General features: G+C 45.3%; 2 protein-coding genes across 2 annotated transcripts; one reads left to right on the forward strand and one right to left on the reverse strand.

Moving 5' to 3' along the window:
• The first annotated feature begins 15604 nt into the window (after window positions 1-15604).
• On the forward strand, window positions 15605-441417 carry LOC134360080 (hemicentin-1-like). Its single transcript, XM_063074161.1, has 103 exons — window positions 15605-15867; window positions 50836-50906; window positions 67107-67265; window positions 71504-71626; window positions 100071-100242; window positions 100715-100821; window positions 101744-101864; window positions 104250-104510; window positions 107232-107376; window positions 118949-119070; window positions 120820-121092; window positions 123349-123493; window positions 133067-133194; window positions 133469-133582; window positions 135469-135627; window positions 136686-136880; window positions 137783-137878; window positions 142230-142357; window positions 145925-146069; window positions 147019-147131; window positions 150322-150481; window positions 151671-151836; window positions 180568-180695; window positions 181624-181896; window positions 186900-186989; window positions 191393-191584; window positions 193030-193160; window positions 195127-195274; window positions 195695-195821; window positions 196263-196417; window positions 201130-201408; window positions 205911-206192; window positions 208871-208976; window positions 211223-211392; window positions 213195-213349; window positions 216707-216803; window positions 218588-218686; window positions 219219-219395; window positions 221126-221277; window positions 222165-222288; window positions 224980-225155; window positions 229595-229691; window positions 235792-235914; window positions 239827-239988; window positions 241979-242260; window positions 258023-258190; window positions 260633-260746; window positions 262547-262633; window positions 269443-269634; window positions 274615-274788; window positions 276375-276488; window positions 277760-277905; window positions 282097-282247; window positions 283711-283926; window positions 287092-287205; window positions 298644-298831; window positions 300236-300332; window positions 301766-301927; window positions 303791-303904; window positions 305018-305220; window positions 307112-307193; window positions 310087-310218; window positions 314760-314909; window positions 316626-316785; window positions 323350-323474; window positions 325565-325748; window positions 327409-327506; window positions 329872-330147; window positions 334601-334791; window positions 336807-336888; window positions 338582-338718; window positions 339999-340140; window positions 342825-342969; window positions 346951-347078; window positions 347818-347974; window positions 349072-349193; window positions 351971-352135; window positions 352430-352537; window positions 356378-356515; window positions 358324-358452; window positions 362077-362346; window positions 363867-364057; window positions 367404-367617; window positions 370864-370992; window positions 373913-374103; window positions 376093-376174; window positions 379919-380188; window positions 382644-382814; window positions 386822-386992; window positions 388830-389000; window positions 392260-392409; window positions 393253-393390; window positions 395292-395413; window positions 397845-398082; window positions 399032-399091; window positions 403193-403327; window positions 405035-405154; window positions 405984-406109; window positions 412625-412753; window positions 414348-414671; window positions 418006-418125; window positions 421200-421326; window positions 436973-441417. Exons 1-103 carry the CDS (start codon window positions 15636-15638, stop codon window positions 437328-437330), a joined length of 16158 nt encoding a protein of 5385 aa, XP_062930231.1. The 5' UTR covers window positions 15605-15635; the 3' UTR covers window positions 437331-441417.
• Window positions 441418-441877: 460 nt separating this feature from the next.
• On the reverse strand, window positions 441878-452521 carry prdm12b (PR domain containing 12b). Its single transcript, XM_063073116.1, has 5 exons — window positions 452305-452521; window positions 450728-450918; window positions 448791-448946; window positions 446764-446878; window positions 441878-442365 (listed from the first exon to the last, which is right to left on the reverse strand). Exons 1-5 carry the CDS (start codon window positions 452519-452521, stop codon window positions 441980-441982), a joined length of 1065 nt encoding a protein of 354 aa, XP_062929186.1. The 3' UTR covers window positions 441878-441979.
• Between the last annotated feature and the right edge of the window lie 17791 nt (window positions 452522-470312).

The raw sequence follows: 470312 nt of genomic DNA on the forward strand, positions 1-470312 counted from the left end.
AATAGTGAACTTGTCTGAATCTTAACTCAATGGATACTTTATTGAGTCCTGCTGAAGGGACTTGACCCGAAATGTCGACTGTACTCTTTTCCATAGATGCTGCCTGGCCTTCCGAGTTCCTCCAGCATTTTGTGTGTGTTGCTTGGATTTCCAGCATCCGCAGATTTTCTCTTGTTTGGTATTGGATATTTTATTAAGTACACTCGCTCAATGATGCAAATATCTAAATCAGCCAATTGTGGCAGCAACTCACTGCATAGAAGCATGCAGACTTGTTTAGTTCTTCAGCCTAAACATGATGTAAATACACCATGCTATTATCTTATTTGTGGTAACATTGTTTTATGTGCTGTGTGTGTGAATTATATGTACCTTTGGAGGAACATTGTTTCGTTTGGCGGTATACACGTGTACAGTTGAATGACGATAAACTGAACCTGAATTTCAACTTGAACAGAATGGGGAAGAAATGTGATCTAAGTGACTTTGACTATGAAGTGTTTGTTGGTGCCAGAAGGGGTAGTTTGAGTATCTCAGAAACAGCTAATCTTCTGGGATTTTCATGCACAACAGTCTCTAGAGTTTACAGAGAATAGTGCGAAATACATTAAAAAAAATCCAATGAGCGGCGGTTCTGTGGGTGAAAAAGCCTTGTTAATGAGAGAGGTCAGAAGAGAATGGCCAGACTGGTTCAAGATGACAGTAACTCAAATAACTATGAGTTAAAATAGTGTTGTGCAGAAGGGCATCTCTGAATGCACAACACATGAATCTTGCAGTGGAATAGGCTACAGTAACAGAAGATCATGAACGTACACTCAGTGTCCACTTTATTAGGTACAAGAGGTATCTAATAAAGTAGCCACTAGTGTATAATGAAGGATGTAATAACCAATTTTTTAGGCAAGGGGCAGGGGAAATAGGATGGGGAAGAATCAGTGTAAATTAATGAAGGGTAAACATTTTTGACTAATCTCCAGGGGTTATTTGAGAATATGAAAAGTGGAGAAAGGAGGTCTAGTGGATATGGTGTATTTGGATTTCCAAAAGGTTTCAGTAGGTCCTGCATAGCAGGTGGATTAACAAGGTTAGGATGGTGTGAGAATCGGTTGTTAAACAGAAAGCAATGTGTGGAAACAAGTAGATCTTTGTATTGGAAAGTGCGACTACTAGGAAACTGTGTGGATCAGTTCTGGGGGCTCCAGCTCTGCATGGTCAGTGTTAGTGATTTGGTTAAGAGGTATCAATACCAGGTTTCCAATTTGCCTACAATTCTAAACCAGCCAGACATCTGGAGGTTTCAAAGTGATGTGGACATGCTGAGTGAGTGGGGCAAAAGCAGGGAATATAATGAGAAAAAATGTGAGGACATCTCTGGTGCACATAACAGAAAAGCAGAACATTTGTTCAGTGGTGAGGAATAGTGTTGCTTTTCAAACAGAGATGGTGTGATTGCACACGGCACTGATGGCCAGCACGCAGGTGCAGCAAGAAAATGGTAGGCTAGCCTTTATTGCAGGATTAAGCCCTCATACTGTACCATGCACAAGTCTTAGCCATATCTATATATAGCGAGGGTGCCCAAGACTTTGCTCAGTACTATAGTGAGTTTATGTATTGCACTGCTGCTGCTGCAACAAAACAAATTTCATGACATGTGCGTGATGATAAACCTGATTCTGATATGGGTCTGTATTGTGGACTGAGAGTGGGAAGGGGACAGGGAGAGGGGAATCATGGTTGGGACGAGGGGAAGAGAGAGAAGGAGCAAGAAGTCCAGAGAGACATTCTGTAATGATCAATAAAGCAATTGTTTGGATCAAATGACCTCGCCTGGTGTCTCAGGACTGGGTGTGTCCTCACCCATAGCAACCCCCACCCCTGTTACTCCTACTCTGCCTCCTCTCCCACAGCACTCCACCCTTGCCATTTCCAACGTCCTTTGCTCCTGCCAGATTTGCAAACTCACTCTCTGCTCCACATTGACAAATACAGCACTGTACAAGAGTCTTAGGCACCCTTGCTCTATATGTAGGTACCTTAGACTTCTGCAGAGTACTACAGGTACCATAGAGGGGGATTACAGTGAAGGTTTACTAGACTGGTTCCAGGGACAGCAGGTTTGCAATATGAGGAGGGATGGAGTAGACTGGGTGTTCTTTAGAGTTTACAAGAATGAAAGGAAATGTAATAGAAATGTACAGAATATTTAAAGATTCAGATTCATCTTTATTTATCACATATACATGGAAACACACAGTGAAATGTGTCACTTGCGTTAACAACCAACACACAACCTAAGAATGTGCTGGGGGCAGTCCACATGTGTCGCCACACTTTCCAGCACCAACACAGCATGCCCAGAGTGCTCGGCAGAACAACACAGGACACTCTAAGCAACAAAACTATGACAGCAAAACCAGCCCCTTTCCTCCCTCCCACACACATACACAGATGGTCCATCGACTCCAGGACAGTCCCCTGAGATAAAGGGAGACTATTTCCCCTGACACAGGAGATTAAGGTTGGGTCACATTGAGAATAAAGGAGTAGGACCCCTTAGGACTGAGATGAGTAGAATTTTTTTTACTTGGAGCTTGTGAACCTTTGGAATATTCCACACCAGCAGACAATAGCAGCTCAGCCACTCTCATTCAAAACAGAGCAATGATCTGCTGGAAGAACTCAGCAGGTTGAGCAGCATCTGCATCAGGACCCAAAACACTGACAGTTCCTTCCCGCTCTCCCCATCCCCAAAAATACTGCTCAAACTGTTGAGCTCCTTCAACATATTGCTTGTTGCTCCAGATTCCAGCATCTGTAGTTTCTTGTGTCTCCATTCAAAACTGACTTTCTGTTAGACATAAAGGGAAAGAAGGGATGATAGTACTGGAAAATAGCACTGAGATAAAAAGTCAGCCAGTACCTTGATGCACGGTGTAGCATACTCAAAAGGCCAACCCAACTCCTGCTGGAGTTCTTGGTGTTATTCATGGGTTTAGTTGAGTTGCACTGCAAAACCTGCAATGAACACCAGGTGGCAGAGTATCACTGCCTGTATTTCTGGTGCCTCTTCTTGTTTTGCACTCTAATTAATTTTGTTGTTATTTTTATGATCTTTTGGTCCTCCTACATTTAGAGGCAGCCGTGAGCAAGTTTGCATTACAAGTTCTTCACTGCCCCCCCAGCTCAGACCCACGATGGTGTCCTGATGAACACTCGGGAGCCATTTCATTAGGTACAGGAGTGGAACCCGGTGTGGTTTTCTGCTGCTGTAGACCATCCACTTCAAGGTTTGACATGTTGTGCATTCAGAGACGCTCTTCTGCACATCACTGTTGTAACTTGTGGTTGGTTAATTGAGTTACTGTCACCTTCCTGTCAGCTTGAACCAGTCTGGCTATTCTCCTCTTAAGTTCTCTTAAGGTATTTTCACCTACATAATGGTTACTCAGTGGATTTATTTTTTTTGTTTTTCATAGTATTCCCTAAACTCTTTAGACTGTTGTGCGTGAAAATCTCAGGAAATCAGCGGTTTGTGAGATACTCAAACCAGCTGGATAAGTACTGGAGTCAACTGACTGCAGATGCTGGAATCTGCAGCAACACATAATCCACTGGAAGAACACAGTGGTTCAACCAGCACCTGTGGGAGGAAAGGAACTGAGATGTTTCGGGTTGAAATTTTGCCGAGCTGTCAACAATTCCTTTGCCCTCACAACATATTGTTGAGATGGATATATGGTCTTTCTTCTGAGTCAGGAAATTATTGGTTCGAATCTCACTTTACAGACCCAAGCACAAAAATCTTGACTGACACTCGCTGTGGAATTGAGAGAGAGATGCAGTATTGTAGATGCTGTCTTACAGCTATCAGATTTTAACTATTCATGGCACTATTATGAAGCGGGGCAGTGAACGATATTTGTCCTTAAAGCCCCGGACAATATTTATCCCTAAACTAACCACAAATTCTGATTATCCCAGCCTAGCAGTTGGTGGATCATGTTTGTGTATATTTCTGACATTAGCAGCGTGCTGGAGTAGCACAGTGTAGCATTTTACAGTGCCAGTGATCGGGGTTCAATTCCTGCTACTGTCTGTAAGGAGTTTGTATGTTCTCCCGTGAATGTGTAGATTTCCTACAGGTGCCACAGTTTCCTCCCAATTTCCAAAGATGTATGGGTTCAGGTTAGTAAGTTGTGGGCTGCCTCGCAGCACATCCTCGGACTGTGTTGGTCATTGATGCAAACAATGTATTTCACTGCATGTTTCGATGTTTCAGTGTCGATGTCAAATAAAGCTAATCTAGTCTACAAAATGGACCCTGGTTCTTTGACTGTACTTTGCGAAATATGCATGGATACTACCTTGGGAATCCTCTGTACTCATCTGCAAAAACCTGGCTTAGAGTCTTGACTGAAAGTATCACTTCTGTCAATGTAACAATCCCTTTGTACAGAACTGGAATTTAAAGATTTGTGTCTCATTCTAATGAATGACACTTGTACCAACACCTTTGGACCCAAAAGATAAGCCCACGACCCAGTGCGCCAGGGCTGATACATTGGCAATATAGCACCAACTCCGGTAAAAGCAGATGAAAACACTGAACCTTAATCACCACGTTACTGTGTGACAAATTATTCAGTAGTTATAGAGAACAGCCGCATGGCAATGGGCCCTTCAGCCCATCTAGTCTTTGCCAAACTATTAATCTGCCTAGTTCCATACGTAAATATCCCTCTCATCCATGTACGTCCAAATTTCTCTTAAATGCCAAAATCGAACCCCCATGCACCGTTATCACCGGCAGCACATTCCACACTCTCACCACCCTCTGAGTGAAGAAGTTCCCCTTGAGGATCCCCCTTGAAAATAGTAGATGCTGGAAACACTCGATAGTTAAGGTAGCCGCTGTGAAATTTAGTTGTTTTTTCCTTGAATCATTCTATAGTGTGGGGGATTGGGAGCAGCTCTGTTACACATCGGAGACAGGTATGTTAGCTGTAGAACTTGCATCATCCAATTCTCGGTGCAGAGAGCTGGCTCCAACTCTGTTGTACGGTGAAAGGAAGAAACGAGGTGATTTGCCACCAAGGCTGTGGTCTTGACCTGATCTAGATCAGGGCTGCTCCCAGTGACTGACAAAAGAAAGCAGAAGAGAGAGAATGGTAAAATAAAACAGCAGAATGTTTCCATAAAGAAACCAAAATGAGATCAAAATTGGAAATCAAACAGATTACACAGAACTCTGCTGTAGATGGCCTCAGGGCTGGCTGCAAAAGGAGAAGGATTGGACATGACACTCTGTAAAAACGAGAGCTATGGAAATGCCAACAAAAGCTCCGATCCTTGATTGACACTGAGTGAGACAAGTAGTGTCCAATGGGTTCACCCCAGCACAATCTGCTATGTCAATGAGACACAAATCTGATTTGTTGAGAAGTCTATGTGTCCAGATTCTCATCTTTTAATCTTAACTGCACCAGTGCAGTTTAGGGGCTGAACATAACCAAAAATACAGAAGTTTTAATCCCCTCACACCTGCAATTTCTGGCAGAGATGTGTGTGTTTGTTGTCTCTTCCTTTATGAAAGAGGTTAATAAAAGTTCCTGACCAATCCCACAGATGCCCACAGCTGTCTACCCTTCCCCCAGCAGACTGCTTCGCAGGTTTGAATTTGAAAGGTACAATCATACAAAAATGGAACACAGGGAAGGACAAGAGGTAGGTGTAGCCATAGCAAGATTACACCTGTTGCTTGCTAGTATCCACCTGGAGCAAACAGGTTTCCTGCTTCCTTTGTCGATTAAAAACATGCCCATTAATGTTAATTTCTTTGTAAAACTGGAGTTTACTTACAAAGTGTCCAAGGTTTGAGGGCACACAAGAAAAACTGGACCTTGTATTGTTGAGACATGCACTGGGAATGATCAAGAACTCCAAACAATTGCTCTTGAAAATGTCTGACCAATGAGCAAAAGTTCAAAGTGAGTTTATTATCAAAGTGCTTATAGGTCACCATATGCAACCCTGAGATTCATTTTCTTGCAGGATTAGTCAATAAATCCACAATGGAATAATAACCATAATCGAATCAGTGGAAGACCGCACCAACTGGACGTTCAACCAGTATGCAAAAGACAGCAAACTTCAAATACAAAAATAAATAATTATTATTATATCCTTCATCAAACTAAAGTAATTAATTCAAATAGTAGTCATGAGGAAATCTGCAGATGCTGGAATTTCAAGCAACACACATAAAATTTGCTGGTGAACGCAGCAGGCCAGGCAGCATCTCTAGGAAGAGGTACAGTCGACATTTCGGGCCGAGATGTCGGCTGTACCTCTTCCTAGAGAATTCAAATAGTAGAACTATTTTTGAAAGATATAAACATGAACTTTGGACTGGATAAATACAGAACATTAAACATAAAGGTGCAATGGAGCTAATAGAATACAAAACAGAGCAGCAGGATACAATACAATCAAAGGATGAATGTGAAACTTAAGTCTCTGAGATATCAGCAAGGAAAGAAACTAGATCATAGTGCGATAAAGGAAAATCTTTTGATGGAAATTACTTTAAGTCTTTGGAAGGATTTTCTGGAAGAAAAACCACGATAAAAATATTACAGAGGCAGTAAACACTTTCACTATACCTATATTAATGTATTCTTTTGGCATAATATCTTTGTCCAAAATTGATCTGGAAAATTTACATATAAAAATAAGAACTGAACTGACAAATTTCAGAAAACATTATGTACATTTGAATGTGCTTAGGTTAACACTACCTACGACAGAAGGGGGAAGAAGAATAACAGACATTAAAAATCTTCACAACAGTAGTTAAAACTTCTAAGGATTTACATTCATCAACAAAAATGGGAATCAGGACTCCAGACAAGCGTATGCAATTCCATACACACCACTAAACTTAAATGAGACCACAACCCAGAAAGGTGAAGACATTATGACTATTGAAGAAAAAGTTAACCTATAAAAGAGCATAGCCCTCTATGGAAGACATTCCCATGATCTGAGCAGACTAGATGTTGACAAGGAAGCGTCGAACGCCTGGCTCAAAGTTGGAGACCTTCCAGAAACAGACAGGTTCCTTGTGGCAATACAGGTCCAGGTGGTTAACACAAAAAAAATGATCAAAAGTATGTAATAAAAGACCAACAAATTCAAGATGATAAATGTAGAAAATGCTGCAAAAAAAAACCCCAGAAACAATCCAACGCATTACTGGATCCGGTAGCAGTTTAACATAATCTGATTACTTACACAGGCGCGATCAAGTGGTAAATATCATTCATCAGAATTTTGCTTTAAAATACAAACTCATAAATGAAAACACAACTTACTATAAATACAAGCCTGATCCAGTTTTAGAGTCAGAATACCACAAATTATATTATCACTAAATAGCTATTACAGATAGGACAATCTATAATAACATTCCTGATATAATAATACAGGATAAACATACAAGAATAACTTATTTAATAGATATAGCCATTCCAAACACACACAACTTACATAAATGAATAAGTGAGAAACACCAGAAATATGCTGAATTAAAAGAGGAAATTGAAAGACATTGGAACATGAACAAGATATACCTTGTCCTGATAGTAATATCTATAACTAGTGTCATCTAAAAGGCACTACACAATAGCATTAAACGATTAGGGCTACACAGTAATATCTATGTAAATCTTCAGAAAGCCACAATACTAAGCACCACCAGAATAGTCCAAATGTTCCTGGCAATTGACAAATTAGTGTGCTTGGCTATGCCTGTACCTCAGGTTTTACCAGCTTGAGCTGAGAAAAAAATGATAACAAAATTAAATAAGCAATAAATATTAAGAACATGAGATGAAGAGTCCTTGAAAGTGAGTCCATAGGTTGTGGGAACATATCAGTGATGGGCCAAGTGAAGTTATCCCCTTTGGTTCAAGTGCCTGATAGTTCCTGAACCTAGTGGTGTGAGTCCTGAGGTTTGTGTACCTTCTTCTTGAGGGCAGCAGTGAGAAGAGGGCCTGACCTGGGTAGTGGGGGTCCCTGATAATAGATGCTGTTTTCCTGCGACAATGCTCCATGTAGATATGCTCAATGGTGGGGAGGGCTTTACCCGTGATGGACTGTGCCGTATCCACTACTTTTTGTAAGATTTTCCACTCAAGGGAAACACTCAGATTTCTAATTAGTTCCATTCTTGAGATTAAACATCAATAGATTAGATTGCATTGAGTATTTACATGACCCTGTCAGCCTTTAAGTAGCGAAAGAGTTAATGTTTTAATTGTTATGTTCAGTAACAGTGCATAGTGTAACTAGGCTAACAAGAATTCCTAAAGACTGTATGTGTCCAAGTTATACACTGTAGACACTTAATTAGGTGCACCTGTATACCTGCTGTTAATTAAAATAGCCAATTAACCAATCATGTGGCAGCAACTTAATGCATAAAAGCATGCAGACATGGTCAAGAGGTTCAGTAACTGTTCATGCTAAATATCAGAATGGGGAAGAAATGTGATCTAAGTGACTTGGACTGTGGGATGGTTGTTCGGGGTGGTTTAAGTTTTCAGAAATTGCTGATCTCTTGGGATCTTCATGCACAACAGAGAATGGTAAGAAAAAAAATCCAGTGAGTGGCAGTTCTGTGGGCAAAAATGCCTTGTTAATGAGATAGGTCAGAGGAGAATGGTCAGACTGCTTCAAGCTGACAGAAAGATGATAAGTAGCCACGTGTTACAACAGTGGTGTGCGGAAGAGCATCTCTGAACACACATCACATCAAACCTTGAAATGGATGGGCTCCAGCAGCAGAAGACCACAAACATATACTCAGTGACCACCTTGTTAGGTCCAAGAGGTACTGTATGCCTCTCATCCCATGAAATTAGCAAAGCAAAAGAGAAATTTACTTGTGGGATTCTGCCAATGTGATTGTTATTATAGAGCTTGTGATAATTATACATGCAAGGATAGAGATTTAATTATTCTACCATTTTTGTGCCCTCTAACAATTGATAAGTAATTAGCAGGTTCCATATGACATTAAAATGAAGACATGTCTCTCCCAGGATGCATTCAGGAGAGAATTGTTACAGTAACTGAAACTGCTCCACATTTCTAGGAAATAAATAGAATCCATTCTGTCTCAGACCATAAGAATCTGACACCACACAATGCTTCTAATTTAAAATACAAAAACTGCATTCTGACAATTAACCCAGATCTCAGCAAGCTGAAGATGCACCCTTGTGCTCAGACTGAAATCTGAGGAATATCTACATTGGTGAATTAAGGCGTAACACAAGAATCCTTCGGCAATGGGTTGTTTTTCACAGTCCTCTCAGCTGGAAAAGTGCCGCAGGGGCTGAATGAACCATGTGGTAAATGGCTTGAATGTTCTATGGAAATAGCGTCAAGGAGTATTGAGGAATCTTTTACAATGTAACGACAAATACACTCAGTGGCTACTTTATTAGGTACCGTCTGCTGCTGCAGCCCATCAGCTTCAAGGTTTGATGTGTTGTGCATTCAGAGATGCTCTTCTGAACACCACTGTTATAACGTATGGACATTTGAGTTACTGTTGCCTTCCTGTCAGCTTGAACCAGTCTGGCCATTCTCCTCTGAACTCTCTCATTTTAAGGTGTTTTGCCCACAGAACTGCTTCTCACTGGATGTTTTTTTTTGTTTGTTTGTTGCATCATTCTCTGTTAACTCTAGAGACTGGTGTGCATGATAATTCCAGGAGTTCAGCAGTTTGTGAGATGCTCAAACCACCCCGTCTGGCACCAATAATCGTTCTATGGTCAAAGTCTCTTTATTTATTTAGATTACAAGGACACGCAGTCCTCTTTTATTGCCATTTAGTAATACAGGCATTAAGAAATGATACAATATTCCTCCGGTGTGATATCACAGAAACACAGGACAGACCAAGACTGGAAAACTAACAAAAACCACATAATTATAACATATAGTTACAACAGTGCAAGCAATACTGTAACTTGATGAAGAACAGGCCATGGGCATGGTAAAAAAGTTCAAAGTCTCTCGAAAGTTCCACATCTCACGCAGACGGGAGAAGGAAGAAAACTCTCCCTGCCATGCCTGACCACAGTCTGAGTCGTCTGAAAACTTCGAGCCTCCGACCAGTCCTCTGACACCGAGCACCGAGCACCATCTCTGCCGAGCGCTTCGACCCCAGCCCCGGTCGCCAGCAGCAGGCAAAGCCGAGGATTTGGGGCCTTCCCTCTGGAGATTCTTGATCGCACAGTAGCAGCAGCAGCGAACCGGGCATTTCAGAAGTTTCTCCAGATGTTCCTCCAGATGTGCTTCTCATGGCTGTCTCCATCAAATCAGAATTGTGCACGGTACCCTATTTAACAAATACAATATCATTTCACCGGAGAGGCTGCGCGTGCTGCGTTGCGCCGCCATCTTCTCCTCCCGCCTCACCTGCTATTATTTAGATCACACTTAGATTACATTTCTTCTCCTTTCTGATGTTTGGTTCTGAACAACAACCTCTTGACCATATCTGCATGTTTTTATGCATTGAGTTGCTGCCATATGTTTGGCTGATTAGATATCTGCATTAATGAGCAAGTGTACAGGTGTACCTAATAAAGTGACTACTGAGTGTATATTGGTGGATCACAGTGTGTGAGTACAGTAAGAAACAGAATTTGAACCATATGGAAGAGATTCATGTAAGTAGCTGTTACAGATGACATAGACTGTACACGATCAATATAAAATATAGAACATAAAACACCACAGCTGTACAGGCCCCTGAACGCACACTGTTGTGACAATCTTCTAACATACTCTAAGATTAATCTAATCCTTCCCTCCTACATAACCCACCAGTTTTCTATCAACCATGTGCCTATCTAGGAATTTCTTACATGTTCCTAATGTATCTGCCTTTACCACCACCCCTTCGCCCCCAGTAGGGTGTTCCATTCACCCATCACTATATGTAAAGAACTTACCTCTGATATTCCCCCTAAACTTTTCTCCAATCACCTTAAAAATATGCCCCCTTGTATTTGCCATTTCTGCCCTGGAAAACAGTCTTTGTAGTGTAGAAATGATCATCTTTTGGACCATAAGACAGAATTTGGCCGTTCAGCCTGTCGAGTTCACTCCGCCATTCCATCATGGCTATTCCCGGATCGGACTCAACCCCATACACCTGGGGTGAGCCCTAAGAATTTCACACCTCTTTGAGGTTTTGTTCGCCAGAATATAATATTATTTATTCATTAAATTTGTAAACATATAGTACAATGCATTCATTTGCTTCTATTCTCAGGTTAAGCCTATCTTTCCATTTATAACAGCACAGTAACAATTTTCCTTTATGTAGATTCCTCAAGTAAGCAGGTGTGAGGTTTGTTTTATCATTGCTCTTCAATGTGCAATGGCATGGGGCCCTTTGTTGGTGGAGCCTTTAGAGCTGATGGAGTAAACTCCAATGCCTTGACTATGGAGTAAACTCCAATGCCTTGACCATGGAGTGTACCAGCCTGCAACATTCATGGGTGGGCAGCTCCTCCATACGAAAACCAACATGTCCCTGAGTTAGCCAGCTGACCCTCTAACAGATTCACAGCAAAAATGCTCCCTGATGTACCAAACTGAGTTAGGTAAAATAACGATTATTATTTATCTTATGAATTGAACTAAGCTAAAACACCCCAAGGAGCTTCAGAGAATTAACGAGGATGTTTCCAGGATTATGGAGGGGATAGATAAGATAGAGGCAGGGAAGCTGTTCCCATTGGTAGGTGAGACTAGAACTAGGGGACATAGCGTCAAGATTCAGGGGAGTATATCTAGGACGGAGATGAGGAGGAACTGCTTTTCCCAGAGACTGGTGAATCTGTGGAATTCTCTGCCCAATGAAGCAGTGGAGGCTACCTCAGTAAATATATTTAACACAAGACTGGATAGATTTTTGCATAGTAGGGGAATGAAGGGTTGTGGGGAAAAGGCTGGTAGGTGGAGAGGAGTCCATAGCCAGATCAGCCATGATCTTATTGAATGGTGGAGCAGGCTCGATGGATCAGATGGCCGACTCCTGCTCTTATATCATGTTCTTATGTCTTGAGGATTTGAGATGTAGGGAAGGGTTGAATAAATTAGGATGTTATTCCCCAGATTGTAGAAGAATGAGGGAAGATTTGATAGAAGTATACAAAATTATGAAGGATATAGATAGGGTAAATATAAGCAGGCTTTTCCACTGAGGTTGGGTGAGATGAGAACTAGAAGGCATGGGTTAAGAGTGAAAGATGAAATGTTTAAAAAAAAACATAGAAACATAGAAAACCTACAGCACGATACAGGCCCTTCAGCTCACAAAGCTGTGCTGAACATGTACTTACCTTAGAAATTACCTAGGGTTACCCATAGCCCTCTATTTTTCTAAACTCCATGTACCTATTCAGGAGCCACTTAAAAGACCCCATCATATCCACCTCCACCACCATTGCCGGCAGCCCATTCCACACACTCACCACTCTCTGCATAAAAAACTTACCCCTGACATCTCTTCTGTACCTTAAAACTGTGCCCTCTTGTGTTAACTATTTCAGCCCTGGGAAAAAGCCTCTGACTATCCACACGATCAATGCCTCTCATCATCTTATACACTTCTATCAGATCATCTCTCATCCTCATTGCTCCAAGGAGAAAAGGCCAAGTTCACTCAACCTGTTTTCATAAGGCATGCTCCCCAATCCTGGCAACATCCTTGTAAATCTCCTCTGCATCCTTTCTGTGGTTTCCACATCCTTCCTGTAGTGAGGTAACCAGAACTGAGCACAGTACTCCAACTGGGGTCTGACCAGGGTCCTATATAGCTGTAACATTATCTCTCAGCTCTTGAACTCAATCCCATGGTTGATGAAGGCCAATGCACCATATGCCTTCTTAACCACACAGTCAACCTGAGCAGAAGCTTTGAGTGTCCTATGGACACAGACCCCAAGATTCCTCTGATTCTCCACACTGCCAAGAGTCATACCATTAATACTATATTCTGCCATCATATTTGACCTACGAAAATGAACCACCTCACACTTATCTGGGTTAAACTCCATCTGCCACTTCTCAGCCCAGTTTTGCATCCTATCAATGTCCTGCTGTAACCTCTGACAGCCTTCCACACTATTGACAACACTCCCAACCTTTGTGTCATCAGCAAATTTACTAACCCATCCCTCCACTTCCTCACCCAGGTCATTTATAAAATTCATGAAGAGTAGGGGTCCCAGAACAGATCCCTGAGGCACACCACTGGTCACCGACCTCCATGCAGAATATGACCCATCTACAACCACTCTTTGCCTTCTGTGGGGCAAGCCAGTTCTGGATCCAAAAAGCAAGGTCCCCTTGGATCTCATGCCTCTTTACTTTCTCAATAAGTGTTGCATGGGGTACCTTATCAAATGCCTTCCATATACACTACATCTACTGCTCTACCTTCATCAATATGTTTAGTCACATCCTCAGAAAAAAAGGAAAGTCTGACTTCTTCACTCAGAGGACAGTGAGTGTGGAATGATGGTGGAAGTGATGGATATGGGTTCAATTTCAACATTTAAGAGAAATTTGGATAGGTACATGGGTGGGCAGTGTATGGAGGCTATGGTCTGGGTGCAGATGGGTGGGCCTAGGCAGATTAATAGTTTGACAGGGACTATATGAGTCAATGGGCCTATTTCTGTGCTCTGGTGTTCCATGACTGAGTGTTACCATACAAAAGCAAGAGCAGTGCACATATTGAAATATTGGGTGTATGACAAAAAACTTGGTCAAAAAGCATCATTAGAAGCATTATAAAGTAGGAAGGAGAGGCGGGGGTGGGGTGGGGTGAGCTTTTAGGGTGAAAGCAGAAGGGCCAGGATAGCCGAGGGCATAAGGTAGACCGGTGGAACAAGTGCATTCAAGGATGAGCTGGAGGTCCCAGTTGGAGAAGTAGACATATCTTCAAGCTTATAGAGTGGTGTGGGGGGAGGGGAGGCTTGCCATTTCTAAGACAGGGAAGGTCAGGACCACGGAGAACTGCAAGCAATGATGAGAGTTTTAAAAAAGAAGCCTTTAAATAATTTCCGGGCAGTGGTGTAATGGCATCAGCGTCAGACTTCGAGGCGAGTGGTCACGGGTTCGAATCCGACCAGCCCATTTTCATCTGTGCTGGGTTGGGCGTCGAACGGGCAACTCGTAAAAAAAAGTCAAATGCGCCACAAGGCGCGAAAAGGAACAACAACGTTAAATAATTGAGAGCTAGAGTAGAACACGCACAACATAGTGGTGACTGCATGGGGTCTGATGCAAATTAGAATGTGATCACCACCTATGTCCGGATGCAGCCGAGTTTTCTGAGAGCCCAGCGGTAACAAGAGCAGACATAAACATTTGAGCAGCAGGTGAGCTGAGACGGGTGGAGCTGGATGAGGTTGAAGGGTGTAAATAAGGCTTTGTGATGGCATAGATATGAGATTTAGTGCTTAGCTGAGGCAAACATGACACCAAAGCTGGACACGGTTTGATTCACCCTCCAACTGTTGGTAGAGTCGGAGTTCTTGGCTACGCAATGGATCAAGACATTGGCTTTAGTTTTTCCAATATTTAGTTGGAGCAAATTCTTCGCGTGCAATTCCGAGTGTCAGAGCTTCTGACAATTTGGAGGAGCGGAGGTGCCGGGGAGTTGAAAGTGCGTGTCCTCAGCATACAGCTGGAAGCCCGTGTCTTCTTTCAGCCAAAGTAGAGAAGGATCCCCTCAACGAAGTTTAAACTTTACCATATGAACCCGTAATCCATAATGTTACAAGCCCAAGGAATGGGCACCCCGAACACAAATGGATGAACACACATGGATGAACACACAAACTGCTGGAGGAACTCAGCAGGCCAGGCATGTCAGTGAGTGGATGTCAGTGCAGGCTTTCTCCTGAATGAATTTTTCTTTGTTCTGTGTTTGTGTTTGAACTGCGCCTACTGACACGAGTCCGTCCACTTTATTTCAAATGCTTGAGGAACGGAGCGGGGAAAGACGCAGTTCGGTAGTCGAACCGTGGAACATGGTCTTGTAAGGGATTTTTAAAGGCATAGGTTCCAAGAATAACTGCAGGAATAAAATGATGTGGAGCAAGTTGAGGTTTAGATCTACCCTAGAGGGGCAGAATGGCTTAATGCTTATCCCTGCTTCAGCATTGTCTCGTTCTCTGATAACGTGAACCATAAGAGAACGGTCTCTCCAGTTCTACTATTCCCGATTGCACCAACGCCCCAATAATCTGCCATCCCCTCGTTTCCACCCCCTCCCCGGCGGCTTCCTAGCATTCCCGCGGTTTTCCTTCATTCCCATTCCCACCCCTTTGGCTTCCGTGTGCCTTTTGTCTCTGGTTTCAAACCAGTTTAAGTCCCCTCCTTGGCCTCTCATTCATCTATTCCTTCCACTCACCCGGCGGGCACTAGGACCCGGGGAAGAGAACGGCGGAGTTGGGAAGTTTTTGGGAAGTCTTGGATCGCACTGACAGGGCTCCGGAGAGGCTGCGATGAGCCGGGAATAGTGTCCGCTCATGGCTCTCGGTCTCTGGCTGTTGACCGTGTGCTCGCTCCCGCGGCTGGCGGCCGAGCCCAGTTCCCGCTGGCAGGCAACCTCCACCCTCGCCTTCGTCTTCGATGTGACCGGCTCTATGTACGATGACCTGCTGCAGGTCATGGAGGGGGCGGCGAAAATCCTGGAGAGCACCTTGGGCAGACCCGGCACCCCCGTGTCCAACTTCGCGCTGGTGCCTTTCCACGACCCAGGTGAGGGAGGCTCATAATGGAGGGGGGCTACTGGAGGCAAGGAGGTAGACTGGGGGAGGGAGGGCGATGGAGGGCCATAGAGAGGGGGGAGAAAGGGGAAAGAGTGGAGGGAAGGAGGGAGAAATGGGGGAGAGAGGGAGGGTGATAGAAGGAAAAGGAGAGGAGAGGGTGAGAGGGGAAGAGAGGGAGAGGAAGGGAGGTTGAGGGAGGGAAAGAGAGGAAAGAGTGGGTAGGTGGAGTGCAGGGAAGGAGGGAGAAATAGGGAGGGAGAGAACATGATTGAGGGAAAAGTTGTGGAGAGAGTTGGAGGGAGGATAATGGAAAGGAAAGGGGGAGAAGAGGCGAGTGAGGGGATGCTGAAGGAGGGAAGGAGTGGAGAGTGATCGAGTTTAGAGGGGAAGGGAAGGTCTTTGATGGAGAGAGAGTTGGCGGGAAATGAGGGTGTGTCAGTGAGGGAAGGTTGATGATAAAGGGGGAGATGATGGTGGAGGAGAGAGGCTGAGGGTGTGGGAGAGAGGAGGTTGGACGGACACGAGAGTGAGGACGACTGAGGGAATGAGTGACTGAGAAGAGGATGAAAGGGCGCATGAGGCACGGCTGTACGGGGAGAAGAGATTTCCACTGGATTGCCATGCCTCGGGGAGATGTGGCACACTCGGTCCCTGCCCCATCAGCTCCCACATTTCCTCCTGAAAGTTTGAATGAACAGGGCGCGATCGGGCTGGTCTGATCGCAGACAGATTTAAAACTAGATTGCTTTCCCACCTTTTTGAATGAAGCAGTAAAAAGTTAACGCTTTCGGGAAAATGTTTGCAATGGAAAGCAATCGGCAAGATCACAATATTTCCTTAGACGGTAGAAGAATTGATTAAATCTTCTTCCAGGCACTTTTATGCCTCGCTTAGGTTGTATTTCTCAGGATATGGTTCAGCCGATTATTTGCTGCTCGCGTGATGGTTCTTTCAGTTAAAGCCCCTGACAGGGCTGACAGAGATTTTGACTAAGGTGAAGCTGGGGGAGGGTGTAATCAAACATGCTCGTTTCAGCAGTCGGGGTCTTTTGAGAGCGAGAAGGAGCCACGTCTGGTCTTTTTCTTTAGTAGTTCCCGCTCCCCGTGCTCACGGATATTGTCTCCTCAGTTATTCTCAGTCTATCTGTCGGACCAGCTCAACAGCCTCTGACCGTCTGTTTGCAGCTGCATTTCCAACACTCCCCCCACCCACAAAATTTCTTCAGCCTGTTCTGGTCTTCCCACCCTTCCTGCCCTCTCGCACAAAGTTCCTGATTTTTGAATCAGGTTTTCTAGCTCTTCCGCAATGCCCAGAGTACTCTGACCAGTACTGCCAGAGGCATTCTGTGAGACTGTGTGCGGAGTAACCAGCTCCGCTTCATCGCTACAAATTTCCGGCAGCCTCTGACTGGTCCACCATGTGCCTCCAACAACTGCAAATGGATGTCACCAAAATTGCATTGGCTCCGTTCCTCTCTCTATATCTTGTGAGAGTTGGAAGTCCTTTGGAACATTGTTAGCTCTGATGTTCTTGAAACCCATTCCAATTATTTCTCATCTCAGCACTGCTTTTGGTAATATTATCCAAAAAACGTGTGCACTATCCACGACCTCATTTGACCCCTTCAACGTCCACAAACTGGCCGACTATGTGTGACACCTAGCCTAGTGTGACCAAAAACTCGCTCCAACTAAACAGGGAAGATGGGAGATGCGTTTTCCCGTGGCTCTCACAAACTCAGATGAGCGAGGGGGAACGGAATGCTTGTGTCCCCGCTGCCGTATTTGAACGGAGTTGAACCTGGAGCTTTCTTTTCAGGGCAACTTGAAGAGCACATAAAGGTATCTTTGCAACATCTTCTGACTCTGATGCTGTTCACTTACTGCTGAAACCCTGGTCCCCCATATATAGCACAGAAATAGTCTTGTCCAGTCCATGCCAAACTATTAATCTGTCTAGTCCCATCGTTCTGCACCCGGACCAAAGCCTTCAATATCCCTCCAATTCATGTGCCTATCCAAATTTCTCTTACATATTGAAATCAAACCAGCATTCATCACTTTCACTGGCAGCTCATTCCACACTCTCACTACCCTCTGAGTTGAGAAGTTCCCCTTAAACATTTCGCCTTTCACCCTTCTGGTTCTAGCCTCACCCTACCATTAACCCTATATGTACCCTTCATAACTTTCTATACCTCTGTCACATCTCCCCTCATTATCCTCCACCCTTGGAATAAAGTCAAAACCTATTCAACGTTCCCCTATAACTCAGGTCCTAAGTCCTGACAACACCCTTGTAAACTTTTCTCTGCACACTTTCAATCTTTCCTGTAGGTAGGTGACTAGAACTGCACATATACTCCAAATTAGGCATCACATTCTCGATATATTTTGTACACTGATCTCCCTAATTCTACTCTTCGAAAATAGGATTGTTTGAAACTCTGCTACCTGTGTGATACAATTGTACAGTTCCATTCACCAGATGCCCTGCTTGTTGGTTGACTTTTGATTTTAAAGCTTTCTCATTGTGTCAAATTCTACTTTCTGTCCAGCCTTAATGATTAGCTTAATAACCCATTGTAGCTTCTGCACATCTTCAATATCTGCCAGATCCACCTTTGGCTGTACCTTCAGCTGCCCCGTCCACAAATTAACCTTCACCCCCATAACCCTGCCAAATCCATTCCCCTCCCTATCTCTCTTTCCTCATTAAGACATCCTTTAAAATATTCCTCTTTGGCCATGCATTTGATCAAAGGCATCACTTCAATGAACATAGAACAGTCCCTTCACTCCACAATCTTATGCTGAACTAATTAAATTAGTAATCAAATGACCAACTAAACTAATCCTTTCTGCTTATACAACATCCATATCCTTCCATCTCCCTCTCATTCATGAACACATCGAGATGCCTCTGAAAAGTCCCCAGTATCTATCTCTGCCATCAATGCTGTAAAATGCCTTTGACATTTTTCTCCCTGTTATATAGAAATATGAGATACTGAAACCCTATCTCAGATGTTCAGCTGTCTATTTGCCCTTGAACTAATGGCTGCAGCACATACTGCCCGAGGCATCTTTGCCCATCTTCCCTTCCCAATGTACTTTACAGATTTCATCAGTTCAAGGGGACGATGTTAATTTTTGGTGCTGGAAGTTGCACAACTCTCTCCTCCATTGGTCGCTAAGATTCCTAAGTAGTGGAATTGGATGGGTCGGACTAATTGGACATTTGCCAACAATGGCACAAAACATAATGGGTCACATTACTAGATTTACTGAATGATGTGATATGATTTATTACAGCTGGAGGCAAAAATATAATCATAGTGCATTCAAATCATCTCTAGATACCATCATGGTGATGTTAGATAGGTTTGTACAATTTGGTTTAAAGCAAAATTATCCTTGATCTGTGTGTGCCAGCTTTCATGTTCATTAATATTTTTCCAGACAGATATTTGAGGGGGGAACATGTAAAATTAACAACAGAGGATGGCTCTGTGGTTAGCACTCTTCCCTTTAAGTCAGGAGGTTGTGAGTTCAAGACCCACCATGGAAATTTACAGTCATACAGCTATTAAGCCCGGAAAACAGGCTCTACAGCCCAACTCAATTTGCTCGGCAGAATAATAGCCCAGCCCGAACTAGATGGGCCGAAGAGCTTGTTTCTGTGCTGTAGTGCTCTATGACTTGAGGGAATATACACTGCAAGAGTTGGATGTTGCTTTTCTAATCTAATAATTGTTTTGGAGCTTGTCCATGTCCAAGAGGAGATGACATTAAGATCTCATGTGGTGCTGATAGTTTGCTTTAGAGCACCTTAGTTCCATAAACTGTCCACTTGATTCTTGAGCTTGTTGTGTAAGGATGCACTGTGTAACATGCGCAGTGCAGCAGAGGGTAGGTGTAGCAATGTGTATGTGTTAACTGCAACTGAACCAATGTAGCATAATTAACAAGAGGTTGGCTGAACACTAAATTTGGTTTCCAATGAAGGTGCTTAATTACTGCCCGTTATGCTGCTGGCATCTAGGGTAGCAATGAAGGTCCTCTAACTCTGGCAGTGTTCAGGGCTGCTGTCAGTCATGCAAGTCTCAGGTGGAGGCTCAGGAATACTGATGCCTCCGATGTAGTGTTGCTGTTCTTCATTGCTGTTTCCATAACAACTTTGTTTTACTGGTCAGGATTGTTAGCCCTGAGCTGAACCCCTGAACCTGGAGCACTCTCAGTCTGGCCTCTACCCTTTGACCTGTTTGGCATGGGTGACCCCACCAAGAGCCAAAGTGTAAAGCCCTGACTCCAGCCAACATAGCCCTCTGGGACTTTGAGGCACGCAAGCCTCCAAACCCTATGACAAGGTTGTGGTCCTCTTTGAGGTATGAATGTAATTAAAGAGGTATTTATGTTGCAACCACAATGTGGGCACGTGGCCAAGTGGTTAAGGCATTGGACTAGCGACCTGAAGGTCATGAGTTCGAGCCCCAGCCGAGGGAACGTGTTGTGCCCTTGAGCAAGGCACTTAATCACATATTGCTCTGCGACGACACTGGTGCCAAGCTGTATGGGTCTTAACGCCCTTCCCTTGGACAACAATGGTGTCGTGGAGAGGGGAGACTTGCAGCATGGGCAACTGCTGGTCTTCCATACAACCTTGCCCAGGCCTGCACCCTGGAGAGTGAAGACTTTCCAGGCGCAGATCCATGGTCTCACAAGACTAACAGATGCCTTTATGTTGCAAACAGGTCCCTGATCACAGAACAGGAGTGATTCAGTAGTCATTCAGCACAGAGCAACTGCCAAAGGATGGTGAGGGGTGGAATATTTGCCTCCCAACCCCATGCCAGAAATGGGCCCGGTTAGCTCAGCTGGTTAGAGAGTGCTACTGATAATGCTAAGGTCATGGGTTTGATCCCTGTACAGGGTGGAATGGCAGTGTAGCGGTTAGTCAACTCTTTACAGTGCCAGTGACCAGGGTTCAGTTCCTGTCACTGTCTGTAAGGAGTTTGTATGTTCTCCCTGTGACCGTGTGTGTTTCCTCCGGGTGCCCCACATTCCAAAGACATATGGGTTAGTAGGTTAATTGGTCACAGGGGTGGTGTGGGCTTATTGGGTGAAAGGGCCTCTTACTTTGCTGTATCTCTGAAAAAAACAGCCTTCACAGTTCAAAATTTTCTTTTGTAAGCAGGTTGCTTTAAAAAAAAACTTGCTGCTTTATCAGAACTCGATTTTAATCTGATAGGGCTATTTTCAAAAGTTGCTAATTTTTGGAGATTTCGATACGCTCTCATTCCCTAAGAGTCAGACTGGTCCAATGACTCTGCTCCATGCTGAGATCTCACTCCCACCATTCAGAAGTCTATGTGCACCAGAAGGTCTAGTGGAGACCACATCACTACCAGTGGAAGTTTCTTCCTAATGTACAGTCTATGAGATTCCAATCTCCCATCATTGAAGGTCAGGGCTGGTTGAGCAACGCCTTGATTTAAAGTCCTTGTTGTGAGCACGATGATGGAAGCCCCAGTGATGCACCCATCTTTCAGCCGCAAGTTATTCCTGTTGGAGACTATCAGTTCAGCAACGTGTTTGTGTGGTGTTTCTGAGAGCTTAGCACAGGAAAGGCTGATATTTTCTCTCCAAAATGTCCTTATTCATATCCATACTTTAACCTCTAACTTTATTTAAATATAAATCTTTATTCTAATTATTGAATGGTGTTTTTTGTTGCACGTCTTGCCCTGATCAAATCCTTAAAACATGTGAATGTACACTCACTGACCGCTTTATTAGCTACACCTGCACACCTGCTTCATTAATGCATATATCTGATCAGCCAATCATGTGGCAGCAACTCAATGCATAAAAGCATGCAGACATGGTCAAGGGGTTCAGTTGTTGCCCAGACCAAACATCAGAGTGTGGAAGAAATTTGCTTTAAGTGACTTTGACAGTGGAATGATGGTTGGTGCCAGATGGGGTGGTTTCAGTATCTCAGAAACTGCTGATCTCCTGGGATTTTCATGCACAATGATCTCAAGAGTTTATAGAGAGTGGTGTGGAAGGCAAGAAACATCCAGTGAGTAGAGGTTCTGTGGGTGAAAATGCTTTGTTAATGAGAGAGGTCAGAGGAGATTGGTCACACTGTTTCAAGCTGACAGGAAGGTGAGTGTAACTGAAATAACCACATGCTATGACAGTGATGTGCAGTATGTGCATCTCTGAATGAATAACATATCAAACCTTGTCGTGGATGGGCTGCAGCCCCAGGAGACCACTCTAGATTCCACTCTTGTACCTAATAATGTGGCCACTGAATGTATATGGCGAATGCCTCTGATCCTTGATTCTTGAAGAGGGAACTCTGGAAAAGAAAACATAACTCAATTTCTTTTTTCCAAAAAAAAAGTCTAGGGAATTGTGAAAACTGCAAAGAACAGAACAGAAATAAGACTGAGGGATGACAGAGTGCATGTGTAGGTTGTGTTGCAAAGGGATCAGATTACAGAGAAGCCAGATTATTTTAAATTCAATTAGATCAAATTCATTTAAAATGAAATGTGTAGCAGATGTTTTGTTTTTAGTTCAGCATGAACAAACTTCATTCACTGGAGGTGGGGACAGATGATGAGAGAGTTGTAGACAGACTACATTTCAGGGGGTTCCTGGGCAGGACCACCTCTCATGGGATGCTTTGAACTAAATGAGGCTATTAGGCAGTTGAAGCCTGACAGTAGGGAATTTTTCAGAATCGTCCGCGATTAGAAAGACAGGTGCTGGCAGATTTCTCAGTGTTTTTTTGTCCTTTCTCGCCCTGCTTCATTTTTTAAAAGCTGTTCCTAACTTGAGAGCAGACACTGTGAGCCGCTGATTATTGGATTCGCAAGTCCACAATGACTTCAGTGTTTGCAATTAAGTACACACTAAAAGTGAAGGGATCTTAAGTCACTACTAAATGAACTGACTTGCGAGGGATCTGGAAGCAATAGAAAAGCTCGAGGAGGCAGATCTCCTGGGAGTTATCAGTGGTGGGACAAATCCAGCAGCTGTGGCTCGCTGGCAACATTTTCACCTCTTCTTCGTCATAAAGCTATAGATTCAAGCCCAGGGAAAATAGCTGAACACTCCAGCGCAGTATTGAGGAAGTGCTAAAGGACTGGTGGTGCTGTTATTTCAGTACTGATGTTGAGTAAGAAACAATACACTCCTTTAGAGAGAGAATGAGTCACATTGGCCATGTGGATACCAAATGCTCTCCATTTCAACAGCTTGTTAATCAGGTATGCCAACCTTAGAACATAAGACATGGGAGCAGAATTTGGCCATTTGTCCCATCGGGTCTTTCCCACCATTCTATCATGGCCGATTTATTATCCTTCTCAACCTGCCTTCTTCCAGTAGCCTTTGATGCCCTTACTAATCAAGAAACTGTCAACCTCCCAATAACTTGGCCTCCACCACCACCATGGCAATGAATTCCACAGATTCATCACCCTCTGGCTAAAGAAATCGAATGAGTGGCGATGGAACGTGCAACAGTACAGGACAGTAAGCACAGTACAGGATCTTCAACCCAAGATGTTGTGCCAACCATTTTTCACCCTCCACTTTAAATATACCCAATGACTTGGCAATGAATCCCACAGAATCACCACCTTCAGCCATTGCCATTTCCACGCCAGGCTGTGATGCAACCAGTCAGCAGATCCTTCGCCGTACCTCTACAGAAGTTTGTCAAAGTTTTCGATGACATGCCGAACCCTCACAAACTTCTTGGAAAGTAGAGGTGTTGCCACGGCAGTTACGTGCTGGACCCAGGGCAGATTCTCTGAAATGATAGCACTGAGGAAATTAAAGTTGCCGACCCGCTCCACCTCTGATGCCCTGGTGAACTGGACCGAAGGACTTGTTTCTGTGCTGGACGCGTCCGTGGCTCTAAGCTGCAGGATCACAGGCCAAGGGAGAAGAGCTGGGGAATTGCGGGAACTCATGCTATTCACTGGAGTCCAGTGGTGGAGCTTCAAAGGCAAAACTCAGATAAATGTCTGCTGGGTCACTCAGGACCTGCACATTAGTTATTAATTTAATTTAGAGATACAGCACCAAAACAGACCTTCTGAGCCCGCACCACCCAACTACACCCACGTGATCAACTAACCGTCTCTGGCATGTGGGGGGACACCGAGGCACCCAGAGGAAACCCAGGAGGTCATGGGGCGAAAGTACAAGCTCCTTACAGACAGAGAAAGGAACTGAAACTGGAGCACTCAGAGGAAACCCATGCAGACACAGGGCAGGAGTGCAAACGCTTTACCGGCACAGGTGGGAATTGAACCTGGGTCACTGGTGCTGTAAGAGCATGCCACGCTACCATGCCGCTCCAGAAGTCCACGCTCCGGTTGTTACTTCAGAGCGGGGCTGGGGAAAGCGCAGATAGTTCCATGAGCCAGTTGAAGGTTCCTCGAAGGTTGCAAACTCTGGAAATTCAACATCTAATCAAACTAGAAGGGCAGGTCAGTGACACTGGTGTAGTGCTGCTACCTCACAGCACCAGTGACCAGGTTCCTGATCGGTACTGTCTGTGTGGAGTTTGTATGCTCTCCTCAGACTCTCCGGATTCCTCCCTCATTCCAAATCCGTGCGCGTTGGCAGGTTAACAGTCTATTTCCCTCCACGGATGCTGCCTGACCCACAGGGTACCTCCAGCAGCTTGTACTTCTGTGGCCCAGGTTCCAGCGCCTGCAGTCTCCTGCGTCTCCAGCAGGGAATTAATCTGGGGAATAGCGTGAATGGGTGCTCGCTAGTTGGTGTGGACCCAGGAGGGGAAAGCACCTGTTCCCTTGCTGGATGAGACTCTAACAAAAAGCACAAATTACTAGAGTAAATAAATGAAAAATATATAGGCTGATACCAACTAAGTTACAGGGTTTGCTTCTTTCATGATGAGGCCACATTCAGGTTGGAGGAGCAACACCTTATATTCCATCTAGGTAGCCTCCAACCTAGGCCTCCTGTCCCATGATCCTCTCGTATCCCTTTTGCCAATCAACTGTCCAGCTCTTGGCTCCATCCCTCCCCTTCCTGTCTCCTCCTATCATTTCGGATCTCCCCCTCCCCTTCCCACTTTCAAATCTCTTACTAGCTTTTCTTTCAGTTAGTCCTGACGAAGGGTTTCGGCCTGAAATGCCGACTGTACCTCTTCCTAGAGATGCTGCCTGGCCTGTTGCGTTCACCAGCAACTTTGATGTGTGTTGCTTGAAATTCCAGCATCTGCAGATTTCCTTGTGTTTGAGCCTCCAACCTGATAGCATGAACATCAATTTCTTGAACTTCCAGTAATGCTCCCCCTTCACCATTCCCCATTCCTGTTTCCTTCTCTCCTCACCTTATCTCCTTACCTCTGATACCATCACCTCCCTCTGGTGCTCCTCCCCCTTCCCTTTCTTAGTGATCTTCTGTCCTCTCCTATCAGTTTCCCCTTGCCAGTTCTTTAGCCCTTTCGCCAATCAACTCTCCAGCTCTTTACATCACCCCCTCCCTTCCTCCCGGTTTCACCCATCACCTGCCACCTTGTACTTCCTCCCCTCCCCCCACCTTCTTACTCTGACTCTCCTCTTCCTTACCAGCCCCGATGAGGGGCCTCGGCCTGAAACGTCGACTGTTTACTCGTTTCCATAGATGCTGCCTGGCCCGCTGAGTTTCCCCAGCTTTGTGTGTGTTGCTTCCAGGGAAGTTGTCAGCTGGGGAAGGGGGGCACTGGTCACAACCCCAGACATTCCCCTCATGTTCTATCAGTGCTTGGGGGAGAGCTTATTGCCTCCTCTGGTGTGGCCCCTCCAACAACATGGTGTTCCGCAGAAGCCGGCGTGGAGTAGGATTTAACTCACAGGCTTCAACTTGATCTGAGGCGGCTCTCAGGCGAGTGAGACAACAGACTGCGTAGCTCCAATTTTACCTCTCCCCAGGTCTCATATTACTTTACAAAGGGGCTGGACTTCTATTCCTTGCGCGTTTTCATCTCTCTGGAGAGAAATTATTTATCCTTGGTTGAACTCAGCAATATTGCCCAAAGGCTATCAAGTGAAATCTCATGAATATGGATCTGACATAACCAATGTTATTCAATTCTGACTGATTGCATTCCTCAGCTGATAATTATTTCAGCAGGACTGGAATCCATTTGTTCTTTGAGGTATTCGATACATATCTCATTCCTTTATTTCACTTTTTTTTTATCAGCAGGTATCGGTCCATTTCCTTATTTGAAATAACATGTTGTGAGGTCCCCTTGCTCTATTCCTATGAGGGAAGTATTTCAGAATTAGGTTTAATATCACTGGCATATGTTCTGAAATTTGTTATTTTGCAGCAGCAGTACAGTGCAATACACAATAAAATAGCTATTAATTACAGTAAGTATTCTGGTTAATTGGGCCGTTGATTAATAAGGGCAGAAGCTTATCTGGTACAACTCCTAAAGAATAAAAACTAATCAAAATAATAGGTGGGATTCCCTTTGTTTATTTAGGACACTGTGCTGTGTAATTGGTACAGGAAACTGTTGCCGAACAGTTTCTAACTACCATCAGTCACATGCGCTTGTGTGGCCGTTAGACACTACACCGAACAGTTTTTAAATAGCATCAGTTGCGTGTGTTTGTGTTCAAAAACCAGTGATTTTTGTCACTGACAGTTGGCAAGAAATAAGCAGTAAGACAATTTAGAACTGTTTCGCTCACCGTGATTTCAAGCGTTCAGGGTTGGAGATACCAGAAATGGCCAGGAGTGACAATGAAATGTTTTCACTACTTCAACAGGTTAGGAAATTGAAGGTAACAACAATCATCTTGAATATTCCAATGAAAAAGAAGATTTGGAGGATGCAATCATTGAAAGCATTGTATGAAAGCAGTCCATTATCTGCACTAGGTGTCAGGGCTGATTTTGGTCATTTACAGTCAATCAAAAGAACACGGCAGCATATACTGAATGAATTCCCCAATCAATAACTATGAGGAACTAATACACAGTTTTATACTACTGCAGAAGTACTGGTAGTGTTCTACTTTGTTCTGTATTTCATTTAAATACATAAATTGTTACTCAGTTAAATGGTCATTTGTCCTTTTTATACTTTTATAACTATTTCCATGAAACTTCAGCTAGCTGAGGCAGCTGCTTATTTGGACCAAAATAAACTGGTCCTGATGTGTCGCAATTAACTGTATGGAGCAATTTAAACCAACTAAGTAGTGTAAAAGGAGGGTGACAAAATAGTCAGGGAGAACCAATGTACCAGGGTTCATTGTCTTTTCAGAAATGTGATGGCGGAGGGGAAGAAGCTGTTCCTAAAATTTATGTTTCTACTGTATCAGAACGATTATGATGCTCAACGATGCAAGCCACTAGTGAGAAATTTAGTCAAAAGTTCTGTGATTCAAAGTTGTAGACCTCTCCTCCAAGAGGACCACAAGCTTGTCGTTGGGTTTGGAGGCTTGCAGGCCTCAACGACCCAGAGAGCTATGCTGGCTGGAGTCAGGGCTTTGTGCTTTGGCTCTTGGTGGAGTCATCCATGTCAAACGAGTCAAAGGGTAGAGGCCAGACTGAGAGTGGTCCACCAATTCTCCAGATTCAGGGGTTCATCTCAGGGCTAACAATCCTGACTGGTCAAAACCATTGTCACGGAAACAGCAATGGAGACAGACAGAGATGGAGGACCTTCATTGCTGCCCTAAGTGCCAGCGGCGTAATGGGCAGTAAGTAAGCTGTTGACCTCTAGTATTACTGGTTGATTTAAGCTGCTCTTTCATTTACTTTACATAACTGGTATATAGCATTGCATTTCTGAAGTATTCCTTGAGTTTTGCACACTAATTGTCCTTTAAAAGAATCACTTACATAGTTCATGAAATTTGTTATTTTGTGGCAGCAGTAGAGTACAAGACATAAAAATACTCTGCATTACAGTAAGATAATCTAAATACGTTACTTAGAAGTATAGTAACTGAGTAAATGTCTTTTGATTAAAGTGATAATGAATAACCAAGTTGCAGTCAACTCTGGCCCACAAAGAGAACAATTTAAACAGCAAAGTATCATTCCATTTGATGCTAAAAAGAGATTTTTAAAAAGTTGCATCTTCCCAATGGTGTTAAGTATACACTGAGCAAGAACGCCAATGGAGCAGTGGAATTAAACATTTTTTTGGAGTCATATTAATAATGCTACATGCTGGGCAACTTACAGTGGGGAAGCTGATTCACTGCGTGATCAATCGGCCGCATATACACTTGCCATATTCTCACAATCGATCCGATGCCATTCACCTGGTATTTTCAGGCTTTTGTTATTTGTGCATTCTAATCACCATCACACTCCGGGCTGCAGAGTACATTGGAACATTCTGATAGGAAGGTGAAGGGTTCTTTGTCGTTTTATTTCCTCTTTCAATCTAACCATCAAAATCTTTACACAAACAGGAGAAAACCTGCAGATACTAGAAATCTGAGCAACCCACACAAAATGCTGGAGGAACTCAGCAGGCCAGGCAGCATCTAGGAAAAAAAGTACAGTCGCCGTTTCGGGCCGAGACCCTTGGGTCATGGGTATTGCTCATTCAGACCATCTGCCCCTTCTTAATGGATCTTACTTTGTCTTTAACTCACCGTCCTTCCCAAACTCCTATAGATAGATGGTGGAGAGTATATTGACTGGTTGCATCACAGCCTGGTATGGAAACAGTAATGTCCTTGAATGGAAAATCCTGTAAAAAGTAGTGGATACAGCCCAGTCCATCACGGGTAAAGCCCTCCCACCATTGAGCTCATCTACATGGAGCACTGTTGCAGGAAACCAGCACCCCCACCACTCAGGACACGCTCTCTTCTCGCTGCTGCCATCAGGAAGAAGGAACAGGAGCCTCAGGACTCACACCATCAGGTTCAGCTGTGTACATACATCTACTGATACTTCTGGACACATCTTCAGTGATGTTCCTGGAATCATCGGGTGTTTCGGGTCTTTCAACATCATACAACCTCCTCCAGGTGACCCAGCCGGGGCTGATCAGACCCCGGCTTGTGTCCAGATGGCTAGCTACTTATGACTCCATGGCTCCCCTCTTTTGAGCCACAGCCATCTTGAGGCCCTCTCTGCCGCATCGGTGGTACTGCGGATGGCTCTCCTCTTCCTCTCTCCCTCGATGCCCAAATTGCTGAAGGCTCTAACTAAGGAACGGGCTGCAAATCCCTACAACCAACCTCCACTGGGAGCAGCTTCCTATCAGCCCCTCCCTCCGCCATTGCCTCCAGAATTTGGTTAACATCTTCATCGAACTGCTTCCACAGTGAGGAACAGTTATTACCCCTCAACCATCAGACTCTTGAACCAGTGAACAACTTCACTCAACTTCAATTGTCCCATCACTGACCTGTTTGCGCAACCTATGGACTCATTTTCAAGGACTCTTCATCTCATGTTCTCTGTATTTATTGCTTATTTATTTATTTATTATTATTATTTCTGCTTTCTTTTATATTTGGAGGGTTCATTGTCTTTTGCACACTGATTGATTCTCCATCCTGTTGGGTGTGGTTTTCATTGATTTACTGAGTATGTCTGCAAGAAAACAAATCTCAGGGTTGTATATGGTGACATAAATGTACTTTGATAACAAATTCCTTTTTGAACTTTGAGATCATCATATCTTTCAGACCTTAAATTTCACAATAATTTTCAAAGTTCAAAGTAAATTTATTATCAAGGTATGCACATGTCACTGTATACTACCCTGAGATTCATTTCTTGCAGGCATTCGCAGTAGAACAAAGAAATACAATAGAATAAATGGAAAAACTGTATCTTAAACTTCCGGTTTCAGATGGTGCTACTGAAGGCGGAGGACTGGTGGTTTGAAAGGCAAGAAGTTCGACTGAAAACATCATTAATAACACGTTTTCTGAAGTAAATTGTGGTAAACTATCACCACAGACAATGAGGAGGTGATCGAAGGCGAAGCTGATTGGAGGGATGGGCCGTGCTGGTGCGTTACAAAGTCAAAGTGTAACATGCTCGAGACGGGGTTGGAGTGAGCAATTCAGAGAGGAGAGTCGAGGCAGGGTGTCAGGGCCAGAGGCGAGGATCTGGCTGATCTCACTTGCTGTCTCGCGATGTTCACTCCTCTCTCTGTGGCGCTGAGGCCGCGAGACTACCCTGGCTGCTGTGCTTTGTGTTTGCGAGCTTCGTGGTGACTTGCCCCAATAATATGATGAACTGAGACTGAGGCTTTGGGCCTACCTTGAGCTGCTCCAGCATTTGGATCTAAGGACCCAGTTTGGTTCAGAATGCTGCTGCTCACTTCTACTGTTGGCATGATTGGTGTTATTTTCTCTTTCTCTGTGCATTGGGTATTGACCTTTATTTGGTTCTTTCAGGTTTCTTACTTTGTGGCTGCCTGTAAGCAGACAAATCTACTACTACGTCGACTCAGGCCTAGGGGGCCAGCATCGGGCACGATGACAGACGCTCCACTTCTCCCTCTCCCTCATCAGTGTGTTCAGTTCATCTACATTAGCCGCGCCACTGTTTTCTAGGAGTGTGTTGACCATAGTCTTGGAAGGGCGCCCAGGGTTCATCCTCCCGTGCTTGGGCTCCCATATGACGACTAGGCTGGCAGGTAGCTCGGGGTGGTGTAGACAGTGCCCCACTAGTTGCAGTCTTCTCGCCTCGATTTTAGTGGAGAGCATCGGTCGGTTGTTATAGAGCTCGATGTTCGTCATGTGCTGTTGCCAACCCACGTCAAGAGCCATCCGGAGCATTCATGTATAGCAACCATCTAGAGATTTTCGCATCGTCTTGGTGAGTGTCCACGCCTCACATCTGTACGTGAGAATGGACTCTATGACTGCTATGAAAATCCTCTTTTTAAGCCCTCTGGTCAGGCTCGACTTCCAGATTTCCAGACAAATCTGAAGGCTGTATAATTTACACATACTTTGATAATAAATGTACTTTGAATCTTTGAACAAAGACTGACAAACAACCAAAGTGCAAAAGAAGACAAACTGCAAATACTAAAAAGAAACAGATAATAATAATAATAATAATAATAAAAAATAATACTGAGAACATGGGCCCTTGAAAGTGAGCCCATAGGTCGTGGAATCAGTGCAGTGCTGAGGTGAGTGAAGTTATTTATCCATGCTGGTTTAGGGGACTGATGGTGATGGGGTATTAACTGTTCCTGAACTTGGTGGTGCCCCCTGGTTCTCATCACATCACTATTAATTGATACAACAACTACAGAGAAAATACCCAGAGAAATGGGGTCCCATTAGTAGTTTCCAGAGCTCCATTAAACTCACCAGGGCCTTGTTTCTCATGCTGTCTTCAAACTCACCCAGTTCACTGGGAAATTGATCAGGCTGCTGTGTAAAATTTAACAGAAGCAGATGAAAAGTGTGTTGGTGCTGAGTTTTGTAGAATTACATTAATTGCCACCTAAGCCTTTCTCATTGTCTACCCTCTGTAGTTAGAAGGTCAGTAATAAAAATTATGAGTCGGGAAGTCAGATGCACAAATATGTATCAGCAATTGTGTAAAGTTTGCAGAAAATGTCTATGAGTGGGATTTATTGCAGGAAGGGTGTCGGAGATCCAGTAGTGTAATAAAACACATTCGGATATTAAACTTGCTGAGATACTGGTCGTGATAATGTCCGCTGATAATTTTAAATTGTTCTTTTGGCATTGTGTCTCCTACTTTAATGTGGTGTTCGCTGCGGCGCGAGTTGATTGTGGGTTCAAGTTCATGCTTGAGCGATAAAATCTGGGCTGTCAAGCTATGATAAAACAACCTGATGGAGGAACTCAAGTTCAATGGTCGTTCAACCATACATGAATACAGCCAAATGAAACTTCTTTACCCCAGGGCCAAGGTGCTAAACACAATACCAACAGTCATACACAGCACAAGCCACATACTGTATACTGTAGCACATAAAGGATTGCAAGCACATCTAAGATACAGTTACACATAAAAACTGTACTGCAAGATCCTGAGTCAATGAATACTGCAGCAGTCTGCATTCAAACACAATACAGCTCATCTTCTGCTGAGAAAACGCTGGGGGCAGCACCGATTCCAGATTTGATGCCACACCACACTGCTCTGACTCTCACACCTCTCTCCTGGGCAGCTGTAAGCAGGCAACACTGCAGCTTGAGGCCTGGTCCTTGCTGCAACTGAAGAGCCACCGCTCGCCCGCTGTGCACCAATAAACCAGTGAATCAGACTTACAGCATTGCACATTAACAATGTCCAACAGGTTCTTGCGATCACAAGAAGAGTGGCTAAGGCAATTATATGCTGTTAGACCTGCTCCTCGCCTTTTTGCACTGACTCCTTAGTCACCTCTGTGATGCACGCAGCAGCGTGATCCAAACTAAGTTTCTTCAATTTCTCCACCGACTGATGGGGTAAGACCAGCAGTAGTTGAAGCTCTTAAAGTCCAGCAGGGTCTTGTGATCGTAACAAATACATTAAAATAAGTCAATAACTCCTTTGATTGGCCCCATAGAAGCTTCTGCGATCGAACGCGCCACCATCTTACTGGACCACAGCGCATCAGGCGCCATCAGTAGAAGCAAAGGGTCGGCCAACATTTCAGGTCAGGGTTTCGCGTAAGGATCAGAATCTGGTTTATAATGAAAGGGCTAGGATGAAATATCGCTGCTGTCCTACCTTCTTTATAGCTGCATCAATAGGTTGGGACTGGGTTAGATCGTCAGAGATCTTGACATCGGGGAGCTTAAAACTGCTCACTCTCTCCACGTCTGATCCCCCTGTGAGGATTGGTTCGTGTTCCCTCGAGTTACACTTCCTGAAGTCCATAATCAGCTCTTTGGTCTTACTGACATTGAGTGCAGAGTTGTTGCTGCGACATCACTCCAATAACTGGCATATCTCACTCCTGTACACCCTCTCATCTCCATCTGAGGTTCTACCAACAACGGTTGTATCATTAGCAAATTTATAGATGGTATTGGATCAGGACTGGTCTGAAAGCTAAACACCCTTTTCCCATTCTAGATGCTGCCCGACCCGCTGGTTCCCTTCGGCAGCATATCTTTTAGTATAGTTTGTCAAAACAAACTTTATTCCATGAATAAACCGTGCAATGCCTTTACATTCTTACATTCAGAGTAAGAATCAGAATCGATTTATTATCACTGAGCTGAGTCGTGAAATTCAAACTCAAGAGATTCTGCAGATGCTGGAAATCCAGAGCAATGCATACAAAATGCTGGAGGAACGCAGCAGGTCAGGTAGCATCTATGGAAATGAATAAACAGTCAACGCTCCGGGCTGAGCCTCTTTGTAAAATGTATTGTTTTGCGGCACCGGTACAGTGCAATACATAAAATATACTATAAATCACAATAAAAACATATAGTACAAGATATTAAATAAATCGTGCAAAATGAGAACAAAAATAGTCAGGTAATATTCATGGCTTCCTAGTCCATTCAGAAATCTGATGGTGGAGGGGAAGAAACTATTCCTTTCCTAAAATGTTGAGTGTGTGTCTTCAGGCTTCTCTGCCTCTTCTCTGATGGTAGTAATAAGAAGAAGGCATGCATGTCCTGAGCGGTGGTGGTTCCTAATGATGGGTGCCACCTTTTTGAAGAAGTCCTTGATAGAGGGGAGGCTATCGTCCATGATGGAGCTGGCTGAGGTTACAAGCCTCTGCCATCATTCTTATGTTCATAGACAATGCATCAAGTATAGAAAAAGGAGAAGATGGGGTCGTGACGCAGGGCGCAGTGGCCACTCCGGTGATGAATATCTGTTATCTGTTAAGTAGGGTGCCGTGAACACTTCTGATTTGATGGAGACGGACGTGAGAGCACGGAGGAACATCTGGTGAAACTTCTGAAATGCCTGTTTCCCTGCCGCTGCTACTGCGTGATCCGAAATCTCCGGAGGGGAAGGCCCTGAGTCCTCGGCTTACTTGTTGCTCAGCGGCTGGGGCAGGGTCAAAGCGCTTGGCAGAGATGGTGCTCGGTGTCGGAGGCGCGAAGTTTTTGTACAGACTCAGAGTCGGCTATGGTCGGGTGCTTCCAGGATGCTGCATCGGCAAGTTTGCTGCGCTGGAGGTTCATGGCAGGGAGAGTTTTTCTTCCTTCTACTGTCTGCGTGAGATGTTGGGGCTATCAGAACTTTGAGACTTTTTTTTACTGTGCCCATGGTCTGCTCTTCATCAAATTACGGTATTGCTTTGCACTGTTGTAACTATATGTTATAATTATGTGGTTTTTGTCAGTTTTAGTCTTGGTCTGTCTTGTGTTTCCGTGATATCACACTGGAGGAACATTGTATGATTTCTTAATGCATGCATTTCTAAATGACAATAAACGAGGACTGAGTGTCCTCATAAACTAATCTCAAAAAAAGTAGTAATCTATTATATTTCTTAAATCAATAGCATTGTTGCCACTGATGTGGTCCTTTGAGTGGTACCCTACTACAGTAATTGAGAGGATTCCTCACCCAGCCTGGCCCCTCCCTGTCTAGTAATGGTAATGGTAATGGTCTAGTAATGGTCCTCCCCCACTCTGCTGCACCAAGCTTCAGTACACCCCTCAGCATGTATTCCTGCAGCTTGGAAAGTGCCGACTGACCGGCAGCATTTCTCTACGGACATCTCAATGTGCCGGCAGACCATCGAGTTTCGGGTCGACCAAAGGCCGTCTTTCTCCGAGTTGACGATCTGCCAGCAGGACTCGATGTCTGTCTCCATGTACGTCCCTGGGAACAGCCCGTAGATCAGAGAGTCCTCTGTCATGCAGCTGCTTGAGATGAATCGCGGCACAAGGCCTTTCATTCTTTCCTCTAGTAGTTTGTTCTTTGCTCCAGATTCCAGCAACTGAGATCTCTTGAGTTTCCCCAGTACTGACAGAGGAATGCACTCCCAGTGGAACTGTCTTTCAGATGAGTTGTGAAACCAAACTCACGAACTAGATTCCAGGACATTGTAGTGACAAAGACCAGAAACATTACTTCGGTGTCCTGATCAGGAAATGTCGATTATCCAATATTACTAGGAACAAATCTTATTTGATCATTATTACTCCTGGGAGTTTGACATTTGCATATAGGGCTTTATTGGAGTTCAAAAATTAACGTTTCATTAGCTGTAAACAGCTTTTGGATTCTCAGAGGCGTGAAGGATGTTATAGAAATAGAAATGTTCCTTCTCTTAATCCAAGTAGATGGACTAACACAGTCAAACATTGAAGGCCAGTGATGAGGATGGGTGATCAAGGATACTGTATCTGTGGATGTCAGGCTGTCCCAGGCCAATGGGTTCTGGGATTGGATGTCAACGTGAGCAGAAGGCATGAGGAAGTATGAGGGCTGGCGAGTTAGTGCGCCCAGAGTCTGAGCCTGCAGTTCAGGCTCCCGTCATCGGCTAGTCTAGGGATCAATACCGAAGATCGGACCCTGAAGGTCGATGAGAAGTCTGGGCATCAAAGTCTGTTGGCAGAAGCCTAGAGGCTGGAGACTCTGGAGACTGGAGACTGGAGGTTGGAGGCTGGAATTGAGACTGGAGGCTAGACATTGAGACTGGAGATGGACATCGAGAAAGGAAGCTGGATATTGAGACTGAGGCTGGAGATGGCCATTAAGAACTGAGGCTGGAATTGAGACTGGAGGCTAGACATTGAGACTGGAGATGGACATTGAGAATGGAAGCTGGACATTGAAACTGGAGATGGACATTGAGACTGGAGGCTAGACATTGAGACTGGAGATGGACATTGAGACTGAGACTGGAATTGAGACTGGAGGCTAGACATTGAGACTGGAGATGGACATTGATAATGGAAGCTGGACGTTGAGACTGGAGGCTGGACATTGAGAATGGAGATGGACATTGATAATGGAAGCTGGACATTGAGACTGGAGGCTGGACATTGAGATTGGAAGCTGGACATTGAGACTGGAGGCTGGATATTGAAAATGGAGTCTGGACATTGAGACTGGAGGCTGGAATTGAGATTGGAGTTGGAGGACTGTCCGTGTATGTGGATAAGTGGGAGGGAAAGGGCTTGTTTTGTTTCTTGTTGTGTTCAGTTTTGCTGTGTTCTGTGCTGTTCCGCTGTGGGCATGCTAAGTTGGCACTGGAATATGGGGACACTTGCAGGCTGCCCTCAGCACATCCCTATGTGAGTTGGCTGTTAACACAAACAATACTTTTCACTATATGTTTTGATGTATGTCTGATAAATCAATCTGTATCTGAGTCTAAACCATTGGGTGGTAGAAGCTCTCAATTACGTATTTTGTACAGGTATTGCTATCAATCCTTTCCAGCCTTACTGTGTTAAACATAAAATGAAGAACCTTCTGCATAATTTGTTACTTCCAGGATTCTCCTGGGTGGATTGCTGTGGGTCGGCAGAACTGGCCGTGAGTTTTGAAACCGGTTTAATGGTGAGGAAAAGAAATTAGCTGAAGCCTCCAAGATCCACTTTGTTCCTATCCCTCTTGTTGATATGTGCTTCTTCATGGTTATTGAATGGGAATGAGGTTCTTGGCTAGAGCTAAGTCATTTGTTCATGTGCATTGCTTTGGAATGCATTCGAGCAGTAGAAGAGAGACAGTCTTGTATTTCTCCAGCGCTTTTAATGACCTGTTTGTAAAGTGCAGTGTTTTAGTAATGCTCAATAATTGATAAATACTGGCCAGGACACAAAAACTATCTCAAGCACAACCAAAATGGCAAAGGAGATCAGCAGGTCAGGCAACATCTGTAGAGGGACATGGACAGTCGATATTTGGGGCCGCGACTTTTCATCTGGGTGGAAACATCGGGAGGAGATAGCCAGGATACCTAACTACACTGAGGTAGTATGATTGTTAAAAAAACAGAGTGCAGAATATTGTGTTACAGTTACAGAGAAAGTGCAGTGTAGGCAGACAAATAGAGTACGGGGGCCTTGATGAGGTAGACTGAAAGAGCAGAAATTTATCTTTCAGTGTATAAGAGGTCCGTTTCGGAGTCTGATAACAGCAGGATAGAAAATGTCTTTGAGCTGGTGGTACGTGTTTTCAAGGTTTTGTATCTTCTGCCCAATCAGAGGGGGGAGAAGCGACGGTGACCGGAGTGGGAGTTTGTGAAGCACAGTTTGGTTTTAATAAGGGACTTATTTGACTGTATCAGGAATTTAAATTGGACCTTTCGCTGGTGTCCTGTCGCTCAGTGTGGGTTCCAAAGAGAGGAATGCCTTCTCCCTCTTTGTGCACAATCTCCAACTTTGTCCAAATAACCGAGTCGCTGCCTATTTCTTTCATTATTGAAATGGAAATCGTCCCTTCCCCCACCCCCCCATTCCTTCCTCCCCAAAGGCAGCAGCAGTCGAGGTCTGCAGTGAAATAGCTAGGATTACAGCTCAATGCCCTTTGGCTGCTGAGATCCATAAATACCAGGGGCTGAGGGTGTTGAATACCCTGGTTTACCGTGGTTGCATCCTCATTATTTCCAGCATTTGTATCACAGTCTCTGCATTCCCGTCCACCCCCCCCCCCATAACAATCATGCTGCTTTCTGTGTAGTCTGGTGAATGTATTGGACATACTGACCTGCTGACCTGCCGTTTCAGTTGGAAATAGGGATTGAAACATTTCTGCAATGTTAAACACGTACAGATCACCGTCTGGTATGAGGAGGCTAATGCACAGGATCGAAATAAGCTGCAGAAAGTCATGAACTCAGTCAGCTCCAACACGGGGCACTGGCCTCCGTAGCATCCTGGACATCTTCAAGGAGCGGTGCCTCAAAAAGGCGGCGTCCATCATTAAGGACCCCCATCACCCAGGACATCCCCTTTTCTCATTGCTACCATCAGGGAGGAGGTACAGAAGCCTGAAGGCACACACTCAACAATTCAGGAACAGCTTCTTCCCCTCTGCAATCAGCTTTCTGAATGGACTTTGAGCCCATGAATACTACCTCACTACTTTTACTTATTTAGTTTAACTATTTAATACACACTTACTTACTCTCTTTCACAGTTTTCCTATTATTATGTATTGCATTGTACTGCTGCCGCAAAGACGACAAACTTCATGACATAACCCGGTGATATTAAACCTGATTTTGATTCTGATCTGGATTCCGATGAATCCTGCCCTCCTTGGTTATCTCGTGTCTCTCTGGCCCCTCTCTGACTGTTCCTGTTGCGCATCTCCTCCTTCCCTCTTCTGCTATGACCCTTCTTGTGTGGTGCACTGACTTACATCTCTGGGGTGTCAGAGCTCTGAGGTCAATTCCAGTCTCTGTACGTTCTCCCCCTGGAGTGCTTGGGTTTCCCCCTGGTACTCTGGTTTCCTCCCACGGTCCAAACACGTACCGGGTGGATTAATATGTCATTGTAGAATTGTCCTGTGATTAGGTTAGAGTTAAATTAGGGTTGTCGGGGAATGCTGGGGTGGTGCAGCTCGAAGAGCCTGCTCCACACTGTATTTCTAAATAAATAAAATTTTAAAATTCCAGAGGTAACCAGGTTAGTACGTTGTGGGCATGGTGTGTCAGTGCTAGGAGCATGGTGCCCCCAGCACGTCCTCGAGTTTTGCTGGTCACTTTATGCTTCAATGTACACGCCACAAGTAAAGCTAAACTTTAAATCTTTATTGCCCCGCAATTCGTGGACAAACTGCGGTGTACTGGGAAGAGTGTGCTGCTGCCTGCTGTGGACGCACTTGTTCATAATACCTAGAGCTGCTGTGGAGGCTCAGTACACTGTGGTACTGAATTATACAGCGCAGAACGACCCGGTGCTCAGCCTTAGCTAGGCCAGCTTCGGCATTGGTCTCAGTAAGTGAGGAAGCTCAGCCAACCATTCCTGCTCTTAAACCAGTGATTGCAAGTGGAAATTCCACGTGTCTAGAACAAAAACTGGAAAATTCTGGAAAATAAAGGTGATTTTTGTTGGAGATATCCAGTTCCCCACCACCTTCTTTGCAAATTAAAATGACCTTTCTTCCCCCCTCTTTTCCCTTTCTCGATGAAGGGTCCAGAGATATTAACTCTGTTTCTTTACGCAGGTGCAGTATAGCCTGCTGAGTGTTTCCACCATTTTCTGTATTTATTTCAGAATTCCAGCATCTGCAGCATTTGTGGCCATTGTGTTCTATGACAGGACAATGAACAAACCATGATTATCCCATGGTCAAATACTGATGCTCATATTCACCTGTCAGGAAAACGTTTTGAAGAATTTCTCTGTGGAACCATATTTGCAATCCAGTACCTTAGAATGGCAGGGTAGAAGAGGAAGGCTTAAAGGGAAATTCATTTATTACATATTGGTAATAATGATTGTTATAGTAGTAGAACCAGGTACTCTCCCTAAGCAGATTGTCCAATACTTTCATCACACTATCAAGAAATTAAGATGAAATCAGATAACCACAGATGCATGAGTTAAGAAAACCATGCTTACCGAGTTTCCACACCGATAATGATAAACTGCTCTTCAATGGTCTTGAAGTTTAACCAGACACTGAGCTAATGCAGCCAGGAGAGATGCAACACCTGTTTTCTCTCCTCTTCTCTTACCACCATTCAGGACCCCAAACAACCAAAGCAGCTTTTCACTTCAACTTCATCCAATCTAGTGAACCACATCCTGCTCTTATAATGTGTTCCCCTTTACGTCGGAGGAATCAAACGCAGATTAGGTGCCACATACAAAATGCTGGAAGAACTCAGCAGGTCAGGCATCTTCTAGAGAAGGGAACAAACAGCCAGTGTTTCAGGCTGAGACCTCCATGCTGTGCAGATCACTTGCAATCAATCCATAAAGGTGATTGATCGTAGGCTCTCTGATGTGGGGTCTTGGCCCAAAACAGATGCTGCTTAGAAGGCTATCTTATCTCCATGCATTTTGCGACCTTATGGAATGAACATTGAATTCTACAATTTCAGATGAACTGCTCTCTCACCATGCTCCATTGTCACACCCAGGTGCCTTTCTCACCCCTCTTCTTTAAACCTTTTTGCTAAAGGCCCATACACAGGCTCCTTATCATCTGATCTGCTTTAACCTATCTCCCGCCTTATATGAGTGCCCCTCTCTCTCTGCTTTTGGACTGCAGAGCCTCCACTCTGCAACACACTCAAAATGCTGGAGGAACTCAGCAGGTCAGGCAGCATCTGTGGAAGGAAATGAACAACTGAGGCCTGAAACATCAACTGTTCATTTCCCTCCACAGATGTTGCCTGACCTGCTGAGTTCCCCCAGCGTTTTGTGTGTGTTGCTCGAGAATTCCAGCATCTGCAGAATCTCTTGTGTACCCTCCACTCTACCCCCAGATCTGAGGAAGGATTTTTGACCCGAAATGTTGATTGGTTTCTCTTCCCACAGATGCTGCCTGTCTGGCTGAGTTCTTCCAACATTTGCTTAATTATGGACTGCAGTTATGTGCGCATCGTAGTTCCCGTGACTGACTGCTGCTTCTGATCCTTCCACCCCTGCAATATACTGTAGGGCAGTGCTTCGCCATCTGCAGATGACCTGACGTTTGCAAAGTTGGTCAGCAGTGGCGAAGTATCAGATTTCAAGAAGACATAAGCAACTTAGTGGAATGGGCAAACCTAGAAAGAAACTCAGTTCAGGAAAGTGCAACAAGTCTTGGTGAGAAGAGTGTAAGCACTGTAGGCTCGACAATCACAACTTCTGCATTATCTATTTATTGTTTAAAACTTACAGTCATTTTACTGCTGCCACAGAACAACTTATTTCACGCTATAAGTCAGAGATAATAAACCTGATTCCAATTCTGAGCTTGCATTTCTAATTTGGATGAATGTACTGACTTGTTTTTGTTTTTTTAAATTTTTCTCCTATCTTTCATCTCCAGATTGTTTTAGAACATAAAATGAATCCTGACCTCTTAACTTAATCAAGGTCAGTCTAACCTTTCAGTCCCACATTGCCCTTTTATTTATTTTATCCACGTGCCTATCAAAGAATATCTGAAATGTCCCTAATATATCAGCCTCTACCACCACCCCATGCGCTTACCACTCTCTGTCTGAAAAACCTCCCTCTGAAATTCCCCCTATACCGTCCTCTAATCACCTTAAAATTATGCCCTCTTGTACTAGCCGTTGGCACCCTTGGGAAAAAGTCTCTGGCTGTCCACTCTATCTGTGCCTCTTCTCATTTTATACACGTCTATCGAGTCGCACACATAAAAATTGCTGGTGGAATGCAGCAGGCCAGGCAGCATCTCTAGGAAGAGGTACAGTCGACGTTTCGGGCCGAGACCCTTTGTCAGGACTAACTGAAAGAAGAGGTAGTAAGAGAGTTGAAAGTGGGAGGGAAAGTAAAATAATCTGTTACTATCTCTTCTTTCAGTTAGTCCTGACGAAGGGTCTCGGCCCGAAACGTTGACTGTACCTCTTCCTATAGATGCTGCCTGGCCTGCTGCGTTCACCAGCAACTTTGATGTGTGTTGCTTGAAATTCTAGCATCTGCAGATTTCCTCATGTCTATCGAGTCACCTCTCATTCTCCTTCGCTCCAAAGAGAGAAGGCCTAGCTTGTTCAATCTTTTCTCATAAGACATGCTCCCTAGTTCAGGTAAATCACTGCATCCTCTCCAAAACTTCCACGACCTTCCTATGATGAGGTGGCCAGAAGTGCACACAACACTCCAAGTGTGGTCTAAACAGAGTTTTGTAGAGCTGCAACATTAGTTCACAGCTCTTCAACTCAATCCCCCGTATAGTGAAGACCAAGATACCGCATGCTTTCTTACTTCTTCTGCTTTGCACGGTAACTGTTCATATTTTTTGGCTCTTTGTGGCTAGGATGAGGCGTAGCTCCAGAGTGTGTATACAGTATACAACCTGAAATTTGTCCTCCTCACAGACACCCATGAAACTAAGAAACCTCATAGAACAATAGAAACGTGGAAACCCCCAAACCTCCTTTCCTTCACGCAGGCAGCAGCAAAATCATAACCCCACCCCCACCCCAGCAAAAGCACCCGACCCCTCCCTTCCTACCATCTGAGCAACAGGAGAGGCACCAAGAGTCCATTGGTTCAGGGTCCACCAAACTACAGTTCACAAGCCAGCACTGTCCGGGGGGTTGTTCAGCAGGGAGAGACGGTGAATCTCTACCTGACCTACAAGCTGAGGAACCAAGGCCAACATTTCATCCATGAACCTCTGGGGATGTTGGAGCTGGTGTCAGCAATCTTCCAAAGCGGTTTGTTGTGCAGTGGGGCCTACTGTTCTGTGATCAGAACACTGGCAGCTAGCCGGTGACCATAGTGAGGATGTAGGCATGTGGCAGGAAGGTATGCAAGGAGCAAGTATCGCTGACGTTGTTTTGTCCTCTGCGGGGAATGTATGAGCACAGTGTTGTAGGGAAAAGGCCCCAGCCAAAAGAAAAGTCGTGACATAAGCAGGGAAATCACTGTCAGCGGTCTTGGCTGATGGATTTATGACCTAGAGTTCACAGCGGTATTGTGCACTGCACTTTTCTGCTCTCCACCCCAAGGCTTTCAGGTCACCTCTCGCAAGGCAGAATACCTTTGATGTATTACCTGTCTCTCCTTTTGAAAGGATATTTTTCCCCCCGTTCTTTATTTGATTACGAGCAGCTGGTGCCCATTTGCAGGTCTTTGCTTCGAGAGATTGAGAGGGTGTTAGTGTGGAAACCATTGGTGTTGTCGATTCTCCTGTCGGTGTTCCCCCTGGCAAGAACGACAAATGCAGACTTTAATAACTAATCTGAATTCCCTCTCTGGCTTGTCCTTGTTCTAAAAACAAAGATGTTCATGAAATCTATAATCAAACTGAAAATCCAGTTCCTGATTATTGGGAAATCCTGATTTTTCAGCATGAGCCTCATCAGGTGATGTTTCCTGGGCTCAACTTGATATCTGGTATTTTGTGCACCGGGGTTTCCACACTTTCTTTAAACACACTGGAGCTCGGTTTCCAGAACTCCTTTTCTACACAATGAGGCCCATTTCCCATGCCGGGTCCTTATGCAGGATATCCCACCCCCCCAACATCCCACCCCTCCTCCCTGGAGTTCCCCCAGCAGATTGTTTACCTTTTGTTTAATTTCCCTTTCTTTCCTCTGGCATTTCTTTCCCTGTGCTCTCTGGAATCTCACTGGATCCAGTGACCCCTTTAAATTTAACTAGGTTCACCGGAAAATTTAGAATCAAAATCAGGTTTATTATCATTAATTATAGGTCCTGAAAATTGTTGTTATGTGGCAGCAGTACAGCACAAGACATAAAAATGACTATAAATTATAAAGTTAAACAGGCAGTGCAACCGCTGGCTGGGCCACGTACACCGCATGTCCGAAGGGAGGATCCCGAAAGACCTGCTGTATGGGGGACTGGCCTCCGGCAACAGAGCACAAGGGCGGCCCCATCTTCGTTTCAAAGACGTTTGCAAGAGAGACATGAAGTCACTGAAAATGAACGTCGAGAGGTGGGAGGACATCGCAAGCGATCTCTCTCACTGGAGGCTGGAACTACGCAGAGGTCTAAAAAGAGGAGAAGAGAAGCTGAGGCTTGCTGCTGAAGAAAAGCACACTCGTCGGAAAAACTGCACCAAGACAATACTGGAGGACAGCGCCTTCAAGCGCAGTCGCTGCAGCCGAGACTGTCACTCCCGCGTGGGCCTCTACAGCCACAACAGACGCTGCTCTAACACAGACTGAAGCTAGACTTTCCAGGCGCAGATCCATGGTCTCGCGAGACTAACGGATGCCACCACCACCAACAAACAGTGCAAACGAGGAATAGTGAGGTAGTGTTGTTGGGTTTATGGACCACTCAGAAATCTAATGTGGAGAGGAAGAAGCTGTTCCTAAACCAGTGATGTTGATTGTTTTTAATACCCTAGTTTACAACCTCTACAACCCTCTGAAGCCTCTCATGATTCTGTGCATTGGCGCCTCTCATACCAGACGGTGATGCACCCAATCAGAAAGCTCCCCACACACAAAACGTTGGGGGAAATCAGCAGGTTTGGCAGCATCCGTGGAGAGGAATAAGCAGTTGATGTTTTTGGCCGAGACCCTTCATCACGACTCAGGGATGAACGTTTTGGCCCTAATTCCTGACCTGAAGCTGCCTGACCTGCTGAGCTCCTCGAGCATTTTCTGTGTGTTGCAGATGCTGGAAATCCAAGTACAGTTGACATTTCGGACCAAAACCCTTCACCAGTCCTGCTGAAGGGTCTTAGCCCAAAACATCGTCTGTTTACTCTTTTCCATAGATGCTGCCTGGCCTGCTGAGTTCCTCCAGCATTTTGTGTGTGTTGATGGATAAAGTTTTATGGCTTCAGTTTGAGACAAGTGTTGGAGCAGTCCAGTGTGTCAGAAACTCTTAGTGAGGTGTATGCAACATGGTCTAACAGATCTGTGGAGTAAGGAAGGAGAGTAACAGGTTGTTTTAACTGTTTAATGTGGTTGGTACAGCAGGGAATAACATATGATGATTATTGGCGAACAAGATAAGCAACTTGAAACAATTTGTTGTGCAAGAAAAGTGTAAAAATATCATGAGTTGTTTTTTCATATTGCAATTGCAGCATATCGTTACAATAATGTAGCTCAGCATGGACTATCCATACCTCAGAGCAGGCAATGAGTTCAGCGAACCCGGGGTTCATATGGTACTCCTACCCAAGGGAAAGAGGGTGGGGAGGATGAATGGGGCTGCTGTGGGGGCAAGTGTAATGGACAGAGGAGTGTGAGGGTGGTATCGAGAAGGGAAGGTGTGAGTTATGGATGTGGGGGTATGGGTTATTGACAGGAGTCTGGGTTATGGATGGCGAGGATGGGTTCTGGATGGTAGTGGTAGATCATGTACACAGGGAGTAGGTACTGGTCAGAGTGTGTGAATCACGGATGGGGAACTGGGTTATGGACAAGGGGAGTTGTGTGGACATGAGGAGGGTTGTGAGGGGATATACATGTGAATAGACCATAAGAAAGCAGAGCTGAATTAGGCCATTCTGCCCATCGAGTCAAATCCACCATTCAGTCATGGCCAATTAATTTTCTCTCTCAGCCCTATTCTCCTGCCTTCTACTGTGTAGTATTTGACGCCGAAACTAATCAAGGATCTATCAACCTTCGCTTTAAACTTGGTCTCCATGGCTGTCTGTGGCAATGTGTTCCACGTTTCACCTCCCCGGCTGAAGAAATTCCTCCTCATCTTTGTTCTATAGGGTCACACTTCTATCCTGAGGTCCTAGATTCTCCCACTACTGGACACATTTCTAAACTCCAGTGAGCACCTTCTGAGAGTCATTGAAAGGGGGAGAAGGGAGAGGTGTGTGGGCAGGTGGATTGAAGCAATGAGGAGATCTGAATGGGAATGAAGGAGAAAGGCAGGAGGAGGTGATCAAACTGTGAACAGCTGAAACCCAAGAGACAACCATTTCTGCTGGCACGATGAGGTCTCACCTGGGACCTGGTCTTGCTGGAGACCGAGAGGGGAAGGAAGTTCAAAGTATTGTCCGCAGTCTGAAGACTGCAGACTGTCGACCTGGTTCACTGGCGCCGTCTTGCAATATTCATCGTTTGACTTTATTTGAAATAAAGCAGCATTTTTATGTTTGCTTAAACAAGGCTCCCTCAAGAGTCTTGGTGAGTCTCTTCAGCGAGACAAGTAAGTCAAGGTACAGGAAGGTCCCAGGCCTGAATACCTGGATGGCCTGGCTGTGCTTTTCCAACTGGTGGATCAAGCCCTGGGTTTGTGCAGTAATGAGGGGTAGGGGCAATGGTATATTTTTGCTCCTCTGTGTTTTCTGGTATAATCTGTGGACTGATGCTCAAAGCATCTCGTTAGGTACCTGTGTTTGATCACTTACGCCAGGAGGTGAGTAGTTTGTCTCTTCTTCCGGCTGCAGGATAGCAAGCTGGGTCTGCGGAAAAGCAGGAATAATGGGATGGAGGATTGGAGGCAACCTCCATCCTTTGGGATGAAAATCACAGAACGATGCAAAATCTTTAGCAAAGGCAGTGAGGGGAGGAATGTGACGTTTTATAAGGGAGGACAAATCACTTAACATTGAAATTCATGAAGCTGTCTGTAAACCTCAGTCAGGGTATTACCATGACTAATGGGCCCAACATCTCTAAAGAACTGGCTGGAATATGATCTCAGCACAGGGAATAGAAAATATAAAATGTCCATTTATTTTTATTGATGGATTTGTTGGGTGTTTGTGACATCTGATTGATTGGTAAACACTATCTTTAGAGACAGTGAGCGCATGTAGCAGCAATTTGCACACACTCAGCACCAGGGATCTGAGGAGATCTGAATCAGGCCCAGTGCAGGGATGACTTACTCTGAAGGAAAGGCCGCCCTCAATTCAGTCCTGTGAAGCTCCATGTAACTTTTTTTTTGTTGCTGCTATGTCTAGTTCAGATGTTTTTGGCCCTAACTACATGAGCCAGTTTACTTTGTCCAATTGTTTTGCGTTGACCAGTGTTGATTTCGTCTTAAATGGAAGAGATCCTGCAGATGCTGGAAACCTTGAGCAACAGACACAAAATGCTGGAGGAGCTCAGCAGGTTGGACAGCATCCATGGGGGAATAAACAGTCAACGTTTCGGGATGAGCCCTGATGAAGCGTGTCAGCCCAAAACATCGACTCTTTATTCCCCTCCACAGATGCTACCTGACCTGCTGAATTGCTCGTCGTCTGTCCATTTCTCTCCACAAATGGTACCTGACCCAGAATCTCTCCACAGATGCTACCTGACATCCTGGAGGGGAGGAGAAGATGGTGGCGCAACGCAGTGCGTGCGGCCGCTCCGAAATGATATCGTATTTGTAAGTAGGATGCCATGCACAAACAACAGGAATTCTGCAGATGCTGGAAGTTCAAGCAACACACATCAAAGTTGCTGGTGAACGCAGCAGGCCAGGCAGCATCTGACGAAGGGTCTCGGCCTGAAACATCGACTGTACCTCTTCCTAGAGATACTGCCTGGCCTGCTGCGTTCACCAGCAACTTTGATGTGTGTTGCCGTGCACAATCCTGATTTGATGGAGGCAGACGTGAGAAGCATGGAGGAACACCTGGAGAAACCTCTGAAATGCCTGTTTCGCTGCCGCTGCTACTGTGTGACTCGAGAATCTCCGGAGGGGAAGGCCCCAAATCCTCGGCTTTGCCTATTGCCTGTTGCCGGGGCTGGGGTCGAAGCGCTTGGCAGAGATGGTGCTCAGTGCTCGGTGTTGGAGGGCTGGTTGGAGGCTCGAAGTTTTTGGACGGACTCAAGAGTCGGCTGTGGTCGGGTGCTTCCAGGGTGCTGCATCGGCAAGTTTGTGGCGCTGGAAGCTCATGGCAGGGAGAGTTTCTTCCTTCTACCGTCTTCATGAGATGTTGGGACTTTCGAGAGACTTTGAGACTTTTTTTACCGTGTCCATGGTCTGTTTTTATCAAATTACGGTATTGCTTTGCACTGTTGTAACTATATGTTATAATTATGTGGTCTTTGTCAGTTTTTCAGTCTTGTTTGTCTTGTGTTTCTGTGATATCATTCTGGAGAAACATTGTATCACTTCTTAATGCATGTATTACTAAATGACAATAAAAGAGGACTGTGTGTCCTCATAATCTAACTCCTCCCCCACACTCCAGGTTACAGTATCTGCACTTCCTTGTGTCTTTCCTTCGTCTTTCCTTTTCCCATTGTTTCTCTGAGGAGAGCTTCCTGCTGCTGAGTGTATACAAATGGTGAGAACTGAACTGTTTTTCCTGCTGTAGCTCATCCTTCACCCAAACCATCTTTTTCACTGTTTACTCACATAACAGATCTTCTTTTGATGAGATGTCCCACTAGGTTGTCCACCATATTCTCTTTTTGCAATATATAGCTATGTGGTTCCTTATTCGAATAAAACAAGGACGTACCGTTGTATGATTGTTCAGAACAAAATTGGAAATATGTGCTGCAGGACATATAGTTTTTAATGGGTGTTGATTTATCCTTCCCTGAATCATCTCGCTCGCACTCTAACCTCTCAGTCTGTATTGTTACAACGTCTCATCTTCTATCTGGACTCCCAGCATCAGCAGGCTTCCATCTCAAATGCTCCAACTTCTGACAAGTCGCTCTTTCTTTCTGTTTGTATCAGGACGAGCTGCTTTTGTTTGTCGTTCTGCGTATCCTTTTCCTGATTTTGTTCCGTTCCGTCAGACTATGCAACCCCATACAGACTATCTGACGTTGGTACTGCAAAATACAAAGAAACGTAGCTGAGTCCTGATGAACGGTCTCGACCCAAAACATTGTCTGTCCGTTTCCCTCAACAGACACTACCTGACCAGAGTTCCTCCAGCAGTTTGTTTTTTTTACTGTAGGTTTAGGTGTCTGCACTGCCTTGTGCCTTCATTAATCTCTTCTTAACTGCCTCATTATTTCACCCTCTCAGAGGTTTTCATCCATTGGCTTCCCCTAAACCTCTCTGCAGCCTTAACTTAATCTCCTTTTCAGTTCTGATGAAGGTTCTCAGAGCTGAAACATTAACTCTTTCCACTGATGTTGTTAGATCCGCTGATATTTTTGCCACCAGCATGGAATTTTTGATAGTGGAGTTAATAATACTTGCTCACTAAACATTTTACCCTTAGAGGCAGTGAATCTGCGGAGCAGAATATGCAGCAAACAAAATTTGCTTACTCCGTTTGCACTGTGATTGCATGGGGGGCGGGTAGTGCATGGTAGTGTAGCGGTTAGTGCAATCGCCATTCAGCACCAGAAATCCCCAGTCGGGGTACAATTCCCGCCATTGTCTGTAAGGAGTTTGTACATTTGCCCCGTTCCCGTCTTCCTCTGGGTGCTCTGGTTTCATAGTCCAAGGGGTACTGTTAGAGTTAGTGAGTTGTGGGCATCCTATGTTGGCACTAGGAACAAGACAACACTTGTGGGCTGCCCTCAGCACCATCCTCGGACTGTGCTGCTCGTTGACGCAAAGTGACGCATACTATTTTGTATTTTGCTGCACATGTGACAAATAAAGTTAATCTTATTTTTCCCAGAGCTGAGAGATAGAAAATGGTCCATATGTGCAGGTGGGGAAGGAAAGGGGCTCGTTTTCCTATCGTTATTTTGTCTCTTGCTGTGTTGTACTGTCAAGCATTATGGGCAGGCTATGTCGGCGCCAGAATGTGGGACGCCCCCCTTCGGTTTGTTGGTTGTTAACGCAAATGAAGCATTTCACTGTGTGCTTCATGTACATGTGATCGATAAATCTGGATCAGAATCTGAGACTTCATGGAAGAAATGTTGTCTTTTTCAAACAGAAGTGTTTCAATCAATCTGATTCACAGATACTGCAACAGGAATTGTGAGCAGGGGTTCTGTCTGCTGCAGTTGGTTTTGAATCGCCGCCAAGACTCTCAGTGTACCCCTGACTGATGAGTGCGTTAATTGTCTGGTTGGATCTTACATGAATTTATTTAGTGGGTTAAGGCACTCTGCACAAAACTACCTCTAGTTTGGCACTCTGCAGAATCTGGATGATTAACAGTTTGTAGGGAATAGTTCTCTTACTTCTGAGTTTAATGAAGTGGTGTGGGGAAAACGAAATGGAAGCAGCAAAGGACTTTCGCCTCAGTGGCAACTGGCAAGCAATCACCAGACCTTCCGTGGCCACCCTTAGTATCAAAACTCCAAAGTGGGAGAAGGCATTCCATCCCAAATGTCAAATTCCACATTCGTTTATCCTATCGGGTGACACGGTCACTCGGTCACTTCGCGGTTAGTGCCCGCTGTGGGAGTGGGGCTGGATTCCCGCTGCTCTCCGTAAGTTCGTCTGTTCTCAACGTAACCCCATGGGTTTCCTCTGGGTGCTCTGGTTTCCACCCGTGTTCCAAAAAGACGACAGAGTTAAGGGCATGCTACATTGGCACTGAAGCGCGGCGACACTTGCGGGCCCGGTTCTCAATAACCTGGTGTAAAGGATGCACTTCACTGTATATTCTGATGTTTTGGTGTACACAGTACTGTGCAAAAGTCTTAGGCACATATATATACTTGAGGCTAGGGTGCCTAAGACTTTTGAACAGCACTGTATTTGTCAATGTGGAATGGAAAGCAAATTCCTAAATCTGGCAGGAGCATAGGATGTTGGGAATGGTGAGGGTGGAATGCCAAAGGAGGAGTGTGGTTCAACTGGCAGAGAAGGAGTGCCGGGGTGGGGGGGTGGGGGGAGAGGGGGTGGTGTGGGTGCAGACACACCCAGCCCTGAGACTCCAAGCAGGGTCATTTGATTCCAAACAATTGATATATTGATCATTACAGAATGTCTCCCTGGTGTTTCCTGCTCCCTCCCCTGTCCCACCCCCTTTTTCCAACCATGATTCCCCTCTCCCTGCCCTCTTCCCTCACTCAGTCCGCAATAGAGAATCAGAATCAGGTTTATCATCACTCACATATGTCGTGGAATTTGTTTTTTGCGGAAGCAGTACAGTGCAATACATAAAATTACTACAGTACCGTGCAAAAGTCTTTGGCGCCCGAGGTATATACGCAATATGTGCGTAAGAATTTTGCACAGTTCTGTTGGTGACAAATAAAGGTTATCTCTTTTATCTCGTTATCATAACAGATGTCTAATTCACATTCATAGTTTGACATACTTTCCTTAGACTTTGAAGTTAAATTGAAGATGTGTTTTAGTTTAACGGACTATGTTTATGAGAAAAGCAATATCTGATGTCAGAAACGGGCCGTTGTAGCTGCCAGCATTTGATTCGTCTGGTTTCTAAAATGTTTCAGATCGCTGCTGCGTGTCTTCTCACAGAACATAGCAATCATCAACATTTTGGTAACGGGCTCTTTTACGGCAGGCTGTGATGAATTATTCTTTGCCCTCTTGCAGAGATTGGTCCGGTTACTGTCACCTCAGATCCAAAGAAATTCCAGAGGGAGCTCCGAGATCTCTACGTGCAGGTTAGTGCTGAGCCTACTTTGACCTTTGCCACTTGGAACCCAACCTTACTTGAGCTCAGAGGTTCTCAAGGCCTGAGTTCTGAGACTGTGCGTCAACTTGGATCGGTTATGTGGAGCAACATGGCACCTGAGTTGTTTGGACGGCACTGTGAAAAACAGTGGGGTCGTTTCCAATGAAATATAAAACTTTATTTAAAGGCAGCATGAAAATACCTTTAAATGAGGTAATTTTGAAACCAATGTAATAAAGTAAAGAAAAATATAATTAATTAAATTTCTTGCCGTTGACATTGGATGCGTTGAATTCTATGGTATTACCCACTTATCACCAAGTGAAAAATTATTCAATATAAAATTCCAGAAAAATAAGTATTTCCTCTAAATGCCGCATCCATGTCCACTATAGATCAAAATAACTGAAAAAAATAATTAGACTTAGATTTATTTATCACATGTACATCCGTACGTGCATCTGCTTCCGGTAAGATGGCGGCCCGTTTGGACACAGCAGCCTCTCGAGGCGCTTTTTTTCTTTGTTAAATGTTACTCGTTGATCGGAGGAGCTGACCAGGGTGTCCAGCGGGTGGCCGGAGGAGCTGAACTGGGTTTCGGAGGAGTGGGTCTGGGTGCAGACCATGTTGCAGACTGCTACTCGAAGGCATCAGAGATGGGGCGTGAAGGCGGTGTGCAGTGTAACCGTGGGTGATTGTCTTGGACGATTGCAAGACCCCGTTGGACATTGATAATGTAAGACGCTGCAGGCCTGGTTCTCTTGTTGGGTGGCATGACAGGTGGCGTGGGAGATGCATGGCCTTGCTTGTACCAAGGACATGGTCTCCAGCCCTGGGATGCCGCAGGCCTGTTTCCCTTGATTGGTGGTGCAACAGGCAATGTGGGAGCTGCGTGGCCTGAGTTGTAGCGAGGATTAGGCCTCAAGCCGGGGGCTTGCCTGTTTCTGCAGTCCGAGAGAGACGCTGGTGGTGGTGTAGCGTGGCGTCCATGTTCAGTTGGGAGCTGTCCTCTCCCATCAGTGCTCGATTGGTGGAATGACAGACTGGATTGCAGTAGCTGTGCACTCCCAGGAATCTGTACAATCAATCTGTGGGACATGCTGCTCAGGGTTTTGGACTGTTTTGAATGTGCTGTGTATGGTTTGCACCGTGGTCCCAGAGGAATGATGTTTCGTTTGGCTGTATCCATGTATGCTTGAATGATAATTAAACTTGAATTAGATTTTTTTTTTAACTGTGTCATTTGCATTAACAGTCAACACATACAAGGATGTGCTGGGGCCAGCCCGAACATGTGCAGAAAAAGTGAAAGAAAATTTCTGAGATTGGGCCCAGACACCTCCTCCTCTAAAGATATTTATTCCCTCATCAATTGGATTTTCCCTCAGGCCTCTGGAATGAATGTACTCTTCCCAGTAAGACAATCGGAATGTTAGTATTCCTAAAGCATCTGAGGTCTTGTTTCTTGCTCCAGAGAACTTTATAAATGGAAGAAGTCCTTGACAGTTCAGCTTTTTGGGAATGGTGTCAGTGTGTTTGCAGCTGTTTCCATTTCTCTCGTTGGCAATTCCGCTTATCAAAGCCAGGGATGTTACTGCTGTCGGATATTGGACACTGTTGTCATCAATCAATCCCAGGTCAGGGGAAGCCCAGTTAGGAATGAGAGCCCCCGTACATGATCAAATGTCTGAATTCCAGCTGCACCACAGAGGTCACAACTGTTGTATCATGACGATCATCGTCAGTCATGGTTACTGATTAAGGACAACTTGCTTGTCTGGCTCCATGCCCTTTAGGAACATTGACACTGCTCCCCCCCATTTACACAAACCACCCCCCTGAATGTAATATGAGACCCCTGATATCATTCTTCTTCAGAGTCATGGAGTTTAGACTGATGTAGCATGGAAACAGGCCTTCCGGTCCTACACATCCATACTGGCCATGTGCCCAGCAGGCTGGTCCCATTGTGGAAGTTATGGCAAGGCAAGAGTTAACATAATGTCCAGACAAAGACAGATTGCAGATAGAGTGCTGACAGCCCAGGCAGGAAAGGTTTTTGAAGGAAACAGCTTCCCTTTACGGAGCAGATACCCTGAGCCATTTTGGCTTACTGGAGATGAGATAAGAATGCAACGGAAGGACGTGATATGAAAAAGCATGGCTCCCCTTTGCATAGCATGGGGGCTGGAGCCACCTCACTTCTGGAGACAAGATAAGTGATCCAAGGAACAAACTCCATCTAAGGGATAATTAATTAATTCAAAGTATCATCGGTTGCCAGCTTCAGAATCAGGTTTAATGTCACCAGCATATGTCGTGAAACTTGTTAACTTTATGGCAGCAGTACGATGCCATATATAATAAATATATAAATAAATGAATTTCAGTAAGTATCGGTATATTAAATAGTTCAATTATAAGTGCAAGAACAGAAATAATGAAAAAAGTGAGGTTCTGTTCGTGGGTTCAATGTCCATTTGGGAATTGGATGGCAGAGGGGAAGAAACTGTTCCTGAATCGTTGAGTGTGTGCCTTCAGGCTTCTGCACCTCCTTCCTGACGGAACAGTGAGAAGAAGGCAGGTAGTTTCGACTGACTTTTAACACCTGTGTAACCCTGGGGTTCTGTCGGCTGTCTCAGTCCAGGGAAGACAATCTCTGGCCCCATTGAACGTGTGAGATTGAGGTGCAAAACCTCCCATTTGTGTGGAGGCTGTGAGATGTGTCACCCCGTTACAAACCAGTACCACGAAATAACAGATAGTACACCATATGTGATTAAACGATTTAGCCTCATAAGTTTTAATGTGACTAAAGGGTTAGTAAAGTAAACTAAAAAGAAAAAAGGCCCATTGTAATGAAACAGTCCAATGTGCACACGTTGGAGCTCACGGTTTCCCTTCCGTTGGTTCTTCATCGATTTCCCCAGGCTTCGTTGACTCCCAGCCCCACTCCAAGTCCACTCCATCTGGCTGTCTACAACCTCTCCTTTTGGGCGTCTTCTCTTTCCATCTTCCGCCGAACAAAAGACCCAGATCACCTCGGTCTCAGGCACACAACAAGAAAAAACAGTCCCCTCATTGGACGGTGCACATTCCAAAGCCCCCGTTATCTCTAGCCATAACCCAAACACTGCTGCTACAGAAAAACTATTACATTAGCAGCAAAACCTTTCCCAGGGTGTTACGCCTGCATTATGAATGGCAATTGATCTTGCAAGTAAAGAGTAGTAAGGAATTCAGTCGTACACAGTTTACCAAATGATCAATGTCCATAACTGCTGTTCAGAGCATATAAGTGGCCTTTCTCTGCTCAGACTTCAGAACAGCATGGTGACAGGGGACCTGCTACTCTCCTTATGTACCAGTGATATAAAAGCAGGAATGAGGGATGAGCGAGTTTTCAGAGCCCAGTTATTCGGTGACATATATTGCCCGTGGCCCTCTTAACCTCTCCCATTCATGTACCGTTCTAGGTGGCTTTTAAACGTTGCTAATGTGCCTGCCTCCACCACTGTTTCTGGCATCTCATTTCGAACTGCACTCCACTCTTTATGTGAAGAAGTTTCCCCTGATGCCCCCTTTAAACCTCTCGCCTCTGATCTCAAGTCCTGGAGAACCAGAGACTAGCCTTCACTGGCACCTTTGATGGTTGGGGGTGGGAGAGGAGGTGGGGTGAGGGAGGTCACCCAGCAATTGGTACCTCTTATCCTTTCTTTCAAGTTGCTATGTTGTCCCATTCTTGGCAATTTCCATTCTTGAATTCCAACCATTCCTTTCCCAGAGGTACCAGTGCCTGCTTACCGCAGGATTTGAACCTAATTCTGTGGTTGGGACCTGAGTTTTCTCTTCTGGCTGACTGGATTTCATCTACATTTCTGTTTATTACCTTTTGACCTGAAGAACAATACCTCGTAATCCCTTGCAAGAGAAAGTTCAGAGTGCGGCAGAGGGCTTGTTGAAAACTGTACTAAAAATAATCACCAGTGCTGACCTCCAATGGACAGAGTTCAAATAGTTTATGCAGGCAGCAATTGCCCATTGGCCATGTGGCTTATATTGAGGCCCTTGATGATGTTATCCAGCACTGTTAGCAAATTACCCAGTGTGTGAAATCTGCTACTGTCCTTTGGGAAGTATCTTAACTCTAAAGCTAATCTTAAATTATTATTAGCTGCCATTTTGTGCTGACTATTGGGATTTAGCCTAAGCAGCCTCCCTATGATAATTAACTGCAGGATGCTGAGTCTTTGCTGGCGTTCAGGAAATGTCAGAGGTCCTGCTTGGTATTCCAATGGGAATGCTGCCCTTTCGTCCCTCCGATCCCCAACACAATTCCTGTACTCTGCTCAGGTTACCTTCTGTGCACTGAGATATTTAAAGAGGCTGAGTCATCTCTGCTGTTTCTGAGAGAATGAAGGAATGGGGAGATGTGTGCCTAAGGTGGAATTGCCGCAGACCAGTGCAGATTTTAAACACTAGCCCACCCTAGTCAGACCAAATGGCCCTATCTTTATAGATTCTTGGATTCAGAGTTATTCAGCTCAGATGCAGACCCTTCAGCCCATCTCATCCATACTGACCAGCATTCCTATTTGAACTAATCCCATTATCCTGCATTTGGCCCCTATCCAACTTAATCCTTCCTCTCCGTGCACCTGTCCAAATGTGTTTTTTTTTAAATTCTCTAACTGTACCTACCTCTACTGCCCTCCTCTGGCAGCTTGTCCGATATACCCACCACCCCCTGTGTGAAAACGTGCCCTTCAGATCCATTTTACACCTGTCTCCTTTCAACCTGAACCCATGCCACATGCACAAAATGCTGGAGGAACTCAGCAGGCCAGGCAGCATCCACGGAAATGAATAAACAGTCAAAGATTCAGGGTCTGAACGGTCTTCTGGCCCAAAAAGGAAGGGGGAAGATGCCAAAATAAAAAGCTGGGGGGAGAGGAAGGAGGACTAGCTGAAGGCGATAGGTAAAGCCAGGTGCGTTGGAAAGCGTAAGGGCTGGAGAGGAAGGAATCTAGTAGGAGAGGAGAGTGGATTATGGGAGAGAGGGAAGATGGAGGGGCATCAGGGGGAGCTGATAGGCAGGAGAGAAGAAGAAATAAGAGGCCAGAGAGGGGAATAGAAAAAGGTGGAAGGAGAAATCGATATTCATGCCATCAAGGATCTCGTGCTTTCCCAGCTTCTGTGATGAATAAACTCTTCCTGGGCCTCCAGCCGGGTACAGCCAGGTCATGCCATCAGTTTGGAGGTTAATGAGGTGTTGCTCCTCCACCCTGAGAGTGGCCTCATCGTGGCAAAAGAGGAGGCCCTGGACCGAACGGGGATGGGAATTAAAATGGTGGGCCGCCAGAAAGTTCCACTTCTGGTGGATGGAGTGGAGCTGTTCGGCAAAATGGTTCCCCAAGTTAACGTTTGGGTCTCACCGGTGTAAAGGAGGCTGCATCAGGAGCGCCCAGTGCAATAGGCGACCCCAACAGATTCGCAGGATGAAGTGTTGCCTCACCTGGATGGACTGTTTGCAGCCCTGAATGAAGGTAAGGGAGGGGATGAATGGGCAGGTGTAGCATTTGTCATTTGCAGGGACGTGCCAGATGGGAGATCAGTGGGGAACAAAGGAATAATGGAGGGAGTGATCCCCGTGGAAGGCGGAGAGTCGTTGGGGAGGGGGAGATAAAGATGTTAGATTATGAGGACGCGCAGTCCTCTTTTATTGTCATTTAGTAATGCATGCATTGTTTGGTGGTAGGATCCTGCTGAAGATGGCAGAAGTTGCGGGGAATGATATGTTGGATGTGGAGGCTCAAGGGGTGGTAGGTGAGGACACAAGGAACTCCACCCCTGTTAAGACTACGGGAAGATGGGGTGAACACAGATGTCCAGGAAATGGAGGAGATGCGGGTGAGGACAGCATCAACGGTGGAGGAAGGGAAATCCTATTCATTGAAAAAGGAGGACATCTCTGATGTCTTGAGAAGGAAGGCCTCATCGTGGTGGAGACAAGGGAACCGAGAAAAGGGAATAGCATTGTTGCAGGAGACAGGGTGGGAGAAGGTCTAGTCTAAATAGCTGTGGGAATCTGTAGGTTTCAAAAAAAATGTTGGTATGCAGTTTGTCTCTAGAGAGGGAGACAGAGAGATCGAGAAAGGGGAGAGATATGTCAGAAACGCAGACTAAATGAAATCAAGTAAACCCGTGCCCTCTAGTTTTAGACCTCCCTACCATGAGACAGTGACTTTGACCATCTACCTTACCTATGGCCCACATCATTTTATAATCTTTTGCACATCCACCCTTCAACCTCCTTTGCTCCAGGGAAACCAGTCTCAGACTATCCCGTCTCTACTTGTAACACAAGGCCTCCAGTCCAGGCAACGTTCTATCGCTCCATTACATTGTGCGCACAACATTGAATGTGCAGTCTGACCAACTTCCTGTACAACTGTAACATGACGTCCCAACTCTTGTTACTCCTGGTTTAACTTCCCAAAATGCACATAGAACACAGACGGGTCCAGCACAGAACGGGCCCTTTGGCACACGATGTTATGCCAACCTTTTAACCCACTCCAAGGTCAATCTAACCCTTCCCTTCTGCACAGCCTGCTTCCATATATACTCCTTCCGAATGAACAAGATGTGAATTTTATTTTTTATAACTAATTTTAATCTACCTGGAGATCAAAAGCAATGAAAAAAGTTCATGGTTTTATACCCTGCTTGGTGATTTTTTAAAAATTCTCAGAGGCTGATAATTGGGGGCATTTAAGATACTCTTAGATAGGCATATGGATGTACGGAAAATGGAGGGTTATGGTAGTGTTTTCTGGGCATTTGTCATCATCATAACGCCTTACAATGCGCGAAATGAAAGACTGTGTGGCGCACCACTCCTCACACAGACAGTGGGTGGCCGTTGACTCACAAAGAGCTCACCCGCCCTTTGACAGGTTTTGTTTTTAGTCCTGCTGGGTGCCTACACACCCTCCTCCCTGGTTAACCGAAGTGCACCGGGGGTGAGCCGGTTGAGTTGCTGACAACCGACCCGAGACAGGTAGTACTGGGCTACGTGGTACCAGTAGCAAGGCAAGGCCCTGACCTGACATCGAGGCGAGAAGACTGCAACTAGCGGGGCACTGTCTACGCCACCCCGAGCTACCTGCCAGCCTAGTCATCATATGGGAGCCCAAGCACGGGAGGATGAACCCTGGGCGCCCTCCCAAGACTATGGTCAACACGCTCCTAGAAGACAGCGGCGCGTCTAATGTAGATGAACTGAACACACTGATGAGGGAGAGGGGGAAATGGAGAGTCCGTCATCGTGCCCGACGCCGGCCCCCTAGGCCTGAGTCGACGTAGTAGTAGTAGTTTCTGGGCACTTACCACTCTGTGTAAAACAAAACTACCTCTGATATCTTCCCTAAATTTTCTTCCACTTACCTAAAAAGATGTCCTCTGGTATTAGCCATTTTCACCCTGGAAAAGGACACTGGCTGTCCATTCTATTGATGCCTCTTATAATCTTATAGACCTCTATCGAGTCACCTCTCATCCTCCTTCACTCCAAAAAGAAACATGCTAGTTTGCTGCTGTAGCCCATCCTCTTCAAGGTTCAACGTGTTGTGTGTTCAGAGATACTCTTCTGCACACCACTGATGTAATGAGTGGTTATTTGAATTACTGTCAGTTTGAACCAGTCTGGCCATTCTCCTCTGAATTCTTTCCTTAACAAAGCATTATTGCTCACAGAACTGCTGATCGCTAGGTGTTTTTTTCAGGTTTTTCACACCATTATCTGTAGAGACTGTTGTGCATGAAATCCGAGGAGGTCCCAGTTTCTGAAATACTCAAACCAACCCTTCTGGCACCAACAATCATTCCACAGTCAAAGTCATTTAGATCACATTTCTTCCCCATTCTGATGTTTGATCTGAGCAACAACTGAACCTCTTGGCCATGACTGCATGCTTTAATGCATTGAGTTGCTACGACATGATTGACTGTCTGGATATTTGCATTAACGACCAGGTGTACACGTGTATCGAATATAGAGGCATGTCTCCTGGAGTATTTCCACTATATTCTGTTCCTCTTGTGGATTCTCAGTGTCCAAGATTGTTTTGTCTCCGCTTCATAAAACTTAAAGCTAACAATTATAAACACAAGGAAGTCTGCCGATGCTGAATCCAAAGCAACACACACAATACACTGGAGGAACTCAGCAGCTCAGCTGTGGAAATAAATAGTTGACGTTTCGGGCCAAGATGCTTCTTCGGGTCCTGAAGAAAGATCTTGCAAGATAAAGATTAGCTTTATTTGTCACATGTACGTTGAATCATTGAAACATACAGCAAAATGCGTCACCTGCGTCAATGACCAACACAGTCCCAATATGTGCTGGAGGCAGCTCACTAGGATAGCTACACTTCCAATGCCAACGTAACATGCCGATGACTTACTAACTCTAACCTGTACATCGTTGGAAGGTGGGAGGAGCCGTGACCCACACGGTCACGGGGAGAACGCACAAGCTCCTTACAGCCAGTGGTGGGGAATGGAACCCTGATTGCTGATCTCCGGTGCTGTAAAGCATTTGATAACCATTACGCGACTGTGCTGCCCCACTGTGCTACCCCAATGTGCTACCTTGGGCCTCACTATGCTACCGTGCCGGCCATTTTAACAGCTACAATGGGGCCTGCAGTAAATCAGCCAGTAGTGGCAGTGGTTCTCACGGTACTGTGCTTCAGAAGGTCGTCCGGTCCGAGTCCCGATCCGTGTTCAGTGTTCAGCTGTTCTCAGTGATCTTGGTGGTGGGGAATTAACAGGGGACATAAGGGGAGGTACAGTATTTAGTGGGATCCCTCTCCTCCTGCGCAGATGGATGTTGGATAGGGATGGAAAAGGGCTCAGTTTGGATGCTTTGCGCACCCCTCACAGTATCGGCCCACTCAAGTGCTGACCAGCAAGTGACAAGAAAAATAACGTCAAACCACTAAACAATGAAGGTTACATGAAATACTATTCCACATCAGAAGGATGAGTTGTACATTTGTTTTAGAAGTCAGGGAAGTAACATTACAGGTTGGCTCATGCTGGCTTCTTCCTGTATGGGGAACAATTAAAGTAATTTTGTTATTATATATCGACTTCTAACCCCCTTGGCTGTAATAAATTCTCAACATATGGTTGAATCATTGCTGAAAGTGCTGAATTCTGTTTTTATTCTAATAAGGCCAGGGAACGGGCAGATTTTGTTGGTTGTCTAGTCGGCAGCCAGGAGCTTTGTAGCTGGCAAAGGTTCAAAGGGAAGGAAGGGGGCCAGAAGTTTCTCCTAACGAGATGGATAGATGAATAAAGAGTCTGTGATCTGGAGTGGGGAAAGTCCTCCTGTTAATAAGCCAGAACTAGGAGCCCAAATCGTCCCTAACCAGTGACTGGGCAGCGGCCGCTGCCTGTTGGAATTGTCCTTGCCAGCTTAACTTCCATGTGAACTCAGGTTAGTGGGATGTTGAAACAGTTCGGTGTCTCAATAAACATCCTGGTCCCATGAGTCTTGCCAGAACTATTAGTGAGCCTGCTTCAGTGATGTCAGTATCAAAGAGGGAAGAGTTACGAATGGATTAGGAAAAGAAAAATATTTACATTTACATTTCGGACTTTTCTCTTTGGAGTGAAGGAGGGCGACTTGATAGAGGAGTACAGGATAATAAGAGGCACAAACCAAGTGGACTTCTTTAGCCAGGGTGGAAATGGCTAATATGAGGGGGCATAATTTTAATATCAATGGAGGAAAGTATAGGGGGAGATGTCAGAGGTAAGTTTTTTACACAGACAGAACAGGGGACCACTACAGAGGCAGATATTTTTGGGACATTTAAGAAGCTCTTAGATAGGCACATGGATGGTAGGAAAATGGAGGGATATGTGGGAGGGAAGGGTTAGATTAATCTTAGACTAGGTTAAAGGGTCAGCATGACATTGTGGACCGAAGGGACTGTACTATGCTATAATGTTCTATGTTTTGCGTTTAAAGCAAGTATTCCACTTTAGTGAAGGAGAGGGACCCTCGTAATTACTTTTCAGCCTTGAGGAGCTTTGGTCAGTAAATATTAAATATCGTGTCGTTAAAAAGGTACTTGGACTAAACCAGACATTAATTTTATGATGAGCTTAATCAGGTTCCTAAGGTTGTCATAGCCGGGGGTGGTAGTGGGGATAAGTTCCCACTACCTATAAACTGCTCCAAATGGCGTGCGTCTCTAACAGCCTCTGACAACCAAGTCCAACTCTTGGCCTTCACGTGAGGCTTAGCTACTAGGCCCGGCGGAACTGTTTCTACTGACAAGAGAGGGGGCAAAGGCGGACCACTGGCGCCTCAAAACCAGCTGCTTCGGGCAGGTGGGGCTCGTCAGCCTTGGACGGCAGCCCGCCTAGGAGAAAGAAAAATCTGATTTTAAACCTCCACTGTCTTGCGGCCATACCCACCCAGGGGAAAGGCTTTGGGAGAAAATCCTGAGGAAGAAATCCAGAGCTGGGGTCCCTAAGGCAGTTTGATGTCATTTACAACTTCACTCCGGCAACCTCTGCGACGACACTGGCTCGAGCTGTATTGGCGCTTGCCCTTCCCTTGATCTATATCAGTGACGTGGAGAGGGGGAACCCGCTGCTTGGATAACAGACGGTTCTTCAAATCTTCCCACCCAGGCTTGCATCCTGGAGAGGCGCAAACCCATGATCCCCTGGGATCGATGGCAGCCTACTAATAATGGCTATTGTTATGCTTTACAATAGTGTACACCACCTGCTGTCTCAATTTTTCAATCTTCCACACATTTCAGTTGGCGATACCAGTGAGGACACTGAGTTGTCCATGAACCGAAGGTGCACATCTCCCAGGCCACGCCTGGAGATATCGAAACACGGCGAGTCCAAGAATCAGAACCCACTGCTGTGAAGAACCATAGTTTGAGCTGCGGCTGTAGATCACAGATGCCGACAGGACCCTAGCCACCTTGAGAGGTAAACAGAGGCATGAGAAAAGCAGAAGAAGAAGCTGTTTTCATGGATGAACTGGAAACAATTGCCTGGGTCTGCAAAAACCTCTAGGGCCATCACAATAAAGACTTCATTCTTAAAATGACTCCCGTCACCTCAACATATCCACCGTGACTGTGATCAATTCCTTAGTCAGGAATGCAGAGGTATTTCACCTGAGTCCGTGGAGTGGGAGGTGGGGGAGGTGGTGGAGATGAGAATTAGCGAGTCAGCTCTGTTGATCTCACTTTTCTTGACTTTTCACCTCAGATTAGTATCAAAGATTCAGATTCCGATTTATGCATCACAACTGAATCGAAAAATGCCTCGTTTACATCAACAACCAACACAACTTATGGATGTGCTGGGGGCAGCCTGCAAGTGTTACCACACCTTCCGACACCAATGAAAAAGTCTCCTGAATAAATAAACCAATGAGAAGTAGAACCTCAAGAAAGCCCAAAGGCCGTAATGGTCCACAAAATACTCTTTGACATATGATTACAGTTGCAATGTGGGGGATTGAAGAAAGAGAGACAGGTGGGTGAAATCCTAAACTAAATGATGTTCATCAACATCTGGGTAAATCAGTTTGTGAGTCCTGAGAAAGAGGCAACCACAATTTGTACAACTCAGCAACATTTCCGATGGCTCCCCCTCGGGAATCGAACCAGATTACCGATAAGGAAAGCAATGTTCTTTCTTCCTGAGGTAAGTGGTTAATACATGATTCCTGTTATTTTTTTAGGGATAATAAGGAGGAAGAAAATGATTAAAACGCTACAATATAATTTAAAATCACTCTGGGAAATTGTATTAATGTAACACTCGTTTCCCTAATTATATCTTTGAGGTCCCTGAGACTTTGACTAAAGAGGTAATTGTAAGGAAAATATTCTTTTCATTATTGTAGAGTTTTCCTCAATTTTGAAGCCTCCATGTATGATTTATAGGAGCTGGGAGTTTTGAAATTCAAAGACTACTTCCCTATCCTAGATCCCATCGTCAGTAAGTGGTAAAGGTTATAAACCTTAAGTGAAATCAAATGTCTGATCCAAACCATAATTTCCGTCAGTCTCCAACACCCATGCCACTCACGTTTCTCTCCTTTCCTGAAACGACTTTGTCAGTTTGGGGTTTAGTCGTTTTGGCTGCTTTCATCCTTCCTCCACAAGTGGCAGTAACTTTATTTAACTGAGAAGGTCACGGAAATTCAAAACGGAGACCAGTCGCTGCCATTGCTGTTGAACCTTCCCACATCCACAGGCAGTTCCTCGATCAGTGTTAGGAATCTGAGGCTTTCATTCTTCACATCACCATCTGTTGTGTATCTAATCCTGAAGTTGTATCTGAGTAATCTTGTATATATATTGTTTGATTAAGTGTCCTTGCATTTTAAAGTAACTAATTACAGGTTGTATGTGAAAATATGCCCCCACCACCCAGGACATGACTCCTCATTGTTACCGTAGGGAAGGAGGTACAGAAGCCTGAGGGCAAAACACTCTAGTTCACGAATAGTTTCTTCCCCTCTGCCATCCAATTTCTAAACCCCACTGAAAGTAATCTTCTGTCTCTTTGCCACATTAGGAATACTTTGTGCATTTCTGATTGTCTGGGTATCGGAAGGATACCGTTAAATATAGAAAGGGTGCAGAAAAGATTCATGAGGATGTTACAGGGACTGAAGGGCTTGAGGTTTAAGGAGAACTGGATAGACTGTTTTTTTTCCCCCCTAGAGCATAAGAGGTTGAGGAGTGACCTTGCACATCCTCGGGTGTGTTGGTTGACACAGTTGGCTGTGGAGGCCAAGTCATTGGGTATATTTAAAGCGGAGGTTGATATGTTTTTAAATAATAAGAGCATCAAATGTTACAGGGAGAAGACAGGAGAGTCGGGTTGAGAGATATAATTACACCAGCCAAGATGAAATGGTGGAGCAGACTCGGTGGCCAAACAGCCTAATCCTACTCCTATATCTCATAATCTAAATCATGGTGGACATAGATACGATGGATGTTGACAGTCCCTTTCCCATGGTAGGGCAGTCTAAAACTAGTGGGCATTGGTTTAAAGCTAAAAGGCACCTGAGGGGCGAGGGAATGTGGAATGAAGTTAGAGGAAGTGGTAGAGGTTGGTACAATTACAAAATTTAGAAGGCACTTAGACAAGTACATGGATGGGGAAGGGTTTAAAGTGATACGGGCCAAATGTGGGAGACTGGGACTAGCAAAGAGCCCAGACTGTATCTGTGCCATGCTGTGTGACGCTATGAACTCTTAGTCTGCTGTGTTTATCTTGCCTTCCTTTCAGCCAGGGGTTCACAACCATTTTTATGCCATGGACACCTACCATTAACTGAGGGGTCGGTGGGCCCCGGGTTGGGAACCCATGCTTTGAACTCTCCTTTGCAGTTTGTATTGCCGATCAGTAAAGAGCATAGTGTGATTATTCTCACTGTAAAGACGTTCCTCCTGGATTCCTCATTGCGGGCACTGTTTGAGTTTTGAAATCTACAACCAGTAGAAGTGTATTTAATTCCAATTTCTAGTCAGTACACTGCAGTGCCTTTTTACTCGTTAACTAAAGAGAGCCCAATATTGTGGGTGTAGAAAATTGCAGATTAGTTTTCTTTAGACTGCAGAAACTCTCCCTTTCTTAAATCAGAGAGAGCTTTGTAAAGGTTCACATGAAGTCGTTGCCATCGCAACTTTACTTCAGTGAAATATGTCCAGATGAAATCTGACAAATATAGCACTAGGTGATGAAGGTCGTTAATGACGACATGTACAGGACTGAAAGTCAGGATCGCACCTGGGTTGCTAGAACTGTGAGTCTGCAACACTGTGTACTGTGACCCTGCGCCACCCTAACGGTGTTAGGACTGATGAGCAAGACTTGAAACGGGGATTGGAGAAGCGAGAAGTAGAAAGTTGAGGAGTTTTTGGGGAAAGGCTGTGGAAGTGGCTAAGGACTGAACAGAGGATATCAGGGGAGTGAGATGTTGGGGTGCAGGGGGCTGGGAGAGTTTTTGTTGAAGGGACTCACAGAACTGAGTGGTTTTGAAAATGAAGGTACTGCTTCTGGAGTTTATGCAGAAGGTGTTTCGTGCCTTTGAGTCGTCAACTGGGTGCATCAAAAGAGTATTAGAAATAATCCCAACATACGACATGGGCGAGAGGGGGCCTGATTAGAGAGGGAAAGATTTAAAGATTTGAGTGAGTGTGAAGATTAAATCAAAAGAAAGATTAGCCTTTGATGGTGGGGAGGCAAAAATCTTGCAGTAATCCCAGAGTCTGAAGGAGTGGATCTGCTGTAAGTAATATTCATGTTAGAGGAACTTTACTCAAACATCAGGAGTCTATTGCAATCACTATTTCCACCCCAAACAAAAAAAAAAACACATTAAACAGAATGTTAAATAAAAGTAAAGCATATTTGATTAATTTAAGCCCTTCTGCTCATCCTAGTGAAATTGCGGCACGATCTGAGCTGAAATGCAATGTTTTGAAGACTGCTGGTGGGTTTGCAGTAGGTGAAGTGTCCTCTGTGCTTACCTGGATGGAATCTCAAGGAGCAGAGTAAATCTTTTGCATGAGTTCATCAGCATCAGGAAGCACCGAGGGATGACCCACTCCAGCGCAAGAAAAGCCCTTTTATTTCTTCGGGCTGAGCTGTTAATGCGTATTCCACTCCCGTGCACCGATTCACAGGGTGCCAGGTTCACGCTCTGGCTTTGGCTGTTTTTGGGCTACTGCTATTAGCAGCAGCTCCCCCCTTAAGACTGAGAGGGATAAAGAAATTCAGCCACGATCGACTGGCAGAGCAAACTCGAAGGCCCACATGGCCTAATGCTGCTCCTTTGCCTTATGGGTCCATAGTAAATGCAAATAGTACTTGGTGGAAGGTATATCAAGTTTCGTCTGTTCCTAGATGCCCCAGATCTCATTAGGTTGCTGATGCGCTAGGGATGGAAGTCCATGAGGGTTTGGAAATCAAGGCCCACTGGTCAACCTGAGATCAGTGTCCTGGGATGAACTGCACAGTTGGAAGCCTGATGTCTGGAAGTCTGACAATCTGGGGATAAGGAGCAGAGGCTCAAAGGTGTCCTGTCTTGGGGTTGTAGGCCTGTCTTGGTAGACATCCCACCTCTCCCGGAAGTTCTGGGAGTCTCCCGCATATTAATAGTGGCTCCCTGATGCCCGCAAATTATATACAATATCCCAGAAATAATTTTTTTTGAGAGCGTGAGAGAGCGCGAGAGCGAGAGAGAGAGTGATAGAGCGAGCGCGAGAGTGACCACGAGAGAGAGAGAGCACGTGCCATGGCAGAGTGTTCCAAAAAAAAATATAAAACGTACGTCACCCCAGACGACACTAAAGTGTACCCCTGCCTAATAAGGGTAAAAAATAATGACAGTGTTGCTTGCTCCACTGTTCACAACAGTGACTTTTCTATTGCCCATGATGGGTTAAGACTGTAAAAGACACGTTGAGGTGAGCTTAACAGGTGTAATTTGTTCATTAGCATAGCTAACGTTATTTAAACTAGCTGGCTGGCTGCTAAGGAGCTACCCTATTGCAGACATCCCACCTCTCCCGGAAGTTCCGGGAGTCTCCCGCAAATTGATGGTGCTACCTCCCTGAAATGAGTTTTTGTAGGGTAGAATGTCTGTCTTGGGGTTGTAGGTCTGTCGTGGGGTTGTAGGTCTGTCGTGGGGTTGTAGGCCTGTTGTGGGGTTGTAGGCCTGTCCTGGGGTTTGTAGGCCTGTCCTGGGGTTCGTAGGCCCGTCCTAGGGTTCGTAGGCCCGTCCTGGGGTCGTAGGCCTGTCCTGGGGTTGTATGCCTGTCCTGGGGTTGTATGCCTGTCTGAATGGGTGGATGGGAGGGATGAGAAAGTGGTTTTGTTTTGCTGTTGTTGTTGTTATTGCTGCTGCTTGTGTTGTTCTGTGGAACAACGTGGGCATGTTATGTTGGCGGCAGAATGCGCGGGCTGCCCCCAGCGCACCCTTAGGTTGTATCGATTGTTGACGCAAATGACACATTTCACTGTGTGTTTCGATGTGATAAATAAATCTAAATCTGAAACAACTGAATGAATGTAGCTAATGACTGGTTCTATCACTATTTTGTCTCGCTTGCAGGGTGGAGGTGACTGCCCCGAAATGAGTCTCAGTGCTATCAAACGAGCCCTTGAGGTATCACTCCCTGGTTCTTTTATCTACGTCTTCACTGATGCCAGAGCAAAGGATTACCAGCTTACCAAGGACGTACTGCAACTCATCCAGTTGAAGCAGTCCCAGGTAAGCAGGCTGGAATCAGGACCTCAAATGGGGCATTGAATTGACCCTGAATTTTCTGTACCCTCCTTGTTGTGCAGGGGGAAGTAGCATCTTCCTTCTTCCTTTCCAGTCCTGAGAAAGGGTTTCAGCCTGAAACATCGACCTTTCATTCATTTCCACAGATGCTGCCTGACCTGCTGAGTTCCTCCAGCATTTTGTGTGTGTTGCTTTGGATTTCAAGTGTCTAAAGAATTTCTCATGTTTGTGAAGCAACTCTCTTGCTTATAGTGATGATTGGCGTGGTAGTTGATATATAGTGTATTAAAAACTCATACAACAGTATAATAACTAGAAGCATACCGTTAAGTCAGGTGGTTCCCACAATTGATAAACAGAAGCACATTAGAGATACATACTTGGAACAACTCTTAAAAAAGCAAAAAAAAAACTAATCAAGAAAATTGCTGGGATTTCCTTCATTTATTTGGGACCCAGCGTCCCTTATTTGGGGCAGGAGACAGTTGGTGAACAGTTTCTAACTAGTGTCAGTCGCATGCACTTGTTTGGCTATTAGACTCTACACTGTGCTTAGAGCGGACAGTTTTCAATTCTGTCATTTGCTTGTGTTTTTTGTTCAAAAAGCAGAGATTTTTGTCACTGATAGTTGGCAAAAAATAAGGATTTAGACAATTCAGAATGGTTTTGTTCACTGAAGTTTCAAGCTTTCAGGATTGGAGGTGTCAAAAAGGCTGGGAATGAAAATGAAATGATTTCACTCCATCAGCAAGTTAGAAACTATGAAGGGTTTGAAGGTATTGACAATCATCTTGAAAGTTACAATGAAAATGATACATTATCTGCACTAGGTGTGTGTGCTGATTTTGTTCATTTACAGTCAATCAAAAGAACATGGCAGCATACCTGGATGAATACTTATGTTGATAACTATTCGGAACTAATACGAAGTTTTATAGTACTGCAGAAGTATTCGCAGTATTCAAATTTGTTCTGCATTTCATTTAAATACATAATTCGTTACTCAGTTTGTCATTTTTATACCTTTTAAAACTCTTTCCATGAAACTTCGCCTAATTGGGGCAGCCAGTTACTTGGGCTAAAATGTAGTCCCGGTGTGTCCCAATTAACTGGAATCCACTGTATTTACTAAATTACTTAGGGTATGCAGTATTTAAAGCAGGTTAATAGGTTCTTGATCAGTACGGGAATCCAAGTTTATAGGGAGAAGGCAGGAAAATGGAGTTGAGAGGGAAAATAAATTATCTTTATGGAATTGTGGAGCCTAATTAGGCTTAATTAGGCCCGAGTGGCCTAATTCTGCTCCTATGTCTTATGGCCGTAATTGTTGGACACTGTGAAAGGAACAATACTAGCTTCTAAATTGAATCACGCAGTGACATGTTTCTCAAATCAAGAACTAGATACAATGCCTCCAATACAGATTCCTTTGGAAGATCAGAGGAACTCAGAACACCTATGAATAGGTCAAATTTGTAAACAGTATATTAATCACTTTTAAAAAATGGCATAGTAATATTTTGTATGTACAATCAGTGACCACTTTACTAGTACCTCCTGTATCTAATAAAGTGACCATTGAGTGTCTGTGGCCTTCTGCTGCTGTAGCCCATTCTCTTCAAAGTTTGACGTACTGTGTGTTCAGAGATGCTCTTCTGCACACCACTGTTGTAACGCGTCATTATTTGGGTTACCGTCGCCTTCCTGTCAGTGTGATCCAGTCTGGTCATTCTCCTCTGACTTCTCTCATCGATAAGAATTTTTCACCCCATGAACTGCCACTCACTGTATGTATTGGGCGTTTCGCACTATTCTCTGTAAGTTCTAGAAACTGTTGTGCGTGAGACCTACAGTTTCTGAGCTACTCAAACCACCCCATCTGGCACCAACAATCATTCCACGGTCAAAGTCACTTACATCACATTTCTTCCCCATTCTGATGTTTGGTCTGAACAACAACTGAACCTCTTGACCACGTCTGCATGCTTTTACGCATTGAGTTGCTGCCACGTGATTGGCTGATTAGATATTTGTATTAATGAGCAAGTGTACAGGTGTGGCTAACAAGGTGGCATTAAGTGCATGTACCATGTTTATGGGCATTACTGTGGTTAGAATGAAATAAGCAAGGCATCTGTATTAGCAGCTCTTCATGCCTCTTAGTGTTTCATTAGATTTCTGGCACAGTGCAGTTAAAAAATGTGCACAACATTACAAATGTTATTCAATCCACCTCTGGTTTGGGGCCAGTGAGTGTCAAGTCATTAGGAAATGTTTCCTCTTTGTAGAGAGCACTTTGGAACTGTAGCCTGTTGTAGGTGAGATTTCAGAATATGTGAGAAATTCTGATGGTTTGTTTAAAAAAAGAGTGGTCACCTCATTAGAAATATATCTCAAAGTTCCCCAAGCTGTTATTCATCATTAGTTGATAAGTGTTTTCTTTCAAAATTAACACGATGGTGCTGGACTTTGGAAACGTACTGCAGAATGGATTTGATAGATCAAGTAGCAGCCTACTTTCTACGAAATCTCCATAAACACCTACCCTGCAGCTTGTGTTTGTCACTGAATTTGAACAGCTTGTAGTAGAACAGGAAATTTCCAATGCTGCCTGTTTGACAGGGAAGTAACACTCTGGCTGGAGGTGCATGTTTTACCACACACATTTAATTAAATGCACCGATCGCCTGCATGTGCAGATTCCACATCGAAACTGCTCATTTGAAAGGTGTTAGGGATTATTGTGGGAAATGCCTTAGTGTTCAGTTTGTAAGACAAACTTCGCCGTTTATTTCTGCTGCTCCATACTAACACTTGGGGCTGTTTGTCGCCTCCATCCCCACTCCTCTCCCAAATATCACACACACGAACTGCTGGAGGAACTCAACAGGCCAGGCAGCATCTATGGAAAAGAGTACAGTCGAGCCAAATACCTATTTTCCTTTGTCAGGTGTGGGAAGGCAGCAAAGGTGTGTGGGGTGGGTGGGGGTATTGTAATTTTAAAGTGATTCAATAACCAATATACTGAAGTCTGAATGTAGACCAGAAGATCTTAAGACCGAAGACCAAGGATCAAACTTATTTACCATGTATGCTTACGTGTATTAAGAAATTGCTGTGGTGTGCTGGTGTTACACACAACAAAAAACAACTATATTTAACAATTACACAGGTTAAAGAATCATGCAAAATTAAAGTTAAAAGTACAGATATGAAATAAACACATAAATATCAGCATGTAATTATGATGCAAACAGCATGATAGAGGTGTGGGGAGTGGGACTAACTAGAATGTTTGATTGGATTAAGTGCCTGGGGGAAGAAACTTAAGATGGCATTTTAATATAGAGGGCTGCCTTAATGACACCAGTCCTGCTGTAAGGATGAACTGAACCAGACAGTAGTGACTGATGTGAAGATACTTTCTATGACGGCAGTGTAAAATTGCACCAGTATGTTCTGCGGAGGATGGAACTTTGCCAGCCGCCACATGAAGTGTATCTTCTGCCGAGCCTTTCTGTTAATGGAAGAGATATGCTTCTCCCAGATAAGGTCCCAGGAACCTGAATGGTGAAATAGTGCTAACTGTAGAATTGTTAGTGATTAGTGGAACATTGGATGTAAAACGTAGGAGCAGAATTAGGCCATTCAGCCCATCGAGTCTGCTGTGCCATTTTCACGGCTGACTTATTTTCCCTCTCAACCTTCTTCTCCTGCCTTCTCCTCGTAACCTTTGATGCCCTTATTAATCAAGAACTATCCACATCCATTTTAAATACACCTGATGTCTTGGCCTCCACAGCTGTCTGTAGAAATGAATTCCACAGATTTACCACCCTCTGGCTGAAGAAATTCCTCCTCATCTCTGTTCTAAAGGGCTGCCCTTCAATTATGAGGCTGTGCCTTTGGGTGCTCGACCCTCCCACAACAGGATACATCCTTTCCAACTGTAATTTTTTTCTGGGCCATTCAATATTCGGTAGGTTTTAAAGAGGCCCCCATCCTTCTCAACTCAGAGCCATCATATGTTAACCCTTTCACTCCTACGATCCTGGGATCACTCTCATAAACCTCCTCTGGACCCTTCCCAGTTTACTATTTTTAACAGAAGCTTGATAAACCCTTGCTTGTCTGGTGTTGGTAAGTGCGGATGGGATGTGGGAGTGGTGTGTCTGAAGCAATTGGAGAGTGGATTGAAGTGACCACTACTCTTCCCTGTACAGGTGGTGTTTGTGTTGACTGGAGACTGTGGGGACCGAGGGCACCCGGGGTACCGGGCATTTGAAGAGGTAGCCTCGACCAGCTCAGGTCAGATATTCCACCTGGATAAACAGCAAGTCAATGAGGTGAGTGGATGCAATCTTCAGAAGGAGCATTTCTTTCCCCAGAAGTGCGGCTGCAGGGAACAGGTTAAGTACCTCAAAAACCTGGAATGTGTATTGTTGCTCCTAGGCAGTGTGTGGGCTGGGATTGGTCACTGGGTAGTGATGAGAAGTGGGAATTTCCCTTCGTTAGATGTGTGACCAGTTGTAGCACCATTACCACTGCTGCCGACAGGCTGGAGGACCGTGAATTGCGGACCTTAAGGTCTGTGTGACCAGGCTTAAATCTGACCCGCCAGGGTTCCTTGCTGAATGCCATCATTATCAGCAAGCAGTCTGTCTTCTCTCCTTCTCTCACAACTGCGCTGAGTGGCAATGGTAGACTGTGAGGGGGAGAAAAAGCCATGACCATTGTACAATACTGTGAAAAGGTCTTAGGCACATATATAATATATAGCTTGGATGCCTGAAACATTTGCACGGTACTGCATTTGTCAACGTGGAGTAGAGGGCAAGTTTGTAAATCTGGCAGGAGCAAAGGATGTTGGGAATGGTGAGGGTGGAGCACCGTGGGAGGGGTGTGGGAGGGTTGGCAGAGATGGAGTGCCAGGGGCGGGGTGTGGCATGGATGCAGACACACCCAGCCCTGAGACACCAGGCAGGGTCATTTGATTCCAAACACTTGGTTCATTGATCATTACAGAACGTCTCTCTGGTGCCTCCTGCTCCCTCCCCTCGTCCCAACCATGATTCCCCTCTCCCTGTCCCCTTCCCACTCTCAGTCCACAATAGAGACCCATATCAGAATCAGGTTTATCATCACTTACATATGTCATGAAATTTGTTTTCTTTTGCAGCAGGAGTACAGTGAAATGCATAAGATTACTACAGTTCTCTGCAAAAGTTGTAGGCCAGCTGAGCTATATATTTGTACCTAAGACTTTTGCACAGTATTGTATCGTATTTCAGTCCCAAGAGTGGCTACTTTGAAGGTGTTGATATTGCGTTTGTCTCACTTTTTCCCTCTGGGACTCGTTCAGTAGTTTGAACGTGGGGGAAGGTGGAACAACCAGCCCTGATTCCGTTCTGTCAATCTTTACCTTTCGTGTGCGTGTCACCACCTGCAGTTTGAAGTGATACCCTGGTTGCTACTCGCACTTCTCGAGTGCCCCCTGTGCCCACAGTGTCTCGGTGACTTACAATCGTGGTTCATCCCCAGCAGCTGCTTGACAGAGGACCTTCTGATCTACGGGCAGCCCCCAGGGTCACACACCGAGGGAGATATTGAGTGCTGCTGGACAATGCTCTTCACCCATCTGCCCGAAACTTGTTGGTCTTCCAGCACAGCAAGATATCTGTAAGGGAACGCAGCTGACAGGCATATTGCAGGCTGTGGGAATACATGCTGAGGGAATGAAGCTCGGCTAGGAGCTGCCAATGTAAAGGCTCTCTGGGAAAGGACCACACACAGTCTAGGGTCCTTCTGTTACCACACAGGGTGGGTCTGAATCGGGTGAGCAAGCCCCTCAAATGTTGAAATGCCTTCTTCCCCTCGGGAGGCCACATAGGCGGCAGTGGTGCTTTGCTTTGGAAACAGTAAGTTAACACGATTGAATGTATTGACTGTGAATCTGAAAGTTTTGCACTGGTTCTTTTTCTGTTTAGTTTTTATTATGCATTAAGTTTACTTTTGAAATAAAGTAAATCATGGCTGTAAGTCAGAAGGCTTTGGTTTCAAGTCCTTCTCCAAAGATATGAGTGTAGATGGTGCAATGGATCGCAAGGTAGTGTGTGGTGGTGGTTGTCTGTAGTGTCTGATGAAGACAGGAAAGCTGTATAGGGGAGTTTTTAACATTGGCAAAGCTGTTCCACTCTCTCGACCTCAGAAGACCAGGTCCAGTGGTATGAACAAGTGGCCCAACTGGCTGCAGTGGATGACCATGAGGTCTCTGGTGCCTCGCCATGCCCTTCACTTTCCACAGAGCGTTGCCCAGCCGCCTTCCTGGCTGTTGGCTCTTAGTGTAGACCACATCCGCCCAGACGGCCGGAGCTGACTTCACATGCTGGGACAGCAGTGTCCCTGTCTCAGCGGGGTACGAGGCTGTCGGCTACCTTCACCTGTCGCAGTGGTGTACCGGGGTGTGGCCGCTGTTGTATGTGGACAGGTACTTACAGTCGCAGATGGGGGCTGAGTGTCTGGTGGGGACCAAAGGTGAGCAAGCTTTGAGTGGATAGGACAAGCCCCTTCATCAGAGGTGTGACCCCTCCCTGGACACTCCATACACCCCATATGGTAACGTACAGTATGTTTACTTTGATAATAAATTTACTTTGAACTTTGAACAATGTAGTACTTATCTCTGTAGTTAAAGCCGATGTCAGTACCTTCAGACTGCTCTGCAAGACTCCGACAGCATTTTGAAGACAAGTCAGTGAGCTGTCCCTAACGTGGCAACTATTCTGCTGGAGGATTTCAGCTGATCGGGCAGCATCTGTGGGGGAAAGGAAATGGAGACTGGTGCAGAATTTCAACCCCAAACGTTGGCAATTCGTTACTCCAGATTCCAGCATCTTCAGTCTCTTCTCTCTCTCTCTGAGTTACGCCTAGTATCCTGATCAATAGTTAATCCTCAAGCTAAAAGGTTAAGCCAGCTGGTGATGTAGCGGTATCCGTACCGGACTTCCAGGCCAGTGGACCTGGGTTTGATTCTGCCCAGCACCTTGCATGCTTTCCATCCGTGCTGGGTTAAGGGTCGAGCTGGCAACTCGACCTCATAAAAAACAGACAAATGCTAAAGGACTGGAAAGTTTGCCGCCCCGATGCACCACAAGGTGGGAGAGGAACAACTACAACAACAGACCAAAAGGTTGAGTGAGCTAGGGATTTTCTCTTTGGAGTGTAGGAGGGTGACTTGATAAAGGTGTATAAGGATATAGGAGCCATAGATAGAGTGGACAGCCCCAGTCTTTCTCCCAGGGTGGCAGTGATGAACTTTTAAGGTGAGTGGAGGGAAGTTTAGGGAAGATGAAAGAGGTAGGATTTTTACAGAGAGTGATATGTCCATGTCTTGTCTTGTCCATACTGCACCAACTGCCGCCGCTGGGCTATAAATATGCAGCACTTTTATATGGTTAAGTATGGTTAAGTGCCTTGCTCAAGGGCACAACACGCTGCCTTGACCTTCAGATCACAAGTTCAACGCCTTAACCACTTGGCCACGCGCCAACACGGAATGCACTGCTGGAGGTGGTGGTAGAGCCAGATACACTGGGGACATTTAAGATACTCCTCGATAAACAACGGTTGAAAGAAAAATGGAGACAACTCCAGGATTGGAGATATCTATTCTGCCCTTCCTCAAGAGTTTTCTTCACTTTCTAAAGCTAGACAGATAGACAACTCCAGCCTTGGCATTGCTGTAGGTGAAGATATTTTTATTATTCACCAATGCAGTACAGTACGCAAGGAGCTGGTGTAAAAAGACAGTGCTTCTCGACGTTCTAACGAAGGGCAGATTAAAATATTGATCGAAATTCCTTCGACTTCTAACAAGTGCTTCTGACTACCAAATGAAACGTACAAAGGTATAAAATGGCCGACCTGATGACGGGAGCTAGTTGCTCAATACCGCGATAACGAGCAATCAGCAGCAGCTGTGAGCCCACAAGGAAGCAGCGAGAACTCGAAATTAGGAATAAAATAACAATCCAGATCAGGAAAGACATAACAATGGGCTACGTTTGATCATGGAGTACGTCAAGAGATTGCCACAGTATCACGGGCCGAAGAGACCATCCTGCGCTGTCCTGTTCTATGCTCTAAAATAAATTATCTAGGTCAGGGGGTCCCAGCCTTTTTTATGCCAAGGAACAATACCATTAAGCAAGGGGACAGTAGACCCCAAGCTGGGAACCCCTGATCTAGGTGGTTATCATTTTGTCGTTTGTAGGCGAAGGCTGCGCTGTAATTTGCTGTTGTCTTCCCAATGTTGCAGCTGTGCCTTCACAAAAGCAACCTCCACTACCCAGGACGCATGGAAAGGATGGGAATACCCCTTTTCCTTTCCACTGCCCTCCTCTGTCTCCAGAATCTGAGGCTAGAAGTCGTGCAGTCTCTCAGACACAACCTGGCTAATTCTCAGGGAGGTGGTTTGGATGGAGCACGATCAGGTTATGTCCTCACCAGCTAATCTTCTGGCACATTTAATGAACTGATTCGTGGAGGAATGATGATAGCTGGATTTAATCTTGCAATCAATGCAGATGCGTAAGCCTTTATTGGACACGAGCTACAGCCTTTTTCACTGAGACCAGACTAAGGTCACCGTTGCATTGGACTGTAGAGTCGTAGAGTTATACAGCATGAGAACAGGCCCTTCAGCCCAACTTGTCCATTCTGACCAAGTTGTCTACTTGACCTAGTCATACTTGACTGCACTTGGCCCACATTCCCCTAAACCTTTCTCATCTATCTACCTGCCTAAATGTCTTTCAAATGCTGTAAATGTACCTGCCTCTGTTACTTCCTCTGACCTGTGTAATGTGAACTGTTTGTTTCTGTCTCAGGTGATTGCAAGGGAAGGTGGTGGGTGGCGGGGGTGGCACCGAATGGCTATGAGGCAACATTGGCGGCAAGGACCAAGAAGGCCGGCGGTGTGCTGGGAATGGGTGTGATTAACGCCCGTGCAGAAAGTGTCTGACCTTGGCCATGGCTGCCCTGCCCCGGCCGACTGTGTCAGCCGGCACCAACCACCGGTCCGGATTCAGAGTCGGCTCGAACACGACGGGTAACGCAGGAATTTGTTGGTTGAAGACATGAGCACAGATGTGTGGAATGAAACGTCAGGACAGTGCTGCAGATTTGTCAGAGGTGCTGTCTGCTCCATCAGGTGGATGTGGACCATTCTGAACAGCAACTTGTGCATCTTCCCACCGCCCTAGCCAATGTTTATCCCTCAATCACTATCACTAAAGTAGATTACCTGGTCGTTATGGCATGGCTGTGCATGGACTGACTTTACCACTTCCCTGTATTCAACAGTAGCTAAAAATAACTGTTAGTTTGTAAAAAATTGTGAAAGATTCTGTACAAAAAGAAGCCTCTCTTTCTTCAGTATGATCCACCACAAGGATAGGTCGTGAAAGGCTCTGCTTAACCAACGCATATATCTGTTGGCGCATGGCTAAGTGGTTAAGGTGTTCATCTAGTGATCTGAAGGTCGCTAGTTCGAGCCTTGACTGAGGCAACGTGTTGTGTCCTTGAGCAAGGCACTTAACTACACATTGCTCTGCAACGACACTGGTGCCAAGCTGTATGGGTCCTAATGCCCTTCCCTTGGTCAACATTGGTGTCGTGGAGAGGGGAGACTTGCAGCATGGGCAGCTGTTGGTCTTCCATATAACCTTGCCCAGGCCTGCGCCCTGGAAACCTTCCAAGGTGCAAATCCATGGTCTCATGAGACTAACGGATGCCTATATATATATATATATATATATATATATATATATATATATAAATCCCTCTCTTCTGCATTAGTTGTCAAGTATCTCTGAAGGTTTTCTGGATGACCTGGAGACAGAGATGGAGCTTGGGACTGGCCAATGCTGAGTTACACGTAGTCGGTTTGTCAAATAGTAGCTTGTCTATGGAAAGAGGCAGGAAAGCGGGAATTGTACCAATGGTACAACAGGAGGGAAAACAAGAGTAGTACCTATGGTAGGGGGCAGGAAAATGAGAGTTGTACCAAGGAGGTTAGTCCTCTCACATTGTGGGCTGGAGTGGGGGTTCATTTCTCCCGTTCCGAGATCAGTCATAGGGGAGCACTTGGATCTTGACGCTTTCACGATCCAAAGGTTCTTTGGAAGTTAAGAATGAGGTATAAAACTTGTTGCTTATACAGGAGCAGAGAACAAACAAAGAAAAGACAAAGGAAACAAAGTAGTCGCGGTCTTCTCATTCTCAAACTAGAGAGAAGAAAAAATCCAATTAACCTATAAAATAGCCCGATTCAAGTGGCATGACACCTGCTATAGGAAACTTAAGAAGCTTCTAGAAAAATCCAGAAGCAACAGTACCATAATTATGGGAAAATTCACTGAACAATTGCATGGGTGATTATGTAAAAATACAAACAAGCATTGGAAAGTTAAACTACAAGAAAAATAACAATTCTGCACCCTAATCTATGACACCAGACAAGATAGGACTGAGAAAGAAAACAATCTTAAAATAATTAATAGATGGGGAAACTTAGTAGAAACTACCTCTACTGAAGTTCATCTGGGAATAAGGAAAGGAATGTATGTATTGGAAAAGTTTATGCTATTCTCTGTTTAACAAGTAACCTTGACCACCGTCTGAGAAAGGGCCAGGTTTTCACTTTATGGTTTCACAGCAATAGATCCAACATCTGGGGAAGATTATACTTTAACGAGAGCTTTTTCTTCCCCCCTTCTTCGTCACTTCTTCACATCAGCAGACTTTCCTGGGATTTAAAATTCATTATGGCAATCTCAGCTGGGTTCCATTGCCATGTGGAAGCTATTTTGCGTTCCTAACTAATCAATCTCCATTCAGTGGCTTATTTGGAGCAATCCATGTTAATATTTGAGGGAATAAATTAACAAACATTATTGATTGTTCCATTGGGAATCACTGAAGAGAGTGTTGAAAAAATACCTGGTCTGTTGAAAATAGGGTTGCCAACTGTCCCGAATTAGCCGGGACATCCCATATATTGGGCTAAAATGGTTTGTCCCTTACGGGACTGCCCTTGTCCCGTATTTCTCTCCTTAAGGAAGAGCGTTCCTATGAAACTGTTCGTAAGCCGAAATGGCGTAAAGTGAAGAAGCAATTACCATTAATTTATATGGGAAAAATTTTTGAGTGTTCCCAGACCCAAAAAATAACCTACCAAATCATACCAAATAACACATAAAACTTAAAATAACACTAACATATAGTAAAAGCAGGAATGATATGATAAATACACAGCCTATATAAAGTAGAAATAATGTATGTACAGTGTAGTTTCACTTAACAGAATCGGGAAGATTAAGCCGAAACCGATTTGTAGAAAAAAATCGGCACGTACACGCATGCGCACATCATGTATGCGCACGCAGGTGCCCGCGCAAGGCTTCATGGTCATGGTAGCCTTTCTCGGGGTAATCACAAGTGTCCCGTATTTGACTACTACTTTTGACCCTTATTTGGGAGTGAGAAAGTTGGCAACCCTAGTTGAAAAGTCTAGTTGGCGTTGGCCTTCCTACTTATTCCAGTTGTCGTTTGCTTTGAGAATGTAGGCCTGTAGTACCAATAAAGGCTTATCATGAATTCCCCTGATGTTGGGTCCTCCCAGAATGCAGTAACCTTGGCAACATATTGAATGGGCTTCTTCTTGGGTCCTGACTTCAATAAAGCAGTGTCCTGAACCTTGACCACTTCTCCAAGGTTTGGAGCAGCATGGTAGCTTAACGATATTACAGTACCAGCGACCCACAGCCATCAGTGAGAAGTTTCTGCAGCTTTGTGGTTTCCTCCAGGTACTCTGGTTTCCTCCCACGTTCCACAGATATACAGGGTTAGCGGGTAAATTGGTCACATCAGCATCCTTGGGCCGGAGGGGCCTGTATCGCTAAATAAAAAATAAAATAATTTTACAGACGGCAGGAAAAGGAAGAGGGCTACATTATATCTAGCAATCTTGTAAGATCCTCTCTCCCAGCAACCCATCCTGAAACAATATCTGGATTCAAAGGAGCGTAATTTTACCTCATAGAACTTGACCTTACTCTTCCTTCTGCCCTCTCCCCCGTTTTGTCCAACTCTCATTACTTGCCTCATGCCTTTTCGTCTGCTTCGCTGGGGACATTCCTTTCTGGCTGCTAACATCGGTCTTCACCTGAAGCAGGCCAAAGGGCGCCTGCAATGAAATCATCAATTTTCCCGACTCTTCTCTTGTGAGGCATACTCGATGTGGAAGATCTGGCGTCCATTTATGTCCATATTTAAACTCCTGTTCATAAGACCCTCGGATTTGATCACGTACAATGCGTGGTCTGCGGAAGCCAGCAAGTTACAGATCGAAGACCTTGAGAGGTGTAAACTGATCTCTGATCACTCATAAAATCCATTATTTCCAAAGTTGTTGTTTCTAATATATCACAATGGAAGGGGACTATTTATCACATAGTAGTCCACCTGTGAAGCATTAGTGCTTTCTAATTTAAGCCCAGACTAGCACTGCTTGTTATGGCAACAATACAAACATATCCTTGTCTGTCTGGTCTCAGGAGACCATGAGCTACACTTTCTAATTATTTTGTCTGTTCTGTTTTCTTTTTTGCCTAATGGATGTCCAGCATCCAAAACCCAATTTGGGCTTGAAATGAATATTCGATTTTCTTCCGGGAACTCTGGAAGATACACAGTGGCCACTTTATTAGGAGTCTCCTGTTCCTAATAGGGTAGCCACTGACTGTACGCTTGTGCTCCTCTGCTGTTGTAGCCCATCCACTTCAAGGTTCGATGTGTTTTGTGTTCAGACACCACTGTTGTAACGTGTGGTTATTTGATTTACTGTCACCTTCCCATCAGCTTAAACTAGTCTGGCCATTCTCCTCTGACCTCTCTCATTAGCAAGGTGTTTTTGCGCACAGAACTGCTGTTCTCAGGATTTTTTTTTTTGTTTTTTGGACCAATCTCTGTAAAATCTAGAGACTGTTGTGCATGAAAATCGCAGGACATCAGCAGTTTCTGAGATACTCAAACCACCCTGTCTGGCACCAACAATCATTCCACAGTCAAAATCACAGAACACATTTCCACATTCTGACGTTTGGTCTGAAAGCTGTGAAGTCGGGATTTGTAGCACTCCCTCCAGCTCTTGCCCTCCCCTTTACTTTTATCCACATTCAGGCCAGATGTAGGATACACCAAAACCCAACATTGCCCCAAAATGTCATAATCATGAAACACATTCTACCAGAATTTGCTACAGGAAATTTCTTGTAAACGCTCATTATGTAACATGTGGAACATATGAATTCTTTGTCCTCAAAGGTGTCAACTAATGCAAAGTAATACATCATTAGTTATCTCATTCTAATTGTTTCTTTGTGCTTACACATCTTTCAGCAGCCCAGTGCAGTCTTTAACAGTGCTCCCTTGTTGTTGCTCCTTTCCGCACCTTGGTGGCAACTTTGCCGTTTCCTTAGTATTTTTGTCTGTTTTTTATGAGGCCGAGTTGCTAGCTCGACGCTCAACCCAGCACGGATGGAAAGCCTGCAAGGAGCCGGCTGGATTTGAACCAGGGACCATTTGCCTCAAAGTCCGGTGTGGATGCCTCCACACCGCTGGCCAGCAACAGTACTATCTGATACAAGATTAGGAGCTTGTCCCTTTCTTCCACAATTGTCCATAATCCTATTTTCCATTTTCCTTTCAGCTGATCAAACTGCAGCCTTTGTTTCTTTAACTGCTCATAATGGTTAAATTTTGATGAGTTTTTTAAATTTGTAGAGAGCATTTTAATACACCTACTTTGCCTATGTGCACCCAAGTTTCTGTCCTGCTGTATTTCTTTCAGCTATGAATACTCCAAGCAAGCTGATGGAGGATCTCAGCTGGTCAGGCTGATGGGTAGTTGATGTTTTGGGTCAGTCCAGAAAACAAGGTCTCAACCTGAAATGTCTGTCGACTGTCCATTTTCCTCCACTGATGCTGCCTGACTTACAGAGTTCCTCTGGTAGCTTGTTTTATTTGCTCCAGATCCCAACATTTCAGAATCAGAATCAGGTTTAATATCACTGCGGTATGTTGTGAAGTATGTTGTCTCTTGTGCCTCCAACTTTATGTTCATGTTTGTTTTAAAAAGAAGTTACTGTTTATGCCCCACATCACTCTTGCAGCTACCCAGTGGAGTTACCCAATTCACACTTACCAAATTGTTTGTTATTTTAATGAAAAAAATCCTTTCTGAAGTCTAGTATGAATTGTGCATTTTCAGACCCCATGGTTCCACCACTTAATTGGAACCATATATTGTTGCGGCCACATTTTCAGATACTTGCGCACATAGTGAACCAGTGTGAGGTTAGGCTCACTTGTAAATACCAGATCTAACATCGTATGGTTAACCTCAGTTACTTTATTCACCTGTTGAGTCAAGAAATTGTCTTACATATTTCCAGAAAACATTCCAACTCTATTATCTACAACAACAGAGTACAACCCAAACCAAAAATCAAAAGAAGATGGAAACCTGAAGTAAAACAGTAAATGCTGGAAACACTTGGTAGATCAGGCAGCATCTGTGGGAGGTGAATGGAATTGAGGTTTTGGGTCTGACTCCCTTCATTAGTGTGTAAACTCGTTGCTTTGTGATATTTGCTTGACGTGTGCTGAACTAAGGGTCTGTGGACAGATTCTCTTTGTGGATTTCAGTTCAGAAAACTATTTGCTGAGCGTTTATAGTTTGCGTGATTTGCTTTTTTTTCTCTGCGCTTTGGGTGTTTGACAGTGTTTTTTTTTAAAGGATTCTTTTGGCTTTCTTTGTTTTGTTGTTGCCTGTTAGGAGATGTATAAGCTTGTATAATGTATACATACTTTGATAATAAATGTACATTGAACTTTGAACTTTTAAACAATCCTGCTACTAACTTCCAGGAAAGTTATACTTCAGCTGGGGCATTTCGTTTAAAGGTGTTCACGATGTCTCATGCAGAACCAGGACCAGAATGTTCCGTGAACGTGGCGATGTTTGTGTGATGTTCATCGTGGTTTCCAGGATGGTGCACATTTTGGCTTTGTGTTACCCTCTGGTATACATGAAGCCATCCCGGAGAGTAGGAAGATTGCCCTCCCTAGGCTTTAGTGTGGCATTTGCTTTCAGGAAGGTGATTTTTCTTGGTACAAAGCCTCCAGCCAGCAGATAGTGGATTTAGTTATATCAGTGGGTTGGCTTGCATCTAAATCCAGATATCAGGTATGCAAAACCAGATGGTCTATGACTACATTATCACTTATACACTATTCATGATGTAGACCACATTATTGCACCTCAAACACTATTATCCAACATTTATTGTAGATTCACTGTGCTGTTAGATGCTAATCCAAAGCATCTTACACTTCTCTGAATATTAACGTGAAACATTTTTGCATTAATATCTAGTGGTTATTTTGCTCAATTCATTGGGTTAGAACTATCGTTACCTCCTGCAATTCATTCATAACCAAAATTAAAATGTGTCTACTTAGTTAAAGATTAAAAGATAAACTTTGTTTGTTGCATGTACATTGAAACATTGAAGCATCATTTCTGTCAACGACCAACACAGTTCAAGGAGGTGCCAAGGATCAGCCCGCAAGGTCGCCCTGCGTCTGACGCCAGCATAGCTTGTCCACAATTTACTAATCCTAATTCTAATGGAATGTGGGAGGAAACCGGAACATCCAGAGAAGTCACAGGAAGAACGTAAGAACTCCTTACGGGCAGTGGCGGGAATGGAACCCTGATCTGTGATTGCTGGTGCTGTAAAGGGTTGTGTTGATGCTATGCTACAATGCTGTTGAAATAGAGAAGTGATTTTTTCCCCCAAAACCCTCATGTTTGGAGCTGAGTATCAGTGCTGAGACTTGAGCTAAGGCATGTCTGTGTCAAATCTGCATATTATTAGAGCTGATTCCTCAACAGTAACAGGAATTTACAGAATGCTTTGTACAGTTCACGCGTCGCTGTCCAGGCGGTGAAAGCAGCTGGGATCTAACTACCAAGGGTAAAAGCTGAAGTCAGCCTGCTTTACTTCCTCAGCACCGTGACTGCTTTCTCCCTTCCATGCTGTTCTGAAGGCACTGACTCCAACATGAAGTGTGTAAAAAAAAATTAACAATAGATCATGATGTTCCTCAAACGAACTCTGCCTTTTGGTTAGTTCTTCAAGCCTAGTACTGACTGTTTCAAGTGGCCCAGCTTCATCCCTGAGACTAACCTGTGGTGTTGCTGGGGTGAATCTGCCCTGAGGCCGTCGCACACCAGCTGGACCTGTTATCACGGCTGCAAGTCAGGCTACGTCCACACTAGACTGGATAATTTTGAAAATGCCGGTTTCGCGTAAAAACGATAGGCATCCACACCAGGCGTTTTTGAAAATACCTCCGTCCACATTAAAACGGGTATTTGGGCGAGTCTCCTCCTACTGGGCATGAGCAGGACACACAGAAAACAAGCGAAGAGGAAACGGTATACTTGGTGCACGTTTGCCCAGTTACAGACTAGAAGAACTTAAAAGGAAATTGCCAAACGAAAGTCTTGGTGTGCGTTTGTCCAGAAACACTTCCTGCAGCCATAGTCTCTTCACCGATGAAAGGGACGACAGCTACAACTAATAAGGCTTATTACTGGGCAAAAGTGAAATTTGCTGCTACCTCATTTGTTTGCCTTTACTTTTGCCATGTCTTTGTGTATTGTTTTGCTGTATTCAACATGTGCAATAAAACGAGTTACTGGGCAAAAGTGACAATTGCATTTATTGAATGTTTGCACAAGCTATACGTTAATAAAGCACCTTGTTAAATGTATAAAACAGGTCTGCATCAGTGTTATCCTGTATTTCCATACAATGTTACATTAGGCTGTGACACATCTATTGTCAGATATTGTTGTTGTGGTGTTGGAGGTTGCGATCAAGAAAACAATGAAATGGCACGCTGCCGCCACCATTTGTTCCGGCACGTCATGACGGCGTTTTTAAAATTAGCTGGTTACCCCGTACACACTACAAAGGCCAACCGGCGTTTTCAGTTTTAAACACTCTGGAGAGTGTTTTAGAAAAGCTCAGTTTTCGGGGGAGGAAAACGCCGTTTCAGTGTGGACGGAGGGTCAAAACGAAGGGAAAAAGCTTCAGTTACAGATTTATCCAGCCTAATGTGGGCGTAGCCTTAATTTCTCAGTGCTGTTGAGAGAATGGGTTCTGCCCTTCTTACTTCCTGCTCACCCTCTTCTGGCAATGCAGTCGTTAGTTCATGTCCCTTGCTGAGGTTGCAAGAGATAGGCTCAGGCTTGGGGGTGAGATGGGGATAGTGCATAGCAAATCATGCATAGCATGTCCCCTGAGATCGGTTTTCTTGCAGGCATTCGCAATAGAACAAAGAAATGCAATGGAATTGATGAAAAGTACACACAAAAAAAGACTGACAAACAACCGATGTGCAAAGGAAGAGAAACTGCACAAATATGAAGATAATAAATAAATGAATAATGCTGGAAACAGACTTGTAGAGTCACTGAGAGTGAGTCTGCAGGTTGTTTTCAGTGACCAGTTCAGAGTTGAGGTGGGTGAAGTTATCTACGGTGGTTGGTAGGACCCTGATGGTTGTAAGGTAGTAACTGTTCCTGAAACCGGTGATGTGGGACCCGAGGCTCCTGCACTTCAGCGGCAAGAAGAAAGCATGGCCACGATGGTTGGGGTCTTGATGCTGCTTTCTTGTGACAGCACTCAATTTAATGTTCTTGTTGATGGGGACGGCTTTTCCTGTGATGGGCTGGGTTGTGCCCACCACTCTTTGTGGGTTTTTCTGTTCAAGACTATTGCTGTTTCTATGCCAGAGCATGATGGAACCAGTCAGGATATCCTACACTGTTCATTGATGGAAATTTGACAAAGTTTTAAAAGACATGCCAAATAAGTGGAAACTTCAGAGAAAGTTGAGGTGCTGTGGTGCCTTCTTTGCAATGGTCGATGCTCTGAGATGATAATGCCAAGTTAGGAAGTGAAAAGCATTGAACGTCCAACCTACTGCCCTCTATTGTGCCTATTGTCTTGTTTATTACTTAGATTAGATGAGATTATGAGGACACTCAGTCCTCGTTTATTGTCATTTAGAAATGCATGCATTAAAAAATGATACAATGTTCCTCCAGTATGATATCACAGAAACACAGGACAGACCAAGACTAAAACTGACAAAAACCACATAATTATAACATATAGTTACAACAGTGCAAAGCAATACCATAATTTGATAACAGCAGACCATGGGCACGGTAAAAAAAAAAGTCTCAAAGTCCCGATAGCCGCAACATCTCACGCAGACGGTAGAAAGGAGAAACTCTCCCTGCCATGAGCCTCCAGCGCCGCAAACTTGTCGATGCAGCATCCTGGAAGCACCCGACCACAGTCTGACTCTGAGCCCGTCTGAAAACTTCGAGCCTCTGACCAGCCCTCCGATACCAAGCACTGAGCATCATCTCTGCCGAGCGCTTTGACCTCGCCCTGGCCGCCGAGCAACAAGCAAAGCTGAGGACTCGGGGCCTTCCCCTCTGGAGATTTCAGATCACACAGTAGCAGCGGCAGGGAAACAGGGATTTCAGAAGTTTCACCAGATGTTCCTCTGTGCTCTCATGTCTGCCTCCATCAAATCAGAATTGTGCACGGCCTCCTACTTGACAGATAACAGATATTCATCACCGGAGAGGCCGCGCGTGCACTGCGTCGCGTCACCATCTTCTCCTCCTTATTTATTGTAATGCCTGCACTATTTGTGCACTTTATGCAGTCCTGGGCAGGTCCGTAGTCTAGTGTAGTTTTTGTGTCGTTTTACGTAGTTCAGTGTAGTTTTTGTATTGTTTCATGTAGCACCATGGTCCTGAATAACGTCGTCTCGTTTTTACTGTGTACTGTACCAGCAGTTATGGTCGAAATGACAATAAAAAGTGACTTGACTTGACTTGACTTGACTTGAATAATTGGTGGAAGTAGTTTCGGCAACAGCCACGCAACAGGGAATATTTGAAGTTCCCAAGGCTTTAGGATAATTCTTGACATTAATTTTCTCGTTTGATCTTGTTTGATGAGTGGATTGTTTTAAAGAGCAGGCACGCACACATGGAAGGAATGGCTCCGTGTCCTGACAGTCCTTGTGATATTGTGGAGATAATTCTCTCCAGGTGTGTGTGGGTAGCACCTTGTTACACTAGCCGGTGAACTTAATCACTTCACACGGGCTGAGACCGGAGGCAAGTTCTGATCTCTCCCTGCGTGCTGTCTGCTCTACTGAAGAGCAAGACTTATGTGAAGATTCTTTTGGGGCAGGAGGAATGGCTGTCCTGTGTTCCCCATTAATATCTGCCAGGGTGATCCCCGTGGGAGGTTGTTTACCGGGGGCACTGGCCGCAGCATCTCCAGCTGCCAGGTCTGAGCTCAGGCAGCCACGGCACAAAATGAATAAATTCACAGATTCCAGCTGAGCCGGAGAATGCAGCTTGTGCAGAACGACAGGAGTACAGAAGACCAGGAATAGCGGGGCAGGAGGACAGGGAGGAAATGGGCTCTTGTGACCCGACTGTTCCCCTCTCCCCCACCCCTTTCCACTTATCCATCAGCCCTAAGATTCCCACAACACTACAAAATCTGGCACATCATATCTCCATCCAACCCCCCTTTCTTAGCCTAGGTACATTATCTTCCAGCAAGGTTGCTTGTAAGTCATTTTTTCTTGCAAAGCATTGGAGGTTTTCAGTCATTACACAGTGCTCCAACAGGAAAGAATAACTGGCTATCAGTTAACTATCTATCTTTGATTGATTTATTCATTCACTCATTTATTTATTTATTTGTTTATTTATTGAGATGTAGAGAGGAATAGGCCCTTCGGCCCTTCAAGCTATGCTACCCAGTAACCCCCGATTTGACCCTAACCTAACCACGGGACAATTTACAATGACCAATTAACCTACCAACTGGTACGCCTTTGGACTGTGGGAGGAGACCGGAACACCCAAAGAAAACCCACGCTGTCTCAGGGAAAACGTCCAAACTCCTGACAGGCAGCAGCGGGAATTAATAATCGGCTGTCCGGAAGACAGAGCTTTGGGGCGAAAGGTGAAATATTTAAGGGGACTCTGAGGGGAAACCTCTTCACTTAGACTATGAAATGAGCTGCCAGTGGAAGTGGTGGATGTTGATTTAATTGCCATGTTTAAGAGAGTTTGGATAGAAACGTGGACGAGAGAGATTTGGAAGGCTACAGTCCAGGTGGAGGTGGATGGTAATAGGCAGAATCACTGACCAGCAAGGACTAAATGGGCCGAAGGGCCAGTTTATATGCTACAGTGTTCAATGACTCTATTTTAGATTTTTGATTGTGCAATGAGTAACAGTTAATAGATGATTTAGTAGTCAAAGGACATTAGGGGAATGTGATAATTAAAAAGGTAGAGATTTATAGTAAAACAAAATAATTTACTTTAATCTGAAGCTGGAGCAGTAAATCTGAATAAAAAAAATTACAAAGGAGTGCCAACGATCCTTCTCGCCGTGACCATGTGGGTTTCCTCCAGGTGCTCCGGTTTCCTCCCACATACTAAAGACGTATGGGTTGATTGGTCACATGGGTGTAATTGAGTGGTGCAGGCTCATCATTGTGCTGTATCTCTAAATAATAAAACAAATATAACAATATGGGTGGCTATTGGTTCCTGTGAGCTAATCTCATAAGTCTACTTCCATAAGATACTGGAGCAGAATTAGCCATTTGGCCCATCGAGTCTGCTCTGCCATTTCATCATGGCTGATCTATTTTTCCTCTCAGCCCCAATCTTCTGCCTTCTCTCCATATCTCTTCATGCCCTGCTTAATCGAGAATCAACCGCTGCCTTAAATATGCTTAAAGACTTGGCCTCCACAGATACCTGTGGCAAAGAATTCCACAGATTCACCACGCTCTGGCTAAAGAAATTCCTCCTCATCTCCATTTTAAAAGGACATCCCTCTATTCTGAGGCTGTGTCCTCTGGTCTTAAACTCTCTCACCATAGGAAACATCCTCCCAGCATCATACCTGCCAATCTACAAATCCGCTGCAAATTTATCTACCTCATCTACCTTAGGCTTTTCTACTGACGTTGGGTGGGACGACAACTAGAGGCCATGGTGAAGGGTGAAAGGTGAAAAGTTTAAGGGGAACATGAGGGGAAACTTTTTCACTCAGAGGGTGGTGAGAGTATGGAATGAGCTGCCAGCATAAGTGGTGCATGCGAGCTTGACTTCAACGATTATGACTAAGAGAAGGTTGGATAGGTACGTGGATGGTAGGGGTGGAGGGCTAGAGTCTGGGTGCAAGTCAATGTGTCTAGGCAGTTTACATTGTTGAGTGCCGACCAGATGGACCAAAGGGCCTGTTTCTGTGCTGTCCATCTCTCTGACTATTCTGTATACTGCACACACCCAAATCTAACACCTGTATTCACCCTTTTTGATTTTGTCTGCCTTTTACGTTGCACCTCATCTTGTTGACTGCAATTTTGCCCTATCAATGACCTCAGACTGAGAAGCAGACTCCGTGCCAGCGATCGACTGCTGTTGGGTCATTCCTCCCGACAGTATTCGAAGTGAAGTACCTGTTGTTGAGGGGATGGCCGCGGGGGTACTCTGCACTGACTCCTTAACCCCTTAACCTTCCTGACTGGACTGTCACCCAGTCTCCTGTGTCCTGAACCTTGGATGTAACTACCTCTCTCTATGTCCTATCAACCATTCAGCTTCCCAAATGATCTGGAGTTCATCCAGTTCCAGCTCCAGCTCCTTAACACAGATTGTTAGAAGCCGAAGCTGGATGCACTTCTCGCAGTTGTAGTTGTCTAGGACGCTCGAGGTCTCCTTGCCTTCCAAGAGGAGCATTCGACTATCCTGCCTGGCATCTCTGCTATCTCACCAGATCTTCAGACCCACTAGGTCTTCATAGATCCTCCTCTCCTACACTGTCATCCAAGAAGAAGAGATTTTTGTGAGGGCATGCAGAGCCAGCTTTGTTGCAAATGATGACTCCTACCAGACCATAAGGTAGAATACTATCTGGAAGAAGCAACATAATAAAATTTGAACATCAGCACCATGTACAATGATCTCCAGAAATAATTTTATCAGGCATATGAAAAAAACCCTTTTGAGATAATTTGGTGAAAAGCAGTTTAGGAGAAGCCTAACATCAATCCACATTGATTTGTATGGTAGAAAACTTCGAGCTCTATTTGATGGTAATGTTATGCATTGATTTGCAGCATCAAATAGGGTTATGCCATGGCTGCCTTCTCTCACTGTGATTAATTTAATTTGTACCTGGAACAAATTATATTAACTGCCTGGAACAGTGTCAGCTGAAGGACGAGGAATTAGCAACCTTTGTTTTACAGATGACATTGATCTAATCATTGGAACTGTGACAGGTCTTCAAGAAATAGCAAAACTGCTGGCACAACAGGACCACACCAGATGTCATTTCATTGGTTCTTCATTCAGCTCCAGGACATCTGGACTGCAAAGCTGCCTACACCAGGATGCTCCTCATTGACGACAGCTCTTCATTCAATACCATCATACCCTCAAAATTAATCAATAAGCTTCAAGACTTAGGCCTCAATGCTTCTTTGTACGGTTGGATCCTCTATTTTCTCACTTGCAGACCCCAGTCAGTAGGGGTGCACCACAATGCTCTACTCAGTTTACACTTCTGACTGTGAGGTCAAGCACAGCTGCGATGCCATACTCCGGTTTGCTGACAACACCACCGTCGTAGGCCAAATCAAATCTGGCTGAGTGGTGCCATAACAACAACCTCTCTCTCAATGTCAGCAAGACCAAGAAGCCGAGTATTGACTTCAGGCAGAGGAAATAGGAGGTGCTTGAGCAAGTCCTCATTGGAGAATCAGAGGTGCAGAGGTTCAGCAACTCTAAATTCCTCTGTGCTATCATTTGAGAGGAATTGTCCGGGCCCAGCACGTATGTACCATTACGAAGAAAGCACAGCAGTGCCTCTGCCTCCTTAGAAGTTTGCAAAGATTCAGCCTGGCATCTAAAACTTTGACAAACTTCTAATGATATGTGGTGGAGAGTGTATTGATGGTTGCTTCATGGCCTGATATAGAAATACCAATGTCCTTGCATGGAAAATCCCATCAAAAGTCGTGGATATGGCCCAGTCCATCACAAGCAAAGCCCTCCCCACCACTGAGCACATCTACACGGAGCTCTGTCACAGGAAAGTAGTCATCATCATCAGGGACCCCACCACCACCACCCAGGACATGTTCTTTTCTCATTGCTGCCATCAGGAGGAAGGTACAGGAGCCTCAGGATTCACACCACCAGGTGGGATAACTTCACTCACCCCATCACTGAACTATTTCCACAGCCTATGTTCTCGATATTTATTTATTATTATTATTTCTTTTTTCTTTTGCATTTGCTCAACTTGTTGTCTTTTGCACATTTGTTGTTTGGCCGTCCCGTTGGGTGGGGTCTTTCATTGACCCTATTGTGTTTCTTTGACTTACTGTGTATGCCCGCAAGAAAACACATCTCAGTGTTGCATATGGTGACATATTCATATGTGCTTCGATAATAACTTGACTTTGAACTTTGCATTTTGAACTAGATGCTGGAGGAACTCAGCAGGTTAGGCAGCATCAATGGAAAGGAATAAAGAGTCAATATTTATTCCTTTAATGGCCCAATTGTGCTCGAATGTCTTATGGTGTAATGTAGTGTAATGGATCCATCATCTAGGGTGTTAGAGTAGATTCCCTTAAAGGAAGACACCTGTGCATCACTTAGTTTAACGTTGAGAGGCTGATGCACAGAGAGCCACTACATGGTCTTGGACAGATCGGTGTCAGGTTCCAGTCGCACGGAGTGTAAGGTGACTGGAGATTCTTCACTGCTGTTGTGATGCATCATCATCTTCAGCCAGCTCCACTTTGAGGTCCTGGTTGGATCACTCTTCGTCCGGAACCTTCCCCTGGACCTTACTGCCATGGGTGACTCTACCAGGAGCTAAGCAACAGTGGCTAAATTCCGCTAGGCACGGCTCTCAGAATCTCAGGAACCCTCAAGACTTTCCACAGTGACAAGGTGGCAATCCTTGGAGGTGTAACACCACCATCTGGAGTGCCAGTCTGGTTTTTTGTGCTCAAGGGTCTGGAATGGAACTATAACACTCAAATTCCTCTCTGCCTCAGGGTCGAAAGTGATGGCAACCGTAGCAACAAGGAAAGCTAAACATGCCATTTCAAAGGGTACACATTGAGCACATAGAGGGAATTTCCTCTTGAGAACCTAGCAAAAGCCAGGGCAGTAGATGTAGAGTGCTTCATTGATTCTGTTATAGTTATTACTCAATAGGTTTGCTGAGTATGCCCACAAGGAAATGAATGTCAGGGTTGTATAAGGTGACATGTATGTACTTTGATAATAAAACTTACTTTGGACTTTGAACAAACCAGTAGAGAATGCAGTGTAGGTTAATTCCCAGTGTCAATGGAAACATGAAACCTGATATCATATAGAGCGTTTGAAGCAAATAGCAGAGATGTACAGTGTATTCACCCTCCCAAAACTTTGTTCACATAAATGAGTATTACAATCAGCAATTTTGATCAATTTAATTGAGAATTTTTATTTGTGAGTCACATGCTCCTCTTTTTTACAACTGAGCCCAAAACACAGGGAAAATTGTAAAGCATGGAAAACTAAAAAATTAAAGACTGAAATGTCAGCACTTCAAAAGTATTCACCCCCCTTTGCTCGGTACTTCGTTGAGCCACCTCTCACAGCGATTACAGCCAGTAGTCTTTTTGGATAAGTTTCTATTTGCTTTGCATAACATGATGGAGCAAGGTTTGTCCATTCTTACTTGCAAAATTGCTCAAGCAGTGCCAGGTTAGTTGGGGAGCGGTGATGGACAGCAATCTTGAGGTCTTGCCAGAGCTACTCAATCGGGTTAAGGTCAGGTCTCCAATGGGGCCTCTCAAAGATATCATTCTTCATTTGAAGCCACTCCATGGTTCCTCTGGCAGTGTGCTTTGGGTCGATGTCCTGCTGAAAGATGAACTTCCTACCCAGTTTAAGCTTTCTGGCAGAGGCTAGTGGGTTTTAACCCAGGATCTTTCTGTATTTAGCAGCATTCTTCTTCCCAATAATCCTGATCAGGTTTCCAGTCCCTGCTGCTGAAAAGAATCCCCATCGTATGATGCTACCTTCACCACACTTTACAGTAGGAATGGTGTTACCTGGCTGATGTGCACCACACGTGTTGCTTAGAAAAGTAGATTCTTGCCCGTAGAGACTTTGCAAAGTGTCACTTAGAAGATACTATAAAGGTTAGATTATGAGGACACGCAGTCCCCTTTTATTGTCATTTAGTAATGCATGCATTAAGAAACGATACAATGCTTTTCCAGAATGATACCACAGAAACACATGACAAACCGACTTAAAAACTAACAAAAACCACATAATTATAACATACAGTTACAACAGTGCAAACAATACCGTAATTTGATGAAGAAGACCATGGCATGGTAATAGTCTCAAAGTCTCTCGAAAGTCCCATCATCTCACCCAGACGGTAAACCTCCAGCGCCGCCAACTTGCTGATGTAGCATCCCGGAAGCATCCCACCACAGTTCGACTCTGAGTCTTTCCGAAAACTCCGAGCCTCCGACCGCCTCTCCGACACCGAGCACCGAGCACAATCTCTGCTGAGCATTCCGACCCTGGCCCCGGCAACAGGCAATAGGCAAAGCCGAGGTTTTGGGACCTTCGTCTCCGGAGATTCTCGATCGCACAGTAGCAGCGGCAGCAAATCAGGCATTTCAGAATTTACTCCAGGTGTTCCTCCACGCTCCTCATGGCTGTCTCCAAATAATCCAGATTGTGCACGGCCCCCCTAGTTACATATAATCGATAACATTCGGAACGGCCGCGCGCGCTGCATCGCGCCGCCATCTTCAGATGTAGAAGGCCTTATGGTTGGATGAGACTAAGGTGAAACTTTTTGGCCTCAACACTAATGTGCAGCGTAAATATAATACTGTGCATCAGCCAGAAAGTGCCAAGAGCAAGTAAGTGTCTTTGGTGAACCTGTTGTCCAGAAGAAGATGTTAATTTTAGGAGTAGTCTACATGAGGCTGGCTGCTCTCTCTCCCCTAATAACAGACCATTTGGTTCATAGCATTCTGTGCCCCCAGCTATTGCCTAACAACAGGACTATCAGAACTTGCGGCTCTAACGTCATTCTTTGAGAATGAGACCGTGTCCAAACACCATGCAGGGCCCGATGAGAGCCAGGCCAATCACGAAGGTTTCAATTATTGTGTGGAGGCTGTGCAGTTATTATTTTAGCTGGCATTGGTTCCTGCAGATGATCTCACTGCATCAGCAAAGTACTGTGATGTTCACTTTCCTACTCAAATTAAAAAAAACATTTGGAATGCAAAGTTGAAGTGAGGACTGCGATTATGTTTTACGTATTCTATATATTTTTTATAGAATTCTTGCTCCATTGTAGGTGAAGCAGAAATCGGTTCCGTTGTGTATTTAATATTTTAGTAATATTTGAGTAATCTTGTTAATATATTGCTTGATTAAGCATTCTTGTTTGTTTCTATAATTCATGACGGGTTATATGTATAAATACGTGAATTGCACATGTCACCACGCCAGCACACGATACGTGTGCGCCCCGCTTAAAGTAAACTCAAAGTTACACCTGTATTTTCGGACTCCCATGTGCTTCTTTGAATTAGCTTAATGTTTTGAAGTTACAAAACATAACATTGGCCACGCGGAATTTTTAAAACAAACCGGAGATGGCTACTGACATATTGAAGTTGAGCGAGATGTTCAAACTAAATAAAATGCAGCGAGGGATGTTGAAACAGAGTAGCATGTGTTCTTCCGAAGGGAAAACATGAAAACTAATAAGAAAAGGGAAGAATTCTTGGGTTCATAAACTGCGAGTACTAGGTGTTAATAATCATAAAAAATCAGAAATGGCTGGCTACATTGGGAAGATTGGCAAGTTTGATTACACAATTAGCTCATATATACTGAGCTATTGAAACAGTATTTTGAAGCAAATGAAATAGCCAATGAGAAGCCAGTGCCAATTTTACTGAGTTCATTGGGTTTAAAGGCATGCAGTTTGCTTCCAAGTTTGACTGCTCCAACCAGACCTGCAGAAATGAGCTTTCTGATATTGTCAAAGTGATGCAGGAACATTTAGAGCAAAAGCCATTACTGATTGCAGAATACTTTATGTTTCATAAGCAGAATCAAAAAGGAGAGGAGTCCATTTCAGCGCATGTGTCTGAATTGAAGAGACTGAGCATTGTCAGTTCAGTAATTGGCATAATGATACACTGAAAGATGGTTTAGTTTGTGGAATCTTAGCAGAAAGCATTCAAAAATGGCTCCTAACTAAAGCTCAGCTTATATTTAAAAAAAACAGTTTCAATGGAAACTGTAGTCAGCGACACAACTGAGTTGGAGTCAGGAATGAAAGAGCATGAACAAAACTGTAACAGCTAAACGGAAACCGACCTGGCCAAACAAATTCTATTCTCGTTGTGGCAGGGGCTCACATACACCAAACAAATGCAGATTTAAAGGCAAAACTTACAGAAAATGCAACAAAGTAGGACACCTACAAAGAGTGTGTTGGGTAGGCAAAAATAAAGGGACTGCACAGGGAAGAGAAAATGCTAAAAAGTCAAGTTGATGGTGATGAGAGTGACATAGGACTGCGCAGCCTTGAAATTTACAGTGTGAAAATTAACTGTAGACCAGCAATATGACTTACACCAAAAGTGAACAGAAATTTATTAAAATGGAATTAGACACTGGTCTGGCTGTTTCAGTCATTCCACAAAATGAGATTGAACAGCATATCAAAGATAACAAACTGAAGCCTGCAGATATTCAACTAAGAACTTATACTGGAGAAAAATTAACTTCTGTGGTAATGACGTCAATAACTGTGCTAAATTGAGCTTGTATGTGGTTTTAAAAAAAAAACAAAGACCGGCATTGTGGAGACATGATTGGCTGAGACGATGATAGCTTGAATGGAGACCAATTACAAGCCTCATCCCCCCCTGTAATGAAGCCAATTGAAAGTGAATTGAAGCCTATTGAAAGTGAATTAAGGAAGGTCCTGGATGATGCCACAGCTGTCTCCATGCTAAACACCCTAAACCATTCCTCAACTAAGGGCAAACAAGCATTGGTGCCAACCTGTTTGCTTCTGGTAGGAAAGCATATTGGACCAAAGAAAAACCATGCTGCTCGGAGGCAGTGGGAGAATGACAAAAGCAGTGGTCTGACCACAACAGTTTTTGCAGGCAATGCATTTGAGAAAGCTTCTGATATGTTAACCAGGCAAACTGTGGATTGGTTTTAAGGTGGAAGAAAGTCTAAGGAGCTTCAGGAAAGTTGCAAGTATTGGGCTTTTGTGAGTAAAAAAGAATCAGAATTTACTCTACATGTGTTAAGGTTTTTGCACGAACTTCAAGTGGGAGACTAAAAACTTCTTGTGAAAGTCGAAGCAAAAACCAATATCTAGCTGGATGAATGGAAGACCAAAAAGAAAGAAGTTAACATGTTGAGATCTGAAAACAGAGGATTCGTCAGATGATGTTGTGGATGAGGAAACCAAGAAGAGAGATCAGAGCGTAAAGGGAGCAATATGAAGGATTAATAAGAGAATACTCCAGTGAATGAAATGGACCTTCCCAAGATCAAGATGCACACACTAGAAGAAGAAAAAGGAGGAAAGAGTTGGATAGAAAGAATGTGAACAAGAAAGAGAATGATGTGAAAGAGACAGAATGTGAGAAAGAAAAAGAAAGGGATTGAAGTAGATCCAGAGAGAGGATAAGAGAAGGAAGTTGCCCAGAGCTGTCAGAACCACTTTCTGCGATCTCAGATTCAATTCCTACAACCACCACAGAGGAAGCCACAGAACCTAAGCTTGTTTCACAGTCACTAGTCTCACCTGGCAAACAGTGTGATTTCCCCCTTGTCAGGAAGACAATTACCCCCTAAGAATATGAAATCCTCCACAGAGTTTAAATCTTTAGGCCTGAATGAGACAATTTAAAATGTACTATGCTGTAGGTGTCTGTATACAGTAGTTCTATTATATAATATACTGTCTATATAGTTGAGATGCAGTCTGTATTGAGCTGGAGTTTATAGATAAGCAAGAAGGAGTGTTGTGTATTTAATATTTTAGTAATATTTGAGTAATCTTGTATATATCTTGTTTGATTAAGCGTTCTTGTTCATTTAAATAAATGTAATTATTTAAATATATACATAACGAAATATGTGTAAATACGTTAATTGCATACATCATTGTGCTACCACGTGGTAAAGTGCATTCCTCAATTAAAGTAAACTCAAAAGTTACACCCGCATTTGCGGACTCCCGTAACTTCATTTGAATTAGTTTAATGTTTTGAAGATACAAATAAAACAGGTTCAAGAGAAGGTAAATGACTTGCATTCATGAAAAGATTAAAGTCAGGAGATTAGGGTTATTTATCACATGTACAGGTACATCAAAACATCAAAAAATGTGTTGAAATATGTTGTTTGCATCAACAATTTACTGTTACGCCGGTGATGCTTAGGACAGCAATGAAGGTCCTCCATCTCTGGTGGTGTTCAGAGCTTCTTTCCTTGAGTCAGTAGCTACCTCTCGGTTTTCACAAATGCCAGTCATGCAAGTGCTGGGTGGAGACTCAGGAATACCATCGCTCTCAGATGTAGAAGGATTCTTCATTGCTGTTCCCGTAAAAATTTTGTTTGACCAGTCAGGGTTGTTAGTCCTGAACCGAACCCAAGAGCCTGGAGGACCAGTGGACCACTCTTGGTCTGGCCTCTACTCTTTGACCTGTTTGGCTTGGGTGACCCTACCAAGAGCCAAAGCATAAATCCCCTGACTTCAGCCAACATCTCTCTCCGGGTTATTGAGGCATGCAAGCCTCCAAACCCAACAACAAGGTTGTGGTGCTCTTGGAGGGTCAATGACTAACACAGTCCGAATACGTGCTGGAGGCAGCCTGCAAGTGTCGCCATGTTTCCAGCACCAACGTAACATGCCCACAACTTACTATCGCCAAAATGCATGTCTGGGAATATGGGAAGAAACTGGAGCACCCGGAGGAAGCCCATGTAGTCACAGGAGAACATTCAAACTCCTTACAGAGAGCGGCAGGAACTAACCCTGGGTTGCTGGTGCTGTCATAGAGTTACACTGACTGTAATAGTGCTGTAATAGTGTTACACTGACTGTTATGCTACTGTACTGCCCAATGTTCAAAAAACTATTTCTGCCTTTCTGAGGAAAGGTGAAATTGTGGGATGTGTTTCACACTGAAGGGGTTGCTTTGTTAAAACTATATTTGTACACCAAACTTCCTTGTGTTCTTTCATCCTACCCATGATGCAGCAGTACAAGAGGTTGGGTCAGGGTTATTAGAGAAGGACAGTACCCCTACCAGTTCCACTCTCAATTTGCTGGAATGGGATGAAGGTTATACCTCCTAGTTTCATTGAGGCCCCCTTTCCTATCTGTGGCCCTTGTAACTACTTTGGCATGGAACTCCCATAATGTTCTAACTGCTAACACAAGTGCAGAGCTGTCTTCCCACTCTTTATTTAGTAAGTCACAGGGAGGAATGGTCCAAATTCAAGGACTCCCACCATCCAGACCTTACTCTCTTCTCACTGCCACCATCGGGAGAGAGGTACAGGAGCTTTAGGTCCCACACCGCCAGGGTCAGTAATTACCCTTCGACCATCAGGCTCCTGAACCAGCACAGATAACTTCATTCAACATTGAACTGATTCCACATAGAATGCACTTTCAATGACTCTATAACTCATTTTCCTCTTTTCTTTTACCTCTCTTTCTCTCTCTCTCCATCCATTTACTTATTTTATATTTGTGCACTTTTTCTTTTGCGGAATGTTTGTTTGTCAGTCTTTGTGTGTAGTTTTCCATTGATTCAGTTTTATTTCTTTAATCTTCTGTGAATGCCTGCAAGAAAATGAATCTCAGTGTAGTATATAGTGGCAAATATGTACTTTGATAATAAATTTACTTTGAACTTTGAGTTTCCATATTCACACTCATCCAGTCAGAGCGGGCACATTCAAGGCCTGTGTTAACAAGTGAAGTTCACTGACAGCACACACACTGAGCAGTTTATCAGAAATCACTCTGCTCACCCTTCCTTCCAAGCTAAATTGCATGAGGTGACATTTTCCCCCTGTGCAGATCTCTTAAGGCAAGATGAAATACTGATGAAAGTACGAATTCAATGTCCTGGAATTTGTGAACAAAATGAGAGCAAAAATCATTAACTCTTTGCTCTCATTTCACCAACCCAGACAATGTATATGTGTGTGGATTTGAATGTTGGAATCTAGTTCTTCTCAATGCTTGTGAACGTAGCAGGCCAGGCAGCATCTCTAGGAAGAGGTGCAGTCGATGTTTCGGGCTGATACCCTTCGTCAGGACTAACTGAAGGAAGAGTTAGTAAGAGATTTGAAAGTGGGAGGGGGAGGGGGAGATCCAAATGACTGGAGAAGACAGGAGGGGGAGGGATGGAGCCAAGAGCTGGACAGTTGATTGGCAAAAGGGATATGAGTGGATCATGGGACAGGAGGCCCAGGGAGAAGGAAAAGGGGGAGGGGGGAAAAACCCAGAGGATGGGCAAGGGGTATAGTCAGAGGGACAGAGGGAGAAAAAGGAGAAAGAGGAAGAATGTGTGTATATAAATAAATAACAGATGGGGTACAAGGGGGAGGTGGGGCATTAACGGAAGTTAGAGAAGTCAATGTTCATGCCATCAGGTTGGAGGCTACCCAGACGGAATATAAGGTGTTGTTCCCCCAACCTGAGTGTGGCTTCATCTTTACAGTAGAGGAGGCCATGGATAGACATATCAGAATGGGAATGGGATGTGGAATTAAAATGTGTGGTCACTGGGAAATCCTGCTATGTCCGCCAGAGAAAGCTGTTGTGATATTTATTAACTTTGTAGCAGCAGTACCACACAATACATAATCATAGAGAAAAACTGATTTATATTATGAATATGTATGTGTGTGTGTGTGTGTGTGTATACTTACATAAGTAGTGCAAAAAAGGGAAATAAAAAAGTAATGAGATAGTGTTCATGGGTTCAATGCCATTCAGAAATTGAATGGCAGAGGGGAAGAAGCTGTTCCTGAATCACAGAGTGTGTGCTTTCTTTATTTGGAAACTAACAAAATGGCCACTGAGTGTAAATGTAAAAAGTGTGCTTTCTGGTGTATCAAGTGGAAGTGCATTTTAATGATTTACTAAGCCTTAATTTTTCCAGCCTCAAAAAAATAATATTATCTGTATAGATTTTCATTCATTCAGATAAGCAGATTGAAATGTAATGTACTGTACTTTAACGTGGTGGTCTTCCCCACTCAGTACTGGCTGTATTGTGGGGTAACAAATAAAATAAAATCTCTTAAACTTCATTTCAGAGTAGCCTGATGTGTTAAGTAAAAACGAAGAGGAGGGTTGGGCTGTATGAGGGAAAACATTAGGGCAAAGAAAGCTGACTTTTATTCTATTCCAGGTGCTGAAATGGGTCGAAGAAACCATCCAGGTCTCTAAGGTCCACCTTCTGTCCACAAACCATAAGGACAGGGAGGAGCATGTCTGGCTGGTGCCCTTTGACCCAAGCCTGAAAGAAGTCACCATTTCCCTCAGTGGACCTGCACCAGCCATAGAAATCCGGGACCCTTCAGGTAAGCTGTTGAGGAAAGATCACTCTCGATTGGGTTGGGGTGGACCTCCTGTTTGTAGGCCTCTTTGTGTATTATTTATGCGGTGGAAGTGAGGGGGAAATAGGAAGCAAGCAACTTTTAGGATCTTTGATTTGAACCAGTGTCAGAATGATTGGATGAAAGTATCAGGGAATCACAGAAAAAGGCCGATTCAGTCCCGTACCCCTGCTCTTTCCTCTAACCTTCTAAAGAATTTTCTACTCTGTTATGTGTAAGGATGCTTCAGAAGGCTGGTCATTTTTAACCGTAGATCCATATGGGTTTGAATCTACTGGATAAAATTAACTTATGGGTCAAACTGAAGCGTCATACTCACTCAGAACTTGTAAGCTTTGAATCAGAAGTTTGGGAGCCTTTTTCTCAGATGAGCAAAGGTTCCATTGCCAGCATCACGTTTGGCTGGACAGTCATTAGTCAGCCGGATTTCTTTCAGGTCGGATCCTACGGAGAGGATTGGGTTTGAATGAACTGCTGAGTATTCCAAACTCGGCTAGAGTCGTCAACGTTCGGAGCCCACGGCCTGGAATGTGGACGATCAAGGTAAGGCTTGCATTTGTGTTGTGTTGATCATGTCACGGTCGTTACAAACCCAAACCTTGCCTCCCTTTTTAACGTTGGCAAATTTTCTAGTGTACCAGCTGATTTTCACTAAACTTGCACATTGGATAGAAATGACCGTAGACCATGCCGACCATGTAACCTACTCTAGAAACTGCCTAGAATTTCCCTACCACATAGCCCTCTATTTTTCTGAGCTCCATGTACCTATCTAAGAGTCTCTTACAAGTCCCTATTGTATCTGCCTCCACCACTATCGCGGACAGTGCATTCCAGTGTGAAAAACTTAACCCTGACTTCCCCTCTGTACCTACTTCCAAGCACCTTGAAACTATGCCCCTTCGTGTTAGCTACTTCAGTCCTAGGAAAAAGCCTCTGGCGATCCACACGATCAATGTCCCTTATCATCTTATACACCTCTATCAGGTCACCTCTCATCCTCTGTTGCTCCAAGGAGAAAAGGCCAAGTTCACTCAACCTATTCTCACAAGACATGCTCTCCAATCCAGGCAACATCTTTGTGAATCTCCTGTGCACTCTCTCTATAGGGTCCTTATCCTTCCTGTAGTGAGGTGACCAGAACTGTTACTACATGGGGTAGTAACACGATGATACGTGTCACTACCCCATTCATTTATTTTTCCTCAAGATTTGCTTATCTTCCCTATTCATTCATTCCAACAGTGCCTAACATCTTCAAACACATTCTGCCACTCTAGCTATTTTGAGATGTGCGTATACCATTTTCAATGTTACTTGTTCCCTTTTAAATACATTGTGCCCTTTGTGACTCAGCCTTTTGCTTTGATTGCTCTGTACAAGTGAAGTCAGGGTGGATTTTTCACTGCAGTCACATTGTTGTTGTGTCACTAATGGACGATGACCGAGGGCCGTCTTTGTTAAGCTCCGCAGCACCGGGCGCCACTCTGTACGGATCACAGGAGTCAGCAACATCGATTTCCGGGCTGGATTTTCAACAAGACCCACCTTGGACTTCAGCAGAACAACTGAGCGCCCGATTCAAGGTAGTTCGCCTGGGCTCAAGCTTATTATTGGTTATCTGGCCAGTTTGTGGGTCTTCCGGAGGGGTGAAATGCACTGAAAGCCTCTGAGGTCAAGGTAACGTGCCTAGTTAGAGTTTGGCATAAACAGTGAAGGTAGAGGATAATGAGTTGGTTGGATTGTTCTGGAGCAATCAGCATCAGACTCTGTCGTAAGTTTTAATAAGCATCTCAAAGTTCAATTTATTATCGAAGTGTGTATATATCACCATATACTACCCTGAGATTCATTTTCTTCTGGGCATTCACAGTAGAAAACAATAGAATCAATGAAAAGCTGCACTCCGACAAAGTCTGGCAAACGACGAATGTGCAAAAGAAGACGAACTGTGCAAATGCAAAAATAAAGCAAATAATAATACGTAGAAAGTAATAAATTACACTGAGAAGTTGAGACGTAGGGTCTTTGAAATTGGCTGTCTAGGTTGTAGAATCAGTTGAGGTGAGCGATGTTCTCTACTTCGGTTCAGGAGCCTGACGATTGAAGGGCAGTAAATGTTCCTGAACCTGCTGGTGTGGCAGTGAGAAGAGACCATGGTCTGGGTGCTGGGGGTCCTTGATGAAGGACGCTGCTTTCTCATGGCAGCGCTCCTTGTAGATGTGCTCAATGGTGGGGAGGGCTTCTCCCGTGACGGACTGGACTGTATCCACTACTTTTTGCAGGCTTTTCTGTCCTTGGGCATTACTGCTTCCATTCCAGTCAGTCAGGATACTCAAATTTGTCCAAACTCAATAGCTTGTGGACCCATTATATGACTCAGCTCCATCAGACTTAGAGTGCATGTAGACAACATGTGTTCCTCTGTTTCCAAAGTTATTATATTGGAAACCTAAACTGCACAGCACACTCAATATAAACAAAAGAGAAAGGTCTGTTTGAAGGAGTTCATTCACTTACATTTTTGGGTCTGATTTCATATTGCATTAAACAGGCTGGGGAATTGTTACAAAAAAAAATTTGCAGGAATCGTGTTAAGAGATGTTGGGGTGACGAAAATCACTGAAAGGATAAAATTCTTCCAGCCTCTCATATGTTTGTGATTTGTTGCTGTTCCTTTACTACGTAGAGGGGTCAGAAGGGTAAGGAAAGATTAGTACCTTGGACTTGTTTTTCTTGGAATGGGAAAGGCTGCAGGGGGAACCTGCATAAGGTTTACAGAAACACAAGGGGCACCGACTGGGCGAATACCTTTCCCAATAGCAGATGTGTCTGAAACCAGAGGTATTAGGTTTAGGATAAATAGTGGGAGATTTACAGGGGAGCTGAGGGAGGGTTTTTTTCACCTGGAAGCTGGTTGGAACAGCCAGCCTGAAGGGGTGGTGGGGGAGTTACAGTCTCTAACACCATTTGTGAAGTATTGTGGGCAGTTCTGGGCCTCTTGTCTAAGACAGGAGGTGCTAGCATTGGAGAGGGTTCAAAGGAGGTTCATGAAAATGATTCTGGGATTGAATGGCTTGTCATATGAAGAGTATTTGATGGCTCTGGGCCTGTAATAATATAATAGGCATCCGTTAGTCTCATGAGACCATGGATTTGCGCCTTGGAAGGTTTCCAGGGCGCAGGCCTGGGCAAGGTTGTCTGGAAGACCGGCAGTTGCCCATGCTGCAAGTTTCCCCTCTCCACGCCACCGATGGTGTCCAAGGGAAGGGCACTAGGGCTGATACAGCTTGGCACCGGTGTCGTCACAGAGCAATGTGTGGTTAAGTGCCTTGCTCAAGGACACAACACGCTGCCTCAGCTGAGGCTCAAACTAGCAACCTTCAGATCACTAGACCGACGCCTTAACCACTTAGCCACACTCCAACTGGAATTCAGAAGAAAGAGAGGTGGCCTCATTGCAACCTATTGAATACTGTAGGGTCTCAATGGAGTGGATGTGGAGAGGATGCTTCCTGTGGTAGGAGAGTCTAGAGCCAGAGGACACAGCCTCAGAATAGAGGGGCTTCCTTTTAGAATGGAGATGAGGAGGAATTTCTTTAGCCTTAGTGTGGTGAATCTGTGGAATTCATTGCCAAGTCATTGGGTATAGTTAAGGCAGAGGTGGAGGCCAAGTCATTGGGTATAGTTAAGGCAGAGGTTAATAGATTCTTGATTAGTCAGGACATGAAGGGAGAAGGCAGGAGATTGAGGCTGAGATGGAAAAGTTGATCTACCATGATGAAATGGTGGAGTAGATTCAATGGGCCAAATGGCCTAATTGTGCTCCTATATCTTATGGTCTTTTTGAGACCGTAAACGTTCTAGTGTTATCACAGTAATACAATTACATGATTTGTCATTGATTATGCTGTGTGAAGTATTTCCTGACCCCTATTTCTTACCAATCTGCTTGTCCTCTCACTCTCCAGGCATTGCCACCCACATTCTGTTGAATTGCTCTGGTCTGCAGCCTCCAGGAGAGCTAGATCAGCTGGAGTTCCTCAGTGCCTCGGGGCAGTTGCTGAAGAGTTTGCCTGTCAGGGCCCACTCCAGCCGCACCACCAACGTGTGGAAAGTTCCGGAAATCGTGCCGCCCAGCGAGAGCTTCTTCCTGAAGGTGATGGGATATGATAGGGAAGGCTACCGTTTTCAACGCCTGTCCAGTGTATCCTATACAAGCCTGGTACCCGGTGAGAAAACACTTTTGTGCTTTAGGGAGGTTGCATGGTTGTGTGTGGCTGTCAGTAAAGGAAAATTGGCATTATTTTGTTTTCCACATCTTTGAGATTAGATTAGATTATGAGGACACGCAGTCCTCTTTTATTGTCATTTAGTAATGCATGCATTAAGAAATGATATAATTTTCCTCCAGTACGATATCACAGAAACACAAGACAAACCAAGACTAAAAAACTGACAAAACCCACATAATTATAACATATAGTTACAACAGTGCAAAGTAATACCGTAATTTGATAAAGAACAGACTATAGGCACAGTAAAAAAAAGTCTCAGAAGTCTCTTGAAAGTCCCATCATCTCACGCAGATGATAGAAGGAAGAAAAACTCTCCCTGCCATGAGCTTCCAGCGCTGCGAACTTGCCGGTGCAGCACCCTGGAAGCACCTGACCACAGACGACTCTTGACTCCGTCCGAAAACTTCGAGCCTCCGACCAGCCCTCTGACACCAAGCACCAAGCACCATCTCTGCCGAGCGCTTCGGCCCCGGCAACAGGCAATAGGCAAAGCCGAGGATCTGGGGCCTTCCCCTCCCTCCGGAGATTCTCGATCGCAGAGTAGCAGTGGCAGCGAAGCGGGCATTTCAGAAGTTTCTCCAGATGTTCCTCCGTGCTTCTCACGTCTGTCTCCATCAAATCAGGATTGTGCACAGCACCTACTTAACAAATACCGATTTCATTTCGGAGTGGCTGCGCGCGCTGCGTCGCGTCGCCAGCTTCTCCTCCCCTCCCCTCTTCGGGACATCCCAAAGGACTTTTATGTAGGAAATTCAGTGGCCAATATGCATCAAGTAGCAATGGATGGTCCTATGCCTGGCTGTGAAATGAAGAGGTTTGAGCATGGGGCTAGCAACACCATCCCATAAAAACCCAGAGCTTCAGAAACTCCAAAGGCCTTATCCATGGGAGGGGAAGGATCTTTGCCTAGAAGACGTATGAAGTTGTGTGGTGAAAGCCACAAGTCCGTGAAGACACAGGGCCGATAGTCCTTCTATCATCCAGACCACTACCATTGGAACATGGAATGTAAAGACCATGTATGAAAGTGGAAAGACAGCACAAGCAGCAAACAAAATGAAAAGCAATAATCTGAGCCTGCTCAACATCAACGGGACAAGATGGGCACGGCCTGGGCAAAGGCTGCTGACGACAGGGGAACTACTGCTTTACTGAGGGCCTGAGGAAGATAATGCACTGCACACACAAGGAATGGCATTCCTGCTACCAAAAGTAGCACAGAAGGCATTGATAGGATGGTCCCCACATCATCTCAGCATCCTTTAGAACAAAGAAGAATAAGATCAAGATGAACGTCATGCAGTGTTATGCTCTAACTAACAACAGCTACAAAGAACCAATGACACCTTCTACAGCAGACTCCTGAACATCTTAGAAGTGTATCCTAAGAGAGGTGACAACATTGTCATGGGAAGACTTCAATGCAAAAATTGGATTGGCTATGTAGGTGTGATGGGAACTCATTGATGAGCGAGAATGGAGAGCTTCTTCTTACATGTCAACATTGAATAACGTGATCATCAGAGGCAGCATCTTCCCCCACCAAAGAATTTGCAAGAACACCTGGGTGTCACCTGATCACATACTAGAGAACCAAGTAGACCACATCCGTATATCCAAGAAATCCAGGAGATCACTTCAAATTGTCAAAGTGAGGAGAGGAGCAGACGTCATATCTGGCCATCACCTCTTGGTTGTGACACTCAAACTCAAACCAAAGAAGAATTGGATGGAATCCTCATCAATCAGGCAGCGATTCAATGTCAACTTTTTGAAAGGCACGCAGACCTAAGAAAGATTCAAAATAGTCCTCAGTGATGTGTTCCAAGTGCTACAAGAACTGCACAAGGAGGAGGATCTTCACAAAGAATGGCAGAAAGTTAAGGAGACACTAGTCTAGACATGTCAGGCTGTAGCAGGTACCTATGTCTCTTAGGAATGTGGATCACTGAGCTTTCTCTGACATACATTAAGATCATGGTTATTGATGGACCTGAAGTTCACGATCCAACCTCATCCTTCTAACCCCAGATTCTCTATTTATTTAAAAAATCTGTTAGCCTCAGTATTGTGTATATTCAAGGCATCCAAATCTCTCTGGGAATTCCAGTATCTTCAGCTGCCTGTAAAGAAACTCCCCTACACCTCAGGTCCTAAGTGGGCCCTTTCTCAACGTGAGGCGGTGAGACCAGGAGAAGACGTCACTCAGCACCTGCTCTGCCAAACCCACTCTGATAGTGGGTATCTCAAAACAATTTAATAAGATTTCCTTTCTGTCTTCTATATTCAGTGCATCATGACAAATAAGTTAAGATTCAAGATTTGAATTTATTTATCACATGTACCTTGAAATATGCAGTGAAATGTGTTTATGTTAAAAGCCAACACACTCAAGGGTGTGCTGGGGGCAAGTGCCCACACACATTCCGCCACCAAATTTAATTCAATGACGTGGAATTGAATCAAATTGTTTGCTGTGAAATACACCACTGTAGTTCAGGCATATCTTTCCATAGTGGCATTGTTCCTGCCCAAGTGATTTCTTGGATAAAAAAGATGCCACTGACCCACGGACGGGCTCTTTAGTTTGGCTGTGATATGTTCTGATCGTCCAATGAAGCTATACCTGACTCATTTTTGTGTGCTTTGATTTAGAGCCTCCAAAAGTGAGCATGCCTGGTCAAGTGCGCTCTTTCTACCAGCAATCAGCATCGATCCCTTGCTCTGTGGAGAGTCCAATTCCTTTCACCATGCGGCTCATCCGAAGAGGAACCAAAGTACAGCCTGACCGGCTGTTTGAGTGAGTAGGTGGGGAGGGACCGTGAGCCATGTAGGACCCATCGTGCAGTGAATGGGTTGGACTTCCTGCACGTGGGGGGCTCCCTCTTTCAGCATGGGCTTCTGAGTACACATGCCTTCATCTCAGCAGGCTCAGTTATCTCTCCCACGCTGTAAGCTGCCCAGCACATACACTTACTGACATGACTCAGTCAAAACACTTAATCAGACTAGTCTCTTGTTTTTGCTCTGTGTACACATCCAGAGGGGGACACACTAAAGCAAGGCAGGGAGTGCCAGTGTTGAACTAGGTAAATTTGGAAATTGGTTTATTGTTGTTGCGTGTACTGAGGTACGGCGGAAATCTTTGTTTTACAAGCCATTCATACAGATCATTTCATCACATCAGTACATCAGTGTAGCACAAGGGCAAAGTAAAGCAGAATGCAGAATGTCATGTTACAGTAACAGAGACAGTACAGTGCAGGCAGACATAAGATGCAAGGCTCCAACAAGGTAGATTGTGAGGTTAACAGAGGGTTGAAGCGGAAAAAGAGAAATAAAAATTATTGCAGATTGTCCTGGTAGCTATCCATTTCAATTTATCTTCCCATTCCCATTCTAACATGTCTGTCCATGGCCTCCTCCACAGCCATGATGAGGCCAAGCTCAGGTTGGAGGAGCAACACCTCACATTCTGGTTAGCCTCCTACATGATGGCATGAACACTCATACCTCTAACTTCTGGTAATTTCTACCCCCTTCCCTCCTTCCCTCATTTTACACTCCTTATTCTTGTTACCCCTTCCCTTCTCCTCACCTCCCTCTGGTTCCCTTCTTCCTTCCCTTTCTTCCATGGTCCACTGTCCTCTCCTATCAGATTCCACCTTTACCTCATCACCTTCCAGCTTCTTCCTTTATTCCTTCTCCCTGGCCAACCACATTGTCCCTCACCTGGATTTGCTTATTACCTGCCAGCTTTTACTTCTTCTACTGCCACCTCCCCCCCCCTTCTTATTCTGGCTTCTTCCCCTTTCCTTTCCAGTCCTTATGTAGGGTCTCAGCCTGAAGTGTTGACTGTTTATTCCTCGCCATAGATGTTGCCTGACTTTGAGTTCCTCCAGCATCTTGTGTGTGTTACATTTCCATAGATTCCCTTCGGAATGTCCTAAAGCTCTCCGTGACTAATGAAGCGTGATTATTGTTGAACTGAATATAAAATGTGGCATCCTATTGCAACACAACAGTCCCTCAGAAAGACCCATGTGGTAATGGTTTCAGTAATTGTGTGTTTGGAGCGGTGAATGCTAGCCAGTCTACTAGGATTAATTGCTTTGCTCTTCTTTGGGAGTAGTGCCAGGGGATCTTTCATTGGTGAGCAGAAATGACATTGGTTTAGTCACTCGTCAGAGGACGTGCTAGTCTAATGGTCCAGCATTCCCTCGGTACTGTCCTGGAGTGTCAGTCTGGATTATTGTCGCAGAACAGCCACATAGTGGTTAGCTCAGCACTTCACAGTACAGGTTCAATTCCTGCCACTGCCTGTAAGGGCTTTGTACGTTCTCCCCAAGATAGTGTGTGTTTCCTCCGGGTGCTCTGGTTTCCTCCTACAGTCCAAAGAACTTACTAGTTGGTAAGTTAATTGGTCATTGCAAATTGTTCCATCATTAAGCTAGGATTAAATTTGGGCTTTGCTTGGGCAGCGCGTCTCGAAAGGACAGAAGGACTTACTCCATGCTGTATGTCAACAAGTCATAGTCATAGTCATACTTTATTGATCCCGGGGGAAACTGGTTTTCGTTACAGTTGTACCATAAATAATTAAATAGTAATAAAACTACAAATAGTTAAATAGTAATATGTAAATTATGCCAGGAAATAAGTCTAAGACCAGCCTATTGGCTCAGGGTGTCTGACCCTCCAAGGGAGGAGTTGTGAAGTTTGATGGCCACAGGCAGGAATGACTTCCTATGACGCTCTGTGCTGCATCTCGGTGGAATAAGTCTCTGGCTGAATGTACTCCTGTGCCCAACCAGTACATTATGTAGTGGATGGGAGACATTGTCCAAGATGGCATGCAACTTGGACAGCATCCTCTATTCAGATGCCACCGTCAGAGAGTCCAGTTCCATCCCCACAACATCACTGGCCTTACGAATGAGTTTGTTGATTCTGTTGGTGTCTGCTACCCTCAGCCTGCTGCCCCAGCACACAACAGCAAACATGATAGCACCGGCCACCACAGACTTGTAGAACATCCTCAGCAGCGTCCGGCAGATGTTAAAGGACCTCAGTCTCCTCAGGAAATAGAGACGGCTCTGACCCTTCTTGTGGACAGCCTCAGTGTTCTTTGACCAGTCCAGTTTATTGTCAATTTGTATCCCCAGGTATTTGTAATCCTCCACCATGTCCACACTGACCCCCTGGATGGAAACGGGGGTCACAAGTACCTTAGCTCTCCTCAGGTCTACCACCAGCTCCTTAGTCTTTTTCACATTAAGCTGCATATAATTCTACTCACACCATGTGACAAAGTTTCCTACCGTAGCCCCGTACTCAGCCTCATCTCCCTTGCTGATGCATCCAACTATGGCAGAGTCATCTGAAAACTTCTGAAGATGACAAGAGTCTGTGCAGTAGTTGAAGTCTGAGATGTAAATGGTGAAGAGAAAGGGAGACAAGACAGTCCCCTGTGGAGCCCCAGTGCTGCTGATCACTCTGTCGGACACACACTGTTGCAAGCGCACGTACTGTGGTCTGCCAGTCAGGTAATCAAGAATCCATGACACCAGGAAAGCATCCACCTGCATCGCTGCCAGCTTCTCCCCCAGCAGAGCAGGGTGGATGGTGTTGAACGCACTGGAGAAGTCAAAAAACATGACCCTCACAATGCTCGCTGGCTTGTCCAAGTGGGCGTAGACACGGTTCAGCAGGTAGACGATGGCATCCTCAACTCCTAGTTGGGGCTGGTAGGCGAACTGGAGGGGATCTAAGTGTGGCCTGACCATAGGCCGGAGCAGCTCCAGAACAAGTCTCTCCAGGGTCTTCATGATGTGGGAGGTCAACGCCACTGGTCTGTAGTCATTGAGGCCGCGGGGGCACGGCGTCTTCGGCACAGGGACGAGGCAGGACGTCTTCCACAGCACTGGAACCCTCTGGAGCCTCAGGATCAGGTTGAAGACATGGCTGAAGGCAAGTAAGTAAGTAGATAAGATGACAGGCAGACAGACAGACCTGCTGAAGTGTCTGAACCATAAAAATTCGAAGGTGACCATCTGTGTTTCTGCCAGTCAAGACAAATCCCTCCTTCCAACACCAGCATCATAGTAATGTAGATCATGGCTCCTCAAGTATAAAGTGTGTGAAGAGAAACCAAGTTATCAGAAGATTGATGCTAATGAGAGAGATAAGTAAGACAATGGAGAAACATTCAAAATGTTAATGAGAGAGGAGAGAGAGATAATGGAAAGAGACACCAGTCCGAGTATTGACAGACCGATTGCTTTGAACCTGAACTGTCTGAAGTTTGATGGACAGGCGATACCCCAGCAGGGGGATAAAAAGAATAGGTTCGCTAAGGCAAGACACACACCACAAGATCACGAGATAATGAGACCCTGGAAAAGCGGTGTGCCCCCACAAGCTGTGGGAGTTTGGAGATCTGGTCGCGGGAACCGACCATAGACGCGCAGGGTGAAAAGGGTACGATCGGTGGGAACCTGGTGTGTGTGTCCACCCTTGCCTGGGAACCGGGTTCACCGCGGAAGAACGGTCGTATCCGGAACGGAGGGGTCACAGTCGGTGACCACAGAAGACATAAAAGGGTTCGCCCGAAAGCTAGCTGTGAAGAACAAAGGTCTGTGTGAATCAGAATATGCATTCTCTCTCTCGCTCTCCAACGGCACAACAGCGATTACTGTGAACTGTACTAAACTGAACTGAACTCTGCGTCACTTGAGACTGATCATTTTACCCCTAGACTGGGATAGAGCTTGTTTGATTCCTATTATCCGAGTTCTGTGTACATGTGTGTTTTATCATTGCTAACCTGTTGCATTTATATCCTTACGATTAGAGTACTGTGTTACTTATTTCTTTAATAAAATTTTCTTAGTTCCAGTAATCCAGACTCCAACTAAGTGGTCCATTTCTGCTGGTTTGGCAACCCAGTTACGGGGTACGTAACAAGTGATAAAGTTGTCACTTTATAAGGCCGTATATAAGATTTATCATTTCCTTGTCATTTTATCATTTTCTGCCAGTCACCTCATGTTCAGATACTCCTGCACTTAGAGTCACTTTATGTACATACGATCAGTATAAATATATAAGATAATCGTATGTATATATGGCCACACTTAACAGTACATTGTGTTTTATTGGATAATTTTAATATTTACATTTATTGTCTTTTTTATGCTGCAAGCGGTCTGGGGTAACAATCATTTCATTCACCTTTACACTGGTGTACTGAAGAATGACAATAAACTAGCTTGAATCTTGAGTAAATATCAAACTATATTTAAAAAATGGTAGCAACACACATCAAAGTTGCTGGTGAACGCAGCAGGCCAGGCAGCATCTCTAGGAAGAGGTACAGTCGACGTTTCAGGCCGAGATGCTTCGTCAGGACTAACTGAAAGAAGAGCTAGTTCTTCTTTCAGTTAGTCCTGACGAAGGGTCTCGGCCCGAAACGTCGACTGTACCTCTTCCTACAGATGCTGCCTGGCCTGCTGCGTTCACCAGCAACTTTGATGTGTGTTGCTTGAATTTCCAGCATCTGCAGATTTCCTCGTGTTTGCGTTTTTAAAAAATGGTGAAGATTTCTGCTTTTACCATCCTTTCCACTACCCTGAGTGAAAATTTTTGTTGACCTCGAAGGGAGAACATTCCTCTCTGTTTACTCTCTTTAGTCCCTGGATTTTATCTGCCTCACTGAAGTCTCCTCTTGGCCTCTTTGATTATCTATTCTTCCCTTGTGGTTGCAATTTAGCAGTTGAGCAACATTCTTGTCGATCTGCGCTGCATCGTTTACAGTGCAATTATATCATTCGTGCGAGACGGTAACAAGAACAATATGCAGTTCGTAAGCTGTGGTCTAACTGGTGTTGAGTACAGTTCTAGTTTAACCTCCCTATTCTCATGTTCTACGCCTTTGCTAATAATATTTCGTATTCCATTTGCGTTTTTGTAACCCACTGTTTACTGCTAAATGAAGGAATCTGTGAATGTGTGCTCTCTGATTCTCCACATCACTCAATATCCCAATAAGCTACTTCCCTTTGACCATTCACTTCTTGAGCCAGTGGGCAAAACACTAATCACTACAGTTTAGCCACACTGTGACCACTTCAATCTCTTTGCACTAAAATGAGCTTTATTTTTTTTCTCTAAATGTGTATAATTGATGTTTTCTTTTTCTTGTGAATGTTGCTTATATGATGTTGCTGCAAGTAAGTTTCTCATTGCGACTGCTCATGGACTTGTTCATATAATAGTTAACTTGACTTTGACCTGCCATTTATTCAAGGTTCAAAGTGAATTTTATTATCAAAGTACATATATGTTGTCATATACAACCCTGGAATTCAATTTCTTGTGGGCATACTTAATAAATCTATAGAATCATAACCACAACAGAATCAATGAAAGACTGCTCAACTGGGGTGTTCAGCCCAAGTGCAGAAGACAAGCATTATCTGGGATGCATCTCACCCTAACCATGGACTGTTTACTCTCCTCCCATCCGGTGGGCGCTACAGGAGCCTCCGCTCCCGCACCAGCAGGCACAGGAAGAGCTTCTTCCCTGAGGCTGTGACACTGCTGAACCTCTCATCACAGCGCTAAGCAGTATTGCATCCGTATTGTACTGTCTCAGTACTTTTATGTTTGTGTGCTGTAGCACTTTTTTTATTCGCAGTTATTTTGTAAATAACACTATTCTTTACATTTCTAGTCAGATGCTAAATGCATTTCCATAAGACCATAAGACCATAAGACGAAGGAGCAGAAGTAGGCCAGTCGGCCCATCGAGTCTGCTCCGCCATTTTATCATGAGCTGATCCATTTTATCCTATTTAGTCCCACTGCCCCGCCTTCTCACCATAACCTTTGATGCCCTGGCTACTCAGATACCTATCAATCTCTGCCTTAAATACACCCAATGACTTGGCCTCCACTGCTGCCCGTGGCAATAAATTCCATAGATTCCCCACCCTCCGACTAAAAAAATTTTTTCGCATTTCTGTTCTGAAAGGGCGCCCTTCAATCCTGAAGTCATGCCCTCTCGTACTAGACTCCCCCATCATGGGAAACAACTTTGCCACATCCACTCTGTCCTTGCCTTTTAACATTCGAAATGTTTCTATGAGGTCTCCCCTCATGCTTCCAAACTCCAAGGAATACAGTCCAAGAGCGGACAAACGTTCCTCATATGTTAACCCTCTCATTCCCAGAATCATTCTAGTGAATCTTCTCTGTACCCTCTCCAACGTCAGCACATCCTTTCTTAAATAAGGAGACCAAAACTGCCCACAGTACTCCAAGTGAGGTCTCACCAGCGCCTTATAGAGCCTCAACATCACATCCCTGCTCCTATACTCTATTCCTCTAGAAATGAATGCCAACATTGCATTCGCCTTCTTCACTACCGACTCAACCTGGAGGTTAACTTTAAGGGAATCCTGTACAAGGACTCCCAAGTCCCGTTGCATCTCAGAACTTTGAATTCTTTCCCCATTTAAATAATAGTCTGCCCGTTTATTTTTTTCTGCCAAAGTGCGTAACCATACACTTTCCAACATTGTACTTCATTTGCCACTTCTCTGCCCATTCTTCCAATCTATCCAAGTCTCTCTGCAGACTCTCCGTTTCCTCAGCACTACCGGCCCCTCCACCTATCTTCGTATCATCAGCAAACTTAGCCACAAAGCCATCTATTCCATAATCCAAATCGTTGATGTACAATGTAAAAAGAAGCAGCCCCAACACTGATCCCTGCGGAACACCACTGGTAACCGGCAGCTAACCAGAATAGGATCCCTTTATTCCCACTCTCTGTTTCCTGCCAATCAGCCAATGCTCTATCCACGTATGTAACTTTCCTGTAATTCCATGGGCTCTTATCTTGTTAAGCAGCCTCATGTGTGGCACCTTGTCAAAGGCCTTCTGAAAATCCAAATATACAACATCCACTGCATCTCCCTTGTCTAGCCTACTGGTAATTTCCTCAAAAAATTGTAATAGGTTTGTCAGGCAGGATTTTCCTTTAAGGAATCCATGCTGAATTCTGCCTATCTTGTCATATGCCTCCAGGTACTCTGTAACCTCATCCTTGACAATCGACTCCAACAACTTCCCAACCACCGACATCAAGCTAACAGGTCTATAATTTCCTTTTTGCTTCCTTGCCCCCTTCTTAAATAGTGGAGTGACATTTGCAATCTTCCAGTCCTCCGGAACCATGCCAGAATCTATCGACTTTTGAAAGATCATCGCTAATGCCTCCGCAATCTCCACAGCTACTTCCTTCAGAACACGAGGGTGCATTCCATCTGGTCCAGGAGATTTATTGACCTTTAGCCTATTCAGCTTCCTGAGTACTTTCTCTGTCGTAATTGTGACTGCGCACACTTCTCTTCCCTGCCACCCTTGAGTGTCCGGTATCCTGCTGTCTTCCTCAGTGAAGACTGATGCAAAATACTTGTTCAGTTCCTCTGCCATCTCCTCATCTCCCATTACAATTTCTCCAGTATCATTTTCTATCGGTCCTATATCTACTCTCACCTGTCTTTTACTCTTTATATACTTGAAAAAGCTTTTAGTATCCTCTTTGATATTATTTGCTAGTTTCCTTTCATAGTTAATCTTTTCTCTCTTAATGACCTTCTTGGTTTCCTTTTGTAAGGTTTTAAAGACTTCCCAATCCTCTGTCTTCCCACTAATTTTTGCTTTCTTGTATGCCCTCTCCTTAACTTTAACTTTGGCTTTGACTTCTCTTGTCAACCACGGTTGCATCCTTTTTCCACTCGAAAATTTCTTCTTTTTTGGAATATACCTGTCTTGCACATTCCTCATTTCTCGCATAAACTCCATCCACTGCTGCTCTTCCGTCTTTCCCGCCAGTGTCTCTTTCCAGTCAACTTTGGTCAGTTCCTCTCTCATGCCACTGTAGTTTCCTTTACTCCACTGAAACACCGACACATCAGATTTTGGCTTCTCTTTTTCTAATTTCACAGTGAACTCAATCATTGGCTTTGTATCTGTACTCAGCACAATGACAATAAAGTTGAATCTAATCTAATTTAAAATTGTGCAAATACAAAAATAAGAAATAATAATAATAAATAAGTAAATAAACAGTGAATATTGAGAACATGAGATGAAGAGACCTTGAAAGTGAATCCGTTGGTTGTGGGAACATTTCAATGATTGGACAAGTGAAGTTGAGTGAAGTTATCCACTTTGGTTCAAGAACCTGATGGTTGAGGTGTAATAACTGTTCCAGAACCTGGTGGTGTAAATCCTGAGGTTCTTGTACCTTCTTCCTGATGGCAGCAGCATGAAGAGAGCATGTCCTGGATGGTGGGGGTCCTTGATAATGGATACTGCTTTCTTGCTACGGTGTTTCATGTGCTCAGTGGTTGGGAGCAGGGGGTGCAGCGGTAGCCGGAACGCACCTGGCACATCTTTAAGAAAAAAGCCAAAATAAACAAGCTAATCGATTAGGTGCCGCCCAGAAGCTAGTCTCCATTGGAGGAACTGAGGTGGAGAGGGTCAATAACTTTAAATTCTTCGGCATTAAGGATTGACGTTTCTCTCTCTCTGAAAAGTGTCAGAGGATCTGTCCTGGGACCAGCACATGACTGTCATTACAAAGAAAGCATGGCAGTGCCTGTACTTTATTAGAAGTTTGTGTAGATTCAACATGTCACCTCGATCTGTCTTTTCAGCCTGTCTGGACTGGCATTTAAATTGACCAAACAATGGAACAGCTAAAGGCTCCAGCGCCCTGTAAAGAGGAGTGAACATCACGTAGAGCAAGTGAAATTGGCAATCGCCTCTGATCTGGGCCGACATTTATGTGCTGGGCGGCACCTAACTAATTAGCTTGTTTATTTCGGCTTTTCTCTTCAAGATTTGCTGGGTGCGCTCCGGCTAGCACTGCGCCTGGTTGGGAGGGCTTTACCTGTGACTGACTGGGCCATATCCACTATTTTTATAGAATTGTCTCTTCAAGAGCATTGGTATTTCTGTACCAGACTGGGATGCACCAGTCAGTATACTCTCATTATACGTTCCTTTTGTTGTACTCAGATGAACTTCTGTGGATTGAATTTTTCCATTTGCCAATTTTCTCTCCGATTGATCACACCTGCAGCTTCGATTTTTCCAACTCAGAGCCACATGTGGCCAGTATTTTTTTATCATCTGCAGGATCCTCTGTCATACCCCCACCACTGAACCATTCAAACATATTTACAGAAAGCAAAGAAAGGGATGAGTATTGAGCTCTGTCCAGTCTTGCTGGTAGCAACCTTCCGGGTACAATATTGCCGAGCAGCCATTCCACTCTGTCCTATCACTCATACTTTATACTTTATTGTCACCAAACAATTGGTACTAGAATGTACAATCATCACTGCGATATGTGATTCTGTGCTTCCCACTCCCTGGATTACAAATATTAAATATTAAAAATAGTTAAAATTAGTAAATATAAAAAATTTAAATTATAAATCATAAATAGAAAATAGAAAAATGGGAAGTAAGGTAGTACAAAAAAACTGAGAGGCAGGTTGGATATTTGGAGGGTATGGCTTTGGGTCATCCAGCTTTGGGTCCAATTTTCCACACTTCCTGGCATTCCATGATCTTTTACTTGTTTGGCCAGCTGGCACATCAAAAACCTGGCAAAAATCAACCAAAAAAACACCATATCAAACCACAGTACACATCCCTCTTTGATCTTTCGTTACCTCCTCAGAAACACGTTGGCAATTTCATGCTGACCGTCACTGATTATTCCTTGCCCCCGAACTGTGGTTTATATTGTCAACATGAACCGATTTTATTAAGTCTCCCTCTACCAAAGTTAAATTAATTGTCCTGTTTATCTTTTCCTCCTTATTTAAATAACAGTTAGCAGTCTTTCAATCCCCTAACAATATTCTTGCACCTAGGTAGGGTCAAAAAGATGTAGTTTTCAATCTGAAATTTCTTCGCTTTTAACAGCCTGGTACATATTTCATCTGGGCCTGGCAATAGATCCATTTTCAGAGGTGATAATTCCATAACCATTTTCTCTCTTACCCTTACAACTTTTCATAGTTGTCAACCTTAACCTCAACACTAGCATCATATCTCTTTATCTGAAAACTCTCTCTTTTGTTAACTACCTTCTTTATACTTTATTGTCACCAAACAATTGATACTAGAACGTACAATCATCACAGCGATATTTGATTCTGCGCTTCCCACTCCCTGGATTACAAATATTAAATATTAAAAATAGTAAAAATTAGTAAATATTAAAAACTTAAATTATAAATCATAGATAGAAAATAGAAAAATGGAAAGTAAGATAGTGCAAAAAAACCAAGAGGCAGGTCCGGATATTTGGAGTATGGCCCAGATCCGGGTCAGGATCCATTCAGCAGTCTTATTACAGTTGGAAAGAAGCTGTTCCCAAATCTGGCCGTACGAGTCTTCAAGCTCCTGAGCCTTCTCCCAGAGGGAAGAGGGACGAAAAATGTGTTGGCTGGGTGGGTCGTGTCCTTGATTATCCTGGCAGCACTGCTCCGACAGCGTGCGGTGTAAAGTGAGTCCAAGGACGGAAGATTGGTTTGTGTGATGTGCTGCGCCGTGTTCACGATCTTCTGCAGCTCCTTCTGGTCTTGGACAGGACAACTTCCATACCAGGTTGTGATGCACCCTAGAAGAATGCTTTCTACGGTGCATCTATAAAAATCAGTGAGGGTTTTAGGGGACAGGCCAATTGTTCTTTATGTACTAATGCACTTACAGTATATCTTTGAATTTTCTTTCACTGTAGTTGCCAATATTTGTTTTCTGCCCATGAATATAAGATAGAGGCAGCTCAGTATTGCACTGGATAGCAGAATCGTTTCGCAGCATCTGCAGTCAGTCACTGGGTTCGATTCCCGCTGCTGTCTGCAAGGAGCCTGTCTGTTCTCTCCATGAACACCTGGGTTTCCTTCAGGTGCTCTGGCTTCATCCCATATTCCAAAGATGTACGGTTAGGGTTAGCAAGCTGAGGGCATGCTACGTTGGTGCAGGCTGCTCCCAAAACAACCCTCATTAATTTGCTTCGATGTAAACGCCACATTCCACTGTTTTGATGTTTTGACGTACACGTGACAAATAAAACTAATATATTTTTTAAAAAGTTGAACCAAAAACACATTCTGATTCGCAACAAATGAGGGAGTAGATCTGCCCTAACAACCTGCAGCGTCAAAGAAAGGTATGTCTTAAAAACCCACACTCCCACTCTTTGGTGTGCGATGTTACATGGTGGATTTACTTGGAATGTGGGTTTCTCACACACATTAATGGTACGTTTATCCTTTCAGCGACACTGTGAACACTACATGGGAAATTCCCGCTGTTTCTGGATCTGATGAAGGGTTTTATGACTGTGTGGCTATCAGTAACTCAGGCACCGGCCTTGCTAGGACCTACTTGTCTGTTACTGGTGAGTGATCATTGAAGCTTTGATACTAATGTTGGTGGTGGGTGTTGATGCGGCAGATAAATTGTTATTTCAGTATTTTCTGCAAATAACCCAGAATTGAAGATGCATGTGATGGGGAAGTTGAGAATGATGTTTTTGTTTGGTTTGATACCATTTTGCCCGTCTCCTTCTTAGAAATGTACTTTCTTTTTGGTTTGTATTTAAGGTGTACAAGATTATGAGGGAGATAGATAGGGTAAATGTAAGCAAGCTTTTTCCACTGAGGTTGGGTGAGACTAGAACTGGAGGTCATGGGTTAAGAGTGAAAGATAAAATGTTTATGGGGAACCTGAGGGGGAGCTCTTCATTCAGAGGGTGTTGAGAGTGTGGAATGGGCTGTCAGCATTAAGATGGGCTGAAGGGCCTGTTTCTGTGCTGTTGTGCCCCATGACTGCACTTCCCTGTTTTCTTTTACCACTCTTAAATAACGAAATAGGGTTAATGGTTACCCCCTGTACTGTAATACTTCACTGATAATAACTCCAAGCCAGTCCCAAGATAAGTAGTGATTGCCTCCCTGTTGCATTCAGCCTGCCTGCTCCCTCATTTGGATCACCACATTTCTGAGCTCTGGGCCTCTTCAACGTACACATCAAATACACGACTCGGCCTGTCATAAATCCATCATCCTCCCCCCACCCTCTCCTTTCACTCCCTCGGGCACTAGCACGCTGGAGCTCATTTTCCTGACATGCCTGTGCTCAATCGTGAGGCCGCACGATGAGAGCTTTGTAGACTTTGGCTGTGAGATAACCAGCTATGAGTTAGAAAAATAGTAACTAATTAGTGCACAGGGGGTAACCATTAGTGTTCAGTTAGGGGAACTTTTCAACTCCTTCCATGTGCTTTAGAACTTAGAAGGATAGCACTTTGCTTATTCCCTCTTCACTGATATGTGTCCTAGCTCTCTCTTGCATTTGATTCATCCTATAGTTAACTAGAATAACTCAATTTCAGATTACCTGTTGATCTAATGTTAAGAAGAGAGCTTACATCTACAACCCCTTTGTTGTTTGTAGAAATATTTCCTAACCCTACTCTTGAAGATTCTGGTTCAGATTACTGAACGGGAGAACGTACATTAGGCTTAATATTTTGAGCCAGATAGTGCGAGTTTCTCTCTATTGACCCCATCACTTCTTTCTTACATCTGGGAGATTCTAATCAAATGATTCCCAGGTTCCAGCGATTGCAACTCTACTTAGTGCAATCTCCCCTTTTAATTTGACTTGAAATCCAGATATAATTCTGGAGAATTTACTTTGTCCTAATCCTAGCACTCCTAGTGTAATCAGCCCAGCACTTTATATCACTGTATGCCTCTGTCCTTTAGTACTCTCATTGTAAAGGCTGACATTTCATTTTCCTTTCTGATTATTTTCTGCACATTTTAATCTGTTTATTTAGATCACAAAGCCTTTTTTTTTTGGACCTTCACCACTGTTTGTTAAATCTATCCTTTTTTATGGATAACCTTAATCTTACATATATGTAAATTAATTTATTTGTGGGAAGTAGTTTTGGGTCCAAAATTATTCCAAAAGTTCTGTTTTGATCTGGCAGTTTCTGTAGCGTTGCACAGAAACTCTAGAGGCACCTCCCAGTGTGAAGATTCTACACTATTCTGTAGAGGACAGTGATGTTCTTAAGAATTATCTTTATTTCACATCACTTCATATCTTCCTTTATCGCTGCTAACTATTTCTCCAGAGCCACCTCCTAGTGTGGAGATTCCTCAAAACGTCACCGCATTCCCGGGGGATCAGGTGGTCCTGACATGCACTATTCTTGGAAGCTTCCGATATAACATTACCTGGATGCGCGATGGGATCGAGCTGAAAACTGACAATAAGCGAATTATTCCTTTGAGGAATTCATCTCTGGAAATTCGGAACGTGCAGCCAGAGGACATGGGCCGCTATGAATGTGTGGCGGTCAATATGTATGGCTGGAGCCAAGCTTCGGTGTGGCTGTTCATTCCCGGTAAGAATGGCTCTAGACTACCTTCCGTGTATCCATTGGGCCAAACCTGATGGTTTTATTGGATGAAATGCAATAACTTTTCAGTGAACGTAGTGTAATTATACATGGAAAACTAGGTTCAGATAAGTTTAAAGAGAATATGGGACATGGAGTTCAGTAAGTTTAAAGGGGAAGTCAGGGATCTGGGCCCTGGTGAGCTTAAAGGGATCAATGGAAGCAGGGGCTGTGAGGGAAAAAGAAAAGTGAACCAGCTGGTTCAGGATGTTGAGAACTTAACCACCTCAAAATCGGTCCTGTTTTCCTTGGAGATTTTGATACGGTTAAAGATTGGAGAAGAATTAATGGTTACAGGATAGTTAAGGGATCAGCAAGAAAATTCAGAAAAGCAGTATTGTGTCCAAATGTGGGCAATTAGAGCCTCAGACAAGGAAGGTGGAAGCTGGAAGAGAGAAAAAAAACAGGTTGAATTGTTACTTCAAATAAAATTGAAAATTTGTTCGTAATTTGCCAAGGGAAGCCACTTCCATTTCAGGAAGTGGTTGAGGGATATGTTGAGAGAGGTTTTGTGATGATAGAGTATAAGCTGTTCTGGACTTAATGGCCACTTCCTTCTACTCTAATCAAATTATTTTCCAGTGATTAATACTTTTACCTCTTGTTCCAGGGTTCTGATATCATTTACTGACATATGTGTGGTCAAGCATTAGTGGACAGACACAAAAGAGCACCAGCGACACAAGGGAGAAATAAGTTCAAAGTACATTTATTATCAAATTACATATATATCACCATGTACAACCCCGAGATTCATCTCTTTGCGGGCATCTTCAGGTAGAACTAAGAAACACATTAGAACCAACGAAGAACTGAACACAAAAGAAGACTGCTGGCCAACCAATGTGCAAAAGAAGACAAACTCTGCAAATCCAAAAAAAAATAAGTGACTAAATAATACTGAGAACTTGAGTTGTAGAATCCTTGAAAGTGAGTCCATAGGTTGCGTTCAGTGTTGAGCTGAGTGAAGTTATCCACACTAGTTCAGGTGTGATGGTTGAAGGGTAATAACTGTTCCTGAACCTGGTGGTGCAGGAGCTAAGGTGTAACTAGAGCAAGCTTCCCCATGTTTAACACATAAGCAAATACAAGCCACTGTGAAGTTCAACAAAATAGAATATTACAAGTGCTGGAAGTCTGAAATGAAATCAAAATGCTAGATAATTAAGAGTCAGAAAGGATGAACAACAAACACAGCTGTTGTATGCTCTTTGCGAGAAATGATCAGATCATCCTCAGTATTAAAACTATCATGGGTGTTTGAGAATTCGTTGTATCTATCCTTCTGCTTTAGACAGGGATGGACCATTGTGTCCTGGGTCAGGATGGAAGGACTTAGGCTTCCTTCCCCTGGGCAGGCTTCTGATCCATTGAAGAACATTAACATGAATATTGTTATGGAACTCCAGGCTACCTGGCCCTGTCTCCATGGCGATCTGATAATAGACCATAAGACAAACCTTTACTGGTGAAAGTTGAGAATCCAAAGCCAAAGACAGCAGATGCTGGAAGTCAAAGTCAGAGTAAATGTATTATCAAAGTACATGTCACAATATACTACATTTTCTTGATGGCATTTATGGAACACAAAAAATATAATAGAGTTTATGAAAAAATATAAATAATAAAGACTGACAAACAACCAATGTGCAAAAGAAGATAAATTGTGCGAATAATGAAAAAAGTAAATAAATGATACTGAGAACATGAGTAGAAGAGTCATTGAAAGTGAGTCTATAGGTTGGGGAGTTAGTTCAATGTTGAGGTGAGTGAAGTTATCCACAGTGGTTCAGGAGCCTGATGGTTGTAAGTTAATAACTTGGTAGTTACAACCTGGTAGTGTGGGACCTAACGCAAACTTCTCAGAAAGTAGAGGCACTGTCGTGCTTTCTTTGTGGTGGCATTTTTGTGCTGGTTCCAGGACAGATCCTCTGATATGGTGATGTCGAGGAATTGAAAGAAACCTGAAATAAAAACAGAAAATGATGGAACTTTCCAGCAGTTCTGTATTTGTGAGGGAACTGACTATTATGTTGTAGATGGAGTTAATCAGCCTTCAGATTTTTCAGGAGTTCTGAACTAAGTCTCGGCCTAAAATGTCAACTGTTTATTCATTTCTGAAGATGCTGCCTGACCTGCTGAGTTCCTCCAGCATTTTGTGTGTGTTGTTTCAGGTGTCTTGGTTTGTGTCTTTGTCTGCAGAGGCCCCGCGTGTTTCGGTGAACCCCAGCGCACAGAGCTTCTCAAGGGGAGCGGAGGTCCACGTTGACTGTGTGGCAACAGCGGGCTATCCCGATCCTGGAGTGGCCTGGATCCGTGAGGGTGCGTTCGTGATGAGCAGTGACAGGTGAGGGAGCTGGGGCTTTGTCCCATTTCAAGTGTTGGAGCAGAGGAGGAGGTTCGATGTGTCTCACACCGAGTGGTCACATTAAACAGGTGTGATTGACTGATTTGGCCCGGCAGCTCATCGGTCAGCTGGGCCGCACAGGCAATGTTACTGGCCCTGCTCATCTCCTGCTGGAGCGAGGGTGGGAGTGTTGGAATTCACTCAACCAGGGAAGAAATATCAGGCAAGAAATGCCACAAATATTCACCATATTAATTCCTGTGTTGTGGGGTTTCAAAGGTTCAAAGGTTCAATTTAAATGTCAGAGAAATGTATACAATATACATCCTGAAATGCTTTTACTTTGCAAACATCCACGAAAATAGAGGAGTGCCCCAAAGAATGAACGACAGTAAAACGTTCGAACCCCAGCTCCCCCTCCCTCCAGCGCGTAAGCAGCAGCAAGCAACGATTCCTGCTCCCCCCACCGGCAAAAAAAGCATCGGCACCCATCACTGAGCACTCAAGCGTGAGCAAAGCAATAGCAAAGACACAGACTTGCAGTTAACCCAAAGACTTCACGTTTCACCCGGTATTCGACATACCACAGGCTCTCTCTCTCCCTAATAAGGGAGCAGGAGGTGTCTCCATTTTCCCAGCGAGCGGAGAGACTTAACAAACAACTCGCTGGTTTACGATGCTAAAAGTCTGTTACGCCGCCTTTTCTGAGTTCTGTGCCTGAAGATCTCAGGTCTCCAGGCACGCAGCTGTAGATATTTCAACTCCCCCGATGACACACGGGTCTTCTGCCGTGACACCGTCCCTCGAGCCTCCCGTCTCCAGAGCCCCGAGATCCTAGGCTTCCGAATTCGAGCCGGACTCTTAGGCCCAGCCCTTGGCGTGCCAAACAACAGCCAGTTATTAAACCCCAAGAACGGGTCCCATTCCTGCAAAGAACCAAAGTCAGCGTGTAACTCCAGGTCAGGGTCTTCAAAAGAACCCTGAAAGGGAAAAGTAAAGATATTCAAAATGGAAATAGAGCTGTTTCTGAAGATGCAAGCAAAGGGGTCACCATTTAGCGTGATCATTACTCCGCTCCACCTGCAGTAACTTGTTTTGTGAGGAGAGACTGAATAGACTGGACTTGGCTCTCCTTGGATTAGAAGAAAGAGGAGTAATCTCAGTGGAATAGAACGGGGCATGAAGAGCAGAATGTTTCCAGGTTTTTATTTCTGTCTGGATTGCCGCTGTGGAACTCAACCTCATGTCAATGAATCAATGGTCCAGAACTCTGGCTGCTAGCCCAGTAACTCAATTATAGTCAAACTCCATCAAGCTGCTCCCCAACTGTTTTGACAACCTGATGGTCCAGCTTTTTAAACACTAAAGATTAGCTTTATTTGGCACACGCACATCGAAACATTGGAACACACAGTGGAATGCATTGTTTGTGTCAGCGACCCACACAGTCTGTGCGCTGGGGGCAGCCCACAAGTGTCGCCACGCTTCCAGTGCGAGCATAACACGCTCACGACTTACCAACCCTAACCCGCACGTCTTTGGACTGTGGGAGGAAACCAGAGCACCTGGAGGAAACCCGTGCAGTCACGGGGGGGAGCGTACACATCCCTTACAGACAAGGGCAGGAATTGAACCTTGATCGCTGATCACGGGCGCTGTAAAGCGTTGAGCTAACTGCTTTGCTACCATGCCGCCCACTCTCTGGGTGATGTTTCCCGTGCTGCCTTTAAGCTCACCAAGGCCCAATATCCCGGTCTCACTTTAAACCCCCCGAGCTGCATCTCCCCACATTCTCCTCAAGCTCACTGTGCCTATGCTTCCACCATCCCCGTAAACTTACCAGGACCCAGTTCCTTCAAACTCCGAAGGAAATTTATTATCAAACTAAGTATAATGTCACTGTAAAATACTTCGAGGTTAATTTTATTACAGGCATTCACAGTAGGACAAAGAAATACCATAGAATCAATGAAGAACTACACACAAAGTCCAACTAACAAATGTGCAACAGGACAAACCATGCAAATAAAAATAGTCATAATAAATATATAAATAAATAATAGTGAGAACAAGGGTTGTAGGGTCCTTGGAAGTGAGTTCATAGATTGTGGAGTCAGGTGTACTGGCCTATTAATAAGGTGTATTGAACTACTAATAAGGTGCATTGGGCTATTAATACGGTATATTGGACTATTAATGTGTGTGGGCACGTGGCCAGGTGGTTAAGACATTGGACTAGCGACCTGAAGGTCGTGAGTTCGAGCCCCAGCCGGGGCAACGTGTTGTGTTCTTCAGCAAGGCACTTAATCACACATTGCTCTGCGACGACACTGATGCCAAGCTGTATGGGTCCTAATGCCCTTCCTTTGGACAACATTGGTGTCGTGGAGAGGGGAGACTTGCAGCATGGGCAACTGTTGGTCTTCCATACAACCTTGCCCAGGCCTGCGCCCTGGAGAGTGAAGGCTAATGAATGCCTATTATTATTATTATTATTGGACTATTAATAAGGTGTTTTGGACAATTGCAGCACTTTCCAATAATAATATTAAAAACTATAGATTACAATAAGAAGTATATATAAAATGAAATTACAAATCGACTAAGTAGTGCAAAAAGAGAGAAAAAAATACTGAGATAGTGTTCATGGGTTCATTGTCTGTTCAGAAATCTGATGACGGAGGGGAAGAAGCTGTTTGTGAGACACTGAGTGTGTGTCTTCAGGCTCTTGTACTTCCTCCTTGATGGTAGCAATGAGGAGAGGGAATACCATGGGTGATGGGGGTCCTTAATGACAGATGCTGCCATTTTGAGGTATCGCTTCCTGACACTGGGAGGGTATGGCCAATGGTGGAGCTGGTGGAGCTTACAAACTTCTGCTGCTTCTCCCGACCCTGTGCAGTGGCCTCTCCAGACTAGACGGTGATGCAACCAGTCAGAATGCTCTCCATGGTTCTATTAACATAGCTTGGTTAACAGCCTATGAAGCCTCCAGTCCCTTATGCAGCCAATCTGGCCGCCTGCCTGATTGGCAAGTTGTTGTTCAAGTTCAAGTTTATTGTCGTTCAGTTGTATACGTGTATACCACCAAATGAAACACCATTCCTCCAGACCAAGGAGCACAATACCATAAGGTATAAGACCATAAAATGTAGGAGTACATAGTGCATATAACTCACACACAACACATAAAGAAATCTATATATTCCTCTATTAAAGTTTATTAAAACAATACAGTTACTTGTGCCAAGGAACTTTGGAGGAATGATATTTTTGACATTGTGGCTCTTTAATGAGATTCATCTCCAGATCTGCAATCTCGAACTGGCCCAGTACCAACGTCAATTTTTCATTTAAAAGTAACCAAGGGGAAAGATTTGACAAGCCAAGGTTATGTTCTTTGGAACAGAGACCATAATTCTGAAAGACTCAGAGAGAAAGCTGTAAGTAATTACTTCCCTTAGTTGAAGGCAAGGATTTAAAGTAATTGGTAGAAATATTAGTGCTGTCGCAAGAAAGTAGCATCCATCATCAAGGAACCCATGCCATCAGGCCATGCTCCCTTTTCACTACTTCCATCAAGTGGGAAATTCATCTGAGTTTTCCATTTCCTAAGAGTTCAGGCCCCTTTACTCTCCAGTATTTAGTACATACAAGGAGCACTGCCAGAAGAAAGCAACATCCATCATCATAGACTTTCACCATCCAGGCCATGCTCTCTTCTCACTGCTGCCCTCGAGAAGGAGATGCAAGAGCCTTAGGTCCCACACCACCAGGTTCAGAAACAATTACTATCTCTCGCTGATTTGGCTCCTGCACTGGTGTTGATAACTTCATTGGCCACAGCACTGAACTGATCCTATGACCTACAGACTCACTTTCAAGGACTCTTTTACAACTCATGTTCACAGTATTTTTTTTAATTTGCACAGTTTCTCTTCATTTACTATGTCTTTGAATTTGGACTTTAACTTGGAGATGAGGATGATAGAGGTTTGCTGTAGTGGAGACAGAAGCTCACCTCACTGTTAAACTATACACTGATGTGGTCTTGAAGACCTAATACGGGAAGGTGGGATTAGGTTGGGTAGTTCCTTTTCGACCAGCTCAGGCAAGGTGTGCCAAGTGGCTTCCTTCTTTGTTGTAAATTGTCTTTGATTCTCCATGGTTCTCCTGTGAAAAGAATGACTCCCACATAATGTACACTCAGTGGCCACTTTATTAAGTACACCTGTACACCTGCTTATTAATGCTAGCATCTCATCAGCCAATCATGTGGCAGCAACTCAGTTCATAAAAGGGTGCAGATGTGGTCAAGAGGCTCAATTGTTGTTCAGACCAAATATCAGAATGGGGAAGAAATGTGATCTAAGTGACTTTGACCATGGAATGATCGTTGGTGCCAGATGGGGTTGCTTGAGTATCTCAGAAACTGCTGATCTCCTGGGACTTTTATGCACGGTAGTCACTAGAGTTAAAAATGGTGTGGAAAGCAAAATATGTCCAGTGAGCCACAGTTCTGTGGGTGAAAATGCTTTGTTAATGAGAGAGGTCAGAGGAGATTGGCCACACTGGTTCAAGCTGACGGGAAGTTGGTGTGCAGTATGATATCTCTGAATGAAGAACAGTTTGAAGGTTAAAGTGGATGGGTTACAGCAGAAGACCATGGACATGTAGTCGACCGCCAGTTTATTAGGTACAAGAGGAACCTAGTGAAGTGGCCACTGAGTGGATATCTCAACATGTTAGTCAGGAAGAGCAATGAAGTCTGTCCGTTGGGTGAGAATCTCCTCCTAACTCCAGTGGCGACAGAGAAGAAGTGAGGAGATACAAGAACTCAGATCAATTGGAGGATGGAGTTCATATTTCTATGTTCCAGTGAAAAGAAGCAAAATGTGAAAACCTCTTATGTTAATTGACATCAATTTGCACTCTTAATTTATTTGTTCTGAATTTCATGGGCTTGTTAAAGGTAGGAAAAGAATAAAGGTCTTTAATCTTTTACGTTTTACTTAGCAACATAGAAAAGGAGTGAAATGTGTGTGTGTGTGGGGGGGGAAGCTTCTCAATTAATTAACTTTGTTTTGCGGGTTTAATATATTTGATCTGAATTTGGTGGAAAGGTAGATCTTGCCTGGTTGACCTGAGCTGAATTTTGATGAGGCCTCTTCACAGTTTTGCCTGGATAAGTTAAAACTGGATTATTGCTTCCACCGTATTGAGTCTTTGATTGTTACTGTTATTAGTGATTCAATGGTTCAGTTTAATACCAGATATTCTATACAGTATACAATCTGAAATCCTTACTCTTCCACAAAACAGAAGGAAAACCCCAAAGAATAAATGACAGAAAAATGTTAGAACCCTAAAGCCCCCTCCCCCTCCCACTCAATCAGCAGCAAAAGCATCAACCCTCACCACCCACCCTGCAAGCAACAGCAAATCCCCCAGAGACCACGATGTAGAGTCCATCCAAAACGACTGTCCACCCCAACACTTCGACATCTCAGACAAAGCAATCTGAGCAGAGTCTGTTATGAACTGGCGAGTGAGTGATCGGCTGCTTTCTACACTTTATGGGGCTTATTTTTAATGCCAAAGTGACAGGATGTCAACAGGCTCTTGTTGAATTCAGCAAATATAAAATGGTAACTCTGAGTGCAGGATTATCCTATATAGATCCCTAAACCTGATCTGCTCAGTATATAGATCCACGAACCTACCCTGCTCAGTATATAGATCCCTGAACCTGATCTGCTCAGTATATAGATCCCTGAACCTGATCTGCTCAGTACATAGATCCCTGAACCTACTCTGCTCAGTATATAGATCCCTGAACCTGATCTGCTCAGTACATAGATCCCTGAACCTACTCTGTTCAGCATATAGATCCCTGAACCTGATCTGCTCAGTATATGGATCCCTGAACCTACTCTGTTCAGCATATAGATCCCTGAAGCTGTTCAGTATATAGATCCCTGAACCTGTTCAGCATATAGATCCCTGAACCTACCCTGCTCAGTATATAGATCCCTGAACCTACTCTGCTCAGTATATAGATCCCTGAACCTGATCTGCTCAGTATATAGATCCCTGAACCTGATTTGCTCAGTATATAGATCCCTGAACCTGATCTGCTCAGTATGTGGATCCCTGAACCTGATCTGCTCAGTATATAGATCTCTGAACCTACCCTGCTCAGTATATAGATCCCTGAACCTGATCTGTTCAGTATATAGATCCCTGAACCTGATCTGCTCGGTATATAGATCCCTGAACCTGATCTGCTCGGTAATGCCTCCTGTCACTCCTTGTCACCTTCATTGAATCACAGAAGTCATAAGAGCCTTTTTCTTAAGAAACTGTTTTTTTTGTGTTGGCCACATGTAAGGTGTAAGATTGCACCCAGTGGTATACAATAGACTCATGAGTTATCTTTGGACAAAATTCTTACTTTACCCTCTTTGACTAGAATCACCAACAACAGACTGGAAGTTGCTCTGGACAGGTAAACTGGAAGTTGTCATCAGGAGACCAGGAGAGACAGGAGGGACCCCATGAGTCCCTGGAGGAACATCAGAGTCTGTTGTTACCTTCGCCCATGCCTTCCCTTACTCCCACAGTCTATATTAACTAGTACTCGTCCTCCTTTCGTGCAGTGACATCTCCATTTGGAATCAATGGCCATAGATTCAGTCTGTAAGTACTGGGATAAAGCAACAAGTTCATGACTCGTTGCTGGACTTCATGAGAAATCACTAGTGTGTCTTTGAGTAAAATCCCCGTGCCGAGCAGTTTGCAAGTCTGGGACCACATTGGCTGCAAGGGAATGTGTGGAATTGCTAGCAGGTTAATGCAGAGGTACAAGCATTTCCTATCAAGCTCTGATCAACTCTTATACATCTGACCTTTCCACTTGGTGATAGTTCAGGCCCCTTTTCTCTCCACCACTGAGCACATCTGCAAGGCGTTCTGCCGAAAGGAAGCAACATCCATTATCAAGGACTTTCGCCATCCAGGCCATGCTCCCTTCTCTCTGCTGCCGTCAGGAAGAAGGTACAGGAGCTGTACGTTCCACACTACCAGGCTCAGAAACAGCTATTACCCTTCAGTCGTCAGGCTCCTGAACCAGCGTGGATAGCTTCACTCACTTCAACACTGAACTGATTCCACAACCTTTAGGCTCACTCTCAAGGACTTTACAACTCCTGTTCTCATAATTTATTTATTTATTGATTATTGTTTTTCATGTATTTGCACAGTCTGTCTTCCTTTGCACAATGATGTGTCAGTTTTTGACTCTGTGTAATTTTTCATTGATTCTGTTGTACGGTGGATGCCTGCAAGAAAATGAATCTCAGGGTAGTATATGGTGATAATAAATTGACTTTGACTTTGAACTTTGAACTCTGTTTGGAAGATGTAAACCAAAGATGGATGAAGTCAAGCTAAGGAACCATTTTGTCTTCTCAAACACACACATAGGCACTTATAAACAACCCTAACACCACGTTGAAAGTGGTTACAGGGAATATAAAAGTTCAAATCTACAAAGTATAAAGGCCCAAGAGGCAATTTACTGAAAGCAGGGTTGGCCAATAACAACAATGGTCCCTATGGAAATGACGGCTAATAAAAATAATTGAAGTTAACCAGTAAAGACATTTGTTTACAGGAATGAAACAAAGGTAGCCAATTAGTAACGTTGAAAAAGGGACAGAAGGAAATTATTTCTGGTAATGAATTAAACACTTATTTGTGAGTAACTCCAAACTCTGTTGCTAGGGACAATATCTGGGGATTATCATTTCTGCCTTGTTAATAACATGGATGTGTTCATACTTCAGAATAATTATATCCAACCTTGGCTATGAGGAAGGCTACTGGTTCTTTATTGACAGTATGGGCACATCATTAACACTTAACCAAGATAAATGATTTAATTGTTGGCCCTCCTTCCACAACTGATTTTACTTGAGCATTAGATCAAACTGCAAACTATTCCAACCCAGCTGCCTGGTTCCACCAGAAGTTGGGTCTGTGTTTAATGCCTTGGAGATCGTTGATTGGCCAAACAATATAGCAATTGTCTCATTGCAAATATGTGCTCCAGTCGAAGGAAGAAAGGCAGACTATGTACAAATTCCATAGTGTAATGATGAAATGGAGCCGAGAATAGAGAGAGAAGGGAATTCGCTGTGCTAACTAACATCTTTTATACCTCTTACAGCCCATTTGATGAGATAATCCCTGTGATTGTGAGTGTGTGAGTGAAGGAATTTTTCAATGTAATTATTTTTTCCTTCATTGCCCTGGAACTTCCTTCTGAATTTCTCTCTTTTTCAGAGACCACCCAGCTGCTTCGCCAGGCTGGCCACTGCAGTGGGAAGAGTTGGTGTTAGAATGATCTTTTTTTATTATTCAAACAGAGTTTCCTTAACCATCAGCAATTCTTCGAAGAAGTAATGTTTGACATTCCGAGGAAGCTTACTGAATAGAGTCCTCTTGAAGACAGCATTTGCATCTGAGAGGAACTGAATGCAGGATCAAGTCTGGATGAAGGGTCTCAACCTGAGACATTGGTTGCCCATTGATGCTGCCTCACCCCTGAGTTGCTCAGCGTGTTGTATGTTGCATTTGGCCCTGGGCTGAAAGAATGGCTAGTTTATACGAAGGAGACATGGGTTTCATTTACCTCGTGAATATGTAGCATTGGCACTTTATTTCCTATTTTACCTCCTGTAGATTCCTTGTAAAATCAGCTACATTACCTAGAGCATTGGAGACAAGGGTCTGGAGTCTGAACACCAAGGTACGGGATCCATAGGCATCAATGTGACAGAATTTTGATTCCATTGGTTAATTGAACGTAGGCTTGAAGATGAACTGGTTGCAGTTACGGAGAAAAATATGGGGAGCAGGACTGCAAAACAGAGAAAATCTGCAGATGCTGGAAATCCGAGCAACACACTCAAAATGCTGGAGGCACTCAGCAGGCCAGGCAGCTTCTATGGAAAAGAGTGCAGTCGATGTTTCAGGCCGAGACCCTTCATCGGGACTCATTGGGTAGCTTGTTCCTAAAGCATGAAGGGCCAAACAGCCTGCTCCTGCACAGTAGGATCCCATGGTACTGGAATGTTTGCAGCCACAGCTCCCTTGCTCTCTGACTGCAATAGGATGGCCAAGCTTGCGAGTGCTCTTAAGGAGAAGGCACTGCACTTTATGTTCAGAACTCCATTAGCGTCTGCAGGGAGAAATTTCTGGCTGCAGTCGGCTGAGGCGGGGACACAGTGACAGTTCTGAAACACAATTTATCAGGCATGCAGTTTATGAAGCAAAGTTTGGAAACCTAGCTGAAAGAAGTGAGCTCACTGGGGTTTCCTGATAGTTGGCCTGTCTTGTTGGTGTCCTTTGGTCAGAGAGTATGCCATGATGATACCAGCAGTGTACTTCTATATGATGCACCTACTTTGCAAAAGTATCGGGAAACCAATTTAGAATAAGATTATAAATGTACTAAGTATAGTTGAGTCAGAGTTCAGCCTTCTTAATAGACTTTTATTATCATCTCAGACTCTACATCAGTGAACATGGTACTTTGATACTGAAAGACGCCGTTCCTGAGGATGCAGGGAGCTACATCTGCCTTGCATCAAATACGGTTGGAACAGCTCAGGAGGAAGTGACACTCAAGTACACAGGTAAGTGGATAAGTGGGGAGGGGGAGTGCAGCTGGAATCGTAACTGCTGCCGCACAGAGTTTCAGGTCCGAGGGTGAAGGGCCTCATCATTTGACTTAATGGCTTTAGGGCTTTATTCCACCAAAATGTCTTGATCTCTTCATCTTTGTTGTTATAATCAGGGAAGCAGGGTACTTTCGGAAGGGAATAACAGGATGCGGGGAGTGACCTGTTTGGTTCAGAGTTTCTGAGCTGCACTGGCTTCCCTGACGGAATTGTTTTTGTTCACCTGCAGAGACGCCCACGGTTTCCGCGCCGAATCCGTTGGTTCTTGCTGTGGTCACTGAGGCGGCGTTGCTGGAGTGTCAAGCTACAGGGATCCCTCAGCCCGAGGTCAAATGGTACAAAGGTACTTAAGAGTTCCCTGGGCGCCGCGTCACATGGGTTGGCTGACAACTGAGCGAGCAAGGCAGCGCGTTGTCACTGAAAGTACAACGCCTTGTGTGCTGACTTCTGTAACATCGATTTCTCTAACTTCTAATCTCTCTATCTCTCTTTTCGCATTCCTCATTCTGGTTACCCTCTCACCCCACCTCTCCTCACCTACCTATCACCTCCCACTAGTCCCTTCCTCCTTCCCTTTCTTCCGTGGTTTTAGAAACAGCTTCTTCCCCTCCACCTGAATGGCCAGTGAACTGATGAACAGTACCTCACTATTCTTGCTTTCCTTTTGCACCTCCTATTATGTATAACAAAAGCAATATTGTATATACATATAAATACAAGAAAGCCTGCAGGTGCTGGAAATCCAAAGCAACACACAATATTCTGGAGAAACTCAGCATCCGTAGAAAAGAATAAACAGTTGCCGTTTCGGGCCGAGACCCTTCATTAGGACTGAGAAGGTAGCGGGAGATGCCGGAATAAAAAGATGGAGCAAGGGGAAAGAGGCTAGCCATAAATTTCTTACTGTAATTTATAGAATGTTTATGTATCACACCGTACCGCTGCCACAAAACAACAAGTTTCATGACATATGTCAGTGATAACCAATTTCCCCCGGGATCAATAAAGTATGACTATGACTATGACTATAACAAACCTGATTCTGATTCTGGTCCGCTGATTCACTCTTCTTCGGCCCTTTACCTCTTCCACCTATCCTGTCCCAGTTTCTTACTTCATCCTCCTCAAGTGGTCTCACCCATCACCTGCCAGCTTGCACTCATTCCCCTCCCTACCCCATTCTTATTCTGGCCTCTGCCCCCCCTGACCTTCCAGTCCTGATGAAGGGTCTTGGCCAAAACATCAGCTGCGTATTCCCCTCCCTAGAGGCTGCCGGATTTACTGAGTTCCTCCTGCGTGTGTTACCTCGTGCGCTCTGCTTGGCAGGTTGTACAGTGTTGGGAATTTGCTGTGGTGTGTTGGTCAGCGTGCAGCAAAAACAACATCAACAATTATAAAGAATAAAGAATTAGATAAATAGTCAGGTTAGAAGTACGGATATGAAATAAAATGTGTAGCATTATGTATTTGCAATGCAAACTGTTTACAGTCCAACGCAGTGAGTGAGGTAATGGATAGAGGGGGCAGGACAGCTAACTAGCTTGGTTGATCAGAATAACTGCCATGAGGGGAGAAACTTTTTAGATGACGTGAAGTATTTGTTTTAATAGCCCTATAGAGCACACCAGGAGGAAGTTTTTGGACAAGGGTGTTTGCTGGGTGTGTAGTGTGCACAATGAATTTTTCCTACTCGCTTCTTTGTCCTAGGCACGTACAAGTCCTGCAGTGATGGTAGACTGCAGCCAATGACCCTTTCTGCTGACCCTGGATGTTATATTGCTTAGGACCATGGGAATAGCATAGTATTACCTAGGTGATTCAATCAATGGAATCTTAAAATATGGATTCAGTGGGCTGCTGCTCAGAATTTCCAGTCTTTTCCATGTTTCCGTACAGAATCAGGAAGTTTACTGAACAGGCCCAGAATGACCCCCAGATGAGGGGCTCCCATTTTAAAACAGCAAGAACTGAAAAAGGGAGAAAAAGTGACTTAAATCATGATAGGTCCACTGCTCCAAAATGCTTTCTTCTGAGAGACAGTCTTAAACCATAACAGAAATGGGCCATTTGTCCCATCAAGTCTTCCCCACCATTCTACCGTGTCGATTATCCCCCACAACCTCATTCTCCTGCTTTGTACCCGTAACCCCTGGCACCCTTACTAATGAAGAACCTATCGACCTTGATGTCTCAATGTGCCTAATGATGTTACGACTCTGTGCTGAGCAGGTGATTTGGAGATGACTCTGGTGCCATTTGCAAAAGTTGATCTTCTCCAAGGAACAATGATGATAATGGACGTGCAGGACATGGATGCTGGGGTGTATACCTGCGTAGCAACCAACGAAGCAGGCTCCTCCGCTGCTGTGGTGACATTGGATGTTGGATGTAAGTTATCCTGCAACACCATTCACTGGTAGTCTTTAAGTTCAAGATGGTTTCATGTTGGGCCGGCTGGTGGCGCAATGACATCAGCGCCGGACTCTAGAACGGAGGTTCCCGGGTTCGAACCCAGTCGGGGCCGCTCCCGAGTACACTTTCCATCCGTGCTGGGTTGAGTGTCGAGGTTGCAAAATAAAAAATGGAAAAGTGCTGCAATGTGTCTGTGTGGGGAGTGGCGAGTCTCTCTCTCTCACTCCGCGCCTTGTAAAGGCATAAAAAAGACATCGTCCCACCAACATTGCACACGCACGGACGCATGCACGCACTCACACGCCAAAAAAAGGTGGTTTCATGTCATTTCCAGCACATAAGTTTAAAGGAGAATGAAAAAAATTGTTCCTCCAGATCCGATGCAGCATAAAAAACACAATAAGTTAAAGAACTCTAATAATAAAAAAGCATTATAAATACATAACAATTGATTAGCAAATGCCGCTGACTTTTCCTATCGAACTACAGATTAAAAGCAGTCCACTGCATTAACAGGTGGCACGGTAGCGTAGTGGTCAGCACAATGCTTTACAGTACCAGCGACCTGGGTTCAATTCCCGCAACTGCCTGGAAGGAGTTTGAACATTCTCCCCTTGAGCGTGTGGGTTCCCTCCGGGTGCTCTGGTTTCCTCCCACAGTCCAAAGACCTACCAGTAGGTAGATGAATTGGTCATAGTAAATTGCACCGTTATTAGGGTTCTGTGCAGCGTGTTTGAAGGGCCAGAAGGGTCTATTCCACACTATATCTCAATAAAATAAAATAAAGATAGCTTATATACATTGATTGATGCTAGGTGTGTCTGTATATATGATGACTTTGACAGGAAATGATAAACTAGTTGTGGGGAGGGTTAGTGGGTGGAGGTGTTGATCAGCCTTACTACTTGGGGAAAGTTACTGTTGTTGAGTCTGGTTGTTGCATAGCCTCCACTGTGATGGGACTGGTTGCGAATTGATGATGTCTTGGATGGTAATGTCCTGCCCCTCTTGTGAAATCACCTTCTGTTCCACAGCCGCCCCCCTGTTTTCAGAGGCTCCGTCGGACGTCTCCGTGGCTATCGGTAAGAATGTGACGTTGCCTTGCAGTGCAGAAGGCTACCCCACTCCACAGGTCACGTGGCAGAGACTTGATGGACAGCCCATCTTCACCAAAGCTGATTCGATGAGCTTCGTTACCCAGTTGGGTTCTGGCAGCTTGTTTATTGAGAGTAAGTAAAGTCTGTTCTCAACTCATCGTAGGTGCTGTTGGCAAAACCGATGATTATTACCATTCCCTAATTGCCTGCGAGAAGCCTGTGGTGAGCAGCTTCCCTCTTGTAGACGGTGTGAGGGAGGGACTCTCCACTCAGGCTATTAGGTGATAAACTCCAGGTCTTAAACCCAGCGATGAAGGAAGAGTGATTTATTTCAAAGCCAGGATTATTTCTGATTTGGGGGGTTGTGTTACGTATATGCGGAACAAAAACAGCAACAGAGCAGTAGGATTAAACATTTTTACTGAGTCATGTTAGGAACAGTTCACGCTGCACAAATTACAGTGCGGGAGCGACAAACCAAGCCCGCTGAGGCTAATTTGTGCGCTAAATCGAAAGCAGGCGCCAAAAGAGAGTGCCTCTCGCGCGTTGGAGGCCCAGTCGATTCACCACACGATCAATCAGCCACATTTGCACTTGCCATATGTTCACAATCAGTTCGGGGGTTGGAGGGTAAAGTGCTGGCAGTGATGATTCCAGTTGCCTGCCTTCTTTGTGCTTGTGTTTGAGAAGTTCTGTCAAAGACATTTCTGTAAGTGGCCACAGTATACCTTTGCATTTGAGACAAAGTGGGCTGCTGGTGGGGAATGTTTTAAATAACGTGATTTTATCAGGATCACAGGACCTTGTCATCTTTCTTTCCTAACAGACAGGTGATTACAAGTTTGTACCTTAAGTAGATCAAAAGCCAGTGGTCACAGCCTCAGAATCCAAGGACATCCCTTTAAAACAGAGATGTAGAGGAATTTCTTTTGCCAGAGGATGGTGAGTCTGTGGAATTCATTGCCACAGACAGACGAGGAAGCTCAATTTCCTTGTCGGTGCTGGAGTTTTTACTTGTTTTTTCCTCTTTACAGATGTGTGGTTAGATGACAAAGCCACGTATGTTTGTGAGGCCAGGAACCAATTTGGAGTGATCCGTGGAGAAATGACACTGACCATCACCGGTCTTGGTAAGTCACTGGATGCGAAAGCAGGGAAGAAGTATTTTGGCCTGACGGGTCTCTTCCAGGATTTCTGTTCCCTCCCCCTGTAAAAATAAAAGAGGAAATCCTGGAAACGTTCAGCAGGTCACCCGGCCTCTGTGGAAAGAGAAGCATTTCAGAACGGAGATACCTGTCACAGTGGCAGGGCATCGGGAGCAAGGGTGGACCCAAATGCAAGACACATCTTGTGAGGTTAATTAAATTTAGTTTATTGTTTGATATCAGGAGAGCTAGGCAGGAGCAGAAGTAGCAAACTGGACGAGGACTGAGGGCTATGACTAGGCTGGGACTAGGGGTCTGGGCGAGGACTCGGAATCGGCTCCCAGAACTAGAGGAGACATGAAGAGGCTAGAGTATGGACTCCGAGCCCGAGACTAGGCAAGGACCCAATACCTAGGTCTTGCCTCGGGCTCGGACCCCAGAACCAGGCAAGGACGTGACATGAGCTAGGGAGAGGAGGAACATGGGAACACAGAGCCTCGGTCTCCGGAAAGCAGGTACATGGAACCATGGACACATACACAGAACACAGAGTCGGGACCCCTCCTTGGGTACAGGATATAGGGCCGGGACTCACACACAGAACAGAGAGCCGGGACCCCTCCTTGGGTACAGGACATAGGGCCGGGACCCCTCCTTGGGTACAGGACATAGGGCTGGGACTCATGACCCTCCGCGGGGCAGCGGCAAGATGGTCTGACTTACCCCATGGAGGCGAGGACAAGACAAGACATGACTCCCCGCGGGGCAACGACAAGACGGCCTGACTTACCCCACGGAGGCAAGGACAAGACAAGACAAGACCAACACGAATGAACACCAGACAATACCTATCTAGCTCCGGCGATGGAACTAGACCGAAGTGCAGGCGGGGGCTGCAGACGAGGGCTAGAGGCGAGAGGGGCAGAGAAGGGATTCAGACAAGGGGGTAGGAGAGGAATCACAGACCTCCAGGACCAGGACTAGACTCAGAACTGGGAAGCCGCCAGGGCCAGAACTTGACATGGTACTTGAACGCTGCCAGGGACAGGATGTGGATGTGGTACTTGAACGCCACCAGGGAAAGGACTTGACATGGTACTTGAACGCCGCCGGAGCCAGGACGTGGACGTGGTACTTGGACGCCGCCAGAGCCAGGACGTGGTGCTTGGAACCTCCGGGTAGTGCCACGCCCTCGACTTGGCCCGGGAACAGTAGACAGCGGCTCTTGATTCTCTCCGGCGGGTTAACTGACAGACCCACCTTGATGAGGAAACTTTGCAGGCTCGCTTCAGCGAGGTAACTGGACAGGGTTGCTCCGGTGAGGAAAGGCGAATTACCGGCATTCGCTTTGGGCGGAGACAAGGCTTGCTCCGGCCAGATGACATTGGCACGCCGTGACTTTGCAGTCTTTGCAGACGCTCCCGCACCGAACGGCTGAAAGCCAGAGACTAGAAGCTACCGGTTCAGCCGAGTGTTAATTGCCTCTAATCACCAACGTCGAGGGACACGGGAAATCAGGGAATCAATGGTATGTTTAACCCTAATGTATATGGGAGGAAACTGGAGCACTTGGAGGAAATCCACATGGTCATGGGAGAACATACAAACTCCTTATAGACAGCAGTGTGAGTTGAACCCTGAACTTACAGCTGGTGTTGTAATAGTGTTACATTAACCATTACACTACCATGACACCCTGTGCTGTGCCAATGATATTCGGAAGATCAGTGCATGTGGAATATTTTATCTCATTCTGCAGAATGGAATCGGATGCAGATGTAAAATAAGTCAGCTGCCTCACTGATAAAAGGGAATAGCTTCATTCCCTGTTCCTAACTATCCCATCTTTATCATTCATTTTGGTAAGTTCAAAACATGAATATTAAAATTCTTGCTGAATTCTGGTGGGGGAGCTTCAAATTTAAGGGATGGCTTGGGCAGAAAGGACATAGGAACATTTTGTTTGTCTCAAGACTTAACATTTGGCTTACTCCTTATGTGAAATATGTTAAAAACTGAAACTTGAGTAACACAATTGTCACAATGGAGGGCATTGGGAACGGACCCAAATGCAAGACACAGACACTGAAGTACAAGGAACAGGACTTGGCTAGAGTAGGGACGTGACAGGATACAGACAAAGAGCAGGGACAAGAATGCAGACTAGGGCTTGGACCCCGAGACGGAGACTGGACAAGGACCCAGAAACTGGGTCTTGCCTCGGGCTTGGGCCCGAGAACCAGGCATGGACATGACATGACTGCAGGACTGGAGGCTGGGGTCCTGAGGCTTGAGGCTTGGAGACAGGCTTGGGGCCTTGCGGCTCGAGGCTTGGGGCCTTGCGGCTCGAGGCTTGGAGACAGGCTTGGGGCCTTGCGGCTCGAGGCTTGGAGACAGGCTTGGGGCCTTACGACTCGAGGCTTGGAGACAGGCTTGAGGCCTTGCGGCTCGAGGCTTGGAGACAGGCTTGGGGCCTTGCGGCTCGAGGCTTGGAGACAGGCTTGGGGCCTTGCGGCTCGGGGCTTGGAGACAGGCTTGGGGCCTTGCGGCTCGAGGCTTGGAGACAGGCTTGGGGCCTTGCGGCTCGAGGCTTGGAGACAGGCTTGGGGCCTTGCGGCTCGAGGATTGGAGACAGGTTTGGGGTCTTGGTCTTGAGGTTTGAGGCTGGGGTCTTGGGTACTTCGAGGCTTGGGTATGGACTCCAAGCCAGAGATTGGGCAAGGACCCAGAACCTGGGACTTGACTTGGGCTCGGACTCCAGAACTAGGTGAGGACAAGACGAGGCTACAAGACTGGACATGGCTTGGGTGAGGAACTCCTGGGTAGGGCGAGACACAAGGACAGGTAAAGGCACATGGACAGGACTCTGATAGGACTGGACTAGGCACGGACTGGACCAGGGCCTTCAGGAGCACGGAGCCTTGGACTAGAAGAGACAGGAGCACGGAACACAGAGCCGGGACCCCTCCTTGGGAACAGGACATAGGGCCGGGACTCATACACAGAACACTGAACATGAAGAGAACACAAGGTGGCGGCAAATAGCCAGACCCTCCTAGCGAAGGCGAGGACACAGAGAGACAATTCCACACAACGAAAGACAGTTCCTTATCTTGACCTAACCAGGGTCCGGTCTTGCTCCGGTGGTAAAACTTCAGCGATACAGGCGGGGTATCCAGGTTAGGTGAGCAGGCAGAGAGTCAGGTGAGGTTTCCAGGCAGAGAGTCAGGCAAGGGGAGGAAAGACAAGAAGGGAAACAGACAGTCCAGCCAGGAATCCCTGGTTTGCAGAGGTATTTATGTCTCGGCCCCAAAACGAGAAACGTGCCCACAACAGAAACTGGGGAAAACCAGAAATCCCAGAACAAGGAACCATGGACCGGACCGTGAACCGGAACACGGACTTCACGGACCGGACCATGACAACAATACCATTTTGTGGAACGGAAGTTTTCCTTGGTTGTGTGCTCTAAACATGTAAATCAACCTTTTGTCTGCTTTATACTTCACCTCACGAACAAAGTTGAACTGGCCAGATTTTAGAAGAGGATAATAATGTACAGAACTGTGCAGAAGTCTTAGGCACCCTAGCTTTTTTATAGCGTTTCAGATGGTATGGCCTTCACAGAGCCCTGACTCCATCGTGGCTGTCTGAGATTACCTGGAGAGACAGAAGCAAACGAGACAGCCAAAGTCAGCTGAAGAGCTGTGGAAAGTTCCCCACCAGCCAATTTTCTTATAAAACTGCATGACAGTGTACCTAAGAGAATTGATACAGTTTTAGAGGTAAAGAGAGGTCTCAGCAAGCATTGATTTGATTAAGTTTTGCTGTTCGCTGCTCTTTATAGTAATTTTCTTGATACTTAGAAACTTTTCATTTCATTATTTTTGAAGGCATCTTTGCTTTACAGAAGTTTTTTATGTGTGGCAAAGGCATTTACACAGGACTATACATGACTGCCGCCAAACATGATTGAGGAAAAATTTCTAATCACCATATTTTAGGGTTATATGAACAGTGAAATAGATTCTGATTGTTTTATTAGACAGTAACACGCTATCATGAAGCCATATGTTATACAGCAATTCCTGTGGAGTTTCACAGAGTGGCTTGATCCAAGCTGTGTTCAGGAAAGGAGCGATGACGAGCCTATGGGAATATGAGAAACTGGTGTGAGGACTGAGACATGAGTATAATTGGCCTGCCTCCTGTCTTGTTGGATGCTTGGAACTCACTGTTCAGAATCCTTATTTAACTTAATAGTGACATAATGAACTGGTTGTTTTATGAAAGCAGATCCAAAATCTGTCACTTCAATGTTCTCTTTCCACCTAAGTTGCCCCTGAACTGGCAGAAAGCGTCCCAGTCATCAGTGTGCTGGAAGGCCGGTCGTTGACGTTGCCATGTGTGATCCTGGCAGGTAATCCCTACCCCGAACGTTACTGGTTAAAAGACAGCCAGCTGGTGAGTTTGTTCTTGAAGACATTTCTCAGCTTGGAATGATTACTGTAGATTCAATGCAGAATGACTCCTGCATTGTGCTTTCAACTGCATAGAAGTCAAAGGCCGAGGCCTTAGGTAATACTTATTTACCTCATGGCTGCTTCTCGTTCCTACTTAAGGAATCTTTCTTTTCCCCAATCTCATTTGGGTTGAGACAGTGAAAACAAACATTATTTCTCTCCAGAGAGAGGAATTGCTTTAGCAAAGCTTGCACATTTGACAGTGGCTGGAGAGAGGAGAAATTGGGATCATATAATGATGATGTAAGCATGAGGGAGAAGTAATGACTGGAAAATTAGATACATTGGAAATGGTGTTTTTAATCTATAAAAATAAACTTTATTCATAATAAAAATTTATAAAGATAAGCCATGTAATGTCTTTACCACCCCATGAGACTCTGCGTCCAACACATCATTCTACACAGCTTCCACCAACTCCAAAGGGATCCGACCACCAAACACATTTTTACCTCCCCCACTCTCTGCATTCCACAGGAGTCGCTCCATCCACAATTCCCTTGTCCATTCGTTCCCCCCCCCCCCACTAATCTCCCTCCCGACACATGTCTCTGCAAGCAGTCAAACTGCTACACCTGCCCATTCACCTCCTCCCTCACCTCCATTCAGGGCCCCGAACGGTCCTTCCAGGTGAGGCAACACTTCACCTGCGAATATGCTGGGGTTGTCTGTTGCGTTGGGTGCTTCTGATTGGCCATCTCTACGCTGGTGTGGTCTGTCATAAGTTGTGGGACTGCTTCGTCAGGCATCTCCGCTCCATCCACCAGAAGCGGAACGTCCCGGTGGCATAACATTTTAATTCCCATTCCCATTCCCATTCTGACATGTTAGTCCATGGCCTCCTCTTGTGGCAAGATGAGGCCACCCTTAGGGCAGAGGAGCAATACCGTATATTCCTTCTGGATAACCTCCAAGCTGATGGCATGAATATCGATTTCTCCTTCCTGTTTAAAAAAGAGCTTTTCCTTCTCCTTCCCCTTTTCTTCTATTCCCCACTCTGGCCTGTTATCTCTTCTCTACCTGTCTATCACCATCTCCTGGTGACCCTCCTCCTTCCCTTTCTTCAATGGTCCATTCTCCTCTCCAATCAGATTCCTTCCTCTCCAGCCCTTTACCTTGCCCACCCGCCTGGCTTCACCTATCACCTTCTAACTATCCTCCTTCCCCTCCTCCCTCCTTTTTATTCTGGCATCTTCCCCCTTCCTTACAGACCTGAGGAAGGGTCCCGGCTCAAAATGTTGACTGTTTGTTCTCTGAATTCCTCCAGCATTTTGTGTGTGTTGCTCTGGATTTCCAACAGAATCTCTTGAGTAAAAGCCTTTACATTCATATATTCATAGCAAATGCTTTCAGTACTGTACTGTTACATTCTTTAAAACCAGTAGAACAGTTATCATCCTATTGGAATAGCAACAGATCTATTGGTTTTTAGGAACGTGGTGGTACACTACTGCAACTATTGTGGGGCTTCATCACCCAACCTGGCCCCTCGCTCTCATGTAGTGGAAAACCCCTATACTGTGAATCTTTTCCAACAGACTTTTGTATCTCTAAATAAACTGTATTCATAGTAAAAATTATTTACAAGAAAATAGTGTTAGGATGGGTCTTGAGGACTGATAATTTGGATGGCTGCAGTTAGACCTCCTTCCCTTTGCCTGTTGTCTACACACAGGCTATGTAGTACAGGCCACCTTCTGCAAGAGAGGTGAAAGAGCACTGGCTGCTATTACCTGGTCCAGATTGCATCTTCTGGTTAATATGGCCTACATCAATGTCCTTATTGGGATCAACGAACTCCAATTAGATCAAGAATCTCACCTGTACCTTCTGGTTTGAATGACATAGTGCATAAGGGTTATGAATAACTAATATTAATGTAGAATTATATAAATGGATAGTTAATAGTCGACATAGATCGGTGTTCTGTGCTGTACCTCAATGGCTCTATATGCTATATGGACCTTAAATCAGTTTCATAATTAAACTAGTTCATTGGTTTGAAGTGCTGGTGCCAATTTATGTTTTGGCCCATGGCCCCAGTTATTAAGTTCAGTCGACCCGATAATGAAATTTCAGTGTTAAAACTCATCATGTGTGTTGTTAGAGGAGGGGAAATATGTGAGTTCCACATTACCGATTAACACTGCGGCTTGGAAACAGTGAGTGCAGAGGTCATGTGAAGGAATCGACCTGTGTGGTCCAGTGCATCAGAGGGCTTTTAAATGATGTGCTCAGTAAAGCTTAGAAGAATGATAGGGGGTCATATTGAAACAGACTAAATTCTATCAAGTCTACACAGATGGGATGCAGGGATGATGTTTCCCTTTGGCTTGGTTTCAAAAACACAGGATCGCAGTCTTGAAATATGGAGTAGGGCATTTAAGACCAAGATGAAGAGGAATTAACACAAAATGCTAAGGAGCTCAGCAGGCCAAGCAGCATCTAGGAAAATGAGTACTGTTGATGTTTCAGGCTGAGGCCCTTCAGTAGGACACTCTGCCTGAAACGTCGACTGTCCTCTTTTCCTAGATGCTGCTTGACCTGCTGAGTTCCTCCAACATTTTGTGTGTGTTGCTCAGATTTCCACCATCTGCAGATTTTCGCCTGTTTGTGAAGAGGAATGTATCTTGCTTAGTGAAGCAATGAATGCTCTACCACAGAGGAAGCCAAACCATTGAAAATATTTCAGACCGTGGCATATAGATGATGTGATATAAAAGGCAGGAACTCGGTATTGAGATGGATGATCAGCCAGAATCATGCTGGATGCTGGAGCAGGCTCAAAGGGACAAATGGCCAATTTCTACTTCTATCTTCTATGTTCTCATGCATCGAAATGCCAGTCAGGAGGAGTCAACAGTTTAAGAGAGAAAGAAAGCATTAGGCAAGGGGGAGCTGGAAGGCAAAGTAAAGAAACGCGTCCCACACTACTGACTATCCATGGAGAGATATGATTGTTAGTTACTGATACTGAGAAGTGATACTGTAGTTACTGATACTGAGTTGTAAAACTGTAGTTATTGAAACTGAGAATTGATACTGTAGTTATTGATACTGAGAATTGATACTGTAGTTACTGATACCAAGAAGTGATACTGTGTTTATTGACACTGAGAAGTGATACTGTAGTTATTGATACTGAGTTGTGATATTGTAGTTATTGATACTGTAGATACTGATACTGAGTTGTGATATTGTAGTTACTGATATGGAGAAGTGATACTGTAGTTGATACTGAGAAATGAAACTGTAGTTACTGTTGCTGAGTTGTAATGATGTAGTTACTGATACTGTAGTTACTGATACTGAGAATTGATACTGTAGTTACTGATACTGAGAAGTGATACTGTAGTTATTGATACTGAGTTATGATATTGTAGTTACTGATACAGAGAAGTGATACTGTAGTTATTGATACTGAGATGTAACATTGTAGTTATTGATACTAAAATGTAACACTGTAGTTATTGATACTGTATTTCCTCTCTTCTTCCTTCCCTTGCAGTTGAGCTTGGACAGGCGCCTGTCAATCCGAAGTGATGGCAGCTTCCACATTGAGAGGGCAGAGCAAGGAGACACTGGGAGATATGTGTGCACTATCACAAATATTGTGGGATCTGTTAACAAAACCATCATAGTGAGTGTCCACGGTGAGTGGTATGGAGAGAGAGAAGCAGAAGTTATTTGATCAAAGATTTTGTTCAGCTCCAGCTACAATGAGGTGGTTCCATTTCTGTTCCCAGCATTACCACAGAGATGGAACTATGGGACTTTTGGTCTGAATGAGCATTAGTCTATGTAGAATTGTTTTCTTGGGTAGTAACTCCACTGAGATGAATATAACCTTATGAATTGTCCCTATGATCAAACACGTTACATTGGGTACGTCCAAGAGGCTTAAGGATATATAAATCAAAGTGGGAAATTGTGAGTTGGCCTTGATGCTTTCTCTGCCAGTCATAGGATCATGCTTTGCAACACCAACCACAAGCACCTTGATTTCTTTACACAGCCCCAGTGACCTGGGATCAGTCTTGACCATTGGAGTTTAGATGTTCTCTGTTGTCATGTGGGCTTTCGCAAGATGCTCCATTTTCTCCCTCATCCCAGAGATGTATGGATTTCAGTGGTTTAATTGTGGGTAAATTACCCCTTGTGAGTAGATAGGCGGTAGTCTCTGGGGGAATCAAACTGGATTAGTGGAGTATTAGTGTAAATAGGTTGCTGGTGATGGAAGACCTGTATCCAGTTTGCAAACTTAAGTCTGTGACTATAATGTCCAACTTCAGCTTGGACTACAAGGGAGCCACTGCATTTTACCTGCTGGTGGAAGGTGCTTCTCCCCTACAAAGGGAGGATTCAAAGCCTGTAGACAATTTATCCATGTTAGTTTTGATAAATTTACAGAGCTCAGCGCCAGAAAAATTCTTTGGTGTCAGGTAGACGGCACAGAAATGCATGAATTATAGAAAGAGGCTCCACAAAAGTCTCATTTTGCCCTTCATGTTTTTGCATGTCAAAATACAGAATAATTTTTAGGTGATGATTAACTCTGATCATTTTGCCTGTATATGATATTTGAGGATATTTTATTTACAGTACTTCCGTCAATCAAAGCTGGTCATAACGTCCTCACCACGGAGGAGGAGGTGCCTGTGACTCTGCTCTGTGAATCGAGTGGGGTTCCAAGACCATCCATTGTCTGGTCCAAGGTACGAGTGAACCATGGGCCCCTGTTTCTGGTGTCAGGTTTGTTACAGTAGTTGACATTTAACCCAGAGAAGTGTGCTGTAGACTTGGGGAAATGTGCAAGTTAGTTTTATAAAGATGTACGTAATTGATCAGCATGCAGAGGCACTTTCTCATGGCACCTGAGACTTAAGATCTGAAATCAGGAATGAACTTTTCTCTACAAGTCCACAGATTCTCTGTTTCACTCCATCAAAATTTTAGGTTAATACTTGGTCTTCTTTTCTTAAAACCGAATAAACTAAATCTATTCATCCTTCCCTGATATTTTAACCTTTGCACTTTTGATATTATCTATGTTATTGAAATACTCGTACCCGCTGTGCAGCATTTGTAATCACACCGGTTAACACATAGCTTCGTAAAATAACTGGGCACTATAAATTATCTCTAGTGTGTGGGTGAGTCCCAGAATCAGTAGGGTGTTGATGTAAATGTGGGGTGAATGAAACATGGGGATCCCATGTAAATGAGGGTTTCTGCTCAGTCTGAACTCGATGGGCCGAAGGGCCTGTATCCATGGTAAAACTCCGTGACTCTCCACATATGAAAACTGTTGTGAGGAGCGTCTTGATAAAGTAGGGTTTTCTTGCCTTGGCAAAGGAACTTAATGATCAGAGGAAGACTTTAGAGAAAGTGAAATGTGAATTTAGGTTGCAAAGTATTGGCCTTGGTGTTGCAGGTCACTCTGTGCAGAAACCCAGAAATACTGGGTAGTGGATGGCCTGCTGAATTTAAAGCCCAAACATCATCATCTCATTTCATTCTGTCCCCCCACTCACTGCGTCAATTCACCAGCAGCAGAGCAGCAGAGCTGGAGGGAGAAGTCAAAGTCTTGTACAGGCAAGAAGCAGTTTGTAGGAGTGTCAGAGAAAGAGGGTTTCTTACGCGATGATGTTCTTTCGTTCTGGAACTCTCTACCAAAATTCATTTCAGAACTCTCTACTGTGTGATAGCTAAATTAAAAAAAAAATATTCTGCAGATTTTCCTCTAAGAAATTAAAAGGATTGAATTAGTTTGTTGTGTCACATGTTTCAGATTGACTTCCTGGAGATATTGCAAGTTTGTGGTGTGCGGACTGTGGAAGGTGATCTGTTCAAGGATGTTATTCGGGGTAGTTTAGAGGGAGCTTTGCCTTGTGGGAGCAAATGATACGGGGTGATAAAAGTAACCAGCTGCATTTAGTATAGATGGGTAAAGCAGCTGATATGGACAAAGAAAGGACCTGTTTCTGTGCTGTATAACTCCGTGATTGTGGTCTGCGGTTGAGGTCATACTCCCAGCGCTGGTGTTACGTAACAAGTGTTCCCTCATAAAGGAGTGAAGCAGATATCTCCCTTCCCGGGCAACAAACACAAAATGCTGGAGGAACTCATCAGGCCAGGCAACATCTATGGAGGGTAATAAACGGCCGATGTTTCTGGCCAAGACCCTTCACCAGAATCTTCATCACAGATGGTGTTTGGCCTGCTGTGTTCCTCCAGTATTTTGTGTGTGTATGTTGTTCTGGATTTCCAGCATTTGCAGAATCTCTTGATGCTTATGATTCGCTTCTCCCTTCCCCGTCCTCCTCCTGACCAAGAATCTACTATTTCTCTTTTGTGTTGCCAACACATCTTGCTCAGGCCAATTATAACTGACAAGAAAGTGAAGGCAGCTGGTCTATCTGATGGATTTGTCTTCTCTCTATTGCCCATTATGCTGCTGGTGTTTAGGGCAGCAATGAAGGTCCCTCTGTCTCTGGCAGTGTTCAGGGTTTTCTTCATCGTGTCAGTAGCTTCCTCTCAGTTTTCACTACTGTCAGTCATGCAGGTGTCAGCTGGAGACTCAGGAATTTACCGTTACACTCAGATGTATGATTCTTCATTGCTGTTTCCATAACAATTTTGCTTTACCAGTCAGTATTGTTAGCCCTGAGCTGAACCCCAGAACTTGGAGGACTGGTATGGAAAAGGTTATTTATTGGGTTAGACAGAGGCTGCAGTTTAGCCTGAGGTCTGTTTTACATCAGCTGACCAGAGCCAACAACGGACACTCCACTGGAGTCCGACTGCCCTACAGAAGACCTGACAACAAAACAGAAGTGGAAGAGTGGAACACAGTGTGATGATAATCCTGACAGTGAACTTGTTGGTACAGTGACCTGGTACCTGGTCAGTTTCTGGACCTGGTCAGCTTCTTTCTCCTCGGCATGGAAAGGATGTGTGAGATAAAACGCATCAGAATCAGGTTTAGTATCACTGACATATGTTGTGAAATTTGTTGTTTTATGGCAGTAGTACAGTGCAATATATGGAAAATACTATAACTTACAACAAGAAATATAGGGTATGCCTATAAAAAAAATTCAATTAATTAAGCAGTGTAAAAAGAGAATTAAAAATAGTGAGGTAATGTTTATGGGTTGGTTCATTGTCCGTTCAGAGATCTGACGGCGGAGGGGAAGAAGCTGCTCCTGAAACATTGAGTGTGGGTCTTCAGGCACCTGTACCTCCCCTCTGATATTTAGCAATGAGAAGAAGGCATGTCCTGGGTGGCGGGGGTCCTTAACGACTTGGTGGAGGCTAGGTCATTGATTGGCTGGATTTAAAGCAGATGTTGATAGGTTCTTGAACAGTGAGGGTGTCTAAGGGTAGGGGAAGAAGGCAGGAGAATGGGGTTGAGAATGATAATAAATCCGCCATGATGGAATGGCGGAGCAGACTCCATGGGTCACGTTGGCTCATTCCACTCCGATGCCTTATGGTGTTGTGGTCTTAACGACGGATGACACCTCACTGAGGCACCACCTTTTGAAGGTGTCCTTGATGGTGGGGAGGCTAATGCTGGAGCTGGATGGGTTTTCAACCCTCTGCAGCTTTTTCCAGTCCTGTACAGTGGCCCCTCCGTACCAGGTGGTGATGCAACAAGCTGGAATGCTCCCTGTGGTACGTTCTGTTTAAAAAAAATTGTTAGATTCTTTGGCGACAGGCCAAATCTCCTCAAATGTAGCCACTGACAACCCGTTATCGCAATTGCATCGATATGTTGGGCGGGGAGGGGGTGAGAAGGAGGTGGGGGGGGGGAGTCGCATGAACTACTATCATAAGCATTTCCATCCTGTTGAAAATGTGACTGATTGTGAATTTCTTGCTCTCTCAATGCACGCCCAGGAAGAGAAGCACTTGCATCTACAAGGGCCACACTACCACACTGACGCTAATGGAAGCCTCGTGATTTCTGCTCCATCACTGGAGGACTCCGGCGTCTATGTCTGCACAGCTTCCAACGTTGAGGGGTTTGCCAGCAGAGAACTCCAGCTATTTGTTCATAGTAAGACGATTAATATTGTTACAGATAGAATTAGCTCTGTACACTGAGAGTTAGATCAGTACACTTGCACCTTGTCAAACCCACAGTACACTTGCTAAAGCAGAAAAGCTCCAGAGGACAAGATGAATCCCTGTGTGAAGCACAGATAAGACTGAAACCTGACACTGGACCCCAAAAGCCAACCTGCCTTCAACGAGTCCACTTCCAGATCTAACAGAGCAGGTGGTGGTCTGGGGACTGATCAACTCTTTGGGAGATGAGTAATTTACTTAAAATTGTTACTGAGGCCCGGCCACATGCTTATAAAGGATTTTAACAGGTTTTCCCTTAATGTCTGTGGGATGGTATCTTGAGCAGTCGAGGAAAGGTGAGAACAGACCCAGAATGTGGTCAAGTGGAAACATGAGAGACTGCAAAAAGCAGGTCTCTTTATGGAACACTGGGCCACGTGGGGAAGGAGAACCTTGACCCAGCCCCTCAAGCTTGATGTCATTCCCATTGCCACCAACCTGTGATCCAAACAGGATCTCCCTCGCCCCTCTCTGTGGTCCCGACAGTCTCTTCTGATCTCCTGTCTCCTTCCTTTTTCTCCACTCTAAAGTGTGTCCCACCTGCTAACGGCTTCTTACTTACCTACAGGTGGCTTCTCAGTAACTTCTGAGGACACAAGACCTATAAAATGAGGTCTTGCTGTTAAGCTCCCCGATCACAGGGCTTTGCACCTTACTTGACTATTCTCACCTGTTCTCCAGTGTGGTGGGATCCCACTGAGGCCAACCATTTCAATTTGACTTGTATACCAATCATGCTACCGACTCTACTCCTTCCCCTTGCCCTCCCCCCCTCCCTTCTTATTCTGGCTTCTTCCCCCTTCCTTTCCTATCTTGATGAAAGGATCTCAGCCCAAAATGTCGACTGTTTCTTCCTCTCCGTAGATGCTGACTTCCTCCAGTATTTTGTGTGTGTTGCTGCCCAATAATGGATTGGTTTGAGCGAAAAATTCCCAGAAAAAAAATGAATGGAACAAGAAGAAGTGAAAATGTCATAGAGCGGGGTTTCCCAGCCCAGACTCCACAGACCCCTTGTTTAATGGTATTGGTCCATGGTATGAAAAAGGTTGGGAACCCCTGTCATAGAGGTTTAATAATACCGTGACTGTTAATTGTAAATCTTTGATTCTGCTCTGCAGCCAAACCAAGGATCGGTGGAATGAGCCCAGCGGGTGCAGATGGACCAATTGACATCATTGGCACAGCTGGGACAGAGGTGACGTTGCCATGTGAGGTTCAGGGCTCTCCGCCTCCCATCATCAGATGGAAGAAAGACTCCCGACTGGTACCTGTCACGACAGCCAGGTAATGCACCCGCACGGACACTAAGGCTCGTGCCGCCGTACGCCGTGCCTCTCGGTGCCAGTCTCCAGCACTCTGGTGGAGGCTCCTTTTGTAGCTAGTCCATGCATCATGGAAATGCTATAACTGGTCAAGGTTGAGCGGTTTGGCTAATTTCCCGATTCATCAAGCTTATGATGCAGTAAGTGACTGAAATTGCTGATTTTTGCCATAAGTGGGATTGAATTGACTTTATTTCTTACATCCTTCATATACATGAGGTGTAAAAATATTTACATCTCTGTCTAAATGTCTAATGTACAATTTATAGTAATTTGTAATAAGTAGTATGTACAAGAGGGCAGTCAATATAGTATAGAAATACAATTGTATCAGTGTGAATTAATCAGTCTGATGGCCTGGTGGAAGAAGCTGTCCCGGAGCCTGTTGGTCCTGGCTTTTATGCTGCGGTACCGTTTCCCAGATGGTAGCAGCTGGAACAGTTTGTGGTTGGGGTGACTTGGGTCTCCAATGATCCTTCAGGCCCTTTTTACACACCTGTCTCTGTAAATGTCCTGAATAGTGGGAGGTTCACATCTACAGATGTGCTGGGCTGTCCGCACCACTCTCTGCAGAGTTCTGCGATTGAGGGAAGTACGGTTCCCATACCAGTGATGCAGCCAGTCAGGATGCTCTCAATTGTGCCCCTGAAGAAAGGAACTATCCCTTACCCACTGTGTTTTTCTGGAGAACATACCTTGCTCTTGTTGGGAGAAGTTGCTTTGATTTCTGTTTCAGCCTCTTTGGTCCTCATTGAATGAATTGAAATTTGCTGGCGGTTGACCGAGTGCCATGTCAGACGAGCCACTCCAACTCCCGTTCGTTGTCTGGCGCAGCACTGTCAATAAATACAGTATTATAACAATGGCAAGCAACACATACATAACGCTGGAGGAACTCAGCAGGCCAGGCAGCATCTGTGGGAAAGAGTAAACAGTCGATGTAATTTCTTGTGTTTATAAGAATGACAGTTCATCTGATTTCCCCCATCATGAGGGAGGAGCAGTAACTGTTTAATGCTGCACTTCATGCCAACTGAGATTACATGTGCTAGTCTGCATGCAGGCTCCAGTCTCTTTGGGGTACCCCAGGATCAGATCTGTCATCAGGGCCCTATGTCATGACGTTTGCTGTTTTGTACAGGGCAGTACATTAAAAAAATACTGCACAGTAAAAATTGTGTTCATGGGCTCCATGGGTCATTTGGAAGCGTGATGGCGGAGAGGAAGAAATTCTTCCGAAAACAATGAGTGTGCGTCACCAGCCTCCTGTACCTCCTCCCTGATGGTAGTAATGGGAAGAGTGCATGTCCTGGATGGTGAGAGTTCTTAATGATGGATGCCACCTTCCTGAGGCATCGCCTTTTGCAGATAGATAGACATACTTTATTGATCCCGAGGGAAATTAGGTTTCATTACAGCTGCAGCAACCAAGAACAGAGTACAAACATAGCAATACAAAACCACAAACAATCAAATAATAATATGTAAACCATGCCAGACGAAAATAAGTCCAGGACCAGCCCGTTGGCCCAGGGTGTCCGACCCTCCAAGGGAGGAGCTGCAAAGTTTGATGGCCACAGGCAGGAGTAACATCAAGGATGTCCTTGATGATGGGGAGGCCGGTGCCCACGATGGAGCTGAGTCTACAACCCTCTGCAGCTGCTTCCGATCTCGCGCGCTGGTGTCTCCGTGCCAGACAGTGATGGAACCAGTCAGAATGCTTTTCACCGTATATCTGTAGATATTTGCTGGAGTTGAATATTAGTGAGAGAGAGAGAGAGAGAGAGAGAGAGAGAGAGAGAGAGAGAGGAAATGAGAAAGAAAGAGAGAAAAGGGAGATAAAGGTGTGAGCGTGAGTCTTCGAATGGATGTGAGAGAAAGAGTAGAAACAGAGACAAAGGAGCATTGTGTGTGTGTGTGTGTGTGTGTGAGAGAGAGAGAGAATGTTTAGGAGAGGGAGTGCAAGAAAGAAATGCTTGTGATGTGGGGATGTTGCATACCTACGTGCATTGCATGCATACTTGCCTTCAGTAGATAGAAATTACACTGAAATACATGCTGCACCCGAGGGTTAAAGTTGCATTTCTAATACTGCTTGCCCAATCTTGCTTTAATTCCTTTATCGTTTTCTTCCTCGAACTGCACTGACTTTGTGCTGGTGGTGATTGTTCACTCCAGGGGGAAACTTCAAATATACATTCTGAATTCTGACTGATCGTGTTTCATTGTACACCATTAAAATGTGATACACTACATACATGATTTATTCAATGGATGTACATGGGGAGAACCATGAAATGTAACACTGCTATATTGGGATAGATGAAACAGATGCTGGAGCTAAAAAGGCTTCTGGCTCTGAAATTAGGATGTTTGCTGTGTGGAAAGCATCTAACTATTTCAGTATGATTTCTATCCAGTGAAGGCAAATATGCATGCAATGCACACAGCTACGGCAACATCCCCACACCAGAAGCCTTTCTTTCTTGCACTCCCTCTCATACATTCCCTCCCTCCCTCCCCCCCTCTCTCTCTCTCTCTCTCTCTCTCTCTCTCTCTCTCACACAGTCCACACACAACTCTCTCCTGGACTCTTTCCTCCCTTTCTTCCTCTTTGTTTCTCTCTCACTTATTCAATCACACACTCGTTCTCGCACACATCTTTCTCTTGTTCTCCTTTTTTTCATTTTCTTTCTCTCACTCTTTCATTCACACACCGACTTTCACACACACCTTAATTTCTTATTTCTCTCTTTCTCTCATTTTTTCTCTTTCCCTCTCTAATTCACTCAAATACTCAATCTCACACACACCCTCTTTCAAACTTGCTCTCTTCTTCTCAAACACACACACACACCCCTACATAGAACATAGAAATCTACAGCACATTACAGGCCCTTTGGCCCACAATATTATGCTGAAGGTGTAACCGACCCTAGAAACTGCCAAGAATTACCCTACCACATAGTCCTCGATACCTTTTTATCTCCCTCTCCCTCTCCCCCTCTTTCCCCCCTCCCTATCCCTCCCCCTCCCCATCTCTTTCCCCTCCTCTCTCTTTCTCTCCACCCCCCCAACCTTTTTCCCTCCTGTTATCTGGTAGATCTTGCTAGTTTTCTAGACCTTGCAAACTGTCCAGCCAGTGTTTAATTTAAATGGCTCCCAAAATTGGAAGGACGTGGCATTTCATGATGGGGCACTTTTCAGAGAGGGCAATATAGGAAACATAAATGCATTGCCTTTAAGTGAGAGTGTACATTTGCAGCGTGTTTGGATTACATTTCAGTTTCATTATTTGAACCACCCCTTCTCTGCATCCCAGATCTTAACTTGAGAATAGTAGAAATCACCCCATAGTGCCTTATGTTTATGCAATCTGCAGAAGCTGTTATGTTGTTGGTAACGAGCCGTCTTTTCACATTTACAATATGTGCATGCAGTTCAATCTGCCAGCAGGCGCTATTCCCGACATTTCACTCTATTTCTTGCTCCGTGGTGCTCTGTACAAAGGCACTTTATGTCCAGTGAGTAATCGAATGGTGCTACAAAATGGGCAGGGATGTACAAATTTTAATGCAAAGCACGACTTTTAGACTGGCCATGCCAGTATAACCCCTGCGAGACCTTGCCCAGCCTCATCCAGTTTGATGCCCTCTGGCTTGTCGAGCAACTGACCTCCCTCCTCTGGACAATGGTTCAAACCTCTTCAGACTTGCTTCCTGGGATGAACATACTCATCCAGCATGCATCGCTTCATCTGCAGACATTTTCCTTTACCTATCCGTCACCGTTCATCATATCCACTTTTAGAAAACACCAGGTCACAGGAAAGATGCTATGTAAATGCAATTTGGATCTAAGCTTTCTTCTGCCTTATTGAGGTGAATGTAACCACATTTCACCGAACTATAGGTAAAATAGTTATTTAATTTAACTATTTTACATGTTTACTGTAATTCACAGTTTTTTCTCTATTATTATGCATTGTTATGTATTGCATCGTACTGCTGCTGCAAAGTTAACAAACTTCACGACATATTACTTTAGATTAGATTATGAGGACACGCAGTCCTCTTTTATTGTCGTTTAGTAATGCATGCATTAAGAAATGATACAATGTTCCTCCAGTGTGATATCACAGAAACGCAAGACAGATCAAGACTGAAAAACTGACAAAAACCACATAATTATAACATATAGTTACAACAGTGCAAGCAATACCGTAACTTGATAGAAAAACAGACCATGGGCACGGTAAAAAGAGTCTCAAAGTCTCTCGAAAGTCCCAACATCTTATGCAGACGGCAGAAGGAAGAAAACTCTCCCTGCCATGAGCTTCCAGCGCCGCAAACTTGCCGATGCAGCACCCTGGAAGCACCCGACCACAGTCCAACTCTCAATCCGTCCGAAAACTTCGAACCTCCGACACCGAGCACCATCTCTGCCGAGTGCTTCGACCCCAGCCCCGGCTGCCAGCAACAGGAAAAGCCAAGGATTTGGGGCGTTCCCTCTGGGAATTCTCGATCACACAGTAGCAGTGGCAGCGAACCGGGCATTTCAGAAGTTTCTCCAGATGTTCCTCCGTGCTTCTCACGTCTGTCTCCATCAAATCAGGATTGTGCACGGCCCCTATTTAACAAATACAATATCATTTCACCAGAGAGGCCGCGCGCGCTGCATCGCGCCGCCATCTTCTCCTCCCTCCTTTTGCCGGTGATATTAAACCAGACTCTGATGATTGTCCAGCCTCCACCAAGGGTACCACACTTAGCAATCACTTCTGTCAGTGCAAAGTCCACACAGACTTCAAAACAGGTAGATGGATACCAGCCGATATTGGCGCACACCAGAGTCAGAGCTAGGCGCCAACTGTCTTCTGAGGTGGCAGTGGATTTGACCTGACTTGTCTGGTCTGGACGTCCACATCCATCTGGTCCTGCTTGTCTTGTGAAGCATGGGTCTCTTGTTTCTGATTTTGATGATCCATTTATTTCCAGTTCGTTCTGTATGTAGCTGTTGCCCTTGCCTGACTATTCTGATCATATCTCAATTCAAGCTTCACCTTTTGAGCACAAAGATGTCCTGAGGAGACTCAAGTCTCGAAATGGAGTTGAACATGTAATCTCTGGCATAGAGTGGGCCATTGGCGAATTACTCTTAAAGACTGAACTTGTGAGAATCTGGAAGTTGGAAATGAAGTTTTCCTCATTTTTGTGTTGTGGGAGACGAGCTTGGTGAGGTATGGCAAATTAATTCAAGGATTTAGTTGGATTTGAGAATTAAGGAAGGTTGAAATAAGATTTGTGATGCATAGGTAGATACCTTGTTCCTCAGTGGCAACTTCAGGAATGGAGGTGTGTACTGTCCATCTGAAGTTAGAAATGATGTTGCCAGCTCTCCAGGATTTCCTGTTGTCAGAATCTGGTTTGCTATCACTAACACGTCATGAAATTTGTTGTTTTGTAGCAGCAGTACAATACATTACATATAAAATACTATAAATTACAATAAAAAAGTGCAAAAAGAGCAAAATAATGAGGTAGTGTTTATGGATAAACTTATGTTTTATTTAGAGATAAAGCATGGTAGCCTGTCCTTCCAGCCCAATGAGCCCGCACTGCACAATTACACAACTAACCTATTAACCCTCATGTCTTTGGAATGTGGGAGGAAACTGAAGCACCCGGAGGAAATCTACGTGGTCTTGGAGAGAACGCACAAACTCTTCACAGACACAATGGAAATGAACCCGGTTTGCTGGAGCTGCAACAACGGCCGACCCTAATGAACCTCCTGAAGAATTCTAGATGCATTCTTGGAGCAAGTCCACAGGTTTATGAATAAAAAATATGGTTTTTGCTGTAACAATTCTTTTTGCTACTGGTTACGGTAGTAAAGAGCATAAGGTGTTTAACTGGCAGGAAGAGTGCAGGGAATGACACATCACAACCTCCAGGAATATGCCTGGCTCCTGTTGACGAAGGAATCAGAGATTTCTCACTGGTAACAACGGGGAAGGATGTGGGAGCAAACAAAGAGTTGGGCCAGAAGTGACGGCAAAGAGCTGGGGTGGCAGCAGCTTCTATCATGTCCAACGGGAGGTGATGAGGGGGATCGTAGAGTCTGGGTGGTCTGTCAATTCAGGGAGGAGCCCCATACCTGGGCAATGAGTGGCAACATTACCCATGTCTTTAGCTCACCCGGGCTGCGTCAGCACACTGAGCTCAGGGATGATTCATTGCTGGATTCACACCAGATTCCCAGCAACTACGGGGAGGAAAGGGCTGGCTTCCTGGTGCCTCGATTCTCAGCGCAGCAGCGGGAGTGCACGAGATTCTTAAGAACACTTCCTGCTCTCTCCCTTTCGCACTGGTACTTGAACCAAGCGAAGTACCAGCATGAAAGGGAGAGAGAGAAAAAAAAGTACTCGGGACGAAAGAACATCTGCCAATTTAAAGAATCTTGAACGGAACATTTTGTTTTAAGGCAAAATAGCGAGCACAAAGCATATTTGGCTTCAATTAAAAAAATTTAATTCTGTGGCTTTGTTAATGCGAAGAGAGGTTTCCTGTGCAGGCAGAGCTGATGTGGTAATGATCTCTGTTGCCTATATCAGATTGTCAAGCTTGCTTGGATCTTGAAAAATACTCTGTAGCAGTGGAAAATGTTCTTGGCGCATCTGAAGAAGGACAGATGTTTGGGAAGGGACTATCCAACTTGGAACGGATACTCTACTTAAGCTTGCATCTTATTTTATGTGACTTTTGGGAATCATGATAATATGATGCTTCTGTGGGCTGAATTTTTTTCTGGTTAACAACCATGCTATAATTAATAGAGTGATTTGTGTACTTACTAAGGTGCTTGGAAGCAGAGGCATTATTCAAGTTAAGTACTGACTCTTGTCCTGTACAAATTTATTGACAATTTAGGTGATATTTTGTGAAACATCTTGCAGACGTTGAAAACTTGTTGAGATTACATTGAGTATCCTTGTTCTCTTTCTCGGCAGATCATTGCGAAGTCGCGGAACCATTACCCGCTTTGATAAACACTTTTAAACAGATATTTGTTTAAGGATCTCTAGGGAGAATATATGGGTGGTGGGATAGAGACAAGTCTCTGCCAAAGGAGGTATAAGGTGCCTTCTCTCCGCTAGCCTGCAGGTCACCCTTGGGCAAGGTGTAGCACCTGCTTAGCCCCACCGATCACGGTCACATGAAATCATGGGAGCAGGAGGTGTATGGTCGTATGAGCAGTTGGTGCATACCACAGGTCCTGGTTATGAGACCGTGACTGTCAGGCAGACAATCTTTGAAGAGTATTGATAATGTCAGGGGTCAACCAGTCTTGTAAAGACACTGCCCAGAAGAAGGCAATGGCAAACCACTTCTATTGGAAAAATTTACCATGAATGATCACGATCAAAGACCATGATCTCTCATGTCACGCGACACGGAACAGAATGATGATGTCATACGACACGGCACATGATGATGAGGTCATATGACACAGCACATAATGATGATAATGAGTGAGAGTACAAAAAAGTTGCTCTAACATGCTCTAAGCTGATACAGATTTGAAAACAAGGATCACAGAGGCTTTGTAAAGGTATTTTAGAACCTTGATTACTTTGCTTGATTACTCTGCCATTCTGCCACATGATTCCGAAGTGTATTTTCCCAAAGGTTGATATATGGAGTTCAACCCAGAAAAATGCGAACTGATTTACTTTGGAAGGTTGAATCTGAAAGCAGAATGCAAGGTCAATGGTGGGATTCTTTACAGTGTGGGGGAAACTGTGAGGGACCTAGGGGTCCACATCCTTAACTTCAAAGTTGTAACGCAAGTTGAAAGAGTTGTTAGGAAGGCCTATGGTATGAGGATTGAGTTCAAGAGCCATGAGGTAATGTTGCAACTCTAAAGAAGCCTGGTTAGACCACACTTAAAGAGTGTTGTGGTCACCTCATTATAGGAAGGATATGGAAGCTTTAGAGAGGGTGCAGAGGGGATTTACCAGGATGCTGCCTGGATTGGAGAGCGTGTCTTATGAGGATAGGTTGAACGAGCTAGGGCTTTTCTCTTTGGAATGAAGGAGGATGAGAGGTGACTTGACAGAGGTCACAGATTGAGTGGACAACCAGAGTCCTTTTCCTAGTGTGAAAATGGCTAATATGAGGGGCATAATTTTAAGGTGATTGAAGAAAAGTATAGTGGGGGATTGTCAGTGATTCAGGAAAAGCTTCTCCTCTGCCATCCAATTCCTAAATGGACATTGAAGCTTTGGACACTACCTCACTTCTTTTAATATACAGTGTTTCTGTTCTTGCACATTTTTAATAATTAATTTACTTGTTTATTTATTATTATGTTTTATTGTATTTATTATTTTCTCTCTCTCTCTCTCTCTCTCTCTCTCTGCTACATTATGTATTACATTGAACTGCTGCTGGTAAGTTAACAAATTTCACGTCACATGCCGGTGATAATAGACCTGATTCTGATTCTGATCAGCGGTAGGTTTTATACACCGTGCGTGAATTGCACTGCAAAAGGGGCGATGGTAGAGGCAGATACATCAGAATCAGGCAAATGTCATGAAATTTGTTAACTTTACAGCCCCAGTACAATGAAAAACAAAATAAATAAATATAGAGGAAATAAAACAGAATTGCAGTGTATATATATGTCTATTAAATAGCTAAGTTAAATTAAGCTGTGCAAAAACAACAGAAATAAAAAGAAGTGAGGTAGTGTTCATGGGTTCAATGTCCATTCAGGAATTGGATAGCAGAGGGGAAGAAGTTGTTCCTGAATCACTGAGTGTGTGCCTTCAGGATTCTGTATCTCCTTCCCAACGGTAACAATGAGAAGAGGGCACGTCCTGGGTGGTAGGGGTCCTTAATGATGGACGCTGCCTTCCTGAGGCACCGCTCCTTGAAGATGTATTGGATACTATGGAGGCTAGTACCCATGATGGAGCTGACTAATGTTACAAGCTTCTGCAGCTTATTTTGACCTTGTGCAGTAGCCCCCGTACCAGATGATGATGTGGCCAATCAGAATACTCTCCATGGTACATCTGTAGAAGTTTCTGAGTGTTTCAGTTGACAAACCAAATATCCTCGAACTCCTAATGAAATATAGCCGCCTTTATAGCTGCATCAATATGTTGCGTCCACGTTAGATCCTCAGAGATGCTGATGCCCAGGAACTTGAAACTGCCCACTCTCTCCACTTCTGATCCCTCTATGAGGATTGGTGTGTGTTCCCTCATCTTACCCTTTCTGAAGTCTCCAGTCAGGTCTTTGGTCTTGCTGACATTGAGAGCAAGGTTGCTGCTGCGACATTAAGGATATTTAAGAGACTCTTAGATAGGCACATGGATGATAGGAAAGTGGAGGGCTCTCTGCAAAGGAAATGTTAGATTGATCTTAGAGTAGGTTAAAAGGTTGGCATGACATCGTGGGCCGAAGGGCCTGTACTGCACTCTACTGGTCTTTTCATCTCTCCTAACAACGCCTGAAACAAATTGATTGTCTTGATTACCCTGGCTACCTCATCTCAGTCGTACTCGGGCCCTACCCCAGCATTATCATCGCTATGTGCTGTGTCATGTAATGCAGGTGAACGTGGTCTCTTAACCATGATTGTTCTTGGCATATTTTTCTATCTCCTTTGGCAGAGATGTATCTCCACCCACCACCCAATACCCCATACTAGGTTCATTCCAGCATTTCCACCTCTTCTTCAGTAGTGTTTCAACCAGTCACAGTACATCTGTTGGCGATGGTGGCTCATCTTCCTGCTAAGCCCATACAGCTGCACAAGATATATTAACTGGCATCTTTAGGAAGGAGTAGGAATGACTGTGGGCTGGTATTGAAATGGATAAGGACTCCTTCCAATAACTAGAGACGTGCAAGTGTTTGACCGAACAGTGTTGGACAAACCAGTCAAAGCCCTACAGAGAATTGAGGTAAAGCATTGTGTTCAAGTCAATGAAGCATTTGGACAGGCAGAATAATATCATCATAGTTATAATCATTATTATATGTGCTCTTTGTGCTGTGCGTAACTGTTGGTACTATGTTTTGTACCTTGGTCCCAGACGAATGCTGTTCATCTGACTGTATTCATGTGTATGGTTGAAATGACAATTAAACTTGAACTTGAAATAAGAAGAGAATAAGAAATAAGAAGTGCCCCTTCTTTTCTCCTAACCTGTCCATCACCTCCCTCTGGTGCCCCTCCTCCTTCGCTTTCTCCCATGCTGCCGTCCCCCCCTTATCAGATTCCTCCTTCTTCAGCCCTTTACCTCATCTACCTATCTCCTCCGAACTTCTTACTTCAGCCCCTCACTCATCAATCCACATTCCCCCCCACCTGATTTCGTCTGCCACCCTGTAATCCTTCCCGTCCCACTCCACCACCTTCGTATTCTGGCTTCTTCCTCTTTCCTTTCCAGTCCTTATAAGACCCATGCAATATAGCAGCAGAATTAGGCCATTTGGCCCATCAAATCTGTTCTGTCATTTCATCATGGCTGATCCATTTTCCCTCTCCCTGCCTTCTGTCTGTGTCCTTTCATGCCCTGATCAATCAAGGATCAATCAGTGCCTTAAAAATACTTGATGACTTGGCCTCCACAGCCGCCTGTGGCAACGAATTCTACACATTTACCACGCCTTATGAAGGGTCTCAGCCTGAAACCTCGACTGTTTATTCCCCTCCATAGATGCTGCCTGGCTTGCTGAGTTCATCTAGCATTTTTTGTACGTTGCCAAGGAAGTGTAGACTTTGAAAAAGATGGAGGTGAAGTGCAATTGGATGGGGCTGGAGATGGAATGTGAAACGGGTGGAAGAGGTTAAGTTAATGTTAGAAATGTTTTATGAAAAGGACGAGGAGGTGTGATGTAAATCAGGAAGGGGTGGAGGAACATGAGGGAAAAGGTTGTAAGGAGGTAAACAAATAGACCATAAAGAGGTAAGGCAGGAAAACCCTGGGCGAGTGAATGGCGAGGAGGAAAACTAGGTAACTTTACGGACTTCAGGAAGGGTAAGACGAGGGAACACAAACCAATCCTCACAGAGGGATCAGAAGGGGAGAGAGAGAGCAATTTCAAGTCCTTGTGTATCAATATCTCTGAGGACCTAGCCTGGAGGCAAAATATTGATGCAGCTACAGAGAGGGCAAGACAGCGGCTCTATTTCATTCAGAGTTTGAGAAGATTTGGTTTGTCAACTAAAACGCCCAAAAACTTCCACAAATGGACCGTGGAGAGCATTTTAACTGGCTGCATCACTGTCTTGTATGGGGAAGGAAGTGGGGGGCGCTGCTCAGGATTGAAATAAGTTGCAGAAAGTTGTAAAATTAGTCAGCTCTATCATGGGTACTAGCTTCCATAGTATCCAAGACATCATCAAGGAGTGGTGACTTAGGATGGCAGCACCTATCATTAAGAACCCCATCACCCAAGGCATGCCCTCTTCTCATTGTACTGTCAGGTAGGAGGTACAGAAGCCTGAAGGCCCACACTCAGTGATTCAGGAACAGCTCCTTCCCCTCTGCCATCCGATTTCTGAACAGACATTGAACCCATGAACACTACATCACTACATTTTTGACGAAGGGTCTCGGCCCAAAACGTCGACTGTACTTCTTCCTAGAGATGCTGCCTGGCCTGCTGTGTTCACCAGCAACTTTGATGTGTGTCACTACATTTTTATTTCTGTTATTTTGCTCTACTTATTCTAACTTAACTACTTAATAGACATATACTTAACGTAACTCAGTTTTTTTCTCTATATTTATTTATCATGTATTGCATTGTTCCGCTGCTGTAAAGTCCACAAATTCTATGACATATGCCAATGATATTGAACGTGATTCTGAGTCTGAGTCATGAGGCTGGGACGGGAGATGTCAGGGAAAGGGAAAAGAAGACAGATGTGAAGGAGAACAACACCAGGAGAAGAGGAACTGGAATTAGTAAATTGGTCAATTACTCTACTATTATCACATGTACTGAGCTACAGTGAAAAGCTTTATTTTGCATGCAATTATTTTATTACAACAGTTCATTGAGGGGAGAGTGATAGAATAACAATAACAGAACAGTGCAGTGGTTAGTATCCCGGGTTCGATTCCCACTGCTGTCTGTAAGGAGTTTGTACGTTCCCCCCGTGACAATGTGGGTTGCCTTCGGGTGCTCTGGTTTCATCCCACATCTCAAAGACATATAGGCTGATTGGTCAGGTGAGTGTAATTGGGCAGCACAGGCTCGTGCGGCTGGAGCGGCCTGTTGCCGTGCTGTGTCCTTAAATTGAAGGAAAGGAATTAAGGGAATAAAATGTTCCACAGGAAGTGCAGTGCAGTCGGATCATGGTAGATCAATGAGTGAGGAAGAATAAAGGTGAAAGGCAGAGGAGCGTAGGTTGGAAGAGGGAGCAGAGTTGCTGAGGACGGCCCAAGCAGTGAGAAGACACCTTGTGAAAGTGCTTTCAACAATCTTGGGCCTGTTACACTAATCGAGGGAGTGTGAGCACTGAGGAGATCAGTTTAAGCGGGATGCAGCATCATAAGCAGAATAAGATCGCAAACACAAGGAAATCTGCAGATGCTGGAAATTCAAGCAACACACACAAAATGCTGGTGAACGCAGCAGATCAGGCAGCATCTCTAGGAAGAGGTACAGTCGATGTTTCGGGCCGAGACCCTTCGTCAGCACTAACTGAAGGAAGAGCTAGTAAGAGATTTGAAAGTGGGAGGGGGAGATCCGAAATGATAGGAGAAGACAGGAGGGGGAGGGATAAAGCTGAGAGCTGGAAAGTTGATTGGCAAAAGGGATACAAGGCTGGAGAAGGGAGGGGATCATGGGACGGGAGGCCTAGGACGAAAGAAGGGAAAGCGGGATCTCCCAGTGGCCACACATTTTAATTCCATGGTCCATTCCCATTCTGATATGTCTGTCCATGGCCTCCTCTACTGTCAAGATGAAGCCACACTCAGGTTGGAGGAACAACACCTTATATTCCGTCTGGGTAACTTCCAACCTGATGGCATGAACATCGACTTCTCCAACTTCCGTTAATGCCCCTCCTCCCCTTCTTACCCCATCCCTTATTTATTTATTTGTTTGTTTGTTTATTTGTTTATTTATTTTTCCCTCTTTTTTTTCTCTCTTTTTCTCTCTCTGTCCCTCTCACAATAACTCCTTGCCTGTTCTCCATCTTCCTCTGGTGCTCCCCTCCCCTTTTCTTTCTCCCTAGGCCTCCCGTCCCATGATCCTCTCCCTTCTCCAGCTTTGTATCCCTTTTGCCAATCAACTTTCCAGCTCTTGGCTTCATCCCTCCCCCTCCTGTCTTCTCCTATCATTTCGGATCTCCCCCTCCCACTTTCAAATCTCTTATTATCTCTACTTTCAGTTAGTCCTGACATAGGGTCTCGGCCTGGTACACTGGCTGCACTTCTTCCTATGGACGCTGTCTGGCCTGCTGCGTTCACCAGCATTTTGAGTGTGTAGCAGAATAAGATTCTCATTTCGGATGATGAGTTATTGACTGCGGTAGTGCACCAGGCCATCCCGATCACTCAGCGGTCACCATGAATACCCTGAAACACAGCCTGCGATGCAAGTTGTCATGACAGCTGCTGCACAGATTCGACAGCAAACACTGAGGAAGGCTAATGCTTCTCAAATTTTAAACTTGGCCCTGGCCGCTTTCGTTTGTCAGTGGGCTGTAGGTCTGTCATTCATCATCATCTTTGGCGATCTTCCAGCATTCCCATTCCCCCCCGCCCACCCACTTTCCCTTAGTCATTGAGTTCTTTGGTGGCTGGCCACGTGTTGTGACTGTTCTTGCGACTGGCCCATCTCAGCATCTGCTGAGCTTTTTAAGTTCGAGGGGCGTGGAGGCCGATGGCAAATGGCAATCACTTCATCAGGAGAACAGGAAACTGTTGCAAAGGTGACGGACACCTGGCAGACGTCTGAGAGAGCAGCAAACCGGAAGTGTGCCGTGCATGGGGGACATCCTGCAGTGGAACCCAAGACTATCAAATCCAGGGAAATACAATGAAATAAGGGGGAGTTATAACTCAGAATCAGGTTTGTTATTACTGACATATCTCATGAAGTTTGTTGTTTTGCATCAGCAGTACCATGCATGCAATTGCACTAAAAATTTAAAAAAGAAATATATTAAAAAAAGTAGCGCAAAAAGAGAGCCAAAAAAAAGTGAGGTAGCATTCGTGGGTTCATTGTCCACTCAGAGATCTGACAGCAGATGGGAAAAAGCTGCTTCTAAAACACTGAGTGCGTGTCTTCAGTCTCCTGTACCTCCTCCCTGATGGTAATCATGAGGAGAGGCATGTCCCGAATGATAGATGCTTGAAGGTATGGTAGAAGGCCAGGCCACATCCTTGCCAGAATGGTCAGAAACCAGCCAACAGAGGTTCAGCGTAGAACTGCTGAATTTTTTGGAAAACGTTTCCTACGGTGTATTTCTGCTGGATTCTTGCTCTTGTGCATAGTGCAGAACTGAGCGCAAAAATTCTGCAGATGCTGGAAATCCAGAGCAAAACACACTGAAAGCTGGAGGAACTCACCAGGTCAGGCAGCATCCGTGGAGAGGAATAAACACCCAGCACTTCGGGCCAAGACCCTTCAGCGGAACTGCCTGTGTTCTAACTCTTCTGCCAGTTTGGGGTTAGGTTGGCCCCAGCTTAAGAGATTCCCTCTGCTGGCCATAATTAGGTATATCACATTATGAGTGGTATAGGTAGGGTAAATGCAAGCAGACTTTTTCCACTGAAGGTGGGTGAGGCAAGAACTTAGAGGTCCTGGGATAAGGGTGAAAGGTGAAATACTTAAGGCGAGCCTGAGGGGGAACTTCTTCACTCAAAGTGTGGTGTGTGTGGAAGGAGCTGCCAGCGGAGGTAGTGGATGCAGGTTCAACTGCAACATGTAAGAGATGTTTGGATAAGTACATCCGTGTGAGTTACGGATGCCTGGAGGACTATGGTCCAAGTGCAGGCCGATGGGACTAGCCAGAATAACAGATTGCATGAGCCCGATGGGCCAAAGGGCCTGTTTGGGTGATGCATCGATCTGTGACTCTATAAAGCCCTCTTTGCCCGCAGCTGTTTTTAGGAATACTTTGTCACCTACAAACAAACCATTTTATGCACCTGGTTACACCACACAGATTTGAGTTCAAATAAATGACCTTTTTCCATTTCATGTTTAAACCTGATATCCAGGAAAGAACTGAGGACATTCCATAAACAATATTTTTCATTGCTGGTGTCCCATTCCAGTCGTGCCTGCTGAAATCCCACTGGGGAGAAAAATGTAGCGGCCAGTTAATAGAACTGAACACAGAGTTTTAGTCCTCCTGATGTTTAAAGATTCAAAGAACATTTATTATTAAATCATGTATGCGGTATACAGCCCTGAGATTCTCCTTCTCACAGACAGCCACTAAACCAAAAAAAAACATAGAACCCATTCAAAGAAAATATCAAACGCCCAATGTGCAAAAAAAACAAATCACGCAAATGGCAAAAAAAAGTGAGAAACACACAGAATATTAAATATCAAACCCCAGTGTCCTTGAAACAGTCTAGTAGCGTTCAGTTTGGTTCAGTTCAGTTTAGCACTGTGTCGTTCGTTGACTACGGGCTGCAAAGCTAGTCTGCCCCAAGCAAAACTGCACAAAATAGCAATAAAAAAGGGAGTAAGCCACAACCAGCAACACATACAACATGAACTGCAGAACCCAATCCACAAACTGTGCCGATCAAACCTTGCCCAAGACTGAAGACTCCGGCACCATCCTCCGGAAGCAGTTAGTGCGCGGGAGAGGGAGACTGATCAACTGAATGCGTAGAGCTAACCGTCAATACTTGCATGTGGATTTAACATTCATGGCCAGAGATGGCTTGGACATTGTGAATAGAATGGGGAAAAGCAATTGTGTTTTAGATTTTTCAAGCTCCGAACAGTTCCTTATCTCTGATTTAAACGGGTGATTAAGGGGTGAGTGAACATTGAAATATACATAGATGCTGGGGATCTTGAAATAACAAGGGAATGACTGAAAAAAACTCAGGCAGCATCCATGGAAAGAGAAGCAGATCAGAGACCCATCATCAGAAAAGTGATTAAGAGGGTGTTTAAAGTCTTACAAGGTATTAAAGGAAGGGTAGGGTATTCAGAGTGGAACTCTGCACTGATTGATGGATCTATGATTCGATGGCACAAGAACAAGAATCAACTTAGGGAAACACACAAAATGCTGGATGAACTCAGCAAGTCAGGAAGCATCTATGGAGAAAAGTAAACAGTCAGGACTGATGAAGGGTGTCAGCCCGAAACATCAACTGTTTACTCCTCTCCATGGGTGCTGCCTGGCTTGCCGGGTTCCTCCAGCATTTTGTGTGTGTTTCTCAAGGTTTCCAGCATCTGCAAAATCTCTTGTGTCTATGAAATTCGGGAGCTTCTCCTTACACAAGTGAGGAGAAATTCAGAATTCTATTGTGCCTTCAGCAATTGATATTAAGTCATGTATTAATATTAAGTTTGAAGTTGATTGATTTAGGTTAATGAAATATATTTAGGACATACAGCGAATAAGCAGATAATACAAATTTACCAGTTGACTGAACGGTGAAACAGTCTCACACGTCAAATATCAACTCTTGCTCCTATATTCCTATTATTTCTGTAGACAGAAATAAAAATAAAAGTCTGAAATAAAATCAGGAAATGCTAGAAATGCTCAAAAGGTCAGTCAGCATTTGCAGAAAGTAGAATAGTAAACATTTCAGGTCCAGGACCAGTGTTGGACCTCCTACTCGAGAGAAGCCCCAGTGACCTCTTTGCTGAGTACTTGCATTCAGTCCGTGTGAGTAGTCCTGAGTATCCATAAAGTCATAGAAAAGTACATCACAGAAACAGGCCCTTCGGCCCATCTAATCCATGCTGAGCCACTAAAACTGCCTAACCCCCATCGACCTGCACTGGGACCGTAGCCCCCCATTTCCTACCGTTGATGTACCTATCCAAACTTCTCTTATCCAGTTGCCTGCCACTTTAATTCATCGTCTGTCCCACTTGTCCTCCAGCACTGTTGCAAGCAGCCCCTACACGGTAGGGACACACACGCACACACACACACACACACACACACAAAATAAATCAGGTTTATTATCTCTGAGATATGTCATTAAATTTGTTGTTTTGCTGCAGTAATGCAGTGCAATATATAAGCTATACAATAGGTTACAATAAGAATGTGTATACATAAATAATAAAGACTTTATAGCCTGCAAGACTCAAGATTGACTCTCCACCTTTAGGTAGATCTCACTCTGCTGCCTGACCGAACTGCCTATCCCTGTCTGTTTGGTTCCCTTTTTCTTTTTCTAGTCAAATAATATGGCTTGCAACATATGTTCTTTCAGCCTTGCCATCTACCACCTGTTATATGGACAAAGAGGCAGAATGTGTTTGTAACCGTCTCCATTAACCCACTTGGACTTGTCCTACTAGAAAATTGTTCTTTCTGTTCTCATCATTCCACATTCTCCTTTTGCTTCTGAAAAGTAAACTCGTTTTCTTTTCTCTCTCTTTCCCAGTCCCAAAGAAGGGCGCCGGACTTGAAACGATAACCAATTCTCCTCCCGCAGGTGCTAGCTGATCTGCTGAGTGTTCTCAGCATTTTCCATCTTTGTTTCTATACTGCTCTCTATTTCCCACTGTTAATGTGTGACAGAAGAGAGCTCTCAGAGTCTACATATGGATATAATGTCGATTTGACATCTTAATACACACTCCTTGCAATTGTTTGTGCTTCTCAGGTAATTAGGTGGAAGGAAATGTCGCCACAATCAGCACCTATTTTTCCTAGTTCAGGGTTAGTCCTCCAAGGGGACCACAACCTTGTCGTTGGGTTTGGAGGCTTGTGTGCCTCAATGACGCAGAGAGCTGTGTTGGCTGGAGTCAGGGCCTTGTGCTTTGGCTCTTGATTGGGTCACCCATGCCAAACAGGTCAAAGGGTAGAGGTCAGACTAAGAGTGGTCCACCAGTCCTCCAGGTTCTGGGGCTCAGCTCAGGGCTAACAACCTTGACTGGTCAAAAGAAAAATTACTACGGAAACAGCAATGAAGAATCCTTCTACATCTGCATGCAGAGGTATGTAAGGACAGATGGAGGACATTCATTGCTGCCCTAAACGCCAGTAGCGTAACAGGCAGTAGGTAGGTGAGAAGGAATAATGTGCTGAAGGCTCAGGCTAAAACATTGTACAATTGATAGACCTTGATCCCACATTCAGAAATACAAGAGATTCTGCAGATGCAGGAAATCCGGAGTAACACACATGAAATGCTGGAGGGCGCCTATGGAAAACATTAAAGTGTCAACAATTACAAACAAGAGAACATCTGCAGATGCTGGAAATCCGAGCAACACACACAAAATTCTGGAGGAACTCAGCAGGCCAGGCAGCATCTATGGAAAAGAGTAAACAGTCGATGTTTCGAACCGAGAAGTCCTGCCAAAGGGTCTCGGCCCGAAACGCCGACTGTACTCTTTTCCGTAGATGCTGCCTGGCTCGCTGAGTTCCTCCAGCATTTTGTTTGTGTTGCTAAGAGTCAACAATTCTAGGCCTGAAACGTCAACTCTTTATTCCTCACCATAGAAGCTGCCTGGCCTGCTGAGTTCTCCAACATTTTGTGTGTGCTGCTCCCACATTCAGAGCAGTGCACTTCACTTCTGCTACCGTGGTAATTTCATTGACTTTCCAGCCTTCCTTTCCGCTCTCTGAGAAGTTTGAATTTTGAAATAGTGGGCACTTGGAGCTATGTCCGATGGTTGGTATTGTTTACGTGCAGCTGACTGAAATAGAAACTTTGCATCTGTGCATTACACAGTCTCCATCCAGACCAAACCCAATTAAAACAGCAGTAAAGTTACTCATATATTAATCTTACAGTGTTTACATTCTTATTTGGGTTTGAAGAGTTATTGCCAGGAAGTTTTGCGTTGTACTAAGCAGCTGCTTTTACTGCCCTTGGATGGAAAGCAAGCTGAAATTTGGAATTTCTGTGCATTCTGACAAATGAGAAGGAATGAGCCTATTTTCTGGTTATTGTCAGTTGTGGACAGCAAATTTGTTTGGTGAAGAATCCATCATTAGGCCAGGATTTTAACCTCTGGTTGGTGATTGATAAAAGGTTTTAAAAAATAACATAGGAGTTATAAATCCAAAGGTGTGTTCAAATCCTACGGTACTCCAACATGGACATTTAAATTAACTAAATAAAAAGTCCCTGTCAATAATGGCGGCAATGAAACTATTTTCAGTTCAGTATGCATTCGTTTCTCTAAAGTCCCTTGACGGAAGGTAATATCTATGCTGACCTGTAGCAATGTAATATTCTCTTATGAATGATGAGGGTCTTGGCCTGAAACAGTCTGTTTATTCCCTTCCATAGACGTTGCCTGACTATTGGAGTTACTGCAGCATTTTTGTGTGCGTTGCTGAAGTTTCCAGCATCTGAAGAATCTCTTGTGTTTACAATAAACTCTTCACTCTCTTTAAAGGAGGTGATGCTGGTCACTTAGATACTTAGAGATGGGAAATAAATACTGACTGCTTTATCTGCGCTGCATCTGGTGAATGGAATGTTAAGAGTGTAACATTACAGCACAGTATGGGCCCTTCGGCCCACGGTATTGTACTGACTTTTAGACAATAGGTGCAGGAGTAGACCATTCAGCCCTTCGAGCCAGCACCGCTATTCACTGTGATCATGGCTGATCATCCACTATCAGTATCCAGTTCCTGTCTTATCCCCACAACCTTTGATTCTGCTATCTTTAAGAGCTCTATCCATCTCTTTCTTGAAAGCATCCAGAGACTTGGCCTCCACAGCCTTCTGGGGCAGAGCATTCCATATATCCACCACTCTCTGGGTGAAAAAGTTTTTCCTCAACTCCGTTCTAAATGGCCTACCCCTAATACTGAAACTGTGGCCTCTGGTTCTGGACTCACCCATCAGTGGGAACATGCTTCCTGCCTGCAGCGTGTCCAATCCCTTAATAATCTTATATGTTTCAATCAGATCCCCTCTCAGCCTTCTAAATTCCAGAGTATACAAGCCCAGTCGCTCCAATCTTTCGACATATGACAGTCCCGCCATCCCGGGAATTAACCTTGTGAACCTACACTGCACTCCCTCAATAGCAAGAATGTCCTTCCTCAAATTTGGAGACCAAAACTGCACACAGTACTCCAGGTGTGGTCTCGCCAGGGCGCTGTACAGCTGCAGAAGGACCTCTTTGCTCTTATACTCAATTCCCCTTGTTATGAAGGCCAGCATGCCATTAGCTTTTTTTCACTGCCTGCTGTACTTACATGCTTGCTTTCAGTGACTGATGTACAAGAACACCTAGATCTCGTTGTGCTTCCCCTTTTCCTAACTTGACTCCATTTAGATAATAATCTGCCTTCCCGTTCTTACCACCAAAGTGGATAACCTCACATTTATCCACATTAAACTGCATCTGCCATGCATCTGCCCACTCACCCAGCCTGTCCAAGTCACCCTGCTTTCTCATAACATCCTCCTCACATTTCACACTGCCTCCCAGCTTTGTGTCATCGGCAAATCTACTCTACTCTTTTAACCTACTCTACGGCAATCTAACCCTTCCCTCCAACATAGCCCTTCATTTTTTGATCATCCATGTGCCTATCTAAGAGTTTCTTAAATGCCCCTAGTGTATCTTCCTCTACCGCTCCCACGAGCAGTGTGCTCCATGCACCCACCACTCTCTGTGTAAAAAACTTAGCTCTGACATCACCCCTATAACTTCCCTCATTGAACTTAAAATTATTGTTATTACTAAGGCTGGGAATCCAATTGTAACCGATCTCGGTCTGTCCTTCCTCTCCCGGGAGTGAAGTCTTTGGGGCTTCTGTTAACATTTCTGGATCTCTGGGTTTTTACAGGATGGGGTTACTAGCTCCATGTCCAACCCTCCCCCTTTCACAGTCAGGCCTGGGACTGTCTGTGGTGGAATTATCTTCTAATTATGCTCCTTTATATTAACCATTTCCATCCTGGGGAAAAAATTCTCTGGCAGTGCATGCAATCTATGCATCTTATCATCTTGTACACCTCTGTCAAGTCACCTTTAACTCTCCTTCACTCCAAAGAGAAAAATACGAGCTATTCTGCTATCTGCTAATTTTCTGGATCATAAAATTTCAACAAATCGAAAATTATTGCAATATGATTGACAGTGTATGGCACCATTAGTGTCTCTGCCTGTTCCTAGAAGGAAAAGTTAAATTAACCCTGCACACCATACCCTCAGTGTCCACTTTATTAGGTACAGGAGTGGAACCCATTGTGGGCTTCTGCTACTGTAGCCCATCCACTTTGAGATTTGATGCCTTGTGCATTCAGAGGTGCTGAGTTGTTGTCACCTTTCTGTCAGCTACCATTCTCTGTAAATTCTAGAGACTGGCTGTGCATAAAAATTCCAGGAGATCAGCACTTTCTGAGATAGTGAAACCACCCTGTCTAGCACCAACAATCATTCCTCGGTCAAAGTCATTTAGATCACATTTCTTCCCCATTCTGATGTTTGGTCTAAACAACAACTGAACCTCTTGACCATGTCTGCATGCTTTACTGAGTTGCTGCCACATGATTGGCTGATGAAATATTCGCATTAACGTGCAGGTGTACAGGAGTACCTAACAAAGTGGCCACTGAATGTACAATCTATGGGCAACATCTGCTTGGATAGACTTTATCTGTATCAGGGGAAGGCATTTTTCAGCTCATATTTACCCCCACAGTGCTAACTTCGCCTCCAATGCTGTTATGTAAATACTAGAAGGCGGAGCCTTCCTGTGGTCAAGGCAACCCCCCCCCCACCCAACCACCTCCCCCAGAGGTGCTTTGATCACTGGGTTAGCCATGCTCTTAGCCACTTGTTGCTGGTATGGATGGAAGGCTTTGAATGTCTCTAGCATTCTCAAGATTTAAATATACAGTGAAACTAAAAATATCAATCTCTAAAAATATTGTCAAATTAATTTCATCTTTAATTGTTTAAAGTGATCAATTAATGAACTTCAATGTGTATGGTCAGAAAGTAAAGCATGTCTCCAGCGCTGTGTAAGTGAAAAAAGGAGAGCTGAACCTGTGAAGTCTAACTGGGCAGATTTCCCATTGTAACTGCTAAGGAAGTACAGAAAGCTGGTGTTCTGCCACTAGGGCTATTTCAATGATTGATCTCATTGCTTGTTTTAAAAGGACAAGCAGTAGTGAGCTGTCAAAGATCCCGTTTCCTTCTTTCTGTAAATGGCTCACAAGCAATCCTTGTAAAACTACCTAATCCTCCCCCGTGCATGGCCTAACCCGTGATCAACTCTTAAAATTCCCTTGACTGAGACATACTGTGCAAGAGTTTTATGTATGCATAAAAAAATCCGTACAATGAAGATGCTTTCAAAAGTAATAGAATGATAAGTTTCTAATCATCAAAAATTTACTATAAAGAGTGGTGAACAGTAAAATACTAAATCAAATTAATATTTCCTGTAACTAATCTTTGCCTTTAAAAGTGTATCAATTCTAATAGGCACCCTGTCGTGCAATTTTATAAGAAATTCAGCTGGTAGGTTGTTCCAAGCATCTTGGAGAATGTGTCTGATGCACTATCAATTACTCCAAAAGACTGGAAGTAGAGTAAATACTGAAAGGCTTTTATTAACAGTAAAATGGATCCACGTCCATGCTGTATGTCTGTCCTGGATTGAGGGAGGAGCAGTGACACAATCGCCTTTATTCAGGGGTCTGTGGGAGGAGCCGCAGGAGCAGTCAGCAGAGGAGCGTGTCCAGACAGGTAACCCAGTTACAACCTATATACATGGTTTACCACAGTGCCACAGCTCTTCTGCAGACTTTTGCTGTCTCGCTTGCTTCTGTCTCTCCTTGTAATCCCAGACCACCTCAGTGATGTTGAGATCAGGGCTCTGTGGAGGCCATACTGTTTGAAACCATATAAAAACTCGAGGGTGCCTAAGACTTTTGCACAGTATTGTATTTAAGTAAACATAACTTTTAAGATTACTTTTACTGTGAAATGTAATGGACTGTATTGTGTCCTGTCATAGTAAGTTGATTTACAATTCTGTCATGTACACCAAGTAATGTACTAACTATCCTTATTGATTTACTCAGCACAGAGTAGGCCCGACTAGCTCTTTCAGCCCTGCAGCCCCAGCAACCCCCGACAACTCCGATTAACCCTAACCTAACCATGGGACAATTTACAATGACCAATTGGCCTAGCTGATGCACCTTTGTATGTGGGAGACAATTGGAGCACCCAGGGAAAACCCATGCATTCCACGGCTAAAGGAACTTCTTATAGACGGTGGCGGAATTGAACTCCAAACTCCAAACTCCAAACTCCGATACCTCAAGCTGGAAATCTTTATGCATGATGTTCAATTCAGTAAGTCCTTATGTGCTAACGCTTCAACATGTTTGTAATCCTAAAATGCCCAACCATCCCTGGAAGTGAAGTGCCCAAGCAGTCATTTTAATTAATATTTGTAAAAATTCCAAAAGCAAATCAAAATGTGGTAAACAATGGGGAAGAGAAATAATAGGGGTTGTGCATGTTGTAGCGTGGATGAAATCACTGGAGAGACAGAGTCACTGGTAGATACAAAACAGCTTCTTGATTTGACTCAACAAGCAGGCATCATACGGACGGAGACACTTTCGGTAGAAAGGTCTGCTAGCCCAATGTGGGATTGATATTTATATGCTAAACACAAAGGCAATCGCTACTTAAAAAGTTATAGACAATGCATAGACAATACTTTTTATTGAAGCTACATACAAAATATCACACCACCTAACTCCATCCTTTCCTTCCGATGCCAACATGTCTGGGTTGGTATCCACAGCCTTTAGGAATGCAATAAATCCACAATGTATTTATTTGGCATTTTACGTGCTAACATAGAAGACAATTAACATTTATAATGTATAGATGATACTGTCTTCAAAACTACAGCATCTGGTCAAACTACGGTGCCAGAAGCATCTGATATTCACACCTTTTTAGGAAGCTCATTGTTGTGGACTCAATCCACAGTACTTGATCAAATAGTCAAATAGAAATCTGGTGGCCAAAGTCATTTAAGTGTAAACAAATCATCTACCCAAAAAACTCACTCTAACAGTGTAAACCGTTTTCTAGCCTTACTTTCAAGCACCTCACACAAAATGCTGGAGTAACTCGGCAGTTCAGTTATTGAGGGGAATAAACAGCAGATGTTTTGGGAGTCCAGGTGAGAGGCCTTGACTTGAAATGTTGACTGTTTGTTTCTCTCCATAGATGCTGCCTGACTTGCTGAGTTCCTCCAGCATCTTTTGTGTGTTGCTCAGGATTTGTACAAAATCTTTTCTGTTTACTTTTGAACACATCTGCTTGTCTTGTTAAGCTTCTTGTTACATGGATCATTGTTTGAGATGGTGAAGCTCAGTGATTGCCTGATGGAGGCAAATAAAAGAAACAGCTAAATGTTTTATTAATGACACTTTTCTGCTGAACGATCGCCACAAGCAATTGACTGTAACTTCCCTGCTGGAGTTGAACTTTTGAACCACCTGTGCGACCTGGCAGTGGCGACTGAAGTCTCGAAGATGCAGGATGGCTGTGGCAAGGTGTGTGCGAGTCCAATCGAAGTGGTGGCTTCCGGACCGGAGAGTGGGGAATGAGCCAATGTTTGGCCATTCCTGGAGCGAACTTGGAAGCAATTTGATTTGGCAGGATCGAGGCGATGCAGAGTCGAGGTGGCAGGATCTGGGCCCGGGCCTGAGAGCGAGGAAAGCCCCGAGGTTTGATTGATTTAAGTGCCAAGTCGAATTGGGAAAGTAGAGTACGGACCGAATTGAGGTGGCAGGGCACAGGCCCAAGAGCGTATCTAGGCAGCAGGATCTGGCTCTGAGAGCAAGGTCTGGACGATTTAAGCACTGGACCAGATTGAAAAGGACAGGGGCCGGAGGCGAGGCATGGGCTGGTTCAAATCATTGCTCCACAGTTTACTCGTCTCCACGCTGAACTTCATTTTGTGGGTACTTGGGTGCCCAGTGAACTCAGAGTGGAAACCATAAACACTTCTATGAATGAGATTGGTAATGGTTGACTGTGTGACCAGGTGGGTAGTTGTGAGGTGCTTCCATCAATTCCACAGCATCCTTATGTTCTTCTGACATGGCTTCCAAGTTCTTGATGCTGGAAGTTCCCCTCCACTTTCAGCTGGCATAGATCAGAAAGGCCCCAGGGTTGGTAGGGATCTTGCGTTTCTTCACAGTGGCTTTGAGCAACCTCTTGGATTATTTCCTCTTCAGGAGAAAAATTCTGACGATCAAAATAGCACGTATCTAATGAAGGGTCCGAAACATTTACTCCCCTCCGTAGATACTGTTTGCTTGCTGAGTTCCTCGAGCATGTGCTCAAGACTTCCAGCATCTGCAGAATCCCTTGTATTTATGGTATCTGAGATCCTGGTAATACAAACAAGAGATTGTTCCAGTGTAACTTTACAGGCTATTTATGTTACCAGTTTAGTCACTAGAATAACAGAACATAAATGCATGCCCTCCTGCTGACACCCTGGCCAGTGGAAAGAGACCTTGTTTAATTTAAGTGATTTATTGTCCTGAAAGTCTGTTACAAAAATTCAAGTTTCTTTTTCATGACTAAGCTGTCGCAATGTGCGCTGGCGATATTGGAACCCAAGTGCAGAGGAAAATCGAACTCTGAAGTAGAGGTGGTGATGAAGGTTTATTCATAATAATTCCAAAAGAACATCAGTGGCTTAATGGATTGACAACGCGAGAAGTAACATTCTCAAAACTAGCACCCTGCTATTAGCGCTAATCAGACTTCCACTTAAGTAATACAAGTAACACAGAACCCCCACGTCTATCAAAATAAACTTAACAAATCTAAACGGAAAGCACCAGGACATTGTATTACAAAGAGCAAGTCACTCAAGAAAAAACACAGGGAACTTTAAATGGTTAATAACTTTCATTAAACAACAATTAATTAATTCAGGTGCTCCAAGAACCTGGAAGCCCAGTGCTCTCCGGCACCCCACACAGGCCTGAAGAGCTCATTACACTAAGCAATTAATCTCTACTAGAATTTATACTCAGCAGCATGCATTCTGTTAAGGGCCCCAAGCAGGAGGGTGCTTTCTGCTCTCATGCCAGCATCTTTAACGACACCTTCTATCCCTTTGTCATAAGACTTTTGAAGGATCCTCTTACACACTAAAGATAAACTTTTGATTTCTCAGTGTACTTTATTTTGACCCTGGCACTTCATTTGTCTAACTGCACTGCACAGTCTGGATGACATGCAAAGTTTTTTTTTCCCCAATGTATCTTGGTACATATGACAACAATAAACTAACTAACCCGATTACCAGATGTTTCTGCATCCTTCACAAGACAATGCCTGGAACTGGAATAGAAGCAAGGAGTCTTTGATGCTGAGGAAGAAGTGGTGCTCCCAGGCACCATGTGGTCTTGTTTGCCACATGCACTCTGACTTCTCAGGGTCTTGTGAATAACAAATGCTAAGCTGTGCCGGATTCTGCACATGCTGTGTGCTAGTTCTCAGATGCGACTTCATTGGACACGTGTCTGACTGTACACTCAGTGGCCACTTTATTACATAGCTTCCCCACTCTGATGTTTTGTCTGAACAACAACTGAACCTCTTGACCATGTCTGCGTGCTTCTATGCACGGAGTTGCTGCCATATGGTTAGCTGTTTAGATATTTGATTAATGAGCAGGTGTACAGGCACACCTAATAAGGGTAGGCACTGAGCCATATTTACAATTGTATAGAAATTACTGCTGTTGAAATGCCCACCAGCCCTGTCATTGGACAGAACAAAGGCTCCCTCACCATCTGTCAATACAGCTGTGGCTGAACCTGTTGCTGCCTGCAAAAGTTGTCAGGTGTCTATTTACCGAACTCTAATGCTTGTTTCCTTCACTGAATAAATCAAATAAAAAGTACTATATCAAAGAACATTCCTTTACAAAGCAGGATATTTAGTTGCTTTGTGCTCTGACTTCAGCTGAACTTTTGTTCTCAGATTTGTAAGACTTCCAGATAATGATGAGGTTTGAATGCACTTGCATTTCTTGTTCAAAAAGTTGCAGTTTACCTGCAAATGGAAACTTGTTCTCTTTGCTGCTTTCATAGTTGATGACCTGCCCGCTTTCATTTTTTGTTCATGCTTGTAGATTGGATGTGGAAATGACAGAGAGGTAGGGTGGGATTGGCGGTCTTAGGTAGGGACAGAGAATGGAGTTGGTGGAAGATATGGTTGACACTGTATGAAAAGAGGATGCACTCATGGATTCTTGTGCTGGTGAAGATAATGGGCTGTAGTGCTGACTTCCCCATCACAGGTTCTCAGGTCTGTTATAGCACACAATAACTCTACATTAAAGTGCGTGCAGTGCACCCTAGGGCCCTGAGACACAAACTCAGAGGAAACAACTTGCAAGCTTAACAAATTTGTTCTCTCTATGGACCAATTTCGCAATACGTTTCCATGCAAATAGAGGCAGGTTAGTTTGCCAAATGGACCATCCGAGATAGGGACATCTCTCGCTTCAGTCTGGCTTTATTCGAATTTTGGTCTGAAAATGAATATTGTGGTAACTTAATACTGTGTAACTCTACTCATGCCTGTATAATTCCAGCACGATTTTATTTTATATCCGATGTACAAAGTGGTATGTTTTGTAACTTCAAAATATTAAATTAATTCAAAGAGAGTCATGGGAGTCCAAAATATGGGTCTGGTTTTGCCTACTTCAAGTGAGGCGTGTACATATCACGTGGTAACATGATGATGTATGCGATGAGCATATTTTTACACTTAGCTCATTATGAACTATTTAAATGAACAAGAGTGCTTAATCAACCATACATACACACAGGTTGAAGAAGTTCGGTATGGGCCCCCAAATTCTAAGAACTTTCTACAGGGGCACAATTGAGAGCATCCTGACTGGCTGCATCACTGCCTGGCATGGGAACTGTACTCCCTTAATTGCAGGACTCTGCAGAGAGTGGTGCGGACAGCCCAGCGCATCTGTAGTTGTGAACTTCCCATGATACGGGACGTTCACAAAGACGGGTGTGAAAAAAGGGCAGGAAGGATCACTGGGGACCCCAGTCACCCCAACCACAATCTATTCCAGCCGCTACCATCCGGGAAACGGTACCGCAGCATAAAAGCCAGGACCAACAGGCTCCGGGACAGTTTCTTCCACCAGGCCATCAGACTGATTAACTCACGCTGACTTGAGTGTATTTCTATGTTGCATTGACTGTTCTATTTATTATAAATTACTATGATTGCACATGGCACATTTAGATAGAGACATAAGGTAAAGATTTTTACTCATGTATGTGAACGATATAAGAAATAAAGTCAATTCAATTCAATATATATGTATACAAGATTACTAAAATATTGTTGAAATATTAAATACACAACACAAAGCACTTATCTCATGAATTGCCTGTGTTCTATCCTTCCAGGTACACAGTCTTGCCATCGGGGTCACTCAGGATCTGGGATGCCAGGGTGTCTGACAGTGGTCTGTACCGATGCTCTGCTATCAACAGAGTTGGAAATGCCTCACTGACATTGCAACTCGTTATTCATGGTGAGCGTTACTTATCCCAGCCTACTTTACTTCCCCTTCATTTTCCTGCCTCCCTGAAGGTGTGGGTTTGTGTTTGGTCTTCGCTTCCATGGGTGTGTGAGTGCCTGCCTACAAACTACAGCCACTGTGCCCATCACTTCTTGCTGCCTGGTCCAAATTATTCTTCCTGCTTGAGTTGAGGCGATTTATCATAGATTTTTTGGGAGTTTGGCAAATTGTAAAAGGAGCAACAAATGCTGGAGGAATTCAGCAGGTCAGGCAGCTTCTATGGAAATGAATACCGGGCGATGTTTTGGGCCAAGACGTTTCTTCAGGACCGAGGAGGAAAGGGGAAGATGCCAGAATAAAATGGCGTTGGGGGGCAGAGAAGGAGGGGAAGGAGGTGGAAGCCAAGTGGGTGTGAAAGTTCAAGGGCTGGAGAAGAAGGAATCTGAGAGAAAAGGAGAACAGACCATCGGAGAAAGGGACACAAGAGAAGTGATAGGTAGGTGAGAAAAGTGAGAAAAAGACGCTACTGCATCTTATGATCTAATACCTCCTGAGGCATAGGGCTGGGTGTGTTGCCCTCTCCTTCTGAGTGAAGCAGGAGACTCCACTTATTACGGCTGATGTTACTTGGCAATTGGGTGGCCATGTTTCTAGACTGGGGTTTTTCTCCATCATTGGATGCTTTTCTGTGGGGCCTGTAGTCATGGACAAGGTTAACCTGCTCTCTTCAGGTCACGGAATCTCCTTAGCTGCAGGGACCAGGGATATATCGTCATCAACCAGTATAGGAAATATGAGAAACTGTAGACTGGATGTTCTGCTGCTGAATTTGGGAATGAGGATTACAGAGACTTCTGATTCATGAGACAATTAAGCTGGTAGAGTCTATACATTATACATTTTCTCTTTTATTTACTGTCATTCATTTTCCTTTTCCTAGTTCCTCCCAAGATCCATCCTTCGCATCATCTCCTGAAAGCAGGGGTTGGTCAGTCAGTGGACCTTCCCTGTGTGGCACACGGTGACCCAACTCCAAAGATCAGATGGTACAGGAATGGTGAAGCCCTGCTGCAGGGTGCCAGGGACTCCCTGGATGGACCCGATGGCTCGGTCAGCATTGAAGACGTGGAGCTGTCTGACACCGGAGTATATCGTTGTGTTGCGACCAACAGCGTTGGACATGATGTGATTGATATGACACTGTTAGTGTTGGGTAGGTGTGCATTCAGACCATTAACTGTATGGCCCAGATTTGAGGATGAAACATACGAGGGTTTCGGTCTGAAACGCCAACTCTTTTCCTTGATGCTGCCTGGCCTGCTGGGTCACTCTAGCATTTTGTGTGTGTTGAATGATTTGTCTTGTTCTCCCATATATATTTTATTTTTAATTATTTAAGAGTTGCAACACATTAGCAGGCTCTTTTGGCCCAATGACCCGCACTGTCTAATTACACCCATGTGACCAATCAACCTACTAATCCACACGCCTTCAGACTACGGGAGAAAACTGGATCACCAAGAGGAAACGCACATGGTCACAGGGAGAATGGACAAACTACTTACAGACATTGACGGGAATTGGAGCCAGATCACTGACACTGTGATAACGTTAGACTAACCGCTACGCCACCACGCCACTTCAATATGTGGACCTTTTATACGAAGAATGAAGACTAGATAAAATGTCTCATCCCGTTCACTTTCTCCTGTTCATTTGTGATTCCCTGCATTTAAAAGTATATTGTTTCCACTCCACTTGACACCAGAGCAGTCCAGAGCACTCTCCATGAGACCATAAGACATAGGAACCATTCAGCCCATCGAGTCTGCTCCGCCATTCCATCATGGCTGATCCCAGAACCCACTCAACCCCATACACCTGCCTTCTCGCCATATCCTTTGATGCCCTGATTGATCAGGAAATGATCAACTTCTGCCTCAAATATACCCACGGACTTGGCCTCCACTGCACCTATGGCAGAGCATTCCACAGATTTACTACTCTCTGGCTAAAAAGAATTCCTCCTTACCTCTATTCTAAAGGGTCGCCCCCCCCCCGCAATTTTGAGGCGATACCCTCTAGTTCTGGATACCCCCACCAAAGGAAACATAGGTCACTCCTCACCCTCTCCTTGAACCTGAGGTTATTTGGAGAATGCATCCTAACTTGTACTAAAGCCTGTTTCCCCCATTGTTGCATGGTTGATAGGCTACACCAGCTCTCATTTAAGCATTGCCTCAGATTTAAAATGTTTATCCTTATTTTCTTTCTTGGCCCTTATTTATCTTTGTCATTTCTTCCAACATTTTAACTACAATGTGTGTGCTCTCCTCTAATTCTGGTCTTCGCTAACCTTCAAATCTAATCTGTGTGGTGTTAAGCTTCTATTTCCTCTGTTACATCTAATACACGTTGTCCAAGCCTTTGGTCATCTGCCCCCATTTCTGCTCCAGTGGCTCAGTGCCAATTTTTATTTGTTAACGTTACCATGTAGGACATTGGATGGTATGTTATGTTAAAGGAGGACAGACAGTGGAAATATGATGTTGATGTGACCTTCTGGAGAGAAGAGAGAAAATAGATGAAACTGAGAAAAACTTGCAGAGAAAAATATGCGAAAATCCTATCCAACTTAGCTTTGGCAATTGAAATGACTTCAACTGAGCCCTTTCTGACCTATATAGAACGTAGAGGTCGATGAGCCCAGTTACTGAACAGGGGCAGGTCCTACCTTCCAGTATGTTGGGCCAAAGCAACTACACTGATGGCATACAATTAAACCAATCCCTTCTGCCCGCATATGGTCCCTCTCTCTCCATTCTCTGCACATTCACATGCCTCCCTAAGAGCTTGTTAAACACCTCTATCGTATGGAGGCCCACCTTGCCTCATTGCATAAACATTTATCAACATCACAGATGGTTCCTTTTTGAGATTGAGGGGGTATCCCGAAGGTTTCCAGAGGCAGCTGTAGCTCTACGGCTGGAACAGCTGCCACGCCAGCTTTGTTGTTCCTTTTCGCGCCTCGTGGTGCATTGGGTGGCACTTTTTTATGCCATACCTTTGGCATTTGTCTATTTTTTACAAGCCTGAGTTGCTAGCTCGACACTCAACCCAGCACGGATGGTAAGTTATGTAAGGGGCCGGCTGGATTTGAACCCTGGACCATTTGCCTTGAATCCCTGTACTGATGCCACTACGCCGCCGGCCAGCTTAACCTCTGTTTAGTTGCACTTCTTTTGTGACCTTTCTAACAAAGTTATTTCACACGCTGGGCAAGGCACTGAGGCACAGCTAGCGGAGATGCTGCCCCACAGCGCGAGAGAGGTGAGAGCAATCCTAACCTCTGGTATTGTGCCTCTAGAGTTTGCATGCCCTCCATGTGGTCATGCCATTTCCCTCTGGGTTCTCTGGTTCCTTCCCACATCCCACCCACGTGCAGGCTGGTTGGACACTGTAAATTGTCTGATAGAATCTGGGGCAGAGAGCGCAGGGGTTAATGAAGAGTCGGTGTAAATGGATAGTTAATCGTTAGACTGGCTGAATGGATTAAAGTGCTGTATCTCTTTATAACCTGAGTAATAAAACATCATGGTACCTTTGTGATTTTATCCCTGAGAAAACCGTTCCATCATAGAACATAGAACACGATAGCACAGTACAGGCCCTTCGGCCCTCAGTGTTGTGCTGACCTTTTAACTTACTCTATGAACAAGCGAATCCTTCCCTCCTACATAGTCCTCCACTTTTCTATCATTCATGTGCCGAAGAGTTTCTTATTCTGCATGTTCCTGGTGTACCTGCCGCCACCCACCGCCCCGGCAGTCCGTTTCATGCACCTGCCACTCTCTGTGTGAAAAGACAGACCTCTGACATCTCCTAAACTTTCCTGGATGGCAAATGCCAAAGTAAGACATGCCTCTGGCTTTGAATTCCTCCACATCAGCTGCCTGTTAGTGCCCATTGATCCTGATCAAATGACACCACGGGCTTCAACCTTCCCTTTCGGACAGCCCTCCGCTTCTGCTGCACACGGTCACTTCAGCAGATGGCTACAGAGTGGTTTAAAAACACAAACACGAGGAAATCTGTAGATGCTAGAATTTCAAGCAACACACATAAAGGTTGCTATGAACGCAGCAGGCCGGGCAGCATCCATAGGAAGAGGTACAGTCGACGTTTCGGGCCAAGACCCTTCGTCAGGACTAACTGAAAGAAGAGATAGTAAAAGATTTGAAAGTGGGAGGGGGAGGGAGAGATCCGAAATGATAGGAGAAGACGGGAGGGGGAGGGATGGGGCCAAGAGCTGGGAAGTCGATTGGCAAAAGGGATACAAGGCTGGAGAAGGGAGAGGATCATGGGACGGGAGGCCTAGGGAGAAAGAAAGGGGGAGGGGAGCCCAGAGGATGGGCAAGGAGTTATTGAGACAGGGACAGAGGGAGAAAAAAAAGAGAAAAAGGGGGTAATAAATAAATACATATATACATACATACATACACAAATAAATAAGGGATGGGGTATGAGGGGGAGGTGGGGCATTAGCAGAAGTTTGAGAAGTCAATGTTCATGCCATCAGGTTGGAGGCTACCCAGACGGAATATAAGGTGTTGTCCCTCCAACCTGAGTGTGGCTTCATCTTGACAGTAGAGGAGGTCGTGGATGGACATATCAGAATGGGAATGGGACATGAAATTAAATAGGCTCCCCCCACCTTTCTTTCTCCCTAGGCCTCCCGTCCCATGATCCTCTCCCTTCTCCAGCCTCGTATCCCTTTTGCCTATCAACTGTCCAGCTCTTGGCTCCATCCCTCCCCCTCCTGTCTTCTCCTATCATTTTGGATCTCCCCCTCCCCCTCCCACTTTCAAATCTCTTACTAGCCCTTCTTTCAGTTAGTCCTGACGAAGGGCCTCGGCCTGAAACGTCGACTGTACCTCTACCTATAGATGCTGCCTGGCCTGCTGTGTTCACCAGCATTTTTTGTGTGTGTTACAGAGTGGTTTAAGGTGCTTTCAGTCATCCTTGTGACAAGGTGAAGTATCAGATGCAGGAGAGAATGAAGACAGGAAGATCAGTTACATCTCTCCACAAACGTTTTCGTGTTTATTTACTGTAATTCAGTTTTTTTCTATTATTATCATGTATCGCATTGTACTGCTGCCGCAAAGTTAACAAATTTCACGCTATGTATCTGTGATATTAAACCTGATTCTGACATTTAATGGAAATTGTTCTACTAAACTGATTGTGATTCACTTTGGAAGGTCAAACAAGGTGGAATACAGGGTCAATGCCAAGATTGTTAACAGTGTGAACACACAGAGGGGATCTCGGGGTTCACACCCATAGATCCACAGATCAATAGGGTGGTTAAGAAGGCATATGGTACGTTGGCCTTCAATGGACAGGGGACTGACTTCAAGAGCTGTGAGGTAATGTTACAGCGCTGTAAAACTCAGGTTAAGGTTTCAGCCAAAACACCGACTGCACATTTTTCCATGGATGCCGCTCGGCCTGCTGAGGTCCTTCAGCATTTTGTGTGTAAAACTCAGGTTAGAGCTGGTTGGGTTTGGTGCTCAGTTCTGGTCACCTCGTTATCGGAAGGATGTGGAAGCTTTATAGAGGGTGCAGAGGAGACCTACCAGCGTGCTGCCCGGATTCGAAAGCATATCTTGGTTGGGCATGCTGTGGCTTTATCCTTTGGAGAGAAGGAGGATGAGAGATAACCTGATAGAGGTATACAAGATGATAAGAGGCATAAATCGAGTGGGTAGCCAGAGACATTTCCCCACAGCAGGAATACTGTATGAGGGTCATAACTTTAAGGTGTAGTGAGGAGTGTATGGGAGGGGGCTGGGTGTCAGAGACAGTTTTTCACACAGTGAGTGGTGGGTGCATGGAACATGCTGCCAGGAGGGGTAGTACAGGCAGGGACATTTAAGAGAGTCATAGATAGGTACATGGATGAAAGGAAAATGGAGGGCTATATGGGAAGGAAGGGTTAGATTGTTCTTGGAGTAGATTAAAAGGTTGGCAGAACATTGTGGGGCTAAGTGTCTGCACTGTGCTGTTCTTTTCTATGTTCCATGTCAGGGGTACCCCACTACCCAACCTACGGTCCCGGACCCCTTGGTTAATGGCAGGTGTCCATGGCATGAAAAATGTTCAGAACCATTCTGAAGCAAAATAATTAATTCAATGTTCTTGTTTCATCAGAGCCGCCATTTTTTGCTGAAGATGACCCTTTTCATGCTGAACAGGAACGACTGGCGAAGGAGAAGGTTATTCTTGCCTGCCCAGCTGGAGGTAGGCCTTAACCCTGTCAGAGATCATATTTCTGAATTTAACCAGCAGACAGATCTGTACTGAGCACGGAGGCTTGACAGAAGCAGCAGGCTCGTTAATCAGCCAGAGCAAGGCCTCAATACCACAGTTCCTTGCCAGCAAAGCTTGGGAGCCGTCACTTGATGCTAGGTAGGTGTCCTGAGAGAGTTAGGAGACAGGAGCAGGATAGATCTACCTCTTGAGGCCCCAAGAGCACCGTCTGATCCAAAATGAGCAGAAGAAACCATTTTTGGCTTGAGTTCTGTTGGAAGCCTCACCTGGCTTGGCCAAGAGCCTCTGGCAGAATAGGCTTGAGACACCAAATAGTCCTACTCCTGGTTAAAATGGGGCAGGATGTGTTTGCAGAGTAGGGTATCACACTGTCTTTATTTTAACCGTCTACAGTGCAAGGGTTTAAAATTTGCCAGTTTGGTTGTGGGGTTTTTTGCAGAGTGTATGTTTCCATAAATGCTAAAACAGTTTGGAGCGGTTACTGGAACAGCAGACCAAAACTGCTGAGAGACTGAGTGAGGGATTACGACACTGTGTGACGCGCTTCCAGATCACTGAGATCCAAGTTGAAAGAAGTACATTCGATCCTTTATTCCAAAATCAGCAAAGACAAATAACCTTCATTAACGATATTGGCAAAACGAGCGGAATTAGTGATGTGAGCGAAGTTAGAGCAGCCAAATTAGCGGTCAACAAAAAAATATTCATTTCCTGTCTCACCCCCAACCCTAACTAAGCTAACGAGGACAAAGTGTGAATACGTAACTACACTCATTTGTTTCTACCACGCCCCAGCCCGTGTGACAAATTACCGTAACCCATAATAAAAACTCGCAACACAAAGTACAATGTAGCAGACAGAGAATCAATACACAGTGAACTGGAACGTTGCAAGGCAGTTGAGGGGCCAGTGTCACCTTGAGCTGGCTGGCTTTTATACATCCGACATTGAGCAAACACCAGTAAAACACTAATTACGTGGGGAGACAGAACTGAGGATTGATCTGTTTGCAACCGAGATAGTGGAGTGGAGATATGATAGAGGTTAATCAAAATAATGATAGGTTTAGATAGAATAAGCAGGGTGAAACTAATCCCATTGATAGGAGGATTATTAAACTGAGGACAGAGATTTAAGATTACACAAGATTTATGGGCTGTTTGGACCAACAACCCATATTGGTGAACCAAATTGATTGGATAAAACGAGTGTAAGAAGGGATGTTATACTACACTGAACAAAACGATCTGGAAGCAGGTTCAACCACTGTTTCCAAATAGAATTAAATCTGTAGGTCACAGTTTAAGGTGAATTTATTATGAAAGAATGTAAGTGTCACCATATACTGTTGTGACTGTGAACAAAGTTACTGGAGAGACACTGAAGGTGGTGGATATAGACCAGGGGTCCCCAACCTTTTTTGCACCGCACCGGTTTAATATTGACAATATTCTTGCGGACCGGCCAACCGGTTGGCTGGGGGGGGGGAGGTGCTCAAGTAGGGTTAAACTCACCTCAACATGTCTTTTACAGTTAGGGTTGCCAACTTTCTCACTCCCAGATAAGGGACAAAAGTAGCAGTCAAATCCCGGGACACTTTACCCCAGGAAAGACTACTATGACCGACCATGAAGCCTTGCGCGGGCACCTGACGTGCGCATGTGACGTGTGTATGCGCGTATGTGCCAATTTTTCCCCCCCACCAATCGGTTTTCCCTTCATCTTCCCGACTATACTGTACATACATTATTTCTACTTTATATAGGCTTTGTATTTGTCACATCATTCGTGCTTTTACTATATGTTAGTGTTATTTATTTTCGGTTTTATGTATTATTTGGTATGATTTGTTAGGTTATTTTTTGGGTCTGGGAACACTCAAAAAATTTTCCCATATAAATTAATGGTAATTGCTTCTTCGCTTTACGCCATTTCGGCACGAAAGGTTTCATAGGAACACTCTACCTTACCGGGGGAAATACGGGACAAGGGCGGTCCCGTATGGGACCAACCAATTTAGCCCAATATACAGGATGTCCTGGCAAATACGGGACAGTTGGCACCCCTATGTTCAAGTTCAACAGTGTGTGACAGGGAATGAGGAAAGGTGCAGCTGACTCGTATCATTTCCTCACATGCTTTGCGGCCAGGTGGTTGGGGACCGCTGATATAGAGGTCTTTATTTAACAACATGAACAACAGGCATCATAACCAAAACACTCTTGGAAGAAGAGGCCTCCTAAACTCAAAGTACGTCACATTTTTATACCCTTAAGACCATAAGACAAAGGAGCAGAAGTCAGCCATTCAGCCCATCGAGTCTGCTCTGCCATTTTATCATGAGCTGATCCACTCTCCCATTTAGTCCCACTCCCCCGCCTTCTCACCATAACCTTTGATGCCCTGGCTACTCAGATACCTATCAATTTCTGCCTTAAATACACCCAATGACTTGGCCTCCAGTGCCGCCCATGGCAACAAATTCCATAGATTCCCCACCCTCTGGCTAAAAGAATGTCTTCACATTCTGAATGGGCACCCTTCAATCCTTAAGTCATGCCCTCTCGTACTAGACTCCCCCCACCATGGGAAACAATTTTGCCACATCCACTCTGTCCATGCCTTTCAACATTCGAAATGTTTCTATGAGGTCCCCCCTCATTCTTCTAAACTCCAAGGAGTACAGTCCAAGAGCAGACAAACGTTCCTCTTATGTTAAGCCTCTTATTCCCGGAATCATTCTAGTGAATCTTCTCTGTACCCTCTCCAATGTCAGCACATCCTTTCTTAAATAAGGAGCCCAAAACCACCCACAGTACTCCAAGTGAGGTCTCACCAGCACCTTATAGAGCCTCAACATCACATCCCTGCTCCTATACTCTATTCCTCTAGAAATGAAGCCAACATTGCATTTGTCTTCTTTACCACCGACTCAACCTGGAGGTTAACCTTAAGGGTATCCTGTACGAGGACTCCCAAGTCCCGTTGCATCTCCAAACTTTGAATTCTCTCCCCATTTAAATGATAGTCTGCCCGTTTATTTCTTCTGCCAAAGTGCATAACCATACACTTTCCAATATTGTATTTCATTTGCCACTTCTTTGCCCATTCTCCCAATCTATCCAAGTCTTTCTGCAGACTCTTTGTTTCCTCAGCACTACCAGCCCCTCCACCTATCTTTGTACCATCAGCAAACTTAGCCACCAAAGCCATCTCTTCCATAATCCAAATTGTTGATGTATAACATGAAAAGAAGCGTCCCCAACACGGACCCCTGTGGAACACCACTGGTAACCGGCAGCTAACCAGAATAGGATTCCTTTATTCCCACTCTCTATTTCCTGCCAATCAGCCAACGTTCTATCCACGTATGTAACTTTCTCGTAATTCCATGGGCTCTTATCTTGTTAAGCAGCCTCATGTGTGGCACCTTGTCAAAGGCCTTCTGAAAATCCAAATATGCAACATCCACCGCATTTCCCTTGTCTAGCCTACTTGTAATTTCCTCTAAGGTCAATGGTAACTCAATACAGTTTCAGTTGTTACAATGACATTGTTTACTGCAATACTTTGGGTTGACAATTCTTCATTTGAACTGCATATAATTTTCAAACATGTAAATCTTCACATCAATACTCCAGACACCATTGTCTCTCCAGCTGCATTCATGCATATGCAGACATCTCAGGTGATCAGCCCCAGTCTGCAGCTCCAAGAAGACCATTGTTCAGAGCTGCATTTTAAATTCGATCTACACTCTACATTCAGATCTGGTTGCTGTTGAAATTAATATTGGCTATATACCATAACTTCAGATTATGCCCCAACAATACCACCTTGAGATTCATTTTCTTGCAGGCATTTACAGTACAATGGAGAAATACTCTGGGATAAATTGAGAAGTTCCTATAAAGAGCTCGAATAGATCTTTTGTAGGATTTAGCACAATGAATAAAGCTGCCCAAGAAGAAATGAAGGATCAAAGTGTTAGATAGTGTCTATTGACTTAAGAAAATAATCTGATGCATATTTCTAGGATCCAGAATGGAGGATTTACACGTTGACATCCATCTACCACAGTTTTACTCAGTCCTTTAGTCAGCTGGTGAACTTCTGTATCTTCTAATTCCAGCTGCAAAATTTAATGTGGCCCTCAATGTCATGTCATGTATTGAATATTGTAAAATAACACAACAGCAAATCCATTAAAACAGAAAACTGGACTGTTGAGGGGTGTTCAGAGGACCAGATTCACCTTGAACTGGCTGGATTTTTCACATTTGTCTATAGTGATGCAATTCCATTTTCTATTTGCTAATCGAAAACTTTTATGAATGTATCCTATGATTATATTGTGGTTTAATATTCCCAGGCACTCCTCCCCCAGTGATACACTGGCTACAAAATGGGCTGGATGTGCTGGGTAATGAACCAGGAGTTTCAATACTCGAGGACGGCTCTCTTTTGATTGATTCAGTTTCGCCCCACAACAGTGGAGATTACATGTGTATTGCAACTAACGAGGCTGGCTCGTCCAAAAGAAAATATCGATTGCAAATCCGAGGTAAATGTTTAAGCTGTAATATTAAACAACATCCTTCACTCAGTGGCCAGTTTAGTAGGTAACTCCTGTACCTAATGTTTGTGATCTTCTGCTGCTGTAGCCTATCCGCTTCAAGATTCAACGTGTTGTATGTTCAGAGATGCTCTTCTGCACACCACTGCTGTAACACGTGGTTATTTGTGTCGCCTTTCTGTCAGCTTGAACCAATCTGGCTGTTCTCCCCTGACCTCTCATTAACAAGGCGTTTCACCCACAGAACTATCACTTACTGGATGCTTTTTTGTTTTTTTGTACCACTCCCTGTAAAAAAAAATAGAGACTGTTGTGCGTGAAAATCCCGGGAGATCAACAGTTTCTGGGATAGTCAAACCACCCCATCTGGCACCAACAAACATTCCACGGTCAAAGTCACTTAGATCACATTTCCTCCCTATTCTGATGTTCGGTCTGAGCAACAACTGAGCCTCCTGGCCATGTCTGCGTGCTTTTATGCATTGAGTTGGTGCCACATGATTGGCTGATGAGATATTTGCATTAATGAGTAGGTGTACAGGTGTAGCTAATAGACTGTATGACAACCAAAACTATGCTGGATAATTTGAAAGAAAACTAACAAGAATGATAGGGATCAGAGCTTGGGTTAATAATTATCAGATAAATAAAGCATACTACATTTAATGTCACATATCACCAATGTGATGTGACAAATACCACTCATTATCTTAAGGTGTCAATAGGTACATTTGGATGGTGACAGTCTAATGTTCAGTATTCCACAGTAGCTTGGAGTGTCAAAGCCCTCACTTGGAAGTTAGTGAATTTGCGAACCCAAAGTTTGTGTGCATGCTAGATCGTTGGGCTGTTAGTGTTGCATTAGAGACGAGTTAAACAGCAGCCTTGGAGACTGTGTTGCTTTTTTCCCTTGGCACTTAAGGTTGTGGGGAAGGTAGATGAAGTGAGGAGAGAAGATTGCCACTAATTGCTTTGACCATGCATAGAGTCAGTCTTCCATGTAGTTCCATTAAAAGCCAAAGTCACAAGCCAAATCCTTCCAGCCATATCAAATTTTTCTTGCCAAACTTTTTAATATGGAGTTGTATTTCAGAACTGTGAAATGTTCTGTTTAGCACATTTTTGCAATGTGTTAGCTAAATGATGTGTAAATAGAAAGAACACTACACAAGTACAATGTACCATTTTCAGGCGGATGTGAATTCACCTCTAAATTTCCCAGTGTCAAAGTCTTGTTAGGTGAAGAGTTCCAGGATTTTCGTGGAAGGAAGTTGAAGTTTTGACAATATATTTTCAAGACAATTTGGTGTGAAAATTTGATGGTGGTAGCATTCTCAAGTACCTACCCTTCAAGATAGTAAAGTTTGCAATGTGCTATCATGGAAAGTGTGTGTTAATCATCCTCTCTTCCTGTATCCCTTCTTTTGTCCCAGTTCCCCCCGAGATTCGGAATAACTACCATATACAGAATATCACTGCACTGATTAATCAACCGTCGACTTTGGAGTGTGATACCACTGGCACCCCACCTCCCACTATCAGTTGGTACAAGAACGAGCGACCGGTGGGTGCGATATTCCTTTCTTGTGCAGCCTGAGTGGGAGGACAAATACAGAAACTGATGTTGCTTGCTTTCTGCAATTTCACACCAGAACTTCATGAGAGGCTTCATCCCTGGTCTTAGTCATTGTATAACACGCAAAATGTTGGAGGAACCCAGCAGGTCCGGCAGCACCTGCGGAAGGAAATTTGCATTCGACGTTCCGGGCCAACACCCATCATTAGGACATGTTCTCGGCCTGAAACCTTGAATGTTCATTTCTGCCCATAGATGCTGCCTGACCTGCTGAGTTCCTCCAGAATTTTTTTTTGTATGTTTGCTCAAGATTTCCAGCATCTACAGAATCTCTTGTGTCTGGTCATTGTAAAATGTGGAGGTCATCCTGGATGTTAGATTTCAGCATCTCTTCCACCATCTACTTATTCAACATCTTACCGATAGCCTAATTGGTTGAGGGAGCGTCCAAAAGGTAAAATTACGGCAGACCCATAGATATATTTAAAGGGAAGCCAAAGCTATGAGGAGAGGGAACAGAAAGGTGGTTGACTGAAAAGATGCTGGAGTGGACTCCGATTGAGCCTGGGTACTAGCATTTGTCATTTGGGCCAAAGAGCTTGTTTCTATGCTGCTAATTCATTGACCAAAGTAACATTTGTTTCTTGTGGGTGTATCTGAATGCATATCTGGGCAAATTCATTGAAAAAGTTGGTATTTAAAGATGAGTTAATTGTTTTAAGTCCCTATTATATAACTGCTACGAGCATCAAGAAAAATGGTGAGTTAGGTCACACCAATGTGTATGTCACCTTCTTCAAACGGACCTAAATTTTAGCATACACCTTGGGTTTACAGTACACTGTATTATTCCTCCATAGAAAGAACTGGTGTATAAAATAACAAAAATAAAATGAACTCAAGTTTTAAAATCCTATTTTTCCCATTATTAGTGCACTGTGCATTGTTTTACAATCTCATTGTCTCAAGTAAAGTTCGGTAAAATATGAAAAATAATACACAAATATTGACAGTAAAAAGCAGTGCTTTGAAAACAAGGGTGGTACAGTCATGTAGCAGTTAGCGTAATGCTTTATAGTGCCAGAGATTGCAAGATTGGAATTCAAGTTCTGCCACTGGCTGGAAGGAGTTTGCAGGTCCTCCCCGTGACCACTGGGTTTCTTCCAGGTGCTCTGGTTCCCTCTCACGTTCCAAAAGGTGCACAGATTAGGGTTAGTAAATTGTGGGCACTGGAAGTTTGACACTTGCGGGCTGCTGCCCCCAGCACATCCCTCGGACTGTGTTGATTATTGATGCAGACAACACATTTCGCCGTATGTTTCAATGTACACGTGACAAATAAAGCCAATCTTTAATCTTTGAATTTTGCCAACTCCAGTTCTATGGGATATCCACAGTGATGTACAAGACAGCCTTGTCCCTTTAGCCCTTACAATAGCTACTAGAAAGCAGACTTACATAAATTATTTTTACGGTGATTCTGACCCAGTCAATGTTGATCTGTTTCAAAACTTCCATTATTTTCATGTCAGTATAATTGCAAGGTCTGTTGAGGTGCAGATAGCACATTAACACATGCATTAGGCCCCAGAAGACAGAGATTTTCAATTGAATTTATTTATTGATTGGGACATAGTGCAGGATAGGCTGTTATGACCCTTCGAGCCACGTACCCAGCAATCCCCAGTTGAACCCAAGTCTAGTCTTTGGACTGTGGGAGGAAATTGGAGAACCTGGAGGAAACCCACACAGTCATAGGAGAATGTACAAACTCCTTGCAGACCTGGGTCACCTGTACTGTAAAGCACCGTGCTAACTTCTGTGCTACAGTGCTGCCCTCACATTGAAACCAATGAGCTGGAGCCTTGGGAATGAACTGACATCTCTGAATGTGGGTTCCATCCTCAGCACAGTCGTGAATCAGCTGCCTTTGTCCTTGCTTTTCTTCCTGAAGGTTGCAGGAACCAGCAGAGTCCGACTCCTGAACGGCGGCCGCATGCTGCGACTCCCGAAAGCCCGCAAAGAGGATGCTGGAATGTACTCTTGCAAGGCCGTCAATGTCGCTGGCACCGCTGATAAACATTTCAATGTAGTGGTGCAGGGTAAGGATCAGCCGCAGAAGAGCCTCCTCACCGTCTCTCCGTCTCCCCCAACAACATTAATTGAAATGATGATTCAGCCCAACTGTTGCTTTCTGGGACTCCCCAACACTGCAAGCAGCCTTTTTTCCTACTGAGGTTGGGCGAGACTAGAACTGAAGGTCATAGGTTAAGGGCGAAAGGTGAAATATTTAAGTAGAACCTCAGGGTGAAGTTTCTTCTCTCAGAGGGTGGCGTGAGTGTGGAATGAGCTGCCAGTGAAAGTGGTGCACGAGGGTTCGATTGCAACATTTAAGAGACGCTCTAGATCCTTTTTCAGAAGTTTGGACATTAGGTAGAGTCCTTGGACCTTCCCAGCTTATAAGAACGTTTTTAAGATACTCATTGCCAGCTGATCCTTTCGGTCTCCTGCTCTTTGTTTAGTGCCTCCCATGATCTTCCGGTCTGGAATTACTCAGGAACTGGCTGTTTTGGTGAACGCTGAGTTGGAGCTCAAATGCCGCACCAATGGAATTCCTTTCCCGCTCATTCGATGGAGTAAGGATGGCCAGTGAGTATCCTGATCCTCCTCATCTTCCTCTAACACACTTGTCTGGGTTTTTCTCCTGTGGACCCGGCTTCATCTGAGGTATGGAGCAGATTCTTGACACCTTCAGAAATGCAACTACGCCGCGCAAGCCCCGAAGATGAGACCACACGCTTAAACAAAATTACAGAGAATATCCCACTGTGTGTGTTAACGAAAAATAATGTGTCATAGGAATAGAATATCCTTTAATATAAAGACTCTTCAATGGCCTGAGGATGCTAACACCACTCAATTTGTTAAAGTGAACGATCCTGTATTATAGGAATAGACAACGTACATATTGTATATTATGGAGAAAAGAGATTACAAAGAGTTGGACAGACGATTTATAAATATTTTTAATTTTTAAAATTGCAGAGAAAGAATGCTGTTTAATGGAATTGTTATATTTTTGGTTATTAGGGGCTTGTCTCAGGACACCGGTCACGTGGAGTTGACAGAAGAGGGGCAGATACTACGGATTCGGTCAGCTCAGCTAATGGACCAGGGCCTCTATCAGTGTACTGCCCATAATTCAGCTGGGCAGCAGAGCAAGCACTTCAAAGTTGACGTCCATGGTATGGAATTACACCTCTGCTCTGACTGACACTGTTTTTTAAGGTAGTTTCCATTCCCCAAGGTTGCTTGCATTCAGCCTATCTATCAGCCAAGACCCACATGAAGCCGAAGTAGTGAAGCAGCATTTTTACCAGCAGTGGCTTGGGAGAATCTTTGTGCAGGTCATGGTAACAGAGCAAAAGCTCAGAAATCATCGTTTCATGTTCGCATTCGTAGACTTTGAATTCCGCAGCACTCTGTCTTGTAATGTAGATTAGAGCCTGGCTTGTTTGCTTTTGATGGGCCTTGATGTGCAGTGATCTGAGAGGACAGATCTACATGCGAATGTCCTCTAGAAAGAGAAAGAAAGAGTGAGAGAATGACAGAGAAGGAATTACAGGGACTGGAAAGAATGAGGAGAGATCCAGATAACAGAAGGCGGGAGGAGATAGAGCGTGAGACATTACTTATTGCCCATTACACCACTGGCACTTAGGGCAGCACTGAAGGTCTTCCAACGTCATTGCTGTTTCCATAACAATATTTTATTTTAGACCAGTCAGGGATGTTGGCCTTGAGCTGAACCCCTGAACCTGGAGGGCCGGCGGATGACTCTCAGTCTGGCCTCTACCCTTTGACCTCTTTGGCAAGGGTGACCCTACCAAGAATCAAAGCTCAAGGCCCTGACTCCAGCTAACGTGGCTCTCCGGGTCATGGAGGCATGCAAGCCTCCGAACCCCACGACAAGGTTGAGGTCCTCCGGGAGGAATGTGCGACACAGCAGGGATTAAAAAGTAGTTATTAGACTGAGGTAGAGAGAAAAGAAAGGAGGCTCCCAAAAGAAGGGAATTACAAAAAGACCGAAGAAAAGGGAATATTATGACTGAGTGGAAGAGTAGGAAAAGATAGTGGAGAAGGGGGAGAGAGATGGAAGGAGTGAGAGAAAGAACAAACAACACAAAGGGAAGGAGTGACACAGTGAAGAGAAATGACAAGTGTAAGAAAAGCGGTTGCAAGATGTTAAAGTCAAAGTTCTGTTCATTGTCATGTGCACAAGTTATATTTACTGTATGGTAGCGAGGTTACGTGGGGCGGCTATCACTAGATGCTCTAAGAAAAGTGGTAGACGTCTTCCTTATGTCACAACATCACTGATAAACATAGCCTCACCAAACACTGCTGTTACACTTCCCCAGTATGTCCATAACAGAACTTGTGGTGAAACATGTATTTTTGTCCTTGTGAACGTGAAAAGAAAACATATGGAGCTGAAATAGTGGAAAGAATGGAGACTGCTGAAAACCCCTTATCTCAGGCAAGACTGGGATCTGCTGTTCTGTCGTGCTGATGTACCAGAGTTGAGATTGAATTAGTGTTGAAGTTGATGTTATGATTTGAGGTCCGTGGGGAAATGACTGGAGGAGACAGCCAGCCAATGCAGATTACTGAGACATTACGCAGCAGGCAGCTTTGTGTGGGCTGGATTTGGACAATGACCTGATCACTTGCTGTTGTTGAGTAGGAGTATCCAGACAGACTTGTGGGATGGAAGATTAACTTCCAAACATTGTTCCTTGGTCTTAACTCTGGGTTAAATCCAACCTCATTTTTGAAATTCTTCCTCCTCTTCCACTTGGCCTGACAGCTGTGTAGACTGAGGGTCCAGATTGCGGTCTATTCCAAAGCCTTCAGGGCACTCTGAACCTGTTCATTAAGAGATACTTTGACCATTTTCTTGGCCCTTCGCTCAAAAGGGAAAGAGGAGCCATCACTGGACTTTGATTGGTAATGTAGGGAAACTGTAGGTAAAACTTCCCATTCCAGCCAGGGCGGTTGATAGAGGAAGAACAGTGGAGGAGACATCTAAACTGAAGTTAAAAGTTTCTCTATTCATTCTATAAATAGAATGGGAGCTAGAGAGAGAGCGTCTTAGCCACCCACTCTGTCCACCATTAAACTGAAGGTGAAGTTAAATATTCCCATGCAAGCAGAATCAAATATCGCTGTGATGATTGTACGTTCTAGTGTCAATTGTTTGGCGACAATGAAGTATAAAGTTCATACTGCCCTTTGCTTAAATGGTACATATTGTTCAGAGATTATCTCAGCCAGGACAGAAGGTGTTGTAACTGGCATTTCTATTCTTGGATTGCAAAGTCTTTACATCACCCTGGCTGTCTGCTCTGAGTTGCTTTCCAAAGGTCTCTGCTTAAAAATCTCCACTGGTGATCATTGGCAAAATAAGCTAGATGCATATCCAGTGTTACAGTTATAAAGTCACACTGCATATGCCAATTGGCCCAACTCTCCCATGCTAAGCCAGTCCCATTTGGTCTGTCTGACCCATATCCCTCTCAGTTTTTCTTATTCATGTACCTGCCCAAATGTCATACAAATGTTGTTATTGGAACTGCCTTAACCACTTCCTCTGGCAGCTCCTTCCATATACACACCACTCAATGTTTGAAAAAGCTTCAGATTCCTAATTTCAACTCCCACCCGAAATCTTCACCCTTTTGTTCTTGATTCCCCAACTTGAGGAAAAAGCGTGTGTGCATTCACCCTCTCTCTGCCCCTCATGAGCTTATAAACCTCCATAAGATCACACCTCAGTCTGCCACATCCAATGAATAAAGCGTTGTCCTGCCCAACTGCTCTCTGAAACCCAGTTCCTCAAGTTATGGCAACGCGCTCATAATTGTTTTCTGCACTTAATGGCGTATTTCTCATCGTCATCCTGATGGCTTCTCTATTGTGGCAGTCCCAGCAAAATCCATTTCCGGTTATACTGTAAGTATTGGTGTTGGTTTATTATTGTCACCTGTACCGTGATACTGTGAAAAGCTTGTCTTGCACAGAGATCAAATCATTGCACAGTGGATTGAGCTAGAGTAACTGGGACAGTATTAAAGTAGATCCAAAATATAAACTGTCTAAATATTTAATGTCCAGCATTTGCCTTAAGTGCTAAGAAATGATCCTATACTCCGTGAGGGAGCTGCTGCAATTGCACGGAATCTCAGGGTCTGCCGCGTGCAACAAGCAGCTGGCATTCTGCGCAACAGCTGCGGTGCAGATGGGTAGCACTTAGCCAGAACTTGGGATAACGTCACCTTCCATTAGGCAGACAGAAAGTCCATGCTTCTGGTCAGACCCGCTGAAAAGATATTGATCTAAAAGGTTAACTGTTTCACTCTCTGCAGCCCGACCTGCGTGCTCTGTTTTCCTCAGAGTTCCAAAGTTTGTTGTGGCCTTCACTAATTCCTTAAGACAGGCAAGCAGCAAGGAGCCTTTCCCTACCTCAGGACAAGACAAATCATATTCCATAAACCCTGCGTTGTACCCCAATATGCGTACTGGCCAGTGGAACAGTCAGATTCCTTCAGAGAAAAATCCTTCCATTCTTTTACAAATTTTATTTACCCTCTATATCTAAAATTATACTTACATCAGAGAAAATTCTTCTTGTTTTGCCATTTCAAGGAAGCAGCCTTAGTAATGGGCTTGTTCATGGACGAGTGACACAAATTCTCTTTATCTGTTTCAAAACTTTGTTTACCAGGACAGAACAGAGCCAGCATTAAAATATTTATTTAGATGTGCGTGGACTAACCCCCTCCTCCCCTCCACTGCAGCACATCTCCTGGTCTGCCCAATCTGTGGCACTGTTCACGAACTAGCCCGTCGGTGAGGCACTGGTGAAATTCTCAGGCCTGACCGCTCCAATAATATAAAATGCTGCACCAGCTGGACAAATATATTAGCACCAGCTCAAACCACCAAACCAATCACCACTTGTCACCACACTTCACGAGTCCCGTCCCTGTGGTCAAGTAGCTTCCATGTTCTCATGATTGTGCAGTGTTCTCACGGTTGGAATGTGTTCCCACAGTTACTTTGAAGCTTCCGCAGCAGGTCACATACGCCCAAGGCCACATTGGTGAAGACATTCTACACACACAAACACACACACACACACACACACACACACAAAGATGAATCCCTTACCATACAGCTAAATGTTCAACAATGAACTGTGGTAGTCTCGATAGAAAAAAGCATACCGGGTGTACAGTTGATAAGAAAATAGCAAACCTCTGTTGGATCTCCGTTTATGTTCTGATCCTTGGGGTACTTCCTGGAGTCAGGAATGATGAGCCGTTTAATTCCAAGATTACAGTTTATTTTAGAGTACAAACAAACATACAAATACTAAGCTAACTAAGTAAAGAGCCGAGAAATGATGCTAAGGGGTGTATGATGTGAAGACAAAGGAATAAGGAAGAAGCCAAGATGGAACCTCTGAAAAATCTATCACTTTTATAAGATAAGGAAAACTCCTTAGATAGGAATAAAGTCGTTAATAGGCTGCATAATTAAAGCAATTACATCACATGTGCAATGTGCTAATAACTAGCCAATGAAAAATGAGAAGGATGATAAACCGTTAGTTTAGCTGCTATACCGCTTTCTGCCAGTGAGTGTGAAAAATACATGAATTTGTTAAAAAACTACAAATCTTATAAAAAGTATTATTTAAAACAAAAACAGTAGTTTCCAACAGTGTATTTTGGCATAAGTTTAATAGATAGTGTGGCATTGCATCTGCATGCTTGTTTGTAAACCATTATCCCTGTTCTCAGTTTGAAGTTTTTCTGTGGAGCTGGGCATTGTAACAGTGATTATGGTGTCATGAGGTGCCACATAAAAGGAATTTGTTCTTTTCTTCCAGTTCCTCCAACAATCCGAGGAGCCAATGCTACCAAAGAGGTGAATGTTCACCTGAACAGCCGCATCAGTCTGGAGTGCGATTCTCACGGTGTTCCAGCTCCTGGGATAACATGGCTGAAGGATAATCGTCCCATTGTATCCAGCCCCAAAATGACATATGTGGAGAGGGGTCGGCTGCTGCAGGTTAACAAGGCTCAGGCATCTGATGCAGGATGGTATACATGTCGGGCCAGGAACATTGCAGGGAACGTCAAGAAGTTATACAAAGTGCAGGTTTACCGTAAGTTCGTTGACCTCAAGTCCTCCACTGGCATTGATAGGAATGTAGGTATTGGAGTCTTCATTCCAATTGTACAGTCTCACTTAGTACAAGTCCAGATTGCAGAATTGGGCAGAGAGTTAAGCCAATGTGAGTTAGGAATGATCTATGACCGTGTTTTCAGGACTTGAGGGACTGGGTGAGGAGAGGTTGATTGAAAAATTAAGCAGAATATTATTGAAATACTCAGTCGGTCAGGCAGCAGCTGTGGAGAAAAAATAGTTCATCTTTCTGGATGGAAGATTTGTAAAGTTAGCTCTTCTCTCTGCACAGATGTTGCCTGACCTGATGGTTATTTATCAGAATCAGGTTTAATATCACTGGCATATCTTGTGAAATGTGTCGACTTTGCGACAGCAGTACAATAGATAATAATTGAGAAAAAAATATGAATTACAGTAAGTATATAAATAGTTAAATTAAATAAGGAGTGCAAAAATAGAAATAAAAAAGTAGTGAGGTAGTATTCATAGGTTCAATGTCCATTTAGAAATCAGATGGCAGAGGGGAAGAAGCTGTTCCTGAATCACTGGATGTGTGCCTTCAGGCTTCTGTATCTGACGGTAGCAGTGAGAACAGGGTACTTTTCTGGTTTTTCTTTAAGATTTCTGATGTGTCAATACTTTGCTCTTGATTTTAGCCTGTTGGGAAGAGCAAACCTTCTCCAAGTTTATGCTTTCATATCTTGATCCCTCGAAAATGAATCTAAAGCTTATCACTCAATGAGTTTCCCTTTGCTGTTTGCTCTCATTTGAGTAACCACAGACACACACACACACGCACACGCACACGCACACGCACACGCACATGCACACGCACACACACGCACACACCACACACACACACCACACATAGGCACACACCACACACACACACACACACACACACACACACACACACACAAAACACACACACAAAACACATTTTCACTTTGAAATGCCATATACTTTTCAAACGAAAGCTGATTATAAAAGTAAGTGATTTCGCTCTACGCAGTGACTGTCTTGAGTGTGTCTCTGGAATTTGTAATAAAGTCAAAGGCAGTTATTACCGTTTACTATTTTTTCATATTAAAAGGCACCCACATAACTACATTACAGAAAGAAGGTACCGTGTGTATCACAACCAAAACAGGCCACAGAAGTATTTTGTTAGCATTAAAGAGCAATTGGATAATGGGGCACTAAAGGTTTAGCAAGAGGTGACCTTATAGATGTTTACAGCATAGGGAAAATGAAAAAGAAGCTGGTTATGACAAGGCGTTTTTGATTCAAAGTTGTGAAGGGCAAGTTCAGTACATTTATGAGGAAACATCTCTTCAAGAATAAAGATAAATTTCTATCACATTAGATGTTTACAGAGCTCTTGTGGTGGCTTTGAATGACAGTTGTTTGGCCCAAAATCATATGTTCACAGCAGGTTTAAAATCCATTTCATTCCCAATTTTACAGCCTGCTGTGAATGGTCAGGGCTTTTCTCTCCACGCACGTTCATGTGGATGTGATTGTTGCACCGCTGTTAAACTCTCACCATTCAGTGGTTATTCAGGATGAAGAGGGCAAGGGGTGCTTCGGAGGAGTCATGAAATATTGCATTGTTCAGTGCATTCATGGAAGAGTGATGCAGTATTCTGTCCTCAGAGTGACGTGAGGAAAAACTTTTCCTATACAGCATGCGGACGAGCTGGAACGTACTGCCTGCAGGTGTGGTGAAGACAGGTTCCTCTGTGACCTGGATAAGTATCTGGTGAAGGGGCATCCGTAGGGCTACACAGAAAGGGCTGGGGAGAAGGACTGAGGAATTGCTCTGGGAGGGTGCCGCACAACAGACTGACTGGCACCTTCTGTGCTTTAGCCATCCTTTGGTACCAGAACTGGATCAGGTAGCCTTAAGGGAGGAGTGGTAGAAATGCTAAAATTGGAGATGGTTCCCTGAATTACAGCAGGAATATCGGCCAGGAGTAACTGGAGATGCACCTGTTAATGGCACAGTACAGCTGGGACCTGGTAAACATAACATATCCTGTGGCAAAAATCTCTTTTTTTATAAATCCACAATTCCAGACAAATTGTATAGATTGCTGGATAAAATAATTTTTAAAAATCAATTTGAGTTTTAGAATACTATATTTTTCATTATTAATCATAGAATCATAGTAATCTACAGCACATTACAGGCCCTTCGGCCCGCAATGTTGTGCCGACCATGTAACATCCTCTAGAAACTGCCTAGAATTTCCCCACTGCATAGCCTCTATTTTTCTAAGCTGCGTGTACCTATCTCTGAGTTTCTAAAAAGACTCTGCTTCCACCACCGTCGCTGGCAGTGCATTCCAAGCACCCACCACTCTCTGTGTGGAAAAACGTACTCCTGACATCTCCTCTGTACCTACTTCCAAGCACCTTAAACCATGCCCCCTTGTGTTAGTCATTTCAGCCCTGGGAAAAAGCCTCTGACTATCCACACAATCAATGCTTCTCATCATCTTATACACCTCTATCAGGTTGCCTTTCATCCTCCGTCGCTCCAAGGAGAAAAGGCCAAGGTCACTCAATTTATTCTCAATAAGGCATGCTCTCCAATCCAGGCAATATCCTTGTAAATCTCCTCTGCACTCTCTCTATAGTATCCACATCCTTCCTGTAGTGAGGTGACCAGAACTGTACACAGTACTCCAAGTGGGGTCTGACCATGGTCTTATATAGCTGTAACATTACCTCACGGCTCTTGAACTCAACCCCAGGTTGATGAAGGCCAACACACCAGACGCCTTCTTAACAACACTGTCCACCTGTGCAGCAGCTTTGAGTGTCCTATGGGCATGGACCCCAAGATCTCGCTGATCCTCCACACTGCCAAGGGTCTTACCATTAATATTATACTGTGCTTTGTCATTGTCCCAAGTAGAGTTCAGTAAAATATGAACAAATACAGAAATATTGATAGTAATAAGCAGTGCTTTGTAAACAAGGGCTGTATAGTAGTGTGCTAGTTAGTGTAATGCTTTACAGTGCCTGCAATAAGAATATTGGGGTTCAATTCCTGCCACTGCCTGTAAGGAGTTTGTATCTTCTTCCCGTGACCATGTGCCCATCTTCTTCCCGTGACCATGTGACCATGTGACCATCTTCTTCCCGTGACTATGTGACCATCTTCTTCCCGTGACCATGTGACCATCTTCCCGTGACTATGTGACCATCTTCTTCCCGTGACCATGTGCCCATCTTCTTCCCGTGACCATGTAACCATCTTCCCGTGACCATGTACCATCTTCTTCCCGTGACCATGTGACCATGTGACCATCTTCTTCCCGTGACCATGTGACCATGTGCCCATCTTCCCGTGACTATGTGACCATCTTCTTCCCGTGAACGTGTGACCGTCTTCTTCCCATGACCATGTGACCATCTTCCCATGACTATGTGACCATCTTCTTCCCGTGACCATGTGACCATCTTCTTCCCGTGACCATGTGCCCATCTTCCCATGACTATGTGACCATCTTCTTCCCGTGACTATGTGACCATCTTCTTCCCGTGACCACGTGACCATCTTCCCGTGACTATGTGACCATCTTCTTCCCGTGACCACGTGACCATCTTCCCGTGACCATGTGACCATCTTCTTCCTGTGACCATGTGAGTTTCTTCTGGGTGCTCTGGTTTCCTCCCACATTCCAAAAGACATACAATACTGTGCAAAAGTCTTAGCAACATATATATAGCAAAGGTGCCCAAGGCCTTTGCACAGTACTGTGGTAATTTTACATATTGCACTGTATTGCTGCTGTGAAAGAAAATAAATTTCATGAAATATGTGAGTGATGATAAACCTGATTCTGATATGTGACTCTATCGTGGACTGAGAGTGGGAAGGGGACAGGGAGAAGGGATTCATGGTGGGAAAAGAGGAAGGCAGAGAGGAGGGAGTGGGAAGCACCAGAGAGATATTCTGTAATGATCAATAAACCAACTGTTTGGAATCAAGTGACCTTGTCTGGTGTCTCAAGACTGGGTGTGTCTGCACCCGTGCTACCTCCCACCCCTCCCACAGTGCCCTACTCTCACCATTCCCAGCATCCTTCGCTCACATCAGATTAACAAACGTTCTCTCTGCTCCGTGTTGACAAATGCAGTACTGTGCAAAACTCTTGGACACATATATGGATAGCTAGGGTGCCTAAGACTTTTGCACAGCACTATACGGGTTGGAGTTTGTCAGTTGTTGGCATGCTATGTTGGTCCCCGAAGAGGGGGCAGCATTTGCCTGCTGCACCCAGCACAACCTTGGACTGTGTCAGTCATTAACACAAACGATGCATTTCACTGTGTGTTTCAATGTAAGTGTGACAAAACAAAGCTAATCTTTAATCTTTCACCCTATTTTTCAGCTTTATAAATCTCTATGACATTGGCTCATCATTCGTGCCTGGGGGTTAATTTCTCTCTTTTCCTCCTCTTTAGTTCCACCCAGCTTTGATGAGAACTCGGGCCATCCTTCAGAGACAAAAGTTGTCATTGGTCATTCGTTGATCCTGAAGTGTTCTCCAAGTGGTTACCCACCTCCTGATCTCTCATGGCTCAAAGATGGCGCCCTGCTGATAGGCAATGACAGAATTCAGTTATTGGCCGGAGGGAAGACCCTTAAGATTAAGAATGCTGGAGCGAGTGACGCTGGCACCTATGTATGTATAGCTCGCAATGCTGCGGGAGAGCAACAACTTCGCTACACCGTGGACATCTTAGGTAGGCAAAGTTCTATTGAAAAGAAAGTAAAGATTCTGCTAAGAAAAGCAAAGACACTGTTTAAGAAGAGATATGCTAGTGTTGGAGTGGGTCCATAGGAGGTTCATGGGAATAATTCCTCAAATGAAAGGGGTAACGCATGAGGAGCATTTGATGGCTCTGGGCATGTACCACTGGAGTTTAGAAGAGTGAAGGGAGGATCTCATTGAAACTTATTGAATATTGAAAGGCCTTGAAAGAGTAGATATGGAGAGGATATTTCCTATAGTGGGTGAGTCTAGGACTAGAGGGCACAGCGTTAGAATAGAGGAATGTCTCTTTAGAACAGAGATGGAGAGGAATTTCTTGATCTAGAGGAGTGGTGAATCTGTGGAATTCATTGCCACAAATGGCAAGTCATTGGGTATTTTTAAAGCAGAGGTTGATAGGTTCTTGATTGACAAGGGTGCCAAAGGTTGTGGGAAGAAGGCAGGAGAATGGATTTGAGAGGGTTAATGAATCAACCATGATGGAGCAGACTCAATGGGCCGAATTGGTTAATTCCACCTTATGTCTCATGGACTTATGGTTAGGAGACCAGATATGCCGTGGCTTAGCTTCAATCTGGCCTGCAGGTTTAACCCTTGCAGATTTATTGGAAGTCTCTTCGCTTTTTGCCTGGAATTGAATATGAGTTGGTGTCAGTGACTGAGAGTCCACAATACAGAATTTAATCAGCTGGATTATGCTGGCAAATCCATAGGGAACCACTAGCTGTGTCTCGAATTGTTCCAGACTCTGCGCCTGCACATGGCAAAGAATGTGCAGGAGATAAGATGCAGGAGAATTTGATCTCTTACACTGTCCTTGCTCTCACTTTGAGGGTAGGAGATTCCTGTAACTTACTGAGCCAAGGGGCTGGGTACAGTCTGCATTTGGACCATCCATTGTACACCAGCCAAAAGTGATGAATCTGACACAGGCCCACTGATCATTTGCTTGGGATATCTGATTTTGATTATAAAGTTAAGTTTAGATAAGTGACTTGTTTATTTTGTTTATTTCTCACTATATTAATACATAGAATATAAAACAGTACAGGCCTTTCAGCCCACAATCTTGTGTCAATCTTGATGCCATTCTTATAATAAATGTTCTCCTCCTGTGCATCTTCCACATTCCTCTATTTCCCTCGTATTCATGCACCTATCTAAAACCCTCTTAAGCTCCAGCAAGCTGTCTGCTTCCACTGCAACCATGGTAACCAATTCCAAGCACCTATCATTGTCTGTGTTTAAAAAAAAGCTTGCCTCTTACATCACCTCTATAAATGAAACGTTTTAAATTTGTTAAAGGTAATGATGCTTTTTCAAAAAAATCTATTCTTAATTTGTTAAGAATTCCTAAAGTACATTGGCCACTTTGTCAAAGGCTGCCAAGTGAATGCCCATGGGATGATCATCTGAAGGCCTTGTTTCCAGTTGTGGCCTTTTCTAATTGCCGGCTTGCTGCAGAACCAAGGCCTCAGGTCATTGGGAACCGTGTGGCTGCAAAAGGTCACGGTTTGAAGGGGCGAACTTTGACAGCTCATCGGGTGAACATGATCATAATCAGAAGCCTTAATTAATTCACTCATTCATTCATTTTGAGATACAGCATGGAATAGGCCTTTCCAGTTCACCGACAACCCCGATTTAACCGCAAGCTAATCCCAGGACAATTTACAATGACCAATTAACCTACCTAGTACATGTTTAGACTGTAATGTTCTTGATACATTTGGGTGTGATGCTCTGACCTTGAGAATTAAGCTTCCTTGACGTAAAGTAATGTACCTTAATTTAGTGAAAATAGGGAGAAGTAGTTTCAACCAAAGAGAGTGGCCAAAGGACTGGGTAAAAATCCGAGGTGAGATTAGGGTTATTTTTATGCAGTGGCTTGTGTGATTTGCCAGTCAGAGCAGAAATAAGAACTCTGAAATGGAATTGGTTTCATACCTATAAACCAGTGTTTCTGATAAAGTGGCTAATTGCATAACGAGAAGATGTTCCTTGCCTGGTGATCTCTCAGGTGTATGAGTATGGATGGGGAGAGGGAGAGAATGCAGCCAGCGACCTTTCATTGCTAGGAAGTGGTAAAGGGAGAAATGTGACTTTCACTTCCTGTTGTGTGGACAGTGCATGAGGGCATTTTCTGTTTAAGGTGAGAGGGGAGAGATTTAAAAGAGACCTGAGGGGTAACATCTTCAAGCATAATGTGGTGTGTGAATGGAACAAACTGCCAGAGGAAGTAGTTGAGGCAACTAAAACAGCAGCATTAAAAAGTACACATTCGGACAGGTAGATGGTCAGGAAAGGTCTAACAGACGTTCTTGACCTTTTTTTTGATGCCTTGGACCAATGCCATTAAACAAAGGGCCCAAGGACCCCAGGTTGGGAACCCCTGGTCTAGAAGGATGAGGGGCAAATATGGACCAATGGGAGTAGCTTGGATGGGCTTCTTGGTTGGCATGGACAAGTTAGATTGATGGGCCTGTTTCAGTGCTCTATTACTCTATAACTCTAAGAAAGGACTTTTTTTTGGATAGAAATATTCCATCTTTTCTCAAGGAGATGCTAACCAAAAAAGAAGGTTAATTGTCAATATAATTGTACCCTATTAGACGCCATGTGAAATGATGCTGTCAATTGTATCCACAGTCCCCCCTCAACTACTGATTGGAGAGTCTTCTGATGTGACCGTGACCATTGATAACCCACTGGAGCTGTCTTGTCAAGCAACTGGTCACCCACCACCAAAAATAATGTGAGTTCCTATTCTGCTCTTTGGATAATTGCTTACAGAAGATGCCAATGGTAATCATTTGCACATGTCTTTTTGGACATTGTCAATGCTCGTACGTCTCTCTGTGGTGGGTCCCACGTGGACGGTGAACGTGCAGGGCATTGGATGCTGGCTGTAGGAGGGAACAAGGCTAATTGAGTATGGTGTTGGGACAGCCAGGAGTCAATTTCTTTCATTTGTAAAGAGAACTTTGTACATTTCCAATATACACTGGAATGTTAAACACAAGGCATTCTGCAGATGCTGCAAATCTTGAGCGACACACTCAAACTGCTGGAGGAACTCGGCAAGTCAATCAGCATCTATGGAGTTGAGGTTACTGGCCGAGGCCCTTCATCAGGACTGGAAAGGAAGGTGGGGAAGGCGAAGCCAAAATGAGGAGGTGGGGGAAGGGGAAGGAGTGCCAGGTGATCAGAGAGACCAGGGGAGGGGGAAGGTGGGGGTTGGGGGAGGGGAGAGGGAATGAGGTAAGAAGCTGGTACAGGATAGGTGGAAGAGATAAAGGGCTGAAGAAGGAGGAATCTGATAGGAGAAGACAGTGGACCATGGAGGAAAGGGAAGGAGGAGGGTTACCAGAGAGAGGTGATGGGCATGTGAGGTGAAGAGAAGGGGTGAGAGGGTAAACAGAATGATGAATAGAAAAAGGGAGAAGGATGGGGGGGGGGTGGAGAGAGAGAAATTACTAGAAGCTGGAGAAATCAATGTTCAAGCTATCAGGTTTGATGCTACCTAAATGGGACACGTGGTTTTTCTCCCTCAACTTATGTTTGGCCTCATCATGGCAGTGGAGGAGGTCTTGGACAGACATGTCAGAATGGGAAAGGGAAGTTGAATTGAAATGGGTGGCCACCGGAAAGTGAAATGGGTGGCCACTGGAAGATCCTACCTTTAGCAGCCATTAAAGCAAGGTTTTTATAAATTAATTCTATCTGTAATATTGGAATGTTGCTGGTTGGATCAGTGTTCTCTGCCTTCCCTCTGCCTCAACGCGATCCCTTACCAGAAAAATTCAAACACGTTCTCCCTGGAATGGTAAGCGTTTCCTACCGCATCCCAAAGTCACGCAGGTTAGTAGGTTAATGGGCTGCCGTAACTTGTAGATGAGTGGCAGAATGGAATTTATGGGAATGTGGAGGGATTCAGAAATGGGATCACTGTAGTATTAGTGTAAAAGGGTGGTTGGTTGTTAGAGTGGACTCAGTGGACCGCATGGCCAGTTTCTGTGTTTGACGCTCACGTCGTGCCTATTTTTCTTTTAGTCTGAAGTAGATTTTGACCCACCATGATACGAATAGGCAGTTATGGTCTTAAGATGAACTCTTAAGCTCTTGACTGTGGAATGAGCTGCCAGCAGAAAGGTTTGAATAGGTACATGGCTGGGGGGTTATGGAGAGCGACTGTCCAGGTGTGGGTTGATGGTCTGAGCAGAATAACAGGTTGGCATGGACTAGATGGGCTGAAGAGCCTGTTTCTGTGCCATAGTGCTCTGTGGCTCTATTGTCTAATGGTCAGATAAATGCTCATTCTTTGATAAAAACAGAACTAGCAGGAAACGCTCAGTGGATTGCAGAATTATGGAAAACTAATGACCTAATATAGGCTATTTGGCCTGCTGAGTCTGTGCCTATCCAAGAAGAGCTACTTAACCTTCCGCACTCGTTAACCACAGAACGGAGAGCTTTACAGCACACTATAGGCCCTTTAACCTACGATGTTCCACCGGCTTTTAACATACTCTTAGGATCAAGCTAACCCTTCCCTCTTACATAGCCCTCCATTTTTCTATCATCCATGCGCCTACCTAATAGTTCGTTAAATGTCCCTATTGTACCTGCCTCTACCACCTTACACTTGCCGGTTACAACTCTGCAGCCCCATCCTCAAGTACTGTTTAAATATGATGATATTTTCTCTGTCTTCTACCTTTCCAACTGTGATTTCCAGATTCCCATTAACATCTGGGTGATTTTTCTTCTCATTTATTTTGAAGAACTTAGATTTTTGCACAGTCTCATGTGTTTCTGATTCTGCTCCTATGATTTGTAGACTTACAAATGTAAATATCACTCTGTTCATGGTTATTAAGAGCATTTCACTCTTTGAGGCAGACTGTCCTCAATCCAGTTCCAAACGAAACTTATTATTGTTGTGAATATCTAACTTTATTTTGTGTAACAGAGCCTGATTTCCTCCTTTCTGTCTGTCAGGTGGCTGAGGAACAATGTTCCACTTACTGAGCTGGACAGCGCTTGGGTGTCGTCTGACCAGAGCAGACTCTTTATTGGCCGCACGAGACTGATGGATGAGGGCCACTATGTCTGTCTAGCCAAAAATGAGGCAGGCGAAGAGAGAGGAGAGTTTGAGGTCACAGTCCACGGTACAACACTTATAAAACTGCAACGATTTATGATTGTGATTTAAATTTGAGCTTCCATGCCATGTAAGAGTTACAATCAAAAATGCTTGTTCGTATTAGCGGTGCAATATTCCCAAGAAATGTGTAGCATTCTGGAATCACTTTGAAAACATGCTCAATAGGTTCCTTGACTTTAAATTTAATAACTTTTTCATAAATGTGCAACTTGCTCCCTCCATTTTATAGCTAGAACTGAGGGACGAAAGGGAAAACACCTTTTAAGTCTCTCAAGTCCGATCTTGCTCAGGTGCAGTCGAAATGTATCCAAATACTTTAGTGCCTGAAAATTTCCGATTTCCTGTCCTCCAATGTGAGGTCTGAAGTAACATTTTATTGTGACATTTTTTGCTAGATTCAGTGCCAATCCTATAAGCAAGCTCTCTCCTTTCCCACAAAGGTAAAGGTCCTTGCAAATTATCAGACACTGTACAAAAGGGGCTTTATTGACTCTGAAGTACTGAGGGACAATCAGACACTGTTGAAGATGCAAGTTGAATTTAAGTTTGTCTTTCAAATCCTGCCTGGCAAACTCTAAAGGTTTAACAATCCTTATCACTTGAAGTCCATGTTTCTGGAAATTAGCCCCCAGCATCTCAGTGCTTTGCAGCTCAGGGTTGGCACAACATTGTGGGCCGAAGGACCTGTAATATGCTGTACTGTTCTATGTTCTCTGTTCTATGTTCCATGCTCTGCAGCTCAGCCTTAAATCTTTTCATTTTTATGGATGGAGCAAGCAACTTTGAACAATGAGAGTACTTTGAACAATGATAAGCCAAATAATACTGTAGTGAAAAAGTATTCACATAAAAAACTCAGCTGGTTTCAATCTAACTGCTTTTGCCTCTGTATTTGATTTGTGTCGCTGTCTCAGCCTTGAGTATATTAAGATTTCTGAGCTATAGGAAACAGCCAGGGAAGTGGAGTTGAGGTCAAGGTAAGATTGGCCGAGTGGGCTGTGTGGTGCCTCCTGGTCCTATATTCTGCCGTACATATGGAAACACGCTGAAATGCACAATTTTTAACAAACCTACATTCAGTGGCCACTTTATTAGATACACCTGTACCCCTGCTCATTAATGCAAATATCTAATCAAACAATCATGTGGCAGCAACTCAATGCATAAAAGCATGCAGACATGGTCAAAAGGTTCAGTCATTGTTCAGACCAAACATCAGAATGAGGAAGAAATGTGATCTAAGCGACTTTGACCATGGAATAATTATTGGTGCCAGATGAGGTGGTTTGAATATCTCAGAAAATACTGAGCTCCTGAAATTTCATGCATCACGGCCTCTGGAGTTTACAGAGAATGGTTCAAAAAACAAAATAAAAAACATCCAGTGAGCAGTGGGCAAAAAATGCTTTTTTAATGAGAGAGGTCTGAGGAGAATGGCCAGGCTGGTTCAAGCTGACAGGACAGTGACAGTAACTCAAAAACCGTGTGTTATAACTGTAGTGTGCAGAAGGACATCTCTGAATGCACACCACATTGAACTTTGAAGTGGATGGGCTACAGCAGCAGAGGACGATGAACATACCTACACTCAGTGACCACTTTATCAGGTACAGGAACTACCTAATAAAGTGATGACTGAATGCATATTCAAATTTTAATAAAATATCAGAACAGCAAAGCACCATGTTCAAAATATTTGTCACCTGCTTTTTATAAGTGCAATTTCATCTATATTAATTGCTTGTTCCAGTCTGCTTAATTTGCTTTGATCAAATTCCCTAATTATTGACTATATTTGGTATCTAGTCCCCCCAGTGGTGAGGATTTTGGGAGCCGAGAGTTTGTCCATCATGACTGGTCAGTCTGTTACACTGGAGTGTGCTGTTACTGGAACCCCAACACCTTTGATGACGTGGCTGAAGGATGGACAGGTGCTCACCAGAACAAATGGGAGCGTTAAGGTAAGTACTGACGTTTGACTCACACAGTCATAGAATCTTCTTTGGTTGTCAGATTCCGGGCAGATGAGATTCTGACAGTGTCAGAGCCCCGAGTCCAATTCTGACCTAGAGTGTTGTCTGTGTCACATTTTCACGTTTCCCCTATGAATACGGTGGATTTCCTCCTGCATCTTAAGGATCTTATATATACAGGCATCCGTTAGTCTCGTGAGACCATGGATTTGTGCCTTGGAAAGTTTCCAGGGCGCAGGCCTGGGCAAGGTTGTATGGAAGACCGGCAGTTGTCCATGCTGCAAGTCTCCCCTCTCCACGCCACCGATGTTGTCCAAGGGAAGGGCATTAGGGCCGAGACAGCTTGGCACCGGTGTCATCGCAGAACAATGTGTGATTAAGTGCCTTGCTCAAGGACGCACACGCTGCCTCAGCTAAGGCTTGAACTAGCAACCTTCAGATCACTAGACCAACGCCTTAACCACTTGGCCACGCGCCAACACTCTTGGGGAATATGCCCAGAGGAAAACGTGTAATTGATGGTGGGCTAATTGATCACTACAAATTGATCTGGTCTGGTGTGTAGGTGAGCGGGCGGCACCTGGGGTGGGGGTTTATAGAAGAAAATGTGGGGATTTATTTTTTAATTACAAAGCAGCACACACAAACTGCTGGAGGAACTCAGCAGGTCAGGGGGCATCTGTGGAAATAAATAAACAATCGATGTTTCAGTCCGAGATCCTTCTTCAGGACTGAGAAGGGAGGGAGAAGATGGCAGAATAAAAAAGTGGGGGGAAGGGGGAAGGAGGCTAGCTGGAGGGTCAAGGACTGGAGAGAAGAAGGAATCTGATAGGAGAGGAAAGTGGACCACAGGGAAAACAGAAAGAGGAGGGGATCCAGGAGGAAGTGAGAGGCAGGTGAGAAGAGGTAAAAATCCACAGTAGAGCATAGAAGACAGGAGAGGGAGGGAATTTTTTTAAACTGGTAGGAGGAATTGATAATCTTGCCATCAGGTAGGAGGCTACCCTAATGGAATATAAGGTGTTGTTTCTCTAACCTGCGTGTGGCCTCATCGCACAGTTGAGGAGGCTATGGACTGACATGTCGGAATGGAAATGGGACGTGGAATTAAAATGGGTGGCCACTGGGAGATCTTGCTTTTTCTGGTGGACGGAACATAGGTGCTCAGTGAAACGGTCTCCCAATCTTCATCAGGTCTCACCGATTTACTAGAGGCCACACTGGGAGCACCAGATACAGTAGATGATGCCAACAGACTCACGGGTGAAGTGTCGCTTCACCTGGAAGGACGGTTTGGGGCACTGAATGGTAGTGAGGGAAGAGGTTTAGGGGCAGGTGTAGCACTCATTCCGCCTGCTACGGTAAGTGCCAGGAGGGAGATCAGTGGGGAGGGGCGAATGGACAAGGGAGTCATGTAGACAGCAATCCCTGCCGAAACCAGAAAGTGGGATGGAGGGAGAGATGTGATTTCCCCCTTCTCCAGCCCTGTACCTCTTTCTCTAATCGACTTCCCAGCTCTTTACTTCACCCCTCCCACCTATCACCTTGAAGTTCATGCCATCAGGTTGGAGGCTACCCAGATGGAATATAAGATGCTGCTCCTCCACCGTGAGGATGAGGTGGCCTCATCTTGGCACAAGTGGAGCCCATGGACCGACTCGTCAGTACGGAAATGGGAATTGGAATTTAAATGGGATTAATGCAGGATTAGTATAATGGGGTGACTGATGAATCATTTGGACTCGGGGAGGGGCGGGGCTGAAGTGCCAGTTTCCATACGAATCTCTCCCTGGCTCCATGGCTAAGACTGTACAAACACGTCACTGTGTGCTCATTTATACCACAATGCCAACCAGCAAAAGTCAATTTTAACTTGCCAATTAATTTTAACTGATTACCTCTTGAGAGTTTGTTGTTTTGTATGGCAGATGCTTTCCTCTTCACATTTCCAACTGGTTTTTGTCAGAGCAGGATGAAGTGCGGCCCGGGAGTCTGTCCGTTCAGGAACCAGGGTTGGATCTTGAAAACTTCTTGAAAATGATAAAACATTAATGAGAATCTACTGTCCAGTCCTTTGGAAATCCCAATAGTTCGGCATGTGCTGCTGTTTGCCGTGCTCCCTTCCACTTCCTGGGTCCAACTTTGTTGCATCCAGTCCCCACACTCATTACAATTTGCTGGGGCCCTGCTTCCTGTCATCTTCTCCCTCACCGGGACTCTTTTCCTACACTCCCATCCACCCGACAGGGCCCTGGCTCCAGTGTTCCTTTCATCACAATTTGCTGGGGCCCTGCTTCCTGTCACCTTTTCCCTCAACGGGACTCTTTCCCCACACTCTCATCTCCTCTCCAGGGCCCTGGCTCCAACTCTCGCAATCTAACTCATAGGACCGCTGTTTCCCCTCCTCTCGTCAGACTGACAGCGTCCCGTTTCTCATGCTCATTGGGACGCTTATTGCATTACCATGTAGCATCTATAGAAGTAAACTAAAAAAAAATACGTTAATAAATTCATGTTGAAACATGCAATAGTCTGGAAAACCCGCTAGTCCAACAACACCAAGGCCCAAGCGAACTGGATTATCAGAGTTGTACTGCTATATCATTATCAGCTGGCATCAGTTAACATTATCTGGTGAAGCAAATGTGCTTATGACAAAGGAAAGGAGAGTTTCAATCTCTTAGGGAAGATCAGGAAATAATTATGTTGGGAAAGTAATTGAGAGAAAGAGAGGTTGACAGACAGTGGGGAAGAGAAATTCGCAGATAGTGGGGGAGGGAGAGAGATTTGCTGGCAAACAGTGGGGAAGTGGGAGAGAGACAGATTGAATGATAGACAATAGGAGGGGAAAAGAGAGACACTCAGAGAGAGGAAGAAAGAGAGTCTGATAGATAGACAACGCACACAAGATGCTGGAGGAACCCAGCAGGCCAGGCAGTATCTATGGAAAAGAGTAAACAGTCGATGCCTCTGGCCGAAACCCTTCACCAGGACATTGACCAAGGCATTGACTGTTTACTCTTTTCCATAAATGCCGCCTGGCCTGCTGAGTTCCTCCAGCTTTGTGTGTGTGTTGCTTTGATTTCCAGCATCTGCATATTTTTTCTTGTTTCTGACAGATGGAGCATGGAGACTGAGAGACAGTGGGTGGGGTGGGGGGGGGAGAGACTGACTGATAGACAGGACGGGTGAGAGAGAGAGACAGAAACATTGGCAGACAATGGGTAGGGGGTGGAGAAAGGACTGACTGGGGGAAATCAAAGAAACTAACAGAGACTCAAAACCAGAGTTGGCACATTTGAGCAAACACCTTCAGACTTTGTATTTACTCCATTCGCTTCACAGATCGACGGAGCAACTCAGAGAGATGGTGGCAATTATTCCTGTGTAGCTACCAACGAGGCAGGTGAATCTGAACAGGCTGTCAAAGTAATTGTGTATGGTAAGTGTTGTGGTGGATCAGTCTAACACAGCCTACAGCAGAAAGATTCACAGGTAAAGATGTACCAGTATAGTGCACTGGAATTCCAGCAATTTGGGTTGTTAAAAATTATTATTTTTTGACGTGCAATTTAATTTTACTAATTGTTCTCCATCATGTATAACTCAAAAAGGTCTACCCTACATCATTCTGCCTTTTTTGGCATCTCATCTGTTCTGCACTCTCTTGGCAATGAACTGTTGTTTCTGTGCATTACCAAGCACAATACAACTGGAGTCAAATACATTTTTCATGTCAGCTACTATGATGATACTCGTGAGGGAAGACCTGCCTGTAGGCAAGAGCAAACCGGATTGGTTACCCGGTTGTTGAATGTTAACACACTGAGCAACTCACTCGTGTGTGTTGTTCCTTTTTTTGGATGCAGTAATTGGAGACAGTGATCACAATTCCCCAATCTCATCATGTTCCCATTGCAGTGTAATGTGTAGGTCCATGATTGAAAGGTGATTTGAGAAACAAACTGCTAATTGTTACGGACCATCACCAACGTTCCCTCTATTTATTTTAACAGCTGCGCGACCCATCCATTGCTCTGAGCAGGAATCTTCTATATAGCCTAAAAACTGCACGGCACTATAAATGTTTTTTTTACAATGAAGTTTAAAGTAAACTTATCATCTAAGTATATATACGTCACCATATACAACCCTGAGATCCATTTTCTTGTGGGCATACTAAATAAATCGATAATAGAATCAATGGGAGACCGTACCAACTTGGGCATTCAACCAGTGTGCAAAAGACAACAAACTGTGTAAATATAAAAAGAAAGAAAAAATATTGAATAAATAAAAATTAAATAAATATCCATACTATGAATACTTAGAATGAATCGCTGTGTGGCAACAGAGGCTATGTGCACGGGGGCATTTCAGTTACAGCATGGCCACGCCCTCGGACAGCTTAGAGGGATCAGTGACTATGACAGAAAATTTATTCCACTATTACATACTAAGCTAAATGAATCCATGTGCTCTACAATATGTTTCAGAATATCACTCTTGTGTGTTCATGTAACCATGCATTATTAGAAGATTTAAAAAATTGAAGATTAGCTTTATTAGTCACATTCCTTTTAAGAGGAATAGATAGAGTGGACAGCCAGCGCCTCTTCCCCAGGGCACCACTGCTCAACACAAGAGGACAAGGCTTTAAGGTAAGGGGTGGGAAGTCCAAGGGGGATATTAGAGGAAGGTTTTTTACTCAGAGTGGTTGGTGTGTGGAATACACTGCCTGAGTCAGTGGTGGAGGCAGATACACTCGTGAAGTTTAAGAGACTACTAGACAGGTATATGGAGGAATTTAAGGTGGGGGGGTTATATGGGAGGTAGGGTTTAAGGGTCGGCACAACTTTGTGGGCCGAAGGGCCTGTACTGTGCTGTACTATTCTATGTTCTATGTCCATTGAAACAGTGCAGTGAAATGCATCGTTTGCGTCAAATCAGATCAGTGAGGATTGTGCTGGGCCACGCGTCATACCCACAACTCACTAACCTCACTGCACATCTCTGGAATGCGGGAGGAATTCTGGAGCAGCCAGTGGAAATCCAGGCAGTCACGGGGAGGATATCCAAACTCCTCAGAGACAGCAGCAGGGAATTGAACACGGATCAGTGATCACTGGCACTGTAACAGTATGGCGCCAACTGCTACGCTGGTGTTAATAAAGTGACTTTATATTACAAACGATATTTTCTACCATTTGTCTTTTTATATTTCAGAGTTTCCTGTTATAGACACTTCTGTCGATACCAACAAAACTGCAACTGTGAACCACTCAGTATCCTTCGACTGCGTTGCCACGGGAACTCCACCCCCTGGTAAGTATGGCTTGTTGTCCACTGAAACGAAACCTGATTGTTTACCCCACATTTTCCTGGGGTTATGACAGATAAGTGGCTCTGAAATTTCAATAAATATCTGTAAAACAATCAGAAATACAGGTAGATGTCAATGTATAGGAACATGTTAACTGCACATGTGGCTATTCACCTTCCAAAAAAAGTCACAATTTTCCTACCTCATCATATCATTAGCAATTATTTAATAACACTATAATTTTCTCAGTTGTTTATAAACATAAGAGATTCTGCTGGTGCTGGAAATGCAGAGTAATACACACGAAATGCTGGAGGAACTGAGCAGCTCAGGCAGCATTTGTGTGTGTGTTTCCCAGTAGTTATCCTTGAGCTTGCCCAAAGCATTTCACAGATTTGGTTGAGCTGCTGGGTTTGAAACTATGGAAGCTAAAATTCCTTTCCCCATGGTGTGGCATTGATTTGCGGAGCGTTAACACAGCTATCTTGTTTCCTGTCTTTGTCACCAAGTGATCTTTGTTCCTTTGTCACTTAGTGTTGACTTGGCTGAAGGGGAACCAGTTGATCACAAATATGGCTGGTGTCAGTGTGCTGGAGGAGGGGAGAACTCTACAGATACACAGTGCCCAGGTGTCGGACAGAGGACTGTATCGCTGTGTGGCATCCAGTATGGGTGGCAGTACAGAACTGCAATACACCTTACAGGTTTATGGTGAGATGGATTCTATACACTGTATCTCTGACACAGGGACATCCACGTGCCGCAGTCTGCCGTAACTTCTGTTCACTCACCTTAGCAGCAATGTTATGGGAAATTACTGAGCTGAGGCCAACTCTTTGTCAGTGTGGTAAGAAAAGGCCAGAATGAGATTATGTTATTCTGTAGAACAGCTTCTTCCTCTCTGCCATCCAATTGCTGAATGGACATTGAACTTATGAACTACCTCCGTAAAATATTTTTATTTTTGCACTACTTACTTAATTTAACTATTATATGTATATACTTGCCGTAATTCTCAGTTTTTTTCTCTATTATTATGTATTGCATTGTACTGCTGCCACAAAGACAACAAATTTCACGACACATGCCAGTGACATTAAACCTGATTCTGATTCTGTTACTATTGGTGGAACACTCACAATGCACTGGAGGAACTCAGCAGGTCAGTCGGCATCAGTTGAAAAGATTAGTCGACGTTTCGGGCCGAAACCCTTCGTCAGGACTGAAGGAAGAACCCTCCCCAAAGTTCTTCCTTCAGTCCTGACGAAGGGTTTTGGCCCGAAACGTCGACTAATCTTTTCAACTGATGCTGACTGACCTGCTGAGTTCCTCCAACCATTGTGAGTGTTCCTTTGACAACAGCATCTGCAGATTATTTTGTGTTTACTATTGGTGGAATACAGGCTGGAGATTTGCAAATGGATCATTTGGCTGTTCTGTCTTTCCAAACTGACCCATAATCTGGAGACGTCGAACAAAATGAAATAAATTTGTTAGTAAAAGACACTGTGGCACTTGCATCTCCAGTCACACAGCTAGCAGCAGATTACAACTGGGTATCCGTATACTCTTTCTCATTCTCACAGCAGGCCATAAACAAAAGAGATTCTGCAGATGCTGGTGTAACTCTCGGTTCGGCTAGCAGCTTAACCTAGGGGAAGACAGTCCTCGGCCTGGCCAAACTTCAGAAATCTCGTTTGGGTGGATGCTGCGCAAATGTGTCCCCTGTTACAAATCAGTACCACAAAATAACAAACAGTACACAATATGTGATTAAACGATTGAGCTTTATAATTCTTAGTTTGACTATATGATTAGTAAAGGAAACAAAGAAAAGAAAAGGTCCCATTCTCATGAAACAGTCTAATTCGCAACGTTGGAGCTCATTGATAAGGCCGTTCGTCCACCATCGATCTCTTCCGATTGTCGCTGACCTTCGGACCCTCGATCCAAGTCCACTCCATCTGGCGGTCTACCAACTCTCCATTCGCGTCTTCACTCCTCATCTCTCCCCGGCAAAAGACCGCGAAATCCCTGCTCCCAGACCCACAAGAAAGAACAACATCCCACTCATCGGCTAACATGCCCCGTTATCTCTAGTCATAACCCAAACATTGCTGCTACAGAGAAACAATTACATTAGCAGTGGAACCTTACAGCGTGTTACACTGGAAATCCAAAGCAAATCACACAAACTGCTGCAGGAACTCAGCAGGCCAGGGACCAGGATCTATTTGATATCCATGCTTGTTTACCTCAGTCCCTGCGTTAATATAAACATCTTCTTGCACAGACACTCTCTCCAGTGGACATGTTGCTACACCCTTGTATTTCTCACTTCCATATGCAAGGTACTAACAGTATGTGTTCCATCATTGAAGTTTGCTGGCAATTATGGGAAAACATCGATTCTCACTCATCCAGAACTTTTTAATTTGCAGTCCCGCCAATGATCTCAACGGTTTTGGACAAGGTTACTGCCCTTCTGAACCAGCCTATAGAACTTCAGTGTGAGGCTGCAGGAATTCCTGCCCCCAAAGTGACATGGCTAAAAGATAAAACTCCGCTCTTTATGATGAGTGAAAGGCTAAAGGTCAGTGGTATTTGTTATTCTGAACCTACAGTTCTGTGCAAAAATCTTAGAGATACACACACACACACACACACACACACACACACACACACACACACACACACACGATATATATCGTGCCAAAGAATTTTGGACAGTACAGTGAGTGTTGATAAACCTGATTCTGATATGGGTCTCTATTGTAGACTGAGAGTGGGAAGGGGGCAGGGAGAGGGGAATGATGGTTGGGCAAAGAGGAAGGGAGAGGGGAGGTTGTAGGAAGCACCAGAGAGACATTCTGTAATGATCAATAAACAACTGTTTGGAATCAAATCACCTTGTCTGGTGTCTCAGGGCTGCGTGAGTCTGTATCCACAGCATCCCTCACCCCCACCCCGGCATTCCTTCTCTATCACCTGTCCCACACCCCACCCGCAGCTCTCCACCTTCGCCATTCCCAACATCCTTTGCTCCCACTGGATTTACAAACTCGCTCTCTGCTCTACATTGACAAATACAGTACCATGCAAACGTTTTAGGCACCCTTGCTACATATATATATATATATATATATGTGTGTGTGTGTCTAAGAGTTTTACATAGTACTGTAAATTGATGGTGACTGTTTACTAGATGTGTGTTTTCCATTAAGTAGATACCGCAGACAGATTTTGAGCTACCAATGTTAACATTGACTATTATGCCCCTGTCTCTCCTGCAGTGACTGGTTGATTATGAGTGTGAACTTGCTGTCTGGCCATTTTATGGGATTTTGTCCGTATTTATTTTTGTTTACTTTTCCCCATCTTTCCCCTACAACTTTCTACTTATCAGGTGAAGTTAATGCATTCTCTTTGTAATTTGATTGTTTTGCCTGTTGAACTGAAGTGTCTTTTCTCTTTGATTAGTTCTTTATGAATGGTCAGGTTCTGTCCTTTGCCAGTGCCCACTCCTCTGATTCAGGAACATATACCTGCGTTGCTGTGAGTTCTGCCGGAGAGGACCAAAAGGATATCCACCTGCAAGTTTATCGTAAGTGTGCTTTGAAATAACGTTGGGATTGGGCGAAACGTACCCAGGAAAGAGTTGTATTGAAGCATCCATTAGAATCTCTCCACGTGAACACTGTTTGCTCTAAGCTGCATGGGTGTGCAGCCACTGAAATGCCCCCATGCACATAGCCTTTGTTGCCACACACCTGGAGTAAAGAAACAAGAAAAAGTTTAGGAAAAGTGGAAGATTTTCTTTGTTGTACTGTATTTTGTCATACCCTTCCGTTAATAAATAAAATGAAAAGTATGTGAGTTTTCAATTTTCATAGTATGCATGTAACAAAAATAATTAAAGTGCTGCATAGTTTTCAGGCCATGTAAAAGTTTCCTGCTCAGAGCAATGGTTAGTCCGCGTAGCTATTAAAATAAATTAGAGGGAACGTTGCCAGCGAAGTTAAGTTTTGGTGTTACGGTGCAATTTTAAGGATGTTCCACAAAGGTCTTCTACTTAGGCAGACTCTTGGAATGAAACTGGTTTAGCAGGTTCTGAAGTGACTGATGAGGCCATGGTGGAAATTACAGAGAGGTGCTCGATGAGTGGGATGGTATACTCTTGGGGCTTCTGACGCTCGGACTCAAGGTTTTTAGTACCATTCTAAATCCTCCCTCTCCGCTTAGCACAGTCATGGAAGAGGATTTCCTAAGGGTCGAGGGGAATGTTTGAGCTTTGTGTATATTCTTGACGCTTATCTTCTGTCAGTGTGATAATCCCTTTCCATGGGATTAGAAGTTCCATATTAGGTGTCTGATATTGAGCATGCACATAAGAAGGCTCTGAGACTCAATCTAACTAATGGAGTGGTCATCATCTTCTGATTTTCTCATGGGTTGCGGCTGTTAAGGACAAGGGCATCATTAAATACCTTTCTCTGTTTACTGGTGAATGGTTATCAGGAATCATTGCATTCTTCAGGTAGAAGGTATTCCCACACTGTGTTAGGAGTTAAACCCAGTGATAATGAAAAAATGGACATGCATTTCTAAATCAGACAATCTGTGACTTGCAAGATTTCAGTTGTGTGTTTTTGAAACTTCATTCTTTCTGGTGAGCAGGGGGATCCTACCTCGCTCTTGACTTTTGCTTTGTGGATGGTGAAATGCTTTGGGGTGGCAAGTCGGTTGCTCTGTAAATCAGATGCATCACTCCATGGTAGACGTGTTTGCTCAAAGCATTAGCAGGTCACACTGAGAATAACGGTCGGCTGTTCTTAGACCTGAATCAGAAGATAAGAGTTTGGCGGTTCTACTGGATATTTAATATATGCTGTCTGTAGAAGTAGTCTACAAACACCAAATAAAGGACAAGGAAGCAGCCAGGAAAAATCATTGCGGACATTATCTACCCAGCAAACTGCCTTTTCCTAAAGCTCCCTTGTGGAAAGCACTACAGGACTATTAAAACAAAAACTCCATGACATCTTAAAAAGTTCTTCCCCCAGACAGTTAATCTGATTAACCTTTCTGGGTTTTTCACCCCACCCCTCTCCCTCTTTTACCACAGCACTGCACTGCCCCGTTAGCACTTTAGACCACTGTTGGCATATATTTCTGCACATTTTAATCCATGTCTGTACTCCTAACTTTATTTTTATATAATTCTTTTTCCTGTATGATTGTTGAATGTCGTCGTTTTTTTTTATTGTGTGTAGCACCAACACACCACAGCAATTTTCATATGCATGTAAATGCATATTATAGCGAATAAAATTCCTTGTCCTTGTGTAGTTTTCCCTCGGAACTCCTTGTCACTTTTCTGGCTGATATAATGGGGAAGAGGAGAGTGATGGGCAGATGGCACTGAGGTGGGGAGTGGAGAGGAGAGTGTTAAGACACCGTAATTGATGGAAACAGGCGGATATTATTAGAATTGTTAGATATTCTATGTCCTTTTTATAAGGCATTAAATATCAACTTGAAAAACCTTAGCCCAGTTTTCGCTCCATGTGCTACATTTGCTACAAAAATTGCAACTTTTATAAATACAAGAGATTCTGCAGATGCTAGAAATCCAAAGCAACACACACAAGATGCTGGACAAAATCAGCAGGTCAGGCAGTGTGGAAGTTGGGCAAAAAGAGGGTGAACATAATATCCAGGCAGGGATAGGTTGCAGACAGCCCAGGCAAGAAAGGCCATTGAAGAGCATAGCTTCCCTTTGCATAGCAAATTCCCAGAGCCATTTTGGCTTTCTGCAGACAAGGTAAGAATGTAATGGAAGGATGCAAAATACACACACCAACAAAGAGGCAATTACTTTACTAACTTCAAAGTATCAGCAATTGTTAGCGTGTAGTTTCTATTGTCTTTTAACACCTGTATTGTGAATGGTGATTGATCTTGCAAGTAAGAAATTCAGACATACGCAGTTTACCCAATGGTCAATATCTGTAACCGCGCTTCAGTTCTGTCCTGGCTTCAGAACAGTGTGGTGATGGGGTCCATGCTGATCTTCTTGTGCACAAGTAAAATAAAGTGTGGTTGAGGAATGAGTGCATGTTTTCAGAGCCCAGTTAATCAGTGACAACAGCAGCATCTACGGAGGGTAATATGCAGTCAACATTTTGAGCTGATCTGCTTTGGGTGGGCATAACATCGCTCAGTGCTTCATAAAGTGAACTCATTCGCCGACTGAGCCAGCAACTGAAACAATTTTATGCATTTTACCCCTTAGTTCCACCGAGCATTCTGGGAGAGGAACAGAATGTGTCGGTGACTTTGAATGGTTCGGTGAGCTTGGAGTGCCAGAGTCAAGCATTCCCTCCTCCCACTCTCACCTGGACGAAGGATGGGCGGCCTCTGCCAAGGCATGCTGGTCTCGTGCTCAATGAAAATGGCAGTCTCGTTGAGGTCAGTGTTGCCTTAGAGTCTCTGAAATGCTTTGACTTGATCTTCAATCACGTGTGCTTGGGAGTAAAGAAAGAAATAGCTTTCATTTTCATAGTGCCTTCAGCTCTGAAAGTCCCAACGGGAGATAATTTAGGAAAGATGGCAGCCAGTTACTACACAGCAGAATCTCCAAATTAGCATCGAACTAGTGGCCAGGAAATCATTCTGGCGAGATCCCAGTTGTAAATAAATAGGTGGGTGGTTGGGTACATACTAGGATTATCATCAGAATTGTGTCATGGGATCAAAGAGACAAATCAGCCAAGAGTAATGATATAGCTAAAGGATGGCACCTCTGCTGATGCAGTGCTGCCTCGGTCCCATGGCATTGGAGATTCAGCCTAGATCTTATCATAGTCATACTTTATTGATCCTAGGGGGAAATTGGTTTTCATTACAGTTGCACCATAAATAATAAATAGTAATAAAAATAGTAATAATAATACTACTATCAGTAAATAGTAAATAGTAATAGTCATGGAAATAATAACTAGTAATAGAAAAATAGTAATCAATAGTTAAATAGTAATATGTAAATTATGCCAGTAAATTATGAAATAAGTCCAGGACCAGCCTATTGGCTCAGGGTGTCTGACCCTCCAAGGGAGGAGTTGTAAAGTTTGATGGCCGCAGGCAGGAATGACTTCCTATGATGCTCTGTGTTGCATCTCAGTGGAATGAGTCTCTGGCTGAAGGTACTCCTGTGCCCACCCAGTACATTATGTAGTGGACGGGAGACATTGTCCAAGATGGCATGCAACTTAGACAGCATCCTCTTTTCAGACACCACTGTCAGAGAGTCCAGTTCCATCCCCACAACATCACTGGCCTTACAAATGAGTTTGTTGATTCTGTTGGTGTCTGCTACCCTCAGCCTGCTGCCCCAGCACACAACAGCAAACATGATAGCACTGGCCACCACAGACTCGTAGAACATCCTCTGCATTGTCCAGCAGATGTTAAAGGACCTCAGTCTCCTCAGGAAATAGAGACAGCTCTGACCCTTCTTGTAGACAGCCTCAGTATTCTTTGACCGGTCCAGTTAATTGTCAATTCGTATCCCCAGGTATTTGTAATCCTCCACCATGTCCACACTGACCCCCTGGATGACCCCCCTTGTGCCCCAGTATTTCAACACGACTAGAATATAAAAGCAAGGATGTAATACTGAAGGTTTATAAGGCATTGGTCAGACCACACTTGGAGTATTTTGAGCAGTTTTGGGTTCCTTATCTAAGAAGAGATGTGCTGACATTGAAGAGGGTCCAGCCGAGGTTCACGACAATGATCCCAGGAATGAAAGGGTTAACATATGAGGAGCGTTTAATTGCTCTGGGCCTGTACTTGCTAAAGTTTAGAAGAATGAGTGTGGATCTCATTGAAACCGACCAAATATTGAAAGGCCTAGATACAGTGGATATGGAGAGGATGTTTCCTACACTGTGGGAGTCGAGGAACAGAGGGTACATCCTCAAAATGGAGGCATGTCTATTTCTGAACAGAGATGAGGAGGAATTTCTTTAGCCAGGGGAAGGTGAATCTGTGGAATTCCTTGTCACAAATGCTGTGGAAGCCAAGATATTGGGTATATTTAAAGTGGAGGTTGATAACTTCTTGATTAGTAAGGACATCAAAGATTACAGGGAGCAGGCAGGAGAGTGAGATTGAGAGGGGTATTAAAGCAGCCTTGACTGAATAGAAGAGGAGACTTAATCGGCTGAATGGCCTAATTCTGCTCCCATGTCTTATGGTCTCTAATAATGGAACAACTTGTGACTTTGACTCAAAGACTAGTGAGCCTGTTTATCACATTGCGGTTATCATTCCAGTTTTAGGAGGGGTGTGGAGAGGATAAATGGAAGCAGGCTTTTCCCACCGAGGCTGGGTGAGATTAGAACTAAAGGTCATAGTGTAGGAGTGAAGCGTGAAATTTTTAAGGGGAACCTGAGGGGGAATTTCTTCATTCAGAGGGTGGGGGAAATATGGAACAGGCTGCCAGCAGAAGTGGTGGATGTGGGTTCAATTGCCGTATTTAAGGGAAATTTAGATAGTACGTGGATGGGAGGTGTTTGGAGACCAATGGTCCAGTTGAGGATTAATGGGACGAGGCAGAATAACAGTTTGGCACAGACTAGATGGGCTGAAGGGCCTGTTTCAGAGTTGTAGAACTTTATGATTATGACTCTAGATACAGTATTTTATAATAACAAAATATAGGTGTTTTAACCTCCAGGTTGAGTCAGTAGTGAAGAAGGCGAATGCAATGTTGGCATTCATTTCTAGAGGAATAGAGTATAGGAGCAGGGATGTGATGTTGAGGCTCTGTAAGGCACTGGTGAGACCTCACTTGGAGTACTGTGGGCAGTTTTGGTCTCCTTATTTAAGAAAGGATGTGCTGACGTTGGAGAGGATACAGAGAAGATTCACTAGAATTATTCCGGGAATGAGAGGGTTAACATATGAGGAACGTTTGTCCGCTCTTGGACTGTATTCCTTGGAGTTTAGAAGAATGAGGGGAGACCTCATAGAAACATTTTGAATGTTAAAAGGCATGGACAGAGTGGATGTGGCAAAGTTGTTTCCCATGATGGGGGAGCTAGTACGAGAGGGCATGATTTAAGGATTGAAGGGCGCCCATTCAGAATAGAAATATGAAGAAATTTTTTTAGTCAGAGGGTGGTGAATCTATGGAATTTGTTGCCACGGGCAGCAGTGGAGGCCAAGTCATTGGGTGTATTTAAGGCAGAGATTGATAGGTTTCTGAGTAGCCAAGGCATCAAAGGTTATGGTGAGAAGGTGGGGGAGTGGGACTAAATGGGAGAATGGATCAGCTCATGATAAAATGGCGGAGTAGACTCGATGGGCCGAATGGCCGACTTCTGCTCCTTTGTCTTATGGTCTCATGGTGTAATACTTCCTTATCAAAGATGAATTTATTGCATTACTACATTTAGCACTGGGAAAGCATGTTACAAATACCTATGTACAATGCAATATGGAATGAAAAACTCAAGTTTTTTAGGGATGGATTGGAAATCCATCAATTTCTCAATTGAATCTTTCCTTACACACCCACCATCCCATCAAAATTCTTTGCTCTTTCCTTTCTCCAGTCATCACTTCCTCACCTTTCATTTTTCACTTCCATGGTATCGTCAGATCACTTCCTCCTGAACTCTGGGTATGTGATGCTTTGGACATAATGAATAATGCCACTGAATCAGTTACCTGTCTCAGTTAAAGCGCAGTAGCATGGCGGCGGGTGTAGTGCTATCACAGTGCTAGCAACCTGAGTTCAATGAGGAGTTTGTATCTTTCACCTGTGATTGCATGGGTTCTCCAGTTTGCTGCCACGTGCAGGTTAGTAGGCTAATTGGTCACGTGTGTAGTTGGTCAGTGTGGGCTCATTGGCCCATAAGGGTCAGTTAACTCTAAGTAAAATTATAATTGTTGACAGCACCCCCCCATACAATTTTCTGTTCTTATTCCCTGAATTATCTTGGTTTCTTGTCCCATTATCATCATAGAACACAGAACAGACCCTTGGATCCACGAAGTTGCACCAAACTTACAAACTTATTTTTTACTTTGAACTTTGCACCTACCCTAAGATCAACCTAACCCTTCCCTCCTACATAGCCTTCCATTTTCCTATCACCAATGTGCCTATCTAAGAGATTGCTACATGTCCCTACTGTATTGTGGACTGTGCTGTACTGTTCTATATTCTATGTTCCTACCGTATCTTGCCTCTACCACCATCCCTGCCAGGATGTTCCATACGCCTACCACTCTCTGTATAAAAAAAAACTTAGCTCTGACATTCCCCCCTTACGCTTTGCTCCAATCACTTAAAATTATGGCCCCTCATATCACGTCCATTGCTGCCCATCTCACTGCAGAACAATAACATCCCACCTATGGTGATAGAATAATTACCAGGACTTCACATGATGCAGAACTGGGCTCTCAATATAGCCTTATCCAGTAACTCTTGTAAGTTTAACTAAAACATTTGCTGAAGGGTCATTGACCTGAAATGTTAGCTTTGATCATGGTTCCAGCTCCAGTTATGAAACGTTTCTATAATTTTTTTTGGTCTTACTTCACGTTTCCAACATCTCTTATCATTTTCCTTCTATGATACTTTGGATCAGCTCTGCATTTCTGTCAACACTTAATTAACACTGAAGCCAATAACTGAATTTCAGTATGTACTATAATACTGATGTGAAATTTCTTCCAACACCAGGATGAGGTGGAATGCTATCAGCTAACACAGTTTACTAAATTCCTGGTGAACTTTGCTATTGTAGTTCTCAGCAGGGTGTGAACTCTCTGATTTTTAACAAGGTTCAATGCCAGGAGAGGAACGTTTGACTACGTGTGTGTTCTCTTAGATCAAGAGGGCCCAAGTTCAAGATGCTGGCCGCTACACCTGCAAAGCTTCAAACGATGCTGGAGACACGGAGAAGAGCTATTACTTGAATGTGTGGGGTAAGCAGAAAGCATATTATACATCCATCGGTGTTAAGCTCCCTGTTGAAATTTGGCATTCTCTTTCTTCATATGAATTTTAGTGCTCTTTTCCCAACTTGTCCCAACGGGAAAAAGGTGGGATATAACTGAGAATTCTGTCCCTCAAGAAGGACAGAAGACAGAGGCAATTTAAGACTGTATCACACCTTAGAGTCCTCCAAGAGGACCACATCCTAGTTGGGTTTGGAGGCTTGCGTGCAATGACCCGGAGAGTAACGTTGCCTGGAGTCAGGGTTTAATGCTTTGGGTCTTGGTAGGGTCACCAATGCCAAATAGGTCAAAGGGTAGAGGCCAGACTAAGAGTGGTCCACCAGTCATCCAGCTAGCAACCCCTATCGGTAAAACAAAATTGTTATGGAAACAGCAATGAAAAATTCTTCTACGTCTGATTGTGATGTTATTCTTGAGTCTCCACCCGGGACTTGCATGAGTGACAGTAGTGAAAACTGAGAGGAAGCTACTGGCACAATGAGGGAAGCCCTGAACACCGCCAGGGGTGGAGGACCTTTGTTGCTGCCTTAAATGCCAATGGCATAACGGGCACTAAGAAAATACACCTAAGAGTGGACATGAACAGGCCATGGTAAGGGAGCTAGCTAGATCAGCATGTAATGGACAGAGAGGAGCTCTCCCCCCTTCACCAGCACCTGTGGGTAACAATACTTTCCAGATGCAGTGAAGAGGAAACTTCATTCAAATTCTCCAGGCTTCAACTGGTACAAATCTAGCTTGGCATCTACTATGTGCTCACAGGGAGACGGAGATAGCTCCTCTTCATTAGCCTATGACGAGGCTCATGGATTCCCCCATCAAAGCATTCTGAAACTGTGAGCCTGACCCAGCTCTCATTACAGAAATGGACAGAATCACGAAACACTCTTTACTTCTTTTAAAAAGATTTTCATTCACAGGTCATGGATGTCACTGTCAAGTCCTGTTTAATGTCAATTCTTAATTTCCATTAACTATGAGGCATGCTTGGCCTTTTCAGAGGGCATTAGAGCATGGAACATAAAGCCCGAGAACAGGACCTTTGGCCATGATGTCCGTGACAGTCTGAACTAATCCCACCTCCTTGCACATGGTGCCTCTCCCTCTGTTCCCTTCCTATTTACATGCCTGTCCAAATGCCGCTTGCCTCTCAAGCTTCAATCTTCGCCCTGTCATGAGAGGTAGAAACGGGTAAGGCCGGCCAGTGGAGCTCTGGAGAAGCTGTATAGGCCAATCCCCTGTACGGTGGGTGTAATAAGCTGCAGAAGTGTTGATGCACTCAAACCATACCGTCGACTTCAGGGGATGGCGGAGACAGGAGGTCATCAATGGCCTGTGCTCCACGTAGGAGCAAAATGCCCAAGTTCAAAAGTTCACGGGCGCTCACAGTTCAATATCATTTTACATGTGACACCAAATGAGGGGGACTCTCATTGAAACCTATCAACTATTGAAAGGCCTTGACAGAGTGGACGTTGAGGGGCTATTTTCAGTAATGGAGGAAACTAGGACCAAGAGGACATGGCCTCAGAATACAAAGACGTCCCTTTAAAAGAGAGATGAGGAGGAATTTCTTTAGCCAGACGGTGGTGAATCTGTGGAATTCATTAACACAGGAGTCTGTGGAGGCCAAGTCACTGGGTATATCTAAAGTGGAGGTTGATGGGTTCTTGTTTAGTCAGGGTATCAAAGGTTATGGCCAGAAGACAGGAAAATAAGGGTGAGAGGGATAATAAATCAGCTATGATTGAATCGTAGAACAAACTTGATGGGCTGAATGCCCTAATTCAGCTCCAATGTCTTCAGACTGTAAGAAAAGGCTTGATGCATTTATTGGCACTGTCTTACTGGTGACAAATTCATGAAAATGCTAAGTCTATTGTTGAAGAGGATCTTTAGAGGCCACCGATCAGATCTTTCATAGTGATGCCAATGCAGAGACATACATTTGTTTGATAAGGGTGCCTTGTAATGGACGTCATCAAAACTGAATTCCATGCTTCCGAAGTGAGTGAACAGCTAAATGGAAAATCAGTTTGCCAGGAAGCTGCAGTAACAGACAAGTTACTGAAGTAACCACTGGTAGTCCCCCGGGCATTTGTTCCACAACCACAATTTTTGTTTTCATCACAAACAAGAGAAAATCTGCAGATGCTGGAAATCCAAGCAACACACACAAAATACTGGAGGAACTGAGCAGGCCAGGCAGCATCTATGGAAAAGATGACAGTCGACCTTTCGGGCCAACACCCATCATTAGGACTGGAAAAAAAGATGAGTCAGAGTAACGAAGTGGGGGGAGGGGAGAAGAACTGCAAGGTGATAGGTGAAACCAGGAGGGGCGAAGTAAAGAGCTGGGAAGTTGATTGGAGAAAGAGGCACAGGGTTGGAGAAGGGAGAATCACATCTTTCCCTCCATCCCACTTTCTGGTTTTGGCAGGATTCGCTCCTTACGCGACTCCCTTGTCCACTCGTCCCTCCCCACTGATCTCCTTCCTGGCACTTACCCTTGAGAGCGCAGCAAGTGCTACACCTGCCCCTACACCTGCTCCCTCACTACCATTCAGGGCCCCATACAGTCCTTCCAGGTGAGGCGACACTTCACCCATCATCCTGTTGGGGTCATCTGCTGTATCCGATGCTCCCGATGTGGCCTCCTGTATCTTGGTGAGACCCAACGCAGATTGGGAGGCCACTTTGCTGAGCATCAGAAAAGGCAGTGTCTCCCAGTGACTACCACCACTTCCCATTCCCATTCCAGCATGTCAGTCCATGGCCTCCTCTACTGTCATGATGAGGCCATGCTCAGGTTGGAGGAGCAAAACCTTATATTCCGTCTGGGTAGCCTCCAGCCTGACGGCATGAACATCAATTTCTTGGTAATGGCCCCCCCACCATTCCCCAACCCCTTTTCCTTCTCTCACCTTATCTCCTTATCTGTCTAACGCCTCCCTCTGGTGCTCCTCCCCTTTTCTTTCTTACATGGCCGTCTCTCCTCTCCTATCCAATTCCCCCTTCTCCAACCCTGTATCTCTTTCACTAATCAACTTCCCAGCTCTTTACTTCACCCTCCCCCCCTCCCGGTTTCACCCATCACCTTGTGTTTCTTCCTCCCCTCCCCCCACCTTCTTACTCTGACTCCTCATTGTTTTTTCCAGTCCTGATGAAGGGTCTCGACCCGAAATGTCGACTGTACCCTTTTCCATAGATGCTGCCTAGGCTGCTGAATTCCTCCAGCATTTTCTATGTGTTTATTTTGCTTTAATGTCCATTAGGGACAGTGTGCAGAGCACGATTTCCAAGTCTTTAAATAATGCAAAACTTAAAGCTGTGTGTGGACAATGTGGAGCATGCTTACAGAGCTCAGGACAACCATAAGCTGACTGGTGGGAAGGGTAAAGACACGTCAGATGAAATGTAACCTAGATAAATGAAGTAATGTATTTTGGTCAGAAGAAGGAGAGGTAGACTAGAGGTCGTAGTTTTAGGAGGGATATATCTCACTATAGGAACAGTGAGATAAGTGCATTATTCATTGGAAGTGCCAAGACAATTTAAGAAAGGGGTTAAAAATAACAAACGGAAACTTATAAGTTGAGGCATAGAATACAGGAGCAACGAAATCACTCTAAACCTTTGCTTAGCCACAACTGGAATATCTTGTCAAGTTATGGGCACCACACTTTAGGGTGAACCTGAAGGCCTTAACAATGGCGCAGAGCTTTACAAAAGAATATTCCAGAAAAGGGGGGACTTCGCCATCATGGATTTTTTTTGCAAGGGAAAGATTTAAAAGCCTTCAGTCATAGTTGAAAGGGAGAAATTTTCATTATTGTGAGAAGATTGAAGAAGCAGAGAACCTAGAATACAGGTGATTAGAAATAGAATGAAACCTGACATGGGGCTAATGCATGAGGATTTACAGTACACTGCCGGCAGAAGTGATGGAGACGAGATTCAGCCGCAGTTTTGAAAAGAGAACCAAGTTAATATCGGAAAGAGGAAAACAGCAGAGCTATGAGGAGAAAGCAGTGTGTGGAACTCAGTGGATTGCTCCTGTATGGTGCTGGCAGAGTCTTGGTTTATGAAGATCTAGAAATGGACAGGCAAGTGACTCGAATGGTCCCCTTCTGTGCTACAGCCTTTCTGTGATACTGAGGCTCTGCCTAGTCATGTGGCGACCCCAGGCATCAACCAATGGCTCAAATAGCTCAGCATTATGGAACATCTGGTCTCCATTTGCAGGGATTGTAGGAATGGGTCACACACCTGGCTCTTGATACCCACCTTAAGTGGATGAGAAATGACTCACTGTGCGTCTCTGATAGATGGATGAAAATGAAACACCATGGTACCTGTTGACATTGTGAAACTGGGAAGTAAGTCTTGCAAGTCCAGCTTGGAGTTAAAAGTGCTTCTGATCTAAATGTTTTTGAAAAAAAAACAGCTCAACTCCATTATGCACTTTGAAAGTCTGCAGCTGTTTAGACAATCAAAATCACATCTGTGCAATGCATTGTTGGGGGCTATATCAGGATTTTTTTTATAAAATCCCATTCTGAGAAAGCCATCAAGGGGGTCGGAACATCTCAGCTCACAATACTCATTGTGTGAGGTATGGAATGTCTGGTCTGCACTCTTAGCGTCATTCCTCACCACAAATCATTGGTTCTAAGTTATAAAGAAAGGAAAGATTGAATAGGTTAGATCTTTATTCCCTAGATGGTAGAAAACTGAGGGAAGATTTGATAGAGGTATGCAAAATTAAGAGAGCTTTTTCCACTGAGGTTGGGTGCAACTACACTTGGAGGTCATGGGTTAGTGGTGAAAGATGGAATGTTGAAGGGGAACATGAGGGGCAAATTCTTCACTCAGAGGGTGGTGAGTGTGTGGAGCAAACTGCTAGCACAAGTGGTGGATGCAATTTTGATTGTAACGTTTAAGAGAAATTTGGATAGGAGAGGTATGGAGGTCTATAGACTGGGTGCAGGTCAATGGGACTTGACAGTTTAAATGGTTCAGCATGGACTAGATGGGCTGAAGGGCCTGGATCGGTGCTGTAGACTTCAATGACTCTAAATCAGTGGTCCCAAGGTAGCAAAGTAGGACAGAACTTTGTGTTACAAGACCAACCTATTTGAATGCACACAGCAGAAATATGAAAGAAATAACAGAAGAGCTTATAAAAGAAGAAACATAAATTTCAAGAGAAAAAGCTACTAGTCAAGAGAGCACTGGACCCAAGCTCAGATAGTGAAACAATTTCACTGTATTATATCAAACAGAGGTTGATAAGTTCTGATTTGTAGGGCATCAAAGGGTATGCGAAAAAATCATAAAATAATATAATAAATCAGCCGTGACAGAATGATGGAGCAGACTTGATGGGTCAAATGGCCAAATTCTGCTCCTATATCTTGTGATTTTATGGTCTCTAATAAAGTACCTCCTTTGATTAATATTGGTGCTGTTAGCCAAGCAGTGAGACAGCACATGATCTCAAACATGAGAAAATCTGCAGATGCCGGCAATCCATCGTGCTATGGAGACAGTGCATGATGAAAGTTTCTGTGTTTTGTCCTGTGTTTGGAAAGTGTCCTGTGTTTTGGTGAGTAGAATATTATCAGAAAGATTCATAAGTCACAAGATTTGTGGATTCCTGTGTTTTTTTTAATTAATGAGAACCTTTGCAAGAACACTTGCAACAATTGCCATAATAATTCGAATTGCATCCTAGTAAAGTGAGAACGAGTCACACAGAAGGTAAGCGAGAGAGAGGCAATAATTGCCAGTGGGAGAAAGGGAAAAGGTGATAAAGAAGAGTGGGAGGAATCATGGAAAGTCCATTAAAAGACAAAGTATGGAATGATTGGTGAGAAAAATTGGCAACCTTGAGCCCAGCAAGAAAAGAATGAGCAACACACATCAAAGTTGCTGGTGAACGCAGCAGACCAGGCAGCATCTCTAGGAAGAGGTACAGTCGACGTAAAGGAGAAAAGAATGACATGTGAAATGTGATTTGTTGTGATTGACCTGCCCTGAAAAAACCTTCTGAAATCTTTTACAGTGCCTCCATCATTTCATGGATCAACCGATCGAACACCTGTGACAGTAATCGAGGGAAACTCCTTGAGTTTATTTTGTGAATGCAGTGGGATTCCCTCTCCTGTTCTTCAGTGGATGAAGAATGGTAAGCATTTTGAGTTCAAGTTTATCGTGGTTCAACCATACACAGGTATACGGCTAAATGAAACATCATTCCTCTGGGCCCAAGGTACAAAACACAGTACGTGTAATCATTCACGGCACATATAGTTACGATCCAGCACAGACAGTCTGAAATTAATATTAGCACAAGTCCCTGAGTGGCATGGCCTGAATATTGACAGATTGACATCAAGTTTGAGGTGCACGTTTATGTAAGACAGTATAATGTTACTGACACTATTATAATAAAACAAGCAGTAACCAAATTCAATTCACTTGGTTATATTTTAGTTTGATAATCCCTGGAATTGGAGAGCCACTATACCCTTCCAGTCCTTGCAATCCTCATATCAAATTGTTCTTGGGTGGTCGAATTGTACTCTCTGTTGTGTTTAGAGTGAGGTAAAGTATTGCATCAACTGGAAGAGACATTTATACACATTCACAGTTCAGCCGGTGGTTTGAACAACCCCTTTCCTCTCACTCCCCCTTCCCTTCACCCACTTCACCACCCAAGCAATTTGCTGGGTTCTTCAGAAGAACCCTATCTTCCGGCGAGCTTGAGCAAGTGTTAGTGGATGGTAAATGTGAGTGGGATTAAAACGTTGTGAGATGGGAACTCCGTCTTGATCATGAGTGCTAAACAAGCTGTTGTCATTCCTCAAAGGTAAATCAGCTCTTGCAGCAGCCTCGGGTCTTGGGCCCAGATCAATTAGCTCAGCTCTGATTGATTTCATCCTGTCAGCATTTGACCCGTCAGGAAAGGTCGAGGGACTTCACCTCCTCCATTTTGCAAAGAGCTGTTGGTATTTGCTTGTCCCCTTCTCTAAGAGTCCCAATGAGCTCAAGAATTTACTAAAATGGATGTTGCATATTCATTTCTCTTGACTTTAATTGATGTGGATGCCAAAAGAGAGAGGGACATTTTTCATAGCTGATACTCTTGACTTTGTTTAGAGCAGATGACCAAAGATGAAGTTATACCCAACAGACACATTATAAATTATGCTTTTTCCTCATAAAAATGTTTTTGTTTGGATGTGGTAGCATAGCAATTAAAACGCTGGACTGGTACCAAGAGACTTGGACTGGTCCAAGTTTGGGAGTTGAACTCTACATAACAGCTAGGGGATTTAAATTCAGATGATTTAATATATTCGGAATGAAAATCTGGTATCATTACTGGTGACTGAAACTACTGGTTTGTTGTAAAACAAACTGATACACGTATTCATCAGAGAAGGAGATATGCCATCCTCACCAACTCCAGCCTTTATGTGACTCTAGATCAAAGCAAACTGGTGACTCTTCGCTGCCCTCAGAAATGGTCAAGCCATTCACTTCAGAAGTTATGTTGAATAGCAGTAAATGTCAGTTTAGCCCACAACTCATTCACATCTTGTGAACGATTAAGCTAAACAAAAACAACTTGTCTGAAAACTGAAATTCTTATTAATGGTTATGGATGAGAGGATACTGTTTTCATTCAATCGTGGGTTTTATAACTGGAGATGAAATATCAACATACACATTTTTGATGGGATGTATACAGTACCGCTGAGTGGCGGGTTAGAGATTCATTTCTACCAAAGGAGGTGTAAGGTGCTCCTTCCCTCCACTAGCCTGCAGGTCACCCTTGGGCAAGGTGTAGCACCTGGTTAGCCCTTTGATCCAGATCATTTGAAGCCATGGGAGCAGGAGGTGGATGGTCGTATGAGCAACTGGTGCATATCACAAGTCCTGGTTATGCGACCAATGACGCCAGGCAGACAATCTCTGAAGAGTATTGATAACGGCTGGGGTTACCCGTCTTGTAAAGACACTGCCCAGAAGAAGGCAATGGCAAACCAGTTCTGCAGGAAAATTTGCCAAGAACAATCATGGTCATGGAAAGATCGTGATCACCTACATCTTACGATGCAGCACATAATGAATGAATGAAATTACAGTAGAGTGCAAAAGTCTTAGGCACATATATATATATATATATATGTGTATGTATGTGTGTGTGTATGTGTGTGTATATATATATAGCTAGGGCGCCCAAGACTTTTACACAGTTCTGTAGTTTAACATTGGGTTAGATTTTGCTGAAGGAAGGAATTCTGCCATATACATTGCCATTTAGTTTTTATTCAGTAGCCTCATCTTTGAAAGTGATTAAGCCAAATCCTAGTGGTAGAAAGACAAAGAGGGCAAAGGGGCAAATGGGACTTAATTGAATGGTGTGCCCAGCAATCTCTCTACTTAACCAATGGGGTTTCAGGATGGAGAAACAGGATTGTGATGAGAGACAAATCGGGTATATAAACTTAAATAAAATTTGAAAGAGAAAGTTTAATAAAAGAGACAGCAGGAAAAATTAAAATGATTTGATAAGCACACACAAATTGCTGGAAGAACTCAGCATGTCAGGCAGCATCCATGGAGGGGAATAAACAGTCAGTGCTTTGTGCCAAGACCTTTGATCAGGAAGATTTAACATTTTTATCATATATATCAAACAAAAACAAAGAAGACTGGATATTTTTGAAATATTAAAGGAAAATTGTGGGTATTTGATTCAGGTATTTAAATATTCCTTTGATGGACCAGAGAGTATAATTATCACTGTCTGGTATTTATTATGTGATTAAGTACAATAACCAATCCTAACGCTACTGGTGAGTTCAAAGGCAATTTACGTAAATATCCAGGAAGTTCTTCAAAATGGAGGAAAACTGAGAGAAATGGTATAAATTGACTTTTTCCATCAAAGTGCACATTAAAAACAGTCCTGACGAAGGGTCTCGGCCTGAAACGTCGACTGTACCTCTTCCTATAGATGCTGCCTGGCCTGCTGCGTTCACCAGCAACTTTGATGTGTGTTCCCATCTTGAATTTCCAGCATCTGCAGAATTCCTCGTGTTTGCCACTTCATTAACACTTACTTTTTTTCTCATTTACTTACTCTGTGTATGTGCCAATGTCTAATGACTTCTGAACTTAGAAAGATTGAGAACTGATGGTGGGTTTGAAGTCATACAGATGGTGAGGAGGGCAGATTTTCTTCCCCTGAAGGTCAATAATCATATTTGTCACCATAGTTTTCTTTCCACTGTTACCAGACATGCTGTAGATCTGAACTCTAGGTTATTAGCCCAGGACTCTGAATGAACACCTTGACACTACAAGCAGTAATTTTATTTGTCACATGCACATCGAGAAACGAGGCCCTCCATTGGTGAAGGTTGACCATGGATATTGTGTCCTAGCTGTCCATCTGATACGCAAGCCAGTCTGCGAGCTCAGGGCAGTCCGATATGGAGAGCGTTAAAACATATAATAAAATGCATCCTTTTGAATCAACAACCAGCAAAGTCCGAACACGTGCTGGGGGCAGCCCGCAAGTGTTGTCATGCCTTCAACACCAATGTGACATGCCCACAACTTACTAACCCTAATCCATACATCTTTGGAATTAGGGAGGAAAGCGGAACACCCAGAGGAAACCCACGTGGTCACAGGGAGAGTGTGCAAACTCTCTACAGAGGGTGTGCGTACTGAACCCTGGTCGCTGATTGCTAGCATTGTGAAGCTTTACTCTAATCACCTGTGCTACCGTGATGCTCATCATGATGCTACTGCACACTTGAGTAAAGTCCATCTCTTTCCAACAACTCTCTGTATTGAATTCTGTCAGAGTCCAGAAATGGGAAGTTCCTGTTTTGAATGATTAGAAAAAGAGAAGATCTAATAAAGCAGTTTTAATTAATGAAGAGTAAATATGAATTAATTAAGCAGTAAATTCCATTAGACAGTGTAATTGTCAATAGAAGAGATAAGTATGATTTGCATGTACATTTTTGCAAATGAACAGCCTTCCAATCTGTTTTCTGAATGTTATCTATCACAGGGATTCCCCTCTCTTCAGACAACGATGGGCACATTAGCGTTTATTCAGGGAGGCAGATGCTGCATATATCGAACACCCAAATATCCGACAGTGGAAACTACACGTGTGTGGGTACCAATCTGGCTGGGACAAGCACAAAGGACTACAGCGTGGAAGTTTATGGTGAGTGTGAGTGAACCGAGAAGATGGAGAGATCAGAGTCGTCCTTGATCGTGTGTGTTAAAAGCAGAATGGAGCGCTGAAACTTGGGAATGAATTTCAGTTCTGAATTTTGAATGCAAGGGACTGCAGATGAACTTTTCCCATGAAGTGCGAACATTCTTAAGATACAAAGTCCTAGCGGTTCCATCACCTACTGAAGTGTCTTATCTATTGCAGACACCAGCACGGAGCATAACTGGAGATTTAAATCTTGCTTTGCTTCAGAAAAAGGGGGAGAGGGGGCAGGTTCATCTCAACAAGTGCTGGGAAGTCTTGGATGCCCACCACATTCCAAGAAATTCCTCACTTGCATGATCTTCTAGTGTTTGCTCCCAACTGACCCGCATCCTTCACTACCAACTCCCCTCCCCCCGCCGAGTCTCTGCTCCCATCACTTTTCTGCTGCTGCCCATTGCTCCCATGTCTCCTAGACCCCAACTCGTGATTGCTTATCTACCTGGGTCCAAATTCGATTGGATTTCCTTAATTATTTCCCAAAGGCTCCTCAATGTACCAGCAAATCCTTCTAAATATCTCTGTCCCCAGATGCCCTCTTACACATCCCAATACTTGCACCCCTGATAATCTCACCCAGCACCCTGCCTCATTTGCTATTGTAACTCCTTAAAACTTCTCTACCACTTGCCTTTCACTAGTTTGGAGCTCAGCTGACCTTCTACTGATCAAAGAATGGTGTTTTGAGACCATGCTGAGCCTTTTTAAAGCATTGGAGCACTTTTTAAAGCACTTGGAGTTTGTGGGCGGTTTTGAGCCCCTTATCTAAGAGAAGTTGTTGTTGGCATTGGAGAGGGTCCGGAGGAGATTCATAAGATGATCCCGGGAATGAAAGGGTTAAACTATGAGGAGTGTTAGGTAACTTTGGACTGATATGCACTGGAGTTTAGAAGTATGAGGGGGATTCTCATTGAAATTTATCAAATATTGAACAGCCTAGAGAGAGTGGATGTGGAGAGGATGTTTCTCATAGTGGGGGGAGTCTAGGACCAGAATACAGCCTCAGAATACAATGGCATAGAACAGAAATGAGGGGGAGTTTCTTTAGCTTGAGGTTGGTGTTTGTGTGGAATTCATTGCCACCGACGGCTGTGGAGGCCAAGTCATTTGGTATATTTAAAATGGAGGTTGATATGTTCTTGATTGGTAAGGGTTTCAAAGGTTACAGGGAGAAGGCAGGAGAATGGGGTTGAGAGGGATAATAAATCAGCCATGATGGAATGGCAGAACAGACTGGATGGGCCAAATAACCTAATTCTGCTCCTATATCTTATGATCTTAGTGTGTACCATAGAGGGGGTGCAGAGGAGATTTACAAGGATGTTGCCTGGATTGGGGAGCATGCCTTACGAGAATAGGTTGAGTGAACTTGGCCTTTTCTCCTTGGAGCAACGGAGGATGGGAGGTGAACAAGATGATGAGAGGTATTGATCGTGTGGATAGTCAGAGGCTTTTTCCCAGGGCTGAAATGGCTAACATGGGAGGGCACAGTTTTAAGGTGATTAGAAGTAGGTACAGAGGAGATGTCAGGGGTAAGTTTTTTATGCAGTGAGTGGTGAGTGTGTGGAATGGGCTGCTGGTGATGGTGATGGAGGCAGATATGATAGGGTCTTTTAAGAAACTCCTGGATAGGTACATGGAGCTTTGAAAATAGAGGGCTATGGATAACCTGAGGTAATTTCTAAGGTAAGGACATGTTCAGCACAGCTTTGTGGGCCGAAGGCCTGCATTGTGCTGTAGGTTTTCTATGTTTCTATGTACACTAAGAGTGAATATGTCCCATCTTACTCAATGATTCGAAACTTGTACAGCAGGACATCACTGCTGGAGCCTCACACCACAAGAATTCACGTGCCAGTTAGTTTCCAGCCCACTTTCACCTTGCAGGCAACTCAATGTCTGGACCAACCCTTGCTGAATCCCCTCTTTGTTTCAGCAATACCGAGGATCAAGGACAGTGGTAGGCAGCCAGCAGAAATCGCCGCTACCAGGGGAGGCGCGGTCACTTTGAACTGCGATGCACGTGGCGTTCCTCGGCCAGCGCTGACGTGGCTGAAGGACGGGCGGCCCGTGGGGAGCTGGCAAGGCATCCAAGTGGAGAAGGGGGGCCAGACCCTGAACATTCCAGAGGCGCAGGAGCACCACACGGGGCGATACACCTGCCTAGCCGTGAATGCAGCGGGACAGTCAAACAGGAAGTTTGATTTGACTGTTCTTGGTAAGTTTATTTTAGCTTGGAACAGATTCCACATGTAGAAGATCGGTATTGTTACTTAAAGGGAAAGGGACAGAAGGAGCTAAAGATAGAGAGAATATATTTGGACCGTGAGATGAGGTATAGGTTCGTTTAGAAAGTTAAAAAGAAACATTTGTATACTTTTTATTATCTTATTAGTGTCACTCACTTGTCTCCTTTCACAGTTTACTCCTTAAAAGAGTCAATCCTCTGGATATCTGTAGTTACATGCACTTGGCTAATTGGACATTGGGCAATGCACCCTTAATGCCTGATCCAGTTGGTGTTAGGTGATCATGCCTGGACCACGGCAATGGCAGGACATGAAAATAACTCCTCAGCCTTAAGGTTTTCACTCGATTGCAATTCCTTTTATACCACTTGCAACCACATTGTGTTGGCCCTTTACGGACACTTGCAGGTCACGGCTACACCCACTGCTGAGTAGCCCGGAGCTTGTCATTTGCATCTATTGCATAAGTCACCCTGGCAGACAGCATGTGACTTTGATGTCAGTGTGTCTTAATACTTCAATGTACAACCAGGAATATGTGGAGGGTTTGAAATTTAAAGTGAGGAAGTGGTATACAAACGGTTAATGATATTTTCTATTTTCAAGCTTCACTGTAAATATACATGTTAATATGCAATACAATCAGTGGCCACTGAGTGAGTGTTTGTGGTCTTCTGCAGCTGGAGCCCATCCACTTCAAGGTTCGACATGTTGTGCGTTCAGAGACGCTCTTCTGCACACCACTGTTGTAACGTGCTGTTATTTGCCTTCCTGTCAGCCTGAACCAGTCTGGCCATTCTCCTCTGACTCCTTTCACTAACAAAGCCTCTTCGTCCACAGATCTCCCGCTCACTAGATGTTTTCTGTTTTTTGCGCCGTTCTTTGTAAACTCTAGAGACTATTTTGCGTGAAAACTGCCTGGAGATCAGCAGTTTCTGAGACACTCAAACCACCCAGTCTGCCACCAGCAATCATTCTACGGGCAAAGTCACTTAGATCACATTTCTTCCCCATTCTGATGTTCGGTCTGAACAACAACTGAGCCTCCTGACCATGTCTGCGTGCTTTTATGCATTGAGTTGGTGCCACATGATTGGTTGATTGCATTAACCAGCAGGTGTGCAGGCGTACCTGATAAAATGGCCACTGAGTGCACAGTATACACTTAGAATGAACAAAAACTAAAGTTATTACAAAACACTTTTGAGATTTGGATGGAGTCCTGGTAAATATTGTCCACATAGTCCGTGGCCTACAGTAGACGGAGATGAGTTATACAGCTCTCGTTACATGCATGTGCAGTTCAACTCTTTGAGTGATTATGCAGAAAGTTTGAGGTTAATAACTCATCAGGAGTGATTGATAAGTTTGTGGCCTAAGGTAGAAGGAGATGAGTTATTAACTTCAAACTTTCTGCATAATCACTCAAAGAGTTGAACTGCACGTGCATGTAACGAGAGCTGTATAACTCATCTCCTTCTACCTTAGACCACAAACTTATCAATCACCCCTGCTGTGGGCACTTTCTGGAGATCCAAGATCCGTATGCTCCACGACCGCTGGACTAAGTGTGTAAATATAGGCGGGCGGGGGGGGGGGGTACTATGTTGAAAAATAAACGTGCTAGGTTTTCTAAAATTGACTCCTTCTACCTTAGGCCACGAACTTATCAATCACCCCTCGTACATCTGCTGTAAAACAGATAATGTAATGCTTATTTTCTCCTTCTAGAAGATGCTTTAAACTTATGGAAATGTAGGGATGTATTAATTAGATGTCTTTATTTAATTTATTTCTTTTTTTGGATATATATATATATTTTTTTAAAAACATAAATGAAGTTTATATGAATAAAAGATTAAGTATAAAGCTCCCAATGTATTTTCAGATACTTTATAACATAGACTAGAATTCTATTTCATTTATGATATTCAGAAGTTCAGCAGAAGGTAAGACTTCTACAAAAGGGGTCAATAGACTGGTCATGATCACTGTTCTCTTTAAGCTGTGTGGGTGCATGGCCATGCAGTAACTGAAATGCTCCCGTGCACATAGCCTTCGTTGCCACACAGCCGGAATTTTCTTTTATAAAATGTTTTATTAAAGTGCCGCACAATTTTCAGGCCGTGTAAAAATTTCCTGCTCCGCACAGCTGTAAAAAAATTAGAGGGAATGTTAGCCATGATCTGATTTAGGTTTCAGCTATTTTTGCCAAAGCTCATCAATTCCCCACAGATTTTGACAGTATTATGACAGGTAAACCTCTATGACTTTACACTTCCAACAATCTGGATTCAATTCCCACTGGGTTTGTACTTTCTGCCTGTGACCACGTGTGTTTCCTCCTGGTGCTCCGGTTTCTCCTACATTCCAAAGGCACATGGGTCAGGGTTGATCAGTTCTGGACGTGCTATGGTGGCGTCAAAAGCACGGTGACAATTGTGGGCTATCCCCAGCACATCTTGGGACTGTGTTGGTCATTGATGCAAACAGTGCATTTCACTGTATGTTTTGATGTCCACGTGACAAATAAAGCTAATCTTTTTAAAAATCTTGTATATCTGAAACCATGGTTGTCTAGTTTATTAAATATTTATGTTTCTATGCAAAGACTGACAATGCTTTAATTTATGAAATGTGCTTTGATAATTGCTCATTGGGAACTGATGCAGGCAATCCAGGAGTGGTCAGCATGAGGCTCCAGCCCGGGCTTAGTTGACTGACCACAGCTGGAGTGAACCAGAAATGATATAATTGGCCTCGGTGTTTCACAATTCCATTAAGGTCCCTGTTCCTGACCATTCAGCATCCAGCTGGTTTGTGTAGATCCACAGCAGGATTGGAACGGGGAGGGAGGAAGAGAGGGGGAGCGTTAGAGAGAGTGAATGTACTTTTGTGTCTGTGCGTGTGTTGGGGTGTCTAGTTTGTGCATATGCCTGGATGTAAAAGTCTGTTCTAATGTATTTGTTGGGTGTCAGGATCTATGTGTTGTTGCTATGTTGTTTCTGAATGTGTGGTATGGTGATTGTCTGCATGAGAGGATGCAAGAGTACATGAATGGGCACATTTCTACATGATTGAGTGATAGTATATGCATGATTTATTATGTGTTTGCATATTTATGCACATATAGTGTGTATGTTGACTGAGGTCAGGTCAATTAGAGACATAGTTATAGTCTCAGAGTTGTGGAACAGGCAATGTTCCCTCTAAGTTGTAATGACCAGAATGCACAAAAATCTTGTGCCATGCACTTTTTGCCCTGTGACAACATCTGGGCACTGAATAATTTCTTCAATAAATACAGTATAAATAAGCCAGTTCTAAAATCGGCAGACAAGTCATCACAAACTCGGCATTGTCAACATCGTCCACATCAGAGACTGGAAAAGGAAATGTGATTGTGTACGATTGTGAAGTATACTTAACACGCCAACGAGGTAGAGGGTGACAACCTTTTTGTGCGTAGTTTGAATTCCTTTTAAGTCTGCACATTAGAAAGAACATTGGAAACAGGCCCTTTGGCCGACCTGTTCATGCCGACCTCAGCTAGTCCCATTTGGCCCATAGCTTTCTAAACCTTTCCTATTCATGTATCTGTTCAAGCCTTTTAAATATTGTTGATGTACCTGCCTGAACCATTTCCTCTTCCAGCTCATTCCTTATACTGACCTCCTTCTGGGTGAAAATGTTGCCTGTCAGGTTCCTATTAAATCTCTCCACTCTCACCTTAAACTTCTGCCCTGTGGTTCTTGTTTCAAGGGCAGCATAAAAATGAAAGAGAGGGCATATAATATTTCAAAAATTAGTGGGAAGGTAGAGGATTGGGAAGCTTTTAAAAACCAACAGAAGGCAAATAAATAATATAAAAGAGGATACAAAAAGTTTTTTTCAGATACATAAAGAGTCCAAGAGAGAAAAGAGTCGATATTGGACTGTTCGAAAATGATGCTGGAGAGTTAGAAATGGGGGACAAAGAAATGGAGGATGAAATTAATAAGTATTTTGCATCAGTCTTCACTGTGGAAGACACTAGCAGAACGCCAGAAGTTCAAGTGTGTCAGGGTGCAGAAGTGAGTGCAATTGTTATTATAGGAGAAGGTGCTTGGAAAACTGAAAAGTCTGAAGGTAGATAAGTCACATGGACCAGATGGACTACACCCCAGGGCTCTGAAAGAGCTGAAGAGATTGTGGAGGCATTAGTAATGATTTTTTAAGTATCACTAGATTCTGGAGTGATACAAAAGTACTGAAAAATTGCAAATGTCATTCCACAGATTAAAAGGGTAGGGAGGCTAAAGAAAAGAAATAACAGGCTAGATAGTCTGACTTCGGTGGTTGGAAAGATATTGGAATCTATTATTAAGGATGAGGTTTTGGGGTACTTGGAGGCACATGACAAAATAAGCCAAAGGCAGCATGATTTCTTAAAGGGGAAATGTTGCCTGACAAATCTGTTGGAATTCTTTGAGGAAATTACAGGCAGGATAGACGGGAGAGTCAGTGGATGTTGCCCACTTAGATTTTCAGAAGGCCTTTAACAAGGTGCCACACATGAGGCTGCTTAACAAGATTAGAGCCCCAGGTATTACAGGAAAGGTATTAGCTTGGACAGAAGATTGGCTGACTGGCAGGAAGCAAAGAGTGGGGAAAAAGGGGCCCTCCCTATTCTGGTTGGCTGCCAGTGACTGTTGGTGTTCCCTAGCAGCTGGTATTGGGATCGCTTCTTTTCATGTTATATGTCAATGATTTGAATGACTGAAGTGATGGCTTTGTTGCCAAGTGGGGAAAGTACAACAATAAGTAAGGGGGCAGTTAGGGTTGAGAAAGCAGGGAGTCTGCAGAAGGACGTAGAAAGATTGGGAGAATGGGCAAAGAAGTGATAGAGGGAATATAGTGTAGGGAAGTGCACTTTGGTAGAAGAAATAAAGATGGAGATTATTTTCTAAATAGGGAGGAAATTCAAAAGTCATAGATGCAAAAGGACCTGGGAGTCCTCATGCAAGATTTCCTAAAGGCTAACTTGCAGGTTGAGTCAATGGTAAGGAAGCAAATGGAATGTTTAGATTAGATTTTTTGTAGATTATGAGAACACTCAGTCCTCTTTTATTGTCATTTAGAAATGCATACATGCATTAAGAAATGATACAATGTTTCTCCAGAGTGATATCACAGAAAACAGGACAAACCAAAGACTAACACTGATAGAACCACATAGTTATAACATATAGTTAAAAGTCTCAAAGTCCCCGAGTTGATTGACTCCCGAGTCCCCGATAGCAGGCGGCAAAAGGGAGAAACTCCCTGCCATAAACCTCCAGGCACCGTCAATTTACCAATGCCTTGGAAGCAGCCAACCACAGCCGACACTGAGTCCGTCCATCCGAAAACTTTGAGCCTCCGACCAGCCCCTCCGATACAGCCTCCCGAGCGCCATCCTCTGCCGAGCGCCTTCGATCTAGCCCTGGCCGCTGAAACGCGCAAAGCCGAGGATTTCGGGGCCTTCTGCTTCGGAGATTCAGGTTACTACACAGTAGCAGCAGCAGCGAAGCGGACATTTCAGAAGTTTTCCAGATGTTCCTCCGTACTCTCACGTCCGTCCCCATCAAATCAGAATTGTGCACGGTCCCCTACTTGACAGATAACAGATATCATTCACTGGAGAGGCTGCGCGCGCTGCGTCACGCTGCCATCTTCTCCTCCTATTATGTTAGCATTCATTTCGAGAGGACTAGAATCTAAGAGCAAGGATGAGGCTTAATAAGGCATTGGAATACTGTACCTGGAGTATTGTGAGTGGTTTTGGGCCCCTTATCAGAGACATTCAAGTCAAGAGATCAAGAGTGCCACAAGACGTGCAGGTATGATCTCCAGAAAGCCACCTCATGGGTGAAGTGGCGACTCCGGACTAGACTGGAATTCACGAGGGATGCTTGAGGGCTGTGGCAGGGTTTGAATGCCTTAACCTCCTAAAAAGCTAGATCTTGTGACATAAGGGGCAGCAGAGCTTCGCTTCCAGATGACTCAATGCCTTCTGAACTCGCTTTGATCACCAGAACAGGGAGGAACCATCACAGCCCCATGCCTGCTGATAATCCTTTGGTCTCAGTATCTGAAGGTGACGTGCGGGCTGCCTTCGAGAGTGTGAATGCAAGGAAAGCACACAGTCCGGATGGACAACCGGGCCAAATACTGAAGTGCTCCAGGAGTGTGTTACCCACCTGCTTAAAGCAGGGTTCAATCATATCGGTGCCCAGGAAGAGCGTTGTAACCTGTCTCAATAACTATCGCTCAGTGGCACTGGCATCCACAGTGATGAAGAGTTTTGAGAGGCTGGTGTTCAAGCATATCAGCTCCTGTCTGAGTGGTGACTTGAATTTGCTCCAATTTGCCTACCAAAGCACCGGGTCTACAGCAGATGCCAAGTCCTCGGCTCTTCACACTGGAACATCTGAACAGCAAAGATCAGGATGCTCTTTATTGATTACCGCTCAGCATTTAGTACCATCATTCTCTGTAAACCTATCAGTAAACTCAAAGACCTGAGCCTCAAGACCCACGAGCAATTGGATCCTGGATTTCCTCACTTGCAGACTCCAGTCAGTTTGAATTGACAAAAACATCTCCTCCACAATCTCCATCAGCACAGGAGCACCACAGGACTGTGTGCTTAGCCCCCTGCTCACTTGCTTTACACCTGTGACTGTGTGGCTAAGTACAGCTCCAACACCATATACAGGTTTGCTAATGACATCACTGTTGTGGGGTGGATCAAATGTGGTGATGGAACAGCATATCAGAGGGAGATGGAAAACTTGGCTGAGTGGTGTAATAACAACAACATTTCATTCAATGCCAATAAGACCAAGCAACTGACTATAGACTTCAGGAGAGGGAAACCAGAGTCAGTAATCATCAGAGGATCAGAGGTGGAGAGGGTCAGTAACTTTAAAGTCCTGGGTGTCACCATCTCAGAAGACTTGCCTGAACCCATCATATAAATGTAATTGCAAAGGAAGCATAACAGTGCCTCACTTCCTCAGCTGTCTGCGAAGATTTGGCATATCATCGAAACCCTTGACAAACTTCTATGGATGTGTACCAAACTTCCTGGGATGGCGGGACTTTCATATGAAGAAAGACTGGATGAATTGGGCTTGTACTCGTTGGAATTTAGAAGATTGAGGGGGGATCTGATTGAAACGTATAAGATCCTAAAGGGATTGGACAGGCTAGATGCAGGAAGATTGTTCCCGATGTTGGGGAAGTCCAGAACGAGGGGTCACAGTTTGAGGATAGAGGGGAAGCCTTTTAGGACCGAGATTAGGAAAAACTTCTTCACACAGAGAGTGGTGAATCTGTGGAATTCTCTGCCACAGGAAACAGTTGAGGCCAGTTCATTGGCTATATTTAAGAGGGAGTTAGATATGGCCCTTGTGGCTATGGGGGTCAGGGGGTATGGAGGGAAGGCTGGGGCAGGGTTCTGAGTTGGATGATCAGCCATGATCATAATAAATGGCGGTGCAGGCTCGAAGGGCCGAATGACCTACTCCTGCACCTATCTTCTATGTTTCTATAGATATATACCATCAACCCCGCTGCATTTTTAGAGACGGCCCCCGTTGAGTTGACTGAACCTCCTCATGACTCTCTGCTTTGGAACCATGCCCCGAGCCCTCAGATGCAGCTATTCCAGGGGCACAACTTGCCCTGTACGTGGATGGCAGTTCGCCCGTCTCTGAGACCGGGGAGCGGAGACCGGAAAGTGTGCTGACTGGCAGCAACATTCACTCCATGGTCAAGGTCACTCAGATCACATTTCTTCCTCGTTCTCATGTTTGGTCTGAACATCAGCTGAAGCTCTTGACCATGTCTGCATGCTTATATGCATTGAATTGCTACCACGTGATTGGCAGATTAGATATTAGAGGGCGCAGCCTCAGGATAGAGGGGCACCCTTTCAAAACAGAGATGCAGAGAACTTCTTTAGCCAAAGGGTGGTGAATTTGTGGAATTTGTTGCCATATGCAGGTGTGGAGGCCAAGTCGTCGGGTGTATTTAAGGCAGAGATTCATAGGTTCTTGACTGGACATGGCATCAAAGGTTACAGGAAGAAGGCTGAGAACTGGGGTTGAGGAGGAGATGATTGAATGGTGGAGCAGACTCGATGGGCCAGATGGCCTAATTCTGCTCCTATGTCTTATGGTCTTATTTGCATTACCAAGCAAGTGTAGCTATTAAAGTGGCCACTGTGTATATTTCCAATACCTTGTCAGGCAATGAATGAAGGGTGGGATGCAACATACGACTCACAGCATACAGTGTGTTTGTTATACAGCAAAGCTGCTTTACTCCCCTCTGTGGAGGAAAGAAACTGCAGTAACTTCTCCCAGTACAGGCAGAATAATTTATCCCAATAAAAAACAGTAAGTAAATTATAGGTACAAATAATATGCTTTAAAATAACTTATATTTATAATAAAATTATTAATATTCAATAGTGTTTTTATTCTGACATTAAAGACAGTACAGTATTAGATATACTTTGAGGAAATGTGGAGGTTGTAGCTCAATATCAGCGGCAGTGGGAATTGGTTCTGTTGATGTTCACATTTCCTTCACTTTCTTGACTGAAATTGTTTGAAAGTTCAACCCTCAGCTTTCTGACAGAGGAGTGAACTGCTGAATGTTTGGTTTAAGCAGGAGAGGCTGAGTGATGGAGACAAAAAGAAGACAACATTATGCAGCAAAATGCCATCTCAGGAGCGACTGAATGGCCATTCAAAATATTCAAGGTATATTGAATATCAAAGAATGGATAAATTATACAACCTTGAGATTTGTCTGCTTACAGGCAGTCACAAAGCAAGAAACCTGAAATAACCCAAATACAAGCCAAAAAAAATAAAGACCAACACTCAATGTGCATCAAAAGAGAAAAAAGCACACATATCTTGCAAACAGTAGAAGTGAGCACAGCATTCCGGACCAAATTGAGTCCTGAGATGCGAATCCCAGAGCAGCCCACAGTAGGTACAAAGCCTCGGTCTTAGTTCATCATATTAGCGGGGCAAATCGCTGTGAAGCTTGCAGACATGAAACACCATAGCCAGGGCAGTCTCACAGCCAGGGCCGACCCTAAACTCCGGTCCCAACACACTGCCTTTCCAGTCTATCTGGGCCGGCGTTTAAATTGTCCAAACAGTGGGTTGTGCCTCATATTAGGACCTGGGCCCCACAGCAGTGAAACGCCCCGGGCCTGGACCACACTGTCACTCTGAGCCCAGACCCTGCCGCCCAGACTGAAGCCGCTCTCGACCTCTAAAAATCAGCTTGGCTCTCAAAGCAATCGAACCTCGCACCTGGGTTAGTGGGACGGTCACTGAAACTCCTCTGCTTCAACTCCTCCTCTCCAACCCATTCCGCGTCAACTTTGCAACGTACCAGCACGGCCCATCCTTCAAATTCGCTTCGCCTTCGCTCGCCTCTTCATTGTTTGCGGTGATGATTTACCACACAATTTACTTCAGAAAAGGTGTTATTAGTAGTGTTCTTAGTCAAATTTCTTGCCTTTCAAATGACCAGTAAGCTGTTGCTCACCTTCAGTAGTGCCATTTTAAACCAGAACGGAGAAAGCCACGCGGTCACAGACAGCAGGGAGAATTGAACCCGAGTCAGTAGCATTTGCACTAACCGCTGTGCTACCATGCTGCCCCAGGTTCAGTGAGCATGAGTATTGGGTCCTGCTTGCAACTATTTTTGTAACAAAAACTTCACAATATTTATATGCAAATTTGTCAGCAATAATATTTTTGAGGAGGACTGTATACCTAGCTTAGATAATTTTCAATCACCTACCTGTGCCTTCTTAAAATTTAGAATCAGAATCAAATTTATTATCACTGTCTTATATGAAGTCAGATTTGGTGTTTGGTATCAGCTACGTAAGACATAAAATTGCTAAAAATTACCAAAAAATGCACAAAAAAGGAAAAGATATGAGGTATTGTTCATGGGTTCACAGACCTGATGGTGAAGGGGAAGATGCTGAATTGTACAATGCCTATCTGCAAACTTCGTCCCTTGTAAAATTGATTTAACCTTGGTTCAAGAGGGGCAAAAGGCTTTTTTATTTAATGCTGGTCAAGAAACATGCAACAGAAAAATACTGGAGATTATGTAAATCAGAAATAGAAACAGAAGAATGTGGGAATCATTAATCCTGTTCCTCTCTTCACAGATGCTGCCTGACTTGCTGAGTATTTCCAGCATTTTTTCATACATACAACTGAACAAATCATATTTTAACTATGATTGAGTAATTATATTTATATGAAGGAAAATAAGAAAAGCTTTATATACATGGAAACAAATTCCACAAATTTACCACCCTTTGGTGAAAGAAATTTCTCTGCATCTCTGTTTTGAAAGGGTGCCCCTCTATCCTGAGGCTGCGCCCTCTGATATCTAATCTGCCAATCACGTGACAGCAATTCAATGCATAAAAGCATGCAGACATGGTCAAGAGCTTCAATTGATGTTCAGACCAAACATGAGAATGAGGACGAAATGTAATCTGTGACCTTGACCGTGGAATGAATGTTGGTGCCAGATGGGGTGGATGGAGTACCTCAGAAGCTGCTGGTCTCCTTGGATTTTCATGCACAACAGCCCCTAGTATTTACAGAGAATGGTGCGAATGGTACAGGGAAGATCAGCCATGATCTTATTGAATGGCGGAGCTGGCTCGACGGGCCAGATGGCCTACTCCTGCTCCTATTTCTTATAAAACATCCAGTGAGCAGCAGTTCTGTGGGCAAAAATGCCTTGTTAATGAGAGAGGTCAGAGGAGAATAGCCAGACAGGTTCAAGTTACCAGGAAGGTGACAATAACCACATGTTACAACAGTGGTGTGCAGAAGAGCATCTCTGAACACACAACATGTTGAACCTTGAAGTGGATAGGCTACAGCAGCAGAAGACCATGAACATGCACTCAATGGCCACTATATTAGGTACGAAGGTAACTAACAAAGTGGACATTGAGTGTAAATACTGCATGTAAAGTAGCATCATGGTGTATTTAGGTGGATAAGATAGGGGTGATGGGGAATGTCCTCCAAGAGGACCACAATCTCCTCATTGTGATCGGAGGCTTGCGTTCCTCAAAGAACTAGAGAGCTATGCTGGCTGGAGTCAGGGCTTTATGCTTTGGCTCTTGGTAGGTCACCCATGCTAAAGAGGTCAAAGGGTAGAGATCAGACTAAGAGTGGTCCACCGATCTTCCAGGTTTGAGGACTAACAACCCTGACCGGTCAAAGAAAACTGTTATGGAAACAGCAATGAAGAATCCTACATCTGAGTGCCATGGTAGTCCTGCGTCCCCATCTGGAAAATGCGTGACTGACAGTAAATGGAGAGGAAGCTACTGATATGATGAAGGAAGCGGTGAGGTGGAGGACCTTCATTGCTGCCCTAAACACCAGCGGCATAACGGGCAAAGGAAGAAGAGGAGGGGGAGGAGGAATGCAATCTGAGCACACTCAGGGCTTAGCTATTTCTGTCACTGCCAATCTTAAGAAAGGCAGAAGGCCAAGTGCCATGTTCAAAGCCAGGGCTTTTATGACCATGTGTCTGATGCTCAGTTTCCTCTGTGATTCATTAAATCTTGGAGTGGTGTCTGTGAACAACACACTGACTCACTTTCTTTATGTGTTGGAAGATCATCTTTCTTTCTTGCCTTTTTCTTCAGTTTAGAAGTGTCAATATTTAGTTTTGTTTCAAGTGTATGAATTGGTCATGGGAGTGTGATGGAGATGCGACCCGGTCAGCCTGTTTCTCTCCACCGTTGTCAGATAGCAATTCATGCATTGGCATGGTTGGTGATTATCCACAGGATATTCAAAGCAGATCACCCAAACTTTTCCCCAATTGGCAACTGCCAACTGGGCGGGGAGGCAAAACATGATAGAGTCATGGAACATTACGGCATAGAAATAGGCCTTTCAGCCCATCTAGTTACACCAAACTGTTATTCTGCCTAATCCCCATTGATCCACACCTGGATCATAGCCCTCCGTCCCTCTCCCATCAATGTACTTATCTCTTAAATGTTGCAATCAAAGAAACTCCCTCTCAGGATCCCCTTAAATATTTCACCTTTCACTCTTAACCCATGACCTCCAGTTCTAGTCTCGCCTAGTTTCAACAGGAAAAGCCTGCTGCTCTGTCTATACTGCTCGTAGTTTTGCCAATGATCAGAAGCACAAGGACCCGTATGAAACATGCCGACTGTGAACAGCAAACTAAAGAGAGGTGGGGAAAAGTATTTTGGAAAGTTTCTATTCAACGTCTCAATGGACACTGTCACTGATGGTTGATTCACTTTGTATATATGTGGCATGGTAGTGTAGTGGTTAGCACAATGCTTTCCAGTACCAGCGACCCAGGTTCAATTCCCGCCGCTGCTTGTAAGGAGTTTGCACATTCTCCCCCAACCACGTGGGGTTCCTCCGGGTGCTCTGGTCTCCTCCCACGGTCCAAAGACGTACCGGTTGATAGGTTAATTGGTCACAGTAAATTGTCCTGTGAGGTTAAATCAGGGTTTGTTGGGTGGAACGGCTGGAAGGGCCTTTTCCACACTGTATCTCAGTAAAATAAATAAGTTATTCCTCTTCCACCTACCCCTTCCCCACACCTTCACAACCCAGCAGGAGTTTCTAATGCTCTTGTTCTCTCTCTCAGCTTTCCTGGAGTGAACTGCTTTTGCTCACTGCACAGAGCCCCTCTTAATTTAAACTGCATCCTCAATAAAATATAGCGTGCAGGACCATAAGGAAGTAGATTGAGAGGTCAAGAGTCCGTCAACATACATGAGGACCATTCAGGAGTCTAATAACAGTGGGATAGAAGCTGTCCTTGAACCTGGTGTACGTGCCTCCAGGCTTTTGTGTCTTCTGTCCATTGGGAGAATGTCAGGGGGGGTGTGGCGGTCTTTGATTATGCTGGCCTCTTTACTAAGGCAGTGAGTAGTGTACAGAGTCCAAAGAGGGGAGGCTGCTTATTTTTCCCAAAGAAGTTGAGTCAATAGGGCTGCGGAAGGATTGACTTGTAAATGTAAATCCAACGTCTGCATAAGGCTGGCGTGTGTTGATTTGCCATGTGCAACCAAAGTCTGTGTCAATTTTATTACAGTGCCTGGATTGTCTCAGACACTTTCCTCCCTGCTCAAGTGTCGATCGGGTGCTCGGTGCTAAATGCGTGTGAAAGGCAGTGCTTAATAGCCAGTTAATATTATCAAGACCCCTGGGGTAGGGCTCAAAGGCATTGTGGTGCAGCTGATAATTCTTCTTCCTCTCAGATCCAGAGATCTGGATTCAATCCTGACCTTGGATTGTTTTCAGTATGCATGTTTTTCTTGTGACTATGTCAGTGTTGGTGTGATTTTAAGACCATAAAACATAGGAGAAGAATTAGGTCATCAAGTCACTCAATCCTGGCTGATCCTTTTTTTCCCCTCCTCAGCCCCACTCCCCAGCCTTTTCCCCGTAACCTTTGATGCTGTGTCCAATCACGAACCTATAAAGCTCTGCCTTAAATATACCCAGTGACCTGTCCTCCACAGCTGCCTGTAGTAATAAATTCCACAAATTCACCATTGTCTTGCTGAAGGAATTTCTCCGCAACCTTGTTTTAAATGGACACTCTCTAGCCTGAAGCTGTCCCCTTTTGTCTTCGACTTCCCCACCGAGGGAAACATCCTCCCGCATCTAGTCTCTTTCAACCTTTCAACATTCGGAAGGCTTCAATGAGATCCCCCTTATCCTTCTAAATTCCAGCGACTACAGACCCAGAGCTATCAAATGTTCCTGGTATGAAAACCCTTTCATTCCTGGAATCATCCCTGTGAACCTCCTCTGGACCCTCTCCAATGCCAGCACATCTTTTCTTAGATGAGGAGCCCAAAACTGTTCACAATACTCAAAGTGAGGCCTCACCGGTGCCTCAGCATTACACCCCTGCCCTTGTATTCTCGCTCGTGTTTTCACACACAACAGTCTCAAGCAGGAGTTCTCAACCTTTTTTTATGCCATAGACCAAACCCATTAAGGAAGGAGTCTGTGGACCCCGGGTTTGGAAGCCCTCTCTAGAGTTTACTGAGAATGGTGCAGAAAAACATGATCCAGCAAACGGCAGTTCTGTGGGCAAAACCCCCTTGTTAATGAGGGAGGTCAGTGGAGAATGGTCAGATTGACTCAAACACGCATTTATACCCACAAACCATTTTCTCCCACATCCTAAGTTTAATGGATCACCCCTGAGAGTAGACAAATGGGAACAAATCAAAAGGGAGTTGTTGAATATGTGAGAAGGAGTAAGTTGCAGACATGGAAAGTAAATCTGGGGGGAATGGGACTGATGGGATTGCTCTGCTGTGAGCCAGCATAGACTCGATGGCCAGAATGGCCTCTTTGTTGCCGTAATGAGCAGGTAAGTAGCACTTGTAATTAGTGTTATTATTAGTGTTTTATGGCTCCATGTGAGCTACGTTCACTGGTTGTGACTCATACAACCGAACCTCCTGTACCTAATAAAGTGGCCACTGAGTGTGTAATATCTGGTATACGCTACACCCTTGGCTTTTCTGACCCCATGCTCTGAGGTGCCCTACGTGTGACAGACTTGAGGGTTCTTCTCAGAACCAGACTGTGGCTCATCCTGTTATGTGCCACACCCTGTAACACAGCCTGTCCAGCGTGCGAAACTCTGGGTTCACAGTGCATAAACATTTTGCTTTGAGCTTTGGTAAGAAGACATAAAATCAAAGAAACTGGCATGGTCTGAGGTGTGCAATTCAAAGCGTTCTTAATTTAAGAAAAAACATTCCATTTTTGAGATTTATATAAACAGTGCACAACAGTATGTAAGACAAGCTTTTCGCTGTATCTTAGTACGTGGCAATATTTTTATAAAAATTTTATTGAGATACAGTGTGAAACAGGTCCTTCCAGTCCTTTGAGCCGCACTGCCCCCCCATTACCCAATTTAATCCTAGCCTAATCACGGGATAATTTACAATGAGCAATTATCTTATCGATCAGTATGTCTTTGGACTGTGGGAGGAAACCCAAGAGGTCACGGGAGAACGTACAAACTCCTTACGGGCAGTAGTGGGAAGTGAGCCTGGGCCACCTGTACTTTAAGGTATTGTGCTAACCACTATGCTACCGTGCTAGTTGGTTTAGGTTGTAGAGTTTTTACTTTTCTTGCAATTTAACCTTCCTATATTTGCTTGTATTTTTATATAATCACCTACATACATGTGATTTTTCAAAGATTTTTCCAGTAATTGCTTCTGTATTTTTCTGGAAACTTCTTAATTTCAGTAGCGGGTATCACATTATTTGAATCTGGCTATCTTATTGGTTAACTGATAAGAATGGAATTTCTGCTTATCTCTACACTGGTATGAGAAAATTACAACTACTTCTAGTCTCTTTTTTTCTTTGTTTCTCTCAAAGCTTCTTCTTGTAACAGTTAATTGGCCATAAGCTACAAGTTTTATGTTCCATTCTTGACTTTCGAAGAACCTTTGGATCGCAAAAGCATCAGGATCTAACAATACCAATACAGTACTTAGACAGGAGGAAGAAATGTCTAGCAAGGGGCTGCATTGCTGTCTGGTGTTCCTCGAGCTGACTGACAGCTGAACTGTGTGTGTTTGTGATCAGTCCCTCCAGTTATCGTCGGGGAGTCGGGATCTCTGGAAAATGTCAGCACACTCCTCAGCAGCTCCATCACTCTGATCTGTGAGGCCACAGGCTTCCCACCACCGACCTTTAGCTGGTCCAGAAATGGATCACCTGTGGTTCCCAACAGTAGGATGCAAGTGCTCTCTGGTAAGACATGAAAAAACCTTCCATTTTCAGAAGTCTTTTTTTTTAGAAATATATCCTTAATACGCTGTGGATTTTACATGGACTTTGCATCGGAGAAGAGTGGTGGTGTTCATTGCTGGTAATGATGGCGTACTCAGTCACTCTGAGCAAATCATGTAAAGTAAATTCCTCAGCTTTAAATGTGACCCCTGAGTCACAAAGATATCTTGTTCAGAGATGACCCTTGGGTCATGTGAATTGTCAACAAATCACCTAACATTGTAGATTATGGAAAATGCTTGCAGACATCTGTGTGTGTATTATACACACACACACAAAAAGACAGACAGACACACACACATACACTCACACACACAAAGAGACAGACACACACACACAAAGAGACAGACAGACAGACTCACATACACAAAGAGACAGACAGACAGACTCGCACACATAGAGACAAACACACACACAAAGAGACAGACAGACAGACACACCCAGAGACAGACAGACACACACACACATACACTCACACACACAAAGAGACAGACACACACACACAAAGAGACAGACAGACAGACTCACATACACAAAGAGACAGACAGACAGACTCACACACATAGAGACAAACACACACACAAAGAGACAGACAGACACACCCAGAGACAGACAGACACACACACACATACACTCACACACACAAAGAGACAGACACACACACACAAAGAGACAGACAGACAGACTCATATACACAAAGAGACAGACAGACAGACTCACACACACAGAGACAAACACACACTCAAAGAGACAGACAGACACACCCAGAGACAGACAGACACACACACACATACACTCACACACACAAAGAGACAGACACACACACACAAAGAGACAGACAGACAGACTCACATACACAAAGAGACAGACAGACAGACTCACACACATAGAGACAAACACACACTCAAAGAGACAGACAGACACACACACCCAGAGACAGACAGACAGACACACACACAAACACACACTCAAAGAGACAGACAGACAGAGACACACATACGAAAAAATGTCTTAATGTTCGTGCACTTGCAGACATACACTTGCGAACACATCAGTGTCTATACATAAATACATACAAGCGCACAGGCACACACACACACAGACATGTGCACGCACACGCACACACGCGTGTACACAGGAACATGTAGTTTTTATGCCACATGTCAACAATGCTGATGACGAGTCTCTGGCTGCTCAACATCTATTGGTTTAATTTGCTCCTCAGCCTGAGGCTAACACCTGGTAGTACCTGACATTGGAATAAATCTCACATTAGCTAAGCCTCTCATTTGGTAATATTTTTTCTGTTACTGTACACGTAAGGAGAAATAAATCAACCTTTTGATGTCTGCCAAATATTCAGAATTAAAAGTGGCTGGAATCTGAAAAGTAAGGGGTGGTTAGATATTAATTAATGTTACAGAGTGAGCTCTGCTTCTCTGCAATTAAACATTTGTGAGCCTGCAAATGAAAATGAGTGAATGCAGAGCTCAGACAATCTTCTGGTCTGGTTTCTCCTGTTTTATTCCAAAGGTATGGATTCTCACCTTCTTTTTCCCATATTTCCTTATGTCATAAGAAGCCACTATTCAGCCCACTAAATCTATGCAATCACATCATTCCCATTCCCCCACTTATTTTCCTGAACCTAATCCTTCACCTATGCTGATATATGATTTTGGGGAGCCAATTAACTTAATAGCCAGCATGTGTTTGGCACGTGGGAGAAAATCAAAGTTGTCAGAGGGAGAGACACTAAGAGACTGCCAGACAGCACTTGTCCTTGTAAATTCCACACAGACAGTAGCTGAGTAACACTGTAGTTGTGAGACGGGTGGGCTTCCAGCGGAGAACAATGTGTCAGCCATCAACTCCTCCCCGGATCATCTGGAAATGCTGAATTCAGTGCGGCAGAGATCTGCAGCGCCACTAGTTCAACTTGGTCCTGCCAACAGGGAGGAGAGTGAGCCATCCTCGCTGTCTACCACCTGAAATTGGCCAATCAGGTGCTTCTATGCTGTGGAGTAGGGATCAGAAGCTCTCCCCTTCAGCTTTGTGGTACTGAAATGACTGGCCATCGGTGTACCCTGCTCAAGTCTGGGAACTGAGGGAAAATTCTACCGTCAAATCTGGGGCAAAGGCTATCCTGCCCCTTCATGAACTGTTAGACAATGCATTGTCGGTGTTAGGTTTTCATCATCAGCTTACTTGTTACCTATAGTTACATCCTTCAGGCAATGCTCCAGTTTCTAAAAAATTTGCAGGTGTTACTCAATTAAGTTTCCACAATGAATCTTTTCCCCTCTGGCTCCTCTTGTTAAGTTCAAGTTTGCACAGAAGTTGTTAACTATAGGTTTGGTTTTCTGCTTTAGTTATTTATGATCCTTCCTCCCTCTTTCCAAGGTGGACAGACCCTCAAACTGACCCGTGTGCTTGAGGGAGATGCTGGCCACTATGGCTGTGTGGTCAATAACACCGCAGGGGAAGCCAAGAAGAGTTTTCACCTTGATGTACTGAGTAAGGCAGAACTATAGAGGATTTTATTCAATAATTTATCTTTCTTCATTTCTAGGTATTTTATGTGAACTCTGAAATGAGTAATATTTTTGTGAAGCAAAACAAAATTATTGTAGGTGCTGTAAATCCAAATGAAAAGAAAAGAAAATTCTGTAATTAAACAGCAAAGTCTTTGGAGATGGAAATAGTTACTGTTTAAGGCTGATGAGCTATCATTAGAACCATTAACAGGTGGTTTAGCTATGGAGTCCCAACATAAAACAGCAAATTTAGCTTTATCACTGATGATCTTTCACTACAGCAAGAAACGTTAGAATTATAGAACAGCTTTTGAACTGTGACAGAAAGAGGAAAAAATGAAAGGAAAGGAAAAGTTTGAGATGTAGTTTGGGATTGTGGTATATGAACTCATGATACCCCTGTAAAATGCACAGAAATAGAACCTGGTTTTCTCTTGATTTCACTATTTTTTTCATTATAAAGTTCCTTCCTTTCTGAAGATATCAAAAGTTGACCCAGATAACACCAATTTGCATTTGATAAAGAGGCAAACTCTTGTTAATTATTTCTGTTCTTTCCTCAGGTGCCTCTCCTTCTTCCCTTTTCTCCCATGGTTTACTCTCCTCTCCCATCAGATTCTTTCTTCTCCAACCCTTCACCATCCCCGACCATCTGGCTTCACCAATCACCTTCAAGCTTGTCCTCCCTCCATTCCCGACTTTTTTATTCTGGCATCTCTCCCCTTCCTTTCCAGCCCTGATAAAAGGTCTCAGCCCAAAACGTCAGCTCTTTGTCCATTTTCATAGATGCTGCCTGACCTTCTTGAGTTTCTCCAGCATTTTGTGTGTGTTGCTCTGGATTTCCAGCAACTGCAGAACCTCTTGTGTTCATATTCTCCAGAGGAAGTTGTCAGACTGCTGCAACACACATCCCAAAATTCAACATCATGGTCTTCTGTCCTGGTAATGTTCATCCTCCCACTCAGACTGTTGCTAAATCTTTCCACTTGCCTTCACTTCCCCTCCGCTCTCAGAATTGTCTTATTTGCTGTATGTCAGGAGTGTCAACAGTAGAAGTTTAACAAGCAAATAATTGAACAGATAGTCCTGTTAGATGGATAGAGTTAAAGTTCAGATCATGCTCAATCTTACTAAATGACTGAACAGATTTGAAGGGCTGAGTGGCCTTCTGCAGATTACCAACAGACTAAGTACTATAACCCCCTCAGACTGGGTTGGGCTCCACGTGCTTACTGATGGGGTGAGTGAAGTTAACCCCTCTGTTTCAAGAGCTTGATAGTTAATGGGTAGTAACTGTTTCTAAGCCTAGTAATGTGAATCCTAAGATTCCTGTACCTCCTTCCTGATGGCAGCAGTGAGAAGAGAGCATGACCTGGGTGGTGGGGGTCTCTGATGATGGGAGCCCTCAAGAAGGCATTACAATTGACAATATTCAATGTCTATTGCTTTATTTCCTAATGACGTCTTTTGAGTCAGAGAGCCTGATCGTTCTATTGACAGTGTTGATGTATGAAAGGATCAAAGTACATAAGTATGTGAGATATCAGTTGAACTTGGTATAGCAGACGTTCCAGGCTGATCAAGGAAGAGGATTGGAGCAACTGAGGAGTTAGAAGAGATGATCAAACACAAAGCAGGGGTGTTCTGTAAAGGAAGGGACAAGTCAGGGGAGTTTGGTTGAACTGTGTCAGAGAGGACAGCTGATAGTGGTGATGGGTTGAGCACATTAGGAGGCCTGAAAAGTCTGCTGTGACAGAGCAAAATGTGCCCTTTTGTGCAGGTCCTCCCAGCATTCTAAGTGAAGACCTGGTGAAGAAGATTCATATCAAAGAAGGGGAGAACGCCAACCTGACCTGCCTGAGCACAGGTGAGTCTGAGCCAGAGCTTTCCAGTTGGAGTAAAGACATTAGCTCAGTACTTCTGAACGCTTGCCCCCTTTACACTTCTAAGGCCAAGGACGTGCTCTGTAACCCGGCTCTCCCTCACAAACAAGGTTACTGACCATGTCTGAGTGCTGATCTATTATGGAACCATTTTGGGGTCAGTCTCGGGGTTAGCTGGATGGTGGCCAATAAGGCCTGCTCTCTCAATTTGCCCTGACTAGTAGCAATTACCCAGCACACACTTCTGCCAGGAAGCCAGTTGCCCATCCTAGGAGCCCAACTTTTCTGATTTTAACTGGCATCCATATTCCAGAAGTAGGGAATGGGATCTGTCGCATCCCCACAGGAAAAAGGGTGACTTCCTATGATGTACATAATAAGTTTATTGTCTTTCTTTTTAAATCTTTTTATTAAATAAGTATACAAAAAGGTAAGCCATATAGACACTAATACATTGTTAGAATATAATAAAATTACAGAAGATATTAATACAAAAAAAACTTCAAACAATGTAATTTAAACATAACATACCAAGGTAACATAATAGTATACTAATTTTATATATATATCAATAGAGAAAAAGAAAAAAAACCCCCAAAAAAAACCCACCATGCAACTAACTAAAAGCAAAGCAAAGCAATGGGCTAACTTGAAACCAAACAGAGTTAAACTTAAAATCACGTCCTCAATCCCGACCTCCATTAAAAACAGTAAAAAAAACAAGAAGGGTATATATTACATTAAATGAAAATATTGAATAAAAGATCTCCAAGTCTGTTCAAGTAAGTTTATTGTCAACGTACATAAATATCACCATATACTACCCTGAGATTCATTTTCTTGTGGGCATTCACAGTAAATACAAAGAAACACCATCGAGTCAATAAAATAAACAAAATAGTAATAACAACGTCTCGCTCAATGTCAGCAAGACCAAGGAGCTGATTGTTGACTTCAGCCGGAGGAAACTAGAGCTCCATGAGCCAGTCCTCATCGGGGTATCAGAGACCGAGAAGATCAGCAACTTTAAGTTCCTCGGTGTTATCATTTCAGAGGATCTGCCCTGGGCCCAACAAGCAAGTGCAATTATGAAGAAAGCACAGCAGCGCCTCTTCTTCCTTAGAAGTTTGTGAAGATCCAGTATGGCATCTAAAACTTTAACAAACTTCTATGAACGTATGGTGGAGAGCACGTTGACTGGTCGCATCACGGCCTGGTACGGAAACACCGGTGCCCTTGAACAGAGGATCCTACGGAAAGTAGTGGACACAGCCCAGTCCGTCACGGGTAAAGTCCTCCCCACCACGAGCACATCTACCCAGAGCGTTGTCGCAGGAAAGCAGCATCCATCAACAAGGACCCCCACTTGCCAGACCATGCTCTCTTCTTGCTGCTGTCATCAGGAAGAAGGTCCAGGAGCCTCAGGACCCAAGTTATCCCTCAACCATCAGGCTCCTGAACCAAAGGGATTAACCACTCAACTTCACTTGCCCAATGGCTGAATTGTTTCCACAACTTATGGATGTACTTTTAAGGAATCTTCATCTTATGTTCTTGATATTTATTTATCACTTTTTTCTTTTGGGTTTGCACAGTTTGGTGTTCTTTGCACAGTAGTTGCTTGTCCGTCCTATTGGGTGTGGTCTTGAATTTCCAGCATCTGCAGAATTCCTCATGTTTTCACTGATTCTATTGAATTTCTTGGAATTACTGTGTGTGCCCACAAGAAAACATATCTCAGGCTTGTATATGGACACATATAGGAACCTTGATAATAAATTATATTGCACCTTCCCCTTCACTGTAAGTAGGAAGCATGCCAAAATTAACTGTTGAATAGAGCTTGCCAAGGCTTAAGAAATTTTTGTTACTCACCGTAAATCACAACTATTTTGAGGCTGACGCATTGCTACAGGGCATTTTTGGTAAACGAGGTGACAAGGAACGGGTACCTTTGCCCACAAGTCCCTGCTGGTTAAGATTGTGATCTCAACAGTGCTGCTGGGAATGGAAAGATGGGAAAACTTGCCAAAGTTAAATTTTATTTGGAGTCATGCAGACCGCAGTACGTACCACAACCGTTCACTTCCACAGCAGGTTGTTGGACAAATACCCCTTCGCTCTTTCAGCTATAAAATTTATGTAAGGGAGGAAACTGAGAGAGAAATTGAAATAATTCCAGTGACACAAAGGAAAATTTAACTTCACAGGATAAAAATGTAAAATACCAGAGGACATGTTTTTAAAGGTTAGAGGGGAGAAGTTTAAATGTGATGTGAGGGGCAAGTTTTTTTTATACAGAGTGGGGTAGGTGCCTGGAATGGGTTAGTAGGGATAGTTGTGGAAACAGACAATTTGGTGGAGTTTAGGAGACCTTAGATAAACTCATAACTGAGACATTTAAGAACTCCTAGGTAGGCACATGGATGAATGAAAACCGGAGGGGTGTCTAGAGGGAAATGTTAGATTAATCTTAGAGTAGGTTATAAGGTTGGCACAACATCGTAGGCCCAAGGGCCTGAACTGTTGCTGTGCTATTTTATGTTCTATGATAATAAAGGGGCAAGGAACCAAGATAATTCAGGTCCCACACGGAAGGTTGGTTAGGAAGGTTCAATCGTTAGGTATTAATATTGAAGTAGTAAAATGGATTCAGCAGTGGCTGGATGGGAGATGCCAGAGAATGGTGCTGGAAAACTGCTTGTCAGATTGGAGGCCAGTGACTAGTGGTGTGCCTCAGGGATCTGTACTGGGTCCAATGTTATTTGTCATATACATTAATGATCTGGATGATGTGGCGGTAAATTGGATGAGTAAGTATGCAGATAATACCAAGATAGGTGGAGTTGTGGATAATGAAGTAGGTTTTCAAAGCTTGCAGAGAGATTTGGGCCAGTTAGAAGAGTGGGCTGAAAGATAGCAAATGGAGTTTAATGCTGATAAATCTGAGGTGCTACACTTTGGTAGGACTAATCAAAATAGGACATACATGGTAAATGGTAGGGCATTGAAAAATGCAGTAGAACAGAGGGATCTAGGGATAATGGTGCATAGTCCCCTGAAGGTGGAATTTCATGTGGATAGGGGGTGAAGAAAGCTTTTGGTATGCTGGCTTTTATAAATCAGAGCATTGAGTATAGGAGTTGGGATGTAATGTTAAAATTGTACAAGGCATTGGTAAGGCCAAATTTGGAGTATTGTGTACAGTTTTGGTCACCAAATTATAGGAAAGATGTCAACAAAATAGAGAGAGTACAGAGAAGGATTACGAGAATGTTACCTGGGTTTCATCACCTAAGTTACAGAGAAAGGTTGAACAAGTTGGATCTTTATTCTTTGGAACGTAGAAGGTTGAGGGGGGACTTGATAGAGGTATTTAAGATTATGAGAGGGATAGATAAAGTTGACGTGGATAGGCTTTTTCCATTGAGAGTAGGGGAGATTCAAACAAGAGGACGTGAGTTGAGAGTTAAAGGGCAAAAGTTTAGGGGTAGCATGAGGGGGAACTTCTTTACTCAGAGAATGATGGCTGTGTGGAACGAGCTTCCAGCAGGAGTGGTTGAGGCAGGTTCGATGTTGTCGTTTAAAGTTAAACTGGACAACTATGTGGACAGGAAAGGAATGGAGGGTTATGGGCTGAGTGCAGGTTGGTGGGACTAGGTGAGAGTAAGAGTTCGGCACGGACTAGAAGGGCTGAGATGGCCTGTTTCTGTGCTGTAATTGTTATATGGTTATATGGTTATATATTAAGAGCAGTCCTGAAGAATGGTCTCAGCCCGAAATGTTGACTGTCTATTAATTTCCATGGATGCTGCCTGACCTGCTGAGTTCCTCCCGCATATTGTGTGTGTTGCTTTGGAATTCCAGCATCTGCAGACTTTCTCTTGTTTAAGTACAGAGAATTTTGTTGGATGAAAGAAAAACGGAGGGCCATGTGGGAGGTAAGCATTCGATGGATTTTGGAGGCTAAAAGGTTGATACAACATCCCGGGCTGAAGGGTCTGTACTCTGCTGTGCTGTTCTATTATTCTGTGTTGAATATCATAAATATGAAAGGAATGGAGGGATAGGGATGATACGGAGGTAGAGAGGACACATTATAAATTGGCATCAAGATCAACACAGCATCTTGGATCAAATGGTCTGTCTGGTTCTGTTCCATATTTCATGTCTCATGTTCCATGTTGCATGTTGCATGCAAGGTATCTTCATTCTTAATTAAAGTAACTTTAGGGGAGCAGCTGAGCTAGTTCTTATCCAGGAACTGATTGGTATTCAAAGATCAGATTACTTTTGCAGTCGCTGAGTGTCTCTTAGACATTTAAGCACAACAAAACAGAACCATACCACTCAGACTAAACCATTCTGGGCTAGAAATTACCTTAAACGTGAGGAATTCTGCAGATGCTGGAAATTCAAGCAACACACATCAAAGTTGCTGGTGAACGCAGCAGGCCAGGCAGCATCTCTAGGAAGAGGTACAGTCGACGTTTCGGGCCGAGACCCTTCGTCAGGACTAACTGAAGGAAGAGCTAGTAAGAGATTTGAAAGTGGGAGGGGGAGCTCCCAAATCTCTTACGAAGGGTCTCGGCCTGAAACGTCGACTGTACCTCTTCCTAGAGATGCTGCCTGGCCTGCTGCGTTCACCAGCAACTTTGATGTGTGTTGCTAGAAATTACCTTACTTCCATTTAATGGCAGTAAACTTCAACACTGCTTTTGAAAGTCACAATAAAGTTGAGGTTTACAGAAGAGCATTATCAGGGTGCCCTGTGTCAGTCCCAGCACGATATACTCAGTTGATCTGTTGCAGCCTCTGAGAGTTTCAGTTTCTGCTCCCAGCTCCCAATGAGATACAATATAGATTTGGATTTACGTATTTATCACAGGTACATCGAAACATACAGTGAAATGTGTCGTTTATGTTAACAAGCAATGCAGCCCATGAATGTGCTGAGGACAGGTCATATTCTGGCTCCAACACTGCATGCCCACCGTGCCTGGCGGAACAACACAGAGCACGGCGAGCAACAGCAAAGCAAGCCCCACACCCACACACTTGGTGACCCTAACCGTGTGTGTTTGGAATGTGGGAGGAGACCAGAGCACCTGGAGGAAACCCACACAGTTACAGGGAGAAGGAAGGAAGTCCTTCCAGACAGCGGGGGGAGTTGAACCCAGATCCTACAGTTGGTGCAGTAAAGCATGACTCTAACGTTGAATCCCGATCTTACAGCCAGACACTAACCACTACACTACTGTGCTAGTCTATTAGCCTAATATCTTTACTGTGAACTATTTCTGGATACTGTGTGATGATTGATGTGCTCAGGATGTTCCACTGGTTAGACCGGCGATGAAAGGAAAAGTACATTTTGTCATCACAGTACCTGATATTTTAATAGATCAAGTGAGGATCAGTTTAGTGTCGACCAAACGCAGTGTATGGTGTAGTCTTCAAGATAACTATGAGGTGCAAATCATAAACATGAGAGACTGTGCAAATGCTGGAAATCCAAAGCAACACACACAAAACGCTGGAGGAACTCGGCAGGCCAGGCAGCAACTATGGAAAAGAGTGAACAGTCGACATTTCAGGCCGAGGCCCCTCATCAGGACTGGAAAAGAAGGGGGAAGACATCAGAATTAAATAGTGGGGAGAGGAGAAGGAGGACAGCTAGAAGGTGATAGATGAAGCCTGGTGGGTAGGAAAGATAAAGGGCTGGAGAGGAAGGAATTGTCATAGTCATAGTCATACTTTATTGATCCCGGGAGAAATTGGTTTTTGTTACAGTTGCACCATAAATAATAAATAGTAATAAAACCATAAATAGTTAAATAGTAATATGTAAATTATGCCAGGAAATAAGTCCAGGACCATCCTATTGGCTCAGGGCGTCTGACCCTCCAAGGGAGGAGTTGTAAAGTTTGATGGCCACAGGCAGGAATGACTTCCTATGACGCTCTGTGCTGCATCTCGGAGGAATGAGTCTCTGGCTGAATGTACTCCTGTGCCCAACCAGTACATTATGTAGTGGATGGGAGACATTGTCCAAGATGGCATGCAACTTGGACAGCATCCTCTTTTCAGACACCACCGTCAGAGAGTCCAGTTCCATCCCCACAACATCACTGGCCTTACGAATGAGTTTGTTGATTCTGTTGGTGTCTGCTACCCTCAGCCTGCTACCCCAGCACACAACAGCAAACAAGATAGCACTGGCCACCACAGACTTGTAGAACATCCTCAGCATCATCCGGCAGATGTTAAAGGACCTCAGTCTCCTCAGGAAATAGAGACGGCTCTGACCCTTCTTGTAGACAGCCTCAGTGTTCTTTGACCAGTCCAGTTTATTGTCAATAAAGGGCTGGAGAGGAAGGAATCTGATAGGAGAGAAGAATGGACCATTGGGAAAAGGAAAGGAGGAGGGGACCCGGGGGAGCATGATAGGCAGATGAGAAGAGGTAAGAGGCCAAGAGGGAAGAACAGAAGATGAGGCGATTCTCCCTGTCATATTTATCTAACATCTCTGCAGCTCTGTATACAGACCAGCTGTGCTATTCCAACCAAGCTACGTCTGTGTGATAGACTCCAGCTTGTGGATTGTGCTGCTTGTAACATACTCTAGACAGCACGATCTCCTCCACATGGTTTTAATGAGCTCTGAATGTGCTTCATGCTGTAAACACATTCCAGTTCACGATTTAATGTCACTGTTGTGTAAAATGCTGATCTGACAAGCAGATATGGTGCAGCCTGTGATATATTGATGTCTGTTTATTTTACGTCCTAGGCAATCCAAAACCACACATTACTTGGTGGAAAAATGGCCATGTCCTGAACGCCAGCGCAGGTTATCGCGTTTCTTCAGATGGATCCCTGCTGGAAATCCTGGATGCCAGCCTGTCACACACGGGACAGTATGCCTGCCTAGCAACTAACTCTGTTGGGGACAAATCTAAAAACTACCATCTCAGTGTTTTTGGTGAGCAGTTTTGTCACACTTCTGTGATGGACTGGGTACAGCGCAATGCCAGTTACCTGAACTCCCTTCCCCCACCCCCCGAACATCAGCCCACCTTTCTGTCTTTAGTTTCCTTCATCCCAATTGATTTGCAGCAGGGCTACTGTTGAGTAAAGATTGATGCCTTCTCTCAGGATTTTCTCGCTCTATATCTTTCTTACCCTCCCCCGTCTGTCTGCAGTACTCTCATATAACATCTCTGCCTTTCCTTTCCTCTCCTCCTCCTGAGGGTCCGCTGCCCTCCCTCACTGTCTTCTGATGTTTGTCTCCCATACTCCCTGTCTCCAGCTCTATCTATCTCTGTTATTCTGCCCCCTCTCAGCCACTGACTATCTCTTCTCTCTCTCTCTCTCTGTCTCCCCTCTGCCTCAATCATACTGTCTGTATTTTTCTGCCTCACTCTCTCCCTCCCTCTCTCTCCTTTTTTCTCTCTTCTCACTCCCTCTACTCCCTCCCTCTCTCTGTTTCTCTGCCCCGTTATCTCTCTATATCTCTCTCCTCCCCCTCTCCCACCCCTCTCTCTCCCCTCTCTGCCCCCCTCTCCCCTCCCCCTCCCTCCTCCCCTCCCCCCTCCCTCCCCCCTCCCTCCCCCCTCCCCTCTCCACCCCCTCCCTCTCTCTCCCCCTCTCTCTCCCCCTCTGTCTCCCCCTCTCTGCCCCTCTCTCTCCCCCCTCTCTGCCCCTCTCTCCTCCCCCTCTCTGCCCCTCTCTCCTCCCTCTCCCCCCTCCCCCTCTCCCTCCCCCCCTCTCCCCCCTCTCCCCCCTCCTCTCTCCGTCCTCTCTCCCTCTCTCTCCCCCCCTCTACCCCCCTCTCTCCCCCTCTCTCCTCTTCTTCCCTTTTCTCTCTCTATCTGTCTATGTGTCTGTCTCTGTCTCTGTCTCTGTCTCTGTCTCTATGCCAATGTTATCCTTGATTATTCTAAGTTTATGATGTGGTTACTTTCCAGTGGGAGCTCGATTCGGAACATGTAGTTAATCACATAACAATGTACTGAATGCCAAACCCAAGTGGTAAAGCTAGAGGTGTCTTAATCAAAAGCATCTGGTTTGTTCTCTTGTGAACAGCTGAATCAGATGTGTTGCATATATTTGAACGGTCGTGAGCTCATTCAAATACACAACTTGGTATAGACTTTCAAAATAATATCCACAAGAACCTTTTATATTTTAGTTCAGCCTTTGACTCTTGGACCCTGCTTCTCCTTGTCTCTGTTTTCATCACTGATGTTGCATGCTGATTCTCTGATCGTTGGGTGATCAGCTGGACATTGCTGAGTTCGTTGTTATTGATGCTGGTTTACAAGAGCTCACTGGATAGTTGATCTGGATTTATAGTTTCCTCTCAAAGGAGGAATTCATAGATTTCAGGTTCACTCTAAGGTCTTATGTAAGTGTGATAATCGGGTGAAGATACACCCTGAACATTGTCCTCTAGAACCTGTCCTTCAGTAAAGCCTGACAACAGACCTTCTTTGCTGATTTTTCAATTTCTGGTTCAAAAAATTGAGATCACTGAACCTGTTAGATAACTATGTTCATCTTCCTATACCACTGATGTGGCTCCCCTCACATTCCCTTGTGTCCTGCATATTCCTTCCCCTTCTTCCTCTTCTTCCTTCATTTTCCACTCTTTCATTTATCCCTGTTCCCATCTCCCTTCTTCCCATACATACAGTATCTTCCTAATCCAGCCCCCACTCCTCTCTTTGCCCATTTCCACCACCATTCAAGATTTGAGACTCAGATTTATTTATCACGTGTGCATCAAAACATTTAGCATAATAAAACATGATGTTTGCGCTAACGACTGACGCACCCGAGGGTGTGCTGGGCGCAGCCTGCAAGTGACACCACAAGTTCCGGCGTCAGCGTCAACACAGCACGCTCACCACGTTCGACAGAAGATCACAGAACACAGCAAGCAACAGCAAAACAAACCCCTTTCCTCCCTCCCAGACACCTACACATGCACATACAGAGACCTCCTATGGCAGGACAGTCCATCCTTGGTCTCCAGCAGTCTCGGACTCAGATTTGTAGATATTGGACTTCAACTTCCCCAGCAGACTCACAGAAATTCACAGACTCAGGGCTCTGGTTTACAAATTTTCCCCCGTTCCCAAGTTGTACCCTTTCTTGGCACCCATCCCACTAACATCTCCATTCTTCCCCCATCCATTTTGCCCCTTTCATTCCCATTCCTATCCAGTTATTGATCCCAGTCCTTCCCTGTCAGCAGTAATCTGAGAGTCAGCTCCAGAGTTGTACAGCACAGGAACAGATCCTTCATGTTCATACCAACCCTACACTAATCCCTCTTGTGCCACAATACCTGTATCCTGCTCCACTTTACCTGTTCAAGTGCCCATCTAGATGTCCGTCAAATATAATGATTGTATTTCATTCTGCTGGCACTCAGTTGAAACATTAGGTCACACCTCAACTTTCATCAAACCCAATCTATCCAATCTCTCCCCATAACTGATGTCCTCAAGACAACATCATATAACCATATAACTATTTCAGCACGGAAACAGGCCATCTCGGCCCTTCTAGTCCGTGCCGAACTCTTACTCTCTCCTAGTCCCACCGACCTGCACTCAGCCCATAACCCTCCATTCCTTTCTTGTCCATATAGCTGTCCAATTTAACTTTAAACGACAACATCGAACCTGCCTCAACCACTTCTGCTGGAAGCTCGTTCCACACAGCTACCACTCTCTGAGTAAAGAAGTTCCCCCTCATGTTACCCCTAAACTTTTGCCCTTTAACTCTCAACTCGTGTCCTCTTGTTTGAATCTCCCCCACTCTCAATGGAAAAAGCCTTTGTGTCTGACCTATATCCTGCTTCAGCTCTAAACATCCTAGTGAATCTCCTCTGCACTCTCTCTCTATCCAGTGCAATCACAGCCTTCTTAGATTGTGGCAACCAGAAATCCACATGATGCAGCAAAAGCAGTCTAACCAGTGTTTTGTAAAGCTGAAATACATTCTAACTCTCATATTCCATGTCCCAACCTATGAAGACAAGCATTCTATATGTCTTCATCACCATCCTACCTACCTGTGTTGCCACATTCAGGAATCCATGGACCTGAACCCCAAGGTCCCTTTGTCATCAACATTTCTTAGTGACCTACCATTTACTGTACTTGCCCTACCCCTGTTTGACTTCCTGAAATGCATCATCTCACACTTACTGGGATTACATTCCATCTGTCAACGTTCTGCCCAACTTTGTGTCTGACCTATATCGTGCTTCAGCTCTAAACAATTATCTACTGCAACTCTAATTTTCCTGTCATCTGCATGCTAGCTAATTATATCTCCTACGTTCACTCTCCAGCCTTTATACACAATGTAGGTTCAAGCGTCGACCCCTGTGCTGGTCATAGACACCCAACCAGAAAGGTTGTGCCCTCAGGGACCCTGCTTAATCAGTGCAAAGTGGACAGAGAAACAAGAGGATGTGGAAAGTCTGATGCTACACTTTATGGTCAACAAAACTTACTATTTCCTCACTGGAGGACGGTGTGTAGATACTTACTTTTCCTGTCACACTGCAGTGGCGTGTCAGTGGAGGAGACTGCTCGCTGCAGATACCTCAAAGTTCTCCAATTGTGCCATCCACTCAGTGGCCACTTTATTAGGTACAGGAGTGGAACCTGGTGTGATCTTCTCCTGCTGTAGCCCATCCACTTCAAGCTTCAACACGTTGTGCATTCAGAGATGCTCTTCTGCACACTACTGTTGTAACACGTGGTTATTTGAGTTGCCGTCACCTTCCTGTCAGCTTGAACCAGTCTGACCATTCTCCTCTTTCATTATCAAGGTGTTTTTGCCCACAGATCTACCATTCGCTGGATTTTTTTTTGTTTGTTGAACCATTCTCTAAACTTTAGAGACATCTGTGTGTGAAGAATTGCAGGAGATCAGCAGTTTCTGAAACATTCAGACCACCCCATCTGGCACCAACAATCATTCCACAGTCAAAGCCACTTAGATCACATTTCTTCCTCATTCTGATGCTTGGTCTGAACAACAACTGAATTTCTTGACCATCTCTGTATGCTTTTATGTACTAAGTTGCTGCTACATGATTGGCTGATTAGATATTTGCATTAACAAGCAGGTGCACCTAATAAAGTGGCTACTGAGTATAAATGCTAATGATGCTATGATTATTTCCTTGTGTCCTTTCGTCAAATTGATTCTAGAGATGAGGGGGTTATTTTATAATGAGAGATTGAGTCAGTTCGGACTATACACACTGGAATTCAGAAGGACGAGAGGAGAACTTGGAGAAACACATAAAATTATGAAAAAGATAGATAAGATGGAGGCAGGAAAGTTGTTTCCACTGGTCAGTGAGACTGGAACTAGGGGACATGGCCTCAGCACTCAGGGGAATCAATTTAGGACCAAGATGTGGAGACAGGGTGGCACGATAGTGCAGAGGTTAGCACAATGCTTTACAATACAGACGACCCAGGTTCAACTCCCACCACTACCGGTAAGGAGTTTGTACGTTCTCCCCATGACTGTGTGGGTTTCCTCCCACAGTCCAAAGACGTACTGGTTGAGAGTTAATTGGTCATTGTAAATTGTTCCGTGATTAGGCTAGGATTAAATGGGGGGATCGCTGGGCAGTGTGGCTTGAAGGGCCAGAAGGGGCTAATTCCGCACTGTATCTCAATAAATAAATAAATCAAATGCTTTTCCCAGTGAGTAGTGAATCTGTGGAATTATCTGCCCAGGGAAGCAGTAGAGCCACCTCATTCAATACATTTAAGACACAGCTAGACAGATTTTTGCATAGCCCAGGATTTAAGGGTTGTGGGGATAAAGCAGATAGGTGACACGGAGTTAACGGCCTGATCAGACATGATCTGCCTACTCCTGCTCTTATTTCTAAAGTTCTTCGCGTTCCGTTGTTTCCCAGTTGCTCCCAGAATACCCAGTGTCGGTGAAGATGGTGCCCCAGAGGATGTTGTCGTAATCGTGAATAATCCCACCTCGTTGGTGTGTGAGGCCGTGGCCTATCCAAGTCCAACCATCACCTGGCTGAAGGATGGGGTTCCCTTCAAGGCTTCAAGAAACATGCACCTGTTACCAGGTAATTTCCTGTCCAGGTTCTCCACTGTGAATAGTGCAAGCTCCTGCCTTTGGTGTTGGGCAATCATTGATAAAATGGTACCACAAGGTCCAAACACATTGACGCTGGGTACATTTCATTAGGAGTTTGAGGAGATTTGGTATGTCACCAAAGACTCCAGAAAATTTCTACTGAGGTACCATGGAGACCATTCTAATTGATTGCATCACCACCTGATATGGAGGGGCCACTGCACAGACTGGTAAAAAGCTGCAGAAGGTTGCAAACTTAGCCAGCTCCATCATGGGCACTAGTCTCCCTAGCATCGAGGACATCTTCAAAAGGCAGTAGCTCAAAAAGGTGGCATCCATCATTAAGGACCTCCATCACCCAGGACATGACCTCTTCTCTTTGCTACCATCAAAGCGGGGGTACAGGAGCCCAAAGCACAATGTTTTAGGAAGGGCTTCTTTCTGAATGAACAATGAGCCAACACATGAACACTAGCTCACTAGCTTTGCTCTCTTTTTGCACTACTTGATTAAGTTAATTTTCATATATATATTTCTTACTGTAATTTATAGTTTGTGTATATATTGCACTCTACCGCAGTGGTAGTAAACCCGATTCTAATTCATAGAGGGTTGAGTCAATTTTTGAAATGACATTCCTGCTATGGAACAGCTCATTGAGAAGACTGTTGCAGCACTCTGCATTGTGCCTTTAGGGTATTAGGACATCAGAGGTGTCAGAAAAGAACCTGCTCATTTTTCAAATCTTTCGGTATTTGTGACAATCCAGTACGGGCAGTTGGCCCTGGAAAATCTTCCCTGGAGCGAATTTCTGTTGACTTTGAGGTTACAGATAAAGGTTAGCCACTCCACTGCTTCTGGCTCTTACAAATGGAATGGGAGTTCCTATCATCTTGGTTTTAGAGCTGATGGAAGAAATATGAAACAGGGCTATTAAAGATAGTGTTAACCATGAGGAAATCAAAGCTATCTTGCATTTTAAACACAAGAGACTCTGCAGATGCTGGAAATCCAGAGCAATACACACAAAATACCGGAGGAACTCAGCAGGTCAGGAAGCATTTTAGGAGGAGAATGAACAGTCAGCGTTTCGGACCGAGACCCTTCATCAGGGCGTATTCCCCTCCATAGATGCTGCCTGACCTGCTGAGTTCCTCCAGCACTTTGTGTGAACCAGAGGGAGGTGATGAAAAGAGAAGGCATGAAATGGTAAGCAGAAGGGGGAATGGCTTACTTTATTCCCCCTCGTCTCCCACCCGCACACCTTCCCCCTTACCCGGCTTCCCCTATCACCTGCCAGCTTGAACTCCTTCCCCTCCCTCTACCTTCTTATTCTGGCTTCAGCCCCTTTCCTTTCCAGTCCTGATGAAGGATCTCACAATATCAACTCCATAAATGCTACCCAACTTGTTGAGTTCCCACAGCATTTTGTGTGTGTAGCTTTTATTTTGCACTGTATTATAATTTAAGGGTTTACAGTCAATTTGCTACTTTTAATGATTTGGAAAAGAGCAGGCGACTTCATTTAAAGAGTGGGAACATGAACATCTCAGTATTATGCCCTCGTGCTTCTAGGAGGTCGGGGGCTGCATATTCTGAATGTCCAAGAAGAAAACGCTGGTCGCTACAGCTGTGTTGTGACCAATGTGGCCGGTGAGGCCGTGAAGGACTACGAGCTCAAGGTCTTCGGTAAGTGTCTACTGACATGTGTGTCAAGCGTGTCTTTTACGTATTGTTCACTTTGATTTGCCTGTTGTTATGCTCAATGCCCCAGCCAATGAAGCATGCCATATTGCTCCTTTACCAACCTATCTGCCTGGATGCCCACTTTCAGTGAGCTGTGGGTCTGCACCCTAAGATCAAGGCTACACATCAATATCAACATTAATTTAATTAATTTATTTATTTGGAGATCTAGAACAGAACAGTCCCCTCCAGCCCGACTAGCCTAATCAGCAGGAAAATTTACATTGACCAATTAACCTGCCAACCAGTAAGTCCTTCAACTGTGGGAGGAAACCGGAGCACCCGGAGGAAACCCACGCGGTCATGGGGAGAATGTACAAACTCCTTACGGATGGAGCTGAGACCGAACTTCAAACTCCAAACTCCGATGCCCCAGGCTGTAATAGCATCGCACTGACCCCTGTGCTACCGTGGCACCCCATCTTTCGGCTGGGCTCAGTACAAACCTCTTACGGACAACAGCGGGAATTGAACCCAAGTCGCCGGGACTGTAATGGTGTTTATGCTAACTGCTGCTCTAAAGCGATGTTATCTAAAATGTATTGGCTGGTTGAATGGGCAGCTTGTCGCTATCAGCCTTGGACAACCAGTGGCAACTCTAGTTGACCACATGGACGTAACTGGGTGACAGGAGCTTTTTGGGCCGGAAGGATGCTTCTGTGACGTGTCTCTAAATAAGTAAATATGTATACCACATTGACTATGTCAAGGGGTCTGGCAGCCAATCGTCTGACAAACTTCAGGTCGTCCCTTTGTGACCGGGACGGTTTGCAAGTCAGAAGTTTCAACATCTGTCCACCAGCTTCCAACAATCTCAAACCACTAAACTCGAACCACAGCCCTCCCCTCCCCTCCCCCACGGACATAATGTCTCCCCTGGTGCTCCATCGTCCTATGCTGTTTATAAAGTAAACAGACCCATAGCCACTCAGTGTTTGGTTGCTTCTTTACTGTCAGTCAACAGATTTCTTTCCCATGGCCAGTGATCTTACAAAACATAAGTAGAAGTGTTCTTGCGCATCAAAACGCTGATGTTCCTGGAAAATTCCAGAGGGATTGCAAGCTCACATGGACATATTTTGGAAAAGGAACTCGGAGACCTAGCAACAGTCAGGAACAGCCAGATGGAGGAAAAAAAATCAAAATCTTACTTTGGTAAAGAACTTATCACGCTCAACAGGGCAGATAATTTTCTTAACAGTGCTTTGTATCAGTTCCTCCACAGATTGTGAAGGACGATCAGGCAGTGGGAAGTTTTCGTGTAACTGAGGTCAAGACCAAGGTGAATACTTCACTCACCCTGGCATGTGAATCCTCGGCTGTGCCATATCCTTCTGTTCACTGGTACAAGGACGGTCAGGTAATCGCTGCGAGCAAACACAATGCAGAATTTTGTGTTTCCCTTCCACTGATTTTCATGCTTAGAACAGGAGACATTAATCTTTACAATATACATAAATGATTTAGATGAAGGGATTAAAAGTAACATTAGCAAATTTGCAGATGACACAAAGCTGGGTGGCAGTGTGAAATGTGAAGAGGATGTTATGAGAATGCAGGGTGACTTGGACAGGCTGGGTGAGTGGGCAGATGCATGGCAGATGCAGTTTAATGTGGATAAATGTGAGGTTATCCACTTTGGTGGCAAGAACAGGAAGACAGATTATTATCTAAATGGTGTCAAGTTAGGAAAAGGGGAAGTACCACGAGATCTAGGTGTTCTTGTATATCAGTCACTGAAAGCAAGCATGTAGGTACAGCAGGCGGTGAAGAAAGCTAATGGCATGCTGGCCTTCATAACAAGGGGAATTGAGTATAGGAGCAAAGAGGTCCTTCTGCAGCTGTACAGGGCCCTGGTGAGACCACACCTGGAGTATTGTGTGCAGTTTTGGTCTCCAAATTTGAGGAAGGACATTCTTACTATTGAAGGAGTGCAGCGCAGGTTCACGAGGTTAATTCCCGGGATGGCAGGACTGTCATATGTTGAAAGATTGGAGTGACTGGGCTTGTATACACTGGAATTTAGAAGGATGAGAGGGGATCTGATTGAAACATGTAAGATTATTGAGGGATTGGACACGCTGGAGACAGGAAGCATGTTCCCGCTGATGGGTGAGTCCAGAACCAGAGGCCACAGTTTAAGAATAAGGGGTAGGCCATTTAGAACGGAGTTGAGGAAAAACTTTTTCACCCAGAGAGTGGTGGATATATGGAATGCTCTGCCCCAGAAGGCAGTGGAGGCCAAGTCTCTGGATGTTTTCAAGAAAGAGATGGATAGAGCTCTTAAAGATAACAGAATCAAAGGATATGGGGGTAAGGCAGGAAATGAATACTGATTGTGGATGATCAGCCATGATCACAGTGAATGGCGGTGCTGGCTCAAAGGGCCGAATGACCTACTCCTGCACCTATGGTCTATAAAAAAAAATCAGCAACTTTGGCAACTGATAAAGAAGCAAAGGGCGTGAAGCGCGAAAGAACTGCTGGTTCATTTAAAGTAGAATGGCTTAATGAAATAGTAGGAACAGCTACCCCAAAAGCTCCTGAGTTCAGGAACGTGCGGCCACGAGAAATATTAATGTACAATACAGAAACTGGTGTTACCTGCGTATATTGTCACAATGCAAAAGTTGCTGGAGAATTTGCAAGTGGAAAGAAATGGGGTGATAATTGAAAACTTGACTTTTTGAAGTGTCACTTAGCAAAAGCTCTGGCGAGAAAATCCTTCATTACCCGCAACAGGGCTGCTGTGCATGTTTTGTGAGAATATAAGAAATAGGACTTATTGATGTGTGTTATTTTATTTCTTTTAAGCATTGAACCACAATCTGGACTTGGTAGTTTATTCACCTTAGAATAGCTTCAGGTTGACTTCCACTTAAAAATTCAGTGCACAAGTGTTGTTGTTACTGGGCAAAAAAATTGCACAGCACAAGGTTTTTACGCACCCTGATCATTACAAAGTTAATGAGGACGTTGCTGACATATCATCCAGCCACAGAAACCCGGTGTAAACACTTCATCACCTAATCACTCACCTGCCTGTCAGGCATTTCCTGTCTCATCAATAGTAGACTTACCAGGTCCCACATTAGTCTCACTGGTCACCTCAAAACCAATAGAACAGGAGTGGGAGGAAGTTCTCTTCCCTGCTGAAAGGCCACTGAAGAAGAACTGCTACTGAATATCTATGGCATCTTTCTCAGGTTTAGCCACTAATTTATTAATACACCCTTTGCAGCTGCCTTTGCTCCTCGGAATTTGTTGCCTTAGATCTTGTTTCCCTCATCTAAAACCAAATCTTCCCAAAAATCAAATTGCTGGGGAAGCTCAATGGCTCAAAATATCAGGTGGAGACACTGAAATGTTCATGTTCCTCTCCAGATCTTTAATGGGCATGGTATTGATAAGGTGGTTGCTACAGGACTAGCAATCTGAACATCTCCGGTCTACACTCCAGAGGCTTGAGTTGAAATCCCACCTTATCATTTGCAGAGTTAAAATATAGTTAATCAACAAATATTCATTTGAAGTTCTGCTCATGCTTATTAATAACCAGAAAATTACTCAATGTCATTGGTTTCAGTTACCCCCTTAAGCAGAGGAAATCGGCTGTCCTCTAATGATTCTAGCCATATGTGACTCCATCTTCACCAATGTAGTTGACTGTTAAATGGACTCTGAAATGCCCCAGCAAGAATTCAGTCAAGGGCACTTAAAGGATGCATAATAAATGCTATAACTGCGAGCAAACCCCAGATCCAGAACGAATGAAGTCATCTTTTTGTTAAACTGCTATTTTTAGTTATTTATGCATAGCGCTTTGGTTATTCAAGTTATCCAGCTGAACTTTACCTACCCTAATGGAAATTCCAGGAATACCTGAACATAAGCAATAGCAATTGAAGGCATGTGGGAAAGAGGTTATTTCCTCCTTACATCTAACCTCCGTTAGCTAGCGGCTGCTCTTTGGGGAAAATTGAGTTAATGTTATAGTTCCATCCATTGTAGCTTCACACTGTAAATGCTCAATCATTGAATTTATCAGAGGTCCAAGGAAGAAAGGTGCAGTGAGTGAAGATTAACTGTCATAATGAAAAAGGATCTAGTACTTTCCCAGCAAATATGACAAATAAACTCTTCTCAGGCTTCCAGTCGGTTATAAATATCGAATTTAACCAATGTTTCAACGACAGACTCTGCCATCTTCATCAGGGATGATGTCTGGGCATGTCTAGTCAGGTGGTATTTATATCCCTATCGTCCGTCCGTCCCGATTGGTTAGTCCTCATCCAATCAGGTTTCCGTTGTCCCGTCTTGTTAACAATCAAATTCCAGTTCTTTCTTAGAGTGAGACCTTCGTCTTTGTTAAAATTCTTTCTCTCTAGTTTTATTTCAATGGCTTCCTTCACCAGGTGGTCACAAAAGCCATTGATGTGGCACAGTAGTTTAGTGCTGCTGAAGTGAATCCTGTGGCCGTCGTGAATGCAATGTTCAGCTGTCACCGATTTCTGCAGTCAACCCAAACGGATACATCTTCTGTGCTCCTTGATGCGGGTTTCTACTGTGTGACCCATCTCTCTGATATACACTGCTCCACCTTCACAGGGAATCCTGTAAACACCAGCCAACCTGAGTCCCAGGTCATCTTTGACCCACATAAGCTGTGATTTGAGCTCCCTCACATAGTCATAGTCATAGTCATAGTCATACTTTATTTATTTCCCCCAGGATCAATAAGGTATGACTATGACTATGACTATGTTTGTGGACAATATTAATCTGGTATTTAAGACCATAAGATAAAGGAGCAGAAGTAGGCCATTCAGCCCATCGAGTCTGATCCGCCATGCAATCATGGGCTGATCCACTTCATCCAGTCATCCCCACTCCCCTGCTTTCACCCCATACCCTTTGAAGCCCTGGCATTCCTTCAGGATCTTGGTGATTGTTCTGGAAGCTTCATAAGGAAGCTCAAATCACATCTCATGCAGGTCAAAGGTGACCTGGGACCCTGGTCGGCTGGCGTTTACAGGATTTCCTGTGACTGTGGAGCAGCATATATCAGCCAGACGGGACGCACAGTGGAAACCCACATTGAGGAACACAGGAGGTGTATCCATTTGGGTTACCAGAGAAATTGGTGGTAGCAGAACATTGCATTCACAGTGGGCATAGGATTGATATTGATGGCACTAAACTACTGCGCTGCACTATGGCTCTTGGGACCACCTGGTAAAGGAAGCCATTGAAATAAAACTAGAAGAAAAGAATTTTAATGAAGACAAAGGTCTCACTCTAAGTAAGAACTGGAATTTGATTGTAAACAAGACGGGACAACGGAAACCTGATTGGATGAGAATTAGCCAATCAGGAGGGAAGGACGACAGGGGTATAAATACCACCAGACTAGGCAGGCACAGGCATCATCCCTGATGAAGCTGGCAGTTTGTCATTGAAACAATGGTTAAAATCGATACTTGTACCCGGCTGGAAGCCCGAGAAGAGTTTATTTTAACTGCCATAATGTTACCATTCCTTCTTATTCCAGTTGTTGTCAGGGAGTGAACATCTTCAAATTCTTGATGAAGGTCACACTCTGCAAATCAAGCACACAAAGGTGTCAGATACAGGCCGTTACACCTGCGTGGCCACAAATATTGCGGGAGAAGATGAGAAGGACTTTCATGTCAACATTCAAGGTCAGTAGTCATTCTGAAGGCAGCAGCCAGTGTCAGCAGGGATGTGTTTCCTTGCAGCCCTGTCTTCTCCTCACCTTTCTGACTCTCACGTTCAATCCATCTGTACCTGTGTGCACAATCCTTGTCTGCCCAGATCATTCAGTGTAGATTCAAGTTTGCCACAGGTCTATTAAAGCATAGTAGTGAGGCATAGCATAGTGGTTCTTCTCCTTTTTAGCCCATCATCGCTACTGGGGCATAGGCTGCCGACAGCAGCTCACCAGACTCCCCTATGCTGGGCCAGCCTTTCAAATCATCCTCAGGTGTGGCCCATCTCTGAAGATCTTGCCATCCCAGGGAGGAAGTCTTTGGAGTTTCTGTAGCAGTAGTTTTTACAGGATGGGGTTACTAGCCCTATGCCCTGTCAGCTTCCTTTCACAGTTGGGCTTGGGACCGTCCATGGTGGAATTAGCGTAGTGGTTAGCCCCAGCTGTAAGATAATTCTCACTGCTGTCTGTAAGGAGTTTGTATATTCTCCCCATGATCGTGTAGGACTCCTCCAGTTTCCTCATACATTCTAAAAAAGGCATACAGTTAGCACTATTCTCTCAAAGGTGCTCAGGTGTGCGGACACGCAGTAACTGACTTGCTCCTGCGCACATACCATTTGTTTCCACACAGCTGGAATTTTCTTTTTTTAATGTTAATATAATTTTGAAATTATGCTGATATAATTGTAAAATCTATGTTAATACAATTGTGAAATGCCCTGTTAATAATGATGCTTTAATGACTATAAATCCATGAATTTTTAAATAATAAATGTACCAAAACCTTTACTTTGAAACAGTTTAGAGCTTCAATTTATTTACATTGTCATTGTTTCAAGTTACAACACAGTTACAAATTGTAACAATACACACAGAATGGAAGTCAGTAGCTCATTGTTCGTAAGCCACCAGCCTGCTGAACGCCAACGCCATCTAGTCAAAACATTTTACTTTTGCCATTGTGCCTGTCATTTGACTGCCTGACATCATTTACTTGTGTTGTGTGTTGTGGTTTGTGCTTATTTGATGCAAAAAAAAACATTATAAGTGCCATGCAGTTTTTAGGCCATGTAAAAATTTCCTGCTCAGATCAATAGACAGTCTGCTGAGCTGTAAAAAAAATTAGAGCAAACATTAAAGTTTAGGGTAAGTGAGTTGTGGGCATGCTATGTTGGCATCATTTGCAGGCTGCCCAGCAGCATCCTCACTGATTTGATTTGATGTAAACAACACATTTCACAATATGTTTCAATGTACATGTGACAAATAAAACTAATCTCCTTAATGGGGTACAAATGGTATTACAAGGCAATTGGGAACTTGTATTGGACCTTGAGAAACTCAGAATAGAGTTGGTTCTGTCTTAATACTTTAAATGTGTGGAACAGTTTTACAGTACTAAATAAATAATGTTTCTTCCAACACACACTGCAGTGCCTCCCATCTTCCAGAAGGTCCATGGAGTGAACGCTGCCTGGGAGGTGATATTTCAGGAAGACGGCATTGAGGATATTGTGGAACGCCGGGAAGTGATTGTGAATAGTCCAGTTTCTCTTTACTGTGAGACGAATGCCATCCCACCACCAAAGCTCTCCTGGTACAAGGATGGTAATGCTCTCACTGCCACAGATGATATCATAATTCTTCCAGGTACAGTTGCTTAGACCCCGAAGGACTCTGTTGCTTCTCCAGTCCTCTTCTGAGCTGTGCATGGTTTCCACTTTACAGAATGAAAGACCCCAAGGGAGCAATGCGCTATTCTGCACTGCAGACCAGTCCCCAAACAAATAACATTATTGCAGTACATCATTCTAAATGTAAGCATTGCCTTCAACATTCAAAGCAAAGTTTGGACTTGAGGACCTGAGTTATAGAGGAAGGTTGAACAGGTTGGGTCTTTATTCCCTGGAGTGTGGAAGAATGAGGGAGGATTTGACAGGGGTGTGCAGAATTTTGAGGGCTATAGACAGGCTAAATGCGAGCAGGCTTTTTCCACTGAGGTTGGGTGAGGCTAGAACTAGAGTCATGGGTTAAGGGTGAGAGGTGAAAGATTTAAGGGGAACCTGAGGGGAGCTGCTTCACTCAGAGGCTGGTGAGAGTGTGGGACGCGATGCCAATGGAACTGGTTTAATTGCATTGTTTAAAAGAAATTTGGATATGTACATGGATGTGAGGGGTATGGAGAGCTATGGTCCAGGTCAGGGTTGATGGAACTAGGCAGAATAGCAGTTCACAGCAGTCCAGACAATCCAAAGGGCCTGTTTCTGTGCTGTGGTGCTCTGTGTCTCCAAGATAGTGAAGTCCTTTTGAAAAACGGTGACTTGGAACATAATTTGAATGGAGTTATGTTAAGGATGGCAGGTTGCAGGCAGCATTGGGTTGTGATAAGCATTAGAATTCTGTATAGTCACTCCATAGAACTGGTTTGAAATTCAACTCGGGTTAGTTAGGTAAAGCCTTTCTCATCCTACTGACCAAAAACAAGTAGATTTGTATAGTTTCAGAGAACCTTGGAGTGGGAATGAGCCTGTGCCTCAGAAATAGTAAAGGAAACATTTTCTGTTTCTGTGATTTCTGTTCTTGTTTTGAAATAGTTTCACCTGTGCAATCTGGATAAAAGATCTATGTCTATCCAGCTCCCTGGTAGCCCATAAGTGACAAATAGAACATCTCCACCTTCAGTTGGGGGCCAAAGGGTAGCTGATGGACTGGCAATGACACTCTTCTGAAATTAAGGTTATGTTTAAGACCGGAAGTCAGCCAGCCCACATTATATATGACTTGAAAGGGTTTGGTGCTAATGTTGGGAACAAATATTGTGTAAGCTTTTTAAATTTTGAGCACTTTGACACTAATATCATTTTGCCTCCTTAAATTTTAAACACGACTCCGTAAAGCCTGATACAAAGACGCTGACTGTGGCAATGAATTTCACAGATCTATGACCCTCTGGCTAAAGAAATTCCTCCTCATACCTGATCTAAAGGGGTGTCCTTCTATCCTAAGGTGTGGCATTTGGTCCTAGACTCCCCCACTATAGGAAAAATTCCTCTGCACATCCACTCTAACTAGGCCTTTCGATATTCAAAAGGTTTCAATGAGATCCCCCCCCCCCCATCCTGATAAACTCTAGTAAATACAGGCCCGAAGCCATCAAATGCTCCTCATACATAGGACATAGGAGCTGAATTAAGCCATTAAGCTCTTAGGGTAGTTACAAATCAATTTATCTTTCTTTCGTCGATCTGAAAGCCAGAGCATTCCAATGTTTGTGTTTATTATGGATCTTCTGACTATATGGCTCATGCATCAGGACACAAAGCTGTCATTTCAAGCGCTTAACTGAAGAAACCGGGATGTTAAAGACCTCTTTAAGTCATCACTTTACATTTTACATTCTTAAATATCGTTATTCTGCACCTGGCTGTAATATGTCCTGTCTTATTGATTGACAGGAGGTGTGGTCACAATTCTACAGGAATTCCAAACAGATCTATAAAATAGGACAACCGTCAGCTGCAGGCCAAACAGCAAAGAATTTAGGACAAATTCTTTCATGGAATAATTGTCACTCTAAATCACCAAACAACTGTTGAAGGAATAATGGCACTTGAGAAATTCTCAATTGTTGCACCAACATTGGACAATTAAAGAGTTACAGATGAAAGAGAGACTGTTATTGTTGCGAATAGGGGGAGCATTATTTTCATCACCTGTACATATTATCGTGGTTTTGATGTATTCTGCTAATTCACTGTTCAACAAAGATAGGATCCCTTAACCAGTCGTTGTAGTGAGCTCCTGTGTTAGTCTAGTAAGTCTAAAGTTACATAGTGAGTTAGCTACCATTTATTGTGTCATTGGTAGCGAGCAGGGAAGGGAGTATTGCAGCTTACCTCAATGCTCTGGTCACGCGTGAGATGACAATCAGCCAGGATTCTCAATCCCATTTGTTTTCTGGTGACTCCAGCTGGAAAGGAAATTGCAGATTGTTGACCTCCTCATTGGAACACTTGGTTGCCATGCATAAGAAAATAATAACCTTCTTATGGTCATTAAGATGAAATTCTGACACCTTGGAATGCCATTGTTAACTCTTGCAATCTATTTGGTGGGACATCAAATCTGGCCTCCTTTGAACATCTCCATAAACTTGAGGTCGCCCCCTATGCTAACAAGTCACACCTTGAGATGTCTTGTTCCAGTAACAGCTCGTTATAAGTACAAGCTTTATGGCTTCACACAAAGGACTTCCACTTTTGGCACCAGTGACAATGCAACCACAGAATGGGCCGCCGGTGTCAAGAAGGGAGTGTAGAAAAGAAGGTTTGTGAACCACTTCCCCATAAGCAAGCTCTTGCCCCTTCGGAAGGTAACCGGCCAATCAGTAATGACACATTGAAGTGCAGGAAAGGCAACTGAAAAGCTTCCTCTGGCAGAGTTACTATGAAGAATTCCAGAAGTCTGGGCTTTCATTGGATAGCACCGACCTTCTGAGTTTAGACCCTGCGTAGATTTATCACAGAGGGGAAGCATCAGTTAGAAACATTAAAGCAACAATTGATAGCCCTCAGAAGAAATTAGTGGTGAAACCTAAGACTGCAGTAGCTTGTGATGGATCACCAAATACTCTCTTTTGAACTATTTCTTAATATGATTCACAGAGGTCCTGTTTTGTCATTAACTGCATTTTCACTGAAAAGAATTCAGTTAACTACTTCAGAGCCATGAAATGTTTAAAAAAATTCACTAAGGATAAAGTAAGAGGCAAGATCAGTCAAAATTGTTTCTTGTTGGATTTTGACCCCTTCCTAGGAAGCCATATTCTGCAGATCCCCAGGATGCGAGTTGATGATGCTGGGAGGTATACCTGCCAAGCTGTCAATGAAGTTGGAGAGGACCAGCTCCACTATGAGCTCATCGTCCTGGGTGAGTATTCAAATATAAAACATCTGAAGTTCCTCTGGAAAATCCGCAGTAGAATCGAGTGATGGATGTTCAAGTGTGGCCTTCAAGTGACAACTCAAACTAATTTAGACTGCTCCGTTCCATGCTCTTACTGTTTTGATTTTCACTCGTTCTCCCGTGAGGATGAACGGTTATGTTAAGGCAGATAACTGTGTAGTGCATTCTGCATAGGACATTTGGAAGGGATATAGGCTATTCAGCCCAACTATGCCCTACTTGATCGCCATTGTTCCTTCGTCTGTTCTTATCATAACCCTCTATTCTCTCGGTGCTCATATACTTTCCAGCCTCCCCGTGAACGTATCAATGCTGTTTTTCCCAGGGCATAAATGACTAATACAAGAGAGGATAATTTTAAGTTGATTGGAGGAAAGTATAGGGGGCAATTTTCATACAGAGAGTGGTAGATATATGGAACATGCTACCATGGTGGTGGAAGCAAATACATTAGGGACACTCTTAGATAGGCACATGGATGATGGAAAATTTTATTTTAATATTTATTTAGCAAGACTGCATGGAGTAAGGTCTTCCTGTCCTTCCCACCCCAGCAACCCCTGACAACCTTGATTTAACCCTAACCTAATCACGGGACAATTTACAATGACCAATTAACCTACTAACCGGTACGTTTTTGGACTGTGGGGGGAAACCAGAGCACCAGGAGGAGACCCACACATTCCACGGGTGGGGCATACAGAGACTCCTTTCTGACGGTACCGGAATTGAACTCCAAACTCCGACACCCCGAGCTGCAATAGGCATCCGTTAGTCTTGTGGGACCATGGATTCGCGCCTTGGAAGGTTTCCAGGGCGCAGGTCTGGGCAAGGTTGTATGGAAGATCAGCAGTTGCCCATGCTGCAAGCCTCCCCTCTCCACGCCACCAATACTGTCCAAGGGAAGGCATTAGGACCCATACAGCTTGGCACCGGTGTCGTTGCAGAGCAATGTGTGGTTAAGTGCCTTGCTCAAGGACACACACACTGCCTCAGCCAAGGCTCGAACTAGCGACCTTCAAATCACTAGACCAACACCTTAACCGCTTGGCCGAGCTGTAATACCGCACTAACAACTACGCCACCGCGGTGCCCATGGAGGACATATGTGGGAGGAAAGGGTCAGATCGATCTCCGAGTAGGTTAAAAGGTGGGCACAACATTGTGGGCTGAAGGGCCTACACTGTACTCTTCTACCTTCCATTTACTTAAACCACACCCTGCAATAGCCAGTTTCACATTCTTGTCGTTCTCTGGGTGACTTTCTTCTGGTTTTGATTCCTATCCCAGCCTTCCTTTTTTCTTGATGCATGTGTAATGTATTTCATCAAATAGTTTTAAGTTCTTTGATAATTTAACCTTGTTGTTCCTCTTTGCTGCCTCAGTTGTGCTTTTTTTAAACTTCTATTCCCTTTGTATACTCCGCTGTCTGTGTGGTTAATGGATTTCTCTTTCATTTCCGATTTGCAGTGTCCTCGGTTTGTTCTTTTTATCAGCACCTTGCCAGGCGCTGTGTCTGATGCAATGCGCACTGCTGGCTGGCTGAGCTTTCTAGATGCTGAGCTCAGTAACATTACTCAGACTGATTAAATTCAGTGAACCAGTAAATGAGTCAGTGAGCAAATGCCTTGCTGCAGACCCGGTACTGCAGACTGTGGATCGATCCAAAAGGAATAGACTTTTTAAAATTTCAGCATGCTCACCGTAATAATAAACATACATTTTACAAGATGTTAAATGTGAACATTTCAGGATTTAGCTCATCGACTTGAAATCATTAAAAACAACATATCTTTCATTAAAATTTAAAACTCATTCCATCAAATCTTCTCTCATTCCTATTCCTCTATTAACTTTATCTTTTGCTTTGTCTGAATGCAATAACTTATTATTCAAATTGTAATTTCTCCCCCATAGTTTGCTTTTCTATTTCCTCAACTCTGACCTCAATTGACAGCATTTAAAACCCCTAACAGAGTAACGTCCAGCTTCAAGGGCACAGGTTTTTGCCCTATTAAATGCAAAATTCTGTAAGATCTAATAGTTAAGTTTTTCCTAGACTGTCTTTTTTATTGAAAAGCCGAAGTTAAGAACCATGACATAAAGAAGTTCAGTAAGAATGTGCTAAATTTAACTGAGCAAAACTAAACTGAACATTCCTAGATCCTTTCAATGACGCTTTGATGTTTTATTTTCTGTGTTTTTCACTCATTTTTGCCAATTGCACAATTTGTTCTTTTTCACGCGTTGGGAATTTGATGTTTTCTTTGAACGGGGTTCCACAGTGTTTCTTTGTTTTGTGGCTGTCTGGGGCAATACGAATCTCAGGGTTGTATACTGAATATATATTTTGATAGTAAATGTACTTCGTATCTTTGAATCTTCGAAAAGGGTGTGAAGGTCAGTCAAGATTAATGATTGGTTTTCCTTTTAAAGTTTATCCTCAAACAATACTGAGTAAAGCTTAGTGTAATCATTGGGGGCAACTTTAACAAAACTCACAAAATATTGTTCTTTCATGAAAAAAAACTAAATGGGTATGAATTAAGAACTCTTACTAGTCCTGAGACTTAGATTAGTATTGCCTTTATATAGTGTTAGGCTTCATTTGAACAGCCCTCTAAGTGGTTAAAACTATTTGGTGCAAGGGCTTGAAGAACTGCTTTATGACACAAGAAGGTTTTCCATTTGGACTGTTATGTACTTTCAAAGTTCAAATCAGAATCAGAATCCTTTGTAATCGCCAAGTATGTGAATTTGATGCCGGTTTCCCTGAGCTCTCGCTGTACAGAATCAAAAAGCAAACAAAACAATAGTGCAAATAATCGTGAACTATATGCAATGAGGTATACCTGTGTATGTACAGGTGGACTTGGTTTATAATAGACTAAAATTCAAGTGTTCATAAGACTGATGGCATACGGAAAGAAACTGTTCCTGTACCTATTTGTCCTGGCATACACTGATCTAAAGCGCCTACCAGAAGGAAGGAGTTGGAACAGGTGATGTCCAGGGTGTGATGGGTCTACAATGATGCTGCTTGCTCGCTTCCTGACTCTAGATGCATATAAGTCCTGGATCGAGAGCAGCTTCACAACAATAATCCTTTCCGCAGCCCTGACGGTTCTTTGGAGTCTATTCTTGTCTTGTTTGGTAGCTGATCCAAACCAGACAGTGATGGACGAACGGAGAACAGACTGGATTATTCCTGAATAGAATTGAATCAGCAGCTCCTGAGGCAGGTTGTACTTCCTGAGTTGACGTAGGAAATACAACCTCTGCTGAGCCTTTTTGATAAGAGTGTCCGCGTTGGGTGTCCACTTCAGGTCCTGGGAGATTGTGACACCCAGAAACCCGAAGTAAGCTTATTAACAAAGCACATGCAATACATGTCATCATATACACCCCTGAAATTCATTTTCTTGCGGGCATTCTGGAAAAAACAAATAAAATAGAATCGATGAAAAACTACACACACAAACTCTGACAAACAACCAATGTGCAGAAGATGATAGCCTGTACAAATACCAAAAAAAACTAATAACAATAATAACTAAATAATATTGAGAACATGAATTGTAGCCCTTGAAAGTGCGCCCTTAGGCTGTAGAATCAGGTGAGTGAAGTTGTCCACACCGGCTCAGAGTGGATACTTTCCAAGTAGCTACTTTGGAAACGAGCTGCATTTGAAAGAGCTCCAGACTATAACAAGCACAGTCGCAGAGAGCGTGTCTCCTGACTCCAGGAAACTGAAGACACATCTGTAAAGCCAAACTGGCAGGAGACCAGACTCATAAAGTTAAACAAGTGAGGAAGTAGGGCTTTGTCATCACGAAGTGCAATAATGGTAACACTAGGTAAGTTGAGAGCTGTAGAAGGCATCTGCTGCTCAGTTCTCCCTGTTGCCGTCCAGTTGCTTATTTTCATGGATCACTTTGTTTTCTCAGCTTTATTTTTATTCCTACTGCACGATTAAAATTCAGATAATAAATTATTATTAGATTATTTTAGATTATGAGGACACGCAGTCCTCTTTTATTGTCATTTAGTAATACATGCGTTAAGAAATGATACAATGTTTCTCCAGAATGATACCACAGAAACACAAGACAAACCGACTGAAAAACTGACAAAAAACACATAATTATAACATATAGTTACAACAGTGCAAAGCAATACCGTAATTTGATAAAGAACAGACCATGGGCACGGTAAAAAGTCTCAAAGTCTCTCGAAAGTCCCATCATCTCACGCAGACGGTAAACTTGCCAATGCAGCATCCTGGAAGCATCCGACCACAGTCCGGCTCCGAGTCTGTCCAAAAACTCCGAGCCTCTGACCAGCTCTCCGATACCGAGCACCATCTCTGCCGAGCGCTTCGGCCCCGGCCCTGGCAACAGGCAATAAACAAAGCCAAGGATCTGGGGCCTTCCCCTCCAGATATTCTCGATCGCACAGTAGCAGCGGCAGCGAAGTGGGCATTTCAGAAGTTTCTCCAGGTGTTCCTCCGTGCCTCTCACGGCTGTCTCCATCAAATCAGGATTGTGCACGGCCCCCTAGTTAACACATATGATATCATTCGGAACGGCCGTGCGCGCGGCGTCACGCCGCCATCTTCTCCTCCCTCCTCAATTATAGCATTGAGATAAATAAATAATTAGATTAGAAGTGGAATAAGCGATATTCCTCATCTAAGAATAGGAATAAACTTTCCGGTTTAAGATGACGCTGGTGAACCTCAGCAACTTCTGGCTGGGAGCTAACAAAACAAAGAAAATAACCAAATACTTTGTTAACCCCATTTTTTTCTGGCAAAACTATCATTGCAAGCGATAGTCAGTAACTTCCCTTTGGACCTGGAGGCAATTTGATGTAGTAAAACCGTTGCTGAGAGTGAGGAAGACCCGAGGTTCAGTCAGTGGGAATGGTCGCATTCAGGCGGAATCGAGGCGGCAGAGCCCAGATCCCAGTGCATATCAAGGTGGATGAACCCAGTGTCTGGACAGTGATTGACACTGGGTTCATTCACCTTGATGTGCACTGGGATCTGGGCTCTGCTGTGCCAAGTCGGAAAGGTCAGCTACAGGCTGAATCGAGGCAGTGGGGTCCAGACCCTAGGGTGTATCGAGGCGACTGAATCCAAAGTTTGGATGTCGAGCTGGATTGAAAAGGTCAGGGTACCAGAGTCTGAGGCAAGATGTGGGCTGGGTCAGCTCACTGCTCTGCGAGGTTTACTCAGCTCCACACTGAACCATGGGTCTCGGACTCGCTTTGTGGACTTCAGTTCAGAATGCTATCCCCTCGCCGTTACTGCTTGCGTGATTTGTTTTATTTTCTGTCCCTGCATATTGGATGTTCGATGGTATTCTTTTTTTAATGGGTTCTTTTGGGTTTCTTTGTTTCTGCTGTTAGGAGACGAATTCTCAGGGTTGTATAATGTATACATACTTTGATAATAAATGCACTTTGAGCTTTGAAGGAAAGTTTGGTGGAATATTTGACACTTTTATTGAAAGATAAACACAAGACATCTTGCTGATGCTGGAAATCCAGAGTAGCACACACAAAATGCTGGAGGAACTCAGCAGGTCAGACAGCATCTAGGGAGAGGAATAAAGAATCGATGTTTCGGGCCAAGTCCCTTCATCTGTCCTTCCCATGCAGTCAATGCCAAACTGTTGTTGTAACTTGTCCCATCGACCTGCAGCTGGACCATAGCCATCCATAGCCCTCCCATCCAGGTACCTATCCAAACTTCTCTTAAATGCTTCAATCAAACTGGCATCTGCTGACATCTCATTCCAGGCTCTCCCCACCCTCTGAGTGAAGATGCTCCCCCCTCAGGTTCCCCTGAAATATTTCATCTTTCACCTCACCCTTAATGATTGTGGATGCAGCCAGAACCCCAATATAGTTCAGCTGTGTTGTTGCTTGACTGTTTTAGTTACGGATTTTAACATGAATCCAATCGCATCAACTGGGAAAATCCTCAGATTTGTTACCATTTCCATGAAATAACTTTGCCAGAATTACACGGGAAACTCCGAGAGTGTGTGTGAGGAATTTCCTGGCTGCTGTGGCAGTGTGGACAACTTGACTGATAGGAAAGCCATGGTGCTCCCCTCTCAGTCAGTGAGAGATATGGGCCGGATCCAAGATAAACATTTATTCTGGAATCTGAGCGGCTCTGTATTAAAGTTTGTTTCAAAGGAGAACTATGAATCATTGCATTGGAAGAGGTGAATTCTTAAATGAGAACTTGTGTCACTATGGAGGTTTCATGAGGTCCGACAAACTGATTTGTTACTTATCCACATAAAGTGTCGTAAACGTTCACTATGCAAATAATTTGGAAAATGTGCAGCTCAGGTGGTTGATGGTTGAGTTGTCCTCCGATCTTAGCAATTTACTTGCAAATGCTTCACCACCGCACGAGGAGACATCGTCAGTACGCTGCTGATGGTAGCATGTTGTCCGAGTGCTTGGCCTTTATTTTCAATCAGCTGATTGGATGTCATTCCGGAAACTCAACTGTGATGCGGGGAGGAAATCTCGTCGCTTATCGGCTGCGAGGCCAACTTCGTGCATTGTGGTCTCGAATTTGGCCCACGTCGTCTCATAAGCAGGATCGAGGTCCACGTGTTTATTTACAGAGTTGCTCATGGGAAACTACGCTTCTAGGAATTTCCTTGCATGCTGCGAGTTCACTTGTGCCGTGCCTTTCACTGCTGCCCAGTCGGATTTGTGCCCCTCTTGATCTTCATTATACTTTGAAACGTATAAAATTCTAAAGGGATTGGACAGGCTAGATGCAGAAAGATTGTTCCCGATGTTGGGGAAGTCCAGAACGCGGGGTCACAGTTTAAGGATAAAGGGGAAGCCTTTTAGGACCGAGATGAGGAAAAACTTCTTCACACAGAGAGTGGTGAATCTGTGGAATTCTCTGCCACAGGAAACAGTTGAGGCCAGTTCATTGGCTATATTTAAGAGGGAGTTAGATAATGCCCTTGTGGCTAAAGGGATCAGGGGGTATGGAGAGAAGGCAGGTACAGGGTTCTGAGTTGGATGATCAGCCATGATCGTACTGAATGGCGGTGCAGGCTCGAAGGGCCAAATGGCCTATTCCTGCACCTATTTTCTATGTTTCATGGGTAGAGACTTTCAGCAAAAGCCATGGCGCAAATGATGAGGTTTCCTCCCCGCATCACAATTGAGTTTTCAAAATGTCGACCAGTCAGCTGATTGACAAGTGTATAAAGACCAAGCATTCGGAGGACACACCACAATCAACAGCATACCTCACATGGTGATGAAACGTTTGCAAGTAAATTGCCAAGATCGGAGAAAAACTCAACCCAACCATGTTCACTCTGCTAATTCATTCCTCGTAGCACTTCTAAAAACTTCTTCAGACCAAATTTTGATCACCTCTTCAGTCTCCTCTTTCCTGGGTGGCACTTCTGTTTCCTTCTGACATTCGGTTTGCTTAATACACCTGGGACTCTTTTGTACTGAACCTGCTGCAAAGGTCAAAGAGGTGAATTTTTAGTTGACCATTTGTACCATTGTAGAGAATTCATGCGGTCAGATGTAATAATGTGTTTATTTGTCAAAGTAAGGTGCCAGTAAGCAAGAAGCAGCATAACTCCAAAAGAATCTTACTAAAAAATATTTTACATCGTGAGTGATAAAGTAACTCACAGGCTTAACACATGAGTTTAGAAAGTTGTTTATCTAGCGAAGTTAGGTGCTGGCAGACAAGAGAATGGTACATATTTGACATGCTGTTTTGTAGTAATTAGCCTATAATTCATCTTCAGAATCTCATCAGGGACACCAGGAGTCAGGAATATTTCATGAATGTATTCATGCTGACTTCAATCACAACCAGGAGGCAGAGAAATTAAGATGTTTAAGCTGAAGGGTGTGGACCATATCTTTAAGTTATAACTATTTGCAGGGCTGTTTTGAGCCTTCAGAGCCCAGAATTGGGAATTGGCTTCAGAGCAGAGAGAAGTGTTACAGTGCCATCATTGGGGGAACTGGTGTCATTGTAGTTAAATTCTACTGAAATCAATAGAACTGAATATCGGAGGGTCAAAGTTCAAAGTAATTTTATTATCAAAATACATGCTGTATATGTCACCATATTCTACCTGGAGATTCATTTTCTTGCAGGCATTCACAATAGATCAAAAAAAATACAATAGAATCAATGAAATATTACACACAAAGACAAACAAGCAACTAATGTGCAACTAAGACGATCTGTGCAAATACAAAAAAAATATATTAACAAGTAAATAAATAATATTAAGAACATGAGCTGTAAAGTCTTTGAAAGTGAATCCATAGGTTGTGGAATCAGTTCAGCGTTGAGGTGAGTGAAGTTATCTACACAGTTTTAGGAGCCTGAAGGTTGTAGGGTTATAACTGTTCCTGTTGGTGGTGTAGGACCTAAGGCTCCTGTACCACCTTCCCAATGGCAGCTGTGAGAAGAGAGCATGGCCTGGATGGTGTGTGTCCTTAATGATAGATGCTCCTTGTAGATGTGCTCAATGGTGGAGAGGGCTTTGCCTATTATGGATTGTACAGACTATGGTAGCCAAAACTGCACATACATCACCACATTGCAGGCCCAGCATGTGTAGCAGGTCAAATGTAAGTGCCTCTTTGATGTACCACTCCATCTCCAGCTCTGTGAGCTGTGATGTCAGCTGACCGATGCAAATTTGAGGGAGCGTTCTGCGGTAAAGTGTGGTCAGCTGTCAATTTGCTCTTGATCAGTTGTACTAAATTCCCACAGCACCAAGCGGTGGTCAGAAAAGTTGCAGGCGCTGGACATCAGAAATAACAGTGGGAAATACAGAAAGCACCGAGCTGGTCCCCCTTCATTGGAAGTGACTTCTTCGTTAACTCGGTTTCTCTTTCTGTAGACCCGTGCTGTGTTGGTGGTTCTTTTCAGAGCACTGACTCTCCAGAATGAAATGATTGAGTTTTGGCGGTGAGGTGCATTGAATATTCAGTGCCACAGACCACAGGTGACCCAGGGCAGCTGCACTTTGGGCGAACAGTGGTGGCTCCCTCTGCCTGATGTTTCAGCTACAAGTGATTCCATGAAACTGAAGGAGACAATGACAGAATCCTCCAGTGTCTGAGGCATGGTTGATTTCATCACTGATGTAGGACATAAGAACAGATGTAGACCACTTGGCCCATCAAGTCTGATCTGCCATTTGATCATGGCTGATACATTTTCTCTCACAATCCCATTCTCCTCCCTTCTCCCTATATCCCTTAATTCTCCTATTAATCAAGAACCTGTCAACCTTTGCTTTAAATATAACCCATGAATTATCCTCCACAGCCGTCTGTGACAATGAATTCCACAGATTCACCACCCTCTGCCTAAAGAACTTCTTCCTCATCCCTGTTCCAAAGCGACAACCTTCTATTCTGAGCCTGTGCCCTCTGGTGCTGGGTTCTGCCACCATAGAAAACATCCTCTCCACATTCACTGTTCCCAAGTTTTTCAATATTCGATATGTTTCAATGAGATACCCCCTCATTCTTCTAAATTCCTGTGAGTACAGGCCCACAGCCATCAAATGCTTCTCAGGCATTAACCCTTTCATTCCTGGCATAATTGTCATAAAACTTCCCTGGACCTTCTCCAATGCCAACACATCCTTCCTTAGATGTGGGGCCAAAACTGCTCACAATACTCCATGTACGAATACAAACCATTCACTTTTTGCTTTGATTGGACGTTGTTGGACTGAGGCTGTGTGTGACTTGTGTTGTGCACAGTAGTGGCTGCACTTCAGAAATAATTAGTTAGTTGTGTGAAGTTTAGCAACAACCCAAAGAAGCAAACTGCATTTCTTCCCTCACCTCCTACAAACATGAAAAGCAAAATACTGAAGATATTGAAAATCCAAAATAAAATAGAAAATTCTGGAAATACTGAATAGTCAAGCAGCTTCTTTGAAGGGAGAAATAGTGATAATGTGACACTGACCTTTCATCAGCACAATTTCCTCTCCGGTAGGCCCCTCTGCTATTGGTCCATTTTCAGATTAAGTTCCAAGAAGCAGCTCATTCCTTAATGCTTCTAGAAACTTCTTCAGAGTCAGATTTTGATCTCCTTCCCAAGCTGACGTTTCAGCTTCCTTCAGACATTCGTTCTGCTTAATGCACTTGGGGTTCTTTTTGTCTGAATTTGTTGTGTAAGTCATTTAATATTGGCACACGGACATGTGCACACACATGTACACCCGTGTACACACATACACACGCAAAAGCACACATACTATACACACACACACATGCTAAAATCAATCCAGAGACAAACACTAGTGTGGTGAAAGAATTAACTAGGATCTCCTCCAGCACTTTATTTGTGTTGCTCAAGATTTCCAGCATCTGCAGAATCTCTTGTGCTTACCAACCAAGTGACTGTAATCATATTCCTAGAGTGCTTGGAAGTTTTGTTTTTCCTCATATTTCTGTGTATAGTTAATTATTTGCCTGCTCTAAACTTGGTGGGAGTCACTAAAAACACATCCGTATATAGCATTCAAGCACTAATTCCAGAATGGAAAATCTGGCCTAAATGGGAGATGAGGATTGGATGGCCAACACAGAGGAATTCTGCAGGTGGTTCAGGGTTCAAAGGCCCCACTTTTCCTGCTACTCGGCATTCCTGGTAGAAGGGGTCTAGAACCGGTGGGGGGGGGATCTCTTGAACGGACATTGGTTGGTGAAGATGCCTCCTCCTTACACCCCCCGTCTTTCAGCCCTGCACCAAAACTCCAAGGTGGTAGATTATCAAAGATTTACTGTATTTATTTATTTTATTGATTTAGAGACACAGCGCAGAACAGGCCCCCCCGACCTAACAAGCCGCACTGTCCAGCAACCTCCAGTTTAACACCAGCCTAATCACAGGACAGTTTACAATGACCAATTATCCTACTAACCAGTTTGTCTTTGGACTGTGGGAGGAAGCCAGAGCACCCAGAGAAAACCCATGCTTTCACGGGGTGAACGTACAAACTCCTGACAGACAGCACTGGAATTAAACTCTGAACTCCCCAACGCCCCGCGCTGTAATAACATTGCGCTAACCGCTACGCCACCGCGGCACCCTGTCATTTATCCTGGACCATAAGATCATAAGACATAGGAGCAGAATTAGGCCATTTGGCCCATTGAGTCTGCTCCACCATTTCATCAGGGCCGATCCATTTCTCTCTCAGCCCCAATCTCCTGCCTTCTCCCCGCATCCCTTCATTTTCATGTAGTGAGTCTCATTCACCCTTAAACGTTCTTATTTGTGATCTGTGTACTTTGCAAATCAGAACCAGCTCTTCTCACACATTCTTAATTCCCTTCACAAGTCCCTCCGGTCATTCGTGCCGAAGGAGAGGAGTTTGGAGAGGAACTTGCACTGATTCTAAATGAAACAACTCAACTGCATTGTGAGGCAAGTGGGAATCCAGAACCTTCCATTTCCTGGCTCAGAGATGGCCAGCCCATTACTGCAGATAACAGGCGTCAGCTCCTGGATGGTGGCAAGATTCTCCAGGTGAGACCTCTCAGACCAGATGAATAACTAATTGCTTTGAGGAATCACTATACTGAGGAGAACAAGGTCCAAAGAAAGACTGGATAGTTGCTGAGGGTCAGTTTGCTCAAAGTGACGAACCTAGCACCATGGACATACAAAAGTGGGGTTTTGGGTCATCAAATACTGGCAAGATATTAACAGCAAATTGCAGTGCTGATGTACAGAGAGATGTTGGGCTGAAAGTGGTAACATATATGGATGGGATAATGAAGAAGGCATTTGGCTTGCTTGCCTTTATTGGCAGAAGCTTTGACTATAAAGTTGGGATATCATTTTCTCAGCTGTACAATAAATAGCGCATGGAATACTGTGCACATTTCTTCTCATCACCCTATAGGAAGGACATGGTAGTGTTAGAAAGAGTGCAGAAGAGACTTACCAAGATGTCACCTGGAATGAAGGGTGTTAGTTCAAGGAGAGATTGGATTGGCTGGGATTGTTCTCAATGGAGTGGAAACATCTGAGAGATGACCTTATAGAGCTTTATAAAATTTTGAGGAATACGGATAGAGTTACAGTCTTTTTCCAAGGGGAGAGATGCAAAAACCTGAGGACATGAGTTTTTAGGTGAGGAGAGAAATACTTGAAAGGGATATGAGGGGCAAATTTTTCACACAGAGGGTGGTGTGTGTATATGGAATAAAGAGCCAGGGGAAGTGGTAGAGGCAGATTCAATTACAATATTCAGAAAAGCATTTAGATGGGTGTGTGGACAGGTTATGATACATTGATGGAAAGATAAATAGGAAAAGATTTTGAGCAGGGGTTCCCAACCATTTTTTTTATGCCATTGACCAATACCATTAAGCAAGGGGTCCGTGAACTCCAGGTTGGGATCCCCTGTTGGGGATATGGGCCAAACTCTGGAAAATGGGGCTAGTGTAGACAGTGCTTCAGTGGCTAGGATGCAACAGGCTGAATGGTCTGTTTCGCTACTGGACAACTCTATGACACCATGACCATGCCCTCAGATTAACTGTTCGCTGTTCACAACTGAGCCGGCAAGAAGTGTTTTACACTCAACGCTGTAAACCTTTGAGATTCTCTGCTCCAGAGGGCTGGCTTTTCTGCCTATGAATAAATCTGATAAGTTTTTGAACACTGAGGAATTGGTGTGGATTGAGCAGGAAAGTGGATCCTTGGCGCTGGATTTTCAGAGGTCTTGCTGAATGGCAGAGCAATTTAGAAGGGCTGGACAGACCACTCCTGACTTTGTATGCTCTTTCAGTGAATATACTCAGTCAGTTGGAATCAAGTCCAGTCAGTGACTTCCTAGTTCTGGAGGAAGCTCCATTCCGTTCTCTGGCTGAGTTGTCTTCTGATGGGGGTTAATTGATACGTTTCTTAATGTTTCTGCTGCAGATTGAGTCCGTGCAGTTATCTGACGCAGGTGGTTATCTGTGCGTTGCTGAAAACCCAGCTGGAACCACAGAGAGGCTTTCCAGCCTCCGTGTTCAAGGTAAGTGATCTCTTCAAGCTCCTGAGAGCCTGATCTCACAAATTGAGTCTTCAGTGGCATTGTAGTGGTGGTGGTTGGGGGGTGGGGTGGGGGTAGTTGGGGGGTGGTCATTCTATCAACATCAGGACCCCTGTTTCCATCCAGGGGGTCAGTGTGGACATGGTGGAGGATTACAAATACCTGGGGATACGAATTGACAATAAACTGGACTGGTCAAAGAACACTGAGGCTGTCTACAAGAAGGGTCAGAGCCGTCTCTATTTCCTGAGGAGACTGAGGTCCTTTAACATCTGCCGGACGATGCTGAGGATGTTCTACGAGTCTGTGGTGGCCAGTGCTATCATGTTTGCTGTTGTGTGCTGGGGCAGCAGGCTGAGGGTAGCAGACACCAACAGAATCAACAAACTCATCCGTAAGGCCAGTGATATTGTGGGGATGGAACTGGACTCTCTGACAGTGGTGTCTGAAAAGAGGATGCTGTCTAAGTTGCATGCCATCTTGGTCAATGTCTCCCATCCACTACATAATGTACTGGTTGGGCACAGGAGTACATTCAGCCAGAGACTCATTCCACCGAGATGCAGCACAGAGTGTCATAGGAAGTCATTCCTGCCTGTGGCCATCAAACTTTACAGCTCCTCCCTTGGAGGGTCAGACACCCTGAGCCGATAGGCTGGTCCTGGACTTATTTCATAATTTACTGGCATAATTTACATATTACTATTTAACTATTTATGGTTCTATTACTATTTATTATTTATGGTGCAACTGTAACGAAAACCAATTTCCCCCGGGATCAATAAAGTATGACTATAACTAAATTGACATAAAGCTGTGATTTTAATATAGAAAACCATCACAAATTATTTTTTCAAAGGCACAGGGGAGAACCTCAACACAAAGCTAAATTAGAGAAGTTTCAGAAGTGTATTTAACACTGTAGTATTAAATTAAATACATCATTTTGGGGAATTGGGTTTTCCCATTGCAATACAGTAGGCCCAGAAATATACAGTATTTGTGAAAAGCTTTTAGTCTGATAGGTAATATTTTTCACATCTCTGCTTTACAGAATCTTGTTCCCTTCCTGACTGCATTGATTTTATTAATACCAAGCTGGTGGTATATCCTCTGAATTTTGTGTATCTTTCCTAGGCCGAGATCAAGACTTAATTCACCATCTCTTTCCATAAAATATTTTCCAGTAACTCATCAACTCTTTATCCACATTGGTGAGATAAAATCACAATGTTAATAACAGTGAATAAATTTAATACCTATTTTCTGTGGGTCAGTGTTTACAGTTTTAAAAAAGAAAATTGCTTCAGAAATGATGGAGGTTCTAATCATGTTAATTTCTTGGAATGTGGAGTCCGGCGCTGGCACAGGGACTAACATTAGTCAGCCTTGATTCATGTTCTTTCTTTGAGCAGTGCCTCCAAGAGTACTTGGCCCCAACCCAGAGAACATAAATGTTGTGGTGAACAATCCCATTTGGTTAACGTGTGAATCCCGAGGAGTTCCTGCGGCAGACGTCTCATGGTACAAAAACGGGCTCCAGCTGCATGTCAGCAGTGACATCATCTTTCTCCCAGGTGAGACGTTGACAAGAAAAGTCAGAGTGAACATGGTTGAAAAGGAACAGCCTTTGATCTCTCAAGTGGTATCATTTTGCAAAGTGCTGTCCATAGTCCAGCATTCCCTAATAATCTTGTCACTGTTAAGAGCTCCTCACAGGAGCAGTAAAGAGAATTAGCCAGCAATATGGCTACATCTCTTTATTACACGCAAATAAATCAAACCAGTTATAGATCATTGATTTGATCATCTTTTCCGATATGTAAACATTTGTAGATGTAATTTAATTATTTTATTTGCTATTGAGAACGCAGTCTTGCATTATTCCAGTGTATCAAGTTGACACTTTGTTCGTTTTGGGTATGTGGAGTCAATCTCAAGATTGTACATTATTCCCCTTTTTTTTTCAGCTTGACCTGAACCTAGCTGAAATCTAAACCTTACTCAGTGTGAGCTGGAACACAGAGACTAGAGGAGTGTCATATTCACTTGTACTGAGGGACCAGGGATCAATCCAACGTCTGTCACTGTGCAGCTCGGGAGATCCCAGGTTCCAAGTGACCCTTGGTGGGCTTCCCAGGAAGATGTACAGATCAAAGTTCAAAGTGAATTTATTGACAAAGTACATATATGTCACTGTATGCAACCCTAAGATTCTTTTTCTTGTCGGCATACACAGTATATCCAAGAAATACATTAGAATCAGTGAAAGTTCACACCCAACTTGATGGACAAACAAGCAATGTGCAAAAGATTAAAAAAACTGTGCAAATATAATAATAATAATGAACAATAAATATCAAGAGCATGAGATGAGGAGTCCTTGAGAGTGAGTCCATTGGTTGTAGGAACAGTCCAGTGTTGGGGTGAGTGAAGTTATCCCCACTGGTTCAAGAGCCTGATGGTTGAGGGGTATTAACTGTTCCTGAAGCTGGTGGTGTGAGTCCTGAGGCTCCCGGACCACCTTCCTGATGGCAGCAGTGAGAAGAGAGCATGAACTGGGTGGAAGGGTTCTTGATAATGGATGCTGCTTTCCTGCGACAACACTTCATGTATGTAGATGTGCTCAATGGTGGGAAGGGCTTTGCCCGTGATGGACTTGGCCCTATCCACTACTTTTTGTAGGAGTTTCTATTCAAGGGCATTGGTGTTTCTATACCAGACCATGATGCAACCAGTCAATATACTCTCCACCACACATTTGTGGAAATTTGTCAAAGTTTTAGGTGCCATGCTGAATCTTTGCAAACTTCTAATGCCATGCTTTCTTCCATGCTGGACCCAGGACAGATCCTCTGAAATGATAACACCGAGGAATTTAAAGTTGCTGACCCTCTTCCACCTCTGATCCTCTAATGAGGACTGGCTCATAGATATCGCAAACAACAGGAATTCTGCAGATGCTGGAAATTCAAGCAACACACATCAAAGTTGCTGGTGAATGCAGCAGGCCAGGCAGCATCTCTAGGAAGAGGTGCAGTCGACGTTTCAGGCCGAGACCTTTCGTCAGGTCCTCGCCTGAAACGTCGACTGCGCCTCTTCCTATAGATGCTGCTTGGCCTGCTGCGTTCACCAGCAACTTTGATGTATGTTGCTTGAATTTCCAGCATCTGCAGAATTCCTGTTGTTTGACTTATTTCAACATAGTTTTTGAAAACAAGTAAGTGGGAGCAGATTGCATTGGCTTCAGGAATTCACAAGGATTGCTGAATATGTAAGAGGAAAATCTAAGTCTCAATCACAAAGAGCTCTTGATTAATACAAGGAGCAAAGTTCGATTTCCACACCTTAACAGATCAGGTTGCTTCACATTCGTTTTCGTTGTTTCTTTAGACAACTGTGCTACAGTCTCTGATATTTTTTTCTCACTTCAATTCCAGGCGGCCACGTCCTTCAGATTCCCAGAGCAAAGACTGAACATGGTGGCAAATACACCTGCGTTGCTGCCAATGCCGCAGGCAGTGATGAGAAACATATCCACCTCCATGTAAATAGTAGGTCTCTGCACCCATGACTATGGGATATGAGGAATAGATGATTCAGAAGAATATAGCAACAAACTACATTTTTCTGATAAAACTACTACAAATGATATAGTTTATATAAAGTACAGATACTATATAGTATAATAAACTGTTTATTTGTATCTTCAGTAGATTCCAGTTAATCGGGACACACAGGGAGCTGTACATTTTGGCCCAATTAAGTGGCGGCCCCAATTAGTTAACAAGATATAAAAAATCACAAACTGAGCAACAAATTATGTATTTAAATGAAATACAGAACAAATAATATACTGCAATACTATAAAACTGTGTATTAGTTCCAAATAATTATCAATGGAGGAATTCACTCAGTGTATGCAATGAACAAAATCAGCGCAGAAACCTACTGTAGATAATGGACTGCCTTCATGCATTCTATCAATGACTGCATCCTCCAAATCTTTAGTTTCATAGTAACATTCAAGATGATTGTTGATACCTTCAAATTCTTTGTAGTTCTTGATTGGTTTAAATAGTAAAATTGTTACATTGTCACTCCCGGCTGTTTCTGGCATCTCCAAGCCTGAATGCTTGAAACTGCAGTGAACAAAACAGTTCTAAATTGTCTTACTGCTTATTTCTCGCCAACTACCAGTGACAAAAATCACTGCTTGTTGACCATAAACACATGAAACTGATTCCATTTAAAACCCATTCACTCTGAGCACATCTAGTGTCTAATGGCCATGTATGTGCACACAACTGACTCTCGTTAGAACCTGTTCTGAAACTGTCTCCTGCCCTGAGCAGTGTACTGTCCAAATAAATGAAGGGAATCCCAACTTTTAAGAGTTGTCCCAAATAAGTGGCTGCCCTGATTAACCAATGGCCCAATTAACCAGAATCCATTGTGTGTGCGTGCATGTGTGTGTGTCTGTATATATATAGTATTACACACACAGCTTATCTATTTACACTTAATCACTTAATCTTGTGGGTAAAGAAGAGGGAAGATTAGATCTCCCAGAGGACCTAACAGCAATTTTTGGATGCATCTATTTATATTAGCAGAGAGCGTTCTTTTAAGTTTTAGTCAACCTCTTTTAAACATTTCCTTTAAAGCCCCGCCCACCATTAAACACAATGGTGATCGTTACTCAGAAGCCATCACAGTACGTGTTGGGGAGACGGTCACCCTCCGATGTGAGTCAGATGCTGTTCCAGTTCCTACAGTCCTGTGGTATAAAAATGACCACCAGCTGCCCCTGGGAAATGGTGCCCGCATCCTCTCTGAGGGGCAAGTACTCCAAATTGAGGATGTTCAGGTAATTTCCGTGTTCGGTATTTCAGACTTTTACAACTAACTGCTGTTCACATAGGAGGATGCACAATGGTCAGCACTGGCCCAGTGGCCGAACGGCCTGTTTCCATATTAAGTCTAAAACAAAGTTTGTATTATCGTATGTGAAGATGACAGGCAATGTCACCTCCCACCTGATCATTTTGATTGACATGCTGTTTCTTGTTGCATGTCATGCATGTCCTGCACAACACACCATGACGCAGGAACAGTCGACAGCCCTTGTGGGCTGGCCCCAGTACATCCTTGAGTGTGTTGGTTGTTAATGCAAATAACACATTTCATTGTATGTTTCGATGTGCATGTGATAAATGAATCTGAATCTAAGCAAATTCCTAATAAATGTAATTTAAATATATCAAAGAAGGTTGATCCTTGACCCTTGATACTTTGGTTAACATTGTCGTGACTAGATATAACTTTGCAAGCACAAGTCCATAATGGTTGCAGAGACAATATTAGCATTTCTTTTTGCTGTCCACTTTTTGATTCCCAGTTTGATTTCCCACATTTACCGCATTGTAACATAACTTCCAGAAGTCCATGGTGTCTGCTTTCTCTACAACACTGCATCTCTTCCCATCTTCAACAAGTCATAACTCTTTGAAGAAAAAGTCCATGCGTTGAAAGCTGCTCTGAAGTTTGGAGAGGCTCTCTTAAATTGCCAGGCAGAATACAGGAATGAGCTGGTCACTGACACTTTTCTGACCTCCAACATTCCACCATTTAAGAACATTGAACATAGAGTTAACTATACAGCACAATACAAGCCCTTTGACCAACATTATTGTACCAACCAATATAAATCTACTTCAAGATTAATCTAACCCTTCCCTCCTATACAACCCTCTATTTTTCTACATCCATGTGCCTATGTAAGAGTTTTTTTAATGTCCCTATTATATCAGACTCTACCACCATCCCTGGAACTCTGTATAAAAGGTTTGTGGGCATGTGGCCAAGTGGTTAAGGCATTGGACTAGCGACCTGAAGGTCGTGAGTTCGAGCACCAGCCGAGGCAACATGTTGTGTCCTTGAGCAAGGCACTTAATCACCCATTGCTCTGCGACGACACTGGTGCCAAGCTGTATGGGTCCTAATGCCCTTCCCTTGGACAACATCGGTGTCATGGAGAGAGGAGACTTGCAGCACGGGCAACTGCTTGTCTTCCATACAACCTTGACCAGGCCTGCGCCCTGGAGAGTGAAGACTTTCCAGGCGCAGATCCATGGTCTCGCAAGACTAACAGATGCCTTTAATTTACTTATAAAAAGTTTGTACCTTTGGCATCTTCCTCAACTTTCCTCCGCTCACTCTAAACATATGTCCTCCGGTATTGGTCCTGGGAAAAAGGTGCTGGCCGACCACTCTGTCTATGCTTCTCACAATTTTATACACCTCTAGCAAGTCACCTCTCGTCCTCCTTCACTCCAAAGACACAAGACTCCTAGCTCACTCAAAATTTCTGCATAAGACTTCCTTCTCAGATCCAGACAGCATCCTGGTAAATCTTCTCTGTACCCTCTCTGAAGCTTTCACATCCTTCCGATAATGAGGCAACCAGAACTGAGCACAATACTCTAACTGGAGTCTCATAGAGCTCCAACATTACCTTGTGGTTCTTGGACTCAGGCACCCGACTAACGAAGGCCAGCACATCACATGCCTGAGCATCCCCCTTTCTTGGAATGAATTTTGGAAGACTGAGTACAAAGTGGGTTGTGATTCTGTTTGTATGTTTCAGATTTCTGAATCCTTCTGTTAGGACTGTGACTGAATGTTCATCTTGCTCTTTTATAGGACCATATACAACAGCCACACACTTACAACCTTCCGCTAACTCTTTCTGGTTTTAGGTTGCCGATTCTGGACAATACACGTGTAAAGTCACCAACTTGGCCGGACATATGAAAAGGAGCTTCAAGCTGAATGTGCACTGTAAGGACAGGCAGCACGCTGACTGTCAAACAACTGATTGCTCAGTGTATTGTACCTAAGTATTTTTAATTAAGATTTTGGGTGGTTGCCTCTTTACTTCAGGAGACTGAACGCAATGAGTAGGATCACAACAAGGTGGATTAAGCACTTAAGAGGATAAGAGAATAGACCAAATTTGTTGTTGTTGCTTCTGTCTCTTAGGAGATTGGGTTGTTGCCACACTTGCCCTGCTAACCAACAAGAGGACCACAACCTTGTCATGGTTTGGAGGCCTGCGTGCGTCAATGATCCAGAGAGTATGTTGGCCGGAGTCAGGGCCTTGTGCTTTGCCTCTTGGTAGGGTCACCCATACCAAACAGGTCAAAGGGTAAGGGCCAGACTAAGAGTGATCCACTGGTCCTCCAGGTTCAGGGGTTCAGCTCAGGGCTAACAACCCTGACTAGTAAAACAAAATTGTTACGGAAACAGTGATGAAGAATCATTCTACACAGATAGATGGAGTATCTTCATTGCTGCTTTACTTGCTCGTGATGTAACAGGCCGTAACCTAACTAATCAAGAGTGGAGTAGAGTATGAGCTGTTAAAATGTTCTCCTGTCTGGTCTCAGCAAGCTTAGACTTTGCGTATTTTACAATGGATAAAAACCAGTAACATCAAAAATAAAAACTGAAGTAGGCCATTCATTCCTACTCTGCCACTCATTTCTCAGTACAATATTCCTCCTCCCTCCGTATAACCTTTCATGCCTTCTCCATCGTGAGACAACTGCTGGATAGTGATGGGAAACTCGTGCCATCAGTCCGAATGAAGAGTCTCAGCCCGAAAGCAGCCGATAATCCCTGGGTAATTCCACCTCTTCTTGACCCACCCCTTGTCTAACACTGTCGACATTTTTCCCATTTAATGTCCTCTGCTCTCTACCTTTTACCAAACTGTCCCTCTTCCTTTGCCCCCTGTTTTATAAGTCGTCAGCCTGAAATGTTATCTCTTGCTTGCTCTTCATAGATGTGGACTGGTCAGCTGAGTATTTCTGGGATTTTCTGTTCTTTCCTCATTGGGGTTAAGTGACCCTTCCAAGCCGTTTTAGATTATCAAATTACTAGGAAGTATTTACTGCCTCGCTAGCCAGACAGACGGGATAACCTAGAGCAATTTGGAAGAGGTTTTCAATTGACTTTGCAAAGTTATTGAGTTCATTTACTTCGGGCTTCCCTACCCGCACCTCTTTCAGCAAAACATACATAATATGACTAATGAGATCTGTACCATAGCAACACACACAAAATGACAGAGGAGATCAGCAGGTCAGGCAGCACCTATAGAAAAGAATGAAGGGACTCCATCTGAAACGTCAACTCTTTATTCCTTTCCATAGATGCTGCCTGACTGCTGAATTCCTACAGAATTTTGCATGTGTTTCGTTGAGACACCATGATGCCCTAATGGCATTTAAACTAGGGCTGAGAAGGGATATCATCTGGGCTTTCCAGCTGGGCTGATGCAGATGGCATCTTACGGAAAGGATGAAGATGGCTTCCCAGCATGTTTAATTGTCTGGCCTATTTGCAGTAGAGTGTTCTTCCAATTCTCACATTGAAACTTCTCCAGATCTGGAACTGTTCTCTTTCCCTCTCGGAAGACCCTGCCAGATTTCGCTGAGCTACTGCCCTTGATTCTGGACATTGAGCTTAAAAACAAGAGTCCAGAGGAATTCAACCTATCAGGCTGCATCTACGGAGGGAAATGAAAGTCAACATTTCAGGTTGAAAAAGTTTCAGGTTGAGATCCTTCATCTGGACTGTGCGGGGTCACAGCCCAAAGTATCGGCTGTCCATTTCCCTTCTCAGATGCTGCCAGACCCACTACCTTCCTCCAGCTTTTTGCCTGTTGCTCCAGATTCCAGCATTTCTGGTCTTCTGTTTCACCACTGAACTTAAAGAACCCCCTTCCTGATCTACATTATCCTGCTGTTTTTCTGTCCCCATTTCCTTCCTGTGCCTCACAGAAAGGTAACCAGTCTTTGCATTGAAATGTAGGATTACTCAGGTGCTAGAACACAGTGCAGCCATTGCCCTGCCTTCACCCATCTGAAGTCAGCCATGAGTTATAATTGCCCACTTTTCCCAATCTTATTCAGCACCTTCTGTTGTACATTTTCCTTTTGCCAGAAGAGTGCGAGCGTGGCCCCTTTCCTTACAAACCAGGGCAGATGCCATCTGAAGATGCAGAGAGTCGGCCAGGGTTGATCTTATTATCGAGATAGAGTGTGGAACAGGCCTTTCCGGCCCGTTGAGCCGTGCTGACCAATAACTCCTGATTTAACCCTAGTCTAACCACGGGACAGTTTACAATGACCAATTAACCTACCAACCGGTATGTCTTTGGACTGTGGGGGGAAACCGGAGCACCTGGAGGAAACCCACCTGGTCTTGGGGAGAAGACCGCTGCTTACAGGCAACGGCGGGAATTGAACCCGGGTCGCTGGTACTGTAAAGCGTCGTGCTAACCACTACACCACCGTACCACCCCAGAGTACCAGCTCACTCACACCCCTCCTCCTCCATAGGCATCTGCCTGGCTAGCAATACAACAGAAACCATGACATCACTTGTAGTGTTTTTAATTTTACCTCATACTTGACCACCATTCAAAACCGAACACTTTCACTTTTATGTATAAACACCTTAAAATATTCAATTTGAAAAGAATCAGATTTTAATACAGTTTATTTTTAAAAAAGAGCAAAGGAAAGACATACAAGAGTAGCAAGCTGTCAAGGTTGCGATAGAAATGTGTAAATGGAAAGAAGATTCAAATTATTCATCTGATTTTCATGAAAGTATTCAAGTTATCACTTATTCAGCCATTATTTATTCTTTTCCCTTATTTCAGCCCCGCCAACATTTGAAGAGCCCCTGCAGGAGGTTGTTATTCAGACGGCTGGCAGTGCCCTTGTACTTTCATGCCATGCCTCAGGAATTCCAGCACCCACCGTCACGTGGCAGAAAGATGGGGATTCAGTAGGTAAGACTGAGCAAGATCATTGTTAGAAAGCAAGACTTAAAATAATATTCTTTTTCTTTCTTTTCTTTTCAAATCTTTTTATTATTTTTTTCCAAAATAAACACGAGTACATCAAAGTAAACAACACTTACAATGTCTCAAGAAAAAAGAACATTATATAAAGATTGAAAAAATTTTGTGATGGAAAGAAAAACCCTACTAAGCAAGAAAAGTGGGGAAAAAGAAAAATTTCATTAGGTGTTCAACCCCAGAGCCATGCGTCATACATAAAGCTTCTAAAGATAAACATCAAACCACCAGCAAAAAAGGAAGTACCAAAAAAAATTTACAATTAGATCATGGAGGATCCATCAATTAACTCAAATGATAATAACAAGCAAATGAACCCCATCTTTTCTCAAAATCAAACATAGGTTCAAAGGTTCGACTTCTAATTTTCTCCAAACTAAGACATAGCATCACTTGAGAGAACCATTGTGACAAAGTGAGAGCCGTTGTATCCTTCCACTTCAACAAAATGGCCCTCCTAGCTATCAATGTAACAAATGCAATAACATGTTGGTCAGACACAGGGATACCATGGATATTTTGAGGAATTATTCCGAAAAGCACAGTTAATTTGTTAGGTTGTAAATTAATTTTAAGTGCTTTAGAAATTGTCGAAAAATCTGACTTCCAGAACTGTCCCAGTAAAGAGCAAGACCAAAACATGTGTGTCAGTGTAGCTGTCTCAGTTTATATCTATCACAATAACAATCAACATTAGGGAATATTTTAGACGATCTCTCCTTCGTCAAATGGTAACAATGTACAATTTTAAATTGAATCAGTGAATGACTAGCACAGATCGAAGAAGAGTTAACCAACTTCATAATTCGCATCCAATCTTCTGTTGTAAAAGTCAAATTGAGTTCCTTTTCCCAATCTTGTTTGATCTTAAATAAAGGATGCTTATTCTGTTGTAATAGGAAATTATAAATTCTTCCAATGGAACCCTTCTTAGAAGGGTTCATACTCATAATAGTATCTAACAGGTCAGCATCCAATATGTAAGGAAAGTTGCTTAAATATTTTTGTAAGAAATGTCTAAGTTGGAGATATTGTAAAAAGTGTGAGTATGAAAGAGAATATTTATCAACTAATTATTCAAAGGACATCAGTCTACCTTCTTTAAATAAGTCCAAAAAAGAATTAATACCTTTATTTTTCCAAAGTAAAAAAATTGGATCACTGGAAGAAGGCTTAAAAAAGTAGTTTCGATAAATTAAACTACAAAGCTTAAATTTTTAATATTCTTTCAAGAAAGCTCTCTGTAGCCGGTGAAATTTGAAGCTTGATGAAGTTTAAAATATAGGAAACAAGGGTGTCTGTGAAGAGTAAGAATTTCAGGTTGTATACATTTTCTGACATTAATGGAACCATTGAACCATTGAACCATTGAAGGTAATCAATCTGAGCAAGGCAACTTCCATAAGCAGCACTGAGATGATGATCAGAGCACTGTTTTTTCAGAAATACTGAGTTAACAATATCGTCTGAAACATGGAATAGGACCCTTGCTTGTATTTATTTAGAGATGCAGTACGGTAACCAGTCCTTTCAGCCGAATGAGCCCACACTGCCCAATTACCAGTTAGCCTACTAACCCTTTGGACTGTGGGAGGAAACCAGAGCACCCGGAGGAAACCTGCGTGGTCACGGGGAGAACAGACAAATTCCTTAAAGACAGTGGCAAAATTGAATCTGGGTCACTGACGCTGTAGTAGTTCTGTCAAATGTCTTGGACACATATATATAGCTAGGGTGCCCAAGACTTTTGTACAGTCCTGTAGTAACTTTATGTATTGCCCTGTACTGTAGCAGCAAAATAAAAACAAATTTCCTGACATGTGTCAATGATGGTAAACCTGATTCTGATATGGGTCTCTATTGTGGACGGAGAGTGGGAAGGGAGTAGGGAGAGACGAGGGAGCTGGAAGCACCAGAGTGACATTCTGTAATGATCAATAAGCCAATTGTTTGGAATCAAATGACCTTGCCTGGTGTCTCAGGGTTGGGTACGTCTGCACCCATGCCACCCCCTGCCCTGGCACTCCTCCTCTGCCACCTGTCCCACACCCCTTCCACAGCACGCTACCCTCGCTATTCCCAATACTCTTTGCTCCTGCCAGAATTACAAACACTTTCCACCCCACCTTGACAAATACAAATACATCGCTATATAAAAGTCTTGGACACCCCAGCTCTATATATATATTTGCCTGAGACTTTTGCACTGTACTGTATGTTACCATGTCTTGTACTTTTGATGTAAGAAAATTATGCGATGGTCCTCTGTTACGTTGAGAAAGCAGGTGGATTTGATATTTCAACCAAAGGCAAAACTACTTTCAGTGTAGTACCACCTCACTACTGCATCAGAGGGTTGGCCTGGGTCTTTGTGCTTCAATCTATGGAATGGGGCCAGAAGCCACAACGTTCTGAAAGTGCAGACTGCTGACAGGGCGATAACAATGGAGGAACTCAGCAGTTCAGGCAGCATCTATGGAAAAAAGTACAGTCGACGTTTCGGGCTGAAACCCTTCGGCAGGACGTAAGAACATAAGAACATAAGAAATAGGAGCAGGAGTAGGCCATCCAGCTCATCGAGTCTGCCATTCAATAAGATCATGGCTGATCTGTCCGTAAACTCAGCTCCATCTACCTGCCTTTTCCCCATAACCCTTAATTCCCTTACTATGTAAAAACCTATCAAACTGTTTCTTAAGTATATTTAGTGAGGAAGCCTCCCCCGGGCAGAGAATTCCATGGATTCACCATTCTCTGGGAAAAACAGTTTCTCCTCATCTCCGTCCTAAATCTTCTTCCCTGAGTCTTGAGGCGATGTCCCCTAGTTCTAGTCTCACCTACCAATGGAAACAACTTTACTACTTCTATCTTATCTATCCCTTCAAAATTTTGTATGTTTCTATAAGATCCCCTCTCATTCTTCTGAACTCCAGAGAGTATAGTCCCAGGCACTCAATCTCTCCTCGTAGGTTAACCCCTTCATCCCTGGAATCAACCTGGTGAACTTCCTCTGCACTGTCTCCAAAACCAGTATATCCTTCCTCAAGTATGGAGACTAGAATTGCACACAGTACTCCAGGTGTGGCCTCAAAAGCTGAGGAGAAGATTTAAAAGGTGGGAGGAGGGCAGAGATAAACACAAGGTGATAGGTGAAACCTGGAGAGGGAGAGATGAAGTAAAGAGCTGGGAATTTGATTAGTGAAAGAGACAGAAGGCCATGGAAAAAAGAAAAGGGGGGAGGGGCACCGGAGGGAGGTGATGGGCAGCCAAGGAAATGAGGTGAAAGAGGGAAAAGGGGATGGGAAATGGTGGGGGGGGGGCATTACCAGAAGTTTGAGAAATCGATGTTCATGCCATCAGGTTGGAGGCCTCCCAAATGGAATATAAGGTGTCGTTCTTCCAACCTAAGTGTGGCCTCAGCACAACAGTGGAGGAGGCCATGGGTGGGCATGTCGGAATGGGAAGTGAAATTAAAATGGGTGGCCACTGCGAGATCCAGCTTTTTCTGGCAGACAGAGCGTAGGTGCTCAGCGAAGCGGGATTGGTTAGAATCTCTTGTTTGTGATTGGTGAGAACGTGAAACGTGCAACTGCAGGAAATGGCTGTGATACATGACCTGGACCTGCTGATAAATGGCCCGGCTGCACTGAAGAGGAAACAGGATTGATAGGTAAAAAGAAAGTCTTGGAAAATATTGCTGATCAGTTGAGATGGAATAGGTGTGGATTAAAAATCACCAGCTCAGAGTAGATTGATTGCTTCTTCTAGGCAATTATGTACATTACACTATTTGTCAAGTGTGATGTGGTATTGATATACACTCAGTACCTACTTTATTAGGGACCTCCTATTCCTAATAAAGTGGCCGTTAAGTGCATTGTATGTTTGTGATCTTCTCCTGCTGTAGCCCATCCACTACTGAGTTCAATGTTTTGTGCGTTCAGAGATGCCGGCCTGCAACAGAGTGACATTATTGGCCTCCTCTATGGATGAAGTGAAATGAGTGATTTGGTCCTACTCATTATGAAAAGTTTTAAGTGTGTGTGTAATAAACACAAAGTGTGTATGAAGGATGCATGTAAAACCAACCATAGTCACTGAAAGGCAGTGCCTTGTCTCTGGGCTTGGCCTAGGCAGCAGATTTGTTTCTTTTTAACCAAAGAGCTGGTTGTAAAGGGTTTGCTAATATTTTATGGAGAGGTGGGTTTGAGGTTCATGGACCCAGGTCTATAGTGCTAACTGCAGGTTTAAAATGTCTGATTCAAAAGTATAGTAAGAAAGAGATACACAATGGAAAGAATGTGCCAGGCTTGGTGAAACTACTTGGAACTCCCACAGCGAGCATACATGCATTGCAGGTTGAGTGGCCCTCTGTCTCTTGGTTCTGTTGGAGTAAGAGTCATTATATTAGTCCTGTTGACTCTGTGAGGTTCTCAGTTCCTTCCTTTACAGTTTTGTACACGTTTTAACAGAGAGCCACAGCAAACTGGACTGGCACGTACTGTCTGGTGGCAGCAGACTGCAGACCATCCAGTTACACCCGTACCATGGTGGAAATTACACCTGCTTGGCAAGGAATTCTGAGGGAGAAGTGCGCAGACATTATACAGTGGTTGTTCAAGGTAAGATAACGACACTGATACACACCAAAGAGAACCATTACCAGATTAATCACTCAGCCGTGTTGAGCTGACTGGTTGCCATGATAGTAATGGATGACCTAGCACCTTTCATAACCTCAGGATGCCCCAAGCTGCTTGACAACCATTTAAGTATCATTGAAGTATAGAAGGAAGTTGGCACAGCAAGTTCCGTCAAGCAGCAATGGGTCAAAGACCAGATAAACATTGATAATTTATATTTGATAACTAATAATTGAATCATTGATATATGAGAGGATATAATTTTAATGTAATGTGATTGGAGGATAGAGGGGATGTCAGAGGTACTGTAGGCTTTTTATGCTGTGGCATTAAATTGATTTTGGAGTAGGTTAAAAGGTTGTCACGATATCGTGTACTAAAGGGATTGAACTGTGCTGGGCTGTTCTATAGTTCTAGTAATAATGCTCAGATAGAAGGAAGAACACCACTGCCTTCTGTGAATTGGAGTTGTGCCTTCCCTTGCTATTGGACTGCACAGCATGCCTGGATTTTGTGATGAAGTCTCTGCTGTGGACATGAAAATGCAACCTCATGGTACAGCTGCACAGTCAGTCAGCAAGGTGGGATTGAGCTCGTTGCAGTGTCGACCACAATAAAATAGCTTGTTGACATCCATTGGAAAAAGAAGCTACAAATAGTGAATTTAAACGCAAACAACAGGAATTCTGCAGATGCTGGAAATTCAAGCAACACACATAAAAGTTGCTGGTGAACGCAGCAGGCCAGGCACCATCTCTAGGAAGGATCTCGGCCTGAAACGTTGACTGCACCTCTTCCTAGAGATGCTGCCTGGCCTGCTGCATTCACCAGCAACTTTTATGTGTGTTGCTACAAATAGTGAAGCTCTTTTGCAAGGTAATGCTTCAAAAGAGAAGGAAAGAATGAGGATTAGGAGGCAATAATGGTTGGGGCAGTATAAAGTCTTCAAGGAGCTATGCATTGCAGAACAAATCATGTTGGAGGGCATCATGGTGGCTGGGGACAAATCCTGATGTGGATTTTGACCCTCTTTCTAATGATTCAGGAATTACAAGCCAATCTAACCAATGGCGTTGGTTTCAGCAGCAGATTTGGATATTGACTGTCACTATACCCATCCCTTAGGCAATTGGCATTTTAAAATGAGGGATCCAATTGTAGAAATTGATGAACTACAAATCCCAAAGGCACCCAGGCCATGGGATGAAACAGATAAAATACCTACTAATATGCTTTACCAGTCTGCCCTGAAAGAGATTGATCTTGAACATGGAGACAAAGAGGCAACAGAAAATGAATGTTTAAATTTTTTAAAAAATCAAAGACCAGTATAAACTGTGGATTGTGCAGACCTGTAACGAAAACAGAAGGTGTTGGAACTACTCAGCAGGTTGGGGAGCATCTTCGGAGAGAAAGAACATTAACTTTTAAGGTTAATGCCAGGGCTGGAAATGTTAACCTATCCTTCTTGTCTGTGTCAGCAGACAAGAAAGATAGGTTAACGTTTTGTCTAGAAGATTTCAGAACATCTTGAAGGACCTTGATGTCCACATCCATGGATCCCTCAAAGTTGCTGCACAAGTTGATTGGTGGTTAAGAGTTGTAAGGAGTGTTGGCCTTTATTATTCCAGCATTGAGTTGAAGAGCCATGAGGTAATATTTCCCATCATTTATGTTTGTTTTCTTCATGACCAGTGTCACCAAGTATCCTCAGCTCAGAAGTGCCCAGTGAGTACAATGCCGTGGTGAACGAAGACGTGAATTTAGAATGTGTGGCTTCAGGAAAACCAAAACCTATTCTAAAATGGCTGAAAGATGGCCAATCGTTGGAAGCAGTGGGAAAAATACACATTAAGTGAGTGTGAATTTTCTCTCATTCTCAGGATGAAACCTGCTATTACAATGATTTGCCTTGGTTCTCTTCAATGTTAATTGAAGAAAGGAATTGGTTTCTTTCACATAGATAATTCCACAATCTAATGTGAAGACAGCTATAAACGTGCACATTAGAAGTGGACAGGATGTCAGCCATGATGTTTTGTAACTTTAAAACACTGAACTATTTCAAAGAATACATGGGAGTTTGAAGTGCAAGTCTAGCTTCAAGTTTAATTTAAGGAAGAAGCACGCTTAGCGTGATGACATATGCATTTAACATACACATTAACCCATCCATTGAGATGTTCCCACAACCAATGATCTCACTTTAAGGACCCTATCTTGTTATTTCCTGCTCTTGTTATTTATTGCTACTTATTTATATTTTCATTTGTATAGTTTGTTGTCTTAACCTCCGGGTTGAGTCGGTAGTGAAGAAGGCGAATGCAATGTTGGCACTCATTTCTAGAGGAATAGAGTATAGGAGCAGGGATGTGATGTTGAGGCTCTATAAGGCACTGGTGAAACCTCACTTGGAGTACTGTGGGCAGTTTTGGTCTCCTTATTTAAGAAAGGATGTGCTGACGTTGGACAGGGTACAGAGAAGATTCACTAGAATGATTCCGGGAATGAGAGGGTTAACATATGAGAAACGTTTGTGGGCTCTTGGACTGTATTCCTTGGAATTTAGAAGAATGAGGGGAGACCTCATAGAAACATTTTGAATGTTAAAAGGCATGGACAGAGTGGATGTGGCAAAGTTGTTTCCCATGATGGGGGAGTCTAGTACGAGAGGGCATGACTTAAGGATTGAAGGGCGCCCATTCAGAACAGAAATGTGAAGAAATTTTTTTAGTCAGTGGGTGGTGAATCTATGGAATTTGTTGCAAGGGGCAACAGTGGAGGCCAAGTCATTGGGTGTATTTAAGGCAGAGATTGATAGGTATCTGAGTAGCCAGGGCATCAAAGGTTATGGTGAGAAGGTCGGGGAGTGAGACTAAATGGGAGAATGGATCAGCTCATGATAAAATGGCGGAGCAGACTCGATGGGCCGAATGGCTGACTTCTGCTCCTTTGTCTTATGGTCTTATGGTCTTTTGCACTTTGCTTGTTCTTTCATTGATCCTGTAATAATCACTATTCTATAGATTTGCTGAGTACACTCACAGTAAAATAAATCTCAGGGTTGTATATGGTGCTATAAATGTACTCTGATAATAAAATTTACTTAGATTTAGTTCGAATTAATTATTTAAATGAACAAGAATGCTAAATCAATATATATGCAAGATTACTCAAATATTATTGAAATATTCAATGCACAATATCAGGTAGTAGATAAAGTTCTATAGTTTTATAGGTGAAGCAGACAGCAAACACAAAGAAAATACTAAGTAATACTTGGGCTGAAGTTAGAAGGACGTGCAGAATTTGGTACCAATGACAACACAATTATATACAGTTTTATTGAAATGTAACTGGGTGAGCAAGACAAGTGCTGAATGGCCCACATTCTTCACGTGCAGATGAGAAGACTTCAAGAGTTTGGGACGGAGGATGACCACATCCTGTAGACATGAAATTTTGGACAGAGGCAAGGCAGAACCCAAATGACTTGAGTTCCATGGTTTGCTTTTTAACCAATAAAAGTTCATAATAATTAGGGAAATCCAACGAATATTTTACTTTAATCATAAAGTCAGAGTTTTTGATATCTCTATCAAAAGCCTCCGGTTTAAGATGCTGCTACCAAAGGTGTGCAACAGCTTACTAGTAGTTTGTAAGCAAAGAAATTCAATTAAAAGCACTACTTTTTTTGAAGTAAATTGTGGCAAATTATCACTGCAAACAATTGTTACGAGAATACACATAAAATTAAGATGTTTGCTGGCCTGGGCTAGCATCAGTGGCATCAGCAGTTGGTCTGCCACCTGCCCTCAGGGGAAGGAGAGATAAGGAACAATGGAGCAGCGTCTGGAGATGTGTAATGAAGGGATGTGGGAGGGAGAGCTGTCTGGAGCAGCTCCCCCCTTTGAACCCTGAACTGTTTGAAGTGATGGACAGGCGATACCCCAGCAGGGGGATAAAAAGGGACAGGTTCGCTAAGACAGACACACACGCCACCCGAGGTAACGAGACCCTGGAAGCGGTGCGCCTCTCACGAGTGGTGAGAAGTACTGGACAACGCACAGGGTGGAAAGGTACGATCAGCGGGAACCCGGTGTGTGTCCGCCCTTGCCTGGGTGCCGGGTTCCCTGCAGAGGATCGACCGCATCTGGAGGAGGGGTCACAGTCGGTGACCTCAGGTGACATCACCAAGGACCCGCCCAAAAGTTGCTCGTGAGCAATCTCGCTGGTCTGTGAGTGAAGCTGTGCTGAATGATGAGTTGTTCTCTCTGTCTCTCTTCCCCCACCTTGTCCATCGCCATGGCAACGATTACTGCGAACTGAACTTTGAGTCATTTTGAAATTGGTCATTTACCCCTAGACAACGGTAGAGCTTGATTGATGCTGTTATCTTAATTCTGTGCACATGTGTGGTTATCATTGTTGAATTGTTGCATTTATTATCCTTTCGATTACTGTGTTGCTTGTTTCTTTAATAAAACTTTCTTAGTTCTAGTACTCCAGACTCCAACTGAGTGATCCATTTCTGCTGGTTTGGCAACCCAGTTACGGGGTACGTAACACAATGAAGAGGCGAGCGAAGACAAAGCTAACTCAAGAGATGTGCAAAATCAACGGACTTGGAGTTGGAGCCGTGCTGGTTGGAGTGTACGATTTGGAGAGGAGAAGCCGAGGCAGAGGAGTTCTGATGCCCGTCCAACTAACCCAAGTGCTGAGCCAATTTGGAAAGGTTGAGAATGGCTTCTTCAGCAGCAAAACCTAGGCCCGAAAGGGAATCGCTAGGCAGTGTGTTCTAGGCCCGGAACAATTCACTGCAGTGGGTCCTAGTCCTAATACGAGGCACGATCCGCTGTTTGGACAATTAAACACCAGCCCAGATAATCTGGAAAGTCAGGATGTCGTGAGTTGGGTAAGGTTGGATTGCTCTGGGTGCCAAGCCGATTTGGAGAGGTCGAGAACAGTTTCTCCAGCAGCTAAATCTAGGCCCAGAGAGATTTGCCATGGCGGAGCCTGGGTCCAATTGCAAGGTACAATCCACTGTTTAGACATTTTAAACACTGGCCCAGATAGTCTGGGGGCTCCTCTCTCTCTGTGACACTAAGAATGTGAGACTAACCCCCAGTAGCTGTGCTTCGTATCTGAGAACAATAACTGGTCAGTCTAATTGGCCAATAGTTCCCAGTTTTTTGCCTTCATCCTTTTTGAATGGGGGTGTCCCATTGACAATTTTACAGAACTCTAGCATTTCCCCAGAATCGAAGGACTTTAGGAAGATTATAACTAATGCATCTACTATTTCAGTTTCCATTTCTAATAGGATCTTAGGATTGAACTATTCAGAAGTAGCTGGACGGATAATTTCGACATGACTCTGCTTCATTCTGCCTTTCGGGAAACTGAGTGCAAAATGTAAACGATCAAAAATCAGCTTCATTCATCATAATTGTTTAGATGCTTCAGAATCAGAATCAGGTTTAATATCATTGGCATGTGTTGTGAAATTTGTTAATTTTGCAGTAACAGTGCAATGCAATACCTGATAACAGAAAAGAACTATGAATTACAGTAAGTATATATATATAATAGATAAATAAGTAGTGCAAAGGAAAAGTAGTGAGGTAATGTTCATGGTTTGAACACAATGGAAACCATCCTGACCAACAGCGCCACAGTGTAGTATGCCAGCTGCACAGCTGCTGAGTGACAAGACCTGCATCGCGTGGTGAGGGCGGCCCAGCGAATTGTCAGGATGGAGCTCCCAGGACTGGACACCATCTATTCCAGCAGACCCAGGAGGAAAACAATCAGCATAACTAAAGACACCACACACCCCGACCACTCCCTGTTTGACCTGCTGCCGTCCAGCAAAAGGTTCAGGACACTAAAAGCCAGAACAAATAGACTGAGGAACAGCTTCTATCCCAGAGCTGTGGCCTCCATCACACCACTCCCACAGTCAAGTGATTGAAACTGTGAGCACACACATGCCCACACAAGGACTCAAATACTTGCACTAACGGCACTTTGTGCATTACTGTGATATTCTGGTGTTGTTGCAACTTATTTTCTGCTACTTATCTATTTAATACTGTTTTTCTATTACTGTCTTGTTTTTATCTACCGCTTTATTTAATTGCCTGAGAGGAAGCCAAACAGAGTTTCATTGCACCTATAATGACAATAAAGATCATTCAATTCAATTCAATTCAATATCTATTCACTTCAATTCAATATCTATTCACTTCAATTCAATTCAATTCAATATCTATTAAGAAATCAGATGGCAGAGGGGAAGAAATTGTTCCTGCATTGTTGAGTGTGTGCCTTCAGGCTTCTGTACCTCTTTCCTGGTGATAGAATGAGAACAAGGCATGACCTGGGTGATGGGGGTCCTTAATGATGGACACCACCTTTCTGAGGCATCGGTCCTTGAAGATGTCCCCTACTGCCCATGACAGAGCTCAGTTTACAACTCTCTGCGGCTTATTTCGATCCTCTTCAATAGCTGTTCAATAGCTTCCCCCATACCAGACAGTGATGAAGCCAGTTAGAATGCTCTCCACAGTACATCTGTAGAAATTTGTGAATGTTTTAGGTGATATACCATACCTCTCAAACTCCTACTGAAATATCCTAAAGAGAGATTCTAAAGAATGTGCAAGATGGTGCTGGTGAGATACAGTGACATTTTGCGGGCAGCAAACAAAACTACTAACTATTCTATTAATTATACATTTTCTGGACTGCGATCACACCAATCCACAGACTGTAATTTTCCTTTGGGAGTTGTGCTTTCGAACCATTTGTACAAGCTGGCATTTCTGCAGTATCCTGAAGGATTCAGTAAACTGGACTCTCGAGAATGCAGGTACAGCCGCGGCGGCCATTGATGGAGGGGACTTGGAGTCAGATGGAAACTGCGGGCCAGATTGAAGCACCGGGGCCCAGGCCCAGGCCTGAGAGTGGAAAGCAAACTGATGTTTAGCCGATTTAAGCACCAAACCAGATGAAAAGATCAAGGCATCAAGCCCGAGGGTGAAGGATGAACTGCTCCAAGATACTCTCGCCAGAGAACCATGGTTCTTTCCATGAGCCGGGAGGAGAAGATGGCAGCGTGATGCAGCAGGCGCAGCTCTCTGGTGAAATGATATCGTATCTGTTAAATAGGGGCCGTGGACAATTCTGATTTGATGAAGACAGACATGAGAAGCAGAGGAACATCTGGAGAAATTTCTGAAATGCCTGGTTCGCTGCTGTTGTTACTGTGCGATTGAGAATCTCCGGAGGGAAGGCCCAAAATCCCTGACTTTGCCTGCTGCTGGCAACCAAAGCTGAGGTCGAAGCGTTCAGATACAGATGGTGCTCAGTACTCGGTGTTGGAGGGCTGATCAGAGCTCGAAGTTTTTGTACGACCCAGAGTTGGACTGTGGTCGGGCATGGCAGGGAGAGTTTTCTTCCTTCTCCCGTCTGCGTGAGATGTTGGACTTTCGAGAAACTTTGAACCTTTTTTACTGTGCCATGGCCTGTTCTTCATCAAGTTAAGGTATTGTTGCACTGTTGTAACTATATGTTATAATTATGTGGTTTTGTTAGTTTTTCAGTCTTGGTCTGTCCTGTGTTTTTGTGATATCACACCGGAGGAATATTGTATCATTTCTTAATGCATGCATTACTATAACGACAATAAAAGAGGACTGCGTGTCCTCATAATCTAATAATCTAATCTAATGTTCTGTGTGTTATTTGTATACTTTTTTGATTGTTTGCACGATTTGTTCTTTTTTTCACACACTGGGTGTTGTGTGAATCTTTTTTCAGTTGACTCTTTTGTGTTTCCTTGTTTTGTGGCTGCCTGCAAGAAGGTGAATCTCGAGGTTGTATATGGTATACATACTGTGATAATAAATGAACTTTGAACTTCGGATTTGCTGTGGTGTGTTGGCACATGTACCAAAAAACAGCATTCTACAATTACAAAGAATAAAGAATTATATAAAAATAAAGGTAGAGGGTAAAGTATAGAAATGGAATAAAATGTGCATAAATAGATAAATATCATGTACTTACAATGTGTGCTGCATTATAAAATGTGGTGTCAAGTGTTTACAGTGCAGTGCACTGACTCAGGTAATAGATAGAAGTGGGTGTAGAATGGTTGATCAGAATGACTGCCTGGGAGATGCAACCTTTAAGCTGACGTGAAGTTTTTGTTTCAAAGCCCTGTAACACTTTCCAGAAGTTCGCTGGGTGGGGAGTGTCTGCAATGACTCTCCCACCGCCCACCCCTCTTTGTCCTGGACTCAAACAAGGTCTGTAGTGCTGGGAGACTGCAGCCAATGACCTTTCCGGCTGACCTGAGAGTTCACTGTGGTTCTCCGATGTTATCTGGTATCCGGGTTCTTGTTCCCTGCAGGTCGACTTCGGATGGAAGCTCCTTAGCAATAAAGGGCGTTTCAGCCTCAGATGCAGGAAGATACACTTGTGTGGCTCAGAACCCTGCCGGCGAGGAGACAAAATTGTTCATACTCAAGGTGCTTGGTAAGCGAAAAGTCACACTCAAATGCCTGAAAATTGGTATCTCAACCTGTTCTCCCAATGGCTCCTTTCTACTTGTAGAAGTAGAAAGGAGCCATTGCTAAGTCATTGGGCTTTGCCAGCATTCCATTCTCCTTACTTCAGGGGCAGGTTTTTCATTTCAGATTAATCACTTACATCGATAATTTATCCACACCATTTGCATTATTCATGTAGTATCAGTGTAACTGAAGGTTTCTAAACCTGGAATCAGCCCCCACATCACCAGGGAAACCGAAATGTAAACACTGCAGGCTTAGAAACCGATTGTACAGGATATTGGCACCAGGAAGTGATCCTTCTCTCCACCCATACAGTGAACTACTGTCTATCCAGCCAGCCTTTCAGAAGGGCTCATACTGTCCAAAAGATATGTCAACAAAGAGTAAAACACAAGAGATTCTGCAGATGCTGGAAATCCAGAGCAACACACACGAAATGCTGGTGGGACTCAGCAGCTCAGACAGCATCTATGGAAAGGAGTAAACAGTCAACACTTCGGGCTGAGACGCTCCTTAAGGTGGGTCTTGGCTTGAAACGTCGATGCTTTATTCCTTTCCATAGATACTGCCTGGTCTGCTGACTTCCTCCAGCATTTTGTGTGTCTGGTAGGGCTGATTTATACTTCTGCGTCAAATCTACACCGTAGGTACGGCGTAGCCGCGAACCGTATGCAGTGCCTACGTGGATCCCTACACTGTAGCCTGACGCGCACCTCTCCCAAAATGTAACTACGCATCGCAGCAACACAGACCGCAACAACTGTGATTGGTCCGCTTGGAAGCATCACATTTCCTCCTACGCTGCAATAGCTTCCTATTGGGTGACTGAAGGGCAGGGAAGGAACTCTGGCTGCAATGCTTTCCATAAAGCTTTACAGACCTCCGAAATTATGGAGGACACTTTTCGCTTTTACGAAAAAAGACGCTCGCTTTAAACTTGTTTACCCCGAGGAAGACTACCATGGCCATAAAGCCTTGCATGGGCAGGTGTGTGCGCGTGCGTGATGTGCGCGAATTGCAGAGCGACGCAGACACACCGACGCACAAGTATAAATGCTTACAACGGCGTTGCCCACTTGCGTAGGCTACGGCGCAAGCTTGACGCACAAGTATAAATCAGCCTTTACTCTTGGTCAATAAATAGATCAGAACTTGAATGCTTGTGGGCGTGCATGTTTGAATTAAAACTTGGGGAAGTGTATCCCTTCGTGCTCATCTCCGGACCACAGAAGGCTTCTTGCATTCAATTGGTTACTATCGAAAAGCTGAATTTATTTATTAAAACAATGAATATATCCCAAGTACTTTATTGGCAGTGAAGGCCTTTGGTATTTCCCAAGCTTGTGATTCCTTCCTTTTCTTTTACCATCGAGTTTACTTTTCTTTTTGATGAGGGAATGGGGCTTAGGAACACGGAATATTACAGCACAATTCAGGCCCTTCAGCCCACCGAGGTGTTCCGACCTTTTAAACTACTCTTAAGATCAGTTCAACCTGACCCTTCCAAATAGCCCTCCATTTTTCTACCGTTAGGGTTATCAAGTTTTTAAATAGTAGCCAGAATCAGTATGCTGGTGCAGAGGGAATTCTGTCCGATGGTTGAATGGAACCCAGATGGCACGGCCAGTCCACGGGGAAGACTTGCTTCCCGGTCAGTAGAGATTTCTTCAGGCAACTGACGGAACTTTATTTCAGAAACTGGAGAGGAGCAGCCACCAGCCGGTGAGGTCCCAAAGTCCCGTCCCCCGGTCCCAGCCCACCTGCCCTCACACGGTTAAAGCAACTCACTTTTCCTTCACACAGCCTTCTCTCTTTACGATAGCATCAATTGAAAACAGGAAGTCTGGAGACCAGCAGGAAGGGATACATTTCCTGAAGTTTAATTCAGACCTGCACTTCCTCCCTGCTGGTGTGATCGTGCACCTGTGCTGGGAACCATGCGTCCAACTGAGACTCTGAAGTGCAGACTAAACGACAACGGTTGCTTTTGTGGGTTCCGTGGTGTTCCTCCCTGAGTCTGAGAGTGCATTTGCTTCCTTCTCCCCCCTGCAGTGCCTCCAAACATCAGCGGAATCTCTGGCCTTCCCGAGGTCCTCACAGCGGCGCCGAACGCAGCCGTTACGCTGGAATGCCGCGCCGCCGGCGTCCCACCCCCACAGCTCAGCTGGTTGAAGGATGGCCTGCCCCTGCCAATCTCGTCCCACATGAGGCTGCAGTCAGCTGGCCAGATCCTGAGGTAAAAGCGCCGGTGACGTGGCTGGAAAACCCAGGCTCCCCAATGTTCATCCCTGTGCTTTTCTATCTACCATTTTACTCACCGTCCTCTCATGGCCAGAGAAGCATCAGCTCCCACAAAGTCTTTTCTGTTCATTCATGATAATGGTTTCATAGGTACATTTAATGTCAGAGAAATATATACAATATACGTCCTGAAATGCATTTTCTTCGCAACCATTCACGAAAACAGAGGAGTGCCCCAAAGAATGAATGACAGTTAAATGTTAGAACCCCAAAGTACCCCCCCCAGCTCCCCTCCCTCCCGCGCGTAAGCAGCAGTAAGCAACAATCCCCCCTCCCCCCCACCAGCAGAAAAAAAGCATCGGCACCCGCCACTGAGCACTCAAGTGTGCAGCAAAGCAAAGACACAGACTTGCAGTACTCCAAAGACTACTCGTTCACCTGGTATTCGACATACCACAGGCTCTCTCTCTCTCCCTAATAAGGGAGAAAGAGGTATCTCCGTTTCACAGCGAGAGGGGAGACATAACAAACAACTAGCTAGTTTACAATGTTAAAAGTCCGTTGCATCACTTTTTCCGAGCTCTGTGCCCAAAGATCTCAGGTCTCTGGGCACATAGCCAGAGATCTTCCGAGTCCCACGACACACCGGTCTGTTGGGACACCGACCTTCGATCCGCCCGTCTCCAGAGCCCCGAGGTCCCAGGCCTCCAAAGGCGAGCTGAGCTCTTAGGCAGTGCCCTTGGCATGTCAGATAATGGCCAGTCGTGAAACCCCGAGAGCGGGTCCCATTCCCGCAAAGAACCAAAGTCAGCATGTAACTCCAGGTCAGGGTCTTCAAAAAAACAGTGAATGGGAAAAATAGAGATATTAAAGATGGAAATGGAGCAGTTTCTGAAGATGGAAGCAAAGGAGTTGCTGTTTAGTGCCACAATGGAAAGCAGGCTCTGAAAAATGCCAGCAAAAGAAATGGGCAGGAACTTTATCCTACATTTGAAGTATAAGATACTGTTAAATTAGGGTAGAAAATGCAAGAAATGTACAGCAGGTCAGGCAGCATCTGTGAAAGGCTTTGTCATGAGCCCTGCGGGCTTCTATGATGATCTGCGGAGAGTTGGGCTCCGATGTTCCTTGAGCACCTCCATTTATTAAATGTCTTAACTGAAGTCGTTAAGGTCCCTTATGCTTTCTGTTTAACCTTGTCAAGTTTACTTGGACTGGCACGGGTTTTCCACGTTCTATAATTACTTAAAGTGGACTCCCAATTAGCACTGATCGCAGGGTCCTTGTGTTAAGAATGATCCGTCTCACGGCGTTGCTCGGTCATGCCACAGATGTTCTGTTGGAGTTCCCATGTATAAACTCATGTTCCATCTCTACATGGAAGTCTGTCGTCCCTCTGCACCTGGGTCAGTCGTTGCCAGTGCTCACTCTGACAGTCTCAGGTTAAACAGGGTGAACTGCTGTGTTGTTTTGCAAGTAAATCTGCAGCGAGTTTCTTATCAGTGCACAGTGCCAATTGTTTTCATCTCTGAGGTGGATGAACTTCCAATAGAAAGACGTTATTTCCTGCAGTTTCTATTATTGTTCCAGATCTTCTACATCAGTAGTAATCTACTCTGGTGTCGGACACTGTTTCTTGTTTCTCTTCTGTTTAGGATTGCCAAGGTACAGGTTTCTGACACAGGAAGCTACACGTGTGTCGCTGTGAGCCAGGCAGGTGTAACGGAGCATCATTATCACCTGCGTGTTCAAGGTACATAAGTCTTTGCCTTTGAAAAAAGGTGTGAAGGCCACCTCACTCCCATAATTTATTTACTGACATTCTTATACTTCAGTGTGTTTGACTCTCCCCTTTTTATTTCTGCCAGTTCAAGGTCAAAGTAAGATTTATTATCAAAGTATGTATACGTTACCATAGGCAACCTTGAGATCCACATTCTTGCAGGCATTCACAGGAAAATAAAGAAATGCAATAGAATTTACAAAAAAGTGTACATAAACAAAGACTGACAAACAACCTATGTGCAAAAGATGACAAACTGTGCAAATAAAACAAATACTGAGAACATGAGTTGTAAAGATTAGATTAGATTAGATGATGAGGACACTCAGTCCTCGTTTATTGTCATTTAGAAATGCATGCATGCATTAAGAAATGATAGAATGTTCCTCTGGAGTGATATCACAAAAAAAACAAGACAAACCAAAGACTAACACTGACAAGACCACATAATTATAACATATAGTTACAGCAGTGCAAAGCAATACCATAATTTGATAAAGAGCAGACCATGGGAACGGTAAAAAAAAATCTCAAGGTTCTGATCGACTCCCGATAGTCCCCGATAGCAGGCAGCAGGAGGGAGAAACTCTCTCTGCCATAAACCTCCAGGCACCAACAACTGTTGATGCATTGGAAGCACCTGACCACAGCCGAATCTGAGTCCATCCGAAAACTTCGAGCCTCTGACCAGCCCTTCGACACCAAGCACCAAACACCATCTCTGCCGAGCGCTTCTACCCCATCCCGGCCTCCGAGCAACAAGCAAAGCCGAGGATTCGGAGCCTTCCCTTCCGGAGATTCAGGATCACACACTAACAGCGGCAGCGAGAAAGGCATCTCAGAAGTTTCTCCAGATGTTCCTCGGTTCTCTCACGTCTGTCTCCATCAAATCAGAATTGTGCACGGCACCCTACTTGACAGATTACAGATATCATTCACCGGAGTGGCCGCGCAAGCTACGTCACGCCGCCATCTTCTCCTCCTCCTTGAAAGTGAATCTGTAGAGGTTGTAAAAAAGCTCAGAGATGGGGTGAGTGAAGTTACCCATGCCAATTCAGGAGCCTGACGGCCGTAGGGTAGCAACTGTTACAGAACCTGGTGTGTGGAACCTAAGGCTTTCGTACCTCCTGTTCAAAGGTAGTAGTGAGAGCAGGGCATGACCTGGATGGTGGCAGTCCTTGGTGATGGATGCTGCCTTCTTGTGGCAGCGGGTCATGCAAGTGTTAGGGAGGGTTTTACCTGTGATGTTCTGTACCCACAACCTAGGGACTCACTTTCAAGGACACTTCATCTCGTGTTCTAGATAGATAGATAGACATACTTTATTGTACCTGAGGGAAATTGGGTTTCGTTACAGTTGCACCAACCAATAGAGTATAAATATAGCAATATAAAAACATAAATAATTAAATAATAGTATGTAAATTATGCCAGATGGAAATAAGTCCAGGACCAGCCTATTGGCTCAGGGTGTCTGACCCTCCAAGGGAGGAGTTGTAAAGTTTGATGGCCACAGGCAGGAATGACTTCCTATGACGCTCTGTGTTGCATCTCGGTGGAATGAGTCTCTGGCTGAATGTACTCCTGTGCCCAACTAGTACATTATGTAGTGGATGGGAGACATTGTCCAAGACGGCATGCGACTTCGACAGCATCCTCTTTTCAGACACCGCCGTCAGAGAGTCCAGTTCCATCCCCACAACATCACTGGCCTTCCAAATGAGTTTGTTGATTCTGTTGTTGTCTGCTAACCTCAGCCTGCTGCCCCAGCACACAACAGCAAACATGATAGCACTGGCCACCACAGACTCGTAGAACATCCTCAGCATCGTCCAACAGATGTTAAAGGACCTCAGTCTCCTCAGGAAATAGAGATGGCTCTGACCCTTCTTGTAGACAGCCTCAGTGTTCTTTGACCAGTCCAGTTTATTGTCAATTCATATCCCCAGGTAATTGTAATCCTCCACCATGTCCACACTGAACCCCTGGATAGAAACAGGGGTCGCCGGTGCCTTAGCTCTCCTCAGGTCTACCACCAGCTCTCAATATTTGTTGCTTCTTTTTTATGATTTTTTCTTCCTTTTTGCACTTGCACAGTTTGTTGGCTTTAGCACGCTGGCGGTTCGCCCTGCTGGTGCGTTCTTTCGTTGATTCTATTTTGCTTGTTGGATTTATTGAGTCTGCCCACAAGATAAAGAATCTCGAGGTTGTATAGGGTGACATATACAGTATGCACTTTGATAATAAAATTACTTTGAACTTTGAGCTTTATTACGGATTTAAGTGACACTGTTTTCTCTTCCTTTTCCCAACAACCCCCTCCCTCCCAACGAAGTTCCTCCAAGAGTTGAAAATTCCGGTGATGTGGAAGAAGTACTGGCCATCCGTGGGACGTCTGTTAGTCTCACCTGCGAAGCCAGTGGGATCCCACCCCCAAGCTTCTCGTGGCTGAAGGATGGTGAACTGCTGGCGCTGAATGACCTGGTTACTGAGAGTCACCAGATGAGGTTTGAGCTGCCCTCCGTCAGTCTGAGTGACTCTGGCTGGTATTCCTGCATTGTTGTGAATGAGGCAGGCGAGGCTACCAAACTCTTCAACTTGGTGGTCATGGGTGAGTGACGTGCATACCTGGATTTGTGAATGGGTGCAGTTTCAAAGGGGAAGAGCAGACATAAAGGCTTCATTTGTCACACGCACATCAAAACATACAGTGAACCGTGTCATCTTTGCATCAACAACCAACACAGTCCGAGCAATACAGGCAAAAAGCTGGAGGAACTGGGCAGGTCAGGCAACATCTATGGAGAGGAATAAACAGTCAATGCTTCAGGCTTGGCTGAAACGTTCTCAGTTTATTCCTCCCCATAGCCGCTGCCTGACCTGCTGAGTTCCACCAGCACTTTGTGTGTGTTGTTCAGAATTGTCTCTTGTATTTCTGAACACAGTCCAAGGCTGTGCTGGGGTGGCAAGTGACACCACATTTCTGACGCCAATATAACCTGCCCACAACTTACTCACCCCAATCCATACGCCTTTGGAATGTGGGAAAGCAACCGGAACACCCAGAGGAGACAAACGTGGTCACAAGGAGAATATTCAAACTCCTTACAGACTGCAATAGGAATTGAGCTTGGGTCGCTGGTGCTGCAATGTATTACACTAATCGCTACACTACAGCGCTGCCCTTTACATAGAAAAATAGGTGCAGGAGTAGGCCATTCAGCCCTTTGAGCCTGCACCACCATTCAGTATGATCATGGCTGATCATCCAACTCAGAACCCTGTACCAGTCTTCCCTCCATACCCCCTGACCCCTTTAGCCACGAGGGCCATATCTAACTCCCTCTTAAATATAGCCAATGAACTGGCCTCAACTGTTTCCTGTGGCAGAGAATTCCACAGATTCACCACTCTCTGTGTGAAGAAGTTTTTCCTCATCTCGGTCCTAAAAGGCTTCCCCTTTATCCTCAAACTGTGACCCCTTGTTCTGGACTTCCCCAACATCGGGAACAATCTTCCTGCATCTAGCCTGTCCAATCCCTTTAGGATTTTATACATTTCAATAAGGTCCCCCCTCAATCTTCTAAATTCCAACGAGTATAAGCCTAGTTGATCCAGTCTTCATCATATGAAAGTCCTGCCATCCCAAGAAACAATCTGCTGAACCTTCTTTGTACTCCCTCTATGGTAAGGATGTCTTTCCTCAGATTAGGGGACCAAAACTGCACACAGTACTCCAGGTGTGGTCTCACCAAGGCCTTATACAACTGCAGTAGTACCTCCCTGCTCCTGTATTCGAATCCTCTTGCTATGAATGCCAGCATACCATTCGCCTTTCTCACTGCCTGCTGTACCCGCATGCCCACTTTCAATAACTGGTGTATAATGAACCCAGGTCTCGTTGCACCTCCCCTTTTCCTAATCGGCCACCATTCAGAAAATAATCTGTTTTCCAGTTTTTGCCACCAAAGTGGATAACCTCACATTTATCCACATTAAATTGCATCTGCCATGAATTTGCCCACTCACCTAACCTATCCAAGTCACCCTGCATCCTCTTAGCATCTTCCTCACAGCTAACACTGCCGCCCAGCTTCTTGTCATCCGCAAACTCGGAGATGCTGCATTTAATTCCCTCGTCTAAGTCATTAATATATATTGTAAACAACTGGGGTCCCAGCACTGAGCCGTGCGGTACCCTACTAGTCACTGCCTGCCATTCTGAAAAGGTCCCGTTTATTCCCACTCTTTGCTTCCTGTCTGCCAACCAATTCTCTATCCACATCAATACCGTACCCCCAATACCGTGTGCTTTAAGTTTGCACACTAATTTCCTGTGTAGGACCTTGTCAAAAGCCTTTTGAAAATCCAAATATACCACATCCACTGGTTCTCCCCTATCCACCCTACTAGTTACATCCTTAAAAAATTCCATGAGATTCGTCAGACATGATTTTCCTTTCACAAATCCATGCTGACTTTGTCCGATCATTTCCCCGCTTTCCAAATGTGCTGTTATCACATCTTTGATAACTGACTCTAGCATTTTCCCCACCACCGACGTTAGGCTAACCGGTCTATAATTCCCCGGTTTCTCTCTCCCTCCTTTTTTAAAAAGTGGGGTTACATTAGCCACCCTCCAATCCTCAGGAACTAGTCCAGAATCTAAAGTGTTTTGAAAAATTATCACTAATGCATCCACTATTTCTTGGGCTACTTCCTTAAGCACTCTGGGATGCAGACCATCTGGTCCTGGGGATTTATCTGCCTTTAATCCCTTCAATTTACCTAACACCACTTCCCTACTAACATGTATTTCCCTCAGTTCCTCCATCTCACTGGACCCTCTGTCCCCTACTATTTCCGGAAGATTATTTATGTCCTCCTTAGTGAAGCTCAAAGTAGTTATTCAATTGGTCTGCCATGTCCTTGCTCCCCATAACCAATTCACCTGTTTCTGTCTGTAGGGGACCTACATTTGTCTTAACCAATCTTTTTCTTTTCACATATCTATAAAAGCTTTTACAGTCAGTTTTTATGTTCCCTGCCAGTTTTCTCTCATAATCTTTTTTCCCCTTCCTAGTTAAGCCCTTTGTCCTCCTCTGCTGGACTCTGAATTTCTCCCAGTCCTCAGGTGAGCCACTTTTTCTGGCTAATTTGTATGCTTCTTCTTTGGAATTGATACTATCCCTAATTTCCCTTGTCAGCCACAGGTGCACTACCCTCTTTGATTTATTCTTTTGCCAAACTGGGATGAACAATTTTTGTAGTTCATCCATGCGATCTTTAAATGCTCGCCATTGCATATCCACCGTCAATCCTTTAAGTGTCATTTGCCAGTCTATCTTAGCTAATTCATGTCTCATACCTTCAAAGTTACCCTTCTTTAAGTTCAGAACCTTTGTTTCTGAATTAACTATGCATCGTTTACACTACTGCGTCGCCCTCTAGATGATTCTGAAGCTGTACTCCTCTCTTTATATTGGACCAAAACAGGAAGGAGGGAGTTCAAGAATGGTTGCAAACAGTAGCTGAGAATAGTCCCAAGCACATTGGAGCCTGAAGGGCTTCATCCTTGAGTCTCAATGGAATAGTTGATACACTGGTATTCATTTTGAAAAATTCCCTCATCTCCAATGGGATCTTATTTGATTTGAAAGTTGCAAAAGTAATTCCCTGATTCAAAAGGAGACAGTGACAGAAAGAAGGAAACCACAGGACAGGTAGCTTAACATCTGTCGTGGGGAAAATATCACCCATGTTGGAAGACAATGTGACACGGCTCTTTGAAAAGCCAAAGTAATCAGCCAGGACAATAGTGTTTTTGTGGAGGAGAAATCATGTTCAACCAGTTTATTGGAGTCTTTTTTGAGGAAACAACACGTGCTGTGGATAAAGATAGATGGATAGGTACTTTATTGATCCCAAAAGGAAATTACTTTAGGAAGTCACTGTAGCATTACAAGTGCACAGGTATACAAATATGAGAAGTAAGAAAGAATAAAAAATAAGTTAACTGATAGATAAGATGTACAAGATTTACAAGTCAAAGATTACAGGATTTACAAGTTCACGCTGATAAGGTGGTAGTGCAAGAATTACCGTAATATTATACAGTAATGTGTGCATATTCATAGTACCCAGATAAGAAGCGATGGTAGTATGGCACAGGATATCCGCGATAGCAGGGTGTGGTAAACAGAGCTTGAACAGGGCTCTCATAGAGGGAGGTTGAAAACAGTTTAACAGGAGGGGTCATCACTTCCCCGGCGATAGGTTGACTCATTATAGAGCCTAATAGCCGAGGGTAAGAATGACCTCATATAGCGCTCTTTGGAGCAGTACAGTTGTCTTAGTCTGTTACTAATTGTGCTCCTCTGTTCAGCCAAGGTGGCATGCAGAGGGTGAGAAACATTGTCCAGAATTGTCAGGATTTTCTGTAGGGTCCTTTGTTCTACCACAGCCTCCAGTGTGCCCAGCTTCTGTAACAGAGCCAGCCTTTCTAATCAGTTTACTGAGCCTGTTGGCATCACCCATGTTGATGTCATTGCCCCAGCACACCACTGCGTAGAAGATTGTACTGGTGACAACAGACTGGTAGAACATGTGAAGGAGAGGCCTGCATACTCCAAAGGACCTCAGTCTCCTCAGGAAGTAGAGGCAACTCTGACCCTTCTTGTATACAAAGGTGTACCAAGCAATGTTCTAAACTTAAATTTCCAGAAGACAAGTGTTAAGTTGCCTTATCAAAGCTTATTTTGGTATTAAATATTGCTGTTGCAGTTAAGAGTTGGAGGTGGGTAACCTTTGGTTACTCATGATCTGTGTAACACACACAAAATTCTGGGGAAACTCAGCAGATCAGGCAGCATCTATGCAAATGAATAAACAGTCTACGTTTCGAGCTCAGACCCTTCTGTTTATTCATCTCCATAGATGCTGCCTGGCCTGCTGAGATCCCCCAGCACTTTGTGTGTGCTCTGTTGGGTTTCCAGCATCTGCAGAATTTCTCCTGTTCAGGATCTGTGTGTTGCCACCTCACAGTAATATTTTTTTCTTTGTAGAACCTCCACACATTTCTCGCTCAGAAATGCCACAGGAAGTATCCGTGGTTTTAAATGATCCTCTGGAGCTGATGTGCATGGCAACAGGAATCCCTCTTCCTGACATAAGATGGCTGAAGGATGGAGCACCACTCAGTGGATTTGGCCTAGTGCTAAGTGATGGAAAGGTCCTCAGAATAGCAAGTGTACAGGTCAATGGTTCTTATTTCCATATACTAAGTCTTATTTCATTAACTTGTTTATAACGCATTAGATAGTAACACTTCATGAGCCATTGGCATCTTTTGGGTGACTTTCATGCTTTGTAACTGGAGTGATGTGTGGTAATATAAGCCCAATATCATTGCTTAGCCTCTGAATGGTGTTTTGAATTTGGTACACCATAACTTGCCATGTAGAAAATGCAACTTCCACAAAGATCAACGTGCCAGGATTAGGAGTTTGTATAACCTATGCAGTTCTTGTAACATAATCTGAAAATGAATCTGTGGTTAATATTAGTCTCATAATGGGGCCTCAGTGAGAGGAAACCATTTTGACAAAATGGTTCTGGACCTCAGATATTTTCTCTGTTTCCGTTTCTCCACAGATGACACCTTATCTCATGGGTATTTCTACCTCTTCTTGACCCACCCCTTGTCTAACACCAGGGCCATCTTTGTCATTTAATTTCCTCTACTCTTTACCTTTCTTTGCCCCCTGTTTTATAAGTCGTCAGCCGGAAATGTTAGCTCTTGCTTGCTCTTCATAGATGTGGACTGGTCAGCTGAGTATTTCTGGGATTTTCTGTGCTTTCCTCATTAGGGTTAAGTGACCCTTCCAAGCTGTTTTAGATTATCAAGTAACTAGGGAGTGACTACTGCCTCACTAGCCAGACAGACCAGGATAACCTAGAGCAACTTGGAGGAGGTTTTCAATTGACTTTGCAAAATTATTGAATCAGTTGTTTATTTATTCTGGGCTTCCCTACCCCCACCTCTTTCAGCAAAACATGCATAATATGACTAATGAGATCTGTACCATAGCAGCACACACAAAATACCAGAGGAGCTCAGCAGGTCAGGCAGCACCTATGGAAAAGAACAAAGAGTTGACGTTTCACGACTGATGAAGGGACTCGGCCTGAAATGTCAACTCTTTATTCCTTTCCGTAGAAGCTGCCTGACCTGCTGAGTTCCTCTGGCATTTTGTGTGTGTTATTCTGGAATTCCAGCATCTGCAGAACTGCTTGTGTTCTGTACCGGAGCAATAAGCTTTTAGACTAGACATTCCCAGGCATCATCCCTGAAGAAGATGGTAGAGTTAGTTATCGAAACATTGGTTATAATTGATACCTGTATCTGACTGGAAACCTGAGAAGAGTGTGTTTGTCATATACGCTGGGAAAGCACTAGATCTTTTTTTTACTTTTATTTTGATCAGTGGAATGTTGTCCAAGGAAATTAGAAGGCTGGGAGAGATGGGATCTCAACTGCCTTTACAAAAGAGAGAGGTGGTGCACTCATGCCCTCTGTGAAGCTGACCCAATCAATCTCTGAGCTGCTTAGAGATCAGTTGTGCTTCCCAATGTGACAGTTCCAGAAGATCACAAGGATACAACAGCAGCTGATTCAGCTCCTTTCCCCCGCCCTACCAGTCCATGTGACCAAGGCTGATCTGCCTGAAGTTTCATCTCCACTTCTGTGACAGTTCCCATTGCTCTCAATTCCCAGTCTCCTTCTTTAAATGCCTCCATTAATATATCCTCCACTCTCTGGGGTAGATAATTCCAGGGATTCACCGCCCTCTGCATTGAGTAATTACGAGGCCCCTCAATCTAAAGTAACTGTCCCATAATCTTCCAACTATGTTCCCTCATTTGAGATTCTCCAGGCAATGGAAACATCTCAACATCTACTCTACCATGCTCTTTACTATAGATACTGCACTACAACAGGATACTGCAGTTAGGTAGGTTGCGATGGATCTCACATGCATGTCAGCATGGTTTCCATTTGGACAGAGAGAACTGGACAGTGACTCCCATTGGCTCCATTTTGTTTTAGGCGATCCAGTCTGATAAAATAATTGGGTTAACCAGTGCTTGCAATTAGCTAGGGCCAGGCAGAAAATAATAATGTAAAGTGATGTGAAGCTTCAAACAATTAATCCACCTCTTTTAATACTGAGTCCACATTACTGACATCTGTGGTGTGGTTTACCACAGGTAGAAGATGCTGGTCTTTATACGTGTGTGGCGACAAGTCCTGCTGGGGACGATCAGCAGCACCATTTAGTGAAGATAAGCGGTAAGGTCACTTAATTTAAACATTCTTTCATGTGGGTTTTTTTTCTTCCGATAAATGATCTCCATATCTCTTCACTCGAATCCTCCACCGACACTGTTACCTCACTTGCAGACAAGATCACAGCCCACTCCCACATTACTTTCAGCAAAAGCCCTGCATTCATCCTAACTTAAATTCCTGAATCAGTAAATCATTCTAGTTCTGTATACTGCACATATAAATACAATGTTTTAGAAACTCAGTGTTTTTCTTAATATTATATGAGCAGCTTTTTCCCCTCTGTCAGCAGATATCTAAACCCCATGAACATGATCTCACTATTTTTGCACAATTTTTAATAATAACTTATAGCAATTTTTTATGTATTGCTCTGTACCGCTGTGACAAAACAACAAATTTCTTGACCTATGTCAGGGATAATAATTCTGATTCTGAAGTAGTTGCTTCTAACTTTCTTTCTAACAGGAAATGAACATCCTGGTTCTCAATGACAGAGGAGTGTTCTGTTGATCAGTGTTCAGCAGTATGAAACAATTTGTCCCCCTTTATCTTATTCAACTGATCCTCCTGTTTATTTAGCCATTGTGTCTCATGGAATATTTGATTTCCTCAGTTTGTAAATATTCTGAAATCATTAGTTTGAAGTCAAAGGCAAACTTGTGCTGATTGTCACGTGCACAAGTATGTGTTGAGCTGAGCTGAGAGCTCCGTTGGTCAGAGTCGACCATGGATATTGCGTCCTAGCTGTCTAGGTACGCAAGCCTGGGCAGTACGATATGGAGAGCGAGCTGTTGCCCATGTAGCAGGCTTCCCCTCTCCACACATCTGATGAACCCAAAGGAACGGCAGAGACCGATACAGTTTGTTACCCGAAGCATCGCAGGAGTTGCCAGTCAGCATTGCACTCCAGCTCCAGATTCTTCCTCAGGATTTACTCCCCAAGCCTTCCCCATGAGTGGGTACAGCCACAAGGCAGCAGAGGTTTGAGATCAGAGTTTTCCTTCTCCTAGATGAGCTGCCAATCATGGATGACGAGCCGTATCTACCCGAAATGACTGGATTTAAGGCACCGGTAACCCGCCTTTGCCCCTTCTCCTGTCAGTAGAAACAGCTCCGATGGGCTTAGTAACTAAGCCACGCGTGAAGGCCAGGAGCCGGACTTGGTTGTCAGAGGCTATTTGAGGTGCACGTCATTGGGAGCATTTAATACGTAATGGGAGCTTGTCCCCGTTACCACCCCCAACTATAAAAACATTAAGGAACCTACAAGTACATGTATGCACAAGAAAAAATGAAAAACTTACTTGCATCAGCATCCCAGGCACCAGGGCATCATATAATCAGCAAAGATCTCCATAGCACGCTGCAGCACCATAAAGTACACAGTCCATGTCAGCATTTACAGCACAGACACCAGTGTATCAGGAATCCCAGCACAAGCAAAGCAACTTAAACATAAATCATACACAATTTCTACAAGGAAAAGCACAAATGGAACAAAAGAAATCGTGTTTTAATGCCGAGTGATCACAGCGGTCATAGGGTTTTGCCAGTTGGTTCAAGAACTTAATGGCTGAGGGGAAGCACCTATCTCGAGCTCGCATTTTCTGTTTTGTTTTTATCTGCTTCTGGTTATTAACTGATCACAAGCCCCACCTTTCAATTATACTGTATTTCCGTCTGTCTAATGCAGTTCCCCCAAACATGTCGGGTTCCAGTCATCCTCAGATAATCACTCTGATGGCTGAGAAAGAGCTGAGACTGGAATGCAAATCTCAAGCTGTTCCACCCCCCTCTGTCCAGTGGTTCAAGGATGACATTCCACTGCAGGTGAGTGTCTTTGAGCTGTAGACCTCCACTGGACACATACACCGTTTCCTTCAACGATAATGTGTCTGTGCATTGAGACAAAGCAATAGTTGTCAATGTTGTAGAAAAAGAAGTACTTGAGGATTGCCCTGTTTTAGATTCAAAGCAGTGCTCGATGATTTGATAACTTGTGCTCTGATCTGACTCTAAAATCCAAAATCACACCTCTACCAGACCAACCTGCAGTAACCGTTCTCAAGGTGCCTCGGTGACAGGTAGTATAGGATTACATTTTACATTGCTCGCACCCACTTTGAACTGGATGGTGATTATTCATAATGTACAGGATGCTAGAGGAACTCAATGGGTCAGGCAACATCTTCTCAGGGAATGGGCATGGAACATAGAACAGTATAGAACAGGAGCAGGCCCCCCGACCTATGATGTTGGCCCAATCCAATTTGGTAATCAAATGACCAACCTAACCAATACCCTCTGCCTACACAATGTCTGTATCCTCATATCCTTCCATTTTCCTCACATTCATTTGCCTATCTAAATGTCTCTTAGAAGTTCCTAATGTACCTGCCTCCACTACCACTCCAGGCAGTGCATTCCAGGCACCCACTTGCCTCTCTCACCTCTTTTGAAATTAACCCTTCTCAACTTAAGAGCATGGCCCCTGGTATTAGACATTTCAGGCCTGGGAAAAAGATACTGTCTGTCTATTCTGCCTTTGCCTCTCAAAAACTTTTAAACCTCTATCAGATCTCTGCCGCTCCAGAGAAGACAGCCCAAGTTTGTCCGACCCCTTGATTTAGCACATGGCCTCTGATCCAGGCAGCATCATGGTGAACCCCTCCTGCACCCTCTCCAAAGCCGCAACATCCTTCCTGTGATGGGGGCGACCAGAACCATATGCAATACTCCAGATGCAGCCTAACTGGAGTTTTATAAAGCTGCAGCGTAACATCCGGATGGGCAGTGCTACAACTTGAGACCTTTCATCTTGTCTGTCCAGGTCAAGGGTCTCAACCCAAGATGGAGACTGTCCATTTCCCTTCACAGACACTGAGTCCCTCCAGCATCTTGTATGTTGCTCTAGATTCCGGCATTTTCAGCCTCCTGTGACCCAATTCACACCATTTCTCGGTTATGTGACACCCAACAGTTTCTGGTGAGTTTGGCTAGTGAAATGTTTCCTGCTCCAGTGACGCTCAGAGCTAAGGGGATGACAGAGTGGCTGTTCTTCTTCCTTTCGGATTTACAATCCAAACTCTATTTCACCCCTTTCCTTTCAGGTGAATTCCCGTATTCAGAATGTGCCAGATAGTCAGTACTTACTGATCAGCAACGTTGGCCCCTCGGACATGGGCAGGTACAGGTGCCTCGTCAGCAACATTGCAGGAGAAATGAGCCGTGTCTTCAACGTTGTTATTCACGGTGAGTGCGCAGTTTCTCAGTTGTCGATTACGTGAATAACAAACCAGTTGAATCAAGTTGCTCAATGTTTTGATAAATTGTCAGCCTCTCTGATATTTTCTCTGATCAGTGAGCCGGGAAAGAGGACGTAAATTTCAGATCATCAGTGAAGGATGAGGTGAGGAAATTCATTCTTTGCAGTGTTAGTATATATGGCTGTGGAGGACAAGTCATTGGGTATATTTAAGGCAGAGGTTGATAGATTCTTGATTAGCCTGGCCATGAAGGGATACAGGGAGAAGGCAGGAGATTGGGGCTGAGAAGGAAAATGGATCAGCCATGATGAAATGGCGGAGCAGACTCGATGGGCCAAACGGCCTAATTCTACTCCTATGTCTGACGGTCTTGTGGTCTAAAAACCCCTTACCGGAAGCAGAACTTAATGATATCCTGTGAGAAAAGTGAATAGAAGCATGACAGAAACACTTCAGAGGGTTTGGAGAAAGGAGAAAGGGAGTGAATCGTGACTGAATGTGAAAGAGTTAATTTTGGTCTCCACGAGGAATGGAGCGGTTAGCACAATGCTATTACAGTTCGGTGAGTTCCAAGGTTCAGAGTTCATTTCCAGTGCTGTCTGTAAGGAGTTTGTATGTTCTCCCCGTAACCGCGAGGGTTTCCTCCAGGTGCTCCAGATCCCTCCCACAGACGTGCCGGTTGGAATGCTAATTGGTCATTGTAAACTGTCCTGTGATGGGGCCAATGTGAAATAGGCGGGGTGCTGGTTGCCACGGCCCGTTGGGCCAGAGAGGCCTGTTCCACTGTTACCTCTGAATAAATAATCCTTCCCAATGAGCGAGCACCGATGTCTCTGGTACACACAAAAATCTGCAGATGCTGGAAATCCAAAGCAACACACACAAGATGCAGGAGGAACTCGGCAGGCCAGGGCAGCGTCTATGGAAAAGAGTGAACAGTCGACGTTTCGGGCCGAGACCCTTCATCGGGACTGGAAAGGAAGGGGAGAAGTCAGAGTAAGAAGGTTCGGCGGGGGAGGGAAGAAAGAAGTACAAGGTGGCAGGTGATCGGTGAGGGTGATCCCCTTCACAATTCTCTGCTGTTATGTGTCTCTATAAGCTCGTAATTGAACTAATAAGGCCAGCAGCCATATAGGCTCTCTGTGCAGCAGTCCCAGAATGCATGTCATGTGGGCCCCACGTACGTCAGACACCCCACCTAATAAAGCAAAGATGGTCCTTTAAGATCACTTGAAACTCCTGCCAGGTCTGTGGGAGAGTCCAGAATCTCTGCCTTGAGGTTTTCAGAGCATCCAACAGAGGACAGCTGCCTCTTTTTTATTCTTGTTCGTCCATCGTCATTGTCGATGAAGACCTCGACACTGGTGTCGAGACTAGCGCGTGATTTGGATTTAAGTGAGGGAGAGTTGCACAGCGTCAGCCTCACTCTCTCTTCCCAATTCCCAAGGCAAGACAAGAGTCGAGATGGCTGGAGATGGGACTAGGCGCAGTGGAGGACCAGGACGTCTTCTGTGTCTTGTCCTGCTCTAAACGTTCCACAATGCTTGCAGAGACCGCCTCCTTGAACGTTGGACCTTCCATTGGTCTCGTCCATCTGGCTTCACATGCTGGGATAGACAACTCCCTACCTCACCGAGGGTTTGAGATCCGTCGGCTACCCTCACCTGGTTTAGCCATTGCCCAGGGTGTGGCCGCTGTCACATGCAAACAGCTACAGGGAGCCACAGCTGAGAGCTGAGTGCCAAGTGGGGACCAAAGGTGGACTTACCACCTTGAAAAGGACATGACATGTTCCCCCACCAGAGGTGCTACCCCTCCCTGACACCCCATACACCCCTATTATTTAGAGAGATACAGCATGTTAACAGGCTCTCCTAGCCCAACGAGCCTGCGCTGCCCTATTACACCCATGTGACCAATTAACCTACTGACCCACATGTCTTTGGAAAGCAGGAGGAAACCAGAGCACCTGGAGGAAACCCACGTGGTCACAGGGAGAACGGACAAACTCCTTATCGACAGTGGCGGGAATCGAACCCGTGACGCTGGCGGTGTAAAAGTGTTACACTAACCGCTATGCCACGGTGCCACCCCAAGTGTCACTCGCCTCAGGAACCGCAAGATTTCATTGTCTTTGAAGACTTCCCAATAGGCGCTGAGTATGTCACGCCTTGGTTTGTGAGAATTTTGTCGTGAACCGCTTGTCTTTTCACACTGAACAATAAGATAATTCCACTCTTATATATTTGAGGTAAATGCCCTATTATCATCTGACATTATATACTAGGTTAGGGATGAAATGTTTAGTTACTCTATTTGAGTCTCTGCTATGATTATTATTGTAGAAACAGGAGGTTGAAAACCCAGACTCTTCTATCAGCTTCTGAGCTGGCCATCTCTTGCACGCCCAAAGGTGCTTCCGTGTTCTCAGACTCCTAACTGTTCATCTGTTATCAATGTATTTTTTCACTACTATGCACGGTTCCATTGTTTTGCACTCGTCACTGTATTTATTAATGTTTTTATTATTACATTGTTTTACTCTAAGAGCTTCATGCAAGCAAAGGATTCCATTGTACCCTGGTATATACATACAGTAATGACAGTAAAATAATCAGATCCATCAGAATCCACAGGTTTATTTACTTGGTTCTCTTACATGTGTTTCAGTTACTCCATCGATCAAGACCGGCTCCCCATCCGTCTCCGTCGTCATCAACCAGCCGGCCGTGCTGGAGTGTGAAGTCCATGGACACCCAAAGCCAACAGTCACTTGGAGAAAGGACGGCACTCTGCTGAGTCCAGACAACCCCAGGTACAAGAGACGGCTGGAGAACAATTGGTGCTCTCGTGCTTTGCAAGAAGTGAAGCGATCCCACCTTCCTCCAGGTTGCACCCCTCCATTCGAGATGGTTTGTTGTCGTTCTTCAGTAGATGAGTGAATGAGCACACTGCACTTAGTGCACAAGGGTGAAGGAGAATGGAATGATTGCTACTCTGGATCCAATCCAACATAAACAACACAAGAAGCATAAAGAGCACAATAGAAAGCAAAACAAACACAATAAACATAAATATAATTCTATAAAACATAACGTACATGTAACTGAGTGTGGCCAAACTTGCACAAGGTTAGCTTATATATGTCATCATCATCATGTGCCCTGTCGTATGACGCGGGCAATCAGTTTTTGACCGTGATCATTCTTGGCAAATTTTTCCAGAGAAGTGTCTTGCCACTGCCACCTTCTGGGCAGTGTCTTTACAAGACGGGTGACCCCAGCCATTATCAATACTCTTCAGAGATTGTCTGCCTGGCATCAGTGGCTGCATAACCAGGACTTGTGATGTGCACCAGCTGCTCATACGACCATCCACCACCTGCTCACATGTCTTCGCATGACGCTAAGCAGGCACTAAACCTTGTCCTTGGCCAGCAGAGGGAAGGAACATCTTACACCTCCACTGGTAGAGATGTATCTCTGCCCTGCCATCCATTATATACGCAGACTGATTACATATACATAAAGTGACAGTAGGTCCAGGAGTATTTGTACATAAGATAAAACTGACAGAAAATGATAATGTGACAAGGTGACTCTCGGCAAGAGGAACTTTTCCAGGTAGCCGCAGGGCACATGGAAGCACAGTAGGGCATTGACTGTGTCAGTGTAAGTGTGAGGTGTGTGTGTATGTGTAAAGTGGCAGTGCACATGGGGGACGAAAGGTGCTGGGAGGCTGTGGAGAGGAGTGGCTGATGTGGATGTGGTGGTGGTGGGATAGGCTAGTGGATGAAGCTGCTGCTCAGTCTGGCGGCTCGGGGGGAAGTAATCGTTCTTCAGTCTCGTGGTCCTGGTGTGCATGCTGCACAGCCTCTTCCCAGATGGGAATGGGACCAAGTTCAAAATACATTTATTATCAAAGTATGTATACTCTGTGCACAACCTTGCGGTTCTGCTCCTTGCAGGCAGCCGCAAAACAAAGAAACCCACCTTAAAAATGTGTAGAGGGAAAAAAAAAATCATACAAACAATAAAAGCAAGCAAGTAACATTCAGAGCTGAATTTCACAGAAGTGAGTCCACAGCCACGAGGCCAGTTGTCACTGCAGCCGACTCAGGGGCGCGTTAGTTGCAGACCACAGCCTCGCTTCAGCACAGAGACGAAGCAGCCCATAGGCAGGGTGGTGTTGCTGACCTTCCCCCAGCACCTCTCTGTCCCTGGTGGTGGGTAGGCTGGGCCAGTGTTGGGCAGTTTTAACTACCCAATATTGAACACATAGCAGACAGTGCTGCAGCATGTCAGGATGCCCTCGATTGCACATATACACTTTAAAAACACTCTGATTGCACGGTCACTTCATTCCAAGATTCCAGCTGACTCCATCTTAATTTCTATGCCTTGATCTCAAGCCTATTTCTTCCTCGGAGTGTTTAGAACATAGAACAGTACAGCACGGTACAAGCCCTTTGGCTCCTGATGTTGAGTCGGCCTTTTAACCCGCTTTCAGATCGATCTAGCCTCCATTCTTCCTTTCCAGCTGCCAGCTTCCTATTCAGAAACTGCAGGCCCTTGTGGAGCGTACAGGCATCTGATGACATGGAATCGCTGGCCCTTACGGTTCCATGTTCCCGTACGTTCCAGAACCTACAGTCAGGTGCTGAGGCTGAATTTTGGGAGGTTGTTCAGGAGAGGAGGACGGGTCCCTTCTGACACCACTGCTACACACCAGTCAAGACCCTCAGTGTGCATGTTTCATCACCACAGATTCACACACTTTCTCTTTACCACCAGAGCACATCCTTAATTACTAACACCCGGTGTACACTTTCCAATATTAAAGCTTCACACTTTCACCTCAGTACATTTCACATGTAGTCAGCTATGGACCCCCAATGGTCTTCTTCCTACCAGCTACCCTGGGCTCACTGAGCGAGACTGTTAGTCCTCCACTGACTGACTACATTTATCTGGGAATATCCAAGAAGCCTGCATGGTCTCAATATTGTACCATATGTCATAGTAGTTCATTTTTAAAGCATGCTTCCCCCAGGGGTCCAAGAGATTGAGCAGTAATCTCAATCAGCTCAGCTCATCACAGGAACCAGCCTGCCTCAGTAAAGCAGTCAGCGTAACCAAACACCGCCGCCCCACCCCCCAAGACATTCTCTCTTCTCCAATCTCCCATTGGATAAAAAAGCCTCCAAGCACATACCACCAGGCTCAAGGACAACTTCTGTCCCACTGTCCTCAGACCCCTGAATGGATCTCTTGTTCAATGGGACCATACGACGTCGGAGCAGAATTTGCCCATCAGGATCATGGAGTCTGCTCCGCCATTCCATCACGGCTGATTTATCTTCCCTCTCAACCCCATTCTCCTGCCTTCTCCCCGTACCCTTTGATGCCCCTAGTAATCAAATAACCTATCAACCTCAGCTTTAAATACAGTGGATGCTGGTTAATTGGGACACTTTGGAACCCGTACATTTTGGGCAAATTAAGCAGCTGTCCCAATTAGCCAAAGTCTCATTGAAAAGGGTTTTTTAAAAAAAGCCAAACTACTATTTAACTGAGTAACAAATTATGTATTTAAATGAAATACGGAACAAATTAGAACACTACCAATACCACTACAGTACTATAGAACTGTGTATTAGCTCCTAATAGTTATCGACAGAGGGATTCATCCAGTGTACGCAGCCACGTACTTTTAATTGAGTGTAAATGAGTAAAATCAGTGCATACACCTTGTGCAGATAATGGACTGCCTTCATACGATTTTTGACAAATGCATCCTGTTAATTTTCATTTTCTTTATAATACTCAAAATGATGGTTGGTTCCTTCAAATTCTTCATAGTTCCTAACTTGATGAAGTAGTGAAATCGTTTCATTTTCACTCTTGCCCATTTCTTACCCTCTTCAAGCCTGAATGCTTGAAACCACAGTGAGTAAAATGGTTCTGAATTGTCTTACTGCTTAGTACTCGGCAACTATCAGTGACAAAAACCATTACTTTTTAAACACAAGCGCATGCAATTGACGCTATTTAAAAACTTCACTCGAAGCACTGTGTCGTATCTAACAGCCACACAAGTGCCTGATGCTTGATTAAAAGTGTTCAACATCAGTCTCCTGCCCCAATTAAGCAGCATAATGTCCCACATAAACAAAGAGAATCCTGGCTTTTTTCTCAATTAGTTTCTGTTCTTTAGAGTTGTCCCAAATAATCAGCCGCCCCGATTATGGTCCAATTAACCAGAATCCTCTGTAAACCCAATGGCTTGGCCTCTCCAGTTGTCTGTGGCAATGAATTACACAGATTCACCACCCTCTGGCTAAGGAGATTACTCCTCACCTCTGTTCTAAAGTGACTCCTTCTATTCTGGAGGCTGTATCCTCATGTCCATAAGATGGACCTTAAAATGAGCCTGAGAAGATTTGATGGACTCACAATCTCCCTCATTATGATCTTGCACTTTATCATTTCCGTGCACTGCACTTTTCCAGTAGCTTTTACACTTTATTCTGCATTGTTATCGTTTTATCTTATTCTAGCTCAATGCACTGTGTAATGATTTGACCTGTATAAACCAGATGCAAGGCAACCTTTCCACTGTCTCTCGGTACATGTACCAAGAAGAAGAGGATTATGACCATCAGCTGGCCTCATCTTATCACCTGCTGTTCTGTTTCAGAAGTTCTTGAGCTAATCGTGCTGTTGAATTCAGGTCATTTTTGTCTACAAATATTTAGTCCCTCTGTTGTTACCTGATTGACCCGATTTCTTTACAGGTTTGACTTTCTCCCTGACGGCTCACTACGGATCCGCTCGGCTGAAGTTTTTGACGCCGGCCACTATCTTTGCTCAGCATCCAGTGTAGCCGGCACAGATCATCACTGGATCGAACTGCACGTCTTAGGTATGTCCACGTCACAGGAATGCTGCCGTAACCGTCTGAGCAATGGTGGATACCTGTCACTGGCATGAGTGGCCAGCCCATTGATGTAACTCTAGACCTTCAGAAAAGAAAAAAAGGGCAAGCGAGCTTCGGAGGTGACATGGAAGGGGAAGAGCCGTCCGAGTGACTAACCAGGGAAATGAACTCATTCCAGTAAGGGGAGAAGTTGAACGTATCATAGACAAAAGCACTGTTTCAAGCAAGATAAACATTCATTATCTGTTGATATATTTTGGATGGGAACTATTTAGAACTAAAAGGAGGGGCTTGTCTGACACTGATTCCCATACCAACTCATATACGCAAGAGTTGCTGGAAATCCGGAGAAACACACGCAAAATGCTGGAGCAGGTCAGGCGGCATTGCTGGGATTGTTTAGCATAGATGTTGCCTGACCTGCTGAGTTCCCCCAGCGTGCTACTCCCCATACCAACTTCATTTTTCCCAGCGCCTTTAGAGTTAAGAAAATCTTCAGCATTCTCTTAATCTTCCTTCATCCCTCCAATTCTCACCCTGTATCTCCAATCGCTAGTTCCTAATTTATTTATTTAGAGATACAGCAAATAAATTTACCTCATGGTACCTTTGTGGTGTTGACCCTATACGGCTATAGTGGCTTTCACAGGGTGAAACATTTTTGAATGAATTTCTGAAACATTTGTGAATAGTTACTGTGAAGAATTTTCTTCCGGGCGTTTAGGTGCACCCATAATCCGCCCTATGCCAAGTAATATCACAGCCATTGCCAACACGCAGGCGGAGGTGAACTGTGAGGTTACAGGGAGCCCTAAGCCAGAAGTGACCTGGAAGAAAGATGGTAAACGATTGAATTTTGACCTGCAGCAGAACATGTACAGGTAACAATGAGTCCGGGAACGGAAAACTAGTGTTCGCTTGAAGGCCTGGCAAATTATTACAATGTCCCTTCATTCTAAGCACTAGGACCAAGGTGCCAGAAGTCTCAGTCTCTCGTCTCTCATCTCTCGTCTCTCTCCTCTCTCCTCCCTCCTCTCTCCTCTCTCCTCTCTCCTCTCTCCTCTCTTCTCTCTCCTCTCTCCCTCTCTCCCTCTCTCCCTCTCCCCCCTCCCCCCTCCCCCTCTCTCCTCTCTCCTCTCTCCCCTCTCATCTCTCCCCTCTCCCCTCTCCCCTCTCCCCTCTCCCCTCTCCCCTCTCCCCCTCTCCCCCTCTCCCCCTCTCCCCCTCTCCCCCTCTCCCCCTCTCCCCCTCTCCCCCTCTCCCCCTCTCCCCTCTCCCCTCTCCCCTCTCCCCTCTCCCCTCTCCCCTCTCTCCCTCTCTCCCTCTCTCCTCCCTCTCTCCCTCTCTCCTCCCTCTCTCCTCCCTCTCTCCCTCTCTCCTCCCTCTCTCCCTCTCTCCCTCTCTCTCTCCCTCTCTCCCTCTCGCTCTGGCTGGCTATGAAATTGAAGGTGTCTCAGCTGATGAGGGTGGGGGAGGAGAGCAAATTACTGAGCAGGTCACAAAAGCATGAAATTACCTGTAGTTAGAAAGGTTCCTGTACAATTTTACTCAAAGGAATTGGACTGAAGAGGCCTTTGAGAATCAATGTCATTAGTGGTTATGGATCCCAGACTGGAGCGAGGACGTGATTTTTACAAATCGTGTTTCTGGTTACAGAGTTGTGATGGGTGAAGTTCTCCATGCCAGGTCTGGAGTCTGTACCTGGTCTGTATGGTATGGTTTTGTGCTGTTAATGACCTGGGTACTCTCAGCAAAGTCACACCTCCTTGACTTTGCCGGGGCTAAATTTGGAAGAGGTTGCTCAAAGAAAAAGAGCAGTCGCTCAAAACATGGCCGTACGGAAATGACAGTGCACAATAGCATTTATCCTGTTGTTATAGCCCTAGGCCCTCTTTAATTTCAGAACCCGTGCTTTAGTAATATTGTTACCAGTTGTTCGGCTGACACACGTGTTCCCATGACGACTGGGTTCTTTCAGGTTGTTGCCATCAGGCTCCCTGGTGTTCATCTCTGCCACCACTGAAGATACAGCGCTGTATGAGTGCACGGCTTCCAACGAGGTCGGCGAGGCCCACAGGCTCATTCAGTTCACTGTGCACGGTAAGACTTTCTTGCCTTAGTGGGTCTGTGCCTGGTGAAAGGTTCTGAGGCTCCTTGCTGGCTGGCACACCGCATAAACAGATTGCAGAAGAAGAGGAGGTACAGGGATATAGGCAATAGTCTGGCTGTTGGATGAAGGCTCAGATAACATAGAACAGTATAGTTTTAACCTTCTAACTTACTCCACAATCAATCAAACCCTGCCCTCCTATACAGCCCATAACCCTCCACTTTTCTTTCATCTATGTTCTGTCTAAGAGTCTCTTTAATGCCCCCTGCCTCTGCTACCACCCTGGTAGTGCGTTCCATGTATCCACCACTCTCTATATAAAAAACTACCTCTGACATCTCCCCTATTCTTTCCTTCAAACACCTCAAAAGAACATCCTCTGGTATTAGCAATTGTCATCCCTGGGAAAAAGCCACTAGCTGTCCACTCTATTAATACCTCTTATTACCTTATACTCCAATACCAAGTCTCCTCTCATCCTTCTTCGCTCTAAAAAGAAAAACTCTAACTTGCTCAACCTTTCCTCATGAAAGGTTCTCCAATCCATGTAGCATCCTGCTAAATCTCCTCTGCACCTCCTCTAAAGCTTTCACATCCTTCCAATAATGAGATGACTAGAACTAACCACAGTACTCCAAGTTTGGTTGAACTGCAACATTGCCTCGTGGCTTTTGAACTCAATCCCTGACTAATGAAGGCCAATACACCACATGTCTTCTTAACTATCCAAACAATAGACTTGGATCCCTCTGTTTCTCCACATAGCTGAGAATCCTACCATTAATCCTGTATTCTTCCTTCAAGTTCGATCTTCCAAAGTGTATAATTTCACACCTCTCCGGATTGAACTCCATCTGCCGTTTCTCAGCCCGGATCTGCATCCTGCCTATGTAATTTACGATAAGCTTCCACCAGGGGTTCCTAACCTGGAGTCCATGGACCCCTCAGTTAACGGGAGAGGTCCAAGGTATAAAAAAGGTTGGGAACCCCTGCTCTATACTATCCACAACACCACCAACCCTCATTAGAGGATAAGAGCTATGATGAGCTGGTATAACCTGTTTATATGTTGGAATTTCTAAACAACTCTATAATATGAATCGGTTAACTTCACTTCACGTGCACAGACCTGCTTCCTTTGACGTACTGTAAATCAATTGGATCATCCATGGTTTTTGCTTGTGTCAGCGTGACCTTAGTCTGTCTGTATATTGATGCCTGTTTGCCATATTCTGGATGTGTCTCCCTTTTATTGAGCCGTCCTTCCTTTCCCATGAGACCTCTTCATGTTGAAGTTAACGATCTGCCTTCTCTGTCCTTGTGCATTAACATTCTCTGCTCTATCTTTGGCATTTATATGTCTTAACAGAAACTCTCAGCTTCCTAAACTCTGCCCCAATGCATTTATTTACTCTTTTAGATCTCCTTGGCAATGCAAATATTTGTCTGTAAAAATGGATTGAGTCGGAGATGGAACCGAGCCTATCCCTTAAAGATACAGGGTGTTTCTGGGTCATGAGCACCTGACTTATGGACACTCCTACATATGAATAAACTCCTATGGTATTATTAAGTTCAAAAGTCCAACGTTCATACATATGGTCGTTCCTACAAAGAACAGATCTAGTTTCCTTCCCTCTCCACTTTCAGTATTTGTTCTTTCTTGTCAATCTGATGTGTTTTAATGTCATTCATTACAATACTGTGGAGATATGTATAAAGTATAAAGTAATTTTGTTTATTTTCTGATTTATCTACACCTGTCAAAATGGAACCTATCCATAACCACAGGACAGGCTGTGGAGTGTGAGTTCGGCAGACGACAGAAATGCTTCACCACAGCAAAACCAATTGCATTTCCTGACCGTAATACAAGAAATGGAAGCCTGAGTTGACCATGTGATCTCTCAGATGTTAGGAAGATCGTAGGTGGTTCTCTACCTGAAGTCCACCTCTCTGGCCTGATTCCCCCTTGTTTACTTAATTAGTCATACATGTTACAGCCCTGAGTTTATCGTCCTGTATTCTGACACAGTCATGGGGGAAATCGAAGGTTAAAAATCAAGCTCCGTTGTATCTTGAAGCTAAAGGTTTTCCAATTCAATGTGATTTTGATTTTGCCAAAGAAAGCAAAACCTCTTCCTCCAAGTGCTCTTCAGTAAGAAATAGACATGCAGGGAAACAGAACTGGGGTTTTTAACATGAACCTTCAGTGAGAGTCGAGGCTTGATGGGCCATTTGGCCACCTCCTGTCTCATACTTTTTCTTTGATTCAGTAACGAAAGATCTTCTAGTTATAGAAGAACATGTTTTGGTAGATATACTGTTTTCTAAACGATTTGGAGATAAACTCTTATTGTGCCACGAAGCTCTAGGGCCCACAAACCCCTCGGTTAATGGTAAGGCTCCATGGCATAAAAAAGTTTGGGAAACCCTGATGTAGCTTCAAACAAGAGAGTGCAAAGGACTTGAAGGTAATGCAAACAGCTGAAGTATGTTTCCCATTACTGCGAACAGTCAAACTGTTCCTGAATAAACTCCTCTCCTTGTTTGTCAAGTGTCTCAACAAACTGAACTTGATAGAGTAAACCGGGGGTTTCCAACCTGGGGTCCACAGACCCTTGCTCAATGGCATTGGTCCATGGCTTAGAAAAGGTTGGGAACCCCTGGTGTAAACCATGGAGTGAAGAAGCTTAAGCATTAGTTAATCTAATAATTCCCCATAACATGGAAGACTCATTAATATCTTTGTATATTTGTACCCCAGTCCCACCATCAATTGCAGATGATTCTCCAGATATCACTGTCACTAAAATGTCCCCAGTGGTGCTAACGTGTCATGTGACTGGAATCCCTGCACCTTCAGTGACTTGGATAAAGGATGGAGCCCGACTGGGGAACCGAGGGCCAGGATACAAAGTGCTGCCGACAGGTTTGTGGGAAGGCTTACTTTCTTTTGATAGATATTTGCACGTATAAAAAATACCTTGCATCTGAAACAGGCCGAGAAGATCTACTTACTTGGTCACCATGGCTGGGCCTTGGGCCTCCATTGGCTGACCAAGGTACTGCCTGATTTTTCATCAGCTTGTAGATCAATCACAGTGAGTTGTCCATTTTGTCAATAAGATTGCATAGGTCCATGCGTTTTAGTGATTTGCTTTGCACACTTTCTAATCATCTTCAGAGTTGCCTGAATTGGTTTAGAACTTTTGTGTTCATCTAGGAATGCTGGAGATTGCCTCAGCAACACTGAGCCACGCTGGCAACTACATGTGCACGGCTCGGAACATGGTGGGAACAGCACATAAACACGTAACCCTCACAGTGCAAGGTAAATGTGCAAATGGCTTTTTATTTATACCACACCATGTCCTGCTGAAAGACCTTTCACACAAAAGGGAAATAGTATCCAATGACTCTTGCCAAGGTAATCTTGCCATAACTGAGGGAGAAGTGTATTCAGCAAATATCCCTTCAGTTGTGCTGACTGATTTAAATCATTTTTAGTTTGTTGGTGTGTTTTCTGCACTTAAATTTTCTCCAATCTCTTCTTGGCCTCATCTTTTCACATTGACAAGATGGTCAATCGGTCAATCATGCATTCAGTCACCAGCCTGTTGACTCCCAATTCACATCTTAGATTTTAACCACTCCACCACTTGCAGTCAAAGGTTGCCATATCTGAAACTTCTTTGCCCTTCTTCTTCTTCCCCGGTTTATTTCATAGGACCAAGCATTTTCGCTCATCCTTAGGTCATCTGATTTTACATTTCCTGAGGTAGCTAAATTCTGTCCAATGACTTGCCACAATGAACAATCTGCTGGGGGGAAATCAGCAGGTTGAGCTGCACTTGCTGAGGGGGTGTGGGGGAAGGAATTGTCGGCATTTTGGGTTGAAACTCTTCCGAGTTTCTCCTGCAGATTTTGTGTTGCTCTGGATTTCAGTATGTGCAGTCTCTTGTGTCCACATTGGTTGTGAAATAGTTCGGGATGCTTTATGGTGCAATATTAGTCCATCACAGTTGTTAACATAGTAAACGACTCGAGGCCATTTGCAGGAGTACCATCAATGACACAGAACCGTAAAAGGAAAAATGAAGACAAGTGACAAAAAGCTTGTCTGAAGAGGTGAAATTGAAGGAATAACTTCATTGAGAGATGGGGTAGATGGGGGAAAGATGCTTCATACTACACTGTATATCCTTGATATCAGCACAGCCACAAAGCAATCTAGTCTCAGTTTTCTCCCGTCATTCTTCCTTCTGCAAAGATGTTGATTGACACTAAGGTTCTGTATACTTCCTTATAATTCCACACGGCCAAAGCAGATATTTTTGTAACACCATTACAGTGCCAGAGACTCGGGTTCAATTTCCGCTGCTGTCTGTACGTTCTCCTGGTGACCGCTTGGGTTTTCCCAGCCACCCTGGTCTCTTCCCACATTCCAAAGACGTACAAGTTAAAATTAGTGAGTTGTGAGCATGTGCTATGTTGGCATCGCAAGTGTGGCAACATTTGCGGGCTGCCCCCAGCATTTTCTCGGACTGTGTTAGTTGTTGATGCAAACTACGCGTTTCACTGTATGTTTCAATGTATATGCGACAAGTAAAGCTAATCTTTAAATCTAACCTTCGTGAGCATACGTAATCAAATGTTCCTGAACTCCATACAGCTGATGAATAAAAATGTAACTGTACCTTTAAGAACTGCTTGACTGATTTACTATGAATTTGATGCTGTTGTTTAATCGAGGGTGACTTGCTTCAATAACTGCTGTTGTTATAGTTCTCCCTCTGTTTAGTTAGCTGACATATGCAATAGTCCTTCATGGAGGAAGAACTCTCTTTTGATTGTTCAACACTGAAACACTGAAAATCTTCTGCACTTCTTGGCCGTATATTGAGTGGCCACTTCATACGTACACCAGTACACTTGTTCAATAATATCTAATCAGCCAATCATGTGGCAGCAACTCCATGCATAAAAGCATGGTCAAGACGTTGTTGTTCAGACCAAACATCAGAATTGGGAAGAAATGTGACCTAAGTGACTTTGATCGTGGAATGTTGGTGCCAGATGGGGTGGTTTGAGTATCTCAGAAACTGCTGATCTCCTGGGATATTCATTCAGTCTCTAGAGTTTACAGAGAAGGGTATGAAAACAAAAAGAAACATCCGGTGAGCAGCAGTTCTGTGGGTGAAAACGCCTTGTTAACGAGAGAGGTCAGAGGAGAATGGCCAGGCTGGTTCAAGCTGACAGGAAGGCGACAGTAACTCAAATAACCACAATGGTTGGCACAGGAGCATCTCTGAATGTACAACACGTTGAACTTTGAAGTGGATGGGCTACAGCAGCAGAAAACCATGAACATACACTCAATGGTCACTTTATTTATTTGTTTGTTTGTTTATTTATTTTACAGAAGGTGCCTAATAAACATAGAACATCAAACAATGCAACACAAGAACAGGCCCTTCAGCCCACAATGTTGTGCTAAACCAATTAATAATCAAATAGCCAACTAAATTAATCCCTTCTGCCTACACAATGTCTATATCCTTCCATTTCCCTGACATTCATGTGCCTTTCTTAAAGTCTCTTAAACGCCCCGAATGCATCTGTCTCTACCACTACCCCAGGCAGTGACCTGGTAAACCTCTTCTGCACCGTCTTCAAAGCCTTGACATCCTTCCTACAATGGAGCAGTCAGAATTGTGTGCAAAACTTCAGATGCGGCTAAGTAGAGTTTTATAACATAACTTCCTGACTTTTGAAGGCCATATGCCTTACTAAGCCTATCAACCTGTGCTTTCAGGGAGAGTGGCCACAGAGTCTATCTTTAAAGTCTGGTCTCTGCTCCTTAGTAGCAATAATAGAGGAGTGAGGCCAAAAAGGGGCCATTGCTTCCTGGCCAGATCTCTTCTGCTGTCTCCTTTTCTTCTCTATTGAGACTGTGTTGCTGTGTCTTCTCATTCCTGAGTCGAAAGGCCTCAGTCAGGGACCTGAGCAAGCAATTTCTGTTGTCCTACTGAGGGAATGCTACACCGTTACAGGAGCTGGCTGATGGTTGAGACTTTAAACTGGATCTGTGGCATTATCTGAAGAGCACAAAATCTCATGTAAGCATTCATGCTTGTACATTTCCCCAAAATAATGCCTTAAAATAAACATCGTTTATTATATTTTGGGGGGGTTTGTGGAGACTTGTGTCAAGTTCAAGTTCAAGTTTATGGTCATTCTACTATACACACGTATGTGTTCATCCATCGCCGACGTCGATGAGGACCTCAACACCATTATGATGGTGTCGAGACTAGCGCATGATTTGGATTTAAGTGAGGGAGAGTCGCGCAGCGTCAGCCTCACTCTCTCTTCCCAATTTCCATTTGGATCCAGTGGCAAGACAGAGTCGAGACGGCTGGAGATGGGACTACGTGCAGTGGATGACCAGGACGTCTTCTGTGCCTTGTCCTGCTCTACACATTCCATGACACTTGCAGAGACCGCCTTCTTGACCGTTGGACCTTCCATTGATCTCGCTCCCTCAATCTGCCGGAGTCTGTCTTCACATGCTGGGATAGACAACTCCCTATCTCACCAAGGGTTTGAGACCCGTCGGCTACCCTCACCTGGTTTAGCCGGCTTGTCAAAGCCGTTGCCCGGGGTGTGGCCGCTGTCGCGTGCAAACAGCTACAGGGAGCCACAGGTGAGAGCTGAGTGCCAGGTGGGGACCAAAGGTGGACTAACCATCTTGAAAAGGACGCAACATGTTCCCCCCCCAGAGGTGCTACCCCTCCCTGACACCCCATACACGTATACAGCTAAGTAAAACATCGATACTCTGGGACCAAGGTTCCAAACCCAGCACACGTAATCATGCACTGCACATATAGTTACAGTCCAGCACATAGAGACACAAAATAAGATTAGCACAAGTCCCTGAGTGGCTCGGCATGTGGACAAGTTGGCATAAAGTACGAGGTGTATGTTTATGTACAGTAAGACAGTATAATGCTATTGGCACTATTAAAATAAAACAATAATTCCTATATTACAAAAGTGACTACACAAAGATATTCTGAGACTGTGAAAGGCCTGATATAAATAAATTGTTTCTTTTCTTACCTGAACGAGCTTAACACTGGAATTTATTTCATCTCCTGCCTTGCAGAACCTCCTGCTATCAAGCCCCTACCTGCCACCCTTGAAGTTGTAGTGAACAATGGTATTATGCTTCCCTGTGAGTCGACAGGTACGCCAAGACCCAGCGTTACATGGCAGAAGGATGGCATCACCGTCTCAAGCAAAGGTGAGGTGCCAATCCACACCTGAGACATCAGCCAGGTGGGACGTACCAATAACCTTGAGCAGAGGGTCGAAACCCAAGGGTTACAGACAGATTGCAGAGGAAATGAGGAAAAAAATGTTTTCACCCGAAGAGTACAATGGGTCAGGATAGGAGAGGTAGAAATTGAAATCTCTTTTAAAGAATACTGGATACATCCTTGAAAAGGCATGAGCTACAAGTCGAGAAGATGTGATTGGGGTTGGTAGTTTGCTCTTGGCTAACACCAACGTAATGGACTAGATGACAGTTTCCTGTGTCATAAGTTTTCTGTGATTCTTAGAGTACATTTTTGTTTTCTCTTAACGCAGAACAGCATTGCTGTAAGTGGGTTACGTCCCAAAGCAGCTGAACTTCACTCATCAGACCAGACTAGGACAGGAATGCTTATAGGGACTGGCTGGCTGTTACTCTGAGTTATTTCCTGACCCCAGCTGGTACAAAGAGACAGTGCATGGTGCATTTGCCCTATCACCAATGCAGTCTGGGTTGCATGCACTCCTGCTCAATTAGAAAAACAAGATCAAGATCAACAGACTATGCATCAGAACCCTCTACAAGATCACAGACTATGCATCAGAACCCTCTTTCTGAAGGGTACAAATAGCATGAAGCTGCTCATTTCATTGAAGAATCCAACAGAGAAAGGCTGGTGTAGGAACTGGGAGAATGTCCATGCTGGGGAAGAAGGGGGAGTTCTGGGGCTGAGTGATGGGAGGTCTACCATGCACCTTTACCAACACAGAATCTGGAGTGTCCACAAGGATGGGAGTTGGGAGGACAAACAGGAGTGTAGGCCACTGTTATCATCACTGATGTGAGTTTTCACATGTGTACACACAGGTTTGCCTTGTAACAGTGGAGACACTTGTGTAGACCTCCCATACGTAGCAAATAAGAATGTTTATGCTCACACCTCTATCAGATTGTGTTGTATCTGGCCTGGGTGCTGGTAACAGGAAAGTTTTGCCTACAGAATGCCACTCAATTAGAAATGTATATGAAAATCTGAAGGCAACATGCAATCCATATTAACTTTAGGATAGCTCCTCTTTTGAAGACTCTTGTCAAAGGGACTGTCCATTTTCTTCAAAGTTCAAAGTACATTTATTATCAAAGTATGTATATATTAATACAACCTTGAGATTTGTCACCTTACAGGCAGCCACTAAACAAAGAAAACCAAAAAGACCCGTTAAAAAAACAAGACCATCAAACACCCAATGTGAACAGAGAACAAAAAACAAATCATGCAAACAGTAGGTATAAGCAAATAGCACTCACAGACAGAAAGCCCAGAGCAGGCCACAGCCTCAGCCTCAGTTCAGCGCAGAGATGAGTAAACGTCACAGAGCAGCAAGCAGAACCAGCCTGGCCCTTACCCCTGAACCCAACACCCTGCCTTTTCAATCCATCATTGTCAATGCCCAACCCCAGTCCAGTGAATATGTGAACGTGTTCCTGGGGAGGAGTGGAGAATGACAAGCTGTGGGACAGGAATAAAGTTGTTGCCTTGATCTAGACCACCTCTGGTTGTGAGCATCTACACTTCCACCACAACGATGAACTTTTGGATCATTCTCAACCGTATTATGTTCGATTGCAACCGGGTCCCGGTCGCTGGACATTCACCTAGGATTGCTGACAGCCAAAAATATTGTGTTACCTCTGGAATGGGTGGCAGGCATTGCACACCATTATATCCAGGCTTAGCTACACTGCTCTATGGGGTGTTACATCATGTAGTCATTAAATGATCACTTCTGTTCCAGGACGTTTCTTGTTGGCCAATGGAGCTCTGGATATCATGAGGGTGACAGAAGAGGATTCTGGGAACTACATGTGTATTGCCCAGAATGCAGCTGGCACAGCCCTGGGTAAAACCAAGCTGGTGGTGCAAGGTAACGGCTAAAGAGAGCACGGTAAAGGGGCGAAACACTTGGGCATTTGAGATATTGTCAACTTTGCAGCATTAAAAAACTGCATTGCTAGGACCAACAGACTCAAAAACAGTTACTCTCCCCCAGGCAATAAGGTGATCAATAGCTCTACCCACTAACCCACCCCACCACTGCTTTATCATTTCCTGTCAGTCACCTTATGTACAGAAACACTCCTGTACCTAGCATCACTTTATCTACATACAATCAATCTACAAACCCCATTTCCAGGAAAGTTGGGATATTTTCCAAAATGCAATAAAAACAAAAATCTGTGATATGTTAATTCACGTGAACCTTTATTTAACTGACAAAAATACAAGAAAAGATTTTCAATAGTTTTACTGACCAACTTAACTTATATTTTGTAAACATACACAAATTTAGAACTTGATGGCTGCAACACACTCAACAAAAATTGGGACAGAGTTAAAATAAGATTGAAAAGTGCACAGAATATTCAAGTATCAGTTCAAAAGGAACATTTCTCAATGCAAGATTGCAGAAGATTTAGGTCTTTCAACATCTACTGTACATAATATTGTGAAAAGATTCAGAGAATTCAGAGACATCTCAGTGCGTAAAGGGCAAGGTCGGAAACCACTGTTGAATGCGCGTGATCTTCGAGCCCTCAGGCGGCACTGCCTAAGAAACTGTCATGCTACTGTCACAATTATAGCCACCTGGGCTCGGAGTTCTTTGGAAAACCATTGTCACTCAACACAGTCCGTCGCTGCATCCAGAAATGCAACTTGAACCTGTATTACGCAAGGAGGAAGACATACATCAACTCTATGCAGAAACGCCGGCGAGTTCTCTGGGCCCGAGCTCATCTCAGATGGACCGAAAGACTGTGGAACCATGTGCTGTGGTCAGATGAGTCCACATTTCAGCTAGTTTTCGGAAAAAACGGGCGTCAAGTTCTCCGTGCCAAAGATGAAAACGACCATCCAGATTGTTATCAGCAAAAGGTGCAAAAGCCAGCATCTGTGATGATATGGGGGTGCATCAGTGCCCACAGCATGGGTGAGTTGCATGTATGTGAAGGTACCGTTGACTCTGAGGCGTATATTAGGATTTTAGAGAGACATATGTTGCCATCAAGGCGACATCTCTTCTCGGGACGTCCATGCTTATTTCAGCAGGACAATGCCAGACCACGTTCTGCACGGGCTACAACAGCGTGGCTTTGTAGACACAGAGTGTGTGTGCTTGACTGGCCTACTGCCAGTCCAGATCTATCTCCTATTGGAAATGTATGGCGCATCATGAAGAGGAGAATCAGACAACAGAGACCATGGACAGTTGAGCAGCTGAAGTCTTATATCAAGCAAGAATGGACAAAATTTCCAATTGCAAATCTACTACAATTAGTATCCTCAGTTCCAAAACGATTAAAAAGTGTTATTAAAAGGAAAGGTGATATATCACAATGGTAAACATGCCTCTGTCCCAACTTTTGTTGAGTGTGTTGCAGCCATCAAATTCTAAATTTGTGTATGTTTACAAAATACAATTAAATTGGTCAGTAAAACTATTGAAAATCTTTTCTTTGTACTTTTGTCAGTTAAATAAAGGTTCACGTGAATTAACATATCACAGATTGTTTTTATTGCATTTTGGAAAATATCCCAACTTTTCTGGAAATGGGGTTTGTATTTATTGTGTTCTTTGTGTGTTTTTTTTGTACTGAATCAGAATCAGAGTAACAATTATTTCATTCTCCTTTACACCTGAGTACTGGCAATGTGTGTGTTTTGCCCATTAAGCCACTGGCGGTTAGGGCAGCAATGAAGTTCCTCCATCTCTGGGTTTCCTTCATTGTGTCAGTAGCCTCCTCTCGGTTTTCACTACTGTCAGTCATGCAAGTCCCGGCTGGAGACTCAGGAATACCGTCACACTCAGATGTAGGAGGATTCTTCAATGCTGTTTCTGTAAACATTTTGCTTTACCAGTCAGGATTGTTAGCCCTGAGCTGAACCCCTGAACCTGGAGGACTGGTGGACCACACTTAATCTGTCCTCTACCCTTTGACCTGTTTGGCATGGGTGACCCAACCAAGAGCCAAAGCATAAAGCCCTGACTCCAGCCAACACAGCTCTTGGGGTTAGTGAGGCATGAGAGCCTCCAAACCATGACAAGCTTGTGATCCCCTTGGAGGTGTGCTGGAAATGACATCAAGCATTGAATCTTTGGTGGCTCTATTCTTCCTGAAGGTGTTCCATTTTTTTTGGGAGGAATATAAAGCTACTGTACATGTGAGTCTAATGATTTGAATGCAGAGAATATTCTATGCCAGATAAATATTTTTAAAATGTTTCACATTGTTCAGCTTCCAAGTACTCCATCAAGGTACTAAACTTGAGCACTGAAAGACCATCTAGCAATCATGCATCATCTGATCATCCTTGTGTGCGGTTTTGGACTCCGAGTCTGGGTGGAAATATCTTTGCTTTAGAGGGAGGGCAGCCAAGATTCGCCACTCTGCCCCCTGGAGTGGCATGACTAACATATGAAGGTTGGGATCTTTGAGCTTTTATTGGTGAGAGGTCAGAAGAATGAGAGGGGACCATGTTAAAATCCTGACAGGTCCGGGCAGGCTAGATGTAGGAAGAATGTTCCTGGTGACAGGGAAGTCCAGAACTGGGTCACAATCTAAGGATTCATGATACATTATTTATTATTATAGATTACTTTTGAGTCGTATAGCATGGAAACTTACGGCCCAACTGGTCCATGCCAACCGAGATTCCCACCTAAGCTGGTCCCATTTGCCCACATTTAGAACATAGAACATAAGACATTACAGCACAGTACAGGCCCTTCAGCCCACAATGTTGTGCTGATATTTTAACCACTCAAAGATCAATTTCACTCTTCTTTCCCTCATAGCCTATTTTTTTTATCATCCATTTGCCTATCGTCTATTTGCTAAGTGCCCCTAAAGTATCTGCCTCTACTACCATCCCTGGCAGGGCATTCCACATACTCAACTCTCTCTGTTTTAAATTTGCCCCCTCATGCCCCATTGAGGAAGAAGTTTCGCTCTTTTTGTCTCAACATATTACAGTAAGGGTGGAGATTGAGGAGAAATTTCTTCAGAGGAGGCAAATTATTAGACGTATTCTAGAAAGTTAAATGTGGGACTAATGGCTGAGGAGAGATGAAAGAGTGTTGGGGAGAAAACAGGAGCAGGGTACTGAAATCGGATGACAAACCGTAATCACATCAAATGAGAAGCAAGCTTGAAGAACCAGATTTTCTATTCCTTAAGCTGTTCTAATTAACTGGCAAGCACTGCATCACAGGACAGCTGCCTATAAAACTGATCTCCCCATTGCCCTCAGCCCTGAACAAAGATGGTCAAGGGTCTCACATTATCTTGGTTCCTAGAGAACCAAGGATTGGATAATTTGACCTCCCTATTCCATCAATTTCTCGATAGAAACGTACTGACCTCTCACTCCAGAGAGCATGAAGTTGGAATCAGATGGAGAGAGTCCATTGATATTTGATTTGGTAGATAAATAAATTGCATATTGTGTCATGGTTGATTGAAAATAGCACTCTCTCTCTTTAATTCAGTGCCCCCGGATATCAAAGCCAGCAGCAGAGAATATAAAGCCACCGTTCATCACTCTGCCATGTTACCCTGTGAGGCAGCAGGCCACCCTAAACCAGAGATAACCTGGGTCAAGGATGGCCGCCCGGTCAGTGACCACGCGTACCTGCAGATCTTTGCCAACGGCTCTCTGCACATTCCACAGGTCGCGCTTCCTGACGCGGGCTGGTACACGTGTGTGGCCCAGAACAAAGCCGGTGTGGTCACTGTGGACAGGACTCTGGTGGTGCAAGGTGAGAGGGCATTGTCGGAAGGATTTGTGTCAGGGTGCTAGCTGGAGATTTAACTTTGCCAGCCTCTTTGGGCGGCATGCACACATCCTTCATGCCATCGGGTGAATTCAGGTTCGTTCCTCAGCACCTGCCAGCCCACCATCCATCCGCGAGAATCACTGGCATTCCAAATGGTCTCCAACCACCGGCACCTGCCCCTGACCTCTAACTCTCCCTCATGCCTGTCCCCTAACTTCCTGCAGTGCCCCAAAACCTTCCCTACAAAACTAAAAAAAACTACTACATCCGAGCCACGAACTCAATGGACATCACAGCTCAGAGCCATCTTGACCAGAAGAATGTCTGATCTTGCTGTACCTATTGTTTTCGGGAGTCCTGAATCAATATTTGCCCCACCCCCTCCCAGAGGCCAACCACAACCTCAACTCCTGCTTGTCCGAGGAAGCTCACTCTACTTGTTTTGGAGGAGGCGAAAGATTTCTGGTGGGCCCTTTGAAAGCATTTCAGAGGGAGCAGAAGGTCCCCCTGATGTTGCTTCGGACACATTGACCAACAACAATGGGTCAGTGCCACAGGAACACAAGAAATTCCGAGGATGCCAGAAACTTTGAGCAACACACACACAAAATGCTGGAGGAACACAACAGAACAGGCAGCACCTACGGAGGTGAATAAACAGTCGGTGTTTCAGGCCAAGAGCCTTTATCTGGACCGGAGAGGAAGGGGGAAGAAGCCAGAATAAGTTGGTGGGGGAGAGGGGAAGGAGTACAAGCTGGCAGGTGATAGGTGAGAACAGATGACAGAGGAGGTGGGTGGGTCAATATCTGTTGCTTAAAGAAGGGTCTCTGCCCAAACGTCGACTGTTTATTCCTCTCCATTGCTGCTGCCTGACCTGCTGAGTTCCTCTAGCATTTTGAGTGCGTCGCTCAGTATCAGTCACCATTGCGGGATCTTACTCTACTTACACCGGATTGCATGTTTGCCTACCATATTTCCGAAGTTCTGAAGTGGATGTGAAATTCTTTGGGACATGCCAGGGAAAAGGAAGTGAAAGTGGAAGATACTGGAAACATTCAGAGCAGAGTTATTGTATCTTTTGTCAGCTCTGGGCAAAGTAAGCAACACAGCTTTTTTTAAATGGCGGAGAAAGAGGAAGGGTGGAAACTCAAAGGTAACGATAGTGTGAGAAACGAAAGCAATCTGTTTTAGTGTCAGCTGAAAGACATTGGGAAGGCTTATTAACGAAGATGAATCTCAGGATAGAATATGGTGACATATACATACTTCGGTAATAAATTTACTTTGAACTTATGAAGTTTTGAACGATGTTCTCAGGAGATATAAATAGAAAGATGATGATATTATAACAGACAGAGAAAAAAAATTCTGGAATAGTGAGGCATGGGTCATTGCAGTTATTGGAGATCTGGAATAAAAGAGAGTACCAGAATTACTGAGGAGATCAGTGGGAGAGAGGGTCCTGCAGGGATGCTGTTTCATTGTGCTTTCTTCTGGCGCAGTTCCACCGTTGATTCTGATTGGCCAGTCAGAGCTCTCGGTGCTGGAAGATTCACAGGTCCTCTTGCCCTGCACTGCCCAGGGATCGCCTGCACCCATGGTCTATTGGGAGAAGGATGGTGCTGCCGTGCCGGATGTCCCGGGGAAATTCACCGTCCTGCAGTCTGGAGAATTGATAGTGGAAAATGCAATGGTAGGTCGCTGCACAGCACAAAGTTTGACCTGTGTCGGTAAAATTGCCTTAATATAACACTTACTGTCCCATCAAGCATGTGTCAATTAGAATCTCCAGTCTCTCCTGAAGGTGCTGAGATGGCAATTCTGTTTTATGGGCACCTGCCCTGCAGATGGTCTGCTCCTGAGATCTAACAAACTTATTCACCATGGGATATACGGTCAGTGGCCATTTTATTAGATACCTCCTCTCCCTAATAGAGTGGCCACTGGGTGTATGTTTGTGGTCTTCTGCTGCTGTAGCCCATCCTCTTCAAGGTTTGGCGTGTCGTGCATTCAGAGATGCTTTTCTGCATGGCACTGTTGTAACGTGTAGTTATTTGAGTTCCTGTCACCTTCCTGTCAGCTTGAACCAGTCGGGCCATTCTCCTCTGGCCTCTCTCATTACCAAAGCATTTTCACCCACAGAACTGCCGATTACTGGATATTTTCCTGTTTTTTGTACCATTCTCTGTAAACTCTAGAGAATATTGTGTGTAAAAATCCCAGAAGAACAGCAGTTTCTGAGATACTCAAACCACTCCATCTGGCACCAACATTCATTCCACAGTTAAAGTCACTCAGATCACATTTCTTCCCCGTTCTGATGTTTGGTCTGAACAACAACAGAACTTTTTGACCATGTCTGGATGCTTTTATGCATTAAGTTGCTGCCATGTGATTGGCTGATTAGATATTTGTATTTACATGCAGGTGTACAGGTGTACAGGTGTGCCTAATAAGATGGCCAATGAACGTAGCTATAGGAAATGTTCGATTCTCAGTGCACTCACAATTGTTGTGTACACACCTATGAAACACCTGACACAAACAATCCCACAACACTGTTTTGAAGAACAAGGGAGATTCCCAGGTATCCTGGTGAACTGTTATCTCTCAATTGACACTCGGCAGGAGAATGGGGTAATAAATCAGTCATGATGGAATAGTGGAGCAGACTCGATGGGCTGAATGGCCTAATTCTGCTCCTATCTTCTGTGGTCTTATGGTCACTGCAATGGATTAAGTGGTCATTATGGAGACATAGAATGGCTGCAGTACAGGAGGCCATTCAGCCCATCATATCTGCAGCAGCTCTCTCCTAGAACAGCTCATGAGATCCGTCCCACAGCCTTCTCTGTAAGTCCTGTAAGTTTTTCCTTGCAAAATATTTATCTAATTTCCTCTAGGAAGGTGGAATACAACCTGCCTCCACCACATCCGCAGTAATGCAGTCCAGATTTCAACCACATGCTGTGTAAAATGAAAAAAAGTTTTCCATCATTCACTGTTAATAGTCTTCCCTTTTAGTTTATACCTGTGACCTCAAATCCTTGACTCCTCCATTAACGGAAACAACCTCAATATTCTGTCCATTCTGTCCAGAAACTCATCCTATTTTTTAAAAATCTCCCTCTGTCAAATTTCTAAAGAGAACAGTCTCTGTCTTTTCCATGTGTCCTCATTACTGCAAGCCCCTCAGTCCCAGAACTATTTGCATATAGATTCTTCTTTTTAGAGATACAGCACAGAACAGGCCCAGCCCAATGAGCGATACTGCCCAGCAACCTATCTATATTTAACACTAGCCTAATCACGGGACAGTTTCCTCTAACCAGTACGCCATTGGATTGTGGGAGGAAACCAGAGCACCCAGAGGAAACCCACACAGTCGAACATACAAACTCCTTACGATGGCGCCAGAATTAAACTATGAATTCTTTCTAAATTGTGGCAACCAGAACTGAACACAATACTCAAACCAATGTCCAACAACACTTTTCTTTTGGTTTAAGGGTTTATCTCACTGATCATGTAACTTTTGCTCACTAATTAGTGCTACACTAAGATGTCTCCATTTTGTAGTAGTTCGAAAAAAGTACTGTAAAGAGCTTTGGATATTTTGTTAAGTTCATACCACCCCTGATGAGGAATGTACCGGATGAACTCTGTCCAATTTCCTCCCTGGTCCCCTCACTTGGTCTCCTTGTACCATATTGTCACCATTAATGGTCACAATATTGAGATTGACAAGAACAGCATCAGTTGTTGCTTCTTCTGAATTCCCTACCTGTCTTGCCTGAGAAATCGCCCTCCCTTCTCCCCCCCCATCATTCTGACTCCACGGGAAAGATCAACCATCTAGGGTATCAAAAATAACAGCACTCACAGCACGCTGGAGGAACTCAGCAGGTCAGGCAGCATCCGTGGAAACGATCGGTCGACATTTTGGGCTGGAACCCTTCGTCAGGACTGAAGAGGGAAGGGGCAGAGGCCCTATAAAGAAGGTGGGGGGAGGGTGGGAAGGAAAAGGTTGGTAGGTTCAGGAAACAATCTGCAGATTATTTTGTGTTTATGATAAAAAAAATAACAGGTTCCGCCATCCTAAAGCCCTTCGCATCGCCAGTAACAATGGATCCGCACCCCCAGTTCACACTCACCTGCACTGAGGCAGGTGCCCTAACGTAAGAGCACCTTTTATGTCAAAAATTAACCTGATTCCATGATCTACAGACTCACTTTACAACTCATGTTCTCAGTATTATTTTTACATAGTTTGTCTTCTTTTGAACATTGATTGTCAGTCTCTAACTGTTTAAGAGTTGTTTTTCGTAAAATGCTATTGTATCTATTTTTCTCCTGTAAGCACCCGATGAATCACAGGATACGATAGTGTTTGAATTCTGAATGTCTGACTGTACATTGACCACCACTGTCAATCCATTAATGTTCCCTGAAGCTTAGTTGGTGAGAATCTCACCTCTCCATCAAAAAGTTGTGGAGGTTGAAGTCCCATGCATGAAACCTAAATGCAAACATCAAGCTTCATTGTAACACTGAAGGAGTTTTTCCTGTCAGAGGTACTTTCTTTCAGATGGGATGTTAAGGAAGTCCTTCTGATGCACTGTCAGTTAAAGATCCCATAGCTCTGTTTTGAAGGAAACCAGGGAGCTAATAGCAGCATCCATTGATGAACTCTCTGCCAACATCTTTAAATTAGGTTATCTAGTTGTTCCTGTTTGTGGGAGCTTGCTGCCATCTTCTAAATTCCCCTGGTGACTGAATGAATACATTTCATGTTGCTTTGAAATGCTCCAAGGTGATGATTTAATTTCAATGCAGTTCTTGTGCTTTCGTACTGTCAGCCAATTATTACCAGGAGCAAATGTCACCTGTCTGGGGAGAGCTACAGAGGGAAGCTCTCTACCTCCTCAACAATCCCTATTTCACTTAGATATTTCCACTTCAGTGTGCTTGGAGAAGTCCTGTGACCACAGAGAGGGAGCTGAGGTCAATAACCTGCACTCTTTCCTTTGCTCTCCCAGCCAGAGGATGTGGGTGTCTATACCTGTACAGCAGTCAACCCTGTCGGCAAGGACAGCCATCACATTCGCCTGTCTGTGAACGTTCAGCCAGCATTCACCGAGCTCCCTGCTGACCTCTCTCTCCACAAGGGTGAAAGGCTGCTATTGACGTGTGCAGCGAAGGGGCTGCCAGCTCCCTCCATCAGCTGGACATTCAATAACAAGCCCATTACAGGTAAGTGGGGGGAGAGCTGTGGCATTCTAACACTGCTCCGTGCTGAGCAAAGGTGCCATCTTAATGGATACGCAATATTTCATCATATGCTGTTGGACTGCTTCACTGACGCCCACGTTAGACTTGCTTCCTTCACCCATTGACGCTCCTTCGCAGGAGAGGCTACACAGGGAATGCCTGAACCTGGAATTGTTGCTCATTCTGCCCTTCGTTCTGAGTAGCACGGGTTTGACCAGAACAGTGAACCAAGGACAGAGTCCAGACTGATACCTCCACATCTCAGGCCAAATCATACCCCCACAGGGATAGCTACAATAATGGAATAGGACAGGATAATCAGCTCTTTCACGTTCCCTGCCATTCGCTTATCTAAAGGCTGATTTCTCCCTGCATTCTAATGGTAGACCTTAGAACTTAGAACGTAGAGCAGTACAGGCTCTTTATCCCACGATGTTGTGCCAACCTTTTAACCTACTCCATGATCAATCCAACCCTCCCTCCCACACTGGGTTCCATCTTTCATCCACCTGCCTATCAAAGAGTCTCTGAAATATCCCTAATGTATCTCTGCCTCTATCACCAGTCCTGACAGCTTGTTCCTTGCATCCAGCACTCTCTGTGTAAAAAAAAAACTACCTCTTGACATCCCCTTTATACATTCCCCCAATCACCTTAAAATTATGCCCCCTCATATTAGGCATTTCCACCCTGGGGAAAAGACACTCTATCTACACCTCAGCATCTAATACACTTCTATCTCATCCTCCAACCTTAGCTTTATCATCTTTTAATTATCTTACCAAACAACAATTTCAGAGGAAGATCTCCGGCATCACAGCTTTCTGAGGAGAGAATTCCAGATTTCATGGAAAAATTACTTCCTGATTCCCCTCCTTAGCAGATATCTAAAATTACATCCCTTTATGCTTGATTTCTCCCATCAGAAGAAACAGTTAGATGGTTTCTCTGTATCCATGCCATTGTATGTTTTTTCCTGTTTAAAATGTATCATTCAGATCTCTGCTCAATCTCCTGTACTGAAGGGAATATGATCTAACTTTGTCTTCCTAATTTCATCCTCATGGAAATCAGATGGCTGGAATTTCATCCCAGGCATAGGGCGGCAAAAGATTATTGTGATTGGATTCACTAGATCTGAAATTTTAAGAGTTGAGGACCATGTGCTTTCTACTCTGCGTGCTTTGTGCGCTTGCCCTCGGTGAATTCCTAGCCAAGGTGTTCTGATGGATCTGCGTTGAACGCCATCTAAAGCCAATGTATCTGTCCAAAGGTGCAGAGCACAAAACGGGGTGTGAACAACCCTCGGCTCCGTCCTCTTTGAGGGAAATTACTCTGAAGCTCTTGGCTTGGGTATGAAATGATGATCTGTTTATACTTCTCACTGCCTCAGTAAAGCGACCAGCGCAATCAAAGACTCCGCTCACCCTGCACATCCTTTCTTCCCCCTCTCCCATCAGGCAGAAGTTACAAAGGCCCGAAAGCAGATGCCACCATGCTCAATGAGAGCTCCTCTCCTGCTGTTATCAGGCTCTTGAACGGATCTTCGTAGAGTCATAGAGAAGTACAGCACAGAAACAGGCCCTTCAGCCCATCTAGTCTGTGCCGAACCATTTAAACCGCCTACTCCCACCAGGACCATAGCCCTCCATACCCCTACCATCCATGTACCTATTCAGACTTCTCTTAAACATTGAAATCGAGCTCTCATGCACCACTTGTGCTGGCAGCTCGTTCCACACTCTCACAACCCTCTATGTGAAGAGGTTTCCCCTCATGTTCCCCTGAAACATTTCACCTTTCACCCTTAGCCCATCTCTAGTTGTAGTTCCACCCAACCTCAGTGGAAAAAGCCTGCTTGCACTTACCCTATCTATACCCCTCATAATTCTGTATACCTCTATCAAATCTCCCCTCGGTCTTCTTCGTTTCAAGGAATAAAGTCCTAACCTATTCAATCTCGTGCAATAAGATGCACTCCTGGCCTCACAATCTACCTCGTTGTGATCTTGCCCTTCATCATTTCCCTGAAATGCACTTTTTTCGGTGGCTTTTGCATTTCATTCTGTATTTTTATTATTTATTTGTATTTATTTATTTAGAGATACAGCACAGTAACAGGTGCTTCTGGCCCAGTATGCCTGTGCTGCCCAGTTATCCCTAGGTGTCTAATTAACCTACTGGCCTGTATGTCTTTGGAATGTGGGAGGAAACCAGAGCACCCGGAGGAAACCCACGCCATCATGGGGAGAATGTACAAACTCCTTACAGACAGGTTGCTGGCGCTGTAATAGCATGAGGCTAGCCGCAGGCCTACCGTGCCGCCTTAACTGGTTTACCTTATTCTATCTCAGTGCATGATGTCATGATTTGACTTGTAGGAACAGTGCGCAAGACAAGCTTTTCACTGTATCTTGGTACATGTAGCTATAATAAACCAATACCATTATACGACCATAAGATATAGGAGCAGAACTACACCATCTGACCCATCGAGTCTGCTCCACTATTTCATCATGGCTGATCCAACTTTCCTCTCAGCCCCAATGTCCTGCCTTCTCCCCGTATTCCTTCATGCTCCAAGCAATCAAGAATGTGTCACCAAGATCCGTGCGTGCCAGCAGAGATTCTGAAAATCAATCCTCTGTAATCTGTGTGGTGGGTGGAGTGGAAATGGAAGTGGGTCCGGAATGTTGGGGATATACTTCCTATTTGGAAGATATCGGTAAACCCTGTCCTCATCCTCATCATTATGCGCCGTTTCGTATTGACGTAGGCGATCATGGTCTCTTGGCCATGATTGTTCTTGGCAAACTTTTCTTTTTGCCTTCTTCTGGGCAGTGTCTTTACAAGATGGGTGGCCCCAGCCATTATCAATACTGCTCAGAGATTGCTTGCCTGGCACCAGATGGCGCATAACAAGGGCTTGGTGATGTGCACCAGCTGCTCACCTGACCATCCACACCTGCTCCTGTGGCTTCACGTGACCCTGATCGAGGGGCTAAGCAGGTGCTACACCTCGCCCAAGGGGGACCTGCAGGCTAGCGGAGGGAAGGAGCGCCTTACACCTCCTTTGGCAGAGACGTATCTCCACCCTGCCACCCTGCCCTGCCCACCCCAAAGACACAATATCATACACCTCAGGAAAAGACAAGAGTAAGCATTCAGCTGCTGTCAGCCAGAGAACAATCGTCCTGACTCTCTCCCTCTCTCATCACTTTGTGAAAGCTTCACAGACTGAAGGCCTGAGTGAACTGATGATAGAAAGGGTTTCCAAAGAAGATTCTGGAACTTACGTGTGCACAGCAGAGAATGCTGTGGGGGTGATTAGAGCCATTGGATTTGTCTACGTGAAAGGTAAGATGATCGTTTCTTACTGATGGGAACGATAATGACCTTCCATTAATCTTGGGAATAACAATGACCCAGTCTGAGGACAGTGTTTACATTCCAGCAATGGGAATAAGGATCCAGTAATTGTTTTTATCACAGGATGAAGGATAATGGCTGGCACAATGTACTCTAGTTCAAATAAACCTGAACATATCAAAACCGGTTACCTTAGTCCAGTTAGTTTAATCTGTTTTTTTAAACTAACTAGATATATGCAGTCAGGGTTAAAAACAAGCCAAGAAGGGTGACTTCAGCAGGATGAGTTTCAATTCAGGAGCAAAACATGTTACACTACAAAGGCTATTCAGCCCATCATGTCGAATCAGGCACACCATGGCCAATCCCAGTTCCCAGCTCTTGCCTGTGACCCTGCAGATAATATCTCCCCTGGTGTTTGTCTGAGTAGTTTTTGATTGTGTGTGGACAGCTCTGCCATCCTTTTGGGCAGTGAGTTTCAGACCAACACCACTTCCTGGGTGAAGTGTTTATTTCTCAAGTCCCCTTTACACCTTCTATCAAATTAATATATACCCAACTGGTTACTAATATCTTTCATAATTAACCTAAATATTTTAGTTGGTTTGGTTGAACTAAGTCAGCTGACTCTTTATTTGAGCGTAAGGAAGTTGGGGTTGGAATATTGATTGTCTGCTACCTGACACGTAATGCCGGCTGAGAATGTTCTGAAGGGCAGTGAAGAAGTCAGAGATACAGCTAGAACTAGAAACTGTAGTTAAAGATGAACACTAATAAAGGTCAGGGGATTGTGGTGTTAGCTGTGTCTCAGTCTCCGCAGGTGCTGCCTGAACCGATGTGTCTTCCTAGTATTTTCTGCTGTCATTACAAATAAATCTCAGGAAACAGAGACTCTAATAAGGTGAAATTGCTTTGCCCGACTAGTGGTTTGAATATGGGTGCCACGGTAGCATAGCTGTTAGTGCTTGGGGCATTCCAGAGTTTGGAGTTCAATTCCGGCATCATTCTGTAAGGACTTTCTGTGTGTTCTCCCCACAGAATGTGTGGGTTTTCTCTGGGTCCTCTGGTTTTCTCCCTCAGTCTAAAGATGTAACAGGCAAGTTAATTGGTCATTGTAAATGTTCCCTTGATTATTGATTTCTTTATTGAGATACAGCATGGAGTCGGCCTCACCGGCCCTTCAAGCCACACCACCCAGCAATCCCCAAATTTAACCCCAGCCTAGTCACAGGGCAATTTACAATGACCAATTAACCACAGCCTAATCACAGGGCAATTTACAATGACCAATTAACCCCAGCCTAATCACAGGGCAATTTACAATGACCAATTAACCCCAGCCTAATCACAGGGCAATTTACAATGACCAATTAACCCCAGCCTAATCACAGGGCAATTTACAATGACCAATTACAATGTCCAATTGCAATTTACAATGACCAGTTAAACCCATCCGGTACGTCAATGGACTGTGGGAGGAAACCGGAGCACCCAGAGGAAACCACGCGGTTACGGAGAGAACGTACAGACTCTTTACAGACAGTGGCAGGAGTTGAACCCTGGTCACCTGTTGTGTATGTGTGAGGTCGTGGAGCCAGTTCAGAGCTGAGGTGAGTGAAGTTATCCACGCTGGTTCAGGAGCCTGATTGTTGAAGGGTAATGGTTGTTCCTGGACCTGGTTGTGTGGTACCTAAGACTTCTGTACCTCCAGCCTGGTGCTAGTAGCAGGAGTTATCAAACGTGCAATATTCAAACAGTTTATGAATAACAAGAACATGGTCACAGGGAGAATGATGGAGCTAGTTGTAGCTGATTAGTGCAAACGTAGAACCTCACATTGAGATGATTAGTGTTCCCCAGTAGCACAAAGCTGCAAGACTGTTTAATTATCTCAATTTGCAATGTTATACACTACAGAGCTCCTGTGGTGATTGGATTTTAAATCTCACCAGATGGGAGATTTAAATCTAATTAATTAATCCAAATTTAAAGGGTGACATTTTATGTACAAGACTGTCGTAGCGGTTCATCTAGTTCGCTTCTACCAATTGAGGATGGAAGTCTATTGTTATACAATCTGGCCGACACATCTTCCGGCCTGTAACAGTGTGGCTTTATTTTTAACTGCCCTCTGGTATGGCCCAGATAAATCCCTAGTCAGGGACGGGGTCGAAAGATGACGGCAGCAGCCATGGCCATGCTCAGAAGTCCATTAAAAGAAGAAATACAAGGATAAGCTTCAACAGCATTGCAAAAGCTAAGCACTGTGTTCCTGGGAAGAAGAAAACAGGAATTGCTGGAGTTCCTCAGCAGGTTTCACTCCAAAAGACCAAAACGCTTAGGAGCAGAATTGGGTCACTTGTCCCATCAGATGCCTCCTAACCCCATCCTCCCACCTTCTACCTTTAATGCCATGACTAATCAAGAAACTATCAACTTCCGCTCTAAATATACCCAATGACCTGACCTCCACAACCATCTGTGGCAATGAATTCCAAAGTTTCACTACCCTCTGGGTAAAGAAAGTGCTCCTCATCCCTGTTCTAAATGGAGGCTGCGACCTCTTATCCTAGACTCCCCCCACTACTGGAAACACCCACTCCACGTCCACTCAGCTTAGGCCTTTCAACATTCGAAAGGTCTCAATGAGATCCTCCCTCGTTCTTCTAACCTCCAGTGAGTACAGGCCCAGAGCCATCAAACACTCCTCGTAGGTTAACCCTTTCATTCCCAGGATCATTCTCATGAACCTCCTCCAGAACAGATGTGGCCCAGAATTGCACACAAGTGTGGTCTGGCCGATGTCCTATCAGCATCACATCCTCAGTCCAACAATCTTACATCCGGAGAGGGTACCTGACCCACGAATGTTATGCTTTGAAAGCTGCTTTTCTGTTCCATTGCTCAGAGGCACCGGTTCTCCTGGGAGAGGTCAGCGCCTACCAGATGGAACCGCTGGGGGGGAATGTCATATTGACCTGCGATGCCCGCGGAGATCCAGTACCGTCAATCAACTGGAATAAAAACGGCAGCCCCTTGACCATCAGTAATCGTATTCGGCAAATGAACAATGGTTCCTTGGCAATCTACAGGACTGTGGTGAGTCCTGTTTCATTCTGATTAACAAAGCCGGCTTTAAACTCTCTCTCGTCCTCAGTTTCCTTTCTGATTCTTTTCCCTCACCTTTCTTCCTCTGTTTTAGGACAGAGAACAGTACAGCACAGCACAGGCCCTTCGGCCCACACTCTCACATAGCCTTCTATTTTTCTTTCATCCATGTGCCCAAGAGTCTCCCAGATGTCCCTAATTTATCCACCTCTGGCACCCTCCACTCCCTGTGTTTAAAAAAAACCCACCCCCATACCTTCTTCCATTCACCTTAAACCTGGGAAAAAGGCTCTGGCTGTCCACTCTATCAATGCCTCTTATCACCTTATACACTTCTGGCAAGTTGCTTCTCACCCTCCTTTGCTCCAAAGAGAAAAGCTCTAGCTTGCTCAACCTTTTCTCATAAGACATGCTCTCTAAGCCAAGCAGCATCCTGGTAAATCTCCTCTTCACCCTCTCTAAAGTCTCCGTACCCTTCCTGTAATGAGGCGGCCAGAATGGAAGCAATCCATTTCTGCACGTCCTCCGGCTCTTGTTGCTGCTCCATGTCGTGCTCTCCTTCGATTTCTCCCTCTGAGGTTGTGGGCGTCCTGTTCGCTCCTGGAAGTCCCATCCGGGGCATTGCAGCCAAGTCGTCCTAAGGAGAATAGAGCACAGGGTTAACACAGCTGCTGGAAATCCAGAGTAACGCACACACAATGCTGGAGCAACTCAGCAGGTCAAGTAGCGTCAATCGAAAGGAATAAACAGCTGACGTTTCGGGCTGAGACTCTTCGTGAGGACTGGGAAGAAGGGGAGAAGAAGCCAGAATAAGAAGGTGGGGGTGGGGAGAGGGGTTGGAGTACAAGCTAGAAGGTGACAGGTATAGACAGGTGGGTGGGGGACGGGTTGAAGTGAGAAGTTGGGAGGTGATAGGTTGAAAAAGTAAAGGACTGGAGAAGAAGGAATCTGAAGAGAGAGGAGAGTGGACCATGGGAGAAAGGGGAAGAGGAGGGGGCATCAGGGGAGGTGATAGGTGATAGGCAGGTAAGGAGAAATGAAGAGGTAGGAGATGAGCCAGAGTAGGGAATAAAAGAAAGGGAAGGGGGAGGGCAAAAAATTACCAGAAGTTAGAGAAATCGATGTTCATGCCATCAGGTTGGAGGCTGCCCAGGCAGAATATAAGGTGCTGCTCTTCCAACTTGAGGGTGGCCTCATCATGGCAGTGAAGGAGGCCACGATTGAAATGTCAGAATGGGAGTGGGGATTGGAATTAAAATGATTGGCCACCATGAAATCCCGCTTGTTGTGGATGGGGCGAAGGTGCTCGAAGAAGTCTACGTCGAGTCTCACCAATGTTGAGGAGGCTGCACGGGGAGCACCGGATACGGTAGACAGCCCCGACAGATTCACAGCTGGAGGGACTGTTGGGGGCCCAGAATGGAGATGAGAGAGGAGATGAATAGGCAGGTGTAGCACCTCATCCGCTCGCAGGAATAAGTGCCAGGAGGGAGATTAGTGGAGACAGATGAATGAACAAGGGACTTGTAGAAAACAGACCACAGGATGCCTTCCAATAAAATGGTCCGCTGTGTCCCCAGATTCCTGCAGTTGTATTTTTGGTTTGGCTGAAGAGCTGACGTGCCTGTTAGAGCCTAGCTCGATTCCAGACAGTTTCCAGGCAGCGTGACGGAAATAAGATTGGCTGGTCCCAGAGAGTGAGGCAAGTAGCCCCTGGGTGCGCTGAATGCCGATAGTGAAGGCTTATTCCCGCACTCCTCTGTTCGGAAAGCAGGCTCTGCCGAAGTTCAGGCTAGGCAAGTGAGGAGCGGGTGTGTTGTCAGGCATGCAGCTGACATCTGGTCCGGGATGCCCTGACAGGTGTGTTCCTCTCTTTTAGGTTTGGCCTGTTGTATATTCACTCCTCTGGTGCTGCACCCTGCCCCAGCAGCCAACCTGTCCATATTTTCTTTCACTGACTCCCCAATGTCTTTTTGACAGAATGAAGATGCGGGTGATTACAAGTGTGTCGCAAAGAACGAAGCCGGGGTTGTTGAGCGGAAGGTGACCCTGATGCTGCAAAGTAAGTTTACTGCGAGGTCGCCACCCAACCATTTATGTGGCAAGTGGTGCTCCACTATCACTCAAAGGTCATAGAGTGGCCTCAGCGATGCCAGGGTTAATCCCGACAACTCATCCCCTCCAGCAGACAGGACCAGAGACGAGTTCAGATGAACCTGAAATGTTGACTGTCCATTTCCCTCCACAGATCCAGTCTGACCCACTGAGTTCCTCCAGTGTTTTGGTTGTTACTCCAGCCTCCGGCATCTGTGGTCTCTTGAGGCTCCTCTGAGAGGCCAGGCATTTCACCGAATTAGAGTAAAATTTTTTTTAAAAAGGGTAAAGTTCCTTGTTTGGCGTAGCAGGTGGCAATTTTGCCCTTTCTTCAGCGTTTGTCTGTTTTACGGGGCTGAATTGCTAGCTTAGACACTCAACCTAGCACAGATGGAAAGTGTGATGGAAAGCTGGATTCGAACCTGGGGACTCTTGTTCCAAATACCACTACACCACCAGCACAGACTGAGCTTTACGTCACTGAATTATATTCCCAAGTAATGGAACCACAAGAGCAAGGAAATAAGGAGGCTACCAGGCCCCTCAAGCCTGCCCCACCTATCAATATAATTGTGGCTGATCTCTGGGCTCAACTCCTGTTCTACATCAATTCCTCATAACCCTCAATTCCTCGATCATTCAGACGTCATCCATCTCCAACTGAAGTATATTTAATGATCTGGCCTCCTATACCCTCAGGGGCAGGGAATTCCAGAGGCTACTACCCTTTGAGACAAGAAATTTCTACACACTTTGGTGTTATATGACCGACCCTTTATTTTGTTGCTATGTTCCCTTGTTCGTGACTCTCCCACGAGTGAAAGTACTTCACTATCCACCCTGTCAAAGCCCACTTTTGATATTTTACATTCAAATAAGGTCGGCTCTCGTTTCTTCCAAAGTTCTAGGAGTACAGATTAAGTACAGGAACCTAACAACAGTGGTAGTGTAGACTTCTCTTGGCTAAGTCTGAAGCCAAGCTGGGCTGGAGGCCTGAGGGGACCCTCAGTATTGAACACTTCAGTGAGGGGTGACGTGACCATTGAAACGTTGGAATCTGGAGCCCTCTGTCCCAGGCCCAATCTTGGTAGAACAGCTGAAGATAGGGCAGAGCTCATGCATGGGAATAATGCATGAACAGCACTTCATTGGAAAGGAAAATTCCTCAAGGAGGGGGATTTTTCAAAGGAAGATTGCCTCCACATGCTTTGCACTGTGTTTAGGGTTGCCACCTGTCCCATATTAGCCGGGATATCCCGTATATTGGGCTAAATTGGTTTGTCCCATATGGGACCGCCCTTGTCCCGTATTTCCCCCACTAAGGTAGAGTGTTCCTATGAAACCGTTCGTGAGCCAAAATGGTGTAAAGCGAAGAAGCAATTACCATTAATTTATATGGGAAAATTTTTTGAGCGTTCCCAGACCCAAAAAATAACCTACCAAATCATACCAAATAACACATAAAACCTATAATAACACTAACATATAGTAAAAGCAGGAATGATATGATAAATACACAGGCTATATAAAGTAGAAATAATGTATGTACAGTGTAGTTTCACTTAACAGATTCAGGAAGATTAAGCCAAAACCAATCTGTAGAAAAAAAATCGGCACGTACACACATGCGCACACAGGTGCCCGCGCAAGGCTTCAAGGTCATGGTGGTCTTTCTTGGGGTAAACACAAGTGTCCCGTATTTGACTGCTACTTTTGTCCCTTATTTGAGAGTGAGAAAGTTGGCAAACCTAACTGTGTTCCCAATACGTGTGCCTTGTTTTTAGTGATTAATCAATGAACAGGTCCAACTCGATTGGAATTCACTTTCTAATCTAAACGCTTCTCAGGAAACAAGACTGGCCGGTTGAGAGGAATGAGACAAGAGACCCTCCCTGCATCAGCTGACTGCCAAAAGAAAAGGCTTTCTCCCACAATCCTCTCTTTCAGCGAGCATGCTCTGTGAAAGTCCGGTCCCAAGCCATTCACCTTTCACCTTCTTGGTCATCATAGTGATGGAACTGTAGACTTAACATCCCAATCAGGCTCAAACAATTAGTTTATAACAAACAGAAGATTAACCCTCCCCCCCCACCACCACTACAGAGACTGAAATCCAGAATGATCCCTTATCTACTGCTGACTAACCATTCATAAGCAACAAACACATGTTGGAGAAGGTTGGCAAGTCAGGCAGCATCTATGGCGGAGAATAAGCAGTTGTCAAGACCCCACTGCGACTGGAATGGAAGCAGGCAGAATAATAAGCTGGGGGGAGGGGAAGGACTACAAACTGGCAGGTGGTAAGTGAGAGGGAAGGTGGGTGGGTGGGTGGCTGAGGAGGTATGGAGTAAGAAGCTGGGAGGTGATAAATGGACAAGGTAAAGGGCTGAAGAAGAAAGAATCTGATAGGAAATGACAGGGAACAACGAAAGAGAAGGAGGAGAGGCACTAGAGGGAGGTGTAAAGCAGGTTAGGAGAAGACACAGAGTGGGGAATGCAAAAGGAGAGAAGGAAGAGGGGAGAGTTATCACCAGAAGTTAGAGAAATCGATGTTCAAGCCGTCAGGTTGGAGGCCACCCACATGAGATATGAGGTGTTGCTCCTCCAACCTGAGTGTGGCCTCATCGTGGCAGTAGAGGAGGCCGTGGACCGACATGTCGGAATGGGAACAGGGAGTCGAATTGCGATGGGTGGGCATCATGAAATCCCACCTTTTGCGGCAGATGGAGTGAGGGTGTTGAACAGAGCAATCCCCCAGTCTCGTTGGGTCCCAGTGATATAGAAGAGGCCACACTAGGAGCACCAGATACAACAGACACGCAGGCAAGTGTTACCTCAATTGGAGGGACTGTGGGCCAAGGATGGTGGTGAGGGAGAAGGTAGCACTCCACACTCTTGGATGGATAAATGCCAGGAAGGAGATTCAGGGAGGGACAGGTTCAAAAGTGAATTACAGAAAGATTAACCATGAGTTGTATATATTAAAAAGCTTGTTTCACGAATGTCCTTCAAGAGAGGAGATTGTCAACCGCAAGTGTGGTTCAGGACTCATTGATGTGATGGAGTGTCAGCTGCCTTCTCAGTTCATGGGCAAGTAGTGGTAGACAGCGAACATTGACATTGTCTACAATCTCCACATCCATTGATGGACTAAATTGAAATAAACTGGGCTTTTTCTGCATTGTATTTGTTCATTACTTACCTACTGCCAGTTACACTGCTGGTGTTTAGAGCAGCAATGAAAATCCTCCATCTCTGGCAGTGTCCAAGGCTTCCTTCATCGTGTCAGTAGCTTCCTCTCAGCTTTCACTACTGTCAGTGATACAAGTCCCGGGTGGAGGCTCGGGAATACCATCACACTCAGATGTAGAAGGATTCTTCATTGCTGGTTCTGTAACAGTTTTGTTTGACCAGTCAGGGTTGTTAGCCCTGAGCTGAACCCCCTGAAACTAGAGGACTGGTGGTCCATTTTTTGTCAGGCCTCGACCCTTTGACCTCTTTGGCATAGGTGACCTTGCCAAGAGCCAAAGCATAAAGCCCCGACTGCAGCCAGCATCGCTCTCCGGGTCACTGAGGCAGGCAAGCCTCCAAACCCAGCGGCAAGGTGTGGTCCTCTTGGAGGAGGTATCCATTAACGGAGGTAGTCCTGCCCATTATCAGCTTTACTTCACTCGATTTAATTCTTCACTTTGCTTGTTTCCCCTCTCGGCAGGTGCCCCTGTGTTTACCCTGAAACCCTTGGACACGGTGGCGGGGGTCGGCGACAGAGTTCTCCTGCACTGCCAGGCAGCCGGTGAGCCACCACCGGTGGTGGAGTGGACCCACAATGGACAGCCGGTCAGGGAGAACCAGCGGCTGGTGGTGCTCCCAAACTCAACCCTGCAGATCCTCTCGGCCGAGAGGGGAGACACGGGAGAGTACGAATGCGTGGCGCAGAATCTCATGGGTTATGCCTTTGTCAGAGTAACTCTAACTGTGCAAGGTGGGAATCTCGTTATTTATTTCGAGACACAGCACGTTAACCGGCCCTTCCTGCCCACCAAGCCCAATTACACCCATGTGACCAATCAACCTACTAATTAGTACGTCTTTGGAATGAGGGGGGAATCTGAAGCACACATGCAGTCACAAACTCCTTACAGTTCTCTTGAAGGGCCTGTTATATACATTCTCAAACACAATTGACCTGCGATTCGAATGATGTTAGTTTGGCAAGCACAGGGATGTTATTGGTGACTGGGACTGCATGTGCTTCATAGGGGATTGAAGGTGGCGTTGCTTCACCTGTTTCACTGTCTGGTGCCCTTCAGGAATGTAGAAGCGTAGAGCTGAACATAACAGAGAAGTGTGCAGGCAAAGAGTTGGCACAAAATATCTTCGGCAGAGAGGATTAGGGAAAGCCTCTAGGCATTGTTTGAACATAACATGGGCAAAAAGAATAACCAGGGAAAGAATAGGGCCGATTAGACACCAAAATGACCATCTGCCTGTGGAGCATGTAGAAAAGGTTTTAACTGAATATTTCAAATCTGCGTTCACTAAAGAAGACATTGCATTAGAGAACTTGGGGACAATGAAATTCAAGAACATATTCTCATTAAAAACAAGGAGATATTAGATGTCTTCGTGACCCCATACATTGATAAGTCCCAAGGGTCCACTGAGATCTATACCATGAGGGAGGAGATTGTGGGCATTCTGAAAGAGATATTTAAATCTTCGCTGGCCACAGGTGAGGGGGCAGATATATGGACAACAGCAAATGTGGTCCCCTTATTCAAGGAGGGCAGCAGGGTCCAGACAGGCCTCTGAAACAAGCACCAGTGGTAGGGGATTATTGATAAGAAATCTGAGGGACTTGGATTGATCTGCACTTGGAAAGATAAGGATGAATCGGAGATGGTCGGTATTTTGTAAGGAGAGGTCCTGTATGACTAGTTGAATTTTTCAAAGAGGAATGACAAAATCAAGTTACATTGAATCATCGAAAGGGGAATTCATGAGGTTGAGAGGAAAAGAGAAGTCTGCAGATGGCTGGGTAGAGAAGGTGTATGTTTGGGGCGCAAACATTGGCATGGTAAACCTGTGATTTTGAGTTATCTTCATACATTATATATAACTTCACATCCAGGATTGTTCTTTATAACCTCTCAAAAGGGTTTGCTGATGACACATACACTCTGTGGACACTTCATTAGTATTCTTGGTTATACATACACTCAGTGGACGGCAGTTGTGTGGGTGAAAACGCCATGTTAATGAGAGAGGTCAGGGGAGAACGGCCAGACTGGTTCGAGCTGATGTGAAGGCTCGAGTATCCACACGTTACAACAGCGGTGTGCAGAACAGCATCTCTGAACACACAACACGTCGAACCTTGGAGTGGGTGGGCTACAGCAGTGGTCCCCAACCTCCGGGCCGCGAAGCATGCAGGGGCGCAGCGGTAGCCAGAGCGCACACAGCACATCTGTAAGAAAAAAGCCGAAATAAATAAGCTAATTAATTAGGTGCCACCCAGAAGCCGGTCTTCATTAGAGGAACTGAGGTGGAGAGGGTCAATAACTTTAAATTCTTCGGCATTAAGGATCGACATTTCTCTCTCTGAAAAGTGTCAGAGGATCTGTCCTGACACCAGCACGTGACTGTCATTACAAAGAAAGCACGGCAGCGCCTATACCTTATTAGAAGTTTGTGTAGATTCAACATGTCCCCTCGATCCTGACAGCCCTGTCTTTTCAGCCTGTCTGGGCTGGCGCTTAAATTGACCAAACAATGGAACAGCTAAAGGCTCCAGCGCCTTGGAAAGAGGAGTGAGCATCGTGTAGAGCAAGTGAAATCCGCAATCGCCTCTGGTCTGGGCCGACATTTATGTGCCGGGTGGCACCTAATTAATTAGCTTGTTTATTTCGGCTTTTTTCTTAAAGATGTGCTGGGTGCTCTCCGGCTACCGCTGCACCCCTGCACGCTTCGCGGCCCGGTATCGGTCCGCAGCCCGGAGGTTGGGGACCACTGGACAGCAGCAGAAGACCACAAACATACACTCAGTGTATGTTATTAGTGTACTCACTGTACTTTATTGGATATAGTGGCCACTTTATTACACTGGTACATGGAGCTTAGAAAAATAGGGGGCTATGTGGTAGGGAAATTCTAGGCGGCTTCTAGAGTAGGTTACATGGTCAGCACAACATTGTGGGCTGAAGGGCCTGTAATGTGCTGTAGATTTCTATTTTTCTATAGTAGGTACCTAAGTAAGTGGCCACTGAGCATATACTCTGCCCTTCTATCATTCCAGCCAGTTAGAATGTAAGACATAGGAGATAAATTAGGCTCTTTGATACATTGAGTCTGCTCTAGCATTCAATCATTATTATCGTTCTCAACCCCATTCTCCTGCCTTCTCTCCATAACCCTTGATGCTCTTTCTCTTTCCCCAGTGCATGGAGGGTTCTCCGAGTGGTTAGACTGGGGGCCGTGCAGTGTCACCTGCGGCAGAGGTGTAGAAGAGCGAATCCGACTGTGTAACAACCCCTCACCTGCCAATGGAGGGAGATCATGCCATGGAGTGGATGTTGAGTCAAGACAATGTAACGCAGATCCTTGTCAAGGTAAATATAAAGAGCCACCATTGGTTTATAATGGCCTCTTGGTTAAAGTATAATTCAAGTGACCAAGGCTTATACACTATAGGTTTTCTACATCCCAACTCTGCTCAAATTGGTGGTAGTTGTTGAGAAAGGTTCAAAAGCTTGTTTTATAGCGCCATCTACTGGCCTGAACTGCAACAACATCATTGTGGGGCATCTGTTCACACCTTGGATTTCCTTTCTAAATGTTTACATGGTGTTAAACACAAGAGATTCTGCAGGCGCTAGAAACCCAGGGTAGCGCACACAAAACACTGGAGAAACTCAGCAGGTCAGGCAGCATTTATGTGTTGTGTGTCCAAAGATGATGAACAGAAATCGAGAAGTTGGATACAGTCGAGTGCTTTAAATAAAATGTGGCGTTATGCACTTAGTATCTTACCCTTTTCTCTTTTGGAGGTGCTGATATTGACACCTCAAGAAGATAGCAGCAATCTTTAAGGACCCCCACCAGCCAGTACATGCCCCCTTCTCACTACTACCATCAGGGAGGAGGTACAGGAGCCTGAAGACACACATTGTGTTTTAGGGACAGCTTCTTCACCTCTGCCATCAGATTTCTGAATGGTCCATGAACCTATGAACACTAATTCACTATATTAGCTTCCTTTTTGCACTATTTAGTTGTTATTTTATATATATTTCTTATCGTCATTTATAGTATATTTCAAGTGTATTTTATATACCACTGTCATAAAACAACAAATTTCACAGCACCAGGAAATCTGCAGATGCTGGAATTTCAAGCAACACACGTCAAAGTTGCTGGTGAACGCAGCAGGCCAGGCAGCATCTCTAGGAAGAGGTACAGTCGACATTTCGGGCCGAGACCCTTCGTCAGGACTAACTGAAAGAAGAGCTAGTAAGAGATTTGAAAGTGGGAGGGGGAGGGGGAGGTCCGAAATGATAGAAGAAGACAGGAGGGGGAGGGATGGAGCCAAGAGCTGGACAGGTGATTGGCAAAAGGGATATGAGAGGATCATGGGATGGGAGAAAGAAAAGGGGAGGGGGGAAACCCAGAGGATGGGCAAAGGGTATAGTGAGAGGGACAGAGGGAGAAAAAGGAGAGAGAAACTAATAAATAAATAAATAAATAAATAAATAAATAACGGATGGTTTATGAGGGGGAGGTGAGGCATTAGCAGAAGTTTGAGAAGTCAATGTTCATGCCATCAGGTTGGAGGCTACCCAGACGGAATATAAGGTGTTCTTCCTCCAACCTGAGAGTGGCTCCATCTTGACAGCAGAGGAGGCCATGGATAGACATATCAGAATGGGAATGAGACGAGGAATTAAAATGTGTGGCCACTGGGAGATCCTGCTTTCTCTGGTGGACAGATTTCACAATATTTCAGTGGTAATAAACCTGACTCTGATTCTGTTGCAAGGGACAGGTTTAATGTCTGGCTGAATTCCTCAGATACCTAACATCCCTGTTCAATCGCAAACTTCACCAGGAATTGTCAGTAACAGGACTTTAGAACTGGTCCTGACCTTGTCCACACCAAGAGCACACCTTCCAACAAGAGGTAGGTGGGGTGGGGGGGGGGGGTTGGATGTCAGACTGATCTCTGATAGGTTCAGTCGGAACCAATCTGGTATCCTCCTGCTCTGACGTCACTGGGAGTACAGCCAGTGTTCGCGGTTCCCAGCAGGCATCTGTTGAGCCGCTGAAAGATTCTGATTGGTCACCGATTCCCTGTCAGTTAGTGGGCAGTGGTCCGGCTGGGGTCTGTGGTGAGAATGTTTCAGGTCACTGGCATGTGGAATTGCAGTAACCCACTCCCGGAATTCTGTCTTCTGTCTTCAGTAGATTTAGTAGCCACAGGTCCAAAGTTCAAAGTAAATGTAGCATCAAAATACATATATGTCGCATATATGTAGTATATATATATAGTAATACATATAGTATATCAAATACATATACTACCCTGAGATTCACCATAGAACAAAGAAATACAACAGAATCAATTAAAAACTACACACTAATCAAAGATGAACAAACAATCAAAATAAGACAAGCTGTGCAAATACAATGATAATAATAATAATAGATGGATGGATGATACTGAGAACATGAATTGCAGAGTACCTGAATGTGAGTTGTAGGTTGTAGAATCAGTTCAGTGTTCAGGTAAGTGACGTTGTCCACGCCGGTCTGGCGCCTGATGGTTGCAGGGTACGTATTGTTCTTGAACCTGTTGCTGTAGGACCTAAGGCTCCTGTACCTCCTTCCCGATGGCAGCAGTGAGGAGAGAACAGGGCCTGGATGGTGGGGGTCCTTTATTATGAATGCTGCTTCTTGAAGCAGTGTTCCTTCTGCTTAAAGGTCAGTCGGTAACTAGCCGACAGATAATGGAGATGGTACAAGCTTGTGTAGAGCAGATGCAGTTGGTGCTGCTGACTGCCCAGGATATGCATTCCCAGTCTTAGCCTTAGTACAGCTAGGGTGGACCCTGGGGGGGCAGATATTCCAGGAAGAGAAACCTGCAGGTTTGGTCTCTTCCAAACTCCACCCTCTGAGACTCTGCAGATTGTTGTTGAATCTCAGGAGCAGGTCCGGTAGAGTTCCTGCAGTTCTTTGCATGGCCTTGGGATGTCCGTGACAGTACATTCTTTGAAGTACAGTCACTCCTGGGATATCGCTGACGTGGCAGCCAGCTTGTGCATTGCAAGCCCCACAAGCAGCAATCAGTTTGAGAGTCACCCAGAGAACGTTCAGTGACAAGTGGGCGACACCATAGCCGGGAGGGATGAAGGAGATCAGAATCACAATCAGGTGCATTATACGTCATGAAATTTGTTGCTTTGTGGCCGCAATGCAAGAAATAAAAATGATTATAAATTATAAGACAAATAAATATGCAAAAGAGGAATAGCAAGTTCGTGAACTGTTCAGAAATCTGGAAGATGAAGATGAAACTGTTCCTAAAACGTAGAGTGGGGGAGGTTGGGCTTCAGGCTCCCTGATGGGAGAAACGGGAAGAGGGCATGTTCCGGATAGTGAGGGTCCTGAGAAACGGGAAGAGGGCATGTTCCGGATAGCGAGGGTCCTGAGAAACGGGAAGAGGGCATGTTCCGGATAGCGAGGGTCCTGAGAAACGGGAAGAGGGCATGTTCCGGATAGCGAGGGTCCTGAGAAACGGGAAGAGGGCATGTTCCGGATAGTGAGGGTCCTGAGAAACGGGAAGAGGGCATGTTCCGGATAGCGAGGGTCCTGAGAAACGGGAAGAGGGCATGTTCCGGATAGCGAGGGTCCTGAGAAACGGGAAGAGGGTATATTCCGGATAGTGAGGGTCCTGTGAAACAGGAAGAGGGTATGTTCCAGATAGTGAGGGTCCTTAGTGATGGATGCTGCCTTCTTGAGGCATTGCCTTTTGAAGGTGTCCTTGATGACGGTGGTGTAGTGGTTAGCACGACGCTTCACAGTACAGGTGACCCGGGTTCGATTCCCACCACTGCCTGTAAGGATTTTGTATGGTTTCCCCTTGACCAGCGGGTGCTCCAGTTTGCTCCCACAGTCCAAAGACGTACCGGTTGGTAGGTTAATTGGTCACTGTAAATTGTCCCGTGTTTGGGCTTGGAATAGATCGGGGGATTGTTGAGTGGCGCGGCTCGAAGGGCCGGAAGGGCCTATTCCGTGCAGTACCTTAATGAATAAAATGAGGAAAGTTGTGCCTGTGATGGAGCCAGCTGGGTTTACAAGCCCTGCAGTCTTTTACCATCCTGCACATTGGCACCTCCACACCAGGAGGTGATGTAACCAGTCAGAATGCAATCCCCTATGCAGCTGTAGGTTTTGCAAGGAGTCTTCGGTGACATACCAAATCTCCTCCAGCTCCTATTGAAGAAGAGCTGCTGGTGTGCTGGCTTCGTGGTTGCAGCAATGTGTTGGACCCAGGATGGACCTTCTGAGATGGTGGTGCTGTTAACCTGGAGGTACTGATGGCGTTGCTTTGTCTTGGCAGTGAATGGGAGCTGGGCTTCCTGGAGCTCCTGGAGCCCGTGCAGTAGGACCTGTGGGGGCGGGCAGAGCAAGCGCTACCGATCGTGCAGCAACCCACCTCCGGCCTGGGGCGGCAAGGCTTGCTCAGGGCCCGATGTACAGATGCAGAGATGTGGCATGGAACTGTGCCCAGGTGAATGGAGGGGGGGGCAAGATGGGCGACAGGGTGGCGACAGAAATGATCGAGGGAGGGATGGTGGGATGGTGAGATTGGGGGAAGCAATGGCAGGAAAGTGGGAAGGGGGTGGTGAGGGCCTGGTCGGGGGAGGGGCTGTGGAGGAATGAAAAGGTTGGGGTTGAGGGGAATCAGAGAGAGGATATTTAGATGGAAGAATAGTAAGGTGGTGAGGTTGAGTAGGAGAATGGTGAGCAGTGGGGGAATGGTGGGTTTGTGGAGAGGTTAGTGGGGTTGGTGAATTGGTGAAGTGGGAATGGTTGGGAAAAAGGGAATAGTTGGGGGGGAGAGGAACAGTCGGAGAGGGGAACAGTAAGGGGAAGGGGAACGGTGGGGGGCGGGGGAGACGGTGGGGGGCAGGGGGAACAGTTGGGGGAAGGGGAATGGTCGGGGAGAGGGGAACATAGCATGAACATTGACTTTTCAAACTTCCGCTAATGCCCCACCTCCCCCTTGTACACCATCAGTTATTTATTTATTTATATACACACATTCTTTTTCTCTCTCTCCTTTTTCTCCCTCTGTCCCCCTCACTATACCCCTTGCCCATCCTCTGAGTCCCCCCCGCCCACTTTTCTTTCTCCCTGGGCCTCCTGTCCCATGATCCTCTCATATCCCTTTTGCCAATCACCCGTCCAGCTCTTGGCTCCATCCCTCCCCCTCCTGTCTTCTCCTGTCATTTTCAAATCCCTTATTAGCTCTTCTTTCAGTTAGTCCTGATGAAGGGTCTCGGCCCGAAACGTCAACTGTACCTCTTCCTAGAGATGCTGCCTGGCCTGCTGCGTTCACCGGCAACTTTGATGTGTGTTGCTATCATTACCATATCTTCAACTGCAGACCGACAGCCATGTGTTGGGCTGTAAGCGGCAGTCTGTCATGGCCCAACAAGTCACTCTGCCAAAGGAAAAATTAGTAATTAAGGGTCAAAGATCAACTGTACTCGCCATACATTTACAGTGTAGGAATTTGTTGCGGTGTGTTGGTGGGACATGTAACAAAAGCACCATCATCAGCAATTATAAAGAATTATATAAAAATAAAGTCAGATGTTAAAGTACAGATCTGGAATAAAATGTGCTTCAGTACATAAATACCAGTATGTATTTACAATATAAACAGCATAATTGGAAGTGGTGTAAAGTGCTTACAGTGCAGTGACTGAGATAATAAATAGAGGGGGGTGGGGAGGCTAACTAGAAAGGTTGACCAGATTAACTGCTTGGGGGAAGAAACTTTTAAGATGGCATGAAGTTTTTTTTTTAATAGCCCTATAGCACTTCCAGAAGGGAGCTTTTTTGGAAAAGGTAGTTAGCTGGGTGGGTAGTCACTACAATGATTTTTTCTCCTACCATTCATCCCTCCCCACTAATCTTCCTCCTGGCACATATCCTTGCAAGCGACCAAAATGCTACACTTGCCCATTCACTTCCTTCCTCACCCCCATTCAGGGACCCAGACAGTCCTTCTAAGTGAGGCAACACTTCACCTGCGAATCTGTTAGGGTCGTCTTTTGTATCCGGTGCTTCCAGAAAGCAGCTTTTGGATAAGGTTTGTCGGGTGGGTAGCGTCAACAGTGGGTTTTTTCCTGACCATTTCCTTGTCCTGGACACATGCAAGTCCTGCAGTGATGGTAGACTGTGGCCTAGGGTAAATCCCAGGGTAGAGACATCCCAAGATCAAATAGAAGTTAAACTTGGGGGCTGTAGTTGTACGGACCAAGTGTAGAAGACTGGGATTTACAGTTCTGTTTCCCCATTTTGTTAACTGTTGATTGTGTGAACATTGTCTGTGGCAGTGAATGGAGCGTGGAGTCCCTGGCAGCAATGGAGTGAGTGCTCAGCCTCCTGCGGAGGGGGCAAGCAACTGAGGCAACGGCGATGCAACAGTCCTCCGCCGAATGCCAAGGGAAGACCCTGTCCCGGAGAGAGCGCTGAGTCTGTCAGCTGCGGCCTGCGTTCATGCCCAGGTGTGTGAGAGTGTGTGAAGCAGTGGGCCAACTTGTACACACGGCAGGCCCGGCTTCCATTCTCGTATGTTAGTGTGTCTGCAGGGAAGTAAGCCGGGACCAGTTTCTATCCAAGCGTTATCGGCTTTGAGTTAGACTCCTATAGACTTTAATCCATGATCCAGGCCAACGTTCCCACAACAGGCCTAAGCGGATAGGAACTGTTAACTATTGTAAAAATGACACACTAAGGACATAAACAAATAGAAGAAACAATTTGTTTTGTCACATGGTTCTCATTCATAATAACATCATTTCTGATTTTACAGATGAACCCAATTGCCCACCCAATCTTCTTTCAGGTCCATGAGTTTTGTTTTCTGTCGGAGAGGGAACATCAACTCAGACCATGAGAGGCCTGCGTCGGGCATTTTCATGCCTTACAAGGCGCAGATTGGAACCCTGTGTGGGACGCCACTCCTCACACAGACACTAGAGCAATGTGTGGTTAAGTGCCTTGCTCAAGGACACAAACACGCTGCCACAGCTGAGGCTCGAACTAGCGACCTTGAGATAACTAGACGAACGCCTTAACCACTTGGCCATGTGCCCAACAGGTGTTTTCTGTTGACTGCACATCAACATTTCTGTATTGTCCACTGACATGGATATTTCAAAAGATCCCAGTCTCCCGATCTAGACATCAACTAGTTATAGTCTCTCAATGGTGGGAGACTTAAGGAAACTATGTTGACTTTGGCCTATTTTATCATGTGCCCCCAAGTTTCCTGACACCTCAACCTTATAGTGGGCTCTACCATCTTTCCAAGCGGTGAAGTCAGGCTCACTGGCCGATAATTTCCTTTTTTTCTGCCTCCCTCCCTTCTTAAAGCGTGGAGCAACATTCTGGGTGTTTGAAGTGCCACCCATCCCTACTCACCAGTAAGAGTATGAAGAACCTACAAGATTTTTTAAAGATTAACTTTACTTGCCACGTGTACATTGAAACACCGAAACATAGGACCATAAGATCTAGGAGCAGAAGTAGGCCATTCGGCCCATTGAGTCTGCTCCGCCATTCAATCATTGGCTGATCCAATTCTTCCAGTCATCCCCACTCCCCTCCCTTTACCCCATACCCTTTGATGCCCTGGCTAATCAAGAACCTATCTGTCTCTGCCTTAAATACACCCAATGACTTGGCCTCCACAGCTGCTCGTGGCAACAAATTCCACAGATTTACCACCCTCTGACTAAAGTAATTTCTCCACATCTCTGTTCTAAATGGACCTCCTTCAATCCTGAAGTTGTGCCCTCTTGTCCTAGACTGCCCTACCATGGGAAATAACTTTGCCTTATCTAATCTGTTCAGGCCTTTTAACATTCAGAATGTTTCTATGAGATCCCCCCTGCCCCCCATTCTCCTGTACTCCAGGGAATACAGCCCAAGAGCTGTCAAACATTCCTCATACGGTAACCCTTTCATTTCTGGAATCATTCTCGTGAATCTTCTCTGAAACCTCTCCAATGTCAGTATATCCTTTATAAAATAAGTAGCCCAAAACTGCACACAATACTCCAAGTGGGGTCTCATGAGTGCCTTATAGAGCCTCAACATCACATCCCTGCTCTTATATTCTATAGCTCCAGAAATGAATGCCAACATTGCATTCGCCTTCATCACTACCGACTCAACCTGGAGGTTAACCTTTAGGGTATCCTGTACAAGGTCTCCCAAGTCCCTTTGCATCTCTGCATTTTGAATTCTCTCTCCATCTAAATAACAGTCTGCCTGTTTATTTCTTCCACCAAAGTGCATGACCGTACACTTTCCAACATTGTATTTCATTTGCCACTTCTTTGCCCATTTCCCTAAGCTATCTAAGTCTCTCTGCAGGCTCTCTATTTCCTCAACACTACCCACTCCTCCAGCTATCTTTGTATCATCGGCAAATTTAGCCATAAATCTATTAATCTCATAGTCCAAATCATTAACATACATCATAAAAAGCAGCGGTCCCAACACCGACCCCTGTGGAACTCCACTGGTAACCGGCAGCCAGCCAGAATAGGATCCCTTTATTCCCACTCTCTGTCTTCTGCCTATCAGCCAATGCTCCACCCATGCTAGTAACTCCCCTGTAATTCCATGGGCTCTTATCTTGCTAAGCAACCTCATGTACGGCCTTCTGAAAATCCAAGTGCACCACATCTATTGCATCTCCTTTGTCTACCCTGCTTGTAATTTCCTCAAAGATTTGCACTTGGTTAGTCAAGCAGGATTTTCCTTTCAGGAAACCATGTTGGCTTTGGCCTCTCTTGACATGTGCCTCCAGGTTCTCCGTAATCTCATCCCTAACAATTGATTTCAACAGCTTCCCAACCACTGATGTCAGGCTAACAGCTCTATAGTTTCCTTTCTGCTGCCTCCCACCCTTCTTAAATAGCGGAGTAACATTTGCAATTTTCCAGTCATCTGGTACAAAGCCAGAATCTACCGATTCTTGAAAGATCATTGTTAATGCCTTCACAATCTCTCCAGCTACTTCCTTCAGAACCCGAGGGTGCATTCCATCAGGTCCAGAAGATTTATCCACCCTCAGACCATTAAGCTCCCTGAGCACCTTCTCATTCGTAATTTTCACTGCACAAACTTCACTTCCCTGACACTCTTGAATGTCTGGTAAACTGCAGACGTCTTCCACTGTGAAGACTGATGCAAAATACGCATTCAGTTCCTCTGCCATCTCTGCATCTCTCATTACAATATCTCCAACATCATTTTCTATTGGTCCTATATCTACCCTCAACTCTCTTTTACCCTTTTTTTATACTTAAAAAAAGGCTTTTAGTATCGTCTTTGATATTAGTCGCCAGCTTCCTTTCATAATTCATCTTTTCCATCCTAATGACCTTCTTAGTTTCCTTCTGCAAGTTTTTAAAAGCTTCCCAATCCTCTATCTTCCCACTAGCTCTAGCTTCATTGTATGCCCTCTCTTTTGCTTTTACTTTGAAACATGGTCGTTTTGCATCAACAATCAGCACAGTCCAAGATGTGACGGGCACTCCAGTGCCAATGTAGCACGCCCACAACTTACTAACATCTTTGCAATGCGGGAGGAAACCAGAGCACCCAGAGGAAACCCCACAGTCACAGGGAGAACTTACAGACAGAGGCAGGAATGGAACCTAACGTTGCAGCCGGCGGTATAACGTGTTACACTAACTGCTACGCCACTGTGCCGCCTCTTTACTAACCGGCGTGGCCCATTTGTTGCAGGTGTTCCAGGAAGGGCCAGAGGCAGCCTGATTGGCATCGTCAATGACAAGGAATTCGGGGTGGCATTCCTCGATGCCAATGTGACGGAAAACTCAGCCACGGGCATCACCAGTGTTCAGGCAAGCATCCAGAACTTGCCCAGCACTATCGGTAGGTATCAGGTGGCGATGGGGATGTTGCCATCGTTGTACAACGGTCACCAATATCATCCCCACTGCCCTCACCTCACTCCGGACTGATGACAATTCGATTTGTGAGACACAAGAGACCATTGTCTTTCTCGCCAATTACTGAAATCTCTCTGAACCTGACGTAGATTCTGGACTCATCCTGATGTTCCACACTCCTGTCGTTCTTTCTGTATCAGCCTGGGTACTGAATGTTGAGGGGCTCTTCAGCTATACGTGGGCATCTTTAATCACAGGGTTTTAACAGAGGATCAGAACCGACTCCACAAACGGCACATTTTCACTGAGAACACTGCCTGATGGTTCAGAGACCGCAAGGTCTGAATGACCAGGCATTGATTATTAGTTTGATGCTCCCTAGCCCATTGATGATGAGGTGGGTAACTGTACAAGGCAACAACCTGAGTGTGAGATGGGCAGTGATGCCTGAACTGTTCCTTGTCCTGGGTGTCTCCTATGCTTCATATCTTCTGGTCCTTCCAGCTTCTATAATCTTTGCTCTCTCTCTGTCTCGCTCTCTTATTTGCTTTCTCGCTCTCTTTTATCTCTCTCTCACTCTTTTTCTCTCTCTTGCTCTCTTTCTCTCTCTCTCTCACTCTGTCACTCTATCTCTCTCTTTCTGTTCCATCTGACCTGAAACATTAACTCCTGATTTTCTCTCCACCGTTGCTATAGATCTACAGTTTATTTTCAGCCAAGTTCCGCTGTTTCTATTTATCATTGTCTTTGGAAAACGTTGTTTAATTCGATAACAAGTATTTCTGTTGCTGCTCTGACACGGTACCACGGCTGTCCCCGTTTCTAGGCCCTCTCATAAGGGTGCTGACCTCCACTTTCACCCCGGTCTACTGGTCGGTAGCCAGCCCAGCGTCAGGGACCACGAACGGATTCTCACTGACAAAGGGGGCTTTCAGGCAGGAGTCACAAGTGGAGTTTGCGACAGGTGAGTGGGTGTGACCCACGCGTGGGCTTCTTGTTGAGAGAAAACTGTGCGGGACTTGGGAATAAAGTGTGAAACTAACCCCGGGAGAGGATGAAGGGGACAGAATTCCAATCAGCAAGTACTGAGCAACTAGTATCAGTCTCCATTCTCAGGTCCTGTCCGATCATTGTGATTCCCACGTTGATTTTCTCAGCTTAAATCATTATTCCCATGGCCTCGGGCAAAGGCCAAGTCTTACAACAAAGGTTGGACATTGCAGTGGAGTGACTGAGAGCCCTGTACCAAGTGCTAATGGTGATGTTGGACCTAAATATTTATTCTTGTTTTATTGTTTGTTTATGTATTTATTTATTTGGAGATACAGCATGGTAACTGGCCTTTCTGGCCTCATGAGCCCCCCCCCCACCCCTCAGTTGCACCCATGTGACCAATCAAACCACTAACCCGTACATCTTTGGACTGTGGGAGGAAACCGGAGAACCCGGAGGAAACCCACACGGTCGTAGGGAGAATGTACGAACTCCCTGAAGACGGGACCGGAATTGAACCCACATTACTGGTGCTGTTATAGAGTTATACTGACTGCGCACTCCTGTTTACTTGTTATGGGCCGTGTCGTATGACGTGGGAGGTCATGGTCTTTCCATCACGATGATTATTCTTGGCAAATTTTTCTGCAGAAGTGGTTTGCCATTGCCTTCTTCTGGGCAGTGTCTTTACAAGAGGGGTGACCCCAGCCATTATCAATACTCTTCAGAGATTGTCTACCTGGCGTCAGTGGTCGTACAACCAGGAATTGTGATATACACCAGTTGCTTGTATGACCATCCACCACCTGCTCCCATAGCTTCACGTGACCTTGATTGGCGTGGGGGGGGGTTCTCAGCAGGTGCTACACCTTGCCCAAGGGTGACCTGCAGGCTAGCGGACGGAAGGAGCACCTCATACCTCCTTTGCTAGAAATGTATCTCCACCCCACTCTACTGTGCCCCCCCAATAATGAAAGTAATTGAATATGAAAAATTGAATACTATATAGAGAGTGCAGAGGAGATTTACAAGGATAATGCCTGGATTGGAGAGTGTGCCTTATGAGAATAGATTGAGCGAACTTGGCCTTTTCTCCTTGGAGCACTGTGGTGGCTGTGTGGAATGATACAATAGGGTCTTTTAAGAGATTCTTAGATCGGTACATGGAGCGTAGAGGGCTATGCGGTAGGAAAACTCTCGGCACAACGTTCCGGGCTGAAGGGCCTGTAATGTGCTGTAGATTTCTATGTTCTGTGTTCATCAAGGTTGCAACCTCCAAAGCAAACTTGGGAATTGCAGCCTTGATGATTCGTTGCATGATTGTTGAAAGCAGCAGGTTCATGGGATCGCCACCATCCACAGGTTCCCTTCCAACCACGCACCATCCCGACCGGGTGATGGATTGCCATTTCTCCATGGTAACCAAGCCTAAACCCGGGACCTCCTGAGTCAAAGGCATAATGGGGGTACCGTCAGAGAAAAGACCGCAGCTCTCAAGGTCAACAGAGAGCCAACAATTCCTGTTCTTCCCAGTGGTGTCCAAATCACATTCATGAACAAAAAAATAATAATTTTAGGTTCAGAATACTTGACTGGGCCAGTGGATGCTTGAATGTCTGACCGGGTGTGAGAGAGGGAGTGACCAGGAAGCTAACCCTGAATGCTGCCCGACTGACGGATGTCTGCTCTGTAGGTGTCAGTATAAACTTGTACTGGGATCTTGTGTGGAGCCAGTGACACCTTGCATTAATTGCCATTTACTTATCCTGCACGTTGGGGAGTATTCTGGCCCAGACACGATCCTTCATTGGGCGGGTGGTGATTCCCAACGCTGAGCCGCCTGACATGCTGACGGCAGTTTCCAATCCTCAGGCGAAACCCTCCGAATGACCCACATTGCGCGCGGCGTCGATGCAGAGGGAGTGCTCCTGTTCGACATTGTGATCAATGGTAACATCCCCAGGATCCTCACGAGTGCAGACATTGCTGTGAAGGTGAGTCATCCTCTTTAGCCTGCCTGCTGGACTGTCGTAAACCCTGTCATAGTTAACGACGCCTCGCCTTTGATTTGCTGCATCATCGCTCAGTGTTCCAGAGTAGATTTCGAGCATTTTCTTAGCCTTGTGTTGAAAATGTTAGCTTTTGTGTAATTTTACTGAGAGCTGTTTCTTTGCTCCTTTTCAAAGACTATAAAACATACTAACAGAATGAGGCCATTCAGCCCATCGAGGCTGCTCTGCCATTCCATCATGGCTGATTTATTTTCCCTCTCAGCCCCATTCTCCTGCCTTCTCCCCGTTACCTTTGACGCCCCGACTAATCAAGAACCTATCCCGCTCCGCTTTAAATATACCCGATGACTTGGCCTCCACAGCCATCTGTGTATTGCACAGACTGACCACCCTCTGGCTAAAGAAATCCCTCCTCATCTCTGTTCTAACTGGATTCTAAAGCGTTTCTGTTTCCTTTCTCTTCCTTGAGGATTTTCTCAATCCCAATCCGGCCAGGAATTTCTCCAGTTACCTGCTCTTCCCAGCACTGTGGTTAGGTGACAGCAACGACAACCGGCAACAATCGTCTGTTGATTCAGAGACACAACTTCAAATCCTAAAGGGATTCTAGTAGAGTCATAGAGAAGTACAGCACAGAAACAGGCCCTTCGGCCCATCTAGTCCATGCCAAACTATATATCTACCTAGTCCCTTAGATCGGCATCCGGACCATAGCCCTCCATTCCCCTCCCATTCATGTACCGATCCAAACTTCTCTTAAACAATGAAATCAAGCTCACACGCACCACTTGTGCTGGCAGCTCATTCCACACTCTGAGTGAAGAAGTTTCCCCTCATGTTCCCCTTAAACTTCTCACCTTTCACATTTGACCCATGATCTCTGGTTGTAGTCCCACTTAACCTCAGTGGGGAAAAGTCTGCTCGCATTTATCCTATTTATACCCCGCATAATTTTGTATACCTCTATCAAATCTCCTCTCCTAAAGAATGCAGTCCTAACCTATTCAATCTTTCCTGATATCTCAGGTGTTCCAACCCAGCAACATTTCTCCAATCTTTCAACCTTGTTCACATCCTTCCTGTGGGTGGGTGACCAAAACTGCACACAATACTCCAAATTAGGCCTCACCAATTTCTTATACAACTTCAACATGACATCCCGTCTTCTGTACACAATACATTGATTTATGAAGGCCAATGTGCCAAAAACTTTCTTTACGACCCCATCTACCTGTGACACCACATCCAACGAATTATGTACCTGTATTCCCAGATCCCTTCGTTCTAACACACTCCTCAGAGCCCTACTGCTCACAGTGTAGGACCTCCAGGTTGGTCCTTCCAAAGTTCAGGACCCTGCCCTTGTCTGCATTGAGTTGCATCTGCCATTTTTCAGCCCATTTTTCCCGCTAACGCAGATCCCTCTGCAAGCCATGATAGCCTTTCTCACTGTCCACCGCACCCCCGATCTTGGTGTCATCACAAATTTGCTGATCCAGTTGACCATTTTATCACCCAAGGTCATTGATATAGATGACAGACAACAAAGGACCCAGCACAGTTCCCTGCGGCACTTCACTAATCACAGGCCTCCAGACAGAGAGGCAACGCTCTACTACCACTCTCTGTCTTCTCCCACAAAGCCAAAGTCTAACCTTAAACCAAATAAACCTTGTGAACAAGGGGCATAAGATCTTATAAAATGGTGGAAGAGGCTGAAGGATTGAGTGGTCCTTCATCACAGGGTTTGACGAGCTCCCATCAACGCCACAATCTCTTCGACCTCTTACCATCAGGCAGAAGGTACCCAGTGTGTGAACAAGGACTGTTACTCTAGGTAACGACTTTTCCCCCCCAGGCCGTGAGTCTTCTACCACCCAGTACACACAGTTAATGACAGTATCTGAACACCCTGCTACCACCCAGTACACACAGTTAATGACAGTGTCAGTAACAGTAACACTGTTGTATATTTAACTATACATCACTTATGCACTTTATCTCAACTTGTGCATTGAAAGAATACTTTTTTAAATCTGTTGATATTATTGTGTTGATGTTATTTTACATGCTCTGTGTGATATACGTGCTGTGTGTTTTTTCATCTTGGTCCCAACTGAAGTGGGTGGCCACTGGGAAGATCCCACTTTTTCTGGTAGACGGAACATAGGTGCTTAGCGAAGTGGTCTCCCAAACTAGCTCTATGCATGTGTACGGTTGAATGACAGTAAACTTCCGTCTGAACTTGAACTACGTCTGCTCCTTCATTCATATGTTTGCATGTCGCCATAGACTTCAGTCATGGAATAAAACTCAACAGAAATCTTTAAATCCTGTTTTCCATGAATATCTGTTAATAATGAACCTGTGATTCAGTATTAATTCTGGTCCAAAATGTATTTTTTTAACATAGGATTTCAGTGAAAGTTACGTACAGATGGGTCCTGGGCAGCTGTATGGATGGTCAACCCAAATGTTCATTCAGGATGGCTCACCTATTTCCCTTAAGTGTAACCACACCGTTGTATATGAATCTACTCTGGGTCGCCAGCCTTCTGTCTTACAGATTCTGAAGGCTGAGTATATTTCCATCTACTATTCTGAGGAAACAGAGGCGTTGAGGTTCCACATCACAACCTCCTTCAGGAAAGGTGAGCACTTAAGTTACAGAAAGTTGTTGTCTCTAAAAGTACCCAGTATTTTTTTCTTTGAATCAACTTTCCCCTGAAGTACATGAAAACAAATTCTCATTATTCCCTGGAGCCTTATCAATGCCCAGTAGATCATGAGATTTATGCAGATTGGAGGTCTTGATCCTCAAAAGAGAGGTCTTTTGGTCTTGCCTCCCAAGAGAGGGGCAGGAGTCCAGGTTTTGCTCACTCCCATCACTGACCATTTTTGTTGGTGGACGGTGTGATATAGCAGGGGCTGGCTGGTAAAGGACCTTGAATTTCTAGGCATTGAGTGTGAGGCCCAACCTCTTGTAAGGTCTGGTGAATGAGCCAACAATTTCGTGAAGCAGAGCTTCTGAGCAAATGCACATTGTCTACATACTCCACCCAGCCATTAGAAAGAACACTTCTCTACCCTGTGTCTCATGCCCTCAAGATGGTCCAAAGTGCCTTACAGCCCTTGACTTAATGTAGGGAGAAATAGCCCCTGATTTGTTGGCACCAAGGTTACATGTAACACCAGTTGATTGAATTCAGATGAGAGAATGGCCAGGACTCTGAAACACATGTCACAGTACCTCAGGATCCCAATATGTCTCCAGTGCCTTCTCCAGCAGGACTTGAATCAAGATTACTATGGGCTGTAACCTTGATGGGTTCTTAACATTGAGGCTTAGTTTTGGAGTGCAGGTTCTCAATCACAAACCCCACAAGGAGAATTTCTCTGAGATTCTTAGAGACTAATTAAGTGCTTGGAAAAAAAATATTCTTCACAAACCAGGGATATGACCAATACTAAGGGGTAGGTCAACAAACCTGGCCTGAAGGCAATGGCTTAATCACTGGATATGGTGAGATGTTTAAGTCCTTCTTTTTATGAGTAAATCTCCTGCTAAGTTTTTGTTTGCATTCCTGTTGTATGTTTCAGATTCCAAAGGAGATCAGTGTCCCAAGGGATTTTTACTTGACTCAGCCTTGTACTGTGCAGGTAAGTTCTTATTGTTATGAATGCTTAGGGGAGGTTGTCAGCTGGAACTCCACTTGCCTCAAGGCCTGCTTACGTATTCAAGTTGTGCAACTGTCGTGGAGACCAACATAATTCCAAAGCCGCTTACCATTCCTTCACTGTCTAAAGCTGGGGTTCCCATGGACCAATACGATTAACCAAGGGACCCCTAGTCTAAAGTAATTGTCTGCAGAAGCTGACGTATTTGTGAGAGAAAAGGAGTCTTTCTCTATCCCCGTCTCTGGGAATCAATGCGGAGTGGATTTGGGCTTCAGGACTCGCCAGACTGAGGGATTCTGGGATACTGTAGGGAGGCGGCACTGAGGTAAAAGGTCATCCATAGTCTTATGCAATGGCAGAACAGACGTGAAAGATGGAATGGTCTGTTCCTACTTTTGTTTCTATTGTTTCTGTAGTTTGGCATCAACAAGTTACCAGTAAGTACATGTTTACATCTTTCTAACAATCAGTCATTAACATCAAATTCGTAGCTGTGGTGAGAAGAGAATAACGTCCCTTCGACGCAGTAGGAGACACTGTTTCAAAGCACCTTATGGAATGGGGTGTGTGAACTATTGATAGGACAGCTGAGACATGATCAAACAGTGTTCCATACCCCTTGCCAGTATTATATTGATTACAGGTTGTGGGTGACACTGGTACAGCCACATTTCTTTCCCCTCGCCAGCCGTGCTTTGAAAGGGTCTTATCCCTGAACACTCAAGGCATTGAATTGGAAATGGTCTATATTTGTCACATGTACTGGAATACAGTGAAAGGCTTGCACGACGCACTGCAGGCCCATCTGCCCATAATGTTGTGCTGACCCTTTAAACATACTTCAAGATCAATCTAACCCTTCCCTCCCACATAGCCCTCCCTTTCTCTTTCATCCATGTGCCAATCTAAGTCATAGAGTCAAAGATAGAGCACAACAGCATGCCTAGTCCATGCTGAACTGTTACCTTGCCTCGTCCCATCGACCTGCACCAGGACCATAGCCTTCCATTACCCTCCCATCCATGTACTTATCCGAACTTCACTTAAACGTTGAAATTGAACCCACCTCCTCTGGCAGTTCGTTCCACACTCACACCACCCTCTGAGTGAAGAAGATCCCCCTCTGGTTCCTCTTAAATATTTCACCTTTCACCCGTAACCTATGACCTCTAGTTCTTATTTCATCCAACCTCAGTGGGAAAATCCTGCTTGGATTAACCCTATCCATATCCCTCATAATTTTGTAAACCTCTATCAGATCTCCCCTCGTTCTCCTACGGTCCAGGGAATAAAAGTCCTAAACTATTCAACCTTTCCTTGTAATGCAGGTCCTCAAGTCTGAGCAACATCTTAATACTTTTTCTGTTCTCTTTCAATCCTATTGATATCTTTCTTGTACGTTGGTGACCAGAAATGTGCACAATATTCCAAATTTGGTCTCACCAATGTCTTAAACAACTTCAACATAACATCCCAACTCCAATACTCAATATTCTGATTTAAGAAGGCCAATGAGCCAAGAGCTTTCTTTATGACCTTAACTCTTTATGTCCCCAACTGTAGCTTGCCTCTACCATCACCCTTGGTAGAGTGTTCTATGCACTTACCACTCTTGGTGTAAAACACCTAACTCTGATGTTCCCCACTATACTTTCCTCCAATCGCCTTAAGATTATGCCCTCTTGTAGTAGTCAATTCTGCCCTGGAATAAAGATAGGCTGTCCACTCTGTCTATGGCTCTTATCATCTGATACATGCCTATCTTGTCACCTTTGGGTGGCGGGTGGGGATATGTCTCTACCAAGGTAGGTGTAAGGTGCTCCTTCCCTCCCTGCAGATCACTCTTGGGCAAAGTGTACCACCTGCTTAGCCCCACAATCAGGGTTGCGTGAACCCGTGGGAGCAGGTGGTGGACGGTCATATAAGCAGTGCACATCACAAGTCCTGGTTATGCGACCACTGACGCCAGGCAGACAATCTCTGAAGAGTATTGATAATGGCTAGGGTCACCCGTCTTGTAAAGACACGGCCCAGAAGAAGGCAATGGTAAACCACTGCCAAGAACAGTCATGGTCACGGATAGAGAAAGGGAATGGCAGTGTGAGGGGGTTCCACCCCACAGGCAGCAAACCCTCGCACATTAGGGATAGATGTAAGTCCATGATTGCCTATGTCATACGACATGGTACATAATGACGATGATGATCTTGTCACCTCTCACCCTTCTTCGCTCTAAAGAGGGAAGTCCAGGCTCACTCAACCTATCATACAGATCAGATCATTACACGGAGCACTGAGGTAGAACGAGGTGAAACAATAACAGAATGTGGAATAAAAGTGTAACAGCTGCAGAGAAAGTGGAGTTTAGGTAAATAATAAGGTGCAGGATCATAACAAGCTGGAGTGAGATCGAGGGTTCAATTTATCTCCCAGTAATGATGGAAAAAGTAGTGACTCAGTAATGATTAAATAGTTAAAGGTGTGTGTGCAAATCAGCATGTGGGACCAGGAGGGGAGGAGAGAACTGATGGCATTCCTGCACCATTGCTCCTATCAGTCCTCTCGGTGGTAAAGGCTGCAACAATGGACTGCTTAACCTACTGGAAAAAGATCAACATCTTCCTGAATTTTTGATCTGGCCACAGGTCCCCCTTGCTTTCTTTTATTTCTGTGAGAATTGGGACTTCTCTAAAGTCTGTTCACTGGTCCTTTGCCTTGGCTGTTCCCACCTGGCTCACTACCTGCTGCCGTGTCCTTGTGTTACCCAGAGAGTAGAACCGGTCTTGTGTTCCTGTAGAGACGCGGAGGGTATCTTCTCCTCCTCTGTCCACAGGCTTTCCACTGAGAATTATCCGTGTAACTGAAGAGCTCCATGTGTCTCAGCACTATGGATTTTGGGAATAGTGAGTGCCATGGGCCGGAGAGGGTGCCCATAGTGTCGAGACTGATTTGTGAACGTGGGCTTCTGAAAGCCAGAGGCACTGAACTTACAACAGAGGAGCTGCAGCTTCTCTGAAGAGCACCACGGTAGCGTGGCGGTTAGTGTGACGCTGTTACAGCTTGGGGCACTGGAGTTCAGAGTTCAGTTCCAGCGTCACTTGTAAGGAGTTTGTACGTTCTTCCCGTGACAGTGTGGGTTTCTCCAGGTGCTCTGGTTTCCTCCCTCAGTCCAAAGACCTATTGGTTAGTAGGTTAATTGCTAATTGTCCTGTGATGAGGCGAGGGTTAAATAGATGGTTTACTGGGAGACACAGCTCATTGGGACAGAAGGACCTGTTCTGTGTGGTATCGCTAAAATAAAAAGTGAAAAGAGCTGGCCAGTTGGTCTGTGCTGGTGTTCGTCCCGATGCTGATGTTGTGGCTCAGAATTATTTTTTTTTATTTTAAGGTTCGTAGGGACAGCACGGGGGTCAGGTGGCAGGTTAGGGTTAGAGGTCAGGGGCAGTAGAGTCTGGGCGGGAGCCAGTATTTGGAGCACTCTGCAGTCAAAGGTCAGTGATCCTGGAGGATGGGTTGGCAGGCGCTGAGGGTGGAGACCAGTGATCCCCAGATCAGTGAGCCCCGGACTGGAGGTTCATACAAGCTGAAGTCAAGGTGGCTGGTAAACCCACCCCCCCCCCCCAGATCACTGGGCTTGGAGGTTTGTGTCAGTCCAGAAATAGCAGCCCGAAGATCAAACCCAATGATCGGCAAGTCCTGGGTCAAGACCCAGAGGTCTTTGAAGTCGGAAATTGGAGCCCCAGTGTCTGAGAGTCTACAGCAGAGGGCTGGAGGCTCAGATTGGAGGCCTGCCTATGTGTGTGAGTGGCTGGCTGGATGGGTAAGAGGGTGGGTGGGAAAGAGGCCTGTTTTTGCTGTTGTTTGTGTTGTTCTGCTGAACATTTTGGCCATTCTAAGTGACACTTGCAGGCTGCCTCCAGCACATATTCAGACTATGCTGATCGCCGGTGCAAACGATGCACTTCAACTGTATGTTTTGACGTACCTGCGATAAATAAATCTGAATCTGAATCTCATCTGATTCCATCTCCTCACCATTTCGTAACACTGTTGTTTTCTTTCTGTTTTCCGTTCTGTTGGCAGATGTGAATGAGTGCCAGCTTGGCACCCACATGTGTCACGTTGGCCAGGACTGTCAGAATGAGGTGGGCTCCCACCGCTGCCTGCTGCGTTGTGGATCCGGTTTCAGGCGGTCTGTAAGAGGACCGGGTTGTGAAGGTACTGTGCGTGTTAACCATCTGTCAGGAAAAATTGATCCAATGGTAATGAACTGGTGGATCACAGAACGATGGGGTGTACTGCCCTCACATTTGTCCCTCAAGATTAGAGTGGGTCATCAGCCCAACCTTGTCTCCTTGTTCTTCCCCATTTGGCTTCTGCCTGCCTTTCTCCCTCTCGCACCATATATCTTCAGTATTCCTATGACCCCTCTTCCTTTCTCAACCCCCACCTTTTCCTCCATTCGCCCCCTTTCTTGATGGCTCTCAGTACTACACTGCAGCCCAGATGTCTGCAGTGGGACTTGACCCTCAAATGTTAACTCAGAGGTGAGACCCTGGAGTTTCAGCAGACTTTGCAAGGAGTTCATTGCATGGAGTAATCATTGTACTCAAGGGCAATCTTATTACCTTCACCTCGTTAATGCAAATATCTAATCAGCCAATCATGTGGCAACAATCAGTTCATAAAAGCATGCAGACATGGTCATGAGGTTCAGTTGTTGTTCCAAGCAAACATCAGAATGGGGAAGAAATGTGATCTAAGTGACTTTGATCGTGGAATGATTGCTGGTGCCAGATAGGGTGGTTTGAGTGTCTCAGAAACTGTTAATCTCCTGGGATTTTTACAGACAGCAATCTCTAGAGTTTACAGAGATTGATGCAAAAAATGAAAAAAACACCCAGCGAGCAAAAATGCCGTGATAATGAGAGAGGTCGGAGGAGAACGACCAGACTGGCTCTATCTGACAGGAAGGTGACAGTAACTCAATTAACAACATTTTTCAAATTACAGCAGTGGTGTGCAGAAGAGCATCTCTGAACACACATAATCAAACCTTAAAGCGAGTGGGTTACAGTGGCAGAAGACCACAATCATACACTCAGTGGCCACTTTATTAGGTACCTCCTAAATCTAATGAAGTGGCCACAGAGTGCAGTTCACTATTTTGGTTCTTATTTTTGAAATGTTAAGCTGAAGGAGTGTGTAGCAGCAGGTTTTCCAACCGAGGAGTAAGTTCAGACCCAACCCTGGCCCTGATCCAGCTTGCCTGAGGACCACATCTACTCGATTACTCACAGGTCAGGAAGGATATTTGCCTGATCTTCCTTCTTGTCTTCTTGCATGATGTCTCGTCACTGTACAGGCCAAAATCAAACTGGACCTCACTCTAAACTTCAAAGTTCAATGTAAATTTATTATCAAAGTACATATATGTCACCAAATACTACCCTGAGAATCAATTTCTTTCAGGCATTCACAGCAGAAAAAAAGAAATGCAATAGAGTCAATGGAAAACTACACACAAAGGCTGACAAGCCACCAATGTGCAAAAGAAGACAAATTGTGTAAATACAAAAAGTAAATAAATAATTAAATAAATGTGCGACGAAGAGGTGTAGAGTCATTGAAGGTGAATCCATAGGTTGTGATCAGTGATCAGTTCAGTGTTGAGGTGAGTGAAGTTATCCTCGCTGGTTCAGGAGCCTGACGATTGAAGGGTAATAACTGCTCCTGAACCTGGTGGTGTGGGATTCCAAATCACCTGTACCTCCTTCCTGATGGTAGCAGCAAGAAGAGAGCATGGCCTGGATGGTGGAGGCCTTGTCGATGGGTATTTCCCATACCTGGAAGTCACTGACATAGGACAGCACTGGATGAGCAGAGATTTTTAACGTCAATTTCTCTCTGCATTTTTGCTTCTAGATGTTGATGAATGCAAGGAGTCGGGCAGCCCTCCTTGTCATCAGCGGTGCCTCAATGCCATTGGTACCTACTGGTGTGCGTGTGAGGCTGGTTACCAGCTCTTGGGGCAGCGTTGTGTCGGTGAGTATCTGCTCCATTTGCCAAAGTCTGTCTTCAATTCTGTTTTGATCTGTCCTTAATAAAGCTCCCAATAAAAATAGAAACTCACAGGCATTTATTCTGGGATGCACAGATCCACATGGACTGGACAACAGGGAACCCATGGTCAGTGCCAGAGTTGATGCTCCTCGCAAGCTTCCTCCCCTCAGTATATCCGTCTGATCCTTTTCCTCCAACATCCATTAATTGATTTAATTTAGAGATACAGCCCAGGAACAGGCCCTTCCTGTGCAACAAGTCCTCACTGGCCCTGTGACCAATTAACCTACTAACCCATATGTCTTTAAAATGTGGGAAACCAGAGCACCCAGACAGAACTGATGAAGTCACAAGGAGAATGTACAAGCGCCTTATAGACAGTGGCAGGAACTATCGCTACAGTAGAATAGCTCCTGTGACTGGGCTATTGATTCCCAGCTATCATGACCATTGTCCTTTGTGTGTGATATGACCCTGACCACTGGAGTATTTCCCCTTGATTCCTACTGACTTGGGTGTTACCTTGGCTCTTTGTGCAACACCAGATCAAAAGCTCTCTCAATGTGATGCATATTTGACCCGAAGCCATGATACTTAATGGGGTCTCGAGTTGAGGATACTGAGATACACTTTTCCACCAGGATGGTCGAGCGAGTCATAAAGACCAGCATGGACCAGTTGGGCCGAATAGCCCATTTCTGTGCGGTATTAGCTATATAATCCTACACAGACGCACGAAAGAATTTAAAAGCAGAAACTGGGGTGTTGGATCAAAGACGAGCCTGAACCACCCTGGTCTTTCCAATCCCAGATATCAATGAATGCAACATGAATGTCTGCCACCCAGACCAGGATTGCCAAAACACTGAGGGAGGGTACCACTGCACCGAGAGCTGTCCTCGCGGCACCATCCGGCTACCCAGTGGAACCTGTGGAGGTAAGTACCACGCCTCAGCTCTCCAGCCGTCAGTACAAGGCACTTCCCTGGTCCAACCACTCAGCTGTGTTTTGGCTTCATTTCTTTTTGTCCTGAATCTTTTTGCTACTGGTTTATATACTGAAATACAGTGAAAATCTTGTCTTGCATACTGCTCCCACAGATCAATTCATTACACAGTGCACAGAGGCAGAACAAGGTAAAACAATAACAACGCAGAAGGAAGTGTAACAGCTATGGAGAGCATGCAGTGCAGGTCAACAATGAAGCACAAGATCACAGCGAGGTAGACTGTGAGGCCTAGAGCCCACCCTATCGTACTTGGGCCCGCAATGAGGTGTTGCTGCCTTGAGGGAGTGGTCACACTGCTGCTCTCTATAATCTGCGGTTATTCAGGGCTGCTGTCCATACACAACATACACAGTCTCAGTCCTCCTGTTTGCTCACCGGCCTGTCCTCACTCTCCATCCGACAACGTCTCACGATTTCGAAGTTCAGCGTCCCCCGAGGTCTCCATCTCCCCTTCAACTCCACACTTCTGTGTTCCTCCAGTTTGGTCCTGCATGTCTAGTCCCATCGACCTGCACTTGTACTATCGGTCTCCATATCCCTCCCATCCATGCACCTATCCAAATCTCTCTTAAATGTTGAAAATGACCCACTTTTGCTGGCAGCTTGTTCCATAATCTCACCACCATGGATGAAAAAGTTCCTCCTCATGTTCCCCTTAAACATTTCATCTTTCATCCTTGACCCATGACCTCTAGTTCTAGTTTTACTCAGACTGCTTGCATTTATCCCAACTATACTCCTCATAATTTTGTACAGTATATGTCTATCAAATTTCCCCTCAATCTTTTACCTTCTAGGGAATAAATTCCTAACTTATCCAATGTTTCCCTGTAACGTAGTTCCTTGAGTCCCAGGAACATCCTTGTAAATCTTCTCTACACTCTTTCAATCTTATTTCCATCTTTCCTGTAGGTAGGTGATCGGAACTGCACACAATACTCCAAATTAGGCCCCACCAACATTTTGTACAATTTCAACATAACATCCCACCATCATCGATTATGAAGGCCAATGTGTCAGAACTTTCTTTATGATCCTATTTAGCTGTGATGCCACTTTCAAGGAATTATGCATCAATGTTCCCAGATCCCTCTGTTCTATGGCACTGTTCAGTGCCCTACCACTCACCCTGTAAGACCTGCTGTACCCTGGTTGGTCCTCCCAAAGTGAAAAACCTCACACATTAAATTCCACCTGCCATTTCTCAGCCCATTTCACCAGCTGGTCCAGTTCCTTTCAAGCTTTGATAGCCTTCCACGCTGTCCACTACATCCTCAATCTTAATGTCATCCACAGATTTGCTGATCTGGTCAACCACGTTATTGTCCAGATCATTGATCTAGATCACAAACAACAATGGGCCCAACACCAATCCCTGTGACACACCACTAGCCACAGGCCACTAATCAGAGAGGCAACGATCTACTACCACTGTCTGGCTTCTTCCTTGAAGCCAGTGTCTAATCTAATGTACTACCTCATCTTGAACGGCAAGCAACTGAACCTTATTGACCAGCATCCCATGCGGGACCTTGTCAAAGGCCTTGCTGAAGTCCATGTAGACAACATCCACTGAGTTGTATTCATCAACTTTCCTGGTAACTTCCTCGAAAAATTCAGTAAGATTAGTTAGACATGACTAAGCACATACAAAGCCATGTTGACTAATTCTAATCAGTCCCTGTCTATCCAAATAATTATATATCTGGTCTCTTAGAATACCAGCCTATAATTTCCTGGCCTATTTTTAGAACCTTTCTTAAACAATGGAACCACAACTAACCTCCAATCCTCCAGCAGCTAAGGATTCTTTAAATATCTCTGCTAGGACTCCTGCAGTTTCTGCACTGGCCTCCCACAGGGTCCAAGGGAGGACATTGTCAGGCCCTGGAGATTGGTCCACCCTAATCTGCCTCAAAACAGCAAGACCTCCTCCTCTGTAATCTACATGGGGTCCATGACCTTGATGCTGCATTCCCCCACATCTATAGACTCTGTGTCCGACTCCCAAGTAAATACAGATGCAAAAAATCCATTTACAATCCTCATCTCTTTCAGCTCCATTCTGATCTTCCAGAGCATCCATTTATTCCTTTCTATTCTTTTGCTCTTAATACATCAGTAGAACCCATAGGATTCTTCTTCTCCTTGTCTGCTAGAGCAAACTCACATCTTCTTTTAGCCTTCCTGATTTCCTTCTTAAGTGTTCTCTTGCATTTCTTATACTCCTCAAGTACCTCATTTGTTCCTGCCTGACTATACCTGCTATAAGACTCCTTTTTCTTAACCAGGGCCTCAATATCTCTTGAAAACCAAGATTCCCTAAACCTGTTATCCTTCCCTTTTATTCTGACAGGAACACACAAATCCTGTACTCCGAAACTTTCACTTTTGAAGGCCTCCCACTTACCAGGCACACCTTTGCCGGGAAACAACCTGTCCCAATCCACACTGGCCATATCCTTTCTAATATTATCAAAATTGGCCTTCCTTCAATTTAGAATCTCAACCCGAGGACTAGATCTCTCCTTTTCCATAATTACCTTGAAACTAATGGCATTATTATCACTAGAAGCAAAGTGCTCCCCTACGCAAACTTCTGTCACCCGCTCTCTCTCATTCCCTAATAAGAAAATTACTTTTGCACTCTTTCTAGTTGGGATTTCTGTGTACTTATTGAGGAAACTTTCCTGAACGCATTTGACCAACTGTTTCCCATCCAGCCTTTTACAGTATGGAAGTCCAAGCCAATAGGTGGAAAGTTAAAACCACCTACATTACTGTCACAACCTTGTGTTTCTTGCAACAATCTGCAATCTCTCGACAAATTTGCTCCTCTAAATCCTCCAGACCGCTGAGTGGTCTATAATATAATTCCATTAATGTGTCCGTACCTTTCTTATTCCTTAGTTCTACCCATAAAGCTTCACTGGACAAGTTCTCCAGTCGGTTCATGACATTTTCCCTGTCTAGTAATGCCACCCCTCCCCTATTAGTTCCTCCTGCTCCATCATGTCCAAAAATATCGGAACCCTGGAACATTGAGCTGCCAGTCCTGCCCCTCCTGCATCCAAGTCTCATTAATGGCTACAATGTCATAATTCCACATGCTGATCCATGCCCTAAGCTCATCTGCCTTTCCTACAATTCTCCTTGCATTGAAATATACACAGCTCAGAACATTCGTCCCACCTTGCTCAACCTTTTGATTCCTGACTTTGTATGTCGGGTAAACATCTTTCTCCACAACCTCTCCACTATCTGTTCTGCCACTCTCGTTCCCAGCCCCTTGCAATTCTACTTTAAAACACCCATGCAGTCTAGCTAACCTTCCCTCTAGGATATTAGTCCCTCTCCAGTTCAGGTGCAAACTATCCCTTCTGTACAGGTCCCACCTTCCCTGGAAGAGAGCCCAATGATCCAAAAACCTGAAGCCCTCCTTCCTGCACCAACTTCTTAGCCACACGTTAAATTGTATGATTTTCTATTTCTGGTCTCACCAGCGCGTAGCACGGGTAGCAATCCTGAGATCACAAACCTGGAGGTCCTGTCCCTTAACTTAGCACCTAACTCACTGAAATCACTTTGCAGGACCTCGTCACTCCTTCTACCCATAGTATTGGTACCAACGTGAACCAAAGCCTCTGCTGATCAGCATCCCACTTCAGAATCCTGCGGACTCGATCAGGGATGGCCCTGACCCTGGCACGTGGGAGGCAACAAACCATCCGGGAATTTCATTCTTTCTGTTTGCCTAACCAATGAATCCTCTATCACTGCTAGTTGCCTCTTCTTTCCGCCCCCCACTTCCCTTCTGAGCTAAGAACATAAGAAATAGGAGCAGTTGGCCATCTGGCCTGTTGAGCTGCTCCGCCATTCAATAAGATCATGGCTGACCTGACCTCCTTTCTCTGCTAAGTCAGTCCCCCCAGCAGTATCTAAAGTGTCTAAGCAGTATAACCGTTATTGAGGAGAATGGCCACAGGGGTACTCTGCACTGGCTGCCTAAAGCCTATTTCCCCCTCCTGATGGTCACCCAGTTACCTGTGTCCTGCACTTTGGGTGTGACTACCTCCCTGTCTATCAACCCCCTCAGATTCCCGAATGATCTGCAGTTCAGCCAGTTCCAGCTCCAGCTCCTTAACACGGTCTGTTAAAAACTGCAGCTGGATGCACTTCTTACAGGTGTAGTCACCAGGGACGCAGAAGGTCTCCCTGCCTTCCCACATCCCGCTGGAGAAGCATTCCACTATCCTTTCTGGCATTCCCACTGCTCTAAATGTGCATTAAACAATAAAGAAAGAATAACTAATGAAAAAGATCTACCTATGGCCTACACTCCTCCTTGCCAAAGCCTCAACTCCCCACTCTAACACTGGTCCACTCACACAATAGCCGCTCTGCTTAAACCTAACTTCTTTTTATTGGACCTTACCAAATGCCTAATTTTGCACAATCCAATGTCTCCTGGAGACTGTGGCACACAAAATGCGTCAAATTCTCCCATTCACTTCTTTTAAACTCTCTCTCCCTCTGAGCAATCGGGTGTCTCCTCAGGACTGTGCTTGTTTCAGTTTGTCAAGCCTATGCAACAGGGAGTGGGAATATTCGGCCCATCAAGTTTATGCCAGCTCACAGGGCAATCCTATTTTCCACATTAATTTCCCCAGTTGTCTCTCCCATCAACTCCCCCAGATAATAGGTCCGTAGCCGAGCAGTGGTGTAGTGGCATCAGCACGGGACTTTGAAGCGAATGATCCTGGGTTCGAATCCGGCCGGATCCTTGCACGCTTCCCATCCATGTTGGGTTGAGCGTCGAGCTAGCAACTCAGCTTCAGAAAAGAAAAGTCAAATGCTACAGGAATGTCAAAAATGCCGCCCGATGCATGAACAGGAACAGCAACAACGATAATAGGTCTAGTTTACAGTGTTTGATGAGCTTAATGTGTACATCTTTGGAGTGTAGGGCATAATTGGTTTGTTATGAGATACACTGAGATACAGAGAAGGGAACGCATGCAAGTCACAGGGAGAACATGCAAACTCCACATGGACAGCACCTGAAATCAGGGATGAACGCAGGTCTCTGGCACTGTAAGGCAGTGGTTCTATTTACTGCACATTGTGCAAGCTGATAGACTCATAGAGTAATAGAAAAGTACAGCCCTACCTGTAAGACCTACCCTGGGCTAACTAATCCCACCTTTTACCTTTCAGCCACTGAGGAATGTGGATCATTCCTGTCCACCGAGCCTTTGTCTCTCCTACATCCCTCTCAGCCTCTTCTGCTCCAACAAAAACAACTTCAGCCCAGCCGGACATCTCCATTGCTGACAACAGCCTTGTTCATCTCTGCATCCTGCCCACGGTTAGTCTTGTTACTGTGTGGTCACCAGAACTGCACAAGATGGGCTTGGCTCTCTATACTTCCACCATCGTGTTCCTGCTCTCATGCTCTAAGGCCATATGGCCTTTGATTATTGGAATGGAAGCGCAGGAGACCGCATTTGCTGGAATCTGCCCACCCCACCTCCCATATTGGGCTCCAGACTTCAACTGCATATCCAATCAGATTCCAGTCCTTTGTTGCCTCCACCTATCACCTGCCGGCCTCTGTTGCTATTCCCGTTCTTCCCTCCTCCATCCTCCTCCCAGCCATCTCACCCAGATCCACACATCACTTGCAGGCTCGTGCTCCACCCCTTCCCCATAAGACCATAAGACAAAGGAGCAGAATTTGGCCGATCGAGTTTGTTCTTGGCTGATTTATTATCCCCCTCTATCCCATTCTCCGGCCTCCTCCAGGTAACCTTTGATGCCCTGACTAATCAAGAGCCCTTCAACTTTCACTGTAAACATAGCCAATGACTTGGCCTCCACAGCCATCTGTGGCAATGAATTCCACAGATTCACCCACCCTGTGGTTGAAGAAATTCTGCCTCACCGCTGTTCCTACGGGACATCCTTCAATTCTGAGGCTGTGGCCTCTGATCAGAGACCCCGCCAGTAGGGGAAACATCCACTCTATCTAGCTCTTTCAATATCCGATGGGTTTTAATGCACTCCCCCCTCATTCTTCTAAACTGTAATGACTGTACCATCAAACTTTCTTCTTGTGTTAACCCTTTCATTCCCAGGATCATTCTCGTGAACCTCCTCTGGATCCTCTCCAGTGCCAGCACATGCTCTCTTAGATCAGGAGTCCAAAACTACTCACAGTGCTCCAAGTGCAGTCATGCCAATGCCTTATAAAGCCTCAGGATTATATCCTCGCTTTTATTTCCCTTCTGCTTTTATACTGGCCGTCTGCTCTGTCTCCATCAGTCCTAGTACGAGGACTACCCATCTCCCTCCACAGATGCTGCCTGACGCTCTGTGCTCTTCCAGCACCTCGTTCGTGGCTCCTTCCTTCCGGGTTCTCTCACTGATATTCCTTTCCATAGACGTTGACGAGTGCAAAGGAGGGACCCACATGTGCCGCTACAACCAGAAGTGTGAGAACACGGTGGGCAGTTACCGCTGCAGTTGCCCTCGGGGCTACCGATCGCAGGGCGTGGGAAGACCATGTCTGGGTGAGTAGCTGAGAGCAAGTGAGCGGGGAGGAGGAGGTGGGAAACGATCTCCCCAGTTATGCATAAGTTCAGGTCATCTATTGTCATCTGACTGTACATACATACAACCAAACAAAACCGTGTTCCTCCGGGACAGGGTGCACCCACACGACATCTGTCACACGCAGCACATCAGTCACAATATTAACATAAATAAGTTAATAAAATATAAATTAAAATGCATGCAATGCACCGTAGAGATAAACGGTAAACATCTCGCTGTCCTAGTGATCAGACCTCAATGGTGGCTGGGTATTCAATCGTCCCACAACCCGAGGGAAGAAGCCAGTCTGACAGTCTGAGCCCTGCTGGTCCGGTACCTCCTTCCTGACAGTAGTGGGTCAAAGAGATTGTGGGATGGATAGTGGGGATCCTCAATAAAACTTCGGGCTCTTCATATACGACACTTCTGATAACTGTCACAAGTAGGGGCGAGGAGACCCTCATGGTCCTCTCAGCAGTTTTACTAATCTCTGCAGCATCTTGCGGTCCGATGCCTTGCAGCTTCCGTACCACACAATGATCCAGCCAGACAGGACCCTCTCGATGGTGCTCCTGCGGAAAGCTGTTAGAATGGGGGTGGGGAGTCTTGCGCGCCTCAGTCTCCTCAGAAAGTGCAGGCACTGCTGTAACTTCCTGACTAATGGGGAGGTGGTGTGGGTCCAGGTTAGATCGGTTGTTATGTGAGCACCAAGGAACTTTGTGCTCTTCGCTCTCTCTGCGGCAGAGCCATTGATGGGCAATGGAGAGTGGTCAACCTGCACCTTCCTGAAGTCCACAATCATCTCTTTTGTCTTGTCCATGTTCAGACTTGGGTTGTTGATATCACACCGTTCGACAAGCCTCTCTACCTCCTCTCAGGCTGAGCCCACAGCCCTCGGGGGCACCAGTGCTCAGCGTGATGGCACTTGAGATGTTGCTGCCAACCCGGACTGACTGGGGTCTTTCCATCAAGAAATCCAAGATCGAGTTACAGAGAGGGGCTGTTGAGTCCCAACAGGGACAGTTTACCCATCGCTCTTTGAGGGATGATCATATTGTGCCAAGCTGAAGTCGGTGACCAACAGCCTGGCGTATGGACATGTGTATGCGAGGTGGGACGGGTCAGACTGGAAGGCGACTATGGCATCATCAGTGGACAGGTTTGGACGGCAGGCAAACTGCAGAGGGTCCAATGTAGCCAGAAGATGGGATTTTATACGATCCATTTCCAGCACTTCATGATTGTTGAAGTCAGTGCCGGTAATCGTTTAGCATTGTCAGAGAAGCTTCCACTTTCCTGTTTGGAAGGGGTTGTGGGACGCACCTTTGGGAATGGATCTTCCGAAACTCTCTGAGATCCTCCCCTGTGGTTATGCTTCACAAATTTTGAGAAGATTTCCCTGAAAGTGCCAGCACACCATCTACCAATGGAGTGTTGGCTTGACAGGAGGGTAAGAGCCGTTTGCTGAATTGGTCACGGGGTTCGAGGTTCAGAGTCAGCAGAGAAGATGGTGGGCGTTTGAGGTAGTCCTACTTCTAATCTTATTACATGCGGTGTCTTTTGTTGCAATAGATGTGGACGAATGCCAGCAAGCGCCAAAGCCCTGCAGCTACCAGTGCCGAAACCTGGCTGGGAGCTACAAGTGCCTGTGTCCTCGCGGGAAGCAACTGCTGGCCGACGGCAGGTCTTGCGTCGGACTGGAAAGGCTGAAGTTGGGCAATAGCACAGTTCCAGGCTTCAGGCCCCAGCTGGTCTCCATTGGACAGTTCAGCCACGTCCAGCAGACCGGCCAGAGCCAGGTCAACCCCTTCTACACCTGGCTGAGAGAGTTCACCATGCACGACAACAGGAAGCTGTGTCCCTCTGGATACAGAGAGCGAAATGGGGCCTGTGCTGGTGAGTATTCCCGTCAACAAGAAATCCTCGTCCAATCAGTCATTGTTCGCAAAGGGTAAGCCTCAAGCCGAACCCTTTTCTTTATCGCCATCCCTGGGTGACCAGCTTACCGGCCCTTGCCACACAGACACCTGTAAGGGCAGGTCAGATGGTCAGGTTGTAAGTGACTTGGAGGCGGTGCTGCTCACCTGAAGCTCCCTCACTTGTCCTTCTGTGGTAGAGGTCATAGGTCCGAACATGGAATATGGAATCAGCGTTCCGGTTCACTAACACTGTCTTATAGAGTGGTACAGTAAAGGAACAGGTCCTTCAGCCCACAACATCTGTACTGAACGCAAATCCCAATTAAACCAAATTTCTTCTGCCTGTATGTGATTTATATTAATGTCTAACAGCCTCTTAAACGCCGCCATCATATCTGTTTCCGCCACTACCCCCGGCAGCTCGTTCCAGGCAAATACCCCGCGCACCTCTTTTAAACTTAGCTCCTCTCACCTTAAATGTTTGTCCCCCAGTATTTCGTCCCAGGGACAAACATTCTGATCGTCTGCCCTATCTTCTAATTTTATAATTTGGGAAATTCGGGAGCTGCTGTTGAAAAACCCTTGTCGAGTTACCTCTAGGTTTCGAGTTCAAAGTAAATATCTTATCGAAGTCCGTACTGTATTTGCTACCTTGAGATTTAGTTTCTTGCAGGCATTTACAGAAAAATAAAGGAATACAATAGAATTTGTGTTTTTTAAAAACTATAAATAACAGAGCCTGATTAATGTGTAAAATAAGATGTACACTGCCGTCGCAGTTTGCCGACAACGGGACCCCAAACTCAGGAAGGCAGTTTACCACCATCGAAAAGCAGCTCGGCTTGGGCAATTAAACCCTGGCTCAACCAGTGAAGCCCACATCCCTCGGTTAAAAATAAAAATCTAAATGTCGTGCACATGTGTGTAGGCACCTGAAGAAAGGGAGTCTAGCAACGTTTCTAGGAGAACCTCTCCATCAGGAAGTAAAAGACAGTAAAGATGAAAAGGATGAACAATTTCCCAGCAGCCACCAGCAAAGCTACACGTTTGGTGTCCACTAGATGGAGCCATTTGTCAATCAAATCCACAAAGTTTCTCCTCTTCAACTGTTGCTTGGATTTCCAGCATCTGCAGAATTTCCCTTGTTAAACTTGAACGTGGGATTTTTACAGACGTCCTCCTGTTCAGCCAGCCTTTTTCTCTTCATCCCCGCGAAGAATTCTTTTTGTTGTGAACCAGTTCACGATCTGCACTTAAACATATTAATAACTGGTGTGAATGACTGGCCCAGATGGCACTTGGTGTTGAAGCTAAATATTTTCCCCATGTCCATTGAAGATTAGCTTTATTTGTTATATGTACATCGAAGCACATAAGACCGGACTGGCAGTGCTGGAAGATCCGGTCTAGCTGAGTGCAGAGGTGGCTGGTAACAGATTGTTAACAGGAAACCCTGATATCTGTACCTCCCACCCCCTCTCCAACACATTCAGCACAGTCCCTTGTCGAGAAACATTTCAACACACACTTCCAGCCGCTGATAGGTTTCAGAAGCACGGGCTTGGCAGGAACACACCCCATGTCAGATCAGCTGAAAAGGTCATTGGCTGCAGTCTGTTATCACTGCAGGACTTGTGTGTGTCCAGAACTAAGAAGCGAGCAAGAAAAAGTAACAAACACAAGCGTTTCTGCAGATGCCGGAAATGCAGAGCAACACACAGAAAATGCTGGAGGAACTCAGTGGGTCAGGCAGCATCTGTGGAAATGAATAAACAGTCAACGTTTCAAGCTGAGATCCCTCTTCAGGACTGAAAAGGAAGGGGGAAGATGCCAGAATAAAAAGGAGGGGGGAGGAGAAGGAGGACTAGCTAAAGGTGATAGGTGAAGCCAGGTAAGGGCTGGAGATGAAGTAGAGGAGAGAGGACCATGGGAGAAAGGGAAGGGGGAGGTGATAGGCAGATGAGGAGAGGAATTAAGAGGCCAGAGTGGGGAATAGAAGAAGAGGGAAGGGGGAGGGAAAAGAAAATTACCAGGAGAAATCGATGTTCATGCCATCAGATTGGAAGCTACCCAGACGGAATATGAAGTGATGCTGCTCCACCCTGAGGGTGGCCTCGTCGTGGCAGAAGAGGAGGCCGTGGATTAACATGTCAGAACAAGAATGGGGGCAGGAATTAAAAAGGTTGTCCACCAGGAAATTCCACTTTTGGCAGATGGAACAGAGGTGCTCATCAATGCGATCGCCCAGTTTATGTCAGGTCTCACCAGTGTAGAGGAGGCTGCGTCAGGAGCGCTGGACACAACCGGCGACCCCAGCAGATTCACGGGTGAAGTGTCGCCTCACCTGGAAGGACTGTTTGGGGCCCTGAATGGGGGTGAGGGAGGAGGTGAACGGGCAGGTGTAGCATTTCTGTCGCTTGCAGGGTTATGTGCCAGGAGGGAGATTAATGGGGAGGGATGAATGGCAGGGAAAAGAAAATCAATGCAGAGACTACCCACCCAGCTAACTACCTTTTCCAAAAATGCTCCCTTCTGGAAAGCACAGCAGGGCTATTAAGACAAAAAAATCACACTACCTTAAAAGTTTTGTTCCCCCAGGCCGTTAATCTGATCAACCATTCGTGTTAGGCACCCCCACCCGCTTCTATTGCCTCAGTGACTGCACTTGACTGTAAACACTTTTTAAAATGCTGTTTGCATTGTAAATAGATACTGATATTTATGTATTTATGCAGATTTTATTCCATATCTGTACATTAACTTGGTTACATTTTTTTCGACGTGTGCCTGTGCGGGTGCGTCCGTGATGATGTCTTTTTCATGGATTTTACAAGGTGCGGAACGAGAGAGAGACTGTGTGGCGCTCCACTCCACACACAGACATTTTCACAGTATTTTCCCTCTGTTTTACGAGGTCGAGTTGCGATCTCGACACTCTCCCCAGCACGGATGGAAAGTGTACTCGGGAGCGGCCCCGACTGGTTTCGAACCCGGGAACCTCCGTTCCAGAGTCCGGCGCTGATGTCATTGCGCCACCAGCCGGCCCAACTTGGTTATATTTTAAATATTTTTTTGTTCTTATTCAGTAACTGTGGAATGTTTTTAGTCATATGTCACACCAATACACCACAGCAATTTCCTCATACATGTAAATGTATTTGGCAGATAAAGTTGATCCCTGATCCCATTGTTAGACAGTGGGGGGGGGGGGAGACAAGGAAACAAGTCACAGAGAAGCCATTTAGGAATTCTGGGGTCAAGTGCGCCAACCTGAGGCTGACTTGTATCTGTCTGTTTGCTTTCTATTCCAGATATCAATGAGTGTCAGATGTGGAACTTGTGCCAACATAACTGCAGGAACACCCAGGGCAGCTACCAGTGCCTGTGTCCCCCTGGCTATCGACTGCTGCCCAATGGTAGAATCTGCCAGGGTAAGTGCTGGTGGCTGGTCAGCAGCGTTTGACTCTGAGTCCACACAGCAGCCGATTCCCCCTCTGCTGCCCCATCAGGGAAAGGACTGTTCCCAGCTGTTGGATCTGGAAATTTGCAATCCAGAGGTTCTTTGGAATTAAAGGATTAGGTATAAACCTTAGTGGTATATCCCTTGATTGAGTGTTAGGAGAACAAAGAGCAAAGAAGTTGTGATTGTCTCATAGTCCGACTACAAAGATAACGACATTCCAGTGATAGCAATTACCCAGTGAAATAACCAGGCTCAGTGGCGTGACTCCTGCTACCAAAAAACTAAGAAGCTTCAAGACCAATACTGAATCAGCTATAAGACCATAATATGCTACAATTCACTGAACAATTCCATGTATGTAGGTGTTCATGCAGAAACACAAGCAAGCATTCCCACCACTGCCTGTCAGGAGTTTGTACGTTCTCCCCGTGTCCGCGTGGGTTTCCTCCGGGTGGTACGGTTTCCTCCCACAGGCCAAAGACATACCGGTCGGTGGGTTAATCGGTCATTGTAAATTATCCCGTGATTAGGCTAGAATCAAATCGGGGGACTGCTGGACAGCGTGGCTCGAGTGCTGGAGGAGGCCATGCTGTATCTCAAAAATAAACATCTTAAACACAAGAGATTCTGCAGATGCTGGAAATTCAAAGCAACGCACACACAAGAATGCTGTAGGAACTCAGCAGGTCAGGCGACTGAGAGGGATGAAGAGTTGACATTTCAGCCTTCAGCCTGAAACACTGACTGCTTATTCCGCTCCACAGATGCTGCCTGACCTGCTGAGTTCCTGCAGCATCTTGCGTGTGTTACAAACTGCTGGAAAAATTAAACTACAAGAAAGATAACAATTTTTCACTCTGATCCAACACCACTGACTAATTTTCTCATGAAGCTTTGGCTCACGGCCGATCAGTCACTTGCTGTTGTGTATAGGTTAGGGAAGGGTTCTTGGCTTGGACGTGCCTCTGGGTGGGAATGGTGGTGAGTGGCAGTGTGTGTGTACCAAGACAACTGATAGTCTATTCGTCTGTAGTAAGCATCACAGTCAATTAGAACTCGGTTCTGTGACATCAGCCACCTGCCTGTTCACACAGCTCAGGAGAGAGAAACGCTCTGTCTTTTCATAACCAGGTTGTTTTGATATTCCCAAATTCGTGGTCCAGATCAGATCCTTCATGACCCAGTTCCATTCGATGTAACATTGCTTCAGCTGCCACCGTACAGCCCTACCATGTGCATGCAGGTGAATTGTTGGAAATGCTCACCAGGTCGGTCAGCATCTGGGGAGAGAAACAGAGCTGACATTTAAGGTTGACCACTTCCCAGTTCACTCGTCATCCCCCAACATCCCCTTCCCATCCTACAGCCATCTACCGTGGATCCTGCCTTGATCTGCGCCGACCCTGGAGTTCAGTTGGTATGAGAAGTTGGTGGTCAATTTGGAGGGATCAAACCCATCCTGGGTGATTATTTTACAGACTGCCTCTGCTTGTTCAGTCTCAATCTCCAACCCACCTGTCCACACCCTCTCTCCTTCACTGCTCCAGCGACACTCAGTGCAAGCTCAAGCAATGATACTGGAAGAAATCTTGCACGGGACAAGTTACAGACCCAGTCATTTCAGATAATGGTTGTGTGGAACACACCGCCAGGTGTGGTGGGAGATGCAGATGTGTTAGGAATGTCTAAGAAACTTAGATAGGCACATGATTGAAAGAAAAGTGAAAAGAAGGGTTATCAGGGGTTCCCAAACTGGGGTCTATGGACCCCTTGCTTAATGGAATTGGTCCATGGCATAAAAAAAATGGTTGGAAACCCCTGGGTTAGATGAGTTTTGGAGTAGTTTAAAGGGTCAGCACAACATTGTGGGCTGAAGGGCCTGTAATGTGCTGTTCTAGAACTCTCCTTTCTAATCTAGGTCAATTCTCTAGTTCTATTTCTTGTCCAATTACCATGCATTTCTCTCTTCCACCATCACCTTCTGTCATTTGATTACCTTCATTTTTTCTCTCACATTCCCTCATGCCTTGTCATCTGCTACTCTCGCCCACACCACCACCCCCACAACTCCACCTCCCGGCCCTGTTTCCCTGGCTCCGCACTCATTTAAAGCCTGATGCATCTTCTAATTGTCTTTCTCGCTGCTGACAGTAGATTGTAGAGCTGGACTATTAGCTTCTCTCTCTACAGGCGCTGGCTGGCCTTCTGGGTATTTCCAGCGTTTCACCTCTGCATTCGGTGTAGAGGCTGCGATGTGTCAGTGAAGCGATATAGCACGATATGAGGTGATAATCGTGATGATGCCAGTTCACAGATCCCTACTTACCCCTGCCCTCACGTTTGGACTCTTTGAAGTAGTTAAGTGCCATTCCAGGAGGGACCACAACATTGTCGTTGGGTTTGAAGGATTGCGTGCCCCAATGTTGGCTGGAGTCAGGGATTTATTCCTTGACCCTTGGTAGGGTCACCCATGCCAAACAGGTCAAAGGGTAGAGGTCAGACGAAGAGTGGTCCACCTGTTCTCCAGGTTCAGAGGGCTAACAACCCTGACCGGTAAAACAAAACTGTACTGGAAACAGCAATGAGGAATCCTTCTGCATCTGAGTGGCCAAGGACAAACACAGATAGAGGGCCTTCATTGCCAACCGAAATGCCAGCGGCATCATGGGCAATAAGAGGAAATTTCCCAGAGGAAATTAACTCCATCCCTAGTCTAAGAAAAACTCAGAGCCCTGTAGACAACCTCTGGGGGAAGCAGTGGGATTGGACGGACTGTGAGACCTGGAGGGAGCATGTTGGCTGGTTTGGATTCTGTCAGTGTGATAACATCTGTCACTTGTCCAGCTCATCCCCAAGGTAGACTGTGTCAACAACGACACCTGCCAACTCCACAGAGTGTGCAGGGCTCTGGGTATCTCCTCATGGCCAGAGTCAATGCCCAGGTTACAAATGGTGCTGCAGGAGGGGTGAGTACTGTGTTTCTAATTGGGAATGCTGTAGGTTGATGCTGTTATTAACAGAGCCACCGTCCCCCTCTTTCAGATATCGACGAATGCCGAGAGCAGAACATTAAGTGCGGTCTGAACCAGATGTGTTTCAACATGAGAGGCAGCCATCAGTGCATTGATACCCCGTGTCCTGCCAGCTATCGCAGGGGAGCCAGCCCAGGGTATGAGAATGAGTTAATGAGGGAGGGGAGGTCAGATCATGGGCTGGGGGGTCACGGATGGATGCAGGAGTCTTCAGTGGAGGAATTGGTGGAATACTGGGTGGTGGAACAGTCATTGTGTGGGGGAATCAGTGGTGAAGGAATGGGTGAATGGGTGTCAGGGATCGGGGGGAGTGGGTGGTGGGGAGAAGCAGGAAGAATTTATGGGGGAGTGTACGGCAGAGTGGGCAGTGACGGGGGAGTGGGTGGGGGAGTGGGTGGGAGAGTGGTCAGTGACGGGGGAGTGGATGGGAGAGTGGTCAGTGACGGGAGAGGGTGGGAGAGTGGTCAGTGACAGGGAGTGGGTGGGAGAGTGGTCAGTGATGGGGAGAGGGTGGGAGAGTGGTCAGTGACGGGGGAGTGGTCAGTGACGGAGTGGGTGGGAGAGTGGTCAGTGACGGGGGAGTGGTCAGTGACGGGGGAGTGGGTGGGAGAGTGGTCGGTGACAGGGAGTGGGTGGAAGAGTGGTCAGTGATGGGGGAGTGGGTGGGAGAGTGGTCAGTGAGGGGGGAGAGGGTGGGGGAGTGGTCAGTGACGGAGTGGGTGGGAGAGTGGTCAGTGACGGGGGAGTGGGTGGGAGAGTGGTCAGTGACGGGGGAGTGGGTGGGAGAGTGGTCAGTGACAGGGAGTGGGTGGGAGAGTGGTCAGTGACGGGGGAGTGGGTGGGAGAGTGGTCAGTGACGGGGAGAGGGTGGGAGAGTGGTCAGTGACGGGGGAGTGGGTGGGAGAGTGGTCAGTGACGGAGTGGGTGGGAGAGTGGTCAGTGACGGGGGAGTGGGTGGGAGAGTGGTCGGTGTCAAGGAGTGGGTGGAAGAGTGGTCAGTGATGGGGGAGTGGGTGGGAGAGTGGTCAGTGACAGGGAGTGGGTGGGAGAGTGGTCAGTGACGGGGGAGTGGGTGGGAGAGTGGTCAGTGACAATGAGTGGGTGGGAGAGTGGTCAGTGACGGGGCAGTGGGTGGGAGAGTGGTCAGTGACGGGGGAGTGGGTGGGAGAGTGGTCAGTGACGGGGGAGAGGGTGGGAGAGTGGTCAGTGACGGGGAGAGGGTGGGAGAGTGGTCAGTGACGGGGGAGTGGGTGGGAGAGTAGTCAGTGACGGGGGAGTGGGTGGGAGAGTGGTCAGTGACAGGGAGTGGGTGGGAGAGTGGTCAGTGACGGGGCAGTGGGTGGGAGAGTGGTCAGTGACAGGGAGTGCGTGGGAGAGTGGTCAGTGACAGGGAGTGGGTGGGAGAGTGGTCAGTGACGGGGAGAGGGTGGGAGAGTGGTCAGTGACGGGGGTGTGGTCAGTGACGGGGGAGTGGGTGGGAGAGTGGTCAGTGACAGGGAGTGGGTGGGAGAGTGGTCAGTGATGGGGGAGAGGGTGGGAGAGTGGTCAGTGACGGGGGAGTGGGTGGGAGAGTGGTCAGTGACGGAGTGGGTGGGAGAGTGGTCAGTGACGGGGGAGTGGGTGGGAGAGTGGTCAGTGACGGGGAGAGGGTGGGAGAGTGGTCAGTGACGGGGGAGTGGTCAGTGACGGGGGAGTGGGTGGGAGAGTGGTCAGTGACAGGGAGTGGGTGGGAGAGTGGTCAGTGACGGGGCAGTGGGTGGGAGAGTGGTCAGTGACAGGGAGTGCATGGGAGAGTGGTCAGTGACAGGGAGTGGGTGGGAGAGTGGTCAGTGATGGGGGAGAGGGTGGGAGAGTGGTCAGTGACGGGGGAGTGGGTGGGAGAGTGGTCAGTGAGAGGGGTCAGTGACGGGGAGTGGGTGGGAGAGTGGTCAGTGACGGGGGAGTGGGTGGGAGAGTGGTCAGTGACAGGGAGTGGGTGGGAGAGTGGTCAGTGATGGGGGAGAGGGTGGGAGAGTGGTCAGTGACGGGGGAGTGGGTGGGAGAGTGGTCAGTGACGGGGCAGTGGGTGGGAGAGTGGTCAGTGACAGGAAGTGGGTGGGAGAGTGGTCAGTGACAGGGAGTGCGTGGGAGAGTGGTCAGTGACAGGGAGTGGGTGGGAGAGTGGTCAGTGACGGGGGAGTGGGTCGGAGAGTGGTCAGTGATGGGGGAGTGGGTGGGAGAGTGGTCGGTGACAGGGAGTGGCTGGGAGAGTGGTCAGTGACGGGGGAGTGGGTGGGAGAGTGGTCAGTAACGGGGGAGAGGGTGGGAGAGTGGTCACTGACAGGGAGTGGGTGGGAGAGTGGTCAGTGACGGGGGAGTGGGTGGGAGAGTGGTCAGTGACGGGGAGTGGGTGGGAGAGTGGTCAGTGACGGAGGAGTGGGTGGGAGAGTGGTCAGTGACAGGGAGTGGGTGGGAGAGTGGTCAGTGACGGGGGAGTGGGTGGGAGAGTGGTCAGTGACGGAGTGGGTGGGAGAGTGGTCAGTGACGGGGAGAGGGTGGGAGAGTGGTCAGTGACGGGGAGAGGGTGGGAGAGTGGTCAGTGACGGGGGAGTGGGTGGGAGAGTGGTCAGTGACGGAGTGGGTGGGAGAGTGGTCAGTGACCGGGGAGTGGGTGGGAGAGTGGTCGGTGTCAAGGAGTGGGTGGAAGAGTGGTCAGTGACGGGGGAGTGGGTGGGAGAGTGGTCAGTGACGGGGGAGTGGGTGGGAGAGTGGTCAGTGACAATGAGTGGGTGGGAGAGTGGTCAGTGACGGGGCAGTGGGTGGGAGAGTGGTCAGTGACGGGGGAGTGGGTGGGAGAGTGGTCAGTGACGGGGGAGTGGGTGGGAGAGTGGTCAGTGACGGGGAGAGGGTGGGAGAGTGGTCAGTGACGGGGGAGTGGGTGGGAGAGTGGTCAGTGACGGAGTGGGTGGGAGAGTGGTCAGTGACCGGGGAGTGGGTGGGAGAGTGGTCAGTGACGGGGGAGTGGGTGGGAGAGTGGTCGGTGTCAAGGAGTGGGTGGAAGAGTGGTCAGTGATCAGGGAGTGCGTGGGAGAGTGGTCAGTGACAGGGAGTGGGTGGGAGAGTGGTCAGTGACGGGGGAGTGGGTCGGAGAGTGGTCAGTGAGACAATGAGTGGGTGGGAGAGTGGTCAGTGACGGGGCAGTGGGTGGGAGAGTGGTCAGTGACGGGGGAGTGGGTGGGAGAGTGGTCAGTGACGGGGGAGAGGGTGGGAGAGTGGTCAGTGATGGGGAGAGGGTGGGAGAGTGGTCAGTGACGGGGGAGTGGGTGGGAGAGTGGTCAGTGACGGGGGAGTGGGTGGGAGAGTGGTCAGTGACAGGGAGTGGGTGGGAGAGTGGTCAGTGACGGGGCAGTGGGTGGGAGAGTGGTCAGTGACAGGGAGTGCGTGGGAGAGTGGTCAGTGACAGGGAGTGGGTGGGAGAGTGGTCAGTGACGGGGAGAGGGTGGGAGAGTGGTCAGTGACGGGGGAGTGGGTGGGAGAGTGGTCAGTGACGGGGAGAGGGTGGGAGAGTGGTCAGTGACGGGGGTGTGGTCAGTGACGGGGGAGTGGGTGGGAGAGTGGTCAGTGATGGGGGAGAGGGTGGGAGAGTGGTCAGTGACGGAGTGGGTGGGAGAGTGGTCAGTGACGGGGGAGTGGGTGGGAGAGTGGTCAGTGACGGGGGAGGGTGGGAGAGTGGTCAGTGACGGGGGAGTGGTCAGTGACGGGGAGTGGGTGGGAGAGTGGTCAGTGACAGGGAGTGGGTGGGAGAGTGGTCAGTGACGGGGAGTGGGTGGGAGAGTGGTCAGTGACGGGAGTGGGTGGGAGAGTGGTCAGTGACAGGGAGTGGGTGGGAGAGTGGTCAGTGAGGGGGAGAGGGTGGGAGAGTGGTCAGTGACGGGGAGTGGGTGGGAGAGTGGTCAGTGACGGGGGAGTGGGTGGGAGAGTGGTCAGTGAGGTGGTCAGGACGGGGGAGTGGGTGGGAGAGTGGTCAGTGACAGGGAGTGGGTGGGAGAGTGGTCAGTGACAGGGAGTGGGTGGGAGAGTGGTCAGTGACGGGGGAGTGGGTCGGAGAGTGGTCAGTGATGGGGGAGTGGGTGGGAGAGTGGTCGGTGACAGGGAGTGGCTGGGAGAGTGGTCAGTGATGGGGGAGTGGGTGGGAGAGTGGTCAGTGACGGGGGAGTGGGTGGGAGAGTGGTCAGTGACGGGGGAGTGGGTGGGAGAGTGGTCAGTGACGGGGGAGTGGGTGGGAGAGTGGTCAGTGACGGGGGAGTGGGTGGGAGAGTGGTCAGTGACAGGGAGTGGGTGGGAGAGTGGTCAGTGACGGGGGAGTGGGTGGGAGAGTGGTCAGTGACAGGGAGTGGGTGGGAGAGTGGTCAGTGACGGGGGAGTGGGTGGGAGAGTGGTCAGTGACGGGGGAGTGGGTGGGAGAGTGGTCAGTGACGGGGAGTGGGTGGGAGGGTGGTCAGTGAGGGGGAGTGGGTGGGAGAGTGGTCAGTGGGGGGAGTGGTAGTAGGGAGGGGTGGGAGAGTGGTACGGGAGGGGTGGGAGAGTGGTCATACGGGAGTGGGTGGGAGAGTGGTCAGTGACGGGGGAGTGGGTGGGAGAGTGGTCAGTGACGGGAGTGGGTGGGAGAGTGGTCAGTGACGGGGAGTGGTGGGAGAGTGGGGAGTGGGTGGGAGAGTGGTCAGTGACGGGGGAGTGGGTGGGAGAGTGGTCAGTGACGGAGTGGGTGGGAGAGTGGTCAGTGACGGGGGAGTGGTCAGTGACGTGGGAGAGTGGTCAGTGACGGGGAGTGGGTGGGGAGTGGTCAGTGACAGGGGTGGGAGAGTGGTCAGTGACGGGAGTGGGTGGGAGAGTGGTCAGTGACGGGAGAGGGTGGGAGAGTGGTCAGTGAGTGGTCAGTGATGGGGAGAGGGTGGGAGAGTGGTCAGTGACGGGGGAGTGGTCAGTGACGGAGTGGGTGGGAGAGTGGTCAGTGACGGGGGAGTGGGTGGGAGAGTGGTCAGTGACGGGGGAGTGGGTGGGAGAGTGGTCGGTGACAGGGAGTGGGTGGAAGAGTGGTCAGTGATGGGGGAGTGGGTGGGAGAGTGGTCAGTGATGGGGGAGAGGGTGGGGGAGTGGTCAGTGACGGAGTGGGTGGGAGAGTGGTCAGTGACGGGGGAGTGGGTGGGAGAGTGGTCAGTGACGGGGGAGTGGGTGGGAGAGTGGTCAGTGACGGGGAGAGGGTGGGAGAGTGGTCAGTGACGGGGGAGTGGGTGGGAGAGTGGTCAGTGACGGAGTGGGTGGGAGAGTGGTCAGTGACCGGGGAGTGGGTGGGAGAGTGGTCAGTGACGGGGGAGTGGGTGGGAGAGTGGTCGGTGTCAAGGAGTGGGTGGAAGAGTGGTCAGTGACAGGGAGTGGGTGGGAGAGTGGTCAGTGACGGGGGAGTGGGTGGGAGAGTGGTCAGTGACAATGAGTGGGTGGGAGAGTGGTCAGTGACGGGGCAGTGGGTGGGAGAGTGTTCAGTGACGGGGGAGTGGGTGGGAGAGTGGTCAGTGACGGGAATGGGTGGGAGAGTGGTCAGTGACGGGGGAGTGGGTGGGAGAGTGGTCAGTGACGGGGGAGAGGGTGGGAGAGTGGTCAGTGATGGGGGAGAGGGTGGGAGAGTGGTCAGTGACAGGGAGTGGGTGGGAGAGTGGTCAGTGACGGGGGAGTGGGTGGGAGAGTGGTCAGTGACGGGGGAGTGGGTGGGAGAGTGGTCAGTGACGGGGAGAGGGTGGGAGAGTGGTCAGTGACGGGGGAGTGGGTGGGAGAGTGGTCAGTGACGGAGTGGGTGGGAGAGTGGTCAGTGACCGGGGAGTGGGTGGGAGAGTGGTCAGTGACGGGGGAGTGGGTGGGAGAGTGGTCGGTGTCAAGGAGTGGGTGGAAGAGTGGTCAGTGACAGGGAGTGGGTGGGAGAGTGGTCAGTGACGGGGGAGTGGGTGGGAGAGTGGTCAGTGACAATGAGTGGGTGGGAGAGTGGTCAGTGACGGGGCAGTGGGTGGGAGAGTGTTCAGTGACGGGGGAGTGGGTGGGAGAGTGGTCAGTGACGGGAATGGGTGGGAGAGTGGTCAGTGACGGGGGAGTGGGTGGGAGAGTGGTCAGTGACGGGGGAGAGGGTGGGAGAGTGGTCAGTGATGGGGGAGAGGGTGGGAGAGTGGTCAGTGACAGGGAGTGGGTGGGAGAGTGGTCAGTGACGGGGAGTGGGTGGGAGAGTGGTCAGTGACGGGGGAGAGGGTGGGAGAGTGGTCAGTGACAGGGAGTGGGTGGGAGAGTGGTCAGTGACGGGGGAGTGGGTGGGAGAGTTTTCAGTGACGGAGAGGGTGGGAGAGTGGTCAGTGACGGGGGAGTGGGTGGGAGAGTGGTCAGTGACGGGGGAGTGGATGGGAGAGTGGTCAGTGACGGGAGAGGGTGGGAGAGTGGTCAGTGACGGGGGAGTGGGTGGGAGAGTGGTCAGTGACGGGGGAGAGGGTGGGAGAGTGGTCAGTGACGGGGGAGTGGGTGGGAGAGTGGTCAGTGACGGGGGAGTGGGTGGGACAGTGGTCGGTGACAGGGAGTGGGTGGAAGAGTGGTCAGTGATGGGGGAGTGGGTGGGAGAGTGGTCAGTGATGGGGCAGTGGGTGGGAGAATGGTCAGTGACGGGGAGAGGGTGGAAGAGTGGTCAGTGATGGGGCAGTGGGTGGGAGAGTGGTCAGTGACGGGGGAGTGGGTGGGAGAGTGGTCAGTGACTGGAGAGGGTGGGAGAGTGGTCATGACAGGGAGTGGGTGGGAGAGTGGTCAGTGACGGGGAGAGGGTCGGAGAGTGGTCAGTGACGGGGGAGGGTGGGAGAGTGGTCAGTGACGGGGGAGTGGGTGGGAGAGTGGTCAGTGACGGGGGAGTGGCTGGGAGAGTGGTCAGTGACGGGAGAGGGTGGGAGAGTGGTCAGTGACAGGGAGTGGGTGGGAGAGTGGTCAGTGACAGGGAGAGGGTGGGAGAGCGGTCAGTGACGGGAGAGGGTGGGAGAGTGGTCAGTGACGGGGGAGTGGGTGGGAGAGTGGTCAGTGACGGGGGAGAGGGTGGGAGAGTGGTCAGTGACGGGGGAGTGGGTGGGAGAGTGGTCAGTGACGGAAGAGTGGGTGGGAGAGTGGTCAGTGACGGAAGAGTGGGTGGGAGAGTGGTCAGTGACAGGGAGTGGGTGGGAGAGTGGTCAGTGACGGGGGAGTGGGTGGGAGAGTGGTCAGTGACGGAGTGGGTGGGAGAGTGGTCAGTGACGGGGGAGTGGGTGGGAGAGTGGTCAGTGACGGAGTGGGTGGGAGAGTGGTCAGTGACGGGGGAGTGGTCAGTGACGGGGGAGTGGTCAGTGACGGGGCAGTGGGTGGCAGAGTGGTCAGTGACGGGAGAGGGTGGGAGAGTGGTCAGTGACAGGGAGTGGGTGGGAGAGTGGTCAGTGATGGGGGAGAGGGTGGGAGAGTGGTCAGTGACGGGGGAGTGGTCAGTGACGGAGTGGGTGGGAGAGTGGTCAGTGACGGGGGAGTGGGTGGGAGAGTGGTCAGTGACGGGGGAGTGGGTGGGAGAGTGGTCGGTGACAGGGGGTGGGTGGAAGAGTGGTCAGTGATGGGGGAGTGGGTGGGAGAGTGGTCAGTAATGGGGGAGAGGGTGGGGGAGTGGTCAGTGACGGAGTGGGTGGGAGAGTGGTCAGTGACGGGGGAGTGGGTGGGAGAGTGGTCAGTGACAGGGAGTGGGTGGGAGAGTGGTCAGTGACGGGGGAGTGGGTGGGAGAGTGGTCAGTGACGGGGAGAGGGTGGGAGAGTGGTCAGTGACGGGGGAGTGGGTGGGAGAGTGGTCAGTGACGGAGTGGGTGGGAGAGTGGTCAGTGACCGGGGAGTGGGTGGGAGAGTGGTCAGTGACGGGGGAGTGGGTGGGAGAGTGGTCGGTGTCAAGGAGTGGGTGGAAGAGTGGTCAGTGACAGGGAGTGGGTGGGAGAGTGGTCAGTGACGGGGGAGTGGGTGGGAGAGTGGTCAGTGACAATGAGTGGGTGGGAGAGTGGTCAGTGACGTGGCAGTGGGTGGGAGAGTGTTCAGTGACGGGGGAGTGGGTGGGAGAGTGGTCAGTGACGGGAATGGGTGGGAGAGTGGTCAGTGACGGGGGAGTGGGTGGGAGAGTGGTCAGTGACGGGGGAGAGGGTGGGAGAGTGGTCAGTGACGGGGGAGAGGGTGGGAGAGTGGTCAGTAACAGGGAGTGGGTGGGAGAGTGGTCAGTGACGGGGGAGTGGGTGGGAGAGTGGTCAGTGACGGGGGAGAGGGTGGGAGAGTGGTCAGTGACGGGGGAGTGGGTGGGAGAGTGTTCAGTGACGGAGAGGGTGGGAGAGTGGTCAGTGACGGGGGAGTGGGTGGGAGAGTGGTCAGTGACGGGGGAGTGGATGGGAGAGTGGTCAGTGACGGGAGAGGGTGGGAGAGTGGTCAGTGATGGGGAGTGGGTGGGAGAGTGGTCAGTGACGGGGGAGAGGGTGGGAGAGTGGTCAGTGACGGGGGAGTGGGTGGGAGAGTGGTCAGTGACGGGGGAGTGGGTGGGACAGTGGTCGGTGACAGGGAGTGGGTGGAAGAGTGGTCAGTGATGGAGTGGGTGGGAGAGTGGTCAGTGATGGGGCAGTGGGTGGGAGAGTGGTCAGTGACGGGGGAGTGGGTGGGAGAGTGGTCAGTGACGGGGAGTGGGTGGGAGAGTGGTCAGTGACGGAGGAGTAGGTGGGAGAGTGGTCAGTGACAGGGAGTGGGTGGGAGAGTGGTCAGTGACGGGGGAGTAGGTGGGAGAGTGGTCAGTGACGGAGTGGGTGGGAGAGTGGTCAGTGACGGGGGAGTGGGTGGGAGAGTGGTCAGTGACGGAGTGGGTGGGAGAGTGGTCAGTGACGGGGGAGTGGTCAGTGACGGGGGAGTGGTCAGTGACGGGGCAGTGGGTGGGAGAGTGGTCAGTGACGGGAGAGGGTGGGAGAGTGGTCAGTGACAGGGAGTGGGTGGGAGAGTGGTCAGTGATGGGGGAGAGGGTGGGAGAGTGGTCAGTGACGGGGGAGTGGTCAGTGACGGAGTGGGTGGGAGAGTGGTCAGTGACGGGGGAGTGGGTGGGAGAGTGGTCAGTGACGGGGGAGTGGGTGGGAGAGTGGTCGGTGACAGGGAGTGGGTGGAAGAGTGGTCAGTGATGGGGGAGTGGGTGGGAGAGTGGTCAGTGATGGGGGAGAGGGTGGGGGAGTGGTCAGTGACGGAGTGGGTGGGAGAGTGGTCAGTGACGGGGGAGTGGGTGGGAGAGTGGTCAGTGACGGGGGAGTGGGTGGGAGAGTGGTCAGTGACGGGGAGAGGGTGGGAGAGTGGTCAGTGACGGGGGAGTGGGTGGGAGAGTGGTCAGTGACGGAGTGGGTGGGAGAGTGGTCAGTGACCGGGGAGTGGGTGGGAGAGTGGTCAGTGACGGGGGAGTGGGTGGGAGAGTGGTCGGTGTCAAGGAGTGGGTGGAAGAGTGGTCAGTGACAGGGAGTGGGTGGGAGAGTGGTCAGTGACGGGGGAGTGGGTGGGAGAGTGGTCAGTGACAATGAGTGGGTGGGAGAGTGGTCAGTGACGGGGCAGTGGGTGGGAGAGTGTTCAGTGACGGGGGAGTGGGTGGGAGAGTGGTCAGTGACGGGAATGGGTGGGAGAGTGGTCAGTGACGGGGGAGTGGGTGGGAGAGTGGTCAGTGACGGGGGAGAGGGTGGGAGAGTGGTCAGTGATGGGGGAGAGGGTGGGAGAGTGGTCAGTGACAGGGAGTGGGTGGGAGAGTGGTCAGTGACGGGGGAGTGGGTGGGAGAGTGGTCAGTGACGGGGGAGTGGGTGGGAGAGTGGTCAGTGACGGGGAGAGGGTGGGAGAGTGGTCAGTGACGGGGGAGTGGGTGGGAGAGTGGTCAGTGACGGAGTGGGTGGGAGAGTGGTCAGTGACCGGGGAGTGGGTGGGAGAGTGGTCAGTGACGGGGGAGTGGGTGGGAGAGTGGTCGGTGTCAAGGAGTGGGTGGAAGAGTGGTCAGTGACAGGGAGTGGGTGGGAGAGTGGTCAGTGACGGGTGAGTGGGTGGGAGAGTGGTCAGTGACAATGAGTGGGTGGGAGAGTGGTCAGTGACGGGGCAGTGGGTGGGAGAGTGTTCAGTGACGGGGGAGTGGGTGGGAGAGTGGTCAGTGACGGGAATGGGTGGGAGAGTGGTCAGTGACGGGGGAGTGGGTGGGAGAGTGGTTAGTGACGGGGGAGAGGGTGGGAGAGTGGTCAGTGATGGGGGAGAGGGTGGGAGAGTGGTCAGTGACAGGGAGTGGGTGGGAGAGTGGTCAGTGACGGGGAGTGGGTGGGAGAGTGGTCAGTGACGGGGGAGAGGGTGGGAGAGTGGTCAGTGACGGAGTGGGTGGGAGAGTGGTCAGTGACGGGGGAGTGGGTGGGAGAGTTTTCAGTGACGGAGAGGGTGGGAGAGTGGTCAGTGACGGGGGAGTGGGGGGGAGAGTGGTCAGTGACGGGGGAGTGGATGGGAGAGTGGTCAGTGACGGGAGAGGGTGGGAGAGTGGTCAGTGACGGGGGAGTGGGTGGGAGAGTGGTCAGTGACGGGGGAGAGGGTGGGAGAGTGGTCAGTGACGGGGGAGTGGGTGGGAGAGTGGTCAGTGACGGGGGAGTGGGTGGGACAGTGGTCGGTGACAGGGAGTGGGTGGAAGAGTGGTCAGTGATGGGGGAGTGGGTGGGAGAGTGGTCAGTGATGGGGCAGTGGGTGGGAGAATGGTCAGTGACGGGGAGAGGGTGGAAGAGTGGTCAGTGATGGGGCAGTGGGTGGGAGAGTGGTCAGTGACGGGGGAGTGGGTGGGAGAGTGGTCAGTGACTGGAGAGGGTGGGAGAGTGGTCATGACAGGGAGTGGGTGGGAGAGTGGTCAGTGACGGGGAGAGGGTCGGAGAGTGGTCAGTGACGGGGGAGGGTGGGAGAGTGGTCAGTGACGGGGGAGTGGGTGGGAGAGTGGTCAGTGACGGGGGAGTGGCTGGGTGAGTGGTCAGTGACGGGAGAGGGTGGGAGAGTGGTCAGTGACAGGGAGTGGGTGGGAGAGTGGTCAGTGACAGGGAGAGGGTGGGAGAGCGGTCAGTGACGGGGAGTGGGTGGGAGAGCGGTCAGTGACAGGGAGTGGGTGGGTGAGTGGTCAGTGACGGGAGTGGGTGGGAGAGTGGTCAGTGACGGGGGAGTGGGTGGGAGAGTGGTCAGTGACAGGGAGTGGGTGGGAGAGTGGTCAGTGACGGGGCAGTGGGTGGGAGAGTGGTCAGTGACAGGGAGTGCGTGGGAGAGTGGTCAGTGACGGGGAGTGGGTGGGAGAGTGGTAAGTGACGGGGGAGAGGGTGGGAGAGTGGTCAGTGACGGGGGAGTGGGTGGGAGAGTGGTCAGTGACGGGGAGAGGGTGGGAGAGTGGTCAGTGACGGGGGTGTGGTCAGTGACGGGGGAGTGGGTGGGAGAGTGGTCAGTGACAGGGAGTGGGTGGGAGAGTGGTCAGTGATGGGGGAGAGGGTGGGAGAGTGGTCAGTGACGGGGGAGTGGGTGGGAGAGTGGTCAGTGACGGAGTGGGTGGGAGAGTGGTCAGTGACGGGAGAGTGGGTGGGAGAGTGGTCAGTGACGGGGAGAGGGTGGGAGAGTGGTCAGTGACGGGGGAGTGGTCAGTGACGGGGGAGTGGGTGGGAGAGTGGTCAGTGACAGGGAGTGGGTGGGAGAGTGGTCAGTAACGGGGCAGTGGGTGGGAGAGTGGTCAGTGACAGGGAGTGCGTGGGAGAGTGGTCAGTGACAGGGAGTGGGTGGGAGAGTGGTCAGTGATGGGGAGAGGGTGGGAGAGTGGTCAGTGACGGGGGAGTGGGTGGGAGAGTGGTCAGTGACGGGGCAGTGGGTGGGAGAGTGGTCAGTGACAGGGAGTGGGTGGGAGAGTGGTCAGTGACAGGGAGTGTGTGGGAGAGTGGTCAGTGACAGGGAGTGGGTGGGAGAGTGGTCAGTGACGGGGGAGTGGGTGGGAGAGTGGTCAGTGACGGGGGAGTGGGTCGGAGAGTGGTCAGTGATGGGGGAGTGGGTGGGAGAGTGGTCAGTGATGGAGTGGTTGGGAGAGTGGTCAGTGACGGGGAGTGGGTGGGAGAGTGGTCAGTGACGGGGGAGTGGGTGGGAGAGTGGTCAGTGACGGGGAGAGGGTGGGAGAGTGGTCAGTGACGGGGGTGTGGTCAGTGACGGGAGAGTGGGTGGGAGAGTGGTCAGTGACAGGGAGTGGGTGGGAGAGTGGTCAGTGAGGGGGGAGAGGGTGGGAGAGTGGTCAGTGACGGGGGAGTGGGTGGGAGAGTGGTCAGTGACGGAGTGGGTGGGAGAGTGGTCAGTGACGGGGGAGTGGGTGGGAGAGTGGTCAGTGACGGGGAGTGGGTGGGAGAGTGGTCAGTGACGGGGGAGTGGTCAGTGACGGGGGAGTGGGTGGGAGAGTGGTCAGTGACAGGGAGTGGGTGGGAGAGTGGTCAGTGACGGGGGAGTGGGTGGGAGAGTGGTCAGTGACGGGGAGTGGGTGGGAGAGTGGTCAGTGACGGAAGAGTGGGTGGGAGAGTGGTCAGTGACGGAAGAGTGGGTGGGAGAGTGGTCAGTGACAGGGAGTGGGTGGGAGAGTGGTCAGTGACGGGGGAGTGGGTGGGAGAGTGGTCAGTGACGGAGTGGGTGGGAGAGTGGTCAGTGACGGGGGAGTGGGTGGGAGAGTGGTCAGTGACGGAGTGGGTGGGAGAGTGGTCAGTGACGGGGGAGTGGTCAGTGACGGGGAGTGGTCAGTGACGGGGCAGTGGGTGGCAGAGTGGTCAGTGACGGGAGAGGGTGGGAGAGTGGTCAGTGACGGAGTGGGTGGGAGAGTGGTCAGTGATGGGGGAGAGGGTGGGAGAGTGGTCAGTGACGGGGGAGTGGTCAGTGACGGAGTGGGTGGGAGAGTGGTCAGTGACGGGGGAGTGGGTGGGAGAGTGGTCAGTGACGGGGGAGTGGGTGGGAGAGTGGTCGGTGACAGGGGGTGGGTGGAAGAGTGGTCAGTGATGGGGGAGTGGGTGGGAGAGTGGTCAGTAATGGGGGAGAGGGTGGGGGAGTGGTCAGTGACGGAGTGGGTGGGAGAGTGGTCAGTGACGGGGGAGTGGGTGGGAGAGTGGTCAGTGACAGGGAGTGGGTGGGAGAGTGGTCAGTGACGGGGGAGTGGGTGGGAGAGTGGTCAGTGACGGGGAGAGGGTGGGAGAGTGGTCAGTGACGGGGGAGTGGGTGGGAGAGTGGTCAGTGACGGAGTGGGTGGGAGAGTGGTCAGTGACCGGGGAGTGGGTGGGAGAGTGGTCAGTGACGGGGGAGTGGGTGGGAGAGTGGTCGGTGTCAAGGAGTGGGTGGAAGAGTGGTCAGTGACAGGGAGTGGGTGGGAGAGTGGTCAGTGACGGGGGAGTGGGTGGGAGAGTGGTCAGTGACAATGAGTGGGTGGGAGAGTGGTCAGTGACGGGGCAGTGGGTGGGAGAGTGTTCAGTGACGGGGGAGTGGGTGGGAGAGTGGTCAGTGACGGGAATGGGTGGGAGAGTGGTCAGTGATGGGGGAGTGGGTGGGAGAGTGGTCAGTGACGGGGGAGAGGGTGGGAGAGTGGTCAGTGACGGGGGAGAGGGTGGGAGAGTGGTCAGTGACAGGGAGTGGGTGGGAGAGTGGTCAGTGACGGGGGAGAGGGTGGGAGAGTGGTCAGTGACAGGGAGTGGGTGGGAGAGTGGTCAGTGACGGGGGAGTGGGTGGGAGAGTGTTCAGTGACGGAGAGGGTGGGAGAGTGGTCAGTGACGGGGGAGTGGGTGGGAGAGTGGTCAGTGACGGGGGAGTGGATGGGAGAGTGGTCAGTGACGGGAGAGGGTGGGAGAGTGGTCAGTGATGGGGAGTGGGTGGGAGAGTGGTCAGTGACGGGGGAGAGGGTGGGAGAGTGGTCAGTGACGGGGGAGTGGGTGGGAGAGTGGTCAGTGACGGGGGAGTGGGTGGGACAGTGGTCGGTGACAGGGAGTGGGTGGAAGAGTGGTCAGTGATGGAGTGGGTGGGAGAGTGGTCAGTGATGGGGCAGTGGGTGGGAGAGTGGTCAGTGACGGGGAGAGGGTGGAAGAGTGGTCAGTGATGGGGCAGTGGGTGGGAGAGTGGTCAGTGACGGGGGAGTGGGTGGGAGAGTGGTCAGTGACTGGAGAGGGTGGGAGAGTGGTCATGACAGGGAGTGGGTGGGAGAGTGGTCAGTGACGGGGAGAGGGTCGGAGAGTGGTCAGTGACGGGGGAGGGTGGGAGAGTGGTCAGTGACGGGGGAGTTGGTGGGAGAGTGGTCAGTGACGGGGGAGTGGCTGGGAGAGTGGTCAGTGACGGGAGAGGGTGGGAGAGTGGTCAGTGACAGGGAGTGGGTGGGAGAGTGGTCAGTGACGGGGAGAGGGTGGGAGAGCGGTCAGTGACGGGGAGTGGGTGGGAGAGCGGTCAGTGACAGGGAGTGGGTGGGTGAGTGGTCAGTGACGGGAGTGGGTGGGAGAGTGGTCAGTGACGGGGGAGAGGGTCGGAGAGTGGTCAGTGACGGGGCAGTGGGTCGGAGAGTGGTCAGTGACGGGGGAGTGGGTGGGAGAGTGGTCAGTGACAGGGAGAGGGTGGGAGAGAGGTCAGTGACGGGAGTGGGTGGGAGAGTGGTCAGTGACGGGGGAGAGGGTCGGAGAGTGGTCAGTGACGGGGCAGTGGGTGGGAGAGTGGTCAGTGACGGGGGAGAGGGTGGGAGAGTGGTCAGTGACGGGGAGAGGGTGGGAGAGTGGTCAGTGACGGGGGAGTGGGTGGGAGAGTGGTCAGTGACAGGGAGTGGGTGGGAGAGTGGTCAGTGACGGGGCAGTGGGTGGGAGAGTGGTCAGTGACAGGGAGTGTGTGGGAGAGTGGTCAGTGACAGGGAGTGGGTGGGAGAGTGGTCAGTGACGGGGGAGAGGGTGGGAGAGTGGTCAGTGACGGGGGAGTGGGTGGGAGAGTGGTCAGTGACGGGGAGAGGGTGGGAGAGTGGTCAGTGACGGGGGTGTGGTCAGTGACGGGGGAGTGGGTGGGAGAGTGGTCAGTGACAGGGAGTGGGTGGGAGAGTGGTCAGTGATGGGGGAGAGGGTGGGAGAGTGGTCAGTGACGGAGTGGGTGGGAGAGTGGTCAGTGACGGGGGAGTGGGTGGGAGAGTGGTCAGTGACGGGGAGAGGGTGAGAGAGTGGTCAGTGATGGGGGAGTGGGTGGGAGAGTGGTCAGTGACGGGAGTGGGTGGGAGAGTGGTCAGTGATGGGGGAGTGGGTGGGAGAGTGGTCAGTGACGGGAGTGAGTGGGAGAGTGGTCAGTGATGGGGCAGTGGGTGGGAGAGTGGTCAGTGACGGGGAGTGGGTGGGAGAGTGGTCAGTGACGGGGGAGTGGGTGGGAGAGTGGTCAGTGATGGGGCAGTGGGGGGAGTGGGTGGGAGAGTGGTCAGTGAAGGGGGAGAGGGTGGGAGAGTGGTCAGTGGCAGGGAGAGGGTGGGGCAGTGGTCAGTGACGGGGGAGTGGGTGGTGGGGTCAGAAATGCATGGTCTGTGTGGGGGAGTCATTGGGGAAATGGGAGATGGGGAGTTCCCATTGATCGGGGCGTTGATGGTGAGAGGCCTTGCTTTCAGGGGGACTGTCAGACGTGGGTTTGTGGGTGGGTTGGGTGAGAGCGGGGAGAGGTTTGCTGGTCCTACAGTCTCAGCCCTCTCCTCTCCTCTTCTCCCCACCCAGGACCTGTTTCCGGCGCTGCCTGCTGAACTGTGCGACGGGACCCCTGGTCCTCCAGTACAAGCTGCTGACCCTCCCCAGCGGGATCCCCGCCCAGCACGACGTGGTCCGGCTGACAGCCTTCTCGGAGCGCGGCGTCCTGCAGAGCCGGGCCAACTTCACCGCCATCGAGCTGGACCCGGGAAGCCCCTTCTCCATCCGCACAGAGGGGGGGCGCGGAATCGTGCAGACGCTGCGCCGGCTGGTGGAGCCCGGCGTGTTCAGGCTGAAGGTGCGGGCCACTACCTACAGCGAGCTCGGGGCCACCAAGCATCAGAGTATCTTCATCATCTTCATCGCTGTCTCTCCCTACCCTTACTGAGGGCTGCCGCCCACGCGTAGGCAAGAAGCCTGTTTGGGAAAAGTCAAGCTGCCCCTTCCTACCTTCTGGAAAAAGAGACTAGATTAATGGTTTTATTTTTTAGTTTGGAAGTGCCTGGTTTCCCCTCACAGCAGACACTCAACGGGCCGTCAGTGTTCAGAGCTTTTCTCGATATGCGAGATCGTTGCAGAAACCCAGAGCTTTCTCATTTTGCCTTACACTGTGGGGTGAAACAGTAGCGTAGCAGCGCGACAGTATACGGCGGTAGCTGGAAGATCAGGGTTCAATTCCCGCTGCTGACTGTAAGGGGTTTCACGTTCTCTCTGTGTCCGCCTGGGTTTCCACTGGGTGCTCCAGTTTCCTTAGAGAAGATTAAAGGTAAGTTTTAATTGCACATGCACATCAAGACCAATGTGCAATCCATCGTTTTGCATCAGATCAAATCAGCATGGCAAGTGTCGCCGTGCTTCCGGCGCAGATGCAACCTGCCCACAACTCACTAACCCTAACTCCTACCACTAGAGTGTAGGGGCAATCAGAGCACCTGGAGGAAACATAGATTCTCCCAGACAGCCGGAGGCTTTTTCCCAGGGTGGAAATGGCTAATGGGCGGGGGCTTAATTTTCAGGTGATTGGAGGAAAGTACTGGGCAGATATCAGAGGTAAGTTCTTTACACAGGGGGTGGTGTGCATGGAAAGCACTGATGGGGTGGTGGTAGAGGCTGACACATTAGGGACATTTAGGAGAATCTTAGACAGGTACATGGATGATAGAAAAAAGGAGAGATTGTGGGAGGGAAGGTTTAGACTGATATTTTAGAAGGTTAAAAGGAATGCAAAATACTTGTCAAAGGTCACTACAGCTCAGAAATAGGCCCTTCAGCCCATCTAGTCTGTGCCAAACTACTACTCTGCCTAGTTCCAACGCCTCCCTCTTGGCTTTCTCTCTGCATACCTCATCTCTTCCACTTTGGGAAAGTAACCAATGGGTTCAATTGCTTTATGGAGGTTTTGGAGGGTCCACAACTTCACCAGGACATTTCTGGTATTCTGTAATGTCCAGTCCCACCACTGATCCACACTTGGAGTGTGCTGAGGAGCTAACCTGAGAAAACTGCGTGTGAGCAGCTCTCCTCCCTCCAAAGCCACCATCTCCTCCCTCCAAAGCCACCATCTCCTCCCTCCAAAGCCACCATCCCCTCCCTCCAAACCCATGATTAAGATTGAAGATTAGCTTCGTTTGTCACGTACAGTGAAATTCCTTGCTTGCATCAACAACCAACAGGGCGAGGATGTGCTGGGGGGCAGCCCGCAAGTGTCAGTCAGCATGCTTCCGGCATCACCATAGCGGGCCCACATGGGAGGAATCCTACGCGGTCACGGGGGAAACGCACAGACTCCTTACAGAGCGTGCTGGAAATTGAAACCCAACCATCGGCTCTGTAAAGTGGAGATCGGATGGTTCAAACAATGACAGAGCACAGTTGGGTGCCAATACTAGCCCTTCAAATTGGCAAAAATGTCCCCAAATCTCCAAATGTTTTCCTCTCGCTCATTTAAGTTCCCTTTTTGAAGTGATCGACTGAATTCCAAGATCCCATTTCATGTTACAATTTAAAATATCATCCTCGGGTGTGTTTTCAGACTAACCCTGTCTCTTCTGGGCAGTCTTTGCAGAGCAACACATAGCTTACGTGTCGCAAAACACCTCACAAAGGGTCTACCAGAGAAAGCCTGACGCTAACCCATCAGGATAACAAGAGCAAAAACTTGCTTAAAGAAATAGGCATTGTGATGCATCTTGAAGGTGGTAGGAATGGAGTCGGGGTTCATGGAGGGAATCCAGGAGCTGCGGACATTTAAATGGCTGAAATCTGACTGGGGTCTTGGCCCTTCAAGTCTGAGCCCATAATATAAGATCATGTCAATTACTGGGTGTACTGCTAGGTGGGAAGGTGAGGGTAGACTATGTGATACCTGAATTTGCTACAAATGAGGAGATGCAAAGATTAGGACCATTTGTGACAAGCACGTTGAAACATACGGTGGAATGCGCCACTTTGTGTCCACGACCAACACAGTCCGAGGCAGCCCGTAAGCGTCGCCACACTCCTGGCGCCAACGTCGTTTGCCCACAACTTACTGACCCTGTAGTTCTTTGGAATGTGGGAGGGAACTGGAGCACCCGGAGGAAACCCATGCGTCCACGTGAGAACGTACGAACTCTTCGCAGACAGCGGTGGGAATCGAACCGGGGCCACTGGGGTGTGTCAAGCGCAACACTACCTGCTCCGCCGTCCTGCATTGCAGAAACCCATCTCCTCATCCAAACCCTGAACATTGGCTCCCTTTCACGTGCTAAATCTACCCTCCTCGCCTTTAATCTACTTGCTGACGGAGACTCCACGGTGCTCCAAAGCAGAGAACTGTAACCTTCTCAGTCTAGAGGCATCGGCTAATTCTCACCATTTATCTTGCCAGACCGCACCCGCCCCACCCTCCCCAGGTCACTGCCCATGCTTGTAAAATTCCTGGAGTATCAACCTCTCTCTCCTTATAAACACCCTCCTCAATTCAGCCTGGTTTGCAGCGGTTCCAAGGCGGATGTGTCTGTCGTTAGGTAGACAACTTGAAACTCCCGCTGTGCGCCTACTGGACTCCAATTCCAACCGGCTCCGTTATGTACTTCGACCTGTTAGCAATAAAGCCCGATTGGCTTTCTAAAGTTGCTTGCTGGATCTGCACGGTCGTGTTCCGTGTTTCACTAAATCGCACACCAAGATCCCCTGCACCCGATATTTACCCGTTTTTAGCTGCTTCGCAAGCGAGAGAACAAACACCTCCTACTCCACTCGACTGCCTCTTTGCCACCGCTCATGGGTCACTTCACTGCCTCGCCTTGGAACTGCCAGAAACTTTCAGAATGTGACAAGTTTGTTGTTTTAGGAAATAAATCTCAATATTTCCTATCAAAGTGTTTCAGAAATAAGGTACAGTTTATTTAGGAACACATGAAAAAGTACAGATTTATTTATACATTTGCTTACAGTAAACATTTACAATATATATAATTACAAATGGAATGATATGTCAGGCAAATATCTTGTTTAAATATGTACAAATTAAAGTGACAAATATTTTCATTCTCTTTTGGAAGCTGCACACAGTCACTACAAACAATGTATTTTTTTCCAGTATTATTAATATAAACTCCGGCTCACTTCACGTGTTCCGAACAATGTACAAGGGGCTGGTGCTGCATAAATCAGTGCTGACACCAGGGGGCAGCCAACACCGGAAAACTTTTAATACCAACGTTCAGGTGAGTTGGGAACGGGAACAGCACACTGACCGGAGTCCAGCGTCCCAACTGAGAATTTAATAATAAATCATGGAACCCAGGTCTTAATTGCAGTGTTGCTCAGAAAGCAGTAAGACCTTGATCCTTTTTTTAAATAATACCGTTTCAGCTTATATTCATTTTGACTGAAACATTTGTAAACGCATTGCAATGTAAGTTCCACTATGTGTGTGTGTGTGTGGGGGGGGGGGGACATTCACAAGATTTAATTATGAGAATATTTTATTGAAACGGTCATTTATCCTAATTGGGGATTTCACAGCAAAATCAACTGTATCTTTTTTTAAAAGTTCAATGGACTATGACTGGACTTTGCGGTGCCGTTCGATTCTTGTAGAAAAACTATTTGTGCTACTTTAGGGATATATAGTGAGTTGGTCAGAACACAGTGTTTCTCGTGGGTTAGCTGGGCTTGGATTGTGTTAGTAGCTGCCGGAATGATGACTGGCTTTGATCTTTTGTTCAGACAAGGCGGGGGAAATTCCCACACCTGACCCTGGGCGGCGGTGAATGTGTACGGATGCACAAGGGTCTGGGGGTGCACCGGTTATGTCCCTGAATCCTTGCAAACTGAGTCAGCAATCAGTGCTGATGCCGGGCGATGCGAGGAAAACGTGTTTGTGGGGGGTGGGGAGGATGGAACCGATTGAAGTAGCAATTCGTTTGCAGAGGCGTTAGTTCTGAAAGGCTGGCACAAAATGGTGTTAGATTGGAATGAGAGGGCCTTTTTTTAATATGTACACTGAGGAGCGAGAGACAACGTCGGTCACATCCATGGGATTTTGCCAGCGGCAACAGATTACTCCAGTGAGTTGTGGGAGCCTCACAACAGACACTCGAGATGTTCAGGGAAAATAAATCTGCCAGGGAGCCAGGAGACCCATTGGGTTTCTAGCCTGTTCCTATTGGACTTACGTATTGGTCCGTGGGGGGGGGGGGGGTTACAGTCCACCTCGAGCTCTGTCCGGAGCATTGTTGGACTTCCTGGCCAAATACTTAGTTTATATTTCCTGCTGTGACCTTCTCCGCTGCCCCCGCACCCCCCCCCCCAAAAAAAAGCAGGCTGGGCAGATGTTAGCGAAGCAGCAACTACACAGGGTGCAGGGCGGGAGAGGCTGATCTGTCCCCCGGAACCTTCATTTGCCAAAAATTAAAGGGAGGAAAGGAACCCCTTTTGATGCGTCGGGTCTGTTTTCAGTGTCGGTGCTTTGACGCCCATGAGAATCCACCTCCCACTGAAGTTGTTTAGTTTTCGTTCACATGAGCAGCGATAAGGAGGCGGCTGGAGTCACAACACCATGGTGGGGATGCGGTGTGTCAGAGTGGCCGAGTGCGGCCCCGCCAGCGGCGGCGAGTGCGGCTGCAGGGAACCGGGGGAGGGCCGGTGCCTGGCGCTCTTCTGGTGAGCTCGGAGTCCGGCCAGCTGCGAATAGGCGCTCTGACACACCTGGCACTTGTAGGGCCGCTCGCCCGTGTGCAGGCGGACGTGGTTCCTCAGGGTGGAGGACTGGCTGAACCGGCGGTTGCAGAAGCGACAGATGAAGGGCTTGTCCAGGGTGTGGATGCGCATGTGGGAGCGGAGGTTGCTGCGGGAGTTGAAGCCTCGGTAGCAAATCACGCACCGCATCCGCCCCACGTTGTTCCCGCCGGAGCCGTCCCCCGCATTCTGGTCGTCTGCAGAGAAAAGGGAGAAGAAATGTGGTTAGTTGGACCATCCCGTTGCTTTGCAGATAGATATGCGCCCAGTTCAGGGAGTGCTTGGATGACCAAAAGATCGAGGAGCAAGATTGAGCCGTTCCATCATGACCGATTTACTACCCCATTCCCTGCTTTCTCCCTGTAATATTTGATGCCCTCTGTCCAATGACTTGGCATCCACAGCGTCACCACCCTCTGGTGAAAATAATTCCTTCGGAGAGTTAAAATCTTTGGGGAGATTTCAGCGCTGTTGGATCTCCAGGTGACCTTTACTGGAGTTTACAACTGTTCTGGTCTGGTGGATTAACGGTATATCTAGTGTTTCAATATAAAATGTTTCCAACGTAAACAGACTATTACAGACTATTTCCCTATTCTCCACATCCTCCCTCCCCACCCCCACTGAAAACTAACGTCCTCCCCAGCTCCGACCAAAGGTCACAACCTGACTGTTTTTCTCCCCCACAGAGATGGTGACATATTACTTTGACAATAAATTCCTCTTTGAACTTTGAAGATGGTACCTGGTCTGTTGAATGTTTCCGGTTTTTGGGGGGGGTAAAAGATTTTTGTCTGAAACCCAGACCAAACATTCTTTTTTTTAAACTCAAAGAATCTGTGTGGGAAGCGACACCCGAAATAGTCCACGCTGATCCAATGGATAATTGATGGGTGCCGTAAAATTGTGGTCACCTCAATTGCCTTGCAAGCAGGTGGTGCTGGGAAAGAGAAGCAGTTTCCTTTGATTTTGGGATTTATTCATCAGTAGACAAATATACTTAAACCCATTCTAAGATGACCTCTAATTTCCAGTAACAGTACTCCTCGCTCAGGGACAGAGGTACTTAATAACACCTCCCAACCCCGTGTCTGTTTTGTTTGGAGGGACGAATTCAAATTCTCCTTGGAACCACCACCATCTCCAAGTCCCACGCAATCTTGACCGGGATAGATTCTCTATGTTCCACCAGGTGGAAGCCCAGGAAATCCTCCCAGCAGTGGCGTGAGATATCCTTCAAGGAAACAGCTTACCTCTCAAATACGGGATGGACAATAAATGTTGGTTTTGATGCCAATATCTCAGGGAAGAATTAGAGTTAACAATTCATTGGCAGGAAACCGTTCACGTTAAGAGCCAGAAAGTAGATACGTTAGCCCCTCCCTAACGAGTAGAACTCGGAAACACTGCAACACATTTCAGGCTTTTCGGCCGGCGATGATGTGCCGGCCTTTTAACCTACTGCAACATCAATCTAACCCTCCCCCGCCACGTAGCCCTCCATTTTTCCTGTATCCAGGAGCCTTTCGAAAAGTCTTTTAAACATCCCTAACGTAGCTGTATCTACCACCTCCCTTGGCCGCACGTTTCACGCATCTACCACTGTGTAAAATAAACTATCTCTGACATCCCCTCTATATTTTCCTCCAAACACCTTAAAAGTTATGCTCCAGATCAGACTCTAAGCACAGAATTGCAACCCTTTAGCATCCCGGTATACGGTATATAAGAGGCTAGATGCTGATACTTGTGTATCAGACAGCATCCGCTGCCCTTCCATGGTGTACAGCACGGGTCTCCGCATTTTCTCCTCATTGGTGTCAGCATTACACCAACCGCAAGTGGCCCTTCCCCACTCGATGTTGCATTTCTTCCTTCTGAAGATCCGCAGGGACCTGTAAGTAAGCAGCCCACTGGAACGAGAACACTTCACCTGAATCGGGAAGCCGCGATGTCAACAGAGAAAGAACATCGAGCAGTACAGTCGAGTTTAGGCCCTTCGGCCCATGATGTTGTTTCAATCCTTGAACCTACTCTAAGTCAATCTAACCCTTCCTTCTTACACAACCTTCTATTTTTCAATCATCCACGTGCCCATCTAAGAGTGTCATAAATGCCCCTTAAAAAGAGAAACGAACCATTTATACCCGCAGTTCAGATTGGGTTAATTTACCAGTGCTGGCCGGTATAATAATCCATGGCCAGCCGACCAAAGGTCAGTGATCGCCCTCTGGTCATCAAAGCACGCTGATCGGGCAATTTGAGTCCCGAAGTGAGAGGCCATTGGCCAATCACCTGGCCTATCGGACCAGCCGGCCTGGGAGTGCGATAGAATGAGTCAACAACCGTACCTGAGCCAGACTGACCAATTGAGTAATAATCCACTGTCATCCACAACTAATTTAGATAGATAGATAGATAGATATACTTTATTAATCCTGAGGGAAATTTAGTTTCGTTACAGCCGCACCAACCAAGAATAGAGCGTAAATGTAGCAATACAAAAAACCTCAACAATCAAACACCAAAATGCAAACTATGCCAGATGGAAAATAAGTCCAGGACCAGTCTATTGGCTCAGGGTGTCTGACCCTCCACGGGAGGAGCTGCACGTTCGACGGCCACAGGCAGGAACGACCTCCCGTGCCGCCCAGTGTTGTATCACGGTGGAATGTGGCCGAAGTCCAACAGTAAAAAGTTCAATAACCGGTCTACAAACACGTTCCTCGATCGTAATATGCCCCGGATTGCACCATTGATTGAATTTGAGTGAAGACGCTGTGATAACCAATCAAGTCGCACATGGAGCCGTTCCTACCAGAACGTGACGGGTCCGTGTATCGTCAAAGTAAATTTCTTATTGAAGTACGCACACGTCACCATGCGCTACCGTGAGATTCATTTCCTTGCAGGTATTCACAAGAAATACAAACTATCCGCACACAAAGGCGGACAAACAACCAATGGTACGATTATAAATTACAATACTGAGAACGAGATGTAGAGTCTTTGAATGTGAGCGACTCTGCCTACAGCAGCCCCCAGTATGAAAGGGCAATATTAGTCCACTGACTACCCCCACACCCCTCCCCGCCGAGACCTACACTGAACGGACGGTACCGAGGGAAAATGTGATAACCAACGGAGCCACCCCATCATACGACGTGTAAGGACCATGTGATAACCGATCGAGACAGGAGAGACAGCAGACGTTCACCTCCAACGTACTGATACCACGCTGCAATACTGAAACGGTATTTTAGTTCCTAAAATGGGCGCTTTGGTTTTAAGTAGAGTGGTTGTGATACTAAAGGAGACTTGCCCTTTGATGTTGCAAAATATTTTAAATGTGAATGATGGCGTAAAGTCTAAGTGTTGGAGGTTACTGAGTTAATCTACCGATTAGACACTTTAAGGGAAATGAAATCCGGGGGAGGATATTGGGCAGTATCGCTGCCCACTGATCTGTCGGCAAACCAGAGAGAATTCCTTGTTTTTTTTCATACGTGAACTGTTCAATTGCGTTGGAGCATGCGCTAAAACCAAACATTACAGGCATATGTAATCGGGAAGGAGTTAGTAAATGTGTTTTAGAATTGGACAAGGTTGAAATTCATTGACAATTCCGTTCCCATCCCGGAAACGCGCTCCTTCCTGCTGGTCCCGTCTTTCCCCAACCTCTCAACAGGTATCTGAGAACATAATTACCTACCGATCAGTGACAGGCCGAGATAAAGCGGATGTGGAGAGGGTGTTTCCTATAGTGGGGGGTGTCTCGTACCGAAGGGCATAGCCTCCAAGTAGGAGGACGTCCTTTTAGAACAGAGGTGAGGAGGAACCTCTTTAGCCAGAAGGCGGTGAATCTGTAGAACTCGCTGCCACGGGCGGCTGCGGAGACCGATTCATCTGGTATATTTAAAACGGAGGTTGATAGGTCCTTGATTAGTCAAAGTGTCAAAAGTTACGGGGAGAAGACAGGAGAATGGAATTGAAATGAGCCATGATGGGATAGCAGAGTAGACTCGAGGGGCCAAATGGCCTCATTCTTCTATTGTCTTATGGTCTTATAACTCGTAACCAGAATTTTCATCACCCACCGTCTCTTCCCTGCTGACTACGCTTTGATCTGGGACGTGTTATTAAGGTTAAGCTACATCAGTGATCTAATTGTTGCAGTACACTCTTGTGGCAATAAATCCATTAAACCATTAAAATGGAGCGCAATCTCACCCAAAGGGAATGCTTTTAGGTACTCTCAATATTAAGTGGGGCCCCCGTTCTTTTACAATCTCACTCCACCGTTAGCGAACCGCCAGCCGCCATCTGATCCCACTGATATTTACAATAATTAGGGCTCCACGGCGGCATAGCGGTTATCGCGGCACTGTTACAGCTCGGGGCGTTCCGGAGTTCGATCCCGGCGCCCTCTTTAAGGAGTTTGTCCGTTCTCCCCGTGACCGCGTGGGTACTCCGGTTTCCTCCTACAGTCCAAAGACCGCTGAGTAGGTTAACTGGTAAATTGTGATTAGGCTAGTGTTAAGTAAGTAGGTTGTTGAGCCAGGAAGGTCCTGTTCCCCGATGAATAAAATAATTACCATCTTTGTTCTTTTTCCTGTGTTCTTCCTCCATCCCTGGGACCCCTGGGATTCCAAGGAATGTGTTCTGTGTATTCCCATACCACACCAGCAGCTCCTGATCCGGAGGTACTGTCTTGAGGGAAATAGAAAAGGAGAAGAAAAATGCTTTGTTTTAATCTCAGTAGCTATTATGGTAATATGATGTTTCAGGGCTGCTATACAAGGTTATATTTTATGTATGTCTGATCCACATCTACAAACATTTAAACCCCCGGCGTAGATACTATAAATGTCTCTGTTTTATATTACGTTTATTTGATGTTTATCAATGTGTCAGACACCGGGGGACATCTTGCCCCCTCGGCTTTGATAGATTCGCGCCCAGTGCAGTACAAGAGTTTGGGTGCTGAATAACCCACGTGTCACCCGCGTTCTTCTGAGGTAGGGTGACACGTGAAAGTTCCTCCACCCCACCCCAGTCCGGGGGCGCTGAACGGAGAATAAATTCAGACAAGGAAAAAAAACTTCTCCGTTCCAGAAAGTAGACTTTCGTTGCGTCATTCCGAAATAAACTCAAGGTCACAGACAGAGATTCTCCCTCGAAGTGAAATGGTCAATACTTAACTGAAGCACAACACACATCATCGCCAACCCGAGGGGGAACTTCTTCACTGGGAGAGGGCAGCGCGAGTGTGGAACGAGCTGCCAGCCGGATTGCTGGACGCGGGATCCATTGCAACATTTAAGAGAGAATTGGATAAGTACATGAACGGGGTGGGGAGGGGGGCTATGGTCCAGGTGCGGGTCGATGAAACTCGGCAGAATAACACGGACTAGATGGGCCGAGAGGTCTGCTTTTGTGCTGAAGCGCTCTAAGACTCTATAATGTGTTTTAAAAGAAAGTTTTTGAACTTAGACGAGTAACAGAAGGGTTACAATCCTTGGACAAACGGAAGGGTTGCAAGAATACAATTAAAATCTCCTGTGACGCACAGATTCATGCACATAATTCTGGAGGAACTCAGCAGGCCGGGCAGCATCTATAGAGAGGAATAAACAGTCGATGCGTCGGACGGAGACACTCCGTTAGGATATAAGTCTTGCTGAGTTCCTCCAGCATTTTGCATGCGTTACTGAGAATTTCAGCATCTGCAGACTATCCTGCGGTGCTGAAGTCCCCTCCTTTCTGAAACATCTGGTAGAAGGTCGACTGTTCTGCCGGAATTCAATAAGTCAGCATAGACTTCATTTCACAGACTCCTAGCCACTCGGGTTCCTTAATTTAGCTTAACCAGTGACCTTACAACCCACGCGGGCAGCGGGCTGGCCGTCACCAGAGGTTACAGGCAATAAATTACCAGCGGAATAAATCTCGCCCCGGACAGAAAACACACGAGCAAGCGTGATTCTGGTACAACAAGCGAGGTCCGTGTAGCGAATTGCACCGATCAGTGATATCCTTAAGATCGATCTTGTGCGACAAATCTTCGATGGTAGCTTTGACTGCAGGAAGATATTTGGCCGGGAATCCAAAAGGGATCCGAACCGTCCCGTACCGCACCGGGCGCTGCATCGGAGCCGTGGGGGTTTGGGAGGGGGAGGGGATTCTTTTGGGACTCAGGGTCACAGATCTGGATCGAGTAGATTAAGGAAAAGCGTGTTGGTGCCGTTGCGGGATGTGGGTATTTGTTATTTAAAGTTGCTGTTTCACAATCTGTGGGCATTAGAGAGCCGCTGCCGGTCGGTGCACAAACAATTCTCTAATCTCCACTGGTGCTACCTGATTACAATATTCCCTTCACGGAAGGGCCTCCGTCCTCAGTCCCGACCTGCGACCGAAGGGCATCGGGACCCCGAAATGACCTCCGCACCGGATCGCCCACCCTCCCCTCGGCGCGGAAGATGCAAATGGAATTCCGTTCCCGAACAGACCAGACCGGGGGTACGGTCGGTGTGGTGGGATGGAGCACCAGACCCGTCCATGCAAGACCGGGCTTCGATAATCCCCTGACACAAACCTCCGACCCAGATAGGGCCTTCCTCACCTCGGTGGCTTTGTAGAAGATGTTGTTCCCGATCTGAACCACTTCCAGATTCTGTTCCTGTTCGTTCCTGGCGCATTTGATGTAGGTCATCCAGCTGCGGTGGTCCTCCTGACTGGCGTCTATGAAGTACCGCACCGTGCCATCGTCATTGAAAACCTGGGCAAGGGAGGCGAAGGAGAGTTAACACGGACACTGCCGAAATCGCATTTCGGCCTAGCGCACTAATCCGCACCCGAGACACCGATCCGGACTTTGGACCTGGTATTGGACCGGCAAGTTTCGACCTGCGAGCTCTGGCCTCGCTCACAGACTTGGCCTATTTACGGGGAAGATGTGGGCTACCTTTTTCCAGCGGGATTATCAGCGCGGGCCCCGCTGCGGTCTGAGGAGCCCGTCCCCTGAAACCATTTGCCTTCGGGCCTGTTCTACGCGGATACTGAGGGCGGAGATTCTCGCCGAGTGTTCAAGGTGTGGGGCGACCCGCTCCGGGATCTGCTGCTGGTGCCCCACAGATTTTTCCCACCTCCCACCAGACCACCCCCACACCCACTCTAGCATCTGCAAACTACCCACACCCTTCGCCCAAGGACCTAACCCAGCTGCACCCCACACTCAGCGCCGTTGCTCGTCTAACGGGGTGAGCGAGCTGCTGGTGAATCAGGCTGGATCAACGGGCCAGTTTCCAAAGGAAGCTGCCAGCGAAGAATGCCAAAGGATCTCACGCCAGCAACGAAACTGTTCGGCCCCTCTTGCCCGTGTTATGTTCCAAATGAGCTTTCCGGTTTCACTTCACTCCAAAACCCTGCGAATCGCTCCAAGTCACCGACCCAGTAACCACTGGGAGCTCACCCCCACCAAAAGGTGCATTGAAATGTCTCCCGGGACAGCTGACACACCGAGACATCCTGGAACGTAGATCAGTGGCCCAGAAGGGAGTCAACCTGGTTCCAGATGATATGCGGGAGAGAGCGCTGACACGTAAAAGGGGAATTTCAAAGTGCAATTTTAAAAAAAGCGAAGTAATAAAATTTCGTAAAAGAATTGCAAGATTAGGAAACTTGTATCATTTGTCGATCTAGTTTCAATAAGATTGGTATTTAAAACGATAAAACAGAAATAAACAATGTCAAGACAAATTGAAAGCAAGATTGGGCTTAAACAGTCAGGAGCACGAGAAGGGCACAGCGCAAATGAAAGATCGACAGTGTGTGAGAGAGAGAGAGGGAGTGAGAGAGGGAGGGAGAGAGAGAGAGGGAGAGAGAGAGGGAGAGAGAGAGGGAGAGAGAGAGGGAGAGAGAGAGGGAGAGAGAGAGGGAGAGAGAGAGGGAGAGAGAGAGGGAGAGAGAGAGGGAGAGAGAGAGGGAGAGAGAGAGGGAGAGAGAGAGGGAGGGAGGGAGAGATGGGAGTGAATGGAAGAAGAATGCGACAGACAAGGAATAAAAGATAAAAGAGCTGGGGGGTTTGAGGAATTAAATGGTGATATGATAGGCCAAGCGAAAGGAGGAGTTAGAGATCAGGTGAGAGCCTCGGTGTCCCTCCCACCAGCTGGGCGAGTCGGTGTCACTCCCACCAGGTGAACGGGTCAGTGTCCCTCCCACCAGGTGGACGAGTCGGTATCACTCCCACCAGGTGAAGGGGTCAGTGTCCCTCCCACCAGGTGGGCGAGTCGGTGTCCCTCCCACCAGGTGGGCGAGTCGGTGTCCCTCCCACCAGGTGGGCGAGTCGGTGTCCCTCCCACCAGGTGAACGGGTCGGTGTCCCTCCCACCAGGTGAGCGAGTCGGTGTCACTTCCACCAGGTGAGCGAGTCGGTGTCCCTCCCTGCAGGTGAGCGAGTCGGTGTCACTCCGACCAGGTGAGCGAGTCGGTGTCACTGCCACCAGGAGAGCGAGTCGGTGTCACTCCGACCGGGTGAGCGAGTGAATGCTGTTCTGCTTACCTCCCACATCAGGTTGTTGTTCTTGAACAGATCCACGTGTTCCGGGGAGATCATTCTGCCGGTGAACGGTCCCATTTCGGTACCGGGTTTAATCCAAGTCTTGGAGAAGATGCCGAGCCCCTCCCCGGGGATCGAGCTCTGAGCGATGATCACTTCAGACGGAAGCACCAGGCTCGACAACTTCTGAACCTCTGAACCGGGGAGAGAGGGGGTGGGGGTTAGAGTTCAGCACAAGAATGAGACGCCGCGACACAATAAGCATAATTCTCTCTTAACGGGGAAGTCCAGGAGAGGGAGAGATCGAAATCATAGTTATTGGCTAAATAATCACGACTGGCTAAAACGGGATTGTTCGATTATAGATTATAGATGCTAAAATAAAATGAACGAAAACACTTGTATGACATTGACTTTGAAAATTTAAATAAATAGAGATATGGAAAATTGATTTATTGTTTAGATTAGAAATTCACCGTCTGTGACTCTTCTCAATGTCCGCACGTCCCTTTTAAATACAGGGCCGAACTCTTGACTGGGGTAAAGCCGGGTTAAAGGTTCTGAGTTCAACAATCTGCGGGTCTCTGGTCAGGGAGGCGCGGGGTGGCGGCCGGGACTACCCGAGCCCCAGTCGGTGTACGTGGAGGTCTGGGATGAAGCACATTCCTTTTCTCTTCCCGCTCAGAAGCGACTCCGTCAACAGGACAGTTTTCTCAGCTCTCAGGTCAGATTTCGGAGGAATTGTAACAGGAGCCATCCTTAACACCGCACCCCACCCACCCCCACACACTAATCCCCACGGAATGTGGCCCGACTGTATCAACATTGCGGACAGGTGGGTAAAACCGCCCACTGTCCTGAACGGGAGAGCGGGGGGAGAGAGGGGTCTGGAGTGGGCAGACCGTCCGTGAACCTGGCTGGCTCGTCGCCCATCGCCTCTTCACCCCCGGGTTCAAGACAAGCCTTTCCACCCCGACTCCTCACTCCGGCACTCGATGGATAACGGAACTCAGTACTAAATTTGAATCGAATTTCCTTTCAAAATATAACTGAATCTCTGCTCATTTCTGCTGGGCTAGCGAGAAGAGTCGGGTCTCCCTGGCCCAGAGCTAGTACGGACATGATGGGCCGACCGACTTTGCTGCGTCCTTTCCCTCTGATTTCTATTTCATTTTAACCATTCAACCGCACTTCCCACCCGCTGAATATTTTCCTCTATTTCAGATTTCTTTTTTTTAATCCATTTTATTTTCGACCGAACTCTTAAAGTGCAAACTTTCAAAGGTCGTCTTGATGTTCTACACAGCGTGTGATGTTCATCATTTGAAATCAATTCCGCGTTGATTCGTTTTTATTATAGGGATCCGTCAAATGCGCAATTTGAAATTTGCAGTGAGGAAAATGATCGAAATATACAGTTTTGCAAAATGCGTAATGGCTAAAATGGAATTATTGTAAATCTCGCCATCAAAGTTCTCGAAATACAACCCAAGGACGGTGTCTGGGTCGTGCCCGCACCTCCGCACACCGTTGATGCAATGTCGGTCCGGGTAGTCTGCCGCAGGTTTTATTTCACTCACCTCCAGTGAAGGACTGAGCTAGCGCCTCCGCGGTGAAGGCGGTTTTCTGCCCGGAACTGCTCTTCTCCTCGAAAAGTTGCTCTCCCAGGACGTTCCTCCAGCGGCCGTACAAGAAGCTGTGAAGGATGTCCGAAGTGATTATCTCCGCCAGCGAGAAACCGTGGGGCTTGAACCCAGCTTTGAGCGTCAGCGCTTCAGACGGTAGGACAGAACCCATGGTCCGGGCAAGACGCGGTCCCCAGTGGCGGTGCGACGCTGCAGAAGTGGGAAGGAGACAGGGGAGGAGAGATGCTGCGGAGGGGGAACCCGAGGGAAGAAGTATCACCAGCTAGTCCCCCCCCAAAAAAATCTCAGCCCTCTTTATAGCCGCCTGAATGACTTCCTAATTGGTTATTAATGACCTTCTGACGTCTCAGGAGAGGCAGCTCACAGGATGGACCCTGTGCGGAGAGGGAGGGGAGCGAGCGCCTCGCATCCGTCCCATCGGCTTTACTCTGTGCACCTGTTGACGACAGCCTACAGCCCCAGCACCTCGCCAACCTTTTTAAACTCACGCACAGCCGATGTACGGCACCCCCTCCCCGCCCCCCGAGACTTCACCCACTCCCTGAAGGCTCTCTGAAATTGGGAGAACGCCGACCGCACCAACCACGTGCCTTTCCCAACCTGATCCAATTTAGACTTCAATATCAGCGAGCCCGCGCCCAACTATTTCCAAAACTATAAGCACGAGTTCGCAACTAGATTAAACCTTCTTCGCGTTGAGACCTGTAACCTCCCGTTTTTTAAAAAAAATATTATCCTGCGAGCAGAATAAGCCTGTCTGAAATAGAGAATCAGAAATGAAAGTTGGCGAGATCGCCGAACCCGCGCCCATTACCAGAGAGGAAAAAGTTTGAAATTTAATATTCATTGCCACTAATCAGGCCGGGCGGCACATTGTCAGGAGGTCCACAATATTTGTCGGATTTTCAATAGTCCGCTCCCTTTCTCATCTTTGTAAATACATTTTAAATGTTAGACAGGGGCGATTACAATGATTGATTGGGAACACAGAAGGCAGTCTGGTCCCCAGCGTCCCGCTGAGAGAACATCTTTATTCTCCCCTTACTCTCGCTGCTTCCTCATTCACGGTGATCAGAAATAATGTCAGAACGGATAAAAGTGGGCCAGATCGATTTTCACGCCCATTCTGGATGAGAGTTTTTTTTTAAATAAGAGCGATCTTTGACACATTTCCTTTCTTACCCTCCTTCCATCGGAATAAAATAACGTCTCGAACTGAAGGACCCGGTCAAACCCGAGCACGGGGGAGAAAAAGCGGGGGGAATTATTATAAATATCTACAAATCTGCAAGGATACCAGGGTAAATAAATTCGCGGATGACTGACAGAGGAGAGCGGAGATTAGCGATAAAAACAGCTGCCTCTTTGCTCTTTAAAATGCACTCTCCTTTAGAAGGACTTCACCAGGGTGTACACACGCTGGGATGAGTTAGAATTATCCCGGCGTATTTATTGCGTCCAGTGGAGGAAGCAGGGAGAACAAAATGATAAAGAAAGGCCTCGTCGGTGTGAGCAGAGCATCGGGAACCGGAGAATTCACCCTGAACAGAGTGCGCAGTTAATCTTGGATTTTAATGTCAGGTCGATTGTAAACCACTGCTGGAGGTAGTCACTTGTACGAAATTACAAACGCAATCGTTTCGTTTTGAAGTTTACAAAGCAGACGTTCTCCGATACAACTGGGGCCCGATTTTCCTCCCTTCGAACCCTCCGAGCTGAACGCACGTTTGGAAATCCTTGCCTGTATTTATAACAACTTACAGTTGGTTTGATGTTGCCCACAGTTTGCATCAAACGTGGCAGCTCATTAAAGATAATATCTCGCACTACTATCAAATGCTATTATTAAATCTCGAACGCGACAACAAATAAACCACAATTTAAATACCAACAAAATATTTAAAACGGAGGGTGTTAGAAATTAATGATTATGTAATTAATTGTTTAATTTTATATTTAAACGAATACAATATTATAAAACACTTAAACGGATTCGATATCGTTTGCATGTATCACATTGATATAATCCCCAGTTTGAGCTTTATTTTTGGAAGTCCACACTCACATTTCTATCATCTGTTAGTTCAGTTTAAGTACTATGTGGTTTGCTATTCATCTCCAACACGAGACCCAGGTGAAAACTGCGCCTTTCGGAGAGGAGGAATACTGTATTCCCCGCTTTGGTCAAGTTCCGCACGTTTAATAAAAACGCAGTTTATAGTGCAGTAACTCGGCCGAAAAAGTCAACACCCGGCGCTGGTTTGAGGACTAACCCCACCAGCTTTGTGCAAAATTCTTTCTTAAACTGGTTTCTTTTGCGCGCGAGTGTTCGTAAAAATCTTCTCAAGCGGGTTAACATTGTTCCCGCCCTCAATCAGTCCACAGTCAAAATCCAAAAGATTATTTTTTTTTCTGTAACAAAAGTTAAACCGCGCTCTAATCGATTGAAATCTCCGTCATATAACGACGCTTCGGTGTGAACCTTCCTGGGGGAGGGGATTAAAAACTACATTTAAATTAAAAAATTGGAAACGCGTAAATATATTATGGTTTTCAGGCAATCTTTGGTTTAATGACTCAAAGCGGCAAACGGCTGTTCCCCGCTTTCTAATAGAGAATGGCGACAAGATTGGGAGGACAATAGACTTCTGCAAATGTTTTTCAATAGATTAAACTCACTGAGTGGGCATATTTTAAGAAATAGCACTCGGGCCCTGAATGCAAGTGCGGGATGAAAGCCGAGTCGGGATTAATGGGTGGCGACGTGCCTTATTTGTTAGGATCAAATTTAATTAGCCTTGTACGACCCTCGACAGACAAAGGACCCTCAATATGTATCCAATTTGAAGCTCATTTTGCGGGGGCTCGTGTGCAACAGGCTTTAAAAAAGTCAAAGGGAGGACGAAGCTGGAAGGAACAATGAGGAGTTCGGGAGGCAGGTGACTCCCGCGCGTAAAGGAGGGTGTATTCTGCACGCGACAGTTCGGCCTGCTTTACCCAGAACCAGGTTTTTCTCTCTTTCCTTTCTTGCGAAAAAAAAGGGAGATAACGATCAACATGTGAAAAGACTTTAAAACACAGAAAAGGATGGCAGCGGCTTGTATGAAACAGCCGTTCTCAAGGCAGGCGGGGGCTGTGGGAAGATCGGCAAATGCTCCCCTTAGCGAGGGGGAGCACGGACGCTGAATGAAAGGTCGATGGTTCAGTTTGGGAAGTGGTCACGTAAGCGGCTTGAGGCGGGCAGCTGGGGGAGTGGAAGATAGCGGAGGGCGAAAGGACGCGGACCCGGAGAAGGTCAGATGGGGGGGGGGGGAATAGACAGATAGAGAGAGGGAGAGATCAAAACGGCAGAGTATGGGCGAGGGAGCGAAACGGAACAGGCAGAGGGGGGCAAGGAGACAGGTAGACGGACGAGAGAGCGAATGAAAGGTTGTGGCTCGACAGATATCAGGAAATCACAGAGCTGTGATACACCTTTCGTAGCGGCTGATACATGGGGGCAGGCACTGTCCTCTCCCGTTCCTCTGTGGGCCGCGCAGTTTTAGGGGCTAGGGCACCCAGTCCGCCAACCCATAGGGAGAAGGGGCGTCCGGGAGCAGCTGTGAAGCCGCGGATCCGCGGTTCTGCCACCTCACACTCCCGTTTACACACGGGCGCGTCTGCCTTACTTCTTAATTCATTCGATTTAATTTCTTTTTTCTTGCTCACCAACCCATCCGGTGGAACTTTACATAACGTCACCCAACAACGGGAAAGAAGTTGTAAAGAGTATTCCCTTTCGAGTTTAATCGATACCCAATTAACAAGTGACGCCCGGATTTTACTAATGTCACTGACACCTCCAGATAAGGAGGCATTGGGATTTCCTGGACTACGGACACCCGGGACTTGAATTGACCTGAAGTTGCGACTTGCTCTCGCCGCTGCCCTAGTGTTTGGAACACGCTGTTTGCCGGGGCTTCCGTTTGGAGACAGGCATCCCGTTACCCATAGGGTCTGAGAAGGCAAGGCAGGATGTCCCTCGCCCTTTCCTGGCCTCCACCTTTTGATGGGTAAAGTTCTCAGGGGCCGACAGAAGAAACGTCCGGCCGCTCCCAGTATAGGTGTTGACCGGGGAGGGGGGGTTCAGACTGGAGTACAGGACGGTACCATCACATGTGCTGGCTTCCGTCAGGAACCAACGGCGCAGCTAGGGTTCCCGATGCACATACCAAGCCGAGAGTCCCGCAACCCAAAACAGCGTGAGCCGAAGCGGACAAGATTGTACCGGGAGAGGCGCGCCATGGCTGGGGAATTATTCATCCATGAAGGGGTGGGGCAGGACACTGGCATCTTCTTGCTGAAAGCTGAGCTCCCTCAATCTTCCTGCTCGTGGGATCTTGCTGTGCGAACTGCCGCGGCCCATCTTTTTCATTGTCGGTCAGCGCGTATGGGACAAATTCTGAAAGGGGGAAAGAATGGCTCCTGAAATCGAAACAAGGGGGTGGGGAGCAGAAACCTACTACAACCCAGAGTGAACCTAGAGGGGAGAGTCCCAAGCCGCTGTCCCTTCTCCAGTCATATTTGTTAACATGGCCCACTCGTCCCGTGGCCCTTTGACCACTTACTCTGAAAGGATTGGTCTTGCCGGCATTTCTCCAGTATGTCAAGATAAGCTTACAGACAAAATATCAACAGTTGATAAATTTTATAATAGCTTCATCAACCTTAACATCGCAGGACATCTGATGCCTTTGACGTTGGTCATAGGTGGTACTTTTAGGCTGTGGAGCGCTGAACACGACCCTCCAACTAGAAGGGATGTTCTGGGACCTGATCAGGTCGGATCGCTGGTGCACGGGCTCTCGCACAATTTCGGTAAACCGGAGCACAGGGCTCTACACCTTCTGCTGTCAGACAGTGTACCCCACCCCCGCCCCGGATTCTTACTGACTTCAACACCTGCGGATAACCCACCCTTACAGCCTGTGTCGGAACTGGACAGTTCTGTAAAGTCGTCCCGGGTTAGCAGCAACTTCTGTGCTCTCAGTTGAACTATTGCGTCATTATCATCATCATCATTAGCATCGATCACTTGAACAATCTGGGCCTGCTGCACGCCTTTTAGCCCCTTCATCTCATCTCATGTTCTCGATATTCATTGATTATTTATTTATTATGATTTTTTTTTTCTTTCGCATTTGCACGCTGGGTGCTTTTCCGTCCCGTGGTCTGCAGCCTTGCTTTGACTCTTGGATTTACCGAGTATGCCCGAAAGAAAACGAACCTCAGGGTTTGTACGTGGTGACGTACCTGTACTTTTGACAATAACTTCACTTTGGAACTTTGGTCATTCCCCTCACTCTGCCATATAAAACACACTATTCTAACTGTTGGAAGTGCATGAACCTGAATTGTTAACTCTTCTCTCCACAGGTGCTGGTTCAGCTGACGCGCGTTTTCAATCTGCATCTCACTGCCGGCGTGGTTCAGTGCTTCTACTTCGGTTGCGCGCTGTGAACGGGGGCTGCACTGTTAACAGGTAGTTTCTGTTTGCAAATGAACAAATTGCCCCTTCAGACCCGAGCAGATAATGTCACTTCAGGCCCATCGCCCCCCGCCCCCAGCAAATATCAGGCATAATTTTTACCTGAAGCAGTAACTCCTGTCCCCCCGTGGGAGAGGAACAGGCAAATGCCGGCTGGCTGTCCCCCTCTCCATAGGTGCTGATACGCCATCGTGTATCTTCAGCATTTTCTGTTTTTAATTTAAACTTCCAGCATCTGCAGTATTTTAATTTTTGTGTTCCCATCCTGGGGTTCACAGATCTCTCAGCTATTTGTAAGGGTGCGTGGTATGAAAAAGACCGGGGAACCCCCTGCCCTCACGGGCTCTTTGCTCTACTTTTGATGACAAGCATCGCGGCATCGCTACATTGCGCGGCTCAGTACAAGATATTGTGACCAATGGCATCTCAGGGGCAAGCAATTCATTCATTAGCCTGTTGTCTGGTTACCATACTGGACAGTCTCCGGGAGTTATGCGGGCACAATTCTGCGAGATTCAGAGTAACAGTTTTCTAGATTTCCCCTCTCAGTTACCCAGTGTTCGTGTGGTTCATTCAGTGGACACCCATTAAGCACACACACCAAAAATGTGCAACAGATTATTTTTAAGTTACTTGGGATAAAATTTTATATTTCATAAAACGGAATAAAGGACTAGAAATTACTCCAAGTAAATTATTGTCTTAGCATTACAGAATTTCTCAGAAAGTCATTTGTGGTACACAAACTCCACTGACCCAAAGTGTTCTGGGTACCATCTTGGTTGAACATTCCGCAGTGGGCACGGTAGAGTCATTCAACGATTTCCAGGGCAGATAGACCCAGACGCCAGTGTACAGACTGATTCAATGGCAGCTAACACTTCCATAACGAACGACCCGGTTGTCTTCCAATGCTCATTTAGCTGTGAATGCTTAAGAGGTAAGAGAGATCATAGAACACAGAAAAGAACAGCACAAGAAGAGGCCATTCGGCCCACAGTAGTGTGCTAAACCAGCTAAAAAGCAAATCAAAAACACCCAAATACTAATGCCTCCTACCTACGCCATGTCCACGTCCCTCCGCCTTCCTCACATCCATGTGCCTATCCAAACTTCTCTTAAAATCCTCCATCACCATACCAGACATCAACCATTCTCAGTAAAAAATCTTACCCCTCACATCCCCCTTGAACTTAGCCCCTCTCACCTTCAAGACCTGCCCTCTGGTATTAGACATCTCAACCTTGGGAAACAGATGCTCTCTGTCCAGCTATCTACGCCTCTCAATCTTGTAAACCTCTAGCAGATCTTCCCTCCGCCTGCGACGCTCCGGAGAAAACAACCCAAGTTTATCCAGTCTCTCGTGATAGCCCATGCCCGTTAAAGATGGCAGCATCCCGGCAAACCTCTTTTGCGCCTCTGCAAAGCCTCAGCATCCTTCCGATAGTAGGGCAATACTCCAGAATGTGCAATACTCCCGAATGGGCAATACTCCTCCAGAATGGGCAATACTCCCGAATGGGCAATACTCCTCCAGAATGGGCAATACTCCCGAATGGGCAATATTCCTCCAGAATGGGCAATACTCCAGAATGGGCAATACTCCTCCAGAATGGGCAATACTCCCGAATGGGCAATACTCCTCCAGAATGGGCAATACTCCAGAATGGGCAATACTCCTCCAGAATGGGCAATACTCCAGAATGGGCAATACTCCTCCAGAATGGGCAATACTCCAGAATGGGCAATACTCCCGAATGGGCAATACTCCCGAATGGGCAATACTCCTCCAGAATGGGCAATACGCCAGAATGGGCAATACTCCTCCAGAATGGGCAATACTCCAGATGTGGCCTCACCAGCGAACACCCATCAGCATTATGTGAAGGAGGCAAAACTGTTTACGGATCGATGGTTGTCTGGTCTCGTCTGGATTTTCTGAACAAGCTTTCCAGTGATATGCGGCTGGTTTCAATGGCTACTTCGCCGAGTCCAAGGCTTCCGCTCTTGGAGATGAAGCAAAGACCGCGCAGCTTTTGGAAACGGCCCGCGAGGTGAAGGGGTCCACGTCCGTCTGGTGTTCAGGTTCAACTTAGAACACAGAAAACCTACCTCACAATACAGGCCCTTCGGCCCACAAAGCTGTGCCGTACATGTCCTTGCCCCCAAGTTTCTTATCCAAATTTGTTACCAAACACCAACGACGCGAATGTGCAGGCATGTTAATATTTTTTAGGAGTATTCCACTTCCTTGGTGACCACGCGGCAATGTGGCCAGCCAGGCATCGCGGCTGAGTGAGGAGTTGAATATCCACGTAGGGATGTAATACTGAGGCTTTATGAACAATGTTCCTTCCATTTTCTTTACAGATACACTGTTCTGAGCAGTTTTTCTTTTTAAAAAAACACTGCCTGAAAACTGCTCAGCATTTTAATAAAAACATTTATGTGAAAGAAAAAAATGCGAGCCGTGTGCCAACAATGTGCGCGGGACCATTGCGTGGCCGCGCAGCTCAGAGGTAGCCGTGATTTTAAGGCATCGGTCAAGACTTGCCCTTCGAGTAGCGTGAGAAGTTTCGGGCCACCGATCTAAGAAAGCGTCTGCTGCTGTTGGAGAGGGTCTGGGAAGCTCACGAGAATAAACCAAGAATGAAAGGGTTAACGTATGATGGCTGCGGGCCTGTACCCGCTGGAGTTTAGAAGAAAGGGCCGGGCGAGGGAGAGTCTCACTGACACTTATTGAAAGGCCTCGGTGGAGAGGATGTTTCCTGCCATGGGGGGAGTCCAGGCGCAGCCTCAGAGTAGAAGGACAGCCCTTTAAAACAGAAGAGAAGGAATTTCTTTAGAGGGTGGTGAATCTGTGGAATTCATTGTCACAGACGCTGTGGACGCCAAGGCATTAGGTATATTTTTTAAAAAGAGGTTAACAGGTTGTTAATTAGTAAGGGTGTCGAAGGTTACAGGGAGAAGGCTGCAGAATGGGGTTAAGAGGGATAATAAAGCAGCCGTGATGGAGTATGAAGCAGATTTGATGGGCCAAATGGCCTCATTTTGCTATTAGGCCTTATGGCATCATGGGTCAGTTACAATATCTGTCTATCCACTGAGTTTGTGGCATTTCTGCCACTGCTAAAGGATGGATACTGGTCAGTAAGACAAATTCACTGGCTCACAAACTACCCACAGTGGGCATCCACAAGGGATGTGCTGGTGCAGAACAGCTGCCTGGGTCAGCAACAGTTCAGCTGCCGGGCCTACTCCAGAGCTTCCTCAGGTGACATCGTCCCAGGGTTCATGCTGCAAGCTGCTCTGTTTCACCATTGTGAAGAGAGAACTCTTGTAGTTGAGAAGGAAGTGGAATGAAGCAGCAAACTAGACAATCTCATTCTAACCAGGCTGCATACGAAAAACTCATTCAAGTTGGGCACCGGAGATCCCAGCCCAGTTGCCCATTAACCAGAAATTCCACATTCCTTTCCTGTCCCCTTTCATTCGTATGGCAAAATTTTCTTAGCAAAATATATACAAGATACAGTACCCAAAATTCACAAACAGAACTATGGCACTTGACCTAATTCTACTAGCCCGTTACACCACTGACATTTAGGGCAGCAAGGAAGGTCCACCATCTCTCTTTGTCCTTGGCCATCCAGATGAAGAAAGAATCCTCATTGCTATTTCTGTAGCAGTTTTGCTTGACCAGATAGGGTTGATAGCCCAGAACTAAAGCCCCGAATCTGGAGGAGTGGTTGACCACTCTTAGTCTTTGACCTGTCTGGAGGACATTTACCAAAGCATAAAATCCTGACTCCAGCCAGCATGGCTCTCCAGATCACCGAGCCATGCAAGCCTCCAAACCATGAAAAGGTTGTAGTGCTCTTGGAGAGCGTAGCCTGATTCCCCTTGTGTTATCCCACCTCCATAGTGATTTAGGAATTCTGTGGATTGGCCTAGACACTGTAGCAGCAAGTTTGTGAACAATGGCATTCACTTTCAATGAATATTCAAACATGGTTGAAAGTTGCTGCCCTACTATGTGGATTGCAAAATCCAGTTTTACTTCATGGTGCACTATGTAGTTAATACTGCAGTAGTGACCAATAACACGTAAAGTACATCTGAGTGCCACTTTCACAAGTCCTGGTAGCACAGGTATGAACCACCCTTTGGAGGGGCCACTCACATGGGAACAGATTTCACTGTGCCTGTGAGTCGAGTCCTTGCAACATTTTCCTGACGAAGGGTCTCGGCCTCAAACGTCGACTGTACCTCTTCCTAGAGATGCTGCCTGGCCTGCTGCGTTCACCAGCAACTTTGATGTGTGTTGCTTGAATTTCCAGCATCTGCAGAATTCCTGTTGTTAACATTTTCCTATCTTTATTTCACAACTTTGGCATCTGCAATAATTTGCTTTCAACCACTCTAAGATTTGACTCATGGAGAGCTCTCTTTTTTTTTGCTCTGTCATATTTTTGGGTACATTTAAGCATCATTCTCGACATCCAGCTCTTGGATTCAGGCAAAGATCAGCTCTGCTCCCTGCAGACATCTCTGTACTTAGCTAAGAGGAGGATGCTTTAAGATCTGCATCATAAAAGCTGGTGTGGATTAATTGTGGCCCCTGTGTCTATTTTTGTGGTAGTTTCATTTGGGGGAGGTGGGGTGAGGGGGGAAACTTCCACACTATTGAGCACATCTACAGAAAGCACTGTCACAGGATCGCAGTATCCATCATTGAGGACCACCACCACTCAGGCTATGCTCTCTTTTTGCAGCTGCCATCAGGAACAAGGCAAGAGAACCTTAGGTCCCACACTACCAGGTACCCTTCAACCATCAGGCTCTTGAACCACTCACCTCAACACTGAACTGATAACAACCTATGGACTCATTTTCAAGAATTCTTACACTCATACACTCAGCACATTTACTTATTTATTGTTGTTTTTCTTTTTGAATTTGCACAGTTTGTCTTTTGCACATTGGTTATTTGTCAGTCTTTGTGTGTAGCTTTTCATTTGATTCTACCACGTTGCTTTATCCTACCGTGAATGCCCACAAGAAAATGAATCTCAGGGTAGGATATGGTGACATACGTACATTGATAAACAGTTTACTTTGAACTTTGAGGCACAGAGGAAAGCACATCAGTCAGTAAATAAATCGTGGCTTTGACAAGGAGAGAGATCAGGACCTGCTGTACAAAATCATAATGCAAACACATACAGTATTGGCAAAAGTTCTTATTCACCACAGTCCACAAGGGAATTATTAATTATTTGCTGTTGATTTTGCAAACGATGGGAGAGATCATCGTTCTCACTTACCATCCAATAACCAAGAAAACATTTTATTAGATTCATGATGAAAATAATTGAGCAGTTTAGATGTGGCTTTTTATAAATCATACCTTTGGAATTTATGACTGACAGTATGGCCAGTCATTGCCATAAGTTTTCCTAATGCATAATGCACTCTCCCCAATGCATCTCAAAATACAAAACAGAATTTCCCTGGTGTAATTCAGATTCAAGAAATTTTAAATTCAATTGTTTGGTGAGTTTTTCCACTCTCTCAGATTTCTATAGCCCTATTTATTTTATTCAGTGTGGGGTGGGCCTTTCTGTTCCTACGGGCCATGGCGCCCCAGCAACCGCAATTTAACCCTGACGTAATCACGGGACAATTTACAGTGACTAAATAACCTACCCAATAACTCTTTGGACTGTGGGAAGAAACCAGAGCATCGGGGGGAAACCCCACACGATCCACAGAGAGGACATACAGACTCCTTACAGATGGCATCAGAATTGAACTCTGAAGCCTGAGCTGTAATAGCATCACGCTAACCATTATGCTACCATGGCGCCCACTTTTATAATGGAATTTCTCATGTAGTGTAGAGATGCTAAAATGACACTACCTCTCTAATACAGTCACAACACCTTCACCTCTATTGGAATGACTAACAATCCACTACTGACTCACCCTTCCTTATAGCTGTGGCATATGGAATTGTTAATAGATCATACAATACAAAATGATCAGTTACAGTACTGTGTGTAACTCTTAGGCACATGTAAAAAATCTGAAGAGTGAAGATGCTTTCAAAAATTGATGAAATGAAAAGTTTCTAAATATCAAAGATTACTACAAAGAGCAGTAAAAATACAGATTCAGAATTTGGTGAGACCACCCTTTGCCTTTAAAGCTGCGTCAATTCTCTTCAGTACACTGTTGTGCAGTTTTATAAGGAAATCGGCTGGTAGGTTGTCCCAAGCATCTTGGAGAACTTGCCACAGTTCTTCTGCAGACTTTGGCTGTCTTGCTTGCTTCTGTCTCTCCAGGTGATCTCAGACAGCCTCAATGATGTTGAGATCAAGGCTCTGTGGAGGCCATACCATCTGTTGCAGAACTCTTTGAAAATAGTTCTCCATGACCTTGGCTGTGTGTTTGAGGTCATTTGTCTTGCTGCAGAATGAACTTGGGACCAATCAGACCCCTCCTTGATGGATGAGAATCTGCTTATAGTTCTCAGTATTGAGGATTCCATTAATTTTGACTATATCGCCAACTCCATTTGCAGAAACACAGCCTCAAACCTGAAGGGACCTGCGCTCTGCTTCACTGTTGGCTGCAGACACTCATTCATGTAGCGTTCTCCATCACTTCAGTGGATAAGTTGCCTCCTGTTTGAGCCAAACATTTGAAACTGACTCACCAGTCCCCCAGTCTTTGTGTTTTTGTGTGTAGGTGAGACTCTTTGCATAGTTTCCATTCAGAGGAATCTTTTTCTTGGCAGCAACTCTTCCATGAAGACCATTTCAGACAAGACTTCTCCTGACTGTAGAAGGGTGTACTTGGGTTCCAGTGGTTACTGAGAGTTCGGAGCTGATTGCAATGCTGGACTTCTGATTTAGAAGGCATGTCAGTTTGATGTATCTCTCATCTGCTGTAATCCGTTTCTGTGGCGACCACTGGGTTTCTGGTCCTCAACCTTGCCTGTTTCTTTTTGCTTCTTCAGAAGAACTTGGACAGCACATCTTGAAACTCCTGTCTGCCGCAAAATTACTGCTTGGGAAAGACCTTGCTAATGCAGGATGATCACCTTGTGTCTTGTTGCTCTGCTCACTCTTGCTGCGGTGTAAGAATTGATGATTTGACAGTTAATTTGTCACATCTGCCACACCCTCACCTTTTAATTTGGTTATCCTTCACCTAGTGTGATTCCTTCTACACCCGTTTCTGTTTCAATCAGTTTAGTTCATTCAATTTTGTTTAATCATGCACATTACCTACAAAGTAATCAAGATTTTATTTGAAAAGTGGTCAGATCTCAGCCCGAAACATGGACTGTACTCTTTTCCATAGATGCTACCTGACCTGCTGAGTTCCTCCAGCATTTTGAGAGTGTTGCTAATACTTAATATGTTACTTTCTTTAATGAAATACAAACATTTTGTAACATTTAATTTTTTGGAAAATGCATGGTTGGATATCTAAAATTTGCTCTTTTCTACTGACACACTAATGAAACATCTAAAACAAAATTTATATAAAAAAATCTAGAGTGCCAAAGACTTTTGCCCAGTAATTTCAATTGTGATCTCTCCGGCAAACTCCAAACACACAGCTCCTGGTTGTTTTTCTCTGCACGGATCTACTAACATGGGAAACTGACTGGAAATTCATGTAGAAGTGGCTGCTGACACTTCTATATTAACTCCCCTTGTTATATAATAACCAAAGTATTATTTGAAAGCAATTTCAATTTCTGAAGAAACTTGGAAAGAGATTTTTAAATTGGTTAATACTTCATTGTTATGTGCTCGTCATTCTCTCCTACAATTCAAAGTGGTTCATAGGGCTTATATGACCAAGGATAAGTTATCTCATTTTTATATGGATATATCTCCCTACTGTGATAGGTGTAACAATGGAGAAGCCTCATTTATTCATATGTTTTGGACATGCCCAAATCTTGGAAAATATTGGAAGGATGTATTCCAAACTTTTTCTGTACTCTTTAAAGTAAATTTTAAGCCTAATTCTTTGACTGCCCTATTTGGTACTGTTGGAAGGAAAGATATCATTTTGAAGACATCTGATCTGCACATTCTGGCTTTCATCTCTCTTATGGCTAGGAGGGCGCTTTTGTTTAAATGGAAGGATGCTGTTCCGCCTAATCATGCTCAGTGGTTACGGGATGTTATGGCATGCCTAAATTTAGAAAAGATTTGTTGTTCAATTTCTGAATCTAACCAAGATTTTCAAAATTTGTGGGAGCCGTTTTTAAATTATTTTCATAATCTTTGAATTTTTGTTAAAGTACAAAAGTTGGTTAATAGCATATATTATTATCTGATAAGTTTTTTTTTCCCCGAACAGCTTCGACTTTGGTAGTGAGTGTAGATCTTTTTTTTAATAAGATTGTTTATATTCTAATATACGAATTAATCTAATCTATATGAATATGGAGTAAGGAGTTCGTTAATGTGATTCAATATACTGTATCTGGTATTATACTTTTTCTTTTTGTTTTATAATTTGTATTCTCTTGGACTCTGTATTCTTCTATATAGAAATCAATAAAAATATTGGAAAAGAAGAAGAAAGCAAGGATAAAGCATACAAACATAAAATGTGAACAGAAGTCAGTCTGCCCGCTCAGGTCTGACTGCTCCCTGGCCTTCAACGTTTACCACACTCAGTTTTGTTTCCCTCGTCTGAAAACATTGAACAGAAGATGGAGTGAGCAGGCAGAGCAGCAGATCGCAACTTTGGGCTGTTTGGGGTTTAAGAAAGAATAATTTCAGCCACCCTAGGTGTTCTTAACCTCCACGACTTCACTAAATCCACATTCAGCCTATCTAATCACAATGCATATTCTGATAGATTAATCTGTTTCCTTCAAGAAAAAATTAATTGCCTTAAAACACTGAGGCACCATTATTCTGTTTAGATGTCCTTGAAAAATTTTCCAGAGCAGCAGCATAAAGAATCAGGAATAATATACCACCATTGTCTACTGAATACCAAGGGATATTCTCAATAGGATTTGTTTTCATGCTTCTAGGAGTTGAAGGGCAAGGTGAGCAGAAGGATCTCGTAGAAGCCAAGAGAATGAGGCATCATCAGAATCAGCAGAATCTCAGATTCTCCCTCAACTCTGATGATGCCTCATTTCATTTCCCATATCTCATTAAATTTGTCTTCAATCTCTTCATTTCACCCTTGGAGACTGATGCAGATCATGTCACAACGAGGAAAAACTTTCTAGTGCAGAGGAATTAACTGCCAGTTATGTTTCTCTATCAGTGGTGCTGCCTTGCCAAGGTGATCAACAGGCAAGACTTTTGCAATTGGAAACAGAGGACTCCTCTGCCATTGCAACTTTTTTCAGACCACCTGGCAAATTGAGGTCGGTAAATGAATGAGTGAGCCAATCGGTACACAGTTATTGATGTCAAAATTTGTTCAGTGGTAACAGTCTCATCTTTGATTTGGAATGTCATGGGATTGGATTCCAGGTAGGGACTTGACCCTCCATTGCACCATTGAAAATCATGCTTCACTTTCAGAGATGGTATCTTTTGGATAAGCCACCACCCAAAGCCCTGCCTCGTCTCTCCGGAGTCTGTGAGAGGCCCTATAACACCATTATCTCAAGTGAAATGACTAATATTCACCCCTTCAAAACTAAAACAGATTTTCTGTCCCCTACTACTTAACTGTAGTGTGGCGCGTAGCCAAGTGGTTAGGTCGTTGGGCTCATGATCTGAAGGTCATGGGTTCGAGTCTCGTCCAAGGCAGCGTGTTGTGTCTTTGAGCAAGGCACTTAACCACACACTGCTCCAGCCCACACAGCTGAAAATGGGTACCAGCAAATGCTGGGGGTTAACCTCGCGATAGACTGGTGTGCTATCCGGGGGGAGTCTTGTACTCTCAGTCACTTCACGCCACGGAAACCGGCATAAGCACCGGCCTGATGGGCCACAAGGCTCGAGACAGACTTTTAACTTTAACTACTTAACTGTGGGACTTGCCCCTGGACAATGATTGCATTATAGGGGCTAGACTTCAATACACCAATATGGCCACAATATACACTTCTGCATCTATTAGACCAATCAATAGCAACCAAACAGTTCTGTTGTATTCTATATAACAATGCTTTGGTATACATGAGACATAGGAGCAGAATTAGGCCATTTAGCCCATCAAGTCTTCTCTGCCACTGGCTGATTTACTATCGCTTTCAACCCCATTCTTTCCTTTTCCCAGTAACCTTTGAGACCCTTACTAATCAAGAACCTTATAAATATGGCCAAGTTATTATAGTACCCATCACATTCTTTAGACATACAATATTCATCACATAATAGTAAAATTGCTGATTTCTTTTATGTATGTTATACTTTAGCAATAGAAAATATATAGTATAAACTTTATCTATGTCTTTACTGCAATTGTTACCAATATTACATTTTAATTGATGCTAAAAATGACTATCTACAATTAGGGGATTTGTGTTTGAATCAGCTTGTATTTGACCACTTCTATACAGACACTTAATTTTGAACAAGATGATGCATCCCAGACTGTCCAGGCTATGATTTTGTTTACAGACCCATTTGCATCCGTTCTGCTCAAAGGAACTCGAGAGAGAGGCAGTTAAGTAGCATTATGTAAGGCACTGCTCAGCTGTAGAGCCACCTTTTCATTTACGAGTCTGTGCTGGAAGAGCTGCCTGGCTTCTGTGTTGTGCTGAGGTTCTATTCAATGGACTGCAGTCAAAGATTACATTTTGCTGACAAAATGGATCCTAATGGGTTAGATGTGGAAGGACAAAAGAATACATAACCCAAAATGACCTCTTCAAAGCTGGTCATAGTGGGCAAGGACACACAATGTTATACTATTCTCAGTTCAGTACCAATTAATACTAAATTGGCCATCTCCCACAGACAGAACACAGATTAAAATGTTTTGCTGTCTGCTTGGTTTACAGTACTCACAATTCATAAGGTCATAGTTTATCCTTGTTCCAAAATCTGAACAACCTACGACAAGTGCCCCACTGCTTGAGGGGATGTTGCATGGTTGGAGGTGTCTAAGAACGAAACATCAAACATCTTTGCCTGCCAGCTATGGTGGGTATTAATGATAGTACAAATGGTAGTCGGTGTCCCTCAACCAACACCAATGAAACCAAACCATTTTCCTTGCACGTGAAATTTCACTGCTGGTGAAACTGGATTTAATGTTGCCCACTAAAAAGGAGCCATTTGATTGCGGAGTGCATTGATATGCTTCTGCCAGAGGCAATAACACCATTAAACTGTGAAGCTTTCTTTTTGACCTTCAGATTTGATAGAGGAAGTATTGAAATCAGAGCAAAGTAAAATATTACAAATGCTGTTAATACATTAACTTAGTCTAGGATTTCCTTTAGAACTGAAAACCAAATGATAAACCAAGTTGCTTTGTGAAAGAGAGAAACCAGTGATCAAATGAGAGCATGTTTAATGGCTTGGCTGAGACCTGTCAAGTCCTATAAAGGATCAGCTAATTGAAATTGAACAACCAATTATGCAATTGATCCCAGGCTCTGAAATGTTTATGTGAGTGCTGGAATCATGGACCAAAGAGGAAATATTAAACGTTTGCTCGAATAACAAGTTAAAATACAACCCAAACCTGACCCCATCACTGCCAAATGAATATGACCCAAGAATCTATAAACTATTTGACAAAAATATAAATAGCTTAAACAAGCTACTGAGAAGCTTGCAGATGAAATACTGAAAATTGTTCAAGAATCAAGGACACATGGAAACATTCCATTATTTATGTAATTCATGACCTTTGTCTTATTTTGTTTCTGGCTATACAATGACACCTCCAAATCCTAACAGCATAGTTGTTCAACTATCCATTTTCTATTGAATGCTTATTATTTAATCAAGGGGGTATGGAGCCAGTCAGAAAAGTGTTTTCAATAGTCTGGCAGTGAAGTTTCCAAACAACAACTTCTGCCATTGCAACTTCTTAATTTCTCTCTAAATATGGTTACTTGGATTCAGCCATAGATAAATGCTAATTGGACGCATAACAGCAACTGATCTGCACATGACCACGACTGACTAAACAGAGTGGTGCACAATCTGGAAGCCAGCAGCAGAATGAAAAATCCCACCAAGCTGGGACATTCTCTCTTCTCCACTCTTCCATTGGGCTGAAGATATAAAAATCTGAAAATAGGCTTAAGGACAGCTTCTACCCTGCTGTTTTAAGACTATTAGATGGTTCTCTAGTATAAGATACTCTCGACCTTACAATCTACAATCTAAGGATCTTGCACCTTGCTTACCTGCACTGCATATCCTCTGTAGCTGTTACACTTCATTCTGCA

The sequence above is a fragment of the Mobula hypostoma genome, chromosome 21 (genome assembly GCF_963921235.1).
Source record: "Mobula hypostoma chromosome 21, sMobHyp1.1, whole genome shotgun sequence".
Taxonomy (NCBI): Eukaryota; Metazoa; Chordata; class Chondrichthyes; order Myliobatiformes; family Myliobatidae; genus Mobula; species Mobula hypostoma.

What these genes read in the sequence shown, in the direction of transcription:
- prdm12b (XM_063073116.1), bottom strand. Translation starts at nt 452,521, where the DNA reads ATGGGTTCTGTCCTACCGTCTGAAGCGCTGACGCTCAAAGCTGGGTTC. An exon ending in AGCTCAGTCCTTCACTGGAG is followed by an intron (nt 450,919 to 452,304) that starts GTGAGTGAAATA and finishes TCCCCGGTTCAG; the next exon opens with AGGTTCAGAAGTTGTCGAGC. An exon ending in ACAACAACCTGATGTGGGAG is followed by an intron (nt 448,947 to 450,727) that starts GTAAGCAGAACA and finishes TCCCTTGCCCAG; the next exon opens with GTTTTCAATGACGATGGCAC.
- LOC134360080 (XM_063074161.1), top strand. Translation starts at nt 15,636, where the DNA reads ATGGCTCTCGGTCTCTGGCTGTTGACCGTGTGCTCGCTCCCGCGGCTG. An exon ending in AACCAAGCTGGTGGTGCAAG is followed by an intron (nt 358,453 to 362,076) that starts GTAACGGCTAAA and finishes TCTTTAATTCAG; the next exon opens with TGCCCCCGGATATCAAAGCC. An exon ending in CAATAACAAGCCCATTACAG is followed by an intron (nt 367,618 to 370,863) that starts GTAAGTGGGGGG and finishes ACTTTGTGAAAG; the next exon opens with CTTCACAGACTGAAGGCCTG.